At 46.5% G+C, this 558418-nt stretch overlaps 7 protein-coding genes across 15 annotated transcripts; 3 read left to right on the top strand and 4 right to left on the bottom strand.

Annotated features, from left to right (window-relative positions):
• Window positions 1–40929: 40929 nt before the first annotated feature.
• Window positions 40930–86599, bottom strand: PLEKHJ1 (pleckstrin homology domain containing J1). Of its 2 annotated transcripts, none has more exons than XM_078670692.1 (6): window positions 86254–86599; window positions 56236–56303; window positions 55464–55530; window positions 45854–45944; window positions 44046–44109; window positions 40930–43397 (listed from the first exon to the last, which is right to left on the bottom strand). In XM_078670692.1, exons 1-6 carry the CDS (start codon window positions 86345–86347, stop codon window positions 43332–43334), a joined length of 450 nt encoding a protein of 149 aa, XP_078526818.1. In that variant the 5' UTR covers window positions 86348–86599; the 3' UTR covers window positions 40930–43331. The 2 variants fall into 2 exon arrangements, with proteins under 2 accessions (XP_078526818.1, XP_078526819.1); XM_078670693.1 differs by lacking the exon at window positions 86254–86599 and adding an exon at window positions 65222–65311.
• Window positions 86600–129660: 43061 nt separating this feature from the next.
• Window positions 129661–166450, bottom strand: LOC144798989 (serine/threonine-protein kinase 31-like). Its single transcript, XM_078670133.1, has 2 exons — window positions 165207–166450; window positions 129661–131758 (listed from the first exon to the last, which is right to left on the bottom strand). The coding sequence occupies exons 1-2, from the start codon at window positions 166302–166304 to the stop codon at window positions 129899–129901; spliced, it is 2958 nt and encodes a 985-aa protein (XP_078526259.1). The 5' UTR covers window positions 166305–166450; the 3' UTR covers window positions 129661–129898.
• A 55-nt stretch (window positions 166451–166505) lies between these two features.
• On the top strand, window positions 166506–267805 carry SF3A2 (splicing factor 3a subunit 2). 6 transcript variants are annotated; one of them, XM_078670137.1, is made up of 10 exons: window positions 166577–166627; window positions 233935–234004; window positions 246020–246186; window positions 251485–251556; window positions 253092–253138; window positions 253700–253809; window positions 254986–255035; window positions 262942–263082; window positions 263722–263790; window positions 267149–267805. In XM_078670137.1, the coding sequence occupies exons 3-10, from the start codon at window positions 246061–246063 to the stop codon at window positions 267668–267670; spliced, it is 1137 nt and encodes a 378-aa protein (XP_078526263.1). In that variant the 5' UTR covers window positions 166577–166627; window positions 233935–234004; window positions 246020–246060; the 3' UTR covers window positions 267671–267805. The 6 variants fall into 6 exon arrangements, with proteins under 6 accessions (XP_078526264.1, XP_078526263.1, XP_078526262.1 ...); XM_078670135.1 differs by lacking the exon at window positions 166577–166627 and adding an exon at window positions 167051–167109; XM_078670138.1 differs by lacking the exon at window positions 233935–234004 and having other exon boundaries at window positions 166506–166627.
• A 12236-nt stretch (window positions 267806–280041) lies between these two features.
• On the top strand, window positions 280042–305188 carry AMH (anti-Mullerian hormone). The gene is made up of 5 exons (XM_078668929.1): window positions 280042–281962; window positions 294811–294986; window positions 301526–301646; window positions 301745–301934; window positions 304180–305188. The coding sequence occupies exons 1-5, from the start codon at window positions 280042–280044 to the stop codon at window positions 305105–305107; spliced, it is 3336 nt and encodes a 1111-aa protein (XP_078525055.1). The 3' UTR covers window positions 305108–305188.
• A 4549-nt stretch (window positions 305189–309737) lies between these two features.
• On the bottom strand, window positions 309738–486490 carry JSRP1 (junctional sarcoplasmic reticulum protein 1). 3 transcript variants are annotated; one of them, XM_078670987.1, is made up of 6 exons: window positions 486356–486427; window positions 378267–378313; window positions 354298–354451; window positions 351346–351498; window positions 344794–344888; window positions 309738–310915 (listed from the first exon to the last, which is right to left on the bottom strand). In XM_078670987.1, exons 2-6 carry the CDS (start codon window positions 378303–378305, stop codon window positions 310199–310201), a joined length of 1158 nt encoding a protein of 385 aa, XP_078527113.1. In that variant the 5' UTR covers window positions 378306–378313; window positions 486356–486427; the 3' UTR covers window positions 309738–310198. The 3 variants fall into 3 exon arrangements, with proteins under 3 accessions (XP_078527113.1, XP_078527110.1, XP_078527111.1); XM_078670984.1 differs by lacking the exon at window positions 486356–486427 and adding an exon at window positions 415228–415374; XM_078670985.1 differs by lacking the exon at window positions 378267–378313 and having other exon boundaries at window positions 486356–486490.
• Window positions 486491–486754: 264 nt separating this feature from the next.
• OAZ1 (ornithine decarboxylase antizyme 1) lies at window positions 486755–494318 on the top strand. The gene is given in 6 exon segments (XM_078670072.1): window positions 486755–486939; window positions 489843–489900; window positions 489902–489988; window positions 490412–490584; window positions 490823–490908; window positions 493895–494318. Coding segments are annotated over 6 exon segments (648 nt in total). The 5' UTR covers window positions 486755–486826; the 3' UTR covers window positions 494026–494318.
• A 28258-nt stretch (window positions 494319–522576) lies between these two features.
• On the bottom strand, window positions 522577–535077 carry PEAK3 (PEAK family member 3). Its single transcript, XM_078668405.1, has 3 exons — window positions 534832–535077; window positions 525356–526005; window positions 522577–523779 (listed from the first exon to the last, which is right to left on the bottom strand). The coding sequence occupies exons 1-3, from the start codon at window positions 534977–534979 to the stop codon at window positions 522727–522729; spliced, it is 1851 nt and encodes a 616-aa protein (XP_078524531.1). The 5' UTR covers window positions 534980–535077; the 3' UTR covers window positions 522577–522726.
• Window positions 535078–558418: the final 23341 nt, after the last annotated feature.

Here is a 558418-nt window from a genome sequence, read left to right as displayed (position 1 = left end):
CCAGAAGGGCAGTCATGCACTACATTGAGAGGACGAAGGGACACAGGAAATCAAAACAGTTCTTTGTGTCATTCGCCAACAGTTTCATGGGCAAGGCAGTAACCAAAGAGACTATTGCACGATGGATCGCACAAACAATTCAACTCTGCCACAAACGTGCAGGACAAGGGCTAGCAGAGGGGACACGTGCCCACTCCACTAGGAAAAAGGGTGCTACAATAGCCTTCCTGGCTAACACACCCATACAAGACACATGCCTGGCGGCAACATGGGCTTCGGTGCACACGTTCACGAAGCACTACTGTGTGGATATACAGATGAACAAGGAAGCACAAGTCGGACAAAAGGTGCTCCAGCACATATTCAATAACCAACGCTCATCTTCCACCCAGCCGCCACAGAAATGAGAAACCGCTACAAAATCTATGCACAGCATAGTGAATCCAGAAAGATTCACGCTGCAAAACAAATAGTTTTCTTACCTGTCGGTGTAGTTTTGCAGCTTGAAGATCTTTCTGGATTCACTAGCGAACCCACCCACCTCCACCAGAAAGATGAGGCTGAAGAGAGAAGAGGTGGTTAATTAAAAAAAAAGGGACTTAAAAGTACAAGCGGTAAAATATCACCTAAATAGAACATTGCCATTACTTCGGAAACAAAAGAAACACGGAAAAAAAGAACCCGAAGATGGCGCCCAAGAGTGGGAGCTTCCGCAGGAAGCATGCCGAAGTCACCGGAAATGCACCCGAGGAGGTGTGACGCCGACGCCCACCTGGGCTACAAAAAAACAAAAGAAAAGACTACGATTCCGGACCCAACCACAAGACCGCGGAATAATGCACAGCATAGCGAATCCAGAAAGATCTTCAAGCTGCAAAACTACACCGACAGGTAAGAAAACTATTCGTTTCGTTTCAGCACTCCATGCGTGTATATTTCTGCTCCCCACCTTTCAGTATTCCTCCCGTTCTCCAGCATGTTATTGCTTCCCAACCGGCTGCTGCTACTCTCTGAGATTCACATGTTAAACCACCCCCATTAACTAATCACTTTTTCGAATGCCTGACAGGTCTAATCTCCTGCTGGACTTATCTTTCATAAAGCAGTTTTGATCACATCAACCGATTTTTTGACGCACATGGTGCCTGACATTGGAATGCTAAAAAAAGAGACTGCTGCTTTTGTCCACTTTTTTTTTTGCTTTGGACCAGCAAAACGTTTTCCTATTTTTGTTGATTCACAATGGCATCAGCAAAACGTACCGACACAGCCCATAGGTCTGCATTAACATCTAAAAGGTGAGACTTACATATGCCTAGAAAAGAATACATTGTATAATGGCCTTTTGTTTACTCCTTTTAAGCTCACTTGTGGCGATCCCTCTTTTCAAGTGAATGCTATGGTACACGATTATAATCATTACAAGCTCAGAAGAATGATTATTCATTAATAGCAAAAGGCATCATTTTAAGAAATCTATCAACTAGGCCTTAAAGAGGTACTAGCGACACGGCTACGACTGGTTCTACCGGTTATGGTGCTACCGGATCAGTCTGGTTTTGTTCCGCTACGGTCCACTACTCACAATCGGAGGGCCTTGTTTGCGGTCTTGCACCTTCTCAAACCGGAGCTCTCTGCGGTGGCGGTTCTGTTGGATGCTGCCAAAGCTTTCGATTCGGTGGCTTGGCGATACATGCTAGCGGTGCTGCTTAGAATGGGGGTGCCATATTTTTTCACATCACTGATTACTTTGTTGTACACTAAACCAATGGCCAGGGTAAGGATCAATGGCCATGTGTCTTCACCGTTCTGTATTCAAAGAGGTACCCGGCAGGGGTGCCCTCTTTCACCCTTGCTCTTTGCTCTTGTATTAGAACCATTGGCCTGCATTTTACGGCAAAGATACGCTGATGCAGTGATGCGCTTCCCACTTAGGTCCTTCGCAGTGTCTATGTATGCTGACGACATGGTACTATACATTAGAGACCCAGCCACGCATTTGGAGAGAGTATTGAGGGAGTTCATAAGATTTGGGCACTATTCTGGTCTCTCCATCAATTGGAATAAATCCATACTCTTGCCACTTACTGATGCCACCAAACCGTTTCTGCTAGAATTCCCATTGGAATGGGCGACGGAACCGGTGCGCTATCTGGGAATCTGGGTCCATAGGGACTGTACCGAAGTTCTGAGAGCCAATTACGGAGTGGCGATATTGAAATTGGAAGACCAGGTGGAAAAATGGAGAAGGTTACCGCTATCGTGTGCTGATAGGATTTCCATCATCAAAATGGTGGTGCTACCTAAATTTCTGTATTACTTTGTCAATGTGCCCATTCTCCTGACGTCACACTTTTTTGCACAACTCCAATCGTTGCTCATCACGCTGGCCTGGGCCGGTAAGAAAGCACGGGTGAGTTGGGATGTGTTGACGAAGCCATACGAGCTGGGGGGCTTTGCGGTACCGGATATGAAACTGTATTATCTATGCGCACAGGCACACTTCGCTGCCTACTGGATATCGGCACGGCCATACACACCACATGTTGCGCTCGAAGCTAGTGCAGTGACACCACGACCATTGAAAGCCATGATAGCTAATCGGTACTCTGTGTTCGAGAGGGGGGAAGTGGATACGGTGCGTAGCACACATCATGCTTGGCAAGAATTAGGCAAAAGATTGGATAAATTACCGCTGTATGCCCCGGATATGCCACTCTTGTATCACGACAAGATCTCGGTATCTAATGAAATAGGTGCGCTGCAACTCCTCCAAGGTGCTGGCATACAAAACATGGGGCATGTGTTCCCTGCTGCCACTTTTCTTCAGCTGCAAACTCTCCTAGATAATACAAATAACCCCACTAGGGCCACATTCCTCTATGCTAGGCTGCGCGCAGCGCTGCAGGACTTATATCCATCTTTCCCGGATGAACCCCCGGTGTTGAATGCCTTACAGTTACTTTATACATCAACGACGGGTGTGAAACTGATATCACGATTGTACCGGGCTTCGCAAGAAGACGAAGGTGGGGTGGCAAGAGCACGATGGGATGCAAGTCTGCCTGAGCCATTGTCGGACGAGGAATGGAGTGAATGCTGTACTGGGACGGGTGGCTTTGCAGCTAATGGTAATTTCCGTCTGATACACTATAAATATCTACAACAATGGTACTACACCCCTGCACGACTGTTGAGATATGGGCTACGCACGCACTCCAGGTGTGTGAGATGCAATGAGGACAATGCTGATTTCATACATTTGGCGTGGGGCTGTGCTAAGATATGAGTTCTGGACTGTAGTAACGAGAGCGTTGTCTGAAATGACTTCCACGGTGGTGCCTGCGGAGCCACGATTGTGCTTGTTGGGGATAGCTTCGGGTTTATCTGTAAGTTATCGACGTTTGATAGTGCTGGCGTTGCAAGTGGCTAAGCGCAGAGTGGCTATGATGTGGGGAGGGAGGTGGGCACCAACTGTCGCATTATGGTTGCGAGACATGGCGTACTGCCGCGACCAACTCACCTGTTACTATGAAGAATTGCCGGAAACCTCAAGGCCTAGGGATATCTGGGGACCATACAAACTGTACATGTTATCGAGAGAAGCGGAGGAGGGCAGTCCATAGATCGCACTGGATGCGAATGATACAATCAGATGAATGTAATTAGCATGTGGGTGACCTCTCCATGAAAGGGATAAGGATGGGGATAAAAGACTGTTTATTGTTTCATCAATGCCCATGGAATGTTAGTTACATGCGACTCAGATAGTGCTTTAGGTACCTCACTGGATGCGCATTTGCACTTGAATCATGCCGGACTTGGACCTGAAACCTGCATTGTTGGTTGGGGGGTTGTTTATAGTTCAGTACGGTTAAGTTACCTATGAAAAAGAAAAAAGAAAGACCGATTATTGTATACGTTTGAATACTTGTGAGACTCAGCCTCCGCATTTTTTGTTTTTTTACTCCTCTTAATGCTTTCTCATATGGAGGAGATGATATGACTTTTACATGTGTTGCATTGTGAGAATACTTAGCGGCCGGCCCATGATTGGGTTGTAGGCCTCAAGCTGTGTTCTTGTACTTTACCCAATAAAAGTCTTTACTCAAAAAAAAAAAACTAGGCCTTAAAGAGGAGATGGGCCTGCTGGGCACCAGACAGGCAGTGCTTTTGGGGATAAATTATTCTGCAAGGGATATGTGCTTGGACATTCAGAAAATACAAATCCGCATATTCATTTGGATGCTTGCCTCGGGGGGACTATCTCTTTCTATAACTGCATTGTTACATCTTTGGGGTAAACAGCTAGACAGGTGGGAGAGCCCTCATCCCAAGTGTTACCAAGGCAGTGTAACTTTAAAAGCTTGCAGAGTCAGACAACTTCGGATATTCAACTATATAACCTATTATTTACCAGAAATAAAATTACTAAAAGTAATTGTTGCATTTACTTCCTGTGTGTAAGAAGTCAGCGGCTGCACATTTTCCAAAACACCTACAGGCACGTATTCAAGAATGCTTTTATTTTTCCATTGTAGACAGATAGAACCATGAATATGGGGTCCTGCATATGCCGATTTTGGAGTCATGAGTATATGTATCGGTATATGCTGACGTTGCCCCTTGTGGGTGCTGGTTCTACACCAAGCTGAGGTGGGCATTGAAATCTGGTCAAAATGATTAGTGTGGTTCTGAATGCATAAGTACGATGAAAACTGGGCCTGGGGGAGGCGAAGCCAGATACATTAGGGGCGCGGGGCCAAACGGAGGCGGGAAGCCCCTTCCCTGCAAAATGTAAAGGGCCCGCTAGAATGGGGGCGACCAGGCTTGGTCACCCCAGGGCAGGAGCCAACCCCCCCACCTCCAATCCGGGGAGGGCGAGATGACGAGGCGAAGGGGGGGATACATGGGGGCCAACAGGCACAGATAAGCACTTACCCCCCCTTCCACACAGGATAGAAGAATTAATACCACCCACCCACACCGGAAAGAACGGACGTCGCAGCCACAATGGAAGACGTGATGCGGAAGAACACAAGAAACATAGAGAAAGAGAGAATTACTACAAGCATTTGCAATGCAACGGTCTCGGCTTTATTTAAGCTTAAGCAATTCCGTTTGTAATTAGGTAGCTCTTAGCTTTGCTTTTATTAGTGTTTTTTTAAACGTCTATGCATATGTATGTATATTTATTGATGCATTAATAGTGGTATTTATATAGATATGCAGATGTTTATATATGTTTATCTGTATGTGTCTGTATATATATTTTTATGCATATATATATATCCATGTTATGTACATGAAAGTTTTACAAACACTGATAAAAGTAAAGCTAAAGAGCTACCTGTTTACAAACAGAATTGCTTTAAGTGTAATAAAGATGAGACCTATTGCATTGACGCGGCAGCGACAATGGGGGCCAGAGCAGCCCGTCGTTAAAAACAGAAGGGTGAAATACTGAAACAATGTGCGATAGTCGGGACAGGCCTTTCCATCATGTGTTGCGCTTTTCACACAACGAATCCATATCGCGATACTGCTGTGTGTTGGCACCGCCAACCTGTTCTTCCAGACATGCCCGAAGCTGGCAAGAACTGCTGGGAGTTCAGGCAAGAAACTGTGTCCGGGTTTGAAAGTATCATGCATCGTGCACAGCTCTCGTGTATGGCGCCTCGAGGTACAAACAGAGGCACAGCGTGCCGGCCCGCAGTTCTCACCACCAAGTGTGGTACCACAAAGTGCAGTGCAATATTATAAAGCGCGTAGCTGCACTGCATCATAAGTACATCCATTTAGCACAGCAAACATCACCGACCCTTGACAAAAGCCATCTTGTATAGCGCCCTGATGTACAGCAGCAAAACGTGCAGCACCCGCCATGCTACTAGGGGGTGCACGTCACATCACCAAACACAAAGTGCAGCGCCACATGGCATAGAGTTTGTGCGTACCCAGCATAAATTGTGGCACAGCAGTTTTCAGCAGCTTAATACGGACTAACAAAAGTTACAGCGCAACAAAGTGCAGCGTAATCTTGTACAGTGCCACTGTACACGGTGACATGCTACATCATCGTCGCACTGCACGGTCTCCTCGTGTGCAAAATTACAACACACCACATTCTGCAGAAGCACCGCGCGCACGGCGTGCAACAACCCACCGCAGAGCCCTACATCAGAGCAATCCCTTCCCAAAGAAAGACGCGTGTGGGGTCCCTCGGTGCACGCCCAACACTGCACAAGTGGGGCGCAAACACTGCGGCACTGCACAGCAGCGACGGCTGAAGCGCGAAAGGCCACCGGCCCAGGCCTTCGCTCAGCGACCGTCCGTCGCCAGTGCAAGGTTGGAAACATGGCCCAAAAGGCAGGATTTCTGCAATCTTCATGTAACTGTAATGAAAAAACGAGAAGCGGAAACAAGCATTGAAAATGCAATAGGTCTCGCAATAGAAGAGTTTGACCTTTTTTGTTTTGCAAATGGATGAGTGGCGTTGCGTGGGTGAGTGGCGTTGCGTGGGTGAGTGGCGTTGCGTGGGTGAGTGGCGTTGCGTGTGTGTGAGTGGCGTTGCGTGTGTGTGAGTGGCGTTGCGTGTGTGTGAGTGGCGTTGCGTGTGTGAGTGGCGTTGCGTGTGTGAGTGGCGTTGCGTGAGTGGCATTGCGTGCGTGAGTGGCATTGCGTGCGTGAGTGGCATTGCGTGTGTGAGTGGCGTTGCGTGTGTGAGTGGCGTACAGTGCATAGAGTGGTGGATAGGGTGGTGGCACATAGAGTGGTGGCGGGTAGAGTGATGGTGGAGAGAGTGGTAGAGTGGTGGCGGTAGAAGGCTGTACTGTGTGTGAGAGAGTGTGTGTGTGTGTGAGAGAGTGTGTGTGAGAGAGTGTGTGTGTATGTGAGAGTGTGTGAGAGAGTGTGTGTGTGAGGGAGAGAGTGTGTGTGAGTGAGAGAGAGTGTGTGTGAGTGAGAGAGAGTGTGTGTGTGAGAGAGTGTGGGTGTGTGTGAGAGAGTGTGGGTGTGTGTGAGAGAGAGTGTGTGTGAGAGAGAGAGTGTGTGTGTGTGAGAGAGAGTGTGTGTGAGAGAGAGAGTGTGTGTGTGTGAGAGAGTGTGTGTGTGTGAGAGAGTGTGTGTGACAGAGAGTGTGTGTGACAGAGAGTGTGTGTGACAGAGAGTGTGTGTGACAGAGAGTGTGTGTGACAGAGAGTGTGTGTGACAGAGAGTGTGTGTGTGTGTGAGAGAGAGATAGAAAGAGAGAGAGTGAGGTAGTGAGAGAGATAGTGAGGTAGTGAGGGAGAGTGAGGTTGTGAGGTAGGGAGAGTGAGGTTGTGAGGTAGATATAGAGAGTGAGGTAGTGCGATGGCAGTTAATGCCCATTGCTCGTAGGACCTCAGCTTTGTGCGGATACAGTGAGTTACTTAGACATGGAGAACGGCACTGGATAATTAATGTTTCTGCTGACAGAAGGCAAAGTGTTGTCGAATATATTCCGTTTCTTGTTTGGATTGTTTCTTGAATCTGCAGCTATAAACTGGAAAAGCTTTATGATGAGTCCTGTGTTAATAGTGGAAGAAGGAGAAGTGAGGCCACTGCATCTTTGTTATATTCATAAGATCAGTTCAAAAAAGATTTATTGTTTTCTCTGTATGTAACACACCTGCGCATGGATGTCAGTTTTCAGGACTTGGTCTTACTCAATATTCACGCATATGTTTGAAGTAAACTGTTTAGCCTCCTTTTGCCAAGATTTGCAGGAATTACACAAAGTGGGGCATATTTAAAACTGTTTTCACATAATCCAACGTAGCATTTCAGTTGTCTGGCATTACATGTTATATGGCCATTGACACAAATCGTGGAAAATTTGCTGGTGACATGCAACACCAGAGAATTCCATGGACACCAGCTGAAGCCGATACAACAAGGACATTAATAGGGGATTTTCCTATTTAGGGTCAACAATAGGGTTATAAAGACCCAGATTTAAAAGTAGCGCAATAGAAAACCGACACAGACTGCGTGTCACTTTTTCTGTAACCATTTTGTAGCAAGTAATGCTCCATTTCTCAGTGAAAACTCTCCAAGCTCTAAGGATAAACGTTTAAAAATTAGCGAGGGGGACGACAAAGGCTGCTATAATTAAGCAGGTGAACTGACCGCCAGTATTGATTAAATTACTCAATTGAACTCATGAGATAATGCAAATATGGGTGCTGTGTAAAGATAAATTGCCTGAAAGTAATTATATATTAGAAAATGTATCTGGCCCCAAACTCAACGATTCTTTGGACGGACTGTTTCTCTGTTTGCGTTTTTGCAATGTGAAACGCTGTTTATCTTAGAGTGTTTAAATTTACATTTACCGTACTCAAATAACATTTAGAAATAATTATTGCAGCCTGCAAGAGGGAAAAAAAATCAAACCTTAGGAAAGGGTCCCAGGAAGCACGGCGTGTCTGTCTGACTGTAGAGCAGGGAGGAAGTGTTTTTAAAAGAGGAAATATCTACAGATGCTGGAAACAAGAAACACGAGGGAGGAATGTTGGGGTAATTAAAGCAAGACAAAAAGTGGAGTGGTGTGCCAGGGGGTGGTAAAGCAATCAGAAACAGCTGGGAGGAGGCAGGGGAGGAATGAAACCAACACGAGAAGGAGCAGCAATGGCAGGGGTGAATTAGGAACTGCTGTGTTTGGTTGCCGATAGAGTAAACCAGGCTAGAGGGGCTGGGGGGAGGGCCGAGGATAGGCTGAAAACAAGCTGCAAGCGGTTGGGATTTCAGATGATCCTCATTAGTTTAAAGCAGTTAACACCGATCCGCTGAGAACACAAGCGCTAATTAAGCAAACACACACGTTTTAAAGCCTTCTACAGTTATTAAAATAGGGACTGATTTCCTCACCCGAGCCACAGGGATGTTAACAGTGACGGATCCTTCCTTTCCCTCCTCATGGCCGGGGTACTATGTGAAAGAGGCGAAAGCAGCTGCCGGGAGCAGCTGATGGATGCTTCCGCTTTGATATGGCGCACTCGCACATTTCTTTTGTTGTGTACTCGGCACGCAAACTTTGACAGCGCCTGTGTTGTCAATTTCAATAAGAAAACATGTTTGTGCGCCGAGTAGGTGAAGGAAGAGGCACAGAACAAAAGAAAAGACAATGTGAACTAGAAGGGATATAAAATGTGAGACGGGTCACAGGCATAAAGAAGGGCACAGTAACAAAGACGGGCGTTGAGAAAAAAAAACAAGAAATCTTTAATTCCTGTGGTTGAAAGAAAACCGCCAAATAAAAGCGTGGCTGGTGCATCCAGTTCAGAAGCTTACAAGAGCACAAGCCTCACTCGTTGCAGACTGGCAGTCTGGGCCAAAGCGCACACTCTGCAAGTTCAACCCTTCTGAACTCTACGTTCCAAACAGCTCAACAAGAAGCCCATGCCCCCTTTCGGGTTATGTGGTAAACAAAGGCTAAACGATTTAAACGAAGCCTGCAGAACAGGCAACTGAGGAAGGGCTTCAAGGCTGTGGTGAGAGCCTCAGAAACATAAATTAATGAGACGACCCGCAAGCAAAGGAAAGCGGCCCGAATCAATACCAAGCAGCAGGGAGGAGCTGCAATGTTGCACTACAGGGACAATGCTTATCAACAAGCAGCAGCCACAATGTAAAGGACCCAGCAAATTCAAAACCGACGGCAAGCTCTTGAAAGGTTGCAATAGAGGGAGCCTCTTATCTGCTCATGTCCCCGAAGAGACTGCTGCGTGCAGGATCTTTATAATGGTAGTCGATAAACACTACATATGCGAGGCTTGTAATGGACGGGGATTAGGACCCGAGAGAGAAAAGGAAACAAGCAGAAACACGAGAGACGGCCTGCGGCCGTCAAAGTGAAGCGGACACGGCGGGCAGGGGAGGGGGCGGAGCGGGGAGAGCGGCATGAGGGTGTGAAGCAGCAGGGGCCTGAGACGAGGCCGCCTTGCCTTTGATGTGGTAATGCGAGGCAAGCGGCTGGTGGCATTGTGCACGCGCTTTCACGTGCACTGGAAGAAATCGCCTGGGAATCGCCTGATCTCGGTAAGCTCTGTTTAAGCCGCAATAGTCTCGCAAGCTCGATGCGCATGCGCATCGACAGGCGAGACCTAAAAAAAGACCGATTGACGAGTTGATAGAGGAGGAAGGAAGCCATGCCAGAGTGAGCCTAGAGCGTCGCATTATGAAAATATGCGGAACAGCAGCAGAGTTCCAGTGAGCTGGGCAATTAAATTACCTGTAACAGTGCCACAAAGTCTCTGGACTATACAATAAAGCGCTATAGAGGTGAATGTTATAGGATTGACCGTCAACGGACGGAGCCAGGTGAGGGTGGGAGATGCGCCCCTGTCCTCGGACAAACACAAATCAAAATATGAGGCGCCAAAAAGCAACTCTTCTGTCCTAGAAGAGCCACGCAAATCAGAAGCAATGCCGCTTAAATTCGCCATCGAATCGGCATAAAATGATTTTCAGCTCCGTTGTGTCCGTCTCCCCTAAAATGTATCTACATATTGCCGGGGGTCCACCTCACACAGCCGGACGCATCCGTGCTGTGCGCCTCTTCCAAGCCCAGTGAACAGCCTTCTACTGAGTGATCCGCGGCAAGAGTTCCACACTCACACCTTTCATGAAACCCACAATTCGGTCCAGCACGCAGGGATTTCTTTTTCCGAAGCTGCACGCTCTCTTGTGAGCTGTTAGACAGTAGGACTGGGTCTGCTTGTTTATTGTGCAGTGGGGGTTCGAATCTCTCACCTACTACGCTCCCTGTCCCTTACAATAAACATTGGTTGCAACACTACTCTCGATTGTCAAGCAGCAATCCAACAGTGCGCAATGGGTCAGAATATTGAATAAAACTGTGCAAGTGGTACATGTACCTCGTCCAAACCATGTGAGCGTGTATGCATTGTGAACAGTTCGTGTGCCCACAAGGTACTTGTAACGACATGGACAGCTGTTTTGTGTTCTTGCCAAAGTAGTGAAAGGGTGTTTAAAACTGAGTTATCGCGACAGGGTTTTGGGAATGTTTAATGGTTGCCTTTCGTTACTGAACTGCCTGCGTGCAGAAACATGTTGTGTAAGAATGCAGGCGAGGTTCGCCGCCCCGTGTGATCCTGTGCGCTTCCTTCCAGCACCACATTGATGATATACCGAAGCTGGATTCAAGAAGAAGCCGATCCTATCTGCCAGGTTACACCGCAGAGTCGTTTGATCAGTTTAGTTAAGCTAGCACATTCCCCACAGCACTCTGGTGCAAGTGGGCAAGATTTTACTTATTTTCTTTTCTTTTTTCTTTTATGCGTTTTTATATAGCGCAGACTTTACCCGAAGGTGTCAGAGCGGTTCACAATAGGAACAGTAACGATACATGAAGAAAAAATTACAAGTGAACAAATTACAAAAGCAAACGTTAAGTTACAAGAGGCAAAAGGGACAATTGTGAGCAATCAAAATACAAGAGGTAGCAAACGGTACAATACAGGAGGAAAAAGTGACGTGTGTATGTTACAAAAGCGTACAAAGTACAGGAATAATACTGCTCTAAATGGCAGACACTCAAACACAAGAACAAACGTTACGTAGGACACGTTTGTAACCTTCAGTACTCCGCTTATTGTAGGCTGCAAATGAAAGCACACCCTCTCCCCCCATAGACCCCGTCACTCCGTCCTCCTCTCGAGCCCGGCATGCCGACAACCCGCAACTCTTCTCCCACCCCTGGGCCAAACCCAGAATCAACACCTCCAGAGCATCATATTTGCCCTCCAGCGTCCTGTGCAGGTGAAGTCACTCTGAGCCCTCCCTCTCCTTCCCTCGCCCACTGTACCCGTACCACTTACCAAGGACTCCAGCAATTCCCTTAATCCTCTCCCTATGCGGGCCTGATCCTACTCTGCTTCCCCCCCCCCACCCCCCATATTCCTGACCACAGGATACAACTCCTCCTTCTGGATGCCACACCCACCAGTGCAAGACACCGCAACCCAGAGCCTCCCCTGAAAACTGTAAATCGACTCTGTCCAGTTGCCGAACTCGACTGTATTGGAACGCTATACCTGAGCACCCGTTGCATCACACCAGGACAAATTCTTTTTGCGGAACTCACGGCTGATATCGCCCTGGCCAACAAGCATGTCCATGTATGCCATTCTAGCAAATTACTCCAGCGCAACTCAAACTGAGCTACAGGCCACCCGAGAAAACCGCCCCCTTCACGAGCGGTGTCCTTGCACCAAACCCTTCTGCATACCCCCCTTGCGTATGCATTATTCTACCATTCTTCACACCCTACCCCAAAAATGGTACTCGTGCCTCCCAAACACCCACTTGCTCTCCCTGCGTATTGTGCGCGCGCACTCGAAAACGAAACCTAGCGTGGGGGCGGGACTTCCGTCTTGTGCGCGAAGCCCGCGCCCACGGAGTTCCTGGTCCGAGGAGCAGTGGTGACGCGGGCTCCCATGCCTAAGGGGGAGCCCCGCGGAGGCGACAGAACACCGGATTGGCGGTAAGTGGGCCTTGGGGGGGGGGGGCGCGTGTGTGTGTGTGTGTCTGTATGTATGTATGCGTGCGTGTATGTGCGCTCCTGTGTGTGTGTCTCTGTGTGCGACGGCGGGGGGGGGGGGAGCATCTCTGTGTGCATGTATGTGCGCTCGTGTGTGTGTGCGCATTCGTGCAGGGGAAGTTGTGCCTGTGTATGTTTGCGCTTCCCAGGAGACAGGCGCGGCGCGTGCCAGTTTCAAATCACCTCAAAGGCGATGCGCGCGGCCAGGATTGTCTCCTGGGAAGCAGACACGGCCACAATAAGTTCTCGGCGAGAACGCGCTTCCGCGCGCTTAGCCGAGACCTAAAAAGGTAGACGGAAGGCTCACACCACACATGTGCTTGGGATGCCTCACAGCAGGGCACTGAGGGAGCCAAGGGCACCCTACTGCCATGGAAAGAGTATATGTGATGCTTCCACAGAACCCTTGGGATCCCTCACGGCTGGGGAACCAAGGGAGCAACAAGCATTTACAATGCAATGGTCTCGGCATTGTTAAAGTTAGAGCTATTGGCATTGCTCATGACATTATTTTTATTTATGTTTTTGTTTTTAAAACATATAAATAAATGGCATTCATTTACAATGCCAATAGCTTAATCTCTGGCAAATGCGAGACCTATTGCATTTGCACCCACACAAATTAACAGCTTGAAAACGAATCACATAGAAAACACATCACACACACACACACACCACACACATCACACACACACACACACACATCACACACTCTCTCTCGTTCCTAAAGTTTTGTAAACACAAAGCTTTGGTCATGAAAGATTGTCCTCTCCAGAGACGAATAAAGGAAACAGAAAGAAAACAAACGTGGAGATGGTGGAAGATAAGGCAGAGGACGCAGCCAGTGAAAAGACGCAAGCCATGGAAAGCATGCATTAAGCTGCCAGACTGGGGTGGATAACAGAGACCGAGGCGGGAACAGAGCTGTGACATTTGCTCGCCCGCCCTGTAAACAAGCCTTCTTCACCCTGCCAGATATTTCCCTCTCCATTGATTGCATTGAAATGACCCCCCCAAAACACTCGCTCTCACCCCGCTTCAGAAGAATGGCAAATCAAACCGGCTATTATACCCGAACAGTTTTCTTTCGAAATATCAATGTCTCCACTTGTGCAGCTGGGAAAGGGGGATGAACCTAGTTTTAATTTTCAAGTGAAAATAAACACTCAAAAAACAATGCTTATCTCCCGGGTGGACCAGGTTAACCATTTTAAGAGTATTGTAGCGGTGTGGCCACAAGTGCGCTTTCGCCTGTTATTGCAGGTAACTCTGTAAGCCATCTGGTGGTGTCTAATTATGCCTCACTGGGGCGTTAAATCGCTTGTTATTTCATTATAGCTGTGTGAAGAAAAAAAGTTGCACGGAAAGCAGTAAAGAAAAAAAAAGAAACTTGCTCACATTGATTTAAAAATAGATGGAAGGAGAAGGGAATTTTTCAATTCTAGAAAAATGAACGGTAGAATATTCCGCAGTGGGTGGTTATGCAGTGGGCCTGCAGGCATGCGTGATACCATTGCGTCAGGCGGGTGAACAATGACATGAATGAAATAGCTAATCACACAATGGAGTGCCGAGCTCAGAAAACGTGGATTAAAGCCTGGTGGAAATTCCAGTTGCAACTGGTTACTACTGGCTCCGGTTGCAGATGATTTGTTTTACACATTGAACCACATGCATGTCCGCCAGGAGGACACTCTGGAGAGGCTACACGTCGCTGGGTTTGCCTTTGTTCTTACACTCATATTGAACAGATGCTTTTGCACAATCCCTTCTTTCATGCCTTCTTAAGGAATCCCACACAATACGGTTTATTAAAGGCTTCTTTTAGAGGGGAAAACGTCAAATGTGGCTAGCAGTTCCAATGTTTACAATTGGAGGGGTAAAGTTTCAGAATAGACTGCGGGCGCCGAAGAGCTGAATAGCCCAATTACAGCCATGCGAAAAGGGGACATTATTGTTTTAAAATAGACTGCCTGTTCGCTCTTTCACTTTCTTGGTACCCCAAAATGTGGGTTTGTTGGTTAGTGCCTGGAGAAAGGCTTCTATGTTGTGTAAGCTAGGAAAGGGGAACAGCGCCCGGACCGTTCCCCGAAGCCCTCTTGTAAAGCCCGCCCGTCTCCCTTCGTGGTTCAGGCCGTAAGTTGAGCCTGCTTTGCAGAACACACCAGAAAGGACCAGCAATTACGGACATCTGAGGACAACTAGCTCGTTCGTACCCCCGACGCTCGCCCTTTCCTTGTCCTCACATGTCCTCTCACTCAGACATAAACATCCCTAAAGAGAAGCATGGATGGGAGCAGCGTGGCTGCGGGCTTCCCTGGGACAGATATGAACAGGATGCCACAGAGTTATAAAGTTTCCCTAGGGGGTGTGGCGGAGGTCCCTCGCTGCACTGGGGGCACCTCTGCATCACTGAAGGAGGTTGCGGAAACGCAGCAGTCCTAGGACAGGGCACGGGGAAGCCCCGTGATCGGCCCTGGGCTGCCAGGCTGTCATTGCCAGAGCGTTCACAGGCTGCAGCAAGGACCTTCAGATCTTTAACAGCTCGGAAGGGGAGACCCGGGAAAAGATGTACTGCCGATTCTGCATACTTAACGAGGACTGGGAGGAGAGAGGGTTGGGGGAATGAGGGTGGAGCAGGGTATACAGGGAGCAGGGGGAAACAAGCTCTCACCGGCTGGGGCGAGGCGGCGACTTCTTCCGGCGGCGGTCGGGGGGAAATAGCCTAACAAAAGCGCCACCATTTCTGAGATTCGGGGTGTGTTTTTGAGCAGTTGAGTGATGGATGATGTCACTGATTAAAAAATGCAAAAAAACACTCCCCTGAATCCGCTCAAGCCGGGGCTAGAACCGACTGACGCCCCTATCCTCCAATGGCTGGCCAGCATTTACGAGGCCAGCCAATGGAGAAGAGGGCCGGGTTCAAGCCCCACTGTAGGGAAAACATAAAATCTCGGGCTCCGCCCACACTGCTTACGCAGTGTGACGCTAGGCCCGAGACCTAAAAACAGAAGGACTCAGCCTCATGAGAGAGAGAGTAGATGCTCAAGCCGGGTCCTTCGGATGCCACACTGCAGGGACCCCCTGGGAGGGCCCATGAAAGGGCAGGGCAAGCGGGACGGCACTTGCAGCCCGGGCAGGTCCTTGTATTGCCACCTACTGATGCTCCATGACACTTATCTTTCCCGTTATATGCTAGTCATAGACCCTCAGACCACCTTTTAATTACCCCAGTATAGTTATTCCGTTTTTACACATCTGACCCGCACGTTAGATGTAATTATGACACCGCCTCTTCCGCCACACATTTAAGCTAATATAAGATGACATCTGAAAGAGACTCGTTAGTGATAGATTCCTTACCTTAGAATATCCCCAGGCGTCAGACTGGATCCGGAAAGTTTATCGTAAGCAGTACCCCTGCGCGTCGGTAGGTGGCGTTGTGCGCCTCCATCGCTGGCATCGTAAGCGATGAGATTACATCACGGAGACTACTTGGGCACCACCCATGCATGCTGATGTCAGTTTTTTCTTTTTCAGCGCCAGCAAGCGCAGATCCGGTGGGAGCACGTACCCTAGTCACTTTTTGACAAAAGAAATAGAGACAAAAGTCTCAAAAAAGTTAGTCTTTGACTCCTGGTGCCACGTAGGATGCCTGGGTTTAAATCCTGCAGGGCCTGTCGCCGTACGATGTCGGTGGCCGACCCCCATGGCATCTGTCTCTACTGTCTGGAGCGCGACCATGACTCCCGGTCATGTTCATAGCCAGACAGTCCGAAGGCTTTGCGGGAGCAGTCCCGAAACCTGCTGGAGGCCAGGCAGTCGTCTCTGCGCCGTTCGAGGTCCAGGGATCGCTTGAGGGACCGACCGTGGAGCCATCATCATCGCTCCTCTGGATCAAAGTCTTCACCCTTGGAATCGGGTAAGAGACGTCACAAGAAAAAGTCGACTTAGCGTGTGTGCTCTCAGATATCACCCCCTTCGGTCTCAGGACGTGGACAAGGGGTCCTTCCCCTGCAGCTCTTTTGGAGCCTGAGAGTCCCGCGGCCTACCCGCCCTATCCGGGTCCATCGGCAACTCTGGCCCAGGTGCAAGAGTTTCTTGCTGCCATGGACGGCCTTTTCAGGCCTAGGGCTCCCCTAGCGTTTCCGGTGCCGTTGGAGCATTTGTTTTCCCCTGTGCCCCCCACCCCACCGCGAACATGAGTGGGCGGAGGATTCGAAGGTTGCAGGTGGCCTTGACCTCTCCTCTGAGTCTAAGTTTGTGTCTCCTACCGCTGTCGTGGAGGAAGGCGCCACATACACTGTGGTGCTCCGTAGAGCAGCTGAGGCTCTCGACTTTGATCTGCCTACTGTTACCCTCAAAACGTACCTCCTTACTGAAGTGCTTCAGCTGGCGTCAAGTTCTATGGAACCTCTGCTTCCGTTCAACGAGGCCTTGATGGATGTTTTAATGGGCGCCGGGTCTAGACGTGGATAAAAACGAGGCCAGGCGTCATCGCCCAGCACCGGGTGACCCTGCCTTTTTAACGAACCAGCCGACCCCGGAGAGCCTGGTCATTCAGGCCTCCACTTCCCAAAATACATTGCCTACCACTCTGCCGGATAAGGAATTGAAAAAGCTGGAGCAGTTTGGCAAAAAGTTGTTTTCCTCTGCCAGCCTGGGGCTCCGGTCAGTCAACACGGGATGCCTCATGGGCCGCTACTCTCACGCTGTGTGGGACACGGTGGCGCAAGCTCTGCCCCAGTGCCCTGAGGAGGTTTGGGCTGTACTTTCCCAAGCTGTTGCGGAGGGGAAGGATGCCGCGAAGTTCGCCATTCGGTGTGGGCTGGACACCGCGGAATCTTTGGTGAGAGCCATCTCCACGACGGTGGCCTTGCATCGCCATGCCTGGCTGTGGTCCACTGTGTTTTCAGGGGTTGTCCAGAGTTCTCTCACGGACATGCCTTTTGATGGTCCTCGCCTGTTTGGTGATAAGGCAGACCAGGACTCTCGGGCCACCGGCAAGTCCTTGGGTCTCTCCACCACACGCCCGGCCGCGTCTACCTTTTGTGGCCACGGAAGGGGCACCCCACACCTTCGTTCAGCCAGAAGCCTGCGCAGAACCAACCTCAGCGCGGGCGTGGCGGCCACCATGGCGGCACAAGGGGGGGGGGGGGTCAGCGTGCGGGTCAGTCCACCTCCACTCCTGCCGCATCCGCCTCAAAGCCTTCCTAGTCCAAGCTTTGGGGTGCACCATACGCTAGTGGGCGTCAGGATTCAACATCACCTCCCCCACTGGAGCTCTGTCACTTAGGACAGGTGGGTGCTGAAAATCGTCCGAAGGGGCTTCTCCCTCCCCTTCGAGTCTACCCCCCCAGCCATGCCACCTCAGTTTCACCGCATGTCGGGGGATCACTTTCCTCTTATGCGACAGGAAGTCACAGCCCTCTTGGCCAAGGGGCCCATAGAGTGCGTTCCTGGGCCAGAAGTATGACGTGGTTGTTATTCCCACTACTTTCTGGTCCCCAAAAAGGAGAAAGGGGGCCTGCACCCCATCTTGGACCTCAGGAACGTCAATCACTTCCTCCGGAAGGAGAAGTTCAAGATGTTGACTCTGGCTCAGGTCTTGGCTGCCCTAGACCCTGGAGACTGGGTGGCAGCGATGGACTTGCAGGATGCATATTTTCACATCCCCGTCCTGCCGGCCCACCGGCGTTACCTGCGATTCACAGTAGGCCAGGAACATTTTCAGTTTGCTGTGCTACTCTTCGACCTTACCAGCACCCCTCGGGTGTTCACGAAAGTGATGGCGGTGGTCGCAGCTTATCTGCGCAAGTCAGGGGTGTCAGTCTTCTCCTACCTCAACGATTGGTTGTTGTTTATTTTATTTAAAGAGTTTTATATAGCGCTGGCTAGACCAGAAGGTATCGGAGCGCTTTACAAGAGAATCAACAATGTAACAGAAAAAGTTCAACAATTACACAATACATAAACAAATAGGCAATACAATTAGGAGAGGAGAGAAAAGTAGTGGAGGGGCAGGGGAGGTGAGAAAGGGAGGATAAGGGACGAGAAAACAGGAGAGACGGAAGGAAGTCTGTCTAAAGACTGGCTGGGTAGGTGACGACCAAGAAAGGAATCCACGGCTCATCTCCCCTATAGCTAAACCAGGTAGCTCCATCGGGGATCAGACAGAATAGTTCAGTCTCAATACATTGAGAGAGGAGAGAAGGAGAGAGATAAATAGAGGGAGGATGCGGGAGGAGACGATAGGAGAGACGCAGGGAAGTGCAACAATGTGGTTCAACAATATAACAGAAAAAGATCAACAATTACACATTACATCAAACAATCAGCAATACATTAGGAGAGAGAAAAGCAGGGGAGGTGAGAAAGTGAGGATAAGGGAAGAGACCACAGTAGAGACGAAGGGAAGTCTGTCTAAAGACCGACTGGGTAGGTGACGACTAAGGAGGGAATCCACGGCCCATCTCCCCTATAGCTAAACCAGGTAGCTCCATCGGGCATCAGACAAAATAGTTTGGTCTCAGGAGGCGAGGGAAGTGGTTCACAGAAAAACAGGGTGGGGACAAAGGGCAGTTGAGGGCAGAGGACAGAAGCTGGAAAGAGCAAGCAAGCAAGATGTTGAGGACAGTGCATTCTTTCTTTGGTTTACCGTCCTTCTGTACTCCGGTACAATCTTATAAGGTGATTGGAAATTAGGGGTTGGGGTTGAGGTGGCCAGCGGAGAGGCAAACAGCAAATAACCCAGGCGGACGTTTGTGGGCATTAGTCGGTCAGGCAGGGCACATCATGAGTCAATTCTCCTCGAGATCGCGGAGGTGTTCCAGGTTGTTGGTCTCCTTTCCGCTCTCAAGCTGCATCTATCTCGCAGCTCTCGAGCGCCATTTTGGAGGAAGGGAATGGGATTCTCTGCCACCGATCCCAGAATGGGGGGATGCAGACCACTCATCTGCAGTGCGGGTGCCAGGTGAGCTAGATGCGGGTTTACGTTGGTGCCTCTGCGAGTGGGAGGCGTGGTCAGCTACCAGCACGATGTCGCGCGGCTTTTCTCTGGACTCGAGATAGTTAATTGTAGGTCACTGGCCGTGCGTCACCCATTTTGGGCTCGGGCATAGCTATTCCGCCATCCCTGATCTCTGTGTCTGCCTACTCTAGGTTGCCGGTCCTATTCCCCCGATGCAGCACCTCAACTTCGTTGGCAAACGGAGATCTCCCTTCCGGACACACTCTTGCGGCAGAAGTGTTACCTGTGGACCGCTGACCGCGCAACTGCCATTTTGGGGTCAGGCATAGTTAATTCAGTCATCCCTGGAGTCCGTTGTTTTCCGAGCCTGGTCTTAAGCACTGCGTTTCCTCCGGAGACCTGAGCGGCAAGACCCAGAGTGACCTGAGCATCTGTTAACCAGTTTGGGCGACCATTTAGCGTTGGGTCCAGTCCAGCGTTTCTCCCCAAGCAGTGGCAGGGCATGAACCTGGTGCAGGAGCGGCTCTGCAGTCAACCTGCTCGGGCGTCTTCGCTAGGTAAGCCACAATATTATCACCGTCTGGTGATAAGGGCGATGGATTGTTCGTAGGATGGGGGTACAGTAGGGAAAAATACCGATCTGGTCGTCCCTGACCCAGGAGCCTCTGAGGAGAGCAGTCGTCACCCACCTTCAGACTACGGCCGACCTCCTGCATTTGTTTTGGTTCTCCATCAATGTGCTGAAGTCGCACCTGAGTCCCTCTCAGAATCACCCCTTAATCGGAGCAGTTCTGGATTCAACGCAGTTTCGAGTTTATCTTCCCGAGCAGCGAGTCTGGGATACTCTGGCTATGATTCCGATCTTTCAGCCTCTATTCCGGGTTTGTCAGGATGACCCTCCCACTCCCGGGCCTGACGGCCTCCTGCATCCTGCAGGTGAATCATGCCAGATGGCATATGCGGGCTCTGCAGTGGGACCTGTAGTCCCAGTGGGCACAGCATCAAGGCAACCTGTCCGATCATGTCCAGATCTCGGAGGGCACTGCACGACAATTGCAGTGGTGGCTCACCAATCGCGATTGGGTCAGTGGCAGGTCCCTCTCCCTTCCCCAACCGGGGCGCACAGTAGTGACGGATGTGTCCCTCCGGGGATGGGGTTACCACCTAAGAGAGGTGGAGATCAGGGGCCTCTGGTCTCCGGCGGAGTCCCAGCTCCATATGAACCTTTTGGAGCTTCGAGCGATCTGTCTGGTACTGAAGGCATTCCTTCCCTCTGTCCGGGGAAGTGTAGTGTAGGTGTTCACGGAAAACAACACCGCCATGTGGTATTGCAACAAACAGGGCAGGGTGGAGTCATGGTCCCTATGTCAGGAGGCTCTGCACCTCTGGACATGGCTGAAACATCAAGGCATTACCTTGGTGGTTCAACACCTGGCAGGTTCTCTGAACGTCAGGGTGGAAGAACTCAGCCGCCGGTGCTTGATGGATCACGAATGGCGTCTGAACTCGGACGTGGCGCAAGGTCTCTTTCTGCAGTGGGGAGAGCCTTGGTTAGATCTATCCGCCACCGAAAAGAATGCGCAATGTTATCAGTTCTGCGTGTTGGAATTTCCAAGGCGGAACTCGCTCGGCTACGCTTTTCGTCGCGAGTGGAGTTGCGGTCTGTTGTACGCCTTTCTGCCTATACCACTTCTGCCCAAAGTGCTGAAGAAGATTCTGAGCGACCAGACCCAAGTCATCCATGAGGCTCCGGATTGGGCACGAAGATACTGGTATCCTGAGCTACTCAGCATGGCGATCGATCCCCCGATCCGACTGCCTCTTCAGGAGGATCTTCTGTTGCAGCAGTAGGGGACGGTCCTCCACCTGAAGCTGTCCAGCCTCCACCTCAATGCGTCGATATTGAGCAGCGACAGTTGGCGGTTTTCGACCTTCCTCCCGAAGTCTGTGATGTTATTCTGGCAGTCAGGTGTCCCTCCACTAAAACGGTATATGCCTGCAGGTGGAACAAATGTGTGGCATGGCGCAGAGCAAAGGATGTGGATCCCCTTTTGGCGGTCCTCCTGTTCCTTCTCTTTTTGGCCCAGCAGGGCTCTGCTCTGGGCACTACCAAGCGTTATCTTTCGGCCATCTCCTCCTTTCTACAGCTTCCAGATCAACCTTCTCTTTTTAAGTCCCCGGTTGTTAACCGTTTCCTCAAAGGTACTATGCATACATTTCCACCTGTGCCTTTCATAATGCCTCAGTGGGACTTGAATCTAGTCTTGACCTTTCTGATGTGCGCTCCCTTTGAGCCCCTTCATACTGTCCCTTACGTCTTCTAACTCTCAAGACGGCTTTCCTGGTAGCAATCACCTCTGCCAGAGGGTGAGTAAGCTCCAGGCTCTCCTTCTAAACCTCCTTTCCGCTCTGTTCATCCAGACAAGGTGGTTCTGAGGACCCGTCCTTCTTTCTTGCCTAAGGTGGTCATCGGGCAGACCATCACTTTGCCCACCTTCTTTCCGCCTCCCTCTAGGGAGGAGGAGAGGCTCCACTGTCTGGACCCAAAACGGGTGCTCGCTTTCTATCTGCAACGTACAGAACAGTTCCGGGTGGATGACCAGCTCTTTGTTGGATACGTGGGTGCCAAAAAAAAGTTGGGCCTTGCACAAGCGGACAATCTCCCGGTGAGTTGTTCTGTGCATCAAAGCATGTTGCTCCTTGGCTAAGAAGGAGCCTCCTCTGGAGCTGCGTGCACATTCCACCAGGGCAACAGCAGCCACTACTGCCTTGGGATGTGGCGTTCCCTTGCAAGACATTTATCAGGCAGCTATGTGGGCCTCGCTGCACCGGTTTACCAAGCACTACTGCCTTGACAGTCAGGTCTAGAGAGACGGCTTCTTTGGCCGTTCAGTGCTCCGTGACTTTCTGGTGTAATCTTGTTCGCAGACCCACCACTGGGGTTGGTATTGCTGGGGTATCTATTTTAAGGTAAGGACTCTCACCAACGTATCTCTTTCAGATGCACACGTTACTACTTGTGTGACAATATATCTGTAAGAGACATTAGTTAGTGATAGATTCCTTACTGACCCACCCATGCTCCCTGTTCTGCGAACTGATTACTAGGGTTAAGGTCATCCCTTTCAGGGCCCTACTTTTATGCACCAAAGGTCAATATTTTGCATGGCTCTGCGTTCCTGGCGTGGAAAGTCGCATACAAAACTGACCTCAGCGCTCATGAGTGGCGCCTAAGTAGTCTCCCTGACGTCATCTCGACGCTTAAGACGCCAGTGACTGACGCGGAGCCGCAGGACGCCCCCTACTGACGTGCAGGGGTAAGCAAAACTTTACGCATCCAGTCTGACGCCTGGGGATAGTCTAAGGTAAGGAATCTATCACTAACTAATGTCTCTTACAGATATATCGTTACACAAGTAATAATTTGTGCATCTTCTTCGCAGACCCACCACTGGGGTTGGTATTGCTGGGGTATCTATTCTAAGGTAAGGAATCTATCACTAACGTGTCTCTTTCAGATGCACAAGTTACTACTTGTGTAACTATATATCTGTAAGAGACATTAGTTAGTGATAGATTCCTTACCGCGTCACCCATCCTCCCGGTCTGCGAACTGATTTCTAGGGTTAAGGTCATCCTCTTAGGGCCCTAGTTTCATGGCACCAGTGGTCAGTTTCTTGCATGGCTCTGCGTTCCTGGCGCGTAAAGTCGTGTTCAGAACTGACGTCAGCGTGCATGGGTGGCCCCCAAGTATTCTCCGTGACGTCATCTCGGCGCTTACGACGCCAGCGACGGACGCGCAGGGGTACTGAAGACGAAAAACTTTCCGGATCCAGTCTGACGCCTGATATTCTAAGGTAAGGAATCTATCACTAACTAATGTCTCTTGTGCTTTACACCTGGCTTACTTTTCTCCCCTACAATCTTGAAACCAAGAAAATTTAGAGAATGCGATGAAAATCTGAATATTAGACACAGAGCAACAAAAGGATTAAATTTAAAACATTGAGATTTCAAGGACTAGCTGTTAAACAATCATTTTGCCATAAGATCCTAACAATATATATAACACAAATGTTGCAAGTATACATGCCACATCTTTTTTTTTTTTTTTCCTGTCCTCATTTGCCTTTTCTTCAATAGGGAGCATACCAACCACCTTGCACGGCTTGTAGACGTGATTTGATATATTAGTAGTAGTAGGAAGGATTATAGTTGCTTTTTGCTCCATCTAGGTGTATTTCAACCTGTAGGACCTTTAACGCGACTTGACTGGCCCTGGTCCAGGAGTATAAGAGGCATAATCATTGGACCCGGGGAAGAAAAAAAAAAACCCGGGTTCATCTCCAGTTAATTAAAAGGTTCCAAAAAGCCAAGTGCCTCTTACTAGTTGTTCTTTTAAGGTCCATTTTAGATGTTTCATATAAGGAGGAAAGCCACCGAGAGTGTAATGGAGGTGTTTTCTCTACCCAATTTATACAAATTTGTCTTCTCGCCAGTAAAATTGCGTGGAAGAGAAAGGACCTTGCCATTCCTTTGATGTTATCTTCCAATCCAAAAATGACGAGAGAAAGGGTTATTTCTAGAGGTGTATTTAGGATAGAATTTAACGTTTCCTTCACTTCAATCCAAAATTTTTGGATGTCAGGACATTCAAAAAACATATGTATGTCACAGGCCCCTGCCCAATTGCATTTGTTGCATTTTTTATTTGGTAAAAATTTTGATAGTTTGAGTGGGGCTATATATGCACGATGTACAGAGAATAGATGGTTTCGTCTTAACCATGAAGGCTTTACTGTTTTGTATAATAGAGAAAAAGAGTTTTGCCATCTTTCCTCACATGGGCTACCAATTGCCGTTCCCCATAAATCATCTGGGAGTTGGAATTCCCCATCGATTTCCTCCAACAGCTGCCAATACCAGATAGTTACCTCCTTTCCCCCCATAGCTCATTACACCAATTTTTGTTCTGTTATGCTTTTTTTCCCCCAGGTTGGCGTCAATACGAGTCTGAGATCTCACACAACTATTTAGTTGGATATATTTAAATCTTGACAACCCTACACCAACCAGTTCGTGTAGCTCATCCCATGCTATAAGGTTGCCTTCTTTAAGTAGTTGACCCCATCTTATGATACCTGTTTGTTCTATTATGGTGGAAAGACTATCCCGCAGACAAAGTGGCAATCCTGGTGAATCCCAAATGGGAGCGTAGTTGGAGTAGTATGAGAGACCCAGTTTCTTTCTGATGTTGTACCAATTTTTAGCCCATGATTGTGCGATTTTTAATTTAATGTTTTTAAAGAATTTCTGACATCCAAATTCAAACATGAAACTATCCGATGTTAGATTAGCCCCGATTAACATAGCCTTATACATGGAGTCAGTTGCAAGATTAGATGGCATCTTCAAAAGCATTCTTGAGTGTGATAGCTGGAATGCCCATGAATAGTACAATAAATCTGGCCCCCTTTCTCTCTCCTTAACTTTTTCCACGCAATTCTTGTGGTTTTGTAGTTCCATATAAAAGAGTTTATTTCTCTTTGAGATTTATCAATCATCTTTGGGTCAAAGGCAATAGGAATAGAATTGAAAATAAAGGTGAATTTTGGGAGGATACACATTTTAACCAGGTTCACCCTGCCTAAATCTTACATTTTGTAGGCTATCCATAGATTCCTCACCTTTTGAATTCTTACCTAATACCAGACTGTTTTTGGAAATTTTGAAGTCGCTCCTGTGTGCCAGTAGGTGGTGCCTTTGACCATCATCAAAGCTCAGTCCTCCCCATGGAGCACCATAAAGGTGCCACCCCTTGCTTCCTGAGCCAGTTTTTAGGTCTTGCCTAGGCAGCCATGCGCTTTCTCTTGAGACATGGTGCATCTACTGCATGGGTATTTAGCACGCCTATCGCTTTTGATTGGTTACTTCATGTGCTTTTTGAAATTTCTTTGTTTTCATTAGTGAATACTTTACATTGGTCCCTCCTTTTGCTGTTTTGGTCACTATGAGAAAGTGCCATCTTTCTTGCCTTGGTATGCCCCCACTTTTTTCTGAACTGCTGATGTGCTTTGACTGAGTGTGCCCTGGGTCCCTGCCAACCAGGTACCCAGGGCCTGTGTTCCTTCCCTAAAAACTAAGCTGAAACAAAATCCCCAATTGGCATCTCTGGCCACCTGTCAGCCCCTAGTAAATTGTACCCTAGGTACCCAGGGCATGGTGACCAGAGAAGACCCCTGAGGGCTGCAGCACTGACAGTGCCACCCTCAGGGGCCCTGTACCCTGGCACCCACACACCGCCTTTGCAGGCTGAGTGCCTAGGTACAGAACTAAAATAAGAGTCGACATGGCACACATCCCTGTGTGCCATACCCACTGCCCTGGCATACCTCAGTCACCCCTCTAGCTGGGTGCCCTATGCCAGAGGTGAGGGCACAGGTGCACTGTGCCCCTACAGTATCCAGGGCCATTCCTGGGCACTGTAAGTGCAGTGAGGCCATTTACGAGTATATGGTGCTGGGAGGTTGTCATTACGAACTCCACAGCACCATAATGGCTACACTGAATACTGACAAGTTTGGTACCCAACTTCTCAGCACATTAAACCTGCACTGATGCCAGTGTGAGATTTAATGTAACATGCACGAGAGGGCATCTTAGAGATGCCCTCTCAAACCCGAACCTACAATCCACGTCTGGGCTGAGTGGCTGGAGAAGCTGCCACACAGCAGACATGTTGCTGGACCCCTGAGTGGAGAGCCCCCCGCTCTCATGGGTCTGCAACAAAGTACATCCTGGGCGAGGTGCTATGTCTCCTCCCCCAGGATGGACAGGGGGAAGCTTCAAAGGCATACCGCCTCTGAGAGCTTCTCCAGACCATTTGCTGTACCCAGCAACCAGCCCCCACCAGTCCTGCCCCCACCAGTCCTACCCCCACTTTGGCGGGAAGACTGGCGGGAAAAACTACATCAGGAAGGAGGGGGGTGCCAACTCCACCCCTCAGGTGGAGGAGGCGAGGTGAAGCACGACCCCGGGCTCCGGCCATCTTGTAGATGGGGAGTCCTGCCCAATCCCAGCTAGGCTCCTGCCCCCCCCCCCCACAGGAGAGGAGCAGGCTAGGGGGTGTACTCACCCCAGGACCGGGACCCATTGGTCCCTACCTGTAACACCCCTAAATTTAGTATTTAGGGGCACCCTGAACCTTCTTTCCTCAGATCTCGATATCAAAAGAAGAAAGAAGATCAAGAAGAAGACCCGCCGCGCAGCTGTAACAGGACAACACCAACTGACTTGGCCCCAGCCCTACCGGCCTGTTGAGCCTGGAACCTGCTCCTGCCTAACCTCGGCGACCACCGCGGACAGCAACCTTGGGACACCCAGAGGACCTGCCTGCCTTGACCCTCGCGAAGATTGGGACTCCCACCAGCAGAGGCTCTGCTGCAACAACCCACCTGGTGCCAGCCAGGAAGCTCCGGACCAGCCCACTCTGCACCAGCCGGGGCCGGGCCAACCCGAACCAAGACCACGAGGACGTCCCCCCGGCGACTGGGGCCCGAAGTCCAGTGCCCAAAGACCCTCCTCGACGAACCAGCCGAAGCCTGCAGACTCGCGGCCCCCTGTGCCTCCCTTTGGGGTACCTACCTGTGCTCCAAGATCCCAACTTACCTCTCAAAGTGCTGGTCGCCCCTGGAGAGTCACCGTCCCCGAGCCTGCAGCCTCGGTTCCTTTTCTAAGATCCTTGTTGGATAACATTGAGCGCCCGACGGCTCAAAAGCACCCTGCACCCAGCCGCCCGCGTGACCCTGGCTGTGACTTCTCTGTCCTATCTTACTTTCCCCTCTTGCCCTGAGCAAGTGACCAGGAGCCCAGCTCCCAGAGCCACGTGGCCTGCTTGGCAGCCACCACCAACCAAAGGCCCCCCTTCTCTCATTGGATAACATTGGGCCTACCTACCTCTGCACCAGACCACCCCTGTGCCGCTGGGACTGAACTAACTGTACTCGCCTGACCCTGGGGGACCCCCGAGTCTACCCCCAGAACCCTAACTTCACCAACCTTGGTGCCAGGACTGGAGGAACAGGGCATGGAGCGGTTTCTGACCCCCGGCTTCAGTGAAGTCGGCTTCATCTCGGCTGCAAAAGAAGTACAGGCCCCCGGATCCTGATCCGGCGTTCTTGAGGTCAGATCCTGTACCGTCTTCTACGGTGCCTCCGGACAAGGAGAGCCGTCAGATAGATTCAGCCGGACGGAAGGTTTGCGGTACGGCTGCCACATCAATGAAAGCGGCAAGTGCCACGGTGCTCCTGGGTCGCTATGACCGCGCATTGTGCGAGTCTCTGCAACAGTTTCCCAAGCTCCTCCCGAGGGATAGGAGGGAAGACTTCCAGGAGATATTGAACGAGGGCATGATGGTCTCCAATCAAGTCATCAGCTCTGCGGCGGACGCCTCTCTCCTGGCGGCTCATGGTTATTGCCATGCATTAATTTAGGACACCATTCCTGGTTGTGCCTTACCTCTCTCAAACCGGAGGCGCAGCAGAGTCTCGCAAATTTGCCGTTCTCTGGATTGAGGCTCTTCGGAACGCATGTGGATGAGGAGATGGCCCGCATGATGGCGAAGTGCAGACATTGAAGGCCGTTGGTTTGGAGAAACCAAAGGAACAACGGAAATCCTTCCGCGCATTCCAGAGGAGATATGGGTCCAAGAAGCGAAGACAAAGTAGTCAGGCTGGCCAGCAGCAGCAGTACCAACGGCAGCCTTTCCAGAAGCGTCAGAGGGGCAGAGGCGGCCTGCAGTCCTCCTTGGCGAACAAGGGTCCGGCTGGGTCTAAGCCCTGAGGTGCCACTTCCCCCTCGTCTGTTACCCACTCCGGTGGGGGGGAAGCATACAAAATTACCTGGCAGAGTGGAGAAAAATTACTCCGGACAAGTGGGTGCTGAATATTGTTTGCAATGGATACAGTCTTCGTTTTGTCAGCCCTCCTCCAGCAATTCCACCGGTTCGCTCGCAGTTCCAGCTGCGCGAGCTCCAAGCGGAGGCCGATACCCTGTTAAGAAAAAGGGCGATAGAAGACGTCCCTCTGTCTCAAAGGGGAAAGGGTCTTTACTCACGGTACTTCCTGGTGCGCAAGAAGGACAAGAACGAGTTCAGGCCCATTCTGGATTTGCGACAAGCAAACAAATGGATTCGCAGGGAAAGGTTTTGCATGCGGTCTTTGCACCAGATTTATCCTCGGCTGCAAAGAGGAGACTGGCTTTGCGCAATAGATCTACAGGATGCGTACTTCCATGTGCCCATTGCACGGAAACACCGGAAGTTCCTGCTCTTTCTAGTCGGCACCAATCACTATCAGTACACCGTACTACCGTTTGGACTGAAGTCTGCACCCAGGACTTCTTCAAAGTGCATGAGTGGTGGCAGCGCACCTGAGAAAGAACAAGGTGTTTGTCTACCCATACCAGGACGATTGGTTGATCAAAGCCTCCACCTTCCAGGAAGCGCAATTGCACTTCAACAGGATGGCCGTTCTGTTGAACCAACTGGGGTTGCACATAAACATGTCCAAGTCTGTTCCGACTCCTGTCCAGTGCCTACAGTACTTGGGAGCCTCCATCGATACTCTTTCAGCAAGCGTGTCTCCTTCGGAGGAGCAACGCGTATCGATCCTTCGGAAGGCTCAGACTCTCATAGCTGTTCCATCTACAACAGTGAGGAGGGAGTCTTCTCTACTGGGGTCGATGGCCTATTGCATCTTCCTCACGCCACACGCACGTCTCCACATGAGGCCGCTGCAGGAATGTCTGGAGATCAGTGGGACCAGAAGCGAGGGAGCTGGGACGACAGGATCCGTCTGTCCCTTCACGCTCAACAATCCCTGAGATGGTGGTGCTCTGCAGAGAATCTCCTCAAAGGGGTTCCATTCCACAAGACAATTCCCATTCAGACTATCGTCACGGATGCTTCTCTCCACGGCTGGGGAGCGCATTCAGACCATCTACAGATCCAGGGAACGTGGTCCCTGGCGGAATCCACGTATCACATCAATTTCCTGGATCTCAGAGCAGTTTACTTGGCACTGAAGGCCTTTCATCCGTCCTTCCAGACCAACTCCTTGCTCGTACAGACGGACAATACGACCGCAATGTATTACCTCAACAAGCAGGGGGGCTCGAGATCGCACACACTGTCACAAGAAGTGCAGGCGATCTGGCACGGGCTGCTAGCCAGAGGACTGACGATACCGGCTACCCATCTGCCAGGTGTGCAGAATGCGCAGGCAGACGTACTCAGCAGGCTGGTGCAAGAAAACCATGAGTGGGTTCTACGATGAAGTGCTAGGAAACCTCTTTGACAGGTGGGGCACTCCGGACGTAGATCTGTTCACCACCGCCGAAAACAGAAAATGCCGAGACTTCGCTTCCAGGTATTACCAACCGGGAACTCTGGGGAACGCGCTATGGATCAGCTGGTCGAACAGCTTTCTGTATGCTTTTCCACCCATTCTCCTGATTCTGGCGGTACTCATCAAGCGGTCTCAGTCCAGAGCACGGATGATCCTCATTGCTCCGGAGTGGCCTGACCGTGGTGGTTCACGAACCTGCTTCACCGGTCTCTCCTACCCCACCTGCGGCTGCCGTGTCAGCCGGACCTTCTCACGAAGTTCGGGGGCAGATGGGGCACCCCAACCTCTCATCGTTGAGTTTGGCGGCATGGCTCCTGAGCTAGTGCAATATGGACACCTGAATCTCCCTGACAATTGCATAGATACACTCGAGGCTAACCTTCCACTAGGACTTCCTATGCCTACAAATGGAAGAGGTTCTGCATCTGGTGCACTTCCAAGAACTATGATCCGACGACCTGCAAGGAAGATATCATTCTTCCATACCTTTTGCATTTGGCTCAGTCTGGCCTTAATTTTCATTCTATTAAGCTTCACCTCGCAGCATTAACTGCGTATAGGAAATGCACCTCACAGACATCCTTCTTCCAGATCCCTGTGATTAAAGATTTTTTGGAAGGATTGAAGTAAGTGTTTCCTCCTGTTCGGCGTCCTTCGCCTTCATGGAAGCTGAATGTGGTGCTGTCCAGGTTGATGAAGAAACCTTTTGAACCTATTCCTAAGGCTTCACTGCAGCACTTTTCGTAGAAGGCGGCTTTCCTCGTGGCCATTACATCGGCCCGCAGGGTGAGTGAAATTCAGGCATTGTGTTGCCAAGAACCTTCTACTGTATTTCATACTGCTAAGGTTGTGAAGCGTACTCACCATAAGTTCCTTTCTAAGGTGATTTCTGATTTCCATGTCAATCAGACTATAACTTTACCTAAGTTTTTCCAGAATCCTTCCACTCCAGTGGAATGGTCTCTGCATTCCCTGGATGTCAGAAGGGTGTTGAAATTCTACTTGGATAAGACCAAGGACATTCGTAGGTCAGACCAATTGTTTGTCAATTATGGGTCGGTCAGGACTGGTCTTGCCACCTCAAAACAGTCCATCTTGAGGTGGATTGTGTCCTGTATCCAGTTATGTTATCAGAAAGCTAACAAAACCTTAGGGGGTAAGCCTAAGGCTCATTCTACCAGGGGCAAAGCAGCTTGCGGCTTTGCTATGTAATGTTCCCATTGCAGATATCTGCAGGGCTGCCACTTGGAAGTCAGTCCATACCTTTGCTAAACACTACTGTCTGGACTCTGATGCCAGGGCAGATGCTCAGGTTGGGCAGGCATTGTTGAGAAATCTGTTTGCACAGTAGTGGTGTTGTCTTTTTCCTCCACCGCCGGATTTGTTTGTTGGGATGGGCTTGCCATTCTATTCACTAGATTAAGACTATACAGATATCCCCTACTACAGAAGGAGTGGTTTCTTACCTGTAACTCCAGTTCTGTAGTAGGGGTATCTCTGTTATAGGCCTAAGCGCCCGCCCTCCTCCCCGGTGGAGAAAATTATAATGTACTGTATGCTACAGGCCTTGCTTTATACACCTTCAAAAAGAACTGAAAGTAAAAGGACTTTGGTTGTGCATCCTGGGATACCGAGGGTCTCTGGAGAGTTCCTTAAAGGCATGGTATCCCTTTTCCAGACACATAATGGCAGCCTATGGGGGCTTGTCTGTCCAACCCTTCCTCTCTATCATTTCAAGGACTTTGGTGAAGGGAAGTTTCTCTAAGGGTGAAACTTGGCAATATGTGACATTTGATTTTATTTGGCTGTCCTTTTCACTTTAAGTTAAAGTATTGCCCAGTGTAGCCTTGTAATTATAGGCTGCATTATTTGCCTTTTATTTTCAATGAAGTGTCTATGTAGGACTGCAAAGACAGCTTAAGAGATTATTTTTGATTGCTCCGGGGTCCCCGCACATGGGCGGTACTATTCACTAGATTAGGACTATAACAGAGATACCCCTACTACAGAACTGGAGTTACAGGTAAGAAACTACTCCTTATTTCACTATGGGACATATAAGTTAGTGTTGTGCGCAAATTTTCTTTTTGCCTCGGATTGTTTTAATTTCCTGCTCATCCTCCAAGCGCCTCCCCGCATCCTGCTTTTCATTCGCCTGTTGTCCGTGTCGCCTTTAGCCCCTCTCTCCCCCCACCTAATGCTCTCCTTGTAAATTCCCACCTTCCCTCCCATTGTTGACCACCTCCCTTGTCCCTCTTCCTCTCACCTTTCTGGGCGCATGGTGTTTTTTCCATTCTTTACTACATATTTTGTATTTGAGTAACATTAGGAGACATGCCAACATCCACGCTGATCTTCTATCTCCATGGTGTGTTAGTGAGAAGATGGCAGCTGCCGGAGGTCTCAAGTTCCTCCTGATGCCGAACACACACACAAAGGTCAAGAGGTAAAAACAGGATCATCATTTGTAGTTCTTTCACGCCACAAACGATTGAAGCCTCAGCAGAATGGAGTGACCACTGCCTCCAACTCACTAAGAGGGGGCACGGAGAAGCCATCACAGGAGGCGCTGTACCATATTCAAAATAGAACCCACAGCACACGGGAAGTCTGCACCCGTTTTAACAATTCTCCTTCTCTTACAAATAGGTGACAATAATCCCAATATGTCTCTACACAGCAGTGCTCCCATCCCCTATTATTTACCCAGTTGCTAACTGCACATTTTCCTCAAAACTATACACTCCTCCTCCAACACCCCCCTCCTACAGCTGGGCTTTCCTTCTTCTTTGGAACTCACACCCACCCACCGGGACATCAGTCTGGTTATGGCAGCAGAGTTTGAGGACACAATACAAAGATCTCCACGTACAGTACACAACTTTAGCTGAATCTCCAGAGTTTGACAAAGAATCGTGCTTGTCGTCGGCTGTGCGAGCTAAAAAGGGTGACCACTTTCTTCCATGTCGTACACCCAGGGGCAGTTAAAGTAATCTTTTATGGAGCTGCATACAGCAGTAGTAATTGAAACACTGTAGTTAGCCCTGCATGTGACACACTTCTGAGTACCAACCCCTCTAGCCCCCCCCCCCCGCCACCTTCAATACCTCCATGATCAAAACCCATTTGTCTGCACCAATTTCTCTGTTGTTTTGACCCTCTGTGAGAAAGTGCCCTCTTTCTGCATGGTATGCCCCCAATTTTTGCTGAATTGCTGATGTTCTTTGACTGAGTGTGCCCTGGGCTCCTGCTAATCCGGTACCCAGTGCCTATGTTCCTTCCCTAAAATCGCATTGAAGACTAAACCCAATTGGCATCTCTGGCCACATGTCAGCCCCTGATAAATGGTACCACAGGTACCCAGGGCACTGTGACCAGAGAAGACACCTAAGGGCTGCAGCCCTTATTGTGCCACCCTTAGAGGTCCTGTACCCTGACACTCACACACTGCCTTTGCAGGCTGCATGTCTTGTTGCAGTACAAAGTGAAGAGTCGACATCCCTGTGTGCCATGCCCACAAAAACACTGTCCTGGCATAGATCAGTCACCCCTCTAGCAGGGTGAACTTTGCCAGTTGTGAGGGTACAGGTGCATGAGCCCTGTACCCCTAAAATGCCCAGGTCCATTCTTGGGCATTGTAAGTGCAGTGCTGCAATTAAGAGTATATGGTGCTGGGAGTTTGTCATTACGAAATCCACAATACAATAATGGCTCCACTGAAAACTGGGAAGTTTGGTATCAAACGTCTCAGCACATTAAACTCACCCGGATGCCAGTGTGGGATTTAATGTAAAATGCACAACAGAGGGCATCATAGAGATGCCCCCTGAAACTTGACCAACCTCTAGTTCCCTGACTGAGTGGCTGCCACCAACAGACATGTTTCTGGACCCCTGGGTCGAGGGCCTGCTGCTCTCAGGGGCCTGAAACAATGCCCATCCTGGGCCGAGGTGCCAAGCCTCCTTCCCCAGGATGGGTAGGGTTCACGAAGATAAAGCTTCAAAGGCATGCCGCCTTTGTGAGCCTCCCCAGACCATTTGCTGCTTTCAGCAACTGGTCCCCACTGGTTCTACCCCCCCCCCCACTTTGGGTGGGAGAAACAAGTGTGGGAAAGAGGTGTGCCCACCTCTGCCAACTCCACCCCTCGGGTGGGGGAGGCGAGGTGAAGCCAAACTCTGATTCCCCGCCATCTTGAGAATGGGGAGACCCAACCATCCTGGGAAAGGCTCGTGCCACCCTCCCAAGGAAGGGTCCCTTACCTACCTGTAACACCGCTAAATCTAGTATTTAGGGGGCACCCTGAACCTTGCTGCCTCAGATCCAGAAATGACAAGAAGAAGAAGAAGGACTTAACAACCGTGGACCTAGCTAACAAGAGGAAGAAGCCCACTGACTTGGCCCCAGCCCTACAGGCCTGTTGTCCCTCGTACCTGCTCCTGCGAAATCCCGGTGTGTCCTGCAGCCAGCAACCTTGAAAACCCCGGATGACCTGCCTGCCTTCACTTCCAAAGACTGCTTCTCCTGTGAACACTGGATTTGTTCAACTGCAACCTCTGGCAGCAGCGGGAGACTGCGAGTCCAGCCCACTCTGCACCCGCCTAACCCGGCTTGAGTGGAAAAACACCACGAGGAGGTCACTCAGGCAATCCCCCAAGGCGAACCCTGACCTGCCTCCAGGCGACGTCTGCAGCCTAAATCCAGAAGGCCCCCCTGACCGCGACCCGGAGCTGGTATGAAGATCCAACCCCAAAAGGTGCACCCCTGCACCAGACGCCCCACGGCCTTGTGTGCCCAAACACACGGTGCCTAATCAACCCTTAACTTCCCAACTTACCTCTCAAAGTGGTGGTCGCACCCAGAAGTCCTTCGTCTCCCTGCCTGCAGTGCTTTTGCAAACTGGAGGTTCTCCATAGAAAACAACAGGGCGCCCAATGTCGAAACAGCACTCTGCACCTGGCCGCCTCAGTGCCGCTGAGGGTGCACCTTTTGTGCTACTTTGTTTTCCCCTTTGCCATGACCTAAACCCTAGGAGCTTTGCTCCCACAACCCAGTGGCCTGCTTGCCAGCAGCCATCAACCAGAGGACCCTTATCACCTCTTGGCTAACATTGGGCCTCAACACTCTGCACCTGGCCGCCCTAGTGCCACTGAGGGTGCAACAAGAGTGCATCACTGACCCTGGGGGACCCCCGAGTCTAACCCCAGAACCTTAACTCCTACAGTCGATAACTTACCTGTGAAACGATAATCTGTTTTTCCACCATAGAATAACATTGACAATTTTCTTCCAAAAAGTTTAGAAGTGTGGAATTTTGAAATATAAAAATATTCTTTAAAATCACACCAATAGCCAAAACGTATTTACTTACCCGTTTGCAGGAAATGTCCCAGTGCTGAATGTAGGAATCCAGCACTGAGCTAGGAAAGTAACGTAAAAAGTAACATCTCTAATTTACTGAAAAAGCCTATTCATTTCAATGTACTGTATTTGCGAAGTATTGCAACCTACTATATCCCCTGTAAGTCAAAGTACAATTCCTATTGCATTTTCAAACCGTTCTACATTCAGCAACTTATTACTGTAAAGTATTTAATGCTTACCTGTGCCAGGCTAGCTTGGTTCTAAAAATAAAACTGTATATTTCTTATACAAAAGCAATTGGCCTAGAGTTCAGTTCTCTATATATTACAGCCACATTTTAGGAGACTGTTCATTGCCACACATCTCATAATTCCCATCCTTGTTCAAATGTATTTGTACAGGCATCAAAATGTCAACACTGCTAAAAGACCGGTAGTAATAGGGCCAGTATACCATAGATGGTTTACAGCCATACCTCTGCCTGAGAGTTGGCCATATTACCAAACAAAATGTATAAGATGCTTAAAGGATGGTGTGGGCTAAGGAGAACTTTTTAAATAATTGTGTGAGAAGAAGAAAATATTCCTCCTTGTCTCCTTCCAAGATCTTTCCTTTAGAAGGACAGTTTCCTTTACCCACTGCCAGCAGTATGCTTCATCATGTGGATGGGTTCTTTTTGAATTCACAGAAAAAGCATACATTATATGCTGAATAGATATGTTCACTTCTGTTATGTGTGTGATCAGATAGGATCAATATATTGAAGGAGTGCTTCTCAAGAAGGATTGTAGAGGTTGTACACTCAGGTTTGATCTGAAAGAGACACATTAGTGATATATTCCTTACCTTAAAACATCCCCAGGCGTCAGACTGGATCCTGAACGTTTTTCGTCAGCAGTACCCCAGTGAGTCGGTAGGTGGCGTTGTGCAGATCCGTGTCCGTGGCTGGTGTTATAAGCGCCGAGATGACGTCACAGAGACTACTTAGGCGCCACCTATGTGCGCTGACGTCCGTTCTTTCTTTTTCCGCGCCAGCAAGCGCAGATCCGGTTAGAGCACATACCCTAGTCACTTTTTGACTAACTTTTTCGAGGTCCAGGGGTCGCTTGAGGGACCGACCGGGGAGACATCATCATCGCTCCTCGGGGTCGAAGTCTTCACCCTCGAAATTGGGTAAGAGACCTCACAAGAAAAAGTCGAAGAAGCGTTAACGCTCCCCGACGTCCCCCGTCGGTCTCCGGACGCGGCGAGGGGGCCAGGGTTCTTCCCCTGCTGCTCCGTTGGAGCTTTAGAGTCCCGCGGCCTACCCACCTTATCCGGGTCAGTCGACGACTCCGGCCCAGGTGCAAGAATTTCTTGCCGCCATGGACCGCCTTTTCAGGCCTAGGGCTCCCGCCAGCAAGCCTTTGAGCCCCGCGGTCCCAGCTGAGGGAACAGATGAAAAAAAATATACATACAAGAACATATATATGCCTCAAGACCCGGTGCGTGCCATAACACGCTAAGGCATCAAAGATATATACACATGTAAGAAATATATACACAATAGAGGAAAAAAATATATATATATATATATATATATATATATATATATATACACACACTAGCAGCCCGTCCCGACGTTGTCTGGGTATGAATTGCTGCCAGCCAGTAGTATATTATTGTTATGTAGGATTTCTTTTTGATAGCATATCTTATCTGTGACAGGCCTGTGAAACGCTCTGATTCACAGTGCACTGCTGATGCACTTAAGAGTGCGCGTTCAGTAGTGTGTGAACTCGAGTTTCCCTACTTTATTTTTCCTTGCAATATTATATAGCGCGAACTCGACAACATGGCATGAGCACAATTTACATTACAGAAGAATACATTTATTTGTGGTAGGCACGGGGAGACAAAGCGATTTTCCTGGAATCACAGGATGTTGAGCTGATGCCGAGATTCGAACGAAGCTCCCCAGCTCTAAAGTTCGCAATTCTAGAACTATTGGCGGGAGGGGTGTCTAAAAGTGTATGTCGGTGCCGGCCATCAATGAGACCTGTGCATTTTTCAAATGGGTGGTGAAAAAATAGGAGTATGTTGCTGGAGATGTGGGCCGCCGTGCCACCAATGTACTTATGGGGGGGAGGGTAAACACCCATTATTCCGCAACTTTCTTTCCGCATACCATCACTCCGCATTCTTTCCTTACGAAAGTACCATGACTCCGCAATGCCATTATAACGCATGGCATTACATTTTATATGCTTTTACCACGCATACATTTACAACGAAATTCGTTGTAAATGCATGAATGGTAAAAGCATGGTTCTCTTTTAATGTTTGGATACAGTTGCTCTTGGTAAAACCTATGACAAAGAGGAACTATCCTCCGTTGGAGGGGGGGGGGGGGCGGTACTGCAGACCACTAGCCCCCACAGATCCATTAGCCAAGTATCCTCCAAGGATGCTTGGGCAACAGCACCCAAAGAAGTCTGCCCCACAACCTCCTCTCCGACTGCCAAACAAGGATTTCCCACAGGGAAACCAGATAGAGGCTGAATCTGATCCGAATTAGAGGGATCCACAACGAGTAGCGCCACTGATGCCACACTCTATGCCATCTGGCATCTTGTGGCAGCGACGAAACATCTGAAGTGGCAATGAGCTCCGCATCGAGCGGCACCACCGACATTGCAGACAGAAGAGACACCTAAAGTGAGAACCCCGGAGGGCTGTGCACCAGCACTGTGTCGAATCCGCTGACAGATTCATGGGGCCTGCTGTAGCCGAAGCTGCCGGTGAGGATTCAGCTGGGGCACTCCCTACCTCTTTGGGTCTGTAAAGCACACCAGAGGGAGTCAGAGGGTCGAAGACCTGTTGAAGCTAAAGAAAATATTATTTCATTTGGTCGAAGCTTGCCCTGGCACCAGTGTATTCAGGGAGGCGCGGGGTCGTCAGAGGTCTCCCAACTGGTAGATGTGAGGAGACATCCCACTTACATTTAGTGCGTTAGGTCTTCAGCGTTTTCTGTGAAGGCGCTTTATCTGAGCGACTCCTCAACTTGTCTCTTGGCTTTGGGGAAGGCGAACGATGCTGCGATTCATCCGAAAGCCACTCCGAGGAGTTTCATGTGGTGTTCCTTCAATGCCTACAGCCAGAGACGCAGTTCACGGAATCGAGGTGCTCGCCCAGACATCGTAAGCATACAGTATGTGGATCTGTGATCGACATCTGTCTCTCACAAGAACGACGAGGCTTAACCCAAATGGGGCCAAAAACGGCCCAAAGTCCGCCCCAGATCCGTGCTGCAAGAGTAGAAAAGAAGGAACTCGTGTATGCAGAGGAGCAGCATGGACTCCGCTGACGTCACATCCAGGGACGACGATGCTGTGGAGTCGCTCAACGCCCTCTCCCAGTGCCCAGACTTTCTGTGGGGAAAAAGGTTTCTGGATCCAGTCTGTGACCTTGGGAGGATTCTAAAGTAAGGAATATGCAGCTAGATGTCTCTATCAGATCTCAATGAGCCAGAAAAGGGCAGGACTACACCCCCCCAAACCTTTTGACACACTGGCTGTCCCATCCTTACCAGTTGTAACAACAAGTTAGGTGAGACTTCGGGCTGATTTGAACTGACACCAAGCAAGATAAGGCATGGTACTACTGCACATCATATTACCTCTGTTGGATGATATTGCTGCTCCTTTAGGAGCGGATTTAAAATGCAAACAAGTGAAATGGGGGAGTGCTGTTACAGCACTGTTCCCAGCATGTTTTTCCCAAATTCTAGTCCATTTTCGGGCATATTTCCATCAACATTTTGCTGGTGGGTTTGTACCAGAAAACTGGGACCTTTGTTTTCCCGTTTAGGCTGAAAACTATTTCCTGGCTATTCGGAATAAGCCACCATGTGGTGACCACAAAGCAGAGTGACCAAGTGTTTTACCAGGTCATGCATTTGTGACTCCTCACTGGATCTCTTCATTCAATTCAATAAACTGAGCCATGGTGGGGGATTATTAATAAATGAGCGAATTAGAGAAGGGAATATGGAACTACGGGGCATATTACCAAACTTCATTTTGTAGTACAAACTTGCTACAAAATGTTTTACAAAAAGCTGATGCCGGAGACCGCCTCCTCTCCTATCTTATGCATGACAAACTCTGCACATGAAAGTACACTTTTTGTAGCAAATGTGGGAGGGACAATGGGGTATGGCTGGAAAAAGTGGAATTTTTACTAGGAAATGGAGGCATTTTGGGAAATTTAAGGAAGGATATGGTAGAATAAACACACAACCTCATTAGTAAGGCCATGGCCATTCACCAAGTACAGTGCTAAAGGTACTACAGCCCTAAAGGTCAAACAGATGTAATAGTCCATCAGTTCAGCCATGGAGTAAGTTAACCACCACACATGGTCATTCACTTATACTGGAACACACACTCATGTAAAACAATGGAGGCAGGGAAATAAAATAACTCCTTGTAGGAACTAATGTTAAAGTAATTACATTACTTTGACATTTAAGTTTTGTATATGTGTGTTACAACCTAAGTATATATAAGTATTTATTTAATTTAGTAAGCCGATAAAAATGTTATAATTTAAATTCTAAACATTTTTATGAAACTTTACTACATAGGAAATAAAAACCTTAAGGTGGCAATTTTTTTTAATTGCTTTAAAATTATACAATTTCAACATATTCATTATTTCATACACTTAAGGAGCTGTCACATTTTATTGATTTGTTGTTAAACAGAAGAAGGTTCTACTCCCTAATTTGAGGAAGATGCCACTGGACACCTAGGTGTAACTCTAAACTCGTGATTACCAAAAAGTTACATGTACGTGTAGCAGTAAAGATACCCTACAGGGTATGAAGAAGGCGTGTGGCGGGGCAGAGATCATAACCCACAGCAACAGGAATGTTTTCTCTATAGTTGTCATTTAGACTGTCCACCACAATCCATCAATAGTTTTTATATATATTTTTGTAAATAACTGCACACCCTACTATTCCGGAACTCCACTGACGTGTCTGGACAACACAGTTAGTCGAAAGACTAATTTCTTACCACATAAGGAGTTATTAAACACTACAAGCAAACCTCGATTGTTCCTTCAAAACTCTCAAATAAAATAAATCCAAAACATTAAGGCAAGCCTTCTCCACTCAACCACCAGGAACCATCTGCAAAGGGATCTTACACAATCAACCTGTTTTTCTTTTCCTAAAACAAAACACGTTTTTAAAATCCTTTTAAGATGATATTTAAAAGACTAACTTTGTCGCCTAACAACCTGCTAACTGTGCCTGTATCTCCTCTGTTTTTGTTTCTTGTTCTTCTGAAGAGCTTTGTCGCTCCATGGCAAGGTATGAGCAATGGAAGAAGCCTCTGACAAATTTAAAAAAAACATTCACACAAGGCAATGTTTTAAGAAGACTGACTCCACGGAGGAGACATTTTTCATTTCACCACAATGAGTAACCACACCAATGTGTAGGTATTTACTGCAGTGACAATACTTTAGAAGCTAGACACATAAACCACAAAATAATGAACATTAATTGAAATAGCAATTATTCTGTTCTGGGTTACATTAAAAAATTGCATGCATGGTCTTTAAAACAATTTATTTAAAACAGGAAAACACAAGATAACTTGTTATTTAAAAAAAAGATAACCAACATTCATAATGTGCGATACCTCCACTCCAAATTTGTTGTAAATCAAGTACCATGGTGTGTTTAGTTCACAATAGTTTGGTTTGAAAAAACAGAGTATTACAATAGATGGTATCTCCAGCAGCCGGCAACCAGTTTATTTCTGCTTCCTTATGATAATTAACAGGTCAACATTGGAGTATAAATTGGGGCATTTAAAGAAGAGTCAACATTTTTGTATTACAATTGATTTGGGTTTAAAAACCGAACCTTTCAACACGCTATACTAACATTTTATAAATTATAAAAAAAAACACAACTACCAGTGGCTTACATGTGGTTACCACTTAGGGGACATTTGGACATTAATCAGCAGATGTTACTTACTTGGGGAGCACAGTAGCTTAAAACAACTTCTCCTGCAGGCATACAATTACATTTTAGTGTTGGGAAAATATCTAGAAAGGGATATCTGAAAGGATATAAAAACAAGACTCACTTAGCTACTTGCAAAGTAAATGAAACTCTACAGTACCATCTCTGTGATCGGGGAACAACTCCTTTTTGTCCTACCCTGTGTAGTGTACTTAAGAAAAAGCCCTCTCTATGTTATTAAAACATAAATAAAATTTTTAAAAAAAGGCAAAGGCAGAAATAGGTTACAAGATTTTGTGTATTGTGCACAAAAGGTTTCCTTTGCCAGGCCTAGGAAAAAATGTTTTAAACCTAAATAAAAGCTCCTACTTTTTAAAAAAAATATTATTATTTGAGGTGAAGATGCCCTTTATGTTTACGTTCTCTCTTTTTTTTTTTTTTACAAAATTGCAGAGGTTTAAAACAGACGTTCCTACTGCCCACCCAACCTGGACCTGCCCCACAAATGCATAGTGCAACTGGGACTGAAAGAACGCCTCAATAGACCCACTAGGACCAAGTAAAATAAATAAAAGCCACTAAAAATATTTTCACAAGAAATTAAAAAAATAAAAAGAAATCACATTTGTACTCAAAAGTGAAAGACTGGGATTTTACCCTTGCACTAATTTGGAGCCCCGTGAGCAGAGCAAAGGTTCCACCTTGACCGCTTTCTACCTGGTGTACAATGGCTTTCCGGACCCCAGTGGGATTGGAATTGGCAGTATAGAATGAGGCAGTCAGCTGGACAACGCAGAGAATTGTGAAAAAACACTTGTGCTGTTGACTTAATTTATTTGGCACTTCAAAAGGTGTCAAAGAATCCTAAATGGCGGTTTTATCTCAAGAAGCGAGGAAAAATAAATAGTTTTTCTAGGGTGAGACAGAGATAAAGTGCGGATTCTGCCGATATTAAAGGGGAATGGTTATAAATATAACAATTGCTAAAATCAAAAAAATATAAGAAAAAATATATAACAATGTGATCAATATAAGTGTTCGTCCATGTGTGCAGTTGGCCTTTTGTTTTTTAAAACACATTATTTTGCCACTTACTTTGAACAGTAAAAATGGGGGGGGGTGAAATTCTGCACCGCACACTCAGTTCAAAATCATACAACTGACTTGGGAAAACTATGGAGAGACTAAACAGTATACACATAGGAGATGGTTAAACTGCAAAACCTTCATTCGTTCTGAATAATACATCAGAAGAAGTGCTTTACTACCCTGCTTGCAGAAAGGACACCCGATATGAGATTGAAAATCACATTCAGCTGAGGCTTTCTACCACAGAGATTGGATCCACTGCCTACGCTGAAGTGTTTAGCTGAAAGACCAAACCTTTCTCCAGGTGCGCCACCATTCCACCTCGTCTCTGCCATGTGTATTTCCAACAATTGCCTACGCTACACTAATTGGAATCTAAGTAAGAAGATGGTGGTATGGATGGCAGCTTGTGAGCATTATTTTCTGGCCCCATGTTGTCTCTTTCAAGGTTAGCTCGTGGGCGTCTATCGAACTACAAGAAATGATCTAGCTCTATGTCATCCCCTCCCTCTTGGCCGGTGTGCATGTTAGAGGCAACTGTTGCCTGCCGTGAACAACCCTTGTGGGGATGAACAAAGATGGAACAATCATCTGAAAGAAAAACTTCCTTCTCCATTGCATCGGCTACATTCAAACCACATCTACAGTACTTTAAGACAAAAAGAGGCCATGCTCCTTGAGCTTACAGCCAGGAATTCAGCTTAAAGTCCACGTTCACCAGATAAATCTGCGATGTCCATGTAAAACTGTCTTTCGCTCCCGGCGTAGTAAGCCCACTTGTAAAAGATTTGAGGGAGGTGACCCACAGAGAGACATCGTCCTTGATAGCCAGGAGAGTGTGGCTCTTAACATTTGTGGTTCGTTCACATTACTGGCTCGGTGAATAATCATTCACAGTTTGTTGGGTCCCATCTGAAATCGAGTATCTTCTGAGATCCCGTACTGCTCCAGAGGATCCTGCACGCCACAGATAAGAACAAGAACATGTTAGGGAAGGTCGGCAGTAGAAACAAGCTCTTCAATCACAGCGCGCTGGTTGCTGCAGGACACACATCTTTTTGGGATCCTGATCATTATGTGACCAGTAGATGCGGAGGGATAAATGACCATCAGAACTTCATGTTCAAAACAATCTGAAGTCAGTGCGATCATTAGTGGGGAAAGGACAAGTTGCAGTCCCCACTCTAATTAAGCTGAGTCCTGTCCATGTCTGAATCACATTTAAAAAAAAAAGTTCTGGGACTCTGTAATCGCATTGCCATACAGCAGAGGTGTCTACAGTGTGACATGATCTCTTGAGCCTTAGCATGTGTCCCAAAACACCCCTAAACTTCATCCACATCATCTTAGATCTTCAGCACCACATTAAAATGTGATTCCTTGGTGTTAACGCAAAAGGAGATTTTACAAGTCACCCGAGGATGCAACAGCACTGTTTGGTAGATTAAAACGACACCTAGAATTAAACCTCTAATATATTCTTTATTGTCCATCCCCACCCCCCAACCCATAAAAATAGGCTTCACATTAGAAGGATTGGACCCGGACCATTGCCCTTGCCAACTAAATGCTCCTCGTCCATGTTTTACATTTCCAGAAGCTCACCTTCCCAGTCATCTTTTGAATTTGATTGCGATAAAACATTAAGCTTTTCCTCATGAACTCGTAGCTTAAAAACAAAAGGAAAGCAATAGTTACAAAATGAGACTTCATCTAAAATGTGTACAATTGATAACCGTGTCTATTTCTCTTGGCATAATTGTGTCAGTATTATAATCATCATGACACTAATGTTCTCGTTTTGTTGCTCTACCTTCGAAAAGTTTAGTTCTTTTTTGTTTTCATAAACTTGGACTTTTTAAATGTTGCTTTCTATTTCCTTACCAATCTAGGGGTGTGGAAGGGGATAACATCCTTGTATCCCTTACTAATCGATGGAGTGGGGAGGAACTAGCATCCTTTATACCTTTGGGTTTTCCCTACTCCATTCTCCACACCTCCATTTTTAGCATGTTCCTCGACATTTTTCAGTCTCTCTTAGATAAAGCTTTAGCTGTTAACTGCTGAGACTTATTGTATCCAGTATACTTAAACTGGGCCCAACCCTGGCTAATATCCAATGGCTGTCTGGTCTATCATTTCCCAGCTGCTGATTCGTTGGCTTTATTCTCTGTTCTTGTGAGAGTATTTCTGACTCATCGTATTTTGAGGAGTTCTATCCTTCTATGGCTCACACCAGAACCTTGCCTTGCAGTGCAAGAGGGACTATTGCTGTCCTTGCCCTCGCTTATTTAAAAGCCTGCTCTCCACCAATGCTCTGGCTACCGCCAGCACAGTTGCAGACAGCCATCTTTGAATTGTTTTGGCTGTGCTTTCTAAAAACATTTTTAAATGGCCGTACTTATGTGTGCACATGCACAAAACCCAGCCAATCTTACAGTGGTTTTTGGTATAAACAATGGCAGAACAAGCACTGCATTTCTATTCTGTCTGCACCCCAGTGTCACAGGTGCAACCACTTTCCTTTGTGAATGCTTGGGTTCTTGTTGTCATGACTTCAAGCGAACCTCCTCTACCGATGTCAAGTCCAAGCTCTATTGGCTGACCGTTCCAGAGGAGGTAGGCAGCACCATAAATTGTGTGACATATTTGGTCTGCGTCCTGGCCTTTGGGTCCACTGGCACGCCTGCTCAACCCCGCCCCTGCTGCATCTTGCCAGAACCACTGACATCATGACTAGTAATGGACTGAGAGTAAGAAAGATCAAAACTGCAGCCCAGCCTCTCAAACTACTTACAGTCGTGCCTTGCATCCTTCCTATCCCCTAACAGTCATGGTAAGTGCCTTGCAGTAAATGTGCCGCAGAGGACACAGAATACTAATGGAACGTGTATTTAAGATGGACTTAATCATTTGTTATGGTTTTCATTCTATGTTCTGTGCTTTTCCTACTGAGTTCGGAGTACCATTGGTAAATGAATATTGGGACACCGTAAACATCATCTTCCTGTTATGTACAAAGCGGTAATTGTCATGGCACACAGTCCAGTGTATGTATGTATAATATATATATATATATATATATATATATATATATATATATATATATATATATATATATATATACACATACATACACTTTACTCTTATGTACACATATATCTTGTTGAACTCCATGATTTTAACCCTCCGCTAACACTTGGTTGCCTTTTACAAATATTTGCACAATCTATGGAAACTGAACAAACCGTGATCACAGTTGGCGAATCAAATGGCTGAACAGATGGGAGTCCTAATTTCCAGACTTGTCACATTAGATGTGAACAGAAAGACCATCCTATCCCACCATTTTGAAAGGCCACGGACACTACAGGCGAGGATAAAACCCACCGTAATCAAAGACAGGGGCCTACCTGGCATGGTTGAGGGCCTCGATCCACTCGCAGCACTGCTCTTTACTGCTGCACTCAAAGGTGTATTTCCGCTCGGGCACTTCCATGAAGTCTGAGGAGGTGAAAATGAGTGGTGTGAAGTGTCTTGTAAAGAAATGCATAACAAGTTTCACGCTGTAAAGTGCCTGCAACAGGTATGGGTTGTAGCATGCAACCATTTCCCAAATAACAAACTGTTCCACACTCCTCTAATCTGGCAAAATGAAGTGATATTGAGGGGACAAAAAAGTATGACGCTAAAGCGGTCAGCTCACAATGGCAGGCGCTAGACTTGGTGTCACCTTAAGGCTGGCCCTTATATAGACCTTCCAAATTCATCCCTACAGTTACCTCATACAAAATGTGCAGAGGACATCATGAGAAAGAGGTTTTACTGGTGCCACAAATAAGTCATTTGTGGCCTATGTTCTTGGTGATTTTGGTACAATAAAATGGTTCCAGTGGCAGCTGTGAGCACTTTACACATCTCACTGAAAGTTTGCCTTGAAGTATAATTTGCTTCACACTTCTTCTGTGGAGTCTGCAGTCTGTCAAAAAGCTACAGGTGTACAAAGCCCGTATTCCTGAATATATGACGATTGTCACTTTTGCAATGTGAATATTTCCTGGATTCATATTCTAAATCCTGGTCGGGTCGCCTTTAAAACTTTCTTTCTGAAGTTTCACTGGAAGGTATCTACTCCCACTTAAGCGCGAGGCGATGGTGGGCCTAGAGCTCACTTTTGACAATCCAGTAGAAATATCAGGCGATCATCACTGGATAAAATATCTTTTTTTTTTAAGCGTACTCCTGTCTGAGAGGAAATGGATACAATCCCAGTAGCTCAGTCTTTTGTGGTGAAGACGACTTTCCAGAAAGGCACTTTCCTGCTGCCACATGAAAAATAAGTTAAAGATCAGGTAGCAAATGGCAAAAAAGTACCTGCCTGTGGCAATGTTGCGGGCAAGTGAACACTGATGCGATAAGGGGGCTCACATTTGTGGCACGACCTTCAATTGTGCACTGCCCCGCTCCCAGAAGATATCTAGAAAGAATATAAATAGGAGCTTACTGTGCCATAAAGGTAGCACCACAAAAATGGTATTCTCAATGACCCGCCAACAGCACCGTGAACACTGGGTGTCTCTTTGGGATGGGAGGCATATCATACTTAAAGGATGGGGCAAAAGCAGAAAGTCAGTGAGCTCCTGATTAATGGGAATAAGCAGCGTGTTGTGCCACAGCCAGACCAGTCTTCATTACAGCAGTTGATTGCTCTTTGGTATTTCAAAGCCAGATCCTTCCACAGCTAAAGGTTTCCAGCAGCAGTGTCCTCTTTGGCCATGGCCCGCAGTCAACCAGGAGATACTTCAAAAAACTAAAGCACCCCCCCCCCTTCCTTAACAGATACTAAGACAATAACTTCCCTGCTGTTGCATATGTCACTCTGTTCCATCCCAGGAGGCTCACTCAACTGAAGTAGGAGAAGGTTCCCTTCCACCACTGTGGATATGGAAACATTCCCTCCGCCAGGTGTATTCGACAGCTCCCAAACCAGCTGCACCTGGCTCACATCTGCCCACGTAGGCATCCCATGAACATCTTGAGGAAGTTGATGAGCAAATCGTAACAGAAATAGTGTAGGTCCCTGAAAACGAAGAGAGTGAAAGTAAGGTATTTCACCATTTCCTTGTTAAAAATAAATAAACATGTTGGGCTCCGCTCCTTCTGGATCTTTACAATGACACCTAATTATTTCACCTGCAGAGGCTCAGCATTCTGAAGTCCAATAATGGTTCAGAACAACAACTTGCTGTAGTTGATGGTCCCTAAGACATAGATCCTAGTACCCTTCTTACAGGAACAAGCTCTGTTTTAGGGTTGGAAATCACCATCAAGAAAATATTTCTGCCCTTCTGCCTCAAGTCAGTACCGAGGTCTTCAGCAAGATCCTCACCCTGGTGCATGCCTTCTTGCGACAGTCCACCGATACCCATATAAGGACAATGATAGCTGTATCATTGAAACTCTGACCAGGCAGAGTCCATCGGGGTCCTGAACTTCACGCCGCCATTCAGTCTTATGTTCTAAGTGAACAGCTCCAAATCCTCCATGAAACCATCAAATGGGATCCAGTTTCAAGTAGGCTTTCTGTACTAGGAAAGCAAGCGTGAACACTGGTCATCAGATTGAGGCTACTTCAGGGAAAAGGATGCTGTGCCAGCTTGGAAGTTCCAGCGGCTGCTGAGACTACTGTCACCCCCAATTGGTGTGGGCTTCCATGCCAAGCTAAATATGCGCCCCCCCACACCACCTCCCAGCAGAGTTCCTGGGGTCAGTTTATGGATACCCGGCCAAGCTAGTCCTCGTCCTATCATCTCGAGTGCCAACCAGGAGTTAGTGTCCAATGAACCAAAGCTTCTGATCGGATGGCTGCAAATCGGCCGCAGTCAACTCATCAGAGGTCATGTGAGGAGCTCACTGTTGGGGCTACTCAGTATTGGGTAGTAGAGATCAGATTCGCGCTTCAAATTAGGCATGGTGGAGCTGAAAGGTCTTTCTTTCCATACACGTCTTTCTTGCTGTGATCAAGTCCGCTGCAGTCATGGTCGTGAACAACACAATATCCCTACCTCACACTGAAGAGCAAATGGACCCACAGTTCTACTAGCTCTGATGACTAACAGTATAGAGTGGAACGTCATTGTTTTACTAAGGGCATGGTTCTGGTGTTTTCCCACAATTATGAGTCGAGAACCAGAAAGCAGACAGCTAGATGAGGCATCACAACTATATCTCACCTAATGGAGTAGGAAATTCATATAGAAGATCCACAACTCCAGCTTTAAGGCCTGGGAACCCCCCCCCAGTCAGCTAGATTTTTATGTGACACCTGAACTCCAGGGGTAAAAGGTTTACCCCCCCCCCCTAAATGTGCAGAAGGTCCAGTATCTGGCGATGGCTCCCATTTTAATCAAGATGGTAGCTCATGTGTGCCTTTCTTCTTGGTTCTCTTAAACGTCATTCACTGGGAACATCCACCTCTGTCGTTATTACGTATGTTTAGGTGGAACAGTCATGCAAACTTCCCTACATCACTTATTATTATTAAAAAATGTTGTAGAGCGCGTAGTCACCCGGAGGTATCCCAGCGCTAAGAACCCTATCCTTACAGGTCGGTGGGCCAGGGGTGGTGGGGGGGGGGGGGGGGGGGGGAGTAAAAGAAGGGGAGGGGGAGGGGGGGGGGGAGTTCAGGGTTCCAGACGGGCAAAACTTTTATTGGGGAAAAAGGTGAGTTTTCAACAGCCTCCTAAAGCGTAGGTAGTGTGGTTCGTTTCTCAGGTCACGGGGGAGTGCGTTCCAAAGGCGTGCAGTGTGAACTGAGAAGCGTCTTCCGCCTGAGCGTGCCTTCTTAAATCTGGGGGTGATGATAAGATTCTCCTTATCCGAGCGGAGAGATCTAGAGGATTTATAAGGTTTGATGAATTTCCTGAGAATAGGGGGGCCTTGACTTTTTAACAGTTTGTGGGCTAGGCACAGGGCCTTAAATTTGACTCTCTCTCTAATTGGGAGCCAATGGAGGAGTTTTAGTGCAGGTTTGGCCGAGGCTCTGGCCGGAGTCTTGGTGAGGATCCGGGAGGCGACGTTCTGAATTCTCTGAAGCTTGTTCATTGTTGCTTCAGGGGCGCCCAGGTAGATCACGTTGCTATAATCAAGCCTAGAGAGTATAAGGCCTTGAATTAGCAGTTTTTGCTATTTGTGGGGCAAGAGGGGCAGGATATTCCTCAATGATTTCAAAAGCCCGAAACACGTCCCGGCGACTTTCTTTGCTTGCGCGGAGAACGAAAGAGCTGTATCGAGCCACACGCCCAGGCTTTTTACTTCTTGTTTTGGGTCAGGGGGGGGACCCAGACATCCCGGCCAGATGTTCGGGGAAAGGGTGATTCCTTTCTGGCCGAGGAGAAGAACGTCCGTCTTTGCTCGTTCAATTTTAAGGCTGATCTATTCATCCAAAGTTGGACCTGCGTAAGGCAGTTGAATAAATCTGCTGGTGGTTGGCTGGGATGGGATAAAGACACAACTAATTGTGTGTCGTCAGCATAGCTTACGACGCTCACTCCGAACGGGGTGATAACCTCCTCCAATGGGGACACGTAGATGTTGAATAATGTGGGGCTCAGGGAGGAGCCCTGAGGCACACCACATTGGAGGGGAGTTTCGGAGGAGCGGGTGTCGTTTTCCCAGATCTGAAAAGTACGCTGGTCCAAGAAGGACGAGAGCCAGGATAGGGCAGAGCCTTCAACACCGACTCTCGAGTCGTTTTATGAGAAGTTGGTGATTGACAGTATCGAAGGCCGCACTCAGGTCGAGGAGGATCACTGCCACTGATCCTCCTTCGTCTAAGAGTGCTCTGGCCTCCTCTACTGCTGCCAGGAGGGCGATGTCTGTGCCCTGCCCAGGACGAAAACCTGTTTGTGAGCTTTTTAGTTTGTTGTTGTCCTCCAGGAACTGTGACAGTTTCTTGTTGACCAGTTTTTCAGCGATCTTGCTGATCCCTGGGAGAAGAGAAATTGGCCTAAAATTGGCCAGGTTCTCGGGATCAAGGGAAGGTTTCTTCAGCAGTGCTTTCACAACTGCCGCCTTCCAGCTAGGGGGCACGACTCCCTGTTGGAGTGAGGCATTGATCAGGTGGGTTAGAGGGGGAACAATAATGGAAGTTACTTCCTTAAGGGTCCGAAGCGGGGCAGGGTCCCTGGGAGATCCACTTTTAATAGAATTTAGAGTATTTTCCACTTGAGTTGAATGGATGTTACAGAGAAGCTAGGGTTACTCTTTGTCACTCCTGATTTTCTCCTGAGAGCTAGCAGGAGGTCCTGCATTAAGTCTCAGCACAGAAGCAAGTCGCGAAGGTTCGGTTATTGGGCCTCGTCAACGAATACCAACTGATGCATGTCCTTTTCTAGACATCTTGAATATGGACATCTGCTGTCCAGATGGACGCCTGCAATATTTAAGTAGTGGCCGTTGGGGCCTATAGCACCAGGGTTGATGAATCATTCTCCACTTCAAACAAGGTCAATGTAATCTCCCGTTTCTCTAATCAGGCCACCCCATTTTCTTGGGATCTGAAGTTGGTTTGAACCAGACCGACATAAACCCCACAAGCCCATGGATTTCTTTGAATTTGAAGCATTTTCTTAGAAGACGTCTTTCACAGCTGCCGTAAGTAAGGCCAGTTGCGTTTGTGAGCTGCTTGCAACTGAACTCAACCTTGTGGTACAGTGGTTGCGAGGACTCTTACCAGTTGTGTCAGTAAGACGACGTGTGATTTTTAAATCATCAAGGAGATTTTTCACCTCCTACTTTTTTTTCTCCACCTCTTGGGCTGTGAATGCTATAAGACCAGGGCCTCTGGTGTCACTGCACATGCTGCACCAATGGCAGCAATCCCACTGCATATGTTTTTACTTGGAAATTGGCACATCTCTGTGCTCTGAGCCACTTTGTAAATTTTCGGGGCAGTAAGGCTGGCCAAGCTGTGACTAAGACCACAAATGCCATGCAGATAATATTGATGCTAAATTTTACTATGTCCAGACCCTCCATCTGGTCCCCGAGTAAAGTGGCTTGAGTAGCATCCTCCCAACATACACCAGCACAGGGTTACTTAGTGGGATACCCTATAAACATCCCATAAGTGCTATGCTCTGGTGGCTTCCAGCATGGGGTATGCACATTTCAGCCAGAGGTTTTGCAGATCTGGACTGAACAAGGATTGGCTACTTTGTGGACACCACCAAGTGCAGTTGACTCGCGCATTTCAGTGCAAGACATCCACTGCTTCCAGAGCACGAGGCATTCAAACCTCTAATGGTTCTGTGATGGTACCCAGAGGTGGATCACTGGAGCAAGCCTACAGACTTGGAGTAACAAAACATTTATAATCAAAACTATTTCATTTTATTTTTTTTGTTCCATTTCGCTTCCCGTTTCACCACTGATAAATCCAAAGATAATATTTCCAAACTACCCCAGGAATGTCCCGGTGCAGCGAGTTTCGTCACTTTTATCTGCGTGCGACATTCAGGGCAGCGCGCTGATGCGGATTCATTTGATCAGCACAATATGATTCAACTTTTGATGCTAAAGGAAGTTCAAAGTCCAACCTGCCCTTCCACATTCGTGCGAGTTGCAGGTTTCTCTTTAGGTCTGAGTTTGACAACAGGGAAACTACAGCCCTTGAGCTTGGAATTTCCAAACCACAAATCAGTATGGCGTAGGGCGGGCGATGGAAGAGGCCAAGTAATAATTTCGCTCAAGGTGAACTCCCTCTCAAGCAGCTTCAACATCATTTGTAAAGAGACTCAACCAATCCTGAGCTGTTGGGGACGTTTTATGGCAGACAAGGCGAAAAAACACCTCTGCCAGCATTAATACACACCACTGAATCTCTGCATTCTGGCCAAGGGAGCGAAAGCTAAATAAATAAAGCAAAAACCTCTAGCCCCTGTGGGAGTCTGGTGGGGAAATACCTGGTGGCCTTCATGACCCTTCCCCATACCTGCCAATGACAGGCCACGTCTCACATCGGTCACTAAAGAGATGGCCTGGGCCTGGATGGAGGAGCCAAATGAAAGGTGCAGAGCGCATGCGCGCCAGAGTCAGCATTTAAATGTCCTCCGTCTTTGTTTCTGACCGCCCAGGAGGAAAGCAGAGGCATTCCACCTCAGTAGTCAGACACAATGCCCAACTGAGCTCACGCTGCCCAGGAAAAGCGCTCGCCTCAAAGAAAATGCATTCAGTGTCAACAATCTGAACCGCAAGCGTGCATGTGGACCATTCTAGAGTGACCAACATGCAAAAATACTCATTAACTTCCGTGATGAGTGTGAACTGGTCAGTGTGGGTCACATCTTTGAGCTTCACGGGAGAAGGTTCTGTGTACTTGACTGTATCTACTACAAACCACGTGGATGTTGGGACATAAACCTGCGGGGAAGACCCCCCCCAGACCCCGAAATAATGCTAAAACATCCCAGAGGGATCCAGTGTAAACATATTCCTGGATTCATAGATGTTGGCGCTTCAAAAGTTATCTTCAAGGCGCAGCACCCTCTGCTGCCATCTGATGTGACCTGCAGGTCAGAGTACAAAATAAGCTATTATTTACAGTGCTTAGAAGAACACTGCTGTATTGAGCGCTATGCAAAGAGCAAACGCGCTCAATCCACGTGGCCTACACTGCCAGAACGAAGGTGCAGCCGAGAGAAACAACCCTATTTTGTTCAGGAGTGAATGCGGCCTCGAAGCAGGCCCATCTGCGGCGCCCACAAATAGCCGAACGGCCTTGAGTGGAAACATTGTGTGCCTCTCACAGCATACCTCTGGTACAACACAGGCTTGTGTGATGAAAGAACCACGGGGATGTGCACAGTGGGAGCCCCCTTGAGTTGAGTGCCAGCTGTAGGGCTGGGCACAGGGGTGTAACAATGGTGGCACTACAGTAGAGACAGCTACGGGGGTGAGAGCCAAAAGGCTCTGGATCCACACTTCCGATTACAAATAAAAAAACTAATAAATAATCTGAAGTGTGTAGAACTAGTATGTGCTGGGTCTGAAGGTCAAGAAGTAAACACCAGAGGGGCAGGAAAGTGTAGGAGGGCAATGACCTCCAGACAGGAAAGAGTAAAGTGACGGGGGGGCGATGGACAGAGGGGATCCTCCCCACCAATGAAAACCAGCATTGGCTGCAAAAACAAATAGGTCTGGCCTAGGAAACCAGTTTTTTTTTTTCTTAATTTTCATTCAAGCATATGCCACAGGCATTAAAAGTATAAAAGTAATACAAGTGAAAATGTCACCAGCTAATTGTGACGTGTATATATATATATATATATATATATCTTGTTGCTGTGAGTGTTCCGACATTAAAGATTCTTGTCTGGAACCACCCCTGCGTGTGCAGCATTCTTTTGGATTTAATATCCTGTGAATCTGGAGCTGTAATATATATATATATATATATATATATATATATATATATATATATATTTGCAAACAAAAAAAAATAGGTAAAAATGACATCTTAAATATAAATTAAAATAACATTAATTGAAAGCAGAACTAAAAGCGGAGATTGGCCTGATCAGCTGTGGCACTTAAATATATATAACAAAGGTGGCGATAGCACCTCGGGCATTATGGTTATATCAGGCTTTCCACTGAACAGATATTTTTGGTTTTGCTAATAACTTGGATACCGTAGAAGAAATATGCACTGGACTTTCCATAAAGAGAAAACATTTATCTACTTTGTTCTTTTGAATTGTTTAGGCAAGTTTCGTTGAGAACAGCCAAGCAGGGGCCAACAACGCGGTGTGTCCTAAACGTGAGTTTTTCTATTTTAAGTCTCATGTCAGCCTCTGCTCCTCGATACAGAAAAAGCAGCTTAACGGAATTAGAACCGGACATTAAAGTAAACATTTACTTAAGCAAAGCGCCTTTTCTTGGTTTGGTGCAAATTCATTCAGTAGTCAGCGAAAATAGTGTTTAAAAAGTGTTCCGATCTGGGCAGGGGAGGGTTACATTTTGGAGTGTTATCCGGACCTTTAATACGCAGATGTTCTGTGCAGTCACAAATCCTACAAAAATAATAAAGGAACTCAATTTGACTAGGGAGCTTAGCATAACTTCACTTTAACATTTAGTTTTTGCCAGTGAAAATAATATATTTTATGCAGACACCTGGTATACAGAAGAACAGATTAATAGAGCACATTGGTGGACTTAAAATTCACGTCAGACCCAGCTGTAGACGGGGTAACTGATATTTTGTGCCAGGTGGTCTTTTCACAGGTTTTTCACACCCAAACCACCACAAACGATGGTATCTAATTTCTATCACAAGCTATGTAGAAGTTCCTAAAACTAAGAATTCCCATAAACTTCTACCAAGTGGTGCCTATCTGCACATTGTCGTAATTGCATTTATATAGCGCTTTTTCAGCGATTAGCATGCTACTCCGGAACCCATAAAGGATTACTGGTGAATTAGTATAGAGAAATATGAAAGTAAGTTGAGTGGTGGGTATTTTAGTCAGTTATTAGGATTCAGAAGGATAGTGGAGGGATAGAAGAGGGAAAAAGGTTTGCATTTATATAACGCTTGTACCCCTGATGGGGTGCTGAAGCTCTTTTTCGGCGAGTAGCACGCTCCTCCGGAACTCAAAGGATTAGTGGTGAATTAGTACAGTGAAATATGAAAGATGTGTGCTGCCCTTCTTATCCACACTTGAATAATAACCTTGGTGCAATCATTTAGTGCCTTGGCAGCATTGTCAGCCGCAGTCCATCATCTATGCTCAAACACCTTTTTGATTGCGGTCGATGTTTTACAAAATCACTGAGACGATCTGACCCGGTGTAAACAATGTACACCTTTTTAACGTTAGAGAGACAAATAGTTCTGATGGTTTGCCGGGTTGCGTTGATCTAGTTTACAAATAAACATCAACTTTTACACTACTTCAATAAATCTTGCTTGATAAACTGGGAACTTAAAACGATAAAGAAGGTAAAGTCAAAACTCACAGATGGAAAAGCTGTGGTCCTCTTCCTGGATGATCTTACAGTTTTCCAGCAGTAAGGCACCAATAGGCTGCAAGAGAAAAACATAACAAGAAGTTAAATGGCCACAAGAGAATATTTGCTTGATGTAGGCCTCAAGTCCCAAGCACACTGAAAGAAAAGTTGACCTCTTTTGTTGCTTACCAGGATCTTGCTAGGTTAGGTCAATGTGAAATCAAAAAGTTGCCGATGCTGCCAAGTAGCTGTCCTTGTACTAACATACACGCTGAGAACAGCTACCCAATATTATATTATTCACATTCCAGACAGAGGTCCATTACAATAACTTTCACACTAGGAGCCCTCAGTCCATCAAACATGAGACCTGATATTAACCATCCTTCAGACTAACATCTAACACTCACCCCACTAGAGAGTGGTCTATCAGATTTAGGACTTCTAGTAGGTCTTGGCAGACCACCCCAAGACCAGCAGAGGCAAGCTCGCTAGATTTAACGATTTCCGTCTGTCAGACCCAAAGTGAAATGCCTGCCAGGTCACCAGCTCATGATACACAGATAGCCATTTGTTTTTCCTTCAGTAATCTGGTTGGCCTGATCTACATAATCTGTTCTCTCAAGCACTTATTTACTCCAAATCTGGGACTCAACATACTACCTTCCTCCGCAGACAGGGAACTCATCTTTAGTCACTGCACTAGCCAACGTGCCACTTCCCACAACAGAGCTATCACACACTTGGCCAAGACCACTTAGGTGCAGTCTGAAAATCTTACCTCTTCTTCATCTGTGCGGAAGTAGAAGAGGAAGTTCACAACTAGTTTGATGAGTCGTTTCTTGAGAACTGAATGGAAGCAGAAAATAAAAACAGGATGAAATTGCAAGTGTGGCTGACGAGAAAAAAACAGTTTCATTCCAGGAGACAATGTAGGCACTTTGCAGCTTTTCATCAGAACCACTGGTGCCCATCCAAGATTGAAAGACACTGCAGACCAGAATCATATAAGGACTCCTGTATGCATGCTTTGTCAGAAATACAAAAAAACAAGCATTGGAAATGCAATAGGTCTCGCAGTAGAAAAGTTGGAGCTATTGGTTTTGTAAATGACAATTTTGTTTTAATGTGTTTGTCTTGAAAATAGCAAAATTAATAGCTTTGTCATTTACAATGCCAATACTGTAAACTTTTTCAAATGTGACACCTATAGCATTTGTAATGCAACATGTTTTGTATGTACGTGACTTAGATGTATTCATCTAACAAATACAAATGTCTTTTAAATTTTTTAAATAATACTGAAATAAAAGTTGTTGTAATTTATAATAGCAATAGCTTAAACTATTGTAAATAACTTTTGTGAAGAATATGTTCAGTGTATTTTATTGTGACAAATCCAAGAACAAAGGTGAAATATTAACATATTTTTGTGACATTTGTAATAAAGCTTGAAACATTGAGAGACCATATTTGAACCAGTTGTTGTTGAATGGTTGCACAGAGTGATGCTGCGAGGGTGATAGATAGGTAGAGTGAGGGCCATAGGTAGAGTGAGGGCCATAGGTAGAGTGAGGGCCATAGGTAGAGTGAGGGCCATAGGTAGAGTGAGGGCCATAGGTAGAGTGAGGGCCATAGATCGATAGATTGAGCGCACTGTTAACTGTATGTTGCTGAGAATCGGCCTGTGGGTTCACTGCTGAACTCTGAGCAGTATTTCAGTATAGGGTAAACAGCCTGCCTATAATTCCATCCACCTTCATTGAGAGGGGGGACTCAGGCATGAGGTTTGTGGCAACACAGATTACAATTCACCTAGATGTTACGGTAATTTGTCTAGTGCATTAATCCCACAAGAGGGTATCCATTCCTCCAGAATCAATGTCCTCCCACAAAACACTGCATCCAAGTCTCCTGTTCTTGCGTTCACATTGTTGTGTTCTAAAAAGTATTCCTATAGGAGCTGCATCGTTTAATACAGAAAGCTCGGGGGTGGGGGACTGGGGTCATATCGTGAAATACAATGAAATGCCCTTTAGCTGGTTTTGGTAAAGCTGCTCTGCTGTTCCTGCATACATTATCTCTTAAAGCTGCGCTGCTGTTCATGCATACATTATATCTTAAAGTGTATGAGTTGTGGTATACGCTGTAGACAGTACAGATAGTGGTTTCTTAAAATGTACTGCAGATGATGCAGTTTTAGCAATCCCCGGTGCATGGACTCGTTCTGAGCCTGCACATTAACATAGGTCAAGACCACGAAGTTCAACTTTCATTTGTACTGCCTCCATGTCAAATGAAGCTTAAAATGTATACTGAAACAAGGCTTGACAACTGACATCCTCAGCTGTACAAAACAATACTGCATTTAACCCCTTAAGTGCTGCCGTCGGCCAACGGTCGTCACGGCCACTACCTCCCCAGTGCTGCGCACGACCGTTGGACGTCCATTCAGCACTAGTTCCAATGGACAGCGCAGCACTGGGGAGGTCTATTTACAACGCTTTAAAGGGGTTAATGGAAACATGTTGAGATGTGCTTGTTCTTTCCCCCAAGGTGGAAAACACATTATACCAATGCACACTTCACAGAATACAAGTGTTAAGTTCCTTGTACAACTGCCTGGCTACAACATAATCCCACACTGCTTTAAAAAACCTGCAAAAAAAACACTTCATTCTGATGGTGAATGGCTCATTCAAATGACCGAGGCACCCTGCAAGGGATGGATCTTCTTACTACTGTTGGCAGGGGGAGAAACAGAAAGGCATGGGGAAAAGCAGAAGGGTAAATGGAGTGAAAGAACGGCAGGGGAGAAATAGGAGCCTTATTAAAGACAGAAAGGCTAAGAAGAAACAGACGGGCAAGGAAAGTGACGATGGGGCATTGAGGAGACGGAAGGGTATGAGGAGAGAAGGGTATAGGAAAAACAGAATGTTGGGGGAAGAGACAGGTGAGGGGAGAATCATATGGTTGTTGAAAGAAACAGAAAGGAAGGAGGCAGTACAGAAAAAGAGAAGTAAGAAAAGGTCAGGGTATTCCTAGTTTTCATCCCATTCATAGGGGCTGCACGTAATTTTACTGTTTATGGGCGGGGTGGGCTCAGTGCGTGCACCAGAGCACACATGGCGGTGGTACGGCGCTCACAGAGCTGTGCACAAGTGCTCCTATTCACAAGGGCTGTGCGGTTTTTTACTGCTTATGGACGGAGCATGCTTGGTGCGTGTACCGGAGCACACGTGCTAATGTGTACATCGCTCACAAAATGGGCGACTGCTCCTGTTCACACACGCTGCATGTTATTTACTTCCTGCCAAAGCAGATGCGGGCAGGAAATGTGCAACTAGGTTCAAAAGGAACAGGGGAGTCATGGTGCTTAATTCCGGATAACCTGAAACACTCACTAAAACGCTTGTTACCGCTATTCCTGGAAAAATTAGTCTACATCATTGCTCAAAATATAGAACTGGCCATGACGTCCCCCTTTATCTGAAGGGACCTGTGCTTGCGTAGAACATACATTTCTGTCACACAATTTTTTTTTTTAATTGAGTTTATGCCGGACGCGTGCAATTCCTGATCTGACAGTGCCTCCGTTTTTAACGATGATGTTTGGGTACTGTCAGACCAGCACCTGGCCTTTCTAGTCCGGTCTGAAAACAGGCATATAATCTCAGCTCACGTGTTTGGCTGTAGCTTTGTTAACACACGTCCTGGTGAGTGAGTGTGGAGTCTCACTGCCCTGCCTCTTGGAGTTCATTTTCTGCCTCTGCTCACTGATGTCTATCCCTAGTTGCCTGGTGCTTTCCGTGTGTAGCCATTTCCAGGGGCCTTCTTGCTTGCATACAAAACAAGATTGTAAAAAAATATCACATGGTTATTTTACGATGTTGCTGAGGGCGATTCCGGCAACACTTTGGTTTGGGTGAAATCATGGACAGGAGTAGGCACGCAACTGCCATGATTTTATGTTAAAAAAAAAAAACAGCGAGTTGGAGCTGCGCAGAACAAAACGTGCAAGCCCCATAATTTAATGTAAAAATAAATAAACAAGTTAAGAGAGCTGCACACCCATCCAGCGAGTGGTGGGTGTGGCCCCATTGTGTAATTGAAAGCAAATATAGCGTGCTGCAAACACATCCCGCCAGGTACATAAAACCGAGCTGGCTGCATGAGCGAGGGGGTTGGAGAGGGGAAAAGCGAGAAAGGCTTCTGGCTATAGTGAGATTCAGGGCTGCACCGATTACGTTACACACAGGGCACAAGTCCTAACAAGGAAGCAAAGCAAACAGCCGGAGACGAGAGAAAACGGCAGGAATCGAAGTAAAGAGGAGGATGCAAGGAGAGGTACAGAGGGAGTTAGCATAAAAGGAGACACGGCCGGCGGCCGTGAAACTGAAAGTACGGCCGGCCGGCCGTGAATAATTAGGGGATGAGCGCACGCTGAGAAGCTGCCTTTGATGTGGTAATGCGAGGCAGGCAGGCAGGCGGCTGGTGGCATTGTGCACACGCTTTTTAGGGCTTGCGCTTGCGCAATGACCTAAAAAGCACATGCACTTCAAGAAATCGCCAGTGGAATCGTGCTTGGGTAAACGCTGTTTAAGCCCCTATAGAGCTTCGCCAGCTATGCGCACAGCAGGCGAGCCCTAAAAATACAACAAGCACTGGCGTTGCCAATAGGTCTCGCAGTAGGAAAGTTGGAGCTATTACAATTGCAAATAACAATGCCTTTTATTTTTGTTTTCATTTTAAAAACATAAAGGGCTTTGTCATTTACAAAACCAATAGCTCCAACTTTCCTACTGCGAGACCTATTGGCAACGCCAGTGCTTGTTCTAGCTGCCATTACCTCTTTTTGCTCCCCACCCCATCTCTATTTCACCCTCTCTGCCTCTCATCTCTCTATACCTATTTTGTTTCTACAGCTCAATTAAAGATGCAAATCCAGGCACTGTGTGCATACGTCCTCTTTTGATATTATGCCCTTGTCATGTAAGTAGCCAAAAAGCTACTCTTACCGTGTGTTTCCTACAATGGGAGGAACATGACTGTTAGACACAGAAGTCCGCGTGAAAGATTGTTGCAAGACAATTTTTTTTAGATCAAGCAGGAAAAGAAATGCCACGTGTTCAAGCTTTCTTTTCGCACTATGTGGCTGGGACTCCAAATAGGGGCCCCTAATATATATATGGCTGGGGACTTAAAAAGTCCTTTAGGTACTACTGTTTAATAAAAAGGATCAATATGTATTTTGAAAATTGTCGGTTTGGGAGGGGCGTCAAGGTGACGCAATTGAGACCCAGTCAAGGAGTACTTTTGCTCTTTTGATGTGAATGACCCAATGACCTAAAAACTGCTCAAAATCTCCCTCCCCCCCCAAAAAAATGTATCTAACTTTCGAAAGTTACCTAATATTACTTGCGCTTGCTGTTTAAATGAAGAGTTAATATGTATTTCAATGTTTACCATTTTAGAACAGAAAACTGAATAAAATATTGGCTGGTTTTTTTAACGTGTTCAGGAGGACTTTCTCGAACCCACGACGCTGAATCAAAATTGATGTAAACAGGTAAAATGATTTTTCAACTCACTACTCAGTGAACCACGTCATTGCTAAATTATTTAATTAATTTGCTTTATGTCTGCAATAGTCTTGTGGAGAAATAGCGTCACGCGCCTGTTTCCTAGAGTTTACATTCGGCGCTGAGTACAAGTGTGTCAGCAGCGCGCGCCACGTGAAGTGCTCGCGCGCTCTTCAGCCCGTTAAACGCACTCACCTGATACAGAGCAGAGGCTCGCCAGGGCTCACGTGCATTCTTGCTTGGGCGATACACGAGCGTTCGAGCACTGGATTCAGTGTAGGCGTCGGGTGCAGTGCATACAGAAGGGACGGTTTAAGGCCTCTTCAGTGTTGTGAGCAATGGACAGAGTGGGTGCAGTGCGTGAAGCGGATGCTGTGTGTACGCAGCGGGTGCAGTGCCCGTCATGAGGGCAGGGTAGTCAGCTGGTGCGGTGCCTGTCGTAGGTGCTGTGTCGGCAAAACGTGGTGTGCAGCCCAGGGTACAGCTATGGTGTGAGTAATGAGAGCAGAGTGTTTTAGCATCTTCAGAGGGTGCGTGTGGCCAGGCAGTGCCAGTACGGGGTACAGTATAGGGAGCGTCCACCCAGTGAAACAAGTCACCCGGTGTTAGTGTTTGGGTAATTGCCTGTCTAAGGGGCAGGCCTGATAAATAAACACGCCGTTGTCCAGAGTCGCCTGCAACATATCAAAAGCCCAGAGTGCGCTGACAGTCTGTGAATGTAAGAACAAACAAGCAAGCGTGGGGACTGACGACAACTGGTTGGCGGTGTGTCTATGATGAGAATTAGCATCGAGCTTGCGAGGTCACACGGCGGGCAGGGGAGGGGGCGGAGCGGGGAGAGCGAGAGCGGCATGTGGGTGTGAAGAAGCCGGGCCTTTGAAGTGAAGCTAAGCTTCACTTCAAAGGTGTCGGAGGAATGCGGGCGGCTGTGCACGCGCTTTTAAGCTCAATGCACATGCGCATTGAGCTTAAAAGTCACGGGCACTGCAAGGAATCGCCACGATTCCTTGCTTGTTAGTTAAAGCGTGGTTAGGCCGCAATAGGCTCGCAAGCTCGATGCGCATGCGCATCGACAGGCGAGACCTAAAAAACGCACTGTATCCTTATGCGCAAGAAAACCTACTCACGGCCCTTGATGGTCATTTTAGATCTTGCCAAGGCCTCTTGTTGAAAGAAAAAAGTTTGGATGGCATCCATCACAAAAAGATTATTTAATTTCAATTTAACATGCAACGAGTCATTCCCTTTTTTGGGAAGAAGGAATAGGAAAGATCCCAAAAATGTCCACTATGAGGTAATAAGGACCAGTGAGTTTTCTTTTAGTTTTTAACACCTATATTGCCAGCAGCTTGTAGCACTTTGACATATCCCCTCCCAGTCCAGGAGCAGGCTGAGGAGCAAGCACGGTCTAAATAAGGTAATCCCACGTTTTAATCTTTATTAATTCCACTTACGAAATATTGCCTAGATTTACTGAAGCTAAAATGTTTCGGTTTCTCAGTCAAAGTGTTCACATCTGCTTCTTATGCCAGTGTTTTAATTCTGGGTGGAAACCGCCCATTGCTTTACTCAAAAAAGCGTTTGCTGTGATTCAGTCTAGGGGCCAGTGCCAATATGCACTTCATTCATTTATTCATTGAGAAAGGGTCGCAGGGGTGTAAGAAAGGTTTATTTTGCACTGTGTATTCCAAGTCATTAATTGCTCTCGTTTTTTAATTTGATTTTTTAGGGTTTGTTAATGAATGCTTTTAGAGGTTTTAAATTGAAAACCTTGACATAATGCAATAATATGGATCATTAATTATGCCAGCTGCATACATCACTGGTGGCTTCATTTGACCTTCCCATTCAGCACTACATGAAAAGAGTGTTCTATTTTGAAATGAGAAGTAATTCAAAGAGGCGGAACATAGACAACATCTAACTTTGAAATAAAAAGTTCATGATAACCAATGGCGGAGATCTGTCCCGGATGGTGTGGGGGAGCATATCTCAAATAGTTCCTTTGTTGGTAGTACTGGGCATCCAACATATGGTGAGGAGGGACAGATTTTCAAGAGATCTACATAATATTAACAAACATACAAATATTTTAAATCCAACTCATTTTCATGATCATGGATTACCGTGAAACCTGGCATGGACCTACACTTGATTCCCCAGGATTAAAACGTGTGAAACACTTATCATAAGAGTAGATGTACATACTGTACACTAAACCATACCGCTTAACCTCTAATAGCAGCTTTGGGGGTGAGAGCCAGACCTCTATAGCACCATCTACGTCACTAGACCTTTGACATTACACATCCTTTGCCTCAACAACAAGATATGAAGTCATATGACCGGTCACGTCACAGGAAGTGACATAAGAATTTGTGGGTTGAGCTTCTCGCCTCCAAGACAGCCTGAAAGACTGCTTGGGGACCTGTTGAGCTAAAGACCCATCTGACCACACAGCTGGCGCTATAAAAGCAGATTAGTAAATGTCCCAGCTTCCCTCAACAACATGTCCCCTGCTTTCTTTCTGGCTGTGTCTCTGCTCTAACCACTAGACACGGCCTCTTGGCCATAACTATTAGCAAAACAGTGCCCCGTTACACCTCCCTTTCCAAATACCACAAGCATAATCTGAGACACACAAAACATTAAGTTTTGCCCAAGACAGGCTTTTTTTTCCCACTGTGCGGCTCCTGGCCTACTTACTGGTTTTGGCCAACGCTTTCTTTATATGCCACAGTATTGAAATTGTTTGGTGCAGGCTAACAAATACCTTTCCTCAAGAAGAGCATTCGAAGGTGGGACTGATGAGCGGGCGGCTTTCCAACAGCCCCAGACATCTCTCGGCCCCCGCGGCGTCCCTGCCGGGCCCTCCCCCGATGGTGCTTAGAGCCCTCCCCTGATAAGGACGTGTTTTCAGCCCCCTCACGTCAAAGGAGCCTTGTTTGCAAGTGTCCCCCACAAGAGTCTAATCTTTCACAGAAGGCTTCAAACACGCCCTGCGCGCCAAATCTGCACAAACAGCTGCCCGTTCTTAGCCACACTGACAAAGCCAATAGGAACATTTCTTTTACATATGGTTTGGTGAAGATGCACACTGTATGACGCCCAGTCGGTCGGTGTGTGAAAGCTGGTCGGTGAGTGAAAGAAGGACGGTCTATGGAAGCCGTGTGTTTGTTGCTGGTGCGTGTGTGCAGTGGGGCCTGTATATGTCTGCTCTGCAGTCTGGCGGGCACGTCCTGGCTGCCTGTGGGTTTCCTAACCTCCTTGCATGAGTATTCTATATGTCCACCCCCCGTGCCAATGAATCCATCTGTTTGGTCTATGAACCCTGGGGGAGAGGGGAGGGGGAGGTCTCTTGGGGGTTTTCACTGCGTGCATAGGTGCATGCAATCACCACCCCACATTTTTGACTCATTATTTAAATATCATTTTGTCCTCAAATTATCCTCATACTTTGCACTGCTGGCGAAGCTTGGTTTACCGATATGACTGACTGCCTCTGCCCGTAGGAATACAAGTGCTCACGTCTGCATACAAAATGCAAGTCAACCCCACGGGCTTTGCCAAGGATTGCTGTTCACCAGTTTCCGGTGTATACGGCGCGCTAAACTCTTCAGAATCACACCCGGGGGCGGTCGCACACCCGGAGCAGCTCAGCCGGCCGGGAGGGAGGGGGTGCTCGCGCTCTCCTTCCTTTATAAACATCAGGTCCCGCCGAAATAAAAGTAACTCTCACACACCTCGTCAGGGGTAATAAGCGATAGATAAATGCAATTACAATACTCTTCGCCATAAACACGACGCACTACCAGTTTAGCCTCCACGAGGGAGTAGCGTGCTTCTCGGCCTCACACACGTGTGAATTCTCTCTCACAAGTAAAGGAGGAGCCTGCGCACTTCGGCCCCCGGCGCGGCTGGTTCATGAGGCGCGCACTATTGAACGTGCAACCGCACACCACCGGCGGGTAGTGTGCGCCCACTCCTCACTGACACAAGTGCACCAGCAAAGCCCCCCATGCCGCCCCCGCCAGGACGGGGTCTCACAAGTGCTACTCCGCGGCAGCTCTTTCGAACCACAAAGATGGCAGGCCTTCTGAGGAGACACCAGCGCGGCTGCTATGAGCGATTTCTTAATAAATGTTTATATGGGCGGGGGGAGGGGGCGGAAAAAACCCAACGCACCTTTAAGGCCAGCCGCCTCCTCCTCGTCGTCCTCATCTTCCATTTTCTTGCATGCAGATCCCGGCTCCCAGGCGCCCCTCAGCCAATCACAATGCGGCATCAGCGTTCTGATTGGTCTGAGTAACGACTGTCACCAGTGGGGAAGATGCAAAGTGCGCAGGACTGTTTGGCCAGCCCAAGATGGCCGGCCAAGCAGCCCTGGCACTTAGGGATTGTGAAACCACTCCTCCCCTTGCGCTGGCCGACCCTACCCACGAGTCACTGACTAAAATGGGAAAACTAAAATGATAATAAGGATAGGTTATTATCATTTTATTTTTCCTTTTGTTCAGTGAGGCGAGGCTCCCCTGCCTTAGCGGAGGAGCCACCACTGTTAAATATTACACCCACGTGTGTCATTTGGACTTAAGACATCATGGCTGCAGGATGATGACACCACTTTGCATATGTGCTACAAAACCTGAAAGGGAAAACTTTGGAGTACCGTGGAGCAGGGGCACGAAGGAGGCATGTTCCTTCCACACCATGCTGTTAAAAAATAAAACTATTATAATGCAACGGACCACATGCTGTGGAGGCAGCTTCACAGGTGCATGGCTTGGACAGGGCGGCAACAGAAGTCCCTAGGGCAGGCCACTGTGCCAAAGATTTATTTCACCTTTGTTTTTAATAAAACTTTTTTTTAACTATTCAAATGTTTTTGAGTCAATACATAAGAGGTTATGTGATACCAATGAGGAAAGTATAGGGTAGTGAAAACAACATCAAACACAGGATAAACCCATATATTAAATAACGTACAAAGGATCTAAGATTAGTGGATTTATGGATACACTAACTACCGAGTGAGCTTCAATCTATGAGGAAGTTACTGCAGTGTGAGTTATACCCATTATAGTTAGTCAAGTCTTTAGTGCTTTTCTAATAAAGAGGTGAAACGTTCATAAAACAGGTTCTGTAAGACACGGAGTTCCATACTGTCAGTATGAGAACAGAGCGCTCTTCGGCCACCTTGTGTTACTTTCCTGCAGTGAGCAGTAAAGAGGCGTTATGTATCTTCCTGGCAAAGCAGTCTGTCCAATTTGTGAATTGTTAAATTTTGCCCCTGCGCCAACACTTTGTTTTAATTTTAATACAGCATGGGTCTAGCTCAAAGGAGGAGCACACAATTTACATAAAACGTCTGTACTGTAGTGAGGCATTTCCTACATTTGGTGATGGGGTCAAACCAGAATTAGAACGCAAGTCTTAAGGATCCAGTATAAACAATTTGGCGTCCAGAGCACATCACTAAAAAGTGTGCAATGAGCACACATTTATAAAGCATTTCGGGTAATGTAAGTGGGTGTATATTTGTTGATGTACAACGCCTCCCTCCCAAACAAACATACACTCGTAGGATTACTATGGTGTAAATCACAGAGGCTCATAATAATTATAGCACACACTGTACTGTGAATAGTACAGAAATAACCTCCTGCGCCCTATGAAGGGGTCACTGAACTATATTCATGTGAGTTTTCTTGTTGCACAAAGCTACAACATATTTTAAATCCAGTACTATATAAATCTAACTACATTCAATATTTTATGAAACTTTTACCTATTTGCCCACATGTAGAGATGTACGTACAGATCTCAGTCAATGGAGAGGTATGATCGTGGAAAGGTAGGGAATTCATTAACAGGTCAACAAACAGCAAGGAGGAGTGTTGTCACAGAGAGGAAGAAGAAGAGACAAAAGGACAGATTCACAAAGAATTTAGTTTACAATTACTGTGGAGTACTCCTGGATTACTACTGAATAATATGAGTAAGACAGGAGTACACATTACTTACACTTAGAATTTAGTGGTAAGCCAAGAGTACGTCAAACCTACTCATAGCAAAGGGTTTGACAGTAGGAACCACCCAACTGGGGTTGGGAGGAGAAGAAACCCTCCTTCCATTTACTAGTGCAGTATGACTTCAATGGTTAAGCCTTTTCATACGCTTTGTCGTATGGACCTAAGAGATAGGCCTGAAACACACAATGGAGAGGGTGCGGCCAAGCAGGGTAGCCAGGCTGAAAGTCTCTGCTATTCTTTCAAAGCCTTATGCTGCAGGCCTGGGTGATCCTGTGGTCAGGATCCAAAGGCTAGAAGTCAATCTGCATGAGCTGGGCTGAATGACAAGCACCAGCACTTCAGATTTTTTCATTTGGCCACAGACAATCTTTTACAGAGTGATAAGTATACATACTGCTGATGTTGCTCATCAAGACTTTCATGATCGTCAGTCTAGGGTGCTGAACAATATATGGTTATGGTATTAACTGTTCAGACATAAACGTAACCCAGGTCCTAAAAAGAGAGTCCACAGTAATACTGCATGCCCCTATTAAAGTGCTTGGGTACCACAGGCTCCCTTATCCAACATTCAAGTGGACTTCGCTTATATGTCCCGGTGAATGGATTACAATACTTGCTAGTATGTGTGAGGATCCATTTTTAAAGTGGGTGGTGGTGTCCCCACAAGGAAGAATGATGCTGCAACATTTATGCAGTACTTGATGAAAGATGTCATCCTCAGGTTTGAAGTCCCTCAAAGCATAAATTGTGACTGTGGGGGTGAGTTTGTTGCTGCAATTGTGCAAAAGATGTGTGAACGTTTGGGAATAGAGCACCCTGTACCATCCCCAAAGTTCAGACCAGATGGGAAGAATGAATTACGCTATTAAAACAGACTGGCAAAGGCCACTGAAGAGACAGGTCTTAAATGGCCTGACACCCTACCTTTAGTGCGGCATGCCCCAAGAGCAATACCATCTACAACAACTGTTTTGTCCACAAGAGGTCCTGAAAGGGCAGCCTATGGCAGCCAGGGTGAGGTTGCCTCTCACAGCATTCCAAGCAGCTCCGCTGTGGGCAAATAAGAACATTTCTGATTATACTGTACAATTATCAACTGTCTTGAGGCACCATCATCTCCTTGTGAAAGAAGCTTTGCCCCATCTGTCCTCCGAGCCAACACACCCCTTTAAAACTGGTGACATGGTCATGGTGAGAAAAATCAAAGAAATTTCTCTTAGTTCTACATGGACTGGGCCACACCTCATGCTGCTTGCGACACTGACAGCGGTCAAGGTGGAAGGTCGTCCTGAGTGGATTCATGGGACAAGATGCTGAGCAGCAGCAACAACGCCTGAGATGGAGGCCCCAGCAAATGATAAGCATCTGTTGCCTGAGGGACAGTGCAAGGCACCAGCAGAGAGGGAGCCAGACCAGGCCACTACAGGCAGCCAAGCTGAAGTCCCTTTGTCTTGTGTCACCAGAACAGTGACCCCAATGGATGCTGCTGAGTGAAGAACAACAACAAAGTCTCAAAGAAATGTGATAGTCGGCACCTGCAGAAAAACAGATTGAAGAGGACACCATAGGGCAGGTCTGGGAAACCGCCCCTGAACAAGACTGCGGACCAGGATAAGAAACCACACAACACATGCCTTTGCATCAGTGACACCTAGAGAAAGTGTCCTAGGACTGGGTTGCTAAAAGACACTATATATATATATATGTGTATATATATATATATATATATATATATATATATATATAATGTTTTTTTTTAATGTCATATCTAGATTTTCCACTTTTTGCTATAACGCACACCAGGAGCAATCATATTTTTAAGCTAATTATTTCTGTGTGTGCTACCTACATTACACCCCCAGCTGACCATCCCCTCATCATAGAATGTGGGAAAGTTGCCCTTGTTTCATGCCTAGATGATTTGTAGACAGTCATCAAGACACCCCAGCGACCCTATATGAAGCACCTGTTCATAGAAAATTATGCACAGAGGGAAGGATGTCTAAAACCCAATGCAACTTGGGACTGTTAGGCGGGGAGACTAGGACGACACCCATGTTGTAGTTTACTGCCCAATGTCCAGGCCCAATATCAAGTGTTACCTGTGGTGGGAGACATCACCAAAGACAATGCATTTCCTGTGTGTATTAAGCGTCATGTTTCAGGGCGTAACCCAGCTGCCCGGGACTTCGGGAATTTAGCAAGCGATAGGTGTCCTAACATATTAGAATTTGATAACACCGCCGGTAATTGGAACATGAAGGACAGAGTGAGTAGGCTTTGCACTGAGGTAGATGGGAAACAATTGAACTACACTGTATGTTATTGGAACATCACTTTAGAAGAAGAAACACTGTTGGCAACAACTGACAGTCTTTTATATGCCATGATTATGCTATTATACCACGTGTGATCTTTCAGATATTAGAATATCCCTTATGGTCAGCTCGCTGTTCTTACATGGCACCAAGGGCAAATGTTACACTATCAACGCCACCTGGATTAATTACAAATGGTTTGATGGATTTCAAAGCACTTTCCCTGAGGGGGTAGGCCTTTCTTCTAGAAAATATTACACATTAGCCACACAGTTACAGGGAGGTATGTATTTCACTTGTGGCACAAGGGCGTACAAGGTGCTTCCCCGTCATTGGGAAGATATGTGTGCCATCACTTATCTTACCCCAAACATTTCAGTAGTACAGCATGTTGCAGGACATGAGCCACTACATTTGGGGAGTTTCGCTCATAGGTATAACAGACGTAAACCTATTTTGGAGACGAGGCAATGTCTATATATATATATATTTTTTTTTTTAACTAAAGCGTACATTTCTCCTTGGATATGGCTTATAAGACAGAGTCGGCCCTTGTTAACATTTCTCCTGAGTTGGCTTTTGCATTTCATGCAACTAGGGATGCACTTCAAGAGTTGCAGGTGGAAATTAATTCTGCTGTTAATATGTCAACAGAAGTAGAAAAATCACAATGGATGTTGCCCAAATAAAGCATGTATTTAATGGAGCAGAGAAGGTTACGACCCCACGGATTGGTCCTGGCTGTGGTCTTAGCTACCAACTGGATGGTTACAAAGTTTAGTTCTTGCACTTCTTGGCATTGTTGTCGGTTTGCGTTGCCTTCAGTGTTATTGCTCCATGGTGCAACAATTACGTAGAAACGGCATCCTTTCATTTTTCACAGTTAAGGTTCTACCTCCCACAGAGCAGGAGCTAGCACACAGATATCGTAGAGTACAGCAGCAAGTAGAGGAAGCACACAAGGACATTTTTGATTTAATGGCCCTTGACATATTGTGCATTAATTACTTTTATATCTCCGGAGGTTCGCTGGAGTCCTCCATCTACATCCCCTCCCTCCTCCGGGGGTCCAAGCAGGCTCCTCCTGACTTCCTCCCTGCCGGCCTTCTGGCAGTACAGTGTGGCTTCTGGCTGGGCTTCCCAGCCTTGAGTGGCGCTGGCCCCCTCACCTCTTCATGTGGCCCACCTGGGAGCCCGTGCGGCCTGGCCCCCGGTGATGCCATGGTTCCCTCTGCTTTTACTTTTCCAAGGTACGGTGAGCCTGACATGAGTGACGTGTGCGGGCCCCTGAGGCCTGTGCTGTAGCGGCATTGCGGATCCCGCGGCCCAGCCTGCCTTGTGGACCTGGAGCCTGCAGTTGTTCTACCTGACCTGCCTTCATCTACCGACTGACAAGATCCTCATCTATCTGCATGGGCACAAGTGCCGGCCTGTAATGCCAAAATTAATTTGAGGGCCAAAACTGGGCGACTCTGCTGCATTCCTTACAGTTTGCCCCTCGTAACAACCAAGACATACTTTTGGGACCAGAAACCGGCCTCTGCACTAACTTCGCAGCATTACCGCAATGGCTCTAAAATGAGCCCAGTCAGATTCCATGCACTGCTTTTTTTTTTGCCGCTAACTCGCAACTGTAATACTTGTGAGTTCTGGGGCCGAAAAATCGTCGTTGTGGGCCCCAGCCAGAGGATTTATAGCTTCTCACTGTTTTCTTGCCTTGCATGTACCGATTGGAGACCATTGAACCCAGTGTTGGGGTTGTTGTCGTTTTGACCCTGTCCTCACTGCCTATACCTGGGAGCGGCCACTTTTCCCATCATTTTTGGCTGCAACATCCTGTTCAGGCGCCGCAGCGCCATAAAGCAAGTCAGAGGCATCCCACTGTGCTGGTCGCAACCGAGGCTGGGCTGGGCCCTGGTCGTCTTTCTAGAGGTATGCCTGGTGTTTACTTGTACTATTTTCTAACCCAAGTTATAATTTACTTTATTTGTGGCACGTACATCTAAATACTGCGGGGAAGAAGGTTGGTGGTTCTTTGCACCCGCCTACACCCCGCTCCACTTCAATGCCAATCGAAAGAATGCTACAGAGGGCGGGGAGTGTAATCAGTAATGAAATTGAATTAACTGAGTGAAGACTATCTCTCAATTCGATTTAATTGACCATATGCCTTGTCCAACCTTCTGTTGCCACAGACCAGGCTTCACCTGTTGATGTAAATTCACTGAATTCTTCGGCATAGTTGCCGACCCTGTCCAAGAACATGGCAGTTTCCAGTTCCAGTCCCATTCCAGTCACCAAATGCTCAAAACGGATGCTTAAATCTAGCCAACGGTGAGGTTCTTTGCAGACGGAAGATTTGACATCAAATCCTGCCCCAATTGCAGGCCCTATTTGCGACCAGCTTAATCCTTTGGTAGGGGAAGATGATGCCCCTAATACAGTTTTTAAGCCTCTCGAGGGGGTACAGTTATTGGAGGATTGTTTTGTGAAATTTAAAGATATACCGTAGGCAGTCGTCTCACGGATTATTGCACGGCTTGATGCCATGGAACGTCTACTCCAGGCCTTTAATCATTTGGGAACCAAAGCATGTCCAATCACTACCGCTACAACAATGCCAACATAGCCGTGGGCCAAAGGCGGGCCAGAAGCTCCCTTAGTTCACCTGTTACTGCACAGGCTAGTCCTACTGTAAGGACTGAATACTAAAGTCACATTCCAGTGATTACTCCATCAATGGGTGATCTTACCCTAAATCAAAGTAGACACCACCAAAGGGATCCGTGAGAGACTCGTGATCGATGAGGAACAGATCCAGCAGGGGGTTCAGCCCAAACCATCAAGCAGCCGGTGATCAACTTACCCCCAGCTTCCTGTCCTTATGTGCTGGTCCTAACAGGAGTGCCCCCACTGCAAAAGGACCAGCAAGAGTCGCACAACGATCTCCTGAATACATCTATACACTGGCTAACTTGGCATAGGAACTCTCCCCTCAAGCTGAAAGTCAGCATCCTGATGACCAGAAGGGTGGGCTGGATTGGCTCTGGACCTGTGGACCGGCAAGGTAGTCCAGGTGTGATATTACATTTTAAATCATCTCACCGGGTTAAATCCTTCAAGATAAAAGGAAAATTGTAGCAGTTGATCCTTGGGTGCTCATTTTAGATTTCATTCCCTAGAGGAAGACCAGGTCTAGTCTATACCTGAACTGTCAATTAAAAGACAAGTTAAACGGTCTCCTCCGGCAGTTCAACTAAATGTATTTGTTCTAACCAAGGATCAAAGGGCTTGTATTGGTAGGTCCATCTCAGACAGGGAGGGAAAACACACCATTAATCGCCAACAGAGATCGAGCCTTTTGGATTACATCTGATTGGATGTTAGGCTGTGGGCTGCCCTATTAGATACAACCGTGAGCCTTCGCATCAATAGTGATCACAATCCCTTATCGCTAGAGCTGAAGATGATAATGCCCCCCTCGATGGAAGATTGGTCTTGTCCACTAGTAGGCGCAGGGTGCGTTGGAGTGCCATCATAACATCCGAAGAGGTCATCGGTAATATCTATAGATGTGTTGAGGATCTTTTGTCGCAAATAGATCAAACTCAGCCAGAGTTGGGAACGTGGGCAAGCTTTACAGATATACATTTGAAATAGTTTAGCAGATAATGAGAATTTTTTTAAATGTAGAATCTTGCCACTTGGGTAGGAGGCCTAAACCCCCTACCTGGTATAACCAACAGTGCAGATAGGCTAAAGTAGCGCTGACAGTGGCCATAAGGGTGCAAGACCGTTCTATGATAAAGGAGGCTAGAGCGATCTACAAAGGTTGCATTACTGAAGCCAAGAGAGACTGGTAAAAGATGAAGTGGGCAAATCTGCTGACTGTAGCAAGAAGGAGGGATTCCCGCTCCATTTGGAGCCTAATTGCTACCGGAATATTGGATGGTAACCCCCCTCCCCAGATTGAAAATCACACACCCATGGCAACTTGGGTTGGACACTTCTCTAGCTTGTATTCTCCCCAAGATTGTAGTTTACAACTTATTGATGTAACCTCCATTCCTTGCAGCAGTGTTACTCAAGAGATTAGTACTGACTTGGCCCCACGCGCCACTATAGGCAACTCTCTTGATTCTTTAGCTGTCACTGATAAAGACGTTTTTGTGGCAATTGATAAAATAGTTTCCCAGAATGCTCCGGGATTGGACAAGGTTCCTGGAAATCTCTTTCTTAGTAGACCTGATGTGTGGGGAGCCTACTTTTCTTTGGGTCTCAGTAGATGGGTGAATTGACTGAGCCTTTTCCTGTCCAAAGGGGGTGAGGCAGGAATGTGTCCTTGCCCCAAACCTCTTTTCCCTGTATATCAATGATCTCACAACTTTAGTGGACTGTGGAGGCCCTGATGCTCCGTTCTTTGCAAACACCAGAATACCAGCCCTGATGTTTGCAGCCGATACCGCTGATTATTGTGAAGTCCCCTATGGGCCTACAGAAGATCTTGGACAGATTTGATAGTTTTTGTACCCTTAGAGGCCTAGACATAAACATTACCAAAACTAAATTTATAGAACTCAATTCCTGTAGTACCACACATTCTAATCCTGTCCTTAGAGGGTCTCACCTGGAGCATGTTCGCACGTTCGAGTATTTGGGCATAACCATCAACGAGCACTTCAATTGGCAATCACGTATAAATAAGAGCAGGCTAAGGCTTGAGCAAACCTCAGGAGGTATTGTAAAAATGCATAAAAGCTCCCCTTTCTGATCTATTTCTCCTGCATTGCAAGTTTTCAACCATCAAGCGCGTGGCTCAGCTCTTTATCGAGCAGAACACTGGGGCATGGGGACGTGTCTCCCCTTGGGATTGTTGAATATCGTTTTTTGCGAGAATGAACAGGGCTTCCCCATCAGTACCCCCGATGCTTCCCTTACGGCTAGACATGGGGCAAACAAACTCTCCTATCAGGCAGGTTTGCAGGAGATTTTAATGCAGTATGGGTGCAACTGATATCCCTTGGCAAGTATGTTAGGGTCACTCTGTCAAACATTAGCCTCAGGCAATTGTGGGATGTCCCCCTGGAGTCCGGTGAAATAATCAAATGGCAATACAAGCTACATTTGTTGCACTCCCAGCCACAAGTAGGAACTTTAACTTCAGCATTCCTCCAATGGAAAGATAGTAACGGGTTGTAGCACTTCTTGGACAACATTGAGCTAGTAGCAGCAAGGGAACTCTACTTGCAGTTTACGTATGGTTCCCTACCCCTCATCTATTTTACAGCCAGGTGGGATGCTGAATCAGGCATTCTTGTATGAAACGATCTATTGCCTAATGTTATTTGCGGCTTCATTAATTAGATCAGTAGAAGTGCCCGCCACATGTTTTACTGTTTTAGAAACTTACTAATATGGATTTTAATGATTTATGTCAAATTGTATTTATTCATTTTTTTATGTTTTAACTGTATTGACTTTGTACTTTAATGTTATGTTGCCGAATAAGGTATGCCTAACTGGTGATTTATATATATATATTAATCACCAGTTAGGCATACCTTATTCGGCAACATAACATTAAAGTACAAAGGGAGGGCAGCTGCCCGTAATTGCACTGAATAAAATAATGACTGCTTGCACTCTACTGTGTTGGATGGCCTGTTATTGAGCGTTTCTACTTTTGGGGAAGAGGTCGTTACCTGCTTGGTGCCGTCTGTGATTCAGCGGTTCAGGATTTCTCTTCGAGATATATCTATCTATCTATCTATATATATATATACACACACACATACACACACCTACCTATATATATATATATCAATATTTCAATGTGTATGCATATATTTTATTATCGCTTGGTAATGCCCAGACAAGCGGTGTATTTTACTTTTCTATTTTTAGTATTACATTCCATACCGTATACATTATTACACTGGTGAGTGAGCTTCCCGCTCAAAAAGGAGGAATTGATAGGAAAAAATATATGTATGTACTATGTATCGATTTCAAGTTCTCATCCGCCACTTCCCAATCCACTGAGCTATCTTGCCTCTCACTTCAAGAGCTGCCTCAGCAGCTCTCTTTCCCTCCCTGCTCATGCTCGTTTCCCAGGCCGGTACCAGAGCCCTCACTCCTGCTGACTGCATCCCTCCCTCCATCTTCCATGTCCACGCTTGGCCCAAGTATCTCACAGAAACTTCGGCTGTCTGTTCTGCTTCTCCCACGCTAGGGAAGCTAATTATAACTTTCCAGAGAGGCAGAGGAAGCCTGACTCCGTTTCCCTCCACAGCCCTCTCTCTGTGCACGAGTTAGGTTATAGATAAGCAATGTTTTTCGTCCCCCTTTTATGCTTTCTCTGTATTTCTATATGGATGGTACTTTTTGGCACTGTGCCACCTTAGTCCTGTATATAAGGCTCTAACACGGACCATAAGGTGAAGAAGGGGGCCCACTGTATGCACAAAGTTCGTTTGCTATGGCTCTTCTTCCTTGGCCGGCCAACAAGCATTGGTACCTACAAATACATTCCGTTTGTTCCTGAGCACCTGGTGTCCTTCTTTACGTCCGTTATTCCCCGGCACATTCTGGCACCCGTGCAACTTTTGCACACAAAAAAGGAGAAAATAATTAAGGTGCAGGGGCCGAAGCTATTTCCTGTAGGTCTGCTGCCAGTGCTGCACATAGCAGGGTTGCTCAATACCAAAGCGGTCTAGTCTTGATTCCGCCTCATGGGTTTCTTCTACTGCTCTGGATTTATAGTCTCACTCTTACCAGAACATTTTTCATTCCGCCCTGCTCTCTTATTTGTATGACAAAAACACATTGACATTTTGAGCAGAAAAGTCAAGCATAGGCGTGGAAGCGGTACTTAGCATGAAAAGTAGGTGTGTTTGGTGACAAACGTGAGTGGACAACTAAAGCGTTTGCAGAGATCTTCATATCGGAGCAGTCAGCAGAATAAAAGAATAGTATATATGGAATAGTCCCAAGCGAGGCTTGTTTATATTTCGTTGTTGATCTCTTACTTTACGTATTCTCCTGCTTCAAATGTCATGAGATGGTTTATTGGGCTACTTTTAGAACATAGCAGGCACTGACAGCGAGAGGTGAGGGCGCAGCAAGCACCGACAGCGAGAGGTGAGGGCGCAGCAAGCACCGACAGCGAGAGGTGAGGGCGCAGTAAGCACAGCAAACGGTAAGGGTGCAGCAAGCACCGACAGCGAGAGGCAAGGGTGCCACAGGCACCGACAGCGAGCGGTAAAGGCACAGCCAGCACTGACAGCGAGCAGTAAGGGCGCAGCAAGCACCGACAGCGAGAGGTGAGGAAGCAGCAAGCACAGACAGCGAGAGGGGAGGGCGCAGCAAGCACAGACAGCGAGAGGGGAGGGCGCAGCAAGCGCAGACAGCGAGAGGTGAGGGCGCAGCAAGCGCAGACAGCGAGAGGTGAGGGCGCAGCAAGCGCAGACAGCGAGAGGTGAGGGCGCAGCAAGCGCAGACAGCGAGCGGTGAGGGCGCAGCAAGCACCGACAGCGAGCGGTGAGGGCGCAGTAAGCACAGTGAGCGGTGAGGGCGCAGTAAGCACAGTGAGAGGTAAGGGCGCAGCAAGCACCGACAGCGAGAGGTGAGGGCGCAGTAAGCACAGCGAGCGGAAAGGGGGCAGCAAGCACCGACAGCGAGCGGTAAAGGCACAGCAAACACCGACAGCGAGCAGTAAGGGCGTAGGAGGCACCAAAGGCGAGAGGTAGGGGCGCAGCAGGCACCGGCGGCAAGAGGTAAAGGCGCAGCAGGCACCGACGGCGAGAAGTAAAGTCGCAGCAGGCACCGATGGCCAGAGGTAAGGGTGCAGCAGGCACAGACGACAAGAGGTAAGGGCGCAGCAGGCAGCGAGAGGTAAAGGCGCAGCAGGCACCGACAGCGAGAGGTAGAGGGGCAGTAATCACCGACAGCGAGAGGCAAGGGTGCCGCAGGCACCGACAGCGAGAGGCAAGGGCGCCGCAGGCACCGACAGCGAGAGGTAAGGGCGCAGCAGGCACAGACAGCGAGAGGTAAGGGCGCAGCAGGCACAGACAGCGAGAGGTAAGGGCGCAGCAGGCACCGACAGCGAGAGGTAAGGGCGCAGCAGGCACCGACAGCGAGAGGTAAGGGCGCAGCAGGCACCGACAGCGAGAGGTAAGGGCGCAGCAGGCACCGACAGCGAGAGGTAAGGGAGCAGCAGGCACAGACAGCGAGAGGTAAGGGAGCAGCAGGCACAGACAGCGAGAGGTAAGGGAGCAGCAGGCACCGACAGCGAGAGGTAAGGGAGCAGCAGGCACCGACAGCGAGAGGTAAGGGAGCAGCAGGCACCGACAGCGAGAGGTAAGGGAGCAGCAGGCACCGACAGCGAGAGGTAAGGGAGCAGCAGGCACCGACAGCGAGAGGTAAGGGAGCAGCAGGCACCGACAGCGAGAGGTAAGGGAGCAGAAGGCACCGACAGCGAGAGGTAAGGGAGCAGCAGGCACCGACAGCGAGAGGTAAGGGAGCAGCAGGCACCGACAGCGAGAGGTAAGGGAGCAGCAGGCACCGACAGCAAGAGGTAAGGGAGCAGCAGGCACCGACAGCAAGGGGTAAGGCTCTTCTAGTGATGGGCAAACAAAAATTTGAACGAAGAAGCTGCAGATGGTGAATGGATAATAAAGGTGATAATATTGTGGTGAACAAAATAGTTGCAAACTTGATGAATTAATGTGATAACATTAGGCGCAAAGCAGTATAGAACAAAACACAGCGAGGAGCAAAACATGTTTTTTATGGTGGTGAAAAATGTACGTAACAAGTAGTTGAGAACATTTAAGTCGATTGCTGACAGAGCATTTACACCTATATTTGGAGCCTACTCTTTGTCTTGGTTTTGTGCATTTTTCCCTGAGCCGCATATTTGGTGACCAGAATGGTGTTGGGGGAGTTGAATGATTCTTGTACAGAGGGACCGGCCCAAAAACCCAAAATGCCCTTAACATGCCAAAAGAGACAGTGGTCTTTCCCACTGCTTTAGATACCCTGGCTGAGACAGCCTAGGCAATGCTTTCCTAGCTTTCCTTTACTCTTTCGTTTTCCCTATTATGCCTTTCTCGGCCTTAATCTTGGTCAAAGTCTGATGAAGAAAAATAAGCCCTGGTCTTAAAAAAAAAAGAAAAAGAAGAATTGAGCGCCAGTACTCACCACCTGCACACATTAAGTACTGCATAGCGTCTACAGGGTGTCAGTCTACATACTATTTCTGTCATGACCTAGCTAGAACTCGCCTGATTGGAGATTATAAACCTTTATGACCTGCCTGGTGTATTAGAGGTGGTTTGGGTACAAAATCCAATCTCATTCCAGCATTGTAAGCGAAACTCGCAGCCTTTAAAATTGTGCTCCGCTTCTGCCACCAACTTTGACTTTTGTTTCAAGAGTTATCTTGGTCTTTAGGCGTAAACGGTGGCTGCAATTTTACAGGGTTGAGTACGATGTATCTAACTTTACAGATCTGTGTCCAATATGCCTAACTTTACAAGGGTGAGTGCACTATGCCTAACTTTACAGTGTTGTGTGTAATACGCCTAATTTTACAGGGTTGAGTACGATGTATCTAACTTTACAGATCTGTGTCCAATATGCCTAACTTTACAAGGGTGAGTGCACTATGCCTAACTTTACAGTGTTGTGTGTAATACGCCTAATTTTACAGGGTTGAGTGCAATATGCCTAACTTAACAGGGTTGAGTGCAAAATGCCCAAGTTTACAGATCTGTGTCTAATATGGCAAACATTACAGGGTTGTGTGCAATATGCCTAATTTTACAGTGTTGTGTGTAATATAACTAAGTTTACAGTGTTGTGCGTAATACAACTAACTTTACAGTGTTGTGTGTAATACAACTAACGTTACAGGGCAGAGTGCAATACTCCTAACTTTACAGATCTGTGTCTATAATGCCGAACTTCACAGATCTGTGTCTAATACGCCTAACTTTACAGGGGTTGTGTACAATACGCCTAACTTTACAGGGTTGTGTGCAATACGCCTAACTTTACAGGGTTGTGTGCAATATGCATAAATTCACAGATCTGTGTCTAATATGCCTAACTTTACAGGGCTGGGTGCAGTACGCCTCCCTTTACAGGGCTGTGTGCAATACGCCTCCCTTTACAGGGTGGTGTGCAATTTGCTTACTTTTACAGGGTTGTAGAAGTTCTAATCAAGTCCCTCTATTGATTGGGGGCCTCTGACAGTACACACTTTTGCTGTACACTTGCGCTGGGCAACATGAAACTATTGGTGAGGATGCTCTGTCTGCGCATGAAATCCTAAGACTCCACTATAAACTGCAAGGCACAAGCATGAAATGTTACTCATTAGACCAACCCTCCCATGCTTAAACTGTATACAAAAAAATTGAACATTTTTAAAAAGAAGCTACATTAAAAAAAATATAAGTGGAGATTGCGCACCCAAAGTGTTCCATGGGACCCTGCTTTCAGCACTGCCAAATGCTCGGACTGTTTAATGTCAAGACTGCTTGGTTTTAATTAACCTTCATGCGTCTTTCTTCGACTACCCTATACTTACTACTTAATTTTAAAAAGAAGCTACATTAAAAAAAATATAAGTGGAGAGTGCGCACCCAAACTTTTCCATGGGACCCTGCTTTCAGCACTGCCAAATGCTCGGACTGTTGAATGTCAAGGCTGCTTGGTTTTGATTCAGCCTCATGCGTCTTTCTTCGACTACCCTATACTTACTACTTCTTGATTTCACGCTTGCAGGCTCTTCTTCATCCCCCAGTTTGCCACAGTTTTCCTACCTTTGCCTCCCTCCGTATTCTCTCTTGATCGGGGTCAAAGTCTGACTGGACAATTACATCCTGCAAACTGAATGCCAGCCAGGTAGCCAACACCAGCTAACACCAACACAAATTAAGCACTACCTTAACATTTATCCAACACATCACAGACATACTGTCTGGTCGGCAATAATGTGGCTCTAACCAGCATGCCATGAAAATTCACCACACACAACCATCCAACGACACACTTTAGCTACTACAAGCCCTTTGTAAGACCCTTTCACACCAGAATTCTTGCTTCAAAGCCCATAGTACAGGACATAGATAATCAAAAGCGAACAAGAACATACAGCCAGCACATACCACCATGACTCCGATCTGTGACTTAAAGTGATCTTGTGGCTTCATAGCGATTGAGATACACCAAATATTTGGATCCTCTGATAATGTCACAACTTTACAGGTGACACTTGCTCCTGCGCCTCTAGGAATGGAGCAGACCTCTGCGTTCCATGTGTGAACTTACGAAGCCCTAAAACCACTTTCGACCCAAGATCCCTCTCATCTAAACTAACCACATCTTTGGCAGTACTCCTGGGTGGACAACCTTTTCCCATATTCTTGTACATATGTAAATAACTCTTAAATTCTTTCAGAAAATGCAAGAAAACTCTGCAAATCAGGTTCCACATCTTTCTGGGATTTAAACAATCTAAACGTTTAGCAAAAAAAAAATGACCACTTTGAAAAAAAAGGGAAAATTATGATCTCTGTGTTTTACAAAATTGAAAACTTCTGCAAAAAGGTACAATTTTACATCTGCCGAATTACATAAAACCGTAAAGTTGAAAGAGCAGACATGGCTTCAATTTGTATTGCGCCCGCCAGTTAATTATTCACCGATTAAGATATTGGCTAAAACCCTTAAATGTGAACTTCTGGGCTCTGCAGACAATCTAAAAGCAAGAATCTTAAATCCCCTCTCCGGTATTTCATTTGCTACATTTCAATACCCGAAATAGCAAGTAAATTATTAAAACCCTCATTTGCTCATGTGATGGTTCTTTTGAAAATAATATGCAATTTCTTGTTTTTGTTATTTTCATGAAAAAGTGTGAAAGAGGTATAGTCAACCATTGTCGAAGATTTTCGGACTTAGTAAGTCCAGACGAGCCTGCTTGAACTTAAAAACACTGACTGGTATCAAGGTTTTGTCTTTGAATTTTTCCCCGCATACACTTTGGTGTAAGAGCGAACACTGATGTTACATTGTATATAAACACTAACACAAAGACTTCCTACCTGCCCATAACGATTGCCTGATTTACAGAAGGATTGGAAGTTTGACCAAATCGTCGCTATGAAAACGTTTGGCATGATGCACATTATTACCTTTGAAAGATGATTGCAAAGATTTTGATATTTTTTTCCAGAATCCAAGAAAATCTTTAGTTGACTAATGAAGAGCCAGGGAAGCAGGAGCACGGGGGAGAGAGAGGTTTAACAAGCAACATATGGTGCCTAGTTGTGGAGTCGACATCTCCAGAAGGAAAGCGCAGCAGGGTATCCAACACAGGCAAAGGAGGGCAGAATCCATATCAGAGTTTTAGGTTACACACTATGTAAATAACTTCACGACTACATCAATAATCAAGTTTATAAAGGTAGGGGTTAGGGATGTAGTCATAGTATGAGAATCAAAGTTTCAGTCTTCAAAGGCAACAGACCTGAGCTCGAATCTCCAATTCCCTGAGAGAAGAACTGGGTTGGTCCTTCAAAAAGCACATTATTTCATTCTCATTTCAGTACTGTCAGAACCTGGGCGCACCTGGAGTCAATTCTGTGTGGAGTTGTGGGGTGTAGACGAATTACCATCAACCGGTTTTAAGTCTAGGTATCTTCGCTTGTGCATCCTCATTGAACAAGGCCCCATTGAACAGCAACTGAACCACATAGTAATGAAAACTCTGCTGGTACTTTTCGATCTTAAGTTCAGCATTTCATTGTTTACAAAACAGCTGTCCCGGTTTACTCCAGCCATTCCCTAATTGGAAGCAGCTGCCTAGAAGATCTGGATCACTTCAGAAACTTTAAGAAACTCTAAAAAAGGGAAGTTTTGTACAATGAAGGACGAGGTCACAGGAACTCCAAAAATAGAAGATACATCTCAAAATAAACTATTCTGGTATGTGCATATACAGCACATCATTTTTGATAAATAAATTGTTTGTCACCAACAATGCCTCATGGCTGTGTGCCAGCAACATCCACTAAATATCCTCTGGGTAGAAGAAACTTTCTATCAAAACGTAAACAAGATTCAGGCTGAGTCCATGTCCTACAAAACAAATATACTTTGCTACATGGGAGCAGGGTTCCCAAAATGCATAGTCAATGCAATTCTTACGCAAAACAACATAAGCCAAATAGCTCTCTTTGCTGACCCTCTTGAAAATGTTTTTGGTAACTGATGTAAGCTTTGGCTTACGAGACCAAAACTCAGATGCGTTTTCCATGGAAACGGCTCTGTCCCAGCCTTACTGAACACACAGAGGCATCTGCCTGCCTGGACTCTCTTGAGTTACAAATATGACTGATGGCGAATTACAGCTTTCCTACTCTTTGCCATGTGAGGCGCATAATTTGGCAGCACTGACCGTAAAGTAGCAATACTGTTGTTGTTCATGAACTGAATACTACGAAAATCAAGTATTCATACTTAAGGGAGGAGTTTGGCTAAAAATTCTTTAACTGCCCGAATCAGAACTTTGGGTCCAGGTCAAGCTTGGGAAAGAGTAGCATGAGCAAACTCGGCCACAAAATCTGAAGAACTGATAGTTTTATCTCACATCATGAAAATGGTGAGGAGCTTTGAACTGATGACACAGGCGAATGTTCAATAGAATGGACCCAACTTTTGAGATAGTGACAGTAACGCTACTTCCTTTTTTGCTTGTTTATTTTCAGCTGAATGAAGACCGACATTCACAAGAAAACAGAAAGCAGGAAACTTGCAAAGATCATTTATATCCTGAGGTGTTCTGTGTTTTTCTAGAAAAGTAGTTAAAACGAGTAGTACTTTGAATAGCAACTCCTCAGCTGCTGGCCGAGGGTTCGAAGGATGTGTTTGCTAAGACTTGAAGAAAGTTCTTCAAAAACTAGTGGGAGGGCTGTCAGGTAGAAGAGGGCATTTTCTTAATTTACATGTTAAGCTCTTAGGTAGAGTGTAGGGTACACAGCTCTAGTCATGGCTCCATCCTCCCTGCAAACTGCAACTACTTACATTTCATTTACTCAGTCACACTCTCTTAATAACCTCAATCCTGATCAGCATTCCAGACACCAGCTAAGATATTATCTGAACTCGGGACACAGGATGCTACACACCTCCCTTTCTTACAACAAAACAAAGAAGAGTTGTTCCATTGTTCATATCATACATGGATAATCGTTCACTATCACTCAATCTGAAACGTGTTTGGGTTATAGATTTACCTAATAACAAACTGTTAAACTCTCCAACACCCATGCAGACGAACAAGGACAAAAAAATAGCAATCACAGTATCTCTGCGACAGGTCAAAGAAAATCTTGCAACTCTCTAGAGCATGAGGCTCCCCACACCTCATTACAAACTGGAAAAATACGAGACAACTTGATTGTGACTAACACTGCACAACGGTCCAAGACCTGCACGTCTTTGACCTCCTCGGACATGAGGCCCTATCAGCATATACAAGCTCATTCACAATGATGCCATACAACATTTATAGATGTGGACATGTTGTCATGAACACCCAGTCATGAACTTTTGTCTCAAGGATTGTTGAAAGCATATGTATAGACACTATGCCTCCTAGATGACTGGACTAGCATCTTCCAAAGTACAGCGAGATATTCCACCAATTGTTTTGATCAGGCAGATTGTTTGGTTATTTTGTATATATATAGCTATGTTCTCCATCAGTTTATACAATACAGTGTCATCCATAATTTAGCACACAAAATTGGCCTTTGTAACTTTAGTTGAACACAGCAACTCCTCATTTAATAAAGTAAAATGCCCTTTAATTTAGTTCACTATAAGACCCTTTCGCTTAGCTCACGGTTAAAGTCGCATGTCACATAGTACTACCCACATCACTTCGTATACTACCAAGCAACCTGACTGCGGGACCGTGCCCCTGTAGATTTAATAACCAGTGCTCTTCATCAAACAGTACACCACATCCAATTTGTCTCCAGTTCAACTTGTTTTACAGGTACTGGTCCCTTTCGCTAGGCCAGTTACATGTCGTTATTGTGTGTGGTGTTTACCAAAGTGCTGAAACAGAGTTCAGAGTTCCTTTTGTGGTTCATAAAAGGAATTTCCGTGGATAGATCACAAGGAACGGGTTTAAAGCAGATGTCACTACAACTTCCTAGATTTTCGCAAGTTATAACATACACATAAAAATAACATGAAATCTGTGTCTCCTAGTAATTGGGCTAACAGCAAATCATTGTAGTGTGGTGTAGGGGGAACAATTAGTTTATTTCCCCTCAATTCTAAATTAAAAATCAAATCACAATATAATTCATACCAGCAGACCACCTTCAATTATTTCCACAGTGCCAGCCATAGACATTATTTGGCACTTGGCAGTAGTAATACCTCCTAATTTTGCATCCTACGGCGTCAGCATTTTTTAATATTTCACAATGCCACATCAGCACCTGGCAGCTCAGCCTTCGAGTCAACATTTTGCACTCACTGGTGCACACATCATAAAACAGCCTTCTGGCACATTCATCATTTGGGACCTACTTGACCCGGAAATTATTTTCTACAAAATACTTTTAGCAAATATTCAACACCCTAATTATTTGGTACCCTCGAGTGCCCTTTCGTCATTTTGTACCCATTTGTATTTGCAGTCCTGCCTCTATTTTAGCCACCTCCTGCCTATTTTTACTCAAGAGTGCCCCTTCACAATGTCACCCGACAAATACTCCACTGTCCTTAATCACAAACCCCTCTCATTCTCTGGCAACTCATACCGCCCAATAATCATTTCATGCCCCGGTGGCGTCACCCTTACTTAGGGGCATGGATAACCACTTATGAAGAACCCAAGCAATCAATGCCTCTCATAACTTTGTGATGAACACTACTATCAATTCTTTACTTCATCTGGTTCACTCAGTGCCATCTCTCATTGTTAGACACCCCACAGTGCTGACTGGTCACTAGGTAATCCAAAACGATCCAAAAATCCAGTAACCCACAGTACCATCACATTTTTTGCTGGCTGTGCCCATTATCAACACATCAGTGAAACCCTTAATTATACAATCCTCCGCAGAAATCCCTAGACATGCTACCCTTCTCCCAAACAGTGTTTCTCCGTAATTGTTCGTCAGAGCCCCTCACCATAGGACACCCTCCTCTTAATGTGATATTCCATCAGTGGCTATCATCTTTCCGACTCATACAGTGCAGCCTCGGCATCTGGTACTGCCACAGTAGCATTTTCGCCATCCCTTTGTACATCACGCTGCCCACTTCTCATTTGACATTTTTAAACTGCAGTCTCTTTTGTGGTGCCCGCACTTCCACCCCACACAATCATTTCATAAACCCTCCCCTTCAATGCCACCGCATCAATTGTCACCTGATTTTCCTCTCAAATCAGTATAAGCGACGGAACCCTGTATCCCCTGGGGCCCACAGTGATGCTTGTCATCTGGTGCACACTTGGTAACTTATTCATCAGGACCCCAAAAAGCTCAGCCAAGTTTCCCAGGTCCAGGTTTTTTCTTTGCATATTGTGACTTGTCTGGTTTATTCCATGATAACATAGGACTACAAATCCCATCATTGAAAGGGAAAAAAGCTGGATTGAAGCAGCACATCACTTATGGACCTGGGGAAACTTGACAGCTATGCCCAAATAGTTCCAACACTATAAGACACCACAACTCATTAGGTGTTGATGACATCTTAAAGTACCCGTCCTGAAGTGTGTCATGCAAGCAGATGCTGCTAGAGTGGGCTATGCCGGCTGACCTACCGCTGCCCTTCTTGGGCCCCTTCATGAGTAGTTCATCAGCCTTTTCTGCCGGCTGCTTGGACAAGGACAGCAGCTCCTTCTCGTTGTACTTCATGCTGGCCGCAGAGTGTGCTACTGCCCCATGGCGCTGGCGGGGGGGCGAGAACGTTGCTATCCCTGCTCCACCGTCTACATACTACAAGCAACACACACCCTTTCCGAACCGCAGTGTGAGGGGCGACGCTCAATAAAGTAATTGAAAGAAAAAAAGAACCCGGAAGAAGCTTCACTCAAATAGGGGAACTGCGAACAAGGGCTGTGGACCTCTCGGCATCCGTACAACCACTCTCCTGGGGCGGCCATCTATGAATGGGAAGGTCGGGCCAAAGTTCTTAAACTGGCATCGGAATAATTATATTGAAGCAAAAGCTTGTCGAGGAGAAGGGCTACCGTAACCATGGCAGATGTTATATGCACATTTGAAATGTGTATTTACCTGTACTATATACGGACCGGGCAATAGTGGCAGCCGTCATGGAAGATGAGCTTCTTCGAATGTAGGATTAGGTCACAGAGGCGGCCATCTTGAAAAGGTATTGTATCCCTAGCGAGTAATTTTTGTTAGTTTTATTTAAGACACTTTACAAGAAACTGACGGCAATAATAGCAACCTTATTTTCGATAAAGTAAAAGCAGCTTCGCATTTACAAAGAAACTTAGGCAGACACTACTATATTTCGGCAAAGATCTCAGGATTCTATGGCTCACAGGTTTTGTATTCCTGGTTATACCCTTCTAAAATCTACCAGTCACAGAATGCAAAGCCAAAAACTGGACTGGATCAGCTACTCTTGCATTAATAAATTGATTAGATTGCAATCTAATCGAGTAGGAGGCTCCAGTAGGGCTTCCCCCACCAATGTTGGCACTTTCTGAGTGCACACTGTAAAGTGACAGCGCAGTCCCAGTCCTGCCAAGCGTCACGCAACACGCGTGACGCCCACGCATTTCAGTGCGGTGATCCGCATCACCGCACTGAAAAGAAATGTCACGCATTACCGTGACCTGCCAGGCGAGCCAACCGGCACCTGTCACTGTGCCCGTGAACCGTGGGTTCTCTGCTGCTCGAGGTACCGCCTGTGTCCCTAACAGTATTACAGCAGACTGCGCCGGCGCAGCTCTGTGAGAGCCGGCGCTACAAATGTATCGAGTTGAACCTCTTTCTGCCAGGAGAGCTGGGATCATTAAATCCGGATGTGCGGTACTCCCGCGTCACGTCTGGCCGCCAACAGGAAGTTTAATACGGTTGGCGCTAATCATGGCACGCACAGGCAGCAGCAGGCCGGGCCGGCCGCAGGAGGGGTGTCCCGACCCGTCCGTCCCCATGGTGGGGGAGCCGCGCCGCGGTAGTAGAGCCTGTGACTCAGACTGCCTGAGCAGCTCAGCTGACCTGAGCTCAGACTGCCGGCAGCCTCGGAGAGAGTGGATGAAGACAGCACTGACTGGCGGCAGTATGGTGGCAGCAGGCTGCAATGTCTGTGCTGCACAATCGTGGCTGGGCAGCAGCAGTTCAGTAGTCAATAAAGTAAGTGGACAGTCGAGCCCCCTCCCCCCTCACACGCAGCGCTGCGCACGCGACGCCGGTGGCAGCACTTAGTTTTTTTTTATTGTGTAAATGTCCCTGCAGTGCACGTCGTGCTCTGGGGCATCAATGCAGCTTGCAACTTATTATATTGTGTAACTAAGAGGCAACTATTGGAAACGAAACCCAGCCATGTGTTTATATGTAGGTTGAGGAGTCTGGAATCCATAATGTAGCAGAATTATGAGCGCCGCAAGGCTGGTTGTCAGACAGTCACACAACAAGAGGTACATGTTCCTTCTCGGCCTTAGTGCCCAGCTGGCTGAGGTAGATTATAATAAATGTGTGTCTGCATGTGTTAAATTTACCAGCCTTTGTCTCGTACTGCGCGATCAGGTGCCTGCTGGTAGTAATGCTCAGAAGGTGACATAGGTGCCTGGACCGGCGCCGTGTGAGGCGTGTATCTAACTGCAAGTTGAAAGTTTATTTTTAAGGGGTCAAAAATCCAGCAGGGTCTGTCATCTATATTCAAATCACATTAAATCATGGAAAAACTCAGGAAATCACCGGCGCACGCAGCACGTGTTGTTGGGGCCTCTCTGACATCGTTTTCTCTTGATGTCAGAGAGAGGCCCAGACCCTATGCTTTCCTGATTTTACGGGAAGGAGGGGCCCACAACAAAGGCTGGCAATCTGTGTTTGGCAAAGGCTGGAAACACAAGCCTCAAAATAACAAACAACCGAAAAAACAGGTCCTGGGCTAGTGTGCAAAGTCTTGATTGAATATATTGCAAATGAGCTTTCGGATATTTGTATGATTCCAAGTATATGACTTAGACATGACTCTGATACATGGAAGTCATTTAACAATTATTTCTTACGCTGTGCACCAGTTAATTTAGAGTTTCCCGTTCCTCAAATGAGTGTAATTTCTCACATTTTTATGTTCTTCCTTATCTTCATAGCTTGATTTTGCGCGCAAGAAAATGTCGCTCATATTCATTAAAATGTCACTCATAATTACTCTGAAGTTATGAAAATCTCACACATGGCAATCTGAAACCTTGGCAGCTATGCAGTCCATTGGGATGACGCACATTCAGGACAACATTGCATGCTCCCAATTTAAATTACAACCTGTGGTAAGTCCCCTATGTCGATAAGACTTCAAGAAAGCCAGATTTGTCCACAGGTGCGTGGAGGCACAGGAGTGGGTCCAAGTTGTGGAGCTGGAAAGGAACGAGGAGAACATATAGCATCTGTAGAGAGCCATCAGGTCTCTATATCACACTGTTGCCATATAGGCCGCATAGGGTCTTTGCCGGCAGAGAACCTATGTGTGCGAGTTGTTGTTGTGTCACACACCGGATGCCTGTGCAGCGTAGATGGGGAGTGAGCAAAGCCACCCCACTACACTGGCGGCGAGGACCGTCGGAGTGTGAGGCCCAACATTGCACCCAGCCTTGCCGTGCATGCTGGAGCCAGGCAGCCCAGATGCCCCGGCACTCCCAGCAGGCTTACCTACAGCTCCTGAGGCCCATGCGGTTATGTCCGCCTAGTCCGGTGGCTGCAAGTCCCCTCGTCTGCAGCGGTAGGTTCTACCCCACCAAGTCTGGCTGCAGTCTCACTCCTGCCCTCCCCAGCACGCTAGTCTGCAGCCGGCTGCCACCTTTTCAATTCACCCCACAGCCCAAGATCGGCCAAGGTGGGGCCCAATGCGCGTCTCTCTCCTGCTCCGTCTGGAGGTCTGCAGCGTGCTGTGAAGCCAGGAAAGGAACTCTCTGACGCGGGTCCCAGCCACGTGGTTGCCCACAGAACGCAGCCAGGACTGATGCTGGTGCAGGTAAGTGCACGGAGATAGGCCTGTTTTGATGTAAAAAAAAAAGGGATAAAGGACATTTCTGACTGTGCAACATACTTGTACCTGAAACATCAAAGTTGCGAATATGACGGTAAGAGCCATCATAGACACGGGGGTATCCGTGAACGTGATAGACTCGGAGCAATATGAGCTCCTTACACCATGCCCTCCCCTCGCCCACACCAAAGCAAAAATGTACATGTACGGGAGGACAGAATCCCTACTACTGCAAGGGGTGTCCGAAGTGGACGTCATCAGTGACAGATCGATAGCCCGTGCCAAGTTCAATGTCACGGAGGGTAAGAAAGGCAAACTAATAAGCTGCCACACCGCAGAAGATCTGGAATTACTATTCTTTGCGAACCAGATGCATGGCTCTCATGTGGACTCCATCTTGGCTGAATTCCCACAACTGTTCAAAGTACTTGGCAAGCTGAAACAAACAGTTTACACTCCACATCGCAGTAGAGCTGAAGCAACCCAGAGCAATCAGGCTGTGCATTGACATGCACCTCCCGAACCAGGCAGTGAAGCGAGAGCACCACATCACCCCCACAATAGAACATTTCATAGCGGACCTCAACGCGGCGAAGTGGTTTTCCAAGCTCGACCTCAATTTGGGATACTGATAGAGCAAGATTTCGCATCGCGACTTGCTCGATTCATGAACCTCGAATCTGTTGTAACCTCATAACAAATGTACGTTTTACTAATCACTTTATTTTGAGTGTACGTGTATAGTAGTGAAGCTTGCTTATGTGTTTTACTAATACAAATAATCCATGTCCTTAAAATGGCCGCCGCTTGCATTTCTGCTTCTGCGCATGCGTCAGTCACACTCACGTGACTTTACGTAGATGTAGTTTGGAGGGAAAGGGTGCGCATGCGTTATAGCCATAAAATGGCTGCTTGGAATAATCATGTGGTGAGGCTCGTGCTGTTGCTCTCGTGTCGTTATATATTGCACTAATATCTAATGGCATAGTATATTTTTATAATGATGAACCTGAAGTACGAAATCTTGACATGTAATACATTCATTTATTTTTAAGTACTAATTTGTTTTCGCTTACTTTTCATGTATCCTCGGCACTGAGGGGTGATGGGGGCTTAGGAGTCCATCTTGGAGGGCACTTCTGCGCCGAATCCGTCGTGGTGCGATGGCATTGAAACCAAGCCAAAGAAGGTCGATGCCAGAGCCTGCATGGGAACGTGCACCTTCACCCAGCCAGAGCATCCAGATTATACTCAATTGTAATACATTGTATAATTCTCATTGTATTCTGTGCGACTTTCTCATGGGAACCCCAATCTTGCTAGGCGGCACCTTAGGATGCTAAGTAGGTCTTGTAATAGACTGTTCTGATTGGTGTGTTAACCAAATCCTACCTTAGGACCAATCGAAATTGGGGATTTCTGACACTTTGCAACATTTGGGGGTGGTACACTGCCCAAGAACAGTATATCTACCCTGGGTTCACCTAGGGAAATTGTCCGACTTGTCTGAATAGCTGACCTGTCACTGACACAACGCACTCAATAGGTGACTGGAGATACAGAGCGCTGCGGAGCACTCTGTCCGAATTTGACCATAGACTTTGAAGGTTTTACTGACCCTTAAGTGCTGGCGGAGCACTTTGCTGGGGAATTCGCTGACCCAATCGGGGTCTTGACTGATAGCTGCAGAGAGGGTGGAGCGCTGGCGTTGCTTCCGAACTGCGGGTGCTGGTCGTATCCTGGTGGTCCTGTCCTGTTCCTAATCTGGGTTTCCTGTCCTGTCCTGGGGTGTCCATTCTGCACCTGCTGTCCCACCGAGGGGTATCCTTCCTTGAGGGTTTTCCTGTCCTTAACTGACCCGTGGCCAGGGTTGGTTTTCACACCAGTCTAGGTAAATATTGCTCTGAATCTCTTGAAACTGCACCTCTCTATTTTTCTGTCTTTTGCTTCAATAAAGACATACCTTTGCACGTGATAATTTTCCATGCTTTCCGCAAACATTGCATTTTACAAAGTCAATTGCATTAAATTTCATAGCGTGTTCCTATGTTACCCTACCTTTTAGAAATCATTTTCTCCATTGCAGTCTGCAATTACCTGATATGGTCTCTAATTTCCTTTATAAAACTGAATGAAGAAACTCTTTAGAATTATAGCGTGTTCTCGTTTTTCACCCTTATATTAAGCTGTTTAGATTTCTAATTCCCATTTCCTTAGTATAAATGTACACCTGAAATTTATTTTGCCCTTCGAAGATGTCCATTCTGGAGTAATTAGTTTACTAGCTTAGCAGGTTCCCAGTCGCATTTCTCTTGAATCCAAATGTTTTGTTATCTTGCTATTTTCTGACTGCTTACTGTAAGTTGAATTTCATACACTAATGAATTTTAGATAAACACTTTAAAACTTCTAGTTGTCCGTGGTCATTTTATGAAACAAAGTTATAGCTTGGGTTGTATTATTGCTGCCTTTCCTTTTACAGCTAGCTCCCTGATCCATTGTGGTCATAGGTACCCGTAACGGTGGATGGTAAGTCGGGTACACTAGAAATAATCGAAAGGAATCCCACAATTATTGATAGTAGATTGTGAGGTCATCCGATCAATATATCTGGTAATTTGAAAATATATGGGCCCGAAGCCGGAAGTGGCGAAATTATTTGGTCGGGTGACCCGCGATCTCTATCAATACCACCAACTGGAACTGGTCCCTGAAAGCAGGTATATCACATCCTTCTCCAGGCACATAGGGATGAGGTGATACCAGAGGCTGAGTGTCGGCGTTTCCTCAGCCGCTGAGGTATTCCAAAACACCATCAAAGAGTCGCTTTCTGGCCCTATGGGAGTCTTCAATTGTAGTGACGACATCTTAATATACTCGAACAGCCTGGAAGAGCACCACAGAGAGCCTTCGAGATGCAGGATTGTTCTACCAGGAATCAATCGAATTCTTCGGATGCCTGTTCGCCTGCAAGGGTCTCCTGGTAGACCCAAGAAAGGCCCTAGCTATACAAACTGTGCCTACAGCCCGGAACTCAACGGAAGTCCGGAGTTTTCTTTGGATGGCCACCTACCGCAGACGTTTCGTTCCCAATTTGGCTTCTCTGTCTGAGCCCCTGCGAGCTCTCACAAGCACCGGCGCATCTTGGGACTGGGGCCCACAAGCAAACAAGGATTTCAAGGGGATTCAAGAGGCCCTCATGGACAAAACCAACATGGCCTATTTTAACCCATGGAATAGGAAGGAATTAATAGTTGATGCCAATCCTGTTGGCCTAGGAGCAGTGCTCATGCAGAAGAATGCAAACAAAGACTGACAGCCTACGCCTGCAGGGCACTCTCTGAGACGGAGATGAGGTACACCCTGACCGAGAGAGATTTTCTGGCCATAAAGTGGGCATGTCAACATTTTCACCTATACCTCTATGGCCATGAGCTCCGGTTGATGAACGACCACCAACCACTCATCCCTCTTTTCACTGGGATCACATGCCTAGCTCCCCTCAGGATATAAAGGTGGGAGGTCCAACTGCAGGCGTACCGATTCAACATTGTTTACCGCCCTGGCTCAAGCAACCCGGCCTACTACCTGTCTTGCCATCACCAGCTGACAGAAGCCCTGCTGCTGCACCATGAGGAAGAGCGGACCAAGGGATTCCTCAAAATGATAGTCCAAAAAGCTTTCCCAAAGGCACTGATGCTGGAGGAACTTGGAGAGGCCGCCAACCAGGATGAGAATCTGATAAGGGCCAGTGAAGCGTTGGCCCAAAGGAAATTGCATCACTTCCTTGATGGATCCAGATCGCTGAACTCGGATGATCAGCTCTCAAGGCAGAAGCTGTGGAGGGTCCGTTGTGAGCTCAGCAAAGGCATGCATGGCATACTGCTCCGTGGCCAAATGATCATGGTCCCGAGATAGCTGTGGACCCGGGTAGGCTGCCTCGCACATGTGGGGCACCAAAGCGCAGCAAAGACCAAGGCCCGACTCTACAGCAAGGTTTAGTTGCCGGGGATGGACACTCTGGTCGACGAGCTATGCAACAGTGTCACTCATGGCCATCATAGGGGGGAGAGAAGCTGTCCATGCCACTCCTCACCAAAGACCTAAGCCTGGAACTTTGGGCAAGGATCAGCATAGACATCGGGGGCTTCCCCGATGGGCGCAGCACGTTGTTATGATAGACTCACACTCAAAATTCCATGTAGTGGAGGTGGTGTTGTCCATGGCATTCCCTTAGGTCAAAGCTGTTCTGGAGAAGACTTTTGCAACGCTGGACCCGACGGAAGAAATTAAGTCTAACAACAGGCCTCCGTTTCAAGGTCAGGAGTTCCAGGAGTATCTCACCTCTCTTGCCATATGACACAGGAAGATTACACCACAGTGGTCCCAGGCAAATGAAGACGTCTAGCGCTTCATGCAGACCCATAATGGAGCTCTCTGAGTAAGAGTAGGACACGGGAATGAGGCTGAAAGCTGTCTGCATCAATTCCTAAACGCCTATCGACAGACCCCGCGCACAGCACCACTAATTGTGCATCGGCTCATCCGATGTTTCTAAAGCCAACAAGAGACAATATTCCTACTAGCCCTGCTTGGCACCCTGTGGGGTTCAACAGTGAAGCCACTGAGGCTAGGCGAGAAGAACAAGTTACTTACCTTCGGTAACGCTTTTTCTGGTAGAGACAGTATCTGCCTGTGGATTCCTCACCTTGTTCCCTTTTTTCCGCGTCGTCGACGCTAACGGTTTCGGGGAATCTCTGTAGCTGTTGGTAACTTTGTTACTGTTTGTCTCACTGAAGATGTCGACTAAGAAGACCGGACAAAATCGACTAATGCCACTTGCCTTATGGGTAGATACATACATGCCCTGATGGATTCTTTACGGCTGTTGGCTCCTAAAATTCCTCTCCCTCTCTCGAAGCGCCTTCGGATTCATCTTCTTACACGAAGAACAGCTATCGACATCATGGTCCGAACTCAGGCACCAGATACAGTCCTGGTGCGGGTCCGTGATCGACATCATTTTGCCGCACTCTCTACATGGCATGAATCCGGTCTTCTTAGTTGACATCTTCAGTGAGACAAAGAAGCAAGAAAACAGTAACAAAGTTACCAACAGCTACAGAGATTCCCCGAAACCGTTAGCGTCGACGACGCGGAAAAAAGGGAACAAGGTGAGGAATCCACTGGCAGATGTATCTATCAGAAGCCACCAACAGAAAAGCAAGCGTGAGTGAGAATGCACAATTACCCTCGCTACAAGTGGGCGATCATGTCGTCATCAAAGACGGATACTCTGGGTGGAAGTTTCGGACACCCTACAAACCTGAAGCATGGAAGGTAGTGCTGCGCCACGGGGTCCGCGTATGAGCACAAGGAACTTCTCATGATTCAAGAGGTGACTGCGGATCACCCGGATGACGACAGGGAAGCGGAGCTGGAGTGTGGTGAAGAACAGGCCAGGACCAAGGCTCTCTCTCCCAAGCCCAAAGGAGCGGATGTCCTTCCCTGAGCCGGGCGCCAGGAAGCTGCTGCTGCGACTCGCAGTGTGGCCGAAATCCAAGCAAAGATGCCGTCCATGACAGGCAGATGGAGCTGGGGACTTGCAACAACTCCCGGAGCCAGACGTATGGTCTTCGGGCGAACCCGGCTCCCAGCCAGAGACTTTGTGTGCCTCCTGCATTCTGAGCAACAGGTGGGTGGGTTTGATCCCACTAAAGAAAAGGAGGGATGAAGAGAGCCATTCAGCCTCTATCTTACACTGTTGCCACTTGCAACATTCCCTGGGCCGGGCACAGGATATAAATGAAGGGACATAGGGGAGAGGATATGGCCTAATGGCTAGAGCAGTAGAACTCGAAGCTAGGGAACTGGGTAAGAGTCTCGACCGGGGCGCTTAACATCCTGTGATTCTGGGCAAATCACTTAATCTTCCCATGAATTACAAAAAATGAATGTGCCCTTCTGTAATACAACTGGTGCTCATGTAAAGCGCTCTGATACCTTCGGGTCTAGTTTGCACTATAAAAAACGCCCCCCATTCCCACCCCCCCAACAAAAAAAAAGACTGCACGGGGTTTTCACCTGCCAGAGAACCTATGTGTGCATGTTGTGTCACACACCCGAGGCATGTGAAGCATAGACAGGGAGTGAGCAACGCCACCTCGCTACAGCATCCATGCCAATATTTGGAAACAAGAGCTAGAAGGGGAAAGAGCTGGGGGGGAACGCAAACTTTTATTTTCTCCATTGACAATCATTGAAACAGAGGCAATTTTAGGTAAGAGTCACAATAGCCATTTTTGGCTTTACAAAATTAGAGTCTCTATCGGGATAAGGTCGATTGTCATGCATGAGATATGGTGAATAGGCATACTATTGTCCTTGGTACTTTTCCTCAGGAACCTATTCTACGCCTGACAGCTTCTCTGCAATAGGACTCAATTTAACATTTGCAGGTAAGACAAGTTGCTAATGACCACGCAACCAAATTTCCAAACATTGACCATGGATCCACTGATGTCTATTACTATAAAAGGCTAAGGATTTAAAAGAAGAGTAATCTTTGATTGAACATTTTAAACAGCCCTTTGCTTCATATAGTCCTTAGTGTCTTCCATGGTTCCTCTGATCCTCATATTCCCTAGTTTTGATCTTCTTCAGACAATTATGTTTTCTTGCTTTCCCCACTTCGAGCTGTAGTCTGGAGTTGGCTTTTGGAAGACTGGTTCTGAGCTACCAACTAATACAACTGAAGATTGTCCAATCATGCTGTGAGGCATATCACAATAATTCCTCAGACTCTGACATAGCACATTTGAGATCTGCAACATGGTAACCTGCCCTGCTTGCTTCACTGTCACCATGAAATGCTTCATGATACTATTGGCTTGGAACCAGAGGGACTTAGTCTTTCAGTGATGTAACACCATGCATGCCGTCAATTATTAAATTTTGCTACTCTGAACAACTATCCATTATCAAAATGTACAACTACTGGAATGCTAGAAGTCCAGAGGATCTGAGTCTAAGCATGAATTCCTACCTCAGCTGAGGAGCTAGGGAACGCCATGAGCCATCGAACCTGGCAAAGTCATCAATTACAAGATGTAGAAAGATAGCTACAGAGTTAAAGAAGCCGGTGGCATATTTTCTCAAAATTTCCCTGGCAGTTTTCTGACACTTTGAGGAACAGTGGAGGATTATGCAACAAACTGCCCAGATGCCAAGAACGTCCCAGTACAAGTTCCCTAAGAAAAATAATCATATATTTTGTCTCAACGGTTTCTTGTTTACCACCATTATCCTCTGTCCTTAGTGAGTCAGTTTAACAAATCTGCCATCGTTATACCCAGCAGATGACAAGGAGAGTCCCCCAAAGGATTACGCACTTTCATTTGGCTGCAATTTCCCTTGTGCATGCCACAAGGCATGCAGTTCATGGAGACTACAGTGCAGATGTACCATCTTGGTTCTTTGGAGATATGGTTTCCTTCAAGTCTTTATCAGTTCAGCCACTACTCAGAGAGTTGTTTCTTCTTGGGAGTCTTTGCTAATGTGAGCTTTAGGTCAGGCAACAGGACAAGCTTGTTGAACTAAGTAATGAAAAAAGGCGCCTGCACTCAATAGCATGGTCTCTCAGTTGGCCAAAGAGAAACGTGAAGAAAAGTTGACTGAATTCTGATATTTTGCACAATTGTCATTGACGTCGCATTTAGCATTAGGAGTGCCAAAATGGAAACACGGGCTTGACAATGACTCACCAAAGTGAAATGTTAATCGTAGCTCTCAATCTTGACGCCATCAGAACCAAGAGGGCCTATATTGTTGAAGTCACTGAGGTCAGAAGACGACAAGACGCCATGTGGCAAATACATAGGAGCACAGTAAACCGCAGCAGCCGGTTGATGACACAGATAAAGCAGAAGCCGCCATGCTTTGAGAGTTGAACACCTCCAAGTCTACCTTGTTCCACTTTTGGTTGTCAACTTCTGACATTTCTTAGCAGAATTTGAGCCACGGATGTAATGGATCATCATGCATTGTTAGGATCGGTATATGGTCTGCACAATTGTGGAAAGGGAACACCTCATTGCTAGAGTATTAGCCAATACACATGGAAGGCAATAATACAAAGGTTATATTAGGTAAAGCAGAAAATATTCTTTGGTGTTCAGGCTGGTGTAGCATAACTATCAACATGGGTGACAGCAAACATATACAAGAAAAGTAATGAGCAATTGCTGACTTTCCAGTGTAATATTAATTACGGTTGTATGTTGGAACAAGGAGTTCTTGAACGATTCCCGAAACCACGCGGTCTGTACTACGACTACGTCTCAACAGCAATTTTTTTTACTGCGCATTCTTTTACCACAAATTTTCGTGATAAAGGAATGCCTGGTAAAACACCTCCTCAAATCTATTCCGAACCCCTCCCACTCCCTAAAATCTACCCCGTACCCCACACCTCCTAAAAATTTAGATGCACCCCCCAACCTCCTAATAACTAACACTAACCCCACCCATCCCCTAAAATCTAACTTGAACCACCCCATAAAAACGATCATGACCTCCCCCAACCCCTAAAAACGAATACGAACCCCACCCCCTAAAAACTAACACAAACCCCTCCCACCCCCTAAAAATAACCCTCCTTCCCCACCCCTTCACCCTCTTACCTCCTGTTCCTCCGTCGCTCCTCAGGACTGCCCATCTGGAACACTAGACCGTTTTAGCCTGAACCACGCACATGCGTGGTTCAGGCTAAGTCGTTGTTCAGGATGTTCCCTATTAATTACGAACGTGGATAGGGAATTCTATTCCCTAGCAATTTAGCTTGGTATCCCAGGCTTTCGTATTATATGCAGAAATCCAAATGTAAGCACATGTTATCAGGAATATGCCTTTTCTCTGTAAATCCGGATTCATCCTTAATTATTATTTTCCATAGATCATCTAATCTTGAAGTTCAACATGTAGTAAGGAAATTTGACAAACATTTTGTAAGTGAAACTGGTCTATAGTTACTACATAGCTGTGGATCTTTTCCTGTTATTATGAATTACATAAGTGAGGGAATTCTTCTTTGCAACTGATAACCTTTCATTTCCAATTTATAGTTAGGTACATTAGTAAGAGTAAACACTAGCTCTCTACAGAAGGTTTTGTCAAAGTTACTGACAAAGTTATCTTGATATGGTTATTTCTCCCCGTTCAATATCTTTGTCACTTCTAATTCTGCTACTGGGGCTTCCATTTGCCATCTACTTCATTTATATGAAGGATAGGTAGGGTGCCATTACAAGTTACAGCAAAAAAGATAAAATGTTCCACCAATGTCCTCATATTCCAAAATAGCTCTCTTTTACATGTTTTCATACCCAAGACAGTTTTAGGTAGCCTTATCATTAAAATCGTATATGCCCGTAAACATCTATCTTCATATTCCACATATTTAAAATTCAGACGATATAGGATGAAGTTTGCTGTTTTTGTACTTTATTCACTTCATATTTTAGTTCCACTCTTTGCTCCCAGCATGCCTCGAAGTGGTTTTAACCACCTGACCAAATGTCCTCCCCAGGCCTACAGGTGACCAATGGAGGGGTTAATGGTGTCTCAAGGGTTTATGTCCTTGTTGGGCCTTGAACCGGAACATCTGCCTCGCCCCCCCCCCCCAAATACACACTCACTTAACCCTTTCTGGCCCCATAATCCTGCCTCTCATTCTCCCTCGCTTATTCAGGAACCTAAATCACAGATTGCTGCCCTCTCTCTTGTTATTTATCTATATCAATGGGTATTGATGAACAAGTTACTTACCTTCGGTAACTATGTATCTGGTAGAGACATGCGTTAGTTGTTGATTCCTTACCTTAGAATTTCCCCCAGGCGTCAGTCTGGATCCGGAGAATTTATCAGCAGTACCTCTGGCATTGGTAGGTGGCATCGGTCAGCTCGCGTCCATCGTCGGCATGAGGTCGCTTGACCTAAATAGACACTGCACAATGGCGCTGACGTAAGTTCTCAACACAACCTTTCCACCCCATAAGCGCAGAGCCATGAAAGACACTGGCCACTGGTGCGTCAAAACTAGGGCCCTTTAGGGGAGTCTCTATCCCTAGAAATCAGTTCGCAGAGCAGGGAGGATGGGTGTGGCGGTAAGGAATCTACAACTAACATATGTCTCTACCGGATACATCATTACAAAAGGTAAGTAACTTGTACATCTGACAGAGACGGTTAGTTAGAGATTCCTTACCTTACAATAGATACCCCAGCAATACCATTCCCGGAGGAGGGTCTGTGAACCAAGATCAAACTAGAAAGTCCTGGAGGATTGATCGGGCAAAGTACCCGTCCCTGCGGTCTTGGCTGTCCTGGCAGTAGTGTCTGGAGAACGTATGGAGGGATGGCCACGTCATTGCCTGACAGATATCAAGGAGTGGGACTCTGTATGCTAATGCAGTGGTTGCTGCTGTTGCTCAAGTGGAGGGAGCATGCAACCCCACAGGAGGTTCTCTCTTCTCCAAACCATAGCATATATTAATGCAGAGGACAACCCATCTAGAGATGATCCGTTTTGGAATAGCCCGACCTTTCTTGGGGCTCACATATCCAATGAAGAGTTGATCATCCACCAGGAAATCTTTAATACCATCAAGCTAAAATGACAACGTACTTTTGGGGCCAGACGGTGGAGTCTCTCCTCCTCCTTGGAGGGATGCGGGGGCGTGTAAAAGGTAGACAACGTGATGGATTTTCCCACATGAAAGGGCATGACCACTTTAGGAAGGCGCAAAGCTTTTGTTCGATGCACCACTTTATTCGGCTGGACAGACAGATACGGAGGCTTGAAAGACAGAGCCTGGAGCCCACTAACTCTGCGAGCAGAGGTGAAGGCAATAAGAAAAGCAGTTTTAAAAGTTAGCAGCCTGAGAGCACAATTATAAAAGGGCTCGAAGTGAGCACACATAAGAAAGGTCAAACTGAGGAAAATTATATTTTGCCCTGTCATGTGTCCCTACGTGTTCCCCATTATATGTTATATGTGCATGATCGATATGCATATGTTCCCCCTTGACCGAATAAAGACGCAATTATAGTTGTGTCCAACGTTAATATGCCAGTTATCCAGTTCTCGTGAAAGCAACAAGTATTAGGCCTATGTTGCCAACGTTTTACATTGTGCACGTTAATTCATCGAGTTGTCCCCGTTTTCTAGGCCTCATAGGGCCCGAACACCAGATTCAAGCTTCGAGTCTCCTAAAACCACTTCGAGGAGCGATGCAGCCCCTCCCGCATCCCTGACCCTTCACTTACTTTCTGCCAAGCAGCGCGGTGCCCGGCCTGGCCTGCCTGCCTGTCTGCCAAGAATATGTTATGCCTCTAGTTATCAGTTCAGCTCCCCGGCTTCACATTCCTAAGCTAACGAAGCGCATAAACATTTTCAGCTATAGTCTAGTCTTCCTGTCTCCATGCAAGAGAATTACTGAATTAGTATCCATAGAAGATTCATAGCACACGCAATACAGTAAGAAATATATGCATGCACCAGCCTTAGTGTCAAGTAGCCTTTACCCTGATGACTTTTAGATTCTATCAACATGTTCTCCAAACACGAGATATCAGATATGCTATAGGTACATGTCGTCCTGACATCCCAGACTTTAGTCTCCTCTTCTAGTGCAGAAGTCAGAGCCCCCAGCTCTCCCTAGTTACACGTCATGGCCCGTTTGCGCGCACCAGTAGGTTAAAGGTTCCAGCTGCCCAGGTAGCCCCCTCCATGTATCCGCCCATTCATGACACTTCTGTGACGTTTACATCACATGTCTTCGTGCACGCCCTGTGCACGCCTTCTTTTCACGCCCATGTGTTCTTATCTTTCGTTTGTCACTTGTTACGCCTACTGTATTCAATGTAATTGTACTGTTTTACTATATATATGGTATAATGTTAATGAGACGTTGCAGCTGCCATTTCATGCTATTCCATGCCAGTCCCCTTTTCCTTGTGTCTGTCCCTTCCTGAACCTTTGCAGGTGATGGAACCCGATGGTCCATTGGCTCGAGCCATCTAATTAAAGCCTGTTTGACTCAGATTCCACGGATCCTGCCTCTTATTTATTGAGCTATCTGTTTTCAGTTAATGCATAGAAAAATAGTACCGGTAATTATTTATTTATTTACCACAGAAATGGCGCCCGAATAGGGACGAGCCCCTTCCCCACGCGCCGGCGATGTAACGCAGGCCCCCTGACCCTTCTACAGCCGTGACGGACCCCTACTGCGCACCTGCAGATATTTCTGCTTCAAGTCTCCCTCAGGCCCACGGAGGAGACGGAGACTGCGGTCCGGCATCCAGACGAGGCGGTGAGGAAGGCGGGTCGTCCCGACCAGAGCCCAAGCCGAGAGAGCAAGGTCCGAGGTATCCGGAGGCCCACCTGTAACCGAAGCCCGAAGCGCATGCGTAGTGCGTAGTAACCAGACGTCGTAGCAGTCCAGTCCGAGGCCTTCAGTTTGCTTCCCGGTGAGTACCGTTGCTGGGGGTATCTAGACGGGTTCATTAATTTGTGCCCGGTCCGACGGGTTTGGGTACACAGATCCGGTCCGACGTGTTCACCTAGGTGGATACGGTATGACGTGTCTCTTTAGGAGACCGGTATGTTCTGTACTGTTTAGCAGTGCATCCGATTCTGTACTGTTTTAGCAGTGCATCCAGTAATTCTAGTAAGCCTGTTCTCGAGAAGTTCAAGTATTATGTTTTCAACGTATCAGGTAGTATTCTGTTCGAACTATTATTAATGTGTTCTTGATGTCGTGGTATGAATGATTGTTTTGCTATTCATTACTGTGTTTATTGTGTATTGTGTTCAAGTTCAAGTACGGTTCAAATATGCCGCTGTTTTCTAAGTTACGTCAGATAAAAACAAGAAAAGGGTTACTCGAAGAATCAGTTCCTGTCCCTCCTAGGGACAGTCCTGGACATTTCATGTATCATAAGCATGGCTTAGATGCCATACTGTATCTAGATTTATGGGTGGATTACACCAAACATCTCGAAGAGAAATATAGATGGCCTGTATCAGGAACATGGGATGCCGAGTGCATCATGAGAGTAGAAGAAGTATTATGGAAAAAGAAAGCCAGACAATCCCAGAAAGATGCCATAGAATTATGGCGTAAAGAATCCCATAAAAGAACAGAGAAAGAATTCAGAAAAGCAGAATTAAGTAGGGAATCCTCCGAAAAAGCCCAAGAAAGGGAATTATTAGAAGAAGGTGAACGAGTTAGAGCAGAACAGTCAGACAGACAGAGAAATGCCCTTATTAAAGGTATGTATCCTCTTCTCGCCGAGGGTTTGCCGAAGGCGACCCCGGAAACGCCCTGTAATTTACCGCCACCATTGGTCCCGACTAAGCTACGTCACAAACCGACTGCAGCTGAAATTTTCCTTTCTTCCTATTTAGATGACACGGTCCCAGAATATGCTAATACGAACCCTACTCCGCCTGTTCAAGTTCAACCTCCTGTTAATAACGTAATTACTGTACCTCCAGTCGTTGGTCCCGGGAATCCTGTCCATGTGCCAGTACCCCAGGACCAACCCACGTTACGTACTCCTACTTTGCCAGTCACGTTACCAGCAGCCGCACATTCAGTATTAGCTGACGATTCCAGTTCAGGAGGAGCAGGGGGAGGTACTCCTATCACCCCGCCTCAAACAAAACGACTGACGCTGAGAGACGCAGCGTTACAACACACGCCAAAGGTAGCTACGTACGAAGCCCTCAAAAAGTTCCTTACTGATAGTAAATATGATTGTAGATATGATCCAGTGCCAGGTGAAGATCACATGATCTTGTATTCCGTACGTTTACGACGAGTTGCAAACTTCTTGATCACTATATCAGATATGAAAGAACATCTAGACAGAATATATCATTTTATCCGAACAGGGGAGAATCCAGAAAGTATTCACGAAGCTATGGCACACAGAAAGGTCGAGATTCAAAGCATGATTTTACAGTTCTTGATAAATTGTTTAATAAGAGAGCAAGATCATCCTGATAAAGAAAAAGACGAGATGAAAGTCCTGACAAGATGGAGCAACAATATAGCCGAAGGAAAACACAAGACACAAAATAGTATAGAAACAATGTACAGAAAGATCCGTAAAGAAATTATAGGTATACACGAGAAGGAGAAAGCAAGAATAGTAGCAGAGAAAGAGAATGAATCTTCAGACGAAGATGTAGACAACGAGAATCCCACCAGAATAGCGTATGTAGGTAGGACGAGACCTTCTGATAGACACACACGCCTAGACTACAAGAAAGCTTTTCCTCCTCCCGTACCAGAACAGTGCTCTCTTGAACAAGTATTCCAGGCTACCGATAAAGTTCTGAAATTACGAATAGGTTATAGTGAGCTTAGTACCATGCATGAACAAGAACTAGCCCGATCAGCAGTTCGATGGACTAGTGATTCTACCACGTATTCAGACGAAGTAGTGGCTCAAATGTTTCTGAAACTGCCCCCAGCCGAGCAGCGACTGGTGGGTATGTACATGATCCAGCACCTCATCACACTGTATGAGAGTCAACATTCTGATCCAGGTCCGTTATATAATGTACTAAACGAGTTACTCCTAAACAGATGGAAAGGTCTAGGTACCGATTTAATTAGTCTCATTTTAGAACAGCGCCACAAATACAGAACGTTCCTGACTCCACATTTTGTTCCTGTTTCACCCCCATTCTACATAGATAGACAGAATCCGATGCGAGAAGTGCATCCTGTTAAGGGAACGGGGGGTGAGCTCGAACGAGTATTTGTTTACACCCCTATAACGAAAATGGAACTACTCGAAATGAAAAAGTTAGTGCTCTGTCACGATAAAGATCCAGCAGGGTTCCACCGGGAGTTAAAAGACATGCTCCGTATGGGAGAATACACGTATCCTGATATCATCAAAATGTTAAAGGTCCTGTTGCCCGCGGGCATATATGAAAAACTTAAAGAAAAAGAATGGGAGGTGGGAGAGAAAAAGATTGACTGGACCGCGTTAGAGAACGAAGATAATACACGAGTCCCAGGTACTGGTCTTGGGGAAAAAGCTAAAGCATTGCCCGAACTGTTAATACAAGTCTTGCCAAGATTACTAACCCCGAAAAAGGAAGATTGGGATGCCATCTCAGCCTGTAAACAGAAACAAGACGAAGACACTAGTGATTTTTATTCCAGATTTGAGAAATGTTTCATTATTAATAGCGGTCTGAAAACAAGTAGTGAGTCGTATCCACATCTTTTTGTTACCAAACTAGTTGAGAATTCTTTACCACAAGTTAAAAATCGAGTATTGAAAGTCGAGAGTACTTGGCAAGCTAATACCCCGTCACAGATGCTCCAGATGCTACAGTATCACCAGAATAGGATCAGGGAAGAGCAGGAACACGAAAAGAGACGTATGAAAGACACGAAAATGAAAGTACTAGTTGCAGTCTGTTCCAGCAGATAGTCAGAAGAGGGGTACGAATCAAACTAGTCATTCTGCAGCTCCCGTTAAAGGGACGTGCAATTACTGTAAACAGCCAGGTCATTATATAAATGAATGTGCAGTTCTGAAACACAACATAGCTACTGGTAAGACGAAAGAGAGACCGCGTCCTCCTAGACAAGAACATGTTCCGCAGAATATGCAACCGCCGCAGAACGCACAACAGACAGTTACCGTACCGCAGCCTATAGCTGCCACACAACACGTTACACAACAGATGTACCAGTACGCACAGTCAGATTATCCAGAATATCAGCAGTATTCATGAAACAGCCTAGAGAGGGAGGTTGGCTTGCCTCTCATCGAGGTTCCTGTAGATCAAGAGGGTCCCTATGTACACAGTCAAGTACTAGGGAAAGACAGAAAGTTTCTGATTGATACAGGGGCAAGTAGGACTACCATCAGTCATGACGAGGTTCCAGGGGCTCCGCTCTCAGGCTCAAGAAACGTTTCCCTGGGATTTTCAGGAAAGCCTATTGTTAATGAAATATCGAAACCAGTTTCCCTAGAAGTTGGTCCATTGTCCCGAACTACAGACTTGTTACTTACGAAATCATGTCCTGAAAATTTACTTGGTATTAAAACATTGAAAGAATTAGGTGCGGTCATATGCTGTTCTCCGGAAGGAGTGAGACTGTTTTTACGTGATTTCAAAGGTCATTATGTGTTACGTGATTTTGATCCAAGATTATTGAATGTACCACAGCATTTATGGGCGCAAGGTCCAACTGATGTAGGTTGTATGCACATTACACCCTATCGTGTCACTCTGAAACAAGGTGTTGTATTACCACGAATCCGGCAGTACAAATTGCCACCCGAGGCTGTAGCAGCCTTATCGAAAATTATTGACGAACTCATTGCTCAAGGAGTGGTTGTAGAAACTGACTCCAATGTATGTAATTCTCCTATCATTCCGATTCTTAAACGTACTGATCCAAATGCACCTCCAGTTTATCGATTAGTGATTGGCCTTCGAGAACTTAATAAATGTATCATACCCCAGTACCCAGTGGTTCCAGATATCTCTTCCCTATTTACTGCCATTGATTCTGAAGCTACGTTCTTTACTGTTATTGATCTCAAGAACGCATTCTTCAGTGTCCCTATTCATCCAGACAGCCAGTTTCTTTTCGGTTTCTGTTTAAATGGAAGAAGCTATAAATTTACACGAGCTCCTCAAGGTTTCACAGAAAGTCCTAGTATTTACAGTCAAGCACTTAAAAGACAACTAGACAGTATTGACATGCCAACTGACACTGCCCTGCTCCAGTATGTCGATGATTTATTGATCACAGCCCGTACAGAACGTGACTGCGAACGTGCGTCACTTACAGTCTTGTATTTCCTGGCAGACATGGGGCACAAGGTGTCCCCTTCGAAACTGCAATTCTGTGTCCAGCAAGTGGTATACCTAGGACACTTACTGTCCAAGAGGGGTAGACAGTTGACACCTGACCGTATCCAGTTAATAGCACATCTTCCACAGCCCAAGACACAGAAGGAGGTACGAGCTTTTATCGGCCTCACTTCTTACTGCAGACAATGGATTCCTCAGTATGCATATCTAGCCAAACCACTGATACAGTTACCAACACAAGAGGCAGCGACATCGACTGTCCTCCCTTGGACCCAGGAACATACACTTGTTTTCAATGAGTTAAAGAAAGCTTTATGTAATGCACCTGTGTTAGCGACACCGAACTACAGTAAGCCTTTTACACTTTTTGTTACTGAACGTGATGGTACAGCATTGTCTGTCCTTACACAAGATCAAGCAGGACAACACAAGCCTTGTGCTTATTTTTCTAGCACATTAGATCCAGTAGCCCAGGCTCTGCCTGCGTGCCTCAGGTCAGTTGCAGCCACAGCTCTAGCTATCAGACAAAGTGATTCCATAGTGTTAGGACACTCCCTGACAGTACAAGTTCCACACTCCGTGGAAGTTCTTTTAAACCGAACGCAGACTCAGCACCTGACAATTGCACGTTTAACAGGATATGAACTAACACTGTTTCAGCCACACATAGAAATCAGACGCTGCAACATTTTAAATCCTGCTACACTGTTACCCTCGATTACTTCAAATCCTGCCACGCACGACTGTGTGGAAGTTATTAACATTATGGCCAAGCCAAGACAAGACTTGACGGATATTGCATTACCTGACCCAGACCTGACACTTTACGTGGATGGTTCTTGTATGAGAACAAGTACAGGAGAACTAGTAGCCGCGTATGCAGTGACTACTGAAACTGAAGTTATAGAAACACATCGTATTGACACCCTGTCTGCTCAAGCAGCAGAGCTTATCGCTCTGACCCAAGCCTGCATACGAGCTAAGAACCTGAAAGTAAACACATATACAGATTCACGTTATGCATTCGGAGTCGTTCACGATTTTGGAGTCCTTTGGCAAGAAAGAGGTTTCATGACCTCTCATGGAGCCAAGATTCAGCATGGCCCCCTCATTCAAGCTCTGTTAGAAGCAATACATTTACCGAAAGCCATTGCCATTATGAAGTGCAAAGCACATACGAAAGCCACTGACACCATTTCCCAAGGTAACGATCTAGCAGATCGAACAGCCAAGCTTACAGCTCAGACTCCAGACATTCCAGTTAACACGACAAAAACAGACGTTCCAGTTCAGACTACTTGTATGACAGTTAAGGACCCTACACAAGACGTACTAGACATACAGTCACATGCTACCCCAGACGAAATCAAGAAATGGTCTGAACAAGGAGGGGTCCAGACAGATCAGGGATGGTTGACGAAGGGAAAAGCCTTATGGTTTCTCCCCGACTCTATGGTTCAAGTCATTATTAATACCGCACATAGTCCAGCACATTTAGGAGAAAAAGCCATGTTAGACAGCATCCAGAACCTTTGGTTCAACAAGCATTTACGAACAGCAGCGAAGCAGAAAGTGCGTACCTGCATGATATGTTGTCAGTTTAATCCAGGTAAAGGTGTTCCGGTGGAACAAGGTGGATTCCATCCTCCTGACCACCCTTTTGAAGTCCTCCAGATGGATTATATTCAGATGGATCGATGTCGAGGCTTCAAGTATGTCCTCGTAGTTGTATGCGCTTTGTCCAGATGGACAGAAGCATATCCAGTTCCAGATTACACTGCCGCGACCACTGCCAGGCAGTTGGTTCGTGAGTATTTCCCCCGCTATGGTTTGCCCAGGGTCGTGTATTCAGACAACGGCCAGCCATTCTCATCCGAACTCATGAAACAAGTATCTCTTCTGTTAGGGTACCAGTGGAAGTTCCACTGTGTACGACACCCCGAGGCAGCTGGCCTCGTAGAGAGACATAATCAAACTCTGAAAATCCGCATTGCAAAAGTATGTGCCGAGAAAGGCGTAGATTGGATGGTAGCACTGCCAGTCACCCTTTTTTACATGAGAATGGTCGCTCACTCCCGTTCAGGTCTGTCCCCCTTCGAGGTTGTTTTCGGTCGTCCCCCGAACATGTGGGGTACACCTATGCCACGTAAAATTACAGATGTTGACAGTAATATGCTGACAATTACCTGGCTTCCTTGATGTCTGCACTACTCTCTTGTCGTTCACAGGTCGCGGCTGCCTTTCCAGACAACACCCAGGTGAAACCGCACGAGGTCGTTCCAGGAGATCTGGTGTTGATCAGGAATTTTGATCGTTCAAGTCCGCTGGAGCCCCGCTGGAAAGAGCCGAAGCTTGTTCTGATGACCACAAGGACCGCCGTCAAAGTGGAGGGCCGCAAGGGCTGGCTTCACTCCAGTCACGTCAAACGCTTTCATGGACTCCGTCCAAAGACTTTTTTCAAGGACTGCCCAGATACTGACTCTAAACTTCCCCTGTTAGAGAAAACTCCGCAGCAGGAGCATAAATTAAAACTACGGTCTAGCAAGTCAGACAGTTTAATTGTTTAAGTCCCTCTCGGGTGAAGCGGTTAGACAGGTTCCTGACATGTATGAGATAGACCCCCATAGTGAGAGAGTTAGTCGAAACTCCAAGAAACTACGTTATTGTAAAAATCTGCGCAGCAGATGTGTAATTACTTTATTGTTTATGTTATTTCTGAGTCTTAGGATTACATGCATAAGTTATGTTTTACATGTATATTTTCCTCCTATTGATTCACATGTACATTTGTCCTCTAATGATACAGTAGAGCACACTTTTAGTGAACTACCTCCTCACGAGTTATCCTACCGACTTGCCATGCGCAACAATACTTTTATCCGTATGCTACACTATTCACACCAGACCAGCAATGCCACTAATTGTTGGGTGTGTGGTCGACTCCCCCCTTTTCAGACACCGAAGGGAGTTCTGCCACTCTTTCCCTATCCGTTTTCACACAATGGTTCGTGTGGAGCATGGTTTACGATAACATCATCCTCAGACGATAAGTCCCTTTTGAATAGAACATGTTTCCCAGACAAGGAAGGTATTTCCCATAGAACAGGGTTAGATCTAGAAAATGAAGTATATGATCTAGGTAATTTCTCCTCGAATTTCATGGTTCTGAATGTTCAGTCCGAGACTACCCCAGATTTGCCTGCTATTACAGTTCTACCAGTGAAAGGCGAATTATGTGTCAGAAAGAATGGTTCGGTACATCTAGGACACAGTGATTGTAATACTGTGGTCAAGTATAGTGACAGTGGGAAGTCTACTTTCAAAGCCTCACGTCATTCGTATTTTGTATGTGGTCAGACCGCATATGTACGTCTGCCCCTAGATTGGGATGGAACATGTTACATTGCCTTCCTACTGCCACCAGTTTTCCTAGCCCCGTCCGATTATCACAGGAATACACATCTAGTACACGTCAGACATAGAAGGGAGATCGAATCCCCAATTGTCGATCAGACTGAAACTGCCTTAGAACAGTATACAGACTTCAATAAAGGTTTCTTTTTCTTCATAGGACCTGTCCAGAATAGTAAGCTAATACGTAGGTTAACCAGAACCCTTGAAGCAGTAGTGAATGAGACTACTTCCGCTCTAGGTAACTTAACCGAAGAACAATCTGCTATGAGATTTGTTGTCCTTCAAAACCGCCTTGTTCTTGACGTCATACTGGCCGATAGGGGCAGAGCTTGTAGAGTCATCGGATCTAGTTGTTGCATTTTCATTCCTAATAACGCACCGTCTGTTTATTCAGCTATAACCAGACTTCACAAAATAGCCCATCAATTACACCAGAATCCAGGCACCTGGACATGGTCTGGTTGGCTCTGGAGTATAATATCTGCCTGGGGATGGAAAGTATTGTCATTCCTGGGTATAGTAGTAATGATCATATTCAGTTGTTGTCTATGTTTACAATGTGGCCCTGCGATTTGCGGCTTGTGCGCTACCTCTTGTATTCCAAGTCCAAAGTCCCATTCCCAGAAAATTAGAGACGAGCAAATGATGCTCTATGAACAGATAGATGGTATCATGAATATTGATGTTTCCTGAAGGAAACGTAGGGTACAAGGAGGGAATGAGGAAAATTATATTTTGCCCTGTCATGTGTCCCTACGTGTTCCCCATTATATGTTATATGTGCATGATCGATATGCATATGTTCCCCCTTGACCGAATAAAGACGCAATTATAGTTGTGTCCAACGTTAATATGCCAGTTATCCAGTTCTCGTGAAAGCAACAAGTATTAGGACTATGTTGCCAACGTTTTACATTGTGCACGTTAATTCATCGAGTTGTCCCCGTTTTCTAGGCCTCATAGGGCCCGAACACCAGATTCAAGCTTCGAGTCTCCTAAAACCACTTCGAGGAGCGATGCAGCCCCTCCCGCATCCCTGACCCTTCACTTACTTTCTGCCAAGCAGCGCGGTGCCTGGCCTGGCCTGCCTGCCTGTCTGCCAAGAATATGTTATGCCTCTAGTTATCAGTTCAGCTCCCCGGCTTCACATTCCTAAGCTAACGAACCGCATAAACATTTTCAGCTATAGTCTAGTCTTCCTGTCTCCATGCAAGAGAATTACTGAATTAGTATCCATAGAAGATTCATAGCACCCGCAATACAGTAAGAAATATATGCATGCACCAGCCTTAGTGTCAAGTAGCCTTTACCCTGATGACTTTTAGATTCTATCAACATGTTCTCCAAACACGAGATATCAGATATGCTATAGGTACATGTCGTCCTGACATCCCAGACTTTAGTCTCCTCTTCTAGTGCAGAAGTCAGAGCCCCCAACTCTCCCTAGTTACACGTCATGGCCCGTTTGCGCACACCAGTAGGTTAAAGGTTCCAGCTGCCCAGGTAGCCCCCTCCATGTATCCGCCCATTCATGACACTTCTGTGACGTTTACATCACATGTCTTCGTGCACGCCCTGTGCACGCCTTCTTTTCACGCCCATGTGTTCTTATCTTTCGTTTGTCACTTGTTACGCCTACTGTATTCAATGTAATTGTACTGTTTTACTATATATATGGTATAATGTTAATGAGACGTTGCAGCTGCCATTTCATGCTATTCCATGCCAGTCCCCTTTTCCTTGTGTCTGTCCCTTCCTGAACCTTTGCAGGTGATGGAACCCGATGGTCCATTGGCTCGAGCCATCTAATTAAAGCCTGTTTGACTCAGATTCCACGGATCCTGCCTCTTATTTATTGAGCTATCTGTTTTCAGTTAATGCATAGAAAAATAGTACCGGTAATTATTTATTTATTTACCACAAAACCCAAATTGAAGTCCCATTGAAGCATTATGAAAGGAGACTAAGAAAACAAATGAGTAAGGCCCTTATAGAACCTGATGACAATAGAAGGCTGATCTGGAATACGTAGAAAGGCAGAGATACTGCAAGATAACCTTTAAGAGTGCCGAAAGCAGGCCCTGCTGGGCCAAAGAAAGTATGTGCAAGAGAACCTCTAAAAGAGGAGCAGAAAGGGGATCAACAGCCTTTTCTGTGCATCATGCCACAAATTTGCTCTATCGACAGGCGTATACCGTTTTAGTGGAGGGACGCATGCCTGCCAAGATAACATCACAGACATCAGGCGGTCAACTGATGCCGCTCAATCTCCATACAAGGAGGTGGAGGCTGGACATGTTCAGGTGAAGAACCAGTCCCCACTGCAGCCTCAGATCCTTCAGAAGAGACAGTCTGATCGGAGGGTCGATGACCATACTCAGAAGGTTGCGATGCCAGACACTTCGTGCCCAATCCGGAGCCACAAGAATGACTTGAGCCCGGTCGTGCTTGATCTTTTTGAGCATTCTGGGCAGAAGTGGTATAGGCGGAAAGGCATATAGGAGGCAGGAGCTCCACTCACGACAAAAAGCGTCACCAAGTGAGTGCCACCATGGAAACTCCAATGTGCAATACATTGCTCGTTCTCTTCGGAGGCAAGCAGATCAAACCAAGGCTGTCCCCACCGCAGAAAGAGACCTTGCACCCCTCTAGATGGAGACGGCGTTTGTGATCAACTAGGCACAGATGGTGGAGTTCATCCGCTATGGCATTCAGAGAGCACGCCAGGTGTTATGCCCAGATGTTCCAGCCATGTCCACGACTCCACCCTGCCCTGTTTGTTGCAGTACCACATGGAGGTGGTGTTGTCAGTGAAAACCTATACCAGTTTCTCCTTGAGAGAGGGAAGGAATGCGTTCAGTGCCCGTCTGAATGCCCAGAGCTCCAAAATGTTGATATGTAGATCGGGCTCCACCAAAGACCAAATGCATCGGATCTATGACTCCCCCAGATAGCTGCCCCATCCCAGGAGTGACGTATCTGTCACCACTAGATCTGGTTGGGGAAGGATTCTGCCTCTGACCTAATCTTGGTTCATTAGCCACCACCGCGATTGGCATGCAGTTCCCTCTAAGATCTGGACGTAGTCAGAAAGATTCCCCTGATGCTGCATCCACTTGAACTACAGGTCCCACTACAGAGTCTGCATATGCCACCTGGCATGATCAAGGATCAGGATGCAGGAGGCCATGAGGCCCAGCAGCCTCAATCATTCTCACCGAAATCCAGGAAAGAGGCTGAAACATCGGTATCATAGCTTGAATATCCTGGGCTCGCTGCTCAGGAGGGTAGGCCAGAAACTGCACAGTGTCTAGAACCCCTTCAATGAAAGGGAGCATCTGAGAGGGAGTCAGGTGTGACTTCGGCATGTCTGGAGGTGGGAGATGACAGCCTGGTGCAAGACCGCCTCAACAGCCAGTCGTTGAGATAGGGGTAAGACTGGTACCCCTGATCTATGCAGATGAGCTGCTACCACCGCCGTCACCTTTTTGTGAACACCCGAGGGGACTGGTAAGGCCAAAGGGGAGCACGGTAAATTGAAAGTGCTTGTGACCCACCGTGAACAGCAAGTAACGTCTGTGGGTAGGTGGGACAGGAGTATGAAAATAAGCATCCTGCAAGTCCAATGCCACCATCTAATCTCCTGGGTTGAGGGCAGTAACGAACCTGGGCCAAAGTGAGCATCTTGAACTTCTCCTTCCGGAGAAAGTGGAGGGTCCGGAGGTCTAAGATAGGAGGCAGACCGTTGTCCTTCTTGGGCACCAGAAAGTAGCGGGAATAACAACCACTTCCTACTTATGCGCCAGGACACTCTTCTGAGTAGCTGCACACGTTATAAAATTAAATACCATGACATAACATACTTCTGGCACGAGGACCCTCTCTATGGCCCCATTAGCCAAGAGAGCCACAACTTCCTCATGGAGAAGCGCCAAATGATCCTCCAACATTTAGTCGTAAGAGGGAGGCATGCTGGAAGGGGTCTTCTCAAAGGAGAGGGAGTAGCCCCTCCAAGCTATTTGCAAAGCCCACCTATCCGACGTGACAGATTGCCAGTGGGGGAGGTGATGACGAATCTCCAACTGGCTGCTTATGGGCCTGAAACGTTGGACTAGGAAGGTTTGGAGGCTGCTGTGAGAGGGTGGACTGGCCCGCCCGCTGGCCCCCTGACCCACAAGAAGGCTGGGTCCCACATTCCCAGCCACACAGAGGTTGTACAGCTTGTGTGACTCAGTAGCTGGGCTGGACAGGATGAGGCTGGGCACCCCTTCCATAGCCACAAAAGGCAGACTGAGGTGGACAGGAGGTAGCTATGAGGGCCAAGGATCTGGCTGTAGTTCGAGAATCCTTGAAGCGCAAAGTCTGCCTTGTTGCCGAACAGGCGAGTGCCATCAAAGGGCATATCCATCAAAGAAGACTGGACATCCCCCAAGAAGCCAGAAGTCCTCAACCAGGCATAGCGCCTAAGACCTACCGACGTAGCAATTGTTCTGTCCAGTGAGTCAGTGGTGAATTTGGCTTCCACATCGGATGGTGAACTTGGTTGCGTCTCTCGTGGCAGCAACTGCTTGAGAGAGAACGGCCCGGACCACCTCTGGGCACTGGGCCGCACCTGCGTGACCGTATCCTAGCTAGCTTGGGAATTTCAGCCCGATAGGCAAGCGGTATTCACCGAACCGCAATGCCAAGCTGGAGGAAGAAACAGTCTTCCTAAGGTGGTCCAGCTGAATGGGGTCGACGCTGACAGGGGGCACGGTTGGCGCCGGGACCGATGATGAGGAAGGCAGAGTGAGATCGACCAGCGTTGATCCGAAAGTGGATCCACGAGAGCCCCTCCGGAGTCGTGGCTGAAGCAGACGGCATCAAAGGCCTAGGGTCCTCAACAGACTCCGCCGGACCCTAAGGTGCACCAGCGGAGCCGGGCTGCCCAAAAATGAGGTACATGGCCTCATAAAACTTCTGGATTTGGGCAGGGGACGCTACGGCTCCCGGGAAAGCGGGGATGCTCATAGTCATCTCAGAAGGCTGCTTTGGAGACAGAGCTTTCAAGAGACAATGCTTGGAGTCCCGCGTCACATCGGCCGACGGACAGGGTAAAGTCGCAGAACACTTGTGCTTCTTCGACTTCTCTTTGTGTTTTCCAGACCTACCTGAAGACCTCTCCAATGACTGAGTGCGACAAGGAGTGTGGGCTCTGCGACCGTCCTCAGGCCCTTCCTCTCGAACGAGAGAGACGTAGAGTCGAACGCTGTGACTCCAGTAGCTTTTGGGACCACTCCTGGAAAGCCTTCGGGTTTAGACCAGACACTCTGAGCATGACTTCGGGTCGTAGTCGCGCTCCAGACACCAAAGGCAAACGAGGTGCAGATCCATCATGAACCTCACCCTATGACTGGAGCTGCAGGGTGAGAAGCCGGTCCTTCGCTTGGACATCCTTGACGCACCAGGAAAAAGTTAGCCAAAAAGTGGCTAAGGGTAGCTCTCTCCCAGATCTGCGCTACCAGTGGCACGGAAAAAGAAAGAAATGACGTAGGCGACGACGGACGTGGAGCCAACCGACACCACCTACAGATGCATAGGGGTAATGCTGATGGAAAATCCCTGTTTCCAGACTGACGCCTGGGGAAGTTCCATGGTAAGCAATCTACAACTAACAGTCTCTGCTTGAACCATAGGAAGAATGTATGTTCAGTGTCTGTTAATTCCTTGGATTGCTCCACTCTGATCAGCAGCTATGTAGTAGAGCTGTTTGTATAAAGCACATGGATATGGGCTGTTTGTCACTCCTAGACAGACTCCTGAGGCCATACGGCTTGCTCTTCTATGCCACATAATTCGTGGCCTTGCCACTCACAACTTCAACAAGTACCATGACTGGTTGTGAAGTGTCTACTGCTATTTGGAGCTCTGTGCAATGCCTGAGTGGCCTCGTCAAACATGTAAAATGGCTGGATGTACAATGTCGGGTCCTCTTTTGTTGGTACACAGTGAATTTCGTATGACGACAGTGTGAGAGATGGTGGCATAAATGGGTGAACACGAGATTTCTTCAAAGCAGGGTGAATGGAGGGGGAGGTGGAGAAGGCAGTGGGAAAAATGACAGCTTCCTCACCTAAGCAACATTAAAATAGGACTTGGATGGGAAATATATGCATACTATTTCACAGGAACAACATTCTTGTTCAGATGATTTAAAAAAAATAAAAAAAGGGCAGATGAGACCAGGGATTTGTGGCAAGAGTGTCTGTTCTGGAATGAAATTACAAGAGAATACACCGAGAGGGTCACAGAGGCTTAGAAGCAATCTCCTTCTCACTTTTGGCAAACCAAGAGCTATGTCTTTTTGAAGGTTTTTGTAAGGGAGCTAGGTAAGTGATACAAAGTTGGAATTAGTTCCCTAGTATCTGTGGCCACATGTTCTACTTGATGAGTATGACAGAGGGTGTTCAACCATTGTACGTAGCTGGCATGTCCACTGTCTTTCCTCTTGGCCGATACTTGTTAGATGGTATTAACCCTCATGGTGTCAAGCTGGACCACCCCATAGACATTTGGTTGGCAGTAATGAGAAATGGATGTGTTCTAGAAGAACATGTAGAATTCCTGGATCAAGACAAACTCACATCACACCCCACCTCAGGCAACTCCAGCGACTCCCTGTACAGAAGAGATGCCACTTCAAGCTACCACCACCACAACTTCCACCCATCATCGAGAAGACTACGCTCCACCTCTCTTTCACTTGCCCATACTCCCCACATCTACCGAAGCAGAAGTGGAGGACGCTCCTTCTCCCACATTGCAGCAAATACCTGGAACAGCCTAGCCTCCCCATGCACTTCCGCCCATTACCTCCCTTCCAGAATGCCGAATGACCCTCAAGACCCTGCTGTTCGAATAAGCCTCTGGGACCTACAGGCATCTGGAAATCCTATTGGGTGATTAGCCGCGCTTTTAAAATCCTGATTGATTGATTGTATCACTGAAGTTGGGCCACAAGTTGGTAAGTGTGTGCACAACGTGACCACACGTTGGAAACATCTACTTTTTCCATCTCTGGCACGGATTCCACAACAGCTCATTGTAGCTTCCCCTTCACTTGCCCTACCATCACTCAAAGTACTTTACAGCTTGACCGGACTTTTCTTGACATCCCTGCACAAACATTTTGTAAAAGGCCTTCACTTCAGTTTCTCAAACACACATTACTCTGTACACCACAGCTTCTGCAACAGCATTGGCTTCCTTCAGATCAAGATTTTTTTTAACCAAAATTTCCTGGAGGCACAAATTCTTTCCACAGACCACCTATATGTCCTAATGAATGAATTCACAAAATATTCAAACTCAAATTGGCAGTGTCAAGCACATACTGGCGTTCAAAGTTAACCACCCTCTTGCATATGTCTTCGACCTCCAAAAAATGCTGTGCCTTTCTCAAAACACAATTTCTCCTTGGCAAAGGTTTCTCGGACATCATTGGGGAAGGTATTTAAAATAATCTGTTGCACCCACTTCTACTTCACCCACACTTGTTTAAAAAGGGAGCGATACACACTTCTACCCCCTAATCCAATAGTATGAAACAAGCCTCTATGTTTATTTGCTGGAGAAAAGGTTATCATCAAATAGGAATAAGAAAACTTCACCCATTGCCTCCTTTGCAACAATGATCCATCTGCTTTAAATAGAAACAATGTTAGTTGAGAAATACTTTGAGCGATTATAACAATACTGAGAAAAAAAGCACTCTATAACCAAGCAAACAAACGAACACAAGAAATTAAAGCAAAAATTCAAGCCCATCGCCATTTTCTCTGCACTCCATGGTATAGCACAGAAGGATACCCCAAGGTGAGCATGGATGAAGAGAGTCAGGTTTAACATCTGGAAAAACAGTAATAGTGTAAGAAACCAAATCCAGAAATTCAGGCAAAAGGAAAACCGCCAATTGTTTCCAGGTATGTAAACCCAACTGTGTTGTCAGAGTAGGAGCAAGCTACAAGAAAAGATGGAAACTCAAAATGGTGAATCCGTCAGAAATGGAGACTCCAGAAAAAAGGAGATATATAAACAGTTGGAGGTGGTGCGGAACCACATACTTACAGTTTACAGCAGTTAACTATCTACGGTGTTGTTAACAATATAGCGAATTCCCAGCTTAGATATTCGCTAATCAACTTTAGGAATTTAGTCCACAGTGTAATATTGTAGATTGAAACATAAATTACGAGTTCCCTGCTATTACGGAGAGCTGGATTGACTCCCGTTACTCAGCTATCACACACAGCCCTCCACACTTACTTTGCCAACTTTTCTTACATCTCACCTTAACCACCACAAAAGAAGGGGTGAGCAATAAGCATAGCTTAATAAAATTTTGGAACACCCCTAATGCTGAACCAACCTCCCTATTATCCTCTTTGGAATACCATTGTGAGGCTGTTATTGACACTTAAAGCAAATATACTAACAAAGATGCTGCTGATTCTTCTTTTCGGTTATACTCTCCACCAGTGCCCCAAATCTCCTTTTTTCTTCCAAAATATCCTTTTACGGATTTGCTCTCAGTCCTTCTGTAATGTACTGGCAGATTCCTTCAGCATCAAAGTGGATATTTTTAACAATTGTAAAACTTTACCGCAGCAACGATTCCTGACATTATTAACCCTAATCATCAAGTCACGCTCATTAAGCTTGACAACTTTATTTCTCCTTCCAGGGAAAAAGTTAAAAAACATATCAAAGAGTCGAAGTCCATGGCCATGCAGGGTGACTAGCCTAGCAGCAGAATCAATCGCGACCACTTTGACCAATATTTCCAGCATATGTGTGATATAGGTATTTTACCTACCTGCTGGAAGAAAGCCTCAGTTCTATCCCATATATAAACAAGCATTTACAATGCAATGGTTTCGCCTTTGGAAAAGTTAGAGCTATTGGCATTGCTCATGACATTTCTTTTTTTTTTTACTTCTAAATAAATGGCATTGTTGTTTACATTGCAATAGGTCTCACATTTGTTGGAGTTGGAGCTACTGGCATTGTAAATGGCAATGTTTTTTATTCATGCTTTGTTAGCAGTGGAGTGATATTTTTTTTTAAGTGCCCACTATACCATATTATAAGCTTTTATAGCAACTATACAGTAAAGCTATAGCTATTTTAACGTAAAAGGGTGTAAATGGATGAATACAAATACCAAAAAGAATCTTAAACTGTATGGTGGAATGTATAGCAGGTGACAGACTACCGATCACAACATACGTACTTTAAGTAATTGTGGAAACCATATGTAATAAAAAAATCGGTAGTATGGGGTGTCAATGACGCTTATGCAAATGATGCTCAGCTGGTGAAGTGGTCAGCTCTGTTTGCAGATGCAAAGTGGTGAAAGGTGAAGTATTCAGCTCTGTCTGCAGGCACAAAGGGATGAATGGTGAAGTGGTCACTCTTCAGCTGTGAACATGCTCTTTACTGTTGCTCATGGGCATCAAGAGAATCTGCCAGGTCTGAGTCATTTCAGACACCTTATGTGAGGGCTGGGGTTTGTAAATGCACCTACATTAAACACCACTAAGAGATGAAGCGATTTCTGTGACATCACGTGATTTTTCTCCAAAATGTTTTTTTCACTTTCACTTTTTGGGTTTTCCGGGATGCTCTGGCATAAGATTCCCGGTTCCACCATGATTCGTTTTGTACAATAAGAAAACACAATAACTAAAAATACTCTCAAACTACGGTTTAACAGAGACACCTTTTTCTGTGTAAAAAGCACCTCACCATGGACCAAGCAGGGGCACGTGCCCCTAATCCACAGCAGGATTGAGACACTTCTCTGACAGGAGTTGTGCCAACCCACCTGCAGCCAACGCCATGGGTCACAGGAACATGAGATAGAGAGAAGGGGAGGAGATAGAGAGAAGGGGAGGAGATAGAGAGAAGGGGAGATGAGAGAGAGAAGGGGGGATGAGAGAGAGAAGGGGGGATGAGAGAGAGAAGGGGGGATGAGAGAGAGAAGGGGGGATGAGAGAGAGAAGGGGGGATGAGAGAGAGAAGGGGGGATGAGAGAGAGAAGGGGGGATGAGAGAGAGAAGGGGGGATGAGAGAGAGAAGGGGGGATGAGAGAGAGAAGGGGGGAGAGAGAGAGAAGGGGGAGAGAGAGAGAGAAGGGGGAGAGAGAGAGAGAAGGGGGGAGAGAGAGAGAGAAGGGGGGAGAGAGAGAGAAGGGGGAGAGAGAGAGAGAAGGGGGAGAGAGAGAGAGAAGGGGGAGAGAGAGAGAAGGGGGGAGAGAGAGAGAAGGGGGAGAGAGAGAGAAGGGGGGGGTACATGGAGAGAGAAATGGGAAATAGGAGAGAGAAATGGGGGACAGAGAGAGAAATGGGGGACAGAGAGAGAAATGGGGGACAGAGAGAGAAATGAGGGACAGAGAGAGAAATGGGGGACAGAGAGAAATGGGGGACAGAGAGAAATGGGGGACAGAGAGAGAAATGGGGGACAGAGAGAAATGGGGGACAGAGAGAGAAATGGGGGACAGAGAGAAATGGGGGACAGAGAGAAATGGGGGACAGAGAGAGAAATGGGGGACAGAGAGAGAAATGGGGGACAGAGAGAAATGGGGGACAGAGAGAGAAATGGGGGACAGAGAGAGAAATGGGGGACAGAGAGAGAAATGGGGGACAGAGAGAAATGGGGGACAGAGAGAGAAATGGGGGACAGAGAGAGAAATGGGGGACAGAGAGAGAAATGGGGGACAGAGAGAGAAATGGGGGACAGAGAGAGAAATGGGGGACAGAGAGAGAAATGGGGGACAGAGAGAGAAATGGGGGACAGAGAGAGAAATGGGGGACAGAGAGAGAAATGGGGGACAGAGAGAGAAATGGGGGACAGAGAGAGAAATGGGGGACAGAGAGAGAACGGGGGAAGAGTCTGGAAGGGTGAAACGAAAGGGAGAGAAGGCGATAGTTCGGGGGGTACAGGAAAGGGGCAGGAGGTGGACAGGCAATATACATTTTAAAAACAAGCGGTAGATTTGGAAGAGGAAAGCAAAAGAAAGATAGGGCGAGTACAATGTATCAATGGAGGATGTGAGAGGATGGGAGGGAGAAAGGAAAGGAGGGGGCATACTAAGTGGAGAGGGGTGTGTGAAGACAACGGTGAGCAGGCAGGAGGGACGGCGAATGGAGGAGGTTGAGCTGGTCAGGGTGCGAGGAGAAGAACGAGAGGGAAAGGCAGAGCGAGGAACCAACGAGGAAATAGAGGGGAAACGCGAGAGGGGACGGCTGGGGCATAGGGGAGAGTGAGGGCAGAAGAGAGCTACCCACACACACACACACCCAGAGCCCCCCCCCCACACACACACACACACACCCAGAGCAGTCACATACACACACACTCTGGAGCAGTCACACACACACACACACACTGGAGCAGTCACACACACACACTGGAGCAGTCACACACACACACTGGAGCAGTCACATACACACACACACTCTGGGGCAGTCACATACACACACTCTGAGGCAGTCACATACACACACACCCTGGGGCAGTCACACACACACACACACACACACACACACACACACACACACCCTGGAGCAGTCACACACACACACCCTGGAGCAGTCACACACGCGCACACACACACCCTGGAGCAGTCACACACGCACGCACACACCCTGGAGCAGTCACACACACACACACACTGGAGCAGTGACATACACATACTGGAGCAGTCACACACACACACACACACACACACACACACTGGAGCAGTCACATACACACACACACACACACACACACACACACTGGAGCAGTCACATACACACACACTCTGGAGCAGTCACATACACACACACCCTGGAGCCCCGGTGTGTCTAAGACGACAACGTACGTTTATCAAGCATCTCAACAAAGCATCAAGGGAACCCTGTTTTGCAAGACTATTTCACCTCAGTTATCATACCACAAATGAGCGGTTTTAAAAAAGAGACCATATTCCATATTTTTAATTGTACACCATGCACCCATAATGACATTTATCCCATATTCAGGTTTAACCATGCTCATTTTTGCGCCTCAAGTTCCTGCTGAATGACTTGTGCAGAGGTGGTCATGGTGCAGTCAATGAGGAGAAAGGTCACAGTTCAAACCCTCTAATCAATACCACTGTCGAGAAGGCTGCACAGATTTACCAGCCCTGGATTTAAAGGTATCCTGGCAACAGCATCACCCCACGCCTGGGCGCTGACACAGCAGTGACGGATTCACAGGGAGAGGACCCCCGAGCGGTCACGAACTATCGGGCAAGAGGGCGGCGCACATGTTGACAAAGACAAAAGAAGCCTTGGCAAAGCCAGAATGTTTGGTTTGCATTTTGAGTGCCGGCTAAAACATTAAGAGCGCCTGATGCACAGGAAAAAACAAACTAACTGATTTTTATATACGATGCATCTACGGAATATGTACTTTAATGTCCCATGATTTCAGAGTTCTTTTGAGATATAAAATATTCCTTCATGCGCTGCAATGCAATCATTCCATAGCAGGCTGAATACTATACAAATAAGAAAATAACATGGGGTGAGAGAAATACTGTTCAGGGCAGAGCAAACACCGGCACTATGTGTGTATGTATGTATTAAAGAATTGGTAAACATCGGTCTTCAGATAGCTGCTGTCATGACAAACCTAAAGATAATAGCAACTGGTGGGAGTGCTGCCTGCCTGGGAGAGCCCCAGGTGGCCTCATCTGTGGAAAAAAAACTCCTCTGCCTGGATGCTTGTAAAAATAAGCCTGATGTTTCTCAAAGCGACAAACCAAAATACCTTCTTCCTACTGAGTAACCAGTCCCACTTTGCAGGCGAGATCCCCCACCAAAGACGGAGGAGAGACAACCAGCGGAAGGCCAAGCACCGGACCAGCCTCGTGTTGGCTCGTGCGGGCTTTGTTCAACAGGTTTACTATGAGTCATGAGGCGAACACCCCAAGTGCAGTCCTGCGGTGTAAGCGGATGTGACCAGCTCCACCGCGGGAAACAGCACACCGACACACAGCTAGTCACACAACACATTTAACACCCGAACTTGACTTAATAATACAAAGTAGTGCTGAAGGTTGGCTTGGAGCACTGCTCGCTGTAGGAGCGGTTCTGGAGAATTCGGATTGTCCAATTGGACCTCTTCATTAGTTGCTACTCCACAGCACGTGAGCTCTAAGGAGCTGAAAAACGTTGATAAAGTTAGGAATGCCACTGGTTGCAACCACAACCTCATTCTATACAAATGACCCATACATATCGATTCACCTCATGACCAACACCCCGGACACCATTTATGAGCCAGCTAACTCATTCACATTCAGTGCCCCCCCCATGACTCCGTGGTTCGCAGACATACCGTCGGAAACATGTTTGCGGTGGCCAGAGGGCAGTGGCGTGGGAAGTTGCAGCATAGCGCTGGCGGTACACGGACGGGGGGGGCGCAAACGGACAGCGGGAGCGGGAACGGCGCAAGAAAAATAAAACGGCACTCACCTTATGTGCTTGAACCTTGACAGCATTCTTTGGACTCTAGCGCCCCTGACAACAAAGACGGGAGGGGGACGGGAGAGGACGAGGGGGGCGGGAGAGTACAGGAACGGCGGGAGGGGGGCGGGAGAGGACGAGGGGGGCGGGAGAGTACACGAACGGCGGGAGGGGGGCGGGAGAAGACGAGGGGGGCGGGAGAGTACACGAACGGCGGGAAGGGGGCGGGAGAAGACGAGGGGGGCGGGAGAGTACACGAACGGCGGGAGGGGGGTGGGAGAGGACAGGGGGGGACGGCGGGAGGAAGGCAGGACAGCAGCAAGCACGGCCCGGCCGGACCAGATTCGTGAGCTCCTAGGGCGGGGAGGGGTGGGGGCAGCGTGGGCTTGGGGTCTTGGCAATTTGGGTAGCTCTGAGAGACAACTAGGGGTGACAAAAGCTAGCCTCTTCGTTTACAGCACAGCAGGGAAAAAAGCGGAGCCCCGCTGAATTGGAGCAGCAGCAACTGCAAATATGATAGCTATTCGAGGTATTCAACAACTCGGGGCTGGTCAACAAGTCCCGGGCCGGGCAGTGCGCACGCGTGTTTGCTAACACAGCGATTCTCCCGGCTCTTGAGAGCCAGCAGCTGCTGTTTTGTTTAGCTGGAGGAGCCCGGGCTATGCCTCGAGGAGGAGGAGGATCGGTCTCTGGGCGCACCTTGGCCAGGAACAGAAGCAGCTGTGAGTAATCACGCCCTCACTCGCTTTCTGAACAAGCACCTACGAAGACACAGGGGGCGGGGGAGGACACGGACGGCGGGAGGAGGGCGGGAGAAGACACGAACGGCGGGAGGGGGGCGGGAGAGGACACGAACGGCGGGAGGGGGGCGGGAGAGGACACGGACGGCGGGCGGGAGAGGACACGGACGGCGGGAAACGTGCACAGGACAGCGAGGGAGGGGCGGGGAGGCACACGGAGGGGGCAGGAATGGACAGCGCATCTGAATTCACTTTCAGTGAAAGGGGAGGGAACGGGAAAAAACGTAACTCCGCCCTGGGAAAAAATCTCGGGAACGCCCCCGAATCTGGTCCGGCCTTGACGGACAGATCCGGCACTCAATGGCTAGCCTCCATTTATGGAGCTAGCCAATGAGAGCCGGGGGACGTTCCCGAAGTGCTTAGTGTCGACATAGGATTTCACCTGCGCTGAAGAGCTGCGCAGAGCGCAGCCTTCGGCAGGCGAAACCCAAAAAGCAATCTCTCGACCCCCTGATCACGAATAACTACGTCCAATTTCTCGGCTCCCCCTTCCAGCTAAACTTATTGAGAAAGTAAAAAGAAAGTAAAAAGTCACCTTCAGCTTCAAACTCACTGGCTGAAATCAGGCGGCAGCAGATGTGGAGTACCCGGGGCTGTTGTATATCTTTTGAAAGGTCAGAGGCTAAAAACGCGCAGGGAGTGAGGCAGGCACTTGCTGCAGACACGCAGGGGGTCTCATCTCTGCCCGCCCCCCCCCCCCAGCGGAGACGGGACCCCCTGCGTGGTTGGGGGGGGGGGGTTGGACGTCATACATGGAAGGGACACCATTGGCTAAAAGTGGGGAAACTGAATCTACTAAAACTACAGGGAGGATGACACATGGTGCAGCAATTCAATTATTCAACTTCCTAACTTAAGCAACACTACAAGCAGGAGCAGTGAGCTCCAAGTCGCTACGGTTCTTTCTGGCGGGACTTCTTTTCGCTTTGGTTTGACTAAACAACTCTTTATTTGTCAAAGCCGACAGCAGAGTCCTCGTGTATCTGCTAAATGTGCGATCAGAGTGCTCGCCCCGCAGCTGCTCACATGTGTGTGTCCAGGCGTCCCTCCGCGGGGCTCTTCCAGTGTTTGTATGATGTGCTCGGCTTTGATGTCTCGGCGGCTGCGCGGAGTCCTCCCACGGGCGCCCCCTGGAGGGCACTCCGGGGCACTGCAATAGCCCTGGTCCGCTCTGGTATTCTTTAGCGGGCGCGTGCTGGAAGTGACTGCTGTCTGTGCCATCTGCCTGGACCAGCGAGGGGAACATGTACGCCTTTATTTCATACGGCATGCCATAAATATAGAGTGGAACCGCAGCATGGAGTGGTTTGAAAAACGAATTTGTTAATTTCTGGTCCCTTTTATGTTTATGGTTCCTGTGAGCTTCCTTGATAAATATGATGGCTATTTCTGGGGCAGTTTCCTTTAGTGCAGCAGGTGCAGTAGTGCCGAACCAGAGGCCTGAGGGACCTTTTTATTTTTTAATTAAAACCGCAACCATGTTGCCTAGTTCCTTCCTTGCATCAAGGACCCTGGCATACTGTCCACCACGATACTGGGTTATTTGTAAGACTTGGGTGCGCGTGGTTGTGCTACATACATAGTTTTAATTTCCAAGCTTTTGGGGTCATTGCCCTGCTGTATTTCTTGGATATGTTTAGGACGTTTTCAGGATTCTGCCCCTTGTTAGCTTTGTTACATAAAGAGTTGCAGACGCGGTGCTGAGTTCAGTGCCTGTTTGTCACAGTAGGGGAAAGTTACTTACTGGGGTGGCCGTCTTAAGACGACCCTCCTTTTTAGGTTTCGCCTGTCGAAACCTGCGCACTGCGCAGCTTTTCGCGCAGGCGAAATCTTATGTCTACAGTATCTGTGTGTTGTCCTGCCCCTCTGTTCCATTGGCTAGCTCCATAAATGGAGGCTAGCCATTGGAACAGAGATCTGTCCGTAAATGCCGGAGCAGAATCGTGGGCGTTCCCGAGAATTTTAGGCTTTAGGTTTTTTTTTTTCTTCGAAGGTTGTTTTTGGTCATTTCTCCAGGCCGACCGCCGCCGGAAGACTGCTTTGCCCATATAGCTCCATGTTAACAATTTATTTTGTTTTTTATGCCAAAGCAGAAGTAGGGTCTGGTCTGGTCTCAGTGAAAATATGTGTGGGCTGCTCAGTGAAGCTAGGCCTGGGCCGCTCAGTGAAGCTACGCCTGGGCAGCTCAGTGAAGCTACGCCTGGGCCGCTCAGTGAAGCTAGACCAGGACCGCTCAGTGAAATTAGGCCTGGACCGCTCAGTGAAATTAGGCCTGGACCGCTCAGTGGAGCTAGGCCTAGGCCGCTCAGTGAACTTAGGCCTGGGCCACTTAAACTCTAAGCTGCGCGGGCATTGAACCTATGCATTGAAGCCCAACTCCCACTCCCTTCATTTCTGTGAATAACAAGAGTAATTTGCTCAAAAAAAAAAAAAAAAAAAAAAAAAAAGAGTACAAATGGCACAACTCTACACAAGGATGGTTTAAGACGCATACGTTTAAGAAGGTATTACACATTGCAACACAATAAACCCTCCCCTATCAGTAATGAAACTATTTCTAAATAGTCCCTGAAAACTGATATGTCAGATTCCAGTTCCCTTCAGGACCCGTTCAGTGAATAACTTCTATTAATTGATACCTGGGAACGTTGGAGGCTGTTTATTAAATCTCTTTTCTGCCACCTGGCTATGCTTGCTTCCCTGCCCCCTCGCCGTGCTTGCTTCCCTGCCCCTTCGCTGTGCTTGCTTCCCTGCCCCCTCGCTGTGCTTGCTTCCCTGCCCCCTCGCTGTGCTTGCTTCCCTGCCCCCTCGCTGTGCTTGCTCTCCTGAGTGTGTGTGTGTGTGGCTTTGGGTGGGTGTGTGCGTCTGGGTGGGTGTGTGTGTGTGGCTCTGGGTGGGTGTGTGTGGCTCTGGGTGGGTGTGTGTGGCTCTGGGTGGGTGTGTGTGTGTGTGTGTGTGTGTGTGGGTCTGGGTCTGTGTGGGGGTCTGTGTGTGTGGGGGTCTGTGTGTGTGGGGGTCTCTGTGTGTGGGGGTCTGTGTGTGTGTGGCTCTGTGTGTGTGTGGCTCTCTCTCTCTGTGTGCGGGGGGGGGCTCTGTGTGTGTGTGTGTGTGTGTGTGTGTGTGTGTGTGTGTGCGTGTGTGTGTGAGAGTGTGTGTGTGTGAGTCTGTGTGTTTTTGTGTGGCATTTGCCAGAGATTAAACTATTGGCATTGTAAATGACAATGCCATTTATTTATCTGTTTTCAAAACCAACACATAAATACAAATTTTGTCATTTACAATGCCAATTGCTCAAACTTTTCAAAAGGCGAAACCATTGCATTGTAAATGCTTGTTAATATATAGGTTACCCTTCTGGCGGAGCTTATCAGATCCTTTGATTTTTCTCTCACGTCTTATGCAGACGATATACAAATAGTCAACTCTCTTAGTCCAGGGGCCTCAGGTTGCGAAGGGAGATTCAACGAATGTATGCAGGCTGCCAGTGTGTGGATGGCCAGAAACTGCCTTAAACTCAACTCAGCTAAAACTGAGGTTTTGATCCACGGGACAAACCATCTTTCTGGTCTCTATCCCGGTGGCCACATAAGCTTAGCTCTCCTACCGTTCATGTTAGGACAGCAAACAATCTTGGTGCGATCTTTAATGTTACACTAACTTTTTCTGATCAAGCTAATGCAGTCATGTCAGCGGCGTGTTAAACACTCAGGCTTCTGAAGATTTTACCATTTATTCCTCCCCAATCGCAGAAACTAGCAGTCACTGCTCAGTTGCCTGTTATACTGAGAAGGAGGATGCAATTCCTTCAGAATTTGATAAAATATTTGTGAATTGGTTTGCCTCTTCGTTTCTAGCTCGGATTCAGGTTTTGATATGGGTCACCGAGTGCTATAGTCGTAGCATTACATTAATGATTTAGTATTCTTCACTATGAGAAGAAAAGCAGAGAGGCACGGTTACTTTATGGGCAGTGCTCGACTATACAGGATCTGTAATGAAGACATATTACTGACATTGGTTCAAACAGGAGAGTTATTTGGGATACTGGCAGGTCAATGTTAATTTTATGCTTAATTAGCAAGTAGAATTATATACATGTGGACCCGCTTTCCAGGCAGAACCCAAGAATAAGAAACGTCTGCCATGTTCATGACTAACAGCAAAGGCCAGAGATTATGTCTGGACTCCCATTGTCAGTCATTCTGAGGCCTACGCACCAACAATCAATTTCTGCAGTTTTAGCTTGGAATGAGGATTGTAAGAGGGCAGACATTATAACCCAAGTTTTGTAGTTTTTGAACCAACACCTTCTCTAACATTTCGACCAGTTAGGAAGACTAAAAATGTGACCATTATTTGCCAGATTTTAAAAATCAAAGAGGGTTTACTTTCCAGAAGAGTGACTTCTTTGCCTGGCTTGAGATGCAATGAAAATAAGCCCAGCTCAGTAGACAAAGGAGGAATGCTGCTTACTGTGGTGCGTATAGCAGGAGTTCTACAAAGATTTTCAGATTTGAAACGTCTGGAGCTGTATTTTTAAATTATAAACAGATTCCAGAATTTGTTTTGCGTGGACAAAGCAAGATACGAAAAATGCAATAAATTCTGCTTTTAGAAATGGTTTCATCAAACCAGTCCACCTCGCTTACAATCTTTCATGCACATTTTATGAGGGAGGGAGCGATAGTCCAGATCAGGCAAAAAGATGTTAGGCACATCAGATGAAGATTATTACGATGTCTCTAAATGAAGGCACAGTTTTGGGTATTGGGACGAAAGTCCAATGCATTGCTTGAAAAATCTGTACGTTCCTGCCCTGAAACATTTTCTCAGGAGCCTGTGTTGTTTCTCCATTGTACTCAACAAACTTACATGCCGACTTGGGGTGTGCTATCAGTTTTTTGATTTTATCAACATCAGAACTGGGCTGTAATGCCTAGGTGAAAAGCCACATATAGCCCCCCCTTGTGAGTAAGAGTAGTTAAGGTCACAAAAATCCGTGCTAGATTGTGGTGGCAGTGTGATTTTAGTACAAGAACGAAACCTTTTTTTACCTGAAACCCTGTGATGAGACAATCTACTGGCTCACCCAATATCAAAGGAAATTCCATTAAACTAACTGAGTTTTCAACAAAATAAGAATTTCACGTTCATTCACATCATCATCAGGCTGGTTCAGCAATAACCATTTTGATTCAACAAAATAATTATTTATCTGGTTTACATTTTTCAGACTAACCATCAAGAACCCCAACAAAAACGGATCAGACTGCATCCAAGTGAACATCAAAATGTCAACATATTAAGCAGACTTATTGCAAAGAAGCCTCACATTGCCTTTTATTTGGGCACCAGATTGTTTTCAAAATGAACATTAAATGCCCATGAATATATGCCTGACAATTGAAAACTGTAAAAGGCATCCACACGTGAACAAAAAAGGCAAGGCATACATTCTAATAATCCTAAACATAACGTGAACATCGATATGTGCATTTGGCTGCACCCTGGCAGGGCATTATAGTGTCCATCAAAATAACCATCAAACTGAATTCAAGAAATGTAGCTGCCTGACTGTAGCTGTACGTCAACGTCCTCATTGGTGCTTGCTTCATCCACTTCGTTTACGCCACTGTTGGAAACACTGTTGAAAACAAGAGGTTCTTGAGCTTCTACTGTCAGGAAATATTCATCTTTGGCTACTTGAGCAGCTGTTATCTCGCTAGCACCAGAGACCAGCTTGGACAGCAGAACTTTAAGATTTCTATCTCTGCTACAACTGTCCAAGTCTGGGGTTCCATCTTGCATTATTTTAGATTGTTCCCCATGACTAAGCCAAAACAAAAGGCAGCCATATGAATACATGTCTGTTGACGGGGAAGCCAAGCGACCAGCTTTTACATCTGGAGATGTTAAGTTCAGCGCCCCAATTGAGTTTGAGAGATTGCGCTGTTCCTCTGTTTTTGAGAAATCGAAGTCCCCAAGCATTCCTTTCTGGCGATTCAGTGCAAACACATTGTTCTGATGTACTGATCCGTGCACAATGTTCGCTTTGTGGAGTATCTGCAAGCCACATGCAACTCCCTTCATCACCATTGCAACTTCCTGGGTGGTCAAAGGCCTACTTGCTTGAATTTCTCTCAGGCTTTCTCCAGGATAAAAGGGGACTATCAAATATGCTAAAGGATCAGACTTGCAGAAGAAAAGAAACATTAATGGCAACAACTGAGATCCCTCCTTCAGCTCACACCAGGCCATATGATATTTAGCTGCTCGCTCAATCACCTTTGCTTCTGTATCAACATCAACAGAATAGCCTTTCAGCAGAACTTTCCGACCTTGGATATCAGCACAGACCACCGGTCTTTTGCTGCTAAGTTCCTTCATTGGTTCTGCATTGAAAAGTTCACGTTCAAGGCTAACTGAGAGAAGGCCACCAGAGTTTATATAGTTCAGAATTCCTGTTTCTGGGTGTAGCAAAGGCAACTCCGGGAACCACTTTTCCACCAAACAGCGTAGTTTATCATATTCTTCTTGTTCCCGATAGATTTCTTCAAATATTTTCTCTCGCAGTTCAGCAATATTTTCTTTTATGTTATTGACATCAGTATCACAAGCATCATCCGACTCTTCTAAACTTCTTTGCTCAATAGTTTTCCACCTTAGTTGAGTCTTTAATACTTTCAGACATTTTTTAATCGCAAGTAGCTTGTCAACATTAGGGCTTTTGTGGAGCCATTCGGCTATCTGTTTTTCAAACTCAACACTGTCTGTGTGTTTGGACATTACTACTTCGATAAGGTCCACTTCCTGCCGGATCTTCTGCACAACCTTGTTGTAAGCAGAGAGTATTATTTTCTTTTCAGTTTCATCGTGCTCAGCACCAGAAATGTTAAGCTCCTTTTCAATAGCCGATTCAACATTATTAATAAGCTCATCAATGTTGCCTACAACTCCGTCAGAAGTTAAAGGTGAAGTACTTGTTAAGTCGAAAAATTCACTGAGATCATTGAACCACAGAAACAGGACACTCAGAGAATCATCTGTGTCACGTCGGACCGTGCTGAACTTCTCAATTTTTTTTTGTTTCCATTCATGAAAATCTTGGAACACTTCATCAGACGCTTCAGCATTTGTGGCTTTACCATACACATCTTCCAGTGCACTAAATATTTGTTCTAAGGCTTTTGTGCGTTTTGAAAGGGATAACTTATCCACGTCTCGAGTGAATTCTTGTACTGCTGAAAAAAGAGCCTCCTGCACAGTATTACGTGTTTTTATTAAGCCAGCCACTTCCTCCGTGTCTTTGCACAGCTGAATTGCCCGTTGTGCAACATTGTAGGATTCCCAAATATCTCCAAGTGGTTCCAGTGAGGATGGTGCAGTAATGTATTCTTCAGAAACAATTCGTACCTGTTGGGACATATAAACAGAAGAGCGTCTTTATAGGATTTCAATATTAACGTCTGAATTGGTCAATAATAATCTGAATACCGTGTCCAGTTATTTAGGAAGATATATAGAATTATGGAAACACTGCAATAAAACACATACAAACTGGACAATAACCACCACCTCCCATGAATAGAAAAAAACTGCTATATTAATTTGAGAATACTACCATAAACAGTATTTCTGTATCAGGCTCCAAAACCTGCTGAACTGAAAAACCTAAACAGAAATAAAGATTGGTTTTGCTATAATACATAGAATGTATAAGGTGGGAGCGTCGGGGATAGTTTAGTTTGAAAAATACATATCATTTTAGTATGCTGGATTATCATCAAAACATGAAATTAGTACAGGGATGTGTAAATTATATTTGGAACTGTACTATGCTAGAATAATAACAAAAACGTCAACCATAATTTGTTTTATTACAAGGAGGTTTTAGTCATCACAGGTTATAAAACAGAAATGGTGACATTGAAGGCATATTTTATTTTCTGTTAACAGTTTCAACAAAGCTACATTTAAAACTATGACCGGATTGCACACAATATTGATTACAAGGAGGTGTAATTAACATTAAAGTCAATAATCCAGGCATTATGCTTTGCCCGTCACAAGCCCAAATACAGAGAAAGTAGCAAGCAGAAAGTGGGAGCCCAGAAAATACACAATCACAAACCAAGCAAAGAAACAGTATTTCGCCAAAAATGTTAATCCAGTTAAAAGACCATAATCAATTGTAGCAGAGGAAGTAGAAGCATCTTTAAGGAAAACAGCCCCAAGCAAAGCTATTTACAGGTCCAACTAACAATGCGAAACAAAAAGGTATGTGTGGAAGACCAAGTAACCACCTCCCAGACAGAGACGGGGACTTCCTGACATTCAGCCTCAGAGACCAATGAACAGATCATTCAAAGAATCGGTGGCTGAATCAGATGACGACTGCATTCATGGGTGGTTTTATTCTATAGTCCATGGACTGTAGAACACAAAAAGAGTGGTTCTCTTCGAGCTGAATACACACCAACTGCTCGACCAACATCGGGGAATGGCAGTCATGCGCAGCCAAAACTTACCCTACTATGAGTAAAACTACTAACGGAGACAGGTAAAAACATGCTAGGACCTAAGGTCATAAAGTTTGCAAAGGCCTCTGCACCAACCCCTCAAGGAAGAAAACACAAATCACGAATCGGGCGCTCAAAACTGAAAATCCTCTAGTTCTCCTATGTGCCTGGCTGAAACAATGGCAACCAGATTACCACTTTGAGTTAAAACCTAAAAGGAACCTCCTCTAAAGATTCAAATGGTGCACTTTCTAATCCCCAAAGAACCATGTGAATGTCGAGTGAACGGACCTTAGAATGCACCAAAAAAACAGAAAAACATCCCATGAAAGGACAGCCAACTCAAAATCCTTTAACAGAAGAGAGGTGTAACCCTCAAAAGCCTCTAGAAAGACTAAGGAGATCCCCCTCCATATCTTGAGAAGTGGCCTGGGGAGGAGAAGTAAAGAGGTAAAAGGAAATATTGATCCCTGAAACCCCGTAGAGGGCAACCACTAAGTCCTATTCACAGAAGAGCACCTATGCGGGAGAAAACAAGCCCAATTATGGAACCACAACCTTTTTAATCTCCTGAAATACCTCCAGGTGGATATAGAAATCATTTGAGGATGAAACTACCACAATCGGTATGTCTGCGGCACATTTCTCCAACTGAGGGAGAGAAGATACTTAATCAAGGTCATGTGAGCCTCTCTTCCCAAGACATCAGGTAATGAGCCAAAGAACCCAAGGAGGGAGACCTGGTGCCCTCATTTGTGCGGATGTATGACTTTGCCACCTTGTTCTCCATCCACACAAGAACGGTCTTTCACTGACTGTGTACAGAAAAAGACTGCATTGCCATTCAAACTGACCACAGCTTCCTCCACTCTAAAAACATAAAAGACTCCTGGGCCAACCACAGATCCTGGACCAACCACAGATCCTGTGCCAACCACAGATCCTGAGCCAAGGCAGTTTTAAGCGTGGCACCGCATCCCCTGCTGAGGGCATCTCCCCACAGATTGAAACCTTCAAGAGGCTACCACTGGAGAGAAACCCCCAAAGACAGACATACATGAATGAGTAGACGGTAGTCGTGAAAACTCAGATCACAGTACTCCGGGGATGTACATAACTACAAGCTTGAGTTGGAATCTGACCAAAGCTACCAAAAAATGCAGACTGCTATACCCACTAAGAGCACAGCTGTTAACGAGAGCACTCTACAAAAGCAGGACACCGGTCAGTGGGTCCAGACCTTTATAGAACAGGCAGGCGGAAGACATACAGGACCTGAAGAGGTGTTGAAAAGAGCTCTCCAACGTCAAGAAACCTAGTTGGATTTTTTCTGATCCAGCCAAATGCCTGGAAAACGCTGCGTCATGTGACAGTGAACCAGTGGAAGAGACGCAGCATGAACCAACCATTCGTCAGGTACTGATGCACCTAAATTCCTTTCACATGTAACAGACCCGCTTAGAGGAGAGGATGTGCCCCAACGCCTACGGCGGTCGACCTCGAAGCTGGGAAACCGGGTTCGAGTCTCGGCAAGGACGCTCAACATCCTGTGATTCTGGGCAAATGACCTACTCTCCCCGCGCCTAACAAAAATGAATGTGTTCATCTGTAATGCAACTGGTGCTCATGTAAAGTGCTCTGATATCTTCAGGTCTAGTTTGCGCTATATAAAAAAAAAAAAATAAAAAAAAAAAAGTGACAAGCACCTTTGTGAACATCCTCAAAGTCATCTTGAAACCATAGGACAGGGCTTAAAACTGGGTTTGCTCTGAGGGAATTTCAAATCTCAGGAATCTTTTAAACCATAGATGAATCTGAACATGGAAATAAGAATTTTCCAGATCAATGCAAGCCAAGACGTCACTTGGGGCAACTATAGGGATATCATTTTGAAACATCATTGAAATATTTCATACTCCATGAATGAGATTGCCTCCGCCCCCCTTAGATTACGTGAAAAGCACACCTAAGTAAGGGCACCAAAAAAAAGTAGCAGTACACCCGAAAGTCGATTCCTCCTGTGAAACAGGAGTGATTTTCCTCTTGGGCAAGGGGTTCACCGTCTATGATATCAGCCAGGTCATTGAATCTGAAATCATGTGCAAAAGTCTAGGGTAAAGCCTTTGCAGACCCCTCCGAACACTCTCCTCCCAAAAGTGGATGAATGCCAAAGTAACATCTCCTACATAGAGGAGAACCTGTGGAGGACTTGGCATAAGAGGGATCATATGGTCATCCCAGCTTCAGATTAAGAAAAAGTGATCTTTTAACCCTTTGTGTGCGGTTAACGAGCTCAGCTTGTCATGAGGGACGGTTGAGCTGCCCTCTTGACGAGCTGAGCTCGTCACAGCCGTTGAAACGTTCGCACGCGGGGATAATTTCCCCGCTGTGCTGGAACGTTCTAAAAACTGGTGTGGTGTGACGAGCTCAGCTCGTCACGAGGGCAGCTCCGCTGTGCCTCATGACGAGCCGAACTCGTCAACAGCACAGTGGCGCCGTGCGCGGCCCTCCCCCCCGCACAGCGGGGGGGAAACACCCCGCAGCCAAGAGGTTACATTTTGGTGGATCCCACATTGAAGCCTCTAATGCTGGAATGGGACATGCCTTTTGGAAGAAAACGAAACAAATGAGCAGACTGGAATCTGGGGTTGAGCGTATCCAGAAAAAAATGGAATCTGGGGCGAAAGGGTAGAGTTTGTGTCGAATTCTCTGAAAACTTCTTTGCCACCTCTTCTGACAAAAAACCTATTAGAAGCAAAAAGGACACTTAAGCAACAAGCACTTCTGAGAAGATCTCAGAGAAATGCTTATGGCTTGCCACAGCTCCCACTGTTGTCAAAGCCCATGTTCTCGGACCATAAATCAGAGCATCAGATGCACGCTGAAGCAGTTGTACCTCCACTTTGTCTATGACAAATCACAGAAACTGATACAGAGGAGAGATTGCACTCAGAGAAAACATGGCAGCAGATGGTTTCCTCTTTAAAGAAATGTACCTTACCAAGAAGATCCTATTGAATAGCATCGGCAGAGGCCACATTCATGAGACATGCCAGACTGTGCAAAGTTCTGGACATGTTTCTATAAGTTCAGCAGAGAATACACCTTCTTCCAAATCTATAAAACTACACGTTTTTCAACTTCTGAGCTCACTTTCAATATCAGATACTGAATGCTATGCAGGAGAGGGAAGCCAGGCAGAGAGGTTGTTCATAGCTAATTGCATCACCAGTTTGTGCAAATACCTCAGAAGTAGGAGGAACATCCTTAAGGCCTAGATTGTCCTGCATATGAGCCAAAATATCAGCCACCACCTCTCCACTAACACATTTCTTGAGGAATCAACCAGGGGAACTTAGGGGCTGGACAAACACGTATGCGCTTATCTAGAACAGCTTGAGTAGCAGCTTCAATTATGGAGTGAATGTGAGTAGCAGCCATAAGAACAAATGGCTAATCAACCAACCAAGCAGCTGAAACTGGATCATGGGCCTCCATCGGGGGGTCCACATACGAGACAAAGGAACAGAAAAGGAGGACAAAAAAATGCTGTCACTAGGTCTCCTTATTGAATGCTTATGTTTAGACCCAGGCCTTTTGGAGCACTTAAAAGAACCGGAGGTAAAGCATGATTTATTTTTCTTCTACAGTATATGGCTCCTTCAGAAGCCGCCAGAGAATTCCTCATTGCAGTATTGATCCCACATATAAATCCAAGCACATTCAGAAGGACAGAAACATTGAAAATCATGCTGCTTAAAGGAGAGCTGGAGTATAGCAAAATCAGCAACATGGCATGCACACAGTCAGCAAGAAACCAAAAGCTGCCTCACCCGTTCTCCACCGGTCTGTATTGTAAAACTCATGGGCCCCAATGAAATAAACCATTTGCACCTGTGATCTTGTCAGTCGCACCATCTTCCAGTTTAGATGGCAGGGCACAGGGCGGCTGCCAACATCTTCACTCGGGGAGCTCCCAAAAGGGAAATCAAAGGGGCTGCCTCTTACGGACAACCCCAGGATTCTGGAGGAGTGGTTTGAGAGCAGTCAAGTCCGCCTGCACTGACAGGGATTGATGTTACAGCAGACAACCTGCACATGACCAAGAGCCAGAAGCCCACGATTCACTGCCCTGCCTGACTCCCACAATACAGGCACAAGCAGATATCTGCAAAAAATGTCCAATTTCCTGGAGAACGAGAAAGACAATATTAGAAACCTACCTGCAAAGATATGCCAATGGGACAGCGATAAAGCATGGCGGGGTCACTTATTAGCAAGCTCTGTGAGGGCAGAATGTGTTTATTAATCCATCTAATAACCATGCAGGAGATTGTTAGATCTTATTAAATGCTGGGGTGCGGAACTACAGTTGAGGTCAAGTTTCACACTGATGAGACATGCATTACGATTCATGTGTCAGTTACACAATAAGCTTTATATTCTTTGAGGCTCACAGGTATCAATTAATTGATGCACGGGGGGGGGGGGGTGAGTTTCTAGTTTTGTGATACAAAATCAAAATGTTTTGTGTTTATTCCATATATTTTCCAAAAGCACATCCAAAAGCAAAGCAGTGTAAGCAACGAAAAGGGTTGCGTTATGGAACAAACCATGAGGCATGATGCATTGGGCTTCAAAAAGTCATATTTATAATTCAGTGTTGTAGAATTAAATCACAAAACTGAAAGAAGGAAGGTCCATCCATATTTACGAAAACATTTTCCCATAGGCACAGAATGGCTAAAACCCTTTGATATATCTAGCCCTAAATTTTAAATTGGACCTGGTCTGAATACTTTGTGAATAAATGTTTAGGATCCAATTTAGGTCATATGTTTCGGGGATAACAATACAGGCATGCTTAAATATATAAAGAAAGACAAGAAATATTTATTTGCAAACATGTTTAGAAGCAGATAGTCATTCATTACCATTTTATGGGGAAAATCCCTATGATCGCTAGAGTGGAGATACCTCCACATATGTGATGAGGCCACAAAACTTACTAGCAAGGTGTTTTTGCAGGCAAAACGTTTGACCAAGTAAGCCAAAAATGATGAAGTTAGCAAAATTAGAGTGCTGATGAAGCTAGAATTAATATCACTTTCCTCATATTAGATCACAAACAAGTAATTTCAGTGACCAAATGAGTAGTGGAATCTGTACTTTCATAAATTAAAGAATATAAGATTATGTTTCTGTCACAAACATTGAGTGGAGGAAGAAGCTGGAGGAAAAACCACCATAAGCCAAATAAAATGTCTCTCTAAAAGCATATACAAAAATATAAATATACTTTGGTAAGCCGGAGTGCAGATAAAACATTCACCAACAAAACTATAATGAATAAGAAATGTTGATAGTATTTAAAATGTTTTCATTTAATTTGTAATAATTTTAAATGAATTGTCTTTGGTAACAAACACAAATCCAGTCTTGGTCTAGGGAAGTTTTAAAAAACTGTTAAAATAACAATACAATTCCTAAATGTACACTTTACCCTGCCCTGAGCCCAAAGACAGAGATGCATTGCAAAACCAAGCCAGAGCCCTAAATTAGAGGACCCCTCCACTCCAAGGCTTGGGACCAGGACCCGGTTCTAAGCACTTAAAGTAAGTCATAAAACTTTTCTAAGAATGACTATGCAATTATTTTTTGCATGGTATCATACGCTTTGAAATAAGGAGTTCAGAAATGCCACACTCCTCTGCCACGTATAACCCTCCTTGCTTTTTCTTAGTAGTTTTTAATGGGTTTTCAGAAAGTGTTGGCAAAGTAGGATTAGCCCTCACCCCTCCCTTGAAGGACTTCACCTTAAATTAAGAAAGGTTTGTTTTATTGCTCTCCAGATTAAAATAATTTATAATGAATGCGAAGAGTGGAAGTGTAGATGGCATTGTAGTTCAGTAGCTCTTTCACAAAATAAGACTATTTTTACAGTTCTATATCTCAGTTTTGTGTTTTTTAAATATCCCATTTTCATTAATTCTTTTGTACATGCACATTTTGCTCAAGTATTACTTTAGGTTGAAAATGTGCATCACTTTTTTTTTTATAATACATGAAAAGCATAGGAGAAAAGGCTTTTCTATGTACTTTTTTTAATTAGAAAATCACTAAACTCTTTATTTTCCCATTTAGTCTCAATACCGAGAAATTGTTTTTAGGTTTGGCTTCTGGATATTTTGGGACATTTGGTAACAAGTTTGGTTCAAACACAAACAGGTCTAAGTTTCCCCAACAGAAATTAATTAGGGCCGAACTACGATGTCGTCAGGCGGACCACTGAAAGCCCATCGTTGGCGTTCGGGCCGCTGATAACCACTGTATTAGGATACTGGCGAACAGACCAATAGCTGTCAGGCTCAACACTGCTGCCTCTGCCAGGATCATGGATCTCGAAGGTGCGGTGCTCAGAAAAGCATCCCAGAATGGCGGTGGTGCCGAGGCAGGCATCGCCGTTGGGACTGCGATTGCTCTTTGCGACAACATTTTCATGGTGGGAAACCTGCCATGAAATTGTCTCAAAGGCAACGAGGGGGCCTCCTCCCCTATAGGGCTCCTGGGCGTCTGAGCCCGTAGCAACATGTGCCTGGGGGCACATGTAGTGCCGTTGTGGGTGCACTGCATACCAAGCACGACATGGTGCATGGCACCCGGTGCACTGGCGATGTGAAGACGCTGCACGGCGGAGGCATCTGGTGGGGCATACATCTATGGCCGCAGCATGCCCCCCTCTGTGGTACTCACTACTTCAGACTGCCAGTCCGTCGATCAGATTGTAATACGCCATACCGCTGCATGCTCGTCGGGCGGTCTCCAGACCGCTGCAATGTCTATAGGTGGTTCGACCTCTGAAATCATAATAAGGCCTTAAGTATCCCTTAAAATGCAGTCCTGGGTCAGAAATGCCTCAATTTTATGTTTCAAGTAGGAACCAACAGGAAAGTCCGATCTTTCAAATCACTGCGAATAGGGTAAAATGGCTACTGCAATCTCAAGTCTGGAATTTTGGGAAATAAGATTATTGTTGTATAGTTAAAATAAAGGAGTTGTGAGATTTCACAGATTGTAGTGTGTTACTCAAAGGGAACCTGCACTGTGATGTACTCAAAATATTAATTTTCCATACAGTCAATACTGTGGATTATTTCAATGTGAAATTGATTAAGTAAATAAGCACCTGTAATGAAATAAGTATCAAAAAGAGACACAGCTTGGGGTATTTAAGGTAAAATGCAGTTGTGGGAATGATTACATTGGTTTGCAGGTTAGTTTCTCATATGTGGATGCAATAAAAAAATTAAAAACATTACAATAAAAAAAAACAATGTATGAAGCTCGTGAAGCGCTAAACACGATAGGAAGGGATTTTAACAGGGTGACCAAAGTAAAAGATAGACAACCCCATACGGCTTGAATAGAGGTCTTTAAAATGAGGGGTATGCCTCATCCCCCCACCAGAGTCCCTTGATGGTTGCCTTGCACAGCCAGATTACCTTTGTCCTGCACTTAGCATGTTGGCTTTCATGTTTGCTTCTTCTCCTCCTCCCACCACAACTGTTTGTAACCTAAAAACCACTCTGCCCTGCCTCGTCACCTCATAAATGCACAACAAATTCTCATGCACACTCACAACCAGGCTATCATAAGTGAATGCCCACACAAAGGGACACATACACTTACAAAGCCAGAGAGGTGCAAACACACACAAACATATTTATCCATACTGTCACAACAACAGCTGGCACCGAAACGGGTGATTGGATGCAAACCAGTCTCAGGGGTAGATGGGCCACCATTTTCTTCAGTCTGTGTTAGTCCTGGGCTACCCGGAGGGACTAAAGAAGCACAGCCTTCGTTGGGATGTCATAAGTTGAGGTATACTGACATATGCTTTTTGTGTTTTATTTCTTCAATAAATCTTTGTTTTAAGTGTACATATATTATCAGATATGGGGACAGGGGCACATGGATAGTATCATCTGCCCAACATCAAACAATTTTCTAAAGTTGAAGACGCAAGATTGTAACATAGTGCTGCTTGTCCCAGAGGGTATTACTTTACATTTTGGTGAACAGAAGATGAGTGGGCACTGTCTACCCACCTTCCCTCAAGGCAATATGCAGTCCAGATTGTTTGTGTTTTTTAGGTCTGCGCTGTGTCGTTAAGCGAGACCTATTGTCGTCGCTTTGGTGGGCGAAGGGGGACAGGACATGTGCACGAGTACGACAGGAGATGTGCACTCCGTATGCGTGCACATCTCCTGTCCAACGGCTCGTGGCGTTTTCAGGACAACGTGCACATAGCGCGCTTTCACTTTCCCTCCCACACCTCCGTGATCTCCTCCCTGTCAATGTGCAGGCGTATGGACAGGAGATGTGCACTCCATACGCGTGCACATCTTCGGTCACACTGCTCGCAGCGTTTTCAGGACAACGGCGCATGGCGCGCAAGAACTGTGCCTTCTAAATGCACTTTCAGTATTGACTGGTAGCAGTCGGCATTTTTCAGACATTGCACTTGTTCAAGTTTGCACCAATGCGGATCACCCAGACTGCAGCGGTGCAGGTGTGATTTTGCAAGGACTTGCAGCTACTGGCCAGAGCAAAACAAGCATTTACAATGCAACGGTCTCGCCTTTGCAAAAGTTAGAGCTATTGGCATTTTAAATGACAAACTTTTTATTTATGTGTTGGTTTTGAAAACAGATAAATAAATGGCATTGTTATTTACAATGCCAATAGCTTAATCTCTCGCAAATGCGAGACCTATTGCATTTGCGCACACACACACACACACACACACACACAGAGACACACACACAGAGACACACAGAGACACACACACAGAGACACACAGAGACAGAGCCACACACACACACACACACAGAGACAGAGCCAAACACACACACAGAGCCACACACACTCACACACAGACCCAGACAGACACACACACACAGACAGACACACACAGACAGACACACACAGACAGACACACACAGACAGACACACACACAGACAGACACACACAGACAGACACACACAGAGAGCCACACACACAGAGCCACACACACAGAGCCACACACACAGAGCCACACACACAGAGCCACACACACAGAGCCACACACACAGAGCCACACACACAGAGCCACACACACAGAGCCACACACACAGAGCCACACACACAGAGCCACACACACAGAGCCACACACACAGAGCCACACACACAGAGCCACACACACACATAGTCACACACACAGAGTCACACAGCTCTCTGCAGGCACAGCAATGTCACACTAAGCAAATGTGAAAATTTGCAGCTATTTGTGGTCGTTTTACACCTCTATACATTCAAGACGCTGTATAGCAGAGGTCACCTGAATCAAAACCAAGAGAAATCGCAATGAACGGAGATCCCGAGGTGATCTCTCCAACTTCGCAGTGCAAAGGAGCACGGCAGAAGTGAACTTTACACAGTCAGGGCAGAGGTGCACTTCAGACAGGTAAGGCAGGGGTACATTTCACAGACAAATGTTTCAAAAACATTTCACATAGGCAGGGCTGAGGTACATTTACCAGACAGGACATAGATGCACTTCACACAGGCAGCACTGAGGCACATTTCATACAGACAGTGCAGAGATGCACTTCACACAAGCAGGGTAGAGATGCACTTCACAGACAGGGCAGAGGTGCACTTCACACAGAGGCAGGGCCGAGGTGCACTTCACACAGAAAGGGAGACAGGGCAAGGGTGCTCTTCACAGACAGGGCAGAGGTGCACTTCACACACAGGGCAGAGGTGCACTTCACACAGATACATTCCATATAGACAGGGCAGAGGGACACTTCACACATGCAGAGATGAGGTAAACTTTATATAGACAGGGCAGAGATGCACGTCAAACAGGGAAACCGTGAACTTCACACATGCAGGGATGAGGTGCAGATCACAGGCAGGGCAGAGGTGCACATCACAGGCAGGGCAGAGGTGCACATCACAGGCAGGGCAGAGGTGCACATCACAGGCAGGGCAGAGGTGCACATCACAGGCAGGGCAGAGGTGCACATCACAGGCAGGGCAGAGGTGCACATCACAGGCAGGGCAGAGGTGCACATCACAGGCAGGGCAGAGGTGCACATCACAGGCAGGGCAGAGGTGCACATCACAGGCAGGGCAGAGGTGCACATCACAGGCAGGGCAGAGGTGCACATCACAGGCAGGGCAGAGGTGCACATCACAGGCAGGGCAGAGGTGCACATCACAGGCAGGGCAGAGGTGCACATCACAGGCAGGGCAGAGGTGCACATCACAGGCAGGGCAGAGGTGCACATCACAGGCAGGGCAGAGGTGCACATCACAGGCAGGGCAGAGGTGCACTTTACAGAGGCTGGGAAGAGGTGCACTTCACACAGACAGGACAGAATGGCACGTCACACATACAGGATTCAGTTACATTTCACACAAGCACGGCCGGTGTGTGCATGCCAAACAAGCAGAACAGGTGTGTAATTCACGAGGGTAGGTTAGAAATGCATTTTACCCGGACGGCAAGTGCACAGACCTGACCCTTGCAGGGCAGGCGCCGTGTTACACATTCACAGCAGTCCCATTTCAAGCAGGCGTCATATGGACAAATTTTATACAGGCAGGCAGAGGTACCTTGCACTGACTCTCGTGGGGTAGATATACACATAGGGGGGGGGGGGCCAGCGGCCCCGGAGATGTGCCCTGGCAGGAAGCGCTCTGGCAGAACAGGGGGTTGTGTTGAGGAAACTGGAGTGCGAGAACAGGAGTAAAGTGCGTGGACAGGGGTCGAGTTTAGGAATAGAAACAGAGTGTAGGGACGGTGGTAGAGTGTAGGGACGGTGGTAGAGAATAGGGACGGTGGTAGAGAATAGGGACGGTGGTAGAGAATAGGGACGGTGGTAGAGAATAGGGACGGTGGTAGAGAATAGGGACGGTGGTAGAGAATAGGGACGGTGGTAGAGAGTAGGGACGGTGGTAGGACGGTGGTAGAGTGCGAGACGGAGGTCGAGTGTAGAGACTGTTGTAGAGTGTGGGCGGTGGTAGAGTGTAGAGACGGTGGTAGAGTGCCGGACGGAGGTCGAGTGTAGAGACGGTGGTAGAGTGTAGAGACGGTGGTAGAGTGTAGAGACGGTGGTAGAGTGTAGAGACGGTGGTAGAGTGTAGAGACGGTGGTAGAGTGTAGAGACGGTGGTAGAGTGTAGAGACGGTGGTAGAGTGTAGAGACGGTGGTAGAGTGTAGAGACGGTGGTAGAGTGCCGGACGGAGGTCGAGTGTAGAGACGGTGGTAGAGTGTAGAGACGGTGGTAGAGTGTAGAGACGGTGGTAGAGTGTAGAGACGGTGGTAGAGTGTAGAGACGGTGGTAGAGTGTAGAGACGGTGGTAGAGTGCCGGACTGAGGTCAAGTGTAGAGACGGTGGTAGAGTGTAGAGATGGTGGTAGAGTGTAGAGACGGTGGTAGAGTGCCAGACGGAGGTCGAGTGTAGAGACGGTGGTAGAGTGTAGAGACGGTGGTAGAGTGTAGAGACGGTGGTAGAGTGCCGGACGGAGGTCGAGTGTAGAGATGGTGGTAGAGTGCCGGACGGAGGTCTTAACTCTGCTAACACGACATCGCCCCTACTTAAGAACTCTCCAACCTGCTCCTGTTGCCACTCTGCCCCCCTCCCGCTCACTACCTGTCCTGCACCTCTGCCCCCTCCTCTTTCTGCCCCTCTCTGATGCCTGTCCGCTACCTTTAATCACTTTCCAACCCGTGTGCCCTCCCCGTCCCCTGTCATTTACCTCTGCCCTGTTCCTGCCCTGGCTCCTCATGCCCCGCCCTGTTTCTGCCCTCGCTCCTCGTGCCCTGCTTCTCCCTGCCCCTCGCCTGCCCCCGAGTGCCCGGACCTTTAGCTCAGCGGCGGCGCTCTCTCCACAGCCCAGTGAAGCGCATCCTGTGCCCAGGGCTGTCCCAGACACCAAGGGCCAGGGGGTGTGTGTGAATGGACGCGCACTTGGGGGGCCTTTCACAAACAAAAGTGACACTCGGGAGGGAGAGCGTGTCGGAGTGGGCGGGGGTAAGAAAGGCCAAAATGAGAGTAGAGTCACCAGAGCACAGGCACCCCCCTATCTCCGCAGAGATCACGTTGCTCCCACGCCACCCCTCCAGAGGAAAATACACACATACCAACATGCACCGGGGCTGACCCGCGAGCGGCTACTTTCCAACTCCCCCAGAGTTGGGACCACCAGGGGGGCTTCTTGGGAAAACAAGCATGCCAAATGGGAGGACGTGCCCAAAACAGGCTCTTCAACTGCGAGTAGGCCGCACTCGTGGCCGCCATTTTAGGACCGACACAAGAAGCAAAATAAAACATATAGGATGGGGCCCACTCATCCTCCTAGATTCCTTTTTAACTTAGAATTTCAAAGACACCAGTTTAGCAAACCACGCCGCACACCAAACTTCACATTCACAAAGAACGACAGGAACTAAGGCTATATATAGGCCCATTAAAGGGGCCGCCATTTTGACCACAGGCTGAAATAAAAAAAATAAAACTACGAGACAAGCGACATCTCGCTGGGATCTACCCATCTCGGTGTGCAATTCATTATCTGATGGCTAAATCCTCTCTTCTAGTATACTAATAAGCTCTACCTGTGACCATTTACACTTGCCGATCCCTCCCAAATGCTCACCTGCGGCATTCGCAAAAGGATGCCAGCCGACTGGATAACTTCGCACCCCACGCTACGTAGCGCGCCCTCGATCTCCGGGCCTAAACCGTCGCTGATGGAAGGGGTCAGCGCGAAGTGGGCATCGGGAATCAAACAATTCTCTAGGGTGATCAACACTCCGGAGTACATGCGGTCCCCGATTAATATCCCTTCCGAGCCGAAGCCTATTCCGGCATCTGTAGTGGGAGTTGCCGCCACAGTCGTCATTTTTTCCGAACACCGACCTCTCGTTCTCCGACGGGAAACGTAGGGAGCGGACACGTCCATCCCGGCAACAGAGACGTTAGTAATGCAGAAAATACAGCCCAGCAAAAAAAAAAAAAAAAAAAAAGGAAACGCCCACCTCTGCATGACGGGGAAAAGGGGTGGGGCTTAAAAAAAGAAAAACGCCCACGAATATGCTCCCAGAATGATTGACACATCTCTCCTCCAATGGCTAGCCTCCATTTATGGAGCTAGCCAATGGAAGAGAGAGGCGGGTTAGAGCCCCAGTACTGGAAATCAAAAAATCTCGGCTGCGCGACACTGCTGCGCAGTGAACGCCAGTCGAGACCTAAAAATGCTGGTCTAAGGGAGAGTGCATATTTTTTACACTGGCCAGACTGTGCAAACGTCCGTGCAAAATTAACCAGCACCAGCGCCCCCCACATGTTCGTGATAGATTAGGGCCTCGGTGGTGCAAACAGAAGTGAAATCGCTGGAGCTCCGTCCCACCTCCTACCGGGCCTAGCAAAGAGGCCGTCAGCAACATCAACTTGTCAACACTCTGGCTCTAGCAAGCCTCCCTTCCCAGCGGAGCGCGTGCTCTCTAGGGACAGTGGGCAGAGCATCCTTACTTCCGCCTTCAGTCGATGACTCAGGCCTGCGAATCTGAGAAAAACCAGCACTAGTCAAATCAATTAATGTATTAATGCCACTTGAAGTTCGTTTATTCAGAAAATATGGCAATTAAATTAAACTCAAACCCGTAGGCAGGAGCAATAGGAACAGTCCCGGCTGGGAGGTGGCTTTTGAAACCCTGCCCCATGAGCCCTAGAAAAGAGGCAACAGATGAAAGGCGCTGCATGGGTTGAAGAAAAGAGTCATATTCACAAGGAATAAGATTCTGAAGAGTGTCTCTCTATTAAACATTTTATTAAAGGGGCCTCTTTGTTGGAAAGAATAAGGAAATTCCTAAAATTCCCCACACATGGCTCAAGGGCAGAGTAAATACAATTTAAACAAGCATTTACAATGCAATGGTCTCGGCATCATTAAAGGTAGAGTTATTGGCATTGCTCAGGACTTTTTTTTTTTTTTAAATCATAAATAAATGGCATGGTCATTTACATTGCCAATAGCTTAATCGTTAAATAAATGGCATTGTCATTTACAATGCCAATAGTTACACCCCTACACAGAGCCACCCTCACACAGACAGAGCCACCCACACATAGAGACAAAAAAAAGCTATCCACACAGAGCCACACACACACACACACACACAGAACACATTCCCTTATTGCACATGGGGATGCCTGATATGCCCAGATACAACAGTTGTTTTTGTCACAGGGAATGCATGATTGCCCCCACTACTACTACTAAATCGGTTCTATGGTTGCAAGAAGTGACATGTAATATAGCCCGATCGGTTATGTTATAAAAGTAATCTCTTGAAAATGGCTCAGTGGGACATATTAGTTGTTGCTACTCACGAGATGCGGTAACCCACGAGATGCGGTCTTCACCCATCCCTCGATTGTTGCGACACTAGACCTACGTGTGCCAGAACAACCGACAACTTGTAACACACTGTTTGCTACCTCTTACATTTTGTTTGATTTCGATACTTGCACAAGTGCCACCATTGCCTACGTAACGTTTGTTCTTATGTTTGTGTCTTCCATTTATTGCAGTATTAAACCTCTACGTGTACTTTGTTCGCTTTTGTAACCTGCACACTTGCCACTTTATCGTCCTGTAATGCACCGTTTGCTCACGATTGTCACTTTCGCTTCATGTAATGTAACTTTTGCTTTTGTAATTTGTTCACCAGTAATGTTGTAATGTTCTCATGTTTCAGTTCTGTCCTATTGTGAAGCGCTCTGACACCATCGGGTAAAGTCTGCGCTAATGAAAACGCATAAATAAATAAATACCTCTAACGTGTAGAGGAACCCCTAGAAAATGGCTGCCACCCCCCATGCTAACCGAAACTCCAGAAGCGTCCAGAGTCTAGAGGCTAGTAAGACATCACGAGGCTGGCACCAATCCAGAACAAAATCGCCTCAATGATATGACCGCTCAAAATATATACCCTAAATCCATGTACACACCCCCTCCTTAATCACAGTGAGCAGCCGGCCAGGAGACCCAAGATAGATCTGCAGCAGTCTCTCCCAGATACAGGATGACCGCAACTGCGACCTAACCCTCGGCTTGGAATATTGCGAATAGCGCCGCCGGTACCAACCACCACTCCTGTGTGCCCCCATGACCGGGCGTGCGACGCTCCCCCGTCCAGACCACAACCTTACGGCCACTACACCAATTACACACCGAACCACGTTGCGGCCAGGTCGGTTTCTAGCTGCTTATACGCCCTGCATTAGCGTAATGGAGCGGATAGGTGGACTTGGAAAATTAAGTTCGGCAGATGCAGTCTGGAACCGATGTATGCTCCGCACGTAGTAATTGATAACCGGTTGAGCATAGGACTCTTCTCCCGGCTGTTGTTTTACTGTGCTATCTTTGACATGAGTCTCCACCTCAAGATGCTGCGTGTGGTTGTGGTGCACTGCCTTCCCGCCAGGAATCCCCTCTGCACGCTGGCGGCCCCTCCCTGAAAAAACGGCACAGGTCTAGACATCTAATGATTACACGGAAGTCGGGAACCTGGAACCTGCACTCCTTTCAGGACATTTACACTGTGAACTTCCCTCGACCGTGGAGACTTTGCTACCTGACCGATGACCAGTGGAGCTACCCCGATAGCTATAGAGGAGATGGGCTGTGGATTCCCTCCTCAGCCGTCAGCTACCCAGCCGGACATTGGACAGACCTTCCTTCGTCTCTCCTGTCGTCATCTCGCCCCTTCACCCTTCCCTCTTACCAGCCGAGTACCCGCACATTGGCTAAGCTGGCAACTATAGCCCACCAGATCCATGGGAACTTCTTGCCGAACTACCTTCCCCATACCACTCCTCGCGCTACTCCTCTCCACTTTCCTGCTATTGACCTCTGCCTTCACCTGTCATGGCCCTAGTCCCCACCCTGTTTATCGCCTCGCTCTACTCCTCTCCACTTTCTTGCTGCTGACCTGTGCCTTCACCTTTCCTGACCCGTAGTCCCCACCCTGTCTATCTGCGAATTTTCCCTTGTCATTTGAGATCTAGCTATTTTGTCTGATGTCCGATGGAGCTACCTGGTTTAGCTATAGGGGAGACAGGTCGGGGATTCCCTCCTTGGACGTCACCTACCCAGTCGGTCTTCAGACAGACTTCCTTTCGTCTCTCCTGTCGTCTCTGCCCGCATCCTCCCTCTATTGTTGTCTCTCCTTTTCTCCTCTCTCAATGTATTGAGACGGAACTATTTTGTCTAATGCCCGATGGAGCTACCTGGTTTAGCTATAGGGGTGATGGGGGGTGGTCTCGCTTCTTGGTCATCACCTACCCAGTCGGCCTTTAGACAGACTTCATTTCGTCTCTCCCTTTTGTCTCTTCCCCTATCCCCCCTTTCTCTCCTTCCACGCCCCCTCCCCTCTACGCTCCATTTATTTTGCCCTCAATGCTTTCTTTTATTGTTTTTTCCATTGAGACCGAGCTTTTTGGCCAATGCCCGGTGAAGCTACTTGATAGCTATAGAGGAGATGGGTTTTGGGACTTCCCCTTGACAGTCACCTACCCAGCCGGACTTTGGACAGACTTTCCTTTCGTCTCCCTGCCTTATCTCCCTCCTATCCCTTTTCCCTTACCCCCTTCCCCTCTACATTTCAATTATCTCGTCTTCTATGCTATTGCAATTGTTGGTCTAGCAACTGATGTAAATTGGAACTGATGTAATCTTGTAATGTAATTTTTGTGGAACCTCATGTAAAGCGCTCTAAAACCTCCGGGTCTAGCCAGCGCTATATAATACTCTTAAAATAAAATAAATAAAGCGCCAAAGATATCGGAACGCTATACCGATAAACCTGCATGCTACACGAGGGTCCCCATACCACTCCTCACTAGCCCCGGCGAGCCACTACAACGTTTGGGGCAGGACCAAATGCCACAAAAGCGCTGCTGGGCACACAGGCGTTTTAAACAGTCACCAACACGCCGCACAATACCAAGCTGCTTCCTCTGCCACACACCCCAGGCCAACGGTCTCGCAGGCATCCACGGCCCCCACCCCACAGCCAGGCGATCCGACTCCCACAGACCGAAAGGGAGAGACCCTGGCTGCGGTGCCCAACACTCACCGTAACCCCGACGCCAGACCAAGAACGCGGCGACCCCAGGACGACTAAACAGCGTCCGGGCCTGAACGGCAGTGCAGGAAAGGAGGCAGGTCGGTGCGGGCGACGGTGCTCCCGAAGACAACAACAACAAAAAAAGGCGGCCGCAAACATCTGAAATTTTCAAAATCGGGGGCGTGTTTTTTGCGTTCTGAGTGACGGATGACGTCACAGGTCGAAAGAACGCAAAAAAACACGCCCCGAATCCGAAAAAGACAGGGCTTCCACCGAGTGACGCCCCTCTCCTCCAATGGCTGGCCTCCATTTAGGAAGCCAGCCAATGGAGAAGAGGGGCGGGTTCAAGCCCTCCTAACTCAAAAACATAAAATCTTCGGACTCCGCCCACTGCTACGCAGTGCGTCGGTCCTCGACCTAAAAATACTAACACACCTTAACACAACTCACAAATAAAGGGAATTAAGAAAAATCAAACAAGTTGGAAAGTAAAATAATAATAATGAAAAAAAGAACAAATATGATCGAGTAATCTTTTTCATCTCTAATTTGACAGAAGAGTATAAGATGGGACATGGGAAGAGAACAAGACAAACGAGAAAGGCGTAACGGGCTAATAGAGGAATCAGAATTGCTTGTAAGACTAGGAAAAGTAAGCACACATCTTTAAAAAAAAAATGTTATATATATATATATATATATATATATATATATATATATATATATATCTCCAAAATCACATTGTGCAGCACAGCGAAAGCATGTAGGGCCTAAGGGTTTAGTTAGAAAACGTCAGAATGGCCTCAATTTAGTTAACAGACAAAATTCCCCCCAAAAAGAATAATCTACAAGTGTTTTCCTGAGAAAATAAAATCACACAAAGTGTTCATTCTTTATCTTTCCTCGACATGCTGCATACCTACTCGTTTGTTTTTGTATTTTAAGTAAGGCCTATTCAAAGGAAGAGCAGTGGATTTTCTTCTCCTTGTTTTCATGTGAGGATTGCTCACATCCGACAGAATACCCGCTTGCAGCATGAGGTCATCGCCTATTATTGCTTGTGAGCAACGGACTTGAAAAACCAAAAAAATACAAATAAATGAAGGCATCAGCAAACAAGCATTTGCAGTGCAATAGGTCTCGCTGTTGTGAGAGAGTAAGCTACTGGCATTGTAAATGACAATGCCTTTTATTTATGTGTTGGTTTTCAAAACATAAATAAAAGGCATTGTCATTTACAATGCCAATAGCTTAACCCGTTCGCCGCTGGTGGGATTCCCCCGCTGTGCTGGGGGGCGGGCGCGTACAGCGCCCCCATGCTCATGACTAGGTCAGCTCGTCATGAGCCACGGTGCTCCGGACGAGCTGAGCTTGTCATGACCGCGCCCATTCCAATGGAATGTTCAGCACAGCAGGGGAATCAGCCCAGCGTGCAAGCGTTCCAAGTAACGGGCGCGGTCATGACGAGCTCAGCTCGTCATGAGCACCGGAGCGCCGTGGCTCATGGCGGGCTGACCTCGCCATGAGCGCGCAAGAGGCTAAACTCTCGCAAATGCGAGACCTATTGCATTGCAAATACTTGTTTTAAATACGTACTGACCTTTTAACAGCTATAAAGTTGATTTTACATACTCACAATCTTGAACACAATCAGGGACCGAGGAATACGATCAAAAGGTGACTGCAAAAGAGCACATAAATTAGCTACCTGATGTAACCAAGATTAAAAAACAGGTCTCCTGCTTCACGTTTTCAACTAGACCACACTGGGGTGGCATCAATTGTGAGGGAAAAGCATAACAGTCTACCTTGACAGTGAATATTCCTGTAATGTGTGTCCTTCCCGGATTTGTAATTCAGAATGTATTTACTGTATATTTATATGAAGTGGTAAAGCAGTGATTAGACGTGAAGCCTATTGGTGGGTGCCAGTCCACCCTAATGAATTCCTCTCTTCATTGGGGGTCCTGTCAACACACCCAGTCAACAGATCAGGGTTTAATCCATCACCGTTCTTTAGCCCACTCTGCCACCCCAGTTCAGACATGGCCATATGCATACCAGTCTGACCCTGTGCCTCATGGGAACAGTCCAGCCCGAACTGCTAAGCCATGCCTTTCCTGGACCGGAAACAAACTTCCTAGGACCGGTTTCTAACATTTCCGCCATCTTCAGCCAGGCTTGCTTGAATCCAATGGCAAAGTGAGCAAGGGACTCACGTCTGAGCATACCCTGCCAACTTATGGCGAACAAAGCGGTACAAAAGGGGGTGGTGATGAGCGGAGCATCTGAACCAATCAAACACTCACACCCAGTCAACAGATCTGGGTTTAATCCATCACCGTTCTTTAGCCCACTCTGCCACCCCAGTTCAGACATGGCCATATGAAAATCAGTCTGACCCTGTACCTCATGGGAACAGTCCAGCCCTTACTGCCAAGCCATGCCTTCCCTGGACCGGAAACAAGTTTCTTAGGACCAGTTTCTGGCATTTCAGCCGTCTTCAGCCAGGTTTGCTTGAATCCAGTGGCAAAGTGAGCAAGGGACTCATGTCTGAGCATACCCTGCCAACTTATGTTCACTGGTCTGTTGACTGGGCATGAGTGTTTGATTGGTTCAGATGCTCCGTCCATCACCACCCCCTTTTGTACCGCTTTGTTCGCCATAAGTTGGCAGGGTATGCTCAGACGTGAGTCCCTTGATCCCTTTGCCACTGGATTCAAGCAAGCCTGGCTGAAGACGGCTGAAATGCCAGAAACCGGTCCTAGGAAGCTTGTTTCCGGTCCAGGGAAGGCATGACTTGGCAGTTCGGGCTGGACTGTTCCCATGAGGCACAGAGTCAGACTGATTTGCATATGGCCATGTCTGAACTGGGATGGCAGAGTGGGCTAAAGAACGGTGATGGATTAAACCCAGATCTGTTGACTGGGTGTGCGTGTTTGATTGGTTCAGATGCTCCGTCCATCACCACCCCCTTTTGTACAAACGTGTTATTTACAGCACCCGCTGCCTGTATTCTACCTACTTGCAAGCACTTCAACAAATATTTTCACACAGAGGTTGAGCACCCACCATGTACCCTGTGTCTGCCATTAACAGAAGATTGTTCTTTATTAAATTATGCTTTTCTAACAAAATCCGTGTGGGTAGAAATCAAAAACAGTACCACTGTGTGTGGGATTTATGGCAATGCAGTACATTGTGCTATATAAAAGTAAATGTATAACATCATATTTGATTTACAGTGTTTCAACTATATTGCTGCCTTTCCTAATTGTTGCAAATAACATAGGTTACTATTATTCAAATTTGATACTCCATTTACCAACCTGTGTTGTATGTGAAAATGAACAATCAAACATTTTGGTCAATTTTTTCATGGAAACGTTTTGTTTGAATTGTGGACCAAGTCACGGTCTGCTAACCACAGCCAATCAAAAAGCTTTAGTTTTGCTTTACACTTTTGTGTTGAATAGTTTCCTACCTACCACAAAAATGATTTGCCAGATCTGGTGTGAGAATGGTTGACGATGAAGTAGAGTACCAACTTCGAAAAATATTAGCCATGTGCAGGTCCCAACTACGAAGGAAAACAAACGTAACTCAGGGTGGGTTTCAGCATAAACAAAAGTTTGAAGACTTCGCTACTATGAGGACACATGGTATCTCCCCAATCACAACATAAACGGTTGCTTGCAGCTTTTTTGATGTGTGAAGACAGCAGTATCCCCAAGATCAGGGATATACATTTTACTTATCGATTGTTTTCAAGGATTGATTACATATTGCACCTCATAGATGCACACAGAGCAATAAAAACATATACACGCCAAAGGCTTTTCATACAGTGTGCCAATAAAGTATGATTGATTGTGGAGAAGTTAGGAAGCAACAAGGCACGAGACAGTTAAACGCATGATGGTTACAGAAGGTTAACCTAAAAGCTATAAAAGAAGAGAAGGAACAATATTTCCTCCTCAATAAGGGTTCAGTGACGTTCTCTGTGGTTACGTGGAAGAGATTCAAACCCTTGTTTGCAGGCAGGGCAATTGGATTTATAGCCAAACTTAAGAAACGGAGAAGAATGAAGAACTTAAAAATGATGGCTTCTACATTCTAGCTTTAGAATTTACACGCCTGCATTCTGCTAGCAAGTCAATATAGAGATAAAGCTGCAGCAATTAAACAGAATTAACAAGACACAGCTATGCCACGCAATTGTTAATTAGCCCTCAGCAAAGCCCAAAAATCATGACTTGCACACTGGGATAGAATATATGAACAGGGGGACAAGGCAGGCAAACCGATTTATCAGTTGAGCGAAAGAGAACAGATCTAGAGAGGCATTCAGTAATAAGGGCGACGGTGGATCAGAGCTTACAAGCCCATAGGCAACTGCAAAGGAATTTGCCAATTTCCATGAGACGTTATGCGAATCAAGCCCAGAAACAGAGACCTCACATTTGGACAGTTACATAACAAAAATTCCAATTAAACACACCATAAGAGGTCAATTGTGACACCCTGAATCTAGAAATTACCTTGGGCGAAATTAAAGAGGTAACTGAACAATTAGAATCAGGGAAAACCCCAAGGCCAACGGCATCACTATGATGGGCAATTTACATGACTTTTACAAGCCAAATGCTTTGGTCCTGGCCCCATACTTTTTGAATATGTTCACAGGTGCAAGTGGTAGAAATCCTAGGAAGGATACTAGTGAAGCAGGAATTACATTCACACTCAGAACTGTCAGACCAATTGACAGGTGTGATTCTAATCACCCGACGTTCCTTCTAAACACGGAGACTAAAACCAAGGTACTGGCTAATCAGATAACAGTCAGAGGCACCACACAGGAAATATTTATTTGCATTAATTAATGGGGTCTCCAACCTTTTCTGCAGTGAGAGCTACTTCTGATCAGTAAAAATAATTGTGAGCTACTGAAGACTAAACAATGTGTCCATTGTTAACAGACACTCCCACGTCCAGCTTCACTGACTATAAGCATAATGTCCATATAGTCAGATACTATGGTGCAAACAAAATACTTTGACTAGGGGCACTATGGCAGGGCTGCCACGTGTGTCAATGATAACGTGGTCTTTGGGGGCCGTATGAACATGAGAGCGTACGAATGGGATATTATTTGTATGGGTGACTGACAGCCAGTGTCATATGTACTTGCAGCACAGGACATGCGTTTTGCCATATGTGGCACCATTACATGTATACCACAAATGTGCGTTTTTTTTTTAATGGGCAAAATTAAGTGAAAAACAAAGTTCCGCAAAGATGTTCATTATAGGGAACATTTTTCTGCACTTCAAATTTCTGTCATTTCACAAAATGGCTGTATTTTTCAGTTATACTTATGGTACAGTGTCTACTGGCCACATGGAGCAAGAGGCCTGCTGTTTGTAAAGCAACACTTTGAAATAGGAAAAAATAAAAATGAAAAGTTAACTTAATCATTAAGATAACTTTCCATTTACATTTTCTCCCATTTAAAAGCATTTAGAAACATCATTTTGTTCACAGCTCCAATATTGAGTTGACAAGGACTTTTATTTGAGTTAAATACCTCAGTAATTCAATTATTCACGTCCGAGCCCCAGCCTGGGTCATAAATCGGACTGAGCACATCTAAGTTGCTCTACTACACATAACCACTATCTCACGTTCTGGTAAACAATATCCTCTCTCCACTTATTGCAATTCAACAAGGTCCCCAACTAGGTTGCCCCTTGCCACTTTACTGTCTATCAATAACAATTGAATGACTGGCCACAATGTTTAGTACAGTTTGAGAAATAATGGGATTCAACTGGGAAAAGGGTATTAAGGATAAAGTATAGCTATATGTGGAGGACCTGTGTCAGGGAGTGCCAGAACGGGGATTGAAAGCCGCAACCCAGGGGGCTTGGCGTTTATGCAGAACATAAAAAGGGTCCAGTCACGAAGGGGTTAACAGACTCCTTGCGCCTTCTCCTCTGCAGGATGACGCGGATGAGGAGGACCAATCCCCGCTAGGAGAGGCGGAGAAAAGCAGCCTCTCGCGTGATGTCATGACAAACGCGGAAGCCAGTGAGGAAGGGGAGGAAGGAGCCGAAGACGCCGCGGGAGCCAAGCAAGAAGACGCTGCGGAAGCCAAGCAGGAAGAAGCCGGGTTGAAGAGGTATCCTGTCAAAGAAGAGGGAATCCCGAGGTCCGAACACACAGCCGACGCAGCCTCGGAGGAGCCGGAGACGTGGAGCGAAGACTGGTGGATGCCCCCGGGAGACACGAGCTTGCCGCCGTAACTCAGGGAGAGTTACGGCTTTGGCGGTGAGTACACTGTTAAACAATGGTTATACAGGACCACACAAAGGAGCAAAATAGAAAGGGAACCGACCTCACTTAGGTAGGTTAGGAAGGCCCTCACTCACCACCTGGTGATGACATGCTTCATCATTGGGCCCCACTAAAGAGGCCGAGTGCCTCTTTAGTGTGCTTCGACGCCAGATCTACTGCGGAGCAGGATTGGTGAGTTAAGGCGTGCAGTGAAAGTAAAATAAATGGTGGTGAAGGGTATATAAAAATGTCTAAGTGTAACCAAAAAAATGATTTATCATATGGTCACTTAGGGCATATATTTAAAATTATGTGTTGGAAAAGTAGACCACAATTAATTGTGTGGTTATTTCCAAGAGTTATCGTCAGTCAACATGTTTCTGCCTATAAAACGGTGTAAAGTTACCAGGCATTCATCAGGACTATAGGAGTGTTCTAGACCCTGGTGGTATGGACGCGCTAAGGCCCACCCTTACCTAGGGGCGTGAAAGTGAAAAAAGGTGAAAAAAGTGCAAAAAGGAAGAAAAAATATCTTCCTAGTAACTCCTGGTTTAGGAGGCTTCTAAACATTAGGTTTCTGCACCTGTAGAAGAAAATGACGAAGACATACATATAAAACAAGACAAACAATTAACGGTTGGTCTTAATCATACTGGTAGGTCTGAGGTGCTCCATACATGGTGGGTGGACAGTGAGCGGCGCCATAACTGTACGTTTAACACCACCTCTGTCCGCGGGGTAATACGCACTAGTCACTGGGACGTGCGCGGTGCCAAGAGTGAAATAAATAATATGGTGACAATGGGTATTTAAAAAGGAAAACAATTTCCTGATAGCGATCAATGAATCACATATTGTAAGGCGATCGCTAGATGCACAAAGTTAAAATGTCTCACTTTAAAGGTGTAGCGAGGGGACACCATGGGTCACGGGAGGGGGGTGGAAGCGTATTTGGCACACCCTTTTAAAGGAGAAAAACAAGCAAAGAATCAGAAACAAACTGACACACAGTGAACGGTACTTAGCTTCGTGATATGTCGCCACGATGAGGGGCGCCCAGTTCTCGTAATACACTTACGCCCTTGACGCTAGGCACCCGTTGTGTACCTGCGAGAACCCTCTGACCGGACCCAGACGATGGAGAGCGGGGCCGGAGGAGCTGATTATATATGATGGTAGGCTAGGAGCTTGTGGCTCTTGGGGTCGGGGCCTGCCGATGAGGGGGCGGAGCCAAAGAAGGTCGGCCTACCAGAGCAGGGATCACGAGGTGACGTGGTTAGTCACATGGCCCGCGTCACCGGCCGTGGGCTATGTTGACGTTTCCAAGGAAACCCGACCTGGTCCGGGTGATTGAGAATGGAAAACATTATTACGTGCGGAATGCAGAGCATCGCGCAGGTAATTGGGCGTGGTTGCTGACTCACGCGTATATACAGTGGAGAGTCCCGTAAGTTATGTACTAGAGCCCCTGGGGAGACAGACACTAATAATTGGGCATACATGAGGGGGAGCAAAGTAAAAAAAGGTAGAAGCCCAGAAGGTTGTGATTAATTAGTTAGGGCTAGCCGATCCGAATCTCATGGATCTGAATCTCGGGTCAATACAACGGGTCAGCAGGGAGTTACAAGAGGCCCCACATGTTTGAGTAAAGCCATAAATGATGACACGCTGGGTCATAATGGAGGGCGAAATGTCAAGCGCAGGGAACCCCCCACGGTGAGGTCCGCAGTGGGGTAGAACACTGACAGGGGACTGCGGGGAAAAGGGAGGGGGGAGCAAGGAGCACTCGTTGAATGGAACCTCTGCCGGTGGGTCTCGGCAGTAACCCCGGCGCGTATGGTCCGACTTGGACAACTGCTTTTATTATTTTTGTTGTTGTCTGTCAGAACTGAATGCACTGATTGACCTGTCGTGCACTGTTTAGAAGATTTTAGGTTGGTTTATGCATCCTGGAAAAGGGGTTATTCACAGTCCAGGCCAAATCTTACCGGGGCTTTTCACCTACTGTGTCCCAATATTTTCGAAGCTGATAGTTCAGGAAGGAGCTTGTCCTTTCTTTCTTTACTTTATTTTTTTTTTACCACTTCCATTTTCCTTTTTGACCCTGACACGCCCCTCCCTCTCTTGTCTCACCGTTGTGCCCTTTGTACAGCACGGATATCACGAAGATAAGGTGAATGGTAAAACAGAACAGTGTGAATAAACAGACTACTCACCGCTGTTTCTTATTCTTCCTTTTGAGTATCCCGGGAAACCACCATCAGCCGGAAGGAGTTCGCCATCTAGAAGGAAAACCCTGAGAACCACTACAACTTAACCATCCCACCTCTGTTGCACCCTATTTGGACTACTACATTTGTTTATTCTGAACAATACCTGTCTCCCAGCATCTATCCTCACCCTTATCAAGTCACCTATAGAATTTTGTCAGAACCTCCAATAAAACTTTTGTCACCATTTTTCAGCCTCCTAGCTTTCATTTCCGACCCTCCCTCCAACAACCTGTTAATGTACCTAAAACACAAATGGCTCAGGGCATTTTGCATTTTTTTCTGGCCTTGGAATTAACGGAGATAAATCCAATTTCTACCCTAAAGGAAGAAACACACTTCGGGGTGGAGAGGAGGATAGACTTGGTCACTCACTCTTCAATAAGAGTACACATGGTAGGGATTCAATACCTGGAAGTACATTTTTCTAAGTCGCTCCAGGAAAAGGAACATTAACCTGCTACTTGAAAAACTCAAAAAAAGATATCCTGTGCTGGATGCCGCTATCCCTATTGTAGGAAGCTGGCTCTGTATATAGTATTACTGCTAGGTGGTTGTACCATACACCGTGTCCAAGGTTCCCCAAAAATGTACAGGGCTCAATGTAAAACCCAAAGTTCTCTATTAGTGGTAGTGTGGGAGAGCAGCCTTAAGCCTAACACAGAGGAGTGTTAGACATTTATTGCACAACATGGGCCAATATTGGACACAACTCAGGAAGGAGATCCAGACCAATTTTAGAAAAATATATTTTGGATTTTAAGACCAAGATCTTTGCAAAAATGTAAGTACGTTTTTAAATAGAACTACTTTTCACTTTGAAATATCGAAACTTTTCTGAACAGTTCAATGTTACCCTAGGTGGAAAACAATATTGCGGTTAAACAGGTAAGCAACACACTTACAATTCCAGTCTTCAGGACCAAAGGTCAGCAAGGTGCAAGGGTCAGGTGAGTACCAAAACTGCACTACCAGGGGCACAGTGGCTGCTGGGTGCAGAGGTCTCAATCAGAGTTCGGGGTAATGCTTTTTAATGGAGACTGGGGGTGTCTGGAGCCACACTGCTTGCAAGTAGATTGGGTGCTGGGGCCAAGCTTTGGGGGTTAGCATAAGCACAGGGAGAGCAACAAACCAGCACCAAACAAACGCCACCAGCAGCACAGGAGCGGCCAGGTGCAAAGTGCAAAATCAGCGTCTGGCGCCCAATGCTGTTCTATTCGGTTTCTTCTTTTGGCAGACAGGCTGCAGGCATTGCACCGGAGGTTGCAGGAGGGAGACCAACGACAGCCGAGATAAGTCGTAGGGGCACAGTCAGCTTAGTTCACCAAGGTCCAGGAGCTTCGGGTGCAGGGGTGCCTTTCAACATCGGAGTCTTCTTTCCGGAGCCGGTCACGGCCAGGGAAGAGCCTCTGGATTCACACTGCAGGCGCTGCCATGGAGATCAGAAGAGGTCAGCCAATGATGGACACAAGGTCAGAATCGGTTTGGAGACTTCACAGCACAGGTGAGCCACTCAGACTGGAGCCGTGAGTGTCAGGTGCAGAGTGGGCAGGATAGGTGGATCTGCCTGGATCCAGGGTCTTTGGAGTCTGTTTCTTTTGGACAGGCCTACTATCCACTGGAGATTGGTATCTTTTTCGAAGGCAGTAGTCCTCCCAGGGTTTCAGAGGTCGATGGCTGCAAGACAGGTCGTAGGTTCGTAGAAGCTGGAGACTGTACTGTAGTGCTGGGGTCAAAGCAGTCGTCGTCTTCAGTCTCCTCTGCAGGGATGTCTTGTTTCTTCTTAGGTCATTGCAGATATTGTTTCCAGGTCTACAGGGACACCTAAATACTACATTGAGGAGGCGTTTTAGGGGAGTAGTAGGTAGAGCCAATGGGCACCTTACCTAGGTGCGTACACCCACTATTATGCCACCCTCCTGTGGGAGGGAGGATAGACCTTGCCCTGATAGGAGGAGTACCCTCATCTTCAAGATGGAGGGGACTGAAAAGTGTGCTTAACTTCACCTCCTCCACCTGAGTTTGCCTGCCCAAAGTGTAAATTGGGGGCTGCCCTCTGCTGCTAACAGCAGAGGCTGGGTGGGGTTGCATAAATGCGGTCTGCTTTTGAAGCTTCTCTTCGTGCACTGGCCCATCCTGGGGGAGGAGGTGTGACACCTCTGCCCAAGATGTGCATGGTTTCTGGTCCCAGAGAGCAGAGGCTCTCCACCCAAGGGCCCAGAAACAGGTCTGTGTGTGGCAGACTGCCTAAAGCTAGTCAGAGCCCACACCAGGGTCAACAGATTTTCAGGGGGCTCCTCTGAGGGGCCCTCCGAGTACATGGTACAATAAATCCCACACTGCCATCAGGGTGGATTTGCTGAGAAGAGTAGTTTGATACCAAACACTCCAGTGTTTAGGGGAGCCAGCATGGTGCTGTGAAACTTTAGTTGTCGAGTTTCCAGCCCATGTACGCTCTATGGCTTCACTGGCACTTACAATATTTAGGAATATACCCTAATATTGTAGGGGCATATCTGATCATGCAGATCTGCCCTCGTCTGTGGTATAGTGCATCCTTCCTTAGGGCTGTGAGGCCTGCTAAAGGGGTGACTTACCTATACCTTCAGACAGTGCTAGCTAGTATGGCACCCAGGCAGAAGGTCATGTCAACTTTGTTGTTTTTCCTCTCACAGGGGCCTAAAAGTTGTAAATTTAATTTAATTTAATTAAAGGCAGAGACATGTCCCAGTTAGTGGGGGGAAGGGTCCCAGGAGACCCTCTTTAGCTCCCAGGCCCTAGGTTCCCAGGGTACCACTTACAGGGGGTAGACACACCAAATGGGGATATGTTATTATGGAAGAACACTGGTACTGGGACCCTGAACAGCAGGGACCCAGTACTCTAAAGTCAAAGTTGCATCAAAAGCCAGGCAAAAAGTGGGGTGTACTGCAACAGAACCTCATTTCCTCACACCTATCAGAATACTTTACGTAACGCAAAACATCTCACATAAAATCCCGAAATCTTTTTCACATAACTTGTGTTTATTATTAGGTCTGCCTTATGGTATAATAAAAACCCCAAGGGTCAGTATGGAAAAATGTTGTAAATTGCAGTAAGATACTGTGCTGGGCTTGGTGGATTTCACTCAAGAGAACAAAGGTCCTGAACTCATACGAATATGGTTAAGAGTAATAAGCATAGACTTAAATAAGAACTATGTTTTCTATCCAATGTCCAGCCGGACAGAGGAGATTTTTATTTTTAAGATAAACTAAGAATTCAAATGATTAAAGGGAACACAAATCACAAACTGGGCACAAGCCTGTACCAAGTATGGAAGGGGTGAAGACAATACATGGGGAAAATGACAGGCAAACAGAGTGGAGCGAAAGGATGCTTACAAAACAATGCAAATCTTGTGTAAGCTAAACCTAACAGTAACTGCAATAATTAATACAAGAGAGAAAATGCAGTACTGTTAACACAGTCGACGTGACGTTTCGATCCCTATCTCCAATTATATACTGGGATCATCTTCAGGACTATATACATTACTATTGCCTGAGTTTTTTGGCCTGCGGGAATAAACAGGAAGAATGGAAGGAAGGGGGGGAAAAGACAATTAAATTACACTAACATTGCAAATTTTCATGAAGCATGTCACACATTTTAGAGCATTTTAAGATAGGTGACTCGGTGCTCTGGAGACGCCGTTCCCAGTGACATATTATCAGACAGTAAAGATTGCACGGTGCCGTGGGGGTGACTGGACGTTGAGCAGTGAGTTTGGGCCGTGAGCCAAATGACTCCTGAATGAGTGTTGGCGTGACTGTGCTCTTTTTTATTATGTGAAGTGCCTATGTGGACAGTTGGCGTGTATAAAAGCTTGTAACCTACGGGTGAATATGGTGCCGTGTAGGGAATTAATCGTGCTGGGGGATGGCGCCTGGCTATAGGGGAGAGATGCAACGGCACAATTAATTCCCTACACGGCACCATATTCACCCGTAGGTTACAAGCTTTTATACACGCCAACTGTCCACATAGGCACTTCACATAATAAAAAAGAGCACAGTCACGCCAACACTCATTCAGGAGTCATTTGGCTCACGGCCCAAACTCACTGCTCAACGTCCAGTCACCCCCACGGCACCGTGCAATCTTTACTGTCTGATAATATGTCACTGGGAACGGCGTCTCCAGAGCACCGAGTCACCTATCTTAAAATGTTTAAAATGCTCTAAAATGCGTGACATGCTTCATGAAAATTTGAAATGTTAGTGTAATTAAATTGTCTTTTCCCCCCCTTCCTTCCATTCTTCCTGTTTATTCCCGCAGGCCAAAAAACTCAGGCAATAGTAATGTATATAGTCCTGAAGATGATCCCAGTATATAATTGGAGATAGGGATCGAAACGTCACGTCGACTGTGTTAACCGTACTGCATTTTCTCTCTTGTATTAATTATTGCAGTTACTGTTAGGTTTAGCTTACACAAGATTTGCATTGTTTTGTAAGCATCCTTTCGCTCCACTCTGTTTGCCTGTCATTTTTTTTTTTTTGCAGAGTTTTATATAGCACGAACTAGACCCGAACCGAATGAGGTATCAGAGCGCTTTACATATTTTTCCAGTTACGTTACATTTTTACGTTTTTCCAGTTACTTTCATTTTAGGCACGGGGAGATTAAGTGATTTGCCCAGAATCACAGGAGGTTTTGGCGTCGTTACCGAGACTCGAACCAAGTTCCCCAGGTCCGAGGTCGAGCGCCTTAGCCGTTAGGCCAACCCCTCTCCCCTTTTCCCCATGTATTGTCTTCACCCCTTCCATACTTGGTACAGGCTTGTGCCCAGTTTGTGATTTGTGTTCCCTTTAATCATTTGAATTCTTAGTTTATCTTAAAAATAAAAATCTCCTCTGTCCGGCTGGACATTGGATAGAAAACATAGTTCTTATTTAAGTCTATGCTTATTACTCTTAACCATATTCGTATGAGTTCAGGACCTTTGTTCTCTTGAATGATCATTACTACCCGAGGTCCTCAAACTACCTAAACGGGTCCCCTTGTTGTTCATAACACATTGGTGGATTTCACGGCATACTAATGTGCAGTGCATGGAAAAGTAACAATTGACTGGATGCTTAATATCAGATTGACCTAGCATATGTTAGAAGAAGATGGGCACTGGGGTGTAAATGACAAATCTATTTGTATAGGGGCGATGATTACCTTTGGATTCCATTCCAGGTGTGAAAACAGTTTTTGGTATATGGAGGGAGATGCTCGAGGAAATGGATGGCATAACAAACTAACACATCAAACCTAATAGTGGGCTGCAACATGGTTACCTGAAGTCTAGACACTAGAGGGATTTTTGGGCTGGAACACACTCTGCTATCAATGTTGAGGAATATGATAACCAATCCAATCACAAACACATTTATTTCCCAACAGGAGATATTCAGGTTATTTCAATCCCAATTCTTCAGCATCACCAACTTGCACATACACGGACATCATAGCTGAATTCTCTCGAGACTTCCCAAATTCTATCCTCTAGAGGCAAAAACCACTACATTCCCCTTCCCGGCATGAAAATAACACGAAAATACACCACACTAGTCATTCACACCTCGGATACATTACAAAACAGATTGAGAAGCAGATTTTGGTGCGATTAAGATTGACAACTGGCAATTCACTTTAATGTCTCCTTGAGAAATTGTAATCTCAGCAGGATTTAGAAAAGCGTATTGGAATCAAGAATGCATCTAAAAACATGATCGCATCTGGAGATAATGCTCGGAGTACGATGAAGAGGAAAAGGGCTCCTCACTCCTCTGAGAAGTGAAACAAAAGAACTGTTACAAATCTGGACTAGATCTCTTAACCAAATATTTGAGAGGATTTGCTAATTTATAGATATAGCGTCCCATTGTATGGTCATTTGTGTTATAACTCTGCCTTACCCTTGGTCTTCCGTTCATGTGTATTATTAAAACACTAATAAAATATCCCATGGGAAAAAAAACATTTTGCTGATTAAAAAAAAAAAAAAACTTCGTCACAATTCTGAGAAACTAACAGTTTTTAGGTGATGAGGAAAAAAAGCGATTGTTCTTGTTCTTTACAGTGTGTAGAGCAGACAAAACGTTGTAAAAGTACTTTGTGGACCAGGGACACAGCAGCATCAAGAGCCTTATCATCAAAGAAAGCATTTAACGTTATTTGGCCAAGCAGAATTATGTTGACTTCTATTTTGTTGGCTGATCCAAGGGGAGAAAAGCCTTAGATTGCATTTTTAAACGTTGCTGTCAAGTTTTACTTAACTGGACTTTGACACTTAGTCTGTATTCTGTGTTTCAGTTCCATTATCACCTACATGTGTTTGCTGAAGTGATTAACCTGGTCCTAAAATAACAATTCAATTGTGTGATAGGTTTTCCTAAAATATTGTGACCAAAAAAAACAACATTTTGGGAACACCATAAAATAAACAATGTTTCATCGTAAACTAATACATTCGACTGACTTAAGATAAAGTTTAGCATGGACATACCGCTTGAGAGAGATCGTCACCAAAACAAATATTCATATTTTCTCGTCTGGAAGACTTAAGTAACTCTATCTTGGAAGATAGAACTCTCAGCTTGTCTGAGATAGCGGTCTTCAAGCTTCTATCTAGAAGGTAACGCATTTCTTCTTTTTCTTTCTCTGCTTCAAGGCGAAGGTGCTGAATTTGAGACTCTAGAGATTCACTTTTCTTAAGGACGTGATCCATTTGAAATTTAAGCCTTGCGTTCTCGTCCATTACCTCTCTATGCTTCGTAATAAGTGAATTTGTTGGATTTTCAGCAGACAATTTTGTGTGACATACATTATTTCCACCAATACCATCAGTTGTATTTAGGGCAAGGCTTTGACTATTAAAAGGGTCTTGCATTCTATTTGGTTTAGTGGAACTCTTTCGATCACCAGCTGCGGAAATTTCAACATGCCTGTTACTTAAAGATAATGACATCTGTGAATTTAGTGGTGAGCAGATTAAGTCCATTCTCGTTCCTTCATCATGGTTCACGTTTGATATCGTTTTGCATCTCACAGCAAACCCCTTCTTTAAAACTTCTTCGCCGATATCTGTACGATCCCGCTCTGCTTGTACAACCACAGTGTTGTCCTTATAGGTAACTTTATGTCGAACAGTTATCTGCCTTTCGTTAATCATATTGACTAAAAATGCTGTACCCTGTTCTGACATGGCTACATCTGGGTCAGAAAGTTGCAGTCCCCAAAGTCTATATTTTCTGGCTAAACCCGGGAACTGCAGCTCCCCTGGAAGTTCAACAAGACATGACCTTTTCAGCGCCTCTGAGTTTCCATAATCAATATAGGTCACGTGGCAGAACTCGTCACTGATCACCTTTTGCACCTTGCACCTGTACCAACAGTTGTCTTGAGAAAACAAACCACCGTATATCTTGCCTACTTCAGGATTATTGAAGATGGGGCCATTTAAGGGGCAATGCGTAGCGAGTTCTTCGCTCAACGGTGGAATCTCGTGAGCTCTGTCCACACACTGCGCCCAGAAGGTCACAGCGTCTTCCACGTGGCTGACAAACACCTGCTCAACCCTTCCAAATCCTTGACATTCCTCCATAGCGATAACCTAGCCCTGCCAGAGTGGTTGAACCCCTAGCACTGCTCCGTCGCCACAGAAACCACGTAGCCGGTTCACCTCACTTCCTGGCACGCGAGCAGTTTCAAGAGCTGCGCGTCTCTCGCCGGCGCACCAATCAGTGTCCCCAGTCGTCTTGCGCCTGCGCAGTTTCATTACTAGGCATGTATTCTCCCAGCTGACGAGCCCGTACGATCGAGCCCCCCCCCCCCTGTCTGCTCTGCTGCTTGTACTTCCGGGTCAAGTCAGACGGAGAACTACGGTACTGAAAATAGAAAGAGAGACCTTCTTTTCGGAGAGGAAAGGTAAGTAACTGTGCCCGGTATTGTGAACTGAGTGTTGCTTTTTCTAAACAACCTATACGAATACAATTACAAGCGCGGGCGTCCTTTATTCCTTTGAGTTGCTCTGAATTCCAACTGCCGTTCACTTTTTTTGTGTTTCAATTTCCTTGAGTAGCGTCCTCGTGGGTAGTCCGTCTTCTTTTTTCCAGACACATTTCCGGTATTATGTAGCCTGCTATTTACTGTATTCAATATTAAGTTTATTTTTTTCCTCAAGTTGGAGTTGTTCGGTTTCATTGACTTATCGCTTTAGTTTTTTTTAAATTCCTGGGTATTACCCATTTCTTCCTTATTTCTTCGTGGTCCGATTCCGGATGTGCTACTTTTTTGTTCGTTTCTGCTGCGTAATAAAGTTTTGGTTGCAATTTTGTCGCACATGCGCAGTATAACCGCTCTCAGCGTTGCTGTTTCGAAGCTGGAGGCCTTTAGTGGACATAGGAGTGGTGAGTGGGTCGTTCTGATGATGCGAATGTCGTTATTAGTTGGAAAATGTTAAGGGAGGATTAAAGAAGGTCATTTTATAATCCAGGCTATGGACGGGGATCAAGGACAGGGCGGCTTTAGGGGTGAAGGTTTACCACTAAAACTGTTATGATGGTCAGATTGGAGCTCTTCTACCAGGTTTTAAGGGTGATTGGGACATTTACTGGGATGGGGCATCAGATGCTGAACTGTTTGACGGTTATCAACAACTATTTAATGGGTCAAGAAGTCAAGGAGCCTTCTGGATGGGAGGAGGGGTCGTATTGGAGCATTTATATACCGCTTATGATTCCATTGTGGGGCGCTAAACCACTTACCCACTCTAATAGTTAACTACATTGTGTAGCGTGCATGATTGGGTGGGGGTTGTCTTTGTTTTGAGCCTATAGGGGAATTGTTTTCATGTCGTTGGTGGAGACTCCCGAAGTGTGGCTGTCGCACACTGGGTGGTGATTGTATTGTAATTGCATTTATATAGTGCTTACTACCCCATACGAGGCGTCGAAGCGCTTTTTCGGCGAGTGGCACGCTCCTCCGGGGCCCATAGAGGATTAGTGTTGAATTAGTATAGTGAAACATGCAAGTACATTTTAAGTGGTGGATAGGTTAGTCAGTTATTTGGATTTGGAATGATAGCAGAAGGATAGAGGAGGACAAAGGTTTGTATTTATATAGCCCTTGTTGACTCACGCTATTCAGGAAGCCTACAAAGGATTAGTGGTGAATTAATATGGTGAAATATGAAGTAATTTCAGTGGTGGATATTAGGCAGTTACTTGGAGTGAGAAGGATAGCGGAGGGATAAACGGGGAAGAAAGATTTGCATTCATATAGCACTTAATACCACTGATTGATTTTGAATCGCTTTTCTGGCGAGTAGCACACCACTCCAGAACCCATAAAGGATTACTGTTAAAAATTAGTATAGTAAAAAAAAATGAAGTAATTTGAGTAGTGGATATGTTATTCAGTTATTTGGGTAGTATATTAGTATAGATTAATATGGAATTTGAAAAGTGAACATGTTAGTCTGTTAATTTCGATTAAAAAGCATAGTGGAAGGATAAGAGTGAAAGTTTTTTTTTTTTAGGTCTTAGCAATAGAAGGAGGCTTTTGGATGAGTAAAAATGAGTTTTGGAGGGGAGAACTCAGAGGAAAGAGTTTGGAAAGGTTTGTTTTAGGGGATTGGTATAGTAAAAGAGGCGTCCGATGATGCAAGGAGGGGTAGAGTAGGAGAGAGTCTAGAAAGGGTTATTTTGGCAATCGTAGTAGTGGTATGGGGTTTGGGATAAATGAGATGGTGGATGTAGAGGATATATTGATAGATGAATTGGATGAGAGAGAGGGTAGTGCATTGGAAGGAGTAGTAGAAGAAGTTTGAGATGAGTCAGAAAGGTTGGGCTAGAAGATATATTGAGCGAAGTATAGGCACAGAAATAGGGTAGTGCATTGGAAATGCTAAATTAGAAGAAAGTGATAAATATATAGATCCATAATTACATTGAAGTATATAGATACATAAAGGAGGTAAGTATATGTAGATTAACGATATTGATAGAGGCCAGGATGAGAAATAGGGTAGCTGAAAATTGGTGATTTTCCAATGTCTTTGGGGCATTCCAGGTGAAGGAGTATTTGCGTGTCATCTGAATAGTTATAGCACGTGATTTGATCAGTACTGGTAATGACTTCATGTAGATGTTGAAAAGCATGGGCGAGATGATAGAACCTTGAGGGACCCCTGCTTTTTTGGAGTATGGTTTGGATGAGAAAGGTGGGGTATGGATGACATTAGTTCTGTTTCGAGGTAGGATGCTATCCAGTCGAAAGCAGTTCCCTCTATGCCGGCTTCATAGAGTCTTTGTTTCAGAGCGGTCAACCGTGTCAAAGGCAACTGAGATGTCCAAGACCCCATTGCGGTCAGCTGTATTCTTTAGGTCATCCCAGATGGCAAGGAGGGCAGATTCAGTGGTTAATCAATGTTAAAAGATGCTTGAACAAACTTATTCTGTGTCATCTATTATCTACCCCAGCCGATCTTTTTTGTGATACAGCCGGTATGGTTAAATACACCTTTCTGAGGTTGAAATTCAAGTGTCGCATCAAAGTTGCACGCTATTCAAAATTGATTTGTAATTATTTGCACCTAAAACAATCACTGGGCACGGTAAATTATCTAAATAAAATTGATCCTGATGCACGTCACAATTTATACTTAAACTTCTGCTTAGGCACTTTACTTACCAGACTTTACCTGGCGAATAGACGCTATAATTGTATTAAGAACGAACTGATATTTGCAGCTAAAGAGCACAGGCACAGACATAGGGGCATTGGGATGGTGTATACGTGAACCCCCCCCCCCCCCCAATTGAGTTTAATCAGAGCGTTCCGTTATTCATATGGCTATGTGTGGCAGGCACAGATGTGGTCATACGAGTAAAAAGATGCCAACAGTGCAAGAATGGGAATTAGTGACACGAGTTGTAGTCGTGAGCCTTATTTTATTTTTTAAGAGTGGTATACTGCCCACTGCTGAACAAATACATCCCAAGAATGTAGATGGAAGCACAATCAAGACTGGCAAGATAATCAGAAACGAATGATCAGCAAATGATTGGTGTGGCGGGTAGTGTCAACTACTTGGGGGGGTATTGAATGCTCTGTAAGGGTCTGTTGATAAACATTGAGGATACTGGGGTGTGGCAGAGGTATAGAATGAAACCATGATGAAGCCAGAGAGTAACCATGGCAAGTAGAAGGGGTAAACCGTAATCAACTAGCGTGGGGTTATTCTACCACTTATCGGCTTATTACATTATTTTAGGAGGGGTTTACAAATCCCACCCCGTCCTCCTGTTTATTTTCCATGAGGACACTTGGGGGAAGGATAATTAGTGCTGTTAGTTTGGGATAGTTTAGGATAGTCTCCAAGAGAAGGTTGTTTGTTGGTGTCTTAAAGCGCAGGTAAGTGGCAGTGTCCATGAGTTACATGTGTTTTCTTGCTCTCTGCAGATGTGATGCTTCCCCATCTTATACGCATTCTCCACCCATGTGATGTTTCCACAATCGCATACCGAGCCCTCAAAGCTCATCTCTAAAAGCACAAAAATGGGTATATTTTTTAACAAGTTTGACTAAAGAACAGACTCTGTATTTTTTTAATATTCTGCTTTCGGTCTTACTATTGAAAGGTAGCAATTATGGATCTGAGAGGGGGCAAGACAGCTGCACTCACTTAGTCAGAAGGTGCACTTAAAGTAGATGTCTCTTCTCCCAACTAAATTTAAAGAATGCCAGTGCATGTAATTATTTATAGTAAGTAGTTCAAATTTTTTTTTTTTTTGTAAAATTTTTATTTTGATTTGCAAAAAAAAAGAATAAACAGACAAACATCGGGCTGCGGAGGAACCGCACATTACTCCAGAACAGGGCAAATCATTGTGCATGCATCAGCAGTGACCCAGACTATATTACAAGCATATCCAGGCCAGGAGCGAGACCACATAGTAATTAGGACCACAGTACCAGTGGCCTACAAGCCTAGCAGTAGGCCAGGCCATCCAGGATAACCAGAGCTGCAATAAGCTGGGCCCCAAACCTCCAGGTTCCATACAAGCGGTGCAAATAAGCAGCCCGCGGACCCTCCACAGCCCATAAACCATGACAACCAACTGCCCCATCCCACCCCCACCCTCCCCCCTGGTAGTGACGCCATTCACTCATCATTCATTCCACATCCATATTACACTTGAAAGAGGTGCATCGATCTCAATGAAGCCGGACATACCGCCGAGGGTAACCCCTTAGAGAGAAAGTCCACCAGGGGACCCCACTGATATCGGAAGTTCTTATACTGGCCAAGGAAGATGTCCGCCACTCTTTCCAAACTGAGCAACCTCCAAAGTCGTGCATGCCATAGTGACACTGCCGGGGCATCCTTCTTTTTCCAGGCCGCAGCCAGCGTGAGTTTCGCAGCACCTAGGCATAGCCACAAAATCTTCTTATCGGCCCTGGTCTGATAGACAAGGCCAGGGTCACGCAGCCCCAGCAGAACACAAGCCATAGACTCATCAATGGGATAAGTCAGCACTTCCTTTATATGTGAGAGGATTTCCTCCCAGTACGGACGGATCACCGGGCAGTCCCACCAGATGTGGCGGAAGTCCCCCAAAAGCCCGCAGCCCCTCCAGCACTTATCCGAGGTCGCCGGGAAAATGCGGTGAAGCCTAGTCGGGCACATATACCATTGCATGACCGTCTTGAGGTGGGCTTCCCTCAGGTGCAAGGAATGGTTAAAGGTCGTCAGGTCTCGCCAAAGCGCCGACCATTCCACATCCGAGATATCGCGCCCCAGCATTTCTTCCCATTGCCCCATATAACGAGGTCGGGGAGCTACCGTCGATTTGAGCAACAACCGGTATATGAAGGAAATGGCCCCCTTCATGGCGGATGTGCGTAATATAAAGGTTTCAAAAGGAGTCGGCGGTCTCGTAGCCGCCTCCATCACCCCAGGTGACGTGGCCCAGTGAAGCAGCTGAACATGCCGGAATCGTTCAGTCTGGGGGACCCCATAATCTCTCACACAGTTAGCGAAAGTTAGGGTGTCCAGGCCGTGGAACAAATGGGTCAACGCCCGACACCCCCCCTCCCTCCACACCGCAAACGGCCCTTCATGAAGCGCCGGAGGGAAGGCCGGGTTGTAATGCAAGGGCGTAAAGGGCGAAGGGAACGTGGTCCAACGGTCGTCCGCCGCTAGCGAGTCCCACACCTTCAACACTGTGCTCGTAGGAGTGCATATATATGCGTTGAGAGGTCGGTCCTTCTTCGGTTTCCAGGCTAAGTCCCAGATCGACCTGCCGGCAACGCATCGGTCCATATGGAGCCAATGTTTCTCGGAGGTCTGTTGCGACCACTCCACCAACACTCGCAGTTGCGCCGCTTTGTAATATAACTGCAGGTCAGGGAGCCCGACTCCACCCTCAGGTCTCGGCCGACGGAGAACCGCATAGGAGACCCGTGCCTGACCCCCTTGCCAAATGAAGCGCAGTACTTGAGTCTTGAGCCGTCGAAAGAAATCGCTGTCTATGGGGATAGGCAATGCCTGGAACAAATATAAGAATTTAGGGAGGAGAACCATTTTCACGGCATGAATTCTGCCCAGCCATGACAGAAATTTCGGTTTCCACCTGTCCAATTCCGTCCGGGTCTTCGCCAACAAAGATGGGAAATTGGCCTGGAACAGCCCGCCCACTGTCGGAGTCAGATGGACCCCTAGGTAGACGATCGAACCAGTGGCCCAGGCCAGCGGAGTCAGCGGCCGTACCCGGTCCCTCTCGGCCTCCGAAAGGTTAAGATTCAGGATGTAGGACTTGCTATAGTTGACCTTAAAACCGGCCACGGCCTCAAACTCCAGTAAGACCTCCCTGATGAACTGCAGCGAGGTTTCCGGATCAGTAATAGAGAACAAGATGTCGTCTGCAAAGAGCGAAATCTTGTGCTGTTCCCCCGCGAACGGCAGACCTCTGATCCCGACGTGCTCCCGCACCGCTACCGCCAGCGGCTCGATGCTCAGCGCGAACAGCAGGGGGGACAGCGGACAACCCTGTCTAGTACCCCGAGCGTGAGTAAAGAACGCCGACGTATGACCATTCACCGCCACCCGGGACCGGGGGCAGCAGAAATTAGCCTTCACCATAGTGATGAAAGCCTCCGAGAAACCAAAGGCAGTCATGGTATTAAACAGAAACCCCCAGTCCACCCTATCGAAGGCCTTCTCGGCATCCAGGCCCACTAGGACCGCCGGAATACGAAATCTTTCTGCCTTTTCTATTAGATGCACCACCCGACGAGTGTTATCATGCGTCTGGCGCCCCTTGATGAAGCCAGACTGGTCTGGATGGATTAGCGCCGGCATAAGGTCTTGTAGCCTACGCGCCAGGATCGCCGAGTATAGTTTGGCGTCCAAATTAAGAAGCGCTATCGGGCGAAAGGAGGCGCATTGCGCTGGATCCTTCCCCGGCTTCGGCAAGACCGTAATCATCGCCTCCGCCAAGGAGCCAGCAGAGGAACCGGAGGAGGCCATGTCATTAAAAAGGGTGACTAAGAAGTCGCAGATCTCGGAAGCGTAGGATTTATAAAACACAGCGGTGTAACCGTCTGGGCCAGGTGCTTTGTGAAGCTTCAAGTTCGCAATAGCATCTAACACCTCCTCCCTGGTGATCGGGGCCCCTAAAAGCTCGTTCCATTCCCTGGACACCTGCGGAAGGTGCATACGCCCCAGGTACTCCCTCTGGGCAGCTGCTCCCAGCCTTTCCCCCCCGTATAGATCCGAGTAAAAGCGTCCGAAAATGGCCGCCTTTGTTTCGTCCCGGTGCTGCAACTGACCCACAGAGTCGCGGATCCCCCCAATGTACTCACGTTCCCGCCTGTCGCGAAGCTGTCGGGCCAGGTGCCTCCCCACCTTGTTACCACAAGAGTAGGACTGTCGGCCCAATCTCAGTAGCGTGAACTCCGCCCTGTTATTGTAGTGCGCCCTCAACTTCCCCCGTACCGCCGTGAGAGGCCGGAGGGTCACCCTCGAGGGGTTAAGTTTATGCGCCCGCTCGAGAGATGCCAGTTCAGCCTCCAGTGCCTCCCGATCCTTGCGGCGCAACCTGTTGAGGTGTGCGTTAAGGCTCAAGCACGTGCCCCTAACGGACGCCTTAAAGGCATCCCACGTGTTGGATACAGAGGTATCGGATGGCGGATTGAGGGTAAAGAACTCCCTAATGGCCACCCGCAGCGCCTTGTTAGACTCCTCGTCCCGAAGTACCGAAGCTGGGAAATACCATTTCCGTTGCCCGGTATCTGCCGACGACCAGCGCAGCGTAAGCACTAGCATGCTGTGGTCCGAGACCGAGATGGGCAGGATGGTGGAGTCAAGAACATCTCCTCTAAGAGCCTGGCTGAGGAATACATGATCCAATCGTGAATATGAGTGGTGTACATGAGAGAGAAATGTGTAATCTCTTGACGTTGGATGCATAAACCGCCACCCATCAACCAACCCCATTTCCGTAATCTTTTGCCGTGACAGCTCAGAGAACACACCAGTATCCGCCCTGCGAGCGCCTGAACAATCCAGCGCCCTGTCCCACACCAAATTACAGTCCCCCATGAGGAACAACCGCCCTTCCACAAAATCACTCACTTTATGCAGCAGGTCTTGCAAGAACTTATTCTGGCCAGTGTTAGGAACATACGTCACAACAAAAGTACAAAGCCTCCCCTGCACCAGCCCTTTCACCATCAACCAACGGCCCTCCCTATCCGTGCGTACCGCCACCGGTTGAAAAAGTAGCGAAGTATGGAAGAGGAGGGCCACCCCCTTATGCTTTGTGGACGCAGAGGATCTGTATATTAGGGGATATGCCTTATGCTTAAGACGCAGCTCATCTTTGCGTGCAAGGTGAGTCTCCTGAAGTCCCACTATGTCCAACTGGTGGTCAGTTATATACTTCCACACCTTTTGCCTCTTCTGCGGGGAGTTCAGCCCCTTAACATTCCAGGTCCCTAAGCTAACAGGCATCGTGAGACACCAAACTAGACTCCTCTATGACTCTGGAACCCGCCCACCACCCCCGCCAGAAGGAACCCTGGTCACAGCACATAAGAAAAGCATACTCCCGCCAACCCTCCTCCCCACATTCCCAACCTCGAACCCCACACCAAATCACCCCGCAACACTCAAACCAACGGCGCCTCCCATCCACCCTCTCACCACCACATGATACAAGCCACAACACGTCCGCGTCACCACCAGAACCCCCCCACATCCCCAACCCCAACACCCCAAACAGCCCCCCCAAGACCCTCCCCCCCCCGGAAACCCCCACACACCCCATCCAAAGTCCACAAAAGTCCTCCCAGGGCTGGCGAGGAGACAGCAGCCGAAGTCCCCTGTAGGCCGAAGGAAAGGGAAACAGTGAAAGTGGAAACAAAACAGAAACAGAGAAGAAAATACTCATCAGTCCCAGTGGTCCACAGGTCACGAAGTTACGACCACGTCTGGGACCGGTCGGGAAGACCATCTCGGTTCCTCCCAAGGTCACGGTCTGGGGAGTCTTCTTCGAAAGTACATCCATTCACCCAGACCGGGGGGGTCCATGCCCCTCCAGCGCCGATCCGTAGTTTCAAGTCACCGTCACGCCGCTCCAGAGCTGGCCTGTGACGCCGGCACCGTCGCTGAAACCACTGATGCCACTGCACTTCCCCTCTCCTGCTGGCTGGCATCGCGGTCCGGGCGCCCCCTCGCCGGAGAGGACCCTACTCTATGCCACGAGGAGGACCGACGTCGCCTCCGAGATGGGGATGCATTCGACCCCTGGGACGGGGCAACCTCCTCCAAACCCAAGAGCTCCTTTGCCTCCCGAAGGGAGCGCATCTGCATCAGCCGATTCTGCCACCTGAAGATGATCCTGAACGGGTGCCCCCAAGAGTAGGCGATGTTGCGTTCCCGCAAAAAGGAAGTCACCGGCCGAAAATCCCTCCTCTTCTGAAGTGTAGACGCTGCAAGGTCCTGGAAAAGCTGAGGATGATGGCCCCTAAAGTGCAGCGAATCGATGGCCCTAGCCTTCCGGAGGATGCGCTCCTTCAATTGAAAGTCATGTACACAGACAAGGATGTCAGGGGGCGGCCCCCCCCCTCTCCTGGGCAAACCAACGCGATGAACTCTATCCATCTGGATATTCTTCACATCGTCCTCATCCAGAATCTGCAGCAACAGCTCCTGCACATAGCCTCGCAGGTCTCCCGACTCACCATCCCACGGTACCGCTTTAATGCGAATGTTATTCCGCCGGGAGCGGTTCTCAAGATCTTCCATGTGTGCCTGCAGGTCCAAGTTCTGCTCCGTGAGGCGAATGACATCTTGCTGGAGTAAATGGACATCATTGGCCGTGCTCAAATCATGGTCCTCAAGAGTCGCCACCCTTTCTCCAATCCCATCAACATCTCGCCGTACTTCCCGGAGATCAGAGGCCAGTTGCGCCCGCAGCTCAGAGATGTCCTCCTTAATGGAAGCAAAAAGTTCGGTCATAAAAGCCTTAGTGGCCGGGGCCTCGTCATCGGACATCCCGGCCGACCCACCTGCTCCGGGGGATGCCGGCTGCTGCGACGATCTAGCTGCGCCGTCCTTCAGCACGCGTCCCTTGCGGGCCTGGTTAGCCATAATGAATGCCGGGCGCCTTGCACCAGAGCAAACGCTCCACTGATCACCACCAGAACCAAGCAGCACCCAGATCCGGGCCTGCAGACGCAGCAGTTGGCCCCGGCGGGCAGTCCCACTCTGTGTCCGCCACACAGCTCCTGGCCAGAGGCTCCCAGCGAATCCCCGGCGCCCAGACACCAGGAAGTAGGGGTGCGCAAAGCCCAGTGGTCAAGAGGCCCCCAGTCAGCTACGAAAGCCCTAGAGAGGCGGTACACGAAGGCAATCCAGACAGCAAAAGTCCATGAGCGAGCGCCATGCACTCAAACAGCCGACTGAGCCAGGCAAAATGGCGGCGCCACGCTCCTCGACCAGAGCACCTCCGGGCCTCCAGGTATGCACCCCCAACAGCACCCCTAGTCCGCACCAGCTCGCAGCGTAGGACCGGAGCCTCCCCTGGAAGTCCTGGCACAGGCAATGGAGTCCAGCAGCTCTTGACCTGGCAAATGCGGCCTCTGGGAAGCGCCCGGGGCCTCTACCACACCTCCTGGCCGGTGCTCCCGGGCCCCCACACTTCTCGCCAGTCAGGACCTTCCGCCGCGCGGGTACACCCCCACAGCCAAGCGGCGCCGTGTCAGTCCATAGAAGGCCTCCAGGGCATGCACCACCCCAGGGGCAGTCACTAGGTCGCCGCCACACCAGGAGCCGGCAGCTCCCCCGACATGTCCCTCGATGGGCCCCTTCGGCCGGCCGGGCTCCCTCCGCACCTCCCCCGTCCAGAGCGGGGGGTCACTCACCAGGACTAGGTTTCCTGGGGTCCTCGCGGAGCCCGGTCCTCGCTGCTCCACAGGTGCACCTCCGGACCCCGGCGGGCTCAGCGGCGCCTCCCCACACCGAGGCCTCCGGGACCTCTCTGCTCTCCAGGTCGCCACTCGCCGGCACCCTCAGGCCCCACCGGAGATCGCAGCTGCCCCTCGCCGCCTCCGCCGACAGCCCGCAGCCCAGGCGGTCCGATGTCAGATGACCCAGGGCGGGGCGGGGCGCAAAATGGACCTCCTCCGTCGCGGTAGGCCCCGCGACTCGCCGGGCCGGCCTCCGCAAATCGAGACCGGGGATCCACAGGCCGCAGAGCTCCGCCGGTCCCGCAGCCTCCCTGAGCGATCTCTCTCCTCGCCGACGGCACCGCGCTCCACCGCAGTGTACCGGCGACCCCCGCCACCGATTAGGGGCCGAGCTGGGCACCAGGTGCCGCGCTATTAGCTGCTTTGCCGGATCGGCGCCGGAGAGACAGGGAAAAAGCGTCCTACTCCGACGCCATCTTGGCCACGCCCCAGTAGTTCAAATTTTAACAGAAGTTGAGTGTGCAGCGGGGTATCGCCTCCTGATCAAAGGTGTAACTGTATCATCAAGTCTGCACTGTTCCTTATCAGGGCAGTGTCTCCTCCCTGCACCATGGTTGTTCACAACGGGGACCCATCCAAATTAATCTTTGAAATCAGCTAATGTATATGAATTCAGGCTTCTCCTGAAGCAGGAAGCTCTTCAACAAATATTTACTATTGAGTCATATGATAACAATATATGTTTGATTGCTTAGTCCCATGCATTCCGGATCCCGTTGGGACCTTCATCACTAAATTATTTCTGAAAAAGATTCGCATAAACATTCAACAAAGACATTTAACCATGATTAGTACAAACATAAAAACAAATAGAATGCATGTATTGTACACCAGGCCCCTGAAATATGGGATTTTGCGGCTGTGGGGATTTTGCGGCTGTGGAGATTTTCCGCATAATTATAGATTTACCGCATTTGCCACACATTCTAACATCTGCATAATCTGCAGATTTTAATGGAAAAAAATCTTTCTAGCTCAAGCGGTTCAAAAGTTACAAAAAATGTGATGGCACGTTTTGCAACAAAGTGAAATGCTCTTTGCAAGACTGAACTGGTCACCTTTCTGTTGCATATTACTATGTTTGGATGTTAAAGTGATACTAATGGGGTGCAAAGAATGTCCACCGTATTACTAAGTTTAAAAAAGATGAAATAATACTCTTATAAAATATGCAGCATTATGTAGCATAATTTGCTTTTTCTTGCTGCATTATTTACTCAATCTTGTCTTATAATTCGGCCCTTTCCTGCTGCATTATTCCAGTGGCCCTGATTATACTATGTTATGCACATCCGAACAAAATAAACAAGTTCTTTTAATAATTAAAAAGACATCTTTAACACTACACACCGGTCTTCTGTATCTTAAGAAATGCAACTTTTAATCTGGGTGAGGACTCCAACTGCATATACTTATCTTTAGGAAATTTGGAGTAAACTAAAGTCTGCTGCTATTCATATAGCAATCATATTAGGCACACAAAAAAGGCAATATGTCATAAAGCATAAATCGTACCACACCAAGGGTAAACAAAAACAATAAAGTGAGGTGATGTTCAAACCAGCCTGTTTAGTGGAAATTGTTTGTAATAATAAGAGTGCTCTTGCGAAAACTGTGACCATCATTATAAATGGGCAAAACATGATGACGTAATCTATGATGAATACATCATGTTGGATATTGCAACACCATAATAACCAAAAAGTTAAAGAGCGATAATATTTAGTCCCTGCTCTCCTCTGAGGTCTAGGAGTGCCCACAAATAAAGTGCTCTCACTGAAAAACTAAATGAATCCCATGTAGTGTTTGTAGGATAATGGACTGTTTGCAGATGTCCCCATGTTTTGCTAATAGATGCTGGAGAAATGGATCTGAAAGTGTGCTGGGTCTTGCTAACCAGGCTCAGCGCTCTTTTCCTTAAACTGTAAATGTGAATTGCTGCATTCAATTGGCAAGTACTTTTACTCCCCTGTAAGGCCCTAGTACATGGTACCGGGGCTGCAGGATTGATTGTGCCACAGTGAGTGACCAGAGTAAAACTAAAGTCTTCAGGTCTGCCATGTCAGCCCTGCACGAGCAGCCTGCCTGCTTGAGTTAGACCTTGCACACACCATGTGTGATACGGTCACTTCACTGCATTCAATGTATGTCAATCACCTCTAAAGTAAGTCTCCTATAGCCCAGGAGACAGGGTGCATTATATTACATGTGTGGAAATATATTTGCAAGCCTATATTGCTCTGTGGTAGCGTTTTAAACATGCAAAAACAACAGTTGATAGACAGAATGCAGAACAATGTCATACATTCACCCCAGTATAGAGATTTGGGCCTAAATCCATCGTTTTTTTGCTCACCACACCACCCCAGTTCAGACATGGCCATATGCCAATCAGCCTTGATCCTGTGCCTCATGGGAACAGTCCAACCCGAATTGCCATGCCATGTCTTCCCTGGACCGGAATCAAGCATCCTAGGACCGGTTTCTTCAGCCAGGATAGCTTGACTCCAGTAGCGTGGAGAGCACGGGACTCACGTCTGAGCATACCCGTCCCACTCGGGGTGACAAATGCAAAAACAAGTATTTACAATGCAATGGTCTCGGCATTATTAAAGGTAGAGCTATTGGCATTGCTCAAGACTTTTTTATTTTTTTTAAATCATAAGTAAATGGCATTGTCATTTACTTTGCCAATAGCTTAATCGCTCGCAAATGCATGACCTATTGCATTTACACCCACACAGAGCCACACACACAAATCCACCCACACATACAGAGCCACCCACACAGTCATTCACATAGAGCCACCTACACAGAGCCACCCTCACACAGACACCCTCACACAGACAGAGCCACCCACACATAGAGCCACCTACAAAAAAAGCTATCCACACACAAACACACAGCCCCCCCCACACACACAGCCCCCCCCACACACACAGCCCCCCCCACACACACAGCCCCCCCCCACACACACAGCCCCCCCCACACACACAGCCCCCCCCCACACACACAGCCCCCCCACACACACAGCCCCCCCACACACACAGCCCCCCCCGCACACAGAGCCCCCCCCGCACACAGAGCCCCCCCCGCACACAGAGCCCCCCCCGCACACAGAGCCCCCCCCGCACACAGAGCCCCCCCACACAGAGCCCCCCCACACACAGAGCCCCCCCCCACACAGAACCCCCCCCACACACACAGAGCCCCCCCCACACACACAGAGCCCCCCCCACACACACAGAGCCCCCCCACACACACACAGAGCCCCCCCCACACACACACAGAGCCCCCCCCACACACACACAGAGCCCCCCCCCACACACGGAGCCCCCCCCCACACACAGAGCCCCCCCCCACACACGGAGCCCCCCCACACACAGAGCCCCCCCACACACAGAGCCCCCCCACACACAGAGCCCCCCCCCACACAGAGCCCCCCCACACAGAGCCCCCCCACACAGAGCCCCCCCACACAGAGCCCCCCACACAGAGCCCCCCCACACACACACGGAGCCCCCCACACTCCGAGCCCCCCCACACTCCGAGCCCCCCCACACACCCACACCCAGAGCGCCACGCGCGCACCCCCAGAGCGCCACGCGCGCACCCCCAGAGCGCCACGCGCGCGCACCCCCAGAGCGCCACGCGCGCGCACCCCCAGAGCGCCACGCGCACCCCCAGAGCGCCACGCGCACCCCCAGAGCGCCGCGGGCACCCAGAGCGCCGCACACACACCCACCCACCCAGAGCCACGCACACACAGCCACGCACACACCCACCCACAGCCACACACACACCCACCCAGAGCCACACACACACCCACCCACCCAGAGCCACACACACACCCACACACCCAGAGCCACACACACACCCACACACCCAGAGCCACACACACACCCAGAGCCACACACACCCAGAGCCACACACACACCCACCCACAGCCACACACACACACACCCACCCACAGCCACACACACACACAGAGCCACACACACACACACCCACCCACAGCCACACACACACCCACCCACCCAGAGCCACACCCACCCACCCAGAGCCACACACACACACCCAGAGCCACACACACACACCCAGAGCCACACACACACACCCAGAGCCACACACACCCACCCAGAGCCACACCCACCCAGAGCCACACACACCCAGAGCCACACACACACACACAGAGCCACACACACACACACAGAGCCACACACACACACACACACACACACACAGAGCCACACACACACACACACCCACACCCAGAGCCACACACACACACACACACACCCAGAGACACACACACACACACCCAGAGACACACACCCAGAGACACACACACCCAGAGCCACACACACACACACACCCAGAGCCACACACACACACCCACCCAGAGCCACACACACACCCAGAGACACACACACACCCAGAGACAAACACACACCCAGAGACAAACACACACCCAGAGACACACACACACACAATGTTAGAAGGGGCGATCTCAGAGGGCCAGGTTATGCTCACCCGGGCACCCCAAGATTCACCTCTCCTACAGAACTTGCCGAGTCTTATCGTGAGGTCCTCACCGGGGAGGACTTCGAATCTAGGATCGTACACACTGAACTCACACCACACTACGAACAGACACCACACCGGTGGGTTTTAGGAACAAGATCTTTATATAAGCAAATAACGAAGGCAGCACTCTTATGTACACAGCGGTCAAGGGACCACAAAGTCTTAGGGGATTCGGGAAGGGGGAAGCGGGACAGTCTTTTAGTCTCTGGGACAGTACGAGGCGTACCCTACGCGCAGCTCTCAATCCTCGAGCCGGGGGGTACGGGATGATGGTCGGACTGGTTGCTTCGCCCACGTCGAGTCGGCTCGGTCGTGATGGTGCTCTCGATGGTCCAGCCGGACCAGAGTACTCCTCGAGCCGCGACGAGCTCAGCAGGGCTCAATCTGGAGAAGGTCGTGAGGAGCCGCGACAGCGTCAGCAGGGCTCCGAGGGTCTTAGAGGTTGAGCCGCGACAGCGTCAGCAGGGCTCCGAGGGTTCCGTTCAGTTCGAGCCGCGACAGCGTCAGCAGGGCTCCGATGGTTACAAGAGGACGAGCCGCGACAGCGTCAGCAGGGCTCCGATGGTCCAATTTCCGCTCGAGCCGCGACAGCGTCAGCAGGGCTCCGGTGGTTCAGGATGAGTCTTCTTAGGGTCAGCCGCGATCAGATCAGCAGGGCTTCCGGTCCAAGATACAACTGCCCGCTAGTTGTCGGGCGGGCCCAGTTATAGTCCTTCTGCTCTTTGATCTCCGGACCCTCGCAGGCGGAGGCCTCAAGCCCTGGGGGCTGGTCGTTGGCGAGGTCCGGCGGTTGGCTCTTTGATCCTTAGAAAGATGGGTCCAGGAATTCCCAGACGCCCAGCAGGTCTGGAGCCAGCCCTCGGGGAGGCCAGAGGTGCGATCGAAACTGGGCCCCAGGGGAGGCCCGAAGGTGTGACGGAAACCAGTCTCTCAGGGGAGGCCGGAGGTGCCATCAAAACTCTCTGGCTTATCTCACTCGGGGAGTGCTGTACCCCCCAGCCAGGACTGGCGCGCCTTTGGAGACAGGGTTTCGCTGGGGCCGGGGTCACGCTAGGCCCAGGGAGACAGGGATGTCGGGAAGGGAAGATGGCGTCCGGGCCTTGTGGGGCAGGCCCGGTCTAGGCGCTCGGAGTCGGGCGCGGGACGGGGACATGCGGCCTGGTCGGGGATTTACGGGGGTTCGGGCTCATCGGGGGTGAGACGACCAGGCTGTTGGGTGCAGGCTATTCTTACGGGGACGCTGCGCAGGGGCTCAGGGTGCAGGCCTACGCTCGCAGGGGGTGGATGAACAGACGCGCACCACGCCACGAGGCCGGGTCCAACACACACACACCCAGAGCCACACACACACCCAGAGCCACACACACACCCAGAGCCACACACACACCCAGAGACACACACACACCCAGAGACACACACACACCCAGAGACACACACACACACACACACCCAGAGACACACACCCAGAGACACACACCCAGAGACACACACCCAGAGACACACACCCAGAGACACACACACACCCAGAGACACACACACACCCAGAGACACACACACACCCAGAGACACACACACACCCAGAGACACACACACACCCAGAGACACACACACACCCAGAGACACACACACACCCAGAGACACACACACACCCAGAGACACACACACACCCAGAGACACACACACACCCAGAGACACACACACACCCAGAGACACACACACACCCAGAGACACACACACACCCAGAGACACACACACACCCAGAGACACACACACACCCAGAGACACACACACACCCAGAGACACACACACACCCAGAGACACACACACACCCAGAGACACACACACACCCAGAGACACACACACACCCAGAGACACACACACACCCAGAGACACACACACACCCAGAGACACACACCCAGAGACACACACACACCCAGAGACACACACACACACCCAGAGACACACACACACACCCAGAGACACACACACACACCCAGAGACACACACACACACCCAGAGACACACACACACCCAGAGACACACACACACCCAGAGACACACACACACCCAGAGACACACACACACCCAGAGACACACACACACCCAGAGACACACACACACCCAGAGACACACACACACCCAGAGACACACACACACCCAGAGACACACACACACCCAGAGACACACACACACCCAGAGACACACACACACCCAGAGACACACACACACACCCAGAGACACACACACACACCCAGAGACACACACACACACCCAGAGACACACACACACACACCCAGAGACACACACACACACCCAGAGACACACACACACACCCAGAGACACACACACACCCAGAGACACACACACACACCCAGAGACGCACACACACACCCAGAGACACACACACACACCCAGAGACACACACACACACCCAGAGACACACACACACCCAGAGACACACACACACCCAGAGACACACACACACCCTGAGCCACACACACCCAGAGCCAGAGCCACACACACACACACCCAGAGCCACACACACACACACAGAGCCACACAAACACACACACACACAGAGCCACACAAACACACACACACACAGAGCCACACAAACACACACACACACAGAGCCACACAAACACACACACACACAGAGCCACACAAACACACACACACACACAGAGCCACACAAACACACACACACACAGAGCCACACAAACACACACACACACAGAGCCACACAAACACACACACACACAGAGCCACACAAACACACAGGAGAGCAAGCACAGCCAGGGGGCAGGAGAGCAAGCACAGCCAGGGGGGCAGGAGAGCAAGCACAGCCAGGGGGGCAGGAGAGCAAGCACAGCCAGGGGGGCAGGAGAGCAAGCACAGCCAGGGGGGCAGGAGAGCAAGCACAGCCAGGGGGGCAGGAGAGCAAGCACAGCCAGGGGGCAGGAGAACAAGCACAGCCAGGGGGCAGGAGAACAAGCACAGCCAGGGGGCAGGAGAACCAAACACGGGCAGGGAAGCAAGCACAGCCAGGGGGCAGGGAAGCAAGCACAGCCAGGGGGCAGGAGAACAAGCACAGCCAGGGGGCAGGAGAACCAAACACGGGCAGGGAAGCAAGCACAGCCAGGGGGCAGGGAAGCAAGCACAGCCAGGGGGCAGGGAAGCAAGCACAGCCAGGGGGCATGAGAACAAGCACAGCCAGGGGGCAGGAGACAAAGCACAGCCAGGGGGCAGGAGACACACCCTGAGCCACACACACCCAGAGCCAGAGCCACACACACACACACCCAGAGCCACACACACACACACAGAGCCACACAAACACACACACACACAGAGCCACACAAACACACACACACACAGAGCCACACAAACACACACACACACAGAGCCACACAAACACACACACACACAGAGCCACACAAACACACACACACACACAGAGCCACACAAACACACACACACACAGAGCCACACAAACACACACACACACAGAGCCACACAAACACACACACACACAGAGCCACACAAACACACAGGAGAGCAAGCACAGCCAGGGGGCAGGAGAGCAAGCACAGCCAGGGGGGCAGGAGAGCAAGCACAGCCAGGGGGGCAGGAGAGCAAGCACAGCCAGGGGGGCAGGAGAGCAAGCACAGCCAGGGGGGCAGGAGAGCAAGCACAGCCAGGGGGCAGGAGAACAAGCACAGCCAGGGGGCAGGAGAACAAGCACAGCCAGGGGGCAGGAGAACCAAACACGGGCAGGGAAGCAAGCACAGCCAGGGGGCAGGGAAGCAAGCACAGCCAGGGGGCAGGAGAACAAGCACAGCCAGGGGGCAGGAGAACCAAACACGGGCAGGGAAGCAAGCACAGCCAGGGGGCAGGGAAGCAAGCACAGCCAGGGGGCAGGGAAGCAAGCACAGCCAGGGGGCATGAGAACAAGCACAGCCAGGGGGCAGGAGACAAAGCACAGCCAGGGGGCAGGAGACAAAGCACAGCCAGGGGACAGGAGAACAAGCACAGCCAGGGGACAGGAGAACAAGCACAGCCAGGGGACAGGAGAACAAGCACAGCCAGGGGACAGGAGAACAAGCACAGCCAGGGGACAGGAGAACAAGCACAGCCAGGGGGCAGGAGAACCAAACACGGGTAGGGAAGCAAGCACAGCCAGGGGGCAGGGAAGCAAGCACAGCCAGGGGGCAGGGAAGCAAGCACAGCCAGGGGGCAGGAGAACCAAACACGGGCAGGGAAGCAAGCACAGCCAGGGGGCAGGGAAGCAAGCACAGCCAGGGGGCAGGGAAGCAAGCACAGCCAGGGGGCAGGAGACAAAGCACAGCCAGGGGACAGGAGAACAAGCACAGCCAGGGGACAGGAGAACAAGCACAGCCAGGGGACAGGAGAACAAGCACAGCCAGGGGACAGGAGAACAAGCACAGCCAGGGGACAGGAGAACAAGCACAGCCAGGGGACAGGAGAACAAGCACAGCCAGGGGACAGAGCACAGCCAGGGGACAGGAGAACAAGCACAGCCAGGGGACAGGAGAACAAGCACAGCCAGGGGACAGGAGAACAAGCACAGCGAGGGGGCAGGAGAACAAGCACAGCGAGGGGACAGGAGAACCAGGGGTCAGGAGAGCAAGCACAGCCAGGGGGCAGGGAAGCAAGCACAGCCAGGGGGCAGGGAAGCAAGCACAGCCAGGGGGCAGGGAAGCAAGCACAGCCAGGAGGCAGGGAAGCAAGCACAGCCAGGAGGCAGGGAAGCAGGCACAGCCAGGAGGCAGGGAAGCAAGCACAGCCAGGGGAGTAAGCACAGCCAGGGGGCAGGGAAGCAAGCACAGCCAGGGGACAGGGAAGCAAGCACAGCCAGGGAGCAGGGGAGCAAGCACAGCCAGGGGAGCAAGCACAGCCAGGGGGCAGGGAAGCTAGCACAGCCAGGGGGCAGGAGAACAGGCACAGCCAGGGGGCAGGGAAGCAAGCACAGCCAGGGGGCAGGAGAACCAGGGGACAGGGGAGCAAGCACAGCCAGGGGGCAGTGGAGCAAGCACAGCCAGGGGGCAGTGGAGCAAGCACAGCCAGGGGGCAGTGGAGCAAGCACAGCCAGGGGGCAGTGGAGCAAGCACAGCCAGGGGGCAGTGGAGCAAGCACAGCCAGGGGGCAGGGAAGCAAGCACAGCCAGGGGGCAGGGAAGCAAGCACAGCCAGGGGGCAGGGAAGCAAGCACAGCCAGGGGGCAGGGGAGCAAGCACAGCCAGGGGGCAGGGAAGCAAGCACAGCCAGGGGGCAGGGGAGCAAGCACAGCCAGGGGGCAGGGAAGCAAGCACAGCCAGGGGGCAGGGGAGCAAGCACAGCCAGGGGGCAGGGGAGCAAGCACAGCCAGGGGGCATCTCCTAAGTGAGGCTTCAGACCGTCGGAGCTGAACGTCGCACACCACTCACTCAGCAACCTTAGAGTAAGCTGCAGCGAGTCAGACCTCCGCAGGCCTACTCCCTGGAACTCGGCTGTAGAGGGCGCCATGTGGTTTACCTTTTGATGCATTCATCTGTTTTTTTAAATATAATAATTGGAATATTGCGAGACAGTTCTAGGAGAGTCAACAGCGGGTTTTCGGCCGGTTAAAATACGTCTGATTATTAGACGACTTTGAGACCGGCTTGTTTAAGGCCATCCATAGCAGTGTCAATACATAGTGTCTACGTATTTTGAGGTGTAAATAAACCTCATTATTATTTGGCGGAAATCGTCTGGAGAGCCTTCGGGTATTCACAGAAAGAAGTCCTTCTGTGCTGTACATGGACAGTTGTTTTTTATTTTTCGTGTTTTGTTTTATAATCACCGTGACAATGACATTGTGAAATATTTGAATGTTCAGCTGATGCGGCCTCTCCTGGGCTCTGATGCTTGCAGGCCTGTGGTGCACATGTGTTGGGCAGACAATACATAGCAACTAAAGAGGTGTATGAATGATTGAATGGATGGGTGGCTAAATAAAAGAACAATTGCATGGATAAGTGAGTGGCTAAATAGATGGATGATAATTGAGTACATGAATAATGGTGAATGGATGCTTGAATGAATGGAGGAACAGATTTGTAGAAAGCGCAGACCTAATCACCTCTTTTCAGTAGGGGGTGTATATGGGAAGCCCTGACCAGCCGCAATGACGTTCGGTCTTAACCCAGCCGTATAAAATGTGAAATGTATTCTGCAAAACAACACCTTGCTAGCACCAGATCACTAAGTCCTGCACTTGGCAGCAACCTACCAACCTACCTACGCATAATTCCAATGGTCCTGCTTTGAGTATCTATGAGATACGGGAGCCTCGGGGGCCCCTCCCCACATTCTTCAGTGGGGGCTACTGCCTGTCATTGAACGTATTTGTCACAACCATCTCTGCAAGCACCCGGCGGGAACCCACTCGTGGAAGTGTTTGTTTTTATGAAAACCTCCAGTTTTCGAGACTGCGGTGAGCTGGACAGTGAAAAGCAGCAGGGGTTCTCCCCCGGCCGTCCCCTCCTCCCCCCATGGAGCAGTCTCCAGTATGACACAATCAGAAAACCGAAAGAAAACAGAAGGATTGGGAAGCGCCCAGAAGAGGAAATGCCGCTGTGATTCAGACTAGCCAGCGCGGCTGAGCTGCAGATCAGGTTGTGATTCAGAGGCCTGGAAACCCCGAGGAGGAATAATAACTTGTACTCAACATTAACCCCTCGCCTGCCGGGGTGGAATCAGTCCGGCTGGGAGAGCGTTCTTTCGAATCCCAGCGCCACCTGCGCGAACTCTGAGCAAGGCAGATAGACATGGCCGCCCCCGTGACCAAAGAAAGACCCCTGCGCCCAGCATAAACGCCATCAGAACCGCTCCAGGCGGGACACTCCCGATTTCTGAGGCAAAAAAAATAGATAGTGTTCACTCACCTTGGTACCAGCTATGGTGGTTCCGGGGAGGGCCCCAGCCTGGAAGAAGAGCTTCGACGTTTTCTTTTCGAAGGTGAAGGGGAGTGTAACGTCTGGGAGGCAAGCGCCGCCATTTTCGCATTCGGGGGCGTGTTTTTTGCTGAGTGACAGATGACGTCACAGAACGCAAAAAACACGCCCCCGAATCCGAAAAAGACGGGGCTTGAACCGAGTAACGCCCCTCTCCTCCAATGGCTGGCCAGCATTTACTAGGTCAGCCAATGGAGAAGAGGGGCGGGTTCCAAGCCGCCTCTAAGAAACATTAAATCTCGGGCTCCGCCCACTGCTACGCAGTGCGACGGTCCGAGACCTAACAGCAGTTGATGGACAGAATGCAGAACAATGTCATACATTCACCCCAGTACAGAGATCTGGGCCTAACTCCATCGTTTTTTTTGCTCACCATACCACCCCAGTTCAGACATGGCAATATGCAAATCAGCCTTGACCCTGTGCCTCATGGGAACAGTCCAGCCCGAACTGCCAAGCCATGTCTTCCCTGGACTGTTCCCATGAGGCCCAGGGTCAGACTGATTTGCATATGGCCATGTCTAAAATGGGGTGGTGGAGTGAGCTAAAGAATGATGATGGATTAAATCCAGATCAGTTGACTGGGGGTGAGTGTTTGATTTGCTCAAACGCTCTGTCCATCATCCCCTTTGGTATCACTTTGTCGCCCTAAGTTGGCAGGTTATGACCAGACGTGAGTCCCTTGCTCACTCTACCACTGGATTCAAGATAGCCTGGCTGATGAGGATTATGAATCCGAAACCGGTCCCAGGATGCTTGTTTCCGGTCCAGGGAAGACATGGCTTGGCAGTTCGGGCTGGACTGTTCCCATGAGGCACAGGGTCAGATTGATTTGCATATGGCCCCTACATTGGACGCATTAGTTCACTATGGCACCAGACCCGGCTAAAAGCAATTCTCGAGCAAGTGACCAGTGGTCCATAGGATAACATAGGCTGGCATATGGGAATTGCCTACATATCCAGCTTCATGATGGCGTGGCCGATTTTCTTTCGAGTTTGGTGTCAGCCACCATGCTGTTTAACCCCCAACACACTGGTGGTGTCAAGGTTTAACCAACAGGCTAAAATAATAAGAAAAGTGACCAGCCTGTAGCCAATCATTTTAACCTTGTGGATCATTCACTATCAGATTTGAAGATTTTCCCCATGGAACATGTCTCAAAGGAAGAACTACTGGACTCCAGGGGAAACTTCTGGATGTACCATTTAAAATCATTGCATCCAGATGGACGGAACATTACTGACAATACAACCTGATTACTGCATATCTCAAGAACTCTCAGGACTGCATTGATTCCACATTCCAAATGGAATCTTCACTTATGATGCTTTTTGAAAATTCAACTGTGTCATCTGTGCAGCCACTGAGCTTACCATCTTGAAACTACCTGAGGAAGGCGGAAGCTGAAACGCTGTAGTGGAAATATATTTTTGTTCTTTGGTGAATCTATCTGTTTGAGTCACTTCTTTTTTGGATATATATATATATATATATATATATATATATATATATATATATATATATATATATATATATATATATATATATATATATATATATATATATATATATATATATATATATATATATATATATACACACATACACACATACACACATACACACATACACACATACACACATACACACATACACACATACACACATACACACATACACACATACACACATATATATATATATATATATATATATATATATATATATATACATATACACACACACACTTTTTCACTCCGGTAAGGCTGAAAACAAGCCAGCACACAGGTATCCGATTTGATGATTTTTTATTGCAACCCCTTCACACCTAACAGACGCGTTTCGCTTGAAGAAGCTTTGTCAGTTTGCGTGTACATTGTGACGCCATTTTAAAGCCACCTTGTAATCCTCATTCAACAACATAGAAAATGGTGTGATGTGTTTGTTTAGCCATGATGGCAGCCATCTTAAAGTATGTTACTCTACATATGTTTAATGTGGTCTTTTTGTGGCGATTTTAATAAAGTGCTCTAGTGCCAACCCTCTTTAAAATCATGTGACAGCAGACTGAAAACATATTACAGTGAATACTGGCTTTGAACAAAAATAAAATACATGAACCTTTTTCCACATTATATCTGTGTTTGTTACGCCCAGTATTTCTTTTTGTGTGCTTGTTTTGTGGCCCTGAATGGGCATAGATTTTCTCATATATTACAATTGTAGACTGTCTTTCATTATGCGGAGTTCATTGATAAATCAAATAGGTCTTTATAGCTCCAAATCAATGTTGCTCTTCCCATGTTCTTCTTCCTGTTTAGAATTAGTTCATTCATGTGTACAATGGTACGGCTATTACAAATGGACCCACATCTCTTCATCATTGCTGAGCCCCCAAGGTACCATGGTTTTGAGATCAATTATGTACTTTGATTCAAGAGTACGTAAAGCCTTTACCCTGTCGCCCCCTCTTTCTGAGCGCTCCACTTGATCTATGCAGTAAAATCTCAACAGATCCCTGTTGCTTTGATGTAATTCTGTAAAGTGGCGTGCCACTGGGTAAGATCTATCATTCTTTGCTATGGCACGCATGTGCTCTAAGATTCTCAACTTTGTGGGGTTAATGGTGCTCCCTATGTACCGTTTCTCACAGGGACACTCTAGGCAGTGAATTGTGTACTCTGAGTTGCAGTTTAAAAGTTTTCTGATCTCTTTGTTAGGTGTATTCTCATTAGTTCTTCCTGGGTAGTTTAATACTTTTTTACTACCTTTACAGGCCTTACACCGTAGACATGGAAAGAATCCCTTAGATTTGGATAGTTTTATTGGTTGAGTCTTAGGGGAGAAATGACTATGGACGAGGTGATCTGCCAGAGATTGGCTGCGTCGATATGTTATCAACGGTTTCTCAGGAAGGACTTTTTTGAGCCCTGATCAGTGGTCAGGATGTGCCAATTTTTCTTAAATATTTGCACTATTCTTCCTGCCTTTGTGCTGAAGTTAGTGATCATCCTAGTAGGTTCTTCCGACTTCCGAGTCGGTTTGATTACTAGAAGATCCTTTCTGTGTATTTTAGAGGCTTTATCTTCAGCTTGTTTTAGCATGTGTTTGTTGTACCCCCTGACTTGAAATCTTTTAATGGCCTCATTCTTCGCTAATGTGAGTTCTGCTGTACAGTTAAGTTTTAAGCGTAAGAATTCGCCATAGGGGACGCTTTGGATCAAGCTTTTCGGATGGTGACTTGCTGCATGAAGCACAGCATTCCCCGCCGTGGGCTTTCTATATAGCCTTTGTTTGGATTTTCTCATTTTCTATATAGACTTCCAAGTCTAGGTAACATACATTATTAGTACTAATGGTGCTCGTGAACCTTAAATTCCAATCATTGTCATGAAGCGCGGAGATGTATTCCTCCGCCGAGGCCCGATCCCCACGCCAGATGACAAAGAGGTCATCGATGTATCTTGTCCATAAGAGAATTTTATCAGTCCTGTGATCATTGGCTTCACCCCACGCCTCGTGCCTCTCCCACCAGCCCACGAATAAATTCGCGTAGCTGGGGGAGAAGCACGAGCCCATTGAAGTGCCCCTTGTCTGCTTGTAGAGTTCCCCAGAGAAAAGGAAAATGTTATGATACAAACAAAATCTAGTCATAGCTAGCAGCATAGAATTATGTTGGCCAAATTTTTCCGGTTTTCTGTCTAAAAACCATTTTACTGCAGCTAAGCCGTTTTCATGGGCAATGCATGTATAAAGGTTAACAACGTCCAGTGTGATTAAGAGCATGTTTGGTTCCCATGTAATGTTGTCTATTTGCCTTAGGAAGTCTTGTGTATCCCTCACATAAGAGGGTAGGTCTTTCACAATTGGTGCCAAAAAGTTATCGATAAACCGTGACGTGTTCTCTAACAAACTTCCAATAGACAATACTATCGGGCGTCCTGGTGGTCTTTTGGGATTTTTGTGGACTTTTGGCAAATGATAAAACGTTGTTAGTACATGTGCCTCACATTGTAAATACAGGAATTCGTCCATGTTGAGCATTCCTTCTTCTCTCCATTTCTCCAGCATTCTCTGGAAATCAATGGTGCTTCGTACATATAATAATGGTGTAGCAATCCGGGTCCCTCAGTTGTCTTAAGGCTTCTTGTTCGTAGTGTTCTTTAGCAAATATCACAATGTTTCCTCCTTTATCAGAAGGTTTAATTTCTATGGAGGTGTCATTTTGTAAGGATTTTATGGCTTCCCATTCTTTTCTTGAGATGTTTGAATTCCTTATGTCCATTTTTTCTTTCGCTAGTTTTTCCAAGTCAATTTGGATGGCCTCATTAAAAACGTCAATTGCGTCATTAGGGGCAATCGGTAATTTCCTCGCTTTGTTTTTCATGTTGCTCGGGTCACGTGTTTGTGTGATAATAGTGTTTTCAGTTCGTGACCCAACAGTGCACTCCTCCAAGTTCTCTTGTGTCAGCATGCTTATGTTGGGGGGGGGGGGTGTCAGGAAATTCATCCCTTACTTCAAAAATGTCTTCCATAGGATTCTCTCCAATGGCACTGCTCGTTTGATTTTTTATTTGCTGAGCGAAGATTTTTTGAAACTTCAGTTTTCAAATATATTTGAATAAGTCAATTCTGGTATTTACCAGATCAAGGTCAGCTGATGGACAAAAGCTCAGTCCTTTCTTTAAGATATTTATTTCATCTGTTGTTAGTATTCGATTTGAGAGGTTTAGGATATTATTGTCCTCAACGTCGCTTACCACTTCTTGCGTCTCGATGCACTTCTCGTGACCCTTGGAGAAGCGGCTGCTACATCTTCCCCTCTTGCCCCTCCTTGTTTTCCTTTTTGGCTTTGTTGGGGGGGGTGATTTCGTTGTTGTGGCCTTTGTCTTGTCTCCTTGATTACTTGATATTCGTCGAAAAAAGGAGGAGTTTCTTTTCTTTGTTCTTTATTGGTCTGCGCTCCCATTCGTTCATCGGATATTTCTGATTCCGAAGTTTCTGCATTGCTGGGCCCAATAGTACCTTGCGCGGGACGTTTTCTTGTCGCATCGAATTTACGAGCAAAGTTAAAATCCTCCCCGTCATGTAGTCCTGCTCGTCACGTTGGAATTTCGTTTGCTTCCTTTTTAGGTCTCGCCTGGAATTAGCATCCGAAGGATGCGTCCAGGCTGGAGACTTATAGTTGCCTGTCTCGGGGGAAGGAAGGACAAGAGGGTGTTACGAGCTTGAAAGCCGGATTTGGGTGTGCGAACGCGCACGTTCTGTCCCGCGCCGCGCCGTGCACTTCCCTCCCATACTCCCAGCAAGTCAGCCTAACGCGCATGCATGCACACAGACACACACACGCGCGCACACGCACTTACACTTACTTACCCACACACACACACACGCAGGCACCCAGACAGGCAACCCCCTCTCCCCTCCTTTCTCTTACCTAACCGGGCTTCGGGCTTCTCGGGAGCCTCGCAGAGCACTCGAGCTGCTCTGCCATGCCTGCAAGATGCGGGGCTCTCCCCTTAGGCATGGGGGTCCCGCAGTCTCCCCGCACGATTGATCTCAAAGGAAAATGCGATCTGAGAGCATTTCTTTTTGGTAATTTGCCCACCGATTATTTGTATCTTCACTTTCATAAATGTAATGTCCGCCCCACTGGCCCCGCCCCGGCCCGCCCCCTCCCCCCGTCTCGGCCGCTATGGCGGATCCAGGGAATGGCTCCTCTCCGCGCTCCGGATCCTCGCTCTTCCTGGGGATGCAGCTGGCCTCGCCACCCACCTTCAGGTACCGATGCCCCCCAGCCTCACCTGCCCCGGGGTAGGATCAAAAGGCATGAGGTGTAATCGGGACCACGCAGCCTTGTTGGCACGTTAACCCACTGAGCTGACGTGCCTGTTGCACACGGATCTCTAAACAGGCACGCCAACCCTCTGAGCTGTTTTAGTGGAACTGGACCCGGATGCGTACGCACACATCTCCATGGCAGGCACATTAATCCACGGAGATGTCTTGCTGACATTCGATAAAACACGACACACGCACCGGGCGTCTCTGCGCCAGGCACATTAACCCGCTGGGCTTGCTTGTCGGCTATAATCACTAGCAGCGGTGCTGTGCCCAGTATCTGGCCAGGCCTCTATGGTGGGAATGTTCACATAGCCGAGTTTATCGATGAGAACTTCCCATGACAGCGCCTCTGCCTGCAACATGTTTCAGCGTCTCGCGCACTGCGCCCTGCTCCCACACTCCCCCACATACACACACACGCAGCCCAGCGCCTCGTCTAACAGCGGAAAGCCATTAATACTGGGAAGTTTTCGCTTGAAGTGAGCGGAACTATAACATGTGTCCTTTTCACACGCAGGCTTAAATCCACCACCCGCTGTGACCTATTTACAGACGTCTGAGCTCTGCTACTTCATGTGTGTGTGAGGGCGGTGCACGTCATGAATCGTATCTGGGGGGTCATCCTTATGGGGTATGTGGTGTAGGAGAGACTCAACATTTGACTGACAGATCCCGTGTATCCATTCACCTCACCCCTGCTCACGTGACTCATGGCCCGCGCGCGGTACCCGGCTTTGCCCTGCCTCCTTCATTACACCAGTCATCCATTATTTCCGGCCCAGGCCTGTTTGGGCCCGTTTACCGCCTGGGCCTCCCGCGCTTATAAAGGCAGGTTATTCAATACGCTCACCGCCTTTCCTCTAGAAAATGTTGTCTAATGCACCCGTCCACCCTCTCGCCAAACCACCCACTGGCATTTTGTGACCACAGGCCCCTATGGGTGCTTTTCGGGAAAACTGCAGCCTCACGCTGCGTGTATGCCATCGAGGGGTCGCAGAGCCTTTCATGTGGAGGCAAAAAATGCCCAGTGGCAAAATAAACCTACACTGAAATCCAGGCATCTGTGTGGCCGCGCCGTGTGATCCTGGTCAAATGGCTTCACTGCTGCGAGTTCGATTTCTGCCAAGTCTGGGCGCACGCACCAAAGTAGGGGTTAAATGCTGGCAGAAAGCCACTCCCTCCTCTACATTGTGAATATATTTAAATATATATACATTCCTCACTCGCCTCTCATAGGAATTGTGCTTCAAACCAGGCCCTGTTTGGGTAACCTGTCTCTGAACTGTCCAGTCTCTCTCCACCCCATGAAGACACCGCCCCTCCCCTCTACAGAGGGAGGGCCGGCCACGGTTTTACTCCCCCCAACTTTTGCAGCCTCCAAAAGCACAGCCCCTCACAGCCCGCGAGTCTCCGTGACACACAGCAGTGATCTCACCCCTTCGCCGCTGCCCTGCATTCTTCCAAAGACGGAGAGTGTCAGGAGCGCTGCGACCGCCTCCACCCCCAACCCAAAACACGAGCGCGGTCCCACCACTGGTGGGTGTCTGCAGGTGAGTGAAGGGACGAGGGGGTCACGCAGGGCGCTTCATGCGGTGTTTTCAACTTCATTGCACTCTCTATGCTCACTCTTCTATACTTGCACGTTTTATATAGCGCCAAACATAGCGCCAAGCTTTAAACCGTATTAGATGTTAAAAGTGAGGTAATCTTGCTCATGGCGTGAACAGTTCACAGAGAGTTGTTAGAATCGGATATAGTCACGGTGGTCCCCGAGAGGTGTGGGGGTGTAGGCTGGCCTGGCCCCCAACACTGTGGTCTTGGCATCCAACTGTTGCAGTGTAACTGAAGTGCAGTGTGATGCAGAATGTCATAACTGTGCAGTGTGTGATGCCGTACTGTGGGTTCGGGTTAATGATCCCCGCCGTGTGGTGCAGGGTAACCGAAACAATGGTGTGATGTACTGTAGGGCTGTGTATCTGTGTGGCATGATGCAGTGTAGTGCAGAGGCGTTTCATGTCTATGCAGTCTGATGCAGTGCAACGAAGCAGTATTGTTTATCTGTGCACTCTGATGCAGTGCCGCTGAAACGCCGTTGTACATCTGTACATTATTGGTGCAGTGTAGTTCAGAAGTGTCCTATAGCTATGCAGTGTGATACAGTGTAACGAAGCAGTATGGCATAGCTGCAGATGGATGCAGTGCCTCAAGCAGTGGTGTATAGCTGTGTAACATGATGTATGCACTGCACCAGCGGATCATATCCATGCAGCGTGATGTACTGTCCTAAAATGACTTGCAGGGCCCCCGTTTTTCATGTTCTACCCTGGCGTCAAAAAACCTTACACTAAAACACATATGTCGCAGTTTTCGAGAGCAGGTCAGGTGTAAGAGTGCATATTAGTTAACATTTTGTGCATGCTTAAATGTCCACTGACCAGCTCCTCTAGATCACCCATTGCACAGGACAGAACGTTAAAGAATCCTCTCCGTTGCTGCCTAGTCTCATTCATGCATCATAGCAGGGTTTAAGGAAACGCCAAGAGCAAGTCCCTCCTCGTGTAAAACCAATGACGTGTCAGAGGGACAATGACACCAAAGGATGAAAGGCAGAGGCTGCCCAGCAGAGATGTGAACCTATAATCTGCTGAGAAAAACACACACACACACACACAAATACATAAATAAATACACACAAACACACCCACACACAAACGCACACATACATACATACAAACACACACAAACAAACATAAACACGCACGCACACATACATACACACGCATGCACACAAAGTCACTGAAAAAAAGGACCACTTAACACTAGGTATCCATTACATTAAACAATGTTCCATGTGTAGCGCTTAACATAAAAGCCCTTTATAACCGACACCTATTACATTTTTTAGGAGCAGAAAAGAATGTTCTTTATCCTCTAAAAGGCAACGACTGAATAGCCCCTGACAACTATCCAACACTGCCTGAACATTCTAGCCATCCTAGCTGCAGAATCGGCTCTTCCCTGTATACCCGACCATATTGTATAATGCTATTAAAACAGAGACTTTTAAGGTCGTTCCTGAGCAGCGCATGAGCTGCTCTTCGAAGCACGATGTATTCAGGTATGGACTTGTTAAGATAAGCTTGCAGTTTTGTCCTATAGCTGAAGGTTGGTAGGTTGGGGAAGTAGTGTCTGGGGCGTCCTTTAAACAAGCATTTGCAATGCAATAGGTCTCATTTTTGCGAGAGTTTAACATTTTCCATGCTCATGACGAGCTGAGCTCGTCATGAGGCACGGTGCTCCGGTGCTCATGACGAGCTCAGCTCGTCATGGGCCATGGAACGCTCAGGTGCGGAGAGAATTCCCCTGCTGTGCTGAGCGTTCCACAGGAACCAATGCACCTGTGACGAGCTGAACTCGTCATGAGCACAGGAGCACTGTAGCTCATGACAAGCTCAGCTCGTCATGAGCATGGGAGCGCTGTGCACGCCCCCCTCTCCCCCAGCACAGTGGGGGAATTACCCCCGCAGCGAAGGGGCTAAGCTATTAGCATTGTAAATGTTTAAAAACAAAAACATAAATAAAAGGCATTGCCATTTACAATGCCAATAGCTCTAACTTTAATAATGCGAGACCTATTGCATTGCAAATGCTTGTTCTAATTCCCAATTCATACTCCTTCACTCTTTTTGTCATTATTTTCCTTAGATCTTCACTTGTTTTAGTATCTTTTTCTTTCTTGATAAGTTCTTCCAATTCATTTATATCCTTGAGGCAGTCATCTCGATCTATCCAGGCATATTTAATTAGCATGCATACCATTCCCTTTGCTGATTCTGCCGTATACTCCGCCCATTCCTTTAATAGGGCAGGATTTGGTTTCTCGTACGAGGGCACGGTGAAGATGCGAAGCCCTCTCGGGATCCTGTTACAATCTACATATCGTTGGAGGGAAGTGGCCTCCCACCACTTCCTCACTTCTTTTTCTCGCAGTTTTTCCAGCCTTTGGTGTAGTATTTTCAAATTGCTGGTTGGTGTACTTGATGTTGTGGCACTGTTCGAGCTGGCCAAATTTTCACTGGTTGACTTAAACATCAAGTTTGCTGCAGTCGAGAGGAGGAGCTACGCGCGGATCCAAGATGGACGCGTGAGCAAAGGGCTCCTGAGACCCCTTCCGCCACCCTAATCTATCCTGAAACAAATCCTGATTTGGACGACGGGTATTTTTTGCTGATGCCCTGCTGATATTTAAAACTTTTTTTAAAACCCGATTTGGCCGCCGGGAACGGGACTTGCTGCACCTCGTAATCTGAGGCCTATGGCGGAGGCCCTCCGGGGGCTTGAGTTCCCGAGGTACCCGGGTGGCAATTGAACAACAACGGCTGGAGAGATACTTCTGCTGCCCCTGTGGTACTTTCGGTTTCTATTTTGGTCATTGTTGACACCAACTCGTTGCTGATTGATACTGCTGCCCTGGTCTAGTCGCAAATTCTACTCTGGCTGTCGATCCTCGACCTCTCGACTCAACAGGCCTGCCATACAGGGAATCATTTTGACCAGATCCCAAAGGTCCCGTCGGAGCTCGTCGCCCACCATGGCGGGCAGGACGGACGCTGAGAGGCGAAACACCAGAGGTCCGAATCGAGGAGGGGCTGTCCAAGCTCAGACTATTGATCGCTTTACTCGCCCGAAGGGATCCCCAGGCGGGCCGAGCAAGGCCCTCGGGGAGACTGGTGATGATACTCCTGCGACTGAAGAGCCGACTTTAAAGGATGTCATGGGCGCCATTGCCAGTATCCAGACCGCGATGGGTCAGCAGTATGAAACTCTAGCTACTAAGTTGGACACGGTTGCAATCGAGGTCAACCTTATCAGGACGGACTTGGGGAAAACCAATGAGCGGGTCAAGTCCCTGGACATCAAGACAGCGAGCCTGACTGCGGATGTCTCGGATCTCCAGACCGAGGTCCGCGATCTTCGAATGGCCAGAGACTCGTTCGCCCGTCGACTGGATGATTTCGAGAGCCGCGCCAGGCGCAATAACGTTTGCATTGTAGGTGTTCCGGAGAATTCTACAGATGTGCCTACGGACCTTTTGGTGGAGGACCTTATCCGGAACCACTTGGCACCAAAGGGCCATAGTAATCTTTTTGCGGTGGAGCGTGCTCACAGAATTCCAGGTGGGAAGCCCAAGCTTGGTGCCGCTCCGAGGCCTATAATAGCCAGGATTTTTAATTTCCGAGATAGAAACGCTATCCTGCAGGCCTCCCGTACTAATGGTCCCACTAAGTTTGAAAATGTGTCGATCAGTTTCTATCCGGACTTTACACAGGCGGTGCAGAAGCAACGTATGGGCTTTACGGGGGTGAAAAGACGTCTCAGGGACATGGAACTGAAATACGCCATGCTTTTTCCAGCCCGCCTGAGGATTGAACATAATGAACGTACATTCTTTTTTGATCGCCCCAAGGTGGCCAGTGACTGGCTGGACAACCTACCGACACAACACACCTGCCCGGAGAGTTCGAGAGGCGCCGAGGGCGGCTTGGAAGAACAGGAGTAGTGAGTCTGTGCCGACGAGCCAATTTTTTGGACGCTTTGCAGTGGCTCTGTGGTAGCAATGTTTATACGTTGTCGATACCCGGGGGTGTGGGGACTCGGGACTCTTCCTCCTCAGGGGACGTTTTTCTCTCTCTTCTTGTAGGTTAGTTTAATGGGCGACAGGCACACTGCAAGTTGGGGTGGCTTTTTGATCTACCGCAGGGGTGCAGGGTGGGGGGTTGTGTGATGAGGGTTCCTTGGGGGGTCTTTTCTTGTTTGTTAGTTTCGAGGCTACGATTTGGTCGGTATTTTATCCTTTGTGCCTGTTTCATGGCGGGGGGGGCTGTTTGTTTTTGTCTGGGATGGGGGGTAGGGGACTGAGGGTGCTGAGCTGGAACGTCAATGGTCTAGGGGATAGGATAAAACGGGGGATAATTTTGCAGTATTTGAAGCGACACTCCCCGGATATCGTTTTACTACAGGAGATGCATCTTGTAGGAAATACGTGCCACGCACTGAATAGACGAGGCTACCGTTTGGTGGCCCACTCTGGATTGACCACTGGATCGAGGGGGGCGGGCATCCTGGTTAGAAACTCCCTCCCCCTCGAAGTAGATGACAAGGTGCTGGATGATAGGGGCCGCATACCGCTGTCGTGGGTCGTTGGGAGGGGAAGACGATCTCCATTTTGTCTGTGTATGTTCCCCCTGGTCTACAGTCCACCACGTTTTCTGATTTGGGTGGGGTGGTCCTGGGACTCCCCAATGGCTTGTTGGTAGTGGGTGGCGACTTTAATTCGGTCGTCAGTGGAGAGGAGGATCGTAGCCCTCGTAGAACCCTCCCCACGTCGCAGTTATGGCTGGGGAATTTCTTGGACACATTGGGATTAGCAGATTGTTGGAGGCAACTTCACCCTGGACAGCTCCAATACACCTTTCATTCAGGGGCTCATGGTAGTCTCTCGAGACTCGATTACATCCTTTTACCAGCGGCACAGATGGTCTCTGTGAAGGAAATTAGGCATTTGGCTAGGGGGATCTCGGACCACTCCCCACTCTGGCTTACTATTGACGTGCGGCTAGAGTCCGGGGGACGGGTTGCTCCTATTAATCCGTGGCATCTTCGCAACCCCAACATTGGTACGGAAGTGGTTAAGTGTATGGATTACTACTTCGCTGAGAATGAAGGGTCAGTATCCTCCCCTGTCTCTTTATGGGAGGCATATAAAACTGTGATCCGGGGTCAGACTCTCTCTTTGATTGCTAGCGAGAGGAGGCGCAGAACTATGGAAGTGGTGCGTCTGGAAAACGATATATCTGAGTTGGAGGAGCGGATGGAGTCTGGAACTACGCCTGATAGCTTGCACTCCTTGGCGCTTAAACAGTCTGAATACAGAGCTCTGGTGACTGATGCGGCTAGGGCGATGAATCGTGAGCAGCAGGGGCGCCTGTATGATGTGGGCGACAAGGCGGGGAAATTGATTGCTTGGCTTGACAAACGGGATAGATTGAATCGGGTGGTGCCTGTTGTTGAGCGAGTGGATGGTGTACGAGTGGTGGACCCGATCGAGATAGTGGAGGTCTTTGCCCAGCACTTTCAGAAGGTTTACGCGCCGGTCTCGGACAGACCTGAGGAGGACTCGCACCTCTTGCTCCGTGATATAACGTTGCCTAGTCTGTCGGACTCGGACAGGGAGCTTATGGAGGCGGATTTTTCTACCGATGAAGTATCGCTCGCTATCCGTGCACTTCGCTCGGGTAAGGCTTCGGGCCCGAACGGTATACCAATCGAACTGTATAAGTTGAGCCCCGACAAAATGGCGCCATACCTCCGTCGGGCGTTCTTGGCATCGCGAGATCTCGGGCTTCTTCCCCGGGATCAGAGACTGGCGTCCATTGTGGTCATCCACAAGGATGGAAAGCCCCGTGAACACTGTTCATCATATCGGCTGATCTCGCTTTAGAATGTGGAGCCCAAGGTCCTTGCTAAGATCTTGGCGAGCCGAATGGTTACGGTGATCGGCGATTTGGTACACCCTGATCAGTCCGGGTTTATCCCCCACCGCAATACCGCGCTCAATCTTCGACGTCTTCATGGTGTCTTGGCGAGGGCGGGGTCTCTAGAGGAGTCGGCCATCTTGGTCTCACTTGACGCCTCGATGGCCTTCGATACGGTGGAATGGCCATATCTGTGGGCTGCCCTTTCCAAGTTTGGCTTTGGTCCTAAGTTTATCGGGTGGGTTAGACTTTTGTATGAGCAACCGCTGGCTCAGGTGGTGGTCAACGGAAGGGCCTCGGATCCTTTTGTCCTCGGGCGTGGCACGAGGCAGGGCTGCCCTCTGTCGCCTCTCCTTTTCGCACTTGCTCTTGAACCCCTTGCCGCGTGGCTCCGATGGGAGCCCTCGCTCAGGGGCATACGGTGGTCCCCTGCCTTCGAGGATCGGGTGTCGCTTTACGCCGATGATATACTGTTGTACCTTACTTCTCCCCGTAAGTCATTGGGTGTTCTGTTTGCCGTCCTGAGTTTTTTTTTTTTTTTTATTTATTTTGAAAGTTTTATATAGCGCGAACAAGATCTTTGCAGATAACAGAGCGCTTTACATATGCAAGGGAGGGTGGGTACACGAGGGAGCATAAAATACAGATAGGAGGGAGTAATAACAATCGGGTAAGGTCGGTAATACAGGTAAAAACAGCTGTGCAAATGGATCAAGCACGAGTACAGATCGACACAGAGTCTTAAAAGATCAGGGGTGGGAATTCAGGTGTATTTAGCCATGAGGATAGCTTTAACTTCTTTCTTAAAAAGAAAAGAGGAGGGGATGAGCCTGGTTTCAGGAGGGAGTGAGTTCCAGATCCTCGGCGCCATTCCTGAGAAGGAGCGTTTGTAAGTTCTTTCCTTCCGGAATCTTCGAGGTTTCAGCAGAAGATTCTTTGCGCTTCTGGTGGATCTCGAGCCGCCTGAAATTGTCAGCTTCTGAGTGAGGTAGCTGGGTGAGTTCAGGTGTATAGCCTTGTGTGTCAAGCAGGCAATTTTCAGGTGTATTCTGGCTTCAAAAGGCAGCCAGTTCAGGGATTTGAAGTCAGGGGTGATATGTGAATGTTTTTTTGATCCAGTGATGAGTCTCGCTGCCGCGTTTAGTGAGGCTCTCAGGGGTGCAGTTGTAGTTAGGGGGAGGCCGCAGAGGGCGATGCTGCCGTAGTCTAGGCGAGGGATGATTAGCGCTTGTACTGCAGTTTGGAAGTCTTTGGCTGGGAGGAAGGGTTTGAGCTTCCTCAAGGTATTTATTTGGAAGTTCGCTCCCTTAGTTGCCTTGCTGATATGCTGTTGCATGTTGAGATTGGCGTCAAATGTTATGCCTAGAGATTTTGCTGAGTCCACGATGGTCGGCTGGACATTGAGTGCAGTTAGGTGTTTAAGCCAAGTTTGAGTGGTAGAGATTTTCGCGGGAGGTGAGATCAGAAGGAACTCAGTTTTCATAGCATTGAGTTTGAGGTGGTTATCGGCCAGCCATGATTGGGTGCTTCTGATCGTTGAGTTCAGACGCATGATGTCTTTGTGGGATTGTAGTTAGAGATACAGTTGAGTGTCATCGGCGTACATGTGGAAGTGTACATTGGAAGCTTGTAGCAAGGAGGTGAGAGGTTCCATAACTAAGTTGAACAAAGTAGGGGATAGGCAGGATCCTTGAGGTACACCTAATGATACAGGTACTGGGGAGGACATCAAGTTGTTGCTCTTGAATTTCTGAGATCTGTTGTGAAGAAATGAGGTGAACCACTGAAGAACAGTCCCTGAGAGACCCATTCTTGTCTTTAAAAGTTCGAGTAAGTTCTCATCTTTCAGTGTTGAATGCCGAAGAGAGATCAAGAAGGATAAGGAGGCAGGAGTCATTGTGATCTAAGATTTGGAGGGCATTGTCAATTATGTGAGTCATAGCCGTTTCGGTACTATGCCCTGCTCTGAAGCCTGATTGACGAGGGTTGAGGAGATCAAACTGTTCTATGTGCTTTGTCAATTGTAGTTGAACGCATTTTTCCAACAGTTTGGCAAGAGTGGGAATGTTGGTGATAGGGCGGTAGTTGTTTAGATCAGTGGGGTCTGCTGTTGGTTTCTTTAGTAAAGGTGTAACTTGTCCCACTTTGAGGGAGTCAGGTATCATTCCTTGCTGAAGTGAGCTATTGATAATTTTAGTCCAGAGTGGAAGGATCAACGGGGTGAAGTCTTTTACAGCGTTAGCGGGAAGAGGGTCACTGAGGTGATTGGAGAGTACGTGTCAAAGGATGACCATGTTGCATTGTTTTTTGGTTCATTGGGTGTTATGCAGTGGTGTTTGGAGTAGAGGTTTGCGTCAATGAGGAGATCGCTCCTTATGTTGTCAGTTTTTTGTTTAAAGAAAGCAGAGAAGTCTTCACAGGAAGGTGCATTGCCCATAGTGTCGACTGCTTGGGGTTGTTCCTTGGATTGGGATCGAATTAGCTCGAACAATTTTCTTGGACGGTTTTTTGCTTGGTCGAGCTGGAGTCTGAAGAAATCTGACTTTGAGCGCTTTATTTTCCTGAAGTATGCGTTTCTCTTTTTCTTCAGAATTTTTAGGTGCTGTGCCGAGGGAACAGATCTCCATGTGCGCTCTGCCATTCGCATGGTCCGTCTGTCTTCATTGAGACTCCCGTCGTACCAAGGGTTAGAGATCTTGGAGGTGTCTCTTTTCAGTTGCATCGGTGCAGCCTCATTGATTATTGAGGTCATAGCGTTGAGATATTGGTCAGTTAAGCACTGAACGTCCGTAACGTCGGACGGGGGAAGTAGGAGATTGCAGCTGTTAGGGGGTACGGAGTTTGGCTTGAGTTTCTTCAAGTCTCTTTTCCAAACTTTGGGCTTGGAGGATTGGACCGGGATCCGTTTAACTTTTTCGTTAATGTAGAAGGTGACAGTATGGTGATCTGACCAGTCACAGGGTTGGATTGAATCAAGTTGAATAGTGCCTTCTTTGGAGATGATGAGGTCGAGGATAGATCCTTTGTCATGGGTCGGGCTGTTGCAAATTTGGGTGAGGTCAGAGGTGCTAAGGTAGTTTTTGAGGCTATTGACCACTGCGTCACTACCATCATTCCAGTGAAGATTGTAGTCTCCAAGGTAAATTTGTGTGTTTTGCCGTCCTGAGTTGATTGAGATAATGTCCATGAGTTGTTGGGAGAACGTGAGGTTGTCCCCAGGAGGGTGGTAGATGATGTGTAGTGAACAAACAGGTTTGTTTTCACTGATGACATCAAGGCAGAAGTATTCACAGGAGGTAAGAGAGGGGGCGGAGACTTTAATAATTGCAAGGTTGCTCTTGTAGATGCATGCAATTCCACCGCCTGTCTTCCTGGGTCTGTCAAGTCGAATGATGCAGTAGTTGGGGGGACTAGGATATCCATGAAAGGAGTAGAGGATTCAGTTAACCATGTTTCAGTTAGGATGGCTAGGTCAAGGTTCAGAGAGATGATGAGATCCGCGACCTCCGAGGAGTGTCTTTGGGCCGATCTACAGTTGAGAAGTGTGCATTTGAGTTTGGGGGTGCAGAGGGTGGGTGGGTGATCTTGAGTGAAGGGTACTTTAGTGAGGTTGTTGGGGACAGAGCCTCTGTTGTTCTGCGTGGGGTGCCTACGAGGGTTAGAGAGAATCGTAGGAATGGACAGGTGTGTGGTGGCTATGGGGTTTTGGCGAGCCGAGACATATGTGCGGAGTAGGGTGAGTATGTCGAGGTCCGACAGAGACCTGACGGTGCGTCGAGGGCGGTTGGAGGTGTTGCGAGAGGGGATAGTGGTCCACTGTGGGGGGTGCGTAGGGTATGAGGGGGCTAGGTTGTTAGGTCGAGAGCGGTGTGAGGGGGCTAAGTTGTTAGGTCGAGAACGGTGTGAGGGTGCTAGGTTGTTAGGTCGAGAAGTAGAGATGGGAAGGGGGTGTCTGGGGCGTGTGAAGAGAAACTCTCTGAGGGTGTGGAGTTCTTCTCTCAATTGGAGGAGGGTGGACATGATAGTGTCCAGCGTGGGGTTGGGTACGGTGTTGGGGGTGGGGATTGATGGAGAGCTAGTGTCTGTGTTACTGGAGACGGGGGGGGGGAGAGGGGAGGGGGTGCATGTGAGGTGGATGGAGTTGGGGTTGGGAGTGTTGGTGAGTGTGTTGCTGTTCGGGTAGGTGGGGATGTTGGGGGGGGTGGGTGAGGGGGTGAGTGAGAGAGGATTAGTGGTGGTGTTGGTGTTATTGGGCAGGGAATCGATGATAGGGGGAGTGAGGTAATTGCGGGACCTTTGGAGGCTGGATGTTGCGGGGGTGACAGCGTGGTAGAAGGGAGTCAGAGTGGGGGGGGAGATGTTGAAGGGGGGAGAGGGCTAGGAGTGGTGGGAATACAGAGAGTGGGGGGGAGAAGAAGTTGAGGGAAGAGTGAGGGCTAGGAGTGGCGGGAGTGAAAAGAGTGAGTGGGGTGATGGGTTGGGAGAGAGTCATGTTGTGTTGGGTGCTGTCAGGTGAGGTTTGTTGTTCTGGGAAGCTAGTCAGAGCAATGGGGTGCTGGTTCGGTGAGAGAGGGGTAGAGGTGGGTGGGGGTGGGAGAGGGGTAGAGGGGGTGGGGGTGTTGGTGGCGGAGGGGAGAGCCACGATTGGGATAGAGTGCTGTGATGTGTCAGTACTGGAGGAAGGAAGGAGGTGCGTGTTGGTGGTAGGGGGTGCTGGGAGGTCGGGGGTGTTGGAATTGGGGGCCAGGTGGTGTGGGATCTGAGCGTTGGAGATGTGTTCTATGAAAGTGGGGAACAGGTTGTCAAATAGGTCGAGGTTTCGGTCTGTGGATTGAATTAAGATAGTACCGTTATTGTAGATAGTGATGGATGCTTTCGCTGGGTAGCGTTGGGATGGTGTGGTGGAGAGTGTAATGCCGTGAGCAGTTTTCCTGGTGGTCAATATGGCGAGTAGGGTGAGGAATGTTTTTCTCCATTGTGCTCTGCGTGCAGTGTAGAGAATAATATCGGTTCTCTTGGCTCCATTGATGGGGGGAGTAGTAGGTGTCTAGGAAGGGCGTTTCAGGGTGGGACTTTAAGAAGTTTTGCTTAAAACGTTTTGCATTTTTTTTGGAGAGCTCTGGGGGGTAGTTTATTTTATATGTGTGTTTGCCCGTGAGTTCCATGTTGGACAAAGGGGGAAGAGGCGTGCAAAGGGGGATGTGAGGGTGAGCGTAAGGATTTGACTAGCCTAAGATGGCCGCTTCGTTAGGCATGGTTAAGATGGCTGCCAGGGTAGAAGGGTAGCACAGAATAAGGTAGTCCTATGTTTGTTCTTATGTCCTGAAATCAGGGATGGGACCAAGTTTCGGGGAAGTCCTTTTTCTATCTTACTAGGAGGGTAGGGAGAGGCGAGTCCTATGTCTATTTTGGAGGGCCAGGGGAAGGCAGTGCTATTAGATAAGCTTTGTGAGGGTCTGGCAATTTGTTGTTGCTGCTTTATGACCCCAGCCATTTTGGGTGAAAAGATCTGTTATCTGAGGAAGACAGGGAAATGGAGAGTGAAAGCTGCAGTTTTATGGCCCCCACCATTTTGGGCAGAGAATCACCAAAGTTTAGTCCCGTAAAACCGGCTTCAAAACGGTGCAAAAATGCCAATTAAAAATGCACGATACCTTGCCATAGTCCTGGGGTCCTATTTGTACCAGATTGTTAATCTACTAGCTTCAGGACATCCTTTTTCCACGTTGTCGCTGTAAGAACATCCTTTTTAGGTCGAGCAGACGGAGTGTCTGCTCGACGACTATTGTTGCCCGTTAATGGGAATGTGGACACCGATGTGGACGAGCGTTTCCTTCGCGGTTTTCACCGCGGGAGCGCGCGTCTCACCCGCGCATGCGCAGAGTAAGTCAGCCATTTTTTTTTTTTTTTCCCAGCCTCGAACCGAATCAGGTATCAGAGCGCTTTACATATAGGCAGCCCCCACCCCTCTGCATGCGCACACACAGGCGAGCGCATGCACACACATACAGGCACACGGCAGACACTCGCTCACACACACACCCCTCCCCCACAGTCACACACACGCACTCCAGACACACACACACGCACACATACACAGCCCGCCCCCCCGCACTCGCGCACACATGCTCTCTCCCCCCCCCCCCCCCCCCCGGCTCAGCAACCCACTCACCGGCTTCATTCCTGCGGCGGCTCTCCTCAGCTGCAGGGCCCGGCAGCAGGACTCTTCTTCCCTTCTTCGGCACCCGCAGGGCCCGGCAGCAGGACTCGTCTTCCCTCGTTAGGCACCGGGGCGCAGGGTAGGCTCCTGCCTGCTCCGGTGCACGGCTCCAATCGCGGCTCTTCCGTGGGAGGCGGGGTAGGCTCCCGCCCTCCTACTTCCTGTTGTCGCGCCGGCCTGCCTGACTTCCTGGTCGCAGGCCGGCAGAGTAACTAGGATGTTTTGCGGTATTTATTTATTTATTTAATTATGCATTTTTATATAGCGCAGACTTTACCCGAAGGCGGTATTTATTTATGTATGTATTTATGCATTTTTATATAGCGCGGACTTTACCCGAAGGCGGTATTTATTTATTCATATATTTATGCATTTTTATATAGCGCAGACTTTACCCGAAGGCGGTATTTATTTCTTCATGTATTTATGCATTTTTATATAGCGCGGACTTTGCCTGTAGTGCAAACAGGGGCAGTGCGCTCTGTATGTAAGGCGGGCTCTGAGATTCAAACTGTCCGCTCTAGAAGCTAAACTGATAACGATGCTGTACACTGATCTACCTGTCTCTATAGTGAGTGGGGCTGAGAGCTAGATTTTGGTATACAGAGTAAAGGCTGCTCTTGCTACCTGTGAACCGAATCTAAGCCGAAATGTACCTACCTGTAAACTGAGAAGCAATTGATATCTAAATGACTCTATAGCGAAGGAATGGGGTGTGCTAGCCTACTGCATAGAAATGCTACTGCGCACTGCATGAAACTGAATAGATAAGTATGTCTTCGTTGACCAGGTTTAAATAAGGACATTGAAAGCTTTAGCAGACTGACATTATTTGCCATGGACCGATGCAAGCATAAAACACCTTGAAGCGATCTCGATTCCTTCACTTCACACGCATAACTACAGCTGGTTTTAGGAAATAATAATGGTAAGTTTATCACCAAGTTACACATTCAGTACCTGCAGAGAGCTGAACATTAATACTAGAGACAATTGGAACCACCAGGCTCAAGGAGACGCGGACTGCACAGTGCCGGGGGTCAGTCTGTACACCGCAGGAAGATCTCACTGCCGGGGACGCTCCTGCCTCTCCCAGAGTCCAGGCCTTGCCTTTCCGCTCGCTCAGTACTACAGGCAAGCAGCGGCGCCACGTCTACAGAGACCAAGATGCACGGCTCTAAAGTCATCCATCACTGCAGGGCCTACGACACCTGTCAGCGGTAGAAACACTCTTTCAGAGGTTTGCGAAAATACTGCACACAACAGCAGAGACAGACTGCCCTGCAGGGAAATCATGAGATGTCCCCCAACAGGCCTCAGGGACCGGGCGGGGTAAATGTAAATGTGCAGTGCTTACAAACAGGGGCTCGGTCCTTCGAAGAGTCTAATTTTGGGCAGATGTGGGAACTGAGGGCAGGGATGTACACACGACTCATAAAATGACGCAGTTTGGTCAAATGAGGGAGGTGGGGTCCGAACACACACATGCCTCCCGATTCCAGCGTTGGAGACAGTCTTTCAGTATGCCAATGATACTTCACCTTAAAAAGGGGGCGTCTTTCTGTTGATTCAACACCATTGATATCAGTCTGTTTGAGGATTTGACGACACCAAAGGTTAACAGAAACATCACACTGAGCAGTTCTAATTTCTTCATTAGACAGCAGGGTATTCTTTCAAACAAACACTAGCAAAACCAACAAGGCATGCGTTTAATATGATAAGTATGGTGTAACAGTTGCAAGACTTTGTACAAGTTTGCTCCCTGGTGCCCTAGAAAGAAAAACACACAATCAGGGCCACTGGAATTATGCACCAAGGATGGACCAAATTATGTGGCAAGGTTGATTAAATTATGCAGCATGTGTCCCATTTTGTGATAGCATTACCTCATTCTTTTGTGCTTTTTGGGTCTCGCTGGAAAAGCATCCGTAAGGATGCATCCAGCTGGAGACCAGTAGCGATCACTGTGGGAGGAATGACGGACCAGAGGGTGCCCGCGCTTTTTCTCTCCTGGATTCGTGTGCGCGCACGTCGCGTCCGCGTCCCGCGCCGTACACATCGCAGACAGACACTCGCTCACACACACACACACCCTCCCCCACAGTCACACACACGCACTCCAAGACACATACACACACACACACACACACACACACACATACACAGGCCGCCCCCCCCCGCACCGCAGCTCAGCAACGCACTCACCGGCTCTCCTCCGCTGCAGGGCCCGGCAGCAGGACTCGTCTTCCCTCGTTAGGCACCGGGGCGCAGGGTAGGCTCCTGCCTGCTCCGGTGCACGGCTCCAATCGCGGCTCTTCCGTGGGAGGCGGGGTAGGCTCCCGCCCTCCTACTTCCTGTTTCCTGTTGTCGCGCCGGCCTGCCTGACTTCCTGGTCGCAGGCCGGCAGAGTAACGAGGATGTTTTGCGGTATTTATTTATTTATTTAATTATGCATTTTTATATAGCGCAGACTTTACCTGAAGGCGGTATTTATTTATGTATGTATTTATGCATTTTTATATAGCGCGGACTTTACCCGAAGGCGGTATTTATTTATTCATATATTTATGCATTTTTATATAGCGCGGACTTTACCCGAAGGCGGTATTTATTTATTCATGTATTTATGCATTTTTATATAGCGCGGACTTTACCCGAAGGCGTCGGAGGCTTCACAACAGGAACAGAAATGAAACATAATGAGAAACATTACAAAAGAACAGGTTGCAAAAACATACGTTACTTACATAAGGTAATAGTGACAATTGTGAGCAAACAAAATACATGAGGTAGTAAAAACTATGAGCAACCAAAAATACATGAGGTAGTAAAGGTAATAGTGACAATCGTGAGCAAACAAAATACTTGAGTAAAAATTGTGAGCAAACAAAATACATGAGGTAGTCAAAAGTGCACCAGAGGAAATGAAAGTGACAAGTGTGCAGTTATAAGAGAAAACCGAGGATGATTAGAGGTATAGTCCTGCAATAAGTGCTAGACACTCAGGCTCAGGAACAAGCGTTACATGGGCAAGGTGGCACTTGTGCAAGTATCAAAGGTAGCCCGGAATACAGTACCACTGTGATCACAAAATTCTTAAGCACCCTGCAACACTGGGGATTTACAGGAATCCAAACACCAGCGTAAAGTACTCGAACAACAATAACGTCTGTCTTATAAATGTCACAAAAAAATGTTAATATTTCACTTCTGTTCTTGGATTTTCGTGAAAATACAACACATATTGCATTGCAAATGCTATAGGTGTCACATTTGTGAAAGTTAAAACTATTGGCATTGTAAATGACAAAGCTATTACTTTAGCTATTACTATAGCTATTTTCACAACCAACACATAAATAAAAAAAAATGTAATTCGCAATACCAATGGCTCAAACTTTCCTAATGCGAGACCTATTGCATTGCAAATGCTTGTTCCACGTTGTCGCTGTAAGAATCCTCTTTTCAGTTGTACGTTCCAGAAGAAGTGGATCTTCGTTAATGGGTGCTCGACGCTTGTAATGCTGTCCGCGTTGTTTTGCTTTGTTTTGGTGCCCTTCCTGGAGGCGGGGCTACACGGCGACTTCTCTCCGTGTTTGAATGCAGCACGGTCCTCCCGGGGGCCGCCGAAGCCGCGATGCAGCTGATCCGCCGCCTCCCCCTCCCAGGACGCACCGCAGCTCCCGGTGCAAAGACCCCGGTGCAGGCCGCGCGACAGCCCTTGACCAGCAGCCACGGCCGGCAGGCAGCCAGCCAGGGCAGGCTCACAATCCCCGTCAGCTGCTGAAGCCTCGATGCAGCTGATCCGCCGCCCAGTTCCTCCAGGACGCACCGCAGCCCCCCGCCACTGCTCAGGGGCTCTGCCCACCGGTATACATCCCGGTGTGGGCTGAGCGACCACCTGTAGCCAGCAGCCACGGCAAGCGGGCAGTCAGGTCAGGCTTGCACTCGTCAGGGCAGGCTCGCACTCCCCCTCCGGGCCACGAAGAGGAACGGTCCACAGGTGCCGGCGATCACAGCAGCCGCGGAAGGGAAACACGGCAGGCTCCAGCCCGCCGCCGAAGATCCGCCACTGACCACGACCACCCCCAGCGTCCAGGGCTCCGCCGATGATGATGATCCGGTGAATCCCAGTGCTTCAGGTACGTGTGTTACTCCAAACACGTTAATCCCGTCACTCTCAGGTTCCATCCAGTTACTCTCAATCCAGTTACTTGTTTTGCTCACTAGCGATGGGTGCTAGCAGGGATAAATCCACGACGGGGATCCCCAGCACTAGGAGCTCCGGACTAGAGCTCCTACCAGGCGGCCATCTTAAGCCTTAGTTCTTTCGGGAGGAACTCTGGTTTGGTTATCAACTGGGCTAAATCCTGCATTTATCCACTTACTGGTGGACAACCTTCTTTGCCCCGTGTCTGCCCTATACCTGTTTCCAGTGTTGGTTTCAAGTACTTGGGGATTTACATTTCTATGGACCCCGGGGTACGATATGAGCGGAATCTACTGCCTCCGCTTGCCCGGCTTCGTTCGGATGTAGCGGCGTGGTGTGGATTGCCTCTGTCCCCTTTGGGGAGAGCGGCCTTGTTCAAAATGATGTCTCTTCCCCGGTTCCTATTCGCCATCCAGAACACGCTCTACCTGGTTCCGGCTGCCTATTTCCGTGAAATCGAGGGCCTCCAGAGGAAATTGGTTTGGGGCGGGAGGCCACGCATAGCGTTGGCGAAATTAACTTTGCCCTGGTATGACAGGTATAGCTTTGCCAGATGTCAAACGCTATTATTGGGCGTCTCAGTTGAGTGCTATTAATCACGCCATGTATGGTCCTGTTCCGAATCCCGCTTATGATATGGATAGGTGGCAACTGCCGGGGGGCGATTATACTAGAGCGCTCTACTCCAGGACCGCCAGGAGGAGTCTGACGGGCCCCACTGCGGTGGCGGTCCGTGTATGGGATAGTGCAACATCGGCCACGGGCTGGACTGATAAACTGACTAGGGCAACTCCCCTGTATGCAGCTGAGAGATTTGGTGGTCTGTGGTCCTCGAAGGGATTCGATAGATGGGACCTTATTGGTATCAGCAGAGTGGGCGATCTTTGGGCCACTGACGGAGTCAAAACTTTTGACGAACTAAAACGGGAGTATAAGTTGAGTGATAGGGAATATTTCCGATATCTTCAGGTCCGCCGCGCACTTGCTTAGGTCTTCCCTGCTGTTACTACGATCCCTGAGTCTTCTCCCCTGGAGGATAGAGTGCTGGATGGACATGTCCCTGACAGCACTATCTCCCTCATATATAAACAAGCATTAGAAATGCAATCGGGCTCGGATTTATTTGAGTTTGAGCTAATGGCATTGTAAATGCCAATGTATTGTTGCTATGTGTTATGGAGTGTGTTCATGTGGTGTGTACTGCCAGTGATCTCATTGTGAGTGTGAGAATATTGCACCGTTACTGCCTGTGTTGTCCTTCTTGTGAGTGTGAGAAGCTTGCACCTCTGCTGCCTGTGGTCTCCTTGTGAGTGTAAGAAGCTTGAACTGCTGCTGCCTGTGATGTCCTTCTTGTGAGTGTAAGAAGCTTGCACTGCTGCTGCCTGTGATGTCGTTGTTGTGAGTGTGAGAAGCTTGCACAGCTGCTGCCTGTGAGTATGAGAAGATTGCATTGTGCATCTCTGTGCTGTGCCTGTTCTTTATAAGGGACTCTTGCTCTGTTGCTGCTGCTGCCTTGGCACAGTACCTGCTGTGAGTGTGTGAGGGAATCTTGCACCGCTGCTGCTTGTGATATCCTTCTTGTGAGTGGGAGAAGCTTGCACCTCACCTGCCTGTGGTATCCTTGTGAGTGTAACAAGCTTGCACAGCTGCTGCCTGTGATGTCCTTCGTGTAAGTGTGCTCTGTCATCGGTAGTTGAGAGTGTTAGTGGAGAGTGTTAGTGGAGAGTGTTAGTGGAGAGTGTTAGTGGAGAGTGTTAGTGGAGAGTGTTAGTGGAGAGTGTTAGTGGAGAGTGTTAGTGGAGAGTGTTAGTGGAGAGTGTTAGTGGAGAGTGTTAGTGGAGAGTGTTAGTGGAGAGTGTTAGTGGAGAGTGTTAGTGGAGAGTGTTAGTGGAGAGTGTTAGTGGAGAGTGTTAGTGGAGAGTGTTAGTGGAGAGTGTTAGTGGAGAGTGTTAGTGGAGAGTGTTAGTGGAGAGTGTTAGTGGAGAGTGTTAGTGGAGAGTGTTAGTGGAGAGTGTTAGTGGAGAGTGTTAGTGGAGAGTGTTAGTGGAGAGTGTTAGTGGAGAGTGTTAGTGGAGAGTGTTAGTGGAGAGTGTTAGTGGAGAGTGTTAGTGGAGAGTGTTAGTGGAGAGTGTTAGTGGAGAGTGGTAGTGGAGAGTGGTAGTGGAGAGTGTTAGTGGAGAGTGTTAGTGGAGAGTGTTAGTGGAGAGTGTTAGTGGAGAGTGGTAGTGGAGAGTGTTAGTGGAGAGTGTTAGTGGAGAGTGTTAGTGGAGAGTGTTAGTGGAGAGTGTTAGTGGAGAGTGTTAGTGGAGAGTGTTAGTGGAGAGTGTTAGTGGAGAGTGTTAGTGGAGAGTGTTAGTGGAGAGTGTTAGTGGAGAGTGTTAGTGGAGAGTGTTAGTGGAGAGTGTTAGTGGAGAGTGTTAGTGGAGAGTGTTAGTGGAGAGTGTTAGTGGAGAGTGTTAGTGGAGAGTGTTAGTGGAGAGTGTTAGTGGAGAGTGTTAGTGGAGAGTGTTAGTGGAGAGTGTTAGTGGAGAGTGTTAGTGGAGAGTGTTAGTGGAGAGTGTTAGTGGAGAGTGTTAGTGGAGAGTGTTAGTGGAGAGTGTTAGTGGAGAGTGTTAGTGGAGAGTGTTAGTGGAGAGTGTTAGTGGAGAGTGTTAGTGGAGAGTGTTAGTGGAGAGTGTTAGTGGAGAGTGTTAGTGGAGAGTGTTAGTGGAGAGTGTTAGTGGAGAGTGTTAGTGGAGAGTGTTAGTGGAGAGTGTTAGTGGAGAGTGTTAGTGGAGAGTGTTAGTGGAGAGTGTTAGTGGAGAGTGGTAGTGGAGAGTGGTAGTGGAGAGTGTTAGTGGAGAGTGGTAGTGGAGAGTGGTAGTGTTAGTGGAGAGTGGTAGTGTTAGTGGAGAGTGGTAGTGTTAGTGGAGAGTGGTAGTGTTAGTGGAGAGTGGTAGTGTTAGTGGAGAGTGGTAGTGTTAGTGGAGAGTGGTAGTGTTAGTGGAGAGTGGTAGTGTTAGTGGAGAGTGGTAGTGTTAGTGGAGAGTGGTAGTGTTAGTGGAGAGTGGTAGTGGAGAGTGGTAGTGGAGAGAAGTTAGATCACAGAAGCTCTTTGTGCTCCACGTGCCGCCAAGCTCTGCAGAACAGGAGCTTAAAGCGAAAGAGAGAAACTGGTGTGCTATAGGGGAGAGGAAAAAAAGAAAAGCTTCAGACTTCAGTTGAAGGCTAAAAACGCGTAGACAGACAGGTCCAAAAAAATATTAACGTTTCTTAACAGGCAGACGAGAGGATGTGGCTTAACAGCTAGAGCGGCCGACCTCCAAGCTGGTCCAACTATAACTGCAGGCAAATGCTATTTTTACAGCATAAACCCGAACACATTATCTCCAGGCATGTTCGTGGTATACAGAATAGAATGGTATGTCTTATTTATTAATTTTCCTTCCCAGAAGGTACCAAGAACGAGAGACGTAAGACTACAGGAGAGAAGAACAGGAAAGATGCAAGCTTGTGTGGGAACAGGCACAGAAGGGAGAACTGACACTAGGTGACTAATGGGGATTAGGAGCAGGGTAAAGAGGAAGTGTTACACTACAAATCCCACGATGCACCGGAGAGCTGCAGCAGCACCCGGGTGGCACCAATGTCGGCCCGAGATGCCCACTGGCTGGATCCCGTAGTTTCCCGTTGAATTTCGGCAATCTTGGAAAGGAAAGAGGCCCGGCCCTTTGCCCAGAATCGGAAGGGTGCCCGATCTACGGTGAGCACGTGACATCGGAGCATGAGAAAGGGCACGCGAGAGATGTGCAGCGCGGAACCCCAGGCAGACAGCTGGAACTCATCTCTAGCAAGGCGGGGGTGACCACGGCAAGGAGCGCGAGCCCGCCCCTGGGTGCCAGGGAGGGGCGCGCGGTCTGGAAGGAGGCCACCGCCTCCCTTAGTTGTGCTTCCCAGCCTGGCATTCCCGCCTAGAATGCGGCATGATTATGAATCCAAAAGTTGTGAATAACATTTGAGCCATTGTGGTAACAGCCCCGGACAAAAATCTACAACCGAACAAAGTCTAGTCCCAGGAGCGCGCTGTGAACTTTCCATGTTCTATGGCGTAAATCACATTCACATGTACAGCTCCATCCGAGACCCACGCGGCATGCGCTCACCACAAGATCCATCCATCTCACAGCGGCACCACTACGGTTTCAGGTGTATATGCGCCTTCTGCTTTTGACACCGGTCTTTGCGTGCTCACAAATGCAGTGCCCAAAAAAACAATAACTTAACCTTTGTGTTTTCTTATTTATTTCCATGGATGCTATACATCATGTATGTGTACTTCATTCACATTGGTCACCAGCGAGTACATAAGCATTTTAACAGTGCTACGTTTCAGTTTAAATAACACGACATCGGCTTTCCGCTTTCTTCTGGACATCAGCTGCAGCGTAATTCTGCACACAACCCGCGGCAAGTAAAAGACACACAAACGGAGGAAGCAGGGTTTAAACTTCGACAAAGATAGAGAGCTCTGAGAGCGGCAGAAGCTGCAACGGTGTGCACAAACCAGCAAATGACAAGTCCTGATGAAATGACGACTCTGCTTCGTACCCCGTATTTCCAGTGCCCAAATGTAAACAAGCCCCGGAGACCACCGCAATGATCGGCATGTCTGGACCTCAGTGACATACGAAAGAAATTAAAGCGGCGCCATTACCGTATCCCCATTTATTCATACAACGCAACGTAGTCATAACATGCAAGAACAAGGAAGCTGCGCGCTGAGCGCTGCAGAATTGTGAACGCGCCCGGCCATCTGGATTCACTAACGGAGGCACCCTGACAGCTCCTAATTATAATTTATGTACTTCTTTGCGCGAGCACGAACGAAATATGCCCAAAATGGCGGAACAAAACTACATTTACCCTATCACTTCAAGCCTATTAAAACGAAAACACAAGGAAGACGAATCACTGGCCAGATGACAGAAAACGCTAAGGAATGTGTGGAATTCCTCTCGCCAAGGCCCTAGGAGATACTTCTTTTTTTTCTTCTTTAACATTAGTTCTCAAACTCCTCCCACTTTCAGTGGGGAGGAGTCCGAGCCCTAAAAACGTATTAATGCCCGTTCTGACCTTCTTATACAGCTGAGAGAGGCATGGATTGGTGACGGTCTGGAGTTGGACGATGAGGATTGGCAGGCTGCAATATCCTCCCCTAAAGAAGTCGCGATTCCGGCGCGTCTCCGACTGGTGCAGCTGAAGATTCTGCATCGTATCTATGTCACGGGTCCACGATTGATGCATATGGGTTATTCTGTGGATGGGTTATATCGGCGTGGTTGTGGTCTGCTTGCTACCTTCCTCCACATTATATGGGAATGCCCGGAGGTAGTGGTTTTCTGGACTCGAGTGCATGCAGTGATGGGTGAAGTGACGGGTGTTGAGCTATTCCCCGAGGCCAGACGCTGTTTGCTGAATATTTGGGAACCGAATGACTGTACTGTTGCTCAGACTCAATGGGTCACGCTGGGCAACATGATTGCAAAGAGAGATATCGCTCAACTGTGGGGGTCTCATAGGGCACCATTGGTCTCGACCTGGGAGGAGAACATGGACTGGTGCATGTTTAGAGAAAAAAGTGTGTACATCTCCCGAGGTAGGCCCAAGAAGTGGGGAAGGATATGGGGTCAGTGGAACTCGTACCGTGGAGAGATCTGTGATCCTCCCCTTGCGGAGCCCCCTGACATTCCACGGTCTCCCTGACTGTACGCTCCAGTACTCTGATTTCCTGTTATTGTGATATACTGCTCACTCTCGGTCCCCACTCCCCTCTTACATGATTTTTTGATGCTTGCTTTTCATTTGTCCCCCCCTACCACACGAAACAGTCCTTAGACTGCTGGTTTGCCTCGATTCCTTTTTTTGTGTCTTCTTTTTGTTGTTTCTATATAATTAAACAAGAAACCTTTTATTTATCCTCGCCTGCCATACGCTTTGAATTACATTGTGCTTATACGCTGCCGGACCCTCGGGTTGTCGGCTGATGAGCTGTGTACTGATCTGTTCTTGCTATTTCGTATGACTGACCGGCCTTGGTGGTTGTAGGTCTGTATTTGTACTCTTTTTGCAAAATAAAGGTTTAAAAAAAAAAAAGTTTGCTGCAGTCTCCCTTTCCTCTCGGAGCTCCGCAATATTTGACATGACTACAAATCCGTATGTTCAAAGCTCGTTGATATTGTATTATCCTATGCGGGCCGGTGACTTCTCACTCTTTAGGGGTTTGCAATGTTTATTACGGTACCTATTACGGGAGAGAGGCTGAACCAAAAATAATGTCTTTTACGTAGCCACTTCACTCACCGAAATCTCCTCAGGTTACCCGGAGGCGCCGTCCGACGCTACCAGCTACAACCGTCCGGAGACCGTGGGCGGGGCGGTTTGTGTAAATTCCTCTTTCTTCAGGTTTCGGAGTTCAATACGTGTTCTCCGTTTCTTCATCTGTGGTTCAATCCGCCTCGGGGCTGACGGCCATACTAACTTTGAGCACCGTTTCTTTCACCGCTGTCGCTCCTCCTTTTCCCGGGTGTCCCAGCCAGCGGTGGTGAGCCGCTACACATTCGAACACTTTTTCACTCCGGTAAGGCTGAAAACAAGCCAGCACACAGGTATCCGATTTGATGAATTTTTATTGCAACCCCTTCACCCCTAACAGACGCGTTTCGCTTGAAAAAGCTTCGTCAGTGTCAGTTTGCGTGTACATTGTGACGCCATTTTAAAGCCACCTTGTAATCTTCATTCAACAACATAGAAAATGGTGTGATGTGTTTGTTTAGCCATGATGGCAGCCATCTTAAAGTATGTTACTCTACATATGTTTGATGTTGTCTTTTTGTGGCGATTTTAATAAAGTGCTCTAGTGCCAACCCTCATTAAAATCATGTGACAGCAGACTGAAAACATATTACAGTGAATACTGGCTGTGTTTGTTACGCCCAGAATGGACGTATTTCTTTTTGTGTGCTTGTATGTGTATATATATATATATATGTGTTTAGGTCTCGCCTGTCGATGCGCATGCGCATCGAGCTTGCGAGACTATTGGGGCTTATCCACTCTTTAACCAACTTGCAAGGAATCGTGGCGATTCCTTGCAGTGCACGAGAAATTTAAGCTCAATGCGCATGCGCATTGAGCTTAAAAGCGCGTGCACATGCCCCCAGCCGCCTGCCTTGCCTACTCTCTCTCTCACAGCCTCCCCCAGCTCCGCCCCCTCACTTCTTGATTGCACGGCCGCTAGGCCGTGCCTCCCCTACTCTCCTCCCCCCTCCTCCTCCTACTCTCGTGTCGCACCTCTCCCCTCTCCGCCCCCTCCCCTGCCCGCCGTGTTACGGTCTTTGCAACTCCCCAGCCATATGTTGCTTTGTTTTCGCTGCTTTACACGATAAGATCAAAGAGCTGTGAATAACGCGAAGAAAAACGCGTCGTGTTCCCATAGTAACGTTTTCCGGATTGGACGTTTTTCCGCCAATCAAAAAGCATATTAGACCTCCACCAACGCTTGTATAAAGGCGGAAGAAGTCGCTGAACTGCGCCCTTCTTCGCAAATATAAACAATGTGGACAATATAACCTTTAAAACATTCAATGATATGGGTAATAAATTCTTTGTTGTTGTGTCGCCCCACATCCGCCTCTCACCGCACCGACGCCACCTCGCCTCAGACTGCCCCCTCCCTCCTCCCCCCCCTCTCTTTCTCGCACACTTCTTTCGCCCTTTAGCCTCCCTCCTCTCTCCCGCACACTCCACCCCGCCGGAGCCTCGCATCACTCTGCAGTCTCTGCCTCGCGCCCGCCATTGCCCCCTCCCCTTCAATCTCTCTCGCGCACAATCCACCCCGCCGGAGCCTCGCATCACTCTGCAGTCTCTGCCTCGCGCCCGCCATTGCCCCCTCCCCTTCAAGGGGACTGACCACGTGCTCTCATTATCTCACCTCCCTTTATAATTAATTTACGGTCTTTGCAACTCCCCAGCCATATGTTGCTTTGTTTTCGCTGCTTCTTTGTTGTTGTCGCCCCACATCCGCCTCTCACCGCACCGACGCCACCTCGCCTCAGACGGCCCCCTCCCTCCTCCCCCCCCCTCTCTTTCTCGCACACTTCTTTCGCCTCCCTTTGAACTTCTCCCAGCTCAATTACTCGCCCCCTAATTTCCCATCACTTCCCTTTACAGCTCTTTTTTGCTCTCCCTCACAAATTCCCCCTCCTTTCCAATTCCAACAGATCACCCCTCCCAATACTGTTCGTCACTGGGCTATAAGTGGGATGCAAAGGTGTTTGGGGGAGGGGGTCTCCAAAAGGTGTTTGGCCTATTTAATTTATTTCCATAGTATGTGCCACCCAACATGAATTTTGGTTCCTCTCCCAGCTTTCCTTTATTGCATCCAGTTATAGAACACAAAAATTGACGTGCACCAAAAACCTAACAGGACTATTGCAATTTATTTATTTATGTGTTTTTAACATAGCGCGCACTTTACCCAGAGTTGTCAGAGCGCTTTAGACTAGAGCGAAGTAAATTACATAAGGAAAAAGTGACATGGTAGTAGACAACACTACTTATATGTACAGCAGTTACTCGTGACGTGAGTTACAGATTAACAAATTACATATTCACTCAAGATTACATATTAAGTAAAATTGGAGCGATCAAGGCTGCACAGCTACATAATATATATTTAAAAAATTGAGACAGAGGGTCCTAGTAGCTCTCCTGAGTGTCATGTAACAATAGGGGTCATGACCTGAAATGAGGGGGTATGTGCCAGGTGGGGAGTTTGGCTTTCTCAATGGTCATTTGCTGTTGAGTAACAGCAATGATTTCGTTGGCAGTAATTAATATCAAAAATGTTTCAATTCCACCACACCCACATCCACCACACCCACATCCACCACACCCACATCCACCACACCCACCACATCCACCACCACCTCCACATCCACCACCACAACAACCACCGCATCCACCACCACAACCACCATGACATCCACCACCACATGCACCACCGCATCCACCACCACAACCATCACCTCCACAATCACCTCCACATCCACCATGACATCCACCACCACATCCACCGCATCCACCACCACCACCGCATCCACCACCACATCCACCACATCCACCATCACCTCCACATCCACCACCACATCCACCACCAGGTGCAAATGCAATGTTCTTGGATTTTCGTCACAATAAAATACACTGAACATAATCTTCACAAAATTAATTTACAAACTTTTAAGCTATTGCCATTATAAATTACAATAAATTTTATTTAAGTATTAATTATGTACAAAATTAAAAGCCATTGTTATTTGCAATATCAATACATCTAAGTCACGTAAAGACAACACACATTGCATTACAAATGCTATAGGTGTCACATTTGCGAAAGTTCAAACTATTGACATTGTAACTGACAAAGCTATTACTTTTGCAATGCGAGACCTATTGCATTTCCAATGCTTGGTATATATATATATATATATTTGTGTGTGTATATATATATATATATATATATATATATATATATATATATATATATATATATATATATTCTTAAACAAAGTGCCCAAAAGCATTTCAAAGGAGCACTCGACATCACTTTCGCCCTCCAGCCTGATTATGCAGCTTGTCTTGTACTCCAACCATTAATCATTCCGCCGACGCGTTTCGAGGCTACAAGCCTCTTCTTCTCGGGCTGCTGAAAGAATGGCATCACAGGCTCACATAAACACAATTTCCGGCATCTTTTATTTCTTTGCTGAGTGCAGTTTCATCTAGATGCATTCTGGGATACATAGTTCCCTGAGTGAGCTAAATAAACTTGAGTCGGTGTGTTGCGCATTCATGATTAAAAAAGCATTTCACTTCTCCTTGATAAGATGCAGAGCACAGCAGGCAAGCTCATTTTGCATGTGAAGTGATGCGCTGCTTGGGATTCGAAAAGTTCTGTCCCTCAGCCTCTCCAATGTGTTTAGGATGGTGCTCCTTCCAGGACAGGGCTGCCCTGCGAATAGGTTCTTAAACATATATATATATATATATATATATATATATATATATATATATATATATATATATATATATATATATATATATATATATATATATATATATATATATATATATATATATATATATATATATATATATATATTCATATTCTTTCCACTGTTCCTCCTAGTAACGAAGAAAACCCAGACACACAGTTGTTCGATGCAAATTGGATTTAGTCGTCCACACCAACACAACACGTTTCGGCTGACGCCGTGATCACGGCGTCAGCCGAAACGCGTTGTGTTGATTTGGACAATTAAATCCAATTTGCATCGAACTTCCGTGTGTCTGAGTTTTCTTGGCGGGCTGCCGGCAAAGGTCGTGACCCTTGAAACTTCAAACACCATTCAATCTTTATGTGGAAAGATTGCACGAGCCCCGATTTCATTTCAACGTGCTTTATTAGGAAAACAAAGCTGTGGCAAACTCTGCCCCAATGCATTTCAGAACCGGAGTTCCTTGGCCACAGCAAGCCACAGAAATTTGTGAAAAAAGTGATTTTTCCAGCTAAATTTGAGGTTTGCAGGGGATTCTGAGTAGGAAAACGCTGGGGGACCCACGCAAGCCATACCTCGCTGGAATCCCCCCCCCCAGTGTCTAGTTATCAGAAATGTGTGGGTTTGGTAGGTTTCCTTAGATGGCCGCCGAGTCCGGGGCCAAAAATTCATGGGACCCCCTGCAAAACCAGGTTAGTTTGTGATAGCTAATTTTGATGTCGCCTCAATAGGTTTTGGGCCCTTGCCTGTCGCGGGTACTTGACCCACCCACACAAGTGAAGTATCCTTTTTCTCCGAAGACTTTGGGGAACGTGGGGTGCATTGAATTTTGTGGATCCACGCAGATTCCAGAACTTTCCACCACAGAAATGTGAGGGAAATATGTTTTTTTAGACACATTTTTAGGTTTACAAGGGATTCTGTGTACCAGTACCTGGCGAGAGCCAGTCAAGTCACCCCTTCCTGGATTCCCCTGGGTGTCTAGGTTTAAAAAAAATGTATAGGTTTGCTAGGTTTCCCTAGGTGCTGGCAGAGCAAGGGTTCAAAAACTCCAGCTAGGCACTTTGCCAAAAAGGGTCATTTTTAGGTCTCGCCTAGACGAAAGCAAAAAGCGAAGCTTTTTGCTGTCTAGGGAGACTAATTATGTCGCCACTTTCCAGGGATTCCGGGGAATGAGGACAGCAGACTGTCACGAGCGTCTCCTGCCGGAGATTCTACCTCGTGAGCGCGCACGTCGTCACTCACGCATGCGCACAAACAAAGGCATCCACACACTGCATATACACACACGCACCCCCCCTTAAACATACACATGCGCACACAGACAGACGCACGCACAAACACACTCAAACAGACACACACACACGCGTACACCCCACCCCCACTCACCCCTCCTCTCACTCAACTTACCTGTTCTGGCGGTGCACGGCGGCGGCTCCTTCTCCCGGGTGGCGGTAGCGCTTTGCGGGGCTCTCTCACCACATGAGAGCCCCGCCTTCCCCATGCGCCCGGCCGCTCTTCACCCGGTCCCCCATCTCGGGACCGGGACTCAATGCGGAGCCTTCGTGGCTCCTCGGGCAGCTCTCTCTGTCTCTCGGCGCGATGGGGCGGGACTTCCGGTTGGGGCCGCGCTGGCATTGGCCGGCTTCCCAACCGCTTCCGGGTCGTCGCGGGCAGCGCGGCGGCCCGGCACAGCCATGATGTTTTCGAAAGGCAAGGCAATTTTTTGGAGGCCGCGCAACTGACTCTATGGGACATTTTTTTTCACATGGTTTCCAGTGGAACCAGAAACAGTGCTAAATGTCACCACTTCCTAAATCCCACGATGGCAGCAGACTAATCGCTGTTGGTATTCTGTACGATGTACAAAGGAAAATAGAAGTCGAACCAAATGCAGGAAACCATTAGGAGTGTGCGCTCTCTTTCCCTATTCCATTAAATCGGTATTGTTTCAGAATTAATTGATCTAGTGAATGAGACAAAGGCATTCAATGTACATCCTGACAGGAGCAGGAGTGTAGGCGGAGGAGAGAAGGTTGCTGGTGAGGAAATCCAAGGTTAGAGAGGTGTCAGCGCATGCCTCTTAAAAAATCTGCTATTTCAAAACCTAAAATTCTCCTGCGATTGCGTCCATGTTTTGAAGCAGGCCACTAAATATTAGCAAAAAGCTCCAAACAATTGTAAACATTGCCTGAGTCAAATTAACGCCTAAATCGATATATTAATGAAATATGGGTGAATAATTTTGTCAATTTGGTTATATTGCTGTTGCTACTCATAACGGCAACCTGCATAATTCTTTTTTAAAATATGCACCCTGGAAGTGGCAGAAAATAGCATGGAAAGCGTGTCAGCAGGCCATGCAATGTGTGAGATGAGGTGTGAACTAATACGTGCCAGCAAGGATGCTGCCTTCCTTCAAAGACGATTTGTCATGCCAGGCTTCAGTGTGATCAAACTGACGGGATGTTGTTATACACATAGGAATTCTCATTTAAGCTGCTTCACTGGCCATGGCTACAGATGGCAACCTGCGAGGCCTAATGTAGCGAAAAGCCTTCTCGCGCCACGTCTGGCTGATTTGATTAAAGTGGCAGGCACCACACCTTGTTTGATTAGCGGCACCCTTCAACCCTCAGACGCACAAAGCTGCGCCACGCCATTTCTGTCAGTCAAGTCATTAAGGCGCCGGATCGACCTCGCACCACTTCCGCCCGCGAGCTGCGTTCCACGGCTAAGAAATTGCTTGCGTGATACAACTAACGTCCTTCCAACGCAGTGGCTCCGAAGGCACTGGCAGGGGTTTCGCATCAAAATCCTGACGCTGGTTGTTGCCACGACGGGTCTGAGATGTGTTTCAAGATTTAGGGCATCTTTTAGATCTCCCTGCTTTACATTCTGTTCCACCCACCGCGAAGCTCAAACATGGCCGCCCTCGCCAACTGCATGACAATTAAACTCTTTTGACCCCCATTTCATTTGGAATTCAGTCACACTTCATATTTGGAGACTGGTAGTAATATTCATATTTCAGTCTGAACTTAATTTAACATGATTCAGCCTGCTGTAGACACCACCCAAGGGACAGTGCTTGTTTTTTCTCATCTCCTTGGCCTGATTTTTTAGAACTTTGCCTGCATGCTTTGAGAATACTAAACACTGAGGGGAAGGCGCTTTGATGAAAGCATTTCTTAGCAGAACTGCTTGCTGTAGGAACAGGAAAAATTAAAAACAGGCAACAAATTAGGAGCTAGTGCCCGAGGGCGCTGTCTCGCGGGAACGCTGTATAACGCCAGGAGTTATAGTTCATGGAATATACTAATTATGTTATGCTGTATAAGTAACCCAGAAATCCCTTCAAGTGGATAAATGAAGTATTTAACTTTCTTTGCAAACTGAATTATGGCTTGTAGGCGATAATATCCATCATGATTTACTAAACAATCTATACTTATGTGCGCAGTAAAACGTTCAATGAAGTACTCCATAGAGAGGTGCATTTCAAATAAACAATTAAAAATATTGCTCAAGCAGCACAACAACCTAAAACATCACTGAAACTATCCCTTGCACAGCTTCCAATTATGTGCAAGTGTGACACTGGGACTGGATTACACTGACTGCCATAGTGCTGGGTCATTTTTGTATGGCCATTTGCATTGATCCACCATGGAAAAGATTACATTTAAGCCAGCCAGTCGCTTCAAAAATGATATTTTGCATTGAAGTATTTTGAATTACTGTTTAAAACAGTTTTAAAGCAGCAGTACAACCCAAGAAATCACACAGTAGTCCTTCACAACATTTTCCAATTAAGTACACTTGTGACGTTAGGGTGCGATAAATGAAAAAAAGAGTCTTCTGTAAATTTGCACCTTTAAATGCTTCAAACAATTGGTGAAAATGTTGTTTCAGCACTGTGCTTTGATACGAATGTAGTTTATTCGTTGGTCGCCGTTGATGGGAATAAAGGAATAAAAGTGAACTACCACCAGTGCAAAATTGCATTGTCACACATGCAAACTGTAAGTGGTGTATCAAAGGGACCAAGAGGCCAAGTGCAAGCAAGGAAAGTGGGCCTTATCTCTTTTTTTATAGCAGAAAACATCCTTAATTCTGGTGTTTGGGATCCCTGATGCCACTGGGCCCCGTGTCACTGTATCTGCTGAAGTATCCCCGCAGTCTCTTAATCTGGCCCTTGATACTCTTTTGCATTTTGCAGCAAAGGCAAAAGCATTTGGCACAACCCTCATACATCGAAACCATCAGTATTCGCTGATACCTCAATGTGTTGATACCTCAAAAATAAAGTCACACAGTGTTATCTAAAGTCCCACACCACTGTGGGAAAATGATTCAAAATAAGTAACGAAAAAAGACAGAAAAAGACCTTAAGAGGCATGGGTACAGTTGTGGATGATGATTATGTGTGTAGACGACATATCTTGCTGTTGCTTGCATTGAACTTCATATGAACATGGTGATTTATCTACCTTAAAAAAGTATGGACTTAATACCCAGATTCGCTCCATGTTCTTCATATTCTTTGGTGGTTTAAGGGAGAAATCTCAATCTTTCAGGTTAACCCCGAGTGTATTGTGTTTCAATATCTTCTTTTCTTCTCCATCTGTTTTTATGCCATTTTAACAAAAAAATGTAATCTTCTCTTAACTCTACCCAATGCTGGCTACCAATGTTGACTTTTCAATGTTACATACAATGCAGATGTTCTTATCTTGAAAAGTGAAGGAAAGCATTGGTTCTTATTATAGATACAGAGGTGAACATTATACTTTTTTTTTATAGTAGCCATGAATCACAAAAACTACATTTCCCAGCAAACTTTGCCTCACAAACTACAGATTGATGGGAAGTGAAACCAGTCAACATCTTAGTCTATAAGTGGCAGCAAATAGGAAGTAACAACTTATTTTCTTGATGTGACGGCAAGTTACTCCATGAATGAAATGGAAGAACATCATCTGAAGAAACCGGACAGAAACAATAGAATACAATTTTTTAAATCTTCAGATGTCTCAGCAGGAGTATATTGAATCTTGAATACTTGTGCTTCATAGCCGTCATGTTGAGATCAGTTGCTGCTGATGAACTTTGAAAGTAATGTGGTGGAAATCCATATCCTAAACTGTAAGGTGAAAGTGTAGTGAGCGAGCACATCCATCTCACCTCCCCTAAGCATTTGCAGTGAAAGGTGAAACAAACTTTTTTTTTTAATAATGGGCAAAAACGTCCATTTTCCAGCATATTTACTCTATGAAACAGCCCAATTTCTGGTTTTGCCAAACACAGCAGAGAGAAGAAAGTAATAAGGGCTAGCCATCGGGGAGAGATCAGATAGTGATATATGACTGATAGTGACACAGGAAAAGGACAGAGAAAAGACACAGATCCAGACACTGATAAGACAAGCATTTGCAATGCAATAGGTCTGGCATTTCTGCAAGTTTAAGCTATTGGTATTGTAAATGACAATGAGGTTTATTTATGTTTCAAAAACCAAAACATAAATAAAAGGCATTGTCATTTATAATGCCAATAGCTCAAACTAGGGTAAATGCGAGACCTGTTGCATTGCAAATGCTTGTTCACTGTGAAATTGTGGTGTGTCCACATGAAATTGTGGTGTGTCCACGTTGCTTTTTGCACCGTTTCCTGTCGTGGGCACTAGGCCTACCCACACAAGGGTGCCATTTTTCTTGGAAGACTTTGGGGAACGGGAACAATGGCTTTTAATTTTTTTCCAATAATTTATACTTCAATAAAAGTTATTGTAATTTATAATGGCAATAGCTTAAAGTTTTGTAAATAACTTTTTGTGAAGATTATGTTCAGTGTATTTTATTGTGACGAAAATCCAAGACCAGAAGTGAAATATTAACATCTTTTTGTTACATTTGTAATAAAGCTTGAAACATTGAGAGAATATATTTGAACCAGGTGTTGTTGAATGGTTGCACAGATTGATGCTGTGATGGCGCTGAGTGATGTGATGGCGAACGAGTGATGCTGTGGCGTTCAGTGATGCTGTGGTAGCGCATAGTGATGTTGTGGTGCCCCTGAGTGATGCTGTGGTGGTGCGGAGTGATGCTGTATGCTATGCTATGTTTTGTTTTGCTATCCTATGTTTTGTTTTGTTATGCTATGCTATGTTTTACTATCCTATACTTTGAATTGTTATGCTATGCTATGCTGTGTTTTGTTATGCTATGTTTTGTTATGCTATGCTATGTTTTGTTATGCTATGTTTTGTTGTGTTTTATTATGCTATGTTTTGCTGTGTTTTTGTATGCTATGTTTTGCTATGCTATGATATGTTTTGCTATGCTGTTTTGTTAAGCTATGCTATGTTTTGTTGTGTTTTGCTATGTTTTGTTAAGCTATGTTTTGTTTTGCTATCCTATGTTTTGCTATCCTATGCTTTGTTTTGTTATGCTATGTTTAGTTTTGCTATCCTGTGCTTTGTTTTGTCATGCTATGCTTTGTTGTGTTTTGCTATGCTTTGTTTTATGCTATGTTTTGTTGTGTTTTGTTATGCTATGCTTTGCAGTGCTATGTTTTGTTATGCTTTGCAGTGCTGTTTTGTTATGTATGCTATGTTTTGTTACGCTTTGCTATGTTTTGTTGTGCTTTGTTTTATGCTATGTTTTGTGTTTTGTTATGCTATGCTTTGCAGTGCTATGTTTTGTTATATTATGCTATGTTTTGTTGTTTTGGTATGCTATGCTATATTTTGATATACTATGCTTTGTTTTGTTATGCTTTGTTTTGTTATGCTTTGTTTTGTTATGCTTTTTTTTGTTATGCAATGTTTTGTTATGCAATGTTTTGTTATGCAATGTTTTGTTATGCTATGTTTTGTTATGCTATGTTTTGTTATGTTTTGTTGTTTTTGTTATGCTATGCTTTGTTGTGTTTTGCTATGCAATGTTTTGTTGTGTTTTGCTATGCAATGTTTTGTTGTGTTTTGCTATCCTATGCTTTTCGTTATGCTATGCTATGCTTTTTTTGTTATGCTATGCTGTGTTTTCTTATGCCATGTTATGTTTTCTTATGCTATGCTGGTGAGGGTAAGAGTGTGTGTGAGAGGGTGAGTGAGGGTGTATGAGGGTTGTGAGGGTGAAGTTGTGTGAGGGTGAAGTTGTGTGAGGGTGAGGTTGTGTGAGGGTGGGTGAGGTTAAGGGTGAGGGTGTGTGAGAGGGTGTGTGAGAGAGGGTGTGAGGGTCGATGAGAGGGTGTGTGAGGGTGAGGCGGTGTGAGGGTGAGGCGGTGTGAGGGTGAGGCGGTGTGAGGGTGAGGGGATGTGAGGGCGAGGGTGTGAGAGGGGGTGTGAGGGTGAGGGGGTATGAGGGTGAGAGGGGGTGTGAGGGTAAGGGTGAGGGGGTGTGAGGGGGGGTGAGGGTGAGGGTGTAAGAGGGGGGTGAGGGTGTGAGAGGGGGTGTGAGGGTGAGGTTGGGTGAGGGTGTGGGGGTGACGGGGGTGAGGGTATGTGAGGGTGAGGGGAGGTGAGGGTGAAAGGGTGGGTGAGGGTGAAAGGGTGGGTGAGGGGGATGTGAGGGAGGGTGAGGGTGTGTGAGGGTGGGGGTGTAGGGTGTGAGGGTGAGGAGGTGTGAGGGTGAGAGGGTGGGTGAGAGGGTGTATGAGGGTGTGGGGAGGGTGTGTGAGGGTTAGGGTGCGAGGGTGTGAGGGTGAGTTTGTGCTATTGCCATTTACATTGCAGATAGCTTAAATTCTCGCAATTGCGAGACCTATTGCCTTGCAAATATTTTATGTGTCAAACGCCCCATGCTACGTTTTCACGTTAATGGAGGTCGTGGCTCTTTCTTTAGACAAGTCGCGTCTAAAGAAAAATGTGTAGGCCGCTGTTCAAGTGAAAGCGCCACATGTGGGCTTTGACAAAAAAAGCATCTGTTTGTCAAGGTGACAAATGTTTTTGTTTGTAAAAGCGCCCCATGACGCGCTTTCACTTAATTAGCGGCCCACTGTTTTTTTTTTTTTTTTTTGTTTTTTTTTTTAGACGCAGGTTGCCTAAAGAAAGGGGCACGACCTCAATTAATGTGAAAGCGGCACATGGGCACTGGCAAACAAACAAAACAAATTAAATAAATAAGCGCGGCCGCTATACTTAAAGCGTACTGTGCTGCTAAAATAAATAAAGAAACGCGGCGGCTATAGTTAAAGTGGACCCCCATTAGTAATTAAAATAAAAGAGGGCAGCGTGCTGCGACATAGTGGGTGGAATTGGGGCAAATCATTGAACAGAATAGTGCTCACAGCAAAGATAAAGCAGACCGTGTAACAAGACAAGTAAAAGGTCCAGTCGTAATGGGAGGTTACAATTGCAGACAAGGCGGTACCAAGGCGGGACTAACACGCCTATTCAGGAATGAAAAGCAACCATTTCACAAGGATGGTAACGGGGGCCAATTGAAAAGATGGCGGGACATGGGCGGAGCTTCAAGTCCCTAACTCAATACAGCATGCTTCGCAGAGCAGCACATGCGCTGCCTAGGCTCGACCTAAAAAATATCTAGGTGAACACATAGAAGCAAATACCAATAATTTTGTATAACCAAATATTACTTTTATACCTCCACCACTTTCTTCCCTCGTATAAAGTTGTGGACAATAACTAGGATGACAACTTACTATTCTAACATCACCAGCTACATCCCTTCTAGTACATGTTAAACAGTCCCTATACTGCAAAGTTACTATTCTAATTCCACTAGCAACTTACCTCAAAGCAGGTGCTAAATTGTGTCTAAGGGGCAAAATTAATACTCTAAGTCCAGCTCATACTTACTTAAGGACAGGTATTGGACAAAAACTAGTATTCAAACGTACTATTTTAACTCGTACATTGTACTCTGTTCAGGAGAGGTGTTGGCAAGTGACTACAGTCACATTTATTATTTTACTCTTCTGAGTAGCTACCTCAGGGCAGTTTCTGGACAGTGACTAAGGGACCAAATTACTATTCTAACCCCTCCACATACTAACCTCAGGGCAAATGCTAGACCGTGACTAGGGGGCTAAATTAGTAATCTAGCTCCACCAAATACTTACTCAGGATTGTCACTGGACATTGACTGGTAGTAAAATTACTATTTTAACTTCCACCGTGCAAATTATATCAGAGCAGGTGTTGGATAGTGACCTGGGTTATAATTATTATTCTAACTTCCCTGGGTAATGACATCCAGGTAATTATTTATTTATAAAGTTTTATAGTATTGGACAGTGACTAGGAGGGCAACATTACTATTCTAACTCCACTGAGTACTTACCTCAGGGCAGGTGCTGGACAGTGCCTATGGGCACAATCACTATTTAAACTCTACCAAGTACTTACCTTAGGACTGGTGTTAAACCATGACTAAAGTTCAAATTTAGTAGTTTAAAAGCACCAAATATTTAACTCCGACAAGAAGCTCAAAGTTCATAAAATACATAATTTATAAAAAAAAGTTAACATGTATTTTGATTCTTATTAAAACAGATACACCTATCTACGATACAACTTAAAATACATCAAACTTAAAATACACCAAACTACAGGACCTATCCTAAATCACAAAAAGAGAAATAATCATGTAAGTATTATAAATATCAACATTAAATAGATAGAAAAACACCATAAAACTCAAAAGTTAATAAAAAAACTAATAAATTGCATTTTTCGTTTTGGAATAGATAACAGAATTGAAAAAAGAAACATTTACCTAAAGAAAACTTCAAAGTAGAAACACCTACTACCAATAAACTCCCTCAAAAGCAAAGAACTCACCAATTTTCAGGTAAACAAATAACAATTTTCCAACCATAATAAAAAAATTCTTTCCCTGGCGAAAAATATTAACTACCAATAAATATTTTCTTTTCAAGAGTATCTAAACATTCTTTTCCTCTCCACAGTAAAATAAAAAAATTAACAATGTTTTTTAATTTTTAACAGAAATATAAAGAAAAACAAAAATATAATAAAACAGCAAAAACATAAACTTACACTTTTTCTATTTCTCTTTTTTTTTAACAGAACCAAGACCAATGGCATCAGCTAATCAAGCAAGCTATGTGAAATCCCGGAGAGGCAACAGGCTTTTAAAGTATGCTGGCTACCTTTATTGTAAGGAAAGGGTAAATAAGACCAGGTGTAATTGGAGGTGCGTGGAGTACTTTTCATCCTATTGCACAGGCAGAGCTGTTACTCTGGAAGACACCGTAGTTAAGACAGCTGAACATAACCACTCTGCCTCCGCAATGGCGATTGAAGTACGTGAAAACATTCAAAAAATTAAAGAACTTGCCTTCACCACCAATGAGCCCTGTGGCTCAATTTTGAGACGGGTATCTGAAACCATTCCCCCGCATATAGCCAGTAGCATGCCCACAATTCCCAATATTAGGAGAATGGTACAAAGACAAAAACAGGCAAGAAATCCCCAACAAATAACATCACAGACTTATTCTGACATTAACATTCTCCCTGAATCAACTATCACTTTCTCTGAGGAACCTTTTCTACTGCATGACCACAAAAAACCCTCAAGAAGGAATACTAAAAAACCCTCAAAAAAGAATACTTCTATTTCTCTTTTTTTTTTAACAGAACCAAGACCAATGGCATCAGCTAATCAAGCAAGCTATGTGAAATCCCGGAGAGGCAACAGGCTTTTAAAGTATGCTGGCTACCTTTATTGTAAGGAAAGGGTAAATAAGACCAGGTGTAATTGGAGGTGCGTGGAGTACTTTTCATCCTATTGCACAGGCAGAGCTGTTACTCTGGAAGACACCGTAGTTAAGACAGCTGAACATAACCACTCTGCCTCCGCAATGGCGATTGAAGTACGTGAAAACATTCAAAAAATTAAAGAACTTGCCTTCACCACCAATGAGCCCTGTGGCTCAATTTTGAGACGGGTATCTGAAACCATTCCCCCGCATATAGCCAGTAGCATGCCCACAATTCCCAATATTAGGAGAATGGTACAAAGACAAAAACAGGCAAGAAATCCCCAACAAATAACATCACAGACTTATTCTGACATTAACATTCTCCCTGAATCAACTATCACTTTCTCTGAGGAACCTTTTCTACTGCATGACCACAAAAAACCCTCAAGAAGGAATACTAAAAAACCCTCAAAAAAGAATACTTCTATTTCTCTTTTTTTTTTAACAGAACCAAGACCAATGGCATCAGCTAATCAAGCAAGCTATGTGAAATCCCGGAGAGGCAACAGGCTTTTAAAGTATGCTGGCTACCTTTATTGTAAGGAAAGGGTAAATAAGACCAGGTGTAATTGGAGGTGCGTGGAGTACTTTTCATCCTATTGCACAGGCAGAGCTGTTACTCTGGAAGACACCGTAGTTAAGACAGCTGAACATAACCACTCTGCCTCCGCAATGGCGATTGAAGTACGTGAAAACATTCAAAAAATTAAAGAACTTGCCTTCACCACCAATGAGCCCTGTGGCTCAATTTTGAGACGGGTATCTGAAACCATTCCCCCGCATATAGCCAGTAGCATGCCCACAATTCCCAATATTAGGAGAATGGTACAAAGACAAAAACAGGCAAGAAATCCCCAACAAATAACACCACAGACTTATTCTGACATTAACATTCTCCCTGAATCAACTATCACTTTCTCTGAGGAACCTTTTCTACTGCATGACCACAAAAAACCCTCAAGAAGGAATACTAAAAAACCCTCAAAAAATAATACTAAAAAACCCTCAAAAAAGAATACCAAAAAACCCTCAAAAAAGAATACAAAAAAAAACCTGAAAAAGGAATACTAATATTTAGTACAAACGGTAACCTTTTAACACTTGGAAATATTGAAATTTAAATTTAAATCAGCACGCAAATCAATTCACTCAAGTTTACACTATTCATGCTAATATAAATAATACAACTGCCCCATTATTGTATAGTTTAGTCCCTGGCAAGCAATCCTCAACATACACTGAATTATTTAAAGTTGTAAAATCCAAAACAATTAATAAAAGTCCTAGAAAAGTACTAATTGACAATGAATTATCAATGAATAATTCAGTTACAAAAATTTGCCCTACCACCCAAATTCATGGAAGTTTTTTTTGCTTTTCTAAGGCATGTTTGCGTAAAATCCAAAAATCATCCTTAGTTGAGGATTACTTTTTTTAAATGACCTGCCTTATGCTGTGTACCTCCTGACAGTGTAGACGAGTACTACACAGCAATTTCTGAATCACAATATTTTACACAAAATGAAGAGAAATTGGCACCACTACTAAATTATTTGAAGATGCATGGTTTGGTCATCTAAGCAGGTCGGGTCACAGGAGGATGGCAATGTTTCGCAGTGAATGGTGGAACTGTTACACGACCTGCTTAGAGGGTGGTGCAAAGACTAACAATGGCTTTAAGGCAGGGCTCGACAAATTCACTCGCCTGCTCGCATTTGCGACGGAGAATTGATGAGGATGAGCTATTTTTATGTCCTACTCGCCCTTTCTGGCGAGTAGGAAAACAAACTAACTTTTGTCCTCTGTCTTTGAAACCGGAGCAAAAGTGACAAGATAACCAGATTTAAAAGCACTTTTATTGCTCACAAAGGGAATGAACAATAAAGATGCCTTTAAATCTTGTTAACTTGTCACTTTTGCTCTGTTTTCAGAGACGGAGGTCAAGTAGGTTGCAGTTGGGTCGAAGGGATTTTCCAAGGTACTAGACCTGCAGGACTAGTACCATTTTTCAGATTTTTCTAACCCTGCTTTAAGGGATGGTACAATTCCTTCAGTAAATCAATTGGCAAACTTCATCCAAACATGTATAATTTTTAAAAAATTTGAAGGAACAATGTTTCCTAGAAATGAGACATACACAACCACAGTTGGGTAACCTGAACCCACATATATACAAAAAGAGTAAATAAATGTCTGAGAGACTATTGGGTCAAATTCAACAGTTTTCGTTGATGGTGGTTTCAGACTACCTGGACAGTATTGCATGCATATTACATTACTAATGCTCACAAATGTTTCCCTAAATTGCTTGCCTTTTTTAACAATTGTATGCTATTCGATTGATTTTTTCAGGTTTTTGTTTTTTTACCAAATAATCATTTGGAGTTATACCTGTAGTTGTTTTCTTTCTTTAACCCTTGGTGACTTTTTCACAAAACATGTCACCAAGAATCATCATAACAACAAAAATCCATATGTGTACAAATTAACATCCACAGAAAATAAAGTCCAGAAAAGGTTTGGGTTTGAATGTAAAACCATCACCTGCAACTCAATTATTACAACTGTATGGATTCTGAGTCCAAAAACACACTTTCAGAAAGCAAAAATAGTTTTTATAAAAACATGTTTTTGTTACAATAGCCAGAAAAAAATCCATTCTCCATAAACAAAATTACTTTCCAAGAAAGCCTTTGTAATACACAAATGTGGAAAAAAGCAATAACAAAAAAAATCGATATCAGAAACTGTTAATAAAAGTCTAATCCTAAAAATTAACAGTGTTTGCAAATCGAAATATCCCAAAAATAACGCTGTAGTACTGTGCTGAAGACAGCCATCTTTCACCTCGAGCCACGTGATCTTTGTTCCGAGAAGACTCCTAACAGTAAAAAAAAACACATAGCCCACTAAGTAAAAATGTTGCTTTTATTTCAAATAAGTTAAAAAAAAAGTTTTTAAATGGGGGGGGGGGGGGGGAGTGCTGACGTTAGCCCATGAACACAACCTGCATGGGAATGGAAAACTAATAAAAACATATGAAACATACCAGGTATTTCTATCTACCATCTAAGTACGTTCCCCCGCACCTTACAATAAACGTAGCCACCTATATACTTAGCAATGTAAAATACATTTTTCTTATTTGACCGCAACTCTTCCTTGCTTCCGATCTTGACTGAGACGCTCCGCCGACTGTAGAAACATACGTATATCCGCGAGTGTCAAGCACAAAAGTAAAAACTCAAAATGGTAAATATTTGCCATCTGACTTTACTGTAAACCGTGGAAAAAACGTATAACATGTTAAAACAAGCATTTGCAATGCAATAGGTCTCGCATTAGAAAAGTTTGAGGTATTGGTATTGTAAATGACAAATATTTTATTTATGTGTTGGTTTTGAAAATAGCGAAATGAATAGCTTTGTCATTTACAATGCCAATAGTTTTAACTTTCGCAAATGTGACACCTATAGCGTTTGTAATGCAATATGTGTTGTATTTACGTGACTTAGATGTATTGATATTATAAATAACAATGGCTTTTAAAAAAAAAAATGTAATACTTAAAGTTATTGTAATTTATAATGGCAATACCTTTAACTTTTGTAAATACTTTTTGTGAAGATTATGTTCAATGTATTTTATTGTGACGCAAATCCAAGAACAGAAGTGAAATATTAACATCTTTTTGTGACATTTGTAATAAAGCTTGAAACATTGAGAGAACATATTTGAACCAGTTGTTGAATGGTTGCACAGATTGATGCTGTGGTGGCACTGAGTGATGTGGTGGCGACGAGTGATGCTGTGGTGTTCAGATATGCTGTGGTAGCGCATAGTGATGTTGTGGTGCCCCTAAGTGATGTTGTGGTGCCCTGAGTGATTCTGTGTTGGTGCTGAGTGATGCTGTGAGGATGCGATAGATAGATAGAGGGAGGGCGATAGATAGATAGAGGGAGGGTGATAGATAGATCGATAGATGGTTGTGTGTGGGGGGGTGGTGTGTGGGGGGGTTGTGTGTGTGTGAGTGTGTGTGGGGGTGTGTGTGTGTGTGTGTGTGTGGGGTTGTGTGAGTGTGTGTGGGGTTGTGTGAGTGTGTGTGGGGTTGTGTGTGTGTGGGGTTGTGTGTGTGTGGGAGGGGTGTGTGGGGGGTCTGTGTGGGGGGGTTTCTGTGTGTGGGGTTGTGTGTGTGTGTGTGTGGGGATGTGTTTAAGGGGTTGTGTGTGGGGGAAGGACGTTCAACAGATGAGAGAGAAAGAGAGAGAGAGAAAAAGGGGGAAGAAAGAGGAGAGGTATAGAGGGGGGAGGGAAATAGAAGGAAGGGGAAGAGAGAGTGGGAGAGAGAGAAAGAGAGAGGAGAGAGACAGAAAGAGAGGGAGGAGAGATAAAGAGAGAGAGGGAGGGAGGGAGAGAAAGGGAACGACTGAGAGAGAGTGGGGAGGGAGAGTGAGAGAGCCAGAGTGAGAGAGCCAGAGAGGGGGAGAGAGAGCCAGAGAGAAAGAGAGCGGGAGAGACAGAAAGTGTGAGGAGAGATAGAGAGAGAAGGAGGTAGAGAAAGAGAGAGATAGAAAGGGAAAGAGAGAGAGAGAGAGAGAGAGGGCGAGAGAGGGGCAGAGGGAGAAAGAGAGTAGGAGAGACAGAGAGAAAGAAAGCGAGAGACTATGCGCCCTGGTGGGAGCTGTGGGAAACGGGTTCAAACAAATTCTGTTGAAAAGAAAGGGTGACATACGTAACATTAGATGGATTCTTGAAAAGCACCCCGGCTTCCTGCCTGGGCTCTCAGCAGGCATCAGCTTTGCACAGCATGTTTTTTTTTTTAGCCTTCCTAACACAGAGCACATAAAGTGTTCAAATGGGGGAGGCGATGTTGTTTAAAGGGGAAAACTGCCAATGAACGAGTTTGGAAACTAGATTTTAATGTCTGATTGTGCTTAATAGCCTGTGATTGTGGACGTATTCTTATACACACCAAAAATAAATATGACCTAAAGTGGAGCTACGCTACTAATTTTAATTGTGTATAGCTGCAAACACGCAGTGACAGCCCCCCCACTAGTGCTTAATGTGTAATAAAGGAAGTGCCGGTGTTGTGATCAGGCAGCAGCTTCATACTCTATAATTCTTTTGTTAATTTGCATAACAGGGAGAGAGCACTTAAACTGAAATTTAATAATGGCTTCGCTACAGCCGCTTTCAAGACTTATCTGCTGCCTTAATGCCTTCTAGTATACTGATGCCAATATCCAAGTTTCGTTGTTGTTGGAATAGATGCAAGTTCAAAAATCTTCACCGAGTTGATAAATACAAAATAAATGTGGTTCCACTAAAGTAAGAGACACTTTCTAATTAACAAGGTGGGCAACAGAAAAGGAGACACGGCCTGGCGGCCGTGAAACTGAAAGCACGGCCGGCTGGCCGTGAAAGCCTTTGATGCAGCAGGGGGTGGAGCGGGAAGAGCTTCTGGCGGCACCAAGCTGGGCAACAGATGGCTGGCGATTTGATGCTGTGCATGCGCATTTTAACTCATTGCGCTTGCGCATTGAGCTAAAAGCGCACATGCACTTCATCAAATCGCCAGTCTAGTTAAACTCTGTTTAAGCCCCTATAGTCTCGCAAGCTCAATGCGCATGCGCATTGACAGGCGAGACCTAAAAATGTTACATGTTAGAAAAAAGTGTTTTATATTTATGTAAAATGTCATGATTAACTGTTTTTTAAAAACATGTTTTGTATAACTTTATACTGTGTCCAAATAAATAATATAAATATTACACATTTGTATTAATTTTGTATCTTTTCATATGTTAAAATGTAATTTTGATGTATAATTTTTTTATTAATAATATCTTGCTGTTTAATATATATTTGTGTTTAAATAAAAATAATTAATTCACTTCCCCACCCAATACTGCTAAAAACAATAAATACCATCTCAATTTGTTTTACATTTAAATAAAAGTAGTATAAATTAAAATGTTAAATCTTTTTCAAAACTTAAATATTAATACTAAAAATATTAATTAATACCTGCATATTAATACACTTCCCCAACCAATACCCTTATATCCTTTGCATCCCATCCCTAAATAATATTGGCCTGAAGACTGAAAAGAACAGGCGTTTTGTAAATGTATGGTGGAGATGAGCAAGGCTTTGTACCACTGACGGCCATGCAGGTGAGGTTGACCTTTTGCCACACAATACTCTGATGCCCGCTTGTGCTCTTCGTAGATGTCCACGGTTTCTGCCTGCTATCCTTCCATTGCCTGTGCCCAGGCCTGCCTCGTCCTCCAGCACTCACTCACTTTTTATCACCTCTTTCACTTTCTGCAGTGCTGCATCCTAACCCTCCTCCAGTCCTCCCCTATTAGTCAATACTTTTTTTAGGTCGAGGACCGAAGGCTGCGCTTGCGCAGTCTCCGGGAGGAGATTTAATGTTTTGGAGTATGGGGACTTGAACCCGCCTCTCTCCTCCATTGGCTGGCTTCCTAAACGGAGGCCAGCCATTGGAGGAGAGGGTCGTCACTCCTTCAAGCCCCGTCTCTTTCGGATTCGGGGGCGTGTTTTTTTGCGTTCTTTCGACTGTGACGTCATCAGTCACTCAGAACGCCAAAAACACGCCGCCGAATCCGAAATTTTCGGACGTTTGCGGCCGCCATTTTTTTTCTTGTTTTATATAGTGCTTCAAACTACGTTTGCTGTTTTCATGCACTATAAGTAACAGACTTTACCAATACTCTGATTTAATCATAAATATGTTCACAGCCTCAGAAGCACAGAGGGCAGAGTCTGCCTTGCAGGTATTTTACCTTATGATCACACCAGTTGTCAACACAGAGTCGTAATGCATTAAGCCATCTTGTCTGTTTTCAGTTTTGCCTCTTCATTTGGTTACTTTGGCTCCATAGGCCAAAAATAATAGCTTTGGAATGTACATTTGTTACCTACGTTCAGCCGCAAGCTCTCCCACTGTTCCGAGAGGTATCTGATCTTCCATACCTCTCCCATTTCATGTGCTTGATTATCTGTATCCCTCATGATAGGCTTCTTTTTCCTACATCTTCTAGTATTTCTGCCTCTCATGACCCGTATACTAATTTTCCCCTTTCACAGAGGTTTCCAATTTGATCTCTACTTTCTGTGCCCCTGCCCTACACCTGACCTCTACTCTTTCAAGGCATCCATCATTAATAACTTATTTTTTTATATAGCTTGTCTTTGATTTCAAAGTGCTGTAAATAACCATTTAATGACCTCAGAATGCTAGAAGGCCAGGATTTCAATCATGCTGGTACAAGGTATCCGCAATACACCTCAACTCAGTAGGCCATCATGTCAATTTTGCATCTTCGCTTTCCTACCTTGCCTCGCTGGATCACAGACAAAAGCTCTCATGTTTCACTTTGTCCTCCGGTCCAGTTATCTGCCCTCCCTCTGGCCACAATCCTTTTATTTAGAGCTTGTACATCCCTTTTACCGCCCATAGTGACTTCTGAGCACTTATCTGACCTGCGCCTACTGGTACTTCTGCCTGTGACCTTGATGCTGCTCTTCCCTTGATTGATTGATTGTGGGTTTCTAAAGCGCTAGAATCGACTCCCGAAGGAGTATCTCTGTGCTGTAGACCGCTGGGGAACCCGTCCTGGCTTTCCCTGTGAGATGGTCCCTACTGGGTATCTCCAAGGTGAAACCAGACATCCCAGGCGTATGTGGGGGGCCGTTGTGGAGATGAGGCAAGCTAATGCCCAGAGTTGCCGAGTGTGATCCCTGGTTAGAGTAGGCACCGAGGCGAGAATTATCGAGTCCGCTGACCCTGGTCCATGACCCTGCCGCGTCGGGGATAGAACCCTGGTCCCGGGCCGTCCTCTGCTTCCGGGTGTGCCGCCTCTAACCAGTGAACGAAAATGGTGCGGTTCATACCGCACCCATCCTCCGCACTGCTGAGTTAAGGGATTGTCCCTTTCACTGAATCCGGTTCTGTCAAGTTTTTAGAATAATCGTCTCTTATACCATTCTTTACATTCATCTTTATCCAAATTTTAAACCTTGTATTTGAAACCACAACAGAGACTGCATCGTTCCACTTGAATGTTTTATTTTCCATTTTCAAATGCCACCTGGCGTCATCTTAATTTTTACAAGCAGCACGTGTTCACAAAGCATCCATGTCGAGCAGGTTCTTAACAATCCACCCAATGCATTTCGGTTACCTTTCCATTTTTATTTTTGTAGTAAACCCTGACGAAGAACCAGTTACGGTTCGAAATGCATTGGGTGGATTGTTAAGAACCTGCTCGACATGGATGCTTTGTGAACACGTGCTGCTTGGAAAAGTTAAGATGACGCCAGTGGCATTTGAAAATGGAAAATAAAACATTCAAGTGGAACGATGCAGTCTCTGTTGTGGTTTCAAATACAAGGTTTAAAATTTGGATAAAGATGAATGTAAAGAATGGTATAAGACGATTATTCTAAAAACTTGACAGAACCGGATTCAGTGAAAGGGACAATCCCTTAACTCAGCAGTGCGGAGGATGGGTGCGGTATGAACCGCACCATTTTCGTTCGTTTCGTAAACCTCTGTGAGTTGGGACGGCTCACAGTTCCGACCGCACGCACATGGTAGAGAGCTTTTCGTAAAATTGTGGTAAACGAATAAGAAGGGGAGGTGTGCACTCGTGCATTTTTTCACTTGCCTCTAACCAGTGAGCCACACCACTCCACAGTTTCCAATTTATTTTGTACCCCTGTGCCAGGCATCAACATTTGCAGTTTATCCCTCACTAATAATTTATTTTCATATATAGCACTTTTAGTATGCACGTCTCCGGAAAGAATTTGAGTAGGGGTTTCTGAGAAAGCATAACTGAACTACTCCAATTTGACATTTAAATAAGTGCCTAACCAATGTTTGCAGCACTATGTCTATATAGAACATCTTTCATTTATAGCTCTACCAGGTCATACTATTGCTCCAATAATACTACTCCATTTGCCAACCTTAGAAGGAGGGAAAGCAGAACCTGTGTTGCCAGGATCTGAACTCGTAGTAAGTCTTAACCTACTAAGCCACCTAGCTGATTTGCTGATTCTGCCTCATCCCATTTCTACCTTGCCGCTATGGGACACAAGCTGCACCTCCAGTTCTTCTTTTGTGTTGCAGTCCTGCTTTCCCTCTGTCCCGACCTGTAGTTCTATTTTTGACACTCTGATTTGGGTGTCCTTCTATCTCTCGAGACTCCTTTTCCTCCCGCTATTTCTGCTGTTAATACTGCTGTTCCACTTTCACCAAAGTTTTTCATTCAATCGGTGTCTGTATGCCCCTTTCCCAATACTAGGTTCCTGCAACTCGGTCATTCCTTATTTAACTTTTCTCATCCTGCTGCAAGCCTTTCCATCTGTCTCTATGCCAGTGTCCAGCCAGCCAACTTTCCTGCTGGTCAGTTTGCAAATAGGCTGCTTCAGTGTCTTTTCTCCCCACCTCTATTTAGCCTGGCCCTCCCTGGTCCACCTCAGTGTCTTCTATGGCTCCCATGACATTGTCTTCACTGATGCAAGCATTATGCTGTTGCCACTCGCAGACTTGCACTGTCCAATGTTGCTCAGCTTAATCTTTGTCCTCCATGGCCAGCCATTGTACTCCTTTGTGTAAATAGCCAGGTCCCACTTCTGCCTTCCTGCTGTTTATAAACCCCCATCCTGATTGAGTTACGGCTGCCTTCTTTCATCTAGTGTTTTCAGGGACAATTTTAAGAATTTTGGGGGCCCTGGGCCAGACTTATTTTGGGAGCCCCTGTTCAGAACAGTTTTCAATTTATCATCCAGTTTCAGCTCTTTCATGCCCGCTTTGGCCAGGTCACTGACAGTGCACAGGCACACTGGACCAAATTCTAAATGTGTTTACAGCTAATATTTAGGGATAGTGAGGTGGTTTTCAATATTGTGAAAGTTCACTAATATTACTACAAATCATCCCTGTGACATTTAGGAGAAGTCCTGTTTTGATCTAAAAGAAACTTTTTGTATGGAAGTTGCATGAAACATACACGCAACGTTTCTCTGAGAAATGTGTGATATAGACTCTCACATCACCAGCATAAAAAATACATTTAAGGAAAACAGTATTTGAAGCAATCAGTTTAAGAATTATTCAGAGTCTTCACAACAAGGCTCTGCAGAACAAAGGTAGCACTATCATGGGGCCCCACTGAAAGACTAGGGCCCTGGGCCAGAGCCCACTTTGCCCATGCCTTAAAACATCTGAGTGTTTTCGGATGCAGAGGTATCCCTCTAGCTTTGATATTGATGCACGCCTACAAAGCCACCAAGGACCAGCACACATGAACCACCGCCTGAACTTCCACCAACTATCCAGAGACCTGCGATCCATGTCCCTTGCACAGACACGGCACATCTGCTGAAGCCATAGCGGAGGCCTTTCCCTTTCCTACCTCACCGCCAAGTCCTGGAACAGCCTCCACCTCCGAACATCACCCTCGCTGGTGAAGTTCAGGAAGAGACTCGAGACCTGGCTTTTCGACTGAGCCCAGCAACCTTGTGCCTGGCGACCCTCACTGGTGATAAGCAGCGCTCTACAAATATTGATTGATTGATTGATTGATTGAATGACTGTGATGCTCTGCCGATTCCTGCTGATCACTAATATTCTGCCCTGGCTCTACTTGCTCAGTTTATAGGGGATTAATGTTCTGGCATCCTTAAAATCGTATTTGCTTGTGTTGATTCTTTAATGCAAGTTTGAAATATATATTTTCTGATAATTCTAAGTTTTTTTTATAATTTTGCAATCACTCTCTAGTCACCTAAGCCTTTACATTTTGAAACCATGCTGGTCTTTACAACATGCGACTGGGGTTGTGTGGGCAGGGCTCTTGGATGGCACCAGGCAAAGCGGGCTGGTTAAGGAAATAGTTTGTTTACAACCCTTTAATGAATGTAAATCACAAAGTGACTAAAGAAGAGTTAGTATTCTGTGATGCAAGAGTGGTGTTCAAAGTAGCAGCAGTTAAGGGAGGGTTTTGGAACCAAAGGGGTGGAGCCTGTGGTGAGAGCGAAGTGGGCATTAAACATCTGCTAAGAGTGGAGGAGAAGAGCACGGCCTCAGAACTATAGTAAAAGTGGGTGAAGAGCACAGAGCTTGTCGTGAAGGAGTGAAGTGGGATGTGTAGCGAGGGAGTAGTGTGTGTGTGTTTATGTATATTTATATTTATTCCAGTTGACTTAGGGTGAACCTATGTGTGGCAAGGTAGTGTTGTACATCAAGTGTATGATGTCCATATTGTAGGAGAAAAGGGTGATGGATCTAATGAGTGCTCCGTGGTAAGGCCCCAGGGGGCACGTGAGTGGGAAGGCAAATGGTTTATTGCTTCAAGCAATAAAATAGTGTTGAAAGTAATAGGATGCTGTCCGAATTTGCAAGGGTGAAGCTGCAGAGGAGGGCAAGGTGATTTTGGAGGTTGAAGTTGACTTGCCATGCCTCTACGCTGGCCCGTCCAGCTGGTTGATGAAGTATGTGGGATAAGTAGATTGGATTCCTTTACAAAGCTAGAAGGGTTACTGTAGAACTTTGCATTCTTGGACCGATTTTACATTTACAGTTGTCTGTGTATCCCAGCAAGCAAAATGTTGCAGTGTGAAAACAAAACACCGCAATTGGCTGACGGGATCACACTTGCCACGATGCGCATGTACTCACCCCGCCCACTGTTGATCCCCAGTGCGCCACTGATGCGCATCTCCAAGGCACCCTTCCTTCACTGGAAATCACCCACCGTAATGCAAAACCACCTTTTACCATTCTCTCGAAAATCGTCCTGTGCACAATTGTTCCCTTTACCTTGTGCTGTGCTCGGCTCTGCATGGTTGTTGATGTATGTTTGTTGATCTGTATGTGCATGGTACCGGGATGTATGTTGGGCATTGTGAAAACAGATCTCGCTGCATTTCAATTGTGATCTTTTTTGTCCTGACTTATAAAGGTGATAAATAGAACTGAAAGTACCAGAGTGTAAATTAAAACCCAAAATGTATAAGCTTCTTACTCTCGTATCTACACCCTTGAGAGTTCCCATTACTCACAGTTTGTGGATCTGTATGCCAGCATTTTGGGTTCCTCTACATGCATTTGCTAAACAAAAGCCGTCCCTATTGCCTTTTCGTGTGTTAGCAGGAAATATTAATAAAGCATTTCATGGAATTGATGGAATGGGTTTGATTCAAATTAGAGTTAAAAACTGTGCTTTTCATATTTCTGGATCCAGCCTTGCTGGAACCTTACACTTGCACCTTGGTGGGAAAAGGGAAGTAGTACTTAATGCAACATGTCGTTCAAGATTTCAAATGTATACTTCTTTAAAGTTCTTTTTCATTCAAACTGTCAATAAGACCCAGCATTAATGACACAGTATTAATGGACGAACATATGATATGATCAAATTAGTAACATAAGGCATTTATACATTTTCAAATCATAATTTTTGAAACTCTTACCTCATTCTCTTTATCTTTAGGTTTCCGTTTTTTCCCTGCTGAAGTTTAAGAAAATATAACCATGGACTTCCAGCATCGGCCGGGGGGGAAGACTGGGAGCGGAGGTGTTGCTTCTTCCTCCGAAAGCAACAGGGACCGTCGTGAGAGGCTCCGGCAGCTTGCTTTAGAGACCATCGACATAAACAAGGTGAGTTTAAAATAATCTATTGGTGGCTTCAGATCATCTCTTCTACTCTTCACCCAGTGACATTTCTATTCTGCAAAAAAAGTTCCGGCAATCAAGTTATTCTGTTAACACAGAGATTCTCTACAACCTGATCAGTCCATGCTCACGGTTACCTAATTCTTCCACTTTTCCGCTAATTCTCCTTTCTATATTGTATGGCTGCATTGGTTAGTTCCTCATAACCCAGATGAAGCCCAAAGTGCTTCCAGTGGTTCGTGATTTGTAGTGCACGATTGTTGGAGCTTGTGTTTTCAGAGTGCCCAAGTGGAATAGTTTGGGTTCTTGTGCCTTAGGTTGAAAGATGTTGGCCAGTCATGTTGTTGAGCTGAAGCATGGTGTGCAGCATAAGCACAGTAGGGTTTCATATGCTTTCCTATCCAAATAGGTGGTTACTTCATTTATTATGCCGGTTATATTTGTGGTTTATTGAGTGGAGTCTTTGGGAAGTGTTTTCATACATTGCGCAACTGCTAGTGCTTTGCTCCAAAAGTAATTTATTTAGAAAGTTTTGGGTAATGGAATGCATGACTGGGAGAGCTGCAGTGTCATTCTGTGGGCTAGTTGAGTTTTTCTGTTGAGGACTTTAACTAAAGCCATCATATAATTATTGTTACATTTGAATTCCATTTATGAATATTGGGACCATGCAGGTATCAGTTTTACAGGGTAATTAGATAAATGTGTTTTTCTTTTTTAGGGACAGGTAAACACAATTTTCTGATGGGAATTGTAGGGGTGTACTAAAAGACACTGCACAGGCTCATCTTGCCAGCACCTAAAGTCTTAAAAAAAATATTGTATTGTACTGTATTGCATTTATATAGCGCTTACTATCCCTGACAAGGCGTTAGTGTAAGAGATAAGAGTATGAGCACTTTTTAGGCCGAAGCCTACGCTGGCTGGTTTGCTAACGACATCTTTGGGACATTCGGAAAGCTTCCCTGGGAATGCGTTCCGCCCATTGCTTACCATTGGCTTTGTGGTTTGTAACTCACATTTGCTTGCTTTCTATTTGCTGGCTCTAATTGTTTTAGGCTGTTCAGCTTGAATGTGTCCCTTCCATTGCCCAAACCCTCTTTACTGTATTCCACCAGGGCTATATTTCTGTGAACAGGCCTTTAAATCTTGTTCTTACCTTCTCTCGTTTGCTGAGCATTCAGAGACGGAGGTCATATGTCGGACTCTATCTTCCAGGGCATTTGGTATTTACTTTTCTTTCTCTGACTTCAAAGTGGAAGGATTTATGTGACACTCATGCTGGCTACTGGCTGTACAATGTTATTTTCTTTTCAGGCACACAACAGCATTTAAATGTCTGTAAATTAACTCTGCATATATTTCATAATATATCTGCATTAAGAAAGCACAAATTAAGCAAATGTTTGGGTGATTTTGAAGTGTGGTGGAAACAAAATATTTTAATATGATCAAATCAATACAGTAGGTGATGACACTTCCCACCAAATCATTCATACGCTGTATACTCTTATCAGTAAAACTGTATTTCTGTGCAAATGTAATGGTCATTTCAATCGAAGATGTGTTGTCTATAGTGGCAGTATGCTACCACACCATGCATAATTCACTTTACCCCACCCCCACTCCATACCACACCACTGCACCACTCCTTACTATGCCACTCCACACTGTGTCACTGCACTCTACTCTGCACCACTCTACACAAATTCACTCTACGCCTGTCTTTGCTATGCCTCTCTACTCTACGCCAATGCACTTTAACCCACACTACTCTATTATGCACCCCTGCACTTCCCCTCTGCACTTTACACCACGCCCCTCTACTCTGCACACTGCACTCTTTGACACTCTATCTACTCTACCCTCTATGCCACACTACTCTGCACAACTGTATTTCACTGTGCATCACTCCACTCTACTCTGAAACAAACTACTCTGCGTCACTGCACTCTAGTCTGTGCCAATGCACTCTAGTCTGCGCCACTGCACTCTACACCACGTTACTCAAAACCAATGCATCCTAGGCCACGGCTTCCTATGCCAATCTGCTCTGCACCATAACACTCTACGCCACTGCATTATATGCCATTGTACTCTACGTCACTGCACTCTACGCGACACTCTGTTCTACTCTGTACCACTGCTGTCTACGCCACTCTACTCTGCATCACTCTACTATACACCAAAGCTCTCTTGTACGACAGTCTACTGTAACACTGCACTTCTGCCACTGAATTCTATGCCACTTTACTCTCTGCCACTGTACTCCATTCTACACTCTGCGCCACTGCACTCTACCCTTCACCATCCCACCCCACAACACTGCACTCTGCCACTGAACTATACGCCACTCTTCCCTGCATGACTGCACTCTGCACCACTGCACTCTTCTGCACTCTACAACAATGCACTGTAAGGCGCTACACTGTACCCCACAGTATTTTGCACCACTGCACTCTATGCCACTGCACTCTACATCACTCTATCCCATTCTGTTCTGTTCCACTCTATGCCTCTGAAATCTACCTTGCACCACTCCATGCCTTTATTCTACTCCGCTGCACTCAAAGTCCCTGCACTCAACACCAATGCTATCCGCACCACTTTACACAAAACCAATAGACTCTGTCACTGCACTCTTCGGCAATCTCCTCTGCACCATTGCACTGTACGCCGCAGAACTCTACTCTCTGCCACTCTACTCTCTGCCACTCTACTCTATGCCACTCTACTCTATGCCACTCTACTCTATGCCACTCTACTCTATGCCACTCTACTCTATGCCACTCTACTCTATGCCACTCTACTCTACACCGCTGTACTTTAAAACACTAATATACGCCACTACACTGTACGCCCCTCTAATCTACTGTGCACCACTGCAGCCTTCGCCACTTCCCTCTACGCATCTCTACGGTACTCTGCATGACTTTACTTATGCAAGTGCACTCTACCATGTGCCACTGCACTCTACATCTCTCCAGTCTAGGACACTCTACACTACTCCAGTCTACTCCACTCTATGCCACTCTACTCCGCAACACTGCACACTAGGCTAACGCACTCTACGACACTACTCTACTGCACCCTACGCCACTTCACTCTTCTCTGAAACAATCTACTCTATGCCACTCTGCACTGCCACTGCACTCTATTCTGCACTACTCCACTCTATCCTGCATCACTCCACTCTATCCTGCCCCTCTCCACTCTGTCACTACACTCTACGCTGCACCTCTCTACTCCACTTTACGCTGCTGTGTTCTATGCCACGCTACTTTAAACCACTACACTCTATGCCAATGCACTCACCATCACTTTACTCAAAGCCAATGCACTTCCCGCCAACTGCTATGTACCACTGCACTCTACCCCAATTTAATCTATTCTGTAACACTACGTCACTGCATGCTATGCTACTCTACACCATTGTTCTCTACGTCACTGCATTCTGAGCAACTCTCTTCTAATCGGCACCACTCTATTTTGCGTCCCTTCACTCTATGCCACTCTACTCGGCACCACTCTACTCGGCACCACTCTACTCGGCACCACTCTACTCGGCACCACTCTACCCGCCACCAATGCACTCTATGCCACTGCACTCTGACACTCTGCTCTGCAAGACTGCACTCTCCGCTATTGAACTCCGCACCACTCTACTCTGCACCAGTGCACGCTAGGTTAATCTACACCATAGTGCTCTACGTCACTGCACTCTACGCTACTCTTTTCTATTCTGCGCCACTGCCTATGCCATTGCTCTCTGCTCCACTCTACGTCACTTCACTCTATGCAACTCTACTTCGCACCACTCTACTCTATGCCACACTACTCTGCGTCTCTTGCACTCTAAGACGATGCACACTACACCACTTTACTCAAAAACACAGCACGCTACACCAATCTACTTAGCACCACTCTACTCTAGGCCACTCTATAACACTCCACTCTACGATATTCGGTTCTGTAATGCTCTACTCCATTAAACTTTACTCATTAAACTTTACTCTGACACTGTACAACACTATGCTACTGTATGATGCTCTATGTAACACCCTTTATGACACATTACTCCACTCTATGCCACTCCACTCTGGCACTCTGTTCCACTCCAGTATACGCCACTTGACAACACACTACTCCACGCTATGTCATTTCACTTTCTTACATTACTCCACTCTATGCCACTCCAATCTGACACCTAATGCCACTCCAGTATATGCCACTTGACAACACTCTACTCCACACTATGCCATTTCTCTTTCCTACACTACCACACTCTGACCGTCTACACCGCTCTACACTACTCCACCCTACAGCACTCTATGCAACACCCTCTGCTCTACACCACTCCACGAAACTCCATACCTCTCCTCAACACTCTACTCCTCTCAAGTCTGTGCCCTCCCACTCTACGGTACTCTACTCCGTTCACTCCACAACACTGTTCACCCTACACTCTACACCACTCCACGCTACGTCATAACACTCAACTCCGCTCTATCCTAACACACTTTACGCCACTCAAATCTTCTCCACTTTGACACTTCTCTCCATGCCACTCTTCTTTACACCACTAACTTTTAGCCATCCTGAACAACAGCCACGCCGGTGTACAACAAGGCTGAAACATTAGCAAAGCCAGTAACTCTTGCATAGGTGAGACCTACTGACTTTGCCAGTGATTGTTATAACTTGATATGTGGTGCTCGTTTTAGTGAAGAGATGTTGTCAAGTTGGTGCATTGTCAGGCTTAAGTGTGGCACAACAATACTGAAAATCTATGCAAATAATGTTCCTCATACCAACATTTACTGGAAGCTTTTTTCCACAAGATATTTGTTTACATCCTTTGCCATTATCACCATTTGTTAAACCGCCTAATAAATGTAAATGTGGGATACTTGTAAAGCGCACTGTTACTCTACCCGAGTGTCCTGGCGCTGTAGACCGCTGGGGAACCCGTCCTGGTTTTCGCTGTGAGATGCTCCCTTTCTGGGTATCTCCAGGGTGAAACCAGGCATCTCCGGCGTCTGTGGGGGGCCGTTGTAGAGATGAGGCAAGCTTAATGCCCAGAGTTACCGAGTGTGTTCCCTGGTTAGAGTAGGCACTGAGGCGAGAATTATCGAGTCCGTTGACCCTGGTCCAAGACCCTGCCGCGTCGGGAATTGAACCCTGGTCCCGGGCCGTTCTCTGCTTACAAGTCTGCCGCCTCTAACCAGTGAGCCACACCTCTGCACAATAACTCTCTAATAACATACCTTTCTTCCTCCTCAGGATCCCTATTTTATGAAAAATCATTTGGGCTCCTACGAATGCAAGCTGTGTTTAACGCTTCACAATAATGAGGTAAGTCCTAATTCTGTATAGCTCATCCTGGGACACAAGGCCTTTGCTAAATAAAGTTCTAGTGAATGTTTCTCAAGGCACTTGTATGTGTTTCAGGGAATGAATTGTGAACATGTGATTCTTTTTTTAAATAGTTGATTGTGTTTTATATTTTAATGAAATAAGGCAGAGCGGATAATCCTTTTCCAATTTATGTTCATACAAAGACACACACATTATTGCCATTGAAAGATTTATTTTCGGAGATGTGGCTGTAATATTTTTTTGCTGAGTGAAAATAAGTTGCTGTGCTCCACGTGAGGAACCTCCCAGGTTGAGTTAGTCCGTAATAAAGGCAGTGCTGCTCGGCCTCTTCTTGTTCCTTGCAAAAAGCGAATTCAGACTGAGAGGTTATTAAATATTCCCATATGCCATAACCCCGTGGCAGCATAGTTATTGCATTCGGGTGTAACGGAACCAAATGTTAATCTCATTGCTGCTCTTGCTCAGCTGAACATTTAATTATGGCCAGTATTACAGAGAGCTCCTCTGTTTATCTGTGATTGAGGACAGGCCGACATTTAAGAAAGGACATGTTAGGCAGGGGGTGGGTTGAACTTGTTTTAAGGCAAAAGTGAGCCTGCACCCGAATATTTCCTTTCCTTTTATCGTTTGTTTCAAATTCTGACACATTTTAATTAATCTGAAGCTTCTAAAACTCCTTATTTAAAAAAAAAAAAGCTGTGTTCGACTATTTCGTCTGCAAAAGTCAATTTTGCTCTTAAAAATATCAAATCATTTGAATGTTAATTGCATTTTGGGTTTTAAAATACATGCCTATTTCTTTGTGAGATTTTGGTGCTTATAAGGCCAAAGTTTTATCGGTCTGAGTATGCAGACCCCACCCACTAAAACATCCCATCAGTAGCAGCTCCATCTAATCTTTGACCAGCAGCAATCTTCCAATCTCGTCTGGGATGTCACCTTGGTGAAACACTGGTGGTGGTGGTCTTTTTCCACGTGTTTCTTCTCACAGTGTATCCCACAACTCCCCATATCTATTTTTACCTTCGTTTTTCCCTCCCCTTGGCTGCTGCCCTTCCATGCTCTTCTCTTCTGGAAATGAAAGAGTGGCTGAGGTGGTGATATGTGTTTAAAGGCGGTCCCTTCTAAGACTGAGGTGGGCCTTGACAGAGATTTGATGCCATTTAGCCTCTGAGGTCTCTCCCCAGGTTACCATTCGTTGCTGTTCTTTCTGAACTCACCATGCTGTCCTATTTCTTTTTCTTTTACCATTTATGGTAGATGGCAACATTATTTTTATGAAGAAGGTCCCTTGGTTTCTTGCCTCTGGTCTTTTTTCCACTTCCCTGCCTTCACCCGCTTCTTGGTATGTTCCTAGCTGCATGGTATGTTCCCATGATAAGGAGTAGGCGGTTAGCGTGTGCATACACTTTATCTTTTCTGGAACAACAACATTGTGTGCCTTTTAAACAATACTTGATGCTTTCTCTTAATATAAATAATTACTCTATTCTGTCATTGCTTTCTTTCAGGGCAGCTACCTGGCCCACACTCAAGGGAAAAAACATCAAACAAACTTGTAAGTTTTAGATCTTATATCAGTTTCCATATTAAATATATATGTTGTACCGAGCAGAATAGTCAAGAATTGTTTCATTTTTTTGGTTAAGTTGCTGTGCACATAATTTTTTTAGCGATGGTCATCAATTTGTGTTGTACTGAGGTCGATGTTTTTTTAGTCACCCCAATCAAGCCCGCACTCCACTTATAAAAGTTGCCCAGCCTTATTAGCAATGAAACGACAAGTGCTGCCCCAGTGATATTCCTCCTATGACAGTTACTTTTTTGTGTGCATAAGAATTGTTGTCCTCATGAGCACTATTTGCATCTCTCTTAGGAGTAGTTTTAAATTGAGATCCTCTCAAGTGTATGCTCCTAAGATGGACAGACACCTTGTCTGACAACTTCTGAATACATTTTGTGTTTTATTTCATTCGGGAATTCATTTTGGACATCTGCCCACACCCACCTCGATGTTACTAAAGTCTCACGGTGGCAAGTCGTAAGCCCCGTCTTTTGTACTGCCGAGAACATGTCTATCATGCAGAAGACCAAACAATCCATATTTGAATCTTTTCAGAGCAAGGAGAGCAGCGAAAGAAGCAAAGGAGGCACCTGCACAGCCCGCCCCAGAAAAGGTTAAGGTGGAAGTGAAGAAGTTTGTTAAAATCGGAAGGCCAGGATACAAAGGTGATGTCTGAAGCTATAGCCACCGTCTCTTAGTTAGTGGACCACAATCCTAGTGTAACATCTGCAGCATTACAGGAAAATGTTTCTGCTTTCACCTGTTCATGATGTGATCAGCACTTCTGTACATTTAGTGAGAGCTGAAACCTCAGGTAGAAAAAGGCACATAAGAGATGAAAAAAACAGCCATTTGGTAGCTTCTGAGTTCCAAGAGCACTGTTAATATGTGTTTGTTTTGTTGCATTGTGGTGCCACCCTAATAATTATAGTGCATTCATTATTGTTATCCTTTCTAGCTTGAAAATAATTGTGCAGCTCTTCTCCGATCAACTGGTAACTAACTTTTGTAGTGGAAGGCCAAAAAGTCCTCGGTCCTCCCATTTAATATACTTTGTGTCTGCATGTTGGTTTCACAGTTTTTCTCTTTCACTGCACTGCTAACAAGCTGTGTAGTGAAAATCATAAATCTATACCTATTATCTCCAGTAACAATGAGATGCCCGAGGGGGTGTTGCCACTAGTGTTTTTAAAAACCATGTCCTCGTTGGGGACTGGCCTAGAAAGATCGGTTAAAGAGATGTCGTCTTTCTGCAGCGAGGCCCTCAAAACTCTGGCATGTGCCTCGATTGGATTCCTGTAAATGATTGATGCCCTGTGTTGGAAAGGTTGCGTCCAATTCCATCATCCAAGGTGAAGCCTCCTCCCTAAGACATTACGACATTGTGAAGCAAATCGAGTGGTTACTCGTATCCTTTTGTGGCAGTTCTTTGACAACAAACCCCTTGGTGTCACTTAAGTTCTTTCTCTGTAGTAGCTGGTTGGTTATTTTAAAAATGTTCCTCACTTTTGCTGTCCATCTTAGGAACTCGTTCTTAAGGGTGGCTTAAGACTCGTTTTAAGGGTCAGTAAGTGCTTTTAATTTAGGGTGAGTAAATTCAGCTGTTGAAAAGGTGAGGTGTGGTGCAGCGGCCAGGGTAGCTGACTTTGGAGCACAGGGTTCATGGTTCAATCCCTAGCTCCGGCGGCAGCGCAGCTCAGCACCATGTGACTCTGGCCAATAGCTCACTTAATTTACACGACGGCCCCCAGCGCCTTGAGACTCGTAAGGGTGAGTCGTTCGTGCTTTACAGAAACGGATTTACAAAAGCCTCAAAATAAACGTTGATTTCTCTCTTCCAGTCACAAAACAGAAAGATCCAGAACATGGACAGCAAAGCCTTCTCTTCCAGGTAACTAATTTGTGTATCAGGCGTAAAACCTTTTACCAACCTTTGATGATCGCATTAGGATGGATTACTTTCTGACCTGTTTAGATTTGTTTCAAAATAGTCTAAGAAAGCAAGTAAGCAACTTAATGGAAGCTAGTTTGACCACTGCAGAGCAGTGAAAGTAAACTGATCTGGAGGTTGAACTGCTATTTAAAGGCATCATCCAGATTTGAACTCACAAAAGACTTCTTGTCCCATCTGTTGATCTTTGTAGGTCTTTTTGTGTCATCAGAATTGTGTGCAGAATGCTTCTGTAGTAGGGGATCTCTGTGTATAGTCATAATCTAGTGAATAGTCCCGCCCATGTGCGTGGACCCCGGAGCAATCAAAAATAATTTCTTAAGTTGTCAAAACATGCAGAATTGCAGACACTTAAGAGAGAATTTAAAGAAAAATAATGCAGCCTATATCCACAGGCTACACTGTCCAGTACTTCAACTAGAAATTCCACCAAAATCCACAAACAGCACAGCCTGTCCAGGTTTCTCCACAGAGAAAAACCTTGCCTTTAACAGCAAAACCCTCTGGAATGATAGATAGGAAGAAGTGGACAGACAAGCCCCATAGGCTGCCATTATGTGACTCCGAACAGGATACTGAGCCTTTAAGAGAACTTTCCAGAAGTCTCACAGTATCCCAGAATGCACTGCAGGTCCTTTTTACTTTCAGTTCTTTTTTCTTGCTAGCAGTACCCTGGAGCATTGAGCTCTCCCTTTCTAAGGGTTTATTTGGTGATGTTTTCACTTTTTTCAAGTGTTTGAGTGTTTTAATTTGAAGTACTTGGTGCTCTCTTCCTTGTGTGTGTTTCTGAACACCCTTTTATTTGTCAAAATGCCTGCTTTGTTTGACAAATGCCCAGAGTGTTCGAGGAAGAAGGCCAAGTCGGACCCACACGAGGAGTGCATCATCTGCCTTCCCTCATCTCATGTCCCAGAGGAGTGTGACATTTGCCAGGGCTTCTCCAGCAGGACCCTGAGATATAGGATAAAGATCAGGTTCCAAGGCCTGGAAGATAGAAGACTGAAGGCACAAGGTGGGTCTGGGCAGACTTCCTCTGCCCATGCTGAGGCCTCTGGTGGGGCTTCCCAGAGGCAGGAAGACCAGCAAGCGTCCCTATTCTCCGTCGGTGTCGATTTCACCGACGGTGGCGTCGAGAGGGATGACTGCAGTCTGTTCCCCGTCTCCCCAGGGCTCTGGGTCGAAGCGGTGTCGGCGCTCAGCGTCGAGGGAACTGAATAGACCGCCGTCGAGATCTCCGGTGACGAGTGATCGACGTTGAGAGGTGGCCCGGCGTCAGTGCTCGCCGTCGAGGCGACACCGCCGTTCGCCGTCGGCGAAGAGGAGATGGTCGTCGTCAAGGGGATCCTTGACGTCGAGGATGACGTCGAAGTCTCGCCGGCGTTCAGCGTCTAGGAGACGCTCGTCGTCGAGGCACAGACGGTCACCGTCGAGGCGAAGGCGCTCGCCGTCGAGAAGGAGGCGCTCGCCGTCAAGGGACCGACGGTCGCCGTCGTGGCGACGTTCTTCTACACCAAAGAGGCGCAGAAGGAGTTCTGGCGCCAGGAGTCATTCTAGCCAGCGTCAGGTGCCGATAGGGGACTCTCCATCGCCTAGGACGAAGGGAAAGTCACCAGGCTCAATGTACTCGGAGGTGTATACACCTCCTAAGCCGAGGTCGACCCCACCTCCTTCTCCCTTGCCCAAGGACCCTCCCCCACGGACTCTCCCTCCCCCCCACCCCCCCCTCCGCTTCCACCTCATTCTCTGCCTCAGCCTCATCCTCAGCCTCATCCTCAGCCTCATCCTCAGCCTCATCCTCAGCCTCAACCTCAGCCTCAACCTCAGCCTCAGCCTCTTCCTCAGCTTCCACCTAGCGGACCGCCTCCGGTTCCTCCGAGGACAGCTTCGCTGCCAGGGTACCAGACTCCACCTAAGGGGACCCCTCAGCCGGGGCCCCCAGCCAGGCCAAGGTCGAAAACTCCTGTGAGGCCTGTGGAGCGTCCGAAGCCAAGGACATCGCGCTCTCGCTCCTGTCAGAGGGGGAGATCGCGGAGTCGTCACAGGTAGTCAACGAGATCAAGGCGACGCCACAGGAGGCGCAAATCACGGTCCCACACGGACTCTTCTGGGACCAGGGACTACTCACCGACTTTGTCGGAATCCCCTGGGACGAGGGTGTCGCCCGTAGACGACAACGTCACATTCCAAGACGTTCTGCTGAGGGGTGCAGCTAAGTTGGGCATCACGGTGACGGTGCCTACGCCCACGACGTCCGTGATCTTCGAGACGCTCCACAAGAAGCACCTGTCTCGGCCATTGCTGCCTCTAGTACCAGGATTGGTGGAGCCCGCCGAGGAGTTGTTTCTCACTCCTGCGGTAACAAAGGCTGCTCCCTCCAGGCTCCTTAAGAAGTACCGGGCCCCGGATTCTGACCCGGCTTTCCTGCGGATGGATCCGACACCGGACTCTGTCATAGTGACGGCGGCTAGGAAACAGCATGCCACCACTCCGTCATCTACAGTACCTCCTGATAAGGAGAGCCGCTGGATGAACTCGGCAGGCAGAAAGGTCTGTGGGACGGCATCAACTGCGATGAAGGCGGCTAGTGCCACGGCTTTGCTGGGCGATACGATCGTGCCCTATGGGAGTCCCTCCAGCAATTCGCTGAGCTCCTTCCTCTAGAGAAGAAAAAGGATTTTCAGGAGATTCTGAAGGAGGGGATGCTGGTGTCCAACCAACTCATCAGCGCGGCGGCTGATGTCTCTCTTCTGGCGGCACATGGGTACTATCATGGTGTCAACCAGCAACGCCACGCTTGGCTTCGCCTTACATCGCTCAAGCCAGAGGCTCAACAGCGGGTGGCCAATCTGCCTTTCTTGGGGGAAACCCTGTTTGGCAAGCATGCGGATGACGAGATGGCCTGCATGAAGGCGGAGGCCGAGACCCTGACGGCTGTCGGTTTGGAGAAGCCCAAGGAGAAGAAGACCTACCGCCCATTCCAGAGACTGTTTGGGGCGCAGGGCAGAGAGCGTGGGCAGTCTTCAGGACAGCAGCAACAACAGCAGCAGCAGTTCCGAAGGCCCTTCCAGAAGCGCCAGAAGGGCAGAGGCGGCCAGCAGTCCGCAGCAGCGAACAAAGGCCCCGCTGGGTCTCGACCCTGAGCGGTTACTTCCCCTACATCCGTTACCCGCTCCGGTGGGGGGAACCGTTCAATTTTTTCTGGCAGAGTGGAGAAAAATTACTCAGGACAAGTGGATGCTGAATATTGTTTGCAATGAATACAGTCTTCGGTTCACCAGCCCACCTCCAACAATTCCTCCGGTCAGCTCGCGGTCTTAGCTGCGCGAGCTCCGGGCGAAGGCCGATATCCTGTTAAGGAAAAGGGCGATAGAAGACGTACCTCTGTCTCAAAGGGTAAGAGGTCTGTACTCCCGGTTCTTTCTGATTCGCAAGAAAGACAAGAACGATTTCAGGCCCATTCTGGATTTGCGACAAGCAAACAAGTGGATTCGCAGAGAGAAGTTTCGCATGCTGTCGTTGCATCAGATTTATCCTCGGCTGCGACAGGGAGACTGGCTCTGCGCTATAGACCTACAGGATGCGTACTTCCATGTGCCCATTGCATACAAACATAGGAAGTTCCTGCGATTTCAAGTCGGCGCTAATCATTAGCTGTACACTGTACTGCCAGTCAGGCTGAAGTCTGCGCCCAGAACATTCTCGAAGTGTATGGCAGTGGTAGCTGCACACCTGAGGAAGAACAAGGTGTTTGTCTACCCGTACCTGGACGATTGGTTGATCAAGGCCTCCTCCTTCTCGGAAGCTCAAGCGCACTTCCAGAAGACGTGCGTTCTCTTGAACAAGCTGGGGTTGCACATCAACATGTCCAAGTCTGTCCCGACTCCGGTCCAGTGCATACAGTACTTGGGAGCCTCCATCAATACGCTGTCAGCAAGCGTGTCTCCTTCGGAGGAGAGACGATTATCACTCCTTCGGAAGGCTCAGGCTCTTATGACCGCTCCATCTACAACAGTGAGGACGGTGTCTTCTCTACTGGGGTCGATGGCCTCTTGTATCTTCCTCACGCCACACGCACTGCTGCACATGAGACCATTGCAGGAGTGCTTGGAGGATCAGTGGGATCAGAGGAAAGGATCTTGGAACGACAAAATACGACTGTCTCTGCATGCTCTTCAGTCTCTGAAGTGGTGGTGTTCAGCGGAGAATCTCCTCAGAGGGGTTCCCTTCCACAAGGACATTCCCACACAGACTATTGTGACTGATGCGTCTCTCCACGGCTGGGGGCGCACTCCAGATAAAAGGAACGTGGTCCCCGACGGAGTCCACGTATCACGTCAATTTCCTGGAACTCAGAGCTGTTCACTTGGCACTGAAGGCCTTTCATCCGTTCTTCCAGACCAACTCTCTGCTTGTACAGACGGACAATACGACCACGATGTATTACCTCAACAAGCAGGGGGGCTCGAGATCGCGCACTCTGTCACAGGAGGCGCAGGCGATCTGGCACTGGCTTCTAGCCAGAGGACTGACGATCAAGGCTACCCATCTGCCAGGTGTGCAGAATGTTTAGGCCGACGCACTGAGCAGACTGATTCAGGAAAACCACGAATGGGTCATAAACGACGAAGTACTAGGAGAAGTCTTCGCAAGGTGGGGGACTCCAGACGTAGATATGTTCGCCACCGCCGAAAACAGCAAATGCCGAGACTTCGCCTCCAGGTACTACCAGCAGGGGACGCTGGGGAATGCGTTATGGATCAACTGGTCGAACAGCTTTCTGTACGCTTTTCCACCCATTCCCCTGATTCCGGTGGTGCTCATCAAGCTGTCCCAGTCCAGGGCGCGGATGATCCTGATTGCCCCGGAATGGCCCAGGCAGTGGTGGTTCACGGACCTGCTTCACCGGTCTCGCCTTCCTCACATACGGCTGCCGTGCAGGCCGGACCTTCTCACGAAGTTCGGGGGCAGATGTTGCACCCCAACCTCTCGTCTTTGAGTTTGGCGGCATGGCTCCTGAGATAGTGCAATATGGCCATTTGAATCTACCAGAAGATTGTATGGACATACTGAAGGAGGCTAAGCGACCTTCCACTAGGGCTTCCTATGCTTACAAGTGGAAGAGATTTTGCATCTGGTGCAAGTCCAAGAACAATGACCCAACGACGTGTAAGGAAGATGTTATCCTTCCGTATCTTCTACATTTGGCGAAGTCTGGCCTTAATGTCCATTCCATTAAGGTTCATCTGGCTGCTTTGACTGCCTACAGGAAATGCCCTTCACAGACTTCCTTCTTCCAGATCCCTGTGATCAAAGATTTTTTGGAAGGCTTGAAGAAAGTATTCCCTCCTGTCCGGCTTCCTTCGCCTTCATGGTAATTGAATGTGGTGCTGTCCAGATTGATGAAGGAGCCTTTTGAACCTATTCATAAGGCTTCGTTGCAGCACCTATCCTGGAAGGCGGCGTTCCTCGTGGCCATTACATTGGCCCGTAGGGTGAGTGAAATTCAGGCGTTGTGTTGCAGAGAACCTTATACTGTATTTCATGCTGCTAAGGTTGTTATGCGTACTCACCCTAAATTTCTTCCAAAGGTTATATCTGATTTCCATGTTAACCAGACCATAACTTTACCTACGTTTTTTCAGAATCCTTCATCTCCAGCGGAAAGGTCCCTGCATTCCCTGGATGTTAGGAGGGTGTTGAAATTTTATGTGGATAAAACCAAGGATATTCGTAGGTCAGGCCAATTGTTTATCAATTACGGATCAGTCAGGACCGGTCTTGCTACCTCTAAGCAGTCCATCTCGAGGTGGATTGTGTCCTGTATACAATTGTGTTACCAAAAGGCTAATAAGACCTTAGGAGGTAAACCTAAGGCTCATTCCACCAGGGGCAAAGCTGCCACGACTGCTTTGCTACGTAACGTTCCAATTGCAGAAATCTGCAAGGCGGCCACTTGGAAGTCGGTCCATACCTTTGCTAAGCATTACTGTCTGGACACTGATGCCAGGACAGACGCTCAGGTTGGGCAGGCTTTGCTGCGAAATCTGTTCGCACAGTAGTGATGTTATTTCTTTTTTCTCCGCCGCCGCTTTGGTGTGGGGATGGGCTTGCCATTCTATTCACTAGATTATGACTATACACAGAGATCCCCTACTACAGAAGGAGTAGTTTCTGTCCTGTAACTCCAGTTCTGTAGTAGGGGTATCTCTGTTATAGTCATAAGTGCCCGCCCTCCTCCCCGGTGGAGAGAGATATTCATGTAAGGAATGCTACAGGTCTGGCGTGTTACGCCTTCAAAAAGAACTGAAAGTAAAAGGGACCTGCAGTGCATTCTGGGATACTGTGAGACTTCTGGAAAGTTCTCTTAAAGGCACAGTATCCTGTTCTGAGCCACATAATGGCAGCCTATGGGGGTTGTCTGTCCACTTCTTCCTCTCTATCATTCCAGAGGGTTTTGCTGTTAAAGGCAAGATTTTTCTCTGTGGAGAAACTTGGACAGGCTGTGCTGTTTGTGGATTTTGGTGGAATTTCTAGTTGAAGTACTGGACAGTGTAGCCTGTGGATATAGGCTGCATTATTTGTCTTTAAATTCTCTCTTAAGTGTCAGTGCAATTCTGCATGTTTTGACAATTTAAGAGATTATTTTTGATTGCTCCGGGGTCGACGCACATCGGCGGGACTATTCACTAGATTATGACTATAACAGAGATACCCCTACTACAGAACTTGATTTACAGGACAGAAACTACTCCTTTCTTTCTCATACAAATAATATCCTAATCAAAATTATTCCTTGTTTTGCTATTTGAAAAAAAAAGTTATACATCTGTATCGTTTTTTACGTTCTGGCTATGTACGGAAACAAGAAGATCTAAGTTTTCTCCTCGTCTCCGAGAGTTGAAGGCTTCCTAAACATAGGGATCAATGTAGCAGATGGCCCATAGATGATTGCAGCTCAAGTACACCAGTTTTAATTCCTTTGAGTCCCTCATTAGTTTGTGGCTTCCAGACAGGGTATTTGTAATCCAAGCAGTAATAGTTGTAAGAGAGTGATAGGTGAATCCAACAGTTCAGTTTAGAAACTTGAACCGGGGCACTATTGCTGGACTATTGCACCATCCAAGAAGGCCAGCGGAAGTCCTAGTGTTGTGTGGGAACACACTTCTGGCAAAGATGGACCTATGACGGAGCTATGCTTGTGTCATGTTAAAGCAAAGCTAGGGCCCCTGGCGATGCTGTAAGAGATATCCCAAAGATAAGCTTGTGCTCATCAAGCACCTTTGCGTCTTTTATGCAGCTTTCCTGCACCAAGGCTGTTATTATCACGCTCTGTCTCTAGGTGAGAGTTTTCTGGATGTTGCCTGGGTCCGCTTCCTCTAATGCCCATTGGCTGGCAGGAGGATGTTGTCTTTAAGCTATTTTTAATCATGTAAATTGGTTACGCAAAAATTAAAAGACTAAAATGGCGAACCACCTTAGACTAATTTTTACGTTTTACCTGACCTTCTCAGCACGGTTACGAGAAAGAGTACCAAAACGCTTGAGGAGAACATTTCCCCTGGTAATGGAGGTGGATCTCAAAACGCAGGCAATACACCAGTAGGAAGGAGGCCGTCCAAGTCATATGTGAAGATCTAGTGTAATGTCAAGGCTGTTGAGGACAGTACAGTCACAGAAACGTGCCATTTCAGAGCCCACCCCACACGTACGCACAGAATAGAATTTAATCCATAGAGCTTGTTCTTCATGTTGCTTTAATTTTGATTAGCCAAGATTAACGCACTTCTTCATCCCCGAGCATCTGTGCAAGTCGAATTTGATCTATGTATTTTTAAAATGTCTTCAGATTGACTATCCAGAAATATCAGATGCCATCATCCCCCGACATCGGTTTATGTCTGCATACGAGCAAAGAATTGAGCCTCCAGACAGGCGCTGGCAGTACCTCCTGATGGCAGCAGAACCGTATGAAACAATCGCATTCAAGGTACAGTCCAAGAACAGAGCTGGCTCCTGTTTAAAGAATGCATGTCATGGGCAGACTAGGCATAAAAAGCACCGTGTGTCAGAGCTGATGTTTTGTGTTGAGGAAATTTGGGATGCAATGCCGATGACCCCTCAGTTCCTTATGGTTGTTTATTGCATCCTCCACATGATGTGCTGTCACTTGTATTGTTCAGTCGACTAGAGTCTTATAAGCTATGTCTCCTAGGGAGTAGAACTGCTCTGTACCTTAAGGGGTCTGCTACTTACAGTTGTCGGAGGGCACTGCCTCTAAGTGGACTTACCCATGTGCAGGCTCCATTGAAGTATGTGCTTGAAGGGAGCTGTGTGCACTCTAAAATGGTGTGTCTGCTCACTGTGTGCCTTGCCTGCTAGGCATACTTCTGAGTGACACGGTGTCAGTAATGGTTCTGTTCAATCTAGGAAAGGATTAGCTTAATTTTAGCAGAATAAAGTGGTGCAAATTATCTTAAGCCCCTGCATTTGGAATCTTTTCAGAAAAGTGCACAACTCAGTGGCTTCTAGATCGGTATGAAAAAGCATGTGAAATAAAAGCAAGCTGATATCTGATTAACATTCCTGATGTGGTACAATGTTTTCTAAATCACACTCTGTTTTACAGGTGCCAAGTCGAGAAATTGACAAAGCAGAAATGAAGTTCTGGACTCACTGGAACCGTGAAACCAAACAGGTCTGTTTGTTTATTTATTTAAGAGTTTGATATAGCGCTGGCAAGATCAGACGGTATCGAAGCGCTTTACATTAGTACAGATTTACATCAAACTTACTACTATAATCTGAAGAGCTGAAACAAATCAAATCCTTGGTTAAGCACAAGGGAGGTAAAATAGCAAGGATAGGGTACTGGAAAAATGTGCGGTAAAGGTCTTGTGTCATTGGACGGTTTGTCACACTGGTTGAGAGACCGGCTGAGGAGGAGATCTTTTAGCTGCCTCATGAAGCTTGAAAAGGAGAGATTCGTACTGGTATGGAGTTCCAGATTTTGGGGGCATTGCTCAAGAAGGAGCATGTCAGTGTTTTATTTGTTTGTGTGCATTAAACAGAATGAGGACTAGGGAGTTTAAGCTTCTTAGGGTTCTCATCTGACCTGCTTTTTTGAGTTTAGAGGTGAGGTAAGCTGGTTTCCCAGTGTGAAAGTCTTTGCGAATTAACCAAGCAGTTCTTAAGCTGCAGCAAGCTTCAATTGGGAGCCAATTTAGTTATTTTAGGGCAGTGGAGTTATCGTCATATTTTTTTATTCCTGTAACCATTCTGGCTGCTGCATTGAGAGTGGTTCTAAGGGGTGGAAGGTGGACTTTGGCAGCGCCTGTGAGGGTGGCGTTCCCGTAGTCCAATCTAGACAGCACCAGCTCTTGTGTGGCAGATTTTAGATCATTACGCGGTAGGTAGGGTTTGATTTTGCTCAGAAGTTTCAGGTTGTACAAGTAATTTTACGCACTTCTTTATATGATCCTTCAAGGTCAGTTTGGAGTCCAGTGTGATTCCTAGAGATGTGACTGAGTCGGTTAGGGTTAGTTTGCTGTTAGGAGTGTCTATGGACTTTATCCATTCTTGAATGGGGGGGGGGGGCTGCTATGTCTTTGCTATAAGGAGAAGGGGTAGGGGTTACCTGATATGAGACTAAGTAGCATGACATCTCCCCAATGATTATACCTCCTAATATTTCTTAAGGCTGCAATGGACTTGCCTCCTCCTCCCCTGTGGCAGCTGACGGTTTTATGGCCGGACCAAGTCTGAGAGAATTTATCCCATTTGGGACAGTGTCTTGTTTTTCGCATGCATATCAACAGGTGGTCTGCTTCACCACCTGTTCCCATGGCTCCGGGGGAACGAGCGACTAGAATAGACTCTGTGGTTAGAAGTGAATGGAGGGGGGGGGAGAATTTGTCTCTTATCTTGGTTGTGTTTTAGGTGGTTACAAGATAGCCACTGAGGGATTTCTGTGAGGGTGGCATTTAACCGGTGAATGTTGTCTAGTAAGATTAAGGCGAGATTGAGTTTTTTGCGAGGAAGGCTGGGAGTGCGCCCTCGAGGTGGGAGGAAGGTTTAGACGTAGCCAGCAGAACAGACACGTCCGCTTCCGAGAGTGGATTGAATACCTTCCGGCTTCTGGGGCTCTTGGATTCAATTGCACCAGTTGTCCTGTGGAGTGATTGTTGCTAGGGTGGCCCTGGAGTGAGAGGGGAGATCACCTTCTTGTCTCTGGGTGAGGGGTTCCAATGGACTGATTGTGAACATCAAGGGAAAGCTTGATCTTCGTGATTTTCTCATTGAAACAAATTGGCGAATTTGTTACACCGTTTTTTGGCAGTCTGATTTTTTCTTTTCTTTTAAGGGTGGCTTGGAGGTTTTTTGTTAAATGGTGTTGAAGGGCCCTCCTGTGGCACCAAATACAGCGTCTGCATTTTAATATTTGATGTGTCAACAATTGCAAGCCCATTGCTCAAATGGTCTGTTAGGTCTCAATTTCTTTTGCGAGCGTCTCAATTTCTACTGTGAGGGTTTGTAGGGAAATAGAAATCATCCTAAAGGATCTGGGTGCTCCGCCATTGACAAATGTAGAGTTCCAGGAGAGAAAGGAGCTGTATGTTATGAAATGACGCAGCTCTTTAAAAGCTTCTACTTTAATTTGAAAACAGTTTATTTGGCTAGCACCAGCATGTTTCCATTGCTCTGCTGTAGTATATTCACTCTGACCGAGGGTCCATTGACTGAAATGGGAAAATCTGTTCTTACTATTCATTCATTTTAGCACCTACAGTTGGCCATCAACTCATTCAGGTGCTATGATGAGGTGCCCACTGTTGCGGTATCCCATCATTTAAAAATAAGATATGTTCACACAAAGCTAGCATTTGAAATAAAACCAAAAGCAAGTAGAAAATATGGTTTGTGTAAAATGAGTAAAGCAATTATTGTTAAATATCCTCATGCACTTTGTCATCTATTTAGCTGCACTTTTATCAATGTGGATTTCTGTCCTAACCTATAGTTGGGGATAACTTTATTAAATATCTGCGAAACTATTGTTGCAGCAAAACAAATGTCTCTACTGGGCGTAATATGGTGGAATGAATTATTATCTAATATGTTTTGAATTTTGACACTGGGCAGAAAGGGATTTGGATATAGTCAGGGTTAGGAACATACCATCTCAGTTTATACGTCTTTTCAGAATCAAGTTGACGCAGCATTTAGGGATTTGGCATAGCAAGTTTTTCACCAGAAAGTGACTACATATGAACAGTTTGCTGGTTCAAAACAAAAATGATTTTTAAAGTTTTGAATGAGGTTTTTGGCACACGCTATCTCCCTGTCAAACGCAGCCATATCTAGTTTGTCCCGATGTCGTCTGCTTTGATAGATTCATGTACTATTCAGAATTCCTCCTCTTTCTTTTCAATATCTGAACTATGCTGATTGATTTTGATTTAGAGGGCATTTCTCTTGGGTTTTCAGCCACAAAGTGTGCTGTTCATAGTATCTGTGACTGCGCTGCCAGCACAGCAGTTCTAGGTTGCTATGCATGTTAGACTAACTTGCAGTGTGCCAGATTGCCATTGGAAACCTTTTATATGGACCAGATCGAGGGATTGGCAAAATTGTGCTTGTCCTTGTTTAGGTTGGGTGGGTGTGGGGGACTTTCACCTTCCCTGGGCAGCAGATTTAAAAGGGAGCTCCTAGAACCTCAGACTGTTAACTTTTTTTTCTTGTTATAAATAATTCATTATTTTCTTGGAGGCTGTACGAAACAGAGCGCATGCCATACACACAAACAAACATCAGGCCTACCTTAAGTTTGTTTTTTGGAGCAGAGCAAACAAACCGGCTTTACAGTTTCCTGAAAAGCAGACTAGAGTATTAATTCCTTAAAGTGTACCTCGGAAATGCTATTTTAAATTTTTACTCAAGGACTTGGATGTTCTCAGTTATTATGCATCAAACCTATACTAGCCTGCTTGTGCACATTGTATTATCGCTAGTCACAACTTTTGCTATAATCTCTCTCTTCTATTCCCCTCTCCTAGTTTTTTCTTCAGTTCCACTTCAAGATGGACAAGCCTGTGGTGATCCAGCCCATTCCAACAGTAACTCTGAATGTGAAGAGGCCTGCGCCACCAGCTATCATGAATGGAATGCCAACTCGCCCACCTGCACTCGAAACACTACCGCCACCTCCTCCTGGAGGTTTGTCCTTGCCACCTATGCCTCCTATGCCCGCTCCTCCAGCGCCACCTCCAGTACTTCCTCCACCAACTGTTTTGCCTCCTCCCCCAAGTTTGCCACCTCCGCCAGCCTTGCCATCCTTGCCGCCGCCTCCTCCTGTGGCACCTCCTCCCCCAAAAACAGCACCGCCACCTCCAGGTGCAGCACCTCCTGCAACTACTGCAGCACCTCCATCTTCTGGGGCTCCCCCTCCTCCATCAGGGGTGCCCCCTTCAACAACTACTGCTCTTCCTCCTGCCCCCGTACTGCATCCACCTGGGGTAATGCCACCTCTCCCCAGCGAAAGCTCAGGAAATGCTCCTCCAAAACCCCCTGGCAGTTAAAAAGCTACTTTGTCAAAACCTGCCTAAATTTGGACTTTTCGATTTATTGTTTTAGCTGTATTTTCTTGGGAAATCCTCTTCCTTTTGTATAATGTTGAATTATGCCAGCTCATTAAAAAAAAATATCAAAATAAATTGACAATCTCTATTTTCCTACCGGTAGCTGTGAATGTGTGCAATAGTTGTGATTTAAATTTCTGGTTTACACATTCCATGTGATTGGAAAACATGTCTTTTATTTCACATTTTGAATGATAAAGCCTATCGGACGTCAAAGCAAATAAATTATATTTTTATAAAATGTAAGTTCCCTGAGATGCTACTCGGTGTGACCATTTATGTACACCCAGCACAGATAGGTGAATTACGAATGATGAAGCTGGTTCATACATTACATCGATGTCTTTAAGAGAACTTTAAGAAGATTAATCAATATATGATTCCTGTATCAAAATCCACTGAAAATCCTTAAACTGTTCTACTTTATTTCGGACATACCATGGTTTAACCGCATGTGTGCGGTAGGATTTCCGCCCGTACGCTGGGTTTTACGGATTCGCACTTTACATGACGAGCTGGGCTCGTCATGAGCGTGCGAGGAGGCTACCTCATGACGAGCCCAGCTCGTCATGAGCGTCGAAGGGGTTAACAGTAAAAAATGAATCATAGTGGTTCCCAATCCGTGTGCTGTCAAAAATAGCCAGAGGTGCTACGCACCATGCACTTCAATGCATTTAATGTTGAAGGGTTTGTTGGCTTCAATTAAAGTAATTAGACTTATGCATGATGTTGATGATTTGAAAGTGACATGCCTAAAGCTGGAAATGTACTGCTTGTTTGATATTGAAAAAGATGTCCTCCATATTTCACTGGATCCCCACGTTCCAACACTCCCAAAGTAAGCAGAAGGAGCCTGATTTATTTAGTTAGATTCGTTGATAGTTTAGTTTTTTTCCAAATGCATTGTACACCAATGCAAATTATCAGGAAAGTAAAGCTGTCCTGTCTCTCAAACACAGTAAGTGTTATTGAGTAGTGACATGTGTACTTGAACCATAGGTACTTCCAATACACATTTCTTCCAGTACACACACATTTCCAGACAGGCCTGCTCTCTACATGAGCACAGGAAAGTAAAACCCCATAATGCCAACATTTGGAAGCAAGAAAGAGGGGCGTTTAAAAAAAAACCTGAGGAATTTATTTGGCTTGCATTGAATTGGAGGCAATTTTAGGGCGGAAGCAGCTAAAATAAAGCTGTATTTGGCTTAAAAAAAATGGTGAGTCACCCTGCTGAGACAGGTGTGTTTGCACGTATAACATGGGTAGGAATGGAAGTGCATGCACATATTCTTTAAGCGCAGAAATATTTTGGCAATAGGGCCTACATGCATAGGGGTGCTATCTAGCACTGTAAGTGGGATAAAAAAAAGTTTGTGAGTTCTCTAAAAAGGCATGGGCAAAGTAGTGTAACTAGGAATATTTTATTAGAGGCGCTGCCTTAGTATTCTGAAACACTGCGTATATGATTATAACACCTTCCTCAGCTTCATGCCAGTTATTTTCATGGAGAAAAGTGCAAGTACTCCAGAGGCCGGGCTTATATCCCCCACCCTACCAAAAAAGTAACATAGTGGGGAGCCGGTGCCAACAGCCAATAAGTCAATGGAGCCGCAGGTCGAAAACCTTTAGGAACCACTGCCTTAGTACTTTTCCAGGGATTCACTGCATTAACCCAGTGTAGGTCCCAGAATGGCAGCTACTAAAAGAATTCAACAAATTTTAGTAATCTTAGAGCAGAAGTAGGTTATCGAATGTTTAAAGCTTCATCATGAGAAATACTGTAACATAAACTGTTTTTTATGGTGCCTGTTATTAATTCTGGGTATACACTAATTTATTTAATGAAATGATGTTCCCTATACAGTGCTCACAATTAAACAAAACACATTGTAGTTGTCCTGTTGCGAAAAAAAAATGAGATTCTTCTGATAAAAGAAACCGGTTTGTTGGGTTATTTGGTGATGCTCAAAGTTTGTGTAGATGAACTCTTTTAAACAAAAGACCAAGAGGTCCATTATTTCTTTATGCAAACTAGAGTTTAATGCAGTAAGTGCATATTTTCCCAGCAGGGTTTCAAAATGGGGGGTCCCAAAAGGGATTCCCACAGGGTAGTTTCCTTCTCTATATAAAAAATACGGCGAACTGGGGGGCGTGGCCAGCAGCATGGCCAGCTAGGACGTGTCTTCCCGTAGCTCCGGGCGAGCTGCTACTAATCTGACGTACTAAACAAGCCACATAGCCCAAACCTGCGTTTTCTAACGTCCTTTGGCCTCGGTACCTCATTGTGACCCGCAATCCACCGTATTTGCGGAAGCACTGGCAGAAAACAGCAAAGTAGTGACGGGCGCGCGCCTGGCTGCGGAACCCAAGATGGCGGCGCACTGAGTCCCCGGCATATTCCCGGAGACAAGGAGCTGAGCGGAACCCTGCGAGGACGTCGGAACAACTGCTGGACGCACCCGATCGCCTGAGAGACACCTATGGCTAGGGGACAGTGACGGGCAGCTGCGGCCGAGAAGAGCACTGAGGCTGCGGGGCCGGGCGGAGGATCACAACCGGGACGCCGAAACATCCCCCCCTCCCCCTACGGACCAACGGAGGCTCCAACGCCGGATCGCACCCGTCGGACGGGGCAAAATGACAGAAACGGCCGCCGTGGGGCATTAACTACGGCTGAGTCGGCCGATGCGTAGCCTGCTGGTCCGCACAGCGCCGCTGACTCCCGGGAGGTGGAGAGATCTCCCGAACCCCTCTCACAACACGGGCACCTGGCCTCCTGGCTCGAAACTGGCACGAGCAACCTGCGGCGGGCCCTGCGAGACGGAGAAGGCCTAATACGGTAAGCGGGCCTTGTGCCCGTTCTCCTGTGGTGCGAGAAGGCTCCCTCGCTTCCCTGACCCTTTGACAGCTGGGGCTGGGACCTGGTGGCGGCCCGATGTGAGATGTGCGACCTGGGCCCCAACACAACCGCATTTTTGGAGATGAGACTAACTCCCTGAGGCAGAGGAGGAGATTAGGGCTGTGGGTCCCCGGGGGCACCGGCAATTGCGTGGCATTTCCCCTACTGACTACCTTGCCTGCATATCACTTCGAAGCCGGCGAGGAGGGCCGGGATAAGGCAGGAGAGAGGCAGGATCACACGGAACACTGCACACATGCACGGCGCTTCACCTGGGGGAGCGTGTGCCTTGTACCCCAATCTCTGCAGAGGGTGCTGGGAAGAACGTGGGCTGCACCAAGGACCCGGGCCCGAATTGGGACTACGGACACGACCTAAGGGCCACGGGCGGCAAATCCGCAGACCCATAACACGAGAGGGGGAGGTCTAGGGTCGCTGGAAGTGAAAATCGGCGAAGTGGGATCGGAGGTGACGCTGCTGCGACAAGACTTTCGGAAACTGTCAGACCGGGTGACCTCGGCGGAGGCACGAATAGGGGAGGCGGAGGACTCGATCTCCACGTTGAGAAAGGATATGGCGGAGCTCCAGGCCTCCCATCGTCAGCTGCTGTGGAAGGTCGACGATGCAGAAAATAGGGCGAGACGCAACAACCTGCGCTTTGTTGGATTTAGGGAAGGAATTGAGGAGACCGACATGGTGGCCTTTCTCCACACCTGGCTAACAAAAACCTTCCAGGCGGTGCAGTTCTCGAACCGTTTCATCATCGAAAGGGCACATAGGGCCCTACTGGCACGACCACCGGAGGGAGCAAGACCCAGGCCCGTCATTGCGCGCTTCCTCAACTTTGCAGACCGGGACCTGATACTGCGAGAATCCAGAAAGCTTGGGGAACTACGCATGGAGAACGCAACTATTATGATCTTCCCCGACTATAGCCAGGAAGTGCAAAAGCAACGCCGATCCTTCGACGCAGTCAAAGCGAAACTAAGGGACATGAACGTCACCTATATGCTGCTATTCCCGGCGAAATTGAAGGTGATCTACAAAGACCAAGCCCACTTTTTTAACCATCCGGAGGATGCTTCGCAGTGGCTGGAGGAACGTCCCATATTCCACAGACAAGAAAATAATGCGAGAGGCGGACCAAACGGACCGACTCCACGACGGCCACAATGGGAACGCCCGAAGACCCGACGACCACAGGCGCAGAGGAATAGGAGACGGACACAAACTACGCCCTATCCGGGACGTACTCGGATGAACAGGCGAAAAGGACAATCGACATCACCCGGAGGGAGAAACACAACGGGGCCTGGATCCGATCGTCTAAACAGGACCTCTCGCTCGAAAGGAGAAGAGAGAGAAGACTCAGAGGCTCACTCGTCGGGGGAGGATGAGGGAGAGGCACACTCCATCCATCCGCTGGAAAGGGCGATCCATGACCTGGAGCAGGATGCTTCTGGGCAACCGGCGGATACCCGTCCGGATACGCAGGACTCACACTCTTGACCAAGGGCAGATTGGGCAGCCGAGATTGCAGCTCGCCGCTAAGAAGACACGCAAGTTGTTAATCCTCTTTTACCTATCGGCTCTGTTGGGCGCAGACTCTTTAGTGCGCATTTCTTGAATTTGACTCTTCAGACTATTCCATGGGAAAGGCAGTATATATGTTTTTTGCACTGAGTCCATCAGAGTAGGTTTCAAGGGAGAGGGACCTTTGGGAGGGCCATAGACCTTCTTCCACTGACGGTTCTACCTTGCATTGGGATGGGACTGAAAGGGGAGGGAGGTGGGGTGGGGGGAGAAAGGGGGGGATTTGTTGTGTTGAAGCAGAATGTTGGGGTTAGCGCAAGGGGGGAGGGTGAGGGAGTTGGGAGGAGTTGGAGGGGAAGGGGGGAGAAGCACACCATCTGAGTACCGCAAATATATCCCGAATGGACACGCACAAAAGGCAACACATCCAGCCACACACAGTCAGAGACTACCCACCGCTACCAGACACATTATGTAAATTAGCGGCCTATGCTCCAAGACAGACACTGTCCCAGATGCTTCAAGGCCAGCCGTTCATTCCCCATCAGCATGACTATGGGAGACTCTGAGAGGGGGGTTGTCCCATCGATGAAGGCATTAAGGTGATGACCTGGAATGTCAACGGACTAGGTTGCAATGCAAGATTAAACGAGGCTTGGTGAACAATTACATTAAGAGGTCTGGGGCCGATATTGTACTCCTACAGGAAACACACCTACAGGGTAATAGATGCGCCTTTTTGGCAAGGGGAAAATACAAAGTTTTGGCACACTCAGGGTTCTCCTCGGGGTCTAGAGGGACTGCTATACTCATTAAAAAAAACGCCAATGAGAGTAACGCAAGTCTGGGCGGATAGGCAGGGCACATATGTAGGGGTTCGGGGGTCATGGAGAAGGAGGGAGTACACACTCGTATCAGCCTACGCCCCGCCCAAACTGCAGGCAGACACTATGAAGGCCATATCGGACATAATTCTCAACACGTCGGACACGATCCAAATTCATGGGGGGGGGACTTTAATGATGTGATGAACTCCTCTGCAGACCGGACAGGTGAACGAGATAGACCTCAGAACAAGACTCCTTTAGCTAAATCTATGGAGATATGGGCCTCCTGGATTTATGGCGATGGTTACACCCAGACGCTGGGGCGTACTCTTTCTTCTCGGGGGCACACAAAGTCTACTCTCGCCTAGACTACATATTCATGGCACGGCAGGCGCTGCAGGCTACGGACTTAGCGGACTATTACGCTCGAGGGATATCTGACCACTCCCCCTTGGTGCTTCAAACAGGTAGATGACAGAGGAGAGGTCCCGGGACCCTCCGACTCTCGGCATGGGATCTACAAAACCTGGACATTAGGAAGGGGCTTAGAGCCGACGTGAAGGTGTTTCTGCGGGAAAACGAGGGATCTGTGGATTCCAGAGTAGTCCTATGGGAGACGCTCAAGGTAGTACTGCGTGATAGGGCCCACGGTAGACTGGCGGAGGCTAGGAGAAAGAACCAGGCTGAAATACAGACCCTGGAAGCACAAATACTAAAACTGGAACAGGAACACCTACTCACGAAAGATATAAGGACACAAAGACGTCTTGTGGATACACAGGCACAGTATAGACAGCTAGTGACGGGAGAGGCCAGGACGCAAGCACTGGCAACCCTACATCGCATCTATGATGTAGGTGATAAATCTGGGAGACTACTGGCCTGGCTCAGTAGGAAGGAGAGAGATGAACGCTGGGTGGAGAAAATAAGGGTCGCCCCGGACTCATGGGCATGCACAGATGATAAGATATCGGAAGCTTTTGCTGAATGTTATGAAGCTCTGTACACGGCCCGAGATCTGGGTTCCAAAACAGAGGCACTGCAGTACATGGCGCCCATTACCCTCCCAGCTCTTGAGGACACTGACTGTGAGGACCTAGAGGGCGACATTACGGAAGACGAGGTTCGAGAGGCACTGGCCAAACTCCGTACAGGGAAGGCGGCGGGCCCAAATGGATTTCCTGCGGAACTCTTTAAAAGCATGGCTGACCTCTTACCGCGCCATTTACTGGGCATGTTCCAGGATGCGGAGGACGAGGGGCAATTCCCACTAGACCTGAGGCAGCTACGATTGTCCCGATCCATAAACCAGGGAAGCCCCCGGAGGACTGCACCTCATATCGCCCCATTGCGCTGCTAAACGTGGAGGCCAAGATGTATGCAACCATACTGGCGTCACGTATGAGAAGGGTCATCCCAGACTTGATACACATGGACCAAACAGGGTTTATCCCGGAAAGGGCCACCAGGTATAATGTGAGGAGGACACATAACTGGTTACACGTGGTAAAAGACAGAGCCGATCCACATTGGTTCTTATCCCTTGACGCTGAAAAGGCATTTGATGCTGTCCACTGGCCCTTCCTTGAGGCGGTATTAGAACGGATGGGGTTTGGACCCAAATACAGAAAGAAAATTGGCCTGCTATATGCAGGTCCAGGGGCCCGAGTAAGGGTAAATGGGGTGCTGTCGAGGACTTTTTCCATACAACGGGGCACCCGTCAGGGTTGCCCCCTGTCACCCCTGCTGTTCGCCCTAACAATCGAAGTGATGGCCTCCGCAATCAGACAAAACGAGAGGATCACAGGGTTCTATATCAACCAAACAGACACAGGGGATGAAAAACTGTCCCTATACGCCGATGACGTTCTCCTCTACGTCACACGTCCTGAGAGGTCAATACCGGCACTGTTCGAGGAGCTGGCAAAATATGGCGCGAGATCAGGATATCAGATTAATTGGCACAAATCGGTACTATATGATCCCCGAGGACGAGAGGAATGGCCCCAGCTGCCACAGAACCTACAGAGGACCGAAATAGGCTTCCAGTACCTAGGAATATTCATCACTGCTGACCGAGACGGCTCATATGATCGTAATATTGCACGGATCGTGCACGACGCTAAAGCTGATGCAGATAGGTGGCAATCTCTCCCCCTGACACTACTTGGTAGGGCAGCGATGTTCAAAATGATATCGCTCCCAAAGTTCCTCTACGCCTTCCAAAATGAATATTACCAGATATTGTCTAAAACGCTCCGAAACATACATGCGGACCTCCGGTCATTTCTATGGCTGGGGAAACACCCTAGAGTCGCACTGAAAACGCTGCAGAGAAACCAATATGAGGGGGGGATTTCACTTACTGACCTAGAGACCTATTATTGGGCAGAACACCTAGCTCCCATTAATGACTGGATCCACGCGCCTGCCACTCACCCCACATATGCTTTAGAATGGTACCAAATGGGCACACACTCAAGTCTACACTACATATATGAGGGAAAGAGGCAGGCCAGCCTGTTGATGGCCACAAGGATTACACTAGAGGCGTGGAATAGAGCCACGAAGGCCATCGGGTGGACGCACAGGGCTACGAAGCAGACGCCATTATGGGAATGCGCCTGGCTCAAAGAAGTACACAAACTGAAGGGGTTCCGGGGGTGGGATGATATCTGCATCTCCACACTAGGGGACGTCATAAAAAACGGCACATTGAAACCCTTTGCCTCCCTACAGGCTGAATTTGGGCTACAACACTCTCAACTTTTTAAATACCTACAACTCAGACACGCATACATGGCGGAAGAGACACTGCGGGAGCCACTCCCCGAATACGCACCACTAGAGGGCCGTTTACTGCAAGAGAAGATCCCAGAGAGGGCGGTTTCCTTAACCTACAAAACAATCATGAATAATAGACCGAACACGCTGGTAAACCTCAGAGCCAAGTGGGAACAGGAAGTGGGGGGAAATGGATGAGGTAGACTGGGGAGGAGTACTAATGCACCCTAGAGAAGTAGCCATCAAATCGCGCTTACGCCTAATCCAGTTTAAGATCTTACACAGGGTATATTACGACAGGATAAGACTATGTAGAATGGGGAGGGTGTCAGACCCTAGCTGCGTACGATGCAGACATGAGAGCTGGACTTTTCTGCACATAATATGGTCATGCCCGCATATACAGGACTACTGGAGCGAGATTACTACTGAGTTAAGTAAAATACTAGAGATAGACATTCCACTGGAACCAAAGTTGGTCCTACTAGGAATGACCAATGACATAGATCTGCCCCGCCCACAGCTAATATTTCTGGTACTGGCGCTGGTGGTGGCCAAAAGAGATGTAGCTAGGAAATGGGGAGCGGCTGACACGCCTCAGATGGGGGAATGGAGGAAGGGATTAGATACCTACATGGCGGCAGAACGAGTTACATATAAAGCAAGAGGCTGTCTGAGAAAATTCCGCAAAGTATGGGGTAAATGGAGATGCTATCATGGCCTGGATGGGGGTCTCTGAAGGGATCAAAACACATAGGAGCGGACGTGAGGGAGGTGGGGAGCCACGGAATGGTGGATGAGAAGCACAGAATGACCTGTAATAGAGGAACACCTAGACTGAAAAAATACGATACTGTACACTTAGACGGAAGAGGGCGGGATAGGGGGTCTGCAACGTAGGGCCACTACCAGATGAGTGCAAGCATGGCTAGGATAATGCCCTGTGGGGAATGGGATACAACCATTCTAGAACAACTGTATTGATGTTGTGCTGCTGCCTCCTAGAGTTATAACAAGTTTATATGTTGGGGATTGGGTGGAGGGAGGGGGGGGGGTGATGATAGAAAAGCAGATGCAAGGACTTCCTGCTGAACAGTTACACTTGTTCTTTCTTGATATGCATATATTGCTTTTATAAATAACGCCGCCCATCCTCCGGGATACGGGTCCAATGGCTGTGTAATGTTTTGTTTTAACGACTTATTCCTTGTCAATCTCAAAGCAGGAATGTAGATAAGAATGACTATGCATTGTATGTATCTGCAATAAATAAAAAATATTTAAAAATAAAAAAAATATGGCGGAATGAAATGACCCCAAACGTGGCATGTAAGTAGAACTTTGCACAAGGAAGGACCTTTCAGATTCGATTGAACATGAACATGTTAATTTTTAGAGATTTGTGGAAAAAAATGTAAAATACTCCAATCCCATTGGACAAGAGCGCTATTCCGCCAACAATTTTAGAATCACAAACTTGCAATTATATGATTGGCTGGCTGGAACTTAAAGAAAAATGTTGCAGCTGCCATTACAGGACGTGGCAACTTGAGGCGGAATGTACCTGGTTTGTAGCACATCTTAAGTAGGAAGGTCTCTGGTGTTGTGCACGATGACCAGAGACGTGCTCATATTATGTTGCATGTAGCTCGTTTTGAGCACTGAGTAGACAAAAGAGGAGTGAGAGCAGAGTTTCTTACATGTTAATAATGATTATGTGAGATTAAAAGAATATGGCTTTATAGTGTGGAGAGCGTTTTGGTGCTGTGTTTGATGACCAGCAGGTTGCTCCTATCGTGTTGTGGCAATTTTGTATCTTTGCTGAAGCATGGAGTGCATCTTATAGGAGGGATGTACAACTTCAATTATGCTGATACACAACGCCTTTGAGTCGTTGGACAAGATCTGGAGTCATTGGTACGGGCAATAGAATTTCAGGAACTGTCTTCTGGTCCATTCTCAGACCAAGTTCTGTCCTATGTGCTCTGCGAAGGACGAGCAGCGGTCTCAAGTAAACCATGCCATGTTCTGGGCTGGCCATAGATTAATTTGTGCATGTGGACAGCATCAGAACTCCTTTTCAGGGGCCTATTTTTCATCTTCAGACTTTGACCCACAGTAAGAAAGAGAGAAGCAGAAACAAGATGAGCAATGAGAAGGAGGAAAACAATAGTTCTGTTATGTCGATTTGTATAGCGCACTAATCGCCCGTGAGGGTACCCCGGTGCTTGAGCAGGAGTGTAGGCATTTAGTCTGCTCAGAATTTAATCGAAAAGCCAGGTCTTCAGCTTCTTGCGGAACTTACAGATCAGATGTGAGGAAGAGGCTCTGTGTTGAGGGACGTTGTTTCATGTTTTGGGTGTGATGTAGGAGAAAGACAACCTCCTGCTCTGCCTCTGCGGATGCTGGAAGTGTGTGCTAGCGAGGCAGAGCATAGGTGTCTGGTGGCTTAGTGAAAGTGTATGAGGCTGTTCAGGTATTCTGGTCCTGTGTTGTGTGTGGCTTTGTGTGCGTGAGAAGTTTGCATTGGCTGTGCTTGTCTGTGGGGGGGGTGTCAGTGAAGCTTCAGGTGGTGCGGTGTGGGAGGTTGAGTAAGTGTCTTGCGGTGGCATTCTCCATGGTCTGGGCTCTGCGTAGGAGTTATTTAGAGATTCTGGCCTAGGGAGTATTGCCATAGTCCAGCCTGCTGGTGATAAGTACTCGTGTGACGGTTCGTCTCATGTTCTGTGGCAACCATTTGAAGATCTTTTGCAACATGCGTAGGTTGTGAAAAAGGAATAGTGGAAGTAAGCAGGGATTAAAATAGTGTGTCCGAAAGAGAGAGGGTGGGCAGTGGGAGCGGAACCTGCACTTTAAAAAAAAAAAAATAATTAAGCTCTGTGACCGTAACCTGCTCAACATGGCACCAAAACCATATGCTGTTGGCTGAGCACGGTCATCTCCTCTGCATAACCTGCTCCTCACACCACCTTACTTCACAGAACACTCCTAAAGTCCCTGGCAGATCATACCACACTTGCATGCACAACCCAATATTAAGGTTTAACAATCTACCTACTCACCCGATTAAGTGTAAAGGTGGTGGTTAAATCAAGGGGGTTTGTGCGGTTTAGGTTGACAGTTGCCATCTGAGGTAAGAGGCTGTGTTATGTTTAGGGTAAGGGGTAGGTTTAGGGTTTTGATTTGCTTGCGTTTACATTAGTGCATAGGCAGGGCCTCAGGCTTAGCATAGGACTAAAAGGTAAATACGCGGCTTAAAGTGCGCCTTGCATACGGTCACATAGCCACAGAAATTGTGCAATTCTGGGAATGCTGCAGTTTCTGCACAATTGTGTATTCACCGCACGTCACAATGCATAATTTGCTGCATCATTTACAGATTTCAAGACAAAATGGGTTTAACTCAAATAAATGAACATTTACTTTTAAAAAGTGCCGCAAATGGTGTTAGTAGTGTCAGGCTCTGTGCAAAGGTTAGCTGGTCATCCTTCAGTCTTTTGTGCAAGTGAAAGCAGGTACTTGTAAGGCAAAGCCTTTGCACCGAAAGTATTCATGTTTGTGAAAAAGACAAACTAGTGGAAAATACTGCCACAGAATGTGCTGCACTATGCCACATAATTTGCAAGTTGTTGCGGTATAATTTGATCCTCCATTGTGGCACGCTTGGCCTAGGCTTAGTTTAATATATAAGATTTAGGTGTAGGCCTAGGATTAGAATTGGGGTCCTGGTAAATGTGTAAGTTTTAGGGTTCAGGGTCATCCCCAATGTTCGTGTAATTCGCCTATAGAATGGGGTGGTATCCACAGTACTTCTGAATTGCGCTGTAGGGCGTTTGGTGTAGGTGTATGCTGTGAGGTGTCATGCAACCCATTGTCAGTGTCTCGGCGTGGACGAGCTGTGCGGCGGTGTGTAAGCTTGCACCCACTGCACTCCTGGCTCCGGGCCTCCTTCAGCCAGGGCGCACCTGAGGCTTCCCAAGGCAGGCGTCCCTCCCTTTTAGGAAGACAACCTTGTGGACGCGCGGCTCCACAGGCTGGAAACACACCACAAGGCCTCATTGTAGTGGGACACTGCGGCCTCCCTGCGCCTGGGAGCGTCTCTCAGAAGGCTGCATCCTGCACCGGCTGCTCAAGGTTATCCGCATTTCAAAGATATCAGCCCTCGCCTCCCCTGGCAGGGAGGAAAACAAGCACAGGCCCTGTCAGGCAGCATCCCTGGCCCCGTATAAGACGCATGGGCAGGCTGCTTCTCGGCACACGGCAGCATGAGAGGTATGCTGCTGGTGAGTCTGCTGCTGGGGGCGCTTCCGGCCGGGGCCTGGCCTCGAAATGTGGGCCACGGTCAGGCTATGGGACGTGCGGCAGGGGACCCCCCAAACAGAGGAGGAAGAGGGTGGTATGAAGAAGAGGATTCGGAGAAACCTGGACCACCTAGAACTGAGCTATACGAGCATCACTTCGATGGGAGGTCACTGGAGTCTGAGGGGCTGGAGGAGGTCAGAAAGAAGAGCCACGTCACGGGGAGCGTTGACCCGCCCTCAAGAGATGGCCCCTTGGCAGCTGAGGCCTCTCTGAAGAGCCAAGTCACTCAAAGCCTTGACCCACAGTCAAAACACTGGCCCTTGCCAGCCGAGGCCTTCCTGAAGACTCCAGTCACTCAAAGACTTGACCCGTCCTCAAAGGATGGCTCCTTTGCAGCTGAAGCCTTCCTGAAGAGTCCAGTCACTCAAAGCCTTGACCCGCCCTCGAAAGACCGACCCTTGCCAGCCGAGGCCTTCCTGAAGAGTCCAGTCACTCAAAGCCTTGACCCGCCCTCGAAAGACCGACCCTTGCCAGCCGAGGCCTTCCTGAAGAGTCCAGTCACTCAAAGCCTTGACCCGCCCTCGAAAGACCGACCCTTGCCAGCCGAGGCCTTCCTGAAGAGTCCAGTCACTCAAAGCTTTGACCCGCCCTCAAAATACCGACCCTTGCCAGCCGAGGCCTTCCTGAAGAGTCCAGTCACTCAAAGCTTTGACCCGCCCTCAAAATACCGACCCTTGCCAGCCGAGGCCTTCCTGAAGAGTCCAGTCACTCAAAGCCTTGACCCGCCCTCAAAAGCCCTACCCTTGCCAGGTGAAGCCTTCCTGAAGAGTCCAGTCACTCAAAGCCTTGACCCGCCCTCAAAAGACCGACCCTTGCCAGCCGAGGCCTTCCTGAAGAGTCCAGTCACTCAAAGCTTTGACCCGCCCTCAAAATACCGACCCTTGCCAGCCGAGGCCTTCCTGAAGAGTCCAGTCACTCAAAGCCTTGACCCGCCCTCAAAAGCCCTACCCTTGCCAGGTGAAGCCTTCCTGAAGAGTCCAGTCACTCAAAGCCTTGACCCGCCCTCGAAAGACCGACCCTTGCCAGCCGAGGCCTTCCTGAAGAGTCCAGTCACTCAAAGCTTTGACCCGCCCTCAAAATACCGACCCTTGCCAGCCGAGGCCTTCCTGAAGAGTCCAGTCACTCAAAGCTTTGACCCGCCCTCAAAATACCGACCCTTGCCAGCCGAGGCCTTCCTGAAGAGTCCAGTCACTCAAAGCTTTGACCCGCCCTCAAAATACCGACCCTTGCCAGCCGAGGCCTTCCTGAAGAGTCCAGTCACTCAAAGCCTTGACCCGCCCTCAAAAGCCCTACCCTTGCCAGGTGAAGCCTTCCTGAAGAGTCCTGTCACTCAAAGTCTTGACCCACCCTCAAAGGATGGCTCCTTCCCAGCTGAGGCACCAGTTCAGCAGAGCAGAGTAATTCGAGGACTTGGCCACTCCACCAATGGCCAACAATCTGCAGTTGCCGCACTGGACGAATCCTCCAGACCGAGTCAACACATCTGGATCCCGCAAGGTGGCGAGGACTCGCCAAGACCATGGGCGGCGACTGACCAACAGCAGAAGAGTTCGAGTGGGGTGGCAGGGTCAGTCTGCACAGTGAAACTGAGGCCGAAGGATGCTGGGGTTGGGGGGCTTCTGGAAGTGTCTGGGGTGCTCAGCGGCTATGAGAGCGCCTTTGTTGAGGACCTGAGGACGACTCGTTGGGGAGAAGATGGCCTAGGTGTGTTTGGCCTGTGTGCGCGTGGCGGGCTCCCAGCAACCCTTCCGCTGCTGACACACCTGGCAGCACACCTGGCGGAGCCGAGAGACCACCGCCTCATCGTGCTACATCTGGAGGAAGGTAAGGGCTGGTCAGCACGTTTCCTGGCTAGCGCATGGGAATTTTTTAATACAGATTTTAGAGTACGCTAAAACAAAGCCAGTCTACTTACCTGTGGGTAAAATTGTGTATGCTTATATTTAGCATAAATGTTCTGACTGTAAAAGACGTCATTATCTACCAGCTCGAGGACTTTAGTGAGGATTGAGCTGAACTGGTAACTTGCAGTAAATTGGGCACAGTGGGCTGGACATCTGACCCAGGTGAGCATTCCTGCCAGCTGTGTCCTGTGTGGGTCCAGGAGGGCATGATCCCTGCCACAGGTTCACGGTGACCTCTGACCGGGGAAAGAGCTCCATTCACACTCACTCTAGTTTAATGTATTTTATGAGGAAATCCTGATCGTCTGGGTCTTCCGTTGGAGGGCGGATATCTGACTGTGTACAAGGGAAACTTTACTTCATGAGACCTACTCGAGATTATGAGAATTAAATGAACAATTGTGTTTATCCAAATGTACTTTAACAAAAACATTCATGTTAGGTGAAACTCGAATACTTTTAACGCAGAATGAACTGTTTAAGTAAGGATTTTGAAAGTGAGCATAAACTGCATGTATGAATGTGCGGTAGGGGTGGAGGGTACCAATGGAAGTCTTAAATAAAAGGGCTTTTTGGGAAACATAAACTGTGTGACCTGGTGGTGACCGGCTTAACTCAATCCTTGTGTATTCAATCACTGGTTCCTCGTGGAAATTCCAGTAACATATTTGAACTGGTTTCCAATTTAGCTACTTTTGCAAATCATTTGCAGTTTTAAACAATATTGACCTCTGTTAATCAAGTAGAAATAAATACTTTTCTAACTTTTCCATTGCAATGTTTGGCCACAGTTGTATCCTATCGTTGGCCCTCACATGACAGCCAGTATATTTGGTGTAAGACTTATTTGCCATTTAGAGCGCCAAGAAACTGCAGCACACTGCCACAAACACTATACCGTTAAGCATGTATTCTTTAGTATTCCGCTCTACCATAATACTGACACAAGCAAAAGGGCTCGCAAACTTGTGTCTATATTGGCACTTTCGGACCAAGAAAGTTATTCAAATTCGAATCCCGGCTGTCCCGGTTGATCGCACTGTGTGATCTTTGACGCATCATTTTACTGCTCAGGTATTTTCCTCTTGGGAAAATTCGGAGCACCTGCAAACTAGCTAAATTTCCAGTATTAAGCGACGTGAAACGTAATAAATACATTTGAGCACTGCAGCTAGAGAAAATGTTAACTCTTAATCTTTTTTTAATCGAAGTGCACGTGTTTTGTCTTTGTTTATTTCCCGTACAGGTGCGCTCTGCTCTCTGGCTCAAGTTTGTTTTACTTAACAAAAACGCCCTTTCATTCACTGAAATATTCTGCTGGTGTCTTGTTTATTTGCACACTTGAACATTTTTTTGTTCACTTTTTCGGAGCACCTTGTTTGGATTCTCAGTTGGTCAATAGTTTATTGCATTTACTTTGATTCATTTTTATCACCATGTTTAAATTACACACCGCACATTTAATTAATTAGCCGACGGCACCTTGGTAATGATAACATTTTAATAAACACAACGGTACACCTTTTTATCCGCCTTCAAAAGGAAAGGCAGGCACGCATTTGCTTTGCTTTTTGTTTTCTTTCTTTTTCCCCATAATTTGTTTGAATGTTGTTCTTTCTTCGGCTTCCCTTCTTCTCTCACACCAGTGCAGCACGTACATTAACTGACTGAGCTATATGACATTGAGGCAAACCTTGTATATAGGCGGATTAAAATGTAAATGAAGCCGGTCTAACCAAGACAGACTACTACAGGGCAACCCTAACGTGCATGTGAACGTTTGGGTTCGGCCAGGAGAAAGGGTAATGCTCTTTTTTGGGCAGGGTGTGCACGTGGCCGCAGCATGAGGGTGCCCAGGTGGCTCCAAGAAACAGGGACTGAACTTTTCCGTTCCTGGACTTTGCTTTTACATATCGGTGCATTCTGGGAGTTGTAGTCTTGGTTCATGTTAGTTCAGCTATTTGGACCAACACACCCGATAATGATATGTAAAGGCAAAGTCCAGGAATGGGAAAAATTATGCTTCGCTGACATTGCGCCCCCTTCCAGGGACTAGTCGCGTGTCCATCTCAGTTATTACTTTGGCTTTCTGGAACTTCCACAGTATTGTGTTTCACTATGATGGCCCTTATATAGCGCCTCGCGCCTCTGACCAGGCGCGCGGCTCATTTGTGGACCGGTAGCAGCTACACCAAGGAGGAGTGACTGCTTGTAGGACCAGTGGCCTGGGGGTAGCGTTTTGGAGATTGTGAGTGACCAAAAATCGCTGGTAACCGGAGGCTCCAGATACTTTCCAAAAATTAATTGCTGCACCTGATTGAGCGGGAAAACAAAACGACAAGAACCAGATTGCACCGAGGATGAGCAACCATGGGGGGCTACTCGCCCTAGTGACGTACGTAAGGGCGCATTGGGTCCCTCCACCCCGTTTGGATAGTATCAGAAAGCCAACATTAAGGTGTAATTACGGGCCCCCCACACCCACGGGCCCTGGTGCCACCACACATGCTGCACTAACAACCTGCTCCCTTTGCTAGCAGGTGGATAAGCACCGGTCAGTTGCCCAATGATTAATTTGTGCCGGTGTTTGCCAGTGCTCAGCTCCTTCATTTATTCGTGAACACCGGCACGTTTACGAGAAACCACAACATGGTGGTGCTGTATATGTATTTTCAGGCAAGGTTCATTAGTGGGGCATTTTACCATTTAATATAGCTTAAAAAATGATACAACATTGACTTAAACCGGCAATTTAAAGTGACACGTGGGTTGTGTCCGCTGCAGTGGATCTGTGCGTAATGGCCCTGCCACTTTTTTTTTTAATACAAATAAAGCACTGTCCAAGCCAGGTCTGCAGTGCAGCGCTCTCAAGGTTCTAAAGTCCATGTGTGATTAGCTCAACCTGTCCATATTCATTGCTTTGCATTTTGGGGCTTTTCAGGACTACACCTCCCAGAATGCAAAGCAAGTAGCCTGCTCGTCGCGAAATCTCGTCATTCTAGGCCTAGTTGGAGTGGCGAGGGGTGGAGGCTGACATGCCTGATAACCACTGACTGTAAAGGAAAGCCATATTTGCTTTATAAATATATTAAACTTATGTAGATAGCCTAAACATCTGGCACGTACCGAACTCCTCTAGACCGACGTTTTTCCATCCCTTGCTTGAAGCATTCTGGGAGTTGTAGTTTCTTTTTGTTGCAAGAAAATGTCATAAAACCGTTTTACAGAGTATATTTCACACTGCAAAAAACAAATAATATAAGTAGTAAAAAAATGAGTGCCATTATTTCAGTGATCTATAATACTCGTATTTGTATATGGACTCATGTTTCTCAGGTCCCTTGGCTAGTAGCTCAGCTAGATCACGTGGTTGTCTTTGGATTCTGGGACTTTTGGTCCCCCTTCTTCCCATTCAGGACTTCAAGTCCCCAAATGGAAAGTAAACACAGCTCTGGCTGAGCAGCACACACATGGATCAGGGTCATCGGAGAGGGAAAGGTGAAAGGAGGAGTGATCGGACAGGTGGATGGATGGATGAATGAATGAATAGGTGGATGGACGCGTGAAAGGATGGCAGAGTAAATCGAAATCTGAGCAGAAAGATGCATGTCAAGAAGGATCAATTGATGGATGAAAGGCTTTATTGATGGATGTGTAAGGCAAGGGGTGAATGTATAGGTGGATGGATGTAGGGATGATGGATATGTGAGTGTAAGGATGAAATGATGAAAGATTTGATTTGATTTTTGAATTTATAAAGCGCAACGAATGCTCAGAGGCGTCTTGGCGCTGAGGACTCGGAGAACGTGTGAGGCTAGTATTCAAAATAAAATTAGAGTTCGGATCGAAATAACCATGTTTTTAATGCTTTCCTAAATGCTTTAAGATTTGGCCTGTTTTTAATTATTAGCGGAAGAAGATTCCACGATTTGGCAGATCTCAGCAAGAAGCTCCTTCCTCCCCATCGTGCCTGCTTGAACCTAGGGACTTGCAACAGTTTTTGTTGTGCAGATCTAAGGTTCCTAGACGGCACATAGATTGAATGCTGGATGAAAGAATGAATGGATGACAGGACGGAAAGGGGAAATAGTGGATGTCTATTTTCTTTGTTTTAAAACCGACGGGAAACAGTCTAGTACCCAGTTTGCATTTCTATTCAACAAAGAAAAAAACGATTTATTTTGAACACTTGCCAGTGCTGTCAGTCACTACTGCAAGGCTAATATTTGTGCGGCAGGGCAACAATGGCAGCTAACATCAGAGCTTTAAGTAGGATGAAAAAAGTAGGGAGGTCTAAAAAAAATGGGCTTGGCCTAAAATGCGTAAATAGGAGTCCTTCCAAGAGGCGTGGGCTGTGTAAATAAGGTTGTGGCTTAAAACATGTAAAGTAAAACCTTGCTGCCTCTCTGTGAACTTGCTTTTATTGCATCCAGACAGATCACACAATAACAGACAGGCACCTAAACAAGCGCCCCTATTGGCTTTGACAATGCTGATTAGCAGTATTACATAAATGAGTAAAAACAATCGTTTTGTTGAGAATAAGTCGAGTTGAAAATGTTTAAATTCTGGAATAAAGGACTGTGAATTAAACATCGCGAAGGTCTGTGGGAGAGGTAGTGGTCTTGACAATGTCTCGACCATTCCAGTGCTTCCCTTCACACCACTTTCCTCTGCAGTGTCACACTCTGTTAAACACATACACACTTTGATGCTGCACATATTTCTGAAATTATTCCTATGCATATCTCACACCTCATCTCGTTCCTCTTCAGCACCTGTATGCACCGAACTTTCTTTTTCTTTGACCTGTCAATATTTCGACAGCTGTTTACCTCCTTCACACATTTTCACTTAGATTCACAATTACAACTGACACACGTGATTACGGCTCTGTGCGCTCTGCAGAGCGTCCAAGGACTGGATGAGCATGCGTCCTGAACATCTGTATGAACCACTGATGGGCACTATGAAAAACCTTTGCTCCCTTCAGGATCAACTCCACAGGCCTCAATAATGGCCTATTATAGTTGCCCACCCACAACCAGAACACACACAGACTCCTAGAGGCAACCCAGTTCACAGGAGGCGCTATACAAGATGAATATGCTGCATGAAAAAAAAAATGACAGACACAACATCTGGAAAAAGCTCCTAGAGAATGCAAAATTAAGCAAAACGTGAAATGTACACAGGAACTATGTAGCTGACATAAATTACCTTCAGTGAAATTCAGTCATTGTTCAGAAATGGATCAGTGTTTTTCCTAGTAAAGTTAGGGACACGAGCAAAGGGCCTGATAAAGACCCATTTCAAGTTCAGGTTTAAGGACTGCTGGTTCTTGGACCTGGAGGGTCCCGGTCCATTAAAAAAGCTGGATAACATCAAGAGATAACAAAGCCAATAGGTATAGCTATTACTTTCCTACAGACCGCACACTTGTAACTCTTTTCACAAGCATGCCTGCACCACCCTTCCTCGAACACGCACACACAACACTTTAACACACAAACCGAACCTGGTGATAGTGACAGAAGTGTGATGGTGGTAGCACTGGCGATGATGTGGTTGTAGTAGAGACAATAAAATGTGTGGGGTGTCGACAGCGGTACTAGCGAGATTGCTGGTGGTAATAGTTGGGATTATAATCCAGTTTTCCAGAGTCCAAGATTATATATCCACCCATAGACCGCTGACGGGTGTAGATTTCCACCCATTACACCACTGATGGGTGTAGAATTATCTATCCACCCATTACACCACTGACATTACACCACTGACAGGTGTAGATTATCTATCCACCCATACACCACTGATGGGTGTAGATTATCTATCCACCCATTACACCACTAACGGGTGTAGATTATCTATCCACCCATACACGACTGACGGGTGTAGATTATCTATCCACCCATACACCACTGACAGGTGTAGATTATCTATCCACCCATATACCACTGATAGGTGTAGATTATCTATCCACCTATACACCACTGACGGGTGTAGATTATCTATCCACCCATACACTACTGATGGGTGTAGATTATCCACCAATTACACCACTGACATTACACTACTGACAGGTGTAGATTATCTATCCACCCATTACACCACTGACCGGTGTAGATTATCTATCCACCCATACACTACTGATGGGTGTAGATTATCTATCCACCCATTACACCACTGACATTACACCACTGACTGGTGTAGATTATCTATCCACCCATACACTACTGAAGGGTGTAGATTATCTATCCACCCATTACACCACTGACAGGTGTAGATTATCTATCCACCCATACACCACTGATGGGTGTAGATTATCTATCCACCCATTACACCACTAACAGGTGTAGATTATCTATCCACCCATACACGACTGACGGGTGTAGATTATCTATCCACCCATTACACCACTGACCGGTGTAGATTATCTATCCACCCATTACACCACTGACAGGTGTAGATTATCCACCACTGACGGGTGTAGATTATCTTTCCACCCATACACCACTGACCAGTGTAGATTATCTATCCACCTATACACCACTGACAGGTGTAGATTATCTATCCACCCATACACCACTGACAGGTGTAGATTATCTATCCACCCATTACACCACTGACATTACACTACTGACCGGTGTAGATTATCTATCCACCCATACACCACTGACTGGTGTAGATTATCTATCCACCCATACACTACTGATGGGTGTAGAATATCTATCCACCCATTACACCACTGACCTTACACTACTGACAGGTGTAGATTATCTATCCACCCATACACCACTGACAGGTGTAGATTATCTATCCATCTATAACCACTGACAGGTGTAGATTATCTATCCACCCATACACCACTGACAGGTGTAGATTATCTATCCACCCATTACACCACTGACATTACACTACTGACAGCTGTAGATTATCTATCCACCCATACACCACTGACGGGTGTAGATTATCTATCCACCCATACACCACTGATGGGTGTTGTCGTGCCTGTAGCCATGCGTGTAGCCGTGGTTGGCATAATACCACGGAAGATGGTTGGCAAAAAGACGAAAGGTCCAGCAGCACGCATGCGCATGAAATAACGCATGCGTAGTACGACACAATTTAAGCACCAGTATAATATCTTTTGTTCTCTATTTTTAGAATCCTAAAATCACTACCCCGAAACCCACATATACATGATTTCAGACATCAGAGGGAAACCTTAATGCTTACAGTTCTCCTTGATTAAGGTATCTATATAGCCACTCTACTAGATAAGTCACCTTAGAGCAAGGGGGGGTCTGATATTAATTACATGTGTTCTCTTTACACAGCTGCCACGTTTTCCTGAAGCGCAGAATTCCTGATCTCGGTGAAGATTGCAGAAACCTTGTTTTCTCCCTATAGTCCTTGTTTTGTTTCCCTCTTTCCCCCTGGTCACCATTCACGGTGTTGGTATTGCAATTAACACATGTTGGTGATAGGGTGAAGGTGTGGAATTCTCTTCTGGTTCCGTGACGCTCCTGAGACAACAGACCAAAGCATTACAGGTGTAGATTATCTATCCACCCATTACACCACTGACATTACAATACTGACAGGTGTAGATTATCTATCCACCCATTGCACCACTCACAGGTGTATATCCACCCATTACACCACAGATGGGTGTTGATTATCTATCCACCCATCACAAAATTGATAGGTGTATATTATCTATCCACCAATTACACAACTAGTAAGTGTAGATTATCTATCCACCCATACACCAGATGAGTGTAGATTATCTATCCACCTTTGACACCACTGACAGGTGTATATCCACCCATTACACCACAGATGGGTGGTGTAGATCATCTACTTCCCATACACTACTGGTAGGTGTATATTATCTATCCACCCATTACACAACTAGTAAGTGTAGATTATCTATCCACAGTGGCACCACTGAAAGGTGTAGATTACATATCCACCCATTACACCACAGATGGGTGTACATTATCTATCTACCCATGACACCACTGGTAGATGTAGATTATCTAACCACCCATTACACCACTGACAGGTGTATATCCACCCATTACACCACAGATGAGTGTAGATTATCTATCCACCCATTACACCACTGACAGGTGTATATCCACCCATTACACCTCAGATGGATGTAGATTATCTCCTTTCCCATACACCACTGGTAGATGTATATCATCTATCCACCCATTACACCACTGGTAGGTGTATATTATCTATCCACCCATTACACCACTGGTAGGTGTAGATTATCCACCCGTTACACCACTTGTAGGTGTAAATTATCTATCCACCCATACACCACATGTAGGTGTAAAATATCTATCCACCCATTACATCACTGGTAGGTGTAGATTATCTATCCACCCATACACCACGTGTAGGTGTAAATTATCTATCCACCCATACACCACTTGTAGGTGTAAATTATCTAACCACCCATTACATCACTGGTAGGTGTAGTTTATCCACCCATACACCACTTGTAGGTGTAAATTATCTATCCACCCATACACCACTGATAGGTGTAGATTATCTATCCACAATTTACACCACAGATGGGTATACATTATATATCCAACCATGACACAACTGGTGGGTGTAGATTATCTATCCACAATTTACACCAATGATAAGTGTAGATTATACACCCATTACACCACTTGTAGGTGTAGATTATCTATCCACCATTACACCACTGGTAGGTGTAAATTATCTTTCCACCAATTACATCACAGATGGGTGTAGATTATCTATTCACCCATTACGCCACTGATAGGTGTTTATCCACCCCTTTCACCAGTTTTAGGTGTAGATTATCCATCCACCCTTTACACCACTGGTAGGTGTAATTCTCTATCCACCCATCACACCACTTGTAGGTGTAAAATTATCCACCCATTACATCACTGATAGGTGTGGATTATCTATCTACTCATTACCACAGATGGGTATAGATGATCTATCCACCCATTACACCACAGATGGGTATAGACGATCTATCCACCCATTACACCACATATGGGTATAAATGATCTATCCACCCATTACACCACCGATGGGTATAGATGATCTATCCACCCATTACACCACATATGGGTATAGATGATCTATCCACCCATTACACCACAGATGGGTATAGATTATCTATCCACCCATTACACCACAGATGGGTGTAGATTATCTATCCATTACACCACAGATGGGTGTAGATTATCTATCCATTACACCACTGATAGGTGTTTATCCACCCATTACACTACAGAGGGGTGTAGATTATCTATCCACCCATCACAAAACTGATAGGTGTGGATCATCTCTTTAGCCATAGACTACTGGTAGGTGTAGTTTATCTATCCACGCATTACACCATTGTTAGGTGTAGATTATATCCTTACCCATACACCACTGATAGGTGCTTAAATATGTTTGTTAGCACATTGATATGTGTAGCTCAGGAGTCTTAAACCACTTCTGTAGTAAGAGCTGCTTTAAAAAATATATACATTATTAAACCAGCTCATCATAATGAGAACTACTTATAATCAATACAATTTATGCTGAACAACTAATATCATTAATGTTGTAATAGTGACCACATCAGACAATATTACGTTAGTGACGGCCCTATGTAAAATTATCTGTATTGATGACCTCTGTGCATCAGGCAGGATTGCCAGCGTTAATGTAAAAAAAAAAAAAGCTTTATCAATCTGAAATTTCTTTACATGGATAATACATAGGAGTCATAGTTTAAATGTCCATGGCAACAAAGTAAAAACATTAGTAATAAACCTCCCAAATTCTGCATTATTTATCACTCAAATATCGGCTTTAAATATATTTTGGAAATTCAAACATTATTTATCAGTTCTGAAAATACACACATTTTTGTCTCGAATACATGCTTTACTATTTTGGTATACATATATTCCATCAATCGAAAGCTTTCATTTTAGTCGACTGGACTGGACACAGGAGAGCTTCTTGCAGGTAGCTGGAGAGCTCCCAGTAGCTCATGAGCTACTCATTGGAGAAGCTTGGTGTAAATTATTTACTTACCCCTTATACCACTGATAGGCGTAATGTGTCTGCTTAGGAAATATACCACTAATAGGTGTCATTTGTCTGTTTACGCATTAGACCACTGAAATGTGTAAATTATGTACTAATCCATTAGACCACAGATAGGTGTAATTTCTCTTCTTACCCATCAGGCCACGCATAGGTGTAATTTATCTGCTAACTATTCAACTATAGATAGGTGTAATTTCTCTCCTTACCAATTAGTCACCTAGTAGGTGTAGTTTATCAGCTTACAAAGAAGTCCACTTAGAGGCATAACTTATTTACTTACCCATTAGACAAATGATAGGTTTAGATTTTCTACTTACCCATCAGAAGATTGACAGGTGTAATGTATCTGCTTACAAAGTACACCACTGCTGTGTGTAAATTAACTACTTACCAAATTAGACCACGGATAGGCGTAATTTATCTGCTTATAACATAGACAACTGATAAGTATAATTTATATACTTACCCATTAGAAAATTGAAAGGTGTAGGTTATATCCTTACCCATTAGACCACAGGTGGCCTAATAGGTGTAAATTATCTGCTTACCCAACAAACCCATGTTAGGTGTGGCTGCATGATTGCATCAGCCCATTCCTTCTAGGTTCCTCATGATTTCTGCTACTCTGTAGTATACGGTACTGGTTTAACTTAGTGTTTTGAGAGATTACTTATAACCATCTTAGGTACTGGTAGCAATGGCCTTACATACAGCAACAACTTGTCATTTAAGTCTTCCATACCCAGGTCACAGTGGCGACTGCTATTTAATGGCGGTGGGAGGATGGGTCACGTGGGGAGCGGGATGAAAAAAAAATGTAAACAATCACTTACCTGTGTGCTGCTGCCGTCGCCTCTCGTTTTCTTCCCCTGAGGCCCGCTTCCAGGACTGGAACAGGAAGCACCCAGGCTTCCAGGCTCCCCTAAGCCAATCACAATGCTGCATTGCTCTGTGCAACGAGGTTTGCCGCTCAGACGGGGACAGGCAGCCTGGGCATGTTCTGCACCCTGGCAATAATGCAGCCTGGTGGAGAATATGCAAAGCGTGCATGACGGTTTAGCTGGTCCGAGACGGCTGGCCAAACCGTTATGCGCACTCAAGAGAGTGTAAACCACTCCAGCTCCTCTGTGAGCGCCCGCACCCCCTCCCAGACGAGCTACAACGGAAAAATAAAGTGATAATAACAAAGAGTTCTTTTATTTTTTCCTTATTGAACTGCTCGGCGGGGTGATGCTGCTCTGCCTTAGTGGAGAAGCCGCCCCTGCCAGGGCAACTGCAGGTATGTGGCAATGGACGGCCAAACTTTGCAACAGGGTTGAATAAATTATGGATGAATGAAAGGCAAATTATATAGCAATAAACACAGCATTCGGTTGCATAAGTACTTCAATATTTATGCATTTTAGCACACAGTGAATCACTTATGTGCAAAATAGAAAGCTTTCTTAAAAAATAATACAATACTTTTGTAAAGCGCTCTGATATCCTTCGGGATCTTGCTTGTGCTATATACAACTTTATAAATAAATAAATACACATTCGCCAGATCCTATTGAAAATGTTCTTCACTAACAAATAATGACTTTGTGTTTAAAAAAAGTACAGTAACCTTATTTTAATAGCACTGCTCATTCTAACTTCAAGAGAAAGTAGTGGCTGTAAGGCATAAAATGTCACACTTTAAAAAAAACATTTTTATTGGTTCTCCCGTCCAACATCACTATTCTCTGGACATCAGAGCTCAATGAATTCCTATAGGACAATATTACCTTGAACAGCCCATCCAATAAAATGTCACACTCAATATTAAAAAAGCCTACAAGTGATTCACCTCACACATAGATCCTGCACACACTCGGAAGTGCCAAATGTGGCCGAAGATGTTGAAAAGTTGTTGGTTTTCGGGGACGGATCGCTGCTTGAAGTTAAAAAGTTGACTGTTTTTTCTCGAATCAGAATACTCGAAGGTTAGATCTAGTTTTTGGTGAGGTATGCCTTTCTATTGGGCAGTACTGTACCATACCGCTTGTACAGTCATGTTATTCTAAAGAGCATCATTTAGAATCCTACTTGATGTATGCCTCAAAGTTTCTTATAATATCTTTCCCCGACAAAGTCTCTCACAGGGGCAGTGGGGCCCAGGGTGGTCTGTGGTTGTCGGCTGGAGTGGCCCGTGCAGGTAAGAGCGGTGAGGCAGGGTGCGGACTTGACAGCTGACAAGGTAAAATCAATTATTTATTTCATTTTCCCTCATTGTCTGTTGAGTACCTCCCCACCCGTCTCACCACTCTTACCTGCACGGGCCGCTACTGGGTGTCGGTTAGTACCCATGATGGCTGTGATTGTTATCTGTAACGTTCATGAGCACTGTGATGTTATGAAACCTTGCGGCAAAAGCAGGCCGTACCTCAAAGTCTCAAGGTGCATTGTTTGGGTGAGTTATTTTTGTATTCTGGGCGACGGGCAAACTCTTGACTACTTCCATGGTTCCAAAGGTCCCATGGGATTAACAGAGGTGGACAGGCCTCTATGTAGGTCTGAAGAGTCCTGTTAGGGTGGGATGTCTCTTAAAGGCAGCTACAGATGAAGATGCCTTGAAGGTATGGACACTGGTGCTCCATGCCACATTTTAGACATTTCTTCTCTCTCCAACAGTGAAATGGGGCCTAGAAACCAGGCTGCTGTTCCAGGTTATGTTGGAAGAGGAAAGCTTCCCTTTGGAGGAGCCCGAGTCTGCCCTGCTGGTGTTCTACCCCGAGGAGAAAGGAAAGCTCCAGAAAAAGCCCAGGATCACATTTGCGGCTGCTGGAGGAGGACATCACCAGAAGCAGGTATGACCAATCCTCCTGTCTTACTAAAAAAATGACAGTTCTTCTCGAATCCTACTCTCTTGTTTGATATTTCTTGCCAAACCTTAGTCGCTTTTCCGAATATTGCTTTTCTTCAGGAATCCTGCTGGCCTTCCCAAATCCTGTTCTCCTTTCCGAATCCTGGTCTCATTCCAAAGTTTTACTCTTTTTTTCCTCTATCCCGTACTCCATCCAACATCTTCCATCCTTACCGATCCTGATGTCCATCCTAAATTCCTCCTGACACCTGAAACCTTCCTGAATCCTGCACTTAGTATGTATTCTGTAGTCCTTCCAGAATCCAGATCTCATTCAGGAGTACTGCTCGCATTCCTGAATACAGCTCTCCTTCCCAAATTCTGCTCTCTTTGCTGCATACTTCCTGAATCCTGCTCTCCTTCAGGAATTCTGCTATGCTTCTGGAACTGTGCCCAACTTCCCAAATCTTGTTATACTTCCTTAATGCTGACTTCCTTCCCAAATCCTGCTCTCCTTCCGAAACTTACTTTTCTTTTGGAATCCTCCTCTCCTTCCTGAATTCTGCTCTGCCTACCAAATCCCTGTCTCCTTCCTATACCATTACCAAGCTCACTTTCCATCATTCATTCCTAAATCCTCCTATTCTCCTATGCCTATGTGGCAGATGTATGACTTTCCCAACATCGGCTGCAGAATTTTGGACACATTTTGAATTCTCTCCTGAGACCCTGGAAATTCATCCATCCAATTGGCTTCTTTCGCCGGGATCGTCTTTAACAGACGGCCAGTCTAGTTGTTTTTGGAAAATGTTTTTGCTGGAAGAGATATCTGGGTATTTTACCATTTGAACTGATTTGCAGCATTCAAAGTCAGCACCACCTCACTAGACAGACTCCCTCAGAGGAGCTTTAATGGCAGCAAAACATCATGATATCAGAAAAGTACCTTAGTGAAACTTGAACTGTTTAAATGGAAGGAGATTACCTCATAGAAAAATTGATCAGTATTTTACTGTGAAATGAAGAGTGGAAAACTACATGAAAGATGCAAGATCTGCATATATCACAAGGCTATGGGTTCCTAACCTTTTCTTTTCTGTGGCCCCCCACTTAATCATTACTGGAATCAAGGGACCCCCACTGAGTAATCATTTTAAGCCGAGGACCACGGCCTAAACAATTTAGATGATTTGAACCTCAAAACAATACACAAAAATACAGAAACAAACGTTCATCAAATCAACACACAATGACCTATTTTAATTTTTATTCACAAATATAAAAAAATTAAAATTTTAATGGAAAAACCGAAGCCTCTCTAATGTCAACTAGGGCCACCTATCATCCATAGTATATTCTGTTTAATGTTCTTGGACTGCTCCCATGAATCATTTTGAGGGCACCAACTTGTTAGCCTTCAACTTTTTTAATTCCTTCACTTGACAGAAGATTAAATATTTTCATTTTTTAATTGTGCTTCATTTATATAACCCTTATTCATCTGTTAAAATCAATTGTCTAAGCAGTCCTGGTCCACACGAGTAGGAGTTGCAGGCCTTCAAGGGTCCACGGACCATAGGTTAAAAAATGCTGCTATAGGGTCTTACTGAAGGCAAAAACCTACAAAAAGCGTCTTCTATTTTAACTTCTCCAACGACCTGTGTGTGTATGATTTTCTTGAGTGTCTCTGACTGTATTAAATAAATGTTCATCAACTCCTCCCGTCTGTGTACCTAGTTTTTTTCTCTGGTTTTCAATGTGTATAATTTCATGCATAATCCTTCTGCTTCTTTGTCACTGGTGTGAATGTTTACTCTACGCTCAGGTCTCCGGCCCAAAATCGAATGCTTTAATTGTGCACCTACCACTTATTACACATGTGGGTGCAGTAATTAGCGGTTGTACAATTATTGCACCACCCCATGTTATGGATGGAGCACTAACTGAACATTGTTCCCTCAGCTCTAAGGTTCACAAACTGATTTATGCGCTCTTATTCTGCAAAATTTTCACCTGGTTTTACCTGGCGGAAATCGTACAGGTAAAAACGGACTGGGGAATATTGTGATCTTGTTTCGGCACTCACTTCCATTTGTGTCTGACTTAGGATTAGCACACAATTTGGCATGGTACGTTTTTTGTGCTGATCAAACAATGGAGTGTAATATGAACAACGAATATTTTAATCTGTTTTGTAGTGTAATTTTCCTATTTTTTACTTTTTGTGTGGGCATTCACCAAAAGCAAACATCTGTTGGTCAATGCCTGGCTGAATTCAGCGTGAAGCGCTATTTGTACCCTACAACATCCAGACAAAATTGAGTTTGGCCCACTTTAAATCCTCCTCATACACTTAAAATAGGCAATTTGACTGGCCTTTGTGCAGTAATTTAGAACCAGCACTAGGTGGCACACTCAGATGCTGCCTTACCTTGCCATGTGGAGGTGTCAGAACTGTTTGCACTCATTTTAGCACCAGTGTGTTGGTTGGAAACACTTTTCAAATTTATGCCCTGAAGAATTCAACGGCACATAGTACTAACGCCGAAACACTTGTTGGACCTATGTAGATCTATTGAAGAAAATAAAACCTTGCCAGGGCTGACGTCAAGAATCAGTGTTGTTTGAACTTTTGTTGCAGAATGAGTGCTCGAAGGCGTTTTTAGGTCTCGCCTGTCGATGCGCATGCGCATCGAGCAAGGCGAGAGTATTGCGAGTTATCCACTCTTTATCCACACTGCAAGGAATCGTGGCGATTCCTTGCAGTGCCCGTGACTTTTAAGCTCAATGCGCATGTGCATTGAGCTTAAAAGCGCGTGCACAGCCGCCCGCATTCCTCCGACACCTTTGAAGTGAAGCTTAGCTTCACTTCAAAGGCCCGGCTTCTTCACACCCACATGCCGCTCTGCCCCGCTCCGCCCCCTCCCCTGAGTCATCCTGCCTGCCCCTTCCCGCCGTGTCGCATTTCTCCTCCCCCCTCCCCTCTCTTCCCTCCGTCTTGTTTCTCCATGAGTGAGCTCTGGCTCCAGCATAGATGAAGTGTTGTTGCCTTTGCGCTGTGCTTTCCCCTTGTGCTTTTAAAAATCGTCCTTGTTCCTATGTTTATCTTCCATACTTATCAGGCAACATGCATCCGGGCCTTAACTCACCACAAAGGCACCTATTTCAAAATGCTTCAATTCCCAGACTCAGCAAATCATCCAGATTTCTCCTTTCTCTTACGGGAGAGGTGTGGCCCCAATAGCTCGCTTAATCTTCCTGACGGCCCCCAGCGCCTAGAGACCCTTACGGGTGATTGTGCGCTTTACAAATGTGGACTTTACTTTACTACCGGTCACACAAAACGCAATAATGCCCCAGAGTTGTTTCTCCGTCTCACTCCCAGGCACATCCCGATTAAGCCATAGCTCTCCGCTAGACGTTCTCCTTCGTGCATGCCCAGCCTCATCCCTCCAGCCTAAGCAACTATCACCATCCATACTTTCACACTGGAGACTAACCGCCCTGAGTTATCACAGCCAGTCGCCACATCCAGTTTTGCCGTCCGTCTGCCCCCACTGCTGCCAGGCTGCGTAGTGCGCAAAAGGGGTACTTCGCTGCTGCAGACGTCTAAGGCCCCGGTTTTCCCCAGCTCTGGCTCCAGCATAGATGAAGTGTTGTTGCCTTTGCGCTGTGCTTTCCCCTTGTGCTTTTAAAAATCGTCCTTGTTCCTATGTTTATCTTCCATACTTATCAGGCAACATGCATCCGGGCCTTAACTCACCACAAAGGCACCTATTTCAAAATGCTTCAATTCCCAGACTCAGCAAATCATCCAGATTTCTCCTTTCTCTTACGGGAGAGGTGTGGCCCCAATAGCTCGCTTAATCTTCCTGACGGCCCCCAGCGCCTAGAGACCCTTACGGGTGATTGTGCGCTTTACAAATGTGGACTTTACTTTACTACCGGTCACACAAAACGCAATAATGCCCCAGAGTTGTTTCTCCGTCTCACTCCCAGGCACATCCCGATTAAGCCATAGCTCTCCGCTAGACGTTCTCCTTCGTGCATGCCCAGCCTCATCCCTCCAGCCTAAGCAACTATCACCATCCATACTTTCACACTGGAGACTAACCGCCCTGAGTTATCACAGCCAGTCGCCACATCCAGTTTTGCCGTCCGTCTGCCCCCACTGCTGCCAGGCTGCGTAGTGCGCAAAAGGGGTACTTCGCTGCTGCAGACGTCTAAGGCCCCGGTTTTCCCCAGCTCTGGCTCCAGCATAGATGAAGTGTTGTTGCCTTTGCGCTGTGCTTTCCCCTTGTGCTTTTAAAAATCGTCCTTGTTCCTATGTTTATCTTCCATACTTATCAGGCAACATGCATCCGGGCCTTAACTCACCACAAAGGCACCTATTTCAAAATGCTTCAATTCCCAGACTCAGCAAATCATCCAGATTTCTCCTTTCTCTTACGGGAGAGGTGTGGCCCCAATAGCTCGCTTAATCTTCCTGACGGCCCCCAGCGCCTAGAGACCCTTACGGGTGATTGTGCGCTTTACAAATGTGGACTTTACTTTACTACCGGTCACACAAAACGCAATAATGCCCCAGAGTTGTTTCTCCGTCTCACTCCCAGGCACATCCCGATTAAGCCATAGCTCTCCGCTAGACGTTCTCCTTCGTGCATGCCCAGCCTCATCCCTCCAGCCTAAGCAACTATCACCATCCATACTTTCACACTGGAGACTAACCGCCCTGAGTTATCACAGCCAGTCACCACATCCAGTTTTGCCGTCCGTCTGCCCCCACTGCTGCCAGGCTGCGTAGTGCGCAAAAGGGGTACTTCGCTGCTGCAGACGTCTAAGGCCCCGGTTTTCCCCAGCTCTGGCTCCAGCATAGATGAAGTGTTGTTGCCTTTGCGCTGTGCTTTCCCCTTGTGCTTTTAAAAATCGTCCTTGTTCCTATGTTTATCTTCCATACTTATCAGGCAACATGCATCCGGGCCTTAACTCACCACAAAGGCACCTATTTCAAAATGCTTCAATTCCCAGACTCAGCAAATCATCCAGATTTCTCCTTTCTCTTACGGGAGAGGTGTGGCCCCAATAGCTCGCTTAATCTTCCTGACGGCCCCCAGCGCCTAGAGACCCTTACGGGTGATTGTGCGCTTTATAAATGTGGACTTTACTTTACTACCGGTCACACAAAACGCAATAATGCCCCAGAGTTGTTTCTCCGTCTCACTCCCAGGCACATCCCGATTAAGCCATAGCTCTCCGCTAGACGTTCTCCTTCGTGCATGCCCAGCCTCATCCCTCCAGCCTAAGCAACTATCACCATCCATACTTTCACACTGGAGACTAACCGCCCTGAGTTATCACAGCCAGTCGCCACATCCAGTTTTGCCGTCCGTCTGCCCCCACTGCTGCCAGGCTGCGTAGTGCGCAAAAGGGGTACTTCGCTGCTGCAGACGTCTAAGGCCCCGGTTTTCCCCAGCTTTCAGTAGCGATTGTACTCAACCACCACTGTTTGCACTCCAGTGTCCAAAAGCCCCCAGGGAGGAATACAGTAGGCGGGAAACCATGTCCCTATTTTTGAGGTCATTTGGAACACTGGAAATCAATTTGTTTTAAAACATAATTGACCAGTTTGAACAGGAAACATTTATAACTACAAAAGATGGATGTATCTTTGGTAGAAGAACAGCCGTACTTCACTTTTGAAGTGCTTGACAGCACCACTATACCAATGTTTTTTGATATCTGTAATGTGAAGGATGGTCGTTGAATTGTGGACTATGTCTTTGAACAAATCTACTACACTCTACAACAGTCTTTAAGTCGTTGCATTGCTTTAACAGCATTTTTTTTCTAAATTACAAATACTAGAGGAAAGAAACCCGTGTACTCTAGATGCCAGGAGAACGTTTCAGAATACTTCAACAGTGAATAAAGGGAGATTAGTTATCTGACACGCACAGAAACCGAATATTACTGGCAGGGTGTTAGATGAATTGTGTGGTGCATTAGACATTGTTATATGTTATCGAGTAGGTATTTAATTTGAACACTGTAGGCAACTTAAAAAAAGTGGAGAGCAGGCACTCGAGTAATTTTTAGTTAGTTTGTGATTAGAAGGATTATTCAGTGTAGCCACTCGGGGCCTAGAACGTGCATTTTGCCTTTTGCCTGCTAAAGCTGCATTGATACACACGCAAGGCCAAGGCTAAAGATTTACAAAAAACCCATAAACAATTCTAAAAGCACTAACTCTAATGCTGCGAGACCTATTGCATTTCCAATGCTTGTTTTTTTAGCTCCAACCACTGGGGGTAAATGACCCAGTTAGTACGTAAATAGGGGTAAAGCCTTTATAGAGTGTCGCTGTTGGTATGGTGCGCCTGTCGTGCTTTCTACCACTAGGGCAGGCTATATGTGCCTCGGTTTCATGCCTTGATAGGTATGGAGGCTTGGAAGGGTCACTGAGTGCACAGGTAGACCAGGGGCTACTAGACCTTGGAGGAGACACAGAAGACCAATTTCAAATAATGTATTGTCTGCCCACAGGCCGTCTGTCTTTCTGAGGGAACTCGCTACCTGGTGCTCAGCGTTGGAAGCACGGACCGGAGCTTCATGCAGGGAAAGCTCCACTTCACCCTCACACTACAGTTGTGGCACGACGAGAAAGGTAACGTAAAGCCTTGTAAATGACACAGGTGTCATGTGTGTTACATGCTGTCCAGATGATCAATCTCTGAAGAGCTCTGTGTGTCTCTGTTTTCCCAGCGGTGGCCATGGATGAAGAGCTGCAGCGGTGGTTGTTTGGTACAGATGACAAATGCTTCACGAGGATGACCCCAGCCTTGTTTCTATTGGTCAAGAAGAAATCAGCGGGGAAGGAGAACAGACCTCCATCAATTTCTTGGACTCAGAATGATGGAGAGGACCTCGATGTTGTATCTGATCCTGAATTCAGGTGAGTTGAGTTTTCGGACAATCATGCATACGGAGAAAGTACCGTGGAGAGACTGATATTCTAACTCACTATCTGGTCAAACACCTAAGACCACATTTCCCAGGGCCTTATCCAGATACACTGGTGCTTTATCAGGAAAAAGCTAAAATAGAAGATCTCAATATTGGGGTATAAGTGTCTTCTAGATTTCTCTCCAGTTAAGACATGTAGACTGATTTTTCCATATTTCAATACAACACTCAACCAATCACTGACGAGCTCTACATTTGTTTTTGGCCTCCTTGCACGTCCCCTACTTTATGTAAATTGTAAAAGTATTTATATAGTGCGTACGACCCCTGACGAGGCATTGAAGCACTTCTTTTGGAGAGTGCGCATTACTCCAGAACCCAAGATTAGTAGTTGGTACAATTTTTTGTTTTTGTTTATCCTTGTGCGTTAGTAGTGTTAGGATTGTGCTCTTCATTTCTTGTGCGTCTATTACAGTTTGAGGCAGGGATCTGAGATTTATTTTGGCATAAACGTTCAGGCAACTTGTCACAGAGTGAAATCATGACTTTCCAGAGAGTGTTGAGGTTGGGTTTTTGATGGACCGGTGCGCAAAGCTTGCTATACGAGTCGTATAAGAACTTGTATGAAGTCATGCTTATCACTAGTTGCTAAGAAAAAAGGAGGAAAGCCTCTGGTCTTGGTAGGCCATGATGGAAAACATAAGTGAACGCAAGTGTTACACCTTCGGTTCTGCTATGTGTATGGGCACTCTGTGCACCGCAGTCCATGAGAGAGGTCCGACAGAAAGCAATACCTAGTGGCTGAAAAGCCTGACAGAAATGTGAACACGTTTGACACACCTTTAAAGGCACCGTACTCGTAACAGCGATTCTACCATGCCTGATAGGAATGGTACAGTTATTGAAATATATGTTTATCACCTGAGGAAGCTACTTCCAGAGGCGCCTCAAGGGTCCAACATGTTGCCATGGCGGGAAACAATAAATATGGCTGATATTTCTCCATCAGTGTGGTGGAGGTGTCTCCTTCACAACACCAGTGGCTGGGAAATCATCCACTCTGCTTGAAATCAGTACCACCACGTCCCAAGATGGATTCTACAGGGAAACCTGGTAATAGAAGGTGTACTGGTCCAGAAGGAACCTCCAAAATGGATGCACACGCATTCATTTAATTCCAGAGTGGTTTGGTTGCTTCCATTTCTTGGTTGCAGAAGGGAGGTGAGAGGCAGGCCAGCCCCCGGCTCACAGTTCATTTTGTAGTATGAGCTTGAAGGACTGAGGTTTGAATTTTCACCCACATGTCTACAACATTGCATGGGGAAATGCACATCTTCCTGCAGCTTGCAAACCTTTTTCAGGCTATGCATGGAAACCTGCAACAACCACAACTTTCCAGGCATGCTTTAGGATAAGTTCTGTGAATGCCTAGCTGCATCTATCGTGTGCACCGGTATATCCACGGAAGTAGTCGTCGTTCTATACCATTATCCGAAGCCTGGGTACGTTCTCACCCCAATTTGTCATTTCCCCTTCCTTCGATGGCTCACTCCAGCCACAATCCCTCAAGATGGACTCTTATCAATAATACCTACATGGGAAACACTGCCACCTTTGTCTATGGGTTGTCCCTCCCACTGCACCCTCAATGTTTCTTTTAACAAGGCCACTTAAATAGAACAAAGGACTCATTTATGCAATAGGATTTTGACTGTGTGGCTCTGTTCTCTAATTTCCAAGGTGCATAATTTTCTTACTACAAGCATGCTCTCATGTCATCAGGCAATTGTATTAGTAACATGAAGCCAAAACATTATAGAGAACATACAGCCTCTCTCACACATTCTATAAACCCCCCTTACTGTAAATATCAAGAGAATTAATAAGTCACAATACAGAGGTGCGATGCCACACGCAGAGTGCCTTTATGAGGTCAGCGAACTATGAAGTGACTTGCAATCTTATAATATACAGTTGGGGGAACTTTATTTCATATAATAAGTATTTGCTGGCTCAGGCACAGGCATTGTGATGTCACAACACAACTGGTATAACTTATTACAGTTTAGCAGCCACATTATTTTCTTATTGCAGGCATCTATTGATGTTATAACAAGACTGATAATTAAAGACAAGTTCAGGGGCTGCAGGCTTCTATGCATTATATAGGGATATTTTTCCAGTGACACAGTGTAACAATTGATATTAACAAATACCAATTCTGTTCTCTGCAGGCAGACACAAGAAATCAAAACAGAAGCTATAAGAACACCTGATCACGTCGAGTACCCTCCTTTGGTAGACACTGATATCTTCCTGGAGATCCTTGCGAAGTTTGTTGGGAAGGTGCTAAGCAGTTTCAAAGAGCAGACAGAAACATTGGTGCTTCCTATAGACTCCGACAACCAGACTTTGGAGACCTCAACGTCCAACCCATTCAATGTCTCAGAGAAGGCTGCCATTGAGTGGCTGGTGGAATCGGAGGAGCCTCTGGTGTTCCTGTTCCCGAAAGGAAGTCAGACCCTGCTAGAGCGCCACTTCGTACAGGGAAAGCTGGAGGGGAAACTTCTGGAGAAGTTGATGGAGAAGTTCCACGCTGTGTTGGAAGAGTTGTTGAAACTCCCAGTAATCAGAGATAATGCCAAACTTCTCAAACACCTCCTGGACCACTGTTACGGCTCCTTCGATTTAGGTCGCTTATCAGGACCACGAGGCATGATGCACAAAGAAGGCAGCCACGGGCATAAGAAACTGCACTCGCTGCTAATGCTGAAGGCCATGCAGACGGTGAGAGCGTACTGGAAGAAGAGGACCACACTGTCGCGACAGAACCGGAGCACAGACAGCAAGGCCTTTTGCCAGCTCCAGGAGCTCACCATGAAACTGCGATTCGAGCACGAGCACACCAACATTATCCTCCCTACCAAGTATGTCGCCTACAACTGCGAGGGTCCGTGCGTGCTGCCGCAGCACACGGTGAGCGAGACCAACAACCACGTCATCTTGCTCATCAAAATGAGGGACAGCGGTGCAGCACTGGGACGTGGCCCGTGTTGCGTGCCGGAGAAGTACGGAAAGCTGAGTGTTTGGACGCTGACCGAGGACGGCCTGCTCCTCAGACCATACCCCAACATGATCGCAGAGGAATGCGGCTGCAGATAAGCCCAAGGGCGTTGTGGTGGATGATTCAAAAGTATATACAAACTTACTGACCACAGTAAATTAAATGTACAGTCAACTAAACTGTTGGGCTATCAAGCAGCAGAACAGAAAGAAACCCAATAATCAGTGGTGAACACTCTAGATGTTGGGTAGGCCCTCCAGTTCTTTAGCATTTTGGGGATAAAAACATGTATGTTATTATGGTAAAGAAGAACATTTTAACAGGAACTAGGCTGAAATCAGAATTCATGTCAATAATTTTTATGTAGCTGACATTATCTTGGCATTTAAATGCCACCTTTGATTTGCAGTGAGTGGAAACAGCACAGAGAGCTAAAAAAAGCCTAGAGACTGGGTATGACCTCACACGAGAAATTGCTTTACATTTCTAAGATGAACCTCCCTCGAGTTTCAACTTGCTTAAAATGTTCCCAAAATGAGTCAAAGACTACAAGTCTCAGAATGAAGAAGAAAAAAAGCACAACTCAAGAAACTACTCAGGCCTGCCATTGGACCATCCTCCATCTTGTTTCATCTCCTGTGTTCAGCTGCCCTTAGTTTATCTACTTGGGCCCAGGCCTTCCTCAGGAACTCTAATGTTGCTGCAGAGAGCTGTTAATGAGCTGTATTCAGTAACAGAATTGACTTCTGTGGGGACTTTTATGGCTTGGACTTGCGTCAGCAATCTGTCTTGTAGAATCTTTTCTAACCGGCCTAAATGTTCATTTATGGACTCCTTTAGGGATACTCAAAAGCTCTCTTTTTTATAAATCACTCCTGATGGTTATTCAGGGACAGAGAGATCCTCAGCTGTTAAAAATCCACAGATGGCTTAGCTTGTCAATAAGCTTCCCTGGAATAAACATACCAGGAGGAGTAAGGTACCACAAGTACAAGCAACCCGCGGACACACACTGGAGATACAACACGTAGGCCGTAGTGCAAGATTCCTTCAGACAAAAAGAGCCTGCAAAGCACAGGTAGTGGCAATATAGGCTTCCCTCACTTTCAAATGGAGCAGACATGAAAAAACAGTAGTAGTACAAGCTTTCTTCGCACACACGTAGAGCGGACATGGCCCAGGTAGCAGTGGTACAAGCTTCCCTGGGACATACAGATCAGGCAGGGTACAGGAAACAGTGGTACAACCATTTCTAATACAGACAGGATAACCTGGCAGTATGGCTGCTCTGGGTCACTAATCAACCTATGCAAATCAGAAAGGTACAGCTGCACTTCATGCTCACAAATTGGTGTTGGAACAGTGATATTATACCCAAGAAAAGAGCAGCCTTCTTCCTCTGGGATCTTTATACATACACGTAGTTTTTTTAAAATTTCGAATCACAATAGCATTGTTAAGTTTCCCTTGATATTTTGAATATTTCACAACAGTCATACCCACCTTGCCCAGATGAAGATCTTGGGATCTATTTCAGGTGTGAATCGAAACGTCATGGGTCAAATCTTATCCTTTTGGCTGCTCAAGTCAGTGTTTTGTTGGACTATGGTAGAGTTTACCAAACTGACCAACTAATACACAACTATTTTGAAGCCAAATCTTCTTGTTAATTTTTAACGTGCTGATCGCTTTTCTATATGGTTCCTCTATGTCCTGATGCTCGAACATTGGGTATTCACTACTGTACAACTTATAACTATATACAGACAACACACTAAAGTTAAATTAAATGTATTCTACAAAGCTAATAGTGATATTTCCATTTTATGTTTGTTCACAAAATAATTAACTGTTTTAAAAAAAAACAACATTTTTTCACTTTATAGGGGCAAAGGTTTGTAGTGCTTGTAGCACTTCATTTTTCAAAAAATGATTTTGTAATGGTCTAGAGGGCCCAGCTGCATCACCATGCTCAGCCCTCAGCCAGCTTTTCCACTGCACATCTATGAAAAGTAACCCCCTGTTAAAAGAGCCATTAAGCCCATACACAGTAGGTTAATGAAAGTAAATGCAATAATAGGTTACCTTAAAGTGAATTTTGTTGATGCTCACTGGAAACAACTGTGCTGTTTCATTAAAAAAATTATTTAAAACCAACAACATTCTGCACCACTGTGTGTTGATTAGTTTAATAAAGAAAAAAAAAACTTTAAACATAAAAACACTTATCTCCCCAGAAATGCAATAGAAACCTGGGAAAAAAAGAAATATGTCAATATTTCTGTTAGGGCAGTGCCAGCCCTTGCTGAGAACGAAAACACTGCTTGTTAAACGGCCATTATCGGTCAAGAAAGATGGTACGCTCACTGAGCAATTGCAATGCTAACAGTACTCCAATTTATATTTTTCAGCATATGTATTTTTGTATTCTAACTTAATAAACAAAAATATATTTTAACACTTGTAGTTTTACTGACTCTTTAATTGATACTGTGTGGGGTTTAAAGAGCCATAGAGGTAATTGGTCACATTTTTGGTGTTTGTATATTACTTTTCCACAAAACGTTCCCAAGTCATGTTATAAATGGGAACAGGAAATGACAATGCAACAGTATATCTTACCACCTAACATATCAGACTTAAGCACTGCAGAAAAGGGTGCGAACAAGGGTTCTAATCTAAGAAAGAGGAAAATAAAAACAGTGACAAATGCCTGAATTTGTCCCAAGCCCTTAAGGCTACGGTTAAGCCAGTCCAGGGTTTCCAGCCTGTGTTACTAAGCATGATAAGTCTTGTAGTTTAATTTTTCCATTATATGTATTGGGACAAATTCACTAATCTGCCAGATTCCCAGTCCTGGGCTTTAATCCCTTGCATGCGGCGCACATTTTCGTGCTGTGCGGGAATTTCAATTAGTGGGCGGGCTTCGGAAGGCCAGGGGCCATCCTCCGTATACGCCCACCGTGACACGTGATGGCTCCCGACCGTCACGCGTGACGGCGCCTGGTCGTCACGAGCATGCAAGGGGTTAATTTGACTACCGCATACATTCTGGAAGGTGTAGTTTCAATGTATATTAATTTACCAATTTGATTAACAATGATAGATAGCAAAAGAGCTCCGGACAGGAAACAACGTGTATGTTGCAATGGAGTGAGTTGGGCAACGGTAGGTATGAGCCCCGATGTCTCAGCATGCTTAGTGTTTTTTTGTAAATCAAGGTGTGCCAATCCAATTTGTTCAATGAAAGTAACCTGCAATTTCAACTCACTTAACCAACAAGTCTAGTAGAAGTTATGGACTTCTAAAGCCCTGATTATGTCCGCGTATGGGAAGCTGCAGCCACCAAGACAGAAAAAGGGTTCTTCCAGTGACCTCCATTACGCTTCGGAAGAAGTCTGACACCAGGGATAGGGAGCCTCAGTCAACACATATAAATATAGTATTAGAAAGAGGTGATAAGCACTGGTAAAGGCTGTCTTTTTTCTTAAATAATTCAGGACCTACTTCCAAGGCCCATAAAGAAACAAAATGTGTGGTCATGTACCACACTTGCAAATTGTTTGCCACATAAAAACCTTTTGGATTATATGCGGTAACTGCATCACTTCCAGTCTTTGCATCTCAGAATGGGAGAAAACAGTGGAAAATAACACCCCTGCAGCGTGCAGAACTCACAATGGCGCGAAAACCTGAACCCACTGAAAACTGCACGGACGAGTAATATCGCGATCCATGGTCTCAGAATTTAACGGGTGCACTATTCCCACCTGGAGTGCCCAGAGTCCTTTAGTGAATGCTGCTCTACAGTGGACAAAAGGACCCAATGTCACAGTGGCGAGAAGAAGGATCAATTTAAATCCATACCACTGGGAATCAATTTAAATCCATACCACTGGGACACCATGTTTACAGTCCTGACATATTCTTTTCCAAACTACAGTTGCCTCTTAATGAGTGTATCCTGGGATCTCAGACAAGTTTGTTAAATTCAGAGGAAAATGTTCTGCCACTTTCAGAATGCATTTCATCGCACATTGCAAGCACTGCCTTGAATACCGGATCTGGATGAAATCGCCATTGCTGTAGGCCTTTGTGTTTATGGTTATTGGGCGTCTTTTCAGACATTTTCCTCCTAATGACACCGAGTGGATACAAAAGTCGCTCCCTTTTGGAAGTGGTCGCTCAGAGGGTGGAAGGTGCAATATGTGAAGGATTCTCAGGAGAATCACTGCAACAGATAAATACCTTCTTCTCCCGACCCCATTAGATGGTGCCATTTCTTCCTCTTCACAACAACATTGGCATGGCCTGAAGGCTAACATGGCATGTTATTTCAATGTCGGGTTTCCTGTGGAAATCACTGAGAACTTGAGCTGTAATGACATCAAAAGGGCTATAAAATGCAGCATGTTGAAAGTGTTACAAAATATTCCAGCAGGTGGCAGACCACACAAGGATGTGGGATGTGGAGCTATAAAAAGATCTATTCTTAAGCAAGTCATTCAAAGAATAAACATTATGCCAGTCAAGTTGTGAGTGCGGAAGCTCTTTTTGTTTCCCTTTTGTTTCAACAAGATTGTCTAGAGTTTCACAGAAGCTTTGGTGCCAACTATGTGTGAGCTGCCACAGATCCAAACACCCTAAAGCATAATTCCAGCTACAAATCATGTATCAGCCACAACCAGTGATGCAAATATACATTAATCCAAATAAGGTAAGCAAAGAGAAAAGTTGACCAATCATTTTAATACCACAGTGAGAGATGTATTCCTGGTAGTTTCTAAGAAATGGAGTTTCATTGATTGGGGAGTTCTTTTCCAGGAAGACACAACAGAGCATATTGCACTGGGTGGTGTTTCTACAACTTCATGGTGGAAAGGCTTATAGGAGCAAAGGAAATATTCCTGGCAGGCTCTTGCCTCTGAAAGGCCAGGAGGGCTGCAGAAGAGTCAGTCACACGTCAAGCTTGAATGGCACGCCATGCCATCCGGTTGGGAGTTCTGCCCATTTCCTTGTGTTTGTGCACAACTGCAGTCTCATTTAAATACAAACATAGTGTTTTAGAAACCATTTACTAGGATCTATTTAGTGTGTTCATAGGCTGTCAGTCACAATGCTTGCCCAAAGGCGATTAGTGGTGTTTGTCGCTTGTTCATCGCCTCTCAAGTTCTCTAGGGGTGTGGCTGTCAGTCGTGGGGCTTTATGGCCCCATTCTTGCTCTTTGGGAAGAACCTCCTCTTCTCATCCTCCTTCTGTGGGAAGAACTTGTGGTGGGTGTTTTGCCTACTGCTGCCATTGAGCCCCCGCGGGTTGTCCTTTCGAGGCCATTTCTGGTTCCGCTGGGGCGTGTGCTCCTTACGTCGCCTGTCCTCTGGCGGGTCCTTCTTCAGGGCTCGCTTATTGTATTCCTTGTTCTGCACGCGGGCAGTTTTCTCACTCCTGCCCTGCTTGTCCCACTTCTGAGGCCGTCCGTTCTCCACCTTGTCCTTCTTAAACTCTTTCCTCTTCTCGATTGTGGGGGCACCCCTGACCTTCCACTCTTTGACCAGGAAGTTGTTGTCCTCTCTCTTCACTTCCGCTTCCTTGAGCTCCTTCCTAGGTTTGTTGGCCTTTGCTTGCTGTTGTTTATCCCTTGGCTCAGCCAATTCCTTACTTGCTTTTTCCTGCTTCGCTTTCTCTATCTTCGCCGGAAGTTTCTCCTGTTTCTCCTTCACATGTCTTTCTATCTGCACTTCCGCCTCAGATTTCCGTGGGGAAGCTGGCTTTTCTTGTTTTGTTTTCAGGTCCACCTCCATTGTTGCTGGCGTAGGTATTACTTCCTTCTCTTCATCCTCCCCTGGCTCCGACTCACCTGGCTCCGGCTCCGATGCCTCGAACCAGCTCTCGAAAAACCATGGCTCTGGCTGCAAAGGGATGATGAAAAAGCAACGTCAACGAGTTACATTAAATATGCTAGCTCAACTCTTTGGCACCCCCATGCATTATAACGCCATTTAAGGCAAATCCATGCAAACCCCGCCTGCTTTCGACCTCAACACGTTGCTGCTGGCACTTTTCATGACTCGTTGAAACTGGGATAAAACTATTTTACCTTTCTTATATAGCCATGAGGGGAAAGCTGCCCCATTTTCAACCAGAAGTAAGTAAAAGCGCACACATTCTTCTGGCCTGTTCTTGTATTACTATAGGTCTTGCCAAGCACAACTCCCAAACGACCCCACATTAAGAGGAATATTAAAAGCTCTTAGTTCTACCAGAGAATTTTCTAAAAATTTGAAACAAAAAATCTGTAAAAAAACAAGAACACGCAAATACAGTGGGTCTGGAGTTGGCAAGAATGCACTTATTTTAAAATGTTTTTCAAACATATTCAAAATAAATTGGGACTTATATAAACATATGAAAATAAAGATGGCCCAGCAGTCCAGGGGTACGACCCACCAGGTACTGAAGTGCACTCCCTTCCAAGCGGCTGGGCGGGCACATGTGAGCAGGAAAATGGCTCCACTCAAAGTGCAAGGCAGCTAAAGGGCGAATCGGACTGAATAATTGTGACAGACATCTGAACAGACCAATGGATTAGGTGGGCTCACCTAAAGCCCACGTACGCATTTTTGTTAATATTTGTTTGGGAAAACATGAGTAAGGAGGCGGCTACAGTTGTCTGTAAGCCAAACCTAAGAATGACACAGGATTTACAAGTTTGATATTTTGCTTGTTAACACAGTTTGAGGGGCGGGGGGCAATTCCACTCCCATTTACCACTGTCTCTGAAGTTGTGGGTAGATAGAAGATGAGGCCCAATTCAGATTACAGGAAGGGGTCAGGAAAATATGCAGAGTATTGGCAGGCTTGGCTGCGGTTACCATGTGTGGAGGCGGACGGGTGACCCAGCAGCCCTCGCCTTTACCAGCATGCTGCTTCATGGGTGCCTATCCACACCTTGTACATTCGGGCCCTGAGCCCCCACACTTGGGAACACCAGGCCAGCTCTGACCAGGCAGAGTTTCAAAAGGAAAGCGTCCACAGAAATGGTGGACAGGAGGTTGGAGGGAGGTTTACGATTTTTTCAAAGGGAGAAATATTCCACTGGTGAAGAAAAATAAATTAGCAAGTGCAATTTAACTCTTGTGAGACATTTTCAAACGCCTATCTGCACACTATCTACAACTGCATAAGTGGAAATACCTTCACATTATAGTACATTTGAATGCTCACACATGTCCAAGGAATACTCCTGTGTACCTCTGATGTTTGCAGCTTCCAAGGTGCACTCTGGGAAACCACTGAGACTTCCGAAACGCGACAATCCACACACAAACGTGAGTGGACCCATACAAGTGTAAATGTTTTAATATCCAGGTGAATCGGGCTGTGTGTCTTGTGACTCGGCAACAAAATCTACTGCGCCTAAATTCAGGAGTAATATGGCACTCAAGCATAGGTAAATTCAGAATACTATTTCCTTTGCTCAATGAAGTACGAGTTACTTACCTTCGGTAACGATGTATCTGGTAGAGACGATTCTAGCCGCAGATTCCTTCAAGTAGAATTATCTCCAGGCGTGAGACTGGATCCGGAAAACTTTTTGCCACAGCATCCCTGCGCGCCAGGGGGACGGCACCACGTGACTCCACCCTGACGTCCTCCGGGTCCGAGACGTCAGCGAGGATACATAAGTCCCACCTCGGCGCACCTACGTCAGTTTTCTACGGAGAACTTTTTCGCGCCATAATGCGGAGCCATCACTAACAAAAACTGTGAGAATACTGGAACAGTGTGCGAAAAAGCCCCGCTAAACAGAAGGGAAAGAACCAATGGTGAGGAACAGAGCCATCCAGAATAGAGCCAGGGACTAAGGCACCAAGATCTGGAATGAAAGAACAGGGCACCGCTACTGGAAAGCAATCCTGCAAACAAATACAACAGCCTCCCCCAGACAGAAGATTGTGAAAATACACATCAGACCAAGAAGGCTGCAGCCACTGCCCGGAACATAAATGGACACCAAGGTCAGAACGTAGAGCAATGACCAGTCAACCTCAGACAACACCAGTCGGGAGAAAGGCTCCCGAACACCTATGTCGAGACCGACCAAGGCACCTTGACCCTAAAGACTGCCAAAGGCAGAATTGCCATCAACAAAAGAAGAAGAAGCGTACCCCACACTGGAGACCAGAGTGCAGGGGCGCAGAAGTGTCTACAAAGTCCAAAATAGAACAACAAGGTGAGCATCCCCCGGAAGAGGGGGTAAGAAAGACACCCGCAAAAGCCAACCACCCTGGAGGCAGGCGAGTACAGAAGACCCAGAGGGCCCTCGCAGAACGGGGAGGAAGGGCGGACCGTGAAGGAATTTGCAGCTAGAATCGTCTCTACCGGATGCATCGTTATCGAAGGTAAGTAACTCGTACATCTGATAAAGACTACTAGCCACAGATTTCTTCACTTAGAATAGATACCCTAGCCATACCCAAGGGGAAGGAGGGTCTGCGAGAGGACCTCCCCAGCCCAGGCGAATCCAGACCCCGACCGGGGATAAAAAATAGACAGGACAGGGAAATAACCCAGTCCTCTCCAACAGGGGATGAGCCACAGGGACGGGGAAAAAACCCCGTCCCCCCCAAGCAGACTAGAACCGTAGCGCAGCGGAGAACACTGATCCACAGGGAGTGTGTCACCACGACAAGCGGCAGCCCTGCCATCACCAAGCAGGAGAAGGAAGGGCCATACAAAAGGAGACCACCAGCCAATGTACCATGGACCTCCACCGGAAGCCTCAGGTACAGGCAAGACGAGAGGAGACTAGTAGCCATTGTGCCAGGGACCTCCATCAGAAGCCCCAGGCACAGGCAATACAAAAAGAGGCCAACAGCCGATGCACCAGGGACCTCCAGCAGAAGTCCCCGGTAGAGGCAAAACGAAGGGAGAGGAGGTCAGCAGCCAATGTACCAGGGACCTCCACCGGAAGCCCCAGGTACAGGCATCACGAAAAGAGACCATTAGCCAATGTACCAGGGACCTCCAAGGGAAGCCCCAGGGCCAGGCAATAGGAAAAGAGAACAGCAGTCAATGTACCAGGGACCTCCACCGGAAGCCCCAGGTACAGACAACGCAAAAGGAGGCCAAGGAAGAAGAGCAACCCAGAGACTCAAAGGAGAAGAGCCGAAATGAAGGCAAAAGCCCTCCACCGGGAACACACTCGGTGAAGAGGGCGGCCGAACCCATCACAACTGAATGTCAACGGTAATCAACCTTTATCCCGCATTTTTTTTCCCCGCGGACTTTCAAGCCGCATACTATTAATCCGCAATGTCATTCATCCCGCATACCATCATCCCGCATTTTTTTACAACGGGAAACGGCTACTACAACGCGGCCGTTTCCACGAAATCCTTTACCACGCATGCATTACAACGCATGCGTGGTTACAACGAGAGGCTTTACCACGCATACCTTTACTACGAAATACGTAGTAAAGGCATGTGTGGTAAATGAAAAGAAAAAAAGGGGGATTGGGGGGTCTCCCCCATAAAAAATAAAGCGTTGGAATAAAAAGGGGGTTGGGGGGTCTCCCCCCCCAAAAACAAAACTAACCTGAAGAGCCGAAGCTGATGCAATCAACATCGTTAGAGAGGAAACGGAAAGTAACTTCCGCTTCCTCTTAACGACGTACGACCGACGTAACCAAAGAAGATGTCGAGAAAGCGAGTTAAAAGGTAAGGGGCATTTTAGTAAAAAAATATATATATTAAGGCTTAAGGGCAGGAGTAAATATAAGGAGTGGAGGCTAGGGGCATGTAAGGGGAGAGTTATAACCTTTAACAAGAGCATGCCCTCACCATGCATACATTTACAACGAAAAACGTTGTAAATGTATGCGTGGTAAAGGAATATTCGAGGTAAAGGTTATGCGTGGAAAACGAATTCCGTTGTAACGCATGCGTGCTAAAGGCATGCGATGCAACGGAATTCGTTGTAACGTCATACAATCTTTTACAACGCATGTGCTTTTATCACGCATGCCTTTACAACGAAATACGTTGTAAAGGCATGTATGGTAAATGCATTTGCGTTGTAAACGATGACGATGACGAGAGAGGTAAGGGGGTTTGGGTTAATTTTTAAGGGTGGGGGTCGTGCTGGGGTAGTGATTGTGTAGTGTAGTGTTGTGTTAGTGTAGTGTAGAGTTGTGGTGGTTGTTTAGTGTAGGGTCGTGCTGGAGGAAGTTTAATAGGGGTTAGGGTAGTGTTGTAGTGTTTGCGTAGTGTAGGGTCATGCTGGGGGTAGTGTTTTAGTGTTTGGGGTAGTGCTGTAGTGTTTGTGTAGTGTAGGGTCATGCTGGGGGTAGTGTTTTAGGGTTTAGGGTAGTGTTGTAGTGTTTGTGTAGTGTAGGGTCATGCTGGGGGGTAGTGTTTTAGGGTTTAGGGTAGTGTTGTAGTGTTTGCGTAGTGTAGGGTCATGCTGGGGGTAGTGTTTTAGGGTTTAGGGTAGTGTTGTAGTGTTTGTGTAGGGTCATGCTGGGGGTAGTGTATTAAGGTAGTGTTGTAGTGTTTGTTTAGGGAAGTAAAGTGTTTTATGGTAGTGTTGGGGGGTCGTGTTTTAGGGTTTAGGGTAGTGTTGTAGTGTAGGGTCATGCTGGGGTGTAGTGGTTTATGGTTTGGGTAGTGTTGTAGTGTAGGGTCATGCTGGGGGTAGTGTTTTAGGGTAGTGTTGTAGTGTTTGTGTAGTGTAGGGTCATGCTGGGGTGTAGTGGTTTAGGGTTTAGGGTAGTGTTTGTGTAGTGTAGGGTCATGCTGGGGTGAAGTGGTTTAGGGTTTGGGTAGTGTTGTAGTGTAGGGTCATGCTGGGGGTAGTGTTTTAGGGTTTAGGGTAGTGTTGTAGTGTTTGTGTAGTGTAGGGTTATGCTGGGGTGTAGTGTTTTAGGGGTTAGGGTACTGTTGTAGTGTTATAGTGTAGGGTCATGCTGGGGTGTAGTGGTTTATGGTTTGGGTAGTGTTGTAGTGTAGGGTCATGCTGGGGGTAGTGTTTTAGGGTTTAGGGTAGTGTAGTGTTTGTGTAGTGTAGGGTCATGCTGGGGAGTAGTGGTTTAGGGTTTAGGGTAGTGTTTGTGTAGTGTAGGGTCATGCTGGGGTGTAGTGGTTTAGGGTTTGGGTAGTGTTGTAGTGTAGGGTCATGCTGGGGGTAGTGTTTTAGGGTTTAGGGTAGTGTTGTAGTGTTTGTGTAGTGTAGGGTCATGCTGGGGTTTAGGGTAGTGTTGTAGTGTTTGTGTAGTGTAGGGTCATGCTGGGGTGTAGTGGTTTAGTGTAGTATTGTAGTGTTTGTGTAGGGTCAATCTGGGGGTAGTGTATTAAGTTACTGTTGTAGTGTTTGTGTAGGGAAGTTAAGTGCTTTATGGTAGTGTTGGGGGGTCGTGCTGGGTAGTGTAAATGTAGAAAAAGGACTGTGTGTCAAGGGTAGGTGGTGCAGGGGTACTACATTAGAGTGTAGGGTAGGGTAGGGTAGGGTAGTGTACTTTTACTTACCTTTACAACTTTTACAACGAGTATACCTTTAACATGCATGCATTTACGTGGTAAAGGCATGCGTGCTAAAGGCATATTCGTTCTAAAAGTTTTCGTTCTTTTAATTTGCGGCCTAATAGTACATGCGGGATTATTTTCGGGAACTGATGGTATGCGGGCTGTTTGTCTGCGGGATAACGTCATATATTCAATGTCAACAGGACATGCCAAACAGCGCCTCAGTAGTAAGCTGGGTGAAAGAGAAAAATATAGCCTCATAGGCGCCCAAAAAGCCAGAAGCAGGGGCTCCAGACTGCATTCCAAGGCCCTTGGCCATGGACCAGAAGAACCGGTAGACGGCACCGGGTGCTAACCATCACCCAGCCGGGCAACAAGAGGAGAACAAATAGGACAAACAAAGTCGTCAACACAGGAAATAACCCTTCTGGACACCAGACAGAGGACCAGGCCAACAGCAAACCAGAGGCAGAACACCACCCCACGCAGCAGCCGTGCAAGAAACGCACCGGCGGCATACCGCAACACCAAGAAGGGCAAGGAACCCGCAAGGGGAAGTCCACCCTTCCCAGTATAAGACAGGCTATTCAATAGCTACAAAATACCCCACGTAGGGTAGGACATGGCCCAATAAGTATGGGGACCACTCCTAGGGAAGAAATCCTGCATCAGAGAACAAATTAGAAACCCTGCGGCAAAAACCACAGAAGGCTTAGTAAGCAGCCAAAAAGAACACTCTTGCCAACGGGGGATGAACCCCAACTAAAGAGGTAGGCCAACTTAGGGCCCGGAGTGCACAGTATCTCTCACAGAAAGTGTAACGTGCACCCCACACCAGATTCCAGGAGCAGTGGGATAACACCTCCCACTAAGACCCGGAGGATCAACAAACCACCTACTGAGGAGGAGGAGGAGGACAAAGCCCCACAAGAGGACGCTGGATGGCTGAGTTTCAAGAGCATTAAAACAGCAGGACACGTCAAAAGGGAGGTCGACCAGACGCTCCCCAATATGTTCGAGAAAAACAGCATCGCGTAGCCAAGCGTGGCGATGGAGAGCCACAGAAGTGGCCATAGCACGGCCAACAGCATCAACAACATCCAAAGTCGCATGAAGAATAAACGTGGTCACTCTTTACCATTCAACACATGGGCCTGCAGATCAGCACTGGCACCCTCATGAGAGACACGAGAATGAAGGTACTCCACCGAACCCCACAGGCTAGAAGTAGCCCTGGTCAACACACACAAAGTGTTAAGCGCTCTCATGGCAGCACTGGAAGGAGCATTACCTCCCCATGAATCTAACCACCAGGGCCTCCAGAGACGGAGGGAACACCACTGGCAAACACGGAAAGGTAGCATGCAGTAGAGCGCCTTGAGTAGAAGGGTGGAAAGAAAGACAGACCGGGTCATGCGGAGCAGGACGATGGTGGTGCAATAGCGCCTGAGGCACTGGATCGCCCGTGGCAGGGCGTCCCCAAGCCCCCATAAGAGAATCATGGAGTGACGCCTCAAAAGGAAGGAACAACTCCCGTCCACCAGAGCCCTGGTGGAGAATCTCCAAGAGGTTGTCTGTAGAAAATGGAGTGACAGGTTCACCCATCCTCAGAATACCAGCACCCGTGGAAATAGCCCGAACAAAGGCAACAATGGCCTCAGTAGGGTGCAGCGGAGGTGAAAGCAATTCCTCTGTGGGTGACGGTTGCAGACTGAGCCGCCCTTCCCCAATTCCAGGGAGAGCGGCCAGCCCGACATAGAGGAGGATCCACCGAGGAATGAGGGACCAGAGGGGTCTCATGGGAAGGAGAAAATGCCGGTGAAGAAGCCAGCCACGAGCCTGGGAAAGAAGGGTTCGAGGATTGTGGCCGCGGGGACGGCGCAGAGCATGCCCTAGAAAATGCCAGCGAAAAGGCAACTACACGGCGCCCTGTCTCCGGGGAGGAACACATCGACAGATGACAGACCACCGGAGACTAAGGGACTTCTGGAGATGAATCCAGAAACCCGGTGCCGGAACGGCTCTGTGGAGGCCACCACCGGCGCCTGATCGGCGTCAGGCGGCGCCGGAGTGGCCACTTGTGGTGCCAGCTCAGCCCCCGACGGGGCAGCCGCCCATGCTGAGGGTCGAGGGGGACTCGGGAAAGCACCCCAAGACCCCGCCTCTACCCTTGACTCCACTGGAGCCGGGGAGGAAAGCCCCTGGCGCCGAAGCGGTGCCAGCTCGGCCTCTGGTGCCTGCCTGCTCAGAGGGCCGAGGGGGACCCGGGGACAAGCCTGAGGTCCCGGCGATCACCTGCGATACCACAGGGAGCCCCGTAGGGATTTGCCGTAGGGATTTGCGGCGAGACAGCGGCACTAGGCACCGAAAAGCGGAGCCCCCAAGGACCACACCCCGACGGCGCCACTCTCCTACGACCTGGTGCCGAAACCGGAGCCGCCAGAGACCCCGCAGAAGTCCCTGCGCGAGGCAAGGGATCTGCGGACGTCTCAGGAGGTGGAGAAAGGGCCAAAGAAGCCTGCGGAGCCGCAGTGTAGGCTGTCATTTGGGCCCTAGTCACCTCCGCGCCGGGAATCAGCGGGTAGGGAGGCGACAGGCGGGGCTGCACGTCCCGGGTGGAGACGGCACCCGCCGTGGAAGGAGGACAAGGCTTCGGAAACAAACTGAAGGACCTACCAGCCAGTGAGGCGCGCCCAAGGGGCCGCGGCGAAAGACGATGTCGCAGACGAAACCGGCAGTTCCTTGCTTCCGAGGCGGGAGACGGACGCTGAGAACACCGACCTGGATGAGCGCGCCGACAGCAACTTCATCCGGTGCTCCCACCGCAACTTAGGCTTAAGGTGCTGGCAGGCGTCGCAGCTCTCCGAGTCGTGGTGCCCACCCGGGCACCACACGCAAACCGGGTGAGGGTCTGTCGGCGACGTGGGACGTGCACAAGAGGGACTCGTTGAGAAGCCTGAAGGCATTCGCACACTGTTCCAAACGTGAACAAAGGGATAGAAGGCCTGAAAACAGGCCAGAGCTCAACCGGATCCACGTTGCACGCGGAAAGAGAAAAAAAACTGACGTAGGCCCGCCGGGTTGGGACTTATGTATCCTCACTGACGTCAGGGCAGAGTCATGTGGTGTCATTCCCCCGGCGTGCAGGGATGCTGTGGTAAAAAGTTTTCCGGATCCAGTCTCACGCCTGGGGATAATTCTACGTGAAGGAAACTGCGGCTAGAAGTCTCTATCAGATATTGTTGTTTAGTTTTCCTTTGCTTTCTTTCTAACATCGACAAGCCCACTGTCAGCCAGCAGGCTCCTGCCTACTGGTTGCTTCAAAAATATACTGGGCTAAATTTCATAAGAATTCTACCTAGGCAGCACCTTTTTGGTCCTCTGGTACGAACGACAAACGTACAAGCGACTTTTGCTGAGACTGAAAGATGCCAACATTCCATCTTTGCCAGTTTTGTTATTGCACTGGTCGGTAGGTGCCCACTAGGATGACCACCTCACTCCAGATTATGACAATGTTTCAGTCCTGACCTTTGCACATACAAATCATTGTTTTCAGGTGCGTTACTCTGATTCCATGGAAGCAAAGCAAGGCTAAAATGCCCAGAATGTACTAGGGGATCACACAAAAATTTAAGACTGGAAAAGGTGTCCTTAATGACCTGATAGGGGGTGGTCACTCTAGTGCAAATGTTGAAGCACACTGCCTCAGTACAAAATGTATGTTATTGGTCCTTGAGTGCACTCACTCTCACAAATAACTGCTAAACTCAAATTGAGCTCAAAATACTTCATTGTAGGTTTTTTGGGCATTTTTCTCACTTCAGATGCTCAAACACACTAACCCGCTGATTGCAATCCAAGGATGGGAAACGCCAAATTGATCTCTCAAGCCAGAGTCAACTGAAAGAAGTACAAAGAAACAAAATAATGGCAGTACTGGGCTGGCAACTGAGTAACCTCTTGGCCCTACTTTCATGATGTAACCAAGGGCCTTATTTAGAGTTTGGCCTGGGAAATGCTGTGCTACAAACACGACGTTTAACTCCTCGGCTTGCACACCCGGCTACAGCACTTGTAATACGGCAGACAGGGTATCAGCCACTTTTGCGAACGAGGAGCCCATTCGCCAAACTCGAAGCAAGGCCCTTAAGTCAGGCACAGTGTGAGGAAGCTCTAAAGACGCATCTGTGGGACATCAAGTGAACTATGACCAGGAGACCCCTACCACACGGAGTGTGGGGTTAAACCCCACACTGAGGTCATAGAACTGAGGAGTCTTATGCTTCTTTGTAGCCCTAACATTGTCCAGCAGCATCAACTCGGATGGCGCTATAACTGCGGACTATCCATCGCCATGGACTGACCAATGACCTATTAAACTTGTCTTAGAGTGAGAAAAACGTGTCTTTTGTAACACATACAAAGGATTGTCTAAGGTCGTTTTTGACAGATGAGAGCGAACGTCAAAAGAGAAGTCTGGGGCCTTTAGTGCACTAGTCTTAAGTGCCAGGTTTAAGATTTTCTCCTTAGTAGAATAGGTTAGAAAATTTACTAAAATTTTCCTGGGTTTTGTTCTCCCTGGTTTAAGGCGAAATGGGTCTCTATGGGCCCTCTGTATGTCTTTCTCCAGATCTTCAACGGACTCCTCCAAATTCAGGGCATCTTTGAGTATGGACGCGACAATTTTTTTCATATCTCCTCCTTCTTTTCCTTCCGGGACCTTCAGGAGTCTGATGTTGTTCCTTCTTGAATAATTTTCCATAGATTCCACTCTGTCCTTTGTTGCATCTCCCTCTCTTCTTAAATATTGAATCTTATCCTCTGCGCGGTCCAATTTCGCTTTTAGCTCACCCACAGTGCTTTCTAAAGAATCTGTTCTCTCAGAGAGCACGTCTACCCTCTTGTCCAGAGCATCGAAAGCCGCCTTTATCTCATTCTGGTTACGCTTTGATTCAGCGAATCCGTTCTTAATCTCACGTAGAAGTACCTCCAGTGATATCCCTTTCTCGCTATCACTATCCCTGGGCGCTAGCTCAATGCTGTTACCTCTGGCCTTTAAGGTCGAGGACTCAGGCCCTTCTGAGACCTTCTCCCCCCGCGAGATATCTGCAGTTTCAGCGACCCCCGGGCTCATAGACACGGTCCCCTGAGTATTGTCTGCTTCGCTCATATTTTTACTTTGAGGGCTGCTCCCCCCCGCTCTGTGTGTAAATTCCAGAACCTGCGGTAGCACTTTGAAGTATGTCCTAAGGGAGGGAGTGAGACGCACCGCACTACTGCGGAGATTTCGGGATTTATTTCTCACTACAGGCTTGAGATCAGAAACCCGGGAAATAATAGTAGAAGTTTTGCCTGAAAAAATAAAGGTGGAGGGCCATGGAGTGCCCAGCTTACTGGTTCCTTCTACTTCCACTCCGCCCGCTGTGTCTTTCACTACACTGGGAACCCTCTCCCCCTTTACGGCCCCACTCTTCTGTAACACTACCAAACTCTGATCGGAGAGAGTGTTCCTCCCCTCTTCTAAGCCATTACCAGCCGAGGCAAATTTGGCCTCCCCCTGTGAGCAGAAACCTCCTTTGGTAGCTCCTTTAGCACCCCCGACCCCACACTCCTTACTTGCAAGTGATACAAAATCAGGTACAGGCTCCGCTTCTAGATCAGCTAGTTCAGCTCCCAGCCCCGCTCCAGGCTTTACCTCGAGTTTCGGGCGGCGGGGTTTTTTCGGCTTTCCCCTGCGGGGAGGCTCCTCCGGTCCTGGGCTCGTATTCTTCAATGGCTCCAAGTGGGCTTCTTTCTGCACTGCCGCCCCCTTCAGCAGTGTATGGATGCTACCTCTCAGGTGTGCGCGAGCCGCTGCCCTGTGGCTCCGCGGCAGCTCCACGGCTGCTACAGTCCACCGCGGGAGGGAGGCGGGAGGCGGGGCCCAGTGGCCGCACATCGGCCGGGTGCAGCTCTGCTTGTTTGTCGGCTCTCGCTGCTCCAAAGTCTCCGCTGCGGCTGCCGCGATAAACTCTTCATCGAGGGGGGGATCGGAATTCGGGCGAGGAACAAACCTTTGATCAGTAGGCCGCAAACTACATCGTGCTCTATCGGGTTAACGGTGGCTCATTTCGTCAGGGTACGGGTGCGGGAGCTCCAACAGAGAGACGCGACCTGCCCTAGCCGGCGGCCGCCATGTTTTCCCGTATGTTCTGTTCAGCTAGCTCTGATCTGTCAAAAACGACCTTAGACAGACAGTGGGAGTTGGGGCAGAAAATGGAGAAATTTAGGGCCTTGGGGGCGACGGTCCAGATGAGGTTTCCCGCCTTCCTGAGGGTGATGTTTAATAACAAAATGCACAACATGCGCTCCCCCATGGAAGCGGATGAACTCCTAGCATTTATCAGTGACTATGAGCGGGGGGCGCGTTAGTCACTTAGTCACTTAGTTTCGGTATAATATCTAGAAAGACGTTTGATTACCTCCCACCCTGCACTAACTTGCTTACTTTTTGACTCCGTCACCAACCCCGTTTGAGAAACCAATGTAACTAACGTCCTTTGATAACTAGTATATTAGGAACACAGAAATCTAAATCTAAAAAAAAAAACACGGGACGGGTGGGAAAAAGCTCATAATAACAAATAATTTAAAAAAAAAAAAAATGGGGGGGACTCACAAGAGAGAGATCACAATAGAAGGATGAATTTACTTAGGGGTCACCCACTGTTTCATATATCTTTGTACCTTTTTTCTTCACTATTATCTTTCTCTAGGGACGCGCCCAACACTATTGACTAGGGCTCTGTCGGGTAGTATTCTCTATACATATATGTAGCAGGGTCGGGAGAGGGGCTCCTTAGAGAAACAAATCTGGCTACTAACTGGCCAGGTTAAGTAAGGGTTTTTTTTCCAGGGAGGGGAGGGGGGGGGGGGGGGGGGGGGGGGGAGGGAAAAAAAGCATGAAATCCTCATCTGTCGGACTTTGTGTCACAAATTTTTTTTAGGATCCGTTTAATCTGCCTTGGGAGCTGTGGGCCTTTTTTCTGTTTAAGAGGTATGAAGGGCCGGACGAGTAGGGCGGGGGGGGGGGCAGACACTAGATGAGGGGGATAACGTTTTTGTCCTGGAACGTCAATGGCCTACGTGTAAGGGGGAGGAGACACAGAATATTACAGTATTTGAGAGATTCCCCTGCTCAGGTCATCGTCATCCAGGAAACTCACCTTCTCCAGCAAGAGGTGAAGGACATGTTGAGGAAAGTAAGGTGGGTAGATAACTTTATTTGCACTAATCACAATGCCAACATTCGGGGGATTCTTATAATATTCAAAAAACAAGCCAAGGTACAGATCATCGAGCACGAAGAAGACCTCAGTGGAAGATGGTTATATGCCAAAGTAAAATTAGAGGAGAGACCTTACAACTTGGTGGGATATTATGGCCCTAACCAGGACGACCCTTCATACTTGCATAAAATTCAGAGTCACCTGTTAACAACTCAGGACCCAATAATTTGGATGGGTGATTTTAATCTAGTACTAAATCCTAAATTGGACAAATCCCCCAATTCCAGGGCACTGACTTACGAGAAATTCAGACAAACCCTTAGGGTGATCATGTCAACGCTTGGGTTAGCAGATGCGTGGAGGGAGAGGGCGGGCAACGCACTAGGGCTTATCTTATCACAACTTAAAATATAATCATAAATCTAGAATAGACTATGCTCTATTCAGCTATGCATTAAGAGACTCTTTGGAGGAGTTGGTTTACTTGCCCTCGCACTTATCAGATCACTCGGCCGTTTTCTTCTCTTTAAAAACATGTCACCAAACTGGACATACTTCTTGGTCTTTTGACCGTACGATCCTGTTAGAGGAAAGCGAGACAGATCTTCTCATCCAGGAAGCTAAGTCTTTTATGGACATTAATCTAAACTCAGCCCCGTTGGGGATTGTGTGTGAGGCCTATAAAGCGAATTTGAGAGGGTATATCACCAACAGGGCTTCCTACCGAGGGAAAGTCTATAGGGCAAAGATTGCTAGTTTAGAACAAGAACTTGCCCTCTTTGATCAAAACCTTGGCTCGAGTACAGGTACCAAAGAAGATCAGAAACAACGGATGGAGTTAAAAGGAAAGCTTGAAAGTATTCTCCAAGAAAGGGTGGCAAAAAGGTGGGAAGCTAGTAAACTCTCAAACCTTGAATACGGTGAATCCTCAGGCAAGGTCTTAGCCTGGAAAATTAAATCCGACCAGGCTAAAAAACATATCAAAGTCATCAGTGTAGAGGGGGAGCCCAATGACAGAACTTCCACTACAGACATAGGGAATGCATTTCTTGACTTCTTCCGAACTATATATAGTGAAGATATATTGGACGACCCGGTGGTAAGGGGTAGATGGTTAGATAAGATATCCCTCCCGACGCTTTCCCCAGACCAAAGTAAGCGGTTAGATAGACCAATCTCGGAGTCAGAGGTGAGTGATGTCATCAAAAAGGTGAAGCGGGGCAAGGCTGCTGGACCCGACGGGCTCCCTGGTGAGCTATACCGTGTTTTGGCGCCCGCAATCACCCCAGTGCTCAGTAGAGTATTTAATGAAATCCTACTAGAAGGGGCTATGCCACCTAAATCGTGGGGGGAGGCAACTATCGTTTTAATTCCTAAACCTGGGAAAGATCCAGCCAAATGCGGTTCTTATAGACCGATTTCGCTGCTTAATTGCGATTATAAGATCTTATATTATTGGCGGCTCGGTTGGGGAGCGAAGTCGGTACAATCATTCACACTGACCAGAAGGGCTTTATCCGAGGACGGCAACTTGCGGATCTTACTTATGACTTAATAGGGGCAGTGGACATCGCCTCAACTTTCTCTCTGCCTCTGGCCATTATGACCTTGGACGCCACGAAAGCGTTTGATAGAGTAAACTGGCCATATTTGGCCGAGGCAATGAGGAAGTTTGCAATTGGGCCCAATTTTTGTCGGACTATAGGTCTTTTATATGGTAACCCCAGTGCGAGTCTTTTGGTGAACGGAACTTGTACCCAGCCCTTTCAGATAAGCAGGGGAACGAGACAGGGTTGTCCCCTCTCCCCCCTACTATTCAATATTTACATCGAACCCCTTGCACAATCCCTGAGAGATGATCTAGGTATTCCCTCGTTTCATTTTGGTGGTTGGGCAAAAAGGGTGGGGCTATATGCGGATGATATCGTTATCTACACCACCGACCCGGCTGTGGCTTTCCCTATAGTTGTTGAGAGGGCAAAAGAATTCAGACGTATTTCGGGTTACGACATAAATGCTGAGAAAACCGAGCTTATGACATGGAACATCACTAACCCAAGCGTTGCGGTGACTCCCTCAATCCGTTACCTAGGAGTTAGGATAACGCAAGACATAGACATCCTGGCTAAATCCAACTTAGATCTGGTTTTCCAGGAATGCAGGGCCTTATTGAAATCTTGGGCCGGTCTCCGATTGTCAATTTTTGGAAAAGTCAACATTGTGAAAATGTCTATCCTCCCTAAACTCACCTTTATTTTCAACACCATTCCCCTGGCATTTGACTCTAAGCAACTCCAAAAATGTCAACAGGAAATTAATTCTTTCATCTGGGGAAACAAAGCAACAAGGCTGGCATGGAAAAAACTAAGGAGGAGGAGGGAAAAGGGAGGGCTCGCCCTGCCAGACCTGCAGTATTATGCGTGGGCATTCCAGCTTTCCCATGCAAGGATGCTCCTAAAGTCCCCAGTCAATTCCTCAAATGGGAGACTATTTAAGGCAATGTTGGTCGGGGCTAACCTTCCCCTAGACGGGTTTCTATTTAAGTTCGGGGATCGAAGGTTCTTTAAAAAGGTGAGGCTAAAGATTCTCTTAGCGCTATTGAAGATCTGGGTGCAAATTAAAGCAAAAGTGGGGCTGGCATACTTCTCTAACTATGCCCAGATATGGGACCCCCCGGACTCCCAATGTGTTTGAAAGACAGCCTGGCAGTCCCTTTGGTTGAAGCCGGGCTCTCAAGATGGGGTGAACTGTTTGTTGGAGGGACACTGGTGGAGTGGGAGGAGCTTAAAAAGAGAGTAGGGCCAACCTTATCAAGATTCAAATACATGCAACTTAGTAGTTGGGCCAGGGAACTAACCAGGAAGAATCCTAACACTGGGAGAGCTAGCCTCCTTGAACACCACTTAGTAGGAAGACAAACGGGAAGTAAGGAGGTTGCCTTCTGGTATTGGTCCATCTTGGAGGAGTCGGACAGGGATTATAACCTCCCGATGGAGCTATAGGGAAGAGAAACTGGGTTGCAGGATGGGGAAGTATGGATAAACTCCTTTTCTCTTCTATATAAAGTTGTTAAACCGGCTTGGTTGAGACGGAACCATTTGTTCACCTTACATCGGGCATATCTTTCCCCCTTACGGCTATCCAAATACCAGGCAGGGAAATGTTGCAACAAGTGTCTACTCCCAGCAGCCTTCGACTCCCACATGTTTTGGGATTGCCCTAACATAAAAGTTTTCTGGGAAGAGGTAAAAGTCACTTTGGAATCAATTCTTAAGACAAACCTTTCTCTTACTCTATCATTAGTTATATTTGGTTTAGATCAGAACATCACGGGGTGGCGCGGTCTTTCCTATTCTATGCTATTCTCTTAGCTAGACGCCAGATATGTACACACTGGGTAGATACCATCGCTCCCACACACTCGGCCTGGCTGACATCCCTGTACGAAACATCTAAACTAGACCTGGCCAGATCTTGCAGTCCGCAGAGCGTCACCTTTTGGAACCTACTGATTGAGTGGAACTGAGCATTATCTAGGCTCGTTGGGGTCCCCCCCCCCCCCCCAATGTCCGATGATTAAGCCCATTCACTTCATGGCCCAGTTTTGAGGTTGGCTCCGATCCCGTTATTTCTAAACTGGCCCAACAGGCAAGAAGTTGCTTAGAGGAGTGTTAACTCGGTGCAATGACATCTCCTGCCAACGTTGCTAAGTTCTGTCTTCAGTGGGAAGCGGCTCAATGGAAGGGCCTTGCTCCCCAAGGCAGTAAGGTGGTTGGTATGTTTCCTTTTGCATCCATGGAACGAGAGTTGGGCAGATGAGGACAAAAAAAAAAAAACACATACAAAGGATTTTAGGTTAGAGCTGTGTGGGAGATGGGGGTCACACGTGTTGCCATTGGGGGTCGAAGGATGGATGACATCACTTCCGCTACTGTGCTCTTTCCATTGGGTAGTAGACAGAGCCAAATACAAGGGGTCTGTTTTACCCATACACGCCAAATCGCGACCTCACAGGGCAGAAAATGAAACACCACATGCTCCAAGAATATAAATGTTACCACAATTACTTTAGCCTTACGGCTAGAGTGGTCGTCCTCGAAGCTGGGGAACCGGGTTCGTGTCTCGACAACGACGCTCAACATCCTATCACGTAATCTCCCCGTGCCTAACCAAAATTAATGTATCCTTCTGTAACGAAACTGGTGCTAATTAAAGCGCTCTGACATCCGATGTCTCGGGTCTAGTTTGCGCTACATAAAAGTCAACAAAAAAAACTAAAAAAAAACTTAAATGCTGTCACTATAAGCAAAAACACTTTGAATCACTTTCCCAGACCAGCCTAAAATGACACGGGGATGCTCTCCTGAACAGTTTCCTGTGGGTTTGCGGGGCGGTCCGGGTGGCTCTGGCAACCTGTGTCCAATCTACTTACTGTGGGGGTATCGCGGCGGCAGACGTACGATCTTATTACTGGGCGTCCCAACTGCTGGTTATCAATGAATGGTGGTATAATCCGCTGGGCGATCCGGCTTACGCGGTGGAGCGGCTCTTCCTAGAGGTCTATCCACTGCTGGATCTCTTGTATAGTAACTCCACCCTGGAAGCTCTCCCCCGGGCCTGTTGCACGGTGATCCAGATATGGAGAAGTGTTTGTTTCGAAGTCCATGGGTTGGTGGTTTATGCTGACGTGCGAGACGCCCCTCTGGCGGGGCACATGCCTCTGATCGGTCACGGCTTTGCCTGGGTCCCGTCGGAGGGATACAATAGGGATCTCGACACTGGGTGATGTGATGCGCGGTCCCACACTTAAATCCTTTCAAAGGCTGCAGGAAGAGTTTGACCTACACAAATCCCAATTCCATAAATATCTCCAGCTGTGCCACGCCCTGTCTCCCCTGATTAAAACTTACGACGCTGCCAGAATTCCATCCCCTGGAGGGTAGACTGTTGATGGGTGATCTGGGGGAACACAAAATCCGTCAGCTCTATCAGACATTGACCACACATACTAAGACGAACCTGCACCGGACGCAGGCAGCATGGGAGGCGGATGTACCGACCCTTTCTGATGACGACTGGACCGAGGCTCTTGCCAGTCCTAGGGGTTCAGCAGTGGCATCTAGATATAGACTGATACAGTTTAAATACCTGCATCGGGTGTACTCTACCCACCTCTGGAAGATGGGGGCTATTCCATCCCCCACATGCCTCAGATGCCAGTCGGAAGACGGATCCTTTTTACACACGGTCTGGGGCTGCACGGCGGTACGTCATTTTTGGTCGGGAGTACTTTCCTGCCTGGGGCGGGTACTGGGGTGGGACCTCCCAGCTGATCCACGCCTGACCCTCCTCCACATTACTGATGACATAGGGGGGAACATATATAAAAGACACCTACTTTTTCTGGGACTCACACTGGTCAAGCGCAACATAGCCCAACAATGGAAGTCTTCTTCTCCGTCCGTGGTGGCGGCCTGGAAATCCGCATTAGATAAATGTAGGTCTGCCGAAGTGGCGGTATTTCAGGCCAGGGGTTGCCCGCAGAAGCACGGGGAAATCTGGACTGCATGGGCTAAGTACCGGGGCGTTGATCTTTCTATCTTTTCCACGCCCACAAATCAAGATCTCATAGACAGACTCACCATTACATAACTTTCGCGGATTAGCCGGCGTGGAGATGCGATCATATGTATACATGCCTGATTAATATTTCAAGCGGGTAGGGCGGTGCAGGGGTGAGGGGTGGCGGAAGGAGGGTTTGTTGGTTTGGATGCTTTATAGATCCTCGTAGGATACCCACGGCAGCGACTTGTATACCTATGATCATTGCTATGTTTGAATATTGCTTGTCTGGGGCACACCCCATTGGATGGAAAAACTCAATAAAATTTGTTGTAAAAAAAAAAAAAAGACATGGCGAACAGAAAGGTGGAATGTGAACAAAAAGCTGCCTCACCCCTTGGTTTGGGAAGGTGTTCCGTGGCTGCCTCCTCCAAACAGAGATATCCCAGCGAGGGAGACACTCTAGAGGAACTTAACACTTTCGAGTGATAGATTGTTGATGTGGAAACCCGTGGGTGTTGGTCCCCCTAGACAAGTGCATCTCTGCAGTTCATGGTGGCTGTGATGTGCTACACAACAAGATGGTGGGGTGGGGAGAAGCTACAGGCATCCACTGGAGACTGCGCCATTTTGTTTCCTTCTTTCCTCACTAGCACCTCGCTTCTTTCTAAAGTAGCTCTTTGCGCTTTATAAATGGTCTCAATCAATGGGATGACCAGTGATGGAACGAGGAACTAAAAGAAGCCCTCGAAATGTGTACATATCAGCCCCATGTTGTAGCGAGTGAGTGTAGCGAGTGAGTAGGGCATTTCCAAGAGGATTTAGAAGGACAAACTATACACAAGTCTACAAGAGAATGATGTGGGTTCTGGAACCTGCAGCTATTCCTGAACCAGAACCTTAACCAGGACCAGGCCCATGGACTCTACCCAATGTGTCCCAAAGCTGTGTCTGACACTGGTACACACTCAGGAGGTTCAAGCACTTTGAGTTGGCTTTGCCCTGTGATGCTGTAGTGTGCAGGGATTCACAAGTTCATGTTTTCCTTAAAGTGCAGCAGTAAATGCATCACTTCACCAAATAACCACTAACTCCTTTCTTGGAATTGTAGCGCCTGCAGGGCGCGGCCGGGCTTCAAACAGCACAGGTGGAAACCTCTTCTCAGATTCAGTAACAAACACAGGTGCAAAAAGGAGTCGCTTTACAAGTTTCAAGAGATAAAATGAGATTTAAAAGTGCTTTTTGACTAGCAGCCAGATTCATCAACGGAAAATCGGCTCGCAAAGGGCCAGATTCTGAGAATCTGGCCCTTTGCGAGCGCAATTTTTGCATTTGGGATTTATCACCCCAAATGCAAAAATCGCAAATTGCGAAATCGCTAAGTTGCGAGGAATTGCATTTAAGGAATCTCTATTTGAGATTCCTTAAATGCAATTCATGAACCATTTTTGAATTGCGAAATCACTATTTTTGGCCGCTATTTACCGCGAAGTCTGACTTCGTGGTAAATAGCGAAAACTTAGAAAAATGCACTTTGTGCATTTTTCTAAGTTGTATGTTACACACACACATGTCCTTTGGACATGTGTGTGCGCAACATCAGTCTACATTTACATTTCAGGGGTGCTACAGGGTGTCCTGTGGACACCCCTGGCACCCTTGAAATCGCATCCTTATTTGCGATTAGCAAATTGCTAATCGCAATTAAGGAAGCTGTAGAAATCCCAAATAATATTGCGATTTCTACATGAATCCCGTTTTGCGAGTCTTTAATAGCGATTCCTTAATAATCGCTATTAAGGACTCGCAAATCGGGACATTGATGAATCTGGCTGTTAATCTCTCCATATTGATAAATATTGGTCTTTATAGGGTAGGTGCGACTGTCCGTGTGTATAATTACACTAAAGGACACAATATACGGTGAGTGTTTATGGCACTTAAAATAAGTATGTATTCCTTTCACACTGAAAACATTTGATCAGCCTTGTATAAGAAAAGGTTGATTTTAAACATGCAAGGATTTAATATTATGCCATGTAGGTTACACCCAGATGCTCGCAGGAAGTGAATAACTCACTGAGCCATTTCACCTCACTGTAACCTATGACCGTTAGGATAAGTAGCCTTTTTTCAACAAACACATTAACCCCCTCAGTTGTCATGCATAATATAGAAATCTGTGAGTTCCACATCACATGAAGTTCTCTGCAGCAGGCACATAAACCCACTTTTTGATGGAAAAACTATAACCCGCGATTGTGAAAAAATCTCTCCTTCAAGTGCATTTACCCTCTGAGTTATCTCAGCAGTATTACACCTGGCAATGTGGAGCTCTGCGGCAGGTGCATTACCCCCCCCCCCCCCCCCCAGCTACCCTAAAATGGAATCTGTTTGTGACTCATTAACCAACAAACAAGACACAATCGATGTATACCTTATTTTTCAAGGTGGCCAATTACTTTTGGGTTACAGTTTGTCCCTAAAATTGCAATTTTTCTATCCCCACCTTTCCTGCACAGAGAACTGACTGGACTTGCTTTATCCTCCCGAGTCCTGGCGACCGCCCGTGACCTTCCACTCACCCCACCATGGTCCCCATCCTGTAGAAGTCTAGCCAGAACAGGATTTGCAATGAACGTTTATTTATTCCCTCCTATATCCGCTGAAAGTGAAATGCAATAATCCCACCAGCTTGCGGAAGCTCATTACTTCTCTGTGGGTCAGAACACCGCGCAATCAAGGCGTGAGGCGCAATGCATCCTGGGAGCGTGGCCGAGCTGCAGACCTTGCGACAGGGGTGCGTGTAGGAAGCGGATGGACGCCTCGCTCCTTGGCATTAAGGAGAGAACTGCACGCGCTGGGCTTTTGTATGATATCCTAATGCATTCTGGGTGGAGTCCTTTGGATTTGTGTTCATCCACTTAATTAGACCAACAAGCATCCTAAAACTCGCTGCAGGTGGAAATCCAAGAGTTAGAAACAGTATCTGTAACGAAATGGGGTGAAGTTGTCAGCCCCGGTGCCTGTCACTCTATTCTGTTATATCCTGTTGTTGTCTCCTAGTTCCTTGCTGCTCAGCCGGTGTGAATGTCATGTAACAGAATGTTCACAAGTGCATGGTTTGCACGAGTGGTGAGTTGGAATGAGTGGGGCCAGGCCCGGCTCCAGGAATTTTTATTTGGGTGGGCCAAGGGTGCATTCGGGTGGGCCACTGGGGCTCTATTTGTCGCATATATTTCTGGGCAGGCCTGCTTCAGGGCCCTCCTTTATCTCTTCTTAGTCTTGCAAGGCCCTATTCTCAAAAAAGCCAACACAGACCCAGACGATCCGGCTAACTATAGGCCCATTTCCTTATTGCCTGCCCCAGCCAAGGTTCTTGAAAAACTGGCTCATCAGCAACTAGCAGGCTTTATCGAAACCCATGGCCTATTCCATGATTCTCAACATGGATTTAGACCTGGCCACAGCACTGAATCTGCCCTAATAGAGATGGCGGATTCCGTGCGATGGAAACTGGACGGGGGCTCAAGAGCGGTGTTGGTGCTGCTTGATCTTTCGGCAGCATTCAACACCGTCTCTCACCCCGTCCTGCTTGGTCGCCTTCGGTCTAAAGGTATTCAAGGCAAGGCCTTGGACTGGCTGTCCTCTTTTTTATCTAACCGAACACAGGCGGTGTTCACCCCACCTTACACTTCTTAAATCCGTCCGCTAAAGTGAGGTGTCCCCCAGGGCTCGTCATTAAGCCCCCTTTTGTTTAATGTTTACTTTTCCCCCCTGGCTGAGCTCATTGCTCAGTCAGGAATCAAGGCCACTTCATATGCTGATGATATTCAGCTCTTGTTTTCATATGACATTCCCACTCAGACTACCTTTGATCCACTGAAATCCTGCCTTCGTAACATCGCCCGTTGGATGGATAATAATTTTCTTCGGCTGAACGCAGGAAAAACCGAGGTTCTCTTTTTCCATCAAGCCTCTCCTTTAGAGTCTAACCTCTGGTGGCCACTTGATTTAAGTGCAGCCCCCTCTCCCAAGGAATCAGTAAAAAACCTGGGGGTAAGATGGGACTCCAGCCTATCTTTCCGTAACCAAGTTCAGACAGTGTCTGCTGTCTGTTTTTCAAAAATTAGGATGATTAGAAAATTCATCAATTCCCTCCCTAGCAGTACCAGGAAGATCATTGTTCAGGCACTGATCACATCCCATTTAGACTATGCCAATGGTTTGTACCTTGGACTGACTTCTGGCCTCAGTCATCGGCTACAGACAGTCCAGAATGCAGCCATTCGGCTGGTCAGTGGCATTTCCCTGCGTGAGCATATCTCGCCACACCGACGCAGGTTACATTGGTTACCCGTTGGTAAGAGAGCGGAATTTAAAGCCCTCACCTTAGCCCATCGCGCTATCAAGGGAAAAGGCTCCGCCTATCTTTCTTCCTGTCTTCGCCCTTATAGCAATGAGAGACACCTTCGCTCTAACTCAAAAAGTCTGTTGTTTTCCCCCAGATTCAAAAAAGCTCGCTCCGGGGGGAAAACCTTCCAGGTATGCGCCTCCTCTTTATGGAATAAACTTCCCATCTCCATTCGTATGATACAGGAGGAGCTACCTTTTCGCAAAGCATTGAAAACCTTCCTCTTCTGTTAAACTCACTTGGGTAAGACTCAGTAAATGTGCAGAAGTGCCGGGACACCCTGTTGGGGTAGCTGCGCGCTATATAAAACACACTAAATAAATAAATAAATAAATAATAAGGCCCAGTAAAACGCACTCTTTTCCAAATCTCTTTCTAAATGTTATCAGTCTCAAAAAGTGTTTTTTCCATGTAATGTTCCTTTGATGGGAAGAGGAGGTTTCTGAGGTGGGAGTATCAGGCAAGTGACACTTCTCGGGCTCCCTCAGTGCGAGCCTTCAGGGAGAATCCCTCTTCATGACTACCTCCACCTGACCACGGACTCTGCAGCGCACTCCCTTACAGGCTTGAATATCCACTACTCCTCTCCAGTGCACCTTATCTCACAGCTGACCTTGGGCCCCAGCCCCATATCAGGCACCATCGGGCTCCACTTTCATTTTGCCCGGTAAAAACATTAGAAAAATCGCCTTCAAACTTAAAACATTGAATACAGCAGTAAATATAATTAGCACGCACTTTAAAGTATGTTGCACTGTAGCCCATATGACCCGACTGCTAATTAAATAAACAAAAACAGAAAGGCATGACAGGGCCGGCTTTAGCGCTGATCCAAAAGTCTTTTTTGGCGCCACACCAATAACCTCTTTCTCCGTAAATACCTTTACTCCCACCTTCCAACAGTGCCCCTCATCCCTCCATTAGCCCCCCTATTGACCTCCTCCTCGGATTTCCTCACTGCCTCACACCACAAGTGCCCCTCATCTCCCCATAGCCCCTCCCCTTCATGACCTCCTCCTCGAAGACCAGTACCCCTTATCTCTGTAGCCCCTCCCCCTCATGACCTCCTCATCTGACTCCTTCACTACCACCCTCCACCAGCGCCCCATATCTCTCCCTAGCTCCCCCCCTCCATGACCTCTTCCTCGGATTCCCTCACTTCCACCCACCAACAGTGCCCCTCATCTTTACGTAGCCCCTCTCTCATATGCATTTCATTTGTTGTATAGCGCTACTCATATCAGTGTAGTGTGTGTCAGTACTTTACTGACACACACACATTATACAGAGACAATGAATCATACAAGTATGTAAATCAGTCTACAGGGAATGTCACATAAGCCAATGAGGATTACAAGGTGTAGGAATCACGTGTTATCCACACTGGTGGGCTGTATATTTTAAGAGGGTTTGGTCTGGGGAAACACAACCTTAGGATTTAAAGAGTATTCCATGGGGGTCAGCTTTACTGATAAAAATGTATATCTGCCCAAACATACTCTTTTTAGCAACATTAGAATAATGAAAGACTGGGGAAGTTCTAACTATATCACAAAACAAAAAAAGCGAAGTTCTAACTATACCATTCATGTGTTGGTGACAGATTATTGGTCACTGTCCTATTTTAGGATTGTAACTTCTGAACTGCAAGTAACACAAGGATCTTTGACAAAGACAGTAACCCACTGAGCTATCCACATAAAACACAGTTCATCTACATTTAAAAACTACTAACAGACAAATGATTGCTCTCCAGCAGGATCCTTAATCACCAGCGTTATCTGGGCATTTTGTATTGTCTAATTGTTGTCCTGCATTGGCCACAATATTGATAAAAATTGTTTAAATGAAGCACACACAAAGTATGTGTCCTGCTGGGCCTGTGCAGATTTAAAAAAGAAAAAAATGTAGTAACACTTTCTCTTACCTACTCCAATAGTCAAATTTTGTGTCACAACCTGATGTGATAAGCCACGACAGGGGTCAGGAAAGGTGACTAAGAATAAACAAACTTATTTTCTCCTGGCTGCATAAAAAAAGAAATATCAACGGAGCAAGACAGTAGACAAAGGTTACCAACATCAAAGAAAGGATTTGTCACCTTTCGCCATACAGAGCTGAAGGGGTGAAAAAATAAACAAAGCCTCATTAATATGTTAATGGTCTTTAAAGACCTGTTAAGTACTCGGGTGCAGGGCTGCCATAATCTCTAAAACTGTCTCTGTGTGCGCCCGGGAAAGCTGTCTCGGCCCGGGCTGACACACACGACCTGTGTGTTGCACGCCTGCCTTCAAGCCTTCACTGCTAAGGGCCAAGGCTCCTGTTTGGGTGGGCCAGGCTCATGTTTGGGTGGGCCTGGCCCACCCGGCCCACCCGCTAGAACCGGGCCTGAGTGGGGCTGAGCAGCCGGATGCTGTTCGCGGTGGGACAATACTTACCGTCTTACTTGTAACTGAATAAACCTACTTAAATAATCTACACTACTGGCTACTGGACTGATTACCTACAAGAGCCTTACGTAGTTTGCAAAATATTCCTTACCGGAGTGTGCGACCACGATAGACGAAGAACCTCAGAGTTTGGAAGACAGGGTTCTCTGCCGCACACTTGGCGGAGTATTCCATACTGCTGCTCTTTAGAGTCGTGCAGTCTGTTATGTTTCCGCAGGTGGTGCCCTCACCGTCTCCGCCAATGGAAACCTTACACCAACATCCAGACGGAAGTGCGGCTATCAGTGTAAGTACATCAAACAGTCTACCCTGTTTAGAAGGGACGACCTGACCTGCTTCCTGTTCGGGCCACCGGTAAAAGCTGCGGTCCTGAACAGAAAAGATGAAAAGCAGTGCTTAATTTGAGCCGCTAGGTTCCGGTGCTCAGCACTTGATTGTCAAAACCAGGACTTACGACAGTCTGCCACATGGTGACGCTGTGTATCTAATTTAGAGATGAGGACAACATTTGTTTATCCATTCAATATACGGTAAAAATTACGAATACCTGCCACCAAAACCGTTTTTATAGCATTGGGGGCATGTGATAGTATGAACTGTCACACTTGCAGGAGTGTGATGGTTAGTTGTTGTGTTGGTACTGTCACTGACAGCACTGGCAGGGACAATAGGTGTCGCTAGCTGCAGTGGCCTCCTGACCAGGGCCCTGGCACTTATATTTTTACAAATTAAGCACTGATAAAAAGTGCCCCCACACCTTGGGAGAAAACTCCCAGGGTTTTGGGGTCTTTAGTATTTTGTTTTACGAAAACAAACTTCAGATTTCAGAGTCTGTTTATGTAAAACAAAAAAGTATAAAACACGGCGTTGGTTGAGAAAACTTTCAGCGTCTCTGAGGAGCCACAGCCCAAAATCTGTGCCACAGCAGCACCTATTTGTAAATATGGGGGTGTCACTGTAAAAGGATGCTGGCAAATAACACTGTGACGGACGGGTACCAGAGTGAGTACTCACGGCCTCTATTCAGTCCATTTGCATTAGGAAAATGTATTTCCCCGCTTTCTCCTACCATGTACGTCTCCCTTTGTTTCTCGCTCTTCCATCTGTTTTCTTCCTTTCTCTCTTATTTATTTATTTAAAGCTTTTCATTTCATCTCTCGTTATATTAGTATGTATGGCTCTCGGAGAGAGCATCTATCGCTTATTTCAGCTTTTAAATCTCACTGCTATGACGTAGCAACAGTTGACAACAAAACTGGTTACCCACTGTTATGATGTCATGCAGGTCCCAGGCCAGGTGACGGGGCCCTCTGAGAGCCGGTCAGCGCAGCGCTGCTGGTCTGCTTTGACTGAAAGCAGAAATCACAGCTGCAGGAGGGGGAAGAATGCGGGCCGACCGACACGTCCCCGCAGGGGACACTCATAAGAGGGCGGCCCCCTTAGTGCCACAAGATGGCACACGGGGCAGCCCAGTGTTCCACGACCCTAAAGGGTCCTGCTCATCACTTCCGGCCGGGGTGGGACGGGGAGAGGTATATTATCCTCCCCCTCCCACCTGGCGGCCTCTTTGTCCCCTCACCCTGTCGCCGTTTTGGTCGTGCCGAGTAACTGCTACAGGATAGAATGACCACAAGGTTAGTCTCCTACTCGCTGCCCTGCCCCCCTCTGGGTCCCACCATTTGGGTCATGCCTGGGAGGGACCCTGGGCCACTACGAGGCCCGGGCCGGCCCTCGCAAGGTCGCTCGTTGACTGTGGGTCCCTGGTGCCCGGGGTGTGACGAGGGGCAGGGCGGGAGGGTGGGTCCTGCAGTTTGGCCCGGCAGAGGTCGAGGCCGCGGTTTTGCACTGGTGTTTTGTCTTCATCGGCACGGCCTTATCTTATCCCCTTTCAGCTACGGGCAGAGCAGGGACTCAGGCACGGATAGCTTGAACGCTCCGCCCCTCGTAGGGGGGGTTGTGAGCAAGAGGGTGGACCGATGGTTCACCGGAAATGGGAGTGGCTATTCCCTCACCACAACCGCTAAGCACCGATTGGCTGAGGCCACGATGCAAGTTGGCCCATCAGGTGGTAGGCCGCGAGGGGCAGCTTGCATTTGGATTGTCTGTAAGATAACCCACCATGTTGGCATATGTGTATGCTAATAAACCTGCAGCAAGTTTATCCCAACAAAAAGTTGTCTTGTCTGCTTATTTATGATACATGCATGTTGCTGCGGGAGGGAGGGCTGGTGAGTGGGGCCAATATTGGCACTAAGGCAGGAGAGGTGGAGTGGATCGGTCAAGGATGTGACGAAAGTTTTTAACCTTTAGGAGCAGGGTACATAACAGAGGCCATGTATTGCTCCTCCATTAATCCTCTGACCTTCGTATCTGAAAGCAGTAGGCAGATGATTTTGGGGGCCATACATAACAAAATATAGAAAGGCAAAAGGTGAATTATGGAGTTATTTTACACCTAGGGTTCTGCGTGACATCAGAGATAGCGAGTCAGCTCGAGCTTCGCTCTTGTTGTCTATTTGACGTCACTCAGAACCGCTCGGTGAAAAACATCCCTATAATTCACTGTTTCTCATCTATAATTCTATATATTGTCTCTATACCCACTTTAGCTCCCTCCACCAGTCTTCTCTTGTTCTATCTTTTCTCTTTAATAGATTTTAACCACCCCCCTCTCTCCTACACACTAGAGAAGAGGTCTGTGAGCCAGCCACGTGACGACTGCAAAGCACTGCTGGACCGCACTAGTGATGCAGAACACTGTCCTGGCGTGCCCTCGTGCAGGAATGCGCTCTGCTCTCAGGCCTCGCTTGTATGTAAACATAGAAGGACATTAAGAGGTCTCCTGGCCAAACCCACATGCCTTGCAAAACGAAATGTCCCCCTGCGGCTCGGCGGAAGTCCTCCAAACTGAGAACTGCTCCCTGGAGGAATGTATGTTTATGTAACACTTCATAGCGCACTGACGCGGTTTCTAAGCACATGTAACTGATTGCCAATAGAAAGTGGCAGCTACTGCTGTTATCTTTCTGGCACTTCGGCTCGGAAAGAAAGTAGCCACCCTACTCCCATCCTTTCACAGGGGGTCTCTGGGAACGTGGGACGAGACAGAGAATAAATACGGCCCGTCAACCCGTTGTTTACATCTGAACCAATAAACTGAAGGTCACACACCGAGTTGCAGTGCAAAGGCCACGCCCCAATGTTATCATCACATTGCAGCAAAGCTGGCATGATGAAAACCCTGTCTGCTGCCCTTCAGACTGCACGTGACAGTGACTCTGCACAGAAAACCAGGCCTGCTAACAGCCGGGAGGCCTCTCTTGTAATACACGGCACACATGTAACCCTTGCATCCTGCCTTATTTAAAAAACAAATCCATATGAAAGGATGCCATTGAATACACCATATATGCATGTTTCTTGTCCGGCTTGAGTCTTGGCTTTTCCCCACACCTAGCAACGCTTCCAATCACGATGTAAATGGGTTAAATTTGTGCAGTAAAGAAAACTTGCACTGAAGAGAAGAGCTGTTCCCCTGATTATAATAATTATGACACGAGTGAGGCAGTAAAATGTGATTTTCTCATGTCAAATGTAAGCTGTCCAGTCGTAATAAACTCAGATTTGACATTTGCCTGAAGGTTTGTTTATTAGTACAGTTGCTCTAAAGACATGCGTGGCCTACATTTATTGTCATTGCCATGGCATAAATACATGTATCCCTAAAGTTAAATTAAAGTTGAACCAAAGAAACTAAATAAATAAATGTTTAGCAACTGTACGAATAAACGCACACTCACTCAAACTTTTCATGCTACAGTGCACGCGTTCAATTCTACTTGATTAGTAGAGTAGAGTGACCTTTAACATGAGAAGAACACGGTTTACTGCCTCATGTTACATATTACATTTACTTCACACAAGGAAACAACACTTAATAGTGGAGGTCACTTCAATGTGACTTTACCTTACTGCACGAATGTAACTCCATGAATTCTGGTTTTCAAGAAATATATACCTCACAGTACAAACGTAGCCCCATGAATTCTGTTTTTTATTAAATATATTCCTTACGGCACACATGTAATTCCATGTATTCCAGTTTTCACGAAATATATACTTTACTTCAAAAATGTAGCCCCATGAGTTCTGGTTTTCATGAAATATATACCTCCCTGCACACATGTAACTCCATGAATTCCGTTTTTTATTATATACCTCACTGCACACATGTAAACTCATGAATTCTGGTTTTCAAGAAATATATACCTCATTGTACAAACTTATTCCCATAAATTCTGGTTTTCAAGCAATATATACCTCATTGTACAAACGTATTCCCATAAATTCTGGTTTTCATGAAATATATACCTCACTGGACAAATTTCACCCCCTTGAATTCTGGTTTTCATAAATGCCAACCAAACCACCCCGTGAATAAAAACCCCATTAAAACACAACTTTCACGAATCACACCTGGATGCCTTCCTCCGCCCAGGAATCACTATGAGGCACATTTGTTTGCAGATCCACACTATCACTCATTCATCATTCATTCATGCAAAGGGCTTGGCATGCAGTGCAGTGTAGGGCACCACACGGAGAGGTACTTTAGGCCTGAGGTTGGATGGAGGCAATCAGAGAGGCAGGAGCAGATCAGGGTAAGCGTAGCGGATAACCACCCTTCCCAGAACCCAATGATCATACAAAGAAGCGGCCTTCTAAGCCGCGCGCGCCTGTCTGTCGTTTCCGCCATGATGCAGGGGTTTCCTAGAAAGCATAAGTGGAGCGGACATCCTATTAATGTCTCATCAGGATTAGATATCTGCATGGCTAGGTCGAGGATACAATATGCACCCAGCAAATCCTATTTATGTCCTTTATGTGGGTCACAGAGTTCCAGGAGCTAGAAAATCCACCAGGCCATGTGAAAAGCAGCAATGCACTGACTGCAGGTGGAGAGGGAGCTTGTACCTTGCGTATGTGTTCACAAAGACAAGTGACACAACGTGTGACTTGCTTACCTGATCCACATTGTCACAAATAAAAGTTACCTGACACCATGATCATAGGAATTTGGGTTTAATATAGTTTACGTCCACAATTTTGTACCCTATGCGGTTGTGACGGATGTTTTCACTGCACCTGATATAGTTCTTACGATTAATCCTGTATTTTACGGTGCCCCGACGAAGTCTTTTTTACAACTCGGACTCTCTGGTTCTTGATATAGTGCTTGTTTTCGTTTTAACCCAGTATTTATGGACCCATAATGGTTATTCTGTACTGTTTTATTATGTTTTAGATGGAGATTTTTTAAGTGTGTTTCTTGGACTTTTATGGTTTTCTTTGTAATAATCGAATAAAGTGTTATGATGATGATGAAATGTGCAGTCTTTGATGAACTCAAATCAATGCTGGGACAAAAATGTATAAGATGGGCCATATGCTGCCTGGCGCTCATTAGGGCTGCAGGTTTTACCTATGCATATAAAACATGCTCGCTTTCAGGCCCGTTTATGTACATACATTCTGGAAATCTTAAAAAATAGGACAACAGGAAAGAGGTTTACTATTGAGGGGATATTAACCCGTTTACCGCGGCAGCAATTACGCCGCGGTGCGGGCGTTCTAAAGGGTGGGCGGGGCTGCGTCGGCCAACGTTCGTTCACAGCACCAAGGAGGGAGTGCTAACGGAGTAGTAAAGCAACCACGAAAACAGAAGGCAAGGGCACCGGTGCAACATTTCTAGCAGCACAAGTATTGGCAAAGCCAATGGGTCTGGTTTTACTTGAGTCCTGACTTAAACAATTACAAAAATTGCATTCTATCACAATGCATCAATGAAATATATAATTTAATGTGTGACGATTTAGTGTACTTTGAGATGTAAAATCGTGCCCATACATTGTAATGCAAGCACTCTGTTGGAGATGGAAGGATACAGCATATGCCATTTGCATGAGGTGAGAAGGAAATACTTCGTTTAGCGCAGTCAAAGCTCATTCTATGAATAATTTAAAGAACTGGTAACAGGTGAGCTGTCAGGCCAGACAAAAAAGTGTCAGTCGCCATCTAGAGCACAGGGTACTAGTGCGAGATGGAAGCCCGCAAAAGGACCAAACCACCCTACAGCAGCGACATCCGCCTCACTTGGAGACCATCCATTTATCATAAACCCTGTGGATGTATCCAGCATTATAGACATAGCTGCCAAGATAGCCTTTGTCAGTCTGACACCATTAGTAAGTCCTCACTTTTTAGCCAACACTGTTTGCCCTAGAAGACTTCTAGATTGTATGATGGGATTTTTCTATACACATACCTCTAATGTATAAGGTAAAGTGTCATGGATACTGCACCAGAAAGACCAAAGGTATGGAACACGCGGCACAGAGCTCCACGCTGACACAGACATTGGGTCCGTAAGATGGCCCTTATTTATGAAAACCAGCAGAGGTATTTTCTTGCAGAGCAGAAACTGCAAACAAATGTGCTTCCCATAGCCAGGCTCATCTCAGCCATCTGACGGCTAGTCTAATGTTGACTGAACAAAAATGAGCATTGATAGAGACCTGGGCCATGCTGTTGCATTTCTAAAGGCAGATGCAGAGTTACAGAAGAATTCCTTTCCTAAGGCTAGAAGTCTACAGCCTGTGAATTAGATCTGGTGAATGTTGGAGACCAGAACAACAGGTAACAGATAACCTGCACCCCATGAGAGACCAGGGCGGCAGACAGTGATTTCTGTGCCAGGACTGCCAGGTCTAGATTAATTCTAATCAAGTTGCACTGAGTACGTACAAGGCATTCAAGGAAAGAGAGCCTAGAAGACTGATTTATTTCTTAGGTGCGGCACATACCCATAATCGGAGATTCTGCTCACCGATATCCCTGCACCAAATTCCGTCAATCTCATAACGAAAGCCTCGAAGCACTAAATCAGAAGAGAAACTGCTACTCCTTGACAGTGAGCAGGTTGAGCTACTCCTTTACAGTGAGCAGGTTGAGCTACTCCTTGACAGTGTGCAGGTTGAGCTACTCCTTGACAGTGTGCAGGTTGAGCTACTCCTTGACAGTGTGCAGGTTGAGCTACTCCTTGACAGTGTGCAGGTTGAGCTACTCCTTGACAGTGTGCAGGTTGAGCTACTCCTTGACAGTGTGCAGGTTGAGCTACTCCTTGGCAGTGTGCAGGTTGAGCTACTCCTTGACAGTGTGCAGGTTGAGCTACTCCTTGACAGTGTGCAGGTTGAGCTACTCCTTGACAGCGTGCAGGTTGAGCTACTCCTTGACAGTGTGCAGGTTGAACTACTCCTTGACAGTGTGCAGGTTGAGCTACTCCTTGACAGTGTGCAGGTTGAGCTACTCCTTGACAGTGTGCAGGTTGAGCTACTCCTTGACAGTGTGCAGGTTGAGCTACTCCTTGACAGCGTGCAGGTTGAGCTACTCCTTGACAGTGTGCAGGTTGAACTACTCCTGGACAGTGTGCAGGTTGAGCTACTCCTGGACAGTGTGCAGATTGAGCTACTCTTTGATAGTTTGCAAATTGAGCTACTCTTTGATATTTTGCAAATTGAGCTACTCCTTGACAGTGTGCAGTTTTGGCTACTTCGTGACAGTGTGCAGAATGAGCTACTCGTTGACAGTGTGCAGCTTGAGCTACTCCTTGACAGTTTGCATATTTTGATACTACTTGACAGATTGCAGATTGAGCTACTCCTTGACAGTGTGCAGAATGAGCTACTCCTCTACAGTGTGCAGACGGAGCTACTCTTTGACAGTGTGCAGAATGATCTACTCCTTCAATGTGCAGATTGAGCTGCTCCTTGACAGATTGCAGACTGACATACTCATTGACAGTGTGCAGAATGAACTGCTCCTTGACAGTGTGCAGAGGTCAGATGTGAAAGTTACCTAAGCGCTCTCATGATACAAGTGCTGTCCTGCTTTCATGTCCTTGGGTTTGCCTAGCCGAAGTTTCTAAGAGAAGCGCTCTTTCGTAGAGGTATTTAGGTTTAACTTCGGAAGAACGGATGAAATAAAAAAGCTTGTAAAAAATAAAACGTCACTTCAAACACCAAGCTAGAGGTGAAACTGCATGCAGTCTAGTGAGAGAACCCATAGGAAGGAAACCACGAGCTTTGATGACAGTAACAAACCTTTCATAAGGAACAAATAACATTTCTTCAACACAGAAGATAACAACTTCTCACTTGCATGGATGCTGAAAATTACAGGTCTTCATTAGGTTTACTTACAAAAAACTGAAATAAATATAAAAAATGTCCCTCCATACAACTTTTCCTATAACATTGATTGCTTTGTCAAGACAAGATCTTATTTTAAGAGCAGAGACCAGAGGAAGCTCTTGGAAAAAATGCTCCAGGAATACATTAAGCTTTTCCAGTTCATATCCCCAGGGCATATCACTTTCCACTTTCACCACCACCCTGCCTCCTGACCTCCTGCCTGCCCTGTTATTTCTGGATCAATTATCTCAGATGCCTGGTAGAATACAATCCTTCCTGCCAGCTCGGCGAGCCCACCGGGGGCAGCTCTTCTTACCAGCTCGTCAGGAGGGACCACTGGAAGGCAGCACTCTGGTGGCAACAGCCGGCCATTCCCCAGCTCCGGCAGCTCATCGTCAGGGTCCACCACATCTGCAGAAGAACACAATTGTATTGTAATTGCATTTGTATAGCGCTTACTATCCCTAACAAGGCGTCAAAGCGCTTTTTCGGTGAGTAGCACGCTACTCCGGAACCCATAAAGGATTAGTGGTGAATTAGTATAGTGAAAATATGAAAGTAATTTGAGTGGTGGGATTGTTAGTCAGTTATTTGGATGGAGAAGTATGGTGGAAGGATAGAAACGGGAAAAAGGTTTGCATTTATATAGCGCTTGCTACCCTTGATGGGGTGTTGAAGCACTTTTTCGGCGAGTAGCACGCCACTCCGGAACCCATAAAGGATTATTGGTGAATTAGTATAGTGAAATATGAAAGTATTTTGAGCGGTGGACATGTTAGTCAGTTATTTGGAATGAGAAGGATAGTGGAGGGATGGAGAAGGGAAAAAGGTTTGCATTTATATAGCGCTTGCTACCAATACAGTCAGACCGTTGCAAGTATTGCAGATTATTTGCAGATTTACCTAACTTCTCCTATTAGAAAATGCTTTCCCTGACTGCGATCTTTCTGAATTCTCCCGGCTTCATCATCATCATCGCTAGAAGATTTTCAGCTCATCGCATTAATTTCAAAGTTTGCTGTGGCTGTCATGCTAAGGGAGTCGGCAATGTGGAAGTTGCCAGGATAAAGGTGGCATGTCAATTCTAGTGAGATGTTCAATCAGTTTATCTTTGCAGATGCACCTGGGTCACTCCATAATTTAAAACAAAAACATGCTTGCTATTATTTCAATAAAAACCTCGCTATACCCTGTCAAGCGACCATATTCAGTCCGTGAGCTTAGCAGCAGGGAAGGCCCTCTGGGCTGATTTTCTGTTCGCACTTACCATGTCATTTTGTACAGTTTCTCTTTTAATACGTCTTTGCTGAATCTCTAAATACATAGTTCAGTAAATAAAAACAAGTAAGTCCCCTGAAGTTTTCAAATTATTTAAACTCAATGGTACTCAATTATCAGCCGCAGAAGGACGAAAGGCTCTGTGGACCTGCAGATTTTAACCTGTGACCAGGAGATGGAACACAGATCCATACAGCGGAAACACTAATAAAATGAGGTAACAGACCCTGCTTATTGTATAAAGAGTGGGAAGGATTTGGAGTAAGTATGAACCTCCTGAACTCTAGAAGTGGGCCACAAAGGGTAAGCAAAACTTTTATCTCTTGCCACTAACTCTATCATAAGTGCATGTGTGGAGAAGTGTGGCTCAGTGGTTAGAGGCGGCAGACCCGGAAGCTGAGATCAGCCGTGGACCAGGGTTCGATTCCCCGCCTCGGCGGGTCTCGGTCTAAAAAATTCCACGGACTCGACAATTCTCGCTCCGGTGCCTACTCGACTCACGGGGTCACACTCTGCGACTCTGGGCAATAGCTTGCTTAATCTCCACTACGGCCCCTCGCGGCGGGATGCCTGGCTTTCACCTTGTGAATACCCTGCCGGGGTATCTCACAAGGGAATACCAGGACGGGTTCCCTAAGCAAGCGCCTTGAGACCCCTGGGTGATTCGTGCGCTATATAAATCGAAATACATTTACATTTACATTTACATTGCAGAGTGTCGACATACTGCAGGGTAAGAGGCAAGGGTTAAAAGTGTGAGCACTAAGGTGTGGATACACAAATTGTTTTATTAAGAGGGCCACATCTGAAGAGGTCTGCACTTCACGAAGGATGTACAGAGCGCCCAAAGACCCAAAGGGTGTCCTGGTGCTAAGACTAATAGCTAACACAAAGAAGAACCAACTCAGAGAAGTAAACAAGGTGGAGAAAAGGCAGGTCTTCAAGGCTTCACGAAAGGGCAATAACTGACTGACGTCACAAAGACGGGATCACAAAGAATTAGACATTTTAGCAGAAGTAACTGAGAAGGCGCTTTCCCTCATGCGAGAGCCTGACACCTAGGACCTGAAGGAGAGGATCATCGGAAGAGCGCAGAGTGGCAAGGATGGTACAGAAGAAACGTTTGCTGAGAGGGCCCAGGATATGTTTAACACAGAAAAGTAAGGGCCCGATTGATATCTTGGCGGACGGGTTACTCCATTAGAACGGTGACGGATTTCCTGACCGTCGAAATATAAATACCATAGGATATAAATAGATTTATATTTTATATCTCTAAAGAGACTCCCTATCACCCACGTGCGGTAGAAAATCTGAGGCTATGAGCTTTCTCAGGAAGGTTCCAGAGGGTGAGGCTGATCTGATTGGTTGGTGCGCTATATTTGGGTCTTTTTTACAAAAGGAGGCATATAGGCTACAAAACAGAATGAGGCCTAGGCCTATTTTTTCCTTTTTTGTACCTCTTATGGTTTATCTACCTATATATATATATATATATTTATTATTTACAGAGGCTCCCATTCGGACGACGGGGAATGATACAAGCTATGGGAATCTATGAAAGTTCCAATACTGGGGCAAATCCGTCACCGTTGTGATGGAGTAACCCGTCCGCCAATTTCTAAATCAAGCCCTAAGTGTGAGGGGGGATAGAGGTCTGAGCTTCTTAAGCGTACTTCTACCTGGTCAGGATTAAGAACCTGACCACCTGGTGTCGTTGGGAAGTTTCTTCTTTGAAGAAAGAGACGCGTCAAGGACTTAAAAGAAAGCAATATCCTTGGTGCGGACCTCGATGATGTAAATTAGTGTCACAGCATTGAAAGATACTATGAAATCGAGGGGTGCCTCAAATACAAAGATCAGCTCAACATTACCACTGTTAAGGTTTGGATATAGATGATGACGAAAGACATTGCGTCTCAAAGTTATTTAATTGTAGATCGCTCTGAAGGCTCGCACCTTGATACTGGAGGAAGCACGAAAAGAACACCTTTGAAGGACGTCTCTAGGAGGTCAGGTGGAGAATAAGCAGAACATGAGGAAAGAGTTCAGGGTTTGCCTTTCAGTCAATGGCTGAAAATACACTGCCTAATGGACAAGCTGCACCTAATAATCGTGAAGAAGGACCAATTTAAGGCCTTTAGAAGTTCCCTCTCTGGATTTACAACTTGAAAGGACAGTGTTACTGGAGAAACCATGGTTTCCTTTCTTTCAGGGTCTTGAAATCAACTGCTCTCCAAAGTCAGTCGTCATCCATGTTTTGAGATTTTGATAACCAAACGAGTTAGTTAATAATGTCTATTCCGTTTCCTTTTCCCCATCCTGTGGTTTCACTTGAAGAGCTTTTATCACAGAAAAGATATCGCGTCTTAAGTTAAAAAGTGCCAGAGAGTTCCAGAATTCTGACTGACCCTGACAGGGATTGTTATTGCAGTGAAAAAATCTAGATTGTGAGAGAGAAAACAACACCACAACAAGCCAAAGGTGCTGTGCAATTCTCTCACAAGAAGTAAGAAGTATAACAGAGATGATGCTCTGGTGCCCACAGCCTTAACGGGGCAGGGTAACTGTTGTATTCTGTGATCTCCTAGTTCCTTGCTGCTCGGCCTGTGTGAGTGTGATGCAATAGAAGGTTCATGAGTGCATGGTTGGAATGAGTGGGGCTGAGCAGCAGGATACTGGTCCCGGTGGAGCTGTACCATCTTACCTGTATCTGAATAAACCTACATAATCTACACTACTGGCTACTGGACTGATTACCTACTAGGGCCTAACTTTGTTTACAAAAGTAACATTTTCCTAAAGTAGCTTCTGTCTATATGTTAAAACAGACTACACTGGATTCCATTTTATGCCAAACAGAATCACATTTTTCTGTAACTATTGCATAGATAACAGACTATGATGATAATCCGCTAAGGCAGAAAAAGGGGTGAATTCTGAATTCTTTTTCCTGAAAGGGTGTCTCTTCCAAGGCTTCTTATCAGTGGCAGCATGTTATTAAGGATCCATGAACCAGAAAGGTGCCACCATGCTTGAAACACTGGACAGGTACCGTGTCTCAATCCAGTAAGCAAGCAGAAAATGTTTCGCTTTCAGGTCTTTCCTGAAATGGATGAGGTACCGTTCTCCCTTAAGACTTGGAATAATTGATCCACATACAAAGAAACTGGTTTTCCATTAATGCTCTTCTTGCATACTTTAACCATTCCCTGATCCTCTTACTACATCTCCCGGCTCTCAGAGCTGCTGTAGGGTGTTCTGAAACAGACCTATGGAAGGGCCAAAGTGGCCATAAGGTTGCAATACCCGAGCTGAGATGTTCTGTGCATGTCCACACTGGATGACAGCAATATGTGATCAGAAAAAAGGAACCAACCCTCTTATTTTGAAAAATGCATTTTTTGTAGAAGTTTGTTACTAAAGTTTGGGTTAACTTATACGGACCCATGGGACTTCAGCAAGCTTACTACCCGAGTTTAACCAAAAGCATGTCATACTAATCGCTTTCAATTACAGTTTCCTCCAGAATTTGATTCCTGGCACATTTCATCTCATAATTGACAGAACAAGCCAGTTCTGCAATTTATCCAGAAATGTAATGGTCTCGAAGGTGACAAACCACCATCACTTTGAGGTGTAACGTGGCAGCCTCTTGTCCTATAGCCGAAGTTCTTTGGTGCTTCGGGCTACTCTAGCATCGCCCTGCAAATATGTCGGCGATCAAACTACATCAACCATTTCCATTAACCAATTTCTTGTTGAGTGAACACTCCTAAGTGGTGTGGCTATGCCCACATACACCTCACGGATAAAGTCCGGCAAGGCCAAAACTGATCATGGGTTGTTTGCGTTCCCGTAAAGAGTGGATATAGCCTGGCCATTCGTCTGGACTGGTCCCACTGGAGCAGACCAAGAATGGTTTTCATCTTTTTGTTTCCCTTGTGTAATGAACAGACAAGATGAAAAATGATGGCATGGAAGGTGCGCAAAGTAATTACAGTTCAGTCAGATTAATTCAAAAATATTTATCCATCACTTTTTTGTTCTCCCCCTTTAAGGTTAGAGCAAAAAGAGGCTGATGCCTGGCCGGATAACCTTTTTATTGGTCTGAGCTCGCCTTTCCACAGACAATGATTATCAGGTAGGAGCAGCAGGCTGTATGGACTTACTTGGTTGGTCGCAATGACTGCCCCATTGGGGCAAAGACTAATACTGGCAGCGGAGCAACACTGAGTGTCCTCTTGGGTGAAAGGCCAACGGCGTCTCGGACAATACCTTTGGGAGATAGCCACCCATATACCTACGCACTTTGATGCTTCCCAGACCCCTCCCTCACTCTTTGGTCCTTCGGAGGCTTCCCCAGCCCTACCAGCCTTCCAGAGGAGCAGGCATGTTTGGAAATCTTCAACTTTCCCTAGAAGCCAGTCTGTTTGAAAAGCAGTCATATAGCTGCCAGTGTGCGAAGAGAGACAGGGGAACGGGACAGACTGTGAGTGGGAGGAACAGCATGAGGGTGGGAAGAAAACCATTTCCGTACCCAAAAAAAAGTCAGCCAGCTTTCGCCTTCCTCGGATGAAGGACAGAGAACTCAAATATTTTCTGATCCCTGCTACATCCATCCACCACCTTCCCTATGCTGGTAACACTGGACAGTTAACCACACTGGCCTGCTATTTCACGAACCATGTACTTCGGACAATCAACAACGAAATAAAAAATCCCCTAAGAAGATACCAAAGTGACAAACCAACAATGGAGAAGAAAATTAAGGAAATTGATGATGGCATTTTCAGTTTAGGTATTACAGTCTAAAATAAAATTGTAAAGACATATTTTTGTTTACTTTTAAAAAGGGTAATATCGTTTGGATTAGGGTTTGGAATAAAACTGGGGTTTGCCCTACGATTAGTTTTAGACTTAACATTAGTTTTAGAGTTACAGTAATATTTTTGTCTGGACTTAAGTATGAGTTCAGTGTTTATGGCTAGGGGTGTTAGGCACTTCAATAATTTTAGGAATCAACACAAGTTTTCTTTGTTATATGTGATTATTTCAAATCAAATTGAGAAAAATACAATTAGCTCCAATCAGTTAAAAAGCAACTTTTATTTGGCCAAAGTGTTGTGGCCTGAGTTGCTCAGCTGGTCCTGCATACTAGGACTTGTAGTCCTGTCAGCCCATTGTGAAATCAGGACTACAAGTCCCAGAATTCAAACAAAAAGCCTGGATTTTATGAGCTACTCACGCGCCAGCCTGGAGAACCTGAGAGAACTAAAGTTGGGTGTTGAGAGTCAAAGCTAATGCCAAGGTGATAAGGGTTTGAGGGGCAAGTAGTTGGAGTTCTCTCAAACGAAACAAGGCCAAACAATCTAAGACATGCTAAAGCATTCAGACACACTGCATTTTGAACCGAAGGGTCAATTTAAAATGAATTGCACTCAGCAATATGAACAATAGACAAAGAATCGCTTTTCAACATTATCAGTTTCTTATCGTTGCCTTCCTTCTCAATTACCACAAAGACAGACCCTCACTGTTTTCTGGAGAGTTGCCAAAGATCCTTTAGCTCACCGTGGCTGAACCTTACCTTGCAAGATCTGGAAGCCCATGCTCAAGAGAGCCAGGAAGGAGGCCAACACTAGGCACTTGTTCAGCGAGATCCAATCCCAGGGCTCGCGCTCTCGCATGGGTCCCAGAGTATTGGGCTCAAGTTTCTTCTTGATGGGAACTTGCTTGGAACCTGAGAAAAAACCCGAAAAAACCCATAAACGAAAAGCCTGTGGACCTAATTCCAAATCAGAATCTTATACATGGATCTACCAGCCAAATGGGGATTACAAGTAAAGGGGGAACACGCAAAGATGTCACCAGCAAAATCCTGGCTGAATGAGCAGGTTAAACGTAGACCACAATACACACATCTGTGCGGAAACATAGATTCCTGTGGTTATTCCACATTTTACAGGGCAAATGTCAGATTTGGGTAGTAGTATCACATCTGTACATCACCGAACTATGTGGTATGAAGATTTCCAGGTGCTTTATGATCACATCGGGAATCCTGTGACGCATGCATGTGAGACAAATAGGTAGACTAGGGGCTCGGTGGTGTTTTTGTGACATCCTTTTTATGAACGTGGCCATTCCCAGAGTAACTGAGATCAATCTGAACACAGATGTCTCCCTACTTAAGCCCTGTCATGCAGGATACTTATTCTGTTCACTCTGATAGCTGTGGGCATCTATTTTCTGATGCCCTGTATCATTTGCTGCATTTTGCAATCCTTAAAAATATCCCAATGCCATGTGGATTTATCACATGGTGTATGTTGCCATTATTATGCACACCGAAAAGTTTTTTCAAGTCATCAGCTTTCCTCACTGACCTCAATCTCACGGTTTTCGTGACTGTATTTTCATACTCGCCTTTGGAAAAGTGCCTAATCCCTGGATTTTTGATGCCAAAGGTGAACCAGTTTCAACCGAGCCGAGATTCAACGGCTAAGGCTTCTGCACTCTCCCAATCAGAGCGAGCTGCCACCAGCATTCCCCCTCTACCCTGACTGGGAGGCATGTTGCAAATGTAAGGTGAAGACTAGAGATCACTGGTGACCCACTGCGTTCTCTATGGAAATGGCTAACTAGGCTTGCCTCTAACCAAATGTGATCTCCTGTCAAGAGTCACAAGCATTGTTATTGTTATTTGACATCTGTATAGTGCAGCAAGTGCCACTGGAATCCTATTCGTCTGTACAATCCCTGAAAGTGTATCAATGCTACTGAAACAAGGGGGCACGACTACTTGGATTTCTGCAGACCCCTAAGATGATAGTTGTTTGGAATAGTAAATACCAGCAAGAAATCATGATATAAACAAGCATTTGCATAACTATACTTACCTATACATGCTTACCTTGACGATATAATGGTAGTTGATATTCTGCAGTCAATATTTTTGTAGGGTGATGATTATCACCTCGATACTGTGGTGTACAACTGTTACGGGGCATTGTGTGATGAAATATAAAGATAAAGGTCAGGTTCCGGAAGTTGGAGGGCTTAACATCAAATATGGCTGGTTCAATCACCTAACTTAAGAAAGACAGAGGAAGTTCTGCCGAGTTCCACCGATGCAATGTGATGACTATCACTCGCCTGCAGGATAGGGTAAAGAGGCTGGCAGCCCAAGGATGCTGGCCGACATGTGAACTGTTGGATGATGTCAATTGCAAAAGGGATGAATCTATATCGGGCCATTCTGCATTTTCTTGCCAGCACTTCAACAAGGAAGGCAATGCAGGTGCCACGATGCGGGGACAATTTTACGTGAGAGTATGCACGGTGGTTAAGGGATAAAGAACACTTAATTTTGTCTTGAAGTTCTATTGCTAGAAACTGCAGATATATTCTTTTAAAGGACTACTACTCTATTATGTCTCTTCAGGGTGAAACAATGCAGTTCCCTTTAGTTTGTTTAAAGGGACAGGCTGAAGGCGAGAAAATATGTTCAGCCATAAGAAAAGATTAGATGTCTCAAGCCCTCTACCTTTCCACGGAGTTCAAAGAAAGTCATCAATGTACCTGTTGATCTACAAACTATGAAGATTTAAGATTTGTTAGTTAAATAAAACCTAATTTCAGTAGTATGCTTGAAAAAAACCTACAACAGTTGCAATTGCCAGGATTCTGGCAATCCTTTGTGAATTTCTCTTTCTGACAATCTGAAGAAATTTTCCATGCATAATAAAAATACATGCTGAAGAATTACACATGTACACAAATACATGTTGAAGGATTACACATGTACAATTGTATTCTCCAAGGGAATTTTCTTTTCTCCTTTTCTCCATAAACCACTTTTTCCCCCACTGCCAATTTTAGGGTTGTTCCCTTCCATTTCCCGCCCTGGCAAGGGATTGACACCTCCCATTAATAGGACAAAATCCCACGGGGTAACAATGGGTTGGAGAGGAGTTTGTGAACACACACAACGTTTGAGGGGTTCACAAAAATATGGGTTATTCCGGCCATCTCACACCCTTCCCCTGAACAGCCCTCACTATGGTTAGTAGATTTATTGAAACTGAAATAGCCTTTATTAACAAATGCAAAACCACTTCTGCAATACACAGGATTTGATTTTACACTCCTGAAAGGCAATATGCATATGTAAATAAAGTGTGTTTATATGTGCTGCAGTGTTTTCGGTTAGGATCTCCACGCCACACCATGGAGTCCTAGATGGGTGAATCTTGTGCTCCCTCATGGAACAGTGATAACTTACAGGGATCAGACAATTATTGATACCAGGACCCTTATGGTCCTCACTGAAGTCAGCCACCTGTTGAAAGAAAAATACTTTTTCGAGAGCATCAAGAATCAGCCCTGGCTAATTGAAGGACATCTAAAATGTGGTCCACACTACTACTCTGTATGTTAAGCAACAAGGGCAAATGCATGGGAAATCTTTTTGCCCGGCTGAGTTGTGAAGGTTGCTGTCTTTGCAGCTGTAGCTCAGCAGGTCTGCATTGTGGCTTACTAGGTTTTGGTTCCGCAGTTCGTTTCTTCGGGGCCTTGCTGTTCATCGCTTCAGATGCTGTGCCACTCATATCACTTGGAGTCTCCAGAAACTCTTCTAAGTCTTCGGTTATCTGCAGCTCATACTTCTTTCGCCTTTGGTCCTGTTCTTCTTCCTGGGGGGAGAATAAAGAAAAGGATGAAGTTAGTTTACGGCCTGTGAAATTGAGCACTTTTCCAATGTTCTACCAGTAAAGTAGATTACTCGCCTAGTTCATTACCCTCCCAGGACTAGAATGATTCCCACTTTAACTGTTTCTACGCTAAAGTGTGTAAATATCAATGAAGGGAAAGGTATGGAAATTAAAAAGGAGATTGGCAAAGGATGCATGAGTTAAGGACGCCCTGACAACCTTCTCTTTTCCACAAGGAGTACTAGCGCACCAACATGTGGCAAACCTTGGATCTTAGGCAACCTTTTAGAGGTGCTTATGTCCTTCTGTCCTTCAGAGAAAGAGAAACTTCCCAATTGCTCCTTGGTTCCAAGACTGCTATTAGTTTCAACATTATGAGGATTTACCCACTTGCAGCCGATGGCACTTGAAGCTGGTAAGGAGATGAGAACTCTAATCCAATTTTCCCTTTTCCATTATCCTTTCCAGCCTCCTGAGGGGTTTACAGCAAACTGACCTCATGCTATACGCCTACTATTCAGTTTATAGGCCAACCAGAAAGGTGTGGCATGCACCAGTCTACGCGGTGTCATGACAGAGTTAATATGTATTACATCTCTTAACATATGCTAACATAAATCATGTTTGAGTGTTGAATTAATTCACTTATCATCAGGATCAAGATAAGGAACTGAGGTTTCTTGCTTCATTCAAGCAAAGCAAGCAGAATAAATTTGAATCTTTGTGTGCAAAAATGCCACATCACTTGTTTCTGTGTGGTTTAGGCCGGAGGGGAAATTCCTGTTTTGTCACCGTTTTCCGTTACAGCAGTTGCAGCTACGAGATAAAACTTTTTCTCCTGTGAGAGATCTTGCTAAGGCTTTAGCTACTGTACTAATAGGGTTCTGAATGTGTGTTGTATCTTATATAGTTTCCCTGTTCCTCTCCCTTTAAATATTTTGTATACGTTTAATTCTGGCACATGGCAGCTGCAATAAGGTTCTGAATATAACTGGAACTCTGCCAGATGGACTTGTCTGTCTGAGCTGTTTGGTACTGTGCCGTTGAACATTAAACTCATATCCTTCAACTTTCGGGATTTTAACTTATTTTCTTGATTCCAACAAAGTACTATCTATTAACGCATATGAATGCTTCACATGAAAGCATTGTGTTCAGCTAAATGTTGCATCATGGGATTTCGATTGAGCGGGCCCCCCACCGGCTCCACCGAAATGCTATGAAAAAAGCTATATAGGTTCTCCTTAAATATGGCAGGACAGAAAGAGAAACTAGAAGCTGGTGAACATGCTTCAAGTGGGGGCATTTAAATGAGAATCCCTTTTAGAAAAGAGAAAACTTAATGCTTGATTGAGAACTCGCCAGACTGGTACTTCATCACAACAGTGACGGATGTCATGTTATGTTATGTTATGTTACTTTAATTCTTTTATAGCGCACGGCAACTCCAGAGGAGCATCCCGGCGCTTTAGCAAAGAAAGGAACAGCAAAAAGCAACCACACAACAAAAGGAAGAGGGAAAGGAACTGTTACCTAAAAAGCCATGTCTTCAGGTCCTTTCTGAAAGCAAGAAGACAAGGGGCCGATCTCAAGGACAATGGTAATTCGTTCCATGCCTTGGATGTCAGATAGCGGAAGGATCGACCTCCCTGACGAGCACGGCGAATTACAGGGACAGTCAACAAGGACAGACCCGATGACCTGAGAGTCCTGCTTGGCACATACCTGGAAAAACGTTTCCCAAGATATTTGGGGCCAATACCATGAAGGGCCTTAAAGGCCACCGTCAGGCATTTAAAAAGGACTCTCTTGGAGATAGGTAGCCAATGAAGGGTGTTCAGTAAGGCAGTGGCACCAGCTCTCCTCGGGAGTCCAAAGATGGCACGGGCTGCCGAATTTTGGACCACTTGCAAACGGGTCATAAGATATTTCGGTAGACCCACAAAGAGAGCGTTTGCGTAGTCCAGTCGCGACCCGATTAGTGCCTGAACGACTGTCTTCCTGTGGTTGAGTGATAGTAGAGGAAGAAATTTCCTCAACATCCGTAAGATGCCGAAGCATTTCCCAACAGTGGACGAGATGTGAGGTCCAAAGGATAAGTCACAGTCTACTATCACCCCCAGATTTTTGGCCTTAACAGCGACTTTGTCAGGAGGAGACATATCCAGTGGCCACCAGGATTTCCAGTCAAGTTCCGGTGCGCAACCGAAAAAAAGCAACTCTGACTTGTCAGAGTTGCATTTCAAGCCATGACCTCTGAACCACTCAAACACCGCACCAAGGCAATCCCTGATCTTTGTGCCGTCGAATGACCCAGCCCTGTCACAAGTGAACAGGAGTTGGGTGTCATCGGCATAAGACACGATCTGGGCGCCAAAGGATTCCGCGACTTCCGCCAGAGGGGCCATAAAGATGTTAAACAGCATAGGGCTGAGAATGGAGCCCTGCGGAACTCCCACCTCTAGCGGAGCCATATCAGCGGAAAAAGGAGGCACCCAGACCGTTTGTCGGCGGTCGGCCAGAAATGATTTTAGCCAGTTCCACACCGTTCCACGAAGGCCACACTCCCAGAGTCTTACAAGGAGGGCATCATGGGGAACGGTGTCGAAAGCCGCCGACAAGTCAAGCATGACTAACACGGCCTTTCCCCCCAGATCGAGTACTTCCCTGATGGCGTCCGTGACCTCCAGCAGAGCCGACTCCGTGCTAAAATTAGTACGGAAGCCGGACTGCGAGGTGTGCAACAGGTCGTTTCCTTCGATGAAGCTGGAAATTATCCTGTGCACATAACGCTCGGCCACTTTTGCCATAGCAGGGAGCAGGGAGATTGGCCGATAGTTAGCATGTATCAGGGGGTCCAAGGTGGGTTTTTTGAGCAGCGGTAGAATCATGGCTCGCTTCCAGGCCTGAGGCACCTTCCCTGTCGACAAAGATGTATTCAGCAGGGGGTTCACCAAGATGTTAATGGCGGAAGCCACTTTCCCTAAGCATTTAGCCGGACATGGATCTAATGGAGAGCCGGATTTCAGGCTAGACAAAAGCTCCAAAGATGTACTAGGATCCATAGAGGGGAATACAGAGAGGAAAGGGCCATGGTCTTCCACAGGACATGGTAGCGTTAGGTGGCATGGATCAGATTGCACACTGGAGAGAGAGGCCTGGATAGCTCTGATCTTATTGACAAAGAAGGTGGCAAGTTGTTGTATCCACACATCAGTATGAGTGTGGTTGGGGGTGCAAACCACAGGAGAAATAAAATCCTGGACCACTTTAAAAATTTCTTTGCAGACATTATCAGCCTCATCAATACGGTGTTCAAAATAGGCCTTCTTTTCGTCCCAGATAGAATGATGATAGGCTTTAATGGCTGCCCGAAATTTCAATTTCTCTATTGAATCGTAAGCCCGCCTCCAGGCCCTCTCAGCCCTTTTACACTCCTGACGTTGTAACCTCAGCCGAGGGGAGAACCAAGGGGCTGACTCCCTACGCCCTCCGGATTTAGAGCTTTTCTTGGGGATTAAGGACTCAAATCTTGCTAAAAGCCAATTGTGTAGGTGGACAAGATTCTCCTCCAAACTTCCCAAGAGAGGGCAAGGAAAGGAGATGAGAGCCTCAGATAACATGTCCGCAGAAAGTAAATGAAACGGACGTGAAGTTCGCGTAGCTGCATTTTTCCTCACCCGAGATAGGGCAGTGATAGGGAGAGAAAAAGAAATTAGAAAATGGTCCGACCAAAGAACAGGCTGGATGGAGCCGACCGAAATGGGTTTCGTTGAAAATACCTGATCTAAGGTATGTCCTTTATTATGTGTAGGGCCTATCAAAAAGGGGGATAACCCTAACGAAGTCGTGGTATCAATAAATTTTATAGTGTCTGGGTCACAACTATTGTCCATATGGACATTAAAGTCTCCAAGAAGAATACAGTGATCCGATCTGATACAAGGGACTGCGAGTGCTTCCTGTAGTTCGTCAAAAAAAGGTCCTAATGAACCAGGGGTTCTATATACAAGTATCCCAGTACAGGCCTGGAGGGGGGAGAGATGTAAGGTGAAACCAAGTGCTTCACATCCCTGCAAATTCTCCACCGGGAAAGTAGAGCAAGAAATACTCTCTTCCACGATAAGAGCAACTCCACCACCTCTGCCCGATGTTCTATCCCTCCTATGAATGTTGTAATTCGGGGGGATGGCATTAGCCAGATCTGGAGCAGAAAAGTCACCCAACCAAGTCTCGGTCAAAAACAAACACGTAATGTTTGACTTATACAATAAATTCCAAATGTCAGTGGAGTGGCGATTTACTGACCTGGTATTGAGGAGGAGAAATTGGAAGGGGGCAGATGTAGTGTCAGGCCCGTTTGCAACTGCAGCTGGGAAACGCCAAGCACATAAGGGACAGCCTTTCCTTAGTTTCCTACCACCAGGGAAAATATAGGAACAGTTTCCTCGAGGGAGGCGTAAAGCAATAAGCTCAGCTGAAGAGTACGTCAGCATACTTAAAAGATTAAAAACAGCAAGGCCGTAATAGTACAAACCACAAAGCAAAACCTGCAACACCGTCCAGCCCCGTCCGCCTCCGGGACGCTGACGGGCGCAGACGGGCTGGACTCTGGCGTGACTCCGGCGCTGTGGAGGCGCCCCCGCTGCGCGATCCCGCTGCGCTCGCAAGGGAGCTTTATGTAGGCTGACTTCAACTACCCACAGAGCGCTAGTCCGCTCGAAATCCCCGCCCCTCTACTGGCCAAACACCACTCAAAGATGGCGGCCGAAGATTAAGCCACCCCGGGACACCGGACCCGCTACAGCAGCGGTGGTTACACTATTATTGTGCAGGTAAGAGGGAGAGAACACCCGAGTTAAAAACAGGGGATACAAATAATGCAGAAACAAAAATAGAAAACAGGTCAATTAAAAACACAGCGCGATGAAAAGCGCGAGGTGCGAGCGCTATGCTGGGCAATCCTTTACCTGAATGAGGGAGAGCCAAGGACCGGTCGCCTTATGTAGGCTGACTTCAACTACCCACAGAGCGCTAGTCCGCTCGAAATCCCCGCCCCTCTACTGGCCAAACACCACTCAAAGATGGCGGCCGAAGATTAAGCCACCCCGGGACACCGGACCCGCTACAGCAGCGGTGGTTACACTATTATTGTGCAGGTAAGAGGGAGAGAACACCCGAGTTAAAAACAGGGGATACAAATAATGCAGAAACAAAAATAGAAAACAGGTCAATTAAAAACACAGCGCGATGAAAAGCGCGAGGTGCGAGCGCTATGCTGGGCAATCCTTTACCTGAATGAGGGAGAGCCAAGGACCGGTCGCCTTATGTAGGCTGACTTCAACTACCCACAGAGCGCTAGTCCGCTCGAAATCCCCGCCCCTCTACTGGCCAAACACCACTCAAAGATGGCGGCCGAAGATTAAGCCACCCCGGGACACCGGACCCGCTACAGCAGCGGTGGTTACACTATTATTGTGCAGGTAAGAGGGAGAGAACACCCGAGTTAAAAACAGGGGATACAAATAATGCAGAAACAAAAATAGAAAACAGGTCAATTAAAAACACAGCGCGATGAAAAGCGCGAGGTGCGAGCGCTATGCTGGGCAATCCTTTACCTGAATGAGGGAGAGCCAAGGACCGGTCGCCTTATGTAGGCTGACTTCAACTACCCACAGAGCGCTAGTCCGCTCGAAATCCCCGCCCCTCTACTGGCCAAACACCACTCAAAGATGGCGGCCGAAGATTAAGCCACCCCGGGACACCGGACCCGCTACAGCAGCGGTGGTTACACTATTATTGTGCAGGTAAGAGGGAGAGAACACCCGAGTTAAAAACAGGGGATACAAATAATGCAGAAACAAAAATAGAAAACAGGTCAATTAAAAACACAGCGCGATGAAAAGCGCGAGGTGCGAGCGCTATGCTGGGCAATCCTTTACCTGAATGAGGGAGAGCCAAGGACCGGTCGCCTTATGTAGGCTGACTTCAACTACCCACAGAGCGCTAGTCCGCTCGAAATCCCCGCCCCTCTACTGGCCAAACACCACTCAAAGATGGCGGCCGAAGATTAAGCCACCCCGGGACACCGGACCCGCTACAGCAGCGGTGGTTACACTATTATTGTGCAGGTAAGAGGGAGAGAACACCCGAGTTAAAAACAGGGGATACAAATAATGCAGAAACAAAAATAGAAAACAGGTCAATTAAAAACACAGCGCGATGAAAAGCGCGAGGTGCGAGCGCTATGCTGGGCAATCCTTTACCTGAATGTCCGCCGAAATATAAATCCCATTACATCTGTGGGATTTATATTTTAGCGGACAGGATATCCGTCACCGTTGTGATCAAGTAGCCCGTCTGCCGAGATCTAAATCAGGGCGAGAAAGCAAAAGACACGCTGTTGATGGACTGAATGCAGAACAAATCATAACATTCACCCCCAGTCAAGAGATCTGGGTTGGATCCATCATTCTTTTGCTCACCATGCCACCCCAGTTTAGACTTGGCCATATGCAAATCAGTCTTGAACCTGTGCCTCATTGGAAAAGTCCAGCCCGAACTGCCAACCCAGGCCCTCCCTGGACCGGAAAAAAGGAGCCTAGGACCGGTTTCTGGGTTTCACCCTTCATCAGCCAGGATAGCTTGATGGATTTAACCCAGATCTCTTGACTGGGGGTGAATGCTTTGATTTGTTCTGCATTCCGTCCATCAATTGTGTGTGTTTTGATATCTAAATCAGGCGCTTAGCAATATATGACACAATAATAAAATCCGACAAGGCAAATACGGAGATCAAGACTCATTGACTTGGGGTGCGCGATGAATAATGTCTAGGGTCTATGTTTGATTTACCTTAGTAATATTCATATTCGCAGTTGAGATGTTATTAGTTATTACAGTTGTAACTCTAATTCATTAAATTAGCACACAACAACAACTATTAAATAATATATGTATGCACTGATTACAGGGTTTCAATTCAGGGTACATTATCAATACCTTGCAAGATTAAGAGCTTTTCTGGCAGGTCTATTAGATTCTAAATATTCTCACACTCCAGCAACATAAACCAGAAAACGGGTGGGGAATACCCGTCCATCTTCTTTCTGTCTAGAAAGGCAAGAACCTCCTTTAGGAATCCAAGGACATCTAGATGTTGTGACCTCCAAAAAGAAGGAATGTCATAGCAGAAGACTTGGTGAGCCTTCTGACTTCCAGTCTAAAGGATGCAATGCATCAATCTTCTGTCAAATGCCAAAATCAAACACAGTCATAATGCGAGTGTCTTCTAGAAGCAGGAACTTTCTGTCAATCATGGAAGCAAAAGAACTGTTTGGATATAGAAGTATACCAGACAGTGGAAATGGTGCTGTTATTACGATACACATAACCGCTAAGATCCTCTCTAGATTAATAGGCCCGCGTCTTGAAACCACCTCTCCAGAAAAACCGGAAGCCGTTCGAGATAGAGACCAAAATGGTGCACAACGTCAACAAGTTCATGAGGAGAGGCTGAAAAACACAAACATGAATACACTGACACAAAGTAGGGATAGGAAGGTATCATGACGCTACTGGCACTCTGAAAGAGGTGACAGCTGAAACAGGGCGACAGCAAACCGATGCTAAAAATGCAAAGGCAAGCACAGACAAGTGAAACCACGAAGAGACAAACACAAAGACTACTATATAACATTGACTTAAAGGGGCTGCAATCTGCTTTATAAACTATAGGGTTTTAGGAAGCATTTCTTTACTCCTCTTAATCAAGGAAGTCAGGTTATGATCATTTAAGAACTACTACACACCCACCAGTGAACCATGACAGCTACCAGTTTGCAAGCAGAATTACGGAAACAACCTGGACTGAGGGCACTACGGCTACCTGCCAAGTTGGCCAAGACTTGTTGAGCGCATATGTCATTCACCAGCAAGACAGGACATGCCAGTTACAGCAAAACTTCCAAAGGGCACCGGACAAGACACTGGCGGACGAGGTGACCTGAGGCCAGCATCCGCCTATGCTCTGTTGATATCTATCCCCTGGCACACACATTCCTATCAGGCAAGGACTAGGGTGGTGGGGCAAAATCAGAAAGCTCAACAGAAAACAAATTTTAATTTGCTCAACTTGATGGGTGTAATGAGGTGATTTGTACATAAACAAACTTTTTTTTTTTTAAGTTTTTGAACCGCAAGCATTATGTCTTCTCAGCAATGGTTTCCAAATCTGGGTTTCAAAGGAATTATGCAATACTGAAGAATTGTTTATTTCACATGATTAACACAATTTGCATTGTCTGTATTAACTACAGATTTCAGACAATACAATCCTAGAAATTCTTACAGTATACTACAAAATACCACATTATCTTGCGGAACTGATATCGCTTTACTGTTTACAACATACTGCAATACAAAAATACATCATATAATGTTAAGTGGTTCTGGTGATATTAAGAACCCATTGGATCTCAAAGCTGATCATCAAAGGACAAGAATCCACCAACTGAATTTTACAACTATATTGTACAGTTAAATGTTTCTTATTTGGTGTATGCGGAAAGTGAAAAAATAGAGCAGTGCAATAGGGCCACTACAATTACGGTTATATTCAACTTTATAGGAGCCATTAAAAATACATTTGTTTGGCAATAACTTTCAAAACCCTTCATTAAGTTCAACTATTTGGAACAGCACCAAGGATGCACATCTAAATGTGCACTTTGGGATACATTTCACAATGGTGATATTTCAGTTAGGAAGCTGATTTGTGATGTTACAACTACTTAAATGTGGGCTTCTTTGCAGAGCATAAACCTGACATAAGCATTTAAATTACATGCCACGTTAAAATATTGTGCAAATGGCGTCCGCCATTTCAGAAAGACTTATTTGTAGCTTGGTTGTGCGACAAAGTCATGATAATTGAGCATCTGAAATATAATTCATAAGCCTGATTTTCAAACCCAACTACACGTGCAAATGACTTTATTTATGAGTGTAGGCTGGCAAAATATGAACTTGTCCCTGTGAATCTATTTACTTTTCATGTAATATTGAACTACCTTCGTGTAATATATAAGTGAAAGACCATGCTCCTATGGGAGGTGAGTAGGCGTTCTAGATCAGGGATTCCCTCAATAGATAGTAGAAAGCAGCACACCTCTACTTTTGATGGTATTTACAACTTTTTCTCATTGCTTTTTCAAGCTGGAACCCATTAGATGTTTACTTCTCTCTTGGACTGGAGTAAATCCGTGTCAATTGAAGGAATGGGAAGAAAAAAACGAAAATTGTTGGAGAGTTTTAGGGGAGGATTTATCTATGGAAAATATATTTTATTTGCATATTTGAAAAAGTTAGTAGGTGAAAATGTATATTTGTTAAGATTGTTCACACGAGTATGATATGTACGTTGGATAAATACTTTGGCATGAGGAAGACAGTGTTCCTAGATAAACTTTCACCTTGGCACATTTTCGCAAACTTTTTGGCCCTTTTAAGCTTCTTTCGAGATTTTTTAAACAAAGTTTTTTGTGAGCAGGGACTTTCTCGCGATTTAGCGATTACAACAAATAAACTGAAAAGAGGCACCTTCTTTCGTGACATAAGGGGGTAGAGCTAGAGAAGCATGCTACTCACTCCAATTCTTCAGATTTAGCTACAATCTGGGAAAAACATTAAATGGGGATTACCTAATGAAGCTGGTACGACATTCACTTCATTAACTATTGGTGTAGAGTCATATAGAAACTACACAAGATAACATGTACAAAAACAATCTAAACTTGTAGTGAGTGAAGTCGACGGACCACTGAAAAAGGAATATTCAAATTAAAATATGGAAAAACTACATATTAAAAAAACACTCTGGCAGCTTACGACGTGACCTGCGATTGATGTCCCACACGATGTGGAAAGTTCTAATGACTTCTGGATTGCCAGTCAGGTGGCCACTCCTGTAAAAAATACTAAATGTGCTTTATATTGTCTTGATGATTTGTTATCTGATTGTCGTGTATGCCTGTACTTGTTGTAAGTAAAAATTATAACTTTACAACAAAAAAAATAGAAAACTCTTCATTCTGCACCACAGAAACTATATATATATATGGTTAATTAATGTACATATTATGAGTTTTATATCCATTCTAAATTAATAGGGTTATTTAAATATGTATGTGTTTGAGGTGAAGTACTTTCCCTACTGTTGCTTAGACTGGAGTAGGAATAGTAATTTTTACTCATCCGAAGTCCAATGCTTTCCCTTCTGTTGCACAGACTTTAGTGGGAACAGTAAATCTGACCCCTACGATGGCCAATGCTTTCCCTACTGTTGCACAGACTGTAGGTGGCATAGTAAATCTTATCCCTTGTAAGTCCAATACTTTCCTTACTGTTCCTGTTTGGAGTGGGAATAGTAAATGTAACATATGTGAAAGCCTACTCTTTCCATACAGTTGAATAAACTGGAGTGGAAATAGTATAGCTATTATTCCTAGATTCCAATACTTTTCTTAATATTGTTTAAATATATCTATTTTTTTTATATTCTTTGTTTATATACATATATTTTTCATAATAATTTTTGTGAATGTTTTTGGGGATTTTAAAAGTTTTATATTTTATTGATTTGGTAACTTTTTTACATCTTTTGCAACTGATTGGTTAATAATTTTTATGTTATACATATATGTATATTTTTTTTGAATAGTAGTAGTTTAAAAATATCATCACATTTAATATAATGTAACATATATATATTTAATAATAGTATTTCATAATATATGTATATATAAACATACAGAAACATGTATATATGTTTCAATATTGTGTCAGTGGTCCCCTGCATCCTAGCACTTATCCTAGCGCTGCATCCCAGTCCTTCATCTTAGTGCTGCATCCTAGACTTGCATCCCAGTTCTGCATCCCAGTTCCGTATTCCAGTCCTACATGCTAGTTCTAGCCTATCAGGAGTAGCAGACAGAATTCCCGGGTAAAGCACAGGTCTTACTATTAGACAAATCAGTTTTAAACATTGTATCACTCCTCTACAGCCACAGACAAATCTTTTGGCTCAACTTTCAGGCAGTGAGTGAGGCAGGAAGCAAAGAAGAACTTAATTGGTTGCAATAAAGCGCTTAGACGCCTCAGGGCATTAATACGCTATTTAAATAAAATTAACATAACATAACATAAAGGAAGAGGAAGGAGAAAAATATACGTGAGTTTGCAATAAATGGGAGGCATTAAAAGGTGAAAGAACAAAAGATTAAATTGGAAAGAAAAAGAAATGTAAAATGGGACAGAGAGAGGAAAACTGGGAACGGGACGAGAAGAGAGGTATGCTACAATATTCTGGGTTTACGGTGAATGTGTAAATGAAAGGTGGAACTCGTAGAGAGGCATAAATATATAACCTGGGTTCATTTCTTCCATCAGTTCGATCTAAGATAGTGCATTGTGTTGTTCCAGAATGACTAGCTTTAAGATGTAATGTATATAAATGTAGCTTGTGTGAACAACCTGGAAATCTGGAGTCGATCTGGACCTCCCAGACCTAGACACCGTGAGCACTCCTGTTTCCCAAGCCCATGTGTTAGTAGCACTTCTGAACTAGGGTCTTCCAGTTGCATTCTGGGACTGGTAGTCCTGATTTTATAATGAGATAAACACAACTACAAATCCTGTGATGAAAAGAAAAACCTGGACTGGATGAGCCGCTCACACCCAAATTACAACATATCTGGAAGAAGCAAATCTGCTTCACTCTAATCAATCTGGCTTCAGAGCTCAGCATTCCACAGAGTCTGCTCTATTAAACACAGCGGAATCCCTAAGAGCAGCACTTGACCAAGGAAAAAGAGCAGTCCTGGTCTCACATACCATCCTTGTGGACCTTCTCGCAGATCTCGGCATCTCCGGTACTGTCTTAGCCTGGTTAAAGAATTTTCCTGCAAGATCGCAGACAAGTGATCACGCTAGGAAAATACAAGTCACAAGAAAAGGCAATTCCTTCCAGAGTTCCTCAGGGGTCAAGTTTACGCCCTACTCTTTTAAACGCATATATGGTTACACTAATCAGGCTGATTTCGTCCTTTAACATTGAGACTATCTCATTTACGGATTATATGCAGCTAATTCTGGTCTTGGACAACAACACCACGAAGGCGGAAGAAAATCTTCGCCTGTGTCTTACTGCAACCTTTGATTGGATGAGGAAAAACAATCTTAAGTGCAATTCCGAAAAAACTGAAATTCTACCTTTGGGCAAAGAAAAAATAAAATTCTCCCAAACGTTGGTGTCCAGTAAACACCACCCCTCCTCCTAACACAGTAAGCATGGTTAGGAATTTGGGAATAAAATTCGACACCAACCTTTCCTTTAAACAGCAATCTTTAGCAGTGCCTGGCACATACTTTCACATCATCAAAAGCTTAAAGATTTTTTTTGATTTGCTGCCCATCTCAGCAAGGCAGACATTTGCTGTAGCCTTAATTAATTCTAGGCTAGATTACTGCAAAAGCTTATAGGCAGGCACCAACAGGTCAGTCCTGCACAAGCTGCAGATGGTTCAGCATGCTGCAGCATGATTAGTGCCGAGGTGCCAAAGGAGGTCATCTGCATCGGAGGCGCAACAAAAACTTTATTGGCTGCCAATTCATAAACTGGTCCTCTTCAAGGTCCTTATTATCACCTTTAGAGCCTTCTACTCCATGGGCCCTCAATATCTTTAAGCCAGACATAAACGATACACTTCCTCTCGTAGTTTAAGATCATCAAACGCCAAACTGTTGAAAATACCAGCTTTTAGATTGGATCTGAAGGGAGGAAAATCACTAATAGTGATAGGCTCAAAGGCCTCGAATAAACTTCCTGTTCATCTTCGTCAGATTACATCTGAATCTCATTTTAGGAAGAACTTAAAAACCTGGATCTTTACCGCCTCTGACACCCTGTTCAAGTCTCTGATCTGATTCCCTGTCTGCCTTTATCGTTTGCAATTAACTGGTTAGTCTACCTCTCCGGGTTCCAAACAGCGGCAAGATGCTCCTTGGAGTGAAAGTTGCGCTATATAAATGTTGTCTTACATTACATTACATTACAAGTAGGAAGTGTGAGCCCCCTGGACACCGATGGTCTAGAGAGACAGATCTTGTTGCTGGGAATAAAGAGGACAGATGTGATGAACACATTACAGAGCCAGATCCTGCAATGAACCCTGCTTAAAGCTGCTGACAGCTGTGACTCAGCGATATAATTATAGCCCAGCCTGGGATTACAAACCAATGTGGACGAAATGTCCTTGCGTTCTGTAATGCGTCTGGCCTAGTTTGCAGTGCGCGATAACGGGTAATTTTGTGCATGCTGCTTACATAGCCTGAATGATATTCCTTTATATCAATCGAATGCATGGACATAGCTGCATGTGGGGCAGAAGGTGTAGTTGCATGAGTGGACCACTGAGCCTTGCTTATTGCTGTATTTTATCATTTAACCAACAGCCGGGGGAAGGGACAATTCCTTCCCTGCGGTAGGGCGCATGACACACCGGCTAAATTACTGATCTAGTGTAGTTTCAGATCTCACTTCCATGGATTTCTGTCTCAATAGCAACACCACACTCCCCATCCCCCACAACACCCATTTAAAATTGGGCCTGATCTTCCCCAAATCATGAGGGACAATTTTGGAGCCTCCTGGATTGTCAGACAACAGCACTAGGCATTCTGGGAACTGTAGTTTCATACATCCCAGCAGAGGTACAGGCATCCAGGACTGGGTGCGCTCCTCCCTGGATCACTGCTGTTTTTATCAAGAGCGCCAAGAAACCGATGGTGATAGTGCGCTGTATAAATATTTTTAATAGAATAGAATAGTAAGGGAGTCCTAAAACCCCTACAAACGCTGAAAATCACACTCGTGGCACGAGGTCTGATGACAGCTAGGCAAGAATAGGCAGATGAATGGGAAGCTGCACACAGGGGCGCTTTTCCACCATAACGTACTTATGCCTAGGGCACAAAATCCCCTAGCTTAACCTTTCTCAGACCCTATAATACAATTCTATTGCGCCAAGGATTTCATGTGTTAGCACTCTCATACAACATCATTTCCCTGGGTGTGCTAATCTATTTTTTTCCCATAAAGAAATGCATGCACGATCTCTTCTTCCTTAAAATTGTAAAAACCTTTCTGGATGAAGGCATTTTCTCACCATGTTGAGTTAATAACGGTGATAGAGTAGCTCTGAAATCTGGTCAAATATCACCATTTCTCCCAAAACCTTGGAAGCAAATGACTGTCAGAATGTTGGACAGATATTAAAGCTCTCATTCCTGGACAAAAACCATGAAAGACATAGAAACATGTACGCCATGTCAGCAACGTTCCACACATTCAAATAAACTGCACTTCCAGTAAAGTACGATGCATCACAAACAGCCATTCTCTCAACGAAAGATCTATACTCTCACCAAAGGATTCATCCTCTCACTAAAGGATTCATCCTCTCACCAAAGAGTCCATCCTCTCACCAAAGAACCTATCCTCTCACCAAAGAATCTATCGTCTCACCAAAGAACCTATCCTCTCACCAAAGAATCTATCTTCTCACCAAAGGATCCATCCTCTCACCAAAGTATCTATCTTCTCACCAAAGGATCCAACAAATAATATATCCCCTCTCCAAAGTATCTATCCTCTCACCAAAGAATCCACCCTCTCGCCAAAGGATCCATCCTCTCGCCAAAGGATCCATCCTCTCGCCAAAGGATCCACCCTCTCACCAAAGGATCTATCCTTTCACCAAAGGATCCATTTATTTTCTCACCAAAGGATCCATCCTCTCACCAAAGGATCCATCTTCCCACCAAAGGATCCACCCTCTCACCAAAGGATTCCCCCTCTCACCAAAGGATTCCCCCTCTCACCAAAGGATTCCCCCTCTCACCAAAGTATCTATCCTCTCACCAATGAAAGGATCCACCCTCTCACCAAAGGATCCACCCTCTCACCAAAGAATCCATTTTCTCACCAAAGGATCCATCCTCTTACCAAAGGATCCATCTTCCCACCAAAGGATCCCTCCTCTCACCAAAGGATCCACCCTCTCACCAAAGGATTCCCCCTCTCACCAAAGGATTCACCAAAGGATCCATCCTCTCACCAATGAAAGGATCAATCCTCTCACCAAAGGATTCATTCTCTCACCAAATAATCCATCCTCTCACCAATGAAAGGATCCATCCGCTCACCAAAGGATCCATCCTCTCACCAAAGGATTCATCCTCTTACCAACTCTCAAAGGATTCATCCTCTCACCAAACAATCCTCACCAAACAATCCATCCACTCACCAAACAATCCATCCACTCACCAACAAATCCTTCTTCGCACCAAAGAATCCATTGTCAGGTTCTAGCGCAGCCGCACCTTCCTGGCCCTTTAAAGACTACAACTCCCATGAGGCATAGGGCCAGGAAGCACGTTACTAAAGGAGGGCTGACACGGAAGACGTCATGCGTGATTTGTTGTTTTTGTGTTCCCGTTTCCGGGTTTCCGAGTTCCCGGCTGGAGGAAGAGTGTAGGCACAGGCGTGTTTAAGGACACTGACTCGTCGTCAACAGAAGGTGTCCGGATACGCTCCGAGTCTGAGAGAGCGTTCGCTGGCGGCAGACGTTTCCCGCTTCACCTGGACACCGCGGGGAAGTTGATAATATCCTAGGGTGAGCGGGCGCAAGGCGGAAAGGCTTCCCGTCTAAACTTTGTGGCAGTGGCATTTTGCATTCAGTAACGGCTGTTACTGGATGCCGACTGATAGTAAGAGCGGAATGCTGTGGTTAGCGCCACGCATTACCTTTACGAAAACAGGGATTGGATATTCCATTAATTAAGGATAATATTCTATGTCTTGTGGATTACAATTGCCAAAGCGGACAGCGGTGGTCACACATACTACGCTTTGCCGTGTTTGGAAGACTTGTTTGGGCTTGCTGGATTTGTTATTTTCAGAGCTGAAGGTGTGGTGAAGGAACCACATTGTTACAGTACCTCTGATTCTTGGATATTAGGAAGGAAGGAACTAATCTTTTCCACATTAGTTGTTTTGGGTATTATTTAGTGCTTCATTCTTTTACTTTGAATTCATAAAAGCTCTGTGAAGCCTCTTTAAAGAGAAAAGAGTTTCCTTCATTGTTCAGTTTGCTTTCTTGGGATCTGGGGTATGTTGGCATCCATCTACATACTACCTTAGTTGTTGAACCCCGTAATGAGGCTATTAACCTGTATTCCTTATTTTGCATAGGTTGGGAAGTGACTTGAGAACCTGATGGGATGCTTGCAAGAGCAGGGAATTCAAGGTGCTCACTCAAGGTGAATAGACAAGAATTAGCGAGATAAGATGAGAGTAGACTGTATAAGTGAATGAGTATTAATCGTGTACCTTATCTTGCAGGTTTCCCTTCCCCGCTGTTCCCTTCCTATCCTTCCCTCGCCCGATCACTCTGTATATTATACATCAGGGTGTTTATGAGGTCAGGAGGTGGACCATTCTTCCTGCATCTGGATTACGTGGAGTGCGACCTGACAGAATCACGCACCCAAGTATTTCACTCCGCCTGGTCCAGTTATAGCAAGCATGGCCACCATGGAGGATGTGCTTCATGCCTTAGTCTTAGTTCAACAAGAGTTGGCGTCCTCTAAGGCAGAGACAGCTGCTTTAAGAGATAAGGTAGAGCAGCTTACGAGGAATCTGTTTAATGCCTCTTCAGCTGCATCGCAAATACAAGTAACAGTACCCCCACCCATTCCGTTAGCTAACCCTGAGAGGTATGCAGGAGATCCCCGTAAAATACAGGTGTTTTTGACGCAGGTGATGTTACATTTTTCCTGAAAGCCTGCTTCTTTTCCTAATAACCACTCACGAGTGGCTTTTGCCATTTCATATTTGGTAGGGGATGCAGCTAATTGGGCAGTGCCTTTGGTTAAGAACATTGATGCGGTATTGTCCGATTGGTCTGCTTTCAGGGCTGAATTTGAACGGGTATTCGACCGTCGAGCTACTACCTTTAGTGCCGACCGAGAATTACTGGACCTAAGACAGGGGAAGGGGGATTTGATCACTTATTTGACTACTTTTAACCGTTTGGTGGCGGAGGCTGAATGGCCAGGGGAGAAACGTATGTCTCTTTTTTATCAGGGATTGCGTGAGGAGTTGAAAGATGTGGTGGCTCAGATTGATCCCCAGCCTACCACCTGTATAGACATGATTAATTTAGTTTACGGTTGGATAGTTGTATGGCTGAAAGAAGGGGTGAGAGGAGGAAATGGGAGAAAGGGTATTACAGATATGAACGACCTCCACGCAGAGTAATGGGGATACCTGAGGCCGGGGCTGAACCAATAGAAATAGGTGCCCTCAGAGCTCCACTGTCAAGAGAAGAAAGAGAAAGCAGGAGGGTTCTAGGTTTGTGTATGTACTGTGGGAAAAAGGGGCATTATGTAAAGGAATGCCCTTCCAAACCCAAGACACCTACTACCTGGGCAAGGAATAAAAGGGTGGCAGTATCTACCACAGTTAATGAGTCAGAAAGAAAACCATACCATGTTAATGAGGAAAACGACAACCAGGGTTGGAAGCTCCCTTCCCTTTCCACTTGGGGGTTAGGAGAGACTGAGTCACACATAGTGCTCTCTATGAGCCTTGAAAGCAAGCAACAAGACCATCAGGTTTTGGTAATGTTGGATTCAGGGGCAACAGGTAATTTTATAGATGATGGTCTAGTAACTCGTTTGGCATTGTCAAGAGTACCAAGGGAAAATCCTGAAGAAGTATTGTCCGGAGATGGCCAGCCACTGAAGTCCGGTCTCATCACTGAAAGGACAGACGAGGTCATACTATCAGTTGATTTTGAGGGCGGACACATCGAGGAATTAACATTAAACATCATAGATGCTCCTGAGTACAAGGTGATTCTAGGAATGCCATGGTTATGCCACCACAATCCTGCTATAGACTGGAAGACCAAATCCCTTCGTTTTCTGTCAGATACTTGCCAAACTCATCTAGTCCCCTGTCCCCCGTCACAGGTAGCAGCTTTGACCCTTCCATTTCTTGTGGCTACAGCTGTAGAAAAGGAAGTCTTATTACCAGAGGAGTATTGTTTCTATTGTGATGTATTCAGTGAAATCAAAGCGGAACAGTTGCCCCCTCATAGGGAGTATGATTGCCGCATAGACTTAGTGGACGGAGCTACCATACCTACCTGTAGAGTATACGCATTGTCAGTGCCCGGGACCAAACATTTGAAGGAGTACTTAGACCACTATCTGGATATAGGGTTTATTAGGCCTTCTCGTTCCCCCCGGCCTCTCCTTTGTTTTTCATAGCTAAAGCCAACGGTGATCTAAGGGCTTGTGTGAATTATCGAATGTTAAATAAAACCACTTTCGGCAATCGATATCCTCTGCCCCTCATTTCAGTCCTACTGGATCAAGTGAGGAAAGCCAAGATCTATACCAGGTTAGACCTGAGGGGGGCATACCACTTGGTAAGGATTCGCGAGGGGGACGAGTGGAAAACCGCCTTCAAGACACGTTATGGACTGTACGAATACTTGGTCATACCGTTCGGCCTTTGCAACGCCCCGGCGGCTTTCCAATTCTTCCTTAACGATGTCTTGAAGGACTATGTAGACCACTTTGTAGTGGTTTACATTGACAATATCCTGGTGTATTCAATGGAGGAGTCATGTCACACTGATCAGGTCTGCCGGGTGTTGGACAAGCTGCGTGAGCACAGGCTGTTTGTGAGGCTGAGCAAGTGTGATTTTGGAGTGACAGAAGTGGAGTTTCTAGGGGTAATGCTCAGTACTGGGGGCTTACACATGTCAGGGCGTAAGGTACAAGCAGTACAAGATTGGCCAACCCCGAGAAATGTGCGAGAGGTCCAATGTTTTCTTGGATTTGCAAATTATTATCGCAGGTTTATTCTTCATTTTTCGCAAGTGGCAGTCACCATTACCAAGTTGTTGAGGAAAGGGGTGCATTTTGTTTGGTCCAGAGAGGCTGAGGAGGCATTTGACTGCTTAAAGAGGTCATTTATCACTGCTCCAGTGCTTTCCCATCCCAACTTGGGGCATCCGTTTGTGGTGGAAGCCGATGCTTCCGATGAAGCAATAGGGGCAGTATTATCGCAGAGGGACCAGAACAAAGGGCAACTCCATCCCGTAGCCTACCTATCCAAAAAGTTGAGTTCTGCTGAAGCTAATTACACCATAGCTGAAAAAGAACTCCTGGCTATAAAGAGGTCGTTCCAGGAGTGGAGACATTACTTGTGGGGGGCATGTCATCCAATCACAGTCTACACAGACCACCGTAATCTTCAATATATGAAGTCAGCCAGGCATCTTACGCAGAGACAAATGCGGTGGATGCTCTTCTTTGCAGAATTTGATTTTGTGGTGACATTTCGGCCAGGCAGTGAGAATCGCAAGGCAGATGCTTTGTCTCGGCAGGAGTTGCTGGCCATACCTCGGGATGAAACACTCATGCCATCATACAACCATCTAGGGTGGTATGTGTTGTTCGAGCTGAAACCTTCCTGGAGGAGGTTAGAGGCCAACAAACCAATGATGCATGGGAGGCATGGGCAGAACAGAACGATGTGCGCTCCGTGAAGCAGGGTTTGCCTTTCACGACAATTAACTGTATTTACCCACCATTGAGTTGTAGAAGAAGGCTTTTACTTGGTGCCACATTATACCCATGGCAGGTCATCCAGGCTTACGTAAAACCATACATTTGGTTCAGAGACATTTCTGGGGGGGAACTTTAAGTAAAGATGTTGCTTTGTGGGTAGCACGCTGTGATCAATGTGCGAGCGCAAAAGGGGAAAATACTAGGAAAAAAGGTAAACTCATGCCAATGCCTACCCCTCAGCGTCCTTGAGAGAACATTAGTCTGGATTTTGTAACCGGGCTGCCTACTGATCAAGGTAGACAGCCTTACGAAGATGGGGCATTTTATTCCTTGTAAGACTCTCCCCACAGCCGGGCAGACCGCCCAACTGTTAGCTAGTAATGTCATTCGATTGCATGGGATCCCCAAGGTAATTATTTTGGACCGAGGCCCACAATTCATAGCGCGTTTTGGGAGAATGTGGTGTCAAGCATTGCATATCAATTCAGCCCTTTCTACTAGCTTCCATCCTCAGACTGACGGTCAGACCGAGTGGTTGAATCAAACCCTAAAGAAATATCTTAGATGTTATTCTAAGGAGGCTCAAGAGTCTTGGGTGGAGCTGTTGTGCATGGCAGAATTGGCGTATAACAACGCTTGGCACTGTTCTACAGGGGTGTCTCCTTTCAAAGCCAATTATGGGTATGATGCCAATACCTTGCCAGTTGATCTGCCTGATGACCTCAGGAATCAACCCTCGGTTATGGAACAAGTAAAGATGCTACAAAAGGTTCATAATAGTGTACGGACACATTTGTTGAAGGCCAAGCAGGTTTATAAACAGTGGGAGGATCGCCACCGAATAAAAGGGCCTCAGTTTAAGGTGGGGGACAAGGTGTAGTTGTCAACCAAGAACATTAGATTCAAACTTCGTAGTGTATTCCACCCTAGGTATATCGGACCCTATCCAATTGTTAAACAGATTAATCCTGTGGCCTACAAACTGAAGTTGCCCGGGTCTCTACGCATTCACCCTGTGTTTCATGTCCATCTGCTTAAACCTGCTCTTACGACCAGAAGGAGGGCGCCTCCACCGGTGGTGTGTGATGGTGGGCTTTAGTATGAGGTTAAATGCATTCGGGACTCCAAGTTTCGTAGGGGTGTGCTCTGGTATCTAGTGTCTTGGAAGGGTTATTGGGTGGAGGGTGATTCTTGGGAACCATGGCGTAATGTGCATGCCCCGAGGGCTGTTTTATCTCTCCATCTGAGATTCCCGACCAAGCCTGGTCCTGGAAGGCGCTTGGTGGGTGGGCCTACTGTCAGGTTCTAGCTCAGCCGCACCTACATGGCCCTTTAAAGACTACAACTCCCATGAGGCATAGGGCCAGGAAGCACGACACTAAAGGAGGGCTGACACGGAAGACGTCGTGCGTGATTTGTAGTTTTGGTGTTCGATTTTCCGAGTTCCCGGCTGGAGGAAGAGTGTAGGCACAGACGTGTTTAAGACTCTGGCTCATCGTCAACAGAAGGTGTCCGGATACGCTCCGAGGTTGAGAGAGCTTTCGCTGGCAGCAGACATTTCCCACTTCACCTGGACACCGCGGGGAAGTTGATAATATCCTAAGGTGAGCGGGCGCGAGGCGGAGAGGCTTCCCGTCTGAACTTTGTGGCAGTGGCATTTTGCATTCAGTAACGGCTGTTACTGGATGCCGACTGATAGTGAGAGCGGAATGCTGTGGTTAGCGCCACGCACTACCGTTACGAAAACAGGGATTGAATATTCCATTCATTAAGGATAATATTCTATGTCTTGTGGATTACAATTGCCAAAGCGAAAAGCGGTGGTCACACATACTACGCTTTGCCGTGTTTGGAAGACTTGTTTAGGCTTGCTGGATTTGTTCTTTTCAGAGCTGAAGGTGTGGTGAAGGAACCACATTGTTACAGGGACTCTAGATTCTTGGATATTAGGAAGGAAGGAACTAATCTTTGGACATTAGTTGTTTTGGGTATTATTTAGTGCTTCATTCTTTTACTTTGAATTCATACCAGCTCTGTGAAGCCTCTTTGAAGAGAAAAGAGTTTCCTTCATTGTTCAGTTTTGCTTTCTTGGGATCTGGGGTATGTTAGCATCCATCTACATACTACCTTAGTTGTTGACCCCTTAATGAGGCTATTAACCTGTATTCCTTATTTTGCATAGGTTGGGAAGTGACTTGAGAACCTGATGGGATGCTTGCAAGAGCAGGGAATTCAAGGTGCTCACTCAAGGTGAATAGACAAGAATTAGCGAGATAAGATGAGAGTAGACTGTATATGTGAATGAGAATTAATCGTGTACCTTATCTTGCAGGTTTCCCTTCCCCGCTGTTCCCTTCCTATCCTTCCCTCGCCCGATCACTCGAACATTCTGTATATTATACATCAGGGTGTTGGTGAGGTCAGTGGACCATTCTTGCTGCATCTGGATTCCGCGGAGTGCGACCTGACATCCATCCTCTCACCAAAGAACCCTGAGGCAGAAGCCGCCTAATTCTATAAATCCCAAACTCAGAAAAGCCAGTTATGTTAAAACAGGCCTTCTCATTCCTAGCTACAAGGTTATGGAAATCTATTCTGGACCACATATGAACCATCTTGCATTCAATAAGGCCTTCAAAATGCACATCTTCAGGCTTTATCTCCCAGACTAATCTCCTCATTTGGACCTTCCTTCTCTCTACAACCCTGTTTTGTAACAGTCATGTACTACTATGTTTTATCAGTAAAGAGCAACATTTCCACAAGGCTAGGTAAAAGCTATGGGAGTAGCCACATATTTGAATTCAAACTCAGAAGGAGAGCTTAGTAGCAGCAACCATCACTTGTTCCTAGGAACTAATCTAAGAATTATCCTCACAAAATTGAAATTACTGATATTGTTCCTAAAAACATCTAAAGCGCACAGCCCCGAGGGTCTTTCTTGATGTCTACTTAGCCTAAATTTAGGTGGGAACTCAGAGTTTCTTCTTCATTGGTTTCAAATGTAATCTGAACACTGTATGTAGCTTTACTGAGTTAAAGGAACAGCAGAGAGAATGCCAAGTGGAGGGCCAAGTAAAAGCTCAGGATCCTAAAAGTGGGCTTTTGTTCACCCACCCTAATCCCACTAGAAAAACTGTACACCAATCCTCTGCTTGTGCAACATTACGTTAAAGAAAAGAATGTACTTTCCTATTCGAGACAGGTTTAGAAAAAATAGATAAATAAACAAACTGTATGATTCAGAACCACTTTACTTATGGGGAGATCCATATGGATCAACCTTCTTTTGTTCTGATCATTTGTGGATTTTAGGATGGTGTTCAATCTGGTGGATTTCGGCAATCAAGACTAAGCCGATGAAAATCTGTTATCTCAAATATGACAATGCCTTTAATGGAACTGGGTTCATTTCTCTCAAGATCAATCCCTTTAATGGGTTTAATGATATTTTACCCTTACACCGCCAGTGCGCAGAAGGTGGTCATCGCAGAAGATATACTTCCTCGGAAACTGGGTTCTTTGTTCAAGAACATTTCAACTTACACTGAAGACTGTGATAGTGAACTACTTGGACAAGAGTCTGAAGAATTACATACACATACTGCTAAATATGTTGAAGAAAATAAGTCCTGAGTAACTTATGGTAAAACCAAAAATTAGAAGTATAGAAAGGGGCTAAGACAAAGAACCTTTAATTAGTTTGCTTTAATGTGCACCTTTCACACAAAATGGGAGCACAGAGGGATACAAGCAAATAAAAGGGAGGGAGCACTGCACTCAAACACAATAAGGTAGCTTGCGTGAGGAGACTCATGATTTGTCAAGCAGACACAATTAAGCACCTAGTAAAAACATTGGTTTTAATTGAATCTGTATCGTATACACTCCAGTTTTGTGGGTCAGATGGTTATACTGGCCAGCTACCATACCATACATTGCAATTTTAATGGGTGGGTTCTTAATTTGTTTGTGAAGAGATTGTCCTTGGGAGTGTAGGAAATAGGATTTTTTTTGTTATTGTGTTGTTTTAATGTGAAGCCAAATCTTGTTTGTGTCCAGTAGTTATAAAGAAACAGCAACAACTTACCTCGGATCTACAATTTAGATCCTCTTTGCTTTTTGACATTTGAACATCTGTAAAAACAAGAGAACATACTAGTCATGGCTACTATGAATAGTTTGTAAAGCCGCAATTCAGCAAAGTTGTACACAGAGTCGTACAAGGTAAAGAATGGATTTATTAGAATTGGTGACAAAATGCTGACGATTTCAGTTCTGCCTAACTTTGCTTCTTCAAAGAGAAAATAGAGACAGAGCCAACTAAGGAACAGAAATAAGAAAAAAAATATCAAACAGTCATATGAAATAAGAGACGGGGCACGTGGGTGGGTGGAGTGAGTTAATAACGGAGAAAGAGTAGCTATCGGTAAAGGTAAACCACTTGCTCTACCAACCTATAATTCTTATGGTTGAGTCCCCACCTCTGCCAGAAGGATAAGCCTTGAAGGCAGGTGAGAGTGGCATAGCGAAAAGAAAGCATACAACAAGAACCTAAATAAGCGTCACTTCGAGCTCCAAGTACAACAAGTCATTTGTTATAAAGGAATAGATAGAAGGCCAAGTAACTCCCCTGAGCTTGACAGCTGTGGCAGCTGCTATCCTGCTGGAAGGGTCTGGATGGGAAACAGTGTTTACAACACTGCCATTACATTGCGTTCCTTTACAATGCGGTCGTTACAACGACCGTATTGTTAGAACGCGATGCCTTTACATCGCAAGTCATTCGATCGATTTGCTGTAGGGGGCGCTTTAACCTAAGGATTAGTATAATTTACAATTCCAACACCTTCCCTACTGTTGTGCAGGCTAGAGTTGGAATATTCAATTATACTATTCCTAAGTCCAGCGCGCCCCCTACAGCAAGTCGATCTAATGACTTGCGTTGTAAAGGTATTGCGTTCTAATCACGCGGTTGTTGTAATGACCGTGTTGTGAAGGAACGCAATGCAATAGCATGTGAGGTAACATGATATATTCGTCTGGATAGCTTCCGGGATGAATCTTTTTTTTTTTTGCAGTCATAGAAAAAAAATTATGTGATTCGTGGAGAGACTTCATTACCAATAGTTGGCACCAGTAAAATCTACAAACAACAAGTCATATAATGGTAGTTTGGCAGAGATTACATTCATAGAAACTGGGGATCCTTTTATGGTGCAAACAGGAACCATGTGGAGAACTCAGGAGTCTAGCTTTTAGTAATAAATGAAACTCTAAGACTATCAAATGCAGAAACACATATTTGGAAAGTCTCATGCCATAGGTCAAGAGCTACTGGATAGCCACCTGCATAGGCTGCAACCGGTGACGCACATCCATCTACCAGATAGCATGGTAAGTCCTTCCTGGATACTAGCTACGATTCTAAAAATTAACTTCTGAAACAAGAACCTCTGTCCAAAACATACTCTCCAAGGGTAATGATGGGCACACCACTAGGCTCTTTGCTCATAAACATATCTTTTGAACTGCAGGGCCCACTGAGAAAGCGTTGTGCTTCTTGATTGACCCTCAAATGCTAGATTTAAACAAAAAGTGCAAAGATAGGTTATACTAGCACCTCATTAGGAAGGAGCAAACAGAGGCAGACTAAATTGAGTGGCAGGTGCAAGGATTTGAGTCTCAGTGTGAGCTGTGGCACCGGGGATCACGAGCAACTACAATTTCTGAGACACCACCAATGCAAAGCAGCAAACAAAAAAAAATCTAATCGGGACTTGCCGGGACAGGAAGCACAACCTTGTCGTGGTGTTGTATACGCTCACGCTCTGAAGGTCTTCCACTTGCAGGGTTCCAATGACTGAGGCTAAGGGGGCCATCTTATAGTCACCATCTTTTCAATGGCTTGGAAAGCTTGGTCCTCTGATACTTCACAGAAGTCCCAGACACATGAAGGCATTCCTGTGTAGTGGGTTATTGGCATGTGGGCGGTAACAACTACTGGAGGTGCAGGCCATCCCTTCTTTTTAAGAGTAAACCGCTCTCGCTGGACTGCCTTCGAGATCGACCCTGAGACTGGAAACAAGGACCGCGTGGTCTGTTGTATGCCGCAAGAGCTAGTGCAACACCAGCAGCCACCATAACAGAGTCAGTAGGTGCTTGAGCATTAAAAAGATGAAGGTGAATGATGCTGGGAGCAAGGCTGAAGACAGGATATAGCACGAAGGATGCAGCAAAGCTCAAAACTTCTGCAGCAGTCGCTTCCAAAGAAGAAACACTAGTGGCCCAAGCAGAAAAGGTGCTGTGGCTGACCAAATATTAAATATCTCCTCCTGCTTGGGTAAGACCCAGAGTGAAGCTTAACTAGACCAGTTATATCGGATCAAAGTACAGCAATGAAGAGTCAGGGTGCTCGCTCAATTGTGGATGAAGAAATGAAAGTGGAGGACTGGGGGTGGTTCCCTTGTTTTAATGCTTCTTTCGCTAAGAGCGGGAGTTGCTTCTCCTCCCTGCCCTTCATGATCACGCAAAAAATCCAGGGCCTTTGAATACGGTGCTCAGCACTTTTTATTCCATATGTCTCAAGACCTTAAAGTGCATCTGGAACCACATGGAGAAGGCTGGGCATAGTATCCAGGCACCAGGCACACACCACATACATCTATCAAGGGGTCATCCCTGACATTAGTTTTCTGCACTTCAGTCACAGTCAGAGGCAAAATATTGGTGGGAACATGGAATCACCAAAAAGAGAGAAAAGACTCAAACACCACCAACAAAGCTGACATAAAAAAAAACAAGAGACCACAACAGGATCCAGCTTCGTGAAAGGGTATAGTTCAGTAGAGGGAAATATGAGGGAAGAAGTACCAATACGTAAACCCTAAATTTATGTCCACAGACTTCAGGGGGGATATCAGGGCTCTGTTTTAGTGTTTGCATATTAGAAAAGCATTGCTTCCTCGTCATGCTTCAGTCATACAGAGCTCCAACACCCATTAATAGAGGTGATAATGGAAACTGATCTACTTTAGTGAGGTGCAGAAATTTACAGATGGCTCAAAGTTGTTCAAACATCTGGAGTCAGATAAGACCGATGCAGCACACTGGATCTACAGACCACTCTTTTTGAAAATGCCCAGTCTTCGTGGTTCCAGAGATTTTGTTACCAAGACACAGCAGCTTGGACCACGACACTACTGCCACCAGTTGATTCCTCCACTCCAAAAACTCTCCACTGTGGACATACCAGGTCATCTCAGGATATAAGCAGAACAGCCATCACAAATTAGAGGGAGCTAGAAAGCTCTCGGTGGGGCCTGGGGGAACAATGGCAAACATGGACTATGATCCGCAATGCAGCTAAATACCATAGGAGAGTGAACCAATAACTAAACACACAACATTTCTATCCCAAATAGTAATAACCTTACAGAGAGATCAAAGCAGCTGGATAGTTTACAACCCAACTACATAGAACATATGTGCAGTTTTTGCAAACTACATATTAAAACAATAGCATTGAATGAGAATTTAAGGGAAAAAAGCACGTTACTGGACTGTCAAAGGAAAGTTTGTCTTATTTAGATATCTCAGTGCACCCCATCAGAGGGAAGGAGTAGTTTCTGTCCTGTAACTCCAGTTCTGTAGTAGGGGTATCTCTGTTATAGTCATAATCTAGTGAATAGTTCCGCCCATGTGCGTGGACCCCGGAGCAATCAAAAATAATCTCTTACAGTGTCAAAAAATGCAGAAATGCATAGACACTTAAGAGAGAATTTAAAGACAGATAATGCAGCCAAAAAGGCTACACTGTCCAGTACTTCAACTAGAAATTCCACCATAAAATCCACAAAACAGCAAAGCCTGTACAGATTTCCCTTGCTTAACAGCAAAATCCCTCAGGAATGATAGAGAGAAGAACCTGGACAGACAAGCCCCATAGGCTGCCATTATGTGGCTTAAATAGGATACTGTGCCTTTAAGGAACCTTCCAGAACCTTCTCCCAGTATCCCAGAATGCATAGCAGGTCCAACTTAGCCTCAGTTCTTTTTGAAGGCGTAAAAAACGCCAGACCTGTAGCATTATGAACATGAATAACTCTCCACCGGGGAGGCGGGAGGGCGCTTATGACTATAACAGAGATACCCCTACTACAGAACTGGAGTTACAGGACAGAAACTACTCCTTCTGTAGTAGGGGATCTCTGTGTATAGTCATAATCTAGTGAATAGAATGGCAAGCCCATCCCCACACCAAGCGGCGGTGGAGAATAAAATAACGCCACTACTGTGCGAACAGATTCCGCAGCGAAGCCTGCCCAACCTGAGAGTCTGCCCTGGCATCAGTGTCCAGGCAGTAATGCTTAGCAAAGGTATGGACCGACTTCCAAGTGGCCGCCTTGCAGATCTCTGCAATGGGAACATTACGGAGCATAGCTGTCGTAGCAGCTTTGCCCCTGGTGGAATGAGCCTTAGGTTTGCCCCCTAAGGTCTTATTAGCTTTGCAGTAACACAACTGTATGCAGGACACAATCCACCTCGAGATGGACTGTTTAGAGGTAGCAAGACCTGTCCTGACTGAGCTATAATTGATGAACAATTGGTCCGACCTACGAATATCCTTAGTCTTATCAAGATAAAACTTCAGCACCCTCCGCACATCCAGGGAATGTAAAGACCTTTCCGCTGGAGATGAAGGATTCTGAAAGAACGTAGGCAAAGTGATAGTCTGGTTGATATGAAAATCAGAAACAACCTTGGGAAGAAACTTAGGGTGAGTACGCATAACAACCTTAGCATTATGAAATACAGTATAAGGTTCCTGGCAACACAATGCCTGAATCTCACTCACCCTGCGGGCCGATGTAATGGCCACGAGGAACGCCGCCTTCCAGGACAGGTGCTGCAATGAAGCCTTATGAATGGGTTCAAAAGGCTCCTTCATCAATCTGGACAGCACCACATTCAGGTCCCATGAAGGCGAAGGAAGCCTGACAGGAGGGAACACTTTCTTCAAGCCTTCCAAAAAGTCTTTGATCACAGGGATCTGGAAAAAGGAAGTCTGCGAAGGGCCTTTCCTGTAGGCAGTCAAAGCAGCCAGATGAACCTTAATGGAATGGACATTAAGGCCCGACTGCGCTAGATGTAGCAGATATGGAAGGATGACATCTTCCTTGCATGTCGTAGGGTCATAGTTCTTAGACCTACACCAGATGCAAAACCTCTTCCACTTGTAAGCATAAGAAGTCCTAGTGGAAGGTCGCTTAGCCTCCTTCAGTATGTCCATACAATCCTCTGGGAGATTCAAATGGCCATATTGCACTATTTCAGGAGCCATGCCGCCAAACTCAAAGACGAGAGGTTGGGATGCACCATCCGCCCCCCGAACTTCGTGAGAAGGTCCGGCCTGCACGGCAGCCTCATGTGAGGAAGGAGAGATCGGTGAAGCAGGTCCGTGAACCACCACTGTCTGGGCCATTCCGGGGCAATCAGAATCATTCTCGCCCTGGATTGGGACAGCTTGATGAGAACCGCCGGAATCAGGGGAATTGGTGGAAAAGCGTACAGAAAGCTGTTCGACCAGTTGATCCATAACGCGTTCCCCAGCGTCCCCGGCTGGTAGTACCTGGAGGCGAAGCCTCGGCATTTGCTGTTTTCGGCGGTGGCGAACAGATCTACGTCTGGAGTTCCCCACCTTGTGAAGACTTCTCCTAGTACTTCGTCGTTTATGACCCATTCGTGGTTTTCCTGAATGAGTCTGCTCAGTTCGTCTGCCTGAACATTCTGCACACCTGGCAGATGGGTGGCCGTTATCGACAGTCCTCGAGCCAGAAGCCAGTGCCAGATCGCCTGCGCCTCCTGCGACAGAGTGCGCGATCTCGAACCCCCCTGCTTGTTGACCTAATACATCGTTGTCGTGTTGTCCGTCTGAACAAGCAGAGAGTTGGTCTGAAAGGACGGATGAAAGGCCTTCAGTGCCAAGTGAACAGCTCTGAGTTCCAGGAAATTGATGTGGTACGTGGACTCCGTCGGGGACCACGTCCCTTGAATTTGTAGGTCTCCGGAGTGCGCTCCCCAGCCCTGGAGAGACGCATCCGTCACGATGGTTTGTGTGGGAATGTCTTTGTGGAAGGGAACCCCTCTGAGGAGATTCTCCCTCGAGCACCACCACTTCAGAGACTGAAGAGCATGTAGAGACAGTCGTATCTTGTCGTCCCAAGATCCTCTCCTCTGGTCCCACTGATCCTCCAAGCACTCCTGCAGAGGTCTCATCTGTAGCCGTGCGTGAGGAGTGAGGAAGATGCAAGAGGCCATCGATCCCAGTAGAGAAGACACCGTCCTCACTGTCGTAGATGGAGTGTTCATGAGAGCCTGAGCCTTCCGAACGAGTGATAAACGTCGCTCTTCCGAAGGAGACACGCTTGCTGACAGCGTATTGATGGAGGCTCCCAAGTACTGGATGCACTGGACCGGAGTTGGGACAGACTTGGACATGTTGATGTGCAACCCCAGCTTGTTCAAAAGAACGCACGTCTTCTGGAAGTGTGCCTGAGTTTCCGAGAAGGAGGAGGCCTTGATCAACCAATCGTCCAGGTACGGGTAGACAAACACCTTGTTCTTCCTCAGGTGTGCCGCTACCACTGCCATGCATTTCGAGAATGTCCTGGGTGCAGACTTCAGCCCGAAGGGAAGCACCGTGTACTGATAGTGGTTGGTGCTGACTTGAAATCGCAGAAACTTCCTGTGTTTGCATGCAATCGGTACATGGAAGTATGCGTCCTGTAGATCTATGGCACACATCCAGTCTCCTCGTTGCAGCTGGGGGTAGATCTGATGCAACGACAGCATGCGAAACTTTTCTCTGCGAATCCACTTGTTTGCCTGTCGCAAGTCCAGAATGGGCCTGAACTCGTTCTTGTCCTTTTTTCGGACGAGAAAGAACCGAGAGTAAAGACCTCTTCCTCTTTGAGACAGAGGTACGTCCTCTATCGCCCTTTTCCTCAGCAGGATGTCTGCCTCCGCCTGGAGCTCGCGCAGTTGATACTGCGAGCTGACCGGAGGGATCGATGGAGGAGGGCTGATGAACCGAAGACTGTATCCATTGCAAACAATATTCAGCACCCACTTGTCCTGAGTAATTTTTCTCCACTCTGCCAGAAAAAATTGAACGCTTCCCCCCACCGGAGCGGGTAACGGACGAGGGGGAAGTAACCGCTCAGGGTCGAGACCCGGCCGGGCCCTTGGTCGCGGTAGAGGACTGTTGTCTACCTCTACCCCCTTGGCGTTTCTGGAAGGGCCGCCTGTACTGCTGCTGCTGTTGCTGCTGTTGATGTTGTCCAGCAGACTGTCCCCTTCCACGACCCTGCGACCCAAACCGACGTTGGAACTGTCGGTAGGGTTTCTTCTCCTTGGGCTTCTCCAAGCCCACCGCCGTCAGGGTCTCCGCCTCGGCCTTCATCCTGGCCATCTCGTCATCAGCGTGTTTTCCGAAGAGGGTATCTCCGGAAAACGGGAGATTCGCCACGCGTTGCTGTGCTTCCGGTTTCAGTGACGTCAACCTGAGCCAAGCATGGCGTCTCTGGTGAATCCCGTGGCAGTATCTGTGCGCTGACAGCAAGGAGATGTCCGCTGTGGCGCCGATGGCCTGGTTAGAGACCAGCATCCCCTCCTGGACGATCTCCATGAAGTCCTCCTTGCGGTCTCGAGGGACAAGGTCCGCAAACTGCTCCATCGAGTCCCACAGTGCCCGGTCGTAACGCCCCAAGTCACTGGCGGCCTTCATTGAAGAGGCGGACGTACCACACGCTTTACGACCAGCAGAGTCGATCCAGCGGCTCTCCTTGTCCGGAGGCACCGTGGACGCAGGGGAGGTGGCATGAAGCTTTCGGGCAGCCGTCACGATCACCGAATCCGGTACCGGGTCCTTCCTCAAGAAGGCTGGGTCCGAGTCCGGAGCCCTGTACTTTTTTAGGATCCTGGAAGGCGCAGACTTCACCACTGCCGGCGTCAGGAATAGCTGTTCAGCTGGCTCAAGGAGCCCTGGCACCAGAGGTAACAGGGGGCGAGACAAGTGCCTTTTGTGTAATGTCTCAAAAATCACAGAAGTAGAAGTTGTAGGCGCTTCAACCTTGATTCCCAACTTCGCCGCTCCACGCAGGAGAACCTCCTGAAACGTGCCAATATCGTCTATAGGAGACACCCTAGTCTCCGGCGAATCAGACAACGTGGGCGAGTAAGAACGGGTCCCAGAAGCAGAACGTGACCTGGACCGACGTCTCTTATGGTGATGCCTGGATCTCGATGAAGATCCACGTCCACTCCTCGATCTGTCCCGTCTCCCCGAGCGAGACCTCGACCTCTTGGGTCTCGGACGTTCCTTCGGCCTCCCCGGGTCAGAAGTCCTAGGCTTCTTAGGAGTCTTCTTCGGTGGCGTCGGAAACTTGGGCATCGACACCGCCCTCGGCGGGACCGGGGGTGGAGGAGTAACCGGACGCGGGGTCTGCGGAGCCGGCATCGGAGGTGGGGTCGGGGCCTTCGGAGGCGGACCCTTCGGCAAAGGAGGCCGCGAAGGAGGTGCAGAGGGCTTCTTCGGGGTATCCACCCCGGAATGCGCCGTTCCCGGCGAGCCACCATCCTGTCCGGACCGTGGGGAGCCCCCCACAGTCCTGGGCCTGTCCTTAGGACCCCCAGACGCCGAAGATCGGTGCCCAGACGACGACCGAGGGTCCTTCGACGTCGAGCGGCCCTTCGGCGTCGACCGTTTCTCACTTCTCGACGTCGAACCGCGTCTGCGTCTCGACGTCGACCCCGACCAGATGGACGAACCATGAAACCTCGACGACGGGCGATGGTGCCTCGACGGCGACCTCGACCTCTTCGCACGTCTCGACGTCGACCTCTTGGATCGTCTCGACATCGACCTCTTGGACCGTCTCGACGTCGATCTCCTTGAGCGTCTCGACGTCGATCCTTTCGAATGCTTCGACGTCGACCTCTTCGGCGCCGGAGACTTCCTCCGTCTCGACGGCGGCCTCGACGACGAGGATCCCTTCGACGACGATGTCCTCGACGGCGAACGGCGGTGTCGCCTCGACGGCGAGCGCCGACGCCGGGCCCTCCGATGTCGACCACTCGACGCCGACACCGACGACGAGGAGATCGACACCGGCTTCGACGGCGGCCGGAACACGTCCCTCGACGTCGACGGGCGACGTTTTCTCAACCCAGAGCCCTGGGGAGACCGGGAACTGGCCGTTGACCGTCCTCTCGACGTCGTGGTCAGAGCAACTGACCCAGACGGAGATCTTGGGCGAGGGCTGGACTTCCTGCCCCTGGGGAGCCCCCCAGAGGCCTCAGCATGGGCAGAAGGAGCCCCTCCTGACCCACCTCGTGCCTTCAACCTTCTTTCTTCAAGTCCCTGAAGTCTGATCTTCTTCCTCTCCTTCAGGGTCCTTCCAGAGAAGCCTCTGCAGATCACACAGTCCTCAGGGATGTGGGAAGAGGGAAGGCAGAGAATACAGACCTCATGGGGGTCTGACTTGGCCTTCTTCCTTGAGCACTCCGGGCATTTGTCGAATAATGCAGGCATTATGGACAAAAAAGAGTGCAGAAACTCAAGAAGAAAGTCACCAAAGTACTTTAAAAGCACCAAAAATCGAATTTAGTGTAAAACACCAACAAAACCCTTGAAAAGGGAGAGCTCAATGCTCCAGGGTCCTGCTTGCAGGAGCCGGAAAAAAGAACTGAGGCTAAGTTGGACCTGCTATGCATTCTGGGATACTGAGAGAAGGTTCTGGAAGGTTCCTTAAAGGCACAGTATCCTATTTAAGCCACATAATGGCAGCCTATGGGGCTTGTCTGTCCAGGTTCTTCTCTCTATCATTCCTGAGGGATTTTGCTGTTAAGCAAGGGAAATCTGTACAGGCTTTGCTGTTTTGTGGATTTTATGGTGGAATTTCTAGTTGAAGTACTGGACAGTGTAGCCTTTTTGGCTGCATTATCTGTCTTTAAATTCTCTCTTAAGTGTCTATGCATTTCTGCATTTTTTGACACTGTAAGAGATTATTTTTGATTGCTCCGGGGTCCACGCACATGGGCGGGACTATTCACTAGATTATGACTATACACAGAGATCCCCTACTACAGAAACAGCCTTTACAACACAGGCCTTACCAAGCAATGCCTTTACCTTGCATACTTTACCAGGCATTGACTTTACAATGTGAGTGCATATATGTGTATTTACATATATATGGTCCGATTCCTCCTCACACGTCGTACCAAGGATGACAGATGCCGGAGGATGTTGTTTATTAGACAATTTATTAAAGCCTTCTGTCTACACTTAGGACTGCTTTTAGTTAGAGCATTTCTCATTGATTTTGCTCTCCTGAATGTTAAACCTGTATTTTATTGTGCAGAAATACTTATATTGAAAAATGCAATGCTATATGTGCATTTGATTCAATTACTCACCTAATACAGAAACAACGAGGGCGAAGAGTAATGCAGTCTGTCTTCCCTGCTCCAGATGAAGTATTTTGTGTGTACTTTTAAATTATGTAAGCCATGTGGCGCCTCTGTTTGTGATCAAGGCTGCAGGGCAACCCAAACACATCACTGGTAGCAAAAGAGCACTTTCATAAAATGACTAAAGAGCAACATCCTTCGGTGTCAGGGAGTATTGGTACAACGTGCAAGGATGCAGCGAAGCATTTTTGCGGAGGGTGCTGACTCCGCTAATAAACCGACACGTCCTTCGTTCTGGTGCACGGTAGTAGCCAGCATCTCTTGCACCTTGAGAATATATATATCAGGTCAGATGATATAGTATATTTTATAATTGACTCGGTTCCTAAAAGTAGAAGGGGAGGAAATAGAGAACTTAAATTGAGGCAATTGAAATCCAAATACATTGTAATTCTCAATACAAGAATACCAAATTATTTGAATTCAGATGAAGAACTATATGTTCCCATTTAAAGGCCATATGAAGTTTACAGTACAGTTTCCTTGATTTGGTGTAGACCAGTTTTAGATAGATGAACTTAATAACAATGTTTAGACCAGGCGCGCAACACCCATTGGGCTCACCGGGCTTCAGCCCCCCCCCCCGTCGCCTCCTCTGCCCGGGCTAAGATGACACGCACTGAAATCATTAACTAACGCTGCGCATCGGAGCCGAGAATGTGATTTTTATAATATACATTCTGAGAGGCCCAGCAGCCCGAGCAGACAGCCAGCCTCTGAACAGTTTCCTCGAGTGAACCCCCTGCCCTGACCTCTTGTTTTCCTTTAGAGTGGCGCAGAGGTGAAATCCTTGCCTGAAGGCAGGGATTCACCTAAGCACTTGATGGGTTATAAGCATGGGGTGTGAAGTGCACAGCAGGGGGGAAGGCATGGCCAGTGCAGGTGACGCTTTTCTTTTGTATGGGAATTTCTGCTGGTGTCATAGCCCAGGGTGGGCTGTCTGTGCCCTTGTATAGATGTGCATTCCATACAAGTGCACAGACAGCAAACCCTGGGCTAAGACACCAGCAGAAATTAATTTACAATGGAAAAGCGTCACCTGCACTGCCATCCCTTTCACCCTGCTGTCTGTGCACTTGGATGGAATTCACATCCACCGCACTGCTCACCAGATAAATGGTGAACAGGGCCATGGATCTTTCTATTTTCGCATCCAAGGGCAGCAGCGAAGAAGCAGAGGAGGCCCAGGCAAGGAGAATCCAGGAGACCTATCTACTCTGAGACCTTCGAGGGGCTGGATGCCAGGACGCAGTGCTGCTGATCAGCCCGACTCCACAGTATAGTATCAGAGGAGCAGTCAGAAGTTTTTTATGTAAGTTCCAGTAACTTTAATGCATTTTTCAGCACATCATTACCTTTTGGGGGTGCTAGTGGGTAACTTTAGAGTTCAGAGTGGGTGTGGGTTTTAGGGAGCCAGTGAGTAATTTTATGGTTCACGGTGGGTTACAAATTGGGGTGCCAGGGTTTAATTTTAGGGTTCTGAGCAGGTATGGGTTTTGGGGTTCCAGGGGGCAATTTTAGGGTTTAGGGTGGGTATGGGTTTTGGGGTGCCAGGGGTCATTTTAGGGTTCAGCGTGGGTATGTGTTTTGGTGTGCCAGGGGTAATTTTAGGGTTCAGGGAAGGTGTGGGTTTTGGGGTGTCAGCGGGCAATTTTAGGGTTCAGGGTGGGTAAGGATTATGGGGTGCCGGGGGTATTTATGGTTCAGCATGGGTATGGGTTTTTGGGTGCCAGAGGGTAATTTTAGGGTGTGGGGTGGGTATGGGTTTTGGGGTGCCAGGGGTGGGGGGGATACTTTTAGGGTTCAGGGTGGGTGTGGGTTTTGGGGTGCCATGGGATTAATTTTAGGGTTTAGGGCAGGTGTGGGTTTTGGGATGTTAGGGGGCTATTTTAGGGTTCAGGGTGGTTATGGGGTGCCAGAGGGGAATTTATGGTTCGGTATGGGTTTTGGGGTGCCTGGGGTAATTTTAAGGTTCAGGGTGGGTATGGGTTTTGGAGGGCAATGAGGGAATTTATGGTTCAGCATGGGTATGGTTTCTGGGGTGCCAGGGGTAATTTAAGGTTCAAGGTGGTAATGGGTTTTGGGGTGCCAGGGGGTAATTTTAGGGTGTAGGGTGGGTATGGGTTTTGGGGTGCCGGGGGGGGGGGATAATTTTAGGGATCAGGATGGGTATGGGTTTTGGGGTGCCAGGGGGGCGGATACTTTTAGGGTTCAGGGTGGTAATGGGTTTTGGGGTGCCAGGGGGTAATTTTAGGGTGTGGGGTGGGTATGGGTCTTGGGGTGCCGGGGGGATAATTTTAGGGATCGGTATGGGTTTTGGGGTGCCAGGGGTAATTTTAGGGTTCAGGGCGGGTATGGGTTTTAGGGTGTGAGGGGGTTAATGTTAAGGTTCAGCGTGGGTATGTGTTTTGGTGTGTCAGGGGTAATTTTAAGATTCAGGGTGAGTATGGGTTTTGGGGGCAAGGGTGTAATTTTAGGGATCCCTGCGTGTATGGGTTTTGGGGTGCCAGGGGTAATTTTAGGGTTCAGGGTGGATATGGGTTTTGGGGTGCCAGGGGTAAATTTAGGGTTCAGGGCGGGTATGGGTTTTGGGGCTCCAGGGGGGTGATTTTAGGGTTCAGGGTGGTAATGGGTTTTGGGGTGTCAGGGGGCAATTTTAGGGTTCAGGGTGGGTATGGATTATGGGGTGCCGGGGGTATTTATGGTTCAGCATGGGTATGGGTTTTGGGGTGCCAGGGGGTAATTTTAGGGTGTGGGGTGGGTATGGGTTTTGGGGTGCCAGGGGGGGATACTTTTAGGGTTCAGGGTGGGTGTGGGTTTTGGGGTGCCATGGGATTAATTTTAGGGTTCAGCGTGGGTATGGGTTTTGGGGCTCCAGGGGGGTGATTTTAGGGTTCAGGGTGGTAATGGGTTTTGGAGTGTCAGGGGGCAATTTTAGGGTTCAGGTTGGGTATGGGTTATGGGGTGTCGGGGGGAATTTATGGTTCAGCATGGGAATGGGTTTTGGGGTGCCAGGGGTAAATTTAGGGTTCAGGGCGGGTATGGGTTTTGGGGCTTCAGGGGGGTGATTTTAGGATTCAGGGTGGTAATGGGTTTTGGGGTGCCAGGGGGTAATTTTAGGGTGTGGGGTGGGTATGGGTCTTGGGGTGCCGGGGGGATAATTTTAGGGATCGGTATGGGTTTTGGGGTGCCAGGGGTAATTTTAGGGTTCAGGGCAGGTATGGGTTTTAGGGTGTGAGGGGGTTAATGTTAGGGTTCAGCGTGGGTATGTGTTTTGGTGTGTCAGGGGTAATTTTAAGATTCAGGGTGAGTATGGGTTTTGGGGGGCAAGGGTGTAATTTTAGGGATCACTGCGGGTATGGGTTTTGGGGTGCCAGGGGTCATTTTAGGGTTCAGGGTGGGTATGGGTTTTGGGGTGCCAGGGGTAATTTAAGGGTTCAGGGCGGGTATGGGATTTGGGGCTCCAGGGGGGTGATTTTAGGGTTCAGGGTGGTAATGGGTTTTGGGGTGCCAGGGGGTAATTTTAGGGTGTGGGGTGAGTATGGGTTTTGGGGTGCCAGGGGGGGATAATTTTAGGGATCAGGATGGGTATGGGTTTTGGGGTGCCGGGGGTAATTTTAGAGTTCAGGGCGGGTAGGGGTTTTAAGGTGTGAGGGGGCATTAACCGATCCTGATTATCTGCCATTTTAGCTCCGCCCCATTGATTAACATTAGCCACGCCCCTTCTTTTGCCATGTTAGCCCCCCCCCGAAATGAAGACCTAGTTGCGCCCCTGGTTTAGACATAATGCATATTGCACGTTTGTAGGTACTTTGGGGGGGTTGAATTTGGTGTTCAGTCTTTGATAAAATCACTGGCGTCGTTCTCTGTACCCTTCCAGATCAAAAACAGGTCGGCAATACACCTGAGCCATAGAACCACCTTAATGAAATCTCTTCTGACCTCTTCCTCCCATGCGCCCAGGAACAGATTTGCAAAGCTAGGAGCGAAGCATGCTCCCATCACAGTCATTAAGATCTGTTTATATATACTACCATTGAAAATGAAAAGTTTACGGCTATATCTGATCATATCGATAAGCATGCTGGTGTGTTCCATGTGCCATATAGGTCTCCAGGACGGATACATGCAGATATCCGTAGTTCATGTTCAATGATAGTATACAGGGAGTTAACATCCATTGTGATGAGTAGAAATTCATTCTGCCACTGGACATCTCGAATTTTATTGAGAAAGTCTTTTGTATCTCTGCCATAATATGGTAGGGGGATGACCTGGTCTCTAAGGAAGTGATCTACGTATCTAGATACATTCTCCAGTGCGCTGCCTCTAGAAGACACAATGGGCCTGCCAGGGGAATTGGATTTTATCTTTGTGTACTCCTCCCATTCGAAAAGACCTTTGTCCTTCAATCCCTTAATCTGCTCCAAATGCCTGTAACACTGTCACTGTATTCTATTTTACTGGTTCTCATATACCTCATAGGATCTAAAGTTGACAGATGACTTTGTCAATGTACATACCCCTACTCAGGATAACTATATTCCCTCCCTTGTCTGCAGGTCATATGACTATGTTGTTATCACCTGCCAAATCTTTGATGGCACTTCTTTGAGCAAGGGTAAGGTTATGTGAGAAACTGGTTGATTTAGAAAACCAACTTTTCTATCTGAATTTCAGTAGCTGAATAGTTACCATGTCTTGAAAGGTATCAATGTTGTTGTGTGATATATTGGGTGGATATGTGGACTTAGAAGAACTGAAAACATAACAAAAGGCAAATGTACAAGTAAATGGTGTTTTACAAATCTATTAAATACTCCTGCAAGGCTGCAGTTACGTCATTAGTGAACGCGCGCATTGTACCTGCATGTATATCAATGCTCCTACCTTTGTACTTCACTGTGCAGACAGGCAAGTAGAGGTACATTGCGAGGGGTTGATAGCCTTTCTTTAGAGGGGGACTAATTCTAACAACGATAGACAGAGTGCCTGTGAGAAGGACTGAAAACATAACAAAAGCCTAAGTTTCAAACAAATGGTGTTTTAAAAAACTGAGAAGTACTCCTGCACCGCTAAAACTACGTAATTGGAAAACGCGTGCATTCTCACTGCTCCTACGTTTGTACTTCTCTTTACAGGCAGACAGACAATTTCGAAGGAGACATCGAATTAGTTTGCAATGGCTTCAAGCAGGCCATTCAACCAAAAAAAAACGCGCACGCGCAACAGCAAGGCGTGTCATTTACCATGCCCGTCACTCTGTTGCTCTTCTCTCTTGCTTAAAGCACGCCACACAGAAAAAAAAATGCCCGTAATTGGTAACACGCACGCACTCGCACAACAGCAAGGCGTGACATTTCTATTAACATGCCCATCGCTCTGTTGCTCCTCCCACGGCCTATTGGTGTCTGTTACAAGCTTCATGCGCATAATAGACATCAATAGCCCATGGGAGGAGCAATGCGCGCGACACAAGCCAATAGTGGGAAGTCTTTTGTTATCGGAAGAACGCCAAGACCAATGACGTTACACCAAACAAAAAAGCACACGCACGACACGCACGAGCTTCCAAAGTGACTGCTGAAACCCCGTTTTTCGATTACAAAATGCCTCGCGCTGCGCGAAGTACTGCTACGCAGTGCAACGCTAGGCGCGAGACCTAAAAAGGCGAGGCAGCCATAAGCGGTATCAGGTAAATTGATAACATTTTTAGGTTAATGTTGTGCTACACCACACTGCTGTTTTCCGTGCTGTGCTTCACCACACTGCTGTTTTCCGTGCTGTGCTTCTACTTTGTGTGAGGAACTTTACCGGGTTCTGTGGAACAATCAGGAATGTCCAACCTGTCCAGCATTGCCCTCTACCCAAACAGAAGAGCTACAGAAATATATGTGTCTGAAATACCTAATTTCAGGCTCACTGTGATGAAAGTTTACATTAAAATACATCTGCGTTGAGATCAGATCCCACTTGGGCATGGCACCATCTTCACTGCATTATACAACTTGTCTGGACCAAAAACCATAGTCTGACATCTTCACATTATGCTTATAGTAAGACAATAGAATTTCACAGATACTTTCTGAGCACCAGGAGCTGTTAGCGGAGTCCCCCATCCAACAATTCCTGCTTTCAGATGTTCCGCCCGTCATCGGCCTAACTTCCAGATTTTGGAAATCATTGCCTGCACTGCTAGGAGGCTTAAACTTTCTACATCTTTACAAAATGTCTCTTCCATACTTTGTCCAATTTACCGGAAATTTTTTAAAGCTTTGCCCAACTCTACTTATAAATTCCTAAACCCACCCGCATATCAAAATATAGTGTTGTTTCATGTGTAAGCAAATAATCATAGCACACTAAGCGCTATTTCGCTGTTGGATTTGGCGTGGGCATGATCACCATCTATTCAATTTTTATTGGGACAAGATCCTGGATTCAGCCTTAAACTTTAGCCAGCAGCTAACAATCTGGCAAGCTGAAGAGCAAGGAGTCCTGACTGAAAAGGATCTGTCTCCCACTCAATTCTTCCAGAAAGTGCCTGGTTTGCAGACCTAACGAGAAAATGCAAAGAAGTCTTCTGAATTTGGCATGTAGCCTCAGAACTACCCCTCTTCCTTTTCACTGAAAAAGAAGATACAATAATTATTTTAATGCTACAGAAAGCTGTTTTAATGCGATTCCAGGACTCGCCCTGGGGCCAATATGTCTAATTTATTTTAGAGACCAATTTCTTTATTTATGAGTTTTGTAAAGCAGTACACACATATTTGTGGTTGCTTCACTTGGCTGTTTGACAATTCCTTATAGAGTGGATTGGCGGAGTCGGAACCTTTCTGTCTCCTGATCGTATTGCGTGTCTACTGGCTTCATTAACACTGTTTTGTTCAGGTTACTGGTTCAGAAGGAGTAAACACTGCACTACTGGTTGTGTTTCAGGTCAGAGGGACATGTCTGTCACAAAAAAACTGCAGGAAAATCTTAGCACTTTGGTATTAGCAGTTGACAGTTAGCAGTGTCAGCAGTTGAATAACTATTTGGGAAGTACAGTTTTTATTTTCTTCATGAACTACTTGCGTTTCTCCTGCTGAAAGCGATACGTGATTTTGAAAAATATGGGTCATGTCATTCTTAGAGCTGTTCCCCCACGTTTTTTTCTTTTGAACTACCTTGGCCTAACCCTGTAGGCAAGACCGAAGAACTGAACCTTGTGTGGATACCCACTGGTTTACTTGGCTTTTTTTAGGTAGCACTTACCCACACTTACGCCTTACTCATGAAGGCCTTGATTATTATTCATAAGAAGTCAGTGGAGTGCCTCAATCAAGGTCTGGGTTTTGTTAGTTCTTCATGAGGATTGGGCATGATTGCAGCCTTGATCAGTAGTATATGTGGCTCCTGAATTTGGGGTTTGAAAAGGTAAAACTCCAAGATCTTTCATTACTCCACCCTCCTATATATTGATACTTATATTTGATGATCAAAATTGAGGCCAGTTACTTCTCTTTACTATCAAATTGCCCCCAGCCTGTCCGCGTCCTCTCAGCAAGTAAACATTCAATAATTCTGGTCCCCCAGCAGAGCCCTGCCTCACGCTATTTCTTAAAGCTTCAGGCTCGTTCTCCATCTAGGTTGACTTTCACTTGATCCAAGAATTTCAGGATTGCTCTCTGATGCATACTAATGGTACCAACTGGGTCACAAAGTTGGCAAGGGAGTCCGGTTAGTCCATGCAACGCCCTCCACAGGTCATCCAATCATGTGTACAGAGAAGCGGTCTGAGCTTTAATGGACACCAAAGTGAAATGTTTGCATTATGGAGCTCCTTGACCCTACAACTTCCATTCCCCATGCCTTCCATACTGGAAGACTACCAACCCATCCAATATCTGGTATGATCACATCCTCCTCACTCAGAACAAGACAAATTTAACCCCACCATCAAAAAAGCACTATGCGGTATCCCCACAGCACCTTACCTGAACTCTGGCTTGAAGTATCACCCTTTTGAGAAGCTTGTCGCCATCTACACGGCGAGAGACAAAGAGCCACAGATAGGGGCCCTGCTACTATGAGTGCATAGAGTGATTTGTACCTGCACCGAGGGGTGTAAGTGCCCATTGCACTCGAATGTTGGTGGTCTTCAACTATCCCACTGGGGGTTAGGATGGCCTATTTTTCCAGCTCGAATGAGGGCCCTTGGCACCCCTGAACTACAGTGGCCACAGCAAACTCTTACATTTTTAAAGGTAAAACCCAAATAGGAACCCCAGATCGAGTAAAACGAAAAGCCTTGTCAACAACTGCTCCCAAATAAAAGCCAGGTGGTATCCTTGAAGAGATCTTTCACTCACCAAAAATAGCAAGGCAGAGCACAAATACTTCAATCTACTGGGGAGGGAAGGAGGCGCAGGAATCAATAAGCACATTTACATTTGTAAAACTATCTTCATTTCCAACAAGGTTTTTCTTAAAATGTAAATTTCACAGCTAAGCACACGTAAACGCAATAAAAGGATAAATTGGACTAGCATAACAAAATGGTCTTCAAATATTTTGCATTAAAATTAATGCAAACCCACAGTACAATGTGAATCAACTGGTAAAATACATGCTGGTCAATGTATGTATGGTCCATATCGAAATCGAGAAACACATCTGTGACATCAGGAAACGCACCTAAGACATACATGAAACTCCTCGAGGACAGCGGGCTGCTGTCAAGCCTGGGTGGACCAAGAGATTCTAGACCCACTCAGTCCTGACACCATCCCACAGTGAGCAGTACACAACATTTTCTTGTGTGCTTTCTTTAATGTTTTATTATCTTGTCTCTCAGAATGGCATCAAAATCACTGTAACAAAATGATTACAATTATTCATACTAAATATAAAAGATAAAAGCAAAACTTTTTTTATATACATCTATTCAGCTACTAACATAATTCAAGAGACTAATCAAGTGAGCTGGGTTGGAAGAGGACTGATGGCAGCTATGGGTGCAGATATGTCTTATTAATTTAAATGTCTCTTCCAGGGATGTATTTGCATATAAAATCATTTAAAATAGTGGTTTGGGTTCATTAAGAAGACAGTGTACAAATGTACGGGTGCATTGTAAGATATATGAACATGAAAAGAACAAAGGAGTTTGGTTTGGTGTTTACCAGCTGAAGAGCTCATTTAGCCCTCAGCCGAAAGGCTGGTCTACCTCAGTGGCGGCCAGCCCACCAGACCTGTTGTTGCCCATCATGTCAGTAGCCTTCTTTCTATCAAGTCACTCCTTGATTGCCATAGCCACTCTGGGGGGAAAAATGCTGACAGCAGTCTGCCATACCATGCTGGCCTGGCAGACCCCTTGACACTTGTGACTTTTTGAGGTGATACACCCTCGAAGGCACCCATGAACGGAGTAGGCTGAAAATGTCAGCGGTTTTATCCCAGAAATAAGAGAAAAACATGCACAGTAAAAGACATTGTAATGGCATGGTCGATGCAATTATTCCCCAATTTGGGGAGAAAAATCAGAACAGCCAGAATTTGAACGGTAATAATGGTCGCAATTGGACTTTGCGGCCTTGAGGTATCCCCGCACCAAACTCTGGGTAACTCGTAATGAGGTCATGGATTCCATTATGTGTCTTGTATAGCGCCAACATTTCTACTTGCAGGCACTTTTTTTAAAAAAAACTTTATTTTTGTTGGCGAGTAAAATAAAGAGGCACAAATCATACAAGTAACAAGGCAGTTATCACATACGGACCAGGAAGGTCAGATCCAAAAAGGAGGTACACAGCCAGATGCAGCCCACATCCCGGGGGCAGGGCGGCATCTCGTTAAATCTGCGAAACAATGAAAGGGATTTGCTCTTGTGCTCCCAGAATCCCCTGGTCAATATCAATACCTTCGCCAATTTTCTTAGATGATGCTCTACCAATCCAAACAAATACAGAACAAGAACAAGAACCCCATGAACGGCATTTGCGGCATTGATGCAATCACATAAGGAGATATAGGCAAGGGCCCACTACAGAGGGATCCTCATAGTAGAATGTGGTCAATGGTAATCACAATGACAAACAATTGTACGCAACAAGGAATATCGGCATACTTGCAGGCACTTTAACACAGTTTCCTCTCACAAGCAAAACAACAAAAGGTTTGCTGAATGAGATGCCTTGGATGGAAGATTCAATGGGTCAAACTCTATAGAATGTAAGTAACTGAAGGGCTCGGGTCCTAGGACAAGACATAACATATACAATCTATCTGTTGCAGCACCTTCCAGAGGTCTAGACTTGTCCAACTAGGGAAGCACTTCTGAAACCTCTCTTGTCTCTGGCTTTGCCCACCTACTGCAAACACTTGGAAGTGCACTTAGTCACTTGTCCACCTATAATAGCTCTTATGACCGCCTTCAAATACTGTAGCTTTGCCTACCTGATGCAGGGTGGCAGGCAATCTGCTATGTATAGGGGAAGCTTTGATGCCAGTGGCAGGAAGTGTGAGAAGCTGGCACAGCAGTGAAGGACTTCTTGACTCTATACTCTTAATCCACCACCATCCGTGGCATGTCATTTTCATCATACAACCCCAAAAAAGCAAGCAGCATTAGCTCATGGGTTTGCGGTGACACAAAAAACTGTACCCAGGAACCTAGGAGTTAATGAAAGGTGTACCTGGATATATACTGCAGAAGCACAATGAATTAACCATGATGGAAAAAGCACCTTGCAAGGTTCACTTTCAAGAGGCTCCGATTCCACAAGATATGGGCGAGAGACAGGACATGGGTCAGGTTGCCACTTTTAGTGGCTGGAGATGCTAGAATTGTATGTGAATGCCAATTGCAATGGGAGAGAGGGTACAGGTGCCAGGGCCTGAGATATTCCACTGCAGCCATCACCACTCTCAGTTCCTGCCAGAACTGCTAAATGATTATGCCAATATTACCTATGAACAGTTTTTAACCTATACTCACAAATCTTCACTGCACACTCACTAATCAATGCCCGCTCCGCTGTAAACAGGCGTCGCAGCACACCCGAGGCACGCTCGGTGCCACTGTGTGGGGCCCAATGATGAAGCAAGCCACCAACTATGTTGGTGGATGAGGGCTTTCATAAGAAACAGATATTTTCTTTACCCCAGAAACACACATCTTGAACTTCCATTTAACAGCTAGTTCTTTTTGATTATTCACATTTATTTAAGAAGAAGAGAACTAGCTGATCTGTTCCTCTCTCTCTCATTGATACCTATAAAACCACTGAGCATTTCCCATTAAAAGTTTGCCACAGCAGAGGATGTAGAGGTCAGGATTTAGAGACACCTCAAAGCCCTTGCTCCCTAGCAGAGGCGAATGCGGCACACTAGTTGCACATAGGTTTACCCCTTCTGCATAGGACTGGATGCAGAACAACCAAGATGGCGGCAATCAGAAACAGATCTCGCCCATGTCTTTCCTTCACAATACCAAATTTCTTTGTGTTAAAAGGTACAGTATGGTCGGGCTTCATGGTGATACAGACCCTTTAACCCCTCCCATTCTGTTGACGAGCTGAGCTCGTCATCAGCCACGGTGCTCGTGTGCTGATGACGAGCTGAGCTCGTCATGGCCGTTAGAACGCTCACACGCGGGGATAATTCCCCTGCTGTGCTGAGCGTTCTAAAGAACAGGCTTGGCCGTGACGAGCTCAGCTCGTCATCAGCACACGAGCACTGTGGCTGAGCACAGCGGGGGAATTACCCCCGCAGAGAAGGGGTTAAGATGGTCCTGAAGTTTCTAAACTTCAGGTTGGTCTCCACCATAGAGGCCTTGGAAAAGGCAGGAATCACCTTATAGGGCAGGACAGGGCAGACTGCCCTGTAGAGAAAACTGAGTCAGACCTACTTCCTTTTAGGATGGGCTAATTCAACCAACACGTGGTTAGCCCTTCAGTGGCCAATAAGAGTAGGTCTTCTTTTTAGGAAATACTGCGTAATTAACGTCAAGTCACAATAATGAAGGCGCTCATGGATGAGGGCACTCCAAGCCAATAGGAAAGAAGTGGGAGTGAGCAGTAAAGGGTTACGGTCTTCAATTCTTCAACCGGAAGTTGAGGTCTGCAGTCTGTAATTGTGACTTCCATTTTATGGTCTGCTGAACAGAGCGACCAATGGGCGAAACACATGTCGGCTGAATTATCGCATGCAAGAACTCAATTCAGAGCAGGTCTGAAACTAACAGAAATTCTTTAGGACAAAGGAAGAAATTAAATTTGCTCGACAAAGTTTTAAAAAAAATTATTAACATTTGTAATGTTTTTTTGGGCATTGACATTTTTCACCGCACACCATGTGATATTCACAAAAACGTCAGGAATCTCACACTCAACTACGAGATAGGGTGCCAAGTTTGGGAAAATGCGCTACGAAGCCATTCAAAAGGTCACAAGTGCTAAACATATTTAAATAATATAACATATAAGAACTGCGGTGTACAGTGGATACAAAGCTGGCACTGGGCAAATATCTGTCCACCTTTGTCGATGTTGGCAAAATACAAGTGTATTTTGTGAAAAGCAAAATGTACAGCGTGTGCCAAAAATAAATATTATGTGTAAAGATTTTTTTTAAAAAGATCTCCAGGCAAATAAAGCAGACAAAACCGGGCCACAGCTGCGAGAAGACGGTGGCGACGTTTTCACGAGGCAGGTGACTTCCCAGATGGCATTTATTTGCTCTCTGGTAACATGAGAGCCTCATCTCCACTCACGCCCATGCTGGTGCCAAGGCGCTCGAATGACAGGCGCCCTCGGTTAACCCTAGAGGTGCCAGGGCGTGTGGTGATCCCGTGCCCACTGCACGGTATTGTCTGCGCCTCGGCTGGGGGGCATCAGCCACGTACGTGCCCTGGCACTTCCCGTCATGCAGTTTCCTTGTGGGGTCGGCATGTACTGGCAGCAGGGCACTCTCCCCCCTCCAGGTTCCCTTAGCAAACAGACGGACAAGCCACACGAAATGCTGCCTTGTGTGTATTTATTTATTTAGCGCTACATGAACCTCAAGGCCACTTCTAAGCGCTACAAGGGCATAATGCAGACAGTGCACGCGGTTGTAACAAATGATTCCCAATAGGTGACTGGGGCAGCGCAGAACACCGCCCCTATCACTAAACCCCTATCGTCACAGAAAAACTAAGAAATCACATAAACATTAAAGAAAGAGCACAAGTAGGGGAAACCGGTCAGTATATCCTCCCTCACAGGAAATCAATTCCTGGTTCCAGGACCTAATAGAATGTCATTCAGCACTCAATCAATCAAAGTACTTTATTCGACTCTAGAAGAACCATAAAAGATTACACACACTTATTATCATTAAAAGAAAGAAGTACTCAAATCGATCAAGGAGTTTCCAAAATATGTAGTGATAATCTGAGTGCATCATAAGTCACATAATGAGTTGTGTCTTTTATCCTTTTATGAAAAAGTTACAAAGCAGTCCAAAATGTCAATCATAAAACTGAGCCTTGCTCATGTTTGGGGGAGCTCTCTCGGTTCTGGTTTGGACAAGGAGCAATTAAATAATAATATAAGAGGTTGCAAAATGAAAACATGAGTTAACCAATAAAGGTTTACCAGACAATTTCATCATTAAACTTCAATATTGGCTCTTCAATACTGCTCTCCAACTTGATATCCCTATGAGAAACCTTAATGCATAGATGCACACAGCAGTGGAAAGATGAGACCAAATTACTTGAAGCATTTTAAGGAATAAATGTAGGACGACCCCATTTATTAAACAAACGCTAGACCTCTATTCAACAATACTTGCAACACATGCTGGCCATTGTTCAAAATAACAACCGGTCAATGGAACCAGGAGGAGAAGGACCTCTTCCAACACATGGTATGTTTTCACTGTAGTCTGGACATATTTAAGCTTAGTTACACTAGAAAATGTGGATCTTAAGCTGTTAACACCAACCAGGGCCAGACAAAGTATAAAAGAGGGCATTCGGCATAGTTAAGATAATTATCCAATAACAATTCCAGTCTATAACAGACTAAATCAAAGCTGCATTCAATGTCACTGAAACAGCACAAAGCTTTGGCAATAGAGCGCTTTAAAAAACAAACAAACATAAAATGCCTTCCAAGTTACAGTGAGATGTTAACTTCCTGCAAAACGCAGACAAACCTGAAATACCTGCTGAGACCTGTACAATAGAAGCAGGTGAACAACATGTTGCAAACCAAGCTGAGAATATATTGTGAAATCCAAAATAATGGACTCTGGTAACACAAAGCAATGGTTCAGCAGGACACATTTTCAAAGTTGCTTAGGAGAATGTCTATTTGATAATTACGTACATGTAAATGATTCTAAAAGATTAATTGTGGATAGTTCTTAAATATATGGCTGATAGATCTGAACCTCCAGGAATGCTGGATGACACTACATCTGGGATGAAGGAAACACTCGTCTCCTTGCCCTCCACGACATCCCAGCAGCAGCATTTGACACAAATGATCACTAAAGACTAACTTCTATCGTGGAGGACTGCTTGCAGGTGCAAAAACAACTGCTATTTTATCTATCAAATTGTTGTTAGCTAATTGTGATGGAGGTGTACACTTGAGGGCACTCTGATGCCTTGTGCTCCCTCGGGTTCAATCCGGGCAACCACAATCTTCAACATTTATCTGGAGCCAGCGAGTACATTATTTGAGAAGGAATATGCTTCCATTCACCAATGCGCAGAACTTGAAAAAGGCCTCAATCAACAACATAGTTGTCCCTGCCCCTGCTTGACAAAACCTCAACTTGGATGTCAAAGAACTTCCTAATGCTAATTCCAATTAAAATGAAATTATGACTCATCATAAGACACATTAGGAAATGTGATCCTTCACTCATGAACTAAAAGTAGATATTATTACCCATCCTTCTGTTCCACAGTAATAACTCTGGGAGCTGCTTTAGACTCCACCCAATCACTGGGCCTGCAGGTCAACAACACGGCCAAAGCGACCAATTATCACTTCTACTCAAATAAAATAAGTAAAACAATTACTTCCTCCCACCCACCTAAGAACAGCACATGCCATTGTACAACTTGATTTTAGTACGCTTTAATAGCAGTTGTACCTCAGCCTTCTCTCACGCCACTGAAAGTAGTTCTGAACTCCACAGTGAGGCTCCTCACCAACTCGCTCAAACAAGACTATATGTTACCCATGGAAGCACAAATCAAATTCGACACTGGGTATCTGGCTTAATAAATCAGTTCACCTAAAGAATCCCACTCCTACTTGACAAATTAGGTAATAATATCTGGAGGCCAGAGGGACTTGTAAGTGAAGATTCATTTTTTCTAGAAGTCCATAAATTCTAATCCAACCAAACTCTAAATCAGACATGCAGAGAGGCAACTACTTTGTTCATTTGTTCTCTTCCGCCGGATCCAGGAACACAACCCTCTCTCCTTGTCTTCAGGAAATGTTAAAAGTCTCCTGTTTTAAAAATCACACCTGGAATAATACAGGTGAAACCTCAACTGGAACTATTAATTTACCTTTTCTACATCACTGTTGTATATTTTGCTGTAATCCAATGTAAGTTTGCAATTAATGGCTCTTAGGTGATAAGAATGTAGGTTCTATGACAATGGTAACACAGCTGCAGGGTGGCAGCACTAATAAAACTGTTAAATAAATGTGTGAGGCTTCTAGGATATTTAGTAAGTATATGGTTTTATCTAAGTTCTACACCAGGCAAAGGCATCTGAGAATAGTTGTTAGAAGCAGGTAAGAACTCAGCTGCTTATACACCTTACTTACTGTTTAGAGTTCATCAGGGTAATACCAGAAGATCATCCCTACCCTTTGAACCGTATGTATCAACTTCAGAAATATCAAAAACTAGGGTTAATCGGTTTAAATACTAAAGTCCAATATGTACAACAGGCCAATGCACCAAACATAATACACTCCACTGTATATAGTTTGGCTTCTGAAAGTATTGAGTCAGATGAAACAACATGCCTTGGTTTATTATCCATTGGCCACTAACTCTATATCAAACTAATTTAATGTCAGTACTTTTGGTAAAATCTAGATTCTTCAGAAAGGAAACTAAATCATAGAACAAATATTACAGCTTAGGAAATGGTCACTTCATGGCTTCTTATGCATTGTCTATATTTGTACAACCACGAAAGGGCAATGCCATCAATAGACTTATACCTCTAGCCTGTCTTATATTTACAAGAAAAAGACGTTTCTTTTGGACTGAATGACTCAAAATAATGTTCAGACGTGAGACGAATGTTCGATATCTCGTTAATACCAAATTGATCTGCAACTGATGGATATGAGCCTACCCAGAACTGTGTCATTTTCTGCTACTATACCTTAAATCTTAAATACTAATTTATATACTATTGATACTTAGATGCTTTGAAGAATTCATGGACAGGAACTATCTCGTTTAAGAGACTGATCTGCAAGCTCACAAAAAAGCAGTTACAAGATACCCTCATGGTTATGTAGTAATTTTACTGTGGCGGTCACTGCATGAGAAATTCAACAGCCTCATAACATAGCAGCACTGTTGCAGCGTACGGGGGGGGGGGGGGGAAACATGAAAAACAAACTAGGTGAAGCTGGAGCGGCCCCATTGTGTAAAAAACACAAACACATCCGTGAAGCCGAGGCAGAGTCTCCCCATAAAAAGAAATACAATGTGATTAGACCGGCTTGGGCAATGGAAGAGGAAGTAGTTTGATTAATCACAAATTGAAGCTACACACCCAATCCTGGTTTCGCTTTGGGGCCTAGGCCCCCCTCCATGTCTGTGCCATCTGCATCGTCTCCACTTATGAGTCTGTTGATCAAAAAAAAAAGTGGGGACAGGCCAACGGGTAATGGTCTAAGCTTTGGTGATTATACATTAAATACACCTTGAGGCGCAACAGTGGTATGCCTTGATATGTTAAAGGGGGGGATTTAACAAAATGAAAGGGTGGCATGGCCTGAATGCTTGTAGAAACTAAAGGAAACAAAAAACATTTCTGGCGGGGAATTCACTGGAGGACCCTCTACAGCAAGTGAAAGGAAGCAGTGAACATCATGCAGTGAAATGAAGAAGTGATCTTCATGCAGTGAAATGAAGAAGTGATCTTCATGCAGTGAAATGGGCAGAATCATAACACAGTTAAATGAGCAGAATCATACTGATGCAAATGGAGGAAAAAGCTATGAACAATTATTTTCTTTTATATCATGTTAGTAGAAAGAATACAGCTATGCCTGTGTCTGTTTTCATTTACTCTGCTGTATTGCAGTTCAGGCTGGTCTGTTCCCATTGGGCGCAGGGTCAAGACTGATTTGCATATGGCTGGGTCCAAACTGGAATGGCAAGGTGAGCAAAAAAACGATGGATTTAGGCCCAGATCTCTGTACTGGGGTGAATGTATGACATTGTTCAGCATTCTGTCCATCAATTGTTCTTTTTGTATTGTGGAACTCAACAAATTGGCAGAATAGTTTGAATTTGTCAACTGTGTGTGACAAGCTGGAACTAATTTTTTGGTATATTCTTAAAACTTTAGATATCTTAGGGCAAAATGTTATGCTATTTCTAAGGTCATGGAAGTGGTTTATGTCAGATCTGAAAATGTTTTGCTATGCTTGATAATTGTGCGTATACGTTTCTCTTTTTAAAATATAATTTAAATGAACCATAAATGTCGCCTTTTTGCCTTATCTAATATTATAAACGGCGTCATAAAACCTAGACATTTCTTCACTAACAATAGAGACTTTGGGGTTCTGGTGACATCACAGAAAACTCAAACTTCACTGTTGTTGCTTATTTGAAGGCACTCGGAACCCCTCAGTGAAAAACGTCCCGTTATTCACAGATACCCGTTAATTAATGTTATTTATTATTGTAATTTGGCACCTTCTTATTCTAATTTAACCCCTTTGTTGCGCCCGTTGGCCAACGCCCATCGCGAGCACTACCTCCGTAGTGCTGCGCACGTCCGTTGGCCGCCCACTCAATGGAATGCCCCGCACCGCGGTGGAATTGCTGCTGCGGTTAAGGTGCTAAGATACTTTTATCATTATTTAGCATGCCTTCAGCTGCACAAGGATAACACAGATAGAAATCCAGGGATTTTAGGTACCCATCTTTGTTTTGTGTCGATTTCTACAGTTTTCATGATTCACAGTCTTCCAAACAATATACCTCAGAAATCTAACCAATTCAGATTTCCCGTCTTACACTTACGTCAGCAACTTGAACACAGTGCTTGGTATTTGGAATCGTAAGTATTTTTTCCTTTTACCCAGGTTCTGTTCCATACAGAAAACATTTCCCCTATGGAGAAAATCTTTACCTTACACCCTTTGAAAATACAGCGCTGCCCGGGGAACTTTTACAGTCACTTTACCCGCTTAACTCTAGCATATTTTGCCTCTGAATTTGGATATATATATTGCATGCAAAAAGCAAATGGGAATATTTCTTAATACACATGAAGTTTGCAACTGTCTGAGTGTTCACCACATTCCCTATCACCCCACATGAACCCCCTTCAGGGAAGCCCTTTGTTCGAATTTGAAAGCTTGAATGTATTCACACTTTTGATAATGGAAAAATGTAGGGAAATTTCTTCTAGTCATAGGTGAGATACAGGTTTAGAAATGTCCTTCAATTGCAATTTGGTGAATCAATATTTGAGAAGTATGCCAGCAATTCCAACTTTTTACAGCTGTAAAGGCAATTTACAACAAAAAAATGTTTATGGCTCAGACAACATGTGTATATACACACACACACACACATATATATATATATATATATATATATATATATATATATATATATACATATACACACACACACACACACACACATATACATATATATTTTTCTCTCCAAAACATATTTTCTGCGTAACAACAATTTATGGTGCTACTATTCGGGAACAGTGCTTTATAACTATGTTTAATGCAAGTATTCTCTCTCTAGAATTCCTTGTCATGGGTTGTAAATGGGTCAGTGTGTATTAGTGTTTGGTAACCAGGCTCTACTGCAGAGACGTTAGAGCAGAAATTGCCTATCATGTCAGCCTTTCAGAGGTTCCACACCACGCCGAATTCTTAGGATCTCATCGGGTTCTGCACGATCCCCAGACAGAACAAATTACTGACCAACTAAGGAAACCTGAATTGCACTAAAACACAAAGTTGTTTGCTCATTCCATACCCCCACCATCCCGCCTTGAAATGACTGACCAAATAAACAAGCATTGGAAATGCAATAGGTCTCGCAGCATTAGAGTTTGTGCTTTTAGAATTGTTTATGGTTTTTTTTTTTAAATCTTTAGCATTTTTGTTTCCTGTAGGCAATGCCACATAAATACAAAATGTGTCATTTACAATACCAATAGGTCAAACTTTCCTAATGCGAGACCTATTGCATTCACCCTCAACCCCTCACCCTCACACAGTGCAATAGGTCTCGGAGCATTTGAGTTAGAGCTTTTAGATTTGTTTATGGCTTTTTTTTCTTTGTAATTCTTTAGCATTGCCTACAGGAAACAAAAATGCTAAAGATTTAAAAAAAAAAACCATAAACAATTCTAAAAGCACAAACTCTAATGCTGCGAGACCTATTGCATTTCCCTGAGTGATGCTGTGGTGGTGCGATAGATAGAGTGAGGGCAATAGATAGATAGATAAATAGATAGAGTGAGGGTGATAGATAGAGAGATAGAGATAGATAGATAGATAGATAGAAATATATAGATAGATATAGAGAGAGAGATAGATAACTAGAGTGAGGGCGATAGATAGAGTGAGGCAAATAGATCGATATATTGATAAATAGATACAGAGTGAGGGCGATAGAGTGTGGGCAATAGATAGAGTGAGTGCGATCGATAGAGTGAGTGCGACATATAGATAGATAGAGTGAGGGCGACAGATTGATGTGTGTGGTGTGTGGTGTGTGTGTGTGTGTGTGTGTGGTTGTGTGCGGTTGTGTGTGTGCAGTGTGCGGTTGTGTGTGTGGTTGGTTTTTTGTGTGGTTGTTTTTTTTGTGTGGTTGTGTGCGTGGTGTGGTTGTGTGTGTTTGTGTGGTTATGTGTGTGTGTGCGTGGTTGTATGTGTGTGTGTGCGTGGTTGTATGTATGTGTGTGTGCGGTAGGAGAAGGATACATGTGGAAGAGAGCAGCAGATCTGCACAGAAGAAAAGAACAGGGAGTTGGAGAAGGGGGCGGGGTGGAAGAGAGCAGCAGATCAGCCCCGGGAGAAAAGAACAGGGAGTTAAAGATGGATGCAGGGTGGAAGAGAGCAGCAGATCAGCACAGGACAAGAGAACAGGGAGTTAAATAAGGATGCGGGTGGAAGAGAACAGCAGATCGGCCCAGGAGAAGAGAACTGGGAGTTAAAGAAGGAGGCAGGTGGAAGAGAGCAGCAGATCAGCACAGGAGAAGAGAAAAGGGAGTTAAAGAAGGCGGTGGGGTGGAAGAGAGCAGCAGATCAGCACAGGAGAATAGAACAGGGAGTTAAAGAAGGAGGCGGGTGGAAGATAACAGCAGATCACCACAGGAGAAGAGAACAGGGATTTGAAAAAGGGGCGGGGTAAAAGAGAGCAGCAGATCAGCAGATCAGCACGGGAGAAAAGAACAGGGAGTTAAAGAAGGATGCAGGGTGAAAGAGAGCAGCAGATCAGCACAGGAGAAGAGAACAGGGAGTTAAAGAGGAGGTGGGATGGAAGAGAGCAGCAGATCAGCACTGAGTGGTATTTGGAGTGTATGTTGCATTGAGTGCAGTGTAATTATGTTGTAAATAATGATGTGGCACTGAGTGGTATTGTGTGGAGTGTATGTTGCATTGAGGAGAGTGTAATTATATGGTGTAGTTATGTGGCACTCAGTGGTATTATATGAAGTGTATTTATGTTGCATTGAGTAGAGTAAGTATGTGGCGTGTAATTATGTGGTACTGAGTGGTATTATGTGGAGTGTATTTATGTTGCATTGAGCGCAGTGTAATTATGTGGCTTGCAATTATGTGGCACTGAGTGGTATTTGGAGTGTAAGTTGCATGGAGTGCAGTGTAATTATGTTGCAAATAATGATGTGGCACTGCGGCAGAATGGGTAATGCTGTTACACAGCTGAGCCCATGTACAGAGCCTGGGGCACAATAAGGTGGAATGAGGCACCGTAAGGAACAGTGAGGTGGAGTGAGGCGGAATGAGGCAGAGTGGGGGATGCTGTTTCACAGCTGACCTGGGTCCCTGGTCTCTGGGATGTCAGTCTTGCCAGGACGATTGCTCCATATGGACTTGGTCAAAGATGCAACATACCAAAATGTCTCTGGTTGGATACATATAAAAACTTATTGTTGATAAAACGTTCTGCAATGACGAACAGCACAGTTTCCCTGTGTTTTATTTGGGGCATGGGAAGGAGACCGGAAATTGTGAGAAGTTTGCAAACCGTGTATGGACGCTTTTTTAACAAAATATAATATAGGAAAGTGAAAGGGCGATGTTTATTTTGACTCAGACCGCGGGCGAGGCTTCTCCAGTCACTGATGCAGTTAAAACTCGCAGAGCGGAGTGGTTGAACACGAGAAAGCTCCTCATTCTTTGGCGTCCCACCTCACACGCTGCAACCCAATCCCCGGGAAGAAAAACAACAAAAGTCTGGTTACTCGAGCCTTGGGTTCCCAAGTAGTGCAAAGCAGGCCTTCTAGCGCTTCAAAGTCTAGTCAACACTAGCCATACAATTATAAAAATAATAGCAAAATTAATAGCTTTGTCATTCACAATGCCAATAGCAAATGTGACACCTATAGTATTTGTAATGCAATATGTGTTGTATTTATGTGAGACTTGGATATATTGATATTACAAATAACAATGGCTTTTTTTAAAATAATAATAATAATACTTAAATAAAAGTTGTGTAGAGAGAGAGAGTGCGAGAGAGGTGTGTAGAGAGAGAGAGAGATAGTAAGAGTACGCGAGGTGTGTAGAGAGAGAAAGATATGCATATAGAGAGAGAGAGATGCATATAGAGAGAGAGAGGTGTGTAGAGAAAGAGAGAGAGAGAGGTGTGTGGAGAGAGAGTTAGAGAGAGCGATGTGTAGAGAGAGAGCTTGTGCTCTCCTGGCTCCTCGGGTCGGTTTAGTGTTAACACGTAATTGACAAACCCATCGTCAAGCAGGATGCCTCTGTCTATGTTGTTGCCCACTGGCGCCTGTTGTCTGTTTCAAGCAGAAGAGCTGGAGAAGGCGGATGCACATGCTGCTAAGGGAGAAGGGAGGGGGTACCCCCATAAGAATGGCTCTGTCTGCCTTGTCCCCAGTGGCGCCAGTTGTCGGTTCCAAAGTAACACTTGCTAATTAATAATTGTAGCAGAGAAAATGAAAAAAAACGACACAGATGTGTACCAACAGAGTGTAGAACCGGTATTTCTGTAACAAAATGCACAACCACGCAAATGTTTTTCCCTTCAGTAAATACTTAATGTAATAAAAGCGCTTGTTTTTTGAAAATTACCTTGCACCTCGCAAACAGAATTCCTTAATGCACGCGCTCTATATATTGTGGAACAAGCATACTAAGCCCTGTTGAGTTTTCAAACCACATGTAATATAATTGGGCATGTATGAAAATGAACTGTGCTTCCCTTGTGTACTTGTACACAAATGTAAAGGAGTAGTGCGAAATAATTCCAGGCTGTATCCTGAAAAGCGATCTTTACAGGTTATAGGTTGAATCCCTTCAATCTTGTACGTTTGTTTCGGTACGTTTGTTTCGCTACCAAGTGAAATGTTGGTGGTTTGCATGTAAGAAGGGATAGATGTTATATTTGTCTCAAAATACGTAGCAAAATAATTAGATGTATTAATTTAGTATAAACTTTTAAAGCTTGTAGAGATTTCCCTGCATTGGGTTCTTCATTATGCGCCGTTAGTTATTGTCACACCTCTCGGTTTTAGTAAAAAAAAAAAAAATTTCATCCACCCCAGAGACTTAATTGCAATTAAATAAAACTTCTAAATTCACCGATGCACAGAGACATACAAACGCGCAAGCACAGATGAAAAAAAAACGTGCAAACACAGACCAGGCACACCTTTGGAAACCCATCCACTTGCAGCCGTATACACTGATGTATGCAACTACACATGCATGCAGCGACCAGCACATACAAACTTACACACGCACATAAATATACACACAAAAAAAGCATGCACAAACATATAGGGCATTAGCAATTTACACACACATAAACAAGCACACATATGCAGGCACTCCTACATACCTACACATATTCACACTCAAACACACATGCATGGAGGCATGCTCCCGCACATATACACGCACACGCTCTTGTCTGTGAAGCGACTTTAATGAAACATTTATTTTAATCCTTCAAAAAATGCAACATTTTAAAGTGCTAATACGGTGGCAGCATGTGGGAATGCCCTCTGTGTGGGAGTACACATACTAAACGTGGTTAGTGGGCATGTGAAGCGTACGCTGTGTGGGAGGCGGGTTCAAATAAAGGCATGGACACATGCTCCCGCACATATATACAAACACTCTCTTGTCTGTCATGCGACTTTAATTAAAAATTTACTTTAGCCCTTTAATAAATGCAAACTTTTACATTGCTAAGACGGTGGCAGTGGGTGGGCATGTCCTCTGTGGGGGAGTACACAAAGTAAACGGGGCAGTGGGCGGGTGGAAGCGTCAGATGTGTGGGAGGTGGGTGCAACTAAAGGCACTGAGGCATGCTCACGCACATATACACTCACACGCTCTCGTCTAAAATGCGTCTTTAAATAAATGTTTATTTTAAGACTTTATAATTTTAAGACTTTAAAATATTTAAACTTTGACAGTGCTAAAACGGTGGCAGCGGGTGTAAATGGCCTCTGTCTGGATGGACGCAGGGGCAGTGGGCGGGTGGAAGCGTCCGCTGTGTGGGAGGCGGGTGCAAGTAAAGACAGGGCAGCTGGTGGAAATAAAACTGCTAAAATGAAATGGAAGAAGGGAGTAGGTGCATGCGAGATGGTAGCGTCCGCTGTGTGGGAGGCGGGTGCAAGTAAAGACAGGGGAGCTGGTGGAAATAAAACTGCTAAAAGGAAATGGAAGAAGGGAGTAGGTGCACGCGAGATGGAAGCGTCCGCGGTGTGGGAGGCGGGTGCGAGTAAAGACGAGAGCTGCTAAAAGGGAAACTGCTGAGAGGGATTGGGATAAAGGAGGGGGTACATGCGAAACAAGACGGAGGGAAGAGAGGGGAGGGGGGAGGAGAAATGCGAGGGGCCAGAGCGGGTAAAATAAACAAGACGGAGGGAAGAGAGGGGAGGGGGGAGGAGAAATGCGACACGGCGGGAAGGGGCAGGCAGGATGACTCAGGGGAGGGGGCGGAGCGGGGCAGAGCGGCATGTGGGTGTGAAGAAGCCGGGCCTTTGAAGTGAAGCTAAGCTTCACTTCAAAGGTGTCGGAGGAATGCGGGCGGCTGTGCACGCGCTTTTAAGCTCAATGCACATGCGCATTGAGCTTAAAAGTCACGGGCACTGCAAGGAATCGCCACGATTCCTTGCAAGTTAGATAAAGAGTCGATGAGCCCCTATAGTCTCGCTTGCTCGATGCGCATGCGCATCGACAGGCGAGACCTAAAAGGAAATCTAATCACATGCTCTGAATTGCGAGTAACAGTTCATTATCTGTTCCAAAAACAGACCATAAAGAATCATAACTTAGTCACTTTATGAATATACTATGTATTCATTCCAGAAACGGCTCAAATCGCTTAGACTATCTCTCAAAAACGGTGAGGACAGAGCTTCTTTCCGTTTACATTTTCTTTCTGGGCCAAGCATTCTTTGAGAGTCAGATTCATGGCTCAGGTGGCAGGCAGATGTCGGCGGCCCGTGAGCCATCAAGCAGGAATGAATGGTTAAATTAAGCACATACTCCGAGCAATGGACACTGTTTGCAAAATGCATGAATGTTGGCACACATGACTGCCGTCCATATCTCAATTTACTCAGATGGCGGCGCGCAAACACCAATGCAATCCACTCCGCCATCTGAGAAAGCAGAGATGGCTCTCACCAGTCACAAACACCAGACATCAAAAACAGCAGAAACAGTGCAGGATAAGTACAGGTGTGTTCCAACTGCAAGAAGGCTGGAGGACAAGAACCCCGGCGGCTGAAGCTACGTCAAGAACAATGCACCCCAGAGAGGGCCCATTTTTGCATTCACACTGCATGTAGGGGGTAGCGTCTTCATAGAGCAGGCAGTAACCATAACACATGCAGCCACATGGCTGTGCTTGTATAGGATGATGACATTGAAGGAAATGCGCAGGAGTCTAGCAGACCGCTGCCTATCTCCCTGGTTTCAAAAACACAATGCGCCTCTTGTTGCATTGCGACCTTTGACCCCTCAAGAGACAAGTGTTGCAATGTCTGCACAACTGTGCATGCAAATGCATGGATGGAGGTCTGGGGCTGTTTACACAGTCATGAGCCAGTTTCCCTTACTGTAATGTTCTGGGGTGGACCGTTTGGGCCTTACTGCAAGCTCTCCTTTTGTGCTGCAAGGGGTGTAAGGGCCATAAGCATGAACACATTTTCTCATAGACACAGAATGGGCAAAACCCTTTGATGCATCTGGCCTTAAGTATCTATCATGCCAGCGATGGTGGGTGTGGCTGCAGCGCAAAATAAAGAACTGTGCGGCATCAGACCCTGCAACAAGGCTGTATTATGCTTTCAAAATAAAAATAAAAAAAGACATATATTCTTAAAAAGCACATTTATTCTTTGCCATTTGATTTGAAAACATCATCTCAATGCATTAACCCAAACCTAATTATCTCATTAAACTCAACTGAACTGTTAGTTAAGCTAAAGGGGCTAGAGTAGAGGGGGCGTGATGTCACAACGGGAGGACGTCATCAGACACACGAACATTCCAGAACGTTCCTGGCGGGCACTGGGAGTGACACTGCCTGGACTGGTTCAATACACGTGTTTTTTTCACTCTTCCCTGCATTGCCCCTTTAAGGACCCTCCCGGTGGGGCCCGTCTTTCATCAGCCAGGCCCTCCTCGGAGCTCGCGCCCCCTAAAGCCACTTCAGGTCGCCTCCCGTCCCCACCCAGAAACTATTTTTATATCTAAGAGGCCAGAGACTCACTCTGCGGCAGAAATCAATATTACCACCTATATACCCTTTGAGCTGCTTATTTCAGGGGTCAATAATTTAAAATAAAAGCTTAAAAAAAAACCAACAAAAAAAAGTGAAATGCAGCAAGGGTTGGTTCCTTATTAGGGCGACCCAGGAATTCCCACCCGGGTCTCAGAATAAGGCGCGCAATAATAAACACAGGACGCAAACCCGTGAGACCCCTGCGCAGGGGGTGTAAACGGTCCCACAAATCACCGCCTTTGTGCACTAAGTAAAGACAAACGTACCTGCGTGGAGGGAGCTGCCGCCGCCGAGGGACGCCTGCCTCCTGTGAGCCCCGGGCTCTGGGGGGAACGAACAGCGACAGGTGCCGGCCGGAGAGGAGGGGACGAGCTGCCAATCACGGGGCGCGCGGACCACCGCCATGGCTCGCGCTCAGCTGCTGGGGCGCTGACGTCACGCGTTGGTTCTGCAAAAAGACGACACAAGCCGAGGTTCATGCAGAGTCACACAGCCATAAGGCTCACACGGATGAGCTGGCCTATGCACACGCAGGCCCACGTGAACTGTGCGGCAGGGGAGGGTCAAATTATGTGGCATCGTTGGCTAAATAAATTATGCGGAAAGTAAAGCCAAATTATGCGTCATAACGAGGCACTTTTTGGGATGCTATTACTTCATGAAGCCTTTTTACACATGGTAACACTGGGCATAGATTCCACTTCATAAGTACCAGTTTAACAGCCAAAAACAGCAACCAGCAACTGAAAGATGTCAAGTCAACCTTTGCAAAGGGCCTTCCACTGCGCAGAAATACATTGCCACGTTTTAAATAACTTGTAACAACATATGAAACCTGCAGATTATGGATTATGTGGCAGAATCACAATTCCAGAGGCCCCATCTATCCGGAAAGGAAGGCCAACATTACAGTTTATCGATCGGGGCAATCGGATAACTACTATTCAAATAATATATGCTTAGATTCACTGTGTGTAAATTTATTTTAAGTGACTATCCAAAAAGTCTGGCATACCTCTGTCCCTGCAGAACGAAAGCTGGGACTCATCACTTAGGCTAAAAGAAACATTTCTTGGCCTACCAATTTCATCGATTACCAGATGGCTCCCACGCAATATAAGACACCTTCTGCCGATCATTTTCCTTTCAGCCAACTGTACTTTGCAGGGTGAACCTTGTGGTATTGTTTTCTTTCGCACAAACAGGAGCCTAAATCTCCTTTTTAAGTGGTTTCAATATCTTTCGAAAAATATATCATTATATTTAATTATAAGGCCCAAGGTGCAAATTAATGTTGAATAAAATCCAAGACCTGATATCATTTCACACAGTCTCTCACTGCATACAACATTATTTCACATATTTCTTAAATATGAAACTTTTCTAATAACCTAACTGGACCATCAACAGCACAGAAGTGATTAAAGACTTCTTACATCGATTTTCAAGAAAGGGACAAGTAGTACTCCTCTTGAGCACAACATCTTGATACGTGTTTTGGGTTGTACTAATAGAATCAGCTTGGAAAGGGTTTGTGGTGATCTACAAACAATACCGATCAAGGAGTTATTTTTTAGTGCACAGCCCTCAAGCCTCCATTCCATACATGAATTGCTCATCCAGTCCAGATTTTATCTATGCATTCTGGGTCTTGTAGTATTAATACCCTGGATATCAGGACTTCCAAGTCACTGAAATGCTATCTCATTAGGAGTTCATTACTCGTATATAAGGAATATTCTGGCATCAGTGCTTCTGCGCCGATATCCTTAGGTTTCGCCTCATTACTGAGCTTTTCACCTGAACATTTCACCTGATTTTAGCAGGTAAAAAAATAAACGAGAACTGTGAATTTTCAACAAAACTTGTAAATCTCAATTCGAACAAAAAGGCAAAAGTTGTAATCGGGCTCAATAATTGGCCAAATACTCAGAATAAATGGCAAATCACAAGGTGGCTTTTGGACCAGACACTAAAAAGCATTCAGAACAATGACCTCAGGTCTCACTCATTATGAGTGAGACTCACACTTCAGGAGGCCAGGCTGAGCTCTCACTCTCAGAAGACAGAATGAGACAATGGATGGGAAGCGCTACGACCTGATGTCTAAGTGTACCTCTGTCCAGAGTTCTGCTTTATACAGAGCGGGTCCATGGTCGATGCAGAAGTTTCAGGAAGCAACACCACCTCTGGAGCTCCTTCGTTTACTGGGAGGAGCCATTTTGGAGTATTGCTTCACAAATTTTGTCAGCCAATCGTCTAATCTAGTGATGTTTTAGGGCCTTATTTTGAGCATGGCTTTATAGGATGCTCCGTAATACTAAATGTACATTGTGCTCTAACTGACTTATAACATGGTGAAAGGAACATCTGCCACGTCTGTATCCTGTCCACCAACCTCTGGTCCTAGTCTATTAATTTTACATTAATTTTGATTGTCTTATCATTTAACTGATATCAATTTCTAGGTTGTCACTGATGTCAAAAATGATGTCACTTAATGTAATCAAACCTGATCACTAGTTCTCACTTCTAAGAATTGTTAAAACTTGAAAACTGTACCAAAATGATGCATGAAATAGGACGTTTAAATACTGGCCGCTCTGCAGAAATTGTCAGCTTTCCAAATGTTATCTGCAGATATGCCAAATTGGACAACAGCCCATCTGTGAATGACATTGCGGTCACCAAGTCGGTCTGCCCAACAGCTGCCACATGACCATTATGTTCATTCTGCTCACTCACCGCCCAGGTTGCATTTAATCTTACCCCTTCAAGTCCATTCAACTCTCACCATGTGCTAAATATAAACTCTGCTTTGTTGCTGGCTGCCTGTGTTGTGAACCTTTCAAGCTGCAAAGCACAATTTGATAACAACGCGATATTTGATAAGGTTATCTCGACAACATCCCAAGCGACTACCGTGTTCAGGTTTCGACGGATAGCAAGCAGAATTAGGCAACAAGGAAGGAACACCTGTTAAGTTTTTGAGGATGCAGAGAGAGAAGGACAAAATACACATTATATGAGATTCATCCACGGTAAGCAAATGAGAGAATAATTGACACAGAAGAAAGACTTGGTGACCGTCTGATCAGAAACATGCAGAGTAAGGAAAGCGTGAACAATAAACTACTATGGGCCCTAAATACTTTAAGCTGTCAATGGTTCCTGTGTCATGTGTGACTTTCACGATACACAAAAAGGTGTAGGGTCCAACTACTGGTCAGCCTAGACCTCAAATAGTTGCAAAACAGAACAAAATGGCTAATCAGGATGATTAATGTCAAAATTTGGAACTACACAACCAAAGCATGCAGTGTAGCCACGGGATTAATTAATACCCAACAAATTTAATACATTTTCAAAAATGATTTTGTATTATGACACAAAAAGCACATGACATCAAAGACACTCCATCATAACAGTTAGTGCAAAAACATAGCAGAATATATACAGATATATACAACTATATGGCGACGAAGTAACCATACATTAAAGGAAAAAGAAATTATCAGAATCTTATGGTGACACCAACAATACTCTATACACTTGGTTAAATGACCAATAAATTGCAATTTACACACATTCATAGCAATTAATAAAAAACAAACAACAAAAGCCAGTTCTTTAGTAACAAAAACCTGTGAAACAGGCGGAACTTAGATGGAATAGCCTGCCTGTCACATGACACCTGTGATTAATAGTTTTAAAGAAGTTGCAGACAGGGCCCACGTGAGTGGTCTGAGTATATCCCTAGCTGCACCCTTTGGTTTTTAACACAGGCTGGGGGTCAACGCGTTTCGAACCTTATTGAGTCTAGGTTCTCCTCAGGACAAGGACTGGGTAAAGATGTACCTGAAATGGAATTTGAGGAAGGTGTCAGCTTCTGTATAGGTAGTATATATTTTTACAAAATACCAATCTGACTGTGTACCCATAAGCAGATGAAATTACCTTCTCAGCCTACACAAGGGCTGCGTGGAGAGAAGTCGAAAAACCCACTCAGTTGTTTCTGTAAAAACAAAGGTGGACACTGTGAATTACGCGTGAAGCGTTGATAAATCACGCAGGGGCGGGATTACAATGACTAGTGCAGGGTACCTGGAATCGGTGTCCGAGATGTCTAGATCCGAGGCGCCCTGGGGAGTCTTAATTATATGTTACAGCCTCGTATTTTCTTCATCCTGCTTGATTTAAATGCATGTGTATATTGGAGGCTGGGGATCAAAAAGATAACAAGGAGGGCACATCAGGGAGAGCACTAAACGATAGTCACACAAGATGCTAGGTTAGCAGTTGGGACGGGCGCGTTTCTTACCTGCACTGAAAAATGCACGGTAGGGCGGGGAAGTTCAGTTAGACGTTCCGAGCGGCTCAGCGGGAATGGATCTCTCGCTGTGAGCTGCGGGCGGAAAAAGTCCCAGGATTAGAAAGAACCGAACGTGGGTTATGCCTTATAAAGGCTGCAAGGTAGAAAGGTTCACACGAAACAGAATCCACTTACTCGGAGCCCTCAGTTGCTCTGAAACAAAGTCGTGCTTGCCTGCCGGTCCGGTCAGCCAGGTGGAAAGGCGCCGCCCTCGGGAAGACTAATTAAAGGCCAGGCGATGTGTCAGTGACCACGTGACGCCAAGGATCCTGGTCCTTGTAGTTCCCACGGTGTAAGGAGGTGCCGAACGTGGGAATACATGGCATATGATCCATGCTGGATTCACAGTAAAAGACGCACTCTTATTTTCAGAGCCGGTGTCTCATTGGAGTCTAGTGTGGCACAGGCAACGTGATTTGTTCACATGCAATTATGTCTTTGGATGCCAAGGGCAAGAATGAATAATCACGTGACTGAGTGGTCACTTGCAGTTTCGAAAGTGAACCCATTCTATGAACCAAGAGTTTTATGTTTTCAGAGAAACTGATTAACCACTAAACACCCATTCCGCATACTGAATGGAAAACGCTTAGCAAAACGTCAAGGGAAGTCTGGAAGCCAACACTCCTACTCTATCATGACATCTGATGTAGTAGGTTATATGCAGATACATTTCAGATGATTTTCAGTTGAATTTCAAACATTGACGGATACAAGCCCCCATGCACTATATCATGGCATCTGATGTAATAGGTTGTGATCGGATGCATTACAGATGAATTTCAGACATTGGCGAATCTAAGCCCCCATGCACTATGTTGATTGTAATTCAAATACGACAAAGGGCACAAATAGCATTTGTTACCACGCCCCTTTCCACCCGCATGTTTTGAAGTGGGGAAAAGAAATAAGGCAGGAAATTAGCGCAAGTGAGCGAAAGCATGAATTTCAAGGTGTAAAAAAGACTGCAGACACAGTATCACAGCTCAGGTACGGGCACTCTGGATCATGCTGGAAGAGCCTAGGCCCCCAAATTGGAAAGTTCCGACATTTCATTGAGTCCGGTGTTGGATGTATCAAATTTGAGAATGAGATACGCTTCCTTTTGGGACAGACGTGCATCTGGGTCGCCACTCCCACCACGGATCACAGCCAGGACAGTCCATCGCATGTCATTCACTGTGTGTTTTTGTTGTAGGAAATGTGCCACCAAGGGTGCTGTAAGAATCTTGTTGTTTATGCGCGATCTGTGTTGTATGATTCTCTGGCGCACCTCCTGCGTTGTCTTGCCTATATACAGCTTTTTGCAGGGGCATTGGATGGCATACACCGTGTATTTAGTCTTGCAATTGGTGTGTTCCTCATGGCGCCAGAATTTGTTACCGTCGGTGAACAGAGAGCCTTCCATCGTAATGTGACAAACAGTACACGTGCCACATTTGCGATGTCCCTTGACTGGTGTTGACCCGAAGATGGTACTTTGGGTGTCCTTCTTGGCCGGTGGCCTCGTGGAAGTGATCATCTGGCCTATACTCCGATTTTTCTTAAGGGCAAACAGTGGTGTTCCGGCCTCCGGTAAGATTTCTTCAACCAAGTGCCAGCTCTTTCTGATGATCTTTTGTAGTTCGCTGGTGTGAGGTCCAAACGTGGAGACACACACGATCCTTTGGGAGGTTTTTCTCAATCTTTTCTCGAGCAGATGTTCTCTCAGTCTCCATCGGGCTCGTTTCATGGAATGTTTGAGCAGCTTATGCGGGTAGCCTCTTTCCTGTAGTTTGGCTGAGAGCGCTTGTCCATGGAGTTCAAACTGTTGTACTGAGGAGCAGTTTCGCCTGACCCGAAGATATTGCCCGTATGGGAGATTGTCCCGAAGGCTCCTCGGGTGGTAGCTCCTATAGTGGAGCGCATTGTTCTTATCGGTCTTCTTTTGGTATAATGAACATGAAAGTTCTTCATTTTTTACTGTGATCTCCACATCCAAGAAGGGCATAGATTTCGTGTCTTGGTTCAAACTGAATTTGATATCCGGGCTCCTGTTGTTCAGCCATGTATGGAACTCTTCAAGAAGGGCCTGAGAACCATTCCAGATGCACCAGACGTCATCTATATATCTGAGCCACTGCTCAATGTGCTCGTTGAAGGGATTATTGTTGTAAATATACCTCTCCTCATACTGGCCCATGTACAGAATAGCCATTTCGGGCGCGAATGGACAGCCCATAGCCGAGCCTTTCACCTGTAGAAACATCTCATCTTCGAATGTGAAGAAATTCTTCTTGAGAGCCAATGTAGCAAAGGAAACAATGAGTTCAGTGGGGACTCTGTGTGGACGAGGTCTACTCTCCAGGTATAATTCTATCACATCTAGACCGTCTTGTTGGGGTATCTGTGTATATAGAGAGCATACGTCCATGGTCACAAGCAATTGAGAAGATGGATCGAATTTGCGTCCCTCCACCTTGTTGATAAAATCCATGGTGTCCCTTAGATATGAAGGAACTTGGACCACCAGCGGTTTCAAAAATATGTCAACAAATTGAGCAATTGGTTCCAGCGCAGAGTCGCACCCAGACACGATGGGACGTCCTGGAGGTGTTGTCAATGGTTCCTGTGTCATGTGTGACTTTCAGCCAGTCCTGCTACTTCAGACAACACTAAGCATGTTGTAAGCCTGTACCAGCAATGGGTGATGTGAAAGTACAAGTACTAGCATGCACTGTGTAGTTGGTTGGAGAACCGTGACTGGCTGAGAGTTAACCTCATGGCGTGAGACAAGCTGACCACTATCTCTACATGCGAAACCATGCATCACATGCGAGACCATGCATCCGTGTGCGGATGTACATCCAGGATGGGCTATATATTCCCTATCAGCTTTACCATCCATGTAAGACTGTACCTTCACATGTGAGGCTGTACCTCCATAAAAGACAAAAAACATGTAACACATACCTCCAAGTAAATACATGAAAATATCTGAGACGGTACATTTACGCTTGAGAACGTTAACACCTTGTCAGTACCTTAAACCAGTGATTCTTAACTTGTGGTCCGGGGACCCATGGGGGTCTGTGACGTCTTGTCAGAGGGTCCGTGACTGCTTAGAAAATTAAATATTATTACCAGATAACTACAGTCTACCTTAATAAGGAAGCAAAATGTAAAACATAACATTTTTAAATGTTCTGCACATGAAAAGGAATTTGAAATTGGAGTCTAAAAATGATGGTGATATCCTCAAATTGATTCGCGAGAGCAGAGCTAGTACATGGTACAGAAAATATTATGGACAATGGGTGGCCTCAATTGAATTTGAAAAAAACTCCAACCTTCCCATTGAAATTAAAATTACATTTTTATATTAATTTGTGAAATAAACAAAATATTTGATCTGTGTATTTGTTTGATGGATGGTTATGTCTGTATTTTTGTCAGGGCCGACTGACTGGCCATAGCGGGCACCGGGCAATCCCCTGGTGCGCCGCACTGGTGGGGAGCCAGTTTGGGGCCCCGGGGGCCGTTTTTGCAGCATAGCTGCCAAATCGGCCCTGTAACAAAATCGGCTGAAAACCGGCCCGGCAAAGAGCTCGGTGGCACCTCCAACCCCCCCGGGGGGGGGGGAGGAAGAGCCGGCCGAGCACTTTGCCAGGGCCGGTTTTGGTTCCCAGTCCGGCCCTGATTTTTATGTATTCTTTTGAGGATGTAATGATCAAATTGATTTGTCCCGGGTCCTGGGCTTAAGTAATGACTCAGTGCGGATCCCCAGGTTCCAATAATGATTCAATGGGGGTCTTCGAATTAGAGTAATTATTAAATGGAGGGCACACAGAAGTCGAAAGGTTAAGAACCACTGCCTTAAACCATACTTCCATGGAAAGCACAGACACACGCTAGACCATTTTGAATCATGCATCTAGGTGAGACCAGGTGTCTACATGACACTAGGCATTTGTGTGATAACATATGGTGTCGGGATACACCCGAATATGAGACTACATTCACGAACGGCTGTCCATCCGTGTGAGACTGGGCATGCATATGAGAATTCTTATCCATGTACCACCCTAGCCCCAATATGATGATGTACCACCTAAGACCTCTCATGGTCTAGCAATGTGCCCCAAGCTCTTCGCACCATTAGTGAGTTCCAAGCTGCTCACAATGTCCACATGATCCACAACTGGCGCCCTGTGTAAGGTGAATTTGTGTGATGAGCATTGTAAGATCCCATCGCACAATGTCTTTCCGTGCATCCCAAGGTATCTCCCACTGCCTCGCAATGTGGTTAATGCTACTCATGCTGTCAATGAGTTCCTAGCTCCTTACACTGCACAAGTGCCCATGTTTCACAAGCTGTCTATTCGTGAGTCAGAAGCACAAACACTGTCAATGGCTTCCAGGTTACCTCCCATTATCCATTAGCGCATGTTATAGCAAACCTTTTGCTCATGTGCCCTGAGCTAGCTCACACTATCTATGTGCGCCAAGAAACCTCACATTGCTTGACCATGAGATGTGACCTACCTCACTGTCAGATGAATGCCAACTTTAGGTACTATAGCTGTCTGTGCTACCAAAGCCAAATCACATGGTCTTTCCATGCCTCCAAGTACTTCACATTCTAGGTCCTTGCTCCTCAAACTCCTCTACAGTCAGTCCAGTCTGTAAGCTCCTCACACTGCGTATCTCTATTCACCAAAATCCTTGTTGTGCAAGTTCATAGATACCTCACATCTCATGCTCCGGTGCCCAAATTCATACTTTCAACCGATATGACCTGTGCTCTTCACAGTGCCTCTCCATGTTTGACGAGCTACCGCCCATTGTCCATGTGCCGCAAGAGACGTCAGACTGTCCATCCATGTCTTCAAGGGGGATCAAAGTTCTTTGGTTAGCTCATGCACCTCAAACTATCCCACATCTTTTGCTTCTCTGCCTCAAACTACAATGCCCTGCTGCATGCCTCACTCTCCCTGTTCATCAGTCCCTGGCTACCTTACTCTATCCATCCATGTGTGCTCAGCAACATCACAGTGTCTATGGCTGCCAAGATACCTCAAACTGTCGGTCATTTGCTAAGAGACGTCATGTTGTCCATGGCCCTTAAGCTCAACCATATGCACCAGCCGCCTTGCTTCCTCTAGCGACATGTCTGTAGCTGTGTTTACCATATGCCTGTCCAGCTCACCCCAGAAAGTGGAAAGCCAGGCCCCCACATCTAAACGATCCAGAGATTCAGCGATCCGGTTTGAGAAAAAAAAGAGAGGGCTACACGAAGGAAGAGGGAATAACGGATCTTTATGGTTTCGTGCATACAGTCCTTGTTTACAGTCTACGAAAGACTGAGGAGATTCAGAGACAATTGTAATATCATTGATGCAATCAGCAAGATCAATGCATCCCCCCTCTAAAGCACATGGGTACAGTCACAAAGCCAAACATGCAAGTTCAATGAGCATTGCAAAGAACCGCCCAGCAGCTCAAAAGGTGCATGGTCCAATACATTTGTTTTCTAGCCATCAATATAGACAATTCAACTACAAGGACTTCTGGCATGGGCAGACAGTGATCCTTTTCTTGGATGATCTTTGTTGGCCGTGTACACAGTTGGATAAGCTTCTAAAAATGCCTCGGTTCCAAGAGAGCTTACATAAGATCTACCCATTCCATCACCGGTGTAGCTGAAAACTCCTGCAATTGCGTAAATGACCTTCACTACCTATCTGGCCAATGCAGGAGAAACCATGCAACCCCAACCCTCTTTCCAGACCAACGCAGACAAATGTGGGTCCTTAGGCTGCTTTACTGGCATGATTCCTTGGCAATCAGCACTTCTCCATTGGCTTTTGACTACCATCCAAAAAACATATTTTTTCGACTACAATTTGACAATGTATCACAGAGATTGCAAGTTTTCTAAATCCTCTATTAAAGGAATCGCACCGATGCAGGGGCGAGGAATGAACAGACCTTGGGCATGAATACCACAACACTGGGATCAGAACTCACTGAAACTGGGTCTTGGATACAATTAACCGTCACTCAGTCAGATGCCTAAGACCGTTGACATCCTACACTACTATGTATGAGACTTTTCCATCTAACTCGCCATTACAAGATGAAGACCCATGACATGCGACCACCAGTGAAGGAAGCCTCAAGAAGCCGACTTACTGGCTGTTTTAATTGACCACCTCCGGACACATAACGCATTTTATCTGGTTACTTGGCTTCTATTCATTCTACCTCTCCCCACCGCACTCTGAGGTGGCCTTTATGTGGTGTGCAGTGCCTTTCAAAAATTATATATAAATAACAGAGAGACGAGGAGCTAATGGACCAGGAAAAGGTTCAAAGGGAGACAGTGATCAAATTCTCAGCAGGATTAGAGCAGACCTAGTACAGAACACAAGACTGAAGCACTCAGCTGTTTGGCCTGGAAAAGCGTTGAAAAGGAGACCACGTATTCAGGGTAAAGAGAACTGCATAAGAAGAACTGGCGGGGACACAGGGAACGAGTGACACTGTGTCACACAATGCAGCAAGAGATTTACAAACTGCAACAGGGATACACAAGCAACATGACAGAGAGACCAGATCATAGAAATCAGAAGGTGGAGGCAAGGGCAAGACCAATAGCCAAGGGGGACACCAGTACACAAGCATCAAGAGAATTAAGGCACATAAGAACTAAAAACACACGCTTAAATGTTGCAAAACGCACACATACAAACACAAATAGGTACGATGGAAGGCCACAAAATATGGCCTCCAACAGTGACACATATAATCGGAATATTGAGACAAGAGTGCCATTCACAACCAAATGTACACAACATTAGACCCAATGCACACAATCTCACAAGCAGTAGTTAATTTGTAAAACAATAGGTGCCAGGGCCCTCGTCAGGAGGACACGGCGCTTGCACCATCCATGGCCCCTGCCAGTGCTGCCAATGACAGCAACAACACAACCAGTAACCATCACACTCCTACAAGTGTGACAATTCATATGTTTCAAGGCACCCAAAGCTATAAGAATGGCTTGGGTGCCACATATTAGTGATTGTTGATATATATTAAATTAATAAGGAGCTGTTATTGTGCTCATTCTCAAATATGGCAAACAGCGCCACAGGGTGGTAGACTGTCACAAGTGCCAGTGCAAGTGCCAATGCTCAAATTAAACGCTGCTCACATGTCTGTCAAAAATCCACAACCTGTAATACCAATGAGATGCCGACATGCACATTTAATATGAATATCAACACTCAAGGAACAATCCTTATTTTTGAATGGCACCTAAGGGGCGTAGGTATGTGGGAGAGGTGTGGCGCCGCGGCCAGGGCGACTGACGCTGGAATCTGGGGACCACGGTTCGATCCCCGGCTCCGGCGGCAGGTTAGCCCAGCACCATGTGACTCTGGGCAATAGCTCGCTTAATCTTCCCGACGGCCCCCAGCGCCTAGAGACCCTTACGGGTGATTGTGCGCTTTACAAATGTGGACTTTACTTTACTTTACGGTGTGGCAGGTTAAGTGACACTGGGGACCAGGGGTATGAGTGCTACACCCTAATTATGATTTTATTTTTACCACCCACCCAACAAAAGGGTAGTGGCTCATTTTCCTTGCTTCCCTCCGGACAAATAACACTCATGTAATGCCACCGCCTGGCAACTTCAAAATACTAAGAACCTGCACACCCAAGGCTCTATGACCAGAGACAGGAGGACACTGAAATGCATATCATAACTAAAACTCAAGACATACCCAACAGACTTGTGCAATTTAAAGGAGGATCGCCTCTTTTGGAGCACCACCATTGGAAACCAATAACCAGCATTCACTACTCAGCATAGTAAGGACAGCAGATATTGACATGTTCTCGTAACTGTTTGAAACACTAAACACAATCACACGGGCCTTTGTCAATAAGAAAGTCGATAACCAGCAGACATCACGCATCATAGTTTAACACAAATCCCACAGATCTCACTTGCATTGGATAGCACAAGGTCCCAAGACATGAACCACTGTCTGAATTATCGCCATTGGGCAACCCACAAGCAGCAAAAAATGATGCACCAAAAAACAGTTCTTATGAGCCATGGAAATATTTCCGGGGCATTACCAGCGTGTCCTTATTATAATGTCGATCAATGTAATGCATCACGGTTGGGGGGTTTTCGTTCGCCTGACTCTTTCATAGACGATATGGCATTTTTTTTGTGTAACGCTTTCAGTGTGTTTGAATAAAAACCAATAAACTTTGTTTTACATTTTTTTTTTAAAATGAGCCGTGGAAATATCAAATGTTGTGCTTTACAAAAATAATCAAACATAACTAATTTGTTAGATTTACTCTTCTTTATGAAATAATGAATTCATCAGAATAACAGCTGTGGATAAGACCAGCATAAAGGGTAGATAAGACCAGCAAAGGTGTTTCATGACACATGAGATGCTGAGAGCAGGGTCGATGATTTGGACCTCGTTCCTCCCTGGCACCAGCACCGTCTCCCTGATAGAGGTGCTGCATTTCCAGCCTTAACAGCAGGGGTGCACAAATGTAATTCCTACTTGCTTCAGATCATCAAAATGTAGAACAAGCACACCATAGGCAGTATCCACCCTGGGATTTAGTGATGAGCATATTCAGAAGATAATGTATTGTATTGTATTGTAATTGCGTTTGTATAGCATTTAGTACCTATGACGAGGCGTCGAAGTGCTTTTTCGGCGAGTAGCACACTACCCCGGGACCCATAGAGGATCAGATAATGTATTGTATTGTATTGTAATTGCGTTTGTATAGCATTTAGTACCTATGACGAGGCGTCGAAGCGCTTTTTCGGCGAGTATCACGCTACCCCGGGACCCATAGAGGATTAGTGTTGAATTAGTATAGTGAAACATGCAAGTACATTTTAAGTGGTGGATAGGTTAGTCAGTTATTTGGATTCGGAAGGATAGCAGAAGGATAGAGGAGGAAAAAAGGTTTATATTTATTTGGCGCTTGTTACCCCAATTATTTCTGAGCGGCGTAGTGAAGACCCTCGAAAGACAGGCCCTTTTGTCATCTTGACCTAAATAACTTATTAAACTATTGTTCAAAACAGTAGGATCAAGAATAGAGGTTTGCTGTTTACAAGCCTGAAAATGTAGGTCGCACGTGGATTGAGATTTATGGATTGAGCCACCTCATTAGATTTTAAAATGTTTGTTCCTTTTTCAGTGATATTCTAAAATAGCATCTCTCTTTCCGTGTGATTACTCCTGTTTCTAAGGATACCTTTGGCAAGTTTGTTTCTTCACAGCATGTGATAAGATAGTGTGTTTTCACATGATTTGGCAATGCTTTGTTTTAAAGAAAATGTATTGTAATTCGCAGTATTTGAAAGATTCTAGTTAAAAGAACGGCTTTGATCTCAGCAGCTCCTCTTTCATGATACGCACTGGCTGGTCTTATCCACTTCGTGCTTAATTTGTTCTGGTGCTTGCAGGTGGTGGGCACCGGCACTCATTTTTTGGGGCCCGGGACTTATTTTTCGTCCTCAGACTTTGACACATAACAAGAGAGAAAAACTCAGAAAAGGAAGAAACAAAGAGAAAAGGAAAGATAAGAAAACAGTGACAAAGGAGAAAGGAGGGGTAAGAAAGAACCTAAAATAAACTGAAAGACAGGAAGTCTGGGGGGTAGGGTGGGGGGGTGGCAGAAAGGGGCATGAGGTGGAATCAAGAGAAAACACTTTCAAATTCGTCAGCCCTGGCAGTGATCTCCTAAGAAAAATTGTGAGCACTGCTTCTGATAAAAGTTCCCACCGAGAAATAAGTGGACTTAAAATATAGTAACAACATTAATGATTGCGCAATAAGTAAATTGACATAGACATCGATGTAAAATCTTGAAACAAAGTCCTAAAATAACAGAGGATAAAGCAAGCACTGATCAATCTTTTTGGTGTTTATATAGTTAAAAGGTCTTCATAGGCGGCAGAGCTAACATAAAACACATAGCAGCGTGAGAAAAAATGCCAGCTTTCCAATGGCCACGCATAACCCGCGAACCACGGAAGATCAAAAATATACGCAAGGAACATGCTCATAATTAAGAACAGTTCGAGCAACAAACTTCCGCCACAGGTGTTTCAATATTGTAAATTTGCTGATTTTTAGCAAATATGTGAATTGCATCAACTTAAACAATGAATTTCTAATTAACCGATAAGCACACACAAACAAGAGACCACCCCAGTTACGCTTCAAGCCTAGTTCTGGCTTCGGCTGGGCATAAAGTTGTGATTCCCTGGGCAGGTTACGTGTGAGCACACAGGCTATAGTAACTTTCCACCTAGCACATGCTTTATAGTTGATGTAAAATCCATTCGCAAACACGCCCCAAAGCAAATACCATTCGCGCCTAGTGTTCTCCAAGTTTTTGCACATGATTTTAAAGTTGGCGCAAAAAATAGAGAATGGTTTGCAACTGGCTGCAGAGCCCAATTACTCAATGTTCTGCATTTTTGCTTTTGCTGTTGCCATCAACTACAAACCGGTGGTCGAACAGAACGCTATCTGCGCTTAAGACTACTTCGATCAAGCAATCGAAGCAGGAAAAACAGGCAAATACTGATTTTTACGCTATGTCAACCTCGAAATAAGGCTGATCGAGGTCTAGGCGGCAAAGCTAGCAGGAGTTCATCTGGCAGATCATTTAGGCCTTTCTCTTCTGACCACAGCAGCTGTTCCAGAGCTCAGCGAAACAGGTCTCTATTGCGCATGCCTCCGACTGTAAATGTATCCAAATCCTATACGCACCAAGCTTATGTAAAGTTCACCCGCTCTGGTGGATACCGTTCCAAGTCATTGCTATCTCCCACTGACCAGCCTTACATACAGATTTAAATTTAAAACCTATATTTAAAAACATTATTGTTCTTACGAGCTCCAGCATTTTTCAACACCGTTCAAATGGTCTCTACTGGTAGCGAGACGCCTTACTAATGCTTCGAAATACTATCTTCAACAACTGTTGGACTCAATTAATTCCTCACCATGTGATTTATTAAGTCGTAGTCTTCAGTAGGGAACTTGTGCACCATGTGCTGCCAAAGAAACTAGACGGTCCTTTTATTGGAACACTTTAATTTGGAGAGGAAGCGAGAGAGCGATGTGTGGGAGCATCCGAGGTGACCAGTCTATGGGACATGCTTATCTTGTTTGTTTGAAACCAAAACAACATGTAATTCACAGGGTGCAGCGGATAGAAATCGCCATCTACCCGCACCAGGATTTATATGGATAACTGAAGTGACTGGAAACGTCCACGTCCCATGGGTGGAAACAAATCCTTGAATTAATTTCACTTTTTGATAGGCAGGAGCAACTCCTTCACCCCAGAGCTCAGTAGTAAGAGTACAGAAAAGGATTTGTGACATACTATGGCAGCAAAATCCTCCCTGTAGGATTACGTACAACTTACAAAGCAATGAAAGGGGAAAAATATTCCATCCTGCACAAAACAGCCATGAATAAAGCCTGGTGTGTTGGTTACTCAACTGGAGGATTAGAAGGCCCTGGTGGAAATTGGTATTTACATTCCCTCACCGCTAGGAACTTATTTGCCGTCAATCACAACTTGAGGATACGTGCTAACAAATGCTTGATCCGGTGTTTTCTGGTTTCCTTAGTCGACACACGAAAAAACTCAAACGGATCAAAAGTTACAACAAAAGTGCTGTACGAGGGACTGCACAGCGGCAGGCGCTATACAAAGCTTAACTGATGACCTGTCAGGTGGTAATTGATACTTTCAGGGGTTTGACCATCCTAATGAGGTTGAACTGTTACCCGGACAGAATTAAAGTTTGGTAGAATGAAAAATATTACGACCATAGGTCAGGCCTAGATGTCTCCGGGCGAGTGTCGCACTTAACAAGAATATCGAACATAACATGCTTCAGTATGCAACATAATTTGCCATTTTTGCAGCTTGATTTAGTTAACCTACCACATATTTTGATCATCCCCTGCTGCATCAATGCAGTGGCCCAGAGGATAGGCAGTAGAGTGAATGAAAGTCTTGAAACATACTGAGAGCTTAACGCGCTGGGATTAAGAAGGTAGATACAGAATCAGAGCATGCAGAGCTTTAAGAACTATTTTTACTTTCAGTAATTTCCACTTCTGGCTGTTTCCCCAGCAACTGAGCAGCAAAAAATGAGGAATTTGAAGCATCAAAACTGTGATGCCATTAGCGGACAAAGGGTATGTTATGTCACTATGACTGTCATATCAGTGAATCGCTGTCTATGTGTGCCGGACTCACCTCAATCACAAAAGGTTCAGCAGACTGTTTGTAATGACAAGATGTACTTCAGCCATAAAGACTCACTTTAGTCATAAAAGACAAGAGTAGATTAGTTGTAATGGTGTGACATATTTCAGTTACAAAAGACATAAGTAGATAAGTTGTGATGGCGAGACGAATGCCCATCATGAAATACATTTTCAGGTAGGTTATAATGGCGGGGATCATCTCAGTCATAAAAGGTATGAATTGGATAGTTGTATGTGGACTGCAGGCGTCTTCCAAAAGACTTCTACATACAGGCTGCAATAGCAAGCCTCCCCACGGTGAAGAAAAGCATTAGTAGATAGTTTGCAATGTCAGGATTCAATTCAGACATAAAAGCCAGAAGTACAAAAGCTGTAACAGCGGGACTCACTCAAGTTATAATAGACACAAGTAGATAAGTTGTGATGGCGAGACTAATGCCCATCATGAAATGCATTTTCAGGTAGGTTATAATGGCGGGCTTCATCTCAGTCATAAAAGACATGAATTGGACAGTTGTATGGTGGACTGCATGCATCTGATAAAAGACTTCTACATACAGGCTGCAATGGTGAGCCTCCCCATGGTGAAGAAAAGCATTAGTAGATAGTTTGCAATGTCAGGATTCGATTCAGTCATAAAAGCCAGAAGTACAAAAGCTGTAACAGCGGGACTCACCCAAGTTATAATAGATACAAGTAGATAAGTTGTGATGGCGAGACTAATGCCTATCATGAAATACAATTTCAGGTAGGTTATAATGGCGGCGATCATCTCAGTCATAAAAGACATGAATTGGATAGTTGTATGGTGGACTGCATGCATCTGATAAAAGACTTCTACATAGAGGCTGCAATGGTGAGCATCCCCACGATGAAGAAAAGCATTAGTAGATAGTTTGTAATGTCAGGATTCGATCCAGTCATAAAAGGCAGAAGTACAAAAGCTGTAACAGCGGGACTCACCCAAGTTATAATAGACACAAGAAGATAAGTTGTGATGGCGAGTCTAATGCCTATCATGAAATACATTTTCAGGTAGGTTATAATGGCGGGGATCATCTCAGTCATAAAAGACATGAATTGGATGGTTGTATGGTGGACTGCACGCATCTGATAAAAGACTTCTACTTACAGGCTGCAATGGCGAGCCTCCCACGGTGAAGAAAAGCATTAGTAGATAGTTTGCAATGTCAGGATTCGATTCAGTCATAAAAGCCAGAAGTACAAAAGCTGTAACAGCAGGACTCACCGAGTTATAATAGACACAAGTAGATATGTTGTGATGGCGAGACTAATGCCCATCATGAAATACATTTTCAGGTAGGTTATAATGGCGGGGATCATCTCAGTCATAAAAGACATGAATTGGATAGTTGTATGGTGGACTGCACGCATCTGATAAAAGACTTCTACATACAGGCTGCAATGGCGAGCCTCCCCGCGGTGATGAAAAGCATTAGTACATAGTTTGTAATGTCAGGATTCACTTCAGTCATAAAAGCCAGAAGTACAAAAGCTGTAACAGCGGGACTCACCCCAGTTATAATAGACACAAGTAGATAAGTTGGGATAGCAAAACTAACGCATATTATCAAAAAAAATTCAGACAGCCTTTTATGGTGGGACTTATGTCGGTCATAAAAGGCATCAGTCGATTGATTGCAATGGTAGGACTCACCTCAGTCAAAAAAACATTATAAGCAGTAATGATGCGGCTCACCTCAGTCATACATGACACGAATGGATATGTTGTTAAGGTGGCTGCACATCGATCATAAAATACTTCTACAGATAGGCTGCAATGGGGGGGGGGCCTCACCGCAGTCTTGAAAGCATTAGCAGATTGATAATAATGGTGGGGCCCACCACGAGTTTAAAAAGATGCCAACATGATAATGGTGGGACTCAACTTGGCCATAAAAAACATTAGCCGACGGCTGCCAAAGTGGGATTCTTACCCCGTCATAAACAATATTTGGCATAAACAGTTTTTGCAGGACTCTCGCCTCAGTTATAAGAGACGTTAGCTGATACAATGTAATCAGAGCACTCTCAACTCTATTATACAAGACATCATCAGATAAGTTGTAATTGTATAGCTGTCACCTCGGCTATAAAAGACATGAGCTGATAGGTTGCACTAGGAAAGAAAGTCAGACAGAGGGTTTCTTCTAAGACTTGACCTCAATGTCTGATTTTGGTCTCTACAACAGGTAGTGTGCGCACAGAAACTGTACAGGAAGTAGTGGGCTGCACGATGCAACGACCCATCTACAAGCCGAGGCGTCATCCACAATATATGAGGCCCCTTTCAAATCATGGTCAGGGGCTAGTGGGATTAATTTCCGGCTACCGCCTCATGGAGACGATCCAAGCCCAAAAGTTGAATACCCCCACCCAAACAAAGACTCACGTTTTTTATTCTCACTTGCCAGAGGCAGAGGTGGGTGTGTAAAAACATGACTCAAGAAAGTACACAGCTCAGGGACCTTGCAGAAAACTTTACAGGATTTAATGACCATCGTAAGTAGGTGGAGCTTGGGTGGTTTTACGCGCCCAGTCACAGACGGGCGAGCCAGATTGGTATTCCTAGTTTTTCGCACTGGGCAGCGCCCTTAGGGAAACACTTTCTTCAAATCAAAATTACTACTTTTCAACCCTTCCTAAAAATACTTGGGTAATTTATAACTTCACCCAAAATATTTCACGACTGGAGTTAGAAGAGTAAATAAACCTCCTGGAATATTTGGGGGAAAGTTGTTCTTTCCCCCAAATATTCTAGGGCTGGAGTTTGAATAGTAGACAAACCTCCTGGAATATTTGGGGGAAAGTTGTTCTTTCCCCCAAATATTCTAGGGCTGGAGTTTGAATAGTAGACAAACCTCCTGGAATATTTGGGGGAAAGTTGTTATTTCCCCAAATATTCCAAGACTGGAGTTAGAAAAGTGAACAAACCTCCTTGAGTATTTGGGGGGAAGTTGTTCTTTTCCCAAATATTCTAGGGCTGGAGTTTGAATAGTGGACAAACCTCCTGGAATATTTGGGGGAAATTTGTTCTTTCCCCCAAATATTCTAGGGCTGGAGTTTGAATAGTAGACAAACCTCCTGGAATATTTGGGGGAAAGTTGTTCTTTCCCCCAAATATTCTAGGGCTGGAGTTTGAATAGTAGACAAACCTCCTGGAATATTTGGGGGAAAGTTGTTCTTTCCCCAAAATATTCTAGGGCTGGAGTTTGAATAGTAGACAAACCTCCTGGAATATTTGGGGGAAAGTTGTTATTTCCCCAAATATTCCAAGACTGGAGTTAGAAAAGTGAACAAACCTCCTTGAGTATTTGGGGGGAAGTTGTTCTTTTCCCAAATATTTCTAGGACATGAGGTACAATAATAAACCTGTCTTTGCAGTGTCCACCACGCCCACTGCTGCCCTGAGGGCACAGTTCAGGGCAAGAAACACCAACGAGTTTACAGATCCCACATGCCCAGTAATAAACACCTTTAGTGGCAAAATAACTTCATTAATAAACAGATCATATCCTTTGAGTATATTTTTATGAGAGGGGTTTTGATTTTTGTGTGTGCCGAGTTATAATAGCGCCGAACCTATGAAATAAACCGCGTGCCTCTATTTCAAACCAAGACTCTAGAAACTTCCTTTGGGAACTGGGGGGTTAGCAAAGAGACAAAGACATTTACTTCAAAAAAAAAACTTTAAAAAAAAAAACAAGCAGCAAGGAAGAAAACAACATCTAAAGTGCTGGGTCACAGAATGGAAAATATAATTCTGCATCCAGCTTTCTGGCCAATTCCAAGCAAACACATTTGGCGAAGGTACACGTTAATTACCGGGATTTACAGATGGTTTAAGAAGGGACCAGTGGAAAATGGCGGCGGCTCAGCGCACTAATTAATCCGGTGTGGGCGGAGGGGTTAAAGGAGGACAGAGCCGTAGCCTCACATGCATGTATGTGCCTTGCCAGTGACGCGTTATTCTTAACACTCAGCAGTAACTAAGCATGACTCACAGCTCCAGGAACCAGAGCTCGCAGCAGTGGCAGCTTTTTACAAAGGGATACTAAGAAACTGCCGCCTTTCCCTAGAAATACATGAACTATGTTCCAATCCAGGCAGTCGCAATCCGTGGGTAAGAGGACATCGCACCTCATACTACCCTTCAAGAGATCACTAGATGAACCCAGGCCACGAAGAACTGATGCACCCTTTCTCGGGTTTGAATTTGGAAATCATTGATTTCAGGCGCCTGGCTTCAACTAGATCAAGTGACGTGAATCCGGACTACAACTCCCATGATGCACATGTTTTTTTTAATGAAAATCCTGGAGTACCACACTCCATCCTTGCTGACAGAGTTATCTTGTACCTTTACCTTCGCCAGATACTAAGGCAGCTCCCACAGCAGCGTGTACGTACCACGCAGAGGCAGTCTGGGAAAGCACAAAAAAAGCAACCATTGGAAAAGTCACTAGGACTCACTTTCAGTAGATCTACTTACTTGCTTTGAGAATAATTTTTACCAATGCTGTTCATAATCAGTGCAATGACGTATATGTGCACGTCACCATACATGTAAGTGCATATACCATAAGTCAACCACCATTTGTTTATGGGGGGGGGGGGTGACTTTGTTATTAAACTTACTGTGTATATATATATATATATATATATATATATATATATATATATATATATATATATATATATATACACACACACACATATATATATATACACACATGATATACACACACATATGTCTGTATGTGAGTGTATATATATATATATATATATATATATATATATATATATATATATATTTTTTTTTTTTTTTTTTCAAAGCTTTGGTCTGTCGACCAGAGGAACAGCAGGCGTTTGGCTGAGAAAATAACAGCTATTAAATCACTAACTGGAGAACCTGCTGTTTCTCTGGTCGACTGATCGAAGCTTCAATCATTTCCAAGCTGAAGCCCGGATGAAGGTGAAAGTGACTACTTATGCGGCAATCAAGACACAGACACACACACACCCTTATAGGCACACTTAACTTACTTGTAAGTGCATAGTATATGGTTCAAAGGGTACACAGAGCCTGTACGTTAAATGTCACTAGTGGACTGCAGTGCTCATTGTGTCACCCACTACAGCATGGGTACTCACAAACTTTCTCTCAGGGGCCAAATTTACAGTACGGTTTGTGTCCGAGGGCCGCACCGGTGGGGACGGGGTCAGTGGGGGAGGGGGCGGGGTTAGAGCAACAAAAAAACTGTGAACATGAGGTTGAACACAGGTCCCTGCAGCGGACGCCTTCGTCCACTGAGCCACCAGACCTGGCATACACACATCTCTCTTTCTATCTCTCTCTCTCCGTCTCCCTCCCTCTCTCTATCTCTCGCTCTCCCTCCCTCTCTCCCTCTGTCTCACTCCCTCTCTCTCCCTGTCTCCCTCTGTCTCACTCACTTTGACTGTCTCACTCCCTCTCTCTCTATGTCTCCCTCGCTCTCTCTCTGTCTCCCTCTCTCCTTCCCTCTCCCTCTCTCTCCTTCCTCTCTCCCTCACTCAGTCTCCCTCTGTCTGTCTCCTTCCCTCCGTCTCTGTCTCCCTCTGTCTGTCTCCCTCCCTCTGTCTGTCTCCTTCTGTCTCCCTCCCTCTGTCACCTTCTGTCTCCCTCCCTCTGTCTCCCACCCTCTGTATCCCTCCCTCTGTCACCCTCCCTCTGTCACCCTCCCTCTGCCTGTCTCCCTCTGTCTGTCTCCCTCCGTCTTCCTCCCTCTGTCTCCATCTGTCTGTCTCCCTCCCCCTGTCACCCTCTCCCTCCCTCTGTCCCTCCTCCCTCTGTCTCCCTCCTCCCTCTGTCTCCCTCCTCCCCCTGTCTGTCTCCCTCTGTCTGTCTCCCTCCTTCTGTCTCTCTCCCTCTGTCCGTCTCCCTCCCTCTGTTTGTCACCCTCTGTCTTCCTCCCTCTGCCTTTCTCTGTCTCCCTCTCTCTGTCTTCCTCCCTCTGTCTCCCTCCCTCTCCCTTTCTCTGTCTCCCTCTCTCTCCCTCCCTCTCCCTCCCTTTCCCTCCCTCCCTCCCTCTACCTCTGTCGGCCTCTGTCTCCCTCCCTTTCCCTCCCTTCCTATGTCTCCCTCCCTTTACCTCCCTCTGTCATCTCACCCTGCCTGTGTGTGCCTGGGATGAGACAGCTTCCCGGTCACACACACACACACACAGCCGCACCCAAGCACTTCACAGGTCTTTAAAAGACCATTTGTATGTTAATGAGGATTTTGTATTTCACCTCTTCTTAGCGCCCCTGCAGCTCCACTCTGACTATCACTGGAATGCCGGGCCCCCACAGAGCAGCAGAGTCTCTCAGAGTTGTTTTTTTTTTAAACACAGGTACGAGGCCTGCGGGCCACCACGGAGGCTTGCCGGGCCGCTGGCGGCCCGCGGGCCGTACTAGGATTACCCGTGCACTACAGCGACAGTGCAAACATGACTGCAGGTCTACCATTTGCAGCCTTGCTGTTGCAGTTTTTAACTGCAAATTCGACTGATCCTAATAACCCATTTTGACAGGTCAAAACTTTTCTTTTACAAATTTAGAAGACACCAATAAAAAGGTATCTTAGCTCATAAGGCAGGGTGCATATATTTAAATGTACAGCATGTAGGAATGTAATGTTAAACTTGTTCTTACAGTGAAAAAAAAGTTACTTTCTCTTTTGCAAGGTTGGCTGGTTCACAGGAAAGCACTGGTTACACTAGTGCATTTAATAATGTTCATTTTGGTTAAGAAACAACTAGAAAAATAATGAAACACCTATTTCAATACTTATTAAAAATCGAATTCAATGGTGGTCAGATTTTTGATAAATATTAAGGATAGTGTGCTTTTAGAACGTTACCTTTCCCTAATCTCTGGAAGACCATTTGCATCTGCTCTCCCACTTCTGAAAACCAGTAACTGGCATTTGAAGAGGTGTAAACCCTGCTCCAAGAGCAAAGAACAAAGAACTGGGTGTCGCTCCCGTGTCACAGGAAAATATTATCTCATACCTGGGCCAGGCGCTTGCTTTTTACCTCAAATGAGCCAAGCTCAAATTACTGTGGGCCTCTCTTTTTCATTGTAGTGTCAAATCACGTTTGAGAGTCAAATCCTATTGACAGGCCTGCTTGAGATGTACACATAACAAATGGGGAGCACTTCAAAGGATGAGAGGCAGGATGCCAAAACAATTACTGTGATACCACTGTTGGGTTTCTGGAAAACCCTGCTTTGTTGTACCACCCTTCTGTCTCTGGGTTTAATGGGGGTTCAGGGACAGAACCAAACTGGATTTTAGTGTTAGATGTGAAAGAACACTAGGACTCCCATAGCACACTCCCCGATACACACTCACAGCCCCCAGAGCCCAAGCTTACTGCACTTTTCTATTTTTATTCTTCATGTTTGCAAAAATGCTGTCTTTTTCATATCAAAGAGCTATGCGCCAAGGATTTAAGTGTTTTGTGGGAAAGGGGATTGTGTGGTCCTGTATTATAAGGAATAAAGTACCTTTTGTTGTACATAATAAGGATATAGCAAGTTACCTTGGAGTTCCATAACCTTACATAGGAACTCGGCCTTCAGCCTCGTGCCTCTGGTCATGGAACTCTTCGGTGACTTGCATTATCCTTATAATGTACGACAGGGGTTACTTTATCCCATACATAACCCTTCTCCCTCGGGCTATACTGATTGTCAAAGGCACCTCCCTAAATTACAGGCTTTTGCCTGCCGCTTGGGGCTCGGGTTCAGGGCCTTACACAACCGGTATAGCCCTCGACAGCGGGCTATAGTAATTAATACCTGGATATATATTGGGAAATGATGCCGGCCAGATCAAGGCCTGGAGATGTGTCAGGCCCCTCCAGGCGTGCTGACATTCATTGCACTTTGTATGGGTGGGTGTTACTTTTAATATTTTTAATCTAATCATTTAAAAAAAAGACAATGGATCTGCGATAGCAAAAATGCAGGCATTGGAGCCTGGAAAGCATTCTAGCTCGAGAACTAGTGGAGACAGGGAAGCGAGCCTGGGCGGCTAAGAGTTAAATAAAAAGCTCGCCGGAGCGCTCTGCACACTTCTATTTTTAGGAGAATAATTTATCCCAGCAGTGGCCCAGGTGGAGGAGGGAGAACAGGCCTCACCTGCAGAGCTGTGGGTTGGGGGGGGGGGGTCTCACAGACGCAGCACGTGGAGACGGACCCCCTTCGCCCAGTGCCAGGGGCCTGGCACTGACAGCCTGGCATTCCGGGCATTCCCTAAATCTTACCACCTCCGTGGCAAAGCTGCTGGCATCCGGCGGGCCTGAGCCCGCAACAATGGCTGTGAAAACAAGGGGGGCCCCCGGCTTCAGTCCCTTAATGCCCGCTGATCCGGGGAGCGCATTACTCATTAGCGGGGGATTGTCGGGGCCAAAAATAGCCCCTGCCTGTGTCCACACACCGAGGCCTGGGGGCCACTGGCAGCAGCTAAAAACATACGGGGTGGGGGGGCTCCACCAATGACAACCAAGCATTGTTCCCCCCATGCTCCAAACAATGGTAAACCACCCACTTACAAACACACGCGACAAGATCCCAGCCAATCACTGACTGAACCCCAGACATGTTAATGCTTTCTCGTGTTATTGTCGGTGTCAACAGGCCGAAAGAATGCCAAATATCCGCGTCCGCGAGTTACTTTCAGCTGCCTGGGGATTTGGGGCCTGGGTACACTCCGGGTCCTGTGTTTTTTGTGCCTAAGCCTCTCTTCTCGACAACGAAAACACAGCTCGGGGCATGCAGGTGTTCAGAGCACAGGCCTCATCCAGAGATGAGCAACTCAGAGGCAGCTCAGTGGGCAGAGCGGCTACAGAAGTGACTTCTGGTAGACATGACTCGGCCTTTCATCCTGCCGGGAATGATACAATGAGTTTCATTTAACTCACCAAAGACAAGAGATATTTAACTGAAACAAAACTGACTGTGCAATCAGCACTCTAAAAATTTCAATATATATATATATATATATATATATATATATATATATATATATATATATATATATATATATATATATATATATATATATATATATATATATATATATATATATATATATATATATATATATATATATATATATATATATATATATATGGACAATGCATTCTTCTCCGAAGATAAGAAATAAAGACCCAGCAGGGGAACAGTCGGAAGCTACTTTATTGCAGGGAACACAGCTTGGGCGAATGCATTTCAGCTTCTCTTAAGCCTTCGTCAGCGCCAGAAAACTGTGAGAACAGGTACGCAAGTTCGTGGTTCACTGTGGGTGTTTTTGAAGTGTCCTGTCTGCGCCGCATTGGTTACTGCCAGAGGCGCCCCTTGGCTGATGCTTGGATCCACCTGCTGTGCCTAACAGTGCAAGCGGACTACAATACCCAGAATACTGTGTCGATTCCAGGTAGGTCCAATGCGGTAGTAATGTCATTTCTGCAAACAGGGCCCCACGAAGATGTACAATGCCGTTCTCTGCCTGCGAAAGGTGCCCCCTCAGGCCCCTATATATATATATGTATATATATGTATATATATATATATATATATATATATATATATATATATATATATATATATATATATATACAAATATAAATATATTGGAATCCAAAATCCTGTAGTGTAGCAGTTCACAGGCAACAGGTACAGAGAACTCGAGCGCGATTTAAAGTGATGACGTGCTTTATTTCTCCATACTGGCAGCATGACGCGTTTCGAACCGGGGGAACCCGGTCTTGATCACATGATGAGATCACAAACCAGCGAGTTTTCAATGCAGAAAGAGAGCACTAACTCCTCCCAATTTGGCATAGACATAAAGAACATACTTTTGACAATAATTACCTAATAGTACATAATTCAATGCTAAACTTCAGCTTAATTGCAAAAGGATAAAACTCATTAATGAGCATATATGTACAATAAAGTATATAATATAAATATACACAGTACATAAAATATAAATATATAAACAGGCATATATTAACAAGGTGTGTACATACCTTGGCGATATATATGCATTCAAGGTACGTAGATGTGGACTTAAGAATTGTAAATCTATACTTGCCTAGATATACTCACAGTCTCGATATAGTGGTGGTGGAAATTCTGAATTAAATGTATTGGCATGACAGCATTTCCTGGCTGTAAAAACAACCACACTAAATTATCAGGGAATGTGGATTCTGGCAAAGAAACCACCAACATTTGCTGGTATGTCCAAATTCATAGGAAACCTCCTAACTGGTGAGATCTGTGTCAGCTAACAAATCGGAATACATCTGGTATTGTTAGTTACTGGGTGCAATAAAATATCACATCAATGCAGAGACACTTCTAATGGTAACAAGAAGGCACTCAGAAACGAGGCCTCAGTACAGAAGAGCTCTCTGATCGACCACTCCAGCCTCACACAGCATCCATGCAACATCTTATACATTAGACATTCTAGGCCTGGGATCTGAAGCCACAGGGCCACATAAACAATGTTTACATCCACACAGCAGTGAGCAACAGAGGGGCGAGGGTTCTAGGTTGGTAGGGGCAGAGAAAGAGAGAGCGACAGAGTCGCAGAGAGAGATCTCATGATCTGGGTGGTCAGGAGCATGTAGGTGAAAAGCACTACACAGATTCAAACTCAGATGTCCACAGTGCTTAATTTGAGCCTGTGGTTTCTGGTGCTCAGCACCAGCACTTAATCATCCACACCAGCACTTTTCATGAGCACCAGTTAAGGACGCATTCATTTGCAGGGAGATTAAGTGATTAAGTGATTTTTCCAGAATTACAGGATGTCGGAACCGTTGCCAAGACTCGAACCTGGTTTCCCAGCTCCGAAGTCGGCAGGTCTAGCCATTATGCCACATACTCTCTCAACTTTCATGGTTATCAGTTAGCTGGCACAAGCTGTCTCCTGATGAGAGCCCCGGCACTTATTTTTTTTTTACAAATTAACCACTGGATGTCCAGTTTCTAAGATCTATGACATAGCCACTGGACCATTTCCCCAACCATTAAGCAGTGGCACATTTAAGGCTCTTTATTTCAACGATAATACAGATCGCGGGTATAGTCAACAATTCATCCAGTGCACTCATCTACACAATACAATCTCACTCATGTAAAAGCTTGAAGTAAACCTGCCAGGGCGCTTAATGTCAATTTTGTAGATAAAAGATTCACAAATATATTAATTAATTTTTAGGTGGGAATTGCAGTGTGGACAGCCAGAGCTTATAAGGTAGGGGACAGAAGGCTCCCCCAGGAATAAGGTGCAGCCAATCTATTTCACCCAAAACATGTTAGCCTCTTCCCGTCATGCGTCACGGTGGGCCTGTGCGCAGGACGGCCCCCTGCCGTCTAAATCCCCGCCCACTAATGGAAACGTCCGCACAGTGTGGAAATTCTGCGCGCACGGAAGGGGTTAAAGAACACATCTGTCAGCTTCTTGCTCAAGGACAGGCACCAATAGCCCAATTACTTCTACCTTTCTTGACAGCTGTATGGATGAATGCCACAGATGAGTTAATGAATGTGATGGATTAACGAGTCATGCACTCCCTTTTGGCATTTCATTTGCAAGGAGTTGTAGTGACTCCTGCTAATCAGTATGTTTGCTTGCTTGACTCTGAACCCAATATTGCACAACAATCCTGTGTACGCCTCACAGGAGATTACCTAACCACACGAAGTGCACGATCACCACGTGGATGTGTCCTTGTTTTACGCACTCATATCCGGACCGGACCACACCTGATCGCAAGTCTTTATGGGACCAAAAGATGTACACAGAGCCCCTTTCTGCCATTTAAACATTAAAGGCTCAGTAAAGTCTCCCCAAAAGAGTGCATGATGAAAAATGTGATGGGGCAATGCTTTAATTAATCTGAAACAACATCAATTAAACTTGTGGATTTCAAATCCAGTGTTTTATTGGTCACTGTGTCTTTACAATAGAAGATAGGCCATGTGCCACGCAGTCTTGGGCTTGCCTCAAAAAGAGCTGTCTAGCAAAACTACCAGACAGCGGCTCCTCTGAACAGGAGCACAGGAAGCTGCAGACATGTTTCAGCCTTACTTGGGCACATCAAGTCTTATTCAGAACACTCCAAGGGACTCAGTACTGAGCCTTCAACAAACAAGGGAGGGCTGAATTTGTCTTAAGTGACTGGCGGCTATGGCAGGAATTAAACTAGTAGGTGTAATTAAAAGATAGCAGGAAAACAAAGAGGATTTGAAATGTAGAGAAGAGGGGAAAATTACAATCTTGATAGAAAAGAGGATGTAGAGATTGAAAGATTAGGGAACAGAGAAAAAGGCTGGAGACACAAACAGAGACCGACAGGAAAGGGATGATGCACAAAGAATACGGAATTGGGGCAAGGAGGACGAAGAGAGTGAACTAGAGATGAGGTTGGGAGATTGAATGATTGGGTAGGTATCACCAAAATGTAAAGCATAAGACAAAATTAACATTTAGGATGGGAAACAAATATAAACTTGCTGTGTTTTTAAGTATGCAGGGACTCCTCGCTCCAATGAGATATCTCTGCATCCTAGCAGGCTGCCAAAAGTGTCTCTGTAAAAAACAGCAGCTTATGGAATGGCGAGGACAGTTTCTTTGAATTTATTTAAATTTACAGTTTCAAGATTGCAGATGTCCAGTTTAGAGGGGTAAATGAAAAAAATTCAAAGTAAATGAGTGCAAAAGTGTGTTTCATCGAAGAAGTGGCCAGGCAGGATATAGCAGCTACTGGTCATTACCATAAAATGCAGAAAGAAGGTATTTTTTTAAAAGAATGCCATGGGAGGGGCAGAGGAGCAACAGTGGTGGAGCGCTTGGTAGATAAGTAAATTCTGCAGTAGAGTAATCGAGGCGCTTGAGGCGGGGGGAGAAAAAAACAAGTGGGGTGGTGCGACTATGGACAAGCTTGTGTGGGGGGGGAGCAGCGCAGAGTGTGAAAGCGGCATCTCCAGGAGGTAGCAGCATACGAGGGAGAGAGCTGGAACACTGGAGTACTCAAAGAAACAAGCATTTGCAATGCAATAGGTCTCGCATTAGGAAAGTTTGAGCTATTGGTATTGTAAATGACACATTTTTTATTTATGTGTTGGTTTTGAAAATTGCGAAATGAATAGCTTTGTCATTTACAATGCCAATAGTTTTAACTTTCGCAAATGTGACAACTATAGCATTTGTAATGCAATATGTGTTGTATTTACGTGACTTAGATGTATTGATATTACAAATAACAATGGCTTTTATTTATTTTTATAATTAATACCTAAATAAAAGTTATTGTAATTTATAATGGCAATAGCTTAAACTTTTGTAATTAACTTTTGTGAAGATTATGTTCAGTGTATTTTATTGTGACGAAAATCCAAGAAAAGAAGTGAAATATTAACATATTTTTGTGACATTTGTAATAAAGCGTGAAACATTGAGAGAACATATTTGAACCAGTTGTTGTTGAATGGTTGCACAGATTGATGCTGTGGTGGTGCTGAGTGATGCTGTGGTGGTGCTGAGTGATGCTGTGGTGGTGCTGAGTGATGCTGTGGTGGTGCTGAGTGATGCTGTGGTGGAGCTCAGTGATGTTGTGGTGCCCCTGAGTGATTCTGTGGTGATGCTGAGTGATGCTGTGGTGATGCTGAGTGATGCTGTGGTGATGCGATAGATAGATAGACTGAGTGCGATAGATATAGGGAGGGTGATAGATAGAGGGTGGGCAATAGATAGAGTGAGGGAGATAGATAGATAGAGTGAGGGCGATCGATAGATAGAGTGAGGGCGATAGATAGATAGAGGGATGGCGATAGAGTGAGTGCGATAGATAGACAGATAGAGTGAGGAAGATAGATAGATAGATAGATAGATAGATAGATAGAGTGAGGGCGATCGATAGATAGAGGGATGGCGATAGAGTGAGTGCGATACATAGACAAATAGAGTGAGGGCGATAGATAAAGTGAGGGTGATAGATAGATAGATAGACAGACAGATAGAGGGCGATAGATAGATAGATAGAGGGCGATAGATAGATAGAGTGAGGGCGATAGATAGATAGATAGATAGATAGATAGATAGATAGATAGATAGATGTTAATTCCCATCTTTGTTCTAGGTTTAAACCTTTTTATTTTTCTCAGGGAAAAACACTCTGCTTTCTCTTTGAGAGCTGAAGAGGGCAAGGGAATACAAACACTACAATATGCCAAATGAAAAAGAAATATGTTGCAACAAAACCCCTTTTGAAGAAACTATTAGTAGCTATATGAACCAATAAATGGATTTCATCGCCTGCACGTCCCACTGAAGCCAATAGGATGCCTGCCTAAATCTGCCTGTTCTGCTTCCCGAGTAGGAGGAGGTGGATCACTGGAGAACCTGTGGGTCAGCAAGGACTGAATAATCTCGGCGTCGACTCAACACCCTGTGATTTCGGGCAAATCGCGTAATCTCCCCGTGCCTACAAAAAATTAATACATCCTTCTGTAATGTAACGGGTGCTTGTGTGAAGTGCTCAGATACCTTCGGGCTGAGTTTGCGTTACATAAAAAAAACTGTACACATAAAATAAAAAACACGCACTGGTTTCTACATGCGACAAAGTGCACTCAGCACAAACATACCATTCACAGTCCAACCAGATACGAAAACTAGGAAAATATTTATTTGAGGGCTACAGTATTTAGTACAATTATCTTTTTTCACTGTATGGGACAATACATTACCGAAAAGGTATGAGAGGTTGCGTGCGCTCTTCGTGGGCATAATATTGTTATCATTTTTCAAGTGTGCAGTTGTCTTAATGACCACACAGAAATGCACTTTTTCATACTAAAATGGTGCAACCAAAAAGGAACTGGCAAAAGGAATTCCTGGGCAAGTCTTAGAGATGTGCACTTAGCTTTATGGCCTAAGCCCTGTATTTCCCTGAAAAAAATAACTTGTGTTATTTATATAAAATAAATGTGAGCTGCTTTCGGTCAAATCATTTTTTTATATGAATAAATGCAACAGCTATCTAATTCTATTCTACTTAGAATAGTAAAATAATAATATGTTGTACTGCTCAATTATAAAGCAAGCGCCATCATATGCCAAAGTGTCCCGCAGCGTTTACATTTTTTGTGTTAACACTATTGTTGTTAAATACTGACCGGTGACCAGCGAGTTAGCAAAAGATCTCTGTAGTAATAACTCAACCCCCTGAGCTATGTTACTAAGATTCAAGCGTTCGGAGCACAAGTTAGACACAGCGTTTGCAGCAGACACAGCAGCCTACTGAGCTTTCTAACAGGAATGAAACCCTCGGCCTACTGGTTTTATGCGGGTCTGGGCAACAGGTGCATTAACCTCCCCAGGTGGCCTGTCAGCATGGACATCTGCTGGTTTAAAGCCGCCTTCTATGCACGCCTGATTGCGAGACGACTGGCTGGTGTTACCAAGGAACAAACAGCAAGAACACTTTTCCTGGGCCATCCATTTCCGACTTATCAAAACTTCCCATTACAACTCTCCTCCATTTGGAAGCCCAGAAGCTATAATAATATATCGCAGTATTCTGTATTACTCATTTCTGCACAAACTTCAGTGTTTCGAAAAACAATACAGGAATAAATATAACAAGGAACGCAAATGTCGAGTTTGGGCTTCAAAGAACATAAAAGGGAGAGATGGAGATAGTACCTGGGGGAAGCATACACCATACTATGGCTGGGTTCGGACAAATTTAATTTGCCAGCAATTTGCTAAGGTTATCAATGTGACAGCACTCTTCATAAGAGCAGGCTACACGTGCTCTGGATTATTTTACCATTAATATCATGGCCGTTTTCAAAACTATAATTACAGAGTTGTGGATTTTTTTACCACATTTGCAATGCCACCTCTAATCATGCTCCCACAAGCACACCCGTCAAAGTTTTTGGGCAGACAGTCGTACCGTATAAACAGTACAATATTTATATAAACACAAAAAAAAAAATTCTCGAAGTAAAGATTACAACCACAGTTGTCCAATAACGTAAAAAAATTTACATGGAGGAAACTGCACAACCAAAAAAGCTTCCTGTGCAACACTATGGGGAGATCACGATTGCCAACAATGTATTTTCGGTTTTCAGTGTCCAAACTTCGCAGCTCTAAATGGCAGGTATCAGTCAGTGCATGAGGAATTTAACAAGCAGGGACAAAGTCAACACACGTCTCTGGGACAGATTAGATTTCCTAATGCGTACTGGCCATGGAGTACAGCGTCAGGGGAAAAGCAAAAAGGCCTCGGATACAAACTTGAGTAATGTAAAAAGATCTGGGTGGCAATCTGCACGCAGAACGAAGAGTGGTGCTGGAAATGAAACGGCCATGACTTCAAGAGTGAACTCAAACCTTTCATGTACGCCAGCAAGAATGGTCAGTGCGTTAAAAACAGCCTCCGACATCTGCAGGTCACGAGCTCGAATCCATCACACGCAACACAGCCTCGCGCCCTCTGAAGTGCGCAAAAGTAAAACCTGCGTTTGTAAAAACTCAAAGAAAACAAGTCGCACGGTTGATATGGGCGTCTGGTGGTCAGGTTCATGAAGTACATGGACTTCGTGTTTTACTTCAGTTCGTGTTTTCTTCTTCTTAGGGAAGGAGATGTGTTACGTTGACAGTTTTCTCTAACAGTTTTCATATCGCGCATTGTCCCCTGTGTACCCCCGTCCCTGCCGCGCGACTTACCTAATTTGCAAATGTTGCGTCAGATGGCTTGTCCGATGACAGTTGTGCCAGTTTGAGAGTGGCAGTGAGAGTTGGTCTGTCCATGTTGAGGGCTGGTGACCGGAGCGCTGCTTAATTTACCAATGTGTCATTACACTACAAATAAAGCACTCTTGAATTCATTCGCCTGGAGCTTTACTTAACAGCCGGCCTCGTAATGGCTGTTTCCGGTCGGGTTTGTGTCGGCTCACGCCCATCCGAATGATGTTAATACGGTCGGACGGGGCTGAAGAAAAGGAGATGCGCATGACTTACATGGAAGTCATTCACACATGGGGCCCGCCCGAGCGCGCGCCAACTGAAGCATGAATGCAAGGCTCTCCGCAGGGCTCCTCGGTTGCCGTGGCAGCGGCTGCAGCATCGTGCTGCCAGTCAGCCTCGGCGCGAGCCGGAGAATCGCGCGCTTATTCCCCACTTCTTGCTGAGTCAGGCCGGGCGGGCCGGCTCGCATTCACTTCGGCCTTCTTGCCTCGCCTACTCCCGCTGTGAGCCGGGGGAGTGACGGTTCCGCTAACAAGGACTCGTGAAGGCCACTGCAATAATATTAAAGCCGCAATGTCTCGGCCCGGGGGCCTCTCCAACCTCAGTCTAACTCTCCAAAGGGAGGCTCTGTATTAGCACTCTAGAACGAGCTGAGGATCGCACAGTGCGGTGACGCAGTCGCCGTGAGCGTGCACGGAGGCTGAGGATCCGCCTACCGAAGTCATGCAGAGCTCCGAGTCTGCCTGCTGCCGAGACTGACCCGAAGAGCACGGTGAGTTTGGGGGGTCGGTAAGTGTATGTGGTGGGGGGTGTGTGAGTGTTGGGGGGTGTGTGAGTGTTGGGCGGGGAGAGAGGGTGCCTGTGTGTGCTTGTGTGTGCCTGTAGGTGCCTGTAGGTGCGCGTCCACGGTCTCTAGCGAGACCTAATTAACGGCACAAGCTGTTTACTGTGAAGCGCGTTCACAGACCTGGGTCGGCTCGTGCCCAGGTCTGTATCGGGCTCGTTCACAGCTGTTACTCCCTTGACAGGGATGAAGGCGGCTATAAGTCTCGTTGGCGGCAGGGCTTCGCCCTGCAACACCAGCGAGACCTAAAAAATGAGTTCCCTAAATGTGAGCAGTGGAAGGATACATGATATCCAATCAAAGAGATGCTCCCCGGGGAGGGACAAACACAAGAAACGGTAGTTAAGTCCTTATACAAGAAGCAAGTAAATGAGTGACAAGAAAACCAGCCAATAGGCTGGCTCTAAGCCCACCATCATTGCTTAGTATGATCCATAAAAGGTTCGTCAAAAACAAACAGATAAAAGCTGTCGCTAGACGAGACCTAAAAAGAGCATACATTTAAAAAAGTAATCCAGTAAAAAAATCACAAAAACGAAGTTAATGCATAAAAAAATTAGGAAATCAATAATTATCACCCTAATGTTAATTCTCAAGTAGTTAATGTGCCAGACAAGATCACACGAAGCAGTACAAAAAAAGTATGGTATGTCAGATCCAGTTGACACCCAATCACAGGAGACATCACAAACGTGTTGTATGAAATGTTTGATGGAATGCTTGAATATGTTCCACTGGTAATTGGGGACATTCCATTCCGTTGTTTTTGTCGCGCCTGTACTTTGTCACTCGTACCATTGAAGACTGGCAATGAAAATAACCAAACCACCTGAGGTCACTCCCAAAAGGGACAGCCTGGCAGAAACAGTCACGCGCAGCAAATTCCTAATCACAGAAATCAACCTGTGATGAAGAACTGGCGAGGTGAATTTTGACATCACCAATGTGTTTGTGTAATAATCAGGGCCATTGCAACTATGCAATTGTGTGAAGACTTTCGCATAATTATACATTTGCCGCATTTGCCACACATTTCATCACCTGCTGCATAATCTGCAGATTTTAACATTTTTTTTTCTCTCTAGCTCAAATGATTCAAAAGTTGATAACAAAGAAGCGACACGTGTTGCCACGAAATGGAAGGCCTTTTCTAAATGTTGACTGGTCACATTTCTGTTGCTTATTGCTGTATTTGTGTGCTAAACTGGTACTAATGGCATGCAACCAAAGCCCAGACAGTGTTAACAAGTGTATAAAGGATAAAACAATGAAGTAATGGTATCACAAAATCTGTCGCATTAAACCACATAATTTGCCTTTCCTTGCCACATAATTTACTCCGCCCTGATGCATAATGTGGCCCTTTCATGCTGCATAATTCCAGTGGCCCCGGAAATAATGACAGGAATTTTTGTTCTGTTTCATAAAGCAGTTTGGCTAGCAGATCCTTGCACAGGCTACTGGTGAGCATTACAACACTCAGCATCTTGCTGGCATGCAAATAAAGAAAAAGTAATCTGCTGAGAGTCATTATTTTTAGACTTGGATTTTGACAATGCAGCTGTCACACAGACCTATTGCTAACAATATAGGTACAGATGACTTTGGGCCACGCCCTTTCAACCACTGGCTTTCTTTGACGACTCTCTTTCAGTCATTGCCTTGAGACTTTGTCAATCACAACTTGGCTCGGGGAATTATTCATCTCTCACCTAATGCTATTGGCTGTTTAGGTGTATCCTTACACCCTCATCCTGGTGCTTACATTAAAGTCTAAAAGGTATTACTTTACAACTCGACCACTCTCTGTCCGCTTTGGCTCCCTCGCATGTTTCGTGCTCTCATGGGCTAGCGCTGCATGCATCAGCAGATTAAACCCAGACCTGTTGGCTTTGCCAATGCTTGTTATTCTTGTGAAGTTTTCCAGCCAGGAATAAAAGTCAGCAATCTGGACAGACCTCATCCCTCTATGTTTATTCTCACAAGTCTAGTGTCCACGCCAGAAGAGGCAAAGCCATGTATGGGCCTCACGGGCCTTCTAGGGCACCCTGACGCCTAATGCCAACAGGGAGGAGGTGAGAGCGGAAAAGAAACAGGACTCCCTTAAAGTGCTTTGTAAGATTAGGAGTCCAGCACAGGGTGGGAAGGACATCAAGTTAATACAGATAAGCACAGAGCACAGTATTAGTCACAGCCCTAAGCATCCCAGACCTCCCCAGAGCCTCTGGACGGCCATGGTGTGGTGGTATGGAACTGCCACCCAGGAGGGGAGTTAATGCACCAGGGACAGGAGGTCGAGATTCATGCTGCAGGGGCAGCTAGTGGAAACATGCAGCAGGAACCGGAAGCGTATTCATGCAGCAGGGACATGAGGTGGGATTAGGCAGCAGGGTTAGGAAGTAGGCTCATGAAGCAAGAACAGGAAGCATGTTCATGCAGCAGGGACAGGAAGTTGGAACATGCAGCAGGGACTGGAAGTTGTAACATGCAGCAGGGATGGGAAGTGGGCTCATGAAGCAGGAACAAGAAGCATGTTCATGCAGCAGGGTCAGGAAGTGGGCGCATGAAGCAGGAACAGGAAGCATGTTCATGCAGCAGGGACAGGAAGTTGGAACATGCAGCAGGGACAGGAAGTTGGAACATGCAGCAGGGATGGGAAGTGGGCTCATGAAGCAGGAACAAGAAGCATGTTCATGCAGCAGGGTCAGGAAGTGGGCGCATGAAGCAGGAACAGAAAGCATGTTCATGCAGCAGGGACAGGAAGTTGGAACATGCAGCAGGGATGGGAAGTGGGCTCATGAAGCAGGAACAAGAAGCATGTTCATGCAGCAGGGTCAGGAAGTGGGCGCATGAAGCAGGAACAGGAAGCATGTTCATGCAGCAGGGACAGGAAGTTGGAACATGCAGCAGGGATGGGAAGTGGGCTCATGAAGCAGGAACAAGAAGCATGTTCATGCAGCAGGGTCAGGAAGTGGGCGCATGAAGCAGGAACAGGAAGCATGTTCATGCAGCAGGGACAGGAAGTTGGAACATGCAGCAGGGATGGGAAGTGGGCTCAAGAAGCAGGAACAGGAAGCATGTTCATGCAGGTGGAACAGGAGAAGGGTTCATGCAGCAGGGACAGGAAATCGGCTCATGAAGCAGGAACAGGAATCATGTTCATGCAGCAGGAACAGGAAGTTGGTACGTGCAGCAGGAGGGGAAGTGGGCTCATTCAGCAGGAACAGAAGCATGTTCATGCAGTAGGAGGAGGGTTCATGCAGCAGTGGGTTCATGCAGCAGAGACAGGAGGTGGGTTCATGCAGCAGGGACCGGAGGTGGGTTCACGCAGCAGGGACAGGAGGTGGGTTCATGCAGCAGGGACAGGAGGTGGGTTCACGCAGCAGGGACATATGGTGGGTTCATGCAGCAGGGACAGGAGGTGGGTTCACGCAGCAGGGACAGGAGGTGGGTTCACGCAGCAGGGACAGGAGGTGGGTTCATGCAGCAGGGACAGGAGGTGGGTTCACGCAGCAGGGACAGGAGGTGGGTTCACGCAGCAGAGACAGGAGGTGGGTTCACGCAGCAGAGACAGGAGGTGAGTTCATGCAGCAGGGACAGGAGGGTTCATGCAGCAGAGACAGGAGGTGGGTTCATGCAGCAGGGACAGGAGGAGGGTTCATGCAGCAGGGACAGGAGGTGGGTTCACGCAGCAGGGACAGGAGGGGGGTTCATGCAGCAGGGACAGGAGGTGGGTTCACGCAGCAGGGACAGGAGGTGGGTTCATGCAGCAGAGACAGGAGGTGAGTTCATGCAGCAGGGACAGGAGGGTTCATGCAGCAGAGACAGGAGGTGGGTTCATGCAGCAGGGACAGGAGGAGGGTTAATGCAGCAGGGACAGGAGGTGGGTTCATGCAGCAGGGACAGGAGGTGGGTTCATGCAGCAGAGACAGGAGGTGGGTTCATGCAGCAGGGACAGGAGGTGGGTTCACGCAGCAGGGACAGGAGATGGGTTCACGAAGCAGGGACAGGAGGTGGGTTCATGCAGCAGGGACAGGAGGTGAGTTCATGCAGCAGAGACAAGAGGTGGGTTCATGCAGCAGGGACAGGAGGTGGGTTCACGCAGCAGGGACAGGAGGTGGGTTCACGCAGCAGGGACAGGAGGTGGGTTCACGCAGCAGGGACAGGAGGTGGGTTCACGCAGCAGGGACAGGAAGTGGGTTCACGCAGCAGGGACAGGAGGTGGGTTCACGCAGCAGGGACAGGAGGTGGGTTCACGCAGCAGAGACAGAAGGAGGGTTCATGCAGCAGGGACAGGAGGTGGGTTCACGCAGCAGGGACAGGAGGTGGGTTCATGCAGCAGGGACAGGAGGTGGGTTCACGCAGCAGGGACAGGAGGTGGGTTCACGCAGCAGGGACAGGAGGTGGGTTCACGCAGCAGGGACAGGAGGTGGGTTCACGCAGCAGGGACAGGAGATGGGTTCACGCAGCAGGGACAGGAGATGGGTTCACGAAGCAGGGACAGGAGGTGGGTTCACGCAGCAGGGACAGGAGGTGGGTTCACGCAGCAGGGACAGGAGGTGGGTTCACGCAGCAGGGACAGGAGGTGGGTTCACGCAGCAGGAACCGGAAGAGTATTCATGCAGCAGGGACATGAGGTGGGATTAGGCAGCAGGGTTAGGAAGTAGGCTCATGAAGCAGAGACAGGAGGTGAGTTCATGCAGCAGGGACAGGAGGGTTCATGCAGCAGAGACAGGAGGTGGGTTCATGCAGCAGGGACAGGAGGAGGGTTCATGCAGCAGGGACAGGAGGTGGGTTCATGCAGCAGGGACAGGAGGTGGGTTCATGCAGCAGAGACAGGAGGTGGGTTCATGCAGCAGGGACAGGAGGTGGGTTCACGCAGCAGGGACAGGAGATGGGTTCACGAAGCAGGGACAGGAGGTGGGTTCATGCAGCAGGGACAGGAGGTGAGTTCATGCAGCAGAGACAAGAGGTGGGTTCATGCAGCAGAGACAAGAGGTGGGTTCACGCAGCAGGGACAGGAGGTGGGTTCACGCAGCAGGGACAGGAGGTGGGTTCACGCAGCAGGGACAGGAGGTGGGTTCACGCAGCAGGGACAGGAAGTGGGTTCACGCAGCAGGGACAGGAGGTGGGTTCATGCAGCAGGGACAGGAGGGTTCATGCAGCAGAGACAGGAGGTGGGTTCATGCAGCAGGGACAGGAGGAGGGTTCATGCAGCAGGGACAGGAGGTGGGTTCATGCAGCAGGGACAGGAGGTGGGTTCATGCAGCAGGGACAGGAGGTGGGTTCATGCAGCAGAGACAGGAGGTGGGTTCACGCAGCAGGGACAGGAGGTGGGTTCACGCAGCAGGGACAGGAGATGGGTTCACGAAGCAGGGACAGGAGGTGGGTTCACGCAGCAGGGACAGGAGATGGGTTCACGAAGCAGGGACAGGAGGTGAGTTCATGCAGCAGGGACAGGAGGTGAGTTCATGCAGCAGAGACAAGAGGTGGGTTCATGCAGCAGGGACAGGAGGTGGGTTCACGCAGCAGGGACAGGAGGAGGGTTCACGCAGCAGGGACAGGAGGAGGGTTCACGCAGCAGGGACAGGAGGTGGGTTCACGCAGCAGGGACAGGAGGTGGGTTCATGCAGCAGGGACAGGAGGTGGGTTCACGCAGCAGGGACAGGAGGTGGATTCACGCAGCAGGGACAGGAGGTGGGTTCACGCAGCAGGGACAGGAGGTGGGTTCACGCAGCAGGGACAGGAGGTGGGTTCACGCAGCAGGGACAGGAGGTGGGTTCACGCAGCAGGGACAGGAGATGGGTTCACGAAGCAGGGACAGGAGGTGGGTTCACGAAGCAGGGACAGGAGGTGGGTTCACGCAGCAGGGACAGGAGGTGGGATCATGCAGCAGGGACAGGAGGTGGGTTCATGCAGCAGAGACAGGAGGTGGGTTCATGCAGCAGGGACAGGAGGTGGGTTCATGCAGCAGGGACAGGAGGTGGGTTCATGCAGCAGAGACAGGAGGTGGGTTCATGCAGCAGGGACAGGAGGTGGGTTCATGCAGCAGGGACAGGAGGTGGGTTCATGCAGCAGAGACAGGAGGTGGGTTCATGCAGCAGGGACAGGAGGTGGGTTCATGCAGCAGGGACAGGAGGTGGGTTCATGCAGCAGGGACAGGAGGTGGGTTCACGCAGCAGAGACAGGAGGTGGGTTCACGCAGCAGGGACAGGAGGTGGGTTCACGCAGCAGGGACAGGAGGTGGGTTCACGCAGCAGGGACAGGAGGTGGGTTCATGCAGCAGGGACAGGAGGTGGGTTCATGCAGCAGGGACAGGAGGTGGGTTCATGCAGCAGGGACAGGAGGTGGGTTCATGCAGCAGGGAGAGGAGGTGGGTTCACGCAGCAGGGACAGGAGGTGGGTTCACGCAGCAGGGACAGGAGGTGGGTTCACGCAGCAGGGACAGGAGGTGGGTTCACGCAGCAGGGACAGGAGGTGGGTTCACGCAGCAGGGACAGGAGGTGGGTTCATGCAGCAGAGACAGGAGGTGGGTTCACGCAGCAGGGACAGGAGGTGGGTTCATGCAGCAGGGACAGGAGGGTTCACGCAGCAGGGACAGGAAGTGGGTTCACGCAGCAGAGACAGGAGGTGGGTTCACGCAGCAGAGACAGGAGGTGAGTTCATGCAGCAGGGACAGGAGGTGGGTTCATGCAGCAGGGACAGGAGGTGAGTTCATGCAGCAGAGACAAGAGGTGGGTTCACGCAGCAGGGACAGGAGGTGGGTTCATGCAGCAGGGACAGGAGGTGGGTTCATGCAGCAGGGACAGGAGGTGGGTTCATGCAGCAGAGACATGAGGCGGATCAAACAGTAGAGACAGCAGGCGGGTTTATGCAGCAGAGACAGGAGGCGGATCAAGCAGTAGAGACAGCAGGCGGGTTTATGCAGCAGGGAGACACACAGGTTCATGCAGCGGGGGCAGGAGGAGACTCATGAAGCAGGGGCAGGAGATGGCTTCATGCATCAACTGCAGGAGACATGTTCATGTACCAGGGATAGCAGGCGGGTTCATGAAGAAGAGACAGGAGGTGGGTTAAGCAGCAGGACCTCAGAGACCTTCATGCAGCAAGGCCAGGAGGCCGGGCAGGGATAAAGTTAGTGATCCGACAAACAAGTTACGAAAAACTTCAGTCCCTTGTGCACATTATAAGCGGCAAGTACACCCACAGGGGCTAAAGGACCCAGATGAACACAAAACTTTACAACTGCACGGAGAGCCGTAGACTTGTTCATCCATCTTCTGATGTAAACGGAAGCTCACTTTACATGCTAGATAAACCGTATTCTTCTCTAGAGGAGCACGTGTTAAACCTAAAAAATATGGCACATTCGTAAACTGGTCACAGAAACTCAGTCCTCGCACACCAAGGCCCTAAATTAGAAATATGGATGTAATTTGGAAATTTACTAGGATAAAATTCACTGCATAAGTTTACCGCATTATGTTGAAATTACCACATATTTTCATTTTTATATTACCTATTTAGTAGTGCTACCACTTGTGATAGCGCAAGTGGTAAAGACAATTGATTAAAAACCAAGTAACAGGAGAAGCCCTAGTAATATAACTCAATTCAAGACAGCAGCAAATACCTCTAAAACATCTGCTGTACATTACTCGACTCACGGGGTCACACTCTGCGACTCTGGGCAATAGCTTGCTTAATCTCCACTACGGCCCCTCGCGGCGGGATACCTGGCTTTAACCTTGTGGATACCCTGCCGGGGTATCTCACAGGGGAATACCAGGACGGGTTCCCTAAGCAAGCGCTTAGATACCGTGTCGGTGATTTGCGCTATATAAATACATGTACATTTACATTTACATTTACATCACTGTTGTTAAAATAAGATGAGCAAAAACTCTTTTTTTGGCAAGTGATGACACACTGAAATGTGTGTAGACAGAATTGTAAACCAGAGCTCCAGGAGGAAGCATTTAAATTGTTTCTCATAATACAACTGAGCCCAAGGGCACAGACAGTGACGTTATGCTATTCGGACATAGTAATTACAGATATTTAGACATTTAGATCCAATATTAACAACTCAGGCCAGGCTAAAATATGTACTAAAGAAGGTGTGGCGTTTACACCAGCTTAACAACATTCTACTGTAATAGGTCGTTTATTAAAATGAAAAGAATTCTGAGAATATACGAAAAAATATTCACACCAGTCCCTGGTGAGATTAGGCATGCAATAATTTATGATACATGCATCCCCCCCCATGATCCATTCACAATAAAACACACACAACCTTAAATAGCACATGTAAGATAAATTAAATAGGAAAAAATGCAGCCACCCAAACGTGGCGGGCATAATTTTGCAATAAATAACAAGTAAAAAAATTAAACAAATCAGCTTGCAGCCATCTTGGAAAGGTATTGAGCGTAGTGTATCCATGTTTTAAAATTACGCCTAGGCTGCTACGATTAGAAGCGAGGCATCAACCTTGCACAGCTTGCTTGTCAAAGTACTCTTCTGAAAAATAAGGGCACTCACAAAACTTCACTGTAACAAATTTTTATTTTTTGTACTCATGTAGTGGTAGTTTAAAGTAACAGTTTATGGCTGAGATTTAAAGAGGCAGGACCCAACATCTGCTATCTTGCTATACATTTATTTTCTCCTCCCCATTCAAAGTAACTGCAACACGGATCCAAAGGGTTGTCAGCCTCCCCTGCATGGCTGTTTGTCCAGAGGTCTTAGCTGCTCTTCAAGTAAAAAACACCCACCAATGCATCCTCTCCAAGCCACTCTTCTGTCCAATCCCAACAGTGACCATAGCGTCTTCAAAGCATAAGCAGCTTAGGCCAAATTTGCAGATAGCTCACCAACGAGCATCTGCACACGAAAGTCACCCGGCGCACCACCGTATCCGATGGCTTAGTAAATGAACCATGCAATGATCTGCATGCCGCGGGTTCAAATCCAGTCCAGGTCCACTCAGCCTCCCATCCTCCCTAGGTCAAACAACTGGGAACCACTGAAGTGGGAGAATCACAACTAACGAAAGCAGTGGAGACAATAAAACTTCAAAGCATGTACGCCCATGCGCCATCGTAGGGACCCAACTGACCAACAACAAAACACCTTGAAAGGGCGCACAACTAAAAGACTACTGAGTGGAATGAATACAGAACATCATTTTATGTTACAACACCAACATAAGAACAAACAGTAAGCTCAACACCTCGCCCAAAAACATCACGCCTGCCAGTTAACAGGAGGCGTGTCATTATTTTATATCATTCCACACCACCCCTTCGTTTCCGGTGATTCATCGCTCTTTTCTGTTACAAGGACACTCCTCTGCTTACTCAGGGTCAACGGAACTGTATGTTTAGACCAATAAATTGCACTGAATTGGAAATGTTTTTAAAAGATCTGGACATATATTGCACAGTAAGTTAACATTTTGATCTTAGGTTTTTCAGCTTTTCCTTTCTCTTCTGTGCTACACCTTGCTGGTTGCGCTACATAAGATCTTCTTTCTGTCTTTTTATTTTTACCTTGGGTGATTCAATTTGCTTTCTCCTCTCATTTTCCTAAGTCAAACATATCAATTGCATTTGCATTTTCAGAGGAATTTCGACTGTTTGATATATTTCCATTTCCTCCACAAACTCTGTGATGAGGAAGCAACTCCTACACGAGCTATTGACTTCTAACTATCTGTTGCAGAGATTCCAAAGGTCAGACTTCAAAATAAACATTGGCAAATTCAACAGAACTTGTGTTGGCTGCCAGTCTTTTGGCTTTCTACGCACTTTCTTTTGTTATGCTTTTACGCAAAACATTATTGTTGGGGAAGCTGCATTGCCAAAGGTTTAAACAGTGACATCTCACAAACAAAGTTCATTTTACAAAAGATATAGAACTTGTTCATCAAGGCTGCAACAAGGCACCACAAGAATCAGCTGTCAACTAACAAAATAGCCCTGCAATTAGCACAAACATATAAAATGTGTGTTACAGGTAAAACCAAACAGTGAACCATATGATAAAGCAACCCGTGAAGTTTGTTTACGTTGAACCTTGTCCCCTTAGGGCCAACAGTCAAATGCAAAAAAGCTTTCTGGCAGGCATGAGTCATTTAATGTTATTAACCTGGGAACTCTTAAATGTAGTTAACCGCTCTAGTGAATAAGCCATTCTCTCCAATGTCTAACCTTGAGGAACTTTATAGTTTTCAACATTACTGTTTCCAGCGGCAACCTTACATCGATCGTTCTCTTCTTCATTAATTTCACTCGAGTATGTATAGAGATTGCTAATATGTACTCCCTCTGCCTTCTTTGCGAAAGACGGAGAACATAGCCTCTTCCAGTCTTACTTTATTTATTAATCTCTGCAGCCATTTGGTTGTTTATTTTATACACTTTCCTGAAAGTTTTGATTTTGTTTTTGTTATTACTAATTGTATGGAATAGCATGTTTAAAGTATATCAAATATAATATTGAAAAAGCAAAGAAAAATCTACCATCGCAGACATTTGAGGAATCTCCGTCCATCTCTACTACACTGTAATCATCTACAGCGGTTCAATTAACCCCAAATTAGACTATTTGCTTCATACATTTAACCGTTGTTTAAATGAAATTATAGATGGGTAACTATCAGTAGCAAGGTTGTCCACCTAGGGGTTCCAAGTGACGTAAAATAGAGAACAAGTGCAAGTGTTCCAGACCCTTCCCTATCCTGAACATGGATTTACTCCTGCACCGGACAGGAGCAAATATCTGTTCTTTGATGCTGTCCTTCTAATCAGTGTATTCCAAGTATGTCAATACTCTTCAACTCAGTCAAACAACTCAAATAATGCCATGTTGTGCTTACCCACTTTTTCTCCAAACTAAGAATGACTTGTTTGAAGAATATTATTATTATTATTAAGGGAGATTTGTAGAGCGCATGGTTACGCTAAAAGCATGTCCCCGCGCTAAACTGAAGCACTCAGGAGTAGCAGTAGGGGAAGGAGCCCAGCTATTTTGAAAATAGGTGTGTTTTCAATTTCCTCCTGAAACTGAATTCAGAAGGATCCAGACGGAGATTAAGAGGTAGAGCATTCCAGCTCTTAGCCACCAGGTATCGGAAGGATCTACCTCCCATGCGAGCCCTTTTCACCCTCGGGACCTTAAGTAGGCCTCCCTGCGAGGAGCGCAGAGCGCGAGATGGTGCATACCTGGTGACTAGGTTCAGAAGTGGTGCTGGCGCCTTCTTAGCAAGGATACGATGGCAGGTGCAGAGGGATTTAAATTCAACTCTGCTCCTTACTGGTAGCCAGTGGAGGGACTGAAGGGCCGCTTTAGAGTCCGATCTCTTAGGGAGTTTTAATATGAGGCGTGCTGCAGCATTCTGTAGCACCTGAAGTCGATTTATTGCCTTACAGGTAGCTCCCAGATAGCGTAGGTTGCCAAAGTCCAGGCGTGATGTGACAAGGGCGTGCACCAGCGTTCTGCGGGCAGCCGTAGGGAGGAGAGCTAGGACCTTCCGTAGGTTTTTTAGAACGCTGAAGCAGATGCCCGTCACCCTGTCTATCTGGGGTCCGAACGACAGGTCAGCATCAAGCCAAACCCCAAGATTTCTGACTTCTTGCCGAGGTGTAGGGGCCTCACCTACACATGGTGGCCACCATGCCGACGACCAGACAGATGGATTCCCTCCCACCACGAGCACCTCGGTCTTGTTGCCGTTTAATTTCAGGCAGTTAGTGGACATCCAGGTAGCAAGATCTTGCATGCAAGCCCTGAAACTGTCCATGGCAAGGCCGGGTGCATGCGAGAGGGAGACAACCAGCTGCGTATCGTCGGCATACGATACAATCCGCAATCCATGCCCCACAGCAATCGGAGCCACTGGGGAGACATAAAGATTGAAAAGGGTTGGGCTCAGGGACGATCCCTGTGGAACGCCCTGACCCAGTCCTATGTCTCTGGAGTAGTGGTCACCTTGGCGAACCTGGAAGCTTCTCCCAGTCAGGAAGGATTGGATCCATTGGAGTGCGGCTCCGGATATACCTCCATTATTCAGACACTGTAGCAAGGTGGAATGAGCTACAGTGTCGAATGCCGCACTCAGGTCCAATAGGATAAGGGCCATAGTATGACCCTCATCCACCCCCTGCCGTAGGGACTCCACAGCCATCAGTAGTGCCGATTCCGTTGAGTGGCGGGGGCGGAAGCCAAATTGGGTGTCATGCAATAAGGCAGCTTTGTCCACGAAATCCATAAGTTGAAGATTAACCGTTTTTTCGGCCACCATGGCCAGGTAGGGTAAGAGAGAGATGGGCCGTAGGTTGTCTAATTTATCAAAACTGATAGTGGATTTCTTCCTGAGAGGAAGGACCACCGCCTTTTTCCATTCTTTGGGCACTGTCTTTGTATAAAAAGACACGTCCAGTACATGCCTAATGTAGGGCTCCAAAACCCCTAGGCTATCCACTAGACGTTTGGGTGTAGTAGGGTCCCGTGGAGAGCCCGACTTCACAGATCTGCAGATTTTTAAGAGAGCCTCTGGGGACGGGGTGACAAAATTGGTCAGTCTAAGTGAGTCTCCCCATTCCCTTGGGCTTTCCACAAACTCTAGCCCATTCGTGGGTTGAGTTGGGAAAGCCGAGTACATTTTAGATATTTTTTCGGCAAAAAAATCGGCGATTCTGTTGCAAGACTCGGGCGAGCAATCATCAGGGATAGTGGCTGATTTTCCGCTAGAAAGAGTTTTATAAAGCTTTATAAATATAAAAAATATAAATATAAAAAAAGTTTTATAAATATGACATTTTCTAGCCTCTCTAAACATTTTTGCTCGGTGAACTGCAAAACCATGGACACAGGTCCAAAGGACAAAACCAATAGTGAGCTAGAGGGAGATAAACATTATGTTAAAGGTTTAAATTCACTGTTGAGTCCTTGTGATAGTATGCTGGAGAAATTTTAATCAGGCTATTACATGCTTCTCCTAACATGGTTATATCTCAATATTAAACTGAGATGTGTTTTTCTCCTCAAATGTTGTTGTTAGGGGTTCTAAGGTCTATACACATTTGAGACCTTTGATCATACCTGGCCTTCGTAACAAAAATCACTAGGGCTAATCATTGAGGACTATTTATTAAATCTTCGCATCCTTTACAAACCTTTGCAACCCCAATTTAAAGCCTTCATTAAGTGTAGAACATGCCTTACCTCAGGGCAACTAGGGGGGCCTAGCTTTTTAAGTACTAGCCAATGATAGAAATTCTTCATATGCCCCAGCTGCTGCATAGGAACCACTGGACATCTTTTACTTACATCAATATCTCAAACTTTCTTGTTATTGATATATTTGATTGTGTAGGGCTGGGATCCGGCTTGACCCCAGGTCTTTCAGGTGCCTCAATTCCAATTATTTCTACCCACTTTGCCAACTGTACACAGTGTCTGTAAAACCTATTTTCGTATGGGGCTTCACTACGAAATCAAGTTTAGGCTTACCGCAACCCACCACGATGTTTATCTTTTTCCTCTATTTCGACTGCACTTTCCCCAAAGACGCCTCAATCACTCTCTTTACCCACTAAGTAAGTTAGAAGTGCCCAACATACAGAGGAGGAAGGATGATGAATAGTAGATTTCAATGCTCTACTCTCACTGTCAAACCAAGGGGAGAGGATGTAGCCTAACGCCTAGGGCCGTCCATCTCAAATCCGGGGAACCGGGTTCGAGTCTCTGCATTGACGCTCAACATCTTGTTATACTGGGCAAATCACTTAATCTCCCCGCGCCTAACAAAAATGAATGTGTCCTTGTGTAATGGAACTGGTGCTCACGTAAAGCGATCCGATACCCGATACCATCGGGTCAAGTTTGAGCTATATTAAACTTCGAGAGAAAAAAACTGGTGGTAGGAGTGCAGCAGAGTACTTATTCACACATGCAGCACATGTGAAAGTGGGGAACCTTTAACATCACCCCAAATACACAGGTATATATAGACCCCTTCATGCTCCATCAACACTAACTGTTTGAGTGCGAAATTTGGGGGCTCTAGAAGTGAAGAAAGAATTCCAACCTGGCTGTCAAAGGATTTTGCCTGCAGCCAGTATCACTTGCCAAAGACTCCAGATGTCAATCAGGATTGACGAGTGAGTTGCCCAAAACTGAAGGAACAAATGTTCATATAAGATGAGAAGTTGGTGCCATATGTGCCAACAGACCTGCTTCGGGCGTAAGACTTCCAATTTTAACAGCCAAAATGGCTCTAATTTAGCTCTTCCACACCTACAGTTGACCCTATTTAATGCTAGTCAATAGGGAAAATAAATCTGCATGATTTTTTCAAAATCTCAATTTCCTATTTCCGAATATTGGCATGTGTGGTCGGTGCTGGTCCTGGTATGATGTGAAGCACTGGACACCACTGACCACAGCTAATTCTCTGTTGTTGCATGGCACATCCGGCAGCATCTTTTTGAAAAATGATAAACACATTCACATTTTTAAATTGAATGGCTATTGTTGCTCAGGATATTATATTAAAATGGCAAACACTCAAGTTTGTATTAGCGACCTATCAGCTTGCAGCACTGGATTCAGACAATGTCCTGGCATCTGTCCTTAAAACCCCCTTAGATTAAAAAAACAGACACAAAAAGAAAAAAAAATGAAATGAGTAAAAGTATGACTAATGGCACGGCAATGAAAAGATTACCGTAAACTATGTTCCGTCTACCAAGTCAGCAAAAAAAAAAAAAAGGGAAGGAACAGAGAAATAAAACATGCAGCTGTTGTAAGGGTTTGGCACTGGAGTTATTTAAGGTCACCAGCTTTTGCATTTATCTTAAACTTAAATATGTATTTTCAATCCCATTGTGAGTTTGTGAACATAATACATCCATTATACAGAAAATACTGCTTTTACAGAATTTTAACATCAAAAACAGATGGCTTTAAAGGTCAACAAATATGGGGAATCAGCGTAAAGTATACCTCAATGTTTCGACACACCCCGATCTTTCTCAAGTGTTTTTAGCCACAGTCGCCTCATTAAACACTAAAATCCTTATCGTTTGTTTTGCGAGAAATTGTACTGACTCAACAACATGGTGAAACATTCAGCACCTGATTCACAAAGGGCCTCCGTACTCGTGGCGGAGGCCTTGCAGTCGTGGGGGAGTCTCTGTACTCGTGGCGGAGGCCTTGCAGATGTGGAGAAGTCTCCGTACTCGTGGAGGAGGCCTTGCAGTCATAGGGGAGCCTCCGCATTCAGGGCAGAATCTCCGCAATGAGAATGCTCATAGCAGAGATTCTGCCCCGAGTGCAGATATTCCCCCACGACTGCGGGGTCTGGCGGAGTACCTCTGTGATTAAGAGGTAGAAGGTGGATGTATCAGAAGTTTCACTCCCAGTTCATAACACAATGTCCCAATGGTCTCCAATGACTGCATTATCCAAGCTTTAAGCAGCATGCAACCATAAAGATAAGCACAAAACACAGTTCCTTTTAAGAAATTATGCTATTTGACATTTTCAGTACAGTTAAAATCAACTAGAAAAAGTTTTCGTTTTCTTTAGGAAAAAGTTTTATTTACACTGACCATTTACTGTCAGTACTGACATTTAGGCAGAACCAAGACGAAAGCCATAACACCAACCAAGAACTTTCAAAGTGAAAGCAAGTGGTTTTTCTCGCGTTTTCTGTTCACCTTCTAGTTTCTCCAACCCCACTACCTGTAATATGTGATGCTGCTGGATTAGAGCAGTGTGTAATAGATTCAAAGAAGAGTGGCATGAAAAGAGAGAAGGGCGAGGTGACCCAGTATTGAAAAGATTCTCTGGTTGAACTCCATTTTCCAGATATCTTAGCAAATTTGGAACAGGTCTTTCCAAATGTACTACTATATGTGCTTCCTTTTAACGAGCATTTCTGGTCTACTCAGTAGATACACACTCATTAGCATTATATATAGTGTATATATATCGTTTGGCCGTGAAGAAGCCCAAGGTCGGGTTAAATGCGTCGCCGGAATAAATATGCTATGTAAAACTCAACTGTGGATTGCGAGATTTCCTTAAGGCTGATTGATAGCCCTGGGATTATTTATATATATTTATGAGGAAAATAAATTTCCGAAACGCGTCGGGCCTATTTCAAACACGCAACTGCCCATACCAACTAACGCTTTGGGGAAGGCGCACGCAGGCTCGGGAGCTACCCGCTACTTGGACAACCCCATGGAGCGTAATATATATATATATATATATATATATATATATATATATATATATACACACACACAGAAACACACACACACTAAGGTTCAAACATGCATGCTTTGATGTTGCTACTTGCAAAGTTCATAATGTCTTGCAGTACCATGAAGTTGAGGGAGCGAAACAAGAGACAGTTCTCTCATCGCTATATAAACCTGTATTTAAACCACTTCCATCTCATAAACTATAATTTTATGTGGTAATCTTGAACAAATTCCACATTATAACACAAAAGCGGAACGGCTGCATTAATGAGATAAAAGATTTTAATTAGTGGGAGATACCTAAAGGTGGCAGCTATAACTGAATATTAGAGGCTGCGTTTCAAATCGTCAATTCTCATGGCAAAATATGTTAAATACTGGAGCATTCTTTCAAAGCATGCAGTGTTTTTTTGTTAACACCAATGTTCTTTTAATGTGCTAATATTGAAATATTTTATATTGGACACGTGCACATCCTTGCACAATAACTACTGGTGTTAACAACAAATCACTTCCTGCTTTGAAAGAATGCTCAAGTTTTCAAAATATTTCGCCATGAAAATTGACGATTTGAAACGCAGCCTCTAGTATTCAGAGTTATAGCTTTGTAGATCTCTTTGGGGGGCAATTTTGAACTCACATTGTAATTCCTTTGATCTTCACACATAATACACGACAACCATGCATTCTATCAACCAAACGTAGAGGTCTGCATGATACAAAGCAACTTTAATGCCAGTTACAGGTTTATTTTTTATTTTATTTAAAGAGTTCTTTTTTTTTATATATATTTTTATTAAAGAGAGCAGGAGTAAACGTTACACAAGTCTGGTGTCACACTCAATCATATTACAATAGTCGGCAGGCGTGTGAGGAAATGCAGAGAAAGCAGTACATGGAAGTAAAATATGCCAAAAGAATGTATGATATGCACAGGAGAGTCAATACGGTCAATCAATTCAATACATTACAGTCTGCAGAACCCTGAAAAAACAACTATTAAAGGAGGGTCTAGGGGACAATCTTTACCGACCTATCAAATTCACACCCCCAATGAGCCACATAACAACAACAAAAGAACTTCTAGGTCTGTCAAAGTGAAGAAAAAGAAATAACCATGAGAAAATGACACACACCACTGTCACGACTAACGGTGAAAGGCCATCAGTTCTAAAGAAGTCCTATCAGCCCACCCATATGGCGGAACATCGTCATCTAGGACCTTATCAGCAGGTTCTCATGTTACCAAGCTCACAGGTTTTAGCTCGGTACGCGATGAACCTATGCTGAAGAAAGATGTGTCCTCACTGAGAGTGGTACTGACAGGGTGCAGTGCTCAAGAAAAAAGTGCGTGATTAAAATGGCGGTCAGGGTAGAAAAATTGTTTATTGGTATCTCCCTGGATGTCAGGTTAAAAGAAGTGTGATGACAGTGTAACAATATCACTGTACAGTAAGCATATACGATCTAGGCCAACATGTTTCTGCCATTCATGTAGTATTCTACAGGCATTCTTCAGGGCCAGGTTGGAAAAAATAGCTACTGCAACATCTACTATTTTCGGTGTGAAAACAAAATCAGAAAAAACTATGTAACATGGTTAGGGTAAGTAGTCTGCAGAACCCTCCACCCACGACTCAGGATAGTTAGGACCAGAGTAGACACCCAGATGAGTGAGAGAACAAGATTCAGGATATTCGAAGCCCTTCCCGCAAAAAGAGAAAAGAAAAGAAAAAGAGGCCATAGAACTAAACAGAAACAAAATAACAACCCCCTCCTCCCCCCAACCCCCCACCCTGCACCCCTGCAATGGCTACAGCCTTACCCCACTAGCAGCGTGCCTGTCGCCCCAGAAACGTGCCCTAAAAGAAGGGAGAAAGAAAGTGGAGGAGGAGAGAACAACAGGCCCCCGGTCTCCCGTACCCCCAGCCAGAAGCAAACCACCCCCGATCATAAACAGGACAATATTAAGCAACAGTTAGCAACATCGGGGGAGTTTAAAGGATCGCCAGACTCCCACATTATTACAGACTACAGATCCCGCGTCGAATGTCACCCTTTCATCACACCCAGTCAATCAACTCAACCTTGGCCACGTCGACTTTTCGTACGAACCCTCTCCGCTCGGACCGCCATATCAATAGTAAAGGTGAAATGTTTAACAAAGTCAAAGTCAATTCGGCTGGAAAGAAGCCAAGCCATCTGTGCTGGAAGACCACAAGTCAAACGGCAATCGTCCGCAAGAGAAAGGTCCAAGGAGAGAGGTTGCAACAATAAGGGGGGAAAGGGCGGTGAAGCACTCCCGTGGTCTCCGATAAACTTGGCAAAGCGTCGAGGAACTTCTCTGTCCATCTCGGGCGGTGTCGGCATTAATCGTACCGAGCGTGTGGTAGTTACGGGCTCACTATCCGTTGTTAAAAACGCCAGATCTGGCTGCGGCACGGGGTCCTCAATCACGGGCATAATCTGTTCTGCAGGTAGCAAAACTGGTTGGAGACAAAGCGAAGGGCTGGTGTCCGGTATATGACTGATAGAGTCAGCTTTGTCAATTAGTTTCTGGATGATGGCGGTGACCCTCGAGTGGAACGCCCCATGGCAGCCATAACGGTCAGCAACGACGGCTCAGTCCCCACCTGCTCCATCCCCTCTGGTAGTACAAACCGAGCAGGTTTTGAACCCCGGAGGTCGACTACTCCGGGGTAACAGGCATAGGTGGTGCCGTTGGAGACAGTGGGCGCTCTCAATGTCGTAATATCAACACCGTCGCCTCCTGCGAGGGCCCGAGCCCGTCGACCCCGGGTGGGCAGCAAAGCCTCCGGGCAGCGGACCCCCAACCACGGCAACTGGTGCAACACGCCGTTGTACTTCGGATTCAACCAACCATCAAATCGCCATTCAAACCAGGCAGGATATACTCCCCTTCGGGGGACCGGACACGGCCCAAGTCTCGCGGCTGATGTTGTTCACTTCCAACCCGGATGGATTCAAAATTGAGGCCCCGGCTTCATCGCTGGGTTAGGCCGAGAATGACACACGGCATATCTTTCTTATCCGAAAAGATGGAAATCTAGGGATTGCATCTCCAGACTCAGGAAATCTTCAGCCACGTGGGAGCCCGGTGCAAGTTCAGGATAATTGTCAGGATTGACGAGTGGCTGGCGGAGGTCGGCGGAGCCGGGAGCTTATGCAGCCATCTTGGTTGCGAGCGTAGCTCCTCCCCAATTGTTTAAAGAGTTTTATATAGCGCTGGCTAGACCCGAAGGGATCAGAGCGCTTTACATGAGAATCAACAATGTAACAGAAAAAGATCAACAATTATACAATACATCAAAAAATAGGCAATACATTAGGAGAGGAGAGAAAGGAGAGAGAAAAGTAGTGGAGGGGCAGGGGAGGTGAGAAAGGGAGGATAAGGGAAGAGACAACAAGGAGGGACAAAAGGAAGTCTGTCTAAAGACCGACTGGGTAGGTGACGACCAAGGAGGGAATCCATGGCCCATCTTCCCTATAGCTAAACCAGGTAGCTCCATCGGGCATCAGACAAAATAGTTCAGTCTCAATATATTGAGAGAGGAGAGAAGGAGAGACATAAATAGAGGGAGGATGCGGGGAGAGACGACAGGAGAGACGAAAGGAAGTCTGTCTAAAGACCAACTGGGTAGGTGACGTCCAAGGAGGGAATCCCCCAACTGTCTCCCCTATAGCTAAACCAGGTAGCTCCATCGGGCAACGGACAAAATAGTTCAGTCTCAATATATTGAGAGAAGAGAGAAGGAGAGACATAAATAGAGGGAGGATGCGGGAAGAGAGGACAGGAGAGACGAAAGGAAGTCTGTCTAAAGACCGACTGGGTAGGTGACATCCAAGGAGGGAATCCCCAAACTGTCTCCCCTATAGCAAAACCAGGTAGCTCCATCGGGCGTCAGACAAAATAGCTAGATCTCAATTGACGAGGGAACATTCACAGATAAACAGGGTGGGGACTAAGGGCCAGGACAGGTGAGGGCAAAGGTCAGTAGCAGGAAAGTGGAGAAGGGTAGAGCGGGGAGGGGTAGGGGTAGGGGTAGGAGTGACATAAGGTTAGTAGAGACGCAGGAGGGTTTGTTGCAGCTGTCATTTTAGGCAAGTACAGGCAGTATTTCAGGAGCGATGACTGTGTGGGGTGACGGCATCGGAGAGCGCCCAAAGGTGACTGCGGGACACTATAAGAGTGTCAGGCTTGGCATGCTAGGCGTAGCATCGCTGCTTTTATTCGTTTCACCCTGGCACAAATGGAAAGCAGAGCTGTTCTTGGGGAACCTCATGTGAGCCTCAGCCCAGACGCCTCAGAGGGTAGAACCGCCGTATGGGGAGCAAGGTCCGTTGTCCCCACCTCCGCTTTCACCGCTTCTCACTGCTCAGAGCTGTAAAGGGAGAGCAGCCCCAGTAGTAGTGCCACATTCAAAGTATCAGGCATAGGCCCCGGCGGCCATGTTAAAGTCAGGCATTCCCAAATGGTCTTCTGGTGGAGAAGGATGTGCGGGTATCACTGTGGCTCCCCAGCTCCATTGACTCTTTCACGCCTGCAGCTGCCCCCCATCGGCCGCCTGGAATCGCTCATCTGTAGTGGGTGGAGAGGGGGGGGGTCGCGAACTCCGTGCTATGCAGCCTCTCTTTGCCAGTCTTAGAATGGGTAAGGTTTCTGTGCTGCCATCACACCTTAAGCCCGCTCCTCACTCGGAATCAGTATACCAATGGGGGCCGTGGGGAGATTGTGGGGATCCTTCAGCAGGCGGACGCCGATTCGAGCAAGGTGCCGCCCGACATTTTGCGGAGGCCGCGTGTCCGCAGAGCTTCCCCCACAAATGCTTGATAACATAACATAGCATAGGACAGCAGAACAGACAGACATTTTCTCAATGTCTCTTTGTAAACTCTGGATCTTGAAAATTGTGACTAAAGTTTACTACGCTTTTTTCATGGCCTGCATTCAGGCATGTCTATTTGAATAGTAGGGTAAAACATGATTTGCAATTTCACTACAGCTTAGTGTAGGTTTATTCACCCTAAATGAACTTGCAATAAAAGCACTGCTTCGTTTAATGGACAACATTAAATGAAGCAGTATTAAACGAAGTAGTAAAATGTGTTTTAAGAACACACTTTTTAACCATGAGACAAAGAAAACGAATGTTTCTCAATGATCATCACGCAGTGAGGTTAGATTGCGGCCATGTAAAAAATTATTTGGAAGCCAATAGATATTATGGGTTAACTCTGGCTGCAAAACAAAACCCTGGCCAACCATATTTATAGACATGATGCGAAATTTGGATTTTAAACTCCTTGCCAGATCTATCAGCTGACTGATTTCCTAACTGGAAATGAGGTTTATTTAACTGTTTATATTAAACTGCTTTAATACGTTGGTATTACTGCCTTTACGGGGGTCATAATGAACATAACATTAGAAGAAATGATCAAGAAAGTAGATTACTGTAGGCAAGGATGGGACAATGTACAAGGAAGACCACACAAAATATAGCTGTCGTCTTAAAAGGTTTGACTTTAAATGTTCCCTGAAGGAGAGGAGAGATGGTTCTCAAATCCGATAGGATATTTTCCAGAGTGAAGAAGCTGATTGTGAAAAAGAACAATTTTGAGTTTGTGATGAACTGATTACTTATTTCTGTGTACCCCTAACCTCCTGAAATTCTTTAGATACATTGCTTTCTAAGCAATGCACTCAATCTTGACTTTCATTATGGCTTTTAACGGCAGGCAGTGCGGGTCTCTTAGCATCGGCAAGATATGGTTAAATGTTTTTTCAATATTAAAAATTCTAGCTGCAAAGAACACAACTGCTTTAAGAGGTGCTAAAGGGAATGTGTTAACTCTACCAGTACTGACTCAAAGTCTGGTGGTTAGGAAAGAATATGTTTGGTATTTGTAGTGAGTGTCTATGATAATTAGAAGTTTTGGCAAAGCTGTTTATGTTTGTATTTTGTGGGAGGATGATGCCACAAGTAAAGCCTGGTGACTTATTTGTGGGAGAGTTGGAGGGTGAGAAAAACTCTACATGTAGTTCATCAATGACGGAGGTTCCAACCCTGTTTTTCTCTTTCATCATGGCAATAACGTTTCAGTCCTGAAATTTTCTTTTACAAATCATCCTTGACAGTTGAGTCTAGAAGTGGCGGCCGAAGGTAAAAGATTTGCATGCAAAACCAAATGAATTTGTTAACATCACATCGGTAAGGCCACAAAGTCTTACAATGCCGCCCAACTTGAGCCTAGAATTTGTGTCCATAGAATTTCAGCACAAATTTGAGAGAAGGCTGCCCACTCTTGAGGGTCGGAATGGCGTCTGCAAGAGCACAACAAACGATGAATGGTGTTTCTTTGTGCTCCTTCTTTCCCAATACTGCAATGTCACTTTAGTTCGAACAGTTAAATATGTGTAGGAGAGTAGGGTCTGCAATCCTATGATCACCCAGATTTTTGCTTTTTGCTGCACTGGTTTACGACTTTCCCTGGCTGTGGGCCTGCTAATCAGACCCACAGCCTAGCTGTTCTCTCTATCCAAATTGTACTCAGGTACTGAATTGGCACTGGGCCCTCGCCAAGTCCCTGTACCCAGGGCTGAGGTGCACCCAGAAGTCTCCCAGGGGCTGAAGCATGTATTGTGCCACCCCTGGATTGACTAACTAAAACTGACACAACTGGCTGCACGACAGCTGGGGCAAGGTGGTGTACTCACCCTTTGCTTTAGATATAGTATACCTATATCTAACCCTAAAATGGACACACAGATCTCCTATCAGTCACTCCTATGGCAGGCCTTAACAATCCTGAAGGCAGAGTGCTTGGAATCGTGTGAGATGGTGCTCTGGCATGAGCTGAGCCTGTCTGCGGCTTTCGGGATCCATCCCTTAGCCGTTTCCATGATATCGCATACCATATACTCTTAAGTGCATTATAATCCTCGCGGTTAAATGCCAACTCTGGTATCGCTTTATCAAAACATGTCGAGTAAGGTGTCATACGAATTGGAATACTAACCCCTCGCCAATTCTGGCGACGGGGTTAGCATTCCACCCTTCTAGAGGGACACGACATGCATGTAACCTATAACCCGGTTAAAAGTCAGACAGAGCCTTAGCATCCACAAAATGGATGCTGCCACCGAGACACAAGTCTGCCCTCCTGCTGCTGGGAGTCCTCCCAGGGCAGGAGATAAGGACAAAGGGTTTCCTGCCAGGGGCGGTGCCAGCACCGTCCCAGACAGGGTTTTGTGTATTGTAGGTAGGCAGGGCTTTAGAGGAAGGTGACTGCAAGTGGCACCCCGGTGCTCACTGTGCATAGGCCGGCTGAAACCAGTTCCAGGGGCACTCCAGCCCCTGGCCTGGGGAAAGCCCGCCAAGGAAGTGGGTGTAACCACCCCCCTCCTGGTCCCACCCATAGGGCAGGACCTAATCGCGTGCCAGCCCCCTTGTCCAAGATAAAGGTAGAGACTGGCCCCCTTCCAAATCAGATCATCTTTGAATCCTGAAACTACTTTCCACGAAAGGAACTCAAGACTTCTTCCTAAGATTTCTCCCTTGTGACTAAGGAGTAGTCACCCTGCATCCGCAGGCACCATCTTAAAGAACACTGCGGTCTGCTGCACGTCCTTCCTCCGGAATCCGACTGCCCAGCTCGACGAGAACCGGCTTCCCTGGCACCTCTGACCTCTACCTACATCATCAGTCACGCTGAGATTCGTGGGTGTGACGAGACCTCGAGGGACCGGCCATCTTCAAGACTGCACGACTTCTTTCCAGCAAGCCCGCCGAGTGAATTCCTGGTGAGTGCTTTGGGGTCCGAGAAGCCCCCACCCTGAGCAGCTCCAGCACCGAAGAGCAGCCCCCCAGCATCTCCACGACCTGCGTGGGGCCCTTCTGCTTTTTACTGCTCACCGCGTTGTTTGGCTACTAGCCCGCTGGCTTGTGGCCTTCCTGACGACGCCCGACGACATTTCTGCTGCTGGTCTGGTTGCTCCAGACTGGCCCTTGCTCCCTTCCCGAAGAGGAGCACCCCGGACCCTCCTGGTCCACTCAAGACGCCATTTTAGGTCCACCGCGTGGGCCTTGCATTTGCCAAGACTTGTTGCCCAATCCTGGGTCCAGCGACGTCGACAGCAAGAACCTTCGTGGGACAGCTCGCACCTCCATCCTGGTCGCCGACAACGCCTCCTGGTCCGAGAGACTGCAGAGCCCAGCAGCGCCCACTCACCTGACTGCGGTGACTTCGCCCGGTGCCATCCTGGTGCCCACTTAATCACTGGCTAGTGATTCAAGAACTTGGTCCCCTCTGCTTTCAGGTTTTCTTCTTCCTTGATCCAGGCTTGGATCCATCGAACTTTCCCTCACTGGTCGCCTGCCAGCAACTTCTTCCTTCCAGGCTCCTGGTCCGGCAACGAGATCCCCGACGTCTTTTCAGACCTATGCAGCTGCAGCCCCTGGGCTAGGTAACTTCGGCACTTCGGTGTCCCAGCATAGCCTCACTATCCAAGGGTCAGGATCCACTGTCGTTTTCTCCCTACCAGGTCGGGTTCGCCCGTGAACACTAACTTTGTGAATTCTAGCTTCCATAGACTTTGTCCCGCATCCCGCGTGAGAGTGCACACTCTGCACCCGAGTCCCCTGGGCCTCCTAGTAGTAATCTAACGATTCCCTAGTCCAGTCCTAGCGATTCCAAAGCCTATTAGAACTGTTACTTACCTGCTAGTAATTCGCATTCCACTTTTAGAGTATATGGTTTTTCGTGCCCCTCGGGCATTTGTGTATAACGTGCTAACTTAAGTATTTTCGTAAGAGTTTTGTTGTGTGCTTAGCTCCCTGTCTCATAAAGAGCCAGGGTAGTCTTGTTATAAATAAATACACTGTTTATTTTCATAACAACTTGTGTGGTGTCCTTTCACTGGGTGTTCAAGGGGTAATGTGATGGTAAAACAGCTGGCTTAACACGCCCTCTAGAGTCTTAGCCTTAGACTGCTCGTATCCATGCTACTAGGATAGCTGGTCTATAAGGTTGACTTACAACCAATCATCAATAAGGGTTGTTTGGACTGATATATAGTGATCACTAGAATAGTGAACACTGCACATCAGGCCAACTTCTCACAATATGTGACAAACAATTTCCCAAATTTCTTCTTGAAATATCGCAAAAGCTTAAACATTTGTAGTGGTGGGGGTCAAAAGTCATGAATCTGACACATTCTTTCAATATAAGCTGATTAAACATCCAAGGTCAAGTATCGAACATGTCTGGGTTTCATTTAACCTGAAAATCCTTTTTTAGCATACACAGAATGCATTGGATTGCATGTTGGGTTTTCAAGACCACAAAGATCTGATGTGTTCTCAGACTGTCTCTTGGACATTGGAATAGTGGTTAAAGTGCCGGAAGAAACCAGACACATGCTTATTGATATGTTGTTGATGGATGTCTCTTTCTTCTTCCACCTGCTGCTGGATATTGCACAGGATTTCTCAGTAGAACTGGGTGATAAACTTTACGGACTTGTCAATGAGCAATGATACTTATCGACTTTAAATTTCCCCAAACATTGGATTCATTTCAGGGACTTTTTCTCTGGTTTCCTCAGAGGAAGATGCTGCTTGGGGTATTAGTTGAAAATTATCTTCCAGAGATGTCAATTATGACGGTGAGAGGAAGGTCTGTCGGTAGCTGTACCAGGATCAATGACACAGATTTCAAAATTCCAGTAATGCTCCCTATAAATGGCATGGCCTGGAACAGACTTTTGGAGGAAAGATACATATTTAACCAATAGGTGAATATTAATGTGGAAGACGCCTAGAGCGGTCTTCCCTGAACCGAAAACAAGGATCCTGAGACCGGTTTCTGGGTAACACCCTTCATCTGCCAGGCTAAAGAATGATGATGGATTCAACCCAGATCTGTGACTGGGGGTGAGTGTCAGAAAAGTTTCAGCGCTACGTCCATCATCTCCTTGTGTTTTCTTTGTTCGCCATAAGTTGGCAGGGTATGCCCAGGCGTGGGTCCCTTGCTTACTTTGCCACTGGAGTCAAGCTAGCCTGGATGATGAAGGATGTTACCCAGAAATCGGTCACAGGAAACATGTTCCCGGTTCAGGGAAGACCTTGCTTGGCAGTTCGGGGTAGACTGTTCCCATGCGGCCAGGGTCTGATTTGAATATAGCTGGGTCTGAACTGAAGTGACGAAGTGAGCTAAGAATAATGGTGGATTCAACCCAGATCTGTGACTGGGGGTGAGCGTCTGAAAAGTTTCAGCGCTCCATCCATCGTCTCCTTGTGTTTGCTTTGTTCGCCCTAAGTTGGCAGGGAATTCCAAGCATGCTTCCCTTGCTCACTTTGCCACTGGAGTCAAGCTAGCCTGGCTGATGAAGGGTGTTACCCAGAAACCGGTCCCAGGATGCTCTTTTCCGGTTCAAGAAGACCTGGCTTGGCAGTTCGGGCTGGACTGTTCCCATGAGGCACAGGATCAAGACTTATTGGCATAGAGCTGGGTCTCAACTGAGGTGGCAAAGTGAGCTAAAGAATGATGATGGATTCAACCCAGATCTGTGACATGGTGTGAATGTCTGAAAATTTTCATTGCTCCGTCCATCGTCTCTTTATGTTTTCAGAGTTATGTAAGCATATTTTTTTTAATTTCAGAACCATTTGATTGTATATGTTATGGGCAAACACATTATGAAACGCAATATAAACTTAGTAAAATAGAGTATACAAATGCAACACACAATAAAATCAGATGTGAAAGTGCAAGTTCTACGTTGTAGGAAACTGGAATGTTGTTGCAGTTGTCCCCCGATGTATTGCTCCATTTTTGACTACTAGATGCTGGCTTTCATCTCTGATAGTGCATTGAGGCCTGCTAACCTGACTTCAGTGCTCTTTCCCCTAAAAAATGTTATGGTCTAATTGTAAGCCATTGGCAGGTACTTTAGCAACCCTATAAGTCCCTAGTACATTGCACCCTTGGTACCTAGAGCATGGGTACTAAAGAGGGTCCCAAAGGGCTGCAGTATGTCTTACGCCACCCTAAGGGACCCACTCAAATTACATGCAGACTACCAGAGCAGGCTGCGTGGAATGGTGCAAACCATTCTGAAAACATGACATGGCTCACGCACCCTGTGCTATGCCAAAGTGAATTGCATGTGAACTATGTAAGTCACCGGTATACAAACCTTCGAGCCCTAAGGCAGGGTGCCTCATAGTGTATGTGAGGACATATCTGAAAGAGCAGATATGCCCCTGCTATGCCTGGCGCTATTACTAGATATTGCAAGTGCTCATGAAAGTCATCTTAAGACATGTACTGGGCACTGGTCATCACGAGTTACCCAGCTAGTTGATGGTGTCACTGAAAATACTGGTGTTTGTTTTCAAACAACTTGTCTTAAATCTGTACTGATGCCAGTACTAGATTTATTATGACATGCACCCAGAGGGCACCTTAAAAGTGCCCCTTTAAACTTTACTAGTCCCATGGTGTGTTGGCTGACGGAACGTTTCCAGTCTGCCACCACAGGAGTGTTTCTGACCCCCTGGATAAATCAAAATAGGGGACCCATGGGTTGATGCATAGGCAGAGATTCAGGGGAAAAAACTATATGTATCTAAGAACCAAAACAAACTGCCTGAAACAATGTTTTTCCCTTTGGCGGAGTATCTCGCCCTATTTAGGGGATGCTTACCTCATCATCCACGGAGTCATAATGTGTGTGTATCTAGGCGCCAGGACTATTGAGTAATCAGATATCAAACATGATTTTATAATAGCAAAAAATATATAGATAATTTATTATGCCTGCCGTCATATAAAAAATACAAATATATCTATACACATCACAATACTTAACATGACAATAATACTAAAGTTCATTGGTGAAAGGCGCCCTAACCAATCAAAAAAATGCCCCACTAATACTCAAATGAATATGCCCAATACTCCACACATTCATTCAAACCGTGCTCTACACTCAAACCTGCAACCAACCACATGAACAAGAGAAATGGAACAAACCTAATATTAAAGACAAATTGTATTGATAAATTAGCACATGGGAGAACAATAGCAGTACAATATCTTTCTAAATGCAGTTCCTTTACATGCGTATGTCCTTCAAGTAATTTCTTTTTTACACTTGATTATTGTGCCATTTGAAGCATTATTGTCATTGTGTCTTGTTCATTGGACCTGCGCCAACAAACATTTCGATGGAGACGTGTAGATATGGTTACGGCTTCCTCAGGGCGCTTTAAAGAATAAACAAATCGGGCAACAAATGGGGGGCTGTACATCACTGGTGTCTCTAAAATTGAGATAATCCGTCTATAAATAAATCTACTTAGTTTATCCGCTTAACCGTGGCGCGAATTACGTGGCGGTTTGAACAAGTGGGCAGGGCCGCGTCAGCCAACGGACGTGCACAGCACTACCGAGGTAGTGCTAGCGACGGCCGTTGGCCGACGCGCGCAGGGAAGGGGTTATGTATATGTACACATACATGTGCTCCTGTGGTGAGAGGACAAATCCTCGAACTAAGTTTAAAAAGGTCGGTGCGTTGTACAGAACACAGAAATACCTGTAATTATCTTATATCCCCATATTTTAACTAATGGGAAGTATAAATGGAGAAAGAAAGAACAAGGGGAGAAGAGATCCGTTCAGAGAGACCCCAAAAACTCCAGTGACTAAAAGTGGTCCTCTGTGCGTCCGAATATCTAGGGTGCACCCGAGTGTAAGTATAGATCATCCCTTCTCAGCTGTGTGTCAATACGTAGAAATAGGGGTATGTTGCTTAAAACAGAGCTGGTACCTGGCTCCTAGAATGTCGCTCAATGATGCAAGGCAGGAATACCTTCAAAGATATATAAAGGGGATAGACCAGGGAGCAGATCCGTCTCCCTTGTCTGGCGAATATCCTGGTAGAAATAGGAGTACAACATTGAATAGAGGATTCCATACCAAACCCTCAGGGTTACAAGAGGGACCCTTGAGGTTGAATAGGATAAATAAAGTCTCAGAAGACAAAAAAAATACCTTGAGAATATCACAAAACACGTGCTTGAAAAGAGCAGCGTGAAAGAATAAGAGAAAGGCACTGCTTGGCATCCGTCAATTCTTTTACATGTAGACGTCAAATTGTTAGTAAGATAAATCGAACCATGATGCCATAAAGGACCTTCTGCAAAGAAAAATTGGAAAAAGGCATATTCAAACACCACAAAAAAGTGGTATATAGAAGTCTTAAAGATACACGACAGCCCAACAAAAGAATGAAGTAAATATACTGTTCGGGTTCCCATCACCCTGAGTCGGATGTAGGGTTAGTTTGTCTAAAAATGGAATGGGTCCGGTAAGGATATCCCTTCACATATTTCTGATAAAATGAAGAGCAACCGGCTCTAAAGGGAGGGGACCGAAAGGTACATGACTCACAGTAACGCAATGAAGTAAATATAAGAGCCAGGTTTCCATCAGCCTAAACTGGATGTAAACAGAATCCGTCAGAAAAGGGAGTATCTGTCTGGGCAAGATGGTGGGAGTCCCTCATAGCTTTAACCTGATGGGACAAAGAACTCACGGCTCCTATGGGGGACCGGGAGAAACAATAAGGCACACCTGCGCGAAAGATCCTTACCCGTGAATGCTTGCTTGAGAGTCAAATACACAAGGTTGACCACAGTTCAAGAGTGTGGCCGCCGCCACAAACCACATAGAGAGCCGCTAACAGGCAGCATGGTGGGTGGCATAGTCCTAAATATCCCGGCATGCTGACAGAGGGAGGATTCCGAAGGTACACCTTACCCGGTCTAAAAGCAACAATAGCATGAGGACCATATTCGAATGGAGAGCTGCATCAAGTTTGATGGTTCAAGAAGTCCAAAGCGATGTGAATAATAAGGGTGAAGCATGGAAACCTCACAAGGTCCACATAAGTAAACGAATATAGGATGACCCAGATATATATATAGAAAAAGAACCACCTATTAGGGTCCAAGTACAGAGGTAAATGCAATACTTACAGACAACCAAAAAAGGCTAATTGAAGCTGGTCAGGTAGATAAATCACCTTGATCTAAAAACCAATCAGCCAGCATCCTTATAGCACATTTTCCCATGGAGTGTGTGTTCATTCAGGCCCTTGTTGTGGGTGTTAAGTGAAAAAAATCCCGAACACCTCACGTTTTTTTACGAATAGCAGAGGAGTCTTTACCTCAGCCGCGGCCTGTGCAGGTAGGAGCGTTAATCATGGTGGTGGTGGTGGTGGTGGGGGGGGGGTTTCGGCAGATGACCACGAGGGAATACTAATTATTTTATTTTCCCTTGTGATCGTCTGTCAACCCCCACCCTACCCAGCCCTATCGATATTTGTATAAAGGGCCTCCAGATCCATAGTTACCAGAAAATCAACAGTCATTGAAAGGAAGACCCTCTATTTTGGAAATAAAGAAGCCTGTATCTTTTAGATAGGACTGAAGTTTGTGTACAATAGGTTTTAGGAAAATATCAATGTATTTAGAAAGGGGTTCAGTAGCTGCCACTATGGTTGAACTATACGTCTTAGCGGTGGGTTGCGTGTGTCTGTATGTGTCTTGGGTACTCCATATAATATAGGTATACAGGTATGGGAAGGAGTGAGGAACACAGCCTCCTTGTTACAGAGCACCCCTTCAGAGTTAGCTTGTTCTACCAGACTGAAAATATTTATTTTCAGTTTGACTTACGGGTCACCTTTGATCTTTTTGCAATGTTGTGGGGATCCCAACATTTCTCCTATTTTAGTTATATATTGTGAAGTGTTAAAGACAACAATGCCCCCTCCTTTATCACAGGGTGGTTTTATAGTGATATTGCCATTTTGCTTAAGTTGTTTGAGGGCTGAGTTTTCCTCCTTGGGCATGTTATATGGAGGTCTGGGAACAAATCTCATGGCTTGTTGTTTTTTTAGAGATAACAGCCTTTTCAAAAATCTTTACTTCTGGTCCTAGCTGATCTAAGTTGGTGTTTGAGCCCCAAGTTGTTAAATTCTGGATAGGTTTTACGAGTCATAAAGAATGTTTTTATCTGATTCTACAAAAGAAAGCGAACAGGTCCAAGTTCAAATCTATTGATGGTACTGGACTGAACGAAAGACAGGCCTTTGGCGAGGAGATTCTTTGTTGTAGGGTCAGTAGCCTCTGTAGATAATTAGAAGATCTGTATGTTATTCAGTTTCTCCAATATTGTTGACTCCTGGTTTGAACATATTTCTGAGGTTGATCCAGATTTTGGTAATGTCCTCTCTGTTGGTTCCGAAACCTGGGGCGAGAATCTGGCATCTGTAGAGAAATCAACAGTAAGTGAATGAAGTGATAATCTAACTACTGGAAGGAAAAGAATAGGCAAGACTGTAAAGCCTTCTTGATGAGCCATATAGGTGAAGCAAAATCTAATGGCAGATAAAATGTCGGGTCCACTCTATGAAAGCATCTGATTGAGACAGCATTGCCCAACAGCATCAACTTTCAGATAAAATATAGTAAATTGAAGAGGCAAATACAAACAGATCCTATCATGTAAATTATAAATCCATTGCTTTACCTTAAAGATTTTAGGGACGAAGTTCATTTGAAAAATTATTTTACTACTTATTCTTTAAGATTTGATGGATTTAGTTAATCTGATATGAGTATGAAAACAATTAAATGTTAAGAGTGTATAAATGGAAGGATAAGGGATATGATAATAGTATGGATGCAACTGAGCTTGGTTTTTTGTAAATATAACCGATTCAAATTCATTCTTGCACTCAAAATATGTTTCTGTTTATAGAGAGAACATCAAAGATTTTAATATTTTGTCTTGAAGAAGGTGGGGTTTATTTATTTAAAGAGTTTTATATAGCCCTGGCTAGACACGAAGGTATCAGAGCGCTTTACATGAGAATCAACAATGTAACAGAAAAAGATCAACAATTATACAATACATCAAAAAATAGGCAATACATTAGGAGAGGGGAGAAAGGAGAGAGAAAAGTAGTGGAGGGGGCAGGGGAGGTGAGAAAGGGAGGATAAGGGAAGAGACAACAAGGAGAGACAAAAGGAAGTCTGTCTAAAGACCGACTGGGTAGGTGACGACCAAGGAGGGAATCCACGGCCCATCTCTCCTATAGCTAAACCAGGTAGCTCCATCGGGCATCAGACAAAATAGTTCAGTCTCAATACATTGAGAGAGGAGAGAAGGAGAGACATAAATAGAGGGAGGATGCGGGAAAAGACGACAGGAGAGACGAAAGGAAGTCTGTCTAAAGACAGACTGGGTAGGTGACGTCCAAGGAGGGAATTTGCATATAGCCATGTCTGAACTGGGGTGGCAGAGTGGGCTAAAGAACGGTGATGGATTAAACCCAGATCTTTTGACTGGGTGTGAGTGTTTGATTGATTTGGATGCTCCGTCCATCACCACCCCCTTTTTTTCCCCGCTTTTGGCCGCCATAAGTGTGGCAGGGTATGCTCAGACGTGAGTCCCTTGCTCACTTTGCCACTGGATTCAAGCAAGCCGGGCTGAAGACGGCTGGAATGCCAGAAACCGGTCCTCGGAAGCTTGTTTCCAGTCCAGGGAAGACATGGCTTGGCAGTTCGGGCTGGACTGTTCCCATGAGGCACAGGGTCAGACTGGTTTGCATATAGCCATGTCTGAACTGGGGTGGCAGAGTGGGCTAAAGAACGTGATGGATTAAACCCAGATCTTTTGACTGGGTGTGAGTGTTTGATTGATTTGGATGCTCCGTCCATCACCACCCCCTTTTGTACAGCTTTGGGCCGCCATAAGTGTGGCAGGGTATGCTCAGACGTGAGTCCCTTGCTCACTTTGCCACTGGATTCAAGCAAGCCGGGCTGAAGGCGGCTGGAATGCCAGAAACCGGTCTTCGGAAGCTTGTTTCCAGTCCAGGGAAGACATGGCTTTGCAGTTCGGGCTGGACTGTTACCATGAGGCACAGGGTCAGACTGATTTGCATATAGCCATGTCTGAACTGGGGTGGCAGAGTGGGCTAAAGAACGGTGATGGATTAAACCCAGATCTTTTGACTGGGTGTGAGTGTTTGATTGATTTGGATGCTCCGTTCATCACCACCCCCTTTTGTCCCCTATAGCTAAACCAGGTAGCTCCATCGGGCATCAGACAAAATAGTTCAGTCTCAATACATTGAGAGAGGAGAGAAGGAGAGACATAAATAGAGGGAGGATGCGGGAAGAGATGACAGGAGAGACAAAAGGAAGTCTGTCTAAAGACCGACTGGGTAGGTGACGTCCAAGGAGGGAATCCCCAAACTGTCTCCCCTATAGCAGAACGAGGTAGCTCCATTGGGCGTCAAGACAAAATAGCTAGATCTCAATTGACGAGAGAAAATTCACAGATAAACAGGGTGGGGACAAAGGGCCAAGACAGGTGAGGGCAAAGGTCAGTAGCAGGAAAGTGGAGAAGAGTAGAGAGGGGAGGGGTAGGGGTAGGAGTGAGATACGGTCAGTAGAGACGCAGGAGGGTTTGTTGCAGCTGTCATTTTAGGCAGGTACAGGCAGTATTTCAGGAGCGATCACTGTGTGGGGTGACGGTATCGGAGAGCACCCAAAGGTGACTGCGGGACACTATAAGAGTGTCAGGCTTGGCATGCTAGGCGTAGCATCGCTGCTTTTATTCGTTTCACCCTGGCACCATCAGAAAGCAGAGCTGTTCTCTGGGAACCTCATGTGAGCCTCAGCCCAGACGCCTCAGAGGGTAGAACCACCGTACGGGGAGCAAGGTCCGCTGTCCCCACCTCCGCTTTCACCGCTTCTCACTGCTCAGAGCTGTAAAGGGAGAGCAGCCCCAGGAGTAGTGCCACATTCAAAGTATCAGGCATAGGCCCCGGCGGCCATGTTAAAGTCAGGCATTCCCAAATGGTCTTCTGGTGGAGAAGGATGTGCGGGTATCACTGTGGCTCCCCAGCTCCATTGACTCATTCACGCCTGCAGCTGCCCCCCATCGGCCGCCTGGAATCGCTCATCTGTAGTGGGTGGAGAGGGTGCGGTCGCGAACTCCGTGCTATGCAGCCTCTCTGTGCCAGTCTTAGAATGGGCAAGGTTTCTGTGCTGCCATCACACCTTAGCCTGCTCCTCACTCGGAATCAGTATACCAATGGGGGGCCGTGGGGAGATTCTGGGGATCCTTCAGCAGGCGGACGCCATTTCGAGCAAGGTGCCGCCCGCCATTTTGCGGAGGTCGCGTGTCCGCAGAACTTCCCCCCACTGCTCGGGTCCGTGAGTGCAGCTTCGCCGCACTGCAAAGTCCGCCTTTGGGGAGCCCAGAGAGACAGTTCAGCACTTTCTCTGGGATTATGCACCCCTGCCGGCTCAGGTCCGCTGTGTCCGCGATGCGGCCGCCATTTTGCAGGACTCCCGTCTGCCTCCTCCAGACGAGATCAAGCGCAACAATTTATTTATTTAAAGAGTGGCTGCAGGTCCTTATTATATTATAGTTCAACACATTTGCGCTGGTGCACAGCGAGCGGTAACCCTCTACTGATAGATGGGCTCGATTCAGTGCAACAAAATGCCACATCGAAATGTGATCATTTTTAGACATATTTGTCACATTGTTTTCTAAATCTCAGTAGGGTATTTACATGTGTTGAATTTGTTGGATAAAATATGTTTTATCTCATTACATATATGAAATAACAATTGCAGGTATAGCTATGAGTGATGTAAAAATATAGGAAAATACGGCAGAAATACAGCAAAAATATAATTGGTTGTTCTATATGCAATACTGATGGACCCTATACTGAAATCTTTTTCGATTAAATATACTGTAACATAGTTTGAAATGGCTTTATGAGATTTTATACTGCAGATGAGATTATTTGTATCACAATTTTTAATAAAAAAAACGGATATCATTCCAATAAACAGGTCTCACAGTGTGGTTGGTAAAAGGATAGTGTTGATTGTACGTCCCAGTGAGGTAATGATAAATAAACAAACAAAGAAAGGATACACAAGAGGGACCTTCTTCTGTTGTTAGGTATCTTAACCCAGTCTGTCCCTTTTGTTTGAAGGGTTGCGCTCTCATGTTTGTGATCAGATTTGGAAAAAACCTACTGCAGTAGTTGGCCATCCCCATAAAACTGCGGACCTCGGAGGGATTGCGAGGAATGGCTGCCGCTTTTATGGCTTCGGTTTTCTTCGGGTCGATTTGCAGACCCCACTCGAGAGTTTATATCCAAAGTCAATCTCATTGGTGTAAAACAGACATTTGTGTCCCCCGGGGCGGCGTGAGGGGCCCAGGCCAGGTCCTGGGATTGCCCGTTGTTCCGTATCTGTCTTTTGCACCGGGCCCAGTGGTTTCCCTTGCTGAATCAAGCATTCCATACTCGTGACCCAGGGCCTCGGTGTTTCCCTTGACTTCGGTTTTGATTCATATTTATTCATCCCTTCAGATTTATTGGTGGACTTAGTTCGCCCTTGGCTGGAACACTGTGCTTGTCTTGTTACATTGCCCCCTGAAGAAGGTGAGAACCACATCGGGGTCACACACCAAAACGCGCATCGCGCTGGAAGTCTTACGTTTACTTGGTCCCCCCTTTCATATCATGAAGAATTTGATTCTTTCATTTGATGACTTGTGTCAACTACGTTTCTTCAATTATGGAATAACATTGAACACATTATTTTTCCCACTTATTTGATCTCTGTGGACTCATACAGTGTCATTAACTGTTTAGGATCAAAGGGGGTCTTTGATTATTTGTATATATTAGCATGTAGAATGTTGTGAACCCTTAGTTTTTTGGACGTCTGTGTATGTATGGGTATGCATTGGTTTGTTTGAATGATAGTGAGCGGGAGTTGTTAGGTTGCGCTTGGGTTATTTTGTGTTTAGCATAATTGTATTTTCAAATATTTGTATCCTTTGCAATATATTGAATAAATGTGATAAATTCTGTCCCAAACCCACCTGTGTACTGTATTTCAGTAGGCCAATTTTCATGTACATATATTCCTGTATTAGTGACGATTAGCACTTTCAATATATTGTTTAGGCAGAGAAATGTTGTCTTGATTGTATTTCTCAGGCACCTTTATTTATCTTGCCGGCTGCGCCTGGCTGTACGAGTGCGTGCGTAGCCCTAAAACTCATGCAGTGGCTGGATGTGCTCACTACGCAAAGGGTGTGGTGTAACGGCCAGAGTGGCCGGCTCTGGGGAACCAGGTTCAAGTCTCTGCATCGGCTCAACATACTGTGATTCTAGGTAAATCACTCAATCTCCCTGTGCCTAATGTGTTCTTGTGTAATTTAACTGGTGCTCATGTAAATCGCTCCAATACCTTTGGGTCGAATTTGCGCTATATAAAATTTGCAACAACAAAAAAATGTGGAAGAGGTACACAGCATTCAGAATTCTGCCAAGGCGAAATCAAAAGGAAATGCAGTGCTGGCAGGTGAATGGGTGAGTTGTGCTTGGGGGAGGTGAAGTGAAGAAGATGCAAGGAAGTACTGCTTTATTTTACTTCAGATAAAGTGTCACTCAAAGTGTTACACGTTAAAGCTTGAAATGTCACACATACGCACGCTAAAACCGTGAAAATGTCATACATAAGCAAACTAAAAACTAAACCTGGTACCTGTGGCAAATAATAGTAAACCCGCCTTACCTTAAGATGGCTATTGCATTTCACTTCTTTAAGCAGTGGAGGTTGCAATCCGTTTTCGGAGGCCCCGCCCATTGGCTGACTAAACAACTGAAGCTCCAGTCACGTCACAGGTCAGGCACGCCGTCCTTTCATGTAAAATCTCCATTCAACTGTAGATATTGAATAGCATACAGTATTGACGTCTTGCCTGACCCTAACATGGGCTTTCAGAGGGACAAGTCCTTGCGCCCATCGTCGCCGCCTCCTCTCGCCCGCGCGCCACGTCACAGTGCACGAGCACTTTCACCCTCAGCAGCAATTTGTGACTTGACGATTTTTTTTTCTTTCTCCAACGTCACAAGGAGAGGCGGGGACGAGGGGGCGGGACCGGAAAGCTTATATATAAGAGGGACTGCTGCGTTCGTCATCCGCCATTTTGAGTCTGCGAGGGGAGGGAGCAAGAGGTTCCTGGTTTTAAACCAGAGAGGCCGGATGGTGAAATCCTCTCTCCAGCGGATACTCAATAGCCATTGCTTTGCCAGAGAAAAGGAAGGACATAAACGAACGATGCCCGTCATGAGTATTATCAGTACCAGTAGTGACAGGTAGGCTCGCCGCCTTTCGCACCCGGCCTGTTAGGCCTCAGCCTACCGGGCATCAAGTGACAGAGCCCCCCTTGGATTTTTTTTTTCTCGTCATTGGCATCCCAGCTTTATTGGGAGGAGGCCACCCATGTAAGGGTGCCTGCTTAGGCCATCCAATTGACTGGTTCTCATGATAGCTATTTTATGCTAGGTATGAAGATGGGGGTATTTTTTCAAATATTTACCGTTTGCCCATTTTTTTTAATCCTTATTGAGGATTTTAGCAATGTTTACAAATCCATCTTGGTGCAAGAAATGCAGTTGAAGGCTAGGGGGATCACTGATAAAAGAAGGGTTCTGTACTTGTTGACCTCATGTGAATGTCGGCGATTTTCCAACTTGGCACTGTGCCCTGGTGCTTGCTAATGTTTTCTTTCAGTTCCTGGATCTTCCGCTTGCAGAACCTTCTGGAAGGCCCTCGATTCTTTCGAGAACAGAAAAAGGGAACCTCTCTATATACTTCCCCGCAGATATCCGCATTTGCTTACCCTTTTTTATAGACCCTAGTGAACATCCCTGGTGCATCAGATGGACGATTATTTGTGTGAATTCAATCTATTTATCGTTTATTTCCTTAACTGGAAGTTTATTTATTGCTTGTTGCCAATAAAATTAAAAGTGCATTTTCCAAATACTGCATCCGTCTCTTTTTGAGGTCGTTTAATCTTTATCGCAGTTCTTCGTACTTTATTTATTCTGCTTTAAGGTAACTGCATTTTTGTTTTGTGGGGCTGAAAGGATAGGATCCCCTCCCCAAGAAACCCTGTTTGATTTAATGTAGCAATCCATGTACACTGCAGACATTTTTAGCGCACAGCCCATTATCGACTCAAAGAGCAAGTTGTAATCTACATTTAGTCTAGTTGTGAATGCTATTCCAATTGCCCTTCAGGCAACCTCGGGTCGCTTTAATGCGCCATGACAATCTGGGCGGTGCCTAGAAATGCGGGGGAGGTGGGCAAACTAACAATATGTGGATTGATGTGGGTACCCCCTGTTTATTGATAAAGCCTGGTCGCAGGGTAACAGTAACGTACAATAGAGGGAGATGCAGAGCGTAAACAAGGCAAGCGACGACAGAACTCATAGGAGGGTGGGGCAACCTGGAGAGAAGGCCGGAAAGGGGCGGAGCATGCTACAAGTAGGGCATTTTGTTTATTAGAACGAAAGCTGCCCCCCCCCAAAATCCAGCTAGAATAGAGGTATTTTTTATAGGATACTTGGGGACTGGGTGACCAGCACACCCTTGCCAGTAATTTGCTAAAATAGTTTTCCCCCCTCATCTCCCAGAAAAAACCGCCCCTAATTCGGTGCATGGAAAGGATTCCCATGGGGTGTGCAGGAGGTGTGGGTATACAGTTCTCAGGCCATTGGGTTGGAGCAACTGATGGGCTCTTGTGTTTGGAGACCTGAAAGCCCCATTGGCGTGTATTTGATCGGAGCCTAGCCACCAAAGGAAAAGCACGAGCGGTGTGGCGTGACGGTCAGAGCTGTGTACGTTGGCAATACCGGGATCGAGTCTGCATCCTCCTGTGATTCTGGGCAAATCACTTAATCTACCTGTGCGTGCACAAAATGAATGGCTGTGTATTGTAACTGGCGCTCAGGTACAGACTTTTCAGTACTTTTAGGTCGAATCCAGCCTATATAAAACTGCAAGCAAAAATGTGCCCAAGAGCACGCAGTGCGCCTTCAAGAGTATTTCTGATACCGTTGAGCCGTGATTTGCCCATGAATATTTGAGGTTTGGCGTAGCCATGGTTCATCTAATGTGATTTTTGAAATTTACATTGTGCATTAGCGCCCTGGGGGATTTCTTGGCGTCACGGTTCCTGGAAAACGGATGGAACGTATTATGAAACCAACTGCACAAAGCTTTCTCGTAATCGGATTACCGATACCAGCCTCATTATTTTGAGTGACCCCGTCCTCGCCAATCTACTTTTAATGTCAAATAGACGTATTAAAATCAAGTTTCCAATGGCAGTGTATTTTTTGTAAGTTTTCCATTTTTTGTAATCTGAGCTCATGCTAATTTTTGGGGCTAAATGCTAAATGCTTCAATTAAACAGCACCCATATGTCCCTCCGTTGCTAAGCAGCCAGTAGTCTCATTTTTATACTGGCACTAGACCTGCGCAGAAGTCCGGTGGTTCTGCACATACTACTTTTTAAAATTAGTATAAACCTTTGACCAGATTAAAAGCGTCAAAATGGTGGCCTTGCGTGGCTGTGTATAAACTAGATCTGTAAATGGCTGCTGGTTGATTGTGGAAATTTCCCCAAGGGCTTCGCTTGCTGCATCTGCTGAGATGACGCAACGGAGCAGCAGCACGCCTGCAGGGTGAGATGGTGCATGGGAGGGGCCTGGGCTGCACAACTCCTGGTACAGTGCAAGCCGTGAGCAGAAACTGGGCGGGTGCCAGATCAGGCACATTTACATAATGTCCAGATTTTAATATGCAGGCTGCGGTATCAAGGCGCTCACCTGGGAACATTTAGCACAGGTTATTCTTGACACACCTATTGCTGTTTGTGTACACCTCCGGAATATGTCACCATGGTCAGATCAGGCTGTTGTGCACATCGCTGTGCACTGTGGCAGTCCAGAGGGTGTCCATGTATAGTCAATTGGCATTACCGTTTTCAACTTTGTTTTCATTCCCAGAGTAAATCACTGTGGTAGATGGATGCCCTTCCCTATATTGAAATAGCCCCCCCCCGTGCTTATTTGAAACTTGGCTCTAGACACACTTGTACCGGATGTTTGAACAGCCAGGGCGTCGGGGTTCTGGACCAAGTAAATGTTTGTGTTAATTCTGAATTACGTTGCCATGTGTTCTAATTGCTCTTTTCCTCCCACAGTTCCATGGTGTCCATCAATTGCAGTAGTAACCTGGGTCCGGGGCCTCGGTGGTGCTCCTGATGTCCCTCACCCACCCCTGAAGATCCCAGGTGGGCGAGGGAATAGTCAGTGGGATCACAATCTTGCAGCTAATCTATTTTATTCAGTGAGTATTACCATTGAATGACGAATTTTACTCCCACGCTTCTAATGTTTTCTGCATTTGTGTAGTGATTTCTGCAGTTTTCGAGGTCTCCACTTTTCTTTAGAAGCCGTTGTGTCGTGCTTTGTTTTAACGAGACATGTGCTTTTGTTTTCTGTCCAAACATGGCGGTGCATGGAATGTTTGCACCATTTCCTTTCAGGCGATATGGTTATGATGTTATGGGATGTTTTGTTAACTTTAACAACCCCGCTTTGCTTACCGGTAGTGCATTGTTGACTCTTAAAGTGCTTATGTTGAAAATAAGTGTCTTTGTGTAAGTCACTTTAAATCAAGATTTGAATCCTCAAATTGTATTAGTTAAAAAAAATTAATTGGTAGAATCAGAGCGGAAAGATGCATGTGAAGTTTTTATTTTTTCAAAAGGATAATCGGCTGAACGTAACAGAGGAACTTACTTCAAACAATAGGACACGAATCCTTAACGTCCAGTCCAAACTTACGGAAGCCAAACTTGTGAACTGGAGAGCAGTTCTGAATAAAAACAACCTCTACATTGAGATACCAACGGGTGCTCTCCCTGAAGGAAGTAAAGATAGGTATGCACCTCTTATGCTTCGGATTTTCTTTTAGGATCTGGTTTGTTTATGCCTTTGTTTTGTCCTTCTTATCCCTTACCATGTAGTCTTCTTGTCGATTTCCTGATATGCCTGTTTTCAAACTTGAGACGATGTGTCTGTAAATTAAATTGCGCAAGTGTTGACTGCTTTTACAGATCTAGTCCGTGATCAGTCTACATTTAAACTTCTAATTTGGCTCCCCTTTTGCTTCCTTTAGCTTTGCGGTACTGCTTGAATTTGCTGAAGAACAACTTCAAGTTGACCACGTTTTCATTTGTTTCCACAAAAACAGAGATGACAGGGGTAAGTGTATTGAAGTGCAAAAAAGCACTGGCCAAATCGGAGCTGCAACCATCACCTATGAAATGTAGTCTAAACTGCTGTTAGTGTATAGAAAATATTTAAGAAATTTCTCTGAAATAAGTAATTCCTAGAACGTTTTCAAGGATTAATGAATATATTTACTCATAACATTAACATCCCACCCACTTACACCTCTGGAGCTAGTATTCAATGCAGCAGTTAATGCCCTCAATTTTCAAGGGATTTAAACTGACATTCAGTGCCCAGCAATTGTTTTTAGGGTCGAGTATGCACTTCTCATTTGACTTACTTGGCTCTTTACTGCCTCGTGCAATCTTTCCCACTCAGTCTCCCCCACTCCAATTCAAAAAGTCTGCCCCACTTCAATACAGCCCACCCACATTCAATCCATCCCCACCCCAATTCAATCCATTCCCACCCCAATCCACCCAGCTCTAATCCTCCACTCCAAACACTGCTCTAATCCACCACATCCAAACCAATGTAACCCACCCGCTTCTCCCCACTCAATCCAATCCACACCACTAACTCAACTTGTTCCGTGCCGCTCAACTGTGCCAGTGAACTCTACTCCCCTCCCCCCACTACTCCAACAAATCCATTCTACGACCGCCCCCCGCCTCTAGGACACTACACACTAACTTTTATCCAGGCTGAACAGAGCTGTATAGGTGTTCTCTGCTGAGACCTTGCCTGGTGCCATGACTGCACGAGTTAACCCGCGGGGCCTGAAAGAATAGGGCAGAAAAATGAATTGCGTGTACCAGGATTTCGTTCTGTATCAAATATGCCAACAAACCAACCTGTATTTCACAATTTATTTTAAGTGGGTGCTTTTATTGAAACATGTAACTTCAGTATTCAGTACTGGTTTGGATATTTTAGACTAAATGAAGGGAAAAATACAGAAACATGTTTCTGTACATACCCGGGTTGGGATTGGTCATGAGACCATTTAGAATTTTGCTACCGTCATTTCATAAATTCCAAAACACAAGTTCTTCAATGTATATGGGAAGCAATCACATGTTCCAGGCTTCTCATACTTGCTTGTGCACACCTAATTTGCTGGATGGACCAACTTATTTTTGCAACAGACACATTACATTGGTTGTTGCAAAAATATTGACTGCTTTTTTTAACCCCCAAATGTCATGTTTTGCAGCTGCAAAATGTCCTGGTTTTCTGTTTGCTAAAGATCTCTTGTGGCAAGACCAAAAAATGCTTGTTTCATTCCCTAGGTTTGCACATGCGACCATACATGCACTCAGTTTCTCAAAAATGCACTCCCACAGAGCTATGCAGCAGCTTATTTGCACTGTTTGTCTTGACAAAGTAATAGTTTGTCTTTCGACTTTTCCACTGCAGGTTCTTTTTCTTTGTCATATGCTTGCAGTAAAAATGTAACCATCTTGCTAGGGCCCCAAACCAGTTCAATTTCTTAGTGAGATGCTCTCCATTTGCGTATCTGAACAATGTAGGTGTAGTGCCAAATATGGATTGTCCTATTCTCACTGCCTGTTGCCTAGTAATCTGCCACACAAAGTGAACGTGATTGTTGCAGAACCATAGTGCGGTAGATCCAAACACCAAAAGGTGTGCTGCCTAAATCAACTTGCTTGTATAGTACATGGCTACATTACGGTGAATAAAGGATTGAACTCGATCAAAGCTAGACAAGCAAGTTGATTTAGGCAGAGCACACTTTTTGGTGTTTGGATTACTTTGTTAGCCAAGTTCTCCTTTTGTGGCTGGAATGAGAGCACAGTTCATAATACATTTACTAAACTTGGTTTTACCACCATGGTCTACAGGATTAAATTGTCTTCGGTGGAAATTGTGACAAAGGGGAGTTGACTTTAGGTTGGTAGGAGTTAAAAGATCAATTTACCCTTGTTGCATTGGAAAGTCTAGGTGGGTCCCTCCTATTTCTTTACTGTGCCCTCTAATTGTTCGTTTGCCCCTTGCCAAGGCTGTCCATGGACTAAAACACATTTTTAGCCAATTCAAGCCCCTTGTCTCGGGAGCAATCTACTTTTCATTAGACAAAGGCAGTGGGCTGGTGCCACATGGTAAAATTGGCTATTGCAACTCAGAGCGACTGGGCTTTTTTCTGAGGTCCAGCATAGATGCCAAAATATAAACCATTCCAGGAGGTGTGCAGTTCCTAACGGTCTGGGGACAGGCGACTAGGTGGTCCTAAGTCCTTACTGATTACAGTGGGAACATGAAGTTCAGTTCCTCTTTTTGGAATTAGGGCCCTCACCCACCCGGCTGGGTACCAGGCTTCTGAGGGAGTGCTCATCAGGTCGGTGCTGCAATACCTGACGGGCTCTTTGGCTTAGATCTTTTATTTCAATTAGCAGTTTGGTGCGTTGAGGGGCCTAAAATGTGTAGATGTAAGGAGTGCAGGTCAGTGGACCAAGGTAAGTTAAAACGAATTGAAGTACCAAGAGAAGATAATTTTAATCAGTAGGGCTTCCAACCTGATTGGTCCACTGACCTTCACTCCTTACATCTATACACGTAGGCCCCTCACCCACACAGCACCAAATAAAAGATCTCCGCCAAAGAGCCCATCATAGGGAGCCTGTCAAATTTGGCTGTTGGCCAGCATGCTGGTAAGCCAGCACGCTTTTCCTGATGGTACATTAATTCTGCCACACTGCTTAAGATTGGCTATGAGATATTCTGTGGGATACAGTGCTGGTTCTTTTGTTTTGAAACCTGCAAATCTTCCACGTCTTTAAGTCTTCTAGACTGTACTGTGGCTTTGCACCTTGTTTTTGACCATACAGCAGACCTGTTTAATCAACACAATTACCTATAGGAAATGCGCATTCGGTCACTATGACCTCCCATGCAACCCTCCGCCTAGATTCTCACACCACCACGAGGCTATGGCTGACTAAGAATGAGGAGTTATGGAATATCTTTAGTGATGTTGTAAATTTTTATTTTCCAGCTGCACTGCTTCGTACCTTCAGCTTTTTGGGCTTTGAGATTGTGAGACCCGGTCATCCCCTTGTCCCCAAGAGACCAGATGCTTGCTTCATGGCGTACACCTTTGAAAGAGACTCTTCGGAAGAAGATTAGAATAGTCTTCGCATCTTTTAGAGCTTTCCTGTTGTCATTTGTGAAGATGAAATTGTGGAAATTTTGTCAACATCTATTACATTTGTTGTCGATGAGTGATGTTACGAGAGCAGAGTATACACTTACCGGGGGATGTTGAGAATTTCAAAGCGTATCATCTGATTATTTTTGTCTCCATGTTGTGATTGTACGAATAAATGCTCACTCCAAATTGGTAGTATATTTCTTGATGTTTAATATTGTGTTTGATGCAGAAATATTTGCTTTGATTCTAAATAAAGGTTTATATTTTACTTTTTTATTTTGCTGTTATAATGTTTGCACTTCAAAAGATAACACTATGGTTCTTAAAGGGTCTTTACATATGTAAAGACTATGGTGACAGATGTGCTTCTTTCAACTCTAGTTTAAGAATACGAGATCTTCATAGTAAAGTTGTTTTTTTTTTTTACACCGCAGTGCACTAGCTCCAGAAGAGTGAGCAATGGAAACCAATCTTTCTGAAACACTTATCACTCGTTATTCATCCCTTGTTTTCTTTGTTCTCCTGCATCCTCACTTTAAGCTCATGTGTATTTTATCCACTTGTTTTCAACTCTTCCCCTTTGTACTCATTATTCCACTTTTCCTTACACTTTTTTTTTCCATTCCTCCAGGGGTTCCTCTGCTATTAACCCTTTAGGTGCTCCTGACGGAATTGTTCTGTCATGAGCACCAGTTCTCTTGTGCTCATGACGTAATGGTTCCGTCATGAGTACAGGCACAGAAAATACCTCTGCTGCAGACAGGGATTTTCCATTTTATTGCCTTTGGAGGTGAGGCGGGGAAGAGCTTCCCACAACCTCCCAAGGCCAGTTAGGGGTTTTGTTGTAATGACAGTCGCACACTGTCATGAAAAGACCCCCCCCCCCCCCCCCTCCCCAAGTACCTAAACACATGGGAGAGGTGTTGGCCCCTCTCCAGTGGTACCCTTCCCTAATTGATCCCGTATTGGGGATTACCTCAGGAGGGTGATCCCCCGCGCAGTGACCCACCCACTAGCACCAGGGAGGTGGGAGTGGCCCCTTGAGCAAGGGCCTTTGCGCCACCATAGATTTTTCCAGTCTTTCTGCCCCCTGGACACCAGGGATGATTTTGTTATAGGGCAGGGGGGTGGGGCTGCCCAGGATGGGCATCCCAATGCCCCCACCCCCAAACTCAAGACCCCCCCCCCCAAAGTATATGGGGGCAACAGCCCCCGATCTGCTCCCTGGCACCAGATGGTCTTAATACGTAGGTGTGGTGGCTGCCCAGAATGGGCATGCAAATGCCTCACAAAAGTGCCAGTCCCTTATCTGCCTCGGGGTGGGGGGGGGCAGAAAGCCCAATAGGCATAAGGGATTACTTACAAAAAATTCTAGGGGTCTGGGCTGCCCAGCATGGGCATGCCAATGCCCACCCCCAATAACGCCAGTCTTTCTGCTCCTCTAGGAGACAGATGTGAGTAGTCCCTGATATGTGCCCCCCAGGGGCGGCAGAGCCCACTAGGCACCAGCTATTAAGAATGGGGTGGGCCTGCCCAGAATGGACTCACCAATGGCCCCCCCGTCTTTCTGCCCGGTAGGAAAACGTTGGTAGGCCTATGCAAGCCATACCTTGCTGGACTCCCCTGGATGTCTAGTTTTCAGAAATGTGTGTTTTTGGTTTCCCAAGATGGCCGCCGGGGCCAAAAATCCAGGTGATTTTCTCCCACCACCCACTCACCTTTTGCAAAACCAGGTTGTTTTGAGTAATTTTGATGTCTCAATACGTGTTGGGCCCTTGCCTGTCGCAGGTATGTGACCCACACCATTTTTATCGGGAGACCTGGAAAAACGCTGGGTGGTAGGAAATTTGTCAGCCCGATGACCCTACAACTTTCCCACAGAGAAATTAGATAAAAATGCATTTTTTTTATCAATTTGAGGTTTGCAGGGGATTCTGGGTAGGGTAACATGGGATCCACATAAGCATACCTCCCTGGACTCTCCTGGGGCTCTAGTTTTCAGAAATGTCAGTTTGGAAGGTTTCCCTAGATGGCTGCTACCAAAAACCAAGGTGCCCCTTGCAAAACCTGGTTGTTTTGTAATAGGTAATTTTGAAGTCTCCACAACACATTTAGGACCCTTGTTTGTCGCGGGCACTAGGCCTAACCGCACAAGTGAGGTACCAGTTTTCTTGGAAGACTTTTAGGAATGCGGTGTGTGGAATTTTGTGGATCCACTCAGATTCCAGAGCTTTCCACCACAAATGTGAGGAAAATGTGTTTTTGTTGACAGTTCGATTTGCAAGGTATTATGTAACAACTTGGTGAGAGCCAGACAAGTCGCCCCATCCTGGATTTCCCTGGGTGTCTAGTTTTCAAAAACGTATAGGTTGGCTCGGGTTCCCTTGATGCTGACAGAGCTAGGGTTCAAAATCTTCAGCTAGGCACTTGGCAAAAAAAGGTCAGTTTTTGCTGTAAAAATGTAGTGTCCACGTTGCGTTTTGGGCTGTTTCCTGTCGCGGGCACTACACCTAACCATACAAGTGAGGTACTATTTTTATCGGGATACATGGGGAATCACAGAATTGGCGATCAACTGTTAACTATTTACTTTCAATGCATTTCTGCCTTCCAACAGAAGACCATGTGTAAAACAGTAACTTTAAAAAATGTCCTATAATTCACATGCTAGTATGGGTACCCACAATTTTGGAGATGTAGTAAAATGCCAAAACCGTGTGGAATTTATTTTAAGTCTGCTTGACCCTGGAAGATGGTGAGATCAGCACCACAACCGCTTTGACACAATTTGCAGGGAAAACCAGATGCTTTCCTCTGTAGCCTTTTTTTACCCATTAAAAAAAGAAAAATGTAGCTGTATTTTGTCTCCGGGGATCAACAAACCCTGGGTACCTTTAAAATCCCCATTAATGGGGGGGGGGGGGGGGGTTTGGGGATATGCAAATTTGCATGGATACCTAGTGGTCAAAAAGTTACAGGGGCCTAAGCGTGAACTACCCCACAAAGACAAGAAAGGCTGATCCCATGGGTGGGAATGGCCTAGCACTAGTAGTGAAGGGGTTAATCTTTCAAAAGGTCTCTTTACAGCTCGTTGACTCCAGTTAACCACCTGAATAAAGCTTATGGACACGTTTTGCCGCAAGTAGGCCAATGAGATGAACATTTCTTACAGACAATTAGCTGCTTATATACCTTGCATTGTCATGGGCTTTATTTTCTTAAAGGTGTGGTTGGTGCTATGCCACCTTCTTTTCTTTGGCACTGATGGGTGTAGATTATCTATCAACCCATTACACCACTGACTGGGGTAGATTATCTATCCACCCATTGCACCACTGACCGGTGTATATCCACCCATTACACCACAGATTGGTGAAGATTATCCACCCATCACAAAATTTGTAGGTGTATATTATCTATTCACCCATTACACAACTAGCAAGTGTAGATTATCTAGCCTCCCATACACCACAGATTAGTGTAGGTTACTCACCCTTGACCGGTGTATATCCACCCATTACACCACAGATGGGTGTAGATCATCTCCTTCCCATACACCACTGGTAGGTGTATATTATCTATCCACCCATTACACAACTAGTAAGTGTAGATTATCTATCCACAGTGGCACCACTGAAAGGTGTAGATTACATATCCACCCATTACACCACAGATGGGTGTAGATGATCTATCTACCCATGACACCACTGGTAGATGTAGATTATCTATCCACCCATCACACCACTGACCGGTGTAGATCCACCCATTACACCACATACAAGTGTAGATTATTTATCCACCCATACACCACTGACCGGTGTATATCCACCCATTACACCACAGATGGGTGTAGATTATCTCCTTTCCCATACACCACTGGTAGGTGTGGATATCTATCTACCCATACACCACTTGTAGGTGTAAATTATCTATCCATCCATACACCACTGATAGGTGTAGATTATCTATCTCACCATTACACCACAGATGGGTATTAATTATATATCCAACCATGACACCACTGGTAGGTGTAGATTATCTAGCCACAATTTACACCACTTGTACGTGTAGATTATCTTTCCACCAATTACACCACAGATGGGTGTAGATTATCTTATTTTATCTCGACCTTACAAGTAACTATGTTGCCATGCTCTAAGAACTGTGTAACCTTTGTAACGATGTAACCTGTAACTATGATCCGATGCTCATGTAAAGCGCTCTGATACCTCCGGGTCTAGCCAGCGCTATATAAAACTTTTAAAATAAAAAAATAAATAAAAATAAATTATCTATTCACCCCTTACGCCACAGATGGGTGTTTATCCACCCCTTTCACCTGCTTTAGGTGTAGATTATCAATCCACCCTTTACACCACTGGTAGGTGTAAAGTATTTATCCACCCATTACATCACTGATAGGTGTAGATTATCTATCCACTCATTACCACAGATGGGTATAGATGATGTATCCACCCATTACCCCACAGATGGGTATAGATATCTATCCACCCATTACACCACAGATGGGTGTAGATTATCCATTACACCACTGATAGGTGTTTATCCACCCATTACACTACAGAGGGGTGTAGATTATCTATCCACCCATCACAAAACTGATAGGTGTGGATCATCTCTTTATAGCCATAGACTACTGGTAGGTGTAGTTTATCTATCTACGCATTACACCATTGTTCGGTGTAGATTATATCCTTACCCATACACCACTGATAGGTGCTTAAATATATTTGTTTACATATTAGAACATTGATATGTGTAGCTCATGAGTCTTAAACCACTTCTGTAGTAATAGCTGCTTTAAAAAAATATATATTAACCCAGCTCATCATAATGAGAACTACATATAATCAATACAATTTATGCTGAACAACTAGTATCATTAATGTTGTAATAGTGACCACATCAGACAATATTACGTTAGTGACGGTCCTATGTAAAATTATCCGTATTGATGACCTCTGTGCATCAGACAGAATTGCCAGGGTTAATGTAAAAAAAAAAAAGCTTTATCAATCTGAAATTTCTTTACATGGATAATACATAGGAGCCATAGTTTAAATTTCCATGGCAACAAAGTAATAACATTAGTAATAAACCTCCCCAATGCTGCATTATTTATCACTCAAATATCGACTTTAAATATATTTTGGAAATTCAAACAATATTGATCAGTTCTGAAAATACACACATTTTTGTCTCGCGTACATGCTTTACTATTTTGGTATACATATATTCCGTCAATCGAAAGCTTTCATTTTAGTCGACTGGACTGGACTGGACATAGGAGAGCTTCTTGCAGGTAGCTGGAGAGCTCCCAGTAGCTCATGAGCTACTCATTGGAGAAGCTTGGTGTAGATTATCTACTTACCCCTTATACCACTGATAGGTGTGATGTGTCTGCTTAGGAAATATACCACTGATGGGTGTCATTTGTCTGTTTACGCATTAGACCACTGAAATGTGTAGATTATGTACTAATCCATTAGACCACAAATAGGTGTAATTTCTCTTCTTACCCATCAGGCCACGGATAGGTGTAATTTATCTCCTTACCCATTAGTCAACTAGTAGGTGTAGTTTATCGGCTTACAAAGAAGTCCACTTAGAGGCATAACTTATTTACTTACCCATTAGACAAATGATAGGTTTCGATTTTCTACTTACCATCAGAAGATTGACAGGTGTAATTTATCTGCTTACAAAGTACACCACTGCTGTGTGTAAATTAACTACTTACCAAATTAGACCACGGATAGGCGTAATTTATATACTTATAACATAGACAACTGATAAGTATCATTTATATACTTGCCCATTAGACAATTGAAAGGTGTAGGTTATATCCTTACCCATTAGACCACAGTTGGCCTGATCGGTGTAAATTATCTGCTTACCCAACAAACCAATGTTCAGTGTGGCTGCATGATTGGATCAGCCCATTCCTTCTAGGTTCCTCATGATTTCTGCTACCCTGTAGTATACGGTACTGGTTTACCTTTGTGTTTTGAGAGATTACTTATAACCATTTTAGGTACTGGTAGCAATGGCCTTACATACATCAACAACTTGTCATTTAAGTCTTCTATACCCAGGTCACAGTGGCGACTGCTATTTAATGGCGGTGGGAGGATGGGTCACGTGGGGGGCGGGATGAAAAAAAATGTAAACAATCACTTACCTGTGTGCTGCCGCCGCCTCTCGTTCTCTTCGCCTGAGGCCCGCTTCCAGGACTCCAGGGCAGGAACAGGAAGCACCCAGGCTTCCAGGCTCCCCTAAGCCAATCACAATGCTGCATTGCTCTGTGTGCCGAGGATTGGCGCTCAGACGGGGACAGGCAGCCTGGGTATGTTCTGTACCCGGGCTATAATGCAGCCTGGTGGGGAATATGCAAAGCGTGCATGACGGTTTAGCTGGTCCGAGACGGCTGGCCAAACCATTATGCACGCTCAAGAGAGTGTAAACCACTCCAGCGCCTCTGAGCGCCTGCACCCCCCTCCCAGATGAGCTACAACGGAAAAATAAAGTGATAATAACAATGACGGATGTGAGTAGTCCCTGATATGTGGCCCCCAGGGGCGGCAGAGCCCACTAGGCACCAGCTATTAAGAATGGGGTGGGCCTGCCCAGAATGGACTCACCAATGTCTTTCTGCCCGGTAGGAAAACGTTGGTAGGCCTATGCAAGCCATACCTTGCTGGACTCCCCTGGATGTCTAGTTTTCAGAAATGTGTGTTTTTGGTTTCCCAAGATGGCTGCCGGGGCCAAAAATCCAGGTGATTTTCTCCCCCACCCCCCACTCACCTTTTGCAAAACCAGGTTGTTTTATGAGTAATTTTGATGTCTCAATACGTTTTGGGCCCTTGCCTGTCGCAGGTACGTGACCCACGCCATTTTTATCGGGAGACCTGGAAAAACGCTGGGTGGTAGGAAATTTGTCAGCCCGATGACCCTACAACTTTCCCACAGAGAAATTAGATAAAAATGCATTTTTTTCATCAATTTGAGGTTTGCAGGGGATTCTGGGTAGGGTAAGGTGGGATCCACATAAGCATACCTCCCTGGACTCTCAAGGGGCTCTAGTTTTCAGAAATGTCGGTTTGGAAGGTTTCCCTAGATGGCTGCTACCAAAAACCAAGGTGCCCCTTGCAAAACCTGGTTGTTTTGTAATAGGTAATTTTGAAGTCTCCACAACACAGACCTTTGGTTGTCGCACTAGGCCTAACCACACAAGTGAGGTACCAGTTTTCTTGGAAGACTTTGGGGAATGCGGTGTGTGGAATTTTGTGGATCCACTCAGATTCCAGAGCTTTCCACCACAAATGTGAGGAAAATGTGTTTTTGTTGACAAAGTTCGATTTGCAAGGTATTGTGTAACAACTTGGTGAGAGCCAGACCAGTCGCCCCATCCTGGATTTCCCTGGGTGTCTATTTTTCAAAAACGTATAGGTTTGCTCGGGTTCCCTTGATGCTGACAGAGCTAGGGTTCAAAATCTTCAGCTAGGCACTTGGCAAAAAAAGGTCAGTTTTTGCTGTAAAAATGTAGTGTCCACGTTGCGTTTTGGGCTGTTTCCTGTCGCGGGCACTACACCTAACCATACAAGTGAGTTACTATTTTTATCGGGATACTTGGGGAATCACAGAATTGGCGATCAACTGTTAACTATTTACTTTCAATGCATTTCTGCCTTCCAACAGACGACAATGTGTAAAAAAGTAACTTAAAAAAAATGTCCTATAATTCACATGCTAGTATGGGTACCCACAATTTTGGAGATGTAGTAAAATGCCAAAACCGTGTGGAATGTATTTTTTGATTTTAAGTCTGCTTGTCCCTGGAAGATGGTGATATCAGCACCACAACCCCTTTGACACCATTTGCAGGGAAAACCAGACGCTTTCCTCTGTAGCCTTTCCCCCCCGTTAAAAAAAAGAAAAATGTAGCTGTATTTTGGCTCCAGGGGATCAACAAACCCTGGGTACCTTTAAAATCCCCATGATGTTGGGGGTGGAAAATGCAAATTTGGCATGGATACCTTGTGGTCAAAACGTTACAGGGGCCTAAGCGTGAACTACCCCACAAAGCCAAAAAAGGCTTATCCCATGGGTGGGAATGGCCTAGCACTAGTAGTGAAGGGGTTAATCTTTCAGAAGGTCTCTTTACAGCTCGTTGACTCCAGTTAACCACCTGAATAAAGCTTATGGACACGTTTTGCCGCAAGTAGGCCAATGAGAAGAACATTTCTTACAGACAATTAGCTGCTTGCTTGTATTCCTTGCATAGTCATGGGCTTTATTTTCTTAAAGGTGTGGTTGGTGCTATGCCACCTTCTTTTCTTTGGCACGCAAAGCTCTTGCAGGTTCACTCATGTCTGGTGAATACATCAGATTTTGTGTATTGGTTGCAACAGATTACAGAGATGGTCTTGCAGTTTGGCAACTTTTTTGCTGATAATTTTGTGAAAGAATGGCCATTGATTTATGTATTGCTGTCCTAAGCAGATGTCCCCCATCGCTTAATTTATAGTAGTGTTGGCGGCAGTTCTTGGCCTGTCAAGTCCCCTTTCTGGGAAGAGTTCAGAGATTTTGAAGTGGAATGTGATCCAAGCTTCAGTTTGGTCAAACTGACTGCCTGGTCCCGTTTATAGGTCTCGCCTGAGACCGCATGCGCTGTCAGACATTTAGTAAGTGGCTTTTAAAAGTGCCACCAGAGGCTTTTGCTGGCCTACAGTTTGCGTTCACTAGCTTGTGCACAGCAGCCATCTGTGTTTTTATTGCTGTATCAGGCTCCTCTGCTTGCACTACCCCCTCCCTCCTGGTCAGCTTCATTTGTCTTCTAGCTGTGAATCATGCTCCTCTGCTCGCACTCCACCCTCCCTTCTCCCCCTCTTGTCTTCTATCACTGTGAATGCTACTGCTTTCACCAGGCGCACACCCACACCACCAGCTGTCAGTGCACGCTTCCACCAGGCACACACACCACCAGCTGTCGGTGCATGCTTCCACCAGGGGCACACCACCAGCAGTCAGTGCACGCTTTCACCGGGCACACACACCAGCAGCTGTCCGTGCATGCTTTCTCCGGGTTCACATACCACCAGCCGTCAGTGCACGTTTTCACCGGGTTCACACACCACCAGCCGTCAGTGCATGCTTCCACCAGGCACAAACCACCAGCTGTCCGTGCACACTTTCACCAGGCCCACACACCACCAGCTGTCAGTGCAGCAAGCAGGCTCTTCTCAAGCAGGCTCTTCTCAGAGTTTCTTGGTAAATATGTGTTCGATGCCTGGAAGGGAGTGGGTCGAGGTTCCTTAAATCATGCTGAGTATGCAGGTGCAGTGCATGAATTCCTGTGAGTGAGTCATGCTGCCTGGGGTCACTCACTCCACAATTGTAAATGGTGCCTGCACCAGGCTTTTTCTCATTTGCAAAGTTATGCGCACAGCTAGGCAGCCCCCACACCCCTGGGAATGGCTGCTTCCTACAACCACAATGGAAACCACATTCAGAGCAATGAAAACAAGTTAATTTGATAAAGAGCTGTTAACAAAAACCGTGTCCAGCTATTGTAGATCTGGCAACTTAAACAAAACCGCAACAAAAAACAAACAAGCAATGGTATAGCCAATAGGTCTCGCTTTTTCGACCCTGTAAATATTTAGTTCTGCAGCGTAATATCCTTGGTGCAACAACACCAACTGTTGCATGGCTAAACACTTATCAGGTCCCAAAGGCTAGCCCTATTGGCTATGCCAATGCTTGTTTTCCTTTTTGTTAAACCCTCTGACAGAACATGTTTTCTTCCCTCCTGTCTGCTCATCAAGGTACCCCCTCAGTAAAAATGTCAGCTCCAAAAAAACGTCCTGGGTAATCTGTATAAAATGTATAGTTTTGTGATAATTACATTTTATGCTCATGAATATCACATTATCTTCTTGCCTGGCTTTCTTTGATGCTTAGATTTCACGCATGCCAGCCATGGTAGTCAAGATATGCCTGCATGTGACATCCTCTGCCCCTTAATGCATGGATGGGAGGGGCTGGTGCTCTTCAGCACAAAGCCATTTTTTGTAGTACGTGTGCCAAATTTTCAGCGCTAAATAAATTCTGTGCCAGGAAGTAAGTAGATTGCCATAGGTAATGTGCCACTTAGCTTTGTCAAGTTCTCAAGCGGAGTATTCGTAAATCTGAGCGTTCATGGGTAGATCATGCCAGGATGGAATGAAAATTCTTAGGGGATATCAACAAGGGGCTGTGGTTATCATCGCAAATCGTGCTTAACGCGATTTGCATTAGCGCCGTATATTGCCGGTGTACATCGCCGTGTTATTGGCGTATTTACAACGATGTGAAACCTTTGATATACGGCGATTTAAAGCAATATCACCTGAATACCAGTGGTCAGCATTGCGCTGAGTAAAATGTTGATAATGGGGAGAAGTGGATGTAACCTTACAATCCACCTCCCATTATGCACATGGCGAAGTCGGAAAATTTCCAGAAGTTAGTTTTCGGTGATGTCAGTGTGGCTTTTTCATCGCTGTGCATTGTCTGGGCCGGATTGTTGATAACGCGATGTGCGGTTAGCGATCAATTTCCCTGTTCTTTCCTGAAGATACGCCCACTTTGCATCTCATTAGCGATGCAAAGCGAGGCATTACTAAAAGGCCGCAAACGTGCGCTAATTCATGTTTGCACTACCTTGTTAATAGGGCGATGGCATTATCTCCGCTTTAGCGGCAAAGTGCTGCTAAAGCGGAGATAAAGCCCTTGATAATTTTCCCCTTAGTCGCTTGGTAGGTTTGATAAATGTCTGAGTTACTTTACTCATTTAGCGTAGCGCACAAAAATCAGACATAATGGATTGGGCTCCTAGTTCGTGCACTTGATTCAGCATTTACAAAGAAAATAGGGGTATAATGTGCAGTAGCAACCATATGTTGCTCATTTTTAAGGCACTCTTTGCATATGATACTCACTGCTGTTGCAGTTGGTAAGAACAAGCTGAAAATCTATTGGAAGCACTAAATGCCTGAAGCTCTAAACCAGCATTGAAATAGGTAAAATCGTGTAGACCAATAGGTGTTATATGGCAGCTATTGCCAGCAATGCCATTCTGTGGCCTCACACTCATGCCGAAAAATGAGGGTGCATTTGTTTTCTGCTCTAAGATGTCAGATGCCACTTATATCTAGCAGGGACTGGCAGTGGCCTCACAAAAAATGGGGGGGGGGGGTAAAAAAAGACTGCGAAAGAGTGGCGAGTTGCAGAGTGAAACAAAGGGAGTGGGGCTATTGAAGAATCAACAGACCTGTGAAGGTGCTTCTTATGGCCTGGCAGCTGTCGGGCCCCTCTAAAGATAAAAAAGTTGTTGTTGTTGAAGGGTCACGAGGGGTAGGGTAGCAGTGGAGGAGTAGGTTAAGGGTGTTAAGCAGTACATGAGCATGAGAAAAAGCGTAACCATGGATTGTTCAACAAAAAATGTAAAAGTTATACGCAGAATGGAAGGTCACAAGCTAGTGGGTCAAAGGCATGGTGAAGATATTGTTTCAGGAGAGGAACAAACAAGAAATGGATGGCAAGCCATGGAATAAGAAGCAACCAAATGAGTGACAATGAGGTAAGCAAGGGGTGTACTCTGAGCCCACTTTATAGTTTTGGCTACTCGTAGCTAAACTCACAGCGGCTGTTTGCACCCACTTTGCCACTGGCATCAGGGTTTCTAAATCGGACCCTTTCAGTCCAATTTGACAAACCTTTGTACGGAGGGGCCCTACATTTTTTGTTTACTTCCCCATATTGCATTCAAATATAGTTTTAATTGAGAGGATCCAAATTTCTATGTTAAAATTGTACACTTGTCCAAAAATGATTGCCCTCTCAACTGCTGAAAGCTACACTGAATAGGAGCAATTGTGAAGATTGTATTTTCAGTGCTTAATTTGTCCTAGTGATTCCAGGTTCTCAGTACTGCACTTATGATAGCACACCACATGGTGCTATCTGTCTAGTTCCATGTGGAGCACATCCGTTTAACAATGGTATGCAGTTCAGGCCATTCTTTTAAAAAAAATTATTTTTCTTAACAACAGTGAAACAGGTGGCAATCATCACATTCAAGGCAGTAATCAGCTACATTTAAGCGCAGGGAGTTTCAAAACATACATAGTTATCACAGTATGGAGGCATACAGAAGTACATCCAACAGCGTTCACAGTACAAGCGGTTCGTCATTTAAGGCGATCTGGGGTGGGGGGTTCACAAATGTTCCCTCTATATTCGTTCCAGGTGGTCCATATTTGTGTCCACTTCCGAGGGCATCCCGTGCCTCGTACACCGTCTTCTCTTGGAGCATGCACCAGTCCATATCCGTTTTCCATTGGCCGACCTTAGGAGGTCGAATCGCCCCCCAAAGCCTAGCAATGTTCCTTTTAGCGATTGTAAATCCTAGGGTGGCCCACACCTTCCCACTATGTGATAGGTCCGTAGGTTCCCAGATGTTCAACAGGCACTTTTTAGCTTCAAGCCTGATCTCCACCCCCCATACTTCCTGCATACAGCGGGTCACTCGGGTCCAGTAGTGCTTCAACCGCGGGCAGTCCCAAAGTATGTGGAAGAAGGTCCCTACCTCTCCACAACCCCGTCTACAAAGTCCATCTGCACTTCGGCCCATTCGTTGCAGTCTAGTCCCTGAAAGGTAGACACGGTGGAGGATTTTTAGTTGAATGAGGCGGAGTCTGGCCGAAATAGCCACCTCCTTAGGGGAGGCTAGTGCAATTCTCCATTCCCCCTCCTCTATTTCTAGGCCGTCGGTTTCCCATTTACCCTTGAGGGGGAGCAATAGGTCAGGGGAATGACTAATGATTTTTTTTGTACGTGAGTGATATGGCATGTTCGGGGAGGTGGCCATCAAGGAGCCTATCCTCCAGCGGTGAGGAGGCAGGGGGCTGTGTTCCCGCAGGAATGTTGGCCTGTAGGGAGTGTCTGACCTGCGTGTATCTAAAGTATTCCGAGTGAGCTAGTTCGTAGATGTGCTGGAGTGAAGCAAATGGTATCATCCCCTTCGGGCCCCATAGGTCTCGGACGTGAGATATGCCTATGAGGTCCCAGTTAAGGAACCCCTTGGTGCGGCCGAGCCTGCTGAGTCTCTCCGAAACCCACAGTGGGGTGGCCATCGTGAGGGTGTCAGCCCAGCCCATTTTGCGTTGTACAACATGCCACAGCTGCACCGAGTGTTGCATGGGCCCCGTCAGCGTATATCGTCCCGGTTTGGAGTAGAGCGCCGCTTCGAAGTTTCCGCCCTGTAGAAGCCAGCGGTCCATTCCGTATGCCGGGTCGTTCCCATCACTGTAAGTGCACTGGTTGATGGCAGAAAGTTGTGCGGCCCAGTAATATTTGCGGATGTCAGGGAGTGCTATACCGCCATCAAACCATCCCAGGGTCAATTTCTGTATGGAGATGCGGGGCATTCCAGACCACAGCAGTTCCCTCTGTGTGGCCTCAATAGAAGCGAAGTAGGCATGCAGGACCAGTTCTGGGTGGTTTTGTAGGGTGTACAGGAATCTAGGCAGTGCCATCATTTTGAAGAGTGCTGCCCGTCCGAGGAGGGACAGCGGGAGTCGCCGCCAGGAGGCAGCGTCCTTCTTAAATCGCTGGAGAGCCGGGAGAAGGTTCCTCTCGTATCTTACATCCGGTGCTTTGGAAATGAAGACCCCCAGATAACGGAACCCCTCGGTGGCCATCGCGATAGGGCAGTTCCGTGGGAGCACGTGAACCTCTCCCTGTAGTACGTAAAGGACGGATTTGCCCCAGTTGATGCTGTAGCCTGAGTTTTTCCCGAAGCTGTTGATAATATCCATGACCACTATGAGGGACTTACGGGGTTTAATGAGATAAAGCAGGACATCATCCGAATAGAGCGAAATCCTGTCCTCCCATCCATCAGCCCAATGTATCCCTGTCAGGGACAGGTCTTGCCTGATCCACGCGGCCAGGGGTTCCAGTGAGAGGGCAAAGAGGAGGGGCGAGAGGGGGCAGCCCTGTCGCGTTCCTCATCCAAGTTCAAATATTGTGGAGATTTTATTGTTGACAGAGACTTGGGCTAAGGGTGCTGCGTATAAGAGGCGCACTCACCCTATAAAGCTCGGGCCAAATCCCAGTTTGCGGAGGACCGCCATCATATATGGCCACTCGAGCGTGTCAAGCGCCATCGTAGCGTCAAGGGATAGCACCACCGCGTCCTCCTGGAGAGTATGACATCGACCCAGAACTCCATGCAACCTGCTGTGTTCCGGTGTGGCATAAAGCCAGACTGGTCCGGGTGGACCAAAGCGGGAAGGACAGGTTTTAGTCTGTTGGCGAGGACTTTGGCCAATATTTTGGGCTCTGCATTTAGAAGGGATATTGGCCTGTAGAAGGCACAGGATTCTCTAGGTTTCTCTTCTTTGTGGATGGCCACTATTGTGGCTATACGCTAATCACGCGGCAGAATACCTCGTTCCTTGCTCTCCTCAAACATCCTTTTTAGGTATGGACCAAGGCCAGAGGGTGCTAGCTTATATAGTTCTATTGGTAAGCCGTTGGGCCCTAATGCTTTTCCAGACCGGAGGTCTCCGATTGCTCGGGCCAGTTCCTCAACGGTAACTGGCGCCTCCAAGTCCTCTCTCTCCAAATCTGAGAGAGAGGGCATTCGAATGTCAGTCAGCAAGGAGACCGAGTCATCCTCTGGCCTGTCAGAGCCTTTACTGTATACCTTCTGATAATGTGACGCAAATTCCCGGACTATGTCCCGGGGTTCAGTGATTGCGGCACCAGACCCTGTTTGGAGCTCTGCGACTATTCTGTGTGCCTGTTGTTTTTTGTCTAGCCAGGCTATGAGCTTGCCCGCCTTGTCCCCTTGATCGTACAGTCTACCCTCTTTGTCCCTGGCTATGGTCTTGGCAGCATCAGTGACTAGGGCTCTGTATTCCGCTGCCTTAAGTTCCATAAGGTGAACTGCCACCGGCTCACCCTCTGCGTTAGCCTCTGCTTCCCGCTCCAGAAGGTCTCTCTCCATGCTTACGATTTGCTCTGCACGCTCCTTTCGGCGACCCGAGTTTGCCGATAGGGCCTCTCCTCTGAGCACAGTTTTAAAGGCCTCCCAAAGCACCGTAGACGAGGCCACCGTACCATCATTTTCTGCGAAGTAGCGGTCTATGGAAAGGAGGAGTTTTCGTCTAATGGGTTCACAGCGCAAGTACCACGCGTTAATCGGCGCCGTGCAGCCCTCTTGTTTGTTGCCCATTGTGAGGTGGGCAAACAGCGGCGCATGGTCTGAGATTCCTCTCACCAAATGTGTAACCTCCTGAAGTGTTGTGTCGTGGTATTGTGGCGCTAGTATGTAGTCGAGGCGGGAGAACGATCGATGTGGGCCCGAGAAGAAGGTGTACTGTGTGTCTCGTGGGTGGCGGGTTCGCCACAGGTCTAGAAGGCCAAAGGCATCTAAAAAGTCAGTAAGCCATCAGTGACCGTGTGGGATGTCTCTGGGTGGAAAGGATGTATGACGTTATAACGCATACTTTTACTCCGCAGACCATTACAACGCGACTTTTACTCCGCATACCGTTACAACGCATAGCGCCTTGGGGCGCTGGATAGTGGTAAGTATAATTTACTATTCTAACTCCAGTCCCCGTGGACCCTAGGGAAGGTGTTGGATAGTAAATTATACTTATTCCCTATCCTAGAGCGCCCCCCAGCGCAATGCGTTGTAATTGTATGCGGAGTAATGGTCGCGTTGTAATGGGTCTGCGGAGTAAAAGATCCGTTGTAACGGGTGTATACCGGGTGGAAATCTGTCTAGGGTACCGGATACTACAGCGTTAAAGTCTCCCCCTATCAGGAGGCACCCCTCGGGAAGCGAAAGGATCATCTTCCCCAGATCATGATATGATTATGTTTGGAGACCCGGTGGTATGTAGACTGTGACTAGGTTGATCTTGTAATCCTCCCAGGAACCTGACACCGCAGCAAAGCGTCCTAGGGGGTCGGAGTCTAAATGTTCAATAACTAAGGGGAAGTTGCGCCAAAGCAGTATGCATACCCCTCGTGATCCTGAGGTGAAGCTAGAATGTGCCGCCATATAGTAACCCCACCGGTTCAGTGCGTGGCATGTATTGCCTAATAAGTGTGTCTCCTGCAGGAGTACTACGTCAGGGAGATGTCTTTTAACAGCTTGCAGAACAATGGTGCGTTTGAGCTTGTCCCCCAGCCCATTGACGTTCCAGCTCAGTACCTTTAGACTCTTATCCCACTTCATCAAGATGCGTATCTCCTAACGGATTCTCCCTCCAAACCTCCTGCCAGTGTGTGGAACAATATTTCTGACCTGAGGCCCTGCCTAGTGTAGCGTAGCTTTCGACAAAACAATAACATAGTTGATGTGACATTGCCAAAATCTCGTAACTGACCCCTACCACCCCCCACCCCCTTCCCCAACACCCTGTGCCCCACCCCCCCGCCCTGCTGCCCTGCTCCGCGGGTTTAGAACGACCCACATCCCCAATTAGCAGAGTGCCTTTCGCCCCCAATTACACACCCCTGAAAGGGAAGAAACTAAAAATCTAAGCAACCCGTCTTCCCTTCTTGATGGACCTTTCACTTGGAGCGTGTACCGGCCCCACCCGCCGCCCGCATCCCTCCCCCCCAACTTCAATATGAGAATTGTTCACGAGTCCTGCAAATTGGAGTGCCCAGTGTCTACACTCAGTTATGATACCAAATAGGTCCATACCCCCCCTTAGTTCGGCCCTTCAAGACCAGATGCAACAGATTAATATACAAAGTGACACTTATCAGCATTGTGAGTCTCTCGATTTCCGCGTCGAGGCATCTCGCTCCTGTTTCTCTCATCTCGGACTTGCGGAGCGGGATCTCCAGGAGCGTTGACTTTGACCATCTTGTTCAGATCTCCCAGCCGCAGAACCCGGCGATGCAATCCGGGTATCTCTCCAGTTTTGGCCCTCTGCTCCTTCGCCAACGGCAGGCGCCTCCTTATCAATCCAGTCCTGCACCTCCGACGGCGAAGTGAAGAAGAAGGATTTGTCTCCCATAAGGATCTTGAGTTTGGCAGGGAAAAACATCATGTATTTGATGCCTCTTTCTCCAAGCGCCCCCTTCACACCCGCAAAGGATCTCCTCTCCCTTTGGACCTAGAGGGTGAAGTCAGGGAAGAATCGAATTGTGGCATTCTCATAGAGTACGTCCCCAGCTTGCCTGGCCGCCTGCAAGACGGCGTCTCTGTCTCTGTAGTTGAGAATTTTGGCAATGATCGTCCTCGGTGGCGCTCCCGGTTTTGGTTTTGGGATGGGCGCCCGGTGTGCTCACTCGACAGTAAATATGTTGGACAGGCGTTTTGGCTTGAGGTACTTGAGGATCAAGTCCTCAACAAAGAGCTCCACACTGGGCCCCTCGAGGTCCTCTGGCACAGCAACAAGGCGGACATTACTCCTTCGGGCCCTCCCTTCCTGGTCGTCCAGCCGTAGCGTCATCTGGCGGTGCTGATGGACCAGATAATTTACGCGCCTTTCCAGTTGTTTCGTTGACGTCTGCAATTCCGCAATGCCAGCCTAGTTGGCCTTAGTCTTTTCTGACGTTTTGTTAAGGTCAGTTCGGAGAAGGTTGACTTCTATGGCCATCTTGTCTATTTTGGTTTCCAGGGTCGTGCCCAGCGATTGAATGGCAGTCATGATGCTGGCCAGCGACGGTTCTGTCGGAATCTGTTGGTCGCCTGCCGGCACTTCCTTCCGCGGCGTGCTCCTCTGCACTGTATATTTGTCGAGGTTATTTGACTGGGTGGATGTACCCTGCTTAGGTCTCATGTTCGCGCTTAATTGTAGACCAGGCCTGTGGGTGCGGTCGGCGATGCGTTGCGATAGAGGCCTGCAAACAACAGGTGGGGAAAGGTCCACTATCCGGGACGCAAGACCTCGGAGGGCTCACACTGCAACGGCTTAGTACAGGCACTATGGCGTATCGGTAGGCAAATCTCGCCTCAGCCGCCCCCCGCCAGCACACCCACGAGCCAAATGTCAAGGCAGTGGACTCTGCCGCGTAAAGGACAGGATCGCTATAGGTAAGTGTCGTAGGTCTATACGTCAATAAAGTCTATTAAGGCCCAATGCGTTTTCAGCAAGATGGTCACCAAACCGAGGGCCGTCTCTCGGCGACGGAGAGGCGCAGAGGGGTCAGGGTTAGACCGCTGGATGCAGCACAGGCAGGGGGACACAGCGTCACTGGGTGTCCGCAGGAATCGGCGGATTTTGTGCGGATTCTAGGCAGTTGGAGGCTCGGGCAGACGGAGCTCCCGGTTCAGGCGGCCATTTCAGCCGGTGCCAAGCCACGCCCCCTCAGTTCAGGCCATTCTTAATGATTTGCATGGACATAAATTGTCCAAACTTACCTTTTTTTATAGGAGTATTATGTTTAGTAGGGGGTTTCTACTGGCATGTGTTAGTGATGGTCGTTCCACTTGGTACTGCAACCTGCAGTGGCCTCCTAAGCAATACTTTGGGCTTTGGCACTTATTTGCTTACAAATTAGGCACTGCAGTTATGGCATTTGAATAGCGCTGTCTTACATTTGTGAGGCCCACGGTGCATGCTGGCTGGTTCAGTAAGTAGGTACTCTGTAACCTATAAAGCACTGAGTACATCCACCACCGTTGGGACACTGGCAGAAGGCCCGGCTTTAGCTCTGGTGGCGCCTAGGGCGACAATCTCTTTTGGTGCACCCTGACAGAGGCGCAACTAGTCAAATTTCGGGGAGGCTAAGAAAAAATTTCGGAGGGGGGCGCTTAGAAGGGGTGAAACAACAGCGAGGCCTCATTAACATGCAAATGGTCTTTTGAAGACCTGTGAAGTGCTCGGGTGCGGCTGTGTGTGTGCCTGGGAAGCTCTCATATCCCGGGCTGCCACACATGGCGGTGGGGCTGAAGCCCTTTGAGTCCAATGGGTGTTGCGTGCCGGTACCCCGATGTCCTCGTTGGATTCTCTCACTACCACCAGGCAGAAGTGCCCCTCACCTCAACATAGCCTTTCTCTCACATGCATTTAATTTGTTTTGAGGCGCTAGTAATGACTTAGCTATCCACATAAAATACAGATCTGTTCTTTGCAGCAGACATATTAACCCTCAGTGCCCCCCCCCCTTACAGGTCAGCACCCAGTGCGGCTGCACCAGTCGCACTGCCCTAAGGCCGGCCCTGGCTGGCAGTAACATCCTTAGCTGTCTCGTTAATAAATTATGTAAGAGTCGCGAATGGCTATCCCACTGGCTGGCAGGGCAGCTTCTTCGGTTGTGGTTTTGGCATGTTGTGAAACTATCAGTATCTGCCCAAGGAAACCGCCAGCCTATCCGGGAGACCCAGCTCCTTGACTCATATGTACAAGTGGCACCAGTATTGTACCGTACACCCAGGACTTTCATGCCAGGACAAGTAAAAACAAGAAAATAGTCAAAAGGCAGAATTATTTCAATTTCTAGATTAAGAAAAAAACACGGGGTGAAAACATTTCAAACGACTGTTAAACTTGCCTGGCTTATTTCGAAGGGGCTTTGAAGCAGCTAGTTGTGGTGGGGTGGGCCCTGAGCCCACATGCTAATAAAAGCACAACCCAGACACCGCAGTTATAGTTGGCTAACTGGCCCAGGGCACGTGCGCCCGGCCCCTTTCACTTGCAGGGTCACATGACTGGTGACGACTGTGATGGGTGGGTGTTGGTGTTAAGTGTTGTACAGGGCGAAACACTAGAACGAGTCCAGCCAGACACTACACTAGAGAAGAAACTGTAGAGGTACAGAAGAATACAGTCATTTTTTTTACACACACTTCGTATTGCAGAACGGCAAATGGAGTACAAGGCCTATATCTTTGCCAGGTACAGGTGGCAATCCTACGTCATCTGGCCGATTTAAGCCATCAATATGCCAGTCGAGGTCCTGTGTCACTAGGAGTTGTAAACAGTGCGCAACCGAAAGCGCTGGGGCATTACGCAATTTACGTAGAATCCACAGTGTTGGACACAGTTCGCCCCTGAGTCTAAATTTACCGTGCACTCGGAATGAGGCCTTTAATACCAAACACCTATTCGGCATATGTAATAAGGGGCCCAGCTGACCGTGTATGGTCCTTGACTGACATCTTGTGGTCATATTGGGTATTGCCAAGTTATTAATCCACTGCAAAATCTTCAACCCTACCGCTTAATCACCTATCACTAATTTGTTCCATAGGCAGAATAACTAAGGGAGGGAGTGAGAAGAGTGAAGTCTCACTTACATTCCCAATATCCCTAAACAAAGTGGAGCGAGCAGTGCTACCAAAATCCTTCAGGGTGTCCCTCACACAGAGTGAAAAAACATGCCTTTAGATTTTTTTAAAAGACACCTCACCCATCAACCTTATTGGTGGCATGCTTCTTCGTTGGGGTCCCACCCGAGACACCTAGCGCATCACAAGTGTGCTTCAATGCCTAATTACAGCGGAGCTGCTTTTTTAGGGAGGATTTATTTTTGTCAAAGGAGATGAGGGGTGAATTAAAATTGCCTTCTGGGTTACCAACCAGAAGCGGTGTATTATTTAATAATGGTACCCTTAGGCAAGATTAAAAACAGCGATGGATGTCTGGCCAGGAGTTAGTGACCTTTCACATCCTTTAAAATGGTCAACATGTTTCAGCCATAACAACAATGCTGCCAGAGGGGTCAGGAGGGGTTTCTTCAGGACCAAGTGCGCATTCTCACTAAGGCATGCAGATATATTTCAATTTGTAAATTATGTATCTTTTGAGTTAGTCCATTTGTGTTTTTGTCAGGAAGTAGCAATTTACTACTTGGATACTCAGGGAGGACGAGCCCTGTAGTCACACATTTGTCAAGGGTGATTGCCCTCAACCTAACCAGAGCTCTGCGTCTTTGTTTATGGGCATTTGTTCTTTCTTCTCTCAGCATAAAAAACAAGCATTGGCATAGCAATAGGTCTCGCTTTTGGGACCTTATAAGTATTTAGTTATGCAGCACAATATCCTTGGTGCAACATCAACTGTTGCATGGCTAAACACTTATAAGGTCCCAAAAGCGAGACCTGTTGGCTATGCCAATGCTTGTTGCTCACTCTTCTTGTTTTCTAATGCTGTGTGTTGATGCAAGATCCGAGTCTGCCAGGTATTCTGGTTATATAATGCTGCTATCAGCTTGTTCTGTGCATTACATAAAAGGGTTCGGTGGCCTTTTCAGAGCTCGAATTGGAATGATTGTCACCATGGTGTTTTCTTTATGTACTGATACTCCTGTTTGTGTTCACTTGTCTAAACGAGGGACTGATATCTGTCTGCATACGAATGATGCTGTGCAAAGCTTATATTTTTTCTGCAAATAATAACAAGGAACAGTTTAAGCCCTCAACAAGAACACGTGCGCCTCGTTTTAAGGAACACTGTGTGCATTTGAAAAACTGACTTCAGACAGTCACTTACATTGGGATGTTTGATAGGTTTCCTGTTGCTCTTTTTTATTAGTCATAATTGACCAGCTTTTGGTAATTAAAATAGGAGCTCCATTAATCATGACATTTATGGAGTGTGTGTTTACGATGCATGATGTGGCCCGGTTGGCATTTCCTGGTTCTTAATGGGCAGCGCCTTCATTTATATTTGGTGTGTAACTCATCCAAGACTACCTCAAAGGCATATGTCCTCAAATGTTAGGTATTTTCTTTTTAACTTAGTTCCTACTTAACCCGTACAGTCTCCTTACTGGTGAGGAGATTAAAGGTCAGAGTACACAAGGCTCTCCACGACACGGGCCCAAAGTACCTCAACAGCCGCCTCACATTCTACACACCCACCCGCCAGCTCCGATCCGCCAGCCTCGCCCTCGCCTCCATCCCACAAATCCGCAAATCCACCGTCACAGGAAGATCCTTCTCCTACCTGGCAGCCAAGACATGGAACTCCCTCCCCACTCACCTACGGCTGACCCTGGACCATCTCTCCTTCAGTAAACAACTCAAGACCTGGCTGTTCGAGCAGTAGCGACCCCCCCCCCCCCCAGCGCCTTTAGACCCTTACGGGTGAGTAGCGCGCTACACAAATTCTGTTGATTGATTGATTGATTGACTACGCATCGGTGCCAGGATCTGTCAGCTGTGTCTACTTCACACAGGTTCTGGGCAAGTTTGGATTTGCCTTGATTGTGTTGCAATTGCGGTTGGCGCGGTGCCATCTTGCACGTGCTTTGACAAATCTATGCCTTCACTTGTGTTGTAGGTTCCACGGGCTTAGATGGGAGCCATTTGTAAAGTACAAATAGCAAGTGACCACTTTTAATATTGTAACACTGATAACTGTGATCACAGGTATGTGCGGTTACCCAATGCCATGATTGTGATGTAGCGTCTTCAGTCAGCCCTATAACAGATTGGCATTATTGTGGAGCAGAACCTAATTTTTAGCATCATTGGAGTGTGGGTTTTCAGAGACATGTTTCAGTTGTCTCGAGACATCTCCAAGGCCCTTTTGTTGAGCTAGGGTAATTTTGGATCGTGATTTCCATAACAGCAGCAGTTAACTTCCTGGTACTGATGAAAGTTGGCATCATTTAGACTACAAGTCACCGAACATATACTGCCTTTGATGCTAGGAGCCAAAGCAGTTCTGCCATTACTTCATGCAACACTAATGAAGTTGTGTTATTAATTGGGAGCGATGGGATGAGGAAGGACAGTTGACTTAATATTCTCCATCTCTGTGATAGTCACATGCTCAAGAGAGTTGAAGCTAATGAAATGCATTTGGCATTACAAATATTACTGGAAATTAAATGTCAAGCAATTAGACATATTTTGGAAAGTTGCTATTTTCTACTCTTCCTAAACCAGCAAAACAAAGTATTTCGCAATACTCTGTTAAAGAAAAAAATCTCCTAGCAGTTGCAATGGTGTTTCACATCAATCCAAGTCTAAGACATCCTCATCAAGTTAATTTTGGTAAACTTTAGATTAACAGAAAGATACAATTAAAATTCGACTGAATAATGCGCAGAAAAAGTTTTCTACTGAATAATGTTGCCAACATGGCCTATGTTTTCCAACTAATTTTAATTGCAAAAAAAGCACTCGCGTTCCAACAGTAACATCCTTTATGTACAACCATTACTTCACCAAAACCTTAGGGGTAGTGTAGGTGACACCAACCGCGCTTTGCCCCTCCCCCCACACATGACATCACAGAAGGTGGCATCATTCAGTAACGGTTTCACAAGTGTGCTTTATGAAGTTTAACAAAACACTTCATACTTCAATTCAGGTTTATGTTGTTATACCAACCTGATGGCTGCTCACACAACACTGTTCTGGACTTACAATGAGAACAGTAAATGTTCTGGCACCCAGGATAATGTGCTGCAAGGCTAAATACTTACAAGGTCCCAAAGGTGAGACCTATTGGCTATGCTTAATAGGTTACAACTTTGGTAGATTGATAGGTTATAAACATAGTGTTTTGTAGAGATCAGACAGGTGGATTAATGTGAAGGGAATGACTGCCTCGCTTTTGGGAATGCGTGATTCTTTGAAGCAGGAGGAGGCATCATTTTGCGTTTTGCCACTGCTGTGCACAGGCCTACCACCCTTAAACATAGACCATGTGACCTATGCACAAGAAAAGTACAGTCCTACACTCTGCACCACCCTCCAGGGCAGCACTGCTTGGGTGAGGTGCACTTCGGCTCACCACAGATTGGATGACCTGTCCACAAGGACAGAATAGTCGATGCGTTGCTCCTATCACCAGCACCCCCCTCCCCAATCCTCCACGGACGGCATAGTCTGTGCACAGGGACAGCACGGCCAGTAAAAAAAAATGATCGCCGTAGAACAACCCCTTCGTGTGTAGCCGTACGAGTGACTTTTGAACCGTTTCTAAGATCGTCTGTCACCTCCTATCAAAGTTTCAGTTGTTGCCGGGAGGCAGGTGAGTGGAGGGGGAGGGGGGCATCGCCGGGGGAGCTTATAAAGCAAAACCACTTAAAGAGTATCCAGGATTATCAGCAAAGCCATTCCTTACAAGCAACCGCCAAAGGAGGATGAAGAGAGCGTGCAGTGCTGCAAAGCGCAGAGGAGGAGCAGGCACTACACGGTACACAACAGAGGTGTGCAGATTCATGCGGCAGAGGGTTACTCAGCCGACCTCGAAACAGAGGGGCACCTCCTCTACTGAACCTCTGCAGAGATAGACTAAGGGGGTCACAAGGAGCCTACACCAACTAAGAGGGGGGCATAAGTGGGCACAGAGCAACCCTGCCTACCAAGAGAGGGATGGGCTCCTTAAAGACGAGACAGGATGAATAATTGTGGGGAATTCACTGACCCCGAAGCAAAGCAGAATGGGCAGAGTAAAAATATCTAAATTAAAAAAATAAAATAAAAAAAACCCACAGAACACACCCAAGGAATTCGCCGACTCCAGGCGTGATAGACACACTGAAGCGGCAGAGAAACCACCCCCTCTGACCACTTGAGACGGGTGCACTAGCACATGGATTGGGGGGGGGGGGAGGTAAAATGGTAGGGGGGGAGAATACCAACTCGATGCATTCGTAAAGGTTCGAGTTCACTTGAATGGCAAGAACCTTGTAAGAAATGCTAAGAAGAAGAGCAGGGTGCATGGAGCCTTTACACAGAAGTGAGCAGGACTTGAGGCTCAGCCCAGCTCTGTCTGACATGTGCACTAAATGGGATTGCAAACTCCGACTAAGCTGCTGGGGACGATTGGCAAGAAATAATGGGCGACCGCTTTCAGCATGTACCTCCCCTCGCCTCCGCCGTCTCTGCCATTTTTCGCGCGGACGATCCTACCTGGTGGTGACCTTGCATGTGCACTTCCCAGGAGACGCGAAACTCTGGATAAAAAAGAAAGTGAAAGCGCGCACGCCGTAGCAGGAGACGGGGCCTGGGACCTCTAGCAGCCTGATGGGCGGCAGGAAATATGATTAATGAGCAAGGTATAATGATAGCAGGAACCCGATTAGCACCACAAAATGGTCACAGATCAAAGTAATATGCATTTAATGAGTCCGCAATCACTGCATGCAATCTGCGGACTGGGAGAGGTAAACTGGAAATCAGGAGGAACAAGACACGTGGCCGCGAGACTCGCTCTGTGGTGGGGGAGGGGGGGAGGAGCGTTGAAGGCGAGCAAGATGGAGAGGCGGATCTGTATACACCGTCCCTTGAAGATTCATAGGGAGCGTGCAGCCTGAGCATATGATAGTCAATAAAGTTCAAAAAAGAGAAGGGTTTAAAGGTTTCAACAGTGCCAGTCTTTTTGTGTATTCTGAGGGACCTGGCTGAGAGGAGGCTGATAGACAGTGAGTGGCCAGGAGGGGGGCGGGTTGTGTGTTTATGCGTTAGTCGTGACGAAAGGCTAGGCAGGGAAGGGGGTTGCTACGGAGGAGGAGGGCTGCATGGGAGTGGGTAGTGAGAGCAGAGAGCAAGGGGGTGAAGGAGCATGCTGTAAGGCTTATTGAGCTATGAAAGAAAGGCAGATGGCGGCTGTGCACGTGCACACACGCGTAACCGCAAGCTTGAGGCCAGCAAAAGCCTCTGGTTGCACTTTGAAACCCACTTACCAAATGTCTCGCAGACATCGCATGCGCTGGCTCAGGCGAGACCTAAAAACCTATAGTAAAAGCCTAATCTCTCCCTCTAAGGATCTCTGTAATGCTAAGTCAAGCACAAACAGCAGTTCACAGCCTGAATTGAGGATACATCATTTTGCAGCCCTTGTTTTCTGTTCCCTGGACACATTTCTCATTGGAATACCTACCAAATCCTATGCAGGGAAAAAATATATTGGCTTTCAATTCCCGCGGCTCTGAATTGGGGTAAAATGTGGCATTACTGTCTGTCCAATATGATAAACTTTATTCAAACATTATATAATGATCATAGAAGCAATACATTACAAATATCACATGATATTAAATAGAATAAAAAATAAAATCACAAGTATATAACAATGAAACCCATACATCGACCTTCCCCTCTTTCATTTTTTACACATAGATATAACAAAAAACCTGACACTATCATAAATTGCAGGTGTGCTCAGCCTCTGTAAATACAGCAAAGCCAGTCTACATTTAATCAGACCCAAACCCCTTAGTCGTACGATTAAAAACCGCTTAGTAAAACATGAAGAAATCTGAAGAAAAATACAAAGTGGAGCAAACTTGGCGGTGAGCTTTCTTTGCACGCGCAGAGAAGAATAGATGAGCAATCAAATTGCCTGAGATGAAAGCAAATAACCCAGACTCTAAATCTGATTAGAAGGGTCCCTATATCAAGAGAAGAACACAACATCCAAATATGGCTCTAATCCTTGTGTGGTTTGGGTTAAAGTGTATACCTTGTTCTGGGTCTAAACTAACTCACCACATTCCGGTCCATAAAAGACTTTTTAATCTGAAGACTTTTAATTTTTATGGCAGACTCTCAGGTTTCAAAAACATGAATTGCCTGCCTAGGGTGGTGCACATTTTAATATAATCTAACCAGGGAATTTAATTGCCCCTGTCACAAAACAGCCAATCCTCAATAACTTCTCTATTAAACAGGGCGTGGCCATTACTCCAGACTGAGCACCACAGGGGGCGGATTGATATAATCTTCCGCATAAGCAAGCCCTAGCTCCTCGTGCAAAATAAAAGAGGGACACACACACACACACACACTCTCTCTCTCTCTCTCTCTCTCTCTCTCTCTCTCTCCCCCCCCCCTCCCTCTCCCTCTCCCCCTCTCATTTAAATTTCCATAATAACTGGGATGGTTCATATTAGTCTCTTGGATGATAGACGGTGACATCAATGACATACTGACACATATCACCAAGGCCTTTAGTGTCAGCCCACAAAGATGTATCAAACAACCCGCCGCACAACTCCAAATGGTCAAGTGGCATCAGAGATAAAAGGGTACTAGTCCTTGCACGTGAGAAGAAAAAAACTAAACTATTCCACCTACTGAAGAGTGCAATCAGCACTCGGTGTAACAGAAAATGCTACCACGGGCCATATAAATATCCTGAATAGAGCGTCTATCTCGGTAATACCCAAAGCAAAACCACAATCATAAAACAACAAGAACAAACAAAAAACCTGTTTTGAATTGAAGGCAAAGTTACCCACACCGAATTCTGAAAATGGTTAATCCAATCACAAGGAAAAGAAGGCAATAGAGAAAGATCACACTGTATTATCTGAATCCCACCCTCCCCCGATGAAACCCTGGAAATTGTCAACCAAAATCTTCTCTTGCTAGTGAAGTCTGTTGCCTTGCCTACACCTTAAACTGCACCACGTAGACATTGGCCAAATCAAAACCATGCACCTGCTATTCTGCCAATAAATGCTGATGGTTTACTTAAGTGCCCACATTGCCAGCCTTCTGGCAGAAATAGAATAACACTCACCACTTAATGGCACAAAAACCAAACAGAAACATTCCAGATACACAGCTGGAAAAAAGAACCCCAACGATTTTCTGTTTAAAGTCCAGCAGACCGCCAAGGATCATGGGACGTGTAGTTTAGTAAAACTACACGTCCCATGATCCTTGGCGGACCCGGAAAACTACACGTCCCATGATCCTTGGCGGACCCGGAAGCATTGGAGATCGAGGACACCGATCAGAAACCGTGGAGAAAACTGCTCCACATCGGCGCGCCCAACGGAGAACGTACGGCGCGGACCTGACTCCATTTTTTCAACCCGACTCAAGAACCCAAGAATATATAAAATTTCACCCGGACCTCGCACACTGACGTTGGATCCGGCAATCCACATTTCAAATGGTTGTTCTTCTTTTTGGACACATTGACACCCCCCCAGGTCTCGAATTGATTGAGAGACTAACGTCCTGATGAGAACTCATTAATCATATGAGTTCGAAACGCGTAGACTCTATAAGCCTAAACAGAATCACTTACTGTGGAAAATATTAAGAGGTGCTTTGTAAAAACATAAATGCTGATGGCTTTATTGTAATCCACCTGATTACAATTTGGAAATAATTTACATGTTTTCTTGCTTGTACATAATGTGTATATATTGTGGTATGAAAGTGGTTTGACTGATCGTGTGAATAGAATCATGTTGATATGTTGTGTCTAACTTTCTATTTGTAAATATACATTTGAATATTTGTCATTTTTTGTGTTGTTGTACATAAGGTCTTAAAAAATTGAAGTTGGTCAAATTTAATTTTCCAAATAAAAAAATCGAATAAATGATTGAAATATAATTAAATAAAAACGATACTTTCAGATCGAAATAAACATTTGTTTGATCTCTTATGTTTTGCCAAAAATAGGGCAGTTAATCAAATAGCAGCACGGGCATTTTCTGTTGAAGTTAGAAACAAGACACACATTCCGCTGGGTAAATCCCAGAAAAGTCAGTAGGGTCTTACCAGCTTGTGACACCATTAGAAACAAAAAAAAAACTAATGGACAGCTTTTGTAACACATACAACTTTGCAAAGTGTTGGAAACACTTGTGAACTCAAGTCTACCAATAATGCATACATTTTTTGCATTGTGCTAAGTCCTATATCAAGATCACAGAACATACAAGATCCTTGCTGCATAGAGCAGTGCATGGTCAGTTGTTTGTGTAAAATACTGGCAGCACAGCCACTCCTCAATGGTTCTGGCTACTTCTCCATCAATAGACTTCTCAGCAAACCTCATGATCAGCAGAGCTTGCTTCACCTCAATCCAGTTTTGAAGTAATACTGGCCCCAGGGTGTGTTGCCGGAAAAGGTCTCTGCTTGGGCCCCACAATAAGACTTCCAGGATGGTTTTTGCTTGAGCGACTGACATTCTTCCACGAGGATCAGCGTGGAGCAGCAGGGCCGCCAGGCGTTGAAGTCCCTGGGAGTAACAGGAAAAGTTGGGAATTGCTGGCAGATCAGCCGTGCTGTAGTCTTCACCCAGGAGCCGCGAGGAGTCCTGAAAAGGGTTTTCTTGGTGTAAAATCTCATAGATCAAGATGCCCAACTGGAATTCATCTACCTTCTTATACTGTATGTTGGAAAGTAGCTCTGGTGCCAGCCTGGCCTGCTCTGAAGAAGAAGCATTGTTAGTTGGATAAATGGACTGAGCAGTGCGTTTTGCTTTGGAAAAGTTGCTGATGACGAGCCGGGGAAGGGTATTTTTTCCGTGTAGGTTGTTAGGTCCTCGTTTGATCGCTGCGTCTTCCACGATGAGTAGATTCTCAGGGCAGAGGTCACAGTGTGTGATACCTTGCAGTTTCAGGTGTTCCAGCCCATTGCACAGCTGTAGCAGAAGAAGGCACGCCAGACGCTCATAGTCATCGGGCTCCAGAACGTGGACTTCCTGATACTCCACCAGAAAACCAGCAAGGGTCTTACAAGGGACCTGGGGAGTCAACGCTATCTGGGCATGGCATAGGGGCTTGTTACTGATAGGCCAGTGAATGTCTCTCCCAAAGCCATTTTGATCATTTGGCAAGAGTGTCTCCACTGAAAAGTCTCCACTGAAGCAGTCGCTGACCTCTTGGATGTTAAAATGGGGTGAGATTGTTTTTTGCAATGAGAGGCCAACAGGCTCCGGAAGTGAGACCTCTGACTTGTCCTCAAACTTGTGCACCTGAAAATAAAACAGTATGGGATCAGTCCTTATGGTCAAATAGGTTGAGTGAAGTAACTTAACATGTGTGGAGTATAGAAAAAAATATTTAATCGATGCAGCGGAGAAGGCATTGAGATGTGAATGACGGCTCTCTTCTCACTCACTCATTTCTCTCTGTTATTAATAGTTTCTGTTAAATGAGGGGCGTGTTTGGTGCAGGGAATGAGTGGGTATTAAAGGCTGTGTAATCAATGGATTTGTTGGGACTGCATCCACAGCTGTGGATGGTATGCACCGCACCAGGTGTTGGCTTGGTGTTTTGAATGGGTTGGGCTGGTGTGGGTTGAGTTAGGACGAGGATGATTGGTACCTTGTTATCCCAACGCCATCAAGCCCATTGAAATTGTTTTAGTTTTGTTTGATGTAGTTAGTTGGAAATTTTGGCTTCAACTTGAAAGCTTAATTGGAGTGTGTGGTAGCTCTGTTGTATGTGTAGCGGAATAAGCTGATTAGTTACATTGCGCTTCCTGGTTGGATGGTGCAAGAGAGGGCATTGAGATTGGAACAGTTTTCTTTGTGGATACGTTGACATCACATAAAGTCACTTCACACTGTGTCCCTTGAATTACAGATCACAGTTGCCTTCAGTAAAAGAGACTGCATCACATCCCGTACTCTTAGGTAAAACTTTTTTCAGTGGCGTAAGGAGGCTGGGTAGAAGAAGCAGGTAGTGTATGTTGGTTAAGTGCAGGTAATTGAAAGGACGGCTTGTGTTAGATGTGTTTTGTTGGCTATATTTTGTTTGGATTGGTTGGGTTTCCTAAGACAAATATGATGGGTTTGATGGGATAGGGTGATTGATTTTGGGAATGGGTTTTTATAGTCCGGTGGGTGTTCATTTCTTGGGTTTGGTTGGTTGGGTTGAACGGATGAACTACATTAAACAAGGCTCAATTGATGAGTTTGTCATGATTGTATTTTTGGGTGTTTTTTTTTTTCTTGCTGTGCTTTAAGAAAATGAGTCTTGCTAGCAGAATAAATAAATATACAGGGCACCAGCGGACTTATCATGACTTTCCTACTTGACTAAACAGTGATTGTGGTAAAATGAATGTAACTCTCTGGAATTAGGGATCGTCTTTGCAAAACCGTAAGAGCTCAGAAACATGATATCTAGCAGTTTAAAAATATGACATAAAAGGACTTTGATGTGGTCAATGCATGACTGCTTCTTCATGATTATTTCAGGGGAAACATCCTTTACAACGCAACTTTTACCACGCAGTGCCTTTACGACGCAACTTTTACAACGCAAACCATTACAACGCATTGCGCTGGGGGCGCTCTAGGATAGGGAATACGTTTAATTTACTGTCCAACACGTTCCCTAGTGTCCACGGGGACTGGAGTTGAAATAGTAAATTAAACTATTCACTATCCAGCACCCCAAAGCGCTATGTGTTGTAAAGGTTTGCGTTTTAATAACCGCTTTGTAAAGGCATGCGATGTAAAAGCATGCGTTGTAATGTTATACATCCTTATTTCAGGCCTGTAACCATTCTAAGGATGCTTGTAGTAGTCTAAATACACTTACCTTAGCAGCCAGAATGTTTCGAGAATCTGTGGCCAGGCATACCAGGTAGTACCAGGCGTCTCCTGCTTCACAGCATGGCCCAGAGTCCAGAAACCTGTAGTCTTCCCACGCCAGCGCTGTCTTTAGCTTGCCATCTGCTGAAGTCAACATCTCCTGGAGTCTAGTTGTGAAATGGCAGAGCGACGTCCTGTGATGCATTATCAGCTTGTCGTGCACTTCCTGCCCATTTGTCAGGTCCTTGAAGAAGGTGCTAAGCTCCTCATCGGCACTGGTGAAGGACAGACTTTCTAGGTCCACCGTTGTGTCCGGTGAGCTTGTGCGAGCATCTTTGTGCAAACTTTGCGACTTAGAGATCCGTGGGTTCCTGCCAAGCGATGCCTTCTCCCGGCATCGAGGACTGCTTGGGGGGTTGTGACCTCCTGCTATGCCGGTGTGGTGCTGGTTGCTGAAGGATGCACCCGGATACGGTGTGGTCCACATCTGGTGGCAGCATGGCTTCACGATGGGTAGTGAAAGGGTACGGATGAGTTGTTTCGGTGGAAGTGGTGGTGGCTTCTGTTGATGGTGGGGACTGCAGGTGCCGGTGGAGCAGAGGGATGGAGGAAGGCCGCGACTTCCTTTGGAAGGCACGACAAGAGAGTATCCATCTCCTGCAATGAGAACAACAAAGCAGAATCCTGTCAGATTATCAATAATGTCCAACTTCTGGGCCAGTACAGAATGAATTTAAATGGGATATCTACCGAAATTCTGAGTTTCCTCTAACAGCTCTCTGATTGGGCCTGCAGCATCCAATCATTTCAGCCCATTTGCCTCTTTCCCGCTACTAACCGGTCTGTGAAGATCAAACCCTGTTGCTGGCCGTTCTTTGTGTCCATAATTCCCTATCTTCATAACTTAAAGAGCAGAAATAGAAACAATTGGGTCTCCATAGCTCTCAATAAACACCCTTAAAGTGCTCTCCTATTTACATGCTGACTGACCACCGAAACTCATTGCTTCACTATGACCTCTTCCGGGGTCAAACAGCCCCATGTCACAAGAGTGACTTTCAGTCAGTCTTATTTTTTCAACCAACAGTGCTAAGTATGATGTGATTTTCTGCTTCACTTGTCCCATTGTTAATGTGGGACTATAATTTTCAGCATGCTTAGAGCTGCGTTCATACATCTACATGTCGTGTTGCTATCTTAATCTATGAGGGACGTTGCCGGCGGCAACTCTAGGCCTAGAGTTGATTCTTGAACATTGATAATCAACACAACAACTCACGGTGTTACCAGTAACTCAGGGAGTCAGCCAAGCACAGTAGCCTACTATTTCTGGCCCTCTTTAATTCCGTCAGCTGGTTGACGCAAATCACCACATTCAGCATTTATCCTAAAAATGCGCAATGCATGTAGTTGCGAATTACAATAATGCAGTCAAGTGTTAGATGGTACACCTCAGTGTAGACGTTCGGGTATAGTAAGTAGTCAAATCCTTTTTTTCTAGCAAGGCCCATAATTAGAGTTGGGTGAGAACAAATGGGCCAGATGCATGAAAGGAATTTGCCTTGGCAAAGCCAACAATCATCAAATGTGCAGTAACAGTGAAGGTCGAGCCGTAAGTCACAATGCATGAACGTGCACTGCAATATGCAATTTGCATTAGGAATAGCAATATGGCAAGTGCGAAACCCAGCAGGCCACAGAGTCAGGGGGCAGCAGCGGGACTGTCCCCTTCATCATGCTGATTTGCAATGGAATGCACCATTGCCTTAGAACTCATGCGGTCAGAGCCACTTAAGGCTGGTGCAAAGTGGGCAATCGCTCGGGCCTCCACCTCCCAAAGGGATTTCTCTTTCACTCCACTGTTCCTCTCTATCTCAACCTCCCTCCCTCTCTGCCTACCTTTGGCTCAGTATATTTCTACATATCCAGACTGCACCACGCTCTAACTTTCTATCTATCCAGCCCTCTCCTCACCGGTCTCTTGCACTATCATGCCTTGCTCCTTACCTCACATCACGCCTCTGTACCACTCTCCCTGCTTCTATGTTTACCTTCCACTCACTTATGCTTTACATCCCCACCCTCGCCTCCTCTCTCTACTTCTCCCATCTCTTTCTGCTTCAAATTTCACTTCTCATCTCTCTCACTCACCCCTCAATCTTGTCGTATCCCATATCTCTCTACATCATCACTCATCAAGTACTCCCAACCTCACTACCTTTTCAACCACTTTCCCAGACTACGGTAATTAACTTTCACTATCAGCCTTAACTTCTCTTTCTTTGCTACAGATATATTTCTATCTCCAGTATCTCTCTTTACTTTATCTCACGTCTTCTAACTTACCCCTCTCTTTGCATCTCTCTGCTTATATCAAAATCTCCATATACCTATACCTGTCTCTCTCTCCCTTAAATCTCTTTACCTCCCCTGTCTACCTCACATCTCTCTCTGAAATCCATATCTGTACCCCACCTCTCTCTACCGCTCTCATCTCAGCTGCACTGACTGCAACATCTAAACATAACTACCCTCTCTTCTACATGGCTTCTCTCGCTGCGCATCCCTGATTACTTACCATCTCACCCCCATCTCTGAACGTCAATGCTCTGTTTCCATCTCACCTCCCTGTCTCTCTCTTTCAACCACTTCACCCCCCTCCCAACCTCATCTCTGTAGAGCAGCTCCTTATCTTTGCCCGTCTCTCTGTACCTCGGGCTCTGACAAAGACGCAGCCACCTGCCTGGCTGTCCCTGTGTACCAAGAGAACTGAGTCTTACAGCAGGAGAGTCTCTGTGTGGATGTGAGCTGTGTGCGGCTGGGTGAGATGTGTGCTGTGCCTATGCAGGTGCAGCGTAACATAACATAACGTGTATTTCTAAAGCGCACGTCCACCCAAGGCTATCTTGGCGCTGAAAATAACAGATGTTTATTGTTACCCAACTCAATGGTATTCATTTTATCGAGCTCAGAAGGATGAAAAGTTGAGTCGACCCGCCAGGATTTGAACCTGTGAGCATGAGGGCCAACACATGCCCCTGCATCCACTAAGCCACCAGACACATGTGAGTGTAGGGTGGTGTCTAAGTATGTGCAAAAGGTTGCGGCTGTGAGTGAAGGGGTACCTGTTAGTGCGGTGGGGTGTGTGCATAGGGGGTGTCTGTAGAAGTTGAGTACTGGGTATCATGTGGTTAATGAATGCATGATGTGATTTTAGGGATGAGAGTGTGTGGCTGTACTGGGGTGACTGCACTGGGTGCCTGTTTGGGTCAAGTGCATTGGTTGTCTGCAAGCATGGTCTGTGGTGTGCCCATATAGGGTGAATGCAGGGTGCACCTATGTGTAAGTGCATGGGATGAATGCAGGGGTTCCAGTAGGAGTTGCTTGCATGGGTGTGAGGGCGGGTGTGCCTCTGAGAGAGTTTGCAAGACTGCTTGGAGGTAGTGCCTGAGTAAGTGCAGGCGCAACCATAGAAGGTGTCTACAGGGGGGTAGTGAAGAGGGTGCCTGGGGGTGCGTGCAGGGGCTGCTTGCAGAGTGAGAGTGCCTGGGGTGAGTGAAGTGGGGTCGATAACGAATGAGTGCAGGGAGTTTATTTAGCAAGTGAGAGCAGGGACATTGGTATGCCTGATTGTGTGCAGGAAAAAAATGTTGCCAGTGTGAGTAAGTGTGAGCAGGAGGTGCCTGTAGGGAGGTGAGTGCATGGGGTGTCTGCAGGCGGTGACTGCAAGAGTTGCCAGTGTGAGTTTGCGATGCCTCTGTGAGTGCAGGGGGTACCGGCAGGGGAGTTAGTGCAGGATGTGCCTGTAAGCAGTGCCTGCACTGGGTGAGTGAAGAGGGATATGCACAGAGTATGCATGCTGGTGGTTTCTGCAAGTGTGAGAACAGGGGAAGCCTTTAGGGGGTAAAATGCAGGGTGTTCCTTTAGGGTGTGTGTGCACACAGTGTCTGTAGGCGGTGAGTGTATTGGATCCCTCTAGGGGGTGAGTGCAAGGTCTGTCTCTATGAATGCAAGGGTGTCTGTAGGGGGTGAGTGCAAGATGGGCATGTATTAGGTGCCTGCAAAGGGGGGTGGGTCAGAAAGGGGGTGCCTGAAGGCGTTAGGGCATGAGCTGCTCACCGAGTCACTTTTCCAGAGCCAGACCAAACCTTTCCACCGCAGAAACCCACCATATTCCATCAGAGACACCATCAGATACATCACCCGCGCCTTTCTGTAGAGTCCCAGATTCAGCTTTAAACCAGTCCTTCCCACCACTGAGCAGGGGGTGCAGTGGTAAAGCAGGGGGTGCAGTGGTAAAGCAGGGGGTGCAGTGGTAAAGCAGAGAGAGATGCACTGGTAAAGCAAGCAGTGGTAGAGCGGGAAGAGGTGCACTGGCAGAGCGGGGAGAGGTGCACTGGCAGAGCGGGGAGAGGTGCAGAGGCAGAGCGGGGAGAGGTGCAGTGGCAGAGCAGGGAGAGGTACAGTGGCAGAGTGGGGAGAGGTGCAGTGGCAGAGCGGGGAGGGGTGCAGTGGCAGAGCAGGGAGAGGTGCAGTGGCAGAGCGGGGAGAGGTGCAGTGGCAGAGCGGGGAGAGGTGCAGTGGCAGAGCGGGGAGAGGTGCAGTGGAAGAGCGGGGAGAGTGGCAGAGCGGGAAGAGGTGCAGTGGCAGAGCGGGGAGAGGTGCAGAAGCAGAGCGGGGAGAGGTGCAGTGGCAGAGCGGGGAGAGGTGCAGTGGCAGAGCGGGGAGAGGTGCTGTGGCAGAGCAGGGAGAGGTGCAGTGGTAGAGTGGGAAGAGGTGCAGTGGCAGAGCAGGGAAGGGTGCAGTGGCAGAGCAGGGAGAGGTGCAGTGGCAGAGCAGGGAGAGGTGCAGTGGCAGAGCGGGGAGTGGTGCAGTGGCAGAGCGGGGAGAGGTGCAGTGGCAGAGCAGGAAGAGGTGCAGTGGCAGAGCGGGGAGAGGTGCAGTGGCAGAGCGGGGAGAGGTGCAGTGGAAGAGCGGGGAGAGTGGCAGAGCGGGAAGAGGTGCAGTGGCAGAGCGGGGAGAGGTGCAGAAGCAGAGCGGGGAGAGGTGCAGTGGCAGAGCGGGGAGAGGTGCAGTGGCAGAGCGGGGAGAGGTGCTGTGGCAGAGCAGGGAGAGGTGCAGTGGTAGAGTGGGAAGAGGTGCAGTGGCAGAGCAGGGAAGGGTGCAGTGGCAGAGCAGGGAGAGGTGCAGTGGCAGAGCGGGGAGAGGTGCAGTGGCAGATCGGGGAGAGGTGCAGTGGCAGAGCGGGGAGAGGTGCAGTGGCAGAGCGGGAAGAGGTGCAGTGGCAGAGCGGGGAGAGGTGCAGTGGCAGAGCGGGGAGAGGTGCAGTGGCAGAGCGGGGAGAGGTGCAGTGGCAGAGCGGGGAGAGGTGCAGTGGCAGAGCGGGGAGAGGTGCTGTGGCAGAGTAGGGAGAGGTGCAGTGGTAGAGCGGGAAGAGGTGCAGTGGCAGAGCAGGGAGAGGTGCAGTGGCAGAGCAGGGAGAGGTGCAGTGGCAGAGCGGGGAGAGGTGCACTGGCAGAGCGGGGAGAGGTGCAGTGGCAGAGCAGGGAGAGGTGCCGTGGCAGAGCGGGGAGAGGTGCAGTGGCAGAGCGTGGAGGGGTGCAGTGGCAGAGCGGGGAGAGGTGCAGTGGCAGAGCGGGGAGGGGTGCAGTGGCAGAGCAGGGAGAGGTGCAGTGGCAGAGCGGGGAGAGGTGCAGTGGCAGAGCGGGGAGAGGTGCAGTGGCAGAGCGGGGAGGGGTGCAGTGGCAGAGCAGGGAGAGGTGCAGTGGCAGAGCGGGGAGAGGTGTAGTGGCAGAGCAGGGAGAGGTGCAGTGGCAGAGCGGGGAGAGGTGCTGTGGCAGAGCAGGGAGAGGTGCAGTGGTAGAGCGGGAAGAGGTGCAGTGGCAGAGCATGGAGAGGTGCACTGGCAGAGCGGGGAGTGGTGCAGTGGCAGAGCGGGGAGAGGTGCAGTGGCAGAGCAGGCAGAGGTGCAGTGGCAGAGCGGGGAGAGGTGCAGTGGCAGAGCGGGGAGAGGTGCAGTGGCAGAGCAGGGAGAGGTGCAGTGGCAGAGCGGGGAGAGGTGCACTGGCAGAGCGGGGAGAGGTGCAGTGGCAGAGCAGGGAGAGGTGCAGTGGCAGAGCGGGGAGGGGTGCAGTGGCAGAGCGGGGAGAGGTGCAGTGGCAGAGCGGGGAGAGGTGCAGTGGCAGAGCGGGGAGAGGTGCAGTGGCAGAGCGGGGAGGGGTGCAGTGGCAGAGCGGGGAGAGGTGCAATGGCAGAGCGGGGAGAGGTGCAGTGGCAGAGCGGGGAGAGGTGCAGTGGCAAAGCGGGGAAAGGTGCAGTGGCAGAGCGGGGAGAGGTGCACTGGCAGAGCAGGGAGAGGTGCAGTGGCAGAGAAGGGAGGGGTGCAATGGCAGAGCAGGGAGCGGTGCAGTGGCAGAGCAGAGAGAGGTGCAGTGGCAGAGCAGAGAGAGGTGCAGTGGCAGAGCGGGGAGAGGTGCAGTGGCAGAGCGGGGAGAGGTGCAGTGGCAGAGCGGGGAGGGGTGCAGTGGCAGAGCAGGGAGAGGTGCAATGGCAGAGCGGGGAGAGGTGCAGTGGCAGAGCGGGGAGCGGTGCAGTGGCAGAGCGGGGAGAGGTGCAGTGGCAGAGCGGGCAGAGGTGCACTGGCAGAGCGGGGAGAGGTGCAGTGGCAGAGAAGGGAGGGGTGCAGTGGCAGAGCAGGGAGAGGTGCAGTGGCAGAGCGGGGAGAGGTGCAGTGGCAGAGCGGGAGAGGTGCAGTGGCAGAGCGGGGAGAGGTGCTGTGGCAGAGCAGGGAGAGGTGCAGTGGTAGAGCGGGAAGAGGTGCAGTGGCAGAGCGTGGAGAGGTGCAGTGGCAGAGCGGGGAGTGGTGCAGTGGCAGAGCGGGGAGAGGTGCAGTGGCAGAGCAGGAAGAGGTGCAGTGGCAGAGCGGGGAGAGGTGCAGTGGCAGAGCGGGGAGAGGTGCAGTGGCAGAGCGTGGAGAGGTGCAGTGGCAGAGCGGGGAGAGGTGCAGTGGCAGAGCGGGGAGACGTGCAGTGGCAGAGCGGGGAGAGGTGCAGTGGCAGAGCGGGGAGGGGTGCAGTGGCAGAGCAGGGAGAGGTGCAGTGGCAGAGCGGGGAGAGGTGTAGTGGCAGAGCAGGGAGAGGTGCAGTGGCAGAGCGGGGAGAGGTGCACTGGCAGAGCGGGGAGGGGTGCAGTGGCAGAGCAGGGAGAGGTGCAGTGGCAGAGCGGGGAGAGGTGTAGTGGCAGAGCAGGGAGAGGTGCAGTGGCAGAGCGGGAAGAGGTGCAGTGGCAGAGCATGGAGAGGTGCACTGGCAGAGCGGGAAGAGGTGCAGTGGCAGAGCGGGGAGGGGTGCAGTGGCAGAGCGGGGAGAGGTGCAGTGGCAGAGCGGGGAGAGGTGCTGTGGCAGAGTAGGGAGAGGTGCAGTGGTAGAGCGGGAAGAGGTGCAGTGGCAGAGCAGGGAGAGGTGCAGTGGCAGAGCAGGGAGAGGTGCAGTGGCAGAGCGTGGAGAGGTGCAGTGGCAGAGCGGGGAGAGGTGCAGTGGCAGAGCGGGGAGACGTGCAGTGGCAGAGCAGGGAGAGGTGCAGTGGCAGAGCGGGGAGAGGTGCAGTGGCAGAGCAGGGAGAGTTGCAGTGGCAGAGCGGGGAGAGGTGCAGTGGCAGAGCAGGGAGAGGTGCAGTGGCAGAGCGGGGAGAGGTGCAGTGGCAGAGCGGGGAGAGGTGCACTGGCAGAGCAGGGGGTGCACTGGTAGAGCAGGGAGTGCACTGGCTGAGCAGGGAGAGGTGCACTGGCAGAGCAGGGAGAGGTGCAGTGGCAGAGCAGGGAGAGGTGCAGTGGCAGAGCAGGGAGAGGTGCAGTGGTCACACATGGCAGATGCGCTGCTGGAGCAGGTTGAAGGTCCAGTGTCCGTGTGGCAGGGAGTTGTTCATTGGTGGGCATGGTGGCGGTGGCTCTTAATCCAGGGTGAGGGGCGCCGGTGCTGTAGGCAGAGGTGCCCCCCTGGCACAGCGCCTCGGAGGGAGGCCCCTGGTTGCTTTCCTAGGGTCCGGCAGTCCCGCGGCTCCCAAGGCTCCCGGCACCTGGCGAGTATTCCGTCTTGTCCGGCTGGTTTCCTTCGTGTACTTGCTTTTGTCTCTTTCACCATTACACCCGATTACCCATTACTCACTAAAAGGGCGGGGCGAGGGACTTAGACCTTTGGGCTAGTGCGGAGGACTAGCACTTCACTAACCCTGTGAATCACTCCTGCGCCCTTCATGTGTACCTGACATGGTACAATTTAAAGGCAGGGCCACTGGAATTATGCGGAAAGGGAAGACCAAATAATGCGTCAGGGTTGGCTATATTATGTGGTAAGAAAAGGCAAATTATTGGAAATAATGCAGCATAATTTGTGATGGTATTGCCCTATTATTTAGTCATTTTGATATGTTAACTTATCTGGGCGAAGGTTTCTCCTCATTGGTACAAGTTTCACACCCAAATACTGCTATATTGAACATAGAGGTGACCAATCAACCTTTAAGAATGGCATTCTATTGCCTGCCAAGACTTGTTGTGGCCTTTTTAGTGTATTTTGATCCGTTTAAGCTAGCATTTTTTTTAAATTAAAACCTGCAGATTGTTCAGCAAATGATAGATTATGAGGCACATGCGGAAAATCCAGAATCATGCAGAAAACCCCTCAGACAGAAAAGCACATACCTCCAGTGGCCCTGCTTAAGCGTCATCGTTTGAATAATGTCATAAAGCATGTAAAAAACAAGCAGTCCTCATCAAAAGGTACATTCTAGAAAGCAGGTTTGTGGATTGTTCTAGAATGCCTGTCGTTGATTGTTCTAGAATGCCTGTTGGTGGTTGTTCTAGAATGCCTGTTGTTGATGGTTGTTCTAGAATGCCTATTGTGGGTGGCTTTTCTAGAATGACTGTTGGTGATAGTTGTAGAATGCCTGTTTGGTAGTTGTTCTAGAGTGCCTGTTGGTGGTTGTTCTTGAATGCCTGTTGGTGATTGTTCTAGAATGCCTTTTGGTGGTTGTTCCAGAATGCCTGTCGGAGGTTGTTCTAGAATGCCTGTTGTTGATAGTTGTTCTAGAATGCCTGTTGGTGAAGAATGCCTGTTGGTGTAGAATGCCTGTTTGCTGGTTGTTCTAGAATGCCTGTTGTTGATAGTTGTTCTAGAATGCCTGTTGGTGATAGTTGTAGAATGCCTGTTTGGTGGTTGTTCTGGAATGCCTATTGTTGGTGATTGTTCTAGAATGCCTGTTGGTGATAGTTCTAGAGTGCCTACTGCTGCTAGAGGACTTGATAAAGGTTTGTTTTTTCTCTACCCTGGATGGCCCCTTTAATACCAGTGGCATCAGCTGTGTGCTCCATTTTGCCCTGTATCTCATTCTGAAAAGGTTGGGTCCGTTCGAAGCCACCTTGAGACCACGAGCATCGCCCGCCTTAACCCGTGACACTGGCAAGATGCTGAGAAGAGCCCGCCTTACCCGTGACACTGGCTGGATGCTGAGAAGAGCCCGCCTTGGCACAAGGGAGCCGGTTACCGGCCTCGTCCGCAGCAGTGGGGGATTCTTCGTCGATGGTCAGCGGCTGGCCAGAGCGGGCCTCGTGGCTCCAGGAGGCCTCGGTGTCCATCCTGCTGGACTCAATCTTTGTCCTGAGAGAACCTCGCCTGAGAGGTGCCGTCGCCTTCACTCGGAGACTGTCCCTCGGCTCTTATCCGCACCCGCCCTCCTGGCCTCGGGCGCTTCTTCCCCTTCACGCCAGGACGGGGCGAGGGACGCAGGAGGATGTGGCGGCGAGGCCCGTTCACAGCTTCCTCCTCGGTGTGTAAGCGGAAGTCCGGCCTTGCGTGCTTCGAGGATTGCGCAGCAGGGAGCCCGGCCCCCGGCCTGGCGGGTCCGGGGGGGTCTGTGATAGTCGTGCAGGTGTAGGGCTTGAAGGACCCTTTGGGGAAGCAAAGAGATAAAGAACCACACGACAGGCCGAACTTACGAAAGAGGGGGGCACGGCCATCTGAAGGGGAAACTGGAAATCCACTGACGGGTGATGGTAAGAGACGGTTGGAGCAAGTACAGAAGATGGCATTTATTGCAACAAAAAACTCGAACGACAAAAATACATTTCTGAAAAAAGAATAATACAAAAAAACAGGTAAAATACGTGCTTGTCGAGCAGCACTAAATGAAACACAATTCACAAACACAAACACAATCAAGCACAAACGAAATTATGCCCACAGCGCCTACTCACGTAACTGGGAAACAAACACTCACATGAACTGAGACTGCACCATAGCCTGGGGTTTAAATTAATATATAGGAGTGCAGGCACTCAGTAACTCAGAGAACTTGTTTGAAAATGAGGCGTTTTGGTACTATATCATTAAAAAAATCCCACCAGTGCTGCTATTTCACATTCATTGCAAGGGTTCTAATGCCCATGGGCCAAGTTCATGCTCTAAAACTGCAAATATAAAGTGCTGAGGAGTGCTGGTAAAAACATAAAATGCCAAGAAGTGCTTGTGCAAAAACATAAAGTGCTAAGAAGTACTGGTACAAATATAAAGTGCTGAGAAGTGCTGGTACAAAGAACGTTTTTGGAAGTGATAGTACAAGCGTGAAGTGCTGAGAGGAGCTGGTACAAACATAAAGTGCTGAGAAGTGTCGGTACACATCTAAAGTGCCGAGAAGTGCAGGTACAAACGTAAAGTGTTCAGAAGTGCCGATAGAAACATAAAGTGCTCAGAAGTGATGCTACTGTCCCTTTCATATTAAAGAACTGCAGGTATTCAGTACCTCCCATCTGTGCTGTCTCTGGCACAGCTTCCTAGCAGCTCTTCTGAGCACTTCATTTTGCCTGATTACCCTTTTGGTGACCACTCCAACCTGCTGTGGGTCCGCATTAGGCTGGAGAAGCAGTGCTTAAAGTGTGAACATGTGAGTGGCTGGGTGCAAGGTATGTCACAGAGGTCCAGTGCTGCTAGCACCTCTAGTGCTGATGCCCAATGCCAGTGGCAGCATTACCTACTAACCTTCACACTCACTCAATTGTGACATTTAAGAGTCCTTGAGGAGAACCCAGACTACAGAGGACGGCCTGGATGGCCTACTTTTATCAACTTTTAATTTAAAGGTATATTAAGCCCCTCCTTTCGAGTTACAAGGTATGGGGCCATAGTCAGATCACATGCAGCTTTACTATTGTTGTGCCGTAATTCTGGCCCACGACCATGCAGTTACTAGCTAAGCACCATGGAATGGAGAATTACCTTGTGTGACGTAAAATAACATGGAATTCCCAGTTCCATGGAGCTTGACGCATATCTTTAGCATTTGTTTTGAGCAGGTGGTAAATGTTTGAGGTGGCCTCTGGGTGGAGTGAGGATAGTGGAGGGGCGTGGTGGGAGAAGAGGAGGGAAGGGGACGTTTTTTTATGACCTTCCCCGTTAGAAAGAAAACAAATGGGGAATAGTTCTTGGAGGCTGCTGCTGCCAAAACCTCATGTTATTATACCATGTGGAACTAGTGCATGGTAACATTGCGTCTGGTTCTCCGACACCCTGAAAAAACATGCATGGTGAGGAATCATGCGGTGAGGAATTCCATGAGTCAATTCTGCTCCGCCTGACTCCTGACGAGGACCTAAATAGGTAAACGCTCTACTTGTGTGCTCTTCTAAAAAATAGGTACACTGCACCACCATGTGGCAGAGTAAAAGAACTGATCTATGTTTACAATTAATTAGGTGGGACGACCACCGTCAAACCCTGGCACAAATTAACCACTCTGGAGGGGCCAAATCCAAGGTATCAAAGCAACAAAGAATGGTGGGCAGCACACAGGCGTCACTGCCCTGTAGTGCTGGTTGTGGTGATGCGTTAAGCTGAGTGTGGGCTGCGCATGCCCACAGCACATAGTGGAGTTTATTGTGTCGGTGTAGGAGATGGCCAGTTCTGTTGTAGAGAAGTGTGTTCTAGAGCACTTAGCGCCTGAAGCACTGTTGTAGTTTGTGGTGTCCGCGTGCCAAGCAGAATAAAGGATGCACTGCAGCCCGGTAGGGTGCATGGTTCTTTTTTTCCCAGTTGCATCTCCGTCACATGGGCAAATGTGTACATGTCTTTCGCCCGCCGACTACTCACTGCCCCCAAATGTCTTCCTTAGTCCACCCTCTTTTCCCACCTGTCCTTGACTTGACGGTAAGTCCCACTTTTTCATCCGGACCACCCTGGGCTCCCCCTCTGCCCTCTGTCCAATATAAATGGCTAAAACTACTTCAGGATCCACTCCTGCGCCAATGTCACCGCCAACTCCAACATGGAGGGAGATAGTGTAATCCACCTTGTCGAAGGGTTGGAGAGATCTCTTTGTGTAACTCAAGCAGTATGAACCATGAATAGTCAAAGCAGAAGACTCTGATACCAAGTACTTTCCCACATCGGAAGTCCCGCCCTACAGAGGCAGGACGTCCGGCCTCTGGGGAATGGACAGTGAGCAGTGATGGGGCGGTTTATAGCTTGCTGGGCAGTAGGAATATTTTGTCTCTGTCACACAAGACTCAGTTTCTGCGCTCTTTTTTTTTTTTGAAGCTTCTCACTTTGAAAAATTGAAAAAAAGAAAAAAAATGGCTGCAACCTTGCATACGCTTCCTTTTTGTAAGGTGAAGTCTGTGAATAAAACCTTGTATAAAACTATAAATTAAAGAGAGCAAACAAGATCGATCTAATGCCGGCTAAGGGATTAGCCAGACACCTGCAAGGCTTCTGAAGTAGGCCTTTCAGCTCACATAACTGAATCATGTGACCTTCTTAGTCCAATCAGGAACACCCATGATGATGATAGTAAAGAATGGGTTCTTCCATTTCTTTAGGTCTGGCCTACCAGACAGCATAAGCTGCCTGGGTGCAAAAGACCTACGGGCGAACCAAGAACTCACAACCCAACCACTGTTTGCCATTCGTCACTCTTATGTGCTTGCTTCTTATTCGATGGCACCTTTGTCCTTGTGTTTGTCCCTCTCCTGGTGCATAGCCGCTTGACCATGCATTTGATTGCATGACATGTATTCTTTCATTGCTCACTTTTAGACAACTACTGTTTTTTTTGGCTAAGCTCTCCGTAAGAGTGCGTGTGTTTTTCAGCTCGCTTCCTTGAGTGCTTACTTCTTTCCCTAAAGACCAGCCCTCCCCTGCTCTGCATTGCTCTCTCCCTCGTGTTCTTCTCCACCTGCACCTGTGTTGCACCCTGCCTCAGGAGCTGCTTTTCTCATTCTCCTCCGCTCAAGGTTTTTAAAATTCTTCCGCTTCCCCATGCAACACACCACTGATTCCTCCTCACTGCTCTACATCCCTCTGCACTGTGAAGCCGGTCATTTATAAAAAATATATATATATATTTTAAAGGTGCGGATCAATTTGTTGACAGCCTTTCAGCTTTACAAAAAAGCAGTATACGACAATTTCATTAAAAAATATTTATTGATCCACCATGGATCGGTAAATAAAAATAATTGGCGCCTGCATCCTCTTGTAAGTGGGCATATTCACATGTATGCGTCATAATACATAGCTATTAAAGAAAGCATGCCTTTATGCCTTTCCCCCCCCCCTTTTTTTCCTTATTCCAATGCTGTACATCACTGGCAAAACATGTTATTTTCCAATGTTGTACTGCATCACCAGCATTGGCAACTCAGTAAGTCTCAAAGGCGAAGTCTGTTACCTTCGCCAATGCTTGTTTCCGAGGGCACTTTACAAGGACAACAGAACATTGCAGCATTAATTTGCAATTTACAACCCTTATAGCATAGGAATAGCGCAACAGTTAAATGGAAAACTTTTAGGTGGCCCTAAGAGCTGGTGAAACAAACTTGCAGAAAGTTTTAAGACTATATTCCTCAGTATATATGTGGTGACAGATCAAAAGAAGTCTTAAACTGCTCTTATTCAGGTGACTGTGAAAATCAGTGTGAAACAGCTAGCTTGTAGGTAATTACTGCGAATTCCATCCAGAGGGCCATGCAAGGAGGTGCCCCCACCACCCATATTGAAGAAGCGTTTTCATGTGACTGTCAGCTGTGAGGACATGAAGGAACCCAGACTCATGGGCCTAGATGTATCAAGCCTTTTGCGATTCGCAAAGGCCGAAATTCTGCGAATTTCGGCCATTGCGAGTCGCAAACGGCTTTTTTGCATTTTTTGAAATGTATGAAATAATCGCAATTTAAGGAATCGCAAAAATTTGTGATTCTTTATTTTGCTTAAGCATTTAAGGAATCGCAAATTTTGCGATTTTTTAAATGCGATGTATGAGGCTTTTAGAAATTGCGATTTTGGGTTAAGAAATCGCAAATTACCACTAACTTGTAGTTAGTGGTAATTTGCGATTTCATTTGAAAATGCCCTATTTGGCATTTGTGATGGTTGCATGTGACGCACATACTTGCCCATAGGGCATGTATGTGCGCCATATGCACACACATGTACATTTCAGGGGTGCAGCAGGGTGTCTTTGAGACACCCCTGCACCCTTGAAATTATTCCTTAATTGCGAATTGGCAAAATGCGATTCGCAAATTAAGAAATAATGCACAATCATTCCTATGGGCCTCCTGGCCATAGGAATGCATGGGAAATTATTCCTTATTTGCGAATTCTCAAAGTGCGAATTCGCAAATAAGGAAGACTAAGAAATCGCAAAAAAAATAGCGATTTTTTACATACATTCCATTTTGAGAATTCTAAATAGCGATTCCTTAAAAATCGCTATTTAGAAATCGCAAAATGAAATTTTGATACATCTACCCCCTAGTGTTTCATTGGGAGTTGCACTCCCCAATAACCACTGTGGCTGGTCCAATGGACCTTCAGTGCTTTGGGTTAGTCCTAAGGCCGTCTTAGCAGCATTATAGGCTCCCGGGCAAAGCAGTGCACTGGGCCCTGCCTACACAACAACTCACAGGAATAAAAATGTTTAACAGAAAATGAGTGTTACATTCTGGTCTGCATTGGACCCCTATGCTTCTGGGGCCCCCGGGCAACTGCCCAGTGTACCCATGTGTTAAGAAAGCACTGATTAACCCAGAAGACCGTGCAGGAAGCTCACAGAAACTGGAATAAATGATAGAGGCTCTCTATAAGAGCCATAGATAACAAAGATATTTTCTTCTTAACATATCATCCATGCACATTTGTTACTGGGTCCTTTGTTGATCATTGGGTCTTGGCGACTGTTGGCAACCCTCCCGCCGTTGTGAAAGCGGTGTACATATTGCATGACTCCCCGCAAAGGCTGTTATTGCGCCGTTAACAGAGAAACGCAGGCAGCTTTTTTCGAAGTCAGCTTTCACAGGAAGCAGGGGTTTCGACAAGTGGTCAGGGCGAGTTTCACAATCCAAGACTTCGAAGGAAGGCGCTGTGGTGCTTTCGATAGACACCGTTTACGCCATGACTGTGGCAATGCATGTCACGAACGTGCTTAATTTGTCCAGCATCCCCACGCATTTTTGGGGCTCAGGACATATTATACCTCATCAAACTTTGACCCAGAGAAAGGGAGGCAGAAAAGAAAGAATGATGAGGAGGAGAAAGGTGGGAAAACAGTGATAAAGGGACAAAGCAGGGATGAAAAAAAGCCTGCAAGAGTGAGATAAAGAGACAGGAAGTGTAGGGTGGAGGAAGAAAGAGGCATGAGGTGAAATCAAGACCAGGCAGCCTCTGTGTTCACGAGATGAAGAGACAGGAAGTGTAGAGTGGTGGAAGAAAGAGGCATGAGGTGGAATCAAGATTAGGAAGCCTCAGTATTCATGAGATAAAGAGACAGGAATTATAGGGTGGTGGAAGAAAGACTTATAAGGTGGAATCAAGAGAAGGCAGCCTCCGTATTCATGGGAGACGAGGTGAAGGGTGGTGGAACAAAGAGGAATGAGGTGGAATCAAGACCAGGCGGCCCTGGTATTCATGAGATAAAAAGAGAAGAAGTGTTGGGTGGTGTGGTGGAAGAAAGAGGCACGAGGTGGGATCAAGACTAGGCGGCCTCAGTATTCATGAGATAAAGAGAAAGGAAGGGTAGGGTGGGGGAAAAAAAACCATGAGGGGGAATCAAGACTAGGTAGTCTCGGTATTCAGCAACCCCGGCATTCGGCAGCCCCGGTGGCTAGTTCCTAGGAAATCTCTGGAGCCTATTGCACTATCGGGCATGAGACCCATTAAACCTGTGTTTTGCCTTAGAAGAGATGGGGGGAACTCTGGACTATGAAACAGAGGGCCATCCGAAGAACAAATTATTCATACAGGAAGAGCTGTTTCATAAGGGGAAGAACCTTCTAGTGAAATGAAAGAGTTTTTTGTTGAGTTTAGGGGAACCACAGATTGCCCCAGCTACAAGCAGACAGGGCACAAGTTTCACTTTGGGAAAGAAGATTACACTATTGTTCCAGGAACAGAGAGTTATTCTTTGGAGTTTTATTGGCTCAAGAACTATGAAAATAGGAGCTGCTCCGGACAATACCAAATCCTATGCACAGGGTTTATGTTGATATATTTCCTGCTCTACCTTACTCTTGTTTTGTTTTAGGGTAGGGAGACTCACTTTTTTTATCTCTTATATTCTTTTCCAGGTGTTTTTTTTTGTAATGAATTGTTTAGTTGTTTAAGTGGGTTGCTCTGAGAGAGCTCGGTGTGTTTGCCTCTTTGTCTTGAAGGTGTTCCAGCCACCCATAGTCCTCCCTGAATTTTTACCCCATCTCTGGACAGTGTAATTGAGGTGCCCAAGACCTACCAAGACTGTGTTACTCTCTAGTGAGAGAAGCCAGTGCCCTGAAAGTACCACTTCCTTGCACTGGGCACCACAGTGTGACTTTGGGTGCCTCATGGATGGGCACACACCGTCTCTAACGAAAGGTGGCTACGGATTGCTAACTATGGGCCACCGGCTTAATGCCAAGACGTATCGAATTTGGCAAAATCGTTTTATACAATCATGTCTTGTGTTAGTTGTGACCAATATGTATGTAACATAAATATTCTGCACCAAAACCAGTGCAATCAATCATTCGGGTCTAGCTAGCGTTATGTAAAACTCAAAGCATTATATAAAACTCAAAATAAAAATAACGTATATATAAGAATATTATTTTATTTAAACCCACAGCGAAATTAGCACATACAAAATAGCCTAAACTGTGGGTCCGGTAATTCTGTTTTGCGGCACTGCCATGGTAACACAAGTTGAGTCCTTGTGGGTCCCAATGGGTTGGGGCGCAGCACACAGAATATGGTTCGACTGCAACGAATTATGAATGTGAACCCATTTCCTGACCTTTATGCGGGTACAAGGCTATTCAGAGTGATTTGGCATCAGAAAACAATGTGGTATCGTCATATGCGGTATTACCACATGCAGTAATTCAATGGACTTCGAAATACCATCACCGGTGTCGAGGTGCCATGGACCACAGTGCAAGGAAGGAAACTGCCCCCCCTAGCTACTGTTTGAATCACAAAATACATCAGTAACCAGGTTTCAGTTGGTTCCTCTGGCCTCTGAGCTACGGTGTCACTGCACCAGCTGCACCAATAGGAACTACGCCCATAAATACCACTCTGGGTAGAAAACTAAGACACTATCAATAAGCCACTTGTACTGAAGGCCTAAGTGATGGTTGCCAATGTGAGACAACAAGCTGTGGGGGCGGTAAGGGGGTTACTAACCTTTGAAAGGTTTGCTGATGCTGCAGAGTGCAGTTTTGAACTGAGCTCAAGGGCTTTTATAATGCATGGTAAATTTCCGCTAAGTTTTGTGTTGTAATGCAAAATGCGAATGACTGCACAAGGCTTTCGTAAATCTACACTTGACGTCCTGCTCACTGGCACTAACTCGCTGAGTTTCCGCTTTGCTGAAGGAGCCACAGACAGTGTGAATTCTTCGCGAGCAGGCGTAGACCTTCTCTGCGCAGAAAGGATTGTGTTAGAGCCCCTGACTTTTACCCTCCACCCAAAGGTTTCACTTCAACAACGTACACCTCAATTAATTAGCCACTCCTTAATTATTCATCATCATTGACACTCTTGTGGTCAAAGTGGGCGGGATCTGAAGGGCAAAGAAAAGAGAACCATCGTAGGACGGTTAATTCCGACAGTTGAAATGCTTTAGCTGAAGTGTCATTCAGTGAGTCTCCCGTGCAGTGAAACCGAAGACGGGCAGACAGCTAAATAAGCCTTCCTGCCAGGGTCCTACTTGCCTGAAAGAAATGTAAATGTGCACAACTTGTAAAGGGATGGAATCACTTGAAGCTTACTGATGACTCAGATTTATTCTTTTTGAGTGGTTTTGCAAGGGAGTAACAAGCTGAGCTATGAAGTGGGTGACTTTAAAGGACCGTTTTAAAGAGAACGCACTATTTACTACCTGGGTATTACTAAAATCTATATTTTGGTCACACTTTTTATATCTTAAACCTTTTTGTGCATTTTGTAGCAGCCTATTTTATATTGTGTGTAATGCAAGATTAATATAATGACTTGCATATTCACAGTGTTTTCTGTCACAGACTGGGACCTTGTAGCACTAAACATACACACGTCATTATTCCCCACTGCACCAACCAAGGTTAAATTCCGTGGCTCGCTGTTTACACACACAGACGTCTGCAGTGCATTAACTAATAGAGGTTTCATATTGTGCATTTCTCACTGAAAAACGTAACTTGCATTTATTTTTCATTGAAGCTGTGCCTTATTTTATATGTAGTTACTTGAAGATGAAAAACCGAAAAAAGTTAAAGGGTAGTTTTATTTTTAGCCATGCCTTTGACCACGTCCCTACGCTCAATCTCACCAACCCCTTAGTGCACAGCATCACAGTTCCCGTACTTTTTTTGATGCACTTTGATCACAGGGTCACTCCATTTCGGTTGATGGCAAATAAATGTGTTTATTGTTCAGAATCTCTTCTATGCACAACACGCGAGTACTCCCTTGGATATTAGACTCCTTGCTTTGGGTAACCAGAGCTTAGTTTGTAAACAAATAAGTGCCAGGGCTCTCGTCAGGAGGCCACTGCAGGTTGCACCACACATTGCCCCTGCCATGCTGCCAATATTAGTAACAACATAACTACTAACCATCACACCCCTACAAGTGTGACAGTTCGTACCATTCCATGCCCCCAAAGCTATAAGAATGGCTTGGGCCACAGGTAATAGTCATTTCTAATGTATACTGAATTAATAATTAACTGTTGTTGTGGTCATCTCCACATTAGCCAGACAACGCCACCTTGTGGAAGACTCTCACAAGTGCCGGTCTTGACCATTAAGTTCCAGCACTGAGCACCGGAAACCACCGGCTCAAATTAAGCACTGTTGGTAACTAACCCTGGCATGAACTGGGGCACCAAGGGAGAGAGAGAAAGAGGCCCAGGTTGAGTCCCTGTTTGGCTCTTGCTGATGGGCAGATGGGGCTGGGATGGAGACTGCTCACTGTGATATCAATGCCCCTGAAAGGATAGCCACTGTAGTAGGGCTGGGCCTATTGCATGCTGTGTTCACCTCTGAGTCTGTAGGTAGGGCTGTGGAAGATGTCGGTTAAACCTTTACAATGCGGTATGGCTGGGTTGGGGTCACTCACTTGTGATATCAGTGTCCCTGATAGATTAATAGGTCTTAAGTGGGTAATATGCTGGGTTTACCTGGGAGCAGCCACCTTTACAATCCTGGTAAGACACGGATGTCACTTGTGATATCAGTGCCCCTGAAAGGCTAGTCGGTGTGGTGCAGCCTAAGGAGAGCAGGTAGGGATGGGGCAGAGTCAGTCATAGGCCAGTGTCACCATGACACCACGGTGAGGCTGGGGATGAGCTGAACTCAGGCCCAGCAGGTGACTCTGAACGACTGCTGGGGAGGGGCACTGTCAGTCATATATAGGTCCACAAGGTCAGTAACCTGCCCGGCTAATGTCTCTAGATACTGGGGTGGCAGTCCTGGGATGTCAAGCCTTTCATTTTTGAGGGCCGGTCGGGCTGGAGGGAGTCACCTATTTCAGGCCAGTATCTCTGTGAAGATGGAGGAGGCTGGAGCTCTGAAGGGTTAGACATGTGGGAAAGTGGCTTGTCAGTTCAGTGCCTCTGACAGTCTGGTAGGGTGGGGCACAATGAGGTACATGTTGAGGTAACGGCACTAGAAGGCGGTTGTCAGTCCAGTGCCTCTGAGAGGCTGGTAGGGTTGGGGCACAAGTTGATGTAACAGCACTGGAAGGCGGTTGTCAGTCCGGTGCCTCTTAAAGGCTCGTAGAGTGAGGCTCAATGAGGCACATGTTGAGAGCCGCACAGCTGCAATGGGCGGCCGGATGGCTGAGCGGGAAAAATCTGTGCGACACTGCCACAAGCACCGCTTTCTGGACCCACACAGAGATCCACACACTGTTTCTCCCCTTAACCAAGACTCCCTACCCGTCACAATTGCACCTGGCAGTGGCGCGCAAATGCTATGTGAGAAGCCTAAAGCTCACTCGTGCTGTGACGCCGTATGCCCCAGTTCTTCCGCCGTTGGGAACGCCCAGGGATGGGGGTGTGGTGATGGAGGTGGCACTGCAGCGCTGGACACACGCCGGAGTGGACACGGTGGGCGATCTGTACGCTGAAGGCGCCCTGTTTTCCTTTGAGACACTAGCTGCTGACATGAGCCTTCCAGCCGGACAGTTTCTCCTACACACAACGCTCATACACACGTTCACGCGGGCTTGGGGCGACATCTCTGAGGAGCTACCGACACACTCCCTGGTGCAATACTTACATGTTATGGGAAATGGCTCTCATGTGGTTCATTGGCTAGTCAAGGCTCTCCTGACCCACACGCAGTGCTCCTCCCAAAGTCTGCGAGATAAATGGGCAGAAGACAGAGGAAGGGCATGGACTGAAAAGGAATGGGCAGTGGTGCGGGCCGGCGCCACCAATATCCCGCGCAACTCCAGCTTCAAACTCATTCAATTCTATTTATCACCTGATAAAATCAACAGGTATTTTGGTGTCACGACATCCGCGTGGCAGAGATGCACACTTGTGGGTGCGAACCTTCTGCATATGCTGTGGTCATGCCCCACACTACAGAAATAGTGGCACATTGTGACGACCACGCTGGCGGAGAGAGTTAGCGGGGAGCTGCGGCACACGTGGGAGACATGCCTATTGGGACTCTATAAAAGGACGCAGCAAACTAAGGTCCCCTCCAGATTTTGGGACCTCGGGCTTATCACGGAGAAGAGGCTGATCACAAAGCGAAATGCAGCGATCCTCCACAGGCAGTGCACTGGCGTAGTTCTTTCGATAACTGGGCAAAGGCGGAAAGCGCAACCCTTCATAGAGAGGAAACGGCGGGGCTGCAAAAATTCCCCATTGCGCAGCTCTGGGATGACACGCTGAAATCCTTCCATCAGGCGTGTCTTCAAGGAGGAGTTACTTAGACATGTCCTCCCCTGACCCTACCTGGGGGACAGTCGACGTAGGGCGCTGTGAGCCTACACGATTACTTTATGTCTGGTACCTATATGTAGCACATTTCAGTCACACCACATGCATGCGCTACTGACCCACGCACTAGAGACCTTACCTCCGCGCCACCGAAGACCTGATGCTCGTATGGCGTGGGGTGTTCACTCTCCCCATCCGGGGGGATCCCGACCGCAGCGGATTCTGACTCCGAACTCCCACACTGGCCATTCCCTGGAACCGAAGACACACACGAGCGACAGCACACAGATGTTTTCTTGGCTTAATTATTATATTTTTCTTTTCTTTTGCTATTATTATTTAGTATCCTATTGTTCTTTTAATTTCATATTATTGTTAAGCTGTTTAGAATATCGAATTGTACACGTGCTGCCCTATACCTGCACGCTTTTAATAGCAGCACAGCCTCAGACGCTATGTCCTATACCTGTTTGCAGATATGGGCAGATAGAGACACAAAGTCATGGAATCATACCTCTTTGCAACACACCCACCAATCCCCGATGTACAGTGAATATGATCATGAAGCTGCGCACTCTCTATAATCACTTCTAATACATGAACCTCCTTAATTGATCACGCTATGTCTTGGGCCTTGTTACGGTTCACTAGATCCTTGGACACCCTCCTTTTCTGAAACCGAGCCAGTAACCTCTCCGACATGTGATCTATTTTGCAAAGAAAGTGCCCCTGTGAACATTTCTGATTTATGTGATGCGATATATGAACAATGTCGTGTGACAACTTGTTATTTTCTTCTGAATAACTCTGTACAACTACGGGATGCTATGTTGAGTTCTTTTTCTGTTTTGTCTCGCATTAAGATGTGTACTGTGCATAAACAACGAAAACCAATAAAAGATATTCAAACAAAAAAAATGAGGCACATGTTGAGCTGAAGGCACTGGAAGGCGGCTGTCAGTCCGGTGCCTCTGAGAGGCTGGTATGGTGAGGCACATGTTGAGATAACAGCACTGGAAGGCGGCTGTCAGTCTAGTGCCTCTGAGAGGCTGGTAGGGTGAGGCACAACAGGCACATGTTGAGCTGAAGGCACTGGAAGGCGGCTGTCAGTCCGGTGCTTCGGAGAGGCTGGTAGAGGTGGGGCACAATGAGGCACATGTTTAGCTGAAGGCACTGGAAGTCGGTTGTCAGTCTAGTGCCTCTGAGAGGCTGGTAGGGTGAGGCACAATGAGGCACATGTTTAGCTGAAGGCACTGGAAGTCGGTTGTCAGTCTAGTGCCTCTGAGAGGCTGGTAGGGTGAGGCACAATGAGGCACATGTTTAGCTGAAGGCACTGGAAGTCGGTTGTCAGTCTAGTGCCTCTGAGAGGCTGGTAGGGTGAGGCACAATGAGGCACATGTTTAGCTGAAGGCACTGGAAGTCGGTTGTCAGTCTAGTGCCTCTGAGAGGCTGGTAGGGTTGGGGCACAATGAGGCACAAGTTGATGTAACAGCACTGGAAGGCGGCTGTCAGTCCGGTGCCTCTGGGAGGCTGGTAAAGCTGGGGAATAATGATGCACATGTTGAGGTAATGGTACTGGAAGGCGGCTGTCAGTCCAGTGCCTCCGAGAGGCTCGCAGAGTTGGTGCACAATGAGGCACATGTTGAGGTAACGGCACTGGAAGGCGGCTGTCAGTCCAGTGCTTCTGAGAGGCTGGCAGAGGTGGGGCACAATGAGGCACATGTTGAGCTGAAGGCACTGGAAGGCGGCTGTCAGTCTAGTGCCTCTGAGAGGCTGGTAGGGTGAGGTACAATGAGGCACATGTTGAGGTAATGGCACTGGAAGGCGGCTGTCAGTCAGGTGCCTCTGAGAGGCTGGTAGGGTGAGGCACAATGAGGCACATGTTGAGGTAATGGCACTGGAAGGCGGCATGGGTCACAATACAGAACTCCTGACACCACCGAAGTGACAAATTGCATGGCCACAAGATAGAATCTCCAACTGCATGTTCCCATCCTTTTTGATGCCTAAAACAAACTTTCTCTACTACAGACCTCTCTGCCCACTATTTTTCCCCTCTTTCTCTCAACAGGCAGTGTCTTCATACTCAGGCAATTAATCTATTTCGTCCTGATGATGATCCCATTATCTTTCTGAAAGGGATCGAATCGTCGTTGACTTATGAAATAGTTCCATGCATGTAACCATTGTGTGATACTAGTGTGGGTACTATCATGGATAGCTTGTTTAATCTTTTAAATAAACCAAAGCTTCCGATGATTCTTGCCTGAAATCCTTATTTGTCGTATGTACTTGTCCTTTGTTCTCTGTATTGGATGCAGGACTGCATCCCGCTCCATTGTTTGTTGCTCTTGCCAATAATGATAATTTTACTTATCTGATTAAATACTTTGTCCGGCTGGACACTGTTGAATATAACGCCCATTTTGGGCTATATTTAATTTTCCGTGTTGTATGTGTTACGCTATGGACCATTGTTACAATATATAATTGACACCCAGGGTCCTTAGTTACTCATTGGGTTCCCTTGTTTCTCTTTAATAATATGTTGAGCTGAAGGCACTGGAAGGCGGTTGTCAGTCAGGTGCCTCTGGGAGGCTGGTAGAGTGAGGCATAATGAGGCACATGTTGAGGTGACGGCACTAGAAGGCGGTTGTCAGTCCGGTCCCTCTGAGAGGCTGGTAGGGTGAGGTACAATGAGGCACATGTTGAGGTAACGGCACTGGAAAGAGGCTGTCAGTCCGGTGCCTCTGAGAGGCTGGTAGGGTGGGACACAATGAGGCACATGTTGAGGTAACGGCACTGGAAGGCGGCTGTCAGTCAGGTGCCTCTGAGAGTCTAGTAGAGGTGGGACACAATGAGGCACATGTTGAACTGAAGGCACAAAAAGGCGGCTGTCAGTCCGGTCCCTCTGAACGGGTGGTAGGGTTGGGGCACAATGAGGCACATGTTGAGCTGAAGGCACTGGTACGTGGCCGTTAGTCCAGTGCCTCTGAGAGGCTGGTAGAGCTGGGGCACAATGAGGCACATGTTGAGGTAACAGCACTGGAAGGCGGCTGTCAGTCTAATGCCTCTGAGAGGCTGGTAGAGTGAGGCACAATGAGGCACATGTTGAGCTGAAGGCACTGGAAGGCGGCTGTCAGTCCAGTGCCTCTGAGAGGCTGGTAGGGTGAGGCACAATGAGGCACATGTTGAGGTAACGGCACTGGAAGGCGGCTGTCAGTCTACTGCCTCCGAGAGACTGGTAGGGTGAGGCACAACGAGGCACATGTTGAGCTGAAGGCACTGGAAGGCGGCTGTCAGTCTAGTGCCTCTGACAGGCTGGTAGGGTTGTGGCACAATGAGGCACATGTTGAGGTAACGACACTGGAAGGGGGCTGTCAGTCCAGTGCTTCTGAAAGGCTGGTAGAGGTGGGGCATAATGAGGCACATGTTGAGCTGAAGGCACTGGAAGGCGGCTGTCAGTCAGGTGCCTCTGAGAGGCTGGTAGAGTGAGGCACAATGAGGCACATGATGAGCTGAAGGCACTGGAAGGCGGCTGTCAGCCCAGTGCTTCTGAGAGGCTAGTAGAGGTGGGGCATAATGAGGCACATGTTGAGCTGAAGGCACTGGAAGGCGGCTGTCAGTCCAGTGCCTCTGAGAGGCTGGTAGGGTGAGGCACAATGAGGCACATGTTGAGGTAATGGCACTAGAAGGCTGTTGTCAGTCCAGTGCCTCTGAGAGGCTGGTAGGTTTGGGGCACAAGTTGATGTACCAGCACTGGAAGGCGGCTGTCAGTCCGGTGCCTCTGAGAGGCTGGTATGGTGGGGCACAATGAGGCACATGTTGAGGTAACGGCACTGGAAGGCGGCTGTCAATCTAATGCCTCTGAGAGGCTGGTAGAGTGAGGCACAATGAGGCACATGTTGAGCTGGACTGTCAGTCCGGTGCCTCTGAGAGGCTGGTAGTGTTGGGGCACAATGAGGCACATGTTGAGGTAACGGCACTGGAAGGCGGCTGTCAGTCCGGTCCCTCTGAGAGGCTGGTAGTGTTGGGGCACAATGAGGCACATGTTGAGCTGAAGGCACTGGAAGGCGGCTGTCAGTCCGGTCCCTCTGAGAGGCTGGTAGGGTGAGGCACAATGAGGCACATGTTGAGGTAACGGCACTGGAAAGAGGCTGTCAGTCTAGTGCCTCTGAGAGGCTGGTAGGGTGGGACACAATGAGGCACATGTTGAACTGAAGGCACTAGAAGGCAGCTGTCAGTCCGGTCCCTCTGAACGGGTGGTAGGGTTGGGGCACAATGAGGCACATGTTGAGCTGAAGGCACTGGTACGTGGCCGTTAGTCCAGTGCCTCTGAGAGGCTGGTAGAGCTGGGGCACAATGAGGCACATGTTGAGGTAACAGCACTGGAAGGCGGCTGTCAGTCTAATGCCTCTGAGAGGCTGGTAGAGTGAGGCACAATGAGGCACATGTTGAGCTGAAGGCACTGGAAGGCGACTGTCAGTCCAGTGCCTCTGAGAGGCTGGTAGGGTGAGGCACAATGAGGCACATGTTGAGGTAACGGCACTGGAAGGCAGCTGTCAGTCTACTGCCTCTGAGAGACTGGTAGGGTGAGGCACAATGAGGCACATGTTGGAGTAACGACACTGGAAGGGGGCTGTCAGTCCAGTGCTTCTGAGAGGCTAGTAGAGGTGGGGCATAATGAGGCACATGTTGAGCTGAAGGCACTGGAAGGCGGCTGTCAGTCTAGTGCCCCTGAGAGGCTGGTAGGGTTGGGGCACAATGAGGCACATGTTGAGGTAACGGCACTGGAAGGCGGCTGTCAGTCTAGTGCCCCTGAGAGGCTGGTAGGGTTGGGGCACAATGAGGCACATGTTGAGGTAACGGCACTGGAAGGCGGCTGTCAGTCCGGTCCCTCTGAGAGGCTGGTAGTGTTGGGGCACAATGAGGCACATGTTGAGCTGAAGGCACTGGAAGGCGGCTGTCAGTCCGGTCCCTCTGAGAGGCTGGTAGGGTGAGGCACAATGAGGCACATGTTGAGCTGCAGGCACTGGAAGGCGGCTGTCAGTCTAGTGCCTCTGAGAGGCTGTTAGGGTTGGGGCACAAGTTGAGGTAACAGCACTGGAAGGTGGCTGTCAGTCTGGTGCCTCTGAGAGGCTGATAGGGTGGGGCACAATGAGGCACACGTTAAGGTAATGCCACTGGAAGGAGGCTGGCGTCACGTGAGTCAGTCCAGTGACTCTAAAAGGCTGGTAGGTCTGGGGCCACGCCATGCCTCACGGGCGATGTTAGGCCAGGACACTGCAGCCTTTGCAGATCTTGGGCTGTGGGGTGGGCTTAGGGGTTCATCCGTCTGCAAGAAGCAGCACAGCATTTACAAGGCTCCTCTCGGAGCAGTCAACAGCTTCAAACATTTATTTTCTTATTTTTTTGTGCTTTTTTTGTGTTGCAACTCCTTTGAGGCTGCAATATTTAGGTCTTACAGGATGTGCTTAACCCTTCGCATGCTGGTGACGAACCCCAGCCGTCACGCTCCACGGTGCTTGTGTGCTGATGACGGCTGGGGTTCGTCACGGCCCGCCCTGTTCGTTTGTTTACCGCACAGCGGCGGAAACGGGCCAGCAGCGAAGGGGTTAAATCTCGAAAAATGTTCATCCAACATACTCCTGACTTAGGGTGTCTTTTCTTCCCCTTCTGCAGTTGCAGATTAGTTTACTTCTGCAGATCTTGGCAGGTTGCCCTCCATGAAACAAACCTAAAGACACTCCCAAACACATAATTAGGAACACAACATTGTTCCATTTAAGTCCCCATCCTGCTTTCCCACGTTTACAACCTGATTCACAAAGATTTATTTTTGAGTAGTTGTGACTTACTCAAGGCTCAGGTAATTTATTTCCAGACAGTAAATTATGCTTACTAGTTAAAAAATGACCACTTTGTAATTCACAAACCTTTCTTTTCTTGAGTAAGCATGTTTCATTCTTGAAAATACAAAAAAATCTTTTGACACTGACCTTAAAATGTTTATTCGTGTCATGATTACAGAATTCCACCTGAGGGCGCTCAAAATCCACGATTAAGTTGCCATTTAAACTGACGTGCAATTGTCCTCGACGCGTGGAAGAATGGCAGAAAAATGCTGTTTCCAAATACGTCGGCTCTCTCTGTCTTGGTTAATCATGGGATTCTGCTCTTACAAATATTAACGAGAGAAAATAAATATTCTTTTTAAGCAAAAAAAATTGCCATTTCTCAGTTACAGCGTGGCTAGCAGTGCTTAATTTAACGTTGACTGATGGGTGAAGCATGTGAAGAAAGGTGAGTATTGTGTCGATTTCAATCAAATATGTGTCCACTGCACATTGGATTGAATGTTTTCCCCATCAATTTCTGTTAAAAAAATTAATAATTGTATCACAATAGTTACTTGTGATAGCTTTGTTACATTTTAGGCACACCGCCTGCATCTGACTTACCAAAGGCATACAAGCGGTTGGATATCCTTTGAACATGGACTTCCCTCAACCCTCTTATCCTGTTTACCCCCAAGGTTTATGTACAGGGTTATCTAAAAGAGTTTTTACTTACCATCATAAAGCCTGCCGGCTAAGCGCAGAATTATGTGCCATCGCGCAAGCGTGCCGCTTAATAAATCTAGGCCTCAGTTTGATGCGCGATCATTCCACAGACTCCGCCCCCATAACGCAATGCTCCTTTCAAAGGCTCGAAGCACTCTTCAGGTGACGCCACAGCGGGCTGACAGCGTTCCTGTTCGCTTCCACCCGTGACCTCTGGATGCCACACAGTTCTCAAGAACCAACCAATCAGTGCTTAATCTGTAAATAAATGAGTGCCAGGGCCCTCGTCAGGAGGCCAAAGCAGATTGCACCACCCATTGCCCTTGCCAGAGATGTCAATGACAGTGACAGCACAACTACTATCCATCATGGAGAAGTGTGGCTCAATGGTTAGAGCGGCAGACCCTGATGCAGAGGTCTAGCCCGGGACCAGGGTTCAATTCCCCGCCTCGGCGGGTCTTGGGCTCAAAATTCCACGGACCTGATAATTTTCGCCTCTGTGCCTATTCCAATCATGGAGTCCCACTCTGCAACTCTGGGCAATAGCTTGCTTAATCTCCACAACGGCCCCCCAACGCTAAGGATGCCTGGCCTCCACCTTGGGGGTGCCCAGGAGTGGAGACAACTCACAGGGAAAGCCAGGATGGGTTCCACAGCGGTATTCGTACAAGCGCCTTGAGATCCTTGCGGGTGAGTAGTGCGCTATACAAGTATCAATTTACATTTTTACATTTACATCATACACCTACGAGTGTGACAATTCATGCTATTCCAGGGCCCAAAAACTATAAGAATGGTTTGGGTGCCATATAGTAGTTATTTTTAATGTATATTAAATTAATAAACAACTGTGTACTGATCTCTAAATTAGACAAACAGTGCCACCATGTGGCAGACTGTCATAAGTGCGGGTGTTGACAATTAAGAGCTGATGCCAAGAACCATCTCAAATTAAGCACCGACCCACATACACTATTCAGCTGCAGGAACATCACCCCCACCCACTTACCTGGAAGCAAAGTGAAGCAGCCTCACAGCAGTCTGAACAGGACTGGACAGGCTTTTTGTTCCACTGAGCATTTCCCTGGCGGGCTGGAGCTCTCGGAGGCCGGTTTTGAGAGTCCATGGCTGGTCCTGGTTCCTTTACACTTACCCCAGCTCCCTGAGGTGAATTGCAGCAGGCAGATACACTAAATACTCCTTTTAAGCTGAAAATTTTCAGTTTCTCAGTTATGGTGTGAAAAGCCGTTCCTAATTTGACCTTGATTGTGGGGAGATGCTTGTGTTGCAAACTTGAGGAACTCATTGTGTAGATGTGACTGACCACCGCCAAACAAGCTTTCTTTGATTGTTGAATATATTTTGAACATTGACTTCCGGCAACCCAGATTGTTTTGTGACAGTGAGAAAGAGAGGGAGGGTGGGGGAAGGATGAGTGGAAGCGATTAGACAGTAAGGACAGAAGGAGAGTGAGAGAATGGATGGATGAGCGATTGCACGTGGAGACAAAGAGAGTGGGGTTGATTTAAGCATTTTTGCAAGGGTAGTTTTTGGTTCCCAAGCCCGACTCTAGATGTAAACACAGAAAATAAATACAAATACATAAATTATGGGAGCCCACAAGTTGCAAAAGTCAAGTTTAAAGTGACACTGTCTTTATTTTACAGCTTCATTCGAAGCCGCAAATGTGTACTTGTACCGCTAGCATATAGCGCTAACCTACCTGGGAAGCAACGGAGCGCTGCAGCAGGACGAGAGCTTAAGGACTGCTACAACTCACTCTGCATGAAGACCCCCTCACCATTCTACCGGAGACCTTTTAATCACAGGATTACATTTTGGGCGCTCTGGTATCCCATGGATGAGGGCTCCAAGGGCGTTTCTAGGGCCTGAAATCCCACTTTGTTTGCAACTTTATGTGGAAGACTAATCAGAAAACTGGTGTTAAAGGAAAGCAGGGCTGGGGCAGAGCCAGTGGCATGCAATGTGATTGCCTGCACTTTTGGCCTATAAAGGGCACCCAGGGGTGTATTCTGTAGTTAATTATTTCCTATGCTGATGACACCCAGTTGATGTTCTCTTTTAAAGAACATTTGGAGGCTGCTTTTGTCAACTTTCGATGGTGCCTGAGCAACATCTCGGCGCGGATGACTCAAAACTGTCTAAAGTAGAACACAGAGAAAACTGAGGTGCTTTTCTTTAACCAACCGGTCCCGCCTTTGGTGGCTGCCAGAACTGAATCCTCCTCCTGTTCCAGTGGAGTCGGTAAGGAATCTGGGTTTCAAATTCAATAATGCTGTCTCCTGTAAGGCCCAGATCAGTCTGGTCTCCTCCATATGTTTCTGGAAGCTGAGAACCCTGAGGAAATTCCTCCACTTTCTTCCATTGGATTGTAGCAGGACTGTAGTACATGCCTTGGTTAAATTTTGCCTGCACAACTCTAACAGTCTTCACCTAGGTCTCCCTACCTGATCCACAAATTACAATGGTTCAGAATGATGCGGCTAGATTGATCTGCAAGGTGCCTTTCCGTCATTCCATCTCTCCCCACTTGCAAAATCTTCACTGGCTGCCCATCAGTAGAAAAACTGAATTTAAGGCACTCACTATGGCATACAGAGGCACCATGGGTCGGGCCCAACATATCTGAAATTCAGATTTCAAAGCTACCAACAGGACTGGGTCCTGAGATCCAACCACTTGGAGAAAATGATTGGGTACCTATGCTTCAAGTCGGGTATGGTGCGGTGTCTGTCGGATTTCACTTGTGATTTTTACACATACATGCAGACAAACATACACACACTCGTCTCTGGTTTAAAGTCTTGTAAGCAATGGTTATTTGATAAAATATTGAGTTTTAACTACCCCTCACAATACGCACTCCTCTCCCTTCCTACTGCTAATTAAGCCCCCCCCCCCCCATCTGCCTGACTTCTCACATAATGTATTTTAACCAGTGTGATTGCTGGGAATTATGAAGCTCCCCCACCGCCCATACTATTGACCAAGCTACACCCTGAGGGCACCGTCCTGTGACAGCCTGTCCTTATGCACATATGAACCAGAACACACCTGTCATCACAGGCTCGGCTCGTGCTCTGGCTCTCAGAGCAAGGCTGACCCCTGGCTCGGCTCTGGCTTGCCCATCCCTGATCTGTTATGCAGCAGAATGTCAGGTGTTCACCTGAGGAAGCCGACTGTATTCAACCCTGATATTGAATAAACACATCTGTCAATCATTCAAGAATCCCCATATTTTTGTGCCACCGCTTTCGACACACTGGTAAAGGTTTTGGGGTAATCGTTTGTCCCTTTATTATTTCACACCCTATTAGCGGTGCGATTTATAGAGGGTGTGTGTTTACAGAAAGCCTCTGGAGGGCGCCAATAGCCTACTTTTCGCGAGCCTTACTAGCACAATTGTAATTTGAAACTGAGTGCCCTGGTGTTTATACTGTGGTAAGCAGGGGAAGGCAGGGATACAATTCTATTACAGCAGGAATGGGTAGCTCAAGCTTAGCCGAGAGTCAGTGATTGTTGATTTGACAATTCTTTCCATTAGATACACGAACTTCTAAAACAAGCATTTACAATGCAATGGTCTCGGCATTGTTAAAGTTAGAGCTATTGGCATTGCTCATGCCATTATTTTAATTTATGTTTTTGTTTTTAAAACATATAAATAAATGGCATTGTTATTTACAATGCCAATAGCTTATTCTCTCGCAAATGCGAGACCTATTGCATTTGCACCCACACACACAAAGCCACCCACACACACATACAGAGCCACCCACACAGAGCCACTCACAGTCATTCACATAGAGCCACCCCCCCCACACACACAGAGCCACCCACACAGAGCCACCTACACACACACAGAGCCACCCTCACACACAGAGCCACCCACACATAGAGCCACCTACAAAGAAAGCTACCCACACAGAGCCACCCATACACAGCCACACACACAGAGCCCAACACAACAGTTGATCGACAGAATGCAAAACAATGTCATACATTCACCCCAGTACAGAGATCTGGGCCTAAAGAACAAGTTACTTACCTTCGGTAACGCTTTTTCTGGTAGATACAATATCTGCCTGTGGATTCCTCACCTTGTGAATATCGCCTTGCATCAACAACATTCGGAAATTCTTTTTGTAGCCTCGCGCCGACGTGGAATTGGACGTCATAGAGACATGACATCGCTCGCGACTCCGCTGACGTCACAGACGCCTATAATAGGCCCACGCCGGCGTGATGACATCAGTTCCGCCCTTTTTTCCGTGCCTTCGAGGCACACAGACGGACCAATGACAGTAGACATATACACAGAATACGCAGTACAAATATCAAGGTAACACACACAGTGTGAAGCAAATGCAATAAAACATTTGAAATAAACAACTCCTTGACAATAAAATAAATACATTACAGAAACTCTGGTATAGAAGAGTGGACAACGGGGAGGCGGGTAGGTCAGTGAGGAATCCACAGGCAGATATTGTATCTACCAGAAAAAGCGTTACCGAAGGTAAATAACTTGTTCTTCTGATAGATACATCTGCCGTGTGGATTCCTCACCTTGTGAATAGAGTCCCACAGCAGTCCCCACTCCCGGAGGAGGGTGTCCACTCTTCTAAACCAGGAAATCCTGGAGGACAGAGCGTGCAAAGTGACCGTCCCTCCTCACCTCGGAATCCAAGCACTAATGCTTCGCGAAAGTGTGGAGGGAAGACCAAGTTGCCGCTCTACAAACATCCTCTACAGGAACACCGCTAGCCAATGCTGAGGTTGAAGACTTAGCTCTTGTAGAATGATCCCTTATACCCTCTGGTGGTTCCTTACCGGCCAAAGAGTAGCAGATCTTTATACAAAGGACGATCCATCTCGACAAGGTTCTTTTATGGACCGCTCTTCCTTTCTTGCAGCCAGCAAACCCAATGAAGAGCTGGTCATCCAAACGAAAGTCTTTAGATCTGTCCAAGTAAAAGGACACCGCCCTTTTGGGGTCCAGACGGTGCAACCTCTCCTTATCCTTA

The sequence above is a fragment of the Lissotriton helveticus genome, chromosome 12 (assembly GCF_964261635.1).
Source record: "Lissotriton helveticus chromosome 12, aLisHel1.1, whole genome shotgun sequence".
NCBI lineage: Eukaryota > Metazoa > Chordata > Amphibia > Caudata > Salamandridae > Lissotriton > Lissotriton helveticus.
The sequence above is the reverse complement of the archived record's forward strand: the minus strand, read 5'-3'. Positions and strand labels throughout refer to the sequence as shown.

Excerpts from the sequence above, each read along its gene's own strand:
- PLEKHJ1 (XM_078670692.1), bottom strand. The coding sequence starts at position 86,347 with ATGAAGTACAACGAGAAGGAGCTGCTGTCCTTGTCCAAGCAGCCGGCA. Across the intron at positions 55,531-56,235 it reads TCCGCACAGATGAAGAAGAG|CCTATTGGTGCCTTACTGCT; the intron begins GTAAGATTTTCA and ends TTTCTCTTGCAG. Across the intron at positions 44,110-45,853 it reads GAGGCCCTCAACCATGCCAG|CTACGAGTTCATGAGGAAAA; the intron begins GTAGGCCCCTGT and ends TTTGTTTTTAAG.
- LOC144798989 (XM_078670133.1), bottom strand. The coding sequence starts at position 166,304 with ATGGAGGAATGTCAAGGATTTGGAAGGGTTGAGCAGGTGTTTGTCAGC. Across the intron at positions 131,759-165,206 it reads GTGACGATCTCTCTCAAGCG|GTACGAATTGTTTCTGAAGA; the intron begins GTATGTCCATGC and ends ATGTCCCAACAG.
- SF3A2 (XM_078670138.1), top strand. The coding sequence starts at position 246,061 with ATGGACTTCCAGCATCGGCCGGGGGGGAAGACTGGGAGCGGAGGTGTT. Across the intron at positions 253,139-253,699 it reads AAAAAACATCAAACAAACTT|AGCAAGGAGAGCAGCGAAAG; the intron begins GTAAGTTTTAGA and ends GAATCTTTTCAG. Across the intron at positions 255,036-262,941 it reads AGCAAAGCCTTCTCTTCCAG|ATTGACTATCCAGAAATATC; the intron begins GTAACTAATTTG and ends AAATGTCTTCAG.
- AMH (XM_078668929.1), top strand. The coding sequence starts at position 280,042 with ATGAGAGGTATGCTGCTGGTGAGTCTGCTGCTGGGGGCGCTTCCGGCC. Across the intron at positions 281,963-294,810 it reads CGTGCTACATCTGGAGGAAG|TGAAATGGGGCCTAGAAACC; the intron begins GTAAGGGCTGGT and ends TCTCTCCAACAG. Across the intron at positions 301,647-301,744 it reads GTTGTGGCACGACGAGAAAG|CGGTGGCCATGGATGAAGAG; the intron begins GTAACGTAAAGC and ends CTGTTTTCCCAG.
- JSRP1 (XM_078670984.1), bottom strand. The coding sequence starts at position 415,366 with ATGGCGGTGGTCCGCGCGCCCCGTGATTGGCAGCTCGTCCCCTCCTCT. Across the intron at positions 354,452-378,266 it reads ATCTAAATTGTAGATCCGAG|GAAGAAGAACAGGACCAAAG; the intron begins GTAAGTTGTTGC and ends TTCTCCCCCCAG. Across the intron at positions 344,889-351,345 it reads GGGCTTCCAGATCTTGCAAG|ATGTGGTGGACCCTGACGAT; the intron begins GTAAGGTTCAGC and ends GTTCTTCTGCAG.
- PEAK3 (XM_078668405.1), bottom strand. The coding sequence starts at position 534,979 with ATGGACACCGAGGCCTCCTGGAGCCACGAGGCCCGCTCTGGCCAGCCG. Across the intron at positions 526,006-534,831 it reads GCATCCAGCCAGTGTCACGG|GAGATGGATACTCTCTTGTC; the intron begins GTAAGGCGGGCT and ends TTCTCATTGCAG. Across the intron at positions 523,780-525,355 it reads GAAACATTCTGGCTGCTAAG|GTGCACAAGTTTGAGGACAA; the intron begins GTAAGTGTATTT and ends TTTTATTTTCAG.